Source organism: Chionomys nivalis, chromosome 6 (genome assembly GCF_950005125.1).
Source record: "Chionomys nivalis chromosome 6, mChiNiv1.1, whole genome shotgun sequence".
Taxonomy (NCBI): domain Eukaryota; kingdom Metazoa; phylum Chordata; class Mammalia; order Rodentia; family Cricetidae; genus Chionomys; species Chionomys nivalis.
In genome coordinates, this window is record NC_080091.1 from 50317543 (window position 1) to 50894258 (window position 576716).

At 39.2% G+C, this 576716-nt stretch overlaps 6 protein-coding genes and 1 pseudogene across 13 annotated transcripts; 3 read left to right on the top strand and 4 right to left on the bottom strand.

Annotated features, from left to right (window-relative positions):
• The first annotated feature begins 4927 nt into the window (after positions 1–4927).
• Lap3 (leucine aminopeptidase 3) lies at positions 4928–23516 on the top strand. Its single transcript, XM_057771815.1, has 13 exons — positions 4928–5065; positions 6822–6937; positions 8489–8543; positions 8885–8990; positions 9973–10132; positions 11508–11672; positions 14516–14674; positions 15854–15978; positions 17276–17364; positions 18270–18372; positions 20408–20487; positions 22089–22198; positions 23117–23516. Exons 1-13 carry the CDS (start codon positions 4964–4966, stop codon positions 23304–23306), a joined length of 1560 nt encoding a protein of 519 aa, XP_057627798.1. The 5' UTR covers positions 4928–4963; the 3' UTR covers positions 23307–23516.
• A 4840-nt stretch (positions 23517–28356) lies between these two features.
• On the top strand, positions 28357–34086 carry Med28 (mediator complex subunit 28). The gene is made up of 4 exons (XM_057772195.1): positions 28357–28560; positions 30960–31026; positions 31647–31759; positions 33623–34086. The coding sequence occupies exons 1-4, from the start codon at positions 28402–28404 to the stop codon at positions 33818–33820; spliced, it is 537 nt and encodes a 178-aa protein (XP_057628178.1). The 5' UTR covers positions 28357–28401; the 3' UTR covers positions 33821–34086.
• Positions 34087–37001: 2915 nt separating this feature from the next.
• Fam184b (family with sequence similarity 184 member B) lies at positions 37002–127192 on the bottom strand. Of its 3 annotated transcripts, XM_057772194.1 has the most exons (17): positions 126934–127192; positions 86969–87727; positions 86057–86192; positions 83792–83919; positions 82874–83077; positions 71902–72012; positions 61654–61763; positions 60243–60372; positions 52973–53123; positions 51308–51423; positions 50115–50269; positions 46872–47018; positions 42748–42865; positions 41377–41481; positions 40641–40846; positions 39516–39591; positions 38828–38897 (listed from the first exon to the last, which is right to left on the bottom strand). In XM_057772194.1, exons 1-16 carry the CDS (start codon positions 127078–127080, stop codon positions 39531–39533), a joined length of 2784 nt encoding a protein of 927 aa, XP_057628177.1. In that variant the 5' UTR covers positions 127081–127192; the 3' UTR covers positions 38828–38897; positions 39516–39530. The 3 variants fall into 3 exon arrangements, with proteins under 3 accessions (XP_057628175.1, XP_057628177.1, XP_057628174.1); XM_057772192.1 differs by lacking the exon at positions 39516–39591 and having other exon boundaries at positions 37002–38897; XM_057772191.1 differs by lacking the exons at positions 38828–38897; positions 39516–39591 and having other exon boundaries at positions 40529–40846.
• A 7612-nt stretch (positions 127193–134804) lies between these two features.
• Positions 134805–141429, bottom strand: Dcaf16 (DDB1 and CUL4 associated factor 16). Its single transcript, XM_057772863.1, is given in 4 exon segments — positions 134805–134901; positions 134903–135135; positions 135137–135367; positions 141154–141429. Coding segments are annotated over 4 exon segments (837 nt in total).
• Positions 141430–141744: 315 nt separating this feature from the next.
• On the top strand, positions 141745–173786 carry Ncapg (non-SMC condensin I complex subunit G). The gene is made up of 21 exons (XM_057773246.1): positions 141745–141872; positions 142742–142942; positions 143300–143528; positions 145652–145797; positions 146018–146102; positions 147132–147324; positions 147751–147900; positions 150254–150394; positions 152089–152212; positions 155284–155367; positions 155632–155811; positions 160136–160246; positions 162071–162190; positions 165526–165753; positions 167148–167329; positions 167738–167912; positions 169570–169731; positions 169930–170074; positions 170429–170503; positions 172721–172790; positions 173661–173786. Exons 1-21 carry the CDS (start codon positions 141762–141764, stop codon positions 173782–173784), a joined length of 3036 nt encoding a protein of 1011 aa, XP_057629229.1. The 5' UTR covers positions 141745–141761; the 3' UTR covers positions 173785–173786.
• A 665-nt stretch (positions 173787–174451) lies between these two features.
• Positions 174452–325919, bottom strand: Lcorl (ligand dependent nuclear receptor corepressor like). 6 transcript variants are annotated; one of them, XM_057773244.1, is made up of 7 exons: positions 325672–325919; positions 266938–267003; positions 250479–250558; positions 249380–249509; positions 217152–217403; positions 208956–209049; positions 174452–176097 (listed from the first exon to the last, which is right to left on the bottom strand). In XM_057773244.1, exons 1-7 carry the CDS (start codon positions 325823–325825, stop codon positions 175923–175925), a joined length of 951 nt encoding a protein of 316 aa, XP_057629227.1. In that variant the 5' UTR covers positions 325826–325919; the 3' UTR covers positions 174452–175922. The 6 variants fall into 6 exon arrangements, with proteins under 6 accessions (XP_057629227.1, XP_057629226.1, XP_057629223.1 ...); XM_057773243.1 differs by having other exon boundaries at positions 208956–209073; XM_057773240.1 differs by lacking the exon at positions 174452–176097 and adding an exon at positions 194639–201030.
• On the bottom strand, positions 235570–236484 carry LOC130875589 (DNA-directed RNA polymerase III subunit RPC6-like; annotated as a pseudogene).
• Positions 325920–576716: the final 250797 nt, after the last annotated feature.

The following is a 576716-nucleotide window of genomic DNA, read 5'->3' on the forward strand; positions in this document are numbered from 1 at the left end:
CCCCTCACCCCAATCTCCTGTTTGTCCACAAGGGCGGGCACACTGTCTTCCTATCTTTCTGAAATTCCTACATGGTATATTAACAAAGGTAATTGTGGGGGGTTAATTTTGATGTTGCTTTGACTATTAAAACAAAGAGAGAATGTTATTGCTCTGAGGCCTCATGGAAGGTTCTTCCATTGCCCATTCAGGAGGCAGTTACACTGCTGAGGTATATTGGGAATGAATCCTATTTTGAAAGGAAGAAGAGTCATGGCTTCACAAGATCTCTACAGAATTGACAAAGACCGTCCAAGAGACAAGTGTTCCCGAAGCTCTGCAATCGGGTCCCCCATAAACTGTACCCTGTGGGTCTGTCTGGGAATCTGTCAGCTGCACATTTACTGTATAATACTTGTGGGCTCCAACACCATGTATGCATTTCTTTTATCATATCTTGGACACCTGAGATTCTTTCTTCCATCTCTTATATTCTGTTGGAGAGGCTTGTCTCTGTAGTTCCTGTTCGAATTCCTATTTTTTTCCCATCCAGAATTCAGTCAGTGTGTGTTTTATTGATTTTATTTGCATTCTTGGGTCTTGAAAAGTTTTATTCATTTCCTTCAACCATTTATTTGTGTTTTCTTGGATTTCTTTAAGGGATTTAGTCCTTTTCTCCTTAAGGACCTCTATCATCTTCATATAGTTGGCTAAGGTCTTTTATTTGTGCTTCACAGATGTTGTAATATTCTGGGCCTGCTGTGGTAGGGTACTGGGCTCTAGTGGAAATGTTGCCCTGGCTGTTATTCATTGTGTTTTTGTCCCGGCACCAAGGAGTCTGGGTTTGTGATGACTGTAGGTCTAGGTGCTGATTTCTGGAGTTGTCTTTGTTGTGTGGGTGTTTTAGCCCTTGGTTTGTTTCCTCTCTGGATTTCTGGAGAATGTGATGGCTGCGTGTTGCCTATTTTCTTGGCCTACTCAGCTGCTAGGATACTGGGATAATTTGGGGAAGTAAGGTGAGAGGAGAGGTTTTTGAGATCTTGTGGGAATGAGGTCAAAAAGGAAAGGGAGATGTCCTGACACAGAGTTGGGAATGAGATGGGGGATGAGGGGAGGGATTGGATCTCAATTGTAGTAGGAGAGGTGTGGGTCTGCCTTCAGCCTACCTGTTGCCCTGAGAGACGTGGTCCTTGCATTGGGATCGGGGACAAAGCAACAAGTGTGTGGAGGAAGGTCAGAAGGGAAGACCGTGGGATCCACAGAAGGTGGGATCAGGGGGCAGGGAAGGCTGCTACCCATCCACGGGTGTCCTGCTACAGAGCTGGGGATGAGAATGTTGGCCTTTGTTTTTCAAAGCTGAGGATTAAATAGAGGGCCTTGTAGATGCTGGTCCGGTCCCGCAATGCCAAGCTGTATCTCCACTGGACATCTCCACTTAGATGGCCAATGGCAGTTAATATTCCTAACCTTCCCCCTGGAAACCTGCTCCACCCACAGCCTTTAACTAAGTATTTTTAAACGATGAGTGGCTAGAAGGAGTGGGGGCCTGCCTTGGTGGTGAAACAGACTTACATTTCTTCCTCTGACTGGAAACCACAGAACCATCCTTATTGCAAGAATCTAGAAAATATAGTCTTAGTTGGATAGCATTGTATTTTTTACAGTTTCTATTACAGTAAGGTAACAGAAAGGATCAAAGCTGGGCTGTGGTGGCACACGCCTTTAATCCTCAGGAGGCAGAGGCAGGCAAATCTCTGTAAATTTGGGGCCAGCCTGGTCTACAAGAGCTAGTTCCAAGACAGGTTCCAACGCTACAGAGAAACCCTGTCTCGAAAATAAAAAAAGAAAAAGAAAAGGAAAGATCAATATTAGGGGTCAGCATCAACCACTTTTCATAGTGTATGAATAACAATTCTTATCAATTTATGATCTTCCAATTATTGACCAATCTTTCTTTACCCACCAAAGCCTATCATCTATCTGTGTTGCTACATTACTATGAAAATCTTTCTTACATTCCATCTTGGGTTTTCTATTGCTGTGAAGAGATAACATGACCACAGCAATTCTTATAAAGGAAAACATTTAATTGGGGCTGACTTACAGTTCAGAGGTTTAGTCCATTATCATCATGGTGAGAAGCATGGCACTGTGCAGACAGTCATGGTGCTGGAGAAGGAGCTGAGAGTTCTACATCCAGACTGGCAGGCAGCAGGAAGAGAGAATGCCCACACTGGGTGTGGCTTGAGCATAGAAGCCCACCTCGACAGTGACACACTTCTTCCAATGAGGCCACACCTACTCCAACTAGATACTTCCTAATAGTGCCACTCCCTTTGAGGGATTTTTTTTTTTTTTTGATTTCTTTTAAAGTCAAGGTTTCTCTGTAGCTTTGGAGCCTGTCCTGGAACTCACTTGGTAGACCAGGCTGGCCTCAAACTCACGGAGATCCACCTGTCTGTGCCTCCTGAGTGCTAGCATTAAAGGTGTGTGCCACCACTGCCCACCGGGGAGCTATTTTCTTTCAAACCACTACACATTCTAAGAGACTGGAACTTTTGCTGGACCTCACAGCCAAGTTAATTCACCTTGAAATCATTTAAGGTTTCACTTATGTCCTCTTTATAATCAGACTCTTTGTTTAACCTGCCTTTAAGAGAACCATGTAACAATTAACTGTGTTTGTGTTTGATTTATCATGTGATCACCTGGATCACTTATGTTTAAACACATAGTTTTAACATAAGTTATGTATTTTTCCATGCCCCTGACCAGAGAACAATGCACATGTGTCTGTATGTGTGCTATGGTAATCATTTGCTGAAAACATTAAAGAGATCAAAAGTAACCTTATAAAACAAATAAATGTTGAAAGCAACATAGGTAGAGGTTTTTTATTTTATTATCTTTTATTTTCTGAGGGTTCCTGGGTCAGGTAGAATCAGCAAAGTTTAATTTCTTGTAAAAGTTTTGTAGTGTCCCGCATTCCTTCCTCACATGATGTTTTCTGCGCTGTTCAATAAAAGAGAGAGAAAAGACATTTGACAGGGACAGATTCACAAGATAGCACCAAGACAAACACAGATTCAGACTTAGGACATTAGACAGGCTGGAGGCCATCCAAAAAACATATAACACTTGGAAGACACAGCGAGAGAAGCCAGGAAATCAAACTCAGGCTCACTCTTGGTCAGATTACTCCAAGAGAGAAGTGCTTTGATTTCTTTCCTCCATGTGACTCGGACCCACTCTGGTGCCTCTGCACTAATGTGTTTAACCGACGCAGCTCTTAAAACACAGTTCTCTCTGCAGCATCTTCTGCTAAAATCATCACTGGTTTCCTGCTGCCGCCCTCATCCACAGTAAATGCTGCTGCCTTTCAAGATTCTCGTTAATCCAGCAATATTCTCTTTACATCTTTTTATTCCAGGCAGCCCGATCTCTCCACCCCATGCCAAGCCAACGCTCTCCCACACTCTTCCTGATGCTGACGGTCCCTTCTAATTATCTATCTCCTTCTCATGCAGTTTATTATCAGGAAGTCACATCCTGTTCTCTAATTAAATGTTGCTGCCTCAACTGGACTTTGATCATACATTCATTCGAATGTTTATGAGCACCTTGTTTGCATAGGCCCTAGATATAGACCAGATGCCAGATTTTGGCACAAGTACACAAAGGTGAAAGCCACCCTCCCCCCCAAAAAAAGAGCAGGATACAGCTGATTAACACTTTGACACTGGCTGCTTTGGGAGTAGAAGGAGATGCATAACCCACATGGGGAGGGACTGGAGACATTACTTGGAAGAAATGGCACTGGACAAAATAAAGGAGGCACAAGGAACTTAAGCATATTACGTTAGTAACTTTTTATCACCATGACAAAACTTCAAGCCTAAAAAGAGGCAAGATTTTCTTTAGTTCATAGCTCCAGAGGTTTCCACGGTCAGGTCATTTGGTCCTGGAGTTTAGGGTTAGTGATATCATAGCAATTATGCTAAAAGGACATGGCAGAATGATCTTCACAGCATTGCTCTCAGAGTGCACCTGAAACCATCCAACTTCTTTCTCCTAGGTCCCACATCCTAAACGTTCCACCTCCTCCCAGTAGTACCACAAGTTTCTGACCATATCTTTAAAACAGGGGCTTTGGCGGTGGAGGGACAGGGGCACACAGGACAGGGACAATCATGGCCCACAGCCACAAGTGTCTATATAAAACGATCTTTAAAACAGGTTTTGTACTTTATGCCCCCAACTAGATAAAGAAGGATGGAATATGTGCTACCTTAAAGTACACCATCTGGGCATAAATACTTTGTGCTAAAGGCAATTTGAACAGTAGTAAACGCAAGAAGAGCCGTCTTTGGGTCTCCTAAACCCAAAGCAGGACTTAAAAACTCCCATATAAACTACGCTGTCTCCAAATACTATCACCAGAGGTGAGGAGTTAAGGAAGACAGAAATTTGCACAAACGAGCCTTGTTTAGAGCTAATCCTTATATTCTCTTAGGTTTTTTTCTTTTTTTACACTTAGTTATCTTCAGAACCAATTACCCTTCATTCAATAAAAGCACTTAGACCTAACCATTTTCAGGATCCTCATTTTTCTGTAAGGGCTTCAATGTACACACAAACTTGTTAAATAAAATTCACAAACTGCTATTAATCTGTCTTAATACCAATTTCTCAGGCTTCTGGCACTCGCAAGGGCAGACCCGCACGCCCCTGAGCCAGCAGAAACCACGCCTCACGTTGCCCGCCCCTCCCCAAATCACAGAAAGCCCCGCCCCATGGCTCTGCTGCCCCTCCCCCAAGGCGCGCTAGCGTGTCTCCGCCCAGTGGCCGGCAGCCCCGCCCCCGCACCTGTCCCGCTTTCCCAGGCGCGCGTCCGGACACTCCGGAGGTCCCGCCCCCAGGCGCGCGCCCGCCCTCTCGCCACGTGCTCTCTCTGGAGGGCGGCACCGTGGGCCGAGCCGAGAAGATGTTCCCGCTGCCTCTTCCGGCTGCCGCGCGAGTCGCGCTCCGACGCCTGGGAGTGAGACGTCTCTGGGATCGGGGTCTGTCCACCGCAGACATGACGAAGGTGAGTGGGGTCGGCTCGCCTGGGAGGCTGCGCGTGCTGCCTTGGCTCCGGGCGGCGGGGTGGCCAGGCTAGTCCAGGCCGCAGTGTGTAGGACGGACGCATCAAGTTGCACAATTGAGCGGAACAAAAAAAGTTCCCTAAATTTGCAGGGCGCCAGCCAGAACCCGGGCTGCAGCCAGGACGACCGGTGCTGCTTGCGGATGGCGCGCCCCTCTCCTCCTTCCTGGACAGTGCTGGGTTCTGATCTCCGATCAGAACCGCACGCTCCACCTAGCAGTCTTTACAGACTCGTCCATCAAACTGAGCTCCTAAAAATTACCCGCGCCTACTTCGTCGAGTCTTTGCCGAGACCCTAGAAAGGACAGCGGCAGGATTGTCCCAAAGTCAGCTAAGGTCCCTGAGTCACAGGGTCGGGACCCCTCCCCCTGCTGAAGTGAAATGTCAGGAAAGGCCCCAGGGGAGTAAGCTGTTGGATTGGGTTTCTGGAGAAAAGCAGTTTCTAGGGAAAAGGACTTTGTCCAGAGAGGTCATCTTGCAATTGAAAGAGCATCTTCGCCATCTAGTTGGGCTGTGAGAAATTATGAAGGCTACTTTTACACGTGAAGGAAGGATCTGGAAGGGTGCTGGCTCATCGGAATGAGTCTTGCTTTGAAGACCTGGTGAGGGAGGAATGTTCCAGGTGAGCACAGGTCCCCTTAATGTATCACAGATAGTGGGGCGGGGGAGTAGACGGACACCGGTCAGTACAGTTTCCAACCCTGTGATCGGTCTGGTCTGCTCAGTAACAATGAACAGTCGCAGCTTGGTCTCGTGAAACCCCGGGAACAAACAGTTTGGGGACAACTAGATCCTCGTAGTTACTGTGCCAAGGAAGCCAGATTTCTTGGGCAGAAAGATGAGGCACTGTGTGTCCCGAGTACTGGGGATTTTGGAAAGGGCTAAGGCCCGAAAGAGAAGGCATGCGCATTGTCGAAGTTTTACCACCCAGGCGCTAGTGTGTCAGAAACTAGGTTTTAGGGTTTTGGTCTTTTGTTGGTTTTTTGGCTTTTTTGTTTTTGTTTTCTGAGACGGGTTTCTGTTTAATCCTGGAACTTGCTCTGTAAACCAGGCTGGCCTTGAACTCAGAAGTTCACCTGGACTCTGCCTCCCAGTGCTGGGATTAAAGGCTGTGCCACCACCACCCAGCATGGGAAACAGTATTTTCAAAGTCTGGAATTGCCATGTGCAATCTAATGATGAGTAGTGGCTTTGCATCCTCTTTCAGATGTTTAGGGCCTGACAATTGTGAGGGAGATGAGAGGCCCCACCACTAAGTGCTTGAGAAGGCCCTGCAGAGTTGCATGTGTCCCCCCCACACCTGATTGACAGCTGCTTCCTAGACAGTGGGAGCAAATCTCAGGTTTTTGGAGCATTCACCTGACATTTCTGCAGGTACAGAGTCCTGCAGCCAACCCAATGACTGCCACAGTCAAAACACCAGGTCTTTAAAGGGATTGTAAATGTGAAACAGTGTATCAGAAACAAGTGACTTTCGTGTTTAGGGTAGGGCCCAATATTTCTCACACACCCCAGGTCCAGTCTGGCGCTGGCAGGGATTTCAGCTGCTGAAGTAGGGGCTGCTGCTGTCTGCCTCTGCTCTTGCCCCCTTGGGGAGGACACATTTTTAATGCAATTGTTTGCCCCTTCTAGAGTTTGGGCAGTCTTAGTCTTCTAAGGAATGCACTCTGACTGTATTCGTCTTTCTTAATTTTCTCAGGGTCTTGTTTTAGGAATTTATTCCAAAGACAAAGAAGATGACATACCCCAGTTTACAAGTGCAGGAGAGAGTTTTAATAAGTTGGTGGCTGGAAAGCTGAGAGAAATGTTGAACATGTAAGTACTACTATATTTGGGGTTCCTTTTGTGTGTGTGTTTGTTGATTTCTGAAACAGGGTCTCACAAGGTAGCTGTGACTGTCCTGGTCATCAAACTTGCAGAGATGCACCTGCCTCATTCTCTGGAGAGTGTGTGTGTGTGTGTGGGGGGGTGTATGTGTGTGGGTGTGTGTGTGCCGTGCCACGGGGTGGGGTTCCAGTTCTTAAAGATCCCAAGATTGACATAGATTCTTTTCAGAGTGTCATGTAAAGTTAGTGGGGCCCTGGCTAGCTGGATCTCTGAAAATGAAAGTGGGTTCTGGAAGAAGCTGGGCAATTGTCTCAGCGTGGGTGGGTCTCTAGTTCTGGGAAGTCATGTGATTTCTAGCCAGATCACAAACTTTTTATGAAGGATTGACAGGGATCCAGAAAGGAGCAGATTTCCTCAGCCCACTCCCTGGGCTTGGCTTTACAATCCCTGCTTTCCTGTCTGGTACCAGCCTCTAAAAGTGCCCCACCAGTTAACAACAGCCTAAGGTCCTGCCCCTTTATTGCCTGGCTGGACATTGATGGCCTTTCAAATGTTTAAGTATAAGAGGATTATCTGATTAGCAAGAAATTCAGTCTGTCTGAAGAGGGTCTGCCATCTGACCTCTCCTAGATTAGTGAGGTCTGGGAGGAAGTAGGGAAACTATAGAGTTGCTGGCCACGTTTGGCAGGAATAGAGCTACATAAGCCCCAACTACCTGCTACTCAGGTTATAGACTGTGTTAGAGGGTACCAGGTACCATCTGATTGTTTAGGACTTGTACTTCTGCTTAGTTGGTAGTCCTTCACATACACCTTAAATCATTAATCCAGAAGCTGAGCTGTTAAGAGTCCAGAGTGCTCTGGTCTTGCTGCAGGGTCACCATTGGCTACAGCCTGAGTCCCTGGCTACTGTGTGTGGAAATTGCCATGTCTGTCATCTGTCTCAGTAAACAGTATGTGGGAAACACTGGAGATGGTGCTGTCACGTCAGCTGCTTTGGTCACCACTCTGGTTTTCATCTTGGTGTTTTTATTAAAACTTTAATTACAAAGGTTTCCATTATTTAGTACAGTCACCATCCAGTGCTCAGATCCCCTTGCCCATCTATGGCATTGCTAAAATAAATAAATAAATAAAAGGCCTTGGCCACATTTGGTAGTCTAGGCTAAACCAGAACTCACTATGTCGTCCAGGTTGGCCTCCAACTCATGGCAGTCCTTCCTCAGCCTCCCAAGTTCTGGAATTACAGGCATGACCCACCACACCCGGCTTCCTTATTGTTGTTGTTGTTGTTGTCGTCTATTATTATTTATTATTATTATTGATGTTCCTGTCCTGTGTAACCTGGAAACTGACTCAGTACTTTCAGAGGTGGAAGTGCTGGGCTGCATCTGAGGAGCCTGGCCTGTGTGCATTCTGTGAAGCTGGAAGGGAAGCTCAGAACAGAAAGTTAGCAAGGGTGTCCTGCTGATGCTTAGGTCATTGACCATGAGACCAGCCCAGACCGTAATGTTGAAACAACCATTTCCTCTCGCTTCAGATCGGGACCTCCTCTGAAGGCAGGCAAAACTCGAACCTTCTATGGTCTACATGAGGTACGAAATGAAAGTCATGTTCATTTGGCAAAATCCATGTTGGACCTCCCCATGTATGCTCATTCGCGTCATACTAGAGCTCTTGTGTTTGATCGTACAGCTTCGTTCTTATATTGGGCGGAAGCACTGCGTATGCTTATGAAGAGAGTGGCTGTCTCCTCTAGCTTGTTCTCAGTGTGAAGGAAGACCACCACCACTCTGCCTGTCAAATCTGTTGTGCTCATTGGCAATCAGGGCTGCTCTTAGTGACTCTGTGACAGCCGCCTCCCTCTGGCATTCCCATCTGGTGAGGAGCTGTTTAAAGAGTTTGCAGTGGCTAACTGGCTGTGTTTGTGAACTAGGACTTTCCCAGTGTGGTGGTAGTCGGCCTTGGCAAGAGATCGGCTGGATTCGATGAGCAGGAGAACTGGAATGAAGGCAAAGAAAACATCAGAGCTGCTGTCGCAGGTTTGCTTGCTCTTTATGTTTGAAAGGCTGAAGGTTCTCAAGGGTCTGTTCCTTAAGACGGTCTTCCTTCCCTTTTCTGTCACTGCCTTCACCCTTACCCTGCTTACATGCTCGCATGCAATAGCTCAGCGAGTTCAGTTTAGATGAATATGTTGACCTTACCCAGCTAAAGAGGCTAGCTTATGACACTTTTAGTATTTCTGGTTTCTCTTGGGTGGTTTGCTACCATTTCTTCTTAAAACTGTATTCTGTCAGAAATTGTGATTTGTAGACAGTTTTCCATTTTGTAATGCAACTAGTGTTGCCCAGCTTTTAGGTAACATGGAATTGTTATATTTACAAATCAAAGAAAACAGGAGCAGAGTGTGGGCTACTTACTCATTGCTAGCGAAAGGCACAGGCCTGTCCCAGGTGGGTTGGGGGAACTGAGACTGAGGCCGTTGAGTCACTTTGTTGCTTAGCAGCGAGGAGAGCCTGTCCCACAGGACGACTGCCCCAAATGCACTTTGAGAAACACTCTGAGGCGGCGGTAATTTGTGTAACTAATCCTTGGCCCTGGATCTGTCACAGATGTTTATTAAGTTTACTTTCGGAGTTAAGTAGGCATTTCTAACTTTTATTTGAGAGTTTTTGCTGACACACTCTTATAAATGCTGTTAATGATGGTCCCTACTCAGTTGCTTGGGTGTAACTTCGGTGTCATCATTTCTTGGTCCCTTTAATCTGGCTGTTGGAAAGCTTTATCTGGAAACTCAGAAATGCTACTGGTAATATCCGCCTCTCTCTGAGGGTCTCTCCCCATTTATGAGGAGCTGTGCCTTTGACCTCTGCCCTCTCTGTGAGCACATAATGCACACTTTATGGAAGGGGAGATGAAAATTTAGAGCCAGAACCATCAATTGTCTGTTCTGTTCCCCGGCACTCCACCCCGTGCCTCTGCTGTGCGCTGACTCAGTTTTCTGTTTCTGCTGTCATTCTGAAGCGGGATGCAGGCAAGTTCAAGACCTGGAGCTGCCTTCAGTGGAGGTGGATCCCTGTGGAGATGCTCAGGCTGCTGCAGAAGGAGCTGTGCTTGGTCTCTATGAGTTTGATGACCTAAAGCAGAAAAAGAAGGTGGCTGTATCAGCGAAGCTCTACGGAAGGTGATGGAAGGAAATTGGGGTGTGGGTGGCTCTCCCAGGCATCTGACAGCCTGCCTGCTTCCAGTGTCCAACAGCACTGTGTGGCTTGTGTGTGTCCTTCTTAGTGTCTCGGCCCTCTTTACACTATGGTAATATCCCCAAGCTCTGCTCCTGACTCTTGCCATGTGTGTGATTTCCTCCGTGGCTCCTGAGAACACTCTGTACTTGCTGGTAACTAAGAAGCATTCGCAGTGTTGGCTCTTGCCCAGAAGGAAGAATGACTCGATAGAATATCCTAATGAGCTTTAATCCAAGCCCTCCCCATTGAACTCACCATCTACTAACATGCTGAATATTGGACCTATCTGGTTGACAGTGTTCCATCTTTGCCTTTGTGGTCCATGGTAGGAGATGCTTTCAGAAGATAACTGACCATAGTTATTCTGGTCCTGTTCTAGTTTTGAAGGGACAGGTCTCTGCTGTCAGTAACAGTGAGAGATCTTCAGTCCCAGGAGTCGTGAGGCTAGTGGGTTGCTCTTGGCATTGAACGGTGATAGTGTCGGTTAGAGAGTGGCCGGGAATGAAGGCTCTGCAGTCAACCTGCATTTGAATCCTGTCTCTGTCACTTCCTTGGGATAACCTCAGTTATTTCTTCATTTGTATAGGAGAGTTGTAATCCTGGTGTAGATTTTTGTGTTTGGGTAGAAGATCTCACTATATGTCCTTAGACTAGCCGTGAATTCACAGTGCCACAAATAGAGGCATGTGCCTTCATTCCTGACTGATATCATCATTTGTATGAAAACTGAAAAGACAAATATGTCAAGTGGGTAGCACGTGGTGAATGTTCTGAGGTGCCAGCTATTACTTGTCCATTTCCATGTTGCCCATATTAACTGCTGTCAAAGAACTAGGGCCATTCAGCATCACCTTACTGCGTTCTCTTGTAATGCTAATCCTCGTTGTCCGGTGGGCTGGGATTTAGAGCCTTTATCCAGGCACAGTGAGGCTGCAGAGCCTACAACTCCACATATGAGTGTTTGCTGCATGCTGGTCTCACAGTTAGGACTTGGGACTGATGTCTCTTTGTGGTGAACTGGGCTCTGGGTAGGAATCTACATAACCTTTGCGTATGCGTTTACAGCTGCGAATATCTGTGACTCTCCACCTAACACTTTTAATTATGCAGGGGAGATCCTTGAAGCTTGCTGCTTAGCCACATCTCACCTGCTTCTTCAGTGGGGCCTGTTTTCTTGCTCACAAAATGCTCTAGGACTTGTGCAATCATTCTTTGTTTGTAGTCTTGATTTTTTTTTTTTAAAGATAAGTGCCTCACTTAGCAGTAGAAAGGTCAATGCTCTTGATGTTGTTTGAGAGTAACTCTTTTCTTCCACAGTGGTGATCAGGAGGCTTGGGAGAAAGGGGTCCTCTTTGCTTCTGGACAGAACTTGGCCCGCCAGCTGATGGAGTCCCCAGCCAATGAGATGACACCAACCAAATTTGCTGAAATTATTGAAAAAAATATCAAAAGTGCCAGTAGTAAAGCAGAGGTCCATATCAGGTAATTTATGATTGTGTCATAGACTCAGGGGTTGTACAGCCAAAAGAGCAGTGTGTGCTGTTTGGTTTTAGATCAATCTGAGTCACTTTGGAAAAGGGAACCTCAACTGGGAAAAATGCCCCAACCAGATTGACCTGTGGATAAACCTGTGGTATATTTTCTTGATTGACAGTTGATGTGGGAGGGCCCACCTTACTGTGGTGGTGCCATCCCAGAGCTGGTGGTGCTGGGTTCTATAAGAAAGCAAAGTGAGCAAGCCATGGGGAGCAGGCAGTAAGCAGCAGCCCTCCATGGCTTCTGCATCAGCTCTTGCCTCCAGATGCCAGCCCTGCTTGAGTTCCTGCCCTGACTTTTCTCAGGGATGGACTACTACCTGGAAGTGTAAGCTGAAATAAAGTTCCTTCCCCAAGTTGCTTATGGCTGTGGTGTTTTATCTCAGCAACAGAAACCCTGACCAACACAAGTGAGATCCTAAAATTGAACTGTATTCAAAGGAGTAAATTGAAACCACTAGCAGCTATACACAAGGTCAGATAGAGTTACAGGGTTGCTCTGAGGGTTTTTCCCCTCTCTTTTAAGATGGTTTCACAACTTCATACTGTGTTGTGTGATTTTTTTTTTTTTATCCATTCTGTTGAGACATTCTTTGCTTACTATACAGTTCATTTCTCTTGAGCAAAGATTTGGGAGTTGAATTCCTAAGTCAAACGGTAACTGATTAACTTTTTCAAAATAATTTTTATTTTATGTGTATGGATATTTAGCCTGCATATATGTATGTGTACTATGTGCATACATTGTACACAAGAAGATCAGAAGAGGGTGCTGGATCCCCAGGAATTAGTGTTACAGGCAGTTATGAGCTATATGGGAGCTAGGAATTGGAAGGTCAGCCAGTATTCTTAACCACTGAGCCCTTTCTTCAGCCCTGGTTAACATTTAAGGAGCTTACATGTTTTGATGTGTTATCCTTTCTACATTTCTGTTTATGATGCAAGAGTGCAGAATGCTGACTGGGCATACAGTGAGAGCCGACCTGCCCATGACCTTGGCTACTTTGTGGGGTCACATTCCGAGGCCTCCCAATGCTTGTCAGTGCTGGGTGATAGGACTTGAAGTACAATTCCTCTGGTTTCCATTTCCCTTTTGAGAATTCTCTGCAATCTGTTAAACACCCAAGTTTGAGCTATTGGGGCTTCTGATTAAAATAAATTAACAGATACTTGTTTTACTTCATTTTCAAAATTATTTTTCAAGACATTTTTTTCATTTAAGGGGATTCTTCAGTACTTAATTGTGATTAGAGTTTTTTGTTACTGTTTTTGCTTTGTTTTGTTTTAAGGAAAGTCCCTGTTTAGACAGAATGAAGAAAAAAATAATGTGTAGAAAACCCAGATTGAGAGCTTGCTAGGATGCCCTGAGTAATTCCCATGTGTTAAGTCTGTATCTGTGGGTGGGCTCTGTGGCCATGTCCTGTCTCGGAGGAAGGGATGCCAGTGCTCTGCTGTGTCAGCGAGTAGTGGTGATGATGCAGGTCAGGGAATGCATAAGATTTGCAGGTAGCGGCAGGTGCTGCAGGAGCAGGATGAGGGCTGGGAGTGAAAGTGGAGCCCAGCAGAGTCCTAAAAGTCACTTTAAATGTTACCAGACCAGGCTTCAGGTAAGGTGTGCAGTAGTCTTGGAAACAGCAAGGTGTGTGGGTGAGCAGAGGGGAGAAGAGTTCAGATAGAGACCAGCATAATGTATGGGTGGCCTGTGACTTATGCTATGATGTGGCTGTACCACACCCCATTCAGGGTAGGTGGGTCTGCATCAAAGAAATACAGTTTTTCCAGAGGGCAAGGCAGCAATAAAACACCAAGTACCAAGCTTGGGATTGGGAATGCCTATAGGGTACAGCCGTGTTTCTTTTGATGAGATTTCTGTGTCTGGTTTCCCTTTGAAATAACGATGGCAATTTTAGTGTAATAGTCTGACTTAAGGGGTGGTCAGGTGCTCGAGTAGTTCTTGGATCTGGCTAATGTTTGTCTGGAAGTACAGATTTAGTTATTGTGGCTAGAAATCAATACGGAACTCTTATTCCTTACCCTAGAAAGAATAGCAATATGGCTTCTGTGTTCTAGTTTGCACTGAGGTGGAAGTTCATGTTACCTGCACTGAGCCTGTGTTTATTGAGAACTAAGTAGTTTTCCATTCGCAGACATCTCAAATTGCACTTGGAGCTATGAGCAGTGGTGTGCCAGCATTGAAAGACTGCAAAGATACAGGATATTTTACTCCTGTTGATACAGGATAGCTTTGTTTAGTTTTGTGGGTTTATTTTGTGTGTGTGCCATTATTAGTAAAACAGAAATAAAACTAGATGCCTTAACAATCTTTAACTTCCCCTTTATAGACCCAGCCTTGCTAACTTCATTTTCAAATTAAAACCAGAAATACCTGAGTAGATTGAGGAGGACTGTTATTTATTGACTAAACACTCTGTTACCTAATACTGTATTAGTTACCACGAACACGTTCTCAGAGTAGTTGTGTAATCCCTGGTAGGGGAGGGCCTGATCTCATTTTACAGTTGAAGTGTCCTGAGTCAAGCCTTCTGCCTGTGAGTAGACAGAAGCAAACAATAGGCTGTGATCACTGGCACCTTCAGCCAGTATCCAGTGGGGATGGAGCTCCTGGCCTGTGCATACTAAGCAGGTACCCTACTTCTGAGTGTACCAGGTCCTGTTCAGAATTTGGATAATTTGTGTGTTGTACTTTTTTTTAGCATTTTGTTGAAATTTTTCTAAATTGTTTTGGAATATGTAATTGTATCACTCCTTTTCCCTTTTTCTGCACTGTAGACCCAAGTCTTGGATAGAGAAACAAGAAATGGGCTCGTTTCTAAGTGTGGCCAAGGGGTCCGAAGAACCACCAGTCTTCTTGGAAATACACTACACAGGCAGTCCCAATGCAACTGAAGCTCCCCTGGTGTTTGTGGGAAAGGGAATTACCTTTGACAGGTACTTCGTGGGGGTGTCTGCGCGCTCTATTTTAGAGAATGCTATGTGTGTATAGTGTGATTCATAAGTAAGATGGGGTTTGATCGGGTCTTACGCCTTATAGTAAATATATCATGCTGCTGATTTTTAATTGCAGTACTTTTATATGCCAAAAATAATCAGGAATTTTATAGATCATGGTCCTGCTCTTAGCCCTGTGAGCTTTTGTGACCAACAGGTTAGGAAACCACAATTCAGAAGTTATTTGTTTAAAGTCATACCATTTGGGGTTGGGGAGGTGGCTCCGTTGGGAAAGTGCTTGGCATGCCCACACACATGCTGGCATGCATTGCACAGATATACATGCACATCACACATAGATACCTTCCTTATGCTTCTTCCATTCAGTAGCCGTCTACCACCAGCAGGTGTCAGAACTATTCCCTTTCTGTCCTGTGTGCTTGAGAGGAGCTTGTCAGCTTTCCTTAATAGTTTATGACCTTTGGATTTCATGGGCTAATCAAATCAAAAAGGTTTTTTTTTTTTTTTTTTTTTTTTCTGAAAGACAATCTTTGTGGGTATCAGATGTTACTGATAGGAAGCAGACAGAGATGGATCTTAGGTGGATTGGTAGTATATGGTGATGTTTCCAGTGGCACCTGGTCAAGTTTCATCCACATAGAAATAAAAGGACCTGCCTCACTTATCCATATTTCTGAAAGTATTTTTTGTCTTTATAAAGGCTACAGAAGAAGTAATTCAGATTACAAGTTTAGAAATTTGACTATGAGTGGTGCTTTTGTGTGGTAGTGAACTCTGAGTTTCTATAGGAGTTTGCTTTGGTTTGTTTTGAGACAGTCTCACTACATTACCCAATCTGGCCTCAGTTGAAATCCTGCTTTAGCCTCCGGAATTCTGGGATTGGAGGCATACAGCACCACATGGATGACTTTTTTTTTTTTTTTTAACATTTTACTTATTTATTATGCATGGTATGTATGCACGTGGGGACCCAAGTACCACAGCAGTCTTATGGAAGTCAGAGGAAACTGTTCTCTCCTTCCAGCATGTGGGTCAGGAGATCAAACACAGGTCATCACACTTGGCATCTCACTGACCGTGTCTCTGGTTTTAAGAAAGTGATTCGGGCTTTCAGCTTCGCGATCACTATTGCTGCACGCTATCTCCTCTTCCACACAGTGGCGGTATCTCCATCAAGCCTTCTGCAAACATGGACCTCATGCGGGCCGACATGGGAGGAGCTGCAACAATCTGCTCGGCCATTGTGTCTGCCGCGAAGCTCAATCTGCCCATTAATATCATAGGTAAGTAGGATACGGGTTGTTGCTTTGTGAAGTGCTTCCAAAGTCTAGTCTCATGGTGGAACTGAAGCATCAAACCATTTCCTTCCTTCTAAAAAGACCAGAAGGCATTTTTTAAGCAGCTTTTCATCAAGCGGAAGCTGTTTGGCTGAAATAAATATTTTCTGTCTGAGGTGACTGGGCTAAATGTGTTTTGCAGCCAGCAGGCTGAAACTTGTATTGATTTGTTTTACTTAGGCAAAAGTGGTTAGCCATCAAGAACACATATGTCACATTTGTACTTTACTCCAGCAAGAAAAACTAAATCGCTGGAGTGGAGGGCGTCATCTTTATCACCCCTGGCTTATTTACTGACGGCCTCCCAGGACTGTGGTCGATTAGTTTCCTGACACAGAATAAGCAGTTAGTATGCAGGGTCTCCTGGCATTGCACATGCAAACCTCCAGAAGCAGTGCTGGGAGTTTATAGCATTGTTAATACCAAGGTTAAAAGGAAGAGAGAATTGGGTTTCATCCCTTGTGTGAGGAAGGTAAAATGGTACTTTAAACCCTTCTGACCAGAACTGTTACTGGAAATCAAGATGCTGACATGTTTCTACCTCTGAGTATTTTTAACATGTCCCCTAAGCAAAAGCACATTCTATGTAATGATAATAGTTACATTTCAAAAGGATCTATACAGTAACCTAATAAGTTTCCCAATAGTCCAAAAAAAGGCCATTTTGTTTATATTTGGTATTTTCTATTATGTGTGTTTATGTGTGTCAGTGTGTGGTTCTGTGTACATGTAAATTCAGTTGCCCATGGAGGCCAGAAGATTGCATCAGAGCCTCTGAAACTGGAGCCTCAGGCTGGGTGCTGGAAATCAACTCAGGTCCTCTGAAAGAGCAGTATGCACTCTTAACCCAAGCCATCTCTCCAGGCCCCTTACTTAGTTTTAAAGTCTGATCCCTAGCAAAGATAGCACATTGCGTTTGGTTGCCAGGTTCCTTTTCTTTTCCTGCCAAGAGCCCCATTCCTTCTCCTTTCTTCCCTTCATGACACTGGCAGTTTGAAAGGTCCAGGCAGTGCTGGTGTTCTGTAATTTGCATTTATTTCTTCTGGATTAGAATCAGTTAGACCATGCTACACATGTCCCTGCTGACCTCAGTTGTGCCATTGGTAATACCAAGTTTTGTCACTTCTGAAAATGAAGCCTGTATCTGGTATGCTTTTGATGGCTCTCCGGCATCCTCCTGACCTATAGGATAGCATTTTTGAATCAAGCGCGTCTCATGTTCCTTTTTATGTTTTATCAATAGGTTTGGCCCCTCTTTGTGAAAATATGCCTAGCGGCAAGGCCAACAAACCAGGGGACGTCGTCAGAGCCAGGAACGGGAAGACCATCCAGGTTCGTGAGGGGACAACAGAGCATGCCATCTGTTACCACCCAGCTGCAGCGTGCCATGGGTTAGGACCCCAGCTGCACTTTGGGCCAGGGTTCTGCTTTTAGTGCTGAGAACCTTTCATGCAAAGTACCATTAGTTTTGATGGAAACTTTTGAGTATTTTTCCTTCCGTGTTGTATCTCCCACTAATAGTGTTTTGCATACGAATCACGGATATTTGGCCTTGGCCTGTAGAGCATGACACACCAGTAAAGCATGGGCTGTTTTCTAGTTACTTGTGCCTTCATGAACTTTTTCCTCATGTTTCAATTGGACAGCACAGCCCTTCACTTTGACTCTTTTCTCTGGCATCTGTGGAGTACAACTTTAATACACAGACACTGCTCAGGACCCTGGGGTCACTGTGGAAGAAAGGGAACTGGGCTAGAACTGTACACACAGACACTGCTCAGGACCCTAGGCCTTACTGGAGGAATGGAATAGAGTAGAAAGGTTGCCCAAGTTTTAGGAGTTTTCCAGGCTGCCATTCAGTTTTAACTCCCTTAAGGATTTTGTTTTGTTTGGTGCTTTGAGAGGGAAACTGGGGTCTCAGGCGTGCTGCATGCTCAGCCTGTTGCTCTTTTAGCTATCTCCTTCCAGTTTTCCTCTTGTTAACAGCATCTGCCATTAAAATGGACCAGACAGTCCCTACTTTTTCAGTGTGGTGTCATCAGCTAGGGCAGGACTGCCTGCATGGCCGTCAGGTTAGATATGTTCCTGCTGTGGCTGAAATACAAGTGACTTTGTACTATCTCGTGACAGATACCACCCTGCCCTCTTCCTACTTTGAGATCAAGAGCTATTGTGTCTGGGTTTCATATCCAGTTCTCAGATTGTCTGACACTTTCTCTTCTTGACCTTCTCTGCAGGTGGATAACACAGATGCTGAAGGGAGGCTCATCCTGGCCGATGCACTCTGTTACGCGCACACCTTCAATCCCAAGGTCATCATCAATGCTGCCACCTTGACAGGTCAGTCCCCATCTTCCCTGTCATGTCTGTAGGAAATCTTGTGTGCAGTGCACACACTGTACTCGGGGCGTTCCTTCACCAAAGAAACTGCCTCTGTGTTACAACACGTTCTCAGTATTCGTTCTGTTGCCTTAAAGCATTCCAGAGTTACTAAAAAAGGGATTATTTTTGTCTTGTGCACATATGCCACAGTGCGTGTGTGGAGGTCAGAAGATACCTTGTGTGATTTGGTCTCCCTCCACCATGTGGGTGTTAGAATCAGTTAGGTTGTCAGGCTTGGGATCAAGCACTAAACCATCTTTCTGATTCTCCAGTAGTAGCTTAACAACTGGGTCAAATCAACTAAGCCAGATTTAAAAGAGAGTAACAGGGATGGGCTTTTGTTGTTGTTGTTATGACTGCCATCTTCTACAGATCTGAAAACATAATATGTTTAAAAATCAGTGGCATTTTTAATATACTAATCAATATATCTGATATCCAGTCAGCTTTTTAAACTTTGATTTCATATTGTTAAGAAATAAAAATATTGTGGGGGTGACAAGGTCTTTGTTTAATGGGCACACAGTAGCGTGACCAGTGTGCCAAGAAAACCCTGACTTTGGACCAGCATGGGTGTAATACTGCTTACTGACCACAGCCTCCAGGGAGCTCCTGGCCCCCAGAGTCAGTACGTGAGGGCAGTTCTGATTGCCTCACAGTTGTTAGGGCTGGAAGGAGCTCCAGGCTCCTCTGGCAGGCCTGACGTAGAGGCTCTGTAGACAATTGGAGAGGTGGACGGTGGCTTGTTGCACGATTCCAAAACTCAAAACGTCCTCCAAAATCTCTCACTAGGAATCTGTCTGTTCTTCAAGATTAAAATTCAGGGCATTTGGACCTTTTGTTTTCATCTCCCTGAGTCCTGGAAGCCTTTACTAGAGCAAAAGTCATTTCCTGTTCCTCTCATATGTGCACAGTTGTTTACTAAGAGTTCCTTTTTGTTTCTAATTTTTTGGAATTCTGCCCTTTGTAATTAAGTTTTAAATTTGGCATACAGAGATATAGTTTCATTATGGCAGTTTCATAAATGTTTTTAAGTAGGCATTATATTATTTGTGTAGCTTTTGTTCTCCCTATTCAGTACCTAAAATATTGAGGACAAATGAATATTATCAAAACCGACCAAGTTTAAAAACAAGGCATTAAAATGATTGACTAAGGGGACTGGAGAGATGGCCCAGAGGTTAAGAACACTGGCTCCTCTTCCAGAAATCCTGAGTTCAATTCCCAGCAACCATATGGTGACTCACAGCCATCTGTAATTTGATCAGGTTCCCTCTTCTGGCATGCAGACAGAATACTGTATACATAATAAATAAATTTAAAAAATTAAAAACTATCTTTAAAAAAATGATTGACAGCCGGGCGATGGTGGCGCACGCCTTTAATCCCAGCACTTGGGAGGCAGAGGCAGGCGGATCTCTGTGAGTTCGAGACCAGCCTGGTCTACAGAGCTAGTTCCAGGACAGGCTCCAAAGCCACAGAGAAACCCTGTCTCGAAAAACCAAAAAAAAAAAAAAAAAAAGATTGACTAAAATGTGGCACACGTGTCCCACATAGATGCCTCATAGGCATCAAATAATTACTATCTGTTATAGTATCTGATATATACAGTTGATGCCAAGTGAATGACAGTCACACATGCTCCTGCTGTGTGCAAGGACTGTGGAGGTAGCTGAGGATATAGGGTATAGGGTAAGGCCATATTCTTAGCTGTTTAGAACTCTAGAAAGTACTATCAGCAATAAGTGACATTTACCCTGGGATGGGATTGTTCATGATAATTGATATCATTTCCTTTTCTGAATTTTCTACAATAAAGGGGAATTCTAGTTTGTGAGGTGTAACTAGCTATAGAAGTGACAGTTTCCCAAGCCTATTTACATTTTGTATGAAGGAGCCATTAATAGACTTAGAGACCACAGTTGTGGTCTAAGTAACAGGAACCTCCTGGCCTCGAGAGATGGGTCCTGACCCGAGGGACTGTTTCTTCCAGGTGCCATGGACATAGCCCTGGGATCAGGTGCCACCGGAGTCTTTACCAATTCATCCTGGCTATGGAACAAACTCTTTGAGGTAAGCCTGTATACCCATAAGTTATAAAGATAATAATTTTTGTGGTCTTTGAATAATAAGCTTGTTCAAGCTGTGTGCTAAAGTGATTTTCTTCCTGTTGGGTTGCCTTTGAATTGGAAATAGGTCATAGCAGTAAACTTGATTTGGGTTTTCTCAAGATATTCTTAAATTATGGATATGACATCACTTCCCTGTCCTTGTAACCTCAGAATGATGTTAAAATTACTGACAAATTACATGGCCGTGACTGAAGTGCAGAGTATAAGGCCAGCTTTGTGAAAGAGTGGCCTTCCAATGGGTGTGTGGGGGTTCAGCATTGTAAACATGACTCTCCTGCTGAGTGAGTCAGGGATGAGGGGTCCCTTCACTGCTGCACTCTGTGCCCTTCCCATCATCCTCCATCCTTACATTTCCTGCCACTCACTACCAATACCAGTGGTGACCTAGCCTAGTCCGTTTCTAGTCACAGGTGGCAGTGATCTCTTGGTGACTCTGGTCCTTGATTTCTGTGACCATCTTTTCTTTTGGCTCGTTTGTGTGTCTGTCCTGCTTTGCCTTTTTTGCTAGCTGTTTGCTTTATCCTCTTTGGACACTGTTTAGTTCCTGTCCTGATGCATGCCCAGAGTCCTCATGATAAAACTTGTCTGTTCTGCGGCTGCTAATAGCTGTGTCCCCAGTGCTCCATGGGGCTGTTTGGCGGCTCCAGGCAGCTCATGTATCCTTTCACAGGCTGGTAATGGCAGCTTACCAGGGGAGTAGGCACACGATCCATGAATACATTATGAGGTTTGTTTGAGCTCCTGGATCTATTTCTCACTTGATCATGCTTCCCCCTTCTCTGTCTGTTTATGAAGTTCACACTCAGCCTCTGCATTAGCCAAGCTGTTGGCCTAAGGCTGAGCCAGGAACCTCTCCTGGCCTCTCGCACTACCCAGTGTCCCTCTGTCATCATGGTACACACAGCGTTTGAGTTTTTCAGGTCATTTATTTTCCTGATTAAAATGATTTATTCACAGGCATACTTAAAACAACAATCAGCAGCCCAGAGGTAGCTGATCCATTTGAAATATACTTAGGTCCTAAAATAAAATAACAGGTTCTACTCCTCCTTTTTGGCCTTTTATTCTGAGACTTTACTTTTGACTTCTGAAAATGAGTAAAGTCTGCTTGCCTAGCTCTGCTTAACCTGGTCCTTTTGATGGCAGCGGTGTTAGTACTGTGGCTCAGTGGTGACCTAGAACTCAGTTAGTATAAGCAAATGAGTAAGAGGCCAGGCACGGCATAGTGATCTCATCTTGTCTCTGGTTTTCAGTAATGGAGGCCTAACATGCATGTCTCCAGCAGACCAAGGTAACCGGGCTCTTCAGAGTATTCTACCCTAATTAAACCCACAAAGCCTACAGCTTCAAACTGAGACTTTACTAAATGTCCTACCGATGCATGGATTATTTTACAGTGTCCCTATTTCCTAATTCTGAAATGAATCTTTTGGTGACCTAATGCACTCTTAGACGTGACTCTCACAGCCCTGCTTTGCAGGTCTTTCCTCCATGCATCCAGCTAGAGTGTCTGCCCTTACACTGTCACATTGTCTTCTCCAGGCCAGCATAGAGACTGGGGACCGAGTCTGGAGGATGCCTCTCTTTGAGCATTATACAAGACAGGTCATAGATTGCCAGCTCGCTGATGTCAATAACATTGGAAAATACAGGTATGTCAAATGATCTGTCTCTTTCCAGTCATCCTGGGTTTCCAAACTACGCTTTAGTCTCATCCTTTTCACAGAATATTCTAACACTAACCAGTTTGCTTTTGGTGGAGTGCTTCTAAGCTTTCTGAGGTGTTAAATTTTGAAAATACTTCTCTAGCAGTTCTCTTAATGTTAGAAATTTTGAAATCTAAAAGTTACTTTAAGCAAGTGATAAGACAAGGTGATGGGAACTGTAGGAATTCATTACACAGAAAAGTAATCTAGAATTTGGCATTTATCCTAGAAAGCCATATCTAAAAATAAATATTCTGGAAGTGATTTCTCGGTTAATTTCTTTTTTTTTTTTTTCTAAATATTTATTTATTATGTATACAATATTCTATCTGCTGGCCAGAAGAGGGCACCAGACCTCATTACAGATGGTTGTGAGCCACCATGTGGTTGCTGGCATTGACCTCAAGACCTTTGGAAGAGCAGGCAATACTCTCAACCTCTGAGCCATCTCTCCAGCCCTCAGTTAATTTCTTAATAGATTACATGAGCTTAAGTTTTCCTCTTTTTTATTTCATTTTATTTTATTTTGGTTTTTCCAGACAGGATTTTTCTGTGTGTCTCTGGATGTTCTGGATTAACTTTTCCTCTTTAGTAGTAGAGCCTAGCCAGCAAAAATGTACTATTATTTTTAAAAGGCATATATTGGGTGTGGGGTGATGTGTGTGCCATGGCCCTGTAGCATGTATGTGGAGGTTAAAGGACAACCTTGTGGACCAGGTTCCCTCGGTCCACATGTATGCCAGCTCCAGAGTGGGGTTCAGGCTGTGAGGCTTGTACATCATGCACCCTATGCCAGCCATCCCACTGGCTCCAAAAGCAGCTTGATGAAATGCTCCGTGCACTATGATGTGCCTTTCTCTTCAGATCTGCAGGTGCGTGCACAGCCGCGGCCTTCCTGCGGGAGTTTGTGACACATTCAAAGTGGGCGCATTTGGACATAGCCGGTGTAATGACCAACAAGGACGAGGTTCCGTACCTGCGGAAGGGCATGAGTGGGCGGCCCACGAGGACCCTGATTGAGTTCTTACTTCGCTTCAGTAAAGACAGTTCTTAGTTCAAACACTCAGAAATTCCTCCATGTGTCTTAAAATGGATATTTGGGCTTCAAAATATTTTTGAATGAATGAAAATCTTTTAAAGACAAAAATGAATGTTGTTCTTTTATTTTTATTTTCAAAATTATTTTAGTATGCTTCAGTCATGAAAATCTAAATTTTATATGTATGAATATAGGCCCTTTAGATTAATAAAACATCTTATAATAGTATGTATTTTCAAGCCATATTTACTGTTTTACAAGACAAGCTCCTTTTTCCAGTTTATTTGTAGTTTCTTTTCTTTCCTTCACCTCTATTGGAAGTTTGATTCAGCAGTTAAGCTGGGGGCGCTGGGGTGTCCCATGTGGTTCACCTAAGGCCTCAGTGTAGGCTGGATCGTCCCCAAGCTTCGCACGTTTTCCTTCTTTGGCAGCATACCCAAAGGCGGCTCTCGTGAGGAGAGAGACTGGCTGGCTGGATGCCTACAGGCTGGCTGTTCCCATGACAAAGTGTCGTCTCTTACTAAGACAGGACCCTTCCTCTCTCTGAAGTGGGAACGTAGGAATGTCCCCAGTGGCAGCACCCACACTTCTTTCCCCTTGCGGTTCATACTTCAGTTTTAATTCATCTGGCTTAGCTCTGATTCATATTTGACATTGTAAAAGCTGTTGGCATCTTCCATCTGCCAAGTTCCCATTAAATATCCAATCTGCTGGCTCTCAGTATGCTTTCACCCTCTCTTTGGACAGTAGGTCCTTCATTTTCTCCACATTATTGATTTTACCTGAAAAGGTGTTTTATTTCACCATCCTTCTGTTCCAGCACGGCAGACAACTGCTCCTGCTGTTGAGATTCAGTTTGAGACCCTCTCATCCTGAGCAGTGTGGAGGTCTGTGACGCATTCTGCCCTCTACGCTCTGCTGGGTGCATTTTGCCTTTCCAGTGACTGATCCTGACTTTCATGAGGTTGAGCTTGTGTTCCATTGCCACCTTCAGTCCTCCACCTCTGCAGAGTTTCTGTCACTGTTGGAATCCGAGGCTTGTGAAGTGTGAGCCAGCTGCACCTGGTGGTCTTGACTTTCTGTGTGAGCTCTCGCTAAGGCGTTCCAGTATGACACTGCTTTTTCCTCCCCCTCCTCTTTCAGCTGCTCTGCCCAGTACGGTAGGCAAGTGTGGAGGCATCCTGCTTGCTCGTTTGCGCTACAGGTCATTCGCCTCTTTGAGGGCGATCCTCCCACCTTCCATTTCAGTTAGCTCAGGTCTACAGAGCCAGCACCGCCAAGACGTGCTATTGAGCGCCTGCTGCTCAGACGTTAGTCGCGGTCTTCCGATTGGTGAGGGAGAAGTCGTGGTGTATTGCTGTGACCTTGGTGGCAGGGTCTCCCTAGTGTCCCCAGTCAACAATATGGTTCCAGGTGGCTGACTAGACTCCAGTCATCCTCATGGCCCTTCCACAGACCCAGACATAGCCATCGGCGGTGACCCATGCCCAGACATCTCCATGGCTCCAGGTGACAGCACCAGCCACTGAGATCAGCATGGCCCCAGACATGGCAAGGTTCGGACACTGATATGATCTGAGATGGTTGACTGGATTCTGATCATCTGCACAGCCCTTGGTGGCAGCAGGAGCCCTAGACATAAACTCAGACCCTGACTTTATAGGGCTATGGACACAGACATGGCCCTTGACGACAACCCTGGCCCCAGGTGACAGCACTGAGATCAAAATGTCCCTGGTGGCAGCACAGCCCTTGGACACCTCATGGCCACGGGTTGCAGTCCAGGCACCTGGCAGCTGTGTGGCCTTTGGTGGCAACATGTACCATGGCCATCAATACAGACCCTGGCTATGGTAGGATAATGGACCCAGACATGGCCCTAGGCAGCAGCCCAGGACCAGATGTCACCATAGTCTCTGGGGCATTCGGAACAGCATGGCCCCCGCTGCTTCATGGTCCTTAGACAGCAATGTTGCCCTAGGTGGTGGTCCAGACCACAAGCCCATGACAACAGAAGCCACAGGAGTCAACACAGGCCACCTCGGCTATTCCAGGGCCTGGGACCAAGACCTGGCCCTTGGTTATAGCCCAGGCCCAGACATCTTCCGGGACTCAGGTAGCCAACTGGGCCATTAACGTCAGCCTGTTCCTCACCACCCTCACCTCTCCAGATCGGCCTCTCTCCCCACCCATGAACCATCCTGCCTCCACCTCTTCCACCTCTGCATCCTGCACTCTCTCACCAGAATGGTGCCTGGCCGCCCAAGGCAGGGCTCTTGGTTGGGTCACAGGTGCGCTTGGTTGAGTATTGCCAACCCCAGCCACGAAGAACAACACAGAGCTGTGGCCTTTCCTTTCTCCCATGCCCAGGCCTAGAAACCTCAGGCAATACTTAGTATGATGGCACCCGACCGCCTGATGTCAGAGGTATGGGCCAGAATCCTGGTTGATTTGCCCCTCCAGATCAAAAAGTCTGGGGTTGGGGGTGCCATCTGTGTCCTCTGCAGATTCAGGCCCAGATGGGGCCAACCCAGAGTTATTTTCTTAAAGTGAATAACCACTGTGGGGGCATTTAGTAACTGAGCTTGTCAACTTATGAAACAGTTTTCATATAGTCAGATAACTCCATGAGGTAGGTATTCTTATCCCTATATGGCAGAATAGAAAAATGGACTCTGAGACAGGATTAATAGCATGTCTATAGTGTCTCACAACTAATAAATGGTACAGCAGAGAATTAAATCCAGGTAGATACATTCCTAATCAATAGTAGCAAGTTCTTTCAGTTTAGTTAACAAATACAGAATTTGTTTGAAATTCCTAGTAAGACATGAGACTATTAAAAGAACCATAAATAAACAAACTGGCTGCTAAGTATATAATACTTGATGTGAGGACACAGTATCTATCTCCATTAGTTTCAGAGAGGGAATGGAGATAAGCTTACGTTATTTGTGGTGTTTTTCAGAGTTCAAAGCAAGAATGGGGAATGTTTTCCCTTGGATAAGAAGAGTGATAGAAGAGGAACTTGATGAATTCTTGCTATTGATTGGCAGCTAAAGGAAGTTTCCGGATTATGGTAGAGGACATCTAAAGAGTCTCATATATCGGAGGGGGTGCCTGAACTAGCCTACCCTGTAATCAGATTGATGACTACCTTAATTGTCATCATAGAACCTTCATCCAGCAACTGATGGAAATGGATGCAGAGATCCACAGGGGCCGAACTTCCAGAGTCCAGTTGAAGAGAGGGAGTAGCAATAATATGAGCAAAGGGATCAAGACCATGATGGGGATACCCACAGAAACAGCTGACCTGAGCTAGTGGTGCTCACCGACTCTGGACTGATAGCGGGGGAACCTGCATAGGACTCTGAATGTGGATCACAGTTGTGTGCCTTGGGCAGTCTGTGGGGCCACTGGCAATGGGAAAAGGATTTAGCCCTAGTGCTGAAACTGGCTTTTTGGAGTCTATTCTTTTTGGAGGGATACCTTGCTCAGTCTAAATATAGATGGGAGGACCTTGATCCTGACTCAGAGTGATGTGTCAGACCTCACATCTGCTTTGGGCCCACTGCAGCTGCCCAGCAGGAGCTCAGATGCAGCCTTCCCAGCTCCGAGGTCAGCCCTCCGCCCAACCCTCCTCGCTTATTCTTTCAGTCAACAAATGTTTCTCTGTTAGGTTCAGAGAGAAGTCCCCAAAGATGGCCAGCAGACATGTATGCAATAACAAGAGCACTTTATTAATTCCAACGTTGGGGTGGCACTTGGTGACCCCCCCAAAACGTCACAAGCTCCTTTTAAGCGAAGTTAGAGATTAGGGGAATTCCAGAGAGGAGGGATTAATATGAACTGATTGGTGGAGGAAAGCTTAATATGGGGCTGATTGGTGGGAAGTCCTAGTGGTTAGGGACCTTCCAGCAGCAGGGTGGGGAAAGCTATCTTTAGCCTGCAGAAATCTGGGTGGCATCTGTTGAGCTAGCAGAGGGGCTTTGGGGGCCTGCTGAGCTAGCAGAAAGGCTTGTAGGGGTGCTTGCTGATGGTCACCCATAAGTTGTGGTTTTCATGAGACCTGCTTGCTCAGCTCTGTCTCTTTTTAGTGAAGTGAAACTAAGGTCTGGTTTCTGTCAGGGCTCTTTTCTGCTGCCCTCCCCCACCCCAGTCTTTTCATTCTCAATATTTACCAGGCAGAGTTCTGGATATTAGGTATACAGATGAATGAAACTTATTAACCAGGCAGGTCATTTCTTCAGGGGATTCTTATCTAGAAAGGTCTTCTATTTAAATTTTCATTCCAACTCAGATCTCAATCACCTGTCAAAGAGCACTTAGCTGTTCTCTCACAAGCATCATTTTCCTTAGTACTTATCCCTACAAATAAATGTAAATATGCATATATATATATATATACATACATACACACATACATATACACACACATTCTATTTGGGGTGTTTATTACTACTTCTAGATTATTAAACAGTGCCTAACTGGAAGCAATCAGTTAAGTGTTGTAAAATTAAACACAAAAGTTCCTTGGCTTCTTAAAACCAAGTTATTAAAGCATAAGCACAGTTGACTTTCTCTCTGATATTACCATCCTGTGCTAAGAACCTGGTCAGGAGCATGGGTGGCCTTCAGGATGTCAGTCAGTCGTTTTGCTTACCTTACGCCAAAATCTAGTGGGAACTCATTCTAGATAAAACAAGTGAGTGAATTGGCATTTGGTACATAGCAAGCCCTCAGTCACCCTGAAGAAACAGATGACTCCTCGCATGACTCCTCGCATGACTCCTCGCTTTACTAAGGGGCCCAAGGAAAGAATTGGCTAAGGTCCCTGAAAGTCCTTAGGAGCAGCACAGGGATCAGTCGATGGCAGGGAAGCCCACGCGCGAGTTCAGTCTCTGTATGTGACTGGTTTAAACCAGCCCAAGCCTTTAGTACTAAAGTCAGTGAAGAGTTAACCCAGGCGAACTCAGGGAAACAAGGTTCTAGAGGCCTCTAGACGCCTCCGGGAGGGGGAGGAGCTCCGCCAGTCACGTGACCACGCCCGCCACGTGATCCGGCGGCGCACGCAGGCCCAGTAGCGCGTCCGCCAGCTATTGCAGACATGGCGGGGTCTCTGGGAGGGATGTTCTCCGGGCAGCCGCCTGGTCCCCCGCCGCCCCCGCCCGGACTCCCGGGCCAGGCCTCGCTTCTGCAAGCCGCGCCCGGAGCTCCGAGACCGTCGAACAGCACTTTGGTGGACGAGTTGGAGTCGTCATTCGAGGTAAGCCGCTCCGTGGGCGTCCCTGTGCAGCCTTCGGAAGCCGCGCCTGTCTCGGTGGTCCCTGCGCCCCGTGGGTGCCGGCGGTCGGAGAGCCGAAGCCGCCTGCCCGAGGCTGGCTGCTGCCCGTGTCCGGGAGCCTGAGGTCTGCCCCCGCACCCGCGGCCTTTCTGGAGACAACTCACAGAATCTCGGGGCTCTTTGGATTCCAGCCGGCGTTCAGCTCTGTGGGTCCGGTTGGAGCTGGTCTTCCCTGGAGCGTAGCCTTTCTTCTGAATTCCTCTGAGTTCAGTTTTTTCGGGTCACCTAGTACGTGCTTTTCCCGGTTTTCTCTCTTCTGTGTAGACCTCCCAGTGGCCCCTGGCACTTGCTTACCAGCTAGCTTTTCTCTTTGGGTGCTACCCCTTGACGTCTCTGGCTTACTTTCGAGTCGTTTGGTGAATGTGCTTTGTTTGGACAAATTGAGCTCTTACCGTGGGGGGCAGCTTTGGTAGAACATTTGTGTTCATTCCTCTCCCCCTTAAGATTCAGAAGTAACGTGTCCAAAGTCGGCCTTGGGTTTGTGCAAGTGAACGTTAGTACTCTGGCCTTCTGCCTTTCTAGGTAAAAACTGGCCTAGTCATACTTCTGAAAAGTATTTTTCTTTAAAAAATAAAATAAATAGCATTGCGTTTATTTAATTTGTGTTATTGATGCGCTTCTGGAGTCATAGGAACATTTCGAAGTCAGTTCTCCATGCCTACCATGTGCGTGCAGGGGCTGGAACTGAGATTTGGTGGCAAACATATTTACAAACCATCCCTCCAGTCCTAAATACTTGCCTTTTTATAGACTTACATGCATTTGTTTTTCCTTCATAAGACTGGCTGTCGAGAAAGACCCATGCTTTAAATGTTTTTCAAAGGATAATGGGGGCGGGGAGGTGAGCCGGGAACTAAAGCTTCGGAAGTTAGTTTTGTTTGTTTGGTTGGTTTTTCGAGACAGGTTTTGTCTGTTGTCTGTGTTGCCCTGGCTGTCTGAAACTTTCTTTGGCCGACAAGGCTGGCCTTGAGATCTGCAGGCTCCTGCCTCCCATCTCCGTGCGCCACCACCTCCCGGGCACGAAGTTAGATTTTCAACTCTGCAACTCTGCGGGGCCTCTGGCACACCCACCCAAGCATTGTGGTCCATCGGGTCTCCTGAAGTATGCACGTTCTGCTCACACCCCAAAAGTCCAACAAGAATGAACTTTTACAGTACACAGAATGAGCAGTCTGATTTGTTGAGCTGTTTCGGGGTGGGAAACCCTTGTGATGATTTCCATACACTTAAGTCCGGAGCTGGGCAGAAGGATTCATTGCTTCTAAAAGGAACCTCACATGTGTTTGTGGCTTGTTTGGAACCTAAATTTGTTTCTGTGTCTTTGCGTTTTACACATGTGTTTGCTCCCCACTGGCAGGGTTCTTCTCTCCTAGCCTACGTTTATTTGTCAACTGCTATCCGTGTTCTCTTTTGCCTCTTTTGTCTTTTCTGGGGGCTGCTTTGTGCCTCTGTGGTGCACTGCCATGTATAGCCTCAAGGGCTCACCCTGAAGATCCGAAAAACAAAGCAGCCAAGCCACTAGAGAGCTCTTACCTCTGAAATCTTCAGACTGAAAGAGAGCGAGTTCCTGTCTCATCCCACCTTATATTCCTCTCTAGTGCTGGAACTAAAGGTGTACACCACCCCACCCGGCCTCTGTGGCTAACTAGCGTGGCTGCTGGATGAAGGGTGTGTGCCACTACTGCCTGGCCTGTGTGGCAGACTAGTGTGGCTGTTTTACTTTCTGATTTTCGGGCAAGCTTTATTTATTAAAATACAAATGAAATATCACTTCAGTACCCTTTCAGGAGATCTTTTGGGATTTGATTATCCATATGACACTGACCATTTATTACACAGACACGTCTGTTCCTTATTAAATGCCAAGTGGCATTCCAGGTACTTCGAATAGCATGCTGAACCACACAGGTGGACTTACTGGTAGAAGACAATTATAGTGGCTGAGAAGAGCGGATAATAATGTCAGACTCCACTGCAGAGCATGAGCAGAAAGAGGAGACGGACATCTTGAGATAGTGAATATATGCAGTTCATGTAAGGCTCAGCCAACGTGACTGTGATGGGGTTGAAAGGTGTCCAGGTGTGGAATAAGAGTGAGGGGCATTCAGGTGGTAGGAGTGAGACCCTGTGATGGTGCCAGCAAATACTGCTTTCTCAGTGCCAAACTAGTTGAGATTTCTTTTACCAAGTGTTTACTGAGGTCATCACAGGTACAAACTCAGAAAGTGTGCACTCATTGACTGGCTCAGGAGAGGGTGATTTCTTGTTCATAGGTAATAGCTTGTTGTGTGAATAAGGTTTGTTGTGCTTTGCTCACACAGGCTTGCTTCGCTTCCCTTGTGAGTCAGGATTATGTCAACGGAACTGATCAGGAAGAAATTCGAACTGGTAAGATTTCCATCTTTGCAGACTGTTTCTCTTCAGCAGGGTTCCTATGCCGATTTTATGTTTATGTGTTTAGCCCTGCATGTATCTTAGAACTTTTCCGGAGAGTAAGATGGATGCAGGAAGTCCCATAAGCTGCTGCCTCTGTTCAGTTCACCGGCTGACACACGTTTTCTGAGTCTTTTAAAATAAACTTTTCATGTACATAAAGAAATCGAGCGAGAAGTGCTTATTTAAAAACCCACCCACAAATTATGTTGATCTTTTGACAGCTCTGGCAGAGGAGTGTTCTGTGCGTATTCTCAACTCCAGTGTCCAATGACTTGAATATTTCAAATATTCCATTTTAAATGGAAATTGTGTTTCTACCTAATTGCTGTGTCTAGACTGTGTTTCTTTAGAAGACTTCACGACTCTATATTGTGTAAGGTCTCTGAGTTCACGCTAGTTACTTACACGGGGGAACTTGAAGGTGATTGAGATGTTGCTGTTATCCAGACTAAACTCTCGAATTATGTCTATGAGAATGTGCTCTTTTAATATTGTACCTGTTTGTTTAGAGAGGAGATAAATACATCTAGTGTATTTTTTTTTTAACTTTTGGTCTCTCTCTCTCTTTCAAGGTGTTGATCAGTGTATCCAGAAGTTTTTGGACATTGCAAGACAGACAGAATGTTTTTTCTTACAAAAAAGGTTGCAGTTGTCTGTCCAGAAACCAGATCAAGTTATCAAAGAGGTACAAATTTGGTTTTCCCCCCAACTTTTAGGGAGAGCAAGTGTCATTAAGATTCCACGTTGTCTTAATAAGATGTATCCTCTTCCTGTGAGTGGTAGGAGGTCTTTATAAGTCAGGGAAGTGCTGAGGGTACCAGTGTTTATGACACTAGGGCTTATGGGGAGAAAGCAGAATTGCCAACAGCTCTGCCTACTTACTTCACACCCTGACTTCTGAGAGCAGCTGGAAAGCTATCAGTATAGATAAAAAGTTAATTTGGATAGGAACAGGAACTGTATCCCCAAATAGCTTTACCTGTACCTTGCATATTGGAAATGGTCTATGTATTTTGTTTAAGGAATCAAAAAGTAAATATTGTAACCGGCATGGTAGTACATGTGTTTAATCTCAGCTCTCACGAGGCAGAGGCAAGCAGACCTCTGTAAGTTCAAAACCAGTCTGACCTACATAGCAAGTTCTTAGGCCAGGCAAGGCTATCTAATGAGGTTCTTTTCCTGTAAAAAGTAGAGAAGGTAAATAAATATTCTAGCCAAGATTCCTTAAAAGGGGTAGGTTAGTCTCATTTGCTTTAAACCAAGATATTTGTTCAAATGAGTTGCCACAAGAATTAGGAAGCTTTAATGTTAAGGAGTAAGTGAGGTGATACAGAAGATCCTGAACTTCCAGCCCCAAGGCCAGTGGTACTGCCACCAAGAAATCTGAGAGCAATGGACTTTGGAGCCTTTGAAATAACAAGTTGACCATGACCAGTTAATCAGAAAGGGTCTTTTCAAGCCACGAGACTAGCTGTTGGTAGCAGGAATAGTAAGAAGATTATATTCTTTGTTGTAATCAGTCACTTCTTGGTATGAATACTCGAATAATAGTGGAAATGGTTAAGGCTACCATTTAAACATGTTTCCTTCCTTATTTTTATTTTATGTGTACAAGTGTTTTGCCCTCATGTTTGTATGTGCACCATGTGTATGCAGTTCCTATAGAGGCTGGAAGAGTGCATTGCCTCCTCTGGAACTAGAGGATTGTAGATGGTTGTCAACTGCCTTGTGGGTGCTGGGAACTAAACTCAGGTCCTCTTCAAGAGCAACAAGTGTTCTTAACCACTGAGACATCTCTTCGGACCCAAAGCCAAATTTTAATAAAGGATTTACTACCACTGTTCATACTGTTTTAACACTTTATATGTATAATCTGAAATTATAGAACAGTAATGTAGATTCTTACAGACAGCTGTTAACACACCTGTCTCATATTTTCAGTGTTCGGTATTTTTCAGCAGTGATCTTTTAGATTCTGAGGTAATTTTTAATCTTAAGTCTTGTGTTTTTACTTACTAAAATAAAAATCATTAAACATTAAAATTCTTGTTGTTAGGCAGACATCTTTCATTGAAAGAATTGCTTTTGCAGACTGTGGTGGCGTAGGCCATTAATCCCAGCACTTGGGAGGCATAGGCAGGGCAGCCAAGGCTACACCGAGAAGCCCTGTCTCAAAAAACAAACAAAAGATTTGCTCCTGTTGATTCATATAGAGAACAGCAGAGTGGAGGGCTGTGGTGGACTTCCTTGGTTTTGAGTTAGTGTTTTGTGTCTTTGGTACCATTTCAGCATTCTAGCCAAATACTCCTCAGTCAAGCTTTGTTTCCATCTCTCTTCTTACTTTATTTCCTCGCTGAGTTAACCAAGCTGGCCTTGAAGTCACTCCGGCCTTTAACTCATGATCCCTCCCTAGCCTCCCAAGTAGTGGGGTTCTACACCACCAGGGTCATTCTTAGTGCTCCTGACTAAGGAGGGGTTTCATTCATCTACTCCTGTTTGCCATTACTAACCTCATCCCTTTCTCCCCTCTCCCCCCATGTGTCTGCAGGATGTCTCAGAACTAAGGAGTGAACTGCAGCGGAAAGATGCGCTGGTCCAGAAGCACTTGACAAAGCTGAGGCACTGGCAGCAGGTGCTGGAGGACATCAGTGTGCAGCACAAGAAGCCAGCTGAGATCCCCCAGGGCTCCTTGGCCTACCTGGAGCAGGCATCTGCCAATATTCCTGCCCCTCTGAAGCCGACCTAAGAGCACTCTGCCTGGGACGCAGCTGTGTCGTCTTGCCTGATGTCTCTGTGTAGACATGGCCTTCTGGAAGAACTCGTTGATAATGTGTGGGTGGTAGTTTATGTCCTGCCCATTTTTATGATTTCTTTATTGGGTAGGATTTAAACATGAAGCCCAGACTGACCTTGAACCTATGATTCCCGTGCCTCAGCTTTGCCAGTTCTCTAAATTCCTGGGAGTTCTTTATAAACCGCCTGAAGCTTTGATAAAACAAGGTTTTTTTTGTTCTTGTTTTTTCAAATTCTTTAGCAAAGTTTGGACTGTGAGAATGATCACACACATTCTTATTTGACCTTTGCCATTTGTTTTGACAACATTTTATTTGTGCCTTCTTCACTCTAATTTTGTTGTTGTTTGTTTTTATTTGTGAATTTGGTAAAACCTGAAGGAAAAGATTTTTAATAGTTTGAGAAGCCAGGGGATTTAGAGTTGGTGTCAGCCTTACGAGCCACCCGTGGTAGTAGAGGCAGATCTATAAATCTGCTGTTTTAAAACTCTGAACTACCTCACAAGGAATCTGACTCAACGGTGCCGAGCTTCCAGAGTGGCGCCGCGTGCGCATATTTTGCAAGTGGCTCAGAAAAGGTTAAAATACGCTGCTAGTGTATTACAGAAGAGGATGCTTACCTTAATGCTGCATTGTAATCTGGGGTGAGCTGCGCTTTCTGGTCCTTTTTCACTGTCTTGAAGGCACGCACAGCAGGAGCATGTGCTGAGTGCTCTCAGGCTGTGAGTGATGGTCAGTTTAAGGGATGTTGGACAGGAAGAAGGCACAGGTGGGGGCTGAGGGTCAGAGGCTGGCTTGGATTGTCTCTTGTTATTTATTTTTTTCAGACAGAACCTCTCTACCAAACACAGAAACACCATACCTCTTGAACAGTCGATGCATCTCCAGCTTGGTTTTGGTCTTGTCCATTTTGGTTTCTGGAGTCTTGAGTACCTGAGCACAAACATTGATGTCCACTCCCTGCCTAGTCTGGGCACAGCCATCTGGTCTGTGAATCCCCGTCACTGCGTCCCAAGGCATAGCCTTTTTTTTTTATTTTGTCAACTTTAATAACTTATCCAAATGCATTATGGATTGTGGCTGTCTCTGTGTTACTTGCTCTGTAGTATGCCTGTGAGAATTAGGTACTTCCTTAATTATGCAAGATCTTCCTATTTCCATGTGTGTGCTTGATTGTGTGATGTCTAGCTCAGGGACCAATGAGAGCCAGCCTGAGGCCATCAAGTCCCCTTAATGGAATATATTAGTTAAGCAGTGTTGAAAAATGTAGGCTGGGCATGGTGGCATGTTTTATTCTAGCATTTGGAGGTAGAGGAAGGAGGGTCAGAGTTTGAGACTGTTGTAGGCTCCACAAGATCCGTTTCCCAAACCCCTGAAACCACCCACTTTACGAAGTACTGCCCGGCAGCTTTACATTTCATGGATTCTTGGCTAAGACCTAAATAAACTTCTTATATTTTAGTCGGTTTTTAATAATAAAGGTGGTGGTGAAAGTACTAGAAACTGTTCTTGGTGCTTAGTAAAAGTACTTCAAATTAGTATATATACAAGTTATTGTTACTTTATTGAGTTCAATGGGTAAAATGGTTTTTCCATTTTGTCAGTTTGTAAGCATCGTTTTTATTGGGGGAGGAGAGGAGTATATGTGAATTCGTTGTGAAGGCCAGAGATCCACGTCATGTGGCATCTCCTTCCACCTTTCGATGCACCGTTTTTCTCTGAATATGGGGCTTACTTTACCTGACAAGCTGACTGGCAGACCTCAGTGATTCTCCTGCCTCTCTTCTCAGCACTAGGATTGAGCTACTCTGCTGGGCTATTTATTCTGGCACAAGAGATCTGAGCTCAGGTCTTCAGCTTGCGTGAAAGTCACTTACTGAACTATCGCCGCTGCCAACCCAGCTCCATCTATCTTTTTCTTAACTAAGCGGCAGATAGCTGCTTGGTGAATGAACACAAATTCCAGGCTGCGTGCCTTTCAGGGGTTTCCCTTTGCTTGCTGCTCCCACATGTAACCCAACAGAATTAAGGAAGCTTTTTTCCAACCTTTTAGTTTCAGCCGCCTACCTGAGTAAGATCTTTCCACTTGTTGCATGGCCAGTTACTTTCACTAGGATTAACCACTTGCTGGTTCTGCCACTTCGAACTATCTGTCCTTGGCCTCTCTCAGCTCACCCAAATTCTCTCATAAACATTTCTCGATCTTTCCCAGCTCTGCTTCCTCCACAACTCTGTCCATCTACAATTGCTCTTGTGATGTCTTTGACCACAAATCAGATGGACACTCACTTCCTTATCTTCTGTACCTGGACTTTGTAACACATCTTCCTTTTTTCTCTTTGCTTTATCCATCCAATTGTTGACATTCCTGAGAGTTGGGCCCTTAGCTGAAGACTCCTACACAGTTTTGCTTTTGAAAGTGCTGTTGCATAAAACACAGTATAGGAACTAATACTGGTTGTGCCAGTCCTGGATATTGGCCTACCCAGCACGGCTGCTACAGTCAGGCCCATCCATGGGCAATCTGCTCAGCAACAGTGTCAGTCACCCTACTCCAGACTTAGGAACTCTCTTAGCACAGTTCGTCAGCACTCAGCAGTACCTGTCCTGTTACTCTGCTGACATAAACAGGACCAGGACACCAAACCTCAGTCACCCTGAAGTGGCACCATGCCATTCAAACTACCAGACATCCTGCCGGATGAAATGAATGACTGCCACTTTTGCCCCATTTCATGGCTGTTATCAACCTGACAGGATTTAAACCTGCCTAGGAGAAAGACCTCTTGGCATGTCTGTGAGGAAGTTTCTAGATTATGCTGATTGAGGTGGGAAGGCCCACTCTATATGTGGGCAGTACCATTCCATGCACTGGGATCCAGCACTGAATTAAAGAGAACATGAGCTGGGCATTAATTCTTTGCTCTCCACTTCCCATCTGGATACAGTGTGACCCTCAACCTCAACTCTGTCCTCACACCTTCCCTGCCACGGTGCTCTGAACCATGATAAACAGTTTTGAGTTCTTTTTGGCAGGTATTTAGTCTTGGCAGCAAAAAGATAATACATTGGGTAGTAGAAAAAGCAGTCTATGCTTCTCACCAAAGGTTGCAGTGCTGGGGAAGTGCCCAGATCAAAACAGCAGAACCATCTGTAGCTAATTTCTTAAAGCCTTCAATAAAAACACAATGTACACTGCTAATTATCAAATATTGGAACTTGATACTTAGTAGGAAACAGACTGGGCATTTCCTAATCCAAAATGCTCCCTAATCTAAACATCTCTAGTGCTGACCTAACACAATAAGTAGAACTTTCCATACTTTTGAGTTAAAATGGAGATGCACTAAGACAAGGGTGGATATGGAGGAAATACCAACACGTGGGTTCCATTCTTAAGAAGCCTAAACCAGCTTCGTTGCACATGAAGTCCTGTCGTGGAGATTTATAAAGAATGGTTTCTCACTCTGCTAGGTTTTCTTAGCCCTCAAGTCATCCATTTCTGTTGTCTAAATTAACCCTGTCTTGATTTAGTGCAGCAGCCCAACCGTGCAGTGTCTTCAGGTTATATCAGACACATCCTGAGCAGGAAAGACAAGAAGTTGGCACTGAAAAATAGTGTGACGTTCCAAATATGGTGACAAACGTTTACATTCAAAAATGTGTCACAGGGCTGGCAGTGTAGTTCAGTGGTGTAACACTTCCCTAACCAGGGGCAAGATTCTAACACAGAAAGCAAAAAAAAAGTCTTGTTTGCAAATCCTAACACTGAAAGAAAAACATAGTCTTGTTTGCCTTTTAACTTGTTTTAGTTACATTTCTCTAAAAGTGATCTAATCACCTACATTTTATTTGTAGACGATCTGATTGAGCTTAATGTGGAATTTGTTTCAGAGCTTTATCTTCATCTAATTATACAAACCATAGCCATTTTTATTGCCCAGTTTAGAGTTTTATTCAAAGAGCAAATATTTGACAATGCATAGAATTGAATCTGTTGATAAGCCACTTGCTGGGCCAGCACCAGAGAGAAAAGATTCTACCCACTAAAAGCTTGGGTCAGCTCTACTGTCAGTGGGTAAGACACGGTGGACAGTGTAGGTTCAGCACCATGGACAGTTCCCTGATCTCCTGGGCGTCTGCACAGTAGGTAAGTCTGAGGCAGGTGACCCAGATGCAAAGGACAGGGGTCCATCAATCTTTGACATTAGAGACCAGACAGTCTGGAATCCCTCACAAGACTGTTAGCACAGTGGTCACTGAAGCCAATATGTCTGGCAGATGAAACACAGCTATCCACTGAGCATTCCCGTTCAGGCTGATGGCTGGCTGCGCCTGGACTATGCTCCTTAATTGTGCAAAGTCCCTTTTGAGGTAGATGTTGTCCCTCTGTAGTCTGCAGCCTGTGCTAGACCTTGGAAGCCAAAACATGCAGTCCAAGCATGCTGCAATCCATTCCTGGTAGGTCTGATGTTTTGTCTTCATTGGCTTTATTTTATTCCTCTTCATATTGAGGTTGGATGTGCATTTTGAAATTATCATCTTACATATGTGGAAATATATAGCATAATTCTTTGGAGATGACCAAGAAAAAAATCACTTTTAAAGCAGACCATGGCAGTCACTAGTCTGATATCCCACCAAGTAGAGTGTGACATTACAGGCACTGGAAATACAATGGGTAATTTGGTCATCAGAGATTAATAGCATTTTCCAAGGGATACTTTTTTAACAACTGGCTTGTTTCAGCTTTAACTATAAGGATTGTAAAGTAAGCAGGTGTCACAACGAAACTGGAATGTTAATGCCACACTTTGTTTTAGCTATCTATCACATGAAAGTACCAGCTAGTACTGGCTGGATGATTTTAATTCATTCTTTCAGATGGTTGAAACGATTTTCTAATGCACTCCTTGGAACAGATCCCAAAGACGAGCTTAGAATGAAAAATACTTGGTAAACCACTCCTGATGCGGAGAGCCTTGCTTCTGTGGGGCCTCTTTGGCTTGACCTGGTTCTCCATCTTGTGCCCTAATCAAAGAAAAAATGTACATGGTTTTGAAACTTTTTCAATTAAAAAAAAAAAAACCAATACCCTGCCATCATTCCTGGAGAAGCTAGCTACTTGTTATCCCCTCAGAAAATGCTAGGCCATGACCTACGTCAGCAGCTGGAAATAAGTTGTGAAGGATGAGTGGGAGGGGGGGTCTAGTTCTTGTTTTAACCACTAACTGCTCTCCAGTCTTTCACTGATGACCTGATGGCCGTGGCACTAACGAGATGCATTTTGTCGCATTCTATATCTTAGGCACATATCAGACAATAAGCCAAATTTTTTTTTTTTTTTTTTTTTGGTTTTTTCGAGACAGGGTTTCTTTGTGGTTTTGGAGCCTGTCCTGGAACTAGCTCTTGTAGACCAGGCTGGTCTCGAACTCACAGAGATCCGCCTGCCTCTGCCTCCCGAGTGCTGGGATTAAAGGCGTGTGCCACCACCGCCCGGCTCAATAAGCCAAATTTTAAAAACTTAAAATAGTTAATCAAAAATGTTTCACCATGAACCTTCTATATATTACTTGTGAGCATATTAATGAAGCTATGAAATTTGTCTAATAAATCAAAAAGAAGAAAGAGTAGGCAATGAACTGTCACCTGGCTAAATAGTCTTCATTTGTGAAATTTCATATGAAATAGCAGCCTGCCAGACCTGAGTACCCGAGTTTCATTCCTGGAACCAACAAGGTGAACAGAGAGGACATACTCTCAAAAGTTGTCTTTTGACATTAGCATGTATGCATGGCAGATGCCACTCTCCCCCATTAATAACATACAATATTTTAAGGGTCACTTTGTAGCTGTGACTGTTCTAGAACTTACTACATAGACTGTGCTGGCCTAGAACTCATGTAGATTCACTTGCCTCTGCTTCCAGAGCTGAGATTAAGGGTGTGCACACTTGACCCATAAATACTGAAAAAAAAATCCAACAAAATAGTTTAAAGCAGGTGCCTACCAATGAGAGTCAGGAGCTGGCAAACTGATATGCTCTGCTCTAGACCTTTCTCCTCAGGCAGGACCCAACGGGGCTATACTCATTCAGGGGTGGCAAGTTAGTCCTCGCTCCACAGTCAGGTCTCTGCCTCCCCTCCAGTCTAAAGAGCCATGGTCAGGCTGACATGCAGAGAGCTTCTGCAACCAGAGCATTTTAGAGCAGGCCCTTTCTAAATGCAAACCCTCAAGCTCAGAATTTAAAGCACACCCTTTGAATGGAGGGCTTGATGAGAAGGGAATCAGTAAGCCCACAGGCCTCTGGAAGAGGGAAACTGAGGAAGGTGTGTCAGCCACGCCCACACCCAGAGGCTCTAACAGCCTCAAGAAAGCTATCCACACTGAAAAGTAGCCTTAGCTAAAGCCACAGAGGCTGAAAATAGTTTATGGATTTATTCCTTTAGTCACACCAATCTTATCAGGTAGCTGCTGTATTAGGGAACCATAGAGGTCACTTGTCCAAGGCCACACAGCCAAGAAAAAAAATGGATTTTGAACACAGATCTTAAGTGATTCCATAAAAATTAGGCCTTCTAAAATCTGGCACCAAAACCCAAATAACAGCAGTTTCTATCATTAGTGTTTCCATTTGGCTAGAGTGTCATTGTCCAAGGCTCGGCTCCTACTCTTTAGACCAGACGCCAGATACTTAACAGGTACCCGAAAAGATACCAGTTTCTTTCCTGCCCTTGAAGAACAGAGTACATCTTCACCCTCTCCCTCACGCACCTTGTGGCAGTTTTCCCATCAAGTAACTGGGTGGATTTGTAACTGGTGGGTTGGCCACAGCTGGGGCTTGGGTCCAGGCTGGGTGACTTTGTTATGGGAGGGGCATTGATCCTGGAGCTCAGATCTCCGCTCAGAAAGTTCTTTGCATAGGAGGCAAGGTTTGGCACGCTGACCACTCGGCTGGGCACTTCCTCCATCTTCTTTTTCTGTTTGTGTCAGAGGAAGGCTGTTAATGCCACCCAGGTGATGTGGGATTCCCCTCTGTATGCTGTGAATACCATTGGTTAATAAAGAAACTGGCTTGGCCTATAGCAAGGTAGAACTTAGCTAGGCAGGAAAAACTAAACTGAATGCTGAGAGAAAGGAGGCAAAGTCAAGGAGAAGCCATGGAGCCACCACCAGAGAGAGACATGTTGAAACCTTGCTGGTAGGCCACAAGTCTCGTGGTAAAATATAAAATAATGGAGATGGGTTAATTCTATATATATAAGAGCTAGCTAGCAATACACTTAAGGAATTGGCCAAGCAGTGATTTAGTTAATACAGTTTCTGTGTGGTTATTTCAGGGCTGAGCAGCCAGGAACAAACAAGCGGCCTTACTACAATACCCAGGAAACAGCATTATTAAAAAAGCGAATAGGCTTATCTGACAGGATGCCCACCAGCCCTTCAGTATGCTGCAGCTACTTTGAGGAGAAAAGCCTGCATGTTATGTGATGTGATAAAATTGCTTTACCTTCATGGAAGGGGTCAAGTATCCTGGGTGAGGATTGAAGGAGAAGGAGCGATTCCGATGGGACATTGCACTGGGGAAGGCTGCGTAGTGAAATCTTCTCTCTTCCTGGAAAAATCAATGCAACCAGGTCTTAGAGAGCTTAGGCATGTGTCACTGGTTTTGTCCAGATGGTGGGAGGGCCCTGGAGAAGGACGGTGGGTGAGTGGCAATCGGCAGCCAGTCACCGGAGCACCTTGGAGGTGGTACATTCAACTCTGGGGCTTCATGGTTCCAGTGAAGAAAAGAACAAGCTGTCTTAGGGAGGAAAAAAATCTAACTCAACTGAGCATCTGAAAGTAAAGTCTAGTCCAAACGTGAAAGTAATTAGCAAACATTCCAACCTTCTCTCCCTTGCCTTTGTGTGAAGCAGATCCTCATGCCCTCCGAGCTGGCCTTAAACGTACTGTACTATTTAACCAGGGATGAACATGGCCTTGAACTTCTGATCTGTTTCTGACTTCTAAGAGCTGGGTTTCAGGCATGTGCTACTGTACTTGATCTGTGTGGTGCCAAGGACTGAAGCATGACCTGTGGATGCCAGGAACTGAGCCTGGGCCCTCTGCGAGAGCAACAACTGTTCTTAACCTGAGCGGCTATTCTTTTAAGATAATCCTTAGCTGTTAAAAGCACTTACTGCTCTTCCAGAGGACCTGAGTTCAATTCCCAGTGCCTGTAATCAGGCAGTTCACAAATACCAGTAACTCCAGCTCCAGGGGATCTGACGCCCTATTCTCTCCTCCAAGGGGACCTGTATACATGTGGTGTGCACACATATGCACCTAAATATAAAAAAATAAATGAATAAAAATAAATAAATAAAAAGACTAATAACTATAGTATCTCCCTACGCTTACCAAGTAGCAGTTATTCCTTATTAACATAATTCTAAGAGTCAAAGACAGACCAAGGGGAGAGATGTCCCATCAGTTCTTGATGATTCGGGGGCACAGCGTCAAAGGAGTTGGAAATAACTCTTCAAGGGGTTTTGCTACTAGAATGGGTGAGCTACTCGAAAGCAGGTGGTTGATAGATCAACAATGGTAAATTTGAATGATTCTATTACAGTCAATGTAAGTAAATGGATTTTTATCAAAACTGTAGGTTAAAAAACAGAATCAACATCAAACAAAGGCTGTTAAACTTGGGAATAGGATGGTTCTTTTCTTTGCCTGTATCTCTCTCTCTCTCTTTTCTTTTTTATGAGTACTTCTTAGTAATAGGGGGAAATAATAAAGGATGGACAGGTAGCTACAGAAATGCCAGGTTCAAAGCTAACACCCTTAATGTGTCCACTGGGCAGAACCTCCCCCTCTCTGCTGGCCTGGGCCTCACCGTCAGCTGTCTGATGATGTCCTCTCTCTCCTTCAGGCGTGTCTGCAGGCGGCCTATGAGCTGCAGGTCCTCGGGCCGTGAGGTTCCTTTTCCTGGCTTCTCTCCAGAATCTTTAAGCCTGTTTGAAGTAGGTAGTCAGTCCTACAGAGGTTTCTCAATAGGGTAACAATAGAGTGTGTAGAGCATGGCCACCCAGGACCTGTACCTGATCGAGCTCCTGGAGACTGTGCTTAGCATGGCCACCCAAGACCTATACCTGATCGAGATCCTGGAGACTGTGCTTAGCATGGCCACCCAGGACCTATACCTGATCGAGCTCCTGGAGACTGTGCTTAGCATGGCCACCCAGGACCTATACCTGACTGAGCTCCTGGAGACTGTGCTTAGCATGGCCACCCAGGACCTATACCTGACTGAGCTCCTGGAGACTGTGCTTAGCATGGCCACCCAGGACCTATACCTGATCTAGTTCCTGGAGACTGTGCTTAGTATGGACACCCAGGACCTATACCTGATCTAGTTCCTGGAGACTGTGCTTAGCATGGCCACCCAGGACCTATACCTGACTGAGCTCCTGGAGACTGTGCTTAGCATAGCCACCCAGGACCTATACCTGATCTAGTTCCTGGAGACTGTGCTTAGCATGGCCACCCAGGACCTATACCTGATCTAGTTCCTGGAGACTGTGTTTAGCATAGCCACCCAGGACCTATACCTGATCTAGTTCCTGGAGACTGTGCTTAGCATGGCCACCCAGGACCTATACCTGATCTAGTTCCTGGAGACTGTGCTTAGCATGGCCACCCAGGACCTATACCTGATCTAGTTCCTGGAGACTGTGCTTAGTATGGCCACCCAGGACCTATACCTGACTGAGCTCCTGAAGACTGTGCTTAGCATGGCCACCCAGGACCTATTCCTGATCTGGATCCCATCAGTTTTCCCACTCCTTCAGAACTAAGGGGTGTGCACATAGCTTCTACATGCAGCCAGGCTTCTGGGGTGAGGTATGGTTCTGGAACAAGAGCCTTATTCCACCCTAGGCCTGCAGCGTTTCCTGATGCTGACGATGCTCTTGCCCCATCTGGTGGGGACACAGAGCACAGCCTGAGTTGACCTTGGAGTCAAGAAGCCCTTCAGGTGTAGCCAAAGATGAAATAGGTCAGGATGGTGATGGGGAGAGATGGTGCTGATGACCGCTGATGACAGGTGAAGGTTTGAGAGTGAGAGAACCCCGCCTCCTGCTAATCCTTTATCTGCTTCTTTCTAGTAATTTGCCTCAATATTTATGATATTTATCCTGGAGCCAAAATTCTGTCTTCTTTTGGGGGGAGAAGAAGGTGGCTGTGTGATTGAGACAGGGTCTGGCCTCACCACATAGAGTAGGCTAGCCTGGAACTCATGGAAATCCACCTGTCTCTGCCTCCACGTGCAACTCTTCCCAGAACTTCCTCCCTCTTTAAAGAGAGCATGCAACAGAGCCAGTGAGGTAAAGACTGACTGGTACACGGGCACATGGCAAGTGCCCACTGGCTGGGGCTTGGTTGATACACCTCACCGCAGCTTTTCTTTCAGAGCTGGGGGTTGAGCGTCATGAGCAGGTATTGAGCTATCTCCCCAATACTTTCCTCTTTTTACCTTCTTATTCTGAGATATGACCTCACTACACTGCCCTTGCTAGCTATGAACTTGTTTGACAGCCCTTGATGGCTTGGGACTTGCAATCCTCTTGTCCCAGCTCCCTCTGGAGGATTATGGGCCTGTGGTTCTGGGCAAGACACACTGCAACTGTTCTGGGTCAAGACTGGTTTTTCAGAACACAGGCTCTTACGTTCACTTCCTTCCATATAACCATGGGAAAGAGGTTTTACCTGTCAGCTGATTCACTTCCTAACTGGTCTTCTTGTCAATCATCCCTTCTTTTAGTTTTCTGTCACTCAGCAATTAGAAGAAAACTTCTTTGTCCTCCCCCCAGGGCACTGTCACATGTGTGGCATGCAATTATACAAACACACATACACATAAATAAAAACACATCTTTATAGATTAATGCAGCCCTCAACTCATGGAGAAGCTTCTGTTTGTGGTATATGGCAATTAACACAGAAGCAAAGAGCTAGTCAAAGTGCAGAGAACAAGAGACTGCTGCTATATTTTTGCTCTCCACAAACTGATGGCAAAAAGCCCCATTGCTGAAGACAACACCTACACAACTCCCTGACCATGGAGATGATGAGCTGGTGCCTACACAGAGCCTTCACCCCTACATGCTAGTGTCTTTGGTACAGGAAGGGACTTTGCATTCTACCGACAGAGAAGAATAAAGACCAACCCAGTCACAAACCCACTGATCTACAGTGCTGTCCTGTCTGCAAGCTTGTGGAAGCAGTCACCTAAGATCTGATTGTTTAAGGCCCACCCCACTCTACAAGATGGAACCCATACCCAACACTGCTGTGTGAACAAGAACCTGAAACTAGATTGCCCAAAAACTACTGTTCAGAAAAAGAAAAGCAAAATGTATCAATAAAATGACTCCTAATTGCATCCTACTATATGCATATACCAATGTCTTGCTCAGCCATCATCAGAGAAGCCTCCTTCTATAGCAGATGGAAACAAGTATGGAGAAGCACAGCAAGACATTATACAGAGGGTGGGAGACCGCTGAACCCTCAGTCCTAAGCAGGATGTCTCCATCAAATACCCCCCAGGGTTCAGGGGAACCTGCAGAGAAAAAGGCTCAAAGATTGTAAGAGCCAGAGGGGGTGGAGGACACCAGAAAAGCAATGCCCTCTAAAGCAATGGAAGGATGCTCATCTGAACTCACAGAGACTAAGAAGCATGAACAGGGCCTGCACTCCTCTGCACCAGATGGTCCAGAGCTCAAAGGAGAAGTGGGCACATACTCCATTTCCTAACTCAGGAGCAATCTCAAATTACTAACCATTTGCAAGTGAAAATTTAGTTTTCTCCAAGGAAGTCACACAGTGGAAACAAGTGAGACTTAAGGACAGGCTGCCTGTCCAGCAGTAGATGCCAACAGAAGACAAACTGACAGCTCTTTGGAGATGCCTTGACTCATGATGTCATGTCAGCACGTTGCCTTTTTTCCTAGCTTATTTTTAATTTGTATTTTATTTATATATATTCCCTCTCTCTTTACCATACAGGCTTCCAGTCTAGTGTTTTTATGTTTCCTGAGTGTACAAACATGTGGGTCTCGGCATCTATCATTGTTTCAAGTGCTTTTTTTTAGGCTCTTTTCCTTCTGTTTGTTTTGTCCTATTTCAGTGTGTTAGGCTTTGTCTTACCTTATTATACTATATTATATTTTATTATTATCCCATAGAAATCTAAATTTCTGATGGGAGACAGGTAGGGGATGGATCTGGATTGGAGAGGATGTGAGGGGGAACTAGGAGGAGCAGCGGGAGAGGAAACTGTAATAATGTATATTGTGCAAGAAAAAAATTTCAATTAAAGGAAAAAGAGAGACAGAGAGACAGGTTGCTACACCTTCTCCTCAGGAATCATTGCAGAAGAGGGGCAGAAAGACTGTAAGTGCCAGAAGCTGTGAGTGACTACAGGAAAGCTGGTTAGGACACAGCCAGGCAATGTCACATATAAACTCACAATGGTGGTGACAGCATGCATGAGATCTATACAAGCTCAAGACAGACAAAATCCCAGCATGGAGACAGGAGGTGGACACCAAGCCCCACACCTAGCTGAGGCACTATTTGCAAATGATAGCTGTGGGATAGGGAGTCATTTTCCTTTATGAGTACAGCCCCTGGTAGGTCGGTTGCCCATGCTCCTCCAGTGGATGGCCACATACTCAAGAATATGTGGGTAGTACAAATGATACTCGATGGGAATGAATATGATCAAACACATTTATGTAATTTTCAAATAAACAGTAAAATGAGAAAAATAAAATAAAATAAAATGAGGGGTGGCCAACCATCATCCTCATTTGCCTGAAAATGAAGAGCTTCTAGAACCCAGGGAATGTCTACGTTTTAAAACTATGACAGCCTAGGGACACTAGGGTGAGTTGGATCCTTCCCCAAATGGTAACCTGCTACTCCGTCTCCACCTGGGCCCAAGACTTTGCTCACTCGGCTTCCAGAGCCGCCAGCCTGGCCTGGAGCCGGGCCTGAGCACCACTGAAATCTGCCACCATGGCCTGCATCTCTTTCCGGTGTTCTTGACGGAGTGCTTCCACCTCCATGGCTCTCTGGGCTCTCTGGTCCTCCTCCAGCAACCTGTGAAGGATGGGAGCACAGTCAGGGTCACCCAGGCGCTGAGCCTGAGCCCTTGGACTCGGGGGCTCATTTCTCTGTTTGGTGGCCTAGTTTAAAAGGCCCTGAACTAAGTGAGAAGGGTACCTTCCCACTCTAGCATCAGCAAAGGAGAGCCCTGATCAAAGGAGCTGCCTTCCTTGGAAGAAGGAAAAGAGACCTGGAGGGAGCCCCAGAAAACACTCCTTTCCCCCGTACCCCCTTCTCGAGGCAGAGGCAGCATTCTCTCAGCTGGGCCTAGAACTCTGAAACCCAGGAGCACCCTATCCAGGGTTTCTAGAAAGGTGGGTAGAATAGGTAAAAGAGTAATAGTTAGGGCCAAGCAGCTAAAGTCCTATTTTGTTGCTATTATCTTTAACTGTGTGACCTTGGGCCCAGTGCCCTCTTCTGTTAGATGGAAGTGATGTGGTACTTACCTTACAGGGTCACTGCAAAGAGAAATTGAACTAATGCATATCCGGAGTAGCACACGGCACAAAGCCCTTTCCAACCATTAGCTATCCTGGCTCTTAACCTGGAGGAGGATCCTAGTGACCATAGCCAAGGCCCAGGGAGTCTTCCACTCTCAGGAGGGACATGCACATTTTAATGCTTTTTTTTTCCAGCTGAGGGATCATTGCTTTCTTCACTTGAAGAAAGACTTGCCTAGGGCCATGTGGTACATCTCTAGATCTATGGTGCTCCATCTCAACCAGATGGGCTCCTGGCTCTTCTTAGATGAACTCGTATCTCAGGTTCACCTGGGAGGGAAGCCCCACGACATCAGTTAGAGGGAGGTTGAGTTACTTTACAATCAGGTGAATGCACAGGGTGGGGAGGGTCCTGTGGTCAGCTCCCCTTGCCATCTGTGGGCACTAGGACTACCTAAGCTCTCTTCAGCATCCAAGGTTCGAGGCCCTTCCTCAGCTTTTCTGTAACTGGGGTGGGACTCAGAGCAGCTTTGTAAATATGGTTTTCTCTTGTGTAGGCATCTCTGCCCGGGACATCAGTACCCAGGGCCATCCCACTAAGGACACCCTCACATTGCTTGTTTTGTATTGATTGAGACAGGGTCTTACTCTGGAGTCCACACTGCCTGGAGCTCATTACGTAGCCTAGGCTGATCCCAAACTCTTGGCAATTCTGCCTCAGCCTCCCATGTGCTGAGTTTACAGGCATGTGCCATGTCCAGCTTTCTCTGGCTGGTCTTACTTAGATCCTTCTGCCTGGCGGAGGCCAGCTCCTCTATTCTCTGTTCTGGAAACCCCCTCACCTTTGGCTATTACAGCAGCAAGGGAGAGGCACAGTCTCAGAGTGGAGTCACAATTTCACCGGCCACCTCCAGCATCCCCTGGGGCAATTTTCAGAAATGCAGATTTTAACTAATTCTAATTCAGAGGCTAATTTTCAGGCTCCACCTCAGCTCTGTTGAATCTGATATGAGGATGAGTTAAGTGTTCAGTGAAGTGTGTTTGTGTATGTGTGTGTGTTAAAGTGCAGGTTCTTCTCCACTGGTAGGAAAGTGTTCTACTGCTATTTGTATTCCCAGATCACAGGTTTAAGCTTGGTTTTAAAAATTTTAACAACTGCCCCCCCCCCCCTGGCTTTTAAGTCAGCACTGTGTGCCTAATCTTGTTCTAAATACTTGGCATGGAATCCTTTCTGGGGAGTCAGGGTAGAATCGGAAAGGTCTCACTATGTAGTTTCTACTGGCATTGAACTCGAGATTCCTCTACCTCAGCCTCCTAAGTGCTAGTATTAGAGGCATTGCCATTACACTCGGCATCTCTTTTCTTTCTCCTTTCTCCACCGCTTGTGTGCTGGGCTTTGCCATGCCTGATGCCCTGGGCAACTGAGGCCTGGGAAAATTAAAAAAGAAAAATCTTGGTTGAGGTCATACACAAGAAAAAAAGTCACAATTTTTGACCAAGGTGCAAACCCCAACCTTCCTACACGCCTGTAGTGTGCAGCAGAGCAAGCTATATGAACCACTGAGCCATCTCCCCTTTTTCTATAAAGAAGTGCTTTATGCCGGGCGGTGGTGGCACATGCCTTTAATCCCAGCACTCGGGAGGCAGAGACAGGCAGATCTCTGTGAGTTTGAGGCCAGCCTGGTCTACAAGAGCTAGTTCCAGGACAGGCACCAAAGCTACAGAGAAACCTTGTCTCGAAAAAACCAAAAAAAAAAAAAAAAAAAAAAAAAAAAAAAGCTTTAAACTTTAAACAGCCAAGTACAACCAAAGCAGAAAGTAGTTTAGAGCTGACCCAGTAGGGTTCACAATAATCAGAGGAAAATAATCAGAGAGAAAATAATCAGAGGAAAGAGGATCCCCTGTGTATTAAGATAACAAAAGAAAAACTGTGAATACTGATGTGGGAAGTCCTTGTTTTTGTGATTATTTCAGGTCTGGGCAACTGGGAACGAACAAGCAGCCTCTGTCTACAAATAACTAACTCTGGGGCGAGACACTCAAAAACAGATGAAGCACACAAATTCCTCGATAACTGACAAATCTTATTGCTAACAAAACAGGTACCCTAAGAAGTCCTGTTCAAGACACTGGATTTGTATTATAAACCTTCCAACAAAACAGGAAATTTACCTAGTCTGGTGCTTCCTCCATGCATCCAAGCTTTTTGCATTTTAATTATTGCATCCTTATAACTGAGCCATGATGGTACTGGCCCTTTGTAAAGATGTAGCCATAGCTAGTTAATAATGCAAGGCACTATGCTGGGCAGTGGTGGCGCACGCCTTTAATCCCAGCACTCGGGAGGCAGAGGCAGGCGGATCTCTGTGAATTCGAGGCCAGCCTGCAAGAGCTAGTTTCAGGATAGGCGACAAAGCTACAGAGAAACCCTGTCTCAAAAAAGCAAAACAAAACAAACAAAAAATAAATAAAACAAAACCCAAGAATGCACGACACTCTTTGAACTATTCCATTTCATTGTCTCTTCTGGGTCTGATTCTATGTGTACTGTTTCTGACCTCAGAGGCTCTAAGCAATGCCTGAGGGAAGAGGGGAGAGGAGAGAGGAATGTGGAGGAAGAAAAAGAATGGATGCTGGGTTGCAGGCTCACCGGTGCTGCTCGCGCAGCTGCAGCGCCTCCTGCAGGTGCTGTTCCACTTCTGCGCGCAGGCGTAGTACAGTGTCTTGGAGCTGAGCGTTCTCCTCCAGGAGCCCTTTCTCTGCGGTGCAGGGCACAGAACCAGGAGGCCCTGTAACACCTACATCCTGAGGAGAAGGCAACAGATAGAGACTTTTCGAAAAATCATCCCCCCCCCCCCAGGAGGCACCAAGGCCAGCTCAGGACTTGGAGGCGCTGTTGACAAAGCTGTATCAGGTTCCTGATGAAGGTCTCCCATGTAGTCTCTTGCTTGGGGTGTTGGCCAAATCTGGCCCTCTGAGAGTTTAATAAGAGATCAGACAGTCCACACACTGTACCTATTTTAAGCTGCCCTGCCTCCCTTACCACTTCCCTGCGGTCACTGTCCTAATAGTCACGGATTCTAGGGTCAGTTGTGCTGTACCAACATTCAGTTTTCCTCTGAGTGCGGAAGGTCTGGGCGAACAGAGACCCTAGTGTGGAGCTGTCTCCACCTCAAGCAGGGGGAGTCTCACAAGGAGGCAGAGGCAGGGTGCCGGGTGCCGGGTGCCGGGTGCCGGTGCCGAGAGACCAAGAGAGAACAGGGCTGTAGATGCAGTTTGTAGCCAGTGGCGGCGGAGGTTTTTCCTTGATGCATTTCGGCATCTAGAGTTTATTCCACTGACAGCCACAAAGTTATGCTGTGTGTTACCCCAAAACCTGAAGCTTGGGGCTCAAACTGTTACAAGATGATGCCAGCTGGAGTAGGAATTAGGGATGTGCCCGGAAGGGGTTGATGGGCAAAGCCTGAATAGGAAAATGAAGGAGATTTTTTGCCTGGGGTTCTGAGAATGAGATTAGTGATGTCTAAATAGGGAGTTTGTTCGGGGAGTGTTCCCCCACAGATTGGAAGAGTGACCCAGACCAGCTACCTGGAGGGCTAAGAGGTAGGAACGGGTATCGGAACTATAAGTAACCTGCAACAGCTTTAGATCTGCTTTCTGCTTTTCAAAATAGGAAGGCTGCAGGCTGCCAAGTGTTTCCAGGCGTGAGGAAAGGGAAAGGGGTCTTGTCATTCCCAACAGGGAAGAGATCTAGCTCCCAGAGTCCACCCATACAGGGCTGTTCTCTGTGAGCTTAATGCTGTCTTAGAAGGGCTATGGTGTGGGCCGGGGCAAGGCACTGACCTCTGCAGTGAAGGTGTGGTTTGTGCCCGGGGCCCTTTGCTCATTCGGTAGCACCTCCAGGGCCTTCTGCTGCTCAGAGGCAGATCGCTGCTCTGCCAGCTCCTGCCTCAGGGACTCTGAAGGAAGAACAGAGAAGTCATTCCTAAACTTATTCCCAAACCACAGAAGCAACAGTATGGCATAAGGGGCATTTGATGTGTCCTGTACCACCCTGTATGGTGTGTCTAATCCCTCCACCCTGCCATCCCCGCTCCATTTTATTATTAGCAACAGAAAGGATAAGCAGCCCTGAGCTACGCAGCTGTCACGTGGTGGAGCAGCAGTCAGCGTTTCAAGTGTTTCTTCGTTGTTCTGAATCACCTGTCTGGCTACTTCTCGCTGGTTTGGAGGAGGAATAGGTTAAGGTGCCTACATCAGAGCCTGAGGCAACACTGGGCCTGGGCTCCAAGTCAGAAAATCAAAGGAAGAACAAGGGTCTCAAGTCAAGAATTTTGATATTTATGTCAGTTTTTTTCTCTCTTTTTTAGTTTTTTATTTTAAAGACAAACCATTCACAAGTTCTCCTAGCCATGGGCATAGGACTTTGGCTGGCTCATGGGGAAAGAAGATTGTTATCCAGCAGGATTCAGACTAAAGCCGGTATCGGCCAGGAGAATCTGACTCACAAAAGTCACTACAGCCCCGTGAGGTGAACACTATCATTGCCCTCACCAGACAGATGTGGACTTCCCAGGCCACACAGCTAGTGAATGTAGGAATTAAGTTTGAAACCTAGACAGTCTAATCCCACAGATTTTAACTGCCTCTTGCTGACTTCTGGAACACTGAGAGAGTGGGTTTTGATATTGTAATGTAACTGGAGATAAATTTCATGCTAGGGATAGCATGAGGCAAGCAGAAAAAAGTCAGGTGGAGCCTGGCGGCCTGAGCCCCCCAATTTTCAGATACCACTGGAATGGAAGTCCACAGAATTGAGGCAATCCAATGAAACCTGCGTGAAGGCTTATCTGAGTTCTACTGAGTGGTAACTATAGTATCTACCTCGTTTACTGGACTCATGTTGTTTGCTAGACATGTTATATTTAACACCCCATTTAATCCACATAATAACTCTATGATGTAGGAACAGTTACAGCTCCATTTTTATAGGAAAATTCAGCCTAGAACCCCCGCCCCTGCTGTGGAATAATCATTCTGTGCACTATGAGTATGTATTATTCTCATTGGTGGATAAAAAGCTGTCAAGGGAACTGGGCAGGAAGTTAGGTAGGAAAGCCAAACTAAGTATAAAGGGAAGAAGGAGGGGTGGAGTCAGAGAGACACCAGCCAGCTGCAGAGGGAGCAGGACATGATGGAGGACAGGTAAAATCATGAGCCACGTGGCAAAATGTACATTAATAGAAATGGATTAAGTTGTAAGAGCTAGCTAGCAATAAGTCTGAGCTATCCGCATTTATAAGTAATATAAGCCTCGGTGTGGTAATTTGGAAGCAGCTGCTAGGATGGGAAAACCCCACCTACACACCCCTGCTCCCCAGGTCTAATGGATAGCTGGGAATGGAGCTGGGATTGTTGCTGTGGCCTGTGTGCCCTGCTTGCCACTGGTTTCCATGTGTGGAACACACAGGTGACTGGGCTCTCCCAGATGGGCAGTGGGATATTTACCAAGCAGCAGAGGCTGCTGGGCTTGTGTCTGCTCATGATCCTCTTGCAGCTCTTGTCTGGCTTCCTCCTCAAGGGCCCGGAGCTCCAGTAGGTGTGCCTGGTGTTGGCTCTGGATGCTGTGACCGGAGGCCTTCAGGAGCTCCGCTGAGGCCTGTGGGCAGAAGCAGAAGCAATGAGACACGAAACAGGACTCTCTTGTGGCTCTTTAGACTGTGGTGCGCTAATGGCCTGACCACACCACAGGCTTTGTAATTTCTTTTAGCTAGCAGATAAAGTTATGTGTTTCATTATGGTGGTTTGTTCATTACACTTTGCTATTTTTTCTTTTAATTTCTTGTCCTCTTATGAGCCGGGATCCCAGGTAGCTCACCCTGGTCTAGAACTCATTTTGTAGCTGAGATGACCCTGAATCACTAATCTTCCTGCCTTTATCTCCCAGACGAATTATAGGCGTGCGCCATCACACACAATTACCCTAATTGTGTGTAAAGTACACAACCATCTCCTGGTGCATTTTGTTCTGTTTTTCCCTCTCTGCTGCTTTCCTCGCTCACACATGCTTCTGCTGGCCCCTGTCCTCCAAATAAGTTGTTCCCTTTTCAGATTTCACGCCACACGCTCTCCATTACCCCGTCTTATGTCCACTTTCTCCTCCCTTTAGCCTGCTTCTTTCTACTTCCATGCCCTACACTGTATATCTGATGGAGGGCAGAAGGGATGGATGGGGCACTTTCATACTGTGTTATAATGACACATTTGTGTTTGATGGAATGGAATCTTGGATATACATGCTATTAACAGCTTAGCACATATACACTGTTAAAAGTTGGCTTGTTCTGAGTTGCTCCTCACCAGCTCAGAGGTAAGGTCGATACTAGGAAAAACTAACTAGATCCAGCATCTCAGGAAGTACTTGAGCCCAGACATCCACAGAATGAGGGGAGAGTTCCAGGAACAACAACAGCACAAACACAGACACCACAGATCTCAGAAATGTGGCTCATCATCTGACTGGACAGGCAAGACTGAGCTCTGGAACGACTGTTTCCTGCCACTACCTCCTCCCCGCCATGGGATCTGCTGGCTGGAGATGAGACATAAGGGAGTTTTTAGGATGTTAGCCTGCTGCCTTCCTTGATTACTGGCTTTCTGAAGAAAGCGAGAATGAAAGATTCAAATTCAATTCTATCTGTGGTTACTGGCTTCTCGTAAGCAGTAACAGGAACACTAGCATTCTGGCAACTCTACAAGGACAACATCTGGACTCCCCGACATGTCATTGACTCCTCTACGAGCACAACATCTGGACTCCCTGACATGTCATTGACTCCTCTACGAGCACAACATCTGGACACCCCTGACATGTCATTGGGCTAACAAGAAATCACAACTGCTGCTGGGTTGGGGTTTTGGGTTTGGTTCCAGGATAAGAAACTCCAGAGCGGTAGCCAAGTACTTTTACCTGGGGACTTTCCCCTCCTCTGTTCCTGGCACTCTCTGGAGCTCTTGCCTAACAAATTGAATTGCTGTATGTTTTGGCCTCAGTTTAGCCCGTTCTGCTCTGTTCTGTTTTCATTCCTGATTTCATGCCTCTGATTGCAAAGTATCTTTCTGTCCCGTTCCATCTGGTTTATTTCAGAGCTCTGACTGTTAGAATGGGTAGCAAAGCCTCTGTTTCTGGCAACAGTTCCTTGGGGGTGCATTCTCACAAGATGTTCTATGTTTATTCATCTGTGGTAAGAGGGTTGCTGTTTTTGATCTCCCAAAGTTCAGAAGGAAGTATATGCCCTTTGTATCCCAAATTACAGTTGTGGGGTTAATCTGTATATTTTATCTTCTGCCTTTGTCTTGCTCACACAAGATAACTCTCTGTAATCATGGACAGCTCTTGATGGAAAGTAACATCCTGCACAGACAAAGAAAAGAAGTGCTTAAAGGAAATCATTTTACAAATCCGAAGCCATGCTGTCTGCTTAGGACTGAAAATGAAAAGGAACCTTATAGTTGAACAATGTGTGGTGTTCTTAATTTGTTACATTATGCCCAAAATGTAATTTGGATTAAACGTTCTTTTAATAAATTGGTAAATAAAGCCTGATGTGATGGCGTGTCTTTAATCTCTGCACACCAGAGACAGAGGCAGGCGGGTCTCTGAGTTCCACGACAGCCAAGGCTACATGGGGAAATCCTGTCTCCAAAAAACAAAATAAAATAAAAATAAGTTGATAAATGTTTTGTCTCATAATATTAAGTAAGGAGATTAAGTAAAAAGTAATTAGTAAGAATGAGAGAAAGAAATTTAAGAGAAATCGTAAACATCAGGATATATTTTGATAATAAAAGTTAAAAAGATAATTTTCTTGAAAAAAAATCTTTTATATGGCAGAGTAAGGGTTTATCATAAGAGAAAAAAAACAGAATATTTCCAAAATGGAAAAAGAAAGATGAAGACAAAACAAGAATGCTTAAGTATATTATAGAAGGTTCTAGTAAGTCATATAAGGTTTGATACATGTATGATGATACAGGTTATTAAAATTAAGGATATGGATATAAAAATAAAATCCAATCTCGCTTTAAACAATGGTATTTTCTTAAGACACAGGTCTGTTTTTAATAACATTCATAAAAACTGGCTTACAGAACAGATTTCGAGGCTCTGGAGATGGCTTTGTGACTAAGAACACTGTCTTCTCTGCCAGAAGACTCAAGTTCAATTCCCAGCACCCAGTTCGCATGACTGCCTGTAATTCCAGTTCCAGAGCATCCCATGTTCTCTTCTGCCCATCATGGCCATAGGCACATGCGTGGAATTCACACAGACCTTTGTGGTTGCTGTCATCCTTGGGCACGGTGGATGGCTGACATTGTGCAGTGGACAACAAAGCTGGATTTTCATGGCTCCTGTAATTTTAGGCAATTTCTGTCCATTATGTACCTCATACATGTGTGATTAAATGTGTGTCTGAACTGTTTAATGTGTGAAAGTTTGCAGCTAAAGTAAGTAAGGTTAATGTATGCAAAGTGAACAATAAGGGCTCTTTTTATACAAAATGCATATGACCAGTGGGATTCTTTTGACATTTCTCCTTTTTAAAAAAAAAATATTTATCAAAAAAAATTATTTATTTATTTATTTATTTATTTATTTATTTATTATGTATACAATATTCTTTCTGTGTGTACGCCTGCAGGCCAGAAGAGGGCACCAGACCCCATTACAGATGGTTGTGAACCACCATGTGGTTGCTGGGAATTGAACTCAGGACCTTTGGAAGAGCAGGCAATGCTCTTAACCTCTGAGCCATCTCTCCAGTCCCGTTTCTCCTTTTTTTAGATTAACACCACTCAAAAAAAAAAAAAAACCACAAAACAACAACAACAACAAAAAAACAAAACCCAAACCAAACCAAACTGAAACAAAACAAAAGAAACCCCAAGCCACCCAAACCTGCCATTTGGGTAGTCCTGTTTTTTGGAAGCCTGGCCTGCCTCATTGGCCCTGAAAAAAGAAGTATTTTGTTATATATATATAGTATTATATATAATATATACTATACACTTTATTTCAGAAAATAAGCCTATTTGTTTTTAACACCATTCCCTAAATTTGTAAAAACTCTAAAAAAATATATGTTGTCAGTACTATAGTTCTATTATCACATCGAACCAAACATCCTAAATTTTGCTTTAAAAACAGGGTACAAATTACTATTTAATTTGCCATTTAGGACTTTGGTGTAGTCCTTCTGTATCATATTGCTAACTGTCACTTGTTCCTTTATGTGTTAAGTGACTTCTAAGATAGGAGAGAGCTTTACCATGTCAGTGTCCTCCAAACTAGGGTTGACAATGATGTTGAACTTTTCATGGGTTTTTTACTATTCTCTTTAAGCAAAGGAAGTTAAACATGCTTTAATATTGTGCATTCTGATCAGTTTTTCCTATAATGTAATGGTTTTATAAATTGGCTGAATAAGAGTACAGACAGTCATAGATTAAAGGAGTAAAGCTAATAAAATAAATATTAAAAAAATAATAGAGTAAAAAATGATAAGCCACATAAAGATGGAATATACACAGAGAGTCTGGATTATGTATACTATTGTGTTTTCTTTGAATTCTTTGACTGTAAAGGAGCTAAGTAACCAACATACACATTTTAAAGGCATCTTGTCTTTTAAATTTGGGTCTAGGGATATGTTGCTTTAGAAAAGAGGTTCTTCTTTTGTTTCCACAGAAAATGACAATCTGTGGAATCCTTCAGAATAATGTGGTTTGATGGACCAAGACTCCCTGAAAGGTTACTGTGAACACCCCTAAAAATTACTTCACCCAGCAAACAGCAGGAAGCAGTTTGGAGAGAACTATGCCCATATTCCCAAATATTGTCTATAAATGTTTATTTACATTTAAAGGGGGATATGCTATAGAGGCTTGCATTGGTTTATTGATACAAATGTAAGGACAATTTTGTTATACTGTGTATACGTATTTTTGGTCTTGATTAAGATATTGTGTTTGTCTTGCTCACTTAAAAATGTAATGTATAATTAAGAAATATAAGTTAATAGATAGTCATCTATAATAGTCAAGCTTGTAGTCATGTTAGTTAGGTTTTTTTAGGTGTACAGCGATATATTTCAGATGGATAATTATTCTTCAAACCTCTTAAAGACTAACAGAATATGGCATTTAAAATGTTTAAGAATATAGGACTTTTCATGACAGTGAGACACAATTGCTCCTGGCAGCACCGATCTATTCCGGAGAGAATGCTGAGCACTGAAGACACTGCACTTGGAGCTTGTTTTCTTCTTGGCAAAACTGACCTTTGGGTAAGGAACTGCCTATGCATCAACCACTGACAAAATCCATGATGTCTGGCCAGGACAAGCAGGATACAAGGGGGAAAAAAAAGACTGTCAAATCTTGCCAAGCAGGGTAAGATGGCTTTGAAAAATCTCCTGCCTCTGAAAATGGTCTTTCAGTTACTCTAGGCCTTAGCCAAAGTTGGTTGCTCCAATGTGGCAAACTAGACTTTGGGTGATTGCCCAGATAGCCAGTTGTCACTGTCATTTTTTACACATTTTTGAAGTTGCTTGATTGTACTTCCTGCTTACTCAAGTAATATTATTTCCCTTCTCAGGTCTTCGATGGGGTTGAAGACTAGATAGCTGTAGTCACTTTTCTCTCATGAATTGGCCAAGTTATTTATAATACAAGACTTAAACTCCTTAGGATAGGATAATTATTGAAACATCACATGTTTCTTGCTTGATATTGTTTATGTTGGTTGTAATTCTAATTTTTATACCTGATATTTGTTCTTATTTTATATAATTTTGTATTCGGCTTAGAACTCTCTTATTTAAACAAAAGGGGGATGTGCTGTAGGAAATTCTACAGCCAGTAGCCTTTAAGTTACCCGACTTGGGCACGGTCTCTTATACTATAAATGCCAACATAAAGCATGTATTCCCTCTCTCTTCTGGCTGCTGGATTCGGTTGTTGTTCCTCGTTTGTGCTGAGGACTGTGATCTGTGAGTCCACCTCTAAATAAATAATCCTTTATTATACTCAATTCTGAGCTAGTGTGGGATTTCTTTTTAGTGTCCACCTTCACTGGCACATTGCTTCAGAGCCTGCTACAGCTGGGCGACCTGCTGAGACAGACATCCAGCCTCAGGTCAGGTACCTCTGAGCCCTAAGACTATTGCCCTTACAGGCAGCTTTTCCAAGGCCACCTCATCCTTGCTGAACATTCTTTGGAACCGCTGAGGGTCTAGGGAGACTGTAAGGCTTCAGACACTTTGGCAGTAAGTGCTTCAGAAGACCCCTCAGGCAGAACCCTGAGTGCTGGGAAAGAGGGGATTGTGGCTGAAACATGAACCTTCCCAGAGAAATCGAAACCTTGCAGGGATCCACAGGGCAGCCTTTCACACCTCAGATCTTACTCCTTACTAAGGAACTCTTAGAGTTTCTTCCTGAAACTCTTCTAATGTACTGTGTTTAGTATTTAGAACCTCTTCTGTAATGTAGAAAATACAGTTGCCTCTCTGTAGCTGCAGAGGAACAGGGTAGTCTCTCTCTCTCTCTCTCTCTCTCTCTCTCTCTCTCTCTGACACACACACACACTTTTGTATATTAAAGTCTTCCTGTATTACTTATAATACCAAATGCTATATTTACAGTCATCGAGCTGCTTTGTTTAGGAAAATTATGACAATAAAATGGTATGCACACATTCAGAACAGATGCACTTTCCACCAAATATATTTAACCTGAAGTTGGCTGAATCTACAGATAAAGAAACCCAGCACACAGACTGTTTACTGTCTGCTCAGCCTTTGATGTATATGTATGTACAACATACAAGGACTTTTGTCTGATTTCTTCATTGATGGATCCCTGTGGCTCAGCATGGGTGCTCATGAGCAGTGGAAGTTTTTTTTTTTCTTTCAAACCACTACAGTTCCATATCTTGGTGACTGAGTAATTCTGCAGCGAGGATGCACACATCTCACTGATGTGCTGTTTTTCCATCCTTTGGAATCTCGCTCAATAATGAGGTTTCTGGATCATATAGTCATTCTATTTAAAATTTTTGGGGGGCTGGATAGATAGCTCAGCAGTCAAGAGCACTGGTTGCCCTCCAGACACTCAGGTTTGATTCTCAGCACCCAAATGATTGTGCACAGCCATCTATACGTCCAGTCCCAGAGGATCTGACACCCTCTTCTGACTTCTGTGGGTACTGCACACACAGTGCACAGAGGAAATTCATGCAGGCAAAACGCTCATACACATAAAACAAATATTAAAATTTTTAAAGATTTTATCATTTTTAAATTTATTTTTCTTTTATGTGGATGGTCAATTCCCCTGCATGTATGTATGTGCACCACATATGCAGTGTCTGAGGAGTCCAGAAGAAGGCACTGGATCCCCTAGAACTGGAGTTATAGGCTGTTGTTAGTATATGGGTATTGGGAATCAAACCACTGTCTTCTGGAATAATAACCAACATCCTTAGCTGCTGAGCCATCTTACAGTCCTCTATTTTAAAAGATTTATTTTTATTTATGTGCATGTTTAACACTGAAAGTTTCTAATGAATAGGCAAAACCAAGAAGTCTGCTTTGCCCTGGACCTATAACACCCTCCCCAGATGGAAACTGGCCCTGTGTGCTTTCCAAGGCTCCCTGTAGGAGGAGGCACAGTTGCACTCTGGGCTGGGGGAGGCATGTTCTATCCAGAGCTGTCCTACCTGGGTTTGTAGTTTGACATTTTGGCTTTGCCAGTCCTCTGGTTGATGTCCATTCTCCACTGCCTTCTCCTTCAGCACAGAGCCCTGGGGAGGTTGTAGGTCAGTTCCTTCCTTGAGGGGCTCTCCATTCCTTTTGAAGAGATGAATGATATAATGATTAGATGCTGTAGGTGTTTCAACTGCTCCTATAATGGAGGAGGGAGCTCCTAGAGGAATAAAAAGCAACCCAATTTAAGTTCTCCCTATTGAAAAGCTGGTCAAAAGCTTAAATAGAGAAGACGCATCTTAGAAAAGATTCTGGCAAATGTCTTTCAGGGAGATATTTTCCCACTCTGAACTCTGGAGCTTGCTGAGAAATGAAGATGCTTAAATTGGGATGCTAAGTGTTTGCCGTGTTGATCAACATGAAGGGATGTCACACGGAAACCTTCAATTTCTCATGTCAAGAACATTAGACCAGGGGACCAGAGGTCAGAGGTAAAAGCCCCTGTGGAGAAAGGCATGAGGCTGGGGCTTCTGCTTTGCAGAGAAAAGAAGATTTAGACAACACAGGCATAAGATACGTATGTACTGGGCTGGAGAGGTGGCTCAGTGGTTAGGAGCACCTGCTATTCTTGCAGAGGACCTGGTTTTAGTTTCCAGTACCCACATGGTGGCTCACAAATGTCTAAACTCCAGTTTTATGAGGTCTGACATCCTATACTGGCCTCTACAGGTATGCATACATGCATGCAGGCAAATATTCCATACATATAAAATAAAAATTATTTTTATTTTTAAAATATATGCATACATAAAAATACAGTAATTAAACCCATCATCCTGTCATGTAATCATGACAACAATATGCCCTAATTAGGGGATTACTTCTTCAGCCTGGATCCCAGCATGAAGAGGCATAAATAAGAAACTAGTAAGGCAGAGCCCTACCACCCCATCCTCAGCTAGGGGCCAAAGGTATATGAACCCATCAAAGCATGGCCAAGCCAAGCACAAACGTAGCTCACCATGAGGCAAACACCACCTATCTGGAGGTCGGCTGATAAAGTAGCAGCAGCCATACAGGTGGAATTCATGGGGGTTTCCTCTGGCAACAGAGTTCCCCTTTCTTCCCCGACAATAGAAGAAAAGTCTGCAACCCATCTAGGCTTGACTCTTGGGCAGGATTATTAATCTCTTTGAGCTTCAGGTTCTTTATAAAGTGTTCTGTATGTTGGCGTGAAAGTTAAATAAGGCAGTTTACGGAAAGCCATAGCAGTGTAGAAGAACATGTAAGACATAACTGTTCTTTCTCTCTGAGCATCAGGTTAAGTCAGGCGTAAGCACTCAAAGACAAAAGGGATGAACAAGCAAACCCTCCAGTCTGAGTCTTCACGCTTGGCACACGCAGGAGGCTGCCCAGCTGCCGTACCTTTCTTCTTCTTCTTCATCGCTGCTGCTTCCTTCTTCGGCTGTCGGCTTCTCCGGGCCCTCTTCTCTGGGCAGTGCCAGAGAAGGATCCTGTGGCTTCGAGCGTGGATCCTAAGGCCCAAACAATGACTAGTGAGACTACCAGAAGTTCCTGGATTTCGCCTGGCTTGTTACAACCAGAAATCAGGGGAGAAAGGACCTACAGAGACCCACTGGGCACCTCTCTGACAGATGTAAGGTTGGGAAGATGAAGTACCTAGAACCAAAGCCAGGTGTGTGGTTAGTGTGGGTTCTGACACTTGTGTCCTTCCTGATTTGCAGTAGGCAAGGTAATTCACACAGTTGTAAAACAAATCCAAGAAAGAGTGTCTTGAATTCCCATCACTGAATTCTGCAATGGGATATGCAATTGAGCCTTCCCACGCTAGTCCTGAACTTTTTATCACCTTATAAGACAGTCCCAAGTGTGCCACACAGATGGTCCTTGCTGAGCCTGACTCAGAGAGGCAGAGGGAAGGTCAGAGGGCAGTTCTGGAAGGTCAGTCAGTGGTCAGGAAAGATAACTGTAGTCATCATTATTGCAATACTCATACCCTAGACTGTAGCATGCTCCCTCTCACTATGCAAGTGAGGAAACATGGAACCTGACAAATGACAGATGGGAAGAGTGTAGAATTGATTCCTAGCAGTGGGGCCTCAGAGTGCTTAACCAATTGCATTTGTTCATGTTACCCCTCTCTCCTTTTCATAGAAATGTAAGAGGGCAAAGATTCTTTTCCTTTCTCCGTTTATCATGAAAACTGCTGCCCCTGAAAAGGCAGAGGGATAAGATAGGTAGGAACAGATTTATTCTCAACTTTCAGCAAATGGTGTTAAGTTGCCACCTGAATTTTTTTCCCCACAAGCTAGTTGCATGGCCTTGAGTCAGGGTCTTTCTTTTTCGAACGTATTTCTTCTTCTTCTTCTTCTTTTTTTTAATGTAGACAAATGTGTTGGCTTGCACCTGTGTTTTTCAAACTGTTCTTGAGATCCTAGATGTAAGGAGCTTGACTAGCAAGAAGCAGTGTGAGCTGGAAGACTGGTCCTTGGGCTCCCATGCCCAACCCAGCCTTCTGCGTTTTCGTGTACTGTAACATCTATTAAAGTTTACCATGTAAACTTTTACGAGGAAAAGACACTGTCAGTTCTCAAGGCTTAGCTAACTGGATCGCTCAAAAGACTTTGAGATAACCAACTGTATTGACTGATTCTCTGTAATCAACAGCACAAGCTAGAATCATCAGAGAGGAAGGAGCGTCAGTTGAGGAAATGCCTCCAGGAAATCCAGCTGTAAAGCATTTTCTTAGTGATCAGTGTGGGAGGGTCCAGACCATGGCGGGTGGTGCTGTCCCTGTGCTTGCAGCCCTGAGTTCTATAAGAAACAGGGTGAACAATACATGGGGAGCAAGTCAGTAAGCAGCATCCTCCGTGGCCTCCGCATCACTCCTGCCTCCAGAACCCTGCCCTGTTTGAGTTGCTGTCCTGACTGCCTTCAGTGATGACCAGCATTAGAATATTACACATCTCTGAGCTCCAGCTGAAGTACAACTCTTTCGACTACCCACTTTTTTAGCCAGAATAGGCTCTCACTGTTCTGTAGTTGTTATGAGCTTGTCATCCCTGCAAGCACCCCTGCAGCAGGAGTGGCTACTCTGGATTCTGGGACTGGGGGTATCATTTGTTACTTGCCCCTGAATCTCTCTTAGGCTCTCCATTGGGTTCTCAGGTTTAGCCCAGGGCTCTCTCCACTGCTACAGGGACCAGAATATAAATAGTGCACACAACAAAATAAACAACTCTGCCTCTCCACCGAAATATCCACCAAAGAGCTTCGTCCCAAGCAAGGGTGGTTATTTAAAAAATTTTCAGTTACTTAACCTCATCTAGAGGTTTTTTTTTCTTTTCTTATTTTTTTTTTCTATTTTAAAGAAAAACTCACTCCCAGGAAATCTCTTGGACAGGAACATTCAAGGTCATTTTAAATTTCAGTTGACAATCTTTCCAAGGTAGTACTTTGTTCATCTTAAAATAGAGGCCCTAATGTAATGGTATTTTGCTGAAATGATCATAATAGATACTATAAAGTCACCTTACATTTATAGAATGTTTAATGGTTTCAAGAAATGCTATCATCTGGTTTCTTCTATTACCACAAGTCTCTGGGGATATGGAAGATAGGGTTATTGTTGCCATTTCTGTAAAAGAAGTAACATAAGGCCTCAATTTTCTATGCATAATATGAAGAGAATACTAGCATGTGCCTGGAGGTTGCTGTAGGGCCTCTGGACACCAAGTCAGGGCTTTCTCTCTGTTTACTGTCATGATATACGTGGGAACTGATCTTGCAGTGGTATTCACACTTGTCTGAAGTCCTGAGCAGGCCTGAGGTACAGCAGGCAGAACCTTCATCTCAGTCCCAGATGGGAGCTGCTGAGGTCAGCCTCAGGTTGTCTTCTCAGGTTCCAGAGATTCTCCGCTGATGCCAGGAATCTCTCCAGCAGGTGAAATCATCCCGCCTTGTTCCCAATGAGATGGGACTAAACCCCTCAACTAACACCAGAAGGACAGCGCCAGCCCCTCATAGCCTGAGGGCACTTGAGACATCACAGCTGCTTTCCTCTTTGTAGTTCATGGCTTAAATTCATATAACCTTTCAGGTACGTGTCCAGCAAGTCACACAGGGCTTCCCAAGAACAAAAGATGCTCCTCAGGCCTATGGTACCCCTTTCTCCCTTCCCACAGCCCTTGAGAATCGCATCTTGTGCTTTCTCCTGGAATAACTCTGGTGAGATCATGCCGTGTCAGCACATGTCAACAGATGCTTGTTCTTTTCTGGGCCTCCCAGAGAGTTCCCTCTCCTAAGGACCGCACACCAGCCGTTCTGGTACTGTTGTCGCATTCCTCACACTGTGGTATTCTCTAAGCAGATATCTGTTTTCTCTCATTTGAATCTGAGCCCCCCCCCCGAGAAAAAAACCCTGCCTCATTCGGGTAGGCATCCAGCTTCAAGTCTTGTACAGTGAAGATGCCCACACTCTCTCGGGGACTGAACGACTTCACAAACAGCTGTCACAGCTGCTCTCTTTTCCTTCCGTAGAGAACTGAGGCAGGGGCTGCTATAAAAATCTCTTCTCCTTGTTGTCCCTAGTTTGGTATCTGTATCAAGAGTCTTCCAGAATAATGCTTCTTTTCAAAATTACTAAGTCTAGACTGGCTTTGTGAAAACCAGTGAATGACATTATAGGCCTAAGAGAATCACAATACTGGATATGAGGAATAAGGAAAAAGATTCAGCTGGACCTTTGCTAACTTTGGTGAGGACACATCCCAAAGCCACACCCAGGCCCAAACAAGGACAAAGATTTAGTTAGACCCTAGCTAACTTTGGAGGGGACACACCCCAGAGCCACACCCAGGCCTGGCACCCCTCTCTGCTTGCTTAGGGCGTGGAAACTCTCCTCTCAATTAACAGTGTTATTTTTACCACTCTTGACTCACTAAACTACTTTGGCAGGACAACCAACAGCCTAAGTTTAAAACCCTGACTCTTAAATTTATAACCGCCTGTCCAGCAAGCACATCACGGGGAGGCTGGCATTTAAAACCCTGACTCTTAAATTTATAGCCTCCTGTCCAGCAAGCACATCACGGGGAGGCTGGCATTTAGCATTCTTCTTTGGTATTCATGTGCTGCCATCAGAACAGCTCCTCTATGGCTCCTTTGAGCATCTTGTGCCCCCGTATCATTCCTGTTGTTGTAGGTTTGGCTGTACGACAGCATGTTGTTGTGATGTTACACTTATGAAATCTAGAGCTTAACAAAGCTTCTCACTAGGCTGTCATGCAGATATTTGAACTAAATCCCAAAACTCTGACTGGCAACGTTTTGAAGGTGCCAGATATCATCATATTGACAAGGTGTGTTGATAAAGACATGTACACAAGCTGGTAGTTGTAGTGTACTCTGGACCAGCATCACTGGGAAAGTGCAGGGTGCTATCTACCAAAGTCAGACATTATCTTGAGAATGAGAAAGTTCTATAGCATGAAGAATTATTCACGTATGTTAAGTGCTGTTTCCAGTACTGGACATATGCTAATTCATTTGGCTGTTACAAACCCCTCTGAGGTAGACGGTAGTAGCATCAACCTCATTTTATAGATGGGAAAGTTAAAGTAAGCATTGACAAATGTCTGTCCAGGATTATCCAGTCAGTAAGAACTCAGGCCGCTGGTTGTGGATGAGCTTGCTTATCTACTGCATATACCATGTATTATATCCTCTACAGTGCCACTGAAAAGTGGTTGCACAGCCCAGATCCATCATAGGAAAAGGGTTGAACATATTGTAGCTTCTTGCATAAAGAAGAACTAAAACAGTTGCTATCAAAACATGAAGCTGTAACTGGAGCGTTATTAACTGATGTGTTATTAACACTCAGGTATATGACGTTAAAAATAAAGCAAACGAAGACCCATCCCCCAGCCTCAGCTCTAGCCCTGCAACAGAACACCAGCTGCAGTCTTCACCTCCTCCAATTTCCTGTGGATCCCACAGACCACTCCCCCCCAACTCTCCTCCCCCAACTTGTCCCATATCCCAGTCTCCAACTGCAGCAGGACCCCCTGCTTAACCACTGGCCACACCTGCTAAAAATCCAGGACCTTCTCCTCCCTCTCTGTTCCCCCAGACTTAGTTCCCAAATCTCATTCCTCAATTCTGTGGGAGAACACCCGGGGCAACAAACATAATTACAGACCAATTTGTCTTATCAGCAATTCCATTAAAATCAGGAAGAAGACAAGGCTGTCCACTCTCTCCGTATATCTATTCAATATAGTACTTGAAGTTCTAGCTAGAGCAACACAGCTGGAGGAAATCAAGGGGATTCAAATTGGAAAGGAGAAAGCCAAAGTATTATTTGCAGATGACATAAGTGACTCCTAAATTTCTGTCAGGGCACTCCTACATATAAGGCTAGTTGCTAAGAGCTGAAAAAGAATAAGAGCATCTCCAGCTTCTGAAGTAGAAACCTCAGGGTGGACTAGGAGAGCTGGAGAGCACGAAGTACTGACCCCAGGGAGGAAGTAGTCTGGTCCTTCAGGCTTCTCTTCTAGCATGGCATGTGGGCAAAAGCCTTGCTGAAAGGTCCTCTGCCAGCCTAGTGTCAGAGGCAACGGAGGGAGTCCCGGTCACTTTCCCCAATCCCAAGAGAACTGAGGCTCCTTTTCCCTGGAAGGTTTGTGAATATGTCACATACTAAGAACAAGACAGGGTCAGAGCCAGGGTTTCCATCCGGGCTCAGCTGCTAGGGAATGGGACTTGTTTCAAACCTGGGACAAATGGCTGCAGCGCCTATTAACATAAGGCAGACAGTGGCCACCAGGTTGTACCTTCATCCCCCAGTTCTTACCTGTTACAGGGCCCTCCTGGTTGGTCCACCCCACTCCCTACCCTGAACTTGTTCAGCTCACAGACTGGCTGCCCTTCTCCCTGATGCCCTTCCCTATATAATCCAGTTATTTTGGTTACCTGGCCTTTTTCCCTACTCTGGACCTCCTGGCTGGGCACGTGGTTCCCTTCTCTTCCCTCTGCCCTGTCCTCACAAGGCACAGCTTAGTCTGGTCATGTCCACTCTGTATTCTCCCAGATGTCCCTACCTCTGGGACAGTAAACCTTCTCTTCTACCAGATCTCAGAGCAGTCATGTTCCTTTCCCTTTTTCTTTCTTTTTCTTCATTCATGTATCACCTAACTGCTCTCACCTTCATTTTCTTCTTCTATAAAATGGATTTATTGTTAAGACTCTAATGAAGTCCAAGAGGGAAACAGGATTTTATAACTGACCAGTTCCAAACTTTATCCAACCCACTTCACTTGATTCTTGACTTAGGCTTTCCTGGGTAAATCCCTGCTTAATTAAGGCTCATCCTGCTGCAGTAGCATTAGAGACCATTAGGGGAAAGCTGTTACCTATCAGCCAGCAGAATGGAAGCTGCCTCTAGGTAGATTAATTCCTTTAAGAAACAATCCACAGAAACTTTCATCTGGCGATAGATCGAGAGAGAGACAGAGACCCAATTTGGAGCAACGGTCTGAGCTCTTAAGGTCCAAATGAGGAGCAGAAGGAGGGAGAACATGAGCAAGGAAATCAGGACCACGAGGCGTGCACCCACCCACTGTGACAGTGGAACTGATCTATTGGGAGCTCTCCAAGGCCAGCTGGACTGGGACTGAATAAGCATGGGTTGAAACTGGACTCTCTGAACATGGCGGACAATGAAGGCTGATGAGAAGCCAAGGACAATGGCACTAGGTTTCGATCCTAATACATGAACTGGCTTTGTGGGAGCTTAGCCTGTTTGGATGCTCACCTTCCTGGGCCTGGATGGAAGTGGGAGGACCTTGGTCTTCCTGTAGGGCAGGGAATTTGGACTGCTCTTCAGTATCGAGAGGGAGGGGGAATGGACTGGGGGGAGGAGAAGAGGAGTGGGAATGGGGGAGGGGAGTGGGGGGAGGGGGCAATGTGTGGGAGGAGGGGGAGGGGAATGGGAAACGGGGAGCAGTTGGAAATTTTAATTAAAAAAGAATAAAAATAAATAAATAAATAAATAAATAAAAAAAAGAAAGAAAGAAACAATCCACTTGGGCAGGTCAATCACCTGGCCAAGGAAAGTCACTCTACAGATGTAGTTTAGAGATGTATACGGATAACTTTAGAAGAAACCATAGAATGCTGTCGACTGGCCCATCTTTTTCTAGAACCAAGCAAGCTGCTAATTAGTGCTAGCTTTTGCAGCAGCCTGCTTACATGTGTCTAACTGACCCAGAAGAACCGAGTTCCAGGTTAATGACCATATTCAAGGGGCTTTGTTTCATTATCCAGAGTATCTTGTCTTCTGTTTAGGTTTCAAAGCTAAAGAAATTTATCCAACAGCATAAGGCATCTCCACAGTGGCAGGGTCCCAGAATTTAAGTTGCCAGCTCTGTGATATGGTAGAGGACCATTTAGCTTTCTGCGCACTCACTCTTCAGGGATATTTCTCTCTTCCTTTAGAGCCCTTTTACACCCCCAGTGACATATGCTGACAGTAACAGCCTTCTTCATGTGCTCCTCAGCAAAGTCAAATGCTTAAGGGGGAAAAAAAATCATCACAAAATCCATTTGCAGAAACCATGAAGAAAATAAAGTTCTAAGCAATTATCCTTGTGGCTTGAAAAGGAAAAAAGCTTATCAGATTAATCTCCTTCTGAGAAGGCCGCCTAGCAGAAAGAAAAAAGGGAAGGAGCCTTGAATCTGCCAAGCAGCAACCACAGCCCCCAGCTCTCCCTCCACATCCTTGCTCCTATTTCCTGTTCTAGCAATCTTGCTTATGAAGCTGGCCTTGCAGTGACGCCTAAGGGTGGAAACAGGTCCTGCGTGTCGCATTTGCTGCGAGCTGTATTATGTAGGATGACGGTGGTGCACTTCCAATGGTTCTTGGCTTGAACAATAGACATTTCTTCTCCCAGCTTAAACTTTACTGTTCAAGTTTTTAGTAAACCCCAGGTGGGAGAATACTATACAGCAGAGTTTGAAACTTACCCATTGGCCTCCCCAGGATGTTCCCCCATTTCTGCACACCTTGGTGTCCTGCACTTGCTCTCCAAGTCCTCCAGGCACTAGTCCTGACCCCAGTTCTTAGGGGAAGCCTTGCTAAGATGCTGACTGGAAATTTTGGGGAGCCTCACCTGGGGTACCACATGTTACCTGGGAAACTGGGAGGGGGAGGTTTCTCGGGATTCTTTATCTCATTAATGGTAGAGTGTAAGAACAGAAAGCTTGAGGACAATTTTATCTGAATTTGAAGGAAGAAACCCAGGGCAGGCAAACTAAATCTAAGCTGCCCACGAGAGAGGAGGAATTGAGAAAGAACAAAAGCCATTCTGTTCAAAAGCAGTCACGTGGCAGCAGGAAGGAACAATAACTTAGTGAGAAAGACTTGGAGGCCGCTCTGGTTTATTTTATTCTCTTTTTCTAATGAAGAAAAGAACAGACAAAAATTATCACAAGCCTAAGGCACAAAGTATTAGCTTCCTTAATTTCTTTTCAAAAGACATTTAAGTGGGGAACATAAACAGCACTGAAGAATTGCACCGATGAATTGAGAGAGGACTGGCCAGAAGGTACCATTAAATTATAAAGTTTTAATTGTGGTGATAATCATTAGCCAACTAATAGTAACGTGTCGATTAAACAGATTGCTTTTCTCTGCAGACTTGGAGGAAAACAAGGCCAATAACCACAACGGAAGCTCGACACTGCTGTCAAACCTGTGTAGCCCTCATTCTCGTTGTACACCACAGGGGACATAAGACGGGAAGGGAAGGAACACAGTAAGGGAAAGACTCTAAGGTGTTGAAAATGGTTGCTGTCTTTAAGCTGTCATTTTGAGGGAGACACAGGTTTATAACCATAGCAACACTCGGAGGAGACATGTACAAAACAACATACCACCATTAACAGTGTATTCGTTCCAGTAACACATGAAAGTATTTATGGTTTGCATAAGAATGATTCATTTATTTGAGTACTTGCTTTCCAGTTGCTAGAATTGTTTGGGGAGGATGAGGAGGTCTGGTCTTGTTGGAGGAGATGTGCCACTGTGGGGTGGGCTTAGAGCTTTCAATAACCCACATCTTTCCCAGTTAGTTCTCCATGCCTAGTGCCTGTGGATTAAGACGTTAGCTCTCAGCACAGCTCTTGTGCCATGTCTGCCTTCTTGCTGCCAGGATTCCCACCATTGGTCATCATGGACTCTAACCCTCTGAGACAATACGCCCTGGATAAACACTTCCTTTTATAAGTTCCATTGGTCACGGTGTTGGATCACAGCAATGGAGAAGTAACTAAGACAGTATTCTTGTCATATTAAACCTTTCAGTCCTCACAACACTCCCACTGCATTGTTTTTAAGACATTATGAAATACACAACTGCTTTGCTTTTTATTGTTGTTGTTTTGTCTTGTCATGTTTTATTTTTAAGAGCCAGGGTGTAACTATATTGCCCAGGTTATTCTTAAATTCCAGGGCTCAGCAATGCTCATGTGGTATCCTCTGGGTAGCTGGTATTAGAGACATGGCTCACAAGGCCTAGCTTGTAACTGTTCATGTAACACCCCTAAGTAACCTATTGAGGAGGACAATTCTGAGAGGCTTGCCCAAGACATTGTGTAGAAAGCAGGGAGGAGATAGACAGGGTTGAGCCGTAGCATCCACAGTGGCTTGACCTGGGTGGCTGACCCAGTACCTGTGATAGTGGGGTTAGGAAGGGCCTTGGGTTGAGAATGGGAGGTCTTGGAGATGTTAGACTCAAGATGGAGTCCCCTAAGACACCAAAATGGACCACCCGTGTAGGAATGCGCCTCTTCAGGGAAATGGACGCTGAATAGTCTGTGTATCTCTAAACCCATATGACCCTTATCTCAGCGGAGCAGCTTGGAGACAACATTCTGATATTCTAATGACCAGAAGTCCCTGTGAAAAGGCTTTGCTCACAATAGTAATTTAATTACTAAGTCAAAGAACAGGATGCAGCTCTGCCCATGGCCAAGGCTAATGACAGGTCCTGAAGGATCCTCAGTCAGTAGAGGTGACACCACAGGTGAGACCTCTTAATATTTTTTGTTCCAACCGGGCTCCAAAACCACTCTGAGATCCTGTTGCCAGCTCCTCCACTAATTCTCAATACTTTTAAGAACCTGTGCTTTAATTTCTTTTAAAATTAAAAGAAATAGCCTCCATTTAGATTATATTTATCAATGCAGTCATACAATCTTAATATACTTGTTACAGCAGAAGGGGCCTAGGAAGGCCAGGGTGCCTGGGACCCACAGAGGTGACAAGGCATCTTGGAGCAGAAGGACAGCAGATTTACCACCCCTGCTATCACTCAGCTACAGAACCAACAGCAGTGGCCTCCAGCTTCCTTCTTTTATGTGAGGCTTTAAAGGCCTTTTTGTTTAAGACTGTATAAATCAGGCCCTCTGTTATTTGCAGCTAAATTTATGCCTCACCCTCCACCACCCTGAGACAGCCTTCCTGCCTGGCTGGACTCCCTTTATTTTGTTCAGAGGACATAGGGAGGTGGTGAACTTCCGATCCCATTTGGCTAGAAACTCCCAGGGGTCACAACCTCCATTCACAAGCGCTGTGTTTTTAGGGTTTACCTCGAGTAGAGAATTCTGAAGCTTCACACTGAGGGCAGCTTTCTCGCCTTCCAGTTGCTTTATTTCCCTTTCTGATTTTGTCTTTACTTCTTCCAGTTGAGCTTCTACTTCCTAAATGAGGATTAGAAGATTAGCCACACAAGGTGGGAAAGCAGGCTGCTTACACACCCACACCTTGCCTTATATCTGAAGGGGGTCAAAGAAGCCATTATAATAAAATACTATAAGAACACATGGATTCTAAGTACACATTTGATCAAGAGAAAACAGATGTTAAATCCATACCACACAGCCTGGTACATGTACAGATAGGTTACGGTGTGGCAGGTAGATCTTTAACTCTAAATTTTCTGGTCTCCAATAAGAAAAGGAATGTCTTAATAACAAGGAACATCCAACTTTGTGTTCATGGCATCTTCCTATCCCAGGATCCATACGGCAGCCAGAATGTCCCTCCCACAGCCTTCCAGCATCAGTATGAAGCCGGTACAGTACATTCTGGAGACCGTGTGAGAAGCATTGCCTCGTCTTAGCTATGTCATCCCTGGCACATTGCCTCCTGTGTGTGCACTGTGTACAGGCTCAGCACAGCAACAGTCAATAAACGATAAGTACACACTCACCCCTAGGGATGCCTAGCTCTTTCAATATGGCTGAACTTATGGAGAAAGTCTCTAAATATTTAGAAGAAGAGGCTGTCTGCAGGTCTCAGTTGACCTTAGCTAGATAGCATTATTCATTCATCAGCAAATACTTCCTGAGCTGTATGTACCACATGCTGGGTACTAGTCTCAGTGTTGGAGTTAAAAAAAAAACCCTTACACACGTAAATTTCAATGAAGAACAATCAAAAAGTAAGTACAGCATGATAAACACTATGTTCGACAGAGAAATAATAAAGAGAAGGAAGGGCTAAGGAAGGACATGGCTAGAGGGATAATAAAATTTTGGGTACTTTTCCCAAAAAATGCTTTGCCCAAAGAAATGCCATAGAAAAGGTGGCATTTGAGTGAGTTTGGGAGTCAAGTAGACCCGTGGTGACAGTGTGGCTGGACAAGAGGGTGTTATGTGGACTTGTTTGAAATGTAGGCAAGAGAACTCATTGAAAAGAAATGGCTCAGTGGTTAGGAACACTAACTGTGCTTGAAGAGAATCAAGGTTTGAGTCAAAGCACCCACATGGTGGCTCACAACCATCTGTAACCCTGGTCCCAAAGGATCTGATACCCCCTTCTGGCTTCTGCACTCTCTTTCACACAGAGACACAAACTTAAAAATGAAAAAAATTAAAACAAAACAGACAGTCACACACACACACGACAACCGTAAGAAGCTCCCAGTCCAAGTCCTGGGTACTCCAGGTATTCGATGTGAGGCTATGCTATCTGAAAAAGAATATGGAGAGCAGAAATTCGAGGCTGGCTGTGGACATTTCTGGTCTAGCTGAGAGTGGATAGACGTAAATGTGGCTGATGTTTACCAAGTGATTACCATTTGTACTCAGTCTTCGCAGATGAGTTTTTCAACTCTCAGGTTCTATTACTAACATTTATTATATAAAAAGAGGAAATAAAGCTTCGAGATGTGCAAAGACTCACACAGGGTCATCCCTGCCGTGAGGAAGATGCCAAGGTCTGAACCAGGAGAAGCATGGACTGTGCATCTCTGCCGATTTCTCATGGGAAATGCGGCTCTTAATTCAGACACATGCTTTTCTGGCACATTTCCCACTTCCGCTGCAGAGAAGATGTGCAAATACCTGGGCCTGCCAAGATCAGGGTAGAGAAGCTGTACAAACCAGAGCTGTCTTCTTACAGGGGAGGCGCCAAGAGCACTGGAATCTGTTATCATAGGTTTGTGTACCTGGGGCAGCTCTGGGTGTCACACAGAGCCCTGTCATTTATCCATGTCCCCAACATAATGACTGATGGTGGTCACATCAGAGGAGCTACAGTCAGCAAGCAATAGGGCTTATAGAGTTCAATTCATCGAATACCAGAGCTAAACCGTGGAGCGACAAAGCCCAGTGTTAAGTTGGGAGCATAGCTCCCAGCCCTTGGCATCCATCCTAGTCCCCAGGCCTTGGAGTTGTATTGGTCTGGACTCCAAATCCCAGCATGCCAGGTCCTGACCCCTCCCTGGGGAGAGTCAGGACCACTACCACAGGGTATTTAAGTGGGCTCCCAGAGGACAAACACGTGGTTTTCAGGTCTGCATGATCTCACTGCTTTCCTGTCTCCCTGCCACGCGCTCAGCCACCCGAGAGCATCATGCTTAAAAAAACGATGGGCATTTTGATTTGGTTTAATTTGACCTAATTGGATTTCTTGCGCTAGCGGAGCTGCTCCTTCTTACTAGTGGGCGGATTGTCTCCAGAATGCATCTTGCTTCTGCTGTGCTTTCTTCTGTTTGCATCTACTATGTTCCTGCTGTATTACTGTATGAAGGCATCCCACTGTATCTAGTGTACTGTGATTGTTTCTTGGGAAAATCCCACTCCTCTCTGGGCAATGTATTTGCAGCTCATAATGATAATGATTTTTATAAGAGCAATGATATTTAGTTGTGTTATGCCCAGGTTATTGTCCCCAAATGAATTCACGGAGCCCAGATTCTGACATGACATGACATCCAAATGACATGAGGATCTTTAATATACACATTGGAGTTTGGAATACACCCCCAGCACACCAGTGCAGTGGGTGAGGGAAATGCTGTGTCAGCCCAGGGAAGAGGAGAACTTTTAAGGGGGAAATGCCATAATCGGGAGAGTTCATGTCCTGTCGTCTTGGGACTGAATAAGGAGTGCATAGGGTGAGGTAGTTTCTGAAACCATTGGTCAGTGTTTGGGAGCAAAATACTAACAAAGAGCCATTAATAACTGACACGGTATCTTCAAGGTCAGGAGGCCTCCTGGGAACATCTGAACCCCGTTAAATTTTATGGCCCTGTTCCCTAGCTCCATAATTGGCTATTTTCAGGATATCCGTTCGAATTCCGTTACTGCAGCACATTTCTGGCGCTGAGATCTGACACCCCCACTCATTATATGGCTTAAGATGAAGCCCCTTCTTTAAAACAGAGTTTGCAAAGTCAGGTCCTCAGAATTGAATCAATTATTTAGTTGGACTTTCTTTCTTTTTTTTTTCTTTTTTTTTTTTTTAAAGATTTATTTATTATGTATACAACATTCTGCCTCGATGTATGCCCGCACGCCAGAAGAGGGCGCCAGATCTCAGTACAGATGGTTGTGAGCCACCATGTGGTTGCTGGGAATTGAACTCAGGACCTCTGGAAGAGCAGCCAGTGCTCTTAACCTCTGAGCCATCTCTCCAACCCTTAGTTGAACTTTCTGAGTTAGTCTAAAAGATACAGGTGGTTAAGAACTAGTCAAGATGATTAGGGAAATGGTTTAGGTTATTCTGTCAATTGCCCCAATAAAGAGATGCAGAAAAGGCAAAAATAGACTGGATGTTACCTTCCCTTTCATTAGATATGAGATTTACAGAAGACGAAAATAAAATGAAGGAAGTTTCACGCATTATAGACCCATGAATTCTGCCTGTAGAACAACAAGATGATCAAAGAAAACCACTGTGTCCTTACATCCAAGGTTAGGCCTGAGTTCTTTTTTTGGGGGGAGGGGTGTATTTTTCTTTTAATTTTTAAAAAAATTTTTAATTGATTTTTTTTTTATTGAGCTCTGCATTTTTCTCTGCTCCCCTCCCTACCTCTCCCCTCCCCCAGGCCTGAGTTCTTTGGGCATGTATTAAATGTATTTACAGAATTAATCATAGGCCTAGAATGCACTTTGAAAAAACAAAGTTGTGAAAGGAGTTAAATGACCCTATTGTCTGTAAAGAACAATAGATGGTTGGCTGAAGTAGAAAACAGCTGTCTGCCAACACAGAAGGAACTGACTGAAATATACTTAGCCTATTTAAAATCCTGTTAAACAGTAATAAAAGAATCATTGCTTTGGGGTGAAGATGTTTTGGTTAGGAAATTATTACAAAGGGAAATATTTAGCTACTTGTGGACTTCTAAGGAAAGCATGTACCTTGTGATCTCAATGGGATTTCTGTTGTAGAATATTACTTGGACTAGGCAAAGGTGTGTTATATTTGTTTATGCTAAAGAATATGACTTTAACTGTGTAAAGGTGTGTTGCATTTGTTTGTGCTGTATTTATTTTATTATGAAAAGATGTGTTGCTGTTTTACCTTGCCTGCCTAAGGCAACTAATAAAAAGTTAAATGACCAATAGCTAGGCACAGAGGGATAGGTGGGGCAGGCATGCAGAAAGAATAAATAGGAGGAGAAATCTAGGCTCAAGAGAAGAAGAAGAGAAGAAGAGAATGAAGGACATTCCCGCAGCCAGAAACCAGGCAGCTGCCAGCCAACTAGACACTGGAAGAAGCAGGAAAGTAAGATGCACAGAAAGGTAAAAAGCCCCAAAGCAAAAGGCAGAGAAAGAGAAACGGGTTAATTTAAATTAAAAGAGCTAGTCACAACTGAGCTTCAGCTAGGCCAACTCTTCCTAGTTCATAATGTCTCTGTGTCATGATTGGGGAGTTGGTTGGTGGCCTAAAAGATAGAGCCTGGTACAGATTTTGTTATTCTTTTGGTCCCTGGTCCCTTTAAGGGACAAGCCACGCCCACTCCCAGCGACCTCTGACCCATGCCCCCCCCTTGAATCTCTCTTGCTGTCCCCTCTTGTTGTGCGGGCTTGTGTCTGTCTGTCTGTCTGTCTGTCTGTCTGTCTGTCTGTCTGTCTCTCTCCTCTAAGTAATAAATGTTCAGCTTTATGCCTATTTACTGTGTCTATGTGCCTTTTACCCGCCGCCTGTTCACGCCTGCCCACTTGGCTCTCCCTGACCATCCGAGGGCAAGGCCACCGCTCATAAACCGCCCCGGGGATCTTGCAGGGACTCACAACCGGCTCTGCCGGGCTAGCGGCTGCTCTGTGAGCCCGACGGGGCACGCCAGGATTCTTAAAATCATAAAAGATTTCTTCTTATATAAAGATTTTAATTTGTCCTTGCAAGACATGTAACTTATGGTTGTGAGATGATAATCTTTTCTTGCATAGAAATCTTTGTATTAGGAGGTATAAAAGGAATAAGAGAAAAATGAGGAGAAAAGAAAGCCAAGAAGAAAGATACAGAAGGAAAAACATCAGGAAAGAAGCAGAAGGGAAACAACAGGGTACAGAAACAGCAGAGAAAGAACAGAATAGGAACAGCTGACAGAGAGAAAAAAAAATGAAGAATTAAGATTTGGCCCTCAGATAAAGTTCCCTTACGTGTCTGTGTGTCTGTCCCAATAGTTCTCCTGTCCACATGTCCTCTCCAGTTTCTCTGAAAGCCTGCCTGGGGCTAGGCCCCTCGGAACTGTTCAGCGACAATATGCTAATTCCAGTGACTGGAGCTACAGACACAGTCAGTGTTTGCTGGTAAATGCTTAACAGTTGGCTGGCTGGAGAGATGGCTCAGTGGTTAAGAGCATTGCCTGCTCTTCCAAAGGTCCTGAGTTCAATTTCCAGCAACCACATGGTGGCTCACAACCATCTGTAAAGAGGTCTGGCGCCCTCGGCTGGCCTTCAGGCATACACACAGACAGAATATTGTATACATAATAAATATTTTAAAAACGTTTAACAGTTGGCCTTTTAAATACACAAATTAACCAATAATAGTACATTGAAGTATCTTGGTTTTCATGGTCAAAGTACTCCACCTGTGGCCAATGTATAGTGATGTAGAGTATGAAACGGGAAAGAGGTGTGACAACTGCCTCCTGAGCTAGTGTGAACTGGCTGCTACTCACGCTGGGTGTTAGAGTAGGGGAACACAGTGACTAGCAGTTCAAGCCAATGCATGGATAGTCATATATATCCAACATCACAGAGCTGGGCAGGTAAGACTTGAGAGAAGACTGACATTTAAACCAGGATGCTAAGATAAGTACTACATGGATGGGCTGGAGAGATGGCTCAGAGGTTAAGAGCACTGGCTGATCTTCCAGAGGTTCTGAGTTCAGTTCCCAGCAACCACATGGTGGCTCACAACCATTTGTAATGAGATCTGGTGCCCTCTTCTGGCCTGCAGGCATACAAGGAGGCTGAACACTGTGTACACAATAAATAAATCTTTAAAAAAAAAAAAAAAAGAACTAGATGGATGAGCTTGAGAGTAAGGAGGAAATTGTTCTCCTTTAAGGGACATCTATACACAAAGGCCCAAAGAGCAATTAAAAAAAAAAAAAAGAGGGCAGAGATGGACACAGGTAGGAGAAGCAAACAAGCCTGTCTCTGCAGGGTCTGAAGAACTGTGGGAAAAAACTAAGGTTCACTGTTGTGATGTCAGGAAACTGTGAGTAGCTGGCAGCCAAGACTGAGCTGGGTGATACAGAAGCAGTCAGATTATGATATGGTCCATGACTAGATCTACTGGGAAGCATGGAGGAAAGGATACTCAGATGTTCTGGGGCCAACAGACTAGAACAGGATTCACATACTTCTGCGTTCAACACCAGAAGTCCTATTCGATTCTTAGGCTTCTGATCTGAACAGGTAAAAACACGGGCTGCTGATCACCTGGACAGCATCTTCCCATCCTCTGTGGAACCAAGCCTAGACCAGGCACTGGCCCTGGGGAGCCCTTAGCCCTTGCATCAATCATTTTTAAAACCTCTAAATAAAGGAACTTATAATTAGATTATTGGGTCTGGATGGATGGCAGCTTGGTATGTGATCTGTCTCCAGTCAACCTGTGCTGACTTCTTCAGGACTTCCTGTTTGGGACTGTTTGCTTCTTTAAAGACAACATATAAACTACTCCTTGTTACTAAATATGTTTATATAAATTAAGGAGCCTATAAATCCCTCAGCAAAAAAAATTAATTTCAGCAATTAGCTTCGCACCAACAGAAGCTTTTACTGAATAAAGTCCAGCTTACATTCTTACTGGTGTGGAAGTGAAGTCTGCCAAGACACACTCCCATTGTAACAGCCAATGAAAACACTGTGTGCCGGCTTTTGGCATAAAGCAAGGGCTGTTTTGAATTTTATGTAGCACAACTTTCTGGTGCACATAATCAATCACAGTTTCAGCTGGTGCCTTGACAGATGGGTCCAGGGTGGAAACCCAAATCCCCTACAGGTGGAAATAACTAACATCAGCAGTAAATTTTTGCATTAATAAGCTTCCTCGCGGGTACAGGGTAATGCGGGCTACTGTGAGAAACAGGTCTGAGTCAGTTGGAGGACAGGGCAGAAAGAAGCATGCCCAGCTCAGCTCAAGTGACCTTGGGACTTCAACAGAAGCCTCTCCACAAGTCTCCCTCCACAAGGTCAAAACACAAGGTCAAAAATACGAAGTAAATAGATTAATGCTGTCAAATATATGATTGATCTACCCTGCGAAGAGGATTCCATGCACCGGGGATTTATCAAATTCAGAGTGCTTTCCTGAACTCCCTTCCCACAGAACTCTTACGTGCCCAGCAGCAGGCTTTTACATGAGGAAATCCTGCAGCTCATAGGGGCAGGGCACAAGCATCACTGGGACTTTTTTCTGTCTCCTTGTCTACAGTGTCCACATTAACTGGGAATTTCAGAAAAGAAATAGCTGGGAGTTGTGGTGTGCGCCTGAAATCATAGGAAGCCAAGGTAGGAGTTTGCGGCCAGCCTGGACTATGTGGTAAAACCTCTTCCACCTCAAATAAACAAAGGCAGGCACGAAGGGAGGGAAAGACATGTGAAGGAGCCGCCATGTCCTAAGTCTGCTTTCTGTTGCTGATAACACAATATCAATGATGGAGCAAGTTATAAAGACAAGAGCTTTGCTTGCTCTAAGGTCAAGTGGTCCAGTCTGTTGACCATAAGTTCAAGGTTAGACCTGGCTACAGAGTGAATTCAAAATCAGCCTGACAACAAAATGAGATGCTAAATACAAAAAAAAAATAACTAGGGATTTAGCTGAGTGGTAGAGTGAGGATGTGCTGGGGCGTAGGCTTCTTTCCTAGTACAATATACACATCTACACACATACACATACATGTACAATGCCATATATATATATATATATATATATATATATATATATATATACTAGAAAGACAGCTCATTGGTTCGGAGTATGTATTGTTCTTAAAGAGAACCAGAGTTCAGTTCCTAGAACACTAATTGGGTGGTTATAACTGTACCTCTAGCACAATGAAGGTAATCTAACATATTACGTCCTCAGTAGGCCAAGCATAGTGGCACACACTTTTAATTCCAGCACTTGAGAGGCATAGGAGGACAAGTCTCTGTGAGATTAAGACTAGTCTGGTATTTGTCAAAAATGCAAGGCTAGCCAGAATGGCATAGTAGGACCCTGTCTGAAAAATTGTATCTTACTACAAAAGTAGATTTATAACATGGTAAAATAGAATGTATGACAACAAACATATAGGGGGCAGAAAAAAGAAATGGAACATATTACAATATGGTTCTCATATATGAAGGGATATGAAATTATTTGAAAAAGACTGATAAATTTAAAGATGGATATTACTAATCTTAGAGTAAACACTAGTATTCCATCTGCAGAAAGGAGGTGTAAGAAGTCAAAAGTGGAGGTAAAAATGAAATACCAAAAATACTTAATGCATCAAAAATAAACAGTAAAAGTGGAGACATCTCACAAATAAGGTAAAATGTCAAGCTAGTAGGCTTAAGAATTAAATAAAATATAAATGGTTGAAGGCCCTGAAAAGGCAGAGAGAGTCAAACTGCACACACAGTAGAATACAACTGTATCACTTCAGTTGTTCAGTGGATTTGGGATATTAGCATTCGTTGGGTAGCTTCCAAGCGGAGTCTCCTGAAAACCATCTCACTGCACACTAAATTCCTTTTCCTGCTCAGCTGTCCAGTGGATCTGTGAGACCCAGGAATCTTAAGTGGTACAAATGAAATGGGAAATGAAGACATGTGGAGCGGATCTTAGGAGAGCTCAGTAAATCTGTTTCCATCTCTTTCCAAATAAACACTGTGTGCAAATGTTAGTAACAGGACATGCGCTAAATTCCATCTGCCAAGATGGCATGATGATGTCCTCTAGTCCTGTGACCAGGAAAGAGGTGCAGTCTTCTAGGCCTATCCAACCCACATCTTGCCATTTGTTCCTTTCGGTCAGGGTAGTATTTAGGATGTGCAATCTACCCACACTACAGGCTCAAAGAAATAAACCAACCCTAATGCTACAGAGACAACTTGCATCTATTTTTAGCCCCTTAACCCTGGATTGGAGGTCTCTTCAAGGGTTTGTCTTTCCTAGTCCATATTGCCTCATTGGCAGTACTTACATTTCCAGATTCAAGTATGAACAAGAAGGAAAACAATGACAGGAACCAAACAGTTTATTTTGGTATGATTTATGTCCCAAATGGACTTGTGACCTGGTCAAGACTGAAGGAAGATTTGTACACTGTCAGTCAGATCAGCCCATCAGGTTACCAGGGCAACCTGAAGCTTGAGAAGGGTTTCTGTCCTTTCTGCTAATGGGGTCCCAGGATGGAGTGTTAGTCTGTTTGTCTGACGATTATACATGTTCGGCTCATAGATGCTCACAGGCGAAAAATGCTTTCAAAACGGCCATCTTCTCCATATGAAGGCTTTGGTGACTGGTTGTTGGGTTTATCAAAGCTCTTGTACCCACTCTGTCTGACGGATCCACTGCATTTCTGGACCCAGTTCCTTACTCTCTAACATTAGAAAGAATCAAAGCATCTGTGAACATTCGATATAAATTATAAAGGAACTCAACATTTTCATTTCATATGCTGTTCAAAGCACGTGGTAATTAACAGTAGCTGCTGTCTGTTGAACTGTTGTTGCACGCTGCACACCCAGCAAGAGGTTCATATGTAACACCATATTTAGATGTGCACAGCAAATGCTGTATTCAGAGAGGTTAAGGCCCACAGAGAGCTTATGGAGGAGTGAGAGCCTAGGCCCAGGAATAGTGTGGGTGTTTCACGTGCTCATATTTATTTATTCAATACATGTTTTGAATACTTACTGTTTTAACCACTGTATAACACTGTTCTGCAGAGATATCTGACTATCTTTCAGTGAACACGTAATGCTTGTACTTCTCAAATCACAAAGACATCAAATCACAAAGATTATCTCATAATCAAATGAAGACTTCGCCCATGTTGATAATAATATTGATTTACATGTCACCCTTTTATGAGGCAGGGTCTCCATATATAGCCCACTTTGGCCTTCAACTCACGATTCTCCTGCCTCAGCTTTTTGAGTGCTGAGTAAGCTTCCCTACAGTCCTCATACAAGTGACAAACTCTTTTCAGCTAACAGGAGAGAGGAGGATCCCACACATTCTCTGTGGAGAGTGTCCCATCTCTGTGGGAGGTGAGATCAGCAGAGACACTGAGACAGGGCACAGGTAGATGCTTTAATTCCTCATGATTCTCTCTTCAGTTCTCACAGTACTCAAGTTAGGTTCTGTTATTGAATTAACGGGGAATCTTCTAGAGTGCAGAATTGCTGAGAATAGGTGGATTGGGGCAGCTAATAATTTCCTGTGGGCAGCAGAGTTGGAATTAGGGGCTAGGAAATATTGGCAACCTGAGTTTTCAGTTAGTGAAATTTTCCTGTTTTTGTTGGGTAAGCAGAATTGAATTTCCCTAAGGTAAATGTCACATGACACAATCCTGCTCCGTGTCAGCTCCCCAGAAGCTAGAAGCTCCACTCTCATGTGTTCCCCATTATTGCCCCCAAGAGACTCTGTATACTCCCTACAGGCAATGACTGTTTTCTTTATCTGTGGTCAGAGAACCAGCCAAGATGTGCACACAGCAGGATCCCAATGAAAGTCTGGGTAAGGAAAGAGGAAAGGGAGGCGGGAATGTGGTGGGAGAAAGCAAAAACACCAGAGCCATCCACAAACGCTGCTCACCTTCAGTTTCTTTCTTTCCACCTCCGCAGAAGAGCGCGCCGACTTCATTTCCACAGTGTGCTTCTTCACCAGGTCCTCCAGGTGCTTCCCCAGCTGCTCTCGGAGCTGCTGCTTCTCCTCTTCGGTCTGATGTCTGACTTTACGAAGGTCCTCTTCATATTTCTGCTTCAAGCGCTCTATTTCACCGCTTGCTCCTTTCTTGGTCTATAAAGGGAAATAAAACTTTGTAAGACTGCTGGGGGGAACAGGGAGGCACACTTCTCCTTTCTACTTTATATATGCTTTCATAGTGAGTACCAGACGGTGTGAGGCACGTTACAGGCCTATGTATCTGATATTTGTAAGAGATTTCACTGTGTATAACATTGGAGGAGAGCTCTCCAGAAAACCCTGGCTGTCGCAGGATCAGATGTTCCAGCCCACATTGCAGTGTTTTGAGTGGAAATAGGATCTAAGCAATGCCTATGTTCTCCGGTAAATACAAACTTGGGGAAATTCTGCTATACCCTTGTTCTCCTATCTTGACTGGCATGGAACTGGCGAGAAACTGGTCAGGGGCTGGAGTGATGGCTCTGCGGTTAAGAGCACTAGCTGCATTTCTAGAGGACCCAGGTTTGATTCCCACTCTCCATATGATGTCTCACACGCATCAGTACCTTCTGTTCTAGAGGATCCAATTTCTGGATTGTGCAAATATCAAACAGGCAAGTGGTACACAGACATGCACACCGGCAAGGCATCCATACATATAAAATAAAATAAAAAGACAGCAATGAAACCTCAACTCTTTCTTATATATCCCTGAAAAGTGGGGCTTGAGGTCCCAAGTGGATCCAGTGTGGTCAGGGGGATGGCCTCTATCTGAAGCACATGCCAACCTTCTGTGACTTTCCCACTCCCAGCTTTGTCAGAGACTACCTTTGTTTCTGAGCCTCCTTTACTGCAGTGACACAACTTGGGAAAGCCTCGGTCCTGCTGAGGATGAAGACTGCAGACTTCCAGATCCTTTGTTTTCCCCAGGACTTCGTTCTCAGTCTTCACAACATCTGCAAGATAAGTTTCAGCATCAATTAAGATGCTCACGTCTAAGGCTTCTGAAGTTAGGTTTGCTCCTCAACCATCTTGCTTATCACTCCTCTGTGTAGTCCCTGCAGCCCTCAAGTGTGGTCAATGTACTGATTCTTGTCTTCATTCAAAACATTATCCTGAGCTTAAAGACTTGCCATATTCTGCCTTCCTGAATAAAAATGTTATTCCATGTTCTATGAGTTGACAAAGTTGATCATATTTTCTAGTATATGTCTATTCACGGAAGTTTAAGGAGGAGAAGCAATAGATATAACTATAACTTCTTTCTTACCTACCCCTCCTTCCCTTCCCCCTTTCTCTCTCTCTCTCTCTCTCTCTCTCTCTCTCTCTCTCTCTCCTTCCCTTCCCTTCCCTTTCCTTTCCTTTCCTTCCTTCTCTCTCCCTCTGACCTATTTCTAGACATGACTGTTTTAAACCCTAAACACCCTTCTGTTTCCAACACAAACCTCTTCTCTTCACCCTTCCAGCTTAGTGAATTTTTTTCTTTTTCCCCATATACCTTGATCCTCTACTGCCTGAGCAGAATAACCCTATTCCAAAGCACGTACGCACCACAATGGAACCATATCTCAAGCTTCCCAAAGATAAAGCCCATGATTCCTCCTTTGCCATCAATCCTGTCATAGCTCAAATATTCAAAAACTTTTGTTTGTGGAATCCCAGTTAAAGACACTTAGAGTTAGATACATTTAGATCCTAACACTAGCTCTTATGACTAGGCATCTAGCTGACCTTCAGTCAGTCATTTACCCTCTTTTGTCCTTATGTCATCATCTATAACAGGGAGGATGGCAACACCTGTCTCACAAAATATTTGGGAAGACCAAGTAATGGAACTGTGCAAAATGCTGCTAAAAATAAAAAACTTTGATCAATTAAGAAGAAGAAAAAGCAAAAATGCAGGCCTTGTGGAGAGCATTGTGAAAGTAAGGCTCCCCTTTGCATCAAATCTTTTAGCTGTCTGGTCTGTGCAGTTCCTGCTGAGGAGCTGATGCTGACCCATCTGTGCCCAGAACAGTTTTGATTCATCCACTTAACAGGTCAGATACAATGGCCCTGTTCCTGCTCTCTTGGGCTGGAGGAAATGCCCCTGGTGCCAGACTTGTGTAGGCCCAAAATGTGAGCCTATTTCCACCTTGCCTGAAGGTCATAGAGTTTGAGGTTGCTCGAAGTTGTTGGCAACAACTAGGACTACACATCCTGCCCTAGGGTGTGGTCACCTGATCCTTTTGACATTAAGATGGTTCGTACAGGTAGATCCACTTCCCGCTAACCAATGGTCAGGAAATTCAAGCACACTTCTGTTCCTACTTTTGAAATAGGAGGTTTGACTTAGGGAGTGGCTGCTTTCAGGATACTTGGTCTAGGATGGGTTCACTGCCTAAACAACAGAATGTCAAAGTATTGAAGCAAAAAGCTGTTCTAGTTGTCAAAAAGCAGTCTTTTGTCTTCCTCCCCCTGTTTGCATTGGGGTATAAAAGTGTATGAAAGCCGAGCGGTGGTGGCACATGCCTTTAATCCCAGCACTCGGGAGGCAGAGGCAGGCGGATCTCTGTGAGTTCGAGGCCAGCTTGGACTACAAGAGCTAGTTCCAGGACAGGAGCCAAAAGCTACGGAGAAACCCTGTCTCGAAAAATCCAAAAAAAAAAAAAAAAAAAAGTGTATGAAAAAAGACAGGCAGTGGTGGTGCATGCCTTTAATCCCAGCACTTGGGAGGCGGAGACAGGCGCATCTCTGTGACTTAGAGGCCAGCCTCTACAAGAGCTAGTTTCAGGACAGGCTCCAAAGCTACAGCAAAACCCTGTCTCTAAAAACAAACAAACAAAAACAAAACAAAAAAAGAAAAATGAAAAGAAAAGAAAAAAAGGTGTATGGAAAATAAACGTGGGTGAATTCAGTCAGTATTTGCTGAGTTACCCTCCCGTTACTATCTATGTCTTAGTGATTCTTATCTCTGTTTCTCCTACTTAACATTTTTCTAATCCTCATGCCCCTACCCTGGTAAGTGGTATGCTTGTCAAACCTGGTCCCCGACACAGACTAAACCTGGTGGCTGATCCACCATTTTAAAGGAACGAGTCTGGGGCATCTCACCAGTTTCCCGTGTCACGTGACACTCCTGTAGCATCAGTCTGTCTTTGGCAATAGCCAACTTCTCGCCGAGTTTTCTCGCGGTGCCCTTCAACTCGGAGTTCTCCTGCCGAGCCTCCCTCAGCTGCACATCGAGGTCCTAAACAGAGGGAAGGGCTTAGTTTTCTGAGTGGAGATGCCAAGGGCACAGAACAGCTGCCGGATCTGAAAGGTGGGTGAAAACGGCACCGCAGCTCAGGGGTCGGCAAATCCTTACCCACCCGCTCTCTTCTCCAGAGAGGGCAGGATAAGGTAAAAGTATGTAGAAAAAGTACTGGGGGAGTAGTAGAAATGCTAGCCGTAGCTTTGAGACGAGGGTTTCTGTGCTTCTGTGGGGCTTACAAAACTGACTCGTCAATGGGTCTGCTCTCTGAACAAAAATTTCCCAAGGGTTTCAAGAGAGTCAAGTTTTTTCTTCTTTTTTCCCTTTCTTTCTTTCTTTCTTTCTTTCTTTCTTTCTTTCTTTCTTTCTTTCTTTCTTTCTTCCTTTCTTTCTTTTTTAGAACAAACACACAAAATTAAAATAATTTAGAATTATCCTAGCCAGAGTTGAAAACTTTACATTATAGTCACGTGGGCTAGGCATTAAGCCCCTACCCCCACCCTGGATTACCGTCTCATCTGTAAACTGTAGGGCTTTGTGCCCTCTGAGGCCAGGGGACAGTCTAGCTCACTGTGCATCCCCTGACTGTAAACCTAGACCCAGCCCAAAGCAGGTATTTAATAAACACCGGTTGAATGGATGTGGATGAACCGATATCTGCAATGATACCGACCATGGTGAAACTAGAGTCTTAGCACAGTGCCTGACTAGTGTGGGTGTTCAGAAGTAGCAACTTTGCCCCTTACGCCCTGCGGAGGAAGAAGAGGTTTTACCTGGACCCTTTCTTTCAGTTTCTGGGCGTACTTCTTCAGGTCACTTATCTTGCGCCCTCTGTGCTCCAGGTCCCCTTCCAGCTTCCTGACCTGAGCCTGCAGGGCTGACTCCTGGACCTGGAAGTTCTTTCGAAGGCCTGACTCCTTCTCCTGCCACTGCCAAAGGGCCTCGCTAACGGACTGCTGCATGGCCTGCCGGATGGCCTCATTTTCCCGCTCATAGGTGGCCTGTAGCTCCTCTGCTTTGCGGGCATAATCCTGACTTAGTTGCTGGTTCTCAGATCGCAATCGCTCCACTTCCAGCAGGACCTGGTGCATCCCTGGTCGCTGGCCAGATTCTGCTGTGGCATCAGGGCTCTCTTGGGATAGTGGGACCCACTGGGGGCCCTCGTGGTTAGTCAGCAGTTGGAGCCTCTTCTCATAATCAGCCTTGAGCTCCAGCATCTCCTTGGAAAGGGTCAGGACTCGTTCAGCATGCTCAGCCTCTGCCCGCAGCTCTCTTTCTTTGGTTTCTAACTTACAGGAGGCTGACTCAGCCAGGGCCTCCTGTGTCAGCCTCTTCTGCAGCTCCAAGGCACTCTCCAGGGTCTGGATGCGCTTCAGAAGGGCCTCTGCATCTTCACTGGGGCGGCCCTGTTCTTGCAGGAGCCTGGCCCTGGTTTCAGCCACTGCATCCTGGAGCTCCTCCTGGTGGGCTTCCCGGAGTGACTCCGCACTGGCCTCTGCCTCATCCTGGCGGGTATTCAGGGCATAAATCACCTGCAGGACCGCAGACAAAGCACAGTGAGAGCAAGCAGGTGGTGTATGGGAGCATGACTGTGACCAGAGATGCTTCACCTTGACACCGAGATCTGCTTATACAAGCAGTGCCCAAGAGAAGGATTTTCAGAGGGACAATGACTTGGCATATTACAGATGGTTCCCAGGAGAAGCCAGTAAGAGAGTAGGGAAGTGAGACAGGCAGGGAGTGGGACCAAGGTCAAGGAGTGACAAGCACAAATATTTGGGAGGGAATTTTTGGTGGCACTGTATAAAGAATTCCCTAGGTACAGTGGTAATCCAGGGAAGGGTTTTAAAGGAAAGAAATAATGAGATCTCACTTATTAAAAAGCAATGTGTGAGTACATGTGATAATTGTCTTTCTGTGTCCAAGTTACCTCACTCAAAAGTGGTTTTTAAACATAAAACAAAGAAAACCAACCTACAAACCACAATCCCAGAGAACTTAGACAACAATGAGGACACTAAGAGAGACTTACATAGATCTAATCTACATGGGAAGTAGAAAAAAAAACAAGATCTCCTGAGTAAATTGGGAGCATGGGGACCTTGGAGGAGGGTTGAAAGGGAGGGGAGAAGCAGGGAGAGGAGCAGAGAAAAATGTAGAGCTCTATAAAAATCAGTAAAAACAAAAACAAAAAAAATGCTTTGGGATGCAAAAAATCCAATAAAATCTTAAACAATTAAACAAGCAATATACTTAATAGACAGAGGAGAAGTATTAGAGAAAACCTAGCATCTTTCTTTTTCCGATACAGGGTTTCTTTGTAGTCCTGGCATCCATGGAACTTGATCTATAAACCAGAGTGGCCTTAACTTAGAGATCTGCCTCTGAGGGATGGGATTAAAGGCATGCATCACCATGATTGGAAAACCCAGTATCTTTCTATTACTAAAAAAGACATATTTTTTTTTACACAATAAGCTATATCTTGAAGGGAAACTCCTCAACTTGACAGAGCATAGCTATAAAAACCCATGGTTAATAACGATAATACTCAGCTAGGCAGTGGTGACTTTAATGTAAGCACTTAGGAAACAGAAGCAGGTAGATCTCTGTAAGTTCAAGGCCAGCCTGGTCTACAGATTGAGTTCCAGGACAAGCAAGGCTACCAAAGAAATCCTGTCTTAAAAATCAAGCAGCAGCAGCAACAACAAAAATATACTCAATAAGAAAGATTGAATGCTTTTCTTGGAAGATCAAGAACAAGGCTAAGATTATCTGTTCACTCTATGCCTAAAACAAAAGAAAGGCAAAGAATGGTTGGCATGTCAAGTGGAGAACGGTAGGTAAAAAGGCTTAGAACCAGCACAAAGCCCAGGAATTGAGAACAATGCCCAGGAAGATGATCTGGGTAATAGGTAGATGTTTACTGAAATTTAAATGTTTACTGAGTTTAAGGTCAACCTGGTCTACAGAGAAAATTCCAGCCTATCCAGGGCTGCATAGTGAGAGCCTCAAAAAAGAAATACAAAAAAAAAAAAAAAAAAAAAAATGAAGGTAGTCTGAGTGTGGTGAAGAAAATTTGGAATTGTGTTTGGCAGTATTTGTTACACCTCTGGACATAACTGGTGGAGAAGGCACCAAGGCAAGAGTTCAGATGGGGAAGTCTGAGCTAGAGACCAGAGATGAAGGGCTACAGAATGAAAAGAGTTATGCATTTGTTTGCTGCTGCTGCTTGCTACAAAAGAGTCTAGAATATATCTTTGTGTAAGGTGGGAATGACTGACAGAGAACCCAGGAATAAAGGCAGTAAAAGGTCAAATTCCCTGAGTAGGGTGTCTCACAGAGATGGGTCTTCCACAAGAAACAGAAGGGAGAGATGGGAACAGGTTCATTGTACTTGTGACAGGAGAAGGAGGAAGCCACCACAGTGCAGAGGTGAGAATGTGGCTTCTACATTCTCAGCCAAGAACAAACTAAGGCCACCAAATAGTAGATTCTTATATTCACCCATGCTTTCCAAATCGTGGCCTTGCACTCTTGAACTCTGTGGATGTTGAGTGTCACTTCAGGGTGCTTGGTAGAGGCTAAGCAGGTGGGGACCCCCTTCTTCAGGCAGAGAAGAATAGCACTTACACTAGCGATCCAATTTTGTGTAGTTTAGAAAAACCCAAACGTTTCCACTGGCTTTTCTTTTTAAAAATTGAAAGAATTATTGATAGAGAAAAATCTGATTAGAAAGGATCTATGAGAGGAAGTTTTGGCTACTCCCTCTCTCTGTATATACATAATCATAATTACAAGATAAAGAAGGTCAAATGCACTACCAGAGGTGGTCATCATATCTTGATTTAATAAGAGTTTACTAGAGACCACAGAACTCGAAGAAAGAGTAAGTACCCAGGAAGCTCACGTCTTTTTTTTCCATTATGTCCATAAAATATTGCTATTGATCTACTTTTTTGCCTTTGCTAACAGAATGCAGGACCCATGAAAGAAGAATTTGGTTTCTTGTTTATCATTATCTATCCCCATGCCTGGCTCCAAGTGGATGAACTCAAAAGATTCTCAAATGGGTAAGTGAGAGGGGAGCGGCCTGATGAACTCATGAAGTCTTAGGAGAACCAGCTCCACTTTAAAAACCATGAATCCAGCACCCTGTGCATTTGATCTTGTTCTTGACCTCTCTGCCTCTTTCTGCTCATCTTCTTCCCTCTCCCACTGCACTCTCCCAGGAAGACGCCACAATAAACGAAGCTACTGTGTCCCCAACTCCCCACTCACAATACTGCACACCGTGCACAGTATCTAGCCACTTCTGATGGTTTCTACAGTCTCCTAATGACTTTTGTCTAACAGCATATCTTCAATAAGTGAAGTTGAAATTGATATCCCAGTGGTGGTGATTTGTGTTAATAATAAGACCATTTTGTGTCCACTACATGAGTAGGTGCAGGCTACACACTTTCATTTCAGGAAATCCCCATGGTCACTCTACAAAGATGGTATTTTTCTTCTTATTCTACCGTGGAGAATTGGGTTGCAGAGACGTTCCATAACTCTTAGAAAGCCTAAAAAGGTATAATCAGGAATATGAATACTCACTGCCCAGGACTGCAGTCTGTCTTACTGATTCTTTGAGTCATTTACTTATTTATGGATTTTTCCGCACACCTGGGAAGAGCTAGGTTCCATACGAGGCACTGGAAATACACATAATTGAATTTGCAACCTTAAAAATAATACTCATCAGACTGTGGAAATGATTCAGCTGGTAAAACGCTTGTCATGAGGACTTAAACTGGCTCCCCAGTGCCCACATAAAAGCTGAGTATGGTGGCATGCCTGTAATCCCAGCAAAGGAGAAAGAAACAGCTGGGTCCCTGGGTCTTGCTGTCTAGTCTAGGTTAATCAGTGAGCTCCAGGTTCAATGACAAACCCTGCCCTAAGGAATAAGTAAATAAATAAGCAAATAAATAAATGTTTGAGTCAGGTCTGATAGTATGCAATATTCAGGAGGCAGTGGCAGGCAGATCTCCTTGAATTCAGGCCAGCCTTGTCAACAAAAGTTCCAGGACAGCCAGAGTTTCATGGCGAGACAGACCCTGCCTCAAAAACAAACAAAAATAAATGTAGGCCAAGATTGGAGAAATCATCTGATATTGACCTCTCACCTCCATATATACTGATACACATGGTGCACACATACACATATATATTTGAAGTGTGTGTGTTTCTACATACTGACAAATGCTATGACAGGACTATATGTTACTATATGGTAAGAGAGGCAGTACTCTGATAGGAAACACTTTCGAGAAAAAAGTGAGCCTTCCTGTCTCTTCAGTCTTGAGGTGATCAAGTCTTCTTTCACTGTCTATTTCTGAATGTACAAGAACAAGTGTTGATCTTCAGCACTTTATATGAGGAGAAGTTCATGATAGGCACATAATAAATGTACATAATGGAATTGTTAGAGATCATCAATAATGCATACCTTCCTCTCACAGAGAATAATTGCTGTTAGAAACAGACATCGAAAGAGACAGCATTTACTAGTCACTTGCTCTGAAGTGGGAGCATCTGAGTAGCCTTTGGATAGATGGGATGGTGAGTTTCACCTTAGAGCCCAAATGGGGTTAAGGTTACCAAAGGTGTATGTCCTTCTCAGTCTTCCTGTTGTCATTCACAAACATAAAACTCAGAACTGACAGGTTAAATTTAAAATGAAAAGCATCTGAGACCTCAATGACCAACAAGGGTTACCTACCCATTGGGAGCACAGGACATAACCTAGAAATGAACTACTATATTGAGCTTCTGACCTTCTGGTCTTGTCTATCATGATATTTGCTAGTTCCCCTGATGCAATAGAGATTGTAAAGACTATCTCAGGGCTGGTAATTCACTGGAGGACTCACAAGCTCAGCAAATATTCATACCCATGGCTGTGATTTAGTAAAGTCGGCTGAGGGACAGGGCAAGCTTCCAAGAGTCTCCTCTCACAGGCACTAAGTCACTCAGTGAGAAGTTGTGGTGATATATGTCAAACAATCTGCTAAGGATGCTCTGATCAAGGGCAACAGCAATAGCCGTGTCAAAGTGGATGGGGAAAGACCATGAGACCTCGACCTTCCATAAAGAACTGCAAGCGATTAAAAAAAGCTGGCTTATCCAATACCAAATGGTCAGCCCTGAAAACACACTTAAAAGTAACATTATACAGACTGAGAAGATTATATTTAGGAATACATATATACTTATACATACACATCTCTCTATATATACATATAACAGTAATTAATGAAAAAGAGGGTACAAATTTGAAAGAGAGCAAAAACGAGCATGTGGGAGGGTTTAGACTCTAATAGAGGGAAGGAAGGGGAGAGAAAATGTTGTCATTATAATCTCTAAAGTAAAAGAAAAAATAATTGGCAACGAAGGTTTTTACTGCTCAGGCAAACAACCTCTACTTTTTTTTTTTTTTTTTTTTTTTTTTTTGGTTTTTTCGAGACAGGGTTTCTCTGTGGTTTTGGAGCCTGTCCTGGAACTAGCTCTTGTAGACCAGGCTGGTCTCGAACTCACAGAACTCTACTTGGCATGCACCGAAGTTCTAAACACAAAGAAGGAAAGCAGATATTCAGTAAAAATAACATTTGAAAATATGCTTTGGATAGTGAGAGCAGTTCTTACTGGTTTGAGCAGGGGGCCCTCTGGAAGTTGATAATTTCTTAGATACCAGCTGAGGGCCAATCTTGCAAACAATGTATTCTAAAAAATGAATAAACAAGCTTTAAACTGTCACATTAACTCCTTACTGTGTAATATCCTCAAATGATAGAAAAATACTTTTATTTAACAGAGGCAAATCTTAGCATGAATGGAGGGTTCCTGTGGGAAAGAGCAAAATGTCCTTGAGAAGATCATTCTATGAAAGTTAGCTTTGTGCGGTCTGGAAAGATGCCTCTGTGTATGGTGCCTGCTCTATCATTATGGGGGTTCGTGCTCAGACCTCCAGAACCCACATAAATGCTGGATGTTGTCAACTGCCTGTAATCCCAGCAATGGAATTGGAGACAGAGGATCACAGGAGTTCTCTGGTCAGCTAGCCTTGCAGAAATGGTGAGCTCTGATTTAGTAAGAGACACTGTCTTAATAAGGTAGAGAGCAATGCAGGAGGACAGCCAGTGTTGGCCTCTGACCTTCACGTGCATATGCATGGGTCAGTGTAATAACATACCTTCAAATACACCTGTTGACAGAGATTTCTGTCCTGCCCAGTCCTGCAGCCATTCAGTCCCAAAGAAATACACAGAGGTCTACACTAATTATAAAACTGGTTGGCCTATTATCTCAGGCTTCTTATTAAACTCTTATGACTTATATTAACCCATAATTCTTGTCTGTGTTAGCCATGTGGCTCAGAACCTTTTATCATTGAGGTATTCTCATCTTGCTTCCTCTGTGTCTGGCTTCCTCTGTGTTGACTGCATACTGACTCTTTCCTTTTCCCAGAATTCTCTTGTTCTCGTCACCCTGATTCTACTTCCTACCTTTTGCCCTGTAAATATTTCCTGCCCGGCTACTGGTCAATCAGCATTTTATTAAAATAATACAAATGACAGGATACAAGACCATTGTCCCACAGCATTCACTACACCCCTATACACAATAAAAGAAGCTAGCTTTGTAATTATACCCAAGATAAAATAAGTTATATACTGATGGCAGTGATTTGGAGATACTTGGCAGAATAGAAAGCAAACTCAGATCTGATATATCCTGACATAGCCATGAAAACACTCAATGAAAAAAAAATCAATGTCACACCAACTTGAGGAAAAAAAATCAGGGTACCTAGGATGGAGGACTGTTTTTCTATTTTTCCTTTCTTTTTTTTTTATTACTTAAAAAATACCAATCCAAATTTCTACTTCCTTCTCTCCTCTCCTTTGAAATTACCTGCTTCATGGAAAAGTCTGCTGGATACTTTGGGCCTTGTAGGCTAAAGATGGATGCTCCAATGGTACAGAAGATCTCTGGGTGACAGTCTAGGCAATGAGCTGTCCCTGTCAATTCTGAAGTTTTGGAAGTTGCTTCCAATGCACTTCCTGTTTACTTAGGTAATATTATATCCTTTTGGAGTATTTGATGGGGTTGAAGAATTTATAGTTATAGATATAGTTTTCTCTAGTTATGATAAAAGATAAAGTAGATATAAATAGTGTAACTGTAATTATTGCTTGATACCTGCTTTTTATGTGTAATTTTACTATTTTAATGTTAAAACCTTTTCATTTAAAAAGAAAAGGGGAGGTGAGACTGGGTGATGATGGCACATACCTTTAATCCCAGCACTCAGGAGGCAGAGGCAGGTGGATCTCTATGAGTTTGAGGCCAGCCTGGTCTACAAGAGCTAGTTCCAGGACAGGCACTAAAAGCTACAAAGAAACCCTGTCTCAAAAATCAAAAAAGGGGGGGAGGTTATATGGGATTCTCCTCTGTATGTTGTGAATACCATTTTTATATTCATAAAGAAGCTGCCTTGTCTGATTGGTAGGGCAGAGCTTAGGTAGGCAGGGAAAACTAAACTGAATGCTGGGAGAAGAAAGGCAGAGTCAGGGAGAAGCTGTGGAGCTGCTGCAGGAGACAGACATGCTGAAACTTTGCTGGTAGACCACAACCTCGTGGTGATGCACAGATGAATGGAGATGGGTTAAATTAAGATGTAAGAGTTAGCAAATAAGAAGCTAGAGCTAATGGGCCAAACAGTGATTTAAATAATATAGTTTCTGTGTGATTATTTCAGGAGTGAGCATCTGGGAACAAAACAAACAGCCTCCTTACAACACTCACGCTGCTTAAGCTAGTAATAACTAAGTGAGGAAAGAGAACTAAGGTTTCTCCAGAGGGAGCCCTGGATTTAGATAACGATCTACTCAGAAAAGCAAAGGTCATAGACTTGTTGTCCCTTCCTTTGAGAAAACAGGTTGGAACAGGTCCCAGACAAGGCTAGTCTCCTTCAAACAAATGAACTTGGAATAAATTTCTAGACGGATCCAAGATGCTAATTAAAATCTCATTATTATCCATCAGAGAGCTGTTGCTAAGTACCTGATACATGCCATTGAACTGTGAGATATAAGCTTCTCAGTAACTGAAACTCAACTCTCTCCCAAACCAATTTAGAAAAAGACTCAGTTGATAGCTATGGACAGTCTCACTGTGAAACTCTTAATTAGAACCACTGCGATACTCATACCTGGAAACCACCTTTCTTCCTTTCATGGAATTTTATAAGCTGTATAAGCTGTGAGACCTGGAAAAGAACCATTTTGTCCACCTCCAATCTCACTCCAATGACTTGTTTAGAGATTTCTCTTGGTGGTACAAACTGGTCAACCTATATGCATGTGTCTGAAGGACAATTCTATTGTGAATAAACAAAAAGGTGAACACATGAAGTAATCCAAGCCATGGCGTAAGAACCTGTAATTACAAGCAGAGAAATAGAATCGCGTGAACCACGGAGACGTTTCAGCAGCTGAAGGCGTTAGCTGTGCAAGCCCCAGGATCTGTGCTTGATCTCTGAAACCCACCTAACAAGCCTGATATGATGGCACGCATCTGTGATTCCAGCACTCCTTAGAAATGGGACAACGGGAGAATGGTTAGAAAGCTCCAGATCCAGCCCAGAACCAATAGTACAGCAGTAGAAATGGGAGACCTTGCCTCAACAAGTGGGAAGGTGAGAACTGACTCCTGAAAGCTGACCTCAGTTCCTCAGTATGCGACATGGCATGTGTGTACTTGCAATGCATAAACATATACTCAATATATATAACAATAAATAATAAATAGATTTATAAAAATAAATAATCATGTAAACACAAAAGTATACAGAACAGCTCTTCAAGTTTAGTTAGCTACGTTACAATTTTATATAATTAAATTTTAAAAACAGGCTGTATTGATTTGAATGAGAATGACTCTCATAGGTTCATATTCAACTTGGTCCCCAGTTGGTGGAACTGTTTGGAAAGGATTAGGAGGTGTGGCCTTATTGGAGGAGGTGTGTCATTAGTGGATGAGCTTTGAGGTTTCACAAAACTCATGCCATTCCCACTGTGCTCTCTGCCTCCTGTTGTAGACGGAAATGTGTGCTCTCAGCTTCTGCACCCACACCACTCCAGCCTGCCTGCTGCCATAATCCCCACCACGGTGGTGCTAGACTCCATCACTCTAGAACCAGAAGCATCAAACAACCACTTCCTTTTATCAGATGCCTTGGTCATAGTGTTTTATCACAACAGAAAAGTATCTGATAGCACAGACTTTGCTTGCTTATACAAGTATGCATATCCATTTTCCAGTTATACAACTGGTACAACAAAGAGTGCTAACATTACTTTTCACAGCATTTTTCAGTTATGAATAGCTTAAAGGTAAACTTCACGGTCTGATGAATATGAATATTTTTAATGCTCATCCTAAATTATTTTCTATACCCTTCTATAAGACAATTTCCCTAAACATTTTCTAATCTCTTTACTGTACCTTTTGCAAAACCATCAGATGAACAGTATGTTTCAAGCTACAAATCTTTATTCAAACATCACTTAACAAAGTTCAAAAATGCATTTATGATCTTCAGGTTACCTTTGCAAATTGTTTTTCCAGTCAATGCTGGATTCTTGTGCTGTGGCCACATATGGCCCCAAAGCAACATCAGAGAGTTCTGCCAAACACTCATTCCAATGTGTGGGTCACAGCAGATGCTGCTCTTTTAACTTGTACCCCAGAAACTGAAAGGCCTCTATGGGTTAAGTTCATGGCCAGTCCATCTTTTGACTGCTAGGAAGATCTGTAGGAATGTAGTCCTTGCCAGCCCACTATGACAAGAACTTGAAAAGCAAGCAAAAACCAAGAACTACAAGAATAGATTGAGTTAAAAAATATTTTAAATGTTTATAAAGCTGATGCTAATAACATAGTACAGTTTACCATTCTAAATGTATGCTTTCATTCATTTGAGTGCATGTCAATAACAACAACAACAAAAGGGTCAAGTAGATGTCAAAACGTGATTAGATATCTTTGGATGTTATCACCTAATCTATTATCTTCTGTTTTGTTCTTGTGCATTTCTCTGTTTCACTATGAGAGATGCACTTCAAATACAATCAGGAAGAAAATGTTCTTCTTAAAAGGTAAGGCAATAGGATCGTATCACTTAATCCTCGGGTGTATATGCCTGAGAATCAAGTTCCGGAAGGAGAAATAAATCAGACAAGGAAGGGCCAAGTTTTCAGGCCTGCTCCACAATATTTGGCTTCAGTGTGCCTGGCTGTTGAGAAACAAAAGTGGCTTGTTTGGGTTTGAGCAGTCTAATTACTGTAAATGTGTTTTCTTTGCACTAAGGCCCTTGGTTCCACAGTGATGGATTAAGAGAGTCTTGCTGAGACATAATGAGGCGTGAAAGACGCTCCTTAACCACAGGCCACAGTCAAATAATGGACCCACATTGACTATAGCTACCTTGTGCTTTCAGAAAAGAGCTTCTGAACTCGCCTCATATAGACCTCTCCAGGGAAGGAAGGAGGCAGTGTTTTTAAGGACATTTGGCTTTTGTAAAGTAAAGGGCAACCCGGCTCTTGACACTGCCTAGAAATTTCTGCAGTTATTCCTGTAAAAAGTCCTGCCTATGACTGTTGAACTTTACTGTCCTTTTATTCCTTGCCTGCCTTAGGTGTTCTTTCTAAGGCAAGGGGCTGACTACACTCAGCATTCCCTGAAGACCCTTCATCAACCATACTTGAATGCAGAACATTGTAGATGGGAGACCCATCAAATGCAGAACATGACAGCTTTGATGCAGGCTTACAACTTAATCATTCGTGTGTCCAAATGCCATACACTCGCATTCTATAGGAGGTCATGTAGTAGGTCCTTAGTAGGAGGTACTAGTAAGAACTGCTTGCTGTTAATCAGTGTAGCCTCATCACCTAGCAGACCATAGTTATCCAGGCATATGCTCCTGAATTCAACAGACAGTGGGTGAATTAATGAATGAATTTTGAATGATATAGAGCTGAAACAATCAACTATGAAGAGGTTTTGTTTGCCTATGTGTAATATATTTGATGAAAAGAGGAGTTTTCCATTTTTAAGGTTTCTTCATCACATTCTTCCCATTGGTATTCTTTTCATAATCTAGAATCAAATATATAAATAAGAATTGTGGGGGGGGGGAAAATCCATTCTTATTTCAGCAGTTTTGTTTTTAACCACTTGTTTGTTCCCTCTTGTTTCAGGTGTGCTGGCTCCTGAGAGAATGCCAAATGTACAATATCACGGGTACAGAAAGCGTCAAGTTTAATCATTTTGCTGATGATGCAAAATGAGAATAAATGTAAAGGCAGCAGGTCTGTGCATGGCAGGAAACTCCCCCTGGGCTGCACAGATGTTCAGAGAATCCCAAACTGTAAGGATGAGTGACTGCTCACTGTACTGTTGTCTGTACCAGTTAAGCTTCCTAAGTCTGGGGTGCTCGTCAAATTAATTTTACAAGATTTGAAGAGATCATGGTGATGAGACAGTGATAAGGATCTTGGTAGCAGTGCTAATAAAGTTACTATCAATTAGCAATCCTGTAGGGTTCAAAACATCATGATAATATATTCATCTATTTTCTTTCATCTGATCCTCCTAAGAGTCCCAGCAGGTAAGTTTCATCATTATAGCAATTTTACAGACAGACAAATTGAGGCTCAGAGAAACTAGTCATGTGCCTGAGGTTATGAGGCTGGAACACAGCCAAACCAGGATTCGATTCTATTCTGACTTCAGTGCCTGGTTCCTAATCAAAAGAAAACAGGAGTATGGTGTGGAATATTGTTTTAAGATGTGTTATATTTGTTTATGCCGTGGAACATTTGTTTTAATGAAGCAAAGATGTGTTACAGTCTTTAAGTTGCATTTGTTTAACTCTGTGAAGCTGTGTTACTCTGCCTGTCTAAAGTACCTTATTGGTCTAATAAAGAGCTGAATGGTCAATAGCAAGGCAGGAGCAAGGATAGGAAGAGCTGGCAGGCAGAGAGAATAAGTAGGAGAAATCTGGGAGAAGATCACAAGAAAAGTTGGAGAGGAGGGCCAGCCACTCAGCAACTCAGTCACCCAGCTGACCCATTAAGACACTCTCAAGACACAGAGTGAGGAGTAAAGAAAGATACACAGAAATTGAGAAAGGCAAAAGCCCAGAGTCAAAAGATAGATGGGATAATTTAAGTTACAAAATGCTGGTAAAAAATAAGTCAAGCTAAGGCCGGGCATTCATAAGAAAGAATAAGCCTCTGTGTATTTACTTCGGAACTGGGTGGCACCCCCCCATAAAGAATAAAGAGTTTTAAAAAAAACCCAACAACAAGAATACCACTTAAGCAGCAATGAATCCTCATTCTGTGGTCTGTATAGTCTTGAGTCAAAGTGGTTCCTAATCCTAAGATTGGCAGAGTTCAGGTGAAGATAATTCTAAAACAATTTTGCTAATTGTACTGGTTAAGGAAGATGCAAATTTATTCTCTTTCTCTAAATAGTCCCAACAGGAGTGGTAGTAGTCCTAAATAGGTGTAAAGCTCTGGTGTGTGGCCACTCTGTTCTGCCATTGTATTTCACCAGCCCTTAAACCGCAGCTTCTGTGACTGAGCATCATTCTCAAGAGGAGGAAATAGAGGCAGCCCAGAGCAAGCAGCTTACACTTAGGCTGGGAGAGACTGCAGGCACACACTTCTCCTCTGCTCACTTTCCTCTCACTTGTGCTTAATTTTGTGTTCACACTCAGCCACACGGAGGCCAGCAAACAACATCTCTAGCCGGGAATTTTTGTGTCCTGCGGAAACTAACGATGGTTCAGCTGCTGAGAAGGAAAGGGGAAGACAGTAAAACTGTTCCTTTGTGGGAGCACCTCACAAAAGAAGGCTCAGAACATGAGCCTTTTCCCAAGTCTGTGCTAGCCCTGTGTGGTGTACGAATAAGGAAGCTGGGGCCGAGAGAGACCAGGAAATTTTGTCAACACCTTCATCTTGTTAGGGAAAAATTTGAGTATAATGATTCTTTTCCAAATTGAGTCTCTATATTAAGTTAAAAAGGAAACAATGAAACTTACAAATTGTGCCGGACAAACACAGTGGACCATTAACAAAAACGATGCATGAGTAAAACATGGCTCAGGTGTTACAACAGAGGTTCAAAGGGAGCCGATAAATGCTCGAAAGAAAGAAAAACGGTCCTAGAAGATAGCGCCAGGATCATCATTCTCATTGCATAAATGAGGTGACTTCTGCCCACAAGTCACTGGTTTCCACAATACTTATGCAGCCCACATGGAAGAACCATATTTGGACTGGGACTTTATTGCTGTTCTCTCGGGGCTCCTTCTATTAGCCTTCAAAGTTCTCATAAGAAGGACAAAAATCTTTGTTTTGGGGGGTCTAAGAAACCCACTCCATCTCCTTGGGGCATTATCTACTAAATTAGTATTCTGTAAGCTAGCTCATAGGCAGAAACCAGTCAGTTCCAGTTCAACAACTACATATCAAAGTGCTTCCTGTCATGAAGTGTTGAGTGATGCAAAGACAGAGAATCCATGGCCTCTCTATCCAGGAGCTCAAAATTTCACAACAAAGAGTTAAAACAATTAACCACAAAGTCATGTAAAGACATAACAGGGTCATCTGGAGTGGCAGCTATGTTATTTTCCCAGAAAACATAATGATTCTCATACAATCATAACCCAAGAGACCACAAACTCTGGCCCTAGAGGTTGGTTGATTTTTCCAAGCTGGGTCCACGAGAGAACTATACCACTTGACCACAGAGACTGACAATGGGGTAGGTATTTGACTCAAACAAGGTCAGGCAGAGCTCTCTCCTACTGACTGTTGAGTATAAGGACCAGAAGGATATGAATTAAAATGACTTGTGATATTGTTCTCCATCCATTAGGAAAACCTGTTAGTAAGACAAAAGAATGGCTTTGCCAGACAGACCAATACAACAGGGACATGTATAAAAAGCTAAAGGTATCTCTCTCAAAGCACCAGATACCCAGATCCATGTGTTGTCATTATGATTAGAATGGAATATGTTTAATGCTTCCTTATGCCAGGAATGACGCTTAAATGGAGCAGGTGCACTGGATATGACAACACCAACCAATAATAGCAACATTCATACAATTATAATGGTTTTATTCTCTCTTTACACTATTAGTAAACTGAAAAACATAATATAGAAGAGGACACAAAATATGTATAGATTGTTTGTTTTTCCCTACTGGAGACTGAACCCATGGCTTTGGCTATGCTAGACTGGCACTCTATCACTGAGCTACATCCTCAGTCCTATGAGGACAAATAGTTTGCTACTGGTAGCACAGCTAATTAGAGAACTGAGCGAGCCATGAACTTCAATTGTCTTACAAACCTGAACAGTTCTTTCTACTGGGATATAGAACTCCACACCATAAGTAGGTAGCCTCTGGGTTAGGGCAGATGGTTTCAATGTCTCATCACTAGCTAGGATTTAAGAAAGTTTACTGTTTGGTTGGATTTTCCTCTGGATAGTTCTTCACAGGACTCCCAAATGTTCCTGCTCCATTTCTCTGACTATGGGTGGAGCTCTTCTTTACAGGCAAGGGGATTTCAAGTCCTGTCCCAGGGTAGATACTGGATTCTGCCTCTATAGGTCCCACCTCTGTTCAGGACAGAGAACCGTCACTGTGACACCTGTTCAGCATTTCCATAGGTATTCTCTATTCTAGGCTCCTGGAAGATACCAGGTTAGCCAGGTAGCACAAAACAGGATAAAGGGCTTTAGGCTAGGGAGCATCGCAAAGAATAACAATAGACAAATAGACAGACAGGTTCCCGACACCACCAACATTTTCTACCAACTTTTATCTTTCTACCTCTGACTTCCTTTATGTAATATAGAAAACCAGTTTCTTATCTGTCTAACTTGCTGTTGTTTTGGGTTTTTCTGTTAAAATGTAGCCCAACCTATTCTTCTTAAAAAGTTCCTTTCTCAGAGACAGGTAGACCTTTGTGGGCTTGAGGTCAGCCTGGTCTACATAATAAGTTCTAGGACAGCCAGGACTATGTAGAGAAGCTCTGTCTCAAAACAAACAAACAGAAGCAAACCAGTCATTTTAGAAGTGAGCCCTTGCCCCCATCCCTAGCCCAGAAGCAATCTCTGCTTGATAACCACTTACAGGTGAAAATTTAGTGTCCTCCAAGGGAGTCTCACTTAGATAACAGACTTCTCTCAAGGGAAGGCCCTGTGTCCAGCAGATGCCAACAGAAAATGGAATCAGGGGAATGTTTGCAGGGTTCTTGTCTTGTAATGTCATCCAGAGCTTTAAATTTTTTATCTTGCTATTTTTATTTTATTTATATATTTTTCTTCTCTTTTTACCCTTCAGGTCTTTTGCAAATATATTACAGCTTCCAGTTTAGTGTTTTTATGGGACCCCAATGTGTGTCTTCTCTTGGGCTCCTTTCCTTGTTGCTTGGCCCTATTCCTATTAATATGTTAGTTTTTATTTTATCTTATTTGTTTTATTTTATTACCCTCCAAAGCCTGCTTGTTTTCTAATGAGAGACAGCAAGGGATCGATCTGAAGGGGAGGGGAGGTGAGGGAGAAACTGGAATGAGTAAAGGAAGGGGAACTATAATCAAGATATATTATGTGAGGAAAAATCTATTTCAATAAAATGAAAGAAAGGTTTCTTTATCTTGATCATTTTTCTCTTCTGCACCTTGCGTGATGACTGACATAAAGCAAATGCTTCAAAAGCACCGTGTGCTGAACAGAAATAATGGGTTTCCGTAAGTGCTTCATACAATAAGGAATCAGAAAATGAGTATTAGGCATACATGTATAATACATAAGTAAATGTTTCACTGTAGCTTTTGAAACCCAGTTTCTCACTTTGGGAAGAGGGCTGCTGTCAGGCTGGCCTTATTGTTTGGGTCACAATAGGTAGAGAAGAAAGAGTGACAGCTGCTTCGTGGGAGGCAGGATGAGTGAGTGGTTTTATGGTTGCCTTTACTTAATATTTATAAAAGATAACTGCCATCAAGAGACAACCTTCAGGCCCCCAGGTGCCTTGCAGCAGCAAGCCTTGCAGGGGTCTATGTTCTGAATCATCATTTCTTTTTCCATCCCCGCAGTCTTTGCTGTCAGCTCTGCATAGAAATTAAGCTGCCAAACCTCACTGTCTCTTGCCCTGGATTCCTGGAGCTATAGGAAATGAAGGCTTCACTCTGTTTCTAAAATATATGCACCGCCAATTTCTTTGTAAGAAGAAAGAAGGCAATACCCTTAGGAAATATACATCTCTCTTTCTGCACACATCTTCCTTTGGATCAGTCCTTTAGAAAACATTTGAGTGCCCACTGTGTAGCAGGCGCTGTTGTTGGTATTGAGAAGATAGCATGCTTCATACAAATGTGAGCCCTGGTATGTATATGAAACTAACATTCTATGAGGAAATCAGAAAATAACCTGCAACTAAATACATATCAAGTAAATAAAACAAGCAATTTGTTAGACCGCAATCATTGCTGACAGAAAGACCAGAGTCAGGAAAGAATAATTCAGGGAGGGAGTTACATTTTCACACAGGGCAGTCAAGGAGGGCTTTGCTGAGAAAGAAATATCTCAGTGAAGTTCTGACAAAGATGAAAGAGTGAGTAATGAAGTATCTAAAGGATTAGCAAGGAGTTCAAGAGCTAAGTCCTAGACAGTGTGGATGAACCTAAAGGATATTATCCTGAGTGAAACAGATAAATTATAGAAGGACAACCGATGCATGGTTCCACTCATGCAGAATCTAAAAGAGTCACCATTGTGGAAATCAAGGGTGGAATGGTGGTTACCAGGAAGCTGGGTCAAGCGAAAAGTAAGTGAGTGTAAAGTTTTAGCCAAGTGAGAAGAGCTAAGTTTCTACAGATCTGTGGTAAACCTTGCATATGTCGCCAACAATGTACACCTAAAATTTTGCTAAGTGGTTAGATCCCATGCTAAGTGTTCTTACTATACCACAAGACCTTAAAATAAACAAGAGAGAAGGAGAAGCGGGGAAAGGGCTGCCATAAGGTAAAAAGGAGCACTTAGGGTTGATGGCTCCACAGGGAGGAAAGTGCATCTGAGGCAGAGACAGAATCTGATTGAAGCTCGATGAGCACCACTGACTGCTGTTAAGAGCAGGGGAAGCAGAGATATTGTTAGGCCACTCTTCAGATCTCCAGGCGGCCACTTTCCCCTTGTCCTTCGTTCCTCATTGTCCCCAGCCACTTTGGACCCAACAGTCATTTTATGCTGTCTCAGCCCCACTCCACATACATTTTTGGATTCTTTAACTCACTGTAGCCAGTAGTAGACATCATACAAGCAGCTCTAAGGCCAAGGAAAGCAATAAAGAACAATAGCTTCAACAGTCTTCACACAGCAGCAAAAGAAACTTAAGTTTCTGTTAGTCAGGACTTCTCTGGGTGTAAATAAACTAAATGCAAGTGTATTGTCTTCCCACTGCTGACAAACGACCACTGTAGCCACATAAAGTAAGACCTGCATGTCAGAAGAAGCATAGACAGGGCATGGTTGAATTCTTTGCTCAGGGCTTTGCAGACTGAAAGAAACCAAGAGCTTACACAGATGTGTTTTTTTCTAGAGGAAATGGTGGTAGAAGCTCCACTAATTCAGTTATAAGTGGTTTGAAAACTGCCATCAGGGGTCTCTCTCTTAGCTCCGGGAGGATCACTGCATCCTTTAGTATGTAGCTTTGCCAGCTCATCTCATCTCATCTCATTTTCTGAATTTTTCTTCATACTTGAAGTCTGATTTCTTCATCTTTGATATCTAGGTTCAGTGTTAACAAGAGCTGTTGTGATAGAGTTGGATGACCTAGATAATCTGCTTCACTGCAAATCAGTTTATTTGGGACCTCAATGACAACTCCTCACAACAACACTAGATCAGAATGACTGAGTGACTGGGAGAAAGTGTGTGTAGACCAAGGGCTGGGGATTCGGGGCCATCTGAGACATCTACCTTCTATACCAAGTGAAAGGGATGTACTGACACAGTGTCAGAAGACACCCCAAGAGTAGGAGAAGGAACTGTAAGTACCAAGTAGAACTTCAAGGAGGAGGTAATGTCTGCACCTCTCCTTTGAATGTTTAGAATTTACTTCTCTTCACATAGCATACAGACAGCTATCAACAGTTTCATTAGATTAGTAGAAAGAAAATCTCTCTTTTCTAGTCTTTGAAGACTGATCCGAAGAAAGATTCTGATTGGCCAAGCTTAAGTCATGTACTCGTAACTGAGATAGGAGGGAGAACAGCAAGCAAGGGCATGGATTAGCTTGTAAAGGGAAGCTGCAGTGGCTGGAATGGGAATGGCCCCCGAGGGTCATTATGTTCCAATACTTGGTCCCCAGTTGGTGGAAGTGTTTGGAAAGGTTTAGTAGGTGTGGCCTTGTTGGAGGAGGTGTGTCGCTGGAGATGGGCTTTGAGGTTTCAAAAACACATGCCAGGCTCTGTCTTATTCTCTCTTTAGCTGCAATTTGCTGATCAGATGTGAACTGTCAACTACTGCTCGAGTGCCTTGCCTGCTGGCCTTTAGGCTCGCCACCCTGAAACTGTAAGTGAGCCCCCAATTAAACTTTTAAAAGTTGCCTTGGTCATGGTGTCTCTTCACAGTTATAAAACAGTAGCTAAGACAGAAGTTGATACCCAGAAAGAGTATTGTTAGCCATGCCTGGTCATGCTATTTCTTAGAGAAATATGAAGGATTTGGGTCTTTGGACTAGAGAAGCAGTTGAACCCTTTAACTGGGGCTTAATGGGCCATCCTAGTATGAGCTTAAAGACTGTAGTGCAGAGAGAATGTGAAATACGCAGTCTCAGCTCAAGAGGTTTGGGAGGGGAATGATAGCAGCTGGGGTGGAGAACATTCTTAAACTATTTTGGCAAAAGATGCAGTTGCTTTTTTGGCCAATGTCCTAAGAATCTGCATGAGGTTAAATTGAGTTTTGGATTAATGTTGTAGGCAGAAGAGATTCAAGATCACCTAGTATTGACCATGTCACAAACCATGTAACTAATAACCAACCATTGGTGATCACTCTTATGCAGATCTACAACAGAAAGGAGCAAGTGCACCACGAGAAATACAAAATGAACAGTCTGAGAAGAAAAGAGCACCAGTGAATGTAATGTTGGAGTCAAGTCCTACATTCAAGGATGTAAGAAGCTTAAAGAAAAGCCTAAGAGGGGCTGGAGAGATGGCTCAGTGGTTAAAAGCATTGCCTGCTCTTCCAAAGGTCCTGAGTTCAATTCCCGGCAACCACATGGTGGCTCACAACCATCTGTAATGAGGTCTGGTGCCCTCTTCTGGCCTGCAGACATACACACTGACAGAATATTGTATGCATAATAAATAAATAAATATATAAAAAAAGAAAAGCCTGAGGCTAAATGGAATTAATGAAGAGGTACCTTCAGTAAGACCCACCCAGTTGATCCTGCAGCTTGTAAAAATCAAAATCTTAGGCAGCATAGGAAACCAATAACAAGATGAAGCTTATGCAAATGTCAAACAATACAGCAGACAGCAGAATATGGCATCTTCAGCTATATGATTCTGGATTTAAAGACAAGAGGGATACAGGAAAGGGGTTACAAAATCTTCCCTTGTGGTTAAGGAAAGCCATTGAACCTAGGCATTTGGCAGGGGAGTCCAAGCATGAGTCCAGAGAGGGTATTCTGTGAAGTTCTGAAGGTGAAGCTAAGATTGTGTTGGAGGTGCCAAGATGGCAGAGGAGCCAGAGCTGTGGCATACCTGCCAAAGAGAGCTGCAGATAGGTGCAGAAGAGTGTTGTGGTCAATAAAGCTGGAAGAAGTGGGAGATTGGAAGAACCATTTAGGACAGAATTTGTAGCTTACTCTGCTGGTCTTGCTTTGGTTCAGTATTTCCTCACCACACCCCCTTTCCTCCTTTGTGGAATAGTAATGTGTATTCTGTGTATTGTTGGAAGTATGTGATCTACTCTTTTATTTTGATTTTCTATGTGGTCACAATTAAGAGACCATCTTGAATCTCAAAAGAAACTTTGGCCTTTAAAGTGGTCTTGAGACTGTGAAAGACTATAAGAACTTTTGAAGTTGGACTAAAAGCATTTTGCATTATGATATGGCTATAAGCCCATTGAAGTCAAGGAGAATAATGTGTTAGTTTGAATGAGAATGGCCCCCATAGGGTCATATGTTTGAATGATTGGTCCCCAGTTAACGGAACTACTTGAAACAGACTAGGTGTAGCTTTGTTGGAAGACTTGTGAGCTTTGAAAGCCTGTGTCATGCTCAGTCTCAACTCTGTCTGAGTCTTGTTGATTAGATGTGAGTTCTCAACTACTGCCCAGCGCCACACCTGCTGTTTGCCTCCACACTCTCCACCATGATGGTTATGAACCAACACTACAAAATTGTAAGCAAGCCCCTAATTATGCTGTCTTTTAAAAGTTACCTTGGTTATTGTGTCTCTTCACAGTAATAGAAGAGTAACAAAGACAGATGGATAGTGTGTGGGATAGATGAATACTGACCACCTCGGACCTAGTCAGTTATGCCTGTTTCCCCAGCTTTGCGCCTGTGTCTCTCTTCTTCCTTTGCTTATCTGCCTAGTTAGTCTTGCCTTCTCTAACTGTCTGGGAGCTGAGGTCTAGTGCTAATGTCCACAAGATTAAGTCTGGTGCTGTGGGATGAACACTGGAGGAATAATGTCTTATAGTACAATCTGGAAATATTTCTGGACGTTTTATGCTCCCAAAAGTTATGGTGGCACAAAGGAATGCTACCTAGAACCTGATGTAGGGAGTGCCTTTAGTTGTCAGATGTAATCTTCCACACCTTTGGATACTCTTGAGATACTCACATCAAGGTAGCGTTCTCCACTTCCCTATTGTTTCTAGCTAGCAACTGAGCCTATTAGTAATACCAAAACTGGGCTCTTTCTGCCTTACACAAATCACCTAATGTTTAGTCTTTGCCAGGAGCCTGGTCAGTACCCTTTCTATACTGCTGGCTGCAGATCCTTGCACCGAGTTTCCCTTTCTTCTATACCTTCATAGCTAAGCTCTCAGACCTACATGGCAGTCAACAGATAATTCCTGCCTTGGCCTGGATACATATCTCCACATAAATCTGTACATATTAAAATTCATCTTGGTTTCAAATTTTGGAAGAAAAAATGGAATATCATCAAACTTTAAAAAAAAAAACCACCAGGCTATTATGCTGGGTTTCAGTGTTTCCTTGCAAAAATTCTATCCTATTCATTTCTAAGATTGCCAATTATCTCTATTCAATGGAAGAGAGGAAGAGAGGAGGCTTGCGTGGTTAAATCTGTAGTCCACAGCATTTGAGGTGTGGCTAGGATTCTTTGTTGTAGCTAGAGTTTGTCATTAAACCTTTGTGTTGATGATAATCTTATTAAGTAGGTAATTACGGGCAATGGTTCAAGCACCGATATACAGTTACTCAAGGACTAGAAACTACACATGAGACACAAGCCATTACCAAATGGTTGATTTTTCTACTTCAGCATGCACACAGACCCTTGGAAACTCATTGGAAAAGGCAAACTTCTGGGTCTAACCCCGGCAGGGCTTCCTGTAAGAGAAGGGTGGCTCTTGCAACATTACATTTTCATCAAGTTCACTCATGAATCTGGTAAAGGCAGTTCAAAGAATAAAGCTTTTAAGAATTATTGACCTGTAATAAGATAATTTACACCCCCTTCATTTTTATAAGACTTATTTTTTGGGTACCTGTAAACGGTCTGTGGGAAGTCAATGATTGCATGGCGGAGGACGGGGAGAGAAAGGTGCTTTCTTGGACGTGGTGACACTCTACTGGGACATGAAACATGAAAAGGCGTTTGTGTCCTAGGTGGCAAAGTGGCGAAGACAGTCTCAGCATGTTTCGATGACAGCTGAGGAGCTTCAGGGACATGGAGTTACTTGGCAATAGAAGAGAAGTTTATTGAAGGCAATGAGACCTTTGGTTTATCTCCATTTCTTGCATGGGCTTTCATTTAGAGAAGTGAACACAGATTGGCAATGTCAATTCAGAGTACAAAGGAATAGTCGCACTAATAAATATTCTGCTGTCTACCAGGCTGTTTTTGTACATTCCTATTTTCATAGCTATGATCACAGTATGTATTCACTTTCAATTGTTAGTTTTTGCCTTACCAGTGCAATCTGCCTTTCTTTATAAATATTACACTTAAAGCTGATATAAAGTTCCACCATTTCTGGAAATGTTTTTTTCAGTGTTTTCTTATAATTAAGATACAGCTCTGCAACAAAGTTTCTCTTATTTTTCTTCTCTTAGGATAGATTCGCAGAAATAGAATTTAAGTGTGAAAGAATTGTGAGGCTTCTTAAGAGTCACCATACTCGCTGTTAAATTGCTTTTGAAAAGCATTTCCAGCGTTTCATCTTATCACCATCCTAAAACAGTATGTGTATTACCATGTCCTCACTGTCATTGTACATTTTATTCTTTAATCTCCATTGCTGGCAAAAACTTGATTACATTTTCATGATTCTATTTTAACCCAATGGGCCTTGATTCTCAGTGGTGGCAGGGAGCCACTAAAAATCAAAGACACACACATGCAGAAAATTAGCAAATGTTTTTGCAAACACATGTAAACAGTTTTATTTTTTCAATTAATCATACTTCATTTTCTGACTTCATTCCTCCCATCCTTTCTTTCATTGGCTCTTCTTTCTCCCCTTCTCTTTTCCTGTTATTCCCTATTCTTCCCTCTTTTCTATTTTTGAAACAGGTTTTTCTGTAATCCAGACTGCCTTGGGATGTGGTACCTCCTGCCTCTGCCTTCTGAATGCTGGAACAAAGGATTTCCCTCCTACTCCTAGCCAGTGAAAAGTTTTGACCTCAGCACTGCTGGCATTGGAGGATTTTTGTTGGAGCTGATTGTTTTGTGCATCGTAGGAAGTTGGAAGCATCCTTAGATTCCAGTAACTCCCTTAGTTTTGACAACCAAAAAATAATCTTTCAATACTACCAAAACTACCCAGGAGAAAATAGTCCCTGATTATTGTTCTAATGGAAAAAATACAGCTCTAGTCGTCCAGGGTGCATTCCAGTGATAAAATCTTATTGGTAGCTTAGATCTGATAGTCTGTACTCAACACTTTCATCTCCACTTTGCCAACAAAGCCCTGATTTTGCTAATATGAGCACAGGGGCTGAATTATGTATAATGTTGCCTGGCCTTGCTGACCCAGCAGTCATTCTAGTCTTATCTACTAGATTTTGTTTGTAACCAGAATTCTGTCCTGACTCAGAGGAGCCAACTAAACATGGGCATCTGAGAAAGATTTCCTTTACTGACCAAAAGAAATGCTTCTTCTCAAACAGATCCTTCTATGTGTCACCTTAGTTGACTTTCTAGGAGCTCCTATGTAATACACTGCTCAGAAATGGTGAAACGCCTAAGATTGAGTGATTGGCAAGACTATTGTCAGAGGGGTCATCAGAGGTCTGTCTCCAGGCTGTTTCAGCTTGTTGAAGAAATGATCAGCCAGAGAGATAAAACCAGAGAACTCGTTCTGGCCCTGAACAAGCAAGCAAGTACATCCAGACAGATGGAAGTATGATGAGAATAATTCCAAAAACACTTTGCACAGAAACGGGAGCTTTTGGGAGAGTTATTTGCTCTGTGATCACTGGGCAGAACTACAGTTGGTTACTTTCAGGACTAGTAGTGCGGAGAGACTAGAAGAGGCTGATGGGGCTACTGCTGCCATATTTTATAGAGAGTATGGGGTACAATGCGATCAGGAAGCAGGGATTCAGGGAAGACCTTGATACTATGGTTGGCATGGATTAATGGATGAATACTGATGGGAAAGAAAGGTAGATGTGTGGGAGGGCTTGTAGGCAGAGGAGTGGCTGGGAAGAATCTTCGATGGGGGAAAAATTAAGTAACAGGATAGCTGTGTGGTATGTTGGGGAGCGGTAGGGCAGATTGATGGAAGAGCAGTGGTTAATCTGTAGCAACAACCCTTGGTTTTTATTTTGATCCCAGAGGTCATTTTCTAAGATGGGAAAGAATATCTGAAGATTTCGGTAGACTGTATTTGTCTTTTAAAGTGTAACTCCCCTCCATGGACTGAGCATTATATGCCAAAATCAAATAGTAGGAGGGGGCCCTAGATATCACAAGCTTACTACACAAAACACGTGTGTGTGTGCGTGTGTGTATGTTTGACTGTCCTTCCTTCTCTTTTCTTTATCTCTTTCTTTCTGACACAAGGTTCATTATGTAGCCCTAGTTGTCTGAGAACTTGCTAAGTAGATAAAGCTGCCTTTATACTAATGGTGATCCTCCTGTCTCTGACCCCCAAAGTGCTGGGATTACAAGCATGCATTACAATACCTTGATTTATTTAAAAAAGGATAGTAATCGTGTACTGTAAGTCAGATATATAAATGAGAATTGTAGATGAATCCCAAACCCCAAATGAGATATGATGACATTTAAAATCTAGTGTTTTATGCACAGTGGATTTGGCCTACACTGAATGCAAGAGAGGTGCATTTGCTAAAATTACAATGACAAAAGCAATCGGAATACAGTGTGACCAATACCCAAGCACCCAGAAGTTTTGTTTGTTTATCTAATTTCAGGGTGATGGTTTGAGAAAGGGTCTCACTGTGTAGTTGCAGTTTAGTGGCCAGCTTGTTTTCCCCATGTTCTGTCCTGATTCTGCAAACATTGTCTCTTGGCAGTTACTTTCTGGATTCCACTTTACCAGGGACCACAGATATAGAAACTTAGGATGACAGATCTTTCCGTAGGCATGGTGGGATGTGACTCTGTAAACCATCAGAGCTCAACAAGCAGTGACACTTGGTATCAGTCTTCTTAATTGTCTGCCAGTAATTATGTCATTTAGTTGCTATTCTATCAGCCAAGGTGGTTACAGTTCCAACACTTGTCAGATGGGGAATCTAAGGAATCTGGTAGGTAGTTTCAAGGTCTCCAGATAGATCATGGCAAATGCTTATGTTATTCCATCATGACTACACAACCGGGATCCTTCTCTTGGATCTCCTTGGGTTCCCTAAACATCTCAGTATTTTACAAAATGCTTGCTTTCTTAAGAATTCATACACAAACTATCTTCCAAGCCTAGAAACACCTCAAGGAAGACTCGAAGAGCAATTCATAACTGTCTTAATCAGTTTTGCAGGCAAAGAACCAAAGTTCTAGGGAAGTAAGAGTTTCAGACCTAAATCCAGGCCTCCTAGCATCCAAGATATCCTGAATGTCACTATTCTCTGTTTATCCAAGTAAACCAACAACAAGACATATCTTTAGGACATAGGCTATGCTTGGAACATTGTTTGCTGTTGCCAGTTAGGCATAAAATGTTCTTTTAATTGCTAGAACACATGGAGTCCTAAGGGCTTCTGGGAAAAAGGGGCTCTAGTCCTTAGGTCCTTCTCAGAAGCTCTGACTGATAAGCAGGAGTCACCATACTTCTGCAAGTTTTCTAAGAGCTGGGTAATCTTCCTGAAAGAACTGCCCTTCCTCCAGAGGACTCTGGGACTAGTATTGAGCCCCTGCTGTAGAAAACTGGACTTATTCAAAGCCAATGCCAAGAGTATTTCAGCCCTGTATACAAAAAGATCTCACCCAAAGTCATTTGTTACCATTATTTGACTCATAGAGGCTGTACTCACCACCCAGAGGGAAATCTGGCAACATCTCTAGACAGTTTGGGTTGTCCTACCTGGAAAAGGGCTGTGGGTTTTACTGTCAAGGTCAATTCTGCTGAACTTACCCTCATACACTAGCTAGCACCTACTCCAAAGAATCAGTTGGCTCAAAATGTCAACAGTACTCAGGCTAAGACTGCCTACCTTAAGGGAAGAGTGATGCTTAGCCTCCATTTAGGGCCCCAGGTCAGCAGCAAGGGAGATCAGTATGGGGATGTCTTTTGCTGTCAGTCTGGGCTTTCAGAAACTTGAGAAAGTAAGTGCACTTAGGGCTCCTACTAGGGAGCAACAAGCCCAAGGGTACAGATACCTTCCTTCTCCAGGAGAAACAAGAGTAACAGAGGGCGGGAGACCCTCTTTCCAGGGAAGGACTCCCTCAACTGCAGCAATGAGGAAATGAGAAGCAGCCAGCTTGGAGGCTTAAGGAGTCTCATTTCATTTTCTCTTGCAGTAGCCCTGAGGCAGGAGAGAAAGCTGGGCGCCATGCATAATAAACAGACAAAGGCAAGGAGCCCTGGGTAAGTTCAGGAAGTCATCTACCTAGTGGTAAGGCAGGAGCTAGTGCCAGGTCTTTTCATGCTGCGATGGGCAGAAGTGTGTTCTCACAGCCCACATTCATATGTGGCAGTTCTAACCTCCAGTATAATGTCTTTGGAACAAGGCTGTAGGGAGGTAGTAATATCCCATTCTGTGCGCACGCGCGTGTGTTTGTGTGTGTGTGTAAGTGTGTGTGTGTGTGTGTGTGTGTAAAAGGACAATGTGTGGGATTCACTTCTCTCCTTCCATTATGAAAGGTAGGTCATCAGATTTGGTGGCAACAGCAAGTGCCTTTTACCTGCTGAATGGTCCTTGTGGTCTTTGTTAGGAGGTTCCTTGTAGGGAAGTAACTGAGGATAAATTAAGCCACAAGAGTGGGTAGGACCACAAGAGTGGGAGTGGTGTTCTTTTGTAGGAAGAGGAAAATACCTTCCTTCTTTCCCTGTGAGTGCACAGCAAAGACCATGTGAAAAAAACAGAAGTGAGGAAGAGTGCTCCCCAGAAAACACCCTGCCCCGCCTCTATCTTGGACTTCCAGCTTTCAGAATAATGAGAAATAAAACCTTTCTGTTTTAGCTATACACTAAGTGGTATTCTCTTACTGTAGGCTGTATAGATGGATAAAGATGCCAATAGCTGGCTCTGCACCAGCCACTTCCAATTCTCTCATTGCCTTATTGACAGTAAAGCCACCAATGACCAACTCTGATTTTATGACTTTCTTTTTCACAGGCTTAAATCCACTTTACGTCTTTGTCCTACCTACAACCAACCAGTCAGCATTCTCTCCTTTATGAAGGCTCTCCTTCCTTCATGCCTAGGCTTATGAAGTACCACCTTCACTCTGAGTCTCAGCTTCCTTTTTGGGGTTTTGCCATGGGCCAACAATCCTCAAATTTCAGGGTTGCTTTTTAAATTTATATATAGCATTCTCATCTCTCTCTGAACACTTTTCCTGGGAAAGTTGCCACAAGACCTATTTCCATCAGGACCTTAGTGTCTTCCTCACTAAGCAATTGCCAGCATAAGTCTGTACTAAATATCTGCCAAGTAAAGGAATGAAAGGACAAATAAACACACCCTCCCTTGTGAGGCAATGACGTTAAAAACTAGATTTCTAGCCTAGCCATCTTTTCTGAGTTCTAGATTTAATACATCAGTGACAACCTGTAAAAGTGTCATGCAACAATCATCTCCACAAATTCAATGATTTAGACACCAAGAAGCCTTTGTGGTTGTGCAGGATTGCAGTCGTTGGACAATGGCCTGCTCTTAGTGCTAGGATTCAGGTTGTCTGGACTCTAGTTATGAACTGAAGCTGAGTGCAGCTCTGCTCCTTTAAGACCAGGTGGTAGCACAGTGGCCACTCACTTTCCTCCTGGCAGTGGTTAAAGCCTCACAAACTCACTTAAGGTCTTGGTCTACATCCGCACTCTCTAATGTTCCAGAGAACAAATTAAGTCTCAGAAAGAAGCCTGTCTTCAATGGGATGAGGAAGGACCTCTGGGTTGGTGAGGGGAGTAAGAGGAAGTAAATACTTGATCACTGAGACTAGCACAGCTGTCCAGTCTACAAAGTTCCTACCTGCTTTAATAGTCTACAAGTTCCTTAACTAACTGTGCTTTTCCTAAGAGTGGAGTTGGGTCATCATGTCTTCATTCCAAGTTTGGAGTCTCTCTACTACTGTGAATTCCTTTGACTCTTGCCCATTCCATCTTACGGAAGCCCCCACTATTCCAGTCTACACAGCTGGACACCTCTCCCCCTACAGACACAGGCCTGACTCATTTGTGTGTTTTCTTTACTTCTGAGAATCTATATTGATGGCACTTCTAAATCCATTTCCCACCTCTCATTCTATTTGGTATGTTTTCCTCCTGACTGTTGGCCTCAGCTGACAAGATCTCCTCCTTCTCTGCTTCAACGTGTCTAAGTGACAATGAGGAAACTGGGTAGTCCTTTTAAACCCTGACGCGATACCTTGAAAATAGTCTCTCCTCATCGGTCTTTCCTAGTGACAGTATCGCTGGATTCAGCAGTGAAACAGACATTAGGACCCTCCAAAGGAGAGAGAGGTCATTTATTAGATAGTTTTGCTTTTTCTATGCCCGGGTTTAGATTACATTTAACACACACACACACACACACACAGAGAGAGAGAGAGAGAGAGAGAGAGAGAGAGAGAGAGAGAGAGAGAGAGAGGAGAGAGAGCTTGATTCTAATTTTCCCTCTTCTATTTATTTAGGTTGTAATCAGATAATTTGATAGTCTTCCACAGGACAAATGGGCCTTGCTCCATGTGGCTGAAGATAGGAATAGCAAGTCTGGGTGAATGCACTTTGGCAACACAAAGAAGAAGAGCTTTCCAAAATGAATGTTGGCAGTATTGCTAGCACTTGCCTGCTGTATTACTTTCTCCCTTAAAAGAAAGCTGACCTAATTTTCCCAGCCTAGAGCCCTAATGGACTCTTTTTCAGAGGCCATCCTTCTCCGACATAAAGAGATGCATTGTATCTAATGATAAGGCTTTTAATGGAATTTGCTATTTCTGGGTCTCTGGGAACATGCCGTTAATGAGCTTGCAGGTACAAGGAATAGCAGATGCTTGAGGAGCATGCTTTTCAAGGACAGGCTGCCGTCACAGGAACATGAACAAAGCCAGAAACAGGTTCTCCTTCATTCCCTTGCCTTTAATCAAACTAGGATCTAGATAAACTTGAGTTTCAAATTCTGAATGCGCCATGCCCTCATCTCCTTACTCCCTAGCACCTGTCTGTGTGCCGTTATCTACAAATGTTTCTGCCATAAATCAACCACAACTTAACCTGCAAAATGGAAATCTAGGCCAAGAGACCCAGAGGCTAAGAAGCTGACGTCCTTCAAGCTCGTTTGGTCACTGTCCATGTAAAAGCTTGCCGAGAACAAGTGGAGAAAGATGGGGTGACTGGTTTGAGTTAAATCATCTAACTTTTAGGAGCTGCTTCGCTCTGGGCTCAAATCTGCATACTGTAAAATAAAAGCCTGTTGTTATTCAGAGTTCCCTCTTCACGGAGCAGCATATTTATTATCACGTATTACCCCACAAGGCTCTTCCGAATTGCACCTCTAAAAGGGAACAGCGCACAGAAACACAGAAGCATATTACTGCCTGTGGTAGAGGAGATCCACCATCTGTGCATCGCTTAGTGCTCACAGTGAGCTGGTGCCCAGGCGTGACTTAGCATCCTGTTCAGACTGGAATTTTGCTTCCACGTCCATTCTTTAATCTGAACCTTACTGGTATGAAGGTGGGAGTGTCTTTATCTATCTGTTGCTTTCATTGGTTAATTAATAAAGAAAACTGCTTGGCCTGATAGGGCAGAATTTAGATATGCGGAGTAGACAGAACAGAATGCTGGGAGGAAGAGGAAGCGAGGCAATCGCCATGCCTCTCCTCTCTGGGTCAGATGTGATGAAGCTCCAGTCCAAGATGGACGTACACTAGAATCTTCCCGGTAAGCCACCACCTCGTGGTGCTACACAGATTATTAGATATGGGTTAAAGCAAGATATGAGAGTTAGCCAGTAAGAGACTAGAACTAATGGGCCAAGCAGTGTTTAAATGAATACAATTTGTGTGTTGTTATTTCAGCTGTCAAGCTAGCCATGCGGCAGCCGGGCAGAACAAAAAACAGGCCTGCTCGCCTCATCACTATACCGGTACTTCCCTGGGCCCTGGCATCCACGATAGGGCTAAACGTGTATTAAAATCTTCCTCGTCTTGCAGTTCAAAGCCATCAGTTCACACGGATGAGTGAGTTCCCAGAAGCATGTTAGGAGCTATTGGTAATTTAAAGAGGAAGAAGCTCAAAACCAAACCACGACAAACAAACTCCCATGAAAACAACAAAACTTGATCATCTCAAAGAACGATCAATCTGTAGTCTGTACTGTCACTTAAGAGTGCACTTAAAATGTGAGTTCTCCAACCATGGCTGGTGACTCCCAGAGAACTTCAGTAGTGTTCTGGGAATGAAGACGGCTTTGATAATGGTAGAGAAATGGAGAAGACTGTTCTCTGTGGCTGACATATCAAATTATCCCACACTTGCAATTTTAAAATAATAATCTTATTCTCTATGAATTCTAGGAAACGGAAGTTAAAAGTCCATATGACTGCAGGATTTGCTCCCTTCTGAGCCTTACAGGGAATTTATTCTTTGCCTCTTCCACTTTCTGGTCGCTCCACGCAGTCTTTGATCTTGGTGCATCACCGCAATCCCGCCTCAGTCTTCATGTGTCCTCCCTGTCCTCTGTACCTTCTCCCACTCTATTAAATCATCTGCTGTCTTTCTCTTATAAGGATGCACATTATGGACTTTAGGGCCCAGTCAAGCAACATAAGTCTGCACCATCTCCTTGCCACGTTATATCTGCAAATACTCTTTTCCTCCAGTATTCTTCCAAGCATTCATAGTAGGGATTTGACGTGAACACTGTGTGCGTGCGTGTGAATGTTTGTGTGTGCATGTGTGTGTGTGCATGTGTGTGTGTGTGTTTGTGAGCATGTGTGTGTGCATGTATGTGTGTACGTGCATGCATGACTTTTTAGTCTTTTTCAGCTAGTATCAAGAGAAAGCAATATCCATGAACAACACATCAAGAAGGGACGCTGAATGATCCTACAAACATATTTCAACTAAACAAGAGTCTCAGGGTCAAGAAGCAAGGCTACACAGTGCTCATTTGGAATTCGGCAGGCATGGGAATATAGTTTTAGGAAAAACATTTTTTTTAAAAAAAAAAAAAGTTACACTTCAGAAGTCTGGAAAAACACTGTTCTCAATGATGATACCAAAGATGCAAAAGTGGGTCTTTCTGCTCCCTGCTTTGAAGGTTCTACAGTTAAGAAAAAAGCTTTCTAGGGAGACCAAGGTCAATGACTTTGTCTCTCAGGTAATTGCTAGTATGTGTGCTTTTAGTGGGCCTCTGAAATATGAGAAAAGCATTTGTTTCTCTGATATTTTAATTTACCTAGGAGCATTTTTCAGGTATATTCTCTTTCCCTGGAGCTCACAATACACTATGTAGCTTCAAATATGCTCCAGTGATCCAACAGCCTGAGCTGTGATTATGTCAAAGTAGTTCAAAAGTAAAGATGTAAGCTGGGCATGGCGGTATTGAACAGCTTTAATCCCAGCACTCAGAAGCCAGAGGCAGGCAGATCTCTGTTAGATGGAGGCCAATCTGGCATAGTGAGTTCTAGGACAATGAGGGATACATAGAGAGACCCTGCCTCAAAATTCAACAACAACAAAATGATGCTATTGTCTCTGTAACTGTAGAGATTTCTCTCATAGATTTGTTCTTGTGTTTGGATTATGAAAGAAGAGAATTACAATAAATATCTTTTTAAAAATGTAAGGTTTATAATGAACAACTCAGGTTCCCAGGACATGTTTTCCTTTGGATCGTTTGAAACATCATTAAACATTTCTCTTTCTAGGCTGTTTCCTTCCAATCTTCCCGATCTTCACATGCACCAATTTGTAACAAAGGTAAGCTCTGCTAAAGGAGTCATCTCCAGGAAAGGCTCCAGCAAGTGTGCAGAGGCAGAGAGTCAAAAAAGAGACCTTCATATTATTGACTATAGTGAGGAGAAACTGGAATCAACCAAAATGTTGGCAGGGACAAGAAAACTTTGTGGTCATTCGGATTACTCGGACTATCCCAGTTCTCCCTTAGTAAACGGTTACCATGGTAATTTATTTCTGTATACAAGCAACAAATGATCTTTCATAAGTCCCCGTTCAATCCCAATCTACAAAAATGTTTACTCTTCATCATTTTTGGGGATCCAGAGTTGCCTGTTTATCCCATCTTTGTTTATTATTGTAATTATGCAATTTAATGCCAGATTACATCAATTATATATTTATCTGAAAAGGAAGTTCTTGTTGAAGGCTTCTGACAGACCAAAAACAAAGAGAGGCTTATAACAATACACCAATCACACACACCAAACAAACCAACACAGCATCAACATAGGTGTTATGAAGAAGTATGAAAAAACTAGCAAGTGGGTGCAGATGGTTTAGAAGCATTAAGAACTCTGACTGACTCATCTATGTGACATATTATCAGTCTTCATATGAAAGACACTAAAACTAGAAAAATAATACAAATGTTTTATGGAATGTGTCTTGGTTTTAAGTTGCTATGAAAAATACCCTGACAAAAGCAACTTCAAGTAGAAAAGGTCTATTTGGGAATTCATTTCCAGAAGCTCCAGGTAAGCATGCTGTGGGAAACATGGCACCAGGCAGTGAAGGCATGGAGGAGGAAGCAGGAAGTTGTCTAGTCATGTTTCAACCACACTCAGGAATTAGAGAATAAACTGAAAGTAGGGCCTAGTTATAAAACCTTAAGACCTTCCACTATGACTCTCTTGCTCCAATAAGGCTTCACTTCCGAAAGGATCCATAACCTTCCCAAACAATACCTCACATTGGGGAGCAAGTGTTCAGACACATGGGCCAGCCTCTGGGCAACATTTCACATTCAGACACACAGTGGGTGTGATGTTATTGTCAGAGAACTGAAGGCTGTTGTGATATAGGAGATAACACTTAGGGGCGGGAAAGAGCCACCTCAAGTGATTACGGTAAATAATTTATTATAGGTGAACAAATTTCATTCTAAATGAAACTGGAATTTCACTTCAAAACAAACCATTCTTGGTTTTTAAATTTTATAGCTACAAGCTTTGGTTTACATTAAAATATTGTTCTTGCCACATTATGAGGAGCGAGTGATCAAAGAGAATGCCACAGCAGGAATTGAAGGCCGGAAGCCAAAACCTGGATGAGGGTGTGGAGGTAGACATGAAGAGTAGAAGCAGATCCATTTTCTTTATGGGCTAAAGTCATATGGAATTGATTCAGAACGACATCGTGAAAGGAGACAGACATAGCTCCTTTTATGTTTCTGTTTATAATAGTTTTATGAAGATATAATTTTTATACCAGGCACTTTTCCTTATACAGAGAAATGACATTCAGTATACTGAGTCACAACTATCATCATCCGATTTCAGAACATGCTTTACCCTCAGACAAGATCCTTAGACTGAATAGGGTACCACACCTTTAATCAGGACACTCAGGAGGCAAAGGCAAGGGGATCTCTGAGTTTGAGACCAGCCAGGTATACACAGTGGGTAATAGGCCAGCCAGGGATACACAGTGAGACTCTTAAAAGAAAGACAGGAAGGAAGGAAGGGAGGGAGGGAGGAGGGAAGGAAGAAAAAAGCCTTTAACCACTCTTCATACCATATTTGAACTGTGTTTCTTAGCATTTGTAACTGCCAATTTTGTACATACATTTTTGTATATATTTTGTGTATTTCATCCACCTACTCCTTGGTTGATAGACATTTAGTTTGTTTCTATTTTTTAGCTTATATTTCTATTTTTTAGGCATACATAAGTAATGTTTCTATGAACTTCACATAAAAAGTTTTATGGAGACAGGTGTTTTCATTTCTCTTGGTACTCAACAATGTAATTATTTGGTCCTACAACATTCTGTTTAACTGTTTAGGGAACTGCTGAGGCCATTTTTCAAAGTGGCCACGTTATTTTGAATTTCTTCCAGCAACACGGGAGGGTTTGCAATCACTCTGGTTGCTGCTGTGTGGAGAAAAGACTGGAGGAAAGCTGTGGAGTGGAGATGGGGAAGGAGAGAGAGGACGCGAGTTGAAACATCTTAGTAGGGTCAAGGACACTCAGCTTCGGGAGCACTTTATACCGTCTTATGGTGTGATCCAGAGGAGAGTGAGGGATGAACGTGTTTACATTACATCATGGGTTAGACCATTAAATTACACGATTCCAACAGAGTGGGCTTGTTAAAACAGATCTGTAGTTTTCAAAGTACAACCGCTTAAATATCGGTCCCCTAACAAGCATCTACAAGCACAAGAATATTTTCAGGGAAATTGGTGGAATCAAGTCGGAGGCTGTAATGAAACTTGTAACTCCTTTAAACCAAGAATGCACAGGGGCTCAAGTGGCAGCCTGTGACAGAGGATGCAAAAGCATCATTCCTATTGCCCTACGAAACTTCCTTGCTTCCAAGGCTAGAGAAGGGCTTGCTGTTCTCCAGGTTACCGGGGTAACAGTTCATTCCTCAGTTTACTGTGCTGTATTCACCCTCTACAGTGCATCAGATTCAGGATAGGAAGTTAAACATCTCCTGGAACTCGATAATTCCATCTCATGTTAGGAAGCCTCATGAAAAATCAGCAGGGCAGAATCCAATTTAGGGTCACCATTGCATTTAGTGGTAAAGTTTATAACTAGCGGTGTGCATGTGAGTGTGTGTGTGTGTGTGTGTGTGTGTGTGTGTGTGTATGAGTAGGGATTGATCTAGGGCCTTTGTGTATGCTAGGCAAGCATACTACCATTGACTTATACCCCCAGGCTTTTTAAAATTCTAATTTGGTACAAGGCTAACTAAATTGCCTAGGCAAATCATTATGTAGCTGGGACTAGCTTGAACTTGCAATGCTTTTACTTCCCTCACCTCGGCCTCTCAAGCAGCTGGTATTACAGATATGTGCTATAATACTCAGCAAATGGCTGTGTTGTTAAAAGCTCTCCAGGTGGTTTCATGTGGATTTTGAACTTTGGATCATTTGATTATTTACTTATTGGACTACCAGCACTATGCTACTATACATAAAATTAAGGATTTTTTATTTTATTTTATTTTTTATTTTATATATATGTATATATATCAATGTAATGAAAGAAATCTTAACCAACTACATGGGTAGAACATTTTTAAATGCATGTGGATGTTTTGCCTGTATGTAAGTATGTGTACCGTGTGTGAGGAGTCCTCTCAGAGGCCGGATGAGGGGGTAAGGTCCCCTGGGACTGCAGTTACAGATGGCTGTGAACTGCCATGTGGGTCTGGAAATCAAGCCAGCATCCTCTGAAGAGCACTAGTGCTCTTAACTGCTGAGCCGTCTCTCCAGCCTCACACATGGAGGACATTTCAATAGAATTTAACAAATTTAGTAAGGTTCTATTTTGTGCCAGTTACTATATCAACGGCAAGAGAAACAGATGGATAACAAAAATGAATTATCATATAATAAACACATTTAAAAGAAAAAGGGTTTCAAAGGCTTTTTTAAAAAGGAAGGGGAACTTAAAAAAATAAATGTGATCCAATTTTTAACAACAAAGCCAGTTCAGGAAAGGAAACAAGAGGAAAACAGAGGGAGGAATGTGTATTCATAGAAGCCACAACATGAGATGCACCTGGATGCCCACTGGAGGATGAACATGTGTTATCCATGCACAACAGTGTGCTATTCACTTCTAAAACAGAACAAAGTCCTGTCATTTGCTGCACCAGGAAGGGAACTGGAAGACATTACTGTAACTGAAGTGAGTCGGGCACAGAAAGACAAATATTGCATCTTCTTACTTACATATAGCAGCTAAAATGATTGATTGATTCCATGAGGGTGAAAATAGAATGGTGGTTATCAGTGGCTAAGAAGAGCAAAGAGGAAGGAGACGGCTGGTGCTGAATATAAAGGTATAGTTGTGGTAGTTGGTGGAACCATCACAATGTACCTCACAAATACAAAAATTAAAAATAAACATTAAGTGTGAAAGATATGTACCAAGCGAAGCCTGGGATTGTACCTGACTGTCTTTTCAGAATTTGGAATAGGGGTATGGATTACAAACTTTTGCTGAAAAATGAATTGAAAAGAGTAGAATTGTACAGTGACTTTGGGAAACTTCCTAGTTTCTTAGAAAGCTAAACAGAAATTTAGCGTAGACACAATCAATTTTTCTTTTAAGTTTGTATCCAAAGGCACACATGACTTGCATATGTATGTATAATGTTCATTGCAATATTGTTTATGATAGCTACAAAGGTGGATTCCAAAATTATCAATTGGCAAAAGGATAAATAAAACATGAGATAACTATACAAGAGATGCATGCATGAACAGAAAAAGATATGAATAGATGATGAGATAACATGATAGTCCTCAAAGGAAAAGCCAGAAATAAAGGATTAAATACTGTATGATTTCATTTATATGAAATTCCCAGAAGAGATGAACCTGGAGATTTGGGTTGGAGAGATGCCTCAGTGGCAAAGAGTGTCTGTTGAACAACCGTAAGAAACAGAGTTCAAATTCAAGCACCCATACAACAAGCTAGAACACCAACTCTGAAGTGGATAGAGATAAGAGGGTAACTGAACTTTGCTGGGTGCTACCCTACATATAAAAACTGTAGCCTCTTGGTTCAGGAAGAGACCTTGCCTCATCGGAACATATTGATAAAGGAGGACACTTGGCATTTTCTACTGGCTAGCAGCATGTGCACACAAAACATGTGTGTATATACTTAATCAGACACATACACATACATAATTATGTAAGTAAATCTTTTGCAAAAGACAGAAAAGAATGAAAAGTTGCTGGGGAGGGTTTAAATAGGAACTAACTTCCAATGTGCATAAGAAATGGACTTGTTCTCCAAGTAGACTTTGTTTATGGATCATTGCCTAAAAAACAGGTTGAGTTTCACTGCCATGTAAAGAAAGTTTTTGTTGTTGTTGGAAAATCCACTCAGGTAACTTTAATAGAAAATGTCATAGTTAAATAACTATATTGAAATATTAAAGACAGTTCTGAGACTGAGTTGAATAAAATCCCGAGCACTCAAACCAGTAATAGAATATAAATCATTTCACTAATCTTACAGAACATGGGAATAGAGACTAAAGAAGAGAAAAATGGTTTTAAAAACACAAATATGATAGAAGAATATCAGCAATCACCTGGATTCAATTCACCTATCAAAGAAAAACTCATGGAAATATTAAATGTCAAATGTGGGAAATATGCACTGTACAGATAGCAGAGAAAAGAAGAGCAGTTTATTAGAAACAAAAATTTTTACTTTAAGCCATTAGCATGGAAAGTGGTAATGAGAGAAAGAATCAATCGTGATTTGTAATGGAGAATATACTCTAAATAAATATTGCTGATTACCAGGGATGGTGTTTGCCTTCTATGTTGCTGGGTCTTCATGACTTAGCAAATAATAGGTATCCCATAATTATTACTGAATGGGATCACTACCGATTCCCACTGCAGTGATCTGTTTATGTATTTGACACACTACAGAGGAAAGGATTGTGTCTTAGTTACGGTTTCTATTGCTGTGATAAAACATTATCACATAGGCAACTTGAACAAGAAAGGTTTTATTTCCTCTTCAGTTTGTAGTCCATCATTCAAGGAAGTCTGGGAAAGAACTTAACAGAGGCTATGGAGAACTGTTTGTTGGTTTGCTCAGACTGCTTTCTTATTGTACCCATGACCACCTGCCCAGGGATGGCACCACCCACAGTCAGCCTGGCCATCCGACTGTAATTAAAACCTGCACTACAGACTTTCCTACAGAGAAAGCTTATGGGGGCATTTTCTCAATTAAGAGTTCTCTTCCAAAATGACTCTACTAGCCAGGAAGGGAGGCGCTGAGGTTTTATGGCATGAATATTCAGTATATGGGGCTGGAGAGAGGGCTCAGTGGCTAATGGTGCTTGCTGCTTTCCCAGGTGATCTGAGTTTGAATCCCAGAAGCTACATTAGGTGGCTCACAGTCACCCGTAACTCCAGCTTCTTGGAAGCCCACATCTTCTGGCTTCCATGGATACCCATCCAATGGGGTCTATATACAGACACACAAGTACACATAAGTAAATATAATAAAGAGATTTAAAAAGATTTAATATTTTGAATTAAATATCACTCCTAATGTGATAATAAATCATCACTATTACAACTCAAGGATGATTTCTTTCATAAAAACGATTCTTGTTTCAGAACACAGTGGCACACTCTGTTCCTGCTCCCACAGAACTTCTCATTTGAACTATCACATGTAGCAACTGTACGCCTTTTAAATTTCTCCTGCTACCTCAAATCTTGCTTCCCTTCAAAAATTACATTTTAGCATCTTGAAGACAGGTAGTGACGTCTACTATAATCGCCTTTCCAGGTACTAAAGTGATTTTTTAAACAGTAAACATAGGTTTTATTATTGGTGCTATGAGATAGTATGGGTTACACAGTGGCACAAGGCAGGGCTTCCAAGAAGAGACTGTTTGGAGACAGGCGTGTGTGCGAAGAATAGGAAGAAGTTAATGGCAGGACAGAAGACAGTGTTGTCTCAAGCCTGTGTTGTATTCCTCTGGCAAAGCAGTGCTACCAGCAAGGGTGCCTGTTCATCCTTCTAAAGGACAGGTGTGGGATGTGCAAGGAAGATGCTTAAGAAAGAGAGTAGAGCACGTCCTTCATTACATTCTGGACAAAACCTGGAGCAGGTCTTCTACTGGTGGGCACTGTGTTAGAAGTTAGAGGCGAAAAGAAAAATCCCAAGTAAACAGCTAATTTAATCTACTCAAACTCTATAGGAAAGATGGGAAGGGACATTTTTCTTTTACAGACATACGGAGAGAATCTGGAAGGAGTTATTCCTAGTTCGGGAATTGCAAGGGATTAACAGCCTGCAATGGTAACATCTCAGACACACAGCCAGAATATATTCAACTAGGACCCTGAGATGAAGTAGGGAGTGGACTGGCTGACCTCCCAAGGTCTTTTCTATTCCCACAGTTATATCCGGAATCCCTCCTTTTCCCACTTGTGCGCGAACACATGCCTGCAGTCAGTTTGATAGTAAGTCCCCTGGGCTGTCTTCCAGGGTTAGTAGGATGCCACACAAGGCTGATGGCACTCAACAAATGATTCAAATATTTGTTGAGTGAAGAAATAAATGAATCGTGTTTAAATAGGGCTCACATGATCTCCCCAGCTATAGAGCAAAGAGAACTGGTAAGGGAGCATGAACACACACACACACACATACACACACACACACACACACACACACACGCACTCGCACGGAAACACCGCCCCCAAACGCACGCACGCACGCACACACACACACACACACACACACACACCTTCTCACATTCTAACCTTGAGAAAGCGCAGCCCACCTGCTCAGCAAGCAGGCTGCGGGAGTTTCCTTGGCAAGGATCCTGTCTGTTGCTTCCAAATGCTGTCTCTGGAAGGTCACTTCACCCAGCTATAGGACAGCTTCCCTTGGTCTCCGAGACAAAGTTTGTTGAGGTTCAGTGAAGATCTCCCCTGGGGGTGCGTCCGCATTCCCACCTCTACTCTGGGTGCCCTGGGGCACAACTGGTCCACCCGCAGCGCCCCGCCTTACCTTGGTGAGCTGAGCGATTTTCTTGCACATTTTCACGTGCATCTCGGGATCACAGTCCATTCTCCAGTCCGAGCCAGTGCGGGCGTCGGCTTTAGAGCTCGCGCAGGTTCCCGGCGTGTGGATTTTGCTGTGGAGGGCAGATGCCATTGCTTTAAGGCGCCCTGCACTAAAAAGCTCTGGCTCACACTCTCCCTGCTGGCCCTGTGCACGTACGTGCGAGCGCGGGCGTGAGGGCTTTCTCCAGAGAGGTGGCTGGCACTGCGGTGCTGCCAGCACAGCCGCGTGGCTCCCCTTTCCGGAGGTGCCTCCCTCTCGGGCTTACTCGCGCACCCACCTTCCTCTGCTCGTGCTCGTTCGCTGGCTAGCTGGCTCACGGGCACCCGCACCCTGCAGAGTGGCGCTGGCGCTCTGCACGCGGGGTTCACAATCTGCGGATGCTTCCGAGAGGGTGCGGGCTACACCAGCAAGAGGACAGCTTCTAAGGGCTGATGGGGAGGTCTGCCCTGGACAGGTAGTTTTCTTGGGCAACTGGATGGTATGGGGCTCCCAACTCCGCTATGAGCGATCCAGCTCAAGGTTGATTGACTGGGCTTAGAGGGAAAAAAATGCTGGCCATAGTCCCTAGGTGTCCGGTGAGTCAGAATGAAAATACCCTAAAATCCTGTGATGGGACAGGTGAGACAGCGGATCCAATACCTGCAGCTCTGATGCTGGAGGGTGAAGGTAGGAGGTGGTAGGGGGTGGAAATAGGGGGTACTGACTCAAGGAGGTTGGGATCCAAAGCTCAACATCGGACAGTGCTGGAGCCTCAGAACCACAGAGCAGGACTGACTGGGAACTCCCCCACCCCAGCTTGGAGAGGAGCCCGCTCAGTACTGAATGCTAGAGATGTCCAGCAATGTCAAGTTCAAGACCAATAGTGACCGAAACACGAAACAAAACAAAAAACCACACATAACTCTTAGTAGGGAAAAGGTTAGCACCAACACAGAGAAGTCATGCGGGAGGTAAAGAGCCTGGTAGCTGGTATAGGAAAGGAAGGCACAAGGAGCATCAGATGCGGCTGAAAAGCCAAGTCTGTCCAGTTAAAGTGAAGTGGCCCATCAAACTGTGCCATTACCTAGGACAGGCTTGAAGCTGAATCCTGTCACCCTTTGAAGTTGCTCCCTTTAGTTTGGGAAGGAGATGGGTAGCGAGCGAGCGAGCGAAAGAACCAAAACCCTTTCTGACTTTCCTTGGTTTTAAACAGTGGACTCTGGAAAACATGACAGGACCTTGAGCAGATTTTTCTGAAGTGTGAATATTGTCATTGTTATGAGTTTGCACAGCTAATATATTTCTTTTTATAAACTGTCTGACCCCTCCATACTGAAGGTGACACTACTCATTTTTATAGGTGAGGTAAATTAACAGCTGGGTGTGAAATGGAGACAGCAATACTACTACTTTGGTTTTATGCCCTCAGGCAATCACAGCACCCACAATAGCCACCAAGAGAATCTTAGGCCTTATCCTGGGACTCCTTGGGACAAAATCTCTGGCAATCAGCGCCAGCAGTCCATGTATTAGAACACAAGCTCCCTATTTAATTTCAAGTTATGTAGAATGGCATCTACAGGATCTTAATCACATGCCAGCTTTTACAGGAATTCAACCACTGTGCAAATCAGAAGCAAATTAGCCTTCATGGCTAATTTTCATGGCTTCAACACGAAAGCAAAAAATGACTCATCATTTTGAATGATCACACCAGTGGCCCTGTGAGTCATAGTATTTGGGTGTGAGTACACACGTGTCACAATGGCCACATGCCTGGTGAGTCTCCTAATATGTGCTAGCGCCTGAGTACTACATTGTAATAAATTAGTCATACATATTAATTAATTGTAATCTCATCCCTTTCATTTCTTCTTTGCATGAATGTCGAGAAAGTAAAACAACTTTAAAATATGTGTTAGGGCTGGGTATGGTAGATAACTCCTGAAATCCAAGCACTCTGAGCCAGAAGCATAGTTTCTCAATCTTCTCTCCCAAGGGAGATCTAAAAACAAAACACCTTGTCACAAAAAAGACAACATTTGCTCTGAGATTTCATTAAGCATATTCATGTAAGAACACAGAATATGGCATTTTGGAATAAAATGTGTTGAGGCAAAAATACAATTGGGTTCTATAAAATGTTAATATGATTATTAGGGACACTACAATTTGTTTTGGAAACAGCTGCCTTTAAGTCTTTGGTAATGTCATTGTTTCCTGCTCTCCTTAGACTTGTGCCAGTGGCCATGGGTTTGGAGCCCTATGAAGAAGGAAGAGAGGCAGGCACACTGGCACAAACACCTCTTCTGTACACCAAACAGTCAGTTTACAAAGTACACTTGACTTTAGGGTACATGGGGAGGAATGGACCTGGCATTACTGTAGTTTTATTTCTGGTCTTTTTTTAGAAGTCAAGTAAATGGAACTCACCAGTACTCAAAGGGGGAATAACCTGAAGCTTCCTAGTTACATTTGTAACAAATGTTCCTCACTGTATGGAAAGCAAATACTTAAATGCAGTTAAGTATTGGTAATGTAGTTGATATACAGTTGAATATTGAAATACAGGTACATCATTTAAAATAAATTTAAAATTTAATATATATCGGTGTTTTGTCTGTATGTATGTCTGTGAGCCACATGCTTTCCTGGTGCCTGCAGAGGCAAGAAGGGAGTTACATATGGTTGGGAGCTGCTCTGTGAGTGCATGGGAATTGAACCTGGGTCCTCTGCAACAGACAGTGCTCAACACTTGCGAGTCATTCTCCAGCCCCCAAATTGTTATTTCTTAATTTCTATTTCTAGATCTGACCACTGCCTTATTTTAATCATTTTATACTGTCACTGTAACTAACATACATGCACATGTGTGTGAACACGTGTGCATGAACACAACACATCCACACACCAAAACCACACACACAGAGACACACATTATCAAGAGAGTTTACATGAAGCTAGAAATCCTCAAATCTCAGCAAACCCTCAAATCATTAGGAAGTTGTTTAAATGAGTTCTGTGGTTCCCCACCTCAGAAACGTTGATTCCCTAGGACGAGGCTGAGGAAATACAGACAATTACTTCTGTTACACTGCTGTTGGGCACTGCAAACACTAATTTGGATATTGCTTTGATGACACAAGCAGGCCTTGGCAGTTCACTCTATGTCTTCTTGCTTGGTAATGTTTTCCTCACCCCTTGTATTCCAGTTCCATCAACCTTCATGTTACAGTTGCTGATAGGTAGCCCTGGCCAGACTGTGCCAGGCAGAGATCTTGGAGCTCCCACACAGGAGTCATTTGATGAAACCTTTGGAATATTACATTTTACTAATAGATTACAATTACTATTCTGATATTTTAAATGAAACAGCAGAAACTAAAATAAATTAGAATTATTTTTTTATTTTGAAATTTGTGATTCAGAAGTCTAGTTTTTAGCTCAGTTTAATTTCAACACTGATTTTAATAACTGTTATAACTTAAATACCTATAAAATTTTGTGAGCTCAAGGGATGGATTGCAATATAAACACTTTCAATCAATTTGCATGAAAGAGTTTGTAGCAATTTTGTTTAAACTCAGTAGTTATGTCTTCCTTAGCCAATCAGGTCTTAGGAGTTGTTCATAAACTATAGGATCTAAGAACATTTTTTATGTAATAGGTAATATGTTCACAAAGTACAGTATTCAAACACAAGAAAATGAAGTCTTCGTTAAAAGTCTTTTGTTAGTCGTCAGCTCTCTCCCCTGCAGACAGCCACACCCGGACATGTAAAGCAAGATTCTGAACCACTGTGTATTAAATATCACATTGACCGAGGAGAAACACAGCTCTCCCATACTGTATCACCTCCCATTCATCAGCCTTATTCGATTAGAATTTCACTAGGGGCTATGGGAATCATGAACAGAAGGGCAGCGACAGTTATTCCTACTAGCTACATAACCTCTTCATTTATGATTTTTTTTTAAAAAAGGGGTTTTTAACCTTTTATTTTTATTTGATGTGAATGGATGTTCTGCCTACATGTGTGCGTTGGATCCCCTAAGACTGGAGTAACAGACAGTTGTATACTGCCACGTAGGTGCTGGGAACTGAACCTAGATCTGGCAGAGCAAACAGTGCTTTTAACCCCTAAGCCAACCCTCCGTTACTAGGGTTGCAATGAAGTCTGGGTCTGGGTTGGTATCAGGTTCTAGAAGATACCAGAAAATGGAAAGATCTCCCATGCTCTTTGATAGGTAGAATCAACATAATAAAAATGGTAATCCTACCAAAAGCAATCTGTAGATCTAATGCAATCCCCATCAAAATCCCAACACAATTCTTCACAGACCTTGGAAGAACAATATGCAACTTCATATGGAAAATCAAAAATCCAGGACAAACAGTCCTGTACAATAAATGAACTTCCAGAGACATCACCATCCCTGACATCAAGCTCTATTATAGAGCTACAGGAAAAAAAAAAGGTCAATATTAGCATAAAAACAGACAGGTTGATCAATAGCATAGAATCAAAGACCTGGATATTAAATTAATCCATACACATATGACAAAGAAGCTAAAATTATACAATGGAAAAAAGAAAGCACCTTCAACAAATGGTGCGGGCATAACTGGATATCAACATGTAGGTTAATTCAAATTGATCCATATCTATCCCTTCACACAAAACTCTAGTACAAATGGATTAAAGACCTCAGTATAAATCCAACCACACTGAACCTGATAGAAGAAAAGTGGGAATTAACCTTCAATGCATGGCACAGGAGACCACTTCGTAAATATAACACTAGTAGCACAGATACTGAGAGCAACAGTAAATGAATGGGACCTCCTGAAACTGAGAAGCTTCTGTGAAGCAAAGGATACAGTCAATAAGACAAAAAGGCAGCCTACTGAATGGCAAAATATCTTCACCAACCCCACACCAGCGGACTGATCTCCAAAATATATAAAGAACTCATCAAAATTCCAAGTAATCCAATTAAAAATGGGGTTCAGATCTAAACAGAAAATTCTCAGCAGAAAAAAATCACAAATGGCTGAAAGACACTTAAGGAAATGTTCAACATTCTTAGCCATCAGGGAAATGCAAATAAAAATGACTCTGAGATACCATCTTTCTTCAGTCAGAATGGTTAAGATAAAAAACACCAACGATAGCTTATGCTGGAGAGGATGTGGAGTAAGGGGAACACTTCTTCACTGCTGGTGGGAATATAGACTTGTACAACCACTCTAGAAATCAGTATGGCAGTTTCTCAGAAAATTGGGAATCAACCTACGTCAGAACCCAGTAGGTACTCTTATTTATTATTGGACAGATAACTCAATTTCTAAGAGAAGGCACTGTGCTAATACTGATGTCAAAAGCAGAATGTCATTTTATTTTACATGCATTGGTATGAAAACAGCACAAGTCATGTGTAAGGCCTTCAATGCTTTAATTCTTCTCTAATACTGAAACATTATTTTCTTTACATGGAAAATTTTAGGTATGTACATGATAGGAGTCGTGTTAGGAAATTCCCCTGGATTGTACCTATCTGTTGAGAGCCAGGCTAACCCAAGGCTCTCATAATACCCAATGAAAGAACAAAGGGAACATTATTTCTGTGTCCTTGCCCAGGGGCAGACTTGGCAGGGTCTGGTCTGGTGCCAGGTCTAGAGACTCTAAGGAAGTAAGGTCTCAGTTCCTGGGAACCTGACTTTTCCTCCAGTAAAGACTGGAGTTATCAGTTCCAAGGACCCTGATGCTTGGTCTGTCTGTGATGGACTTGATATTGTGTTCTATTTACGCAATTTTGTTTGATTAGCTTCCTGTTGAATGTATCGTATCCCATTTCTCCCCGCCCCCTCCCGCATACAGTGTACATGGTGTTGAATTTCTCAAGAAACTCGCTTGCATGAACTTGTGGAAGAACTCCTGATTCCAAATTTCCCCATTTTCTTTATTATTTCTTATTCCTGCTTCTCTTTCCCATGAACTTAATCACTAAAGAACAACCTGTGGGTCCAGGTCACTATCATTTGTCTTCCTCCAGAGTATGGCTTTTTACTTTTCTTAGGAAAAAGATGAGATTAAGACATGATTATGGATGTCTATAATTCAAGGTATATGGACAACTTAACAAAACATGCTTAATATCATTAAGAAAGATATAACTTTTGAAATTTCTTATTAATGTCACATAGTTAAGAAATCCTATTAGTTTACTTCAAGAATTAAATTCATATATATTGTATATATCTATATACTTTAAATATGATATATTTTTTTTATCCTACTTGTAGTGAATGCATTTAATCAGAAGCCCTCATACGGGGAACGTGAGAGTGGCAAATTCATTCCATTACCCCAAAGCCCTAGCACACAAGAATAAGCAACATCTTAAGGCTTTCATTTTTTACATCTTGAATTAAAATTAAGAAACAAACATGCTTTCAAATTTGGGTTCCGATGGAATGAGACTTTTTCTTCTCTCTTCTTAAAATACACCTCTTTATCCCGAAGACAGGACATATATAGTTCAGCAGTCTTTACTCTCCTAAAACTTGCTACATTTTACAGAATTATGATTTTATTATCAATTCAATTTTTACTTATTTTTGTACTCAGTTATAGATTATATAAAAACAAAACCAAATGAAGATATATATTTTTAATAACCTGTTTTCGGATTCCCATTTAGATGATCAGTTATCCAGGATCATACATAAATTTTACTATTTTATGGTATGCAAAAGGATTTAACAGTCCTACACATTTTCTTTATGATACCTGTTTTGGTTCAAACAAACATAGCAGACACATATACTATCTTTATTCAGCCAAAAGAAAGAAAAAAGAAAAACAAAGATTGAAAGCTTATCTACTTAAAAAACCATACTGCTAATAAAACTCTTAATTTCAGATCTGGATAGTTTTGTAGGAAGTATCTTTAAGATTAGAGGATTTCTGAAATGGTTGCAATGGATGCAAACATAAACTTCTGTTCCGGGAAATTAATACAGGTAAAATATTTTAATCATTTTGCAATTAATACTGAAAACACGAGTTCTGGTGAAAGTTGGTTCTCTCCATAATCTGAATTTATTTGTTCTTGGAAAAGATCTTGATAGCAAGATTTAAGAAAAATATCCCTTACAGAAGTCTGTTTAAATCTTGGGTATGATATTACAGGCCAAATTAGCCTGGTGTAGTCTGGTGGAGGTCTAAAATTCAGAGTGTTCATGAAGTATTTGGAAGTACCTTTATTAGGCTTGGAGTAGGGTAGGCTAGGTTTGAATTCACATTTCCCACCTTCCCACTCCCAAACATAAGACACAAGAACCCTTAAAAGGTGTCAGGTGAAGATATCAATTCTTTGTATAATTATTTCAGCTAATTCAATCTCCCCACTAAGAATAATTTCTGAGAAGGCATGCTTAAACACTACCTTTCCTTTAGCTATCTTGAGTCATTGGGTAGCAGGTAACATTTTAGCTTGTCAGAGATATCATTAGATTGAAAAGGCACCAGTTTTCCAAAGGGTCTCTGATTTACTTTGTAGTCTTTAAACATTCTTTTGGCTTTATTTACATGTTGAGTGTTCTGCGTGCATGTATGTATGTGTACCACATGCATTCCTGGTACCCAAGTAAGTCAGAAGAGTTTTGGTTCCTCTGGAACTGGAGTTACCATTTTAAGCCACCATGTGGCTGCTGGACTTGAACCTGAGCCTCTGCAATAACAAGTGCTCTTAGCCTCTGAGTCATGTCTCCTGCCCCTGTATCCTTTTCTAAATAAGCAACACCAGTATCAAAGCAAATGCTTACTATTATCACGAAGCAGTTAGAATTTTGTTAACTGCCTTCTGGAGAGCAGTGTAGGAAAGTGTCAAAAATTCAGCACAGGCTGTATCCTTTACTCCCTTTGTCACAGAAACAAGAAATGCAAGAGTCAGGGAAATGATTTATACATCCTCGTTTGGAAATGGCTCTACTCAGTGCTCGGCTTAGCTGTTTGGTGGCAAACTGTAGTGCTCAGTTTAGAGTAGCATGGTGTCTAGCACACTGGCTGTGACTTTTAAGGGGCTTTTGAAAAGCTGGGACCTCACAAGAGGCCAGAGAGGGCTACTCAGGAATTGGTTCCAGTTTGGGAACACAATGGGAAACAATGGGAAAGTCTTAGACCTGTTTCTTGAAGTTTGTGGACTGCATTATTTTGTTCTAAGAGTTCAGCATAATACAATTAGGATTTGGGATCTAAACATTTCCAAGTTTTAGAATATTTTAAAAGATCATTAACCTGGCAGGAAAGATTCTCAAGAAGTTTTAGGTTGGGCATCTTGGGGTCTTCTTCAGAGAGATCGGTAGACCATTCTTTCTTCTTCACCTTTTGATTCTGTTAAAATGATCAGGAGATGAAATTCGGGAGCCCATCAGAACAGTGGTTCTCAACCTGTGGGTAGCAACCCCTTTAAACCCTATCTCTCAAAATATTTACCCTATGATTCATCACAGTAGCAAAATTACAGTTATGAAGAAGAAATGAAAATAATTTTATGGCTGGAGGAGTGGTCACCAAACATGAGGAACTGTATTAAAGGGTCACAGCGTTAGGAAGGTGAAGAACCACTGATCTGGAACAAAATAGCATGTAAGCAGAAAAGGTGACAATTTAAGGCAGAACGCAGACCTTTACCCCTGGTGAACAGAAATAAAAACCTCTTCATGGATTTTAACTTATCTCTCAGCCCATTATACATATAAGGCATGCCTCAGGCCCACACTGTGCAGTCCGGGAAGATTATGCTGCACACTATCCACTCACAGGGAAGTATGTTAGTCCTCAGGACCAGTTCAGTGTGCAAAAGTGCTAGTCCCTTACCAGTGAACTTCCTCCCCACCTGACTCAAGCAGAGCAGAGTTCTCATCTAGGCAAGCTGATTCTCAGCAGTCTCAGCTGGGAGTGATACTATGGAGAAACTTTGGGTACTTGGTTTTGTTGGCAGGGACAATGTATCCAGTTGGTAATTAAGGACCATTAGTTGCCAGTGGAGTGACTTTGCAGTAGCTATGATCTGGTAAAAAAAAACTGTCAATAATATCTGTTGTTCAAAGATCTGATGTTTTCTATAGGTAATTCAATGGCCTCTGAAATGGTGTCTCCGTAATTGGACTATCTTGAAAGGTAGCCTCAACCTGTGAACAAGACTAGAGACATGATGTTAAGGACTGAATGTCCTAAGTAGCATTACCATCTAATTTTAGGGCTTTCAAGAAATGGATGCAGTTCAAGGCTTAGTTTTCTTATCTCTATCTTCTTTTTTGAGGCAGAATCTCCATTTCCCTAGAACTATGTAGAACAGACTCCCTTCAAACTCAGAGATATATCTGCCTCTGCCTCTGAAGTGCTGGGATCAAAGAGTCCCATTTCTGTCTTACAGACTAAGGGCAGTTTTGCTGTTGTGGATAGCTTACAGTCACAAAACTGGCTAAGAGTTTGGGTCATTTCATTCTTTTATTAATATATCACTGAACTGGCTTGTTTTCACCCCCAAAATTATTTTGTGGAAGAGCATATCTCTTATGCCACAAACGCTTAAGAATTTAGCCTTTTACCTCAGATGTGTTTGTTGGGATGTTTTACGGGGCCTGTCCTGGTAGTAGAGTTGTTAGGTGTCAAGATTCTTGTACTGACCTCTGAAGTAGCAGTCATATAATCAATTCTGTATAGACTGTTAGGTTGTGAGGAAGCATAATGTTCATTAGCTCCTTCTATAAGGGAGACACATTAAATGTAAATCTAGAGGCAAATCAAATAAAGGTAAGCTCACTTTATTTATAAACCTTTAAATGCTACTTAACTCAGGTGAGACAGTTTTATTATCAAGTAAGAGTTATCTAAGAAAGAACAGTAACTTCTTTGCATTAGTAAGGCTGACCAAACCTTGATGCGTGACACTCTGACATACTACTGGAAATCTTAGTCAACGTTTTAAATAAATGATAATTTCACACTGAGAAAACAAAACCCTAAACATGTAATGGACAGAGGAACCAACGAGTAACATGTATCTAAAAAACATACTCTCAGGCAGAATAAACGAGTACCTGGTATCTGAAGACACCAATTTTCTGTGACGGGAAGAATAAAGGGAGTGCTTGCCATCAGAGCAAAACAAGGCAAATTTTTTTTTTTTTTTTTTTTTTTTTTTTTTTTTTTTGGTTTTTCGAGACAGGGTTTCTCTGTGGCTTTGGAGCCTGTCCTGGAACTAGCTCTGTAGATCAGGCTGGTCTCGAACTCACAGAGATCCGCCTGCCTCTGCCTCCCGAGTGCTGGGATTAAAGGCGTGCGCCACCATCGCCCGGCAAGGCAAAATTTTATACTTCACCTTTTTTTTTCTTTTTTTCCTTTTTATTTTTTTTTTTTGAAAAAAAATTTTCCGCCTCCTCCCCGCCTCCCATTTCCCTCCCCATCCTCCCGCCCCTCTCCCCCTCCCCCCACTCCTCTTCTCCCTCTCCAGTCCCAAGAGCAGTCAGGGTTCCCTGCCCTGTGGAAAGTCCAAGGTCCTCCCCCCTCCATCCAGGTCTAGGAAGGTGAACATCCAAACTGTCTAGGCTCCCACAAAGCCAGAACATGAAGTAGGATCAAAACCCCGTGCCATTGTCCTTGGCCTCTCATCAGCTCTCATTGTCCGCCATGTTCAGAGAGTCCGGTTTTATCCCATACCTTTTTAGTCACAGTCCAGCTGGCCTTGGTGAGCTCCCAATAGATCGGCCCCACTGTCTCAGTGGGTGGGTGCACCCCTCGTGGTCCTGACTTCCTTGCTCACGTTCTCCCTCCTTCTGCTCCTCAATGGGACCTTGGGAGCTCAGTCCGGTGCTCCAGTGTGGGTCTCTGTCTCTATCTCCATCCATCGCTAGATGAAGGTTCTATGGTGATATGCAAGATATTCATCAGTATGGCTATAGGATAGGGTCATTTCAGGTTCCCTATCCTTAGCTGCCCAAGGAACTAACTGGGGACATTGCCCTGGGCACCTGGTAGCCACTCCAGGTTCAAGTCTCTTGCCAACCCTTAGGTGGCTCCCTTAACTAAGATATGTGCTTCCCTGCTCCCCTATCCAACCTTCCTTTATCCCCAATCATCCCGTATCCCCAAGATCCCCCCATCCTCTCCTTCTCACTTTTCTCTCCCCATATCCCCTTACCCCCATCCCACCCCATCCCCAAGATTCCAATTTTTTACCCAGCAATCTTGTCTACTTCCCATAGCCAGGAGGATAACTATATGTTTTTCCTTGGGTTCACCCTCTTATTTAGCTTCTTTAGGATCACAAATTATAGACTCAGTGGCCCCTATGTATGGCTAGAAACCAATTATGAGTGAGTACAGCCCATGATCTTCTTTTTGGGTCTGGGTTACCTCACTCAGGATAGTGTTTTCTATTTCCATCCATTTGCATGCAAAATTCGAGTAGTCATTGTTTTTTACTGCAGAGTAGTACTCTAATGTGTATATATTCCACACTTTCTTCATCCATTCTTCCATTGAAAGACATCTAGGTTGCTTCCAGGTTCTGGCTATTACAAATAATGCTGCTATGAACATGGTTGAACAAATGCTTTTGTCATATGATAGGGTGTCTCTTGGGTATATTCCCAAGAGTGGTATTGCTGGGTCCAGGGGTAGGTTGATCCCACATTTCCTACTTCAACAGACACAAACATGCTCTCAAACCTAGTTACAGTATCTACTTCGTTCTGAAAAGAATACTTTGTTATTTACCTTAAGTCTGCCTTTTAGTGAGCTAGGAGGGGCTGTCTTTAAATTACCCTGTCCTTTTATAATTTTGTTTTCCTCTCAAATAGACTGTATTTGTAAGATTTCTCAAAGTACTCTTCAAAGGGCTAACTCAGTCCCCCTTTTGAATACGCAACAAAAGAGGTGTATTAAAAGACATACATTCTACACATACAAGTGATCCCTCTGCTATTTTTCTTTCATAGTTCCTGTATATATTTCCGTATCAAAACAAATTATCCTCATCTATTCTAAACATTTTCACGCATAATTTAGTTTTCAAAAATGACTGATCTAAAATTCAGAATTCAACATAACCTTACAACTAACACGTTATTACTTAGCTTTTGTTATCTAAAGTTTGTTAAAGACATGACATTCCTATACGTATTTGTTCTTTTCTCACAGAATAAAAGAGTCAAGACCTATGCCAGCTTTACAATAATGAGATTATATTGTTTGAATTGAATAAAGCATATTGGAAAAGTTCTCATTATAATGCTGAACAAGTACCATACCCATACAGTATTCATTACTAAAACCCACAACTCCAATCAAAACAGTCATACTGACCTCTAGTGGCCAGACTCACTTTACTTCTCTGCTGGTGAAATAGCCAGATAAAATATTGTAAAGATGTATCGTAAGACATTTTTTTTATCAACAAAGCAATAAAGGCAGCAAGTATTTACAACACAGAGACATTTAAAGGCCACAAATTGTCATAAAATACTGGTATGTTCTACGTTTTAGTTTGCCAGCTTATTTTACATTAAAAACAAATGATACACACACTCTTATTTTATTAGCATCTATTTAATATTTTATTTATTTTGTGTGTGGCACATGCATGCTTAGGTCAGAGACTTAAACAGTGGGTGCTTTCACTGGTTATGTCTTATTTTCTTTGAGACAGGCTCTCAGTGAGTCTGGAGCTGCTTATTTTGGCAGACTGGCTGGCCAGTGAAGTCCCGGGATCCACTGTCTCTCGCACCCACAAGTGCTGGGGTTACAGATGGGCACATCTGATTTTTATGTGGGTGCTGGGCATGTGAGTTCAGTTTCTCATGCTGTCCAGCAAGCACTTTACCCACTGATCCATCTCCCCAGCTTCTCTAGTGATCCCCAAAGTGAACAAGGTTTTTGTATGTTCACCAGTCACATGCGCCTACTAAGCATCTGAAGTAGCACTAGTGCAAAATAACACCCAGAGATGCAAAGTCTTAGTAAGATAAGAAAAAAAAGCGTTATCTTTTTAATAATGTATACTGATTATATGGCTAGTGATTTTAAGCAGTAGCATCTAGGCATTCTTTTCCTGTCTTTCCTCCTCAGAATGCACATTCTTAGCTTGTTGTTGCTCCCAGTGATTAACCTGGGGTATCTTTCTCCAGCTGGACACGGTGTTGGTTTCATTCCAGGTACCTAACACCACCATAGCTATCACTTTAACCAGCAAATTGTGTACCTATCATTTTTCGGAAACTAGGAATGAAACAGGAGGATAATTATGGCACATTCCTAGGATGAAATCTCGGGGCACCCTGTCTGTGTCTCAACTTACTCATCCTAAAAGGAGATATAAATAAAGGATTCAATGAAGTAAAGCGCTTAGAATGGTGTCTGTCACATGAAAGGAGTCAATAAATTTTGATAGTATTAGCATATATGAATAAAGTTCTAAAACAGAAGGGGTTTAAAAAAGCCAGTTGCATTTATGGGTATTTATAGATGGTTAAAACACGAAAACCATTGAATACATTCATTCATTCATTCCAACATTTACTCATGTGGATACTGGTAAAAATCTGGGAGGTAAAAATGAAAAACTTCATTCTAACAGGTTACTTCTGATAGGGGAAGACATCCAAGCGGCTTCGGAAAGTTTGGAGAGCATTCTTCCATCTTCGCAGAGGATGCTGAGGTGCAGGGCAAGTTCTTTGAATTATGAATTAAGTAGATATAAAACAAACCGCAAGGAAAACAAAACAAAACCCAGACACGGGATTGCGGGTGAACATGAAAGACCAAGATGATGGAGGCATGAACTCCACACACAGCTACAATACTGGTGGCACAAGCTATACGAAGGGAAGAAAAGTCTGGTGAAGAAACATGAAGTCTCCCAGTGAGAAGTTAGCCTGGGGCAGCCCTCTTCCTGATACAGTTCACCAACAGACACAGGACAGGAGGCTGCAGTTTTGCACAATCACCAGGCAAGGAGCCAAATTAAGTTTCCCATTTTGGAGAGGTGTGTCCTAAGCCCCAGCGGAGCCATTCCTTGGGAGATAATTTTATATAATAACCAGTGCGTGTCTTCGTCGGGACCCCAAAGTCCTTTTGCACAGTCTGCGTTCGCCTCCATCGGGAAGAGTTGTTACGCAGGCGTGTGAAGCAGACCCGGGAAGCTGGAGCATCTCCGAGCGGCTGCAGACTACATTTACCCCGCCTTTCTCTTCCAGGACCCCTAGACAGCCCGGCCACCGCCCGCCCACTGCGTCCGCAGGACCAGATCGACCTCGGGAAGCCCTGGCTTCCCCACCCCCGAGCGCGCCCTCCCCGCCTTCCTCAAATGTCCCCTTCGGTCCGATTCCCGCGCCAGGCAGCAGGACTGGAGACCGCGTTCTCTTTGCGGCGGGTCTTCTCTGCTTTCTCATCTCCCGAGCAGACTACACCGGCGCCACCAGCTCCGCGCAGAAAGTTGAACGCCAGCGTCAGCTCGGCTCCTTGACGACGACACCACTTCCGTCCGGCCACGCCCACGCCGAATCTTCCCAGCGGGCCGCCCCCTCAGCGCATGCGTACCAGCAGTGGCAGTTCAGATAGGGGACGGGTCGGAGAGTCCGGTGTCTCTCTCGGCTTCCGGGTCCCGCCTCTCGCGAAAATCACGCGGGGTCTCGGTCTCTCGCGAGACGTGTTTCAAAACTGTGGCGGTAACCGCGCCCCGGAGGCTAGTTGACCGGTCGTGCGCGTTTGTCATCGCGGCGCCATGGCGGCGGAGAAGAAGCGGCTTTCTGTGAAGGAGGCTTTTCGGCTGGCGCAGCAGCCACACCAGAACCAGGCGAAGCTGGTGGTGGCGCTGAGCCGCACGTACGGCGCGGTAAGCGGCCTGGCCTCGGCGCCGGCGCGGCCTACCCCTCCGCCCCCGCCCCCGCTCTCAGCCTTTTGCATTTGCGCGACCCGCGTCGGGGTGACCCGGGCTCAGTTGCTCTGAGGCTTGCCCGAGGTCTCCTGGTCTCCAGCCAGTGATTGCAATTCCGGGCATCGTCCACGGCGTCTTCCTTCAGTTTTCTCCACCCCCCTCCCCAGAGTCGCGGAGGAGCGATCCGTTATCCTTACTTTGGCAGTGACTTGGAGACGTTGGGCTGCGAATTTCAGACGTCCTATTTTCCTTTGGGGTCTCTAGTTCATCGTTAAGAAATCCGACTATGTTATTTCAACCAGCTCCTAAGCTTAAAATCCAATTCATTTCACCAAATATTAGAACCTGGCCTTTCCTAGTTATGATAATTGTTCATCGAGTGGAGGAGCTGTGAGCGAATTTGAGGCCGATCAATTATTTTGAAGTTCGAGAAAAGTAAATACGAACGTGACTAAGGATATGGACTAGGCTGTGGAAGTTACACTAAAAGGAAATTGCTGGATATTAGGAAGGCCTAAATAAAATGAGTTATTCTTGCCGAAAGTTTGTGTTGCATTAATATGGTAAGAAAAACATTGAGAATCCAAGAGGTTTGAAAGAAAAACAGTCAAAATTTATACTTTCTACTTTGTCAGCGGTGCAGATTATATGCTGAAGAGAAGTTTGGGCAGGTTTATTTCCCCTTTTCTTGGTTTGGATAATTGAGAGTTTCCTAAAAATGATTTTAGTTTGCCCTAAGCCAAAGCTTTCAGCAGTATTAACGGTAGTGTGGGGAATAAAGACTCTTCATTACTGCAGCTCATGGAGCTGTTTCTTCCGTCTTTCAGGTGGATGATAAAACAGCTTTTCAGGAGGAGTTTGTTCATTACCTTAAATATGCCCTGGTGGTATATAAACGTGAGCCTGCTGTGGAGAGGGTCGTCGACTTCGCTGCCAAGTTTGTTACTTCATTTCACCAGTCTGATCGGGAAGAAGAGGAAGAGGAAGATGGTGGCATTTTAAATTATTTGTTCACTTTTCTATTAAAGGTACTGTAAAAACAGTACTTTGGGGGAAGTCATGAAGAGAATTTTTCCATGGTGTTTGTCATTTTCCACAGTGAAATATCAGTGGTAGAGGAAATGTATGAGGATAAGTCTTTTATAGGAAATCTTGCCTGTCATTAAGCTGAAAGGGTAATTCTACTTGTTGAGTTGTTAACTGCCTGTTTAAATTCTCATGTTTGTTGTGAAATTTTTCTGCCTGGAAGTAAAACATTACTACAGAGAAGAATATGCTTATTTTTTTTTTAGTATAGCAAATATTTTTCCAGACCACTTGAGATTATACTGACTATTTAAGAATGGAATGTGACTAGGATTAACTTTTTATTTGTTTTTGTGTAGTCTCATGAAGCAAACAGCAGTGCAGTCAGATTTAGAGTATGCCAGCTCATTAATAAGCTTCTGGGGAGTATGCCAGAAAATGCCCAAATTGATGACGACCTGTTTGATAAAATTAATGAAGCCATGCTTATTAGATTGAAAGATAAGATTCCAAATGTGAGAATACAAGCGGTTTTGGCTCTCTCTCGACTCCAAGATCCCAAGGATGATGACTGCCCAGTAGTTGATGGTATGTATGGTTTCCTAAATCTTATTTCAGTATGTTGACTGTTAGTTTTTCAGTATTTGGATTTGATGTGTGCTTGTATACGTGTGTGTGTGTGTGTGTGTGTGTGTGTGTGTGTAATCACATGGAAGCTAGAGGTTAGAGTCAGACGTTTATAGTTGCTCTCTATCTTATTTTTTGAGATAGCATCTCTACATCTAGAGTTCATCTACTCAGACTCATTGGCCAGCAAGCCCCAGGAATCCTGTCTTCTTGTCCCCAGTGCTAAGATCCTAGGTTCTTGCCACTATGCCCGGTTTTTCATGGGTTTGGAGATTGGAATGGAACATCAGGCTCATGCTTGTATAGTACCATACTGATAGATCCATCTCCCTAACTGAGCATTGAATTTTTACTTATGCATTATTTATGTCTCTATGTGTTAAGGAAGAATCAACCCAATAATTTAAAATGAGAACATATTATCAGTACTTTTAACTTTGCCTTGCTCTTACTCCAGTTGTATCCCTTTCTCAGAGATGGTGATAATTACAGTGAATTTTGGGTTAATTGCCCTATTTGCCTGAAAAATTAAACTTTAGACAATTGGTGTTTGTTTCAGTGTTAAATTTTGTCTGCTATTTTTTGGTGGACCATACTACATTTTTGTGTCTTTTTTTTCCTTCAAAATTATTTCTAGTTTTAGCATGGTATATTTTTTTCTACTCTATTTTAATGTTTTATGGAGTTTATTCTGCATTTTAATGGCCCCTCTAGTTGTTTGCAATTGCTTTGCTTTAAAACAGTGTTAGAAGCAGGGTGTGGTGGTGCCATGCCCTTAGTCCTAGCACGCTGAGGCAGGCAGATCTCTGAGTTTGAGGCTAGACTAGTCTATGGAGTGAGTTCCAGGACAGCCATGGCTATACAGAGAAACCTTATCTTGAAAAACCATACCAAACCAACCAACCAACCAAAAACCCCCAGTGTTAGGATTTTTATACATGGCTTCGGTGCATAGATGAAAGAATTTTGTAGAGTTATACTTAGAGATAGGCTTATAGGCCCCACATTATTAGACTAGGTGGAATAGTCTAAAAAACGATTTACTTATTAATAGTCTCAGTAATGGGGCATGAAAGTATTCATTGACCCATATCCTCTTTAGTTTCATCACATTTTAAAATTTGATGCCTTATCTAGTATATGTTATTGTTACCCATCTTCATAAATTTATCATGTGATCATCATGAGTTGCTTAATATTGGTGGTACAGTTTGAGAAGTATTACTATAAGTGATTTTTGTAACACTGTAGCGTGTACTTGGACAAATGGATTGTAAAGTTCAATCACTCAGTGTGACTTCTGGTGCAGTCAAAAGTTCCACTTGCCGGGTGGTGGTGGCGCACGCCTTTAATCCCAGCACTTGGGAAGCAGAGGCAGGCGGATCTCTGTGAGTTCGAGACCAGCCTGGTCTACAAGAGCTAGTTCCAGGACAGGCTCCAAAACCACAGAGAAACCCTGTCTCAAAAAAACAAAAACAAAAACAAAAAAAAAGTTCCACTAAACATGTATGAGATTATTGCCAGTATATTTGATATACTCTTGTTTAGTCAAGATTTTTTAAATAAATAGGAGTACACTCAAACAATTGTAAAAGTATATTAAACACATGAATTTATTACAGCCACTTATCAAGGTTAAAAGTGTAAAGTCAAATGTGAACCTTTATAACTTCTCTTCTGAATAACTATTCTAACTATAGAATTTCATTGAGTTATATAGTCTTTGGGTTTGGTTCTTCTTTAATTTCGGGGTGTGATTTTGGGAGAGGTAACATTTTTATAATAAAGTTTAAAATAAATCAAAATAATAGGTCCTTATAGAAAACCATATCAACTTAAATTGCCTGTTCTTATCATCTCCTGACTTTTGAGGCTGTTTTCCTTTTTAATCTCCAGTCACAGTATGTTAATTTTTAATTCCATTCTCAGAAAGTTATTGAAATTTTTTTCCTTTTTTGCTAAAAGTGAATACATAAGAGTAGTATATGGTCTCTCTGTTATTTAAAAAATGAAATATCAGAATGTGGACATGTCTATGACTTAAAGAACAATTTTAATATTAAAATGTATTACTTTATTTTTAGCGTATGTTACTATGATAGAAAATGATTCAAATTCAGAAGTTAGACGTGCAGTGTTATCCTGTATTGCACCATCAGCAAAGACTTTGCCAAAAATTGTGGGTCGTACAAAGGATGTAAAGGAGGCTGTCAGAAAGCTGGCTTATCAGGTAAATAAGTTAAACATCTTCAGAAGGCATGTTTTTGAAAATGAGCCAATTTATGGCATTTTGGAAAAATCTTGGTAGCAATTAGGACTTTTGAAGAATATAGGTAATTTAGGTAGAGTATTATTGTATTAAATGGGTTAACTTCCTGAATAATACAGTATTCATAAGTAAGATATCTCTAACGTGTATTGAGATTAATGGCTATCTTTTCCCTTTTAAGGTGTTAGCTGAAAAAGTTCATATAAGAGCTATGTCCATTGCTCAGAGAGTACTGCTTCTTCAACAAGGTCTTAATGACAGGTCAGGTAAGATACACATTTTTGTAAGTCAGACTTGAAGTTAATAAAACTATCATTTCCATAAATTTGATGAAACATTTTGAGGTATTTTGAAGGAACAAGGCATTTCTTTTAGACTTCTCTGCTTTAGGGAGGGGAAGACTATTCTAAATTCTATGTAGTTTCATTTTTCAGAAGTCTGACAGAATCTTTCTTTTTATCCCGTTTTTCTTAGTCAGTATTATTGTGGTTTTTTATAATACATAAATGTGTTCTGTGCGTGAGAAACAACAGGAATGAGCAGCCCTGTATAATACCCCACCCTTCTCATAGGTCAAACTAGAAGATCTCCTTATATGAAAGATGTTCTAAAAATTCTTGGTTGGCTCTCATGAAACATTTAGTCTCAGTTTTGCTGTACCAAGAAAGCAAACTTGAGTTTGTGAATATTGTCAGAGGACTGACGATGCTTTTAAGTCAGCAACTCTCAACCTGTGGGTCACAACCTCTTTGGGGGTCTGAAAACAAATCTTTACATTATAATTCATAACAGTAGCAAAATTACAGTTATGAAGTAGCAGTGAAAATAATTTCATGTTTGGGTGTCACCCCGACATGAAGAACTGTATTAAAGGGTTGTAGAATTAGGAAGGTTGGGAACCACTGCCTTAAATGATACAAATAAAATTTGTTTAGTAAAGTGTGTTGTGATTTCAATACTGCAAGTTGAATTCATATAATAGAAGTCAGCAAGTGAAGTAGTAGATTTCTTATATTCTGATGCTTGATATTCAGTGAGGAGGCAATATGAAGGAGTTTTTATTCGGATATATAGGAGTTAGGTTTTTACTGCTGAACTCCCATATGTCTTTTGAAATAGGCATTATCATGACTTAGTAATTCTGCATCTTTTGTTAGCATGCTTTGTTCTACCTATAGTCTATTTGTATTGTTAATATCAGTGTTAACATTGACTCAATAAAAGTTAATTAAAATGGGGATAGTGGGGGGAAGTCTAGAGTGTACATTGTTTACCTGTCTGAAATGACTCCCCAGATGCTGTGAGACAAGCAGTGCAGAAGCATCTTCTCCAAGGCTGGCTGCGCTTCACCGAAGGAAATATCTTGGAGTTACTTCATCGGTTAGATGTGGAAAATTCTTCTGATGTGGCAGTCTCTGTTCTTAATTCCTTATTCTCAGTGACTCCTCTCAGTGAACTGGTCGGAATCTGTAAAAACAATGATGACAGGTATATAATAAAGTATTTAAATCGAGCTTCCACAATTAAAATTGGTTTTCCCTCCTTGTACTTTCAGATTTCATCAGTACCTTTTATCTGTCCCTCATTTCTTTAATGAATGTCTTTTTTCCCTCTGGTACAAGAACTCATTACTTTTTGTCAACTACCGCTTCATTTGTGCCCTTTCATTTTGTAATTTTATTTTTGTATTACATTTACTGTGAAAACATCCCCAAATGTACATTCTTGTCACATTAAGCTTATTTGAAGCATCTTAAGTTTCTTTTTCTTTTAATAATTTTTTCGATGGGTCATTTATTGACTTAGTAATTAAAATACTTAGTTATTGAAGGAAATCTATACTTTATTCCCATTCTTATTCTGCTTTCCAACTGCCCGTAAAAATAATGCTCTCTTATTCTCTTCTAAATGAAGGAAGTTGATTCCAGTGGAAACATTAACTCCTGAACTTGCTTTGTATTGGCGCACCCTTTGTGAATATTTGAAATCAAAAGGAGATGAAGGTGAAGAGTTTTTAGAGCAGATTTTGCCAGAGCCTGTAGTATATGCAGAGTATTTACTGAGGTAAAATTTTTCTTTTGGTTTGAACTGTACTTACATTGCTGATGTGCCGATCTCATAGCCCTCTTATTTAAAGTCATCGTTGGAAAAAAGTTTTAAAAAAAAACTGTTGTATTCAAGTAGGTATAAATGGGTGTGGTCATTGAGTGTTTCTCAAGAGTCTGTTGTGTGGTTAGTATATTGAATGTGTGTGTATACTATCCCTGTCTCAGTGACTCAACATTAGCAGCTGATTAGTGTGGCTTTCCCTGATAAAACTTTTTTTCTTGATTGAATTTTATCTAATATTCACATATGATGAATTTTTTTCCCCCAAGATAGGGTTTTGCTGGTGTTTTAGAGCCTGGCCTGGAACTAGCTCTTGTAGACCTCTAGTGGCCTCGAACTCACAGAGATCCACCTGCCTCTGCTTCTTGAGTGCTGGGATTAAAGGCGTGTGCCACCACTGCCTGGCCATGATGAAATTCTTTTTTTTTTTAATTATTTTTATTCTTTTTTAATTAAAATTTCCACCTGTCCCCGTTTCCCATTTCCCTCCCCCTCCTCCCAAATATTGCCCCTCCCCCCACTCCCCTTTCCCTATCCCCACTCCTCTTCTCCTCCCCCCACTCCATTCCCCCTCCCTCTCGATACTGAAGAGCAGTCCAAATTCCCTGCCCTGCGGGAAGACCAAGGTCCTCCCACTTCTATCTAGGTCCAGGAAGGTGAGCATCCAAACAGGCTAAGCTCCCACAAAGCCAGTTCATGTATTAGGATTGAAACCTAGTGCCATTGTCCTTGGCTTCTCATCAGCCTTCATTGTCCGCCATGTTCAGAGAGTCCAATTTCAACCCATGCTTATTCAGTCCCAGTCCAGCTGGCCTTGGTGGGCTCCCAATAAATCAGTTCCAATGTCACAGTGGGTGGGTGCATCCCTCGTGGTCCTGACTTCCTTGCTCATGTTCTCCCTCCTTCTCCTCATTTGGACCTTAAGAGCTCAGACCGTTGCTCCAAATTGAGTCTCTGTTTCTACCTCGATCCATCGCCAGATGAAGGTTCTAAGGTGATATGTAAGATATTCATCAGTATAGGATAGGATCATTCCATGATGAAATTATTAAAAATTATTTTGAAGCACGATTAATAAAAACTCAGAGAGAGAAATTGGGGTTCAGCCTGGAGGTCAGAAAAGCAAAATAGCCAGCCACTGGCTTACCTCTATCTCAGTCTGAAAATGGAGATCCTGCTTCCAGGAATCTCAGAACGAGACTGAGTCATCAAGCTATCTCCTCCCATTTTATAATCCTCTCTAGTTCTGGGATTAAAAGCGTGTACCACTGTTTCTGGTTTCTATGGCAATCTAGTGTGTCTGCTGGGATTAAAGGAGTGTGTAATTGGTGGCTAGTTTTACTTTTCTGATCCTCAGACAAGTTTTATTTATTAAAATACAAGTGAAGTGCCACTACATTGTTCTTTGTAAGCTGTACAGAAACAGGTATGATGGTTAGATTTGGTGCATGGATTACTGTTAGAATCATAGTAATATATGGCTAGTTTTAGTATAATGTCTTTTTTGATTAATAATACACTAAAAATAAAACAACTTTTAAAATTTTATTTTCCTAAATTATCTGTCTTGGCTAATTCTATGTCAACTTGACCTCAGCAGAATCATTTTGGGAGAGGGAACCTCAATTGGAGTAATGCTCCCACTAGATTGGCCTGTGATGGTACATTTTCTTGATTGATGGTTGATTTGGAAGGGCATAGCTTACCATTCTTGGGCTGGTGGTCCTGGTTCTATAAGAAAACAGGCAGAGCGCGCCATGGGGAACAAGCATTTCTCCATGACCTCTACATCAGCTCCTGCTGCTAGGTTCCTGCCCTGTTTGTGTTTTTGACAGAACTTGTTTCAGTGATGGACTGTAGTGTGAAACAGGAAATAAACCATTTCTTCCCCAAGTTGCTTTTTGTCATGATGTTTTATCATAATAGACACCCAACTAAGACAATATAATTTCTATTTCACTGTAAAATTATATTAAAAAATACTTAAAATTCAAATGTAGAGGTAAATTTATTCTTTTATCCCCAGTCCCATCAATCATTGTAGAGTTAACAACGAAATATTAGAGTGTGCATTTTCAAATCTTTTTCTCTACGTGTTTTAAATGCACATGTAAGTTTCCTTTTGAAAATAGAGCATATTTTACACACACACACACACACACACACTGTTTTCTGGGTTTTATTTTTTTTTGACCTGTATATAAAATCATTATTTGTTGGTATGTGGTATTACACTATTTTGAGTGCCTTGTGAGCTTTGTAAGTGCACTTCCACTCAGTTATATCTACTTTATTCTACTTATTTTAGTTACATCCAGAGCTTCCCAGTAGTTAATGAAGAACAGAGAGGTGATTTTACCTACATTGGAAATTTGATGACAAGAGAATTTATATGTCAGCAATTGATTCTAATTATAAAATCTCTGGATACCAGTGAAGAAGGAGGAAGGTATGTCTAAATGTTAACATTTGATCTAATTTCTTTTAATTTCATTTATTTAGTAACCTACCTTGGTTTAATTTTTAAAAGATAATTCTGATTTTAATTTTAGTGTAATTATAAATGATGATGATTTATCCTCTGGTTAATCAGGCTTTTTAAAGAATAATTTTTATTGAATAATTTCATATCCCTCTCAAGACTCTTCCCATTCCTTTTGATCCTCAACATGTTCCTTCTACCCTGAGCTCATGCTTCCCCATTATGGGCAGCATTCCACAAAATGCACTCCAGAAGAAAAATGATTCTCCCTCCCTTAGTAGCTATCTACTGTGGTAGCTTCTCAGCTGGGGGGTGGTAGGGTCTAAGGAGCCCTCACCCCATTTGCACTGGAGTGTTGGCTGCAGGTCACCTGCAGATAACCACAGCTGCCGTGAGCTCATGAGTGTAACAGCCAAGTCTTGTCTAGAGGGCAGCTGGGCAGCTTATTACTCCCTCTTAACTCCCTGGCTAAATCCCTACGTTTAAATACAATTTGTTATAGTATGACTAGATCTAATCTAGAAGTGCTATAAAATTTTCTCTTTCCCATTTCTGTATATTGAAACATATTTACACACATATAGTTAATTAATGTCAGGGTTTAATCTGAGAAATGTGTTAGGTGATTTTGTTGGTGTACAAGCGTAGTATATAAATTTAGATGTTATAGGTTAATTGTTCATTGTGGTCTTTTGGTATATAATTAGAAGATGACAAAGTATGTATGAGGTTGTTGCAAATATAACTTTCATAGTAGTAGTATGCTGAGTATACGCTATGGTAAAGGTAAAGATTACCATATAATTATGATAATTATATAACCCAGTAGCAGTCATTTAACATTAAGTATGATGTGTTGTATATAATTGCATATACTATACGCTTACGTGTATGACAGTATATGTTTGTTTACACCAGCATTACTAGAGAAATGGCATTTACGTACAGCATTATTAGGGTTACTATATATCATTAAGCATTTGATATATAATGATTTTTATACTCCATAATGATTTTCTGGGACTTCCATTGGGTATATGGCCTAATGTTTACTCAAACATCATTATGTGGCACGTGATTGCATATGTATGCATGTTTCTGTGGGTATATATGTATATAATCCTAGTATAATTCCTCAGAGTAAGTAATTTCCAAGTTTTTGGTTTAAAATACTTATTGCAGAGAGAGCAAGTAGTGCTATCTAGAAGATTTGATTCACTAGTCCCCCCCCGATTTTTGTTAATTTAAGATCAAGGTATAAAAATATAATTTATATGTGTATTTTTAAATCAGTTGGAGAATATGAGGGTTTTTTTAACCTAAAGTTTGTATGTATAGAGTTTTGTACTTATATTTGTAAACAGAAGTAAAAACTGAAACAGATGTAAAGAGAAGTGTTAGAGAAAACATATTTTCAGTTGGCAAGATGGCCCAGGGGTTAAAGGTGCTAGCTGTCAAACCCGATGACTTTCATTTGATTCTCGGAACCCTCAGGGTAGAAGGGGAAAACTAATTCCTGTAATTTCTTCTCTGATCTCCACATTCAGTTCTAGGCATGTACCCTCCCACATATGCACACAGAAAATAAAGAAAAAATGTTTAAAAATATAAATAATGTATTTTGTCGGAGTGGTAGTTTAAAAAGATCTTTTTGATTACAGGAAACGACTGCTGGCTATTTTGCAGGAGACTCTTACACTGCCTACAACCCCAGTTTCCTTAGCTACTTTTATTGTTGAGATACTCCTCCACATCATCTTAGATGACAATAAAAGGATACAGATTGTAAGTGTTTTTCTTTTTGATATAGTTAAGAAACTTTGATCAGTGACATCCAAGAGTCACAATTTCTCTTTTGCACCCTTGCCTTTGATTGTTTTAGTGTTGTCCAACATGTTGCAAAAAGGAAGAAGAGCACGGTTTCTTACACAGTTCAAAACACTTCTTTACTTAGCATGCCTGTTGAATCAGTGCAGCAGGTCTGGGAGGAGGGAACAATTGGGATGAGGTTTTATTTGTAATTATTGGGAACTAGTGTGTTGAAGGAAGACTTGAGCTATGTATTCCTCATTTGTAGCGTTGGGTAAGTTTTTAGCCTATTTTACTCATCTGCAAAACCTTTTTTTGTAAAAAACCTGATGTAAACTTTTAGTAATGCTCATAAAGTGTTTGATAGATACGCAAGTCTGTTGAATGTGCTATAGTAGTTCCAGAAATGAGGTCTAACCCCTTGGGGAAAGTTAGCAAAAAGAAATACATTTGTGTTGGTTATTAAAAACCAATTGCTTGTTGGTTGGTTCAAAATTAGTTTGTCCAGATCTCTCCTTACATATTTTTTTAGCTTTTTTTTCATATTTTTTTATTAAAAAAATTTACTTTTTATTTTACATGTCAGCCCTAGCTCTCCCTCCCTCCCCTTCTCCTGCCTCCCTACCCTCCCCCTCCCCATCTTTCTATACCATTCCTAATTAGTGGTTATCTGGGATTGCCTTATTCAGATGGGAGGCACCCTTTTTCTGAACTAGTGAATTCCAAGTGACTCTGAAAGGAAAATCATTATTATCATTGCTTATTGCTTATATATTGTGTACTAATGGAAGAAAAAAAGTTTATTTCTTTTTTTTTTAATTTAACTTCCACAGAACTGAAGGAGTTAAAAATTTTAGATTATAGAGAGTAATCTTAGGGTATAATAATTCAGTTTTTCTACTTTTTAAATACTGCATTAGTGATAATTTGTCTTTAGTATCCATATGACTTAAATTATTACTTTTTAGTCAATACATCTGATTAAACTGTTAAGTTCTTTTGTTTGCTCATTTTTTTCTTTTGTTTTGTTTTTATTTTTATTTATTTATTTTGAGATAGGGTTTCTTTTTGTGTAGTCTTAGCTGTCCTAGAATTAGCTCTGTATACCGGGCTGGCCTTAAACTCACAGAGACCCTCTTGCCTGTACCTCCAAGTGTGGTGATATCTTGTTTGTATAAATAAAGCTTGCTGCTAGTTAACCATATCACTTCCTGTCTGTCTGTACAGACCTCCAGACCTCTATTGTTAGCTAGTGACTCGCTCTACCCTCTGATTTTCAGGTAAGTTTTATTTTCACAAACAAGATAGTACCACATTTGAAAAATGCACACAGAATTGTGCCAGAAGAAGCACTTGGGGCAGCGACTGCCTGAAGGCAGAGCCAGTCTAGGTAGGGTAAGTCCTGTGGCATTTGGAACTCAGGTGCCTGTGGAGTTTGGACTGTGGAGTTTGTTGCAGAGAGCCTGCAATAACAACAATGATAAAAATCCCAAACTCGCTTAGATGCTTAGGGACTAAGAGTGAAGAACCTAGCCATCTGGGTGGTGACTCTAGCGGGAGCCCTGCTTGCAGCCCCAGTGGTTGCAAAGCCACAGACAAGCGACTCTTTTGTGCGTTTGTGCCCCACATTGGGTGCCAAAATGTAGCATGAGTTTTAATTGGTGTTAATAAAAGCCAAGAGTCAGATATAGGGTCAATGCTGAGAGATGAGAGAGATAAAGAACCAAACCATAGCCACCTTTTCTACTTAGCTTCTCAGCAGAAAAGAGACTGAACTCCAGTCTTCTCCCGCCTTATCACTTCCTCTTTGTCTGTACAGACCTCCAGAACTCTATGGTTAGCTAGTGACTAGCTCTGCCCTCTGATCTTCAGGCAAACTTTATTTGTACAAACAAGATAACGCCACACCCAAATGCTGGGATTAAAGGCATGTGCTACCACCACCTGGTGATTATTCCAGTCTTATTGTTCAATCTTTGTATTAGTTGCTGTGTTGTTGCTATGGCCAAATGCCTGTTGTAATGGTTACTCATATCAGCTTGTCAAGATTTAGAATAAACTAGATGACAGACCTAGGTATGTTTGTGAGACAGTTTCTAGATTGGGTTAGACATGATGACACCATTTTATGGGCTAAGGTTCTGAGCTGACAGAGTGTAAACCAGCATTCACTTTGCTTTTTGATGCTAGAACAATGTGACTGCTTTATGCTCTTTTTTCCATTCCCTCCCCTCAGTGGTAGACTGTCAGTTTCACACTGAACCAAAATGAATGGTTCCTTCCTTCAGTTGTTTTTGTCCCAGCAATAAGTAACTAATACAAGTGTCAAGAAGCATGGGGAGGAAGTGGGGGAAGGGAAAGGAGAGAGGGAGGGAGGGTTTGTTTTTCCTTGATGGTACAGTCTGTCTTGATGGGGAAGGCATGGTGCTGAGAAAAACATGAGGCAATTGGTCAGTCACATTTTGTCCACAGAAAGCAGAGAGGCGAATCTGATGCTCAGTTAGGTTGTTACTTCTTTTTGGCTTTTTACTCAGTGTAGCTCCCTAGACTGTGGAATAGTAAGGCCCACATTTAGATTGTGTCTTCCCTCAGTTAAACCTCTTCAAAAATACCCTTACTGACATGTCCAAAGGCGTGTCTCCTAAATGATTCCAAATATAGCCAGGTTGGTGGTGTAGATTAATTAACCTTTGCAGGCTATCTCTTCTCAAGCACAGTCACTTCAGGCAGGCAGTGTTGCTCTTTTATTGCATCTGTATTACTGGGCTGTTCACTGAAAAGAGTCACCATCTTGGGGAGTATCTGAAAACACCCACGGTGACTATCAGGTGATACCAAATCCAATCAAGTGGACAAGATGAACCAGCACAGTCTTTACTTAGGATTGTGTAACAAATGAGTATGTATGACTTTATCTAATTCTTCTGCTCTCTTTCAAAGATGACATTTGCTTGTCAAGATGACAGTTTGATGTAGTGTAGCTGTTTGTTATCATTTGCTTGTTTAAAACATGGATTACAGTTTGTATTTTGAATTATTGCTATCAGGTCACAGAAATTATCTCAGAGATTCGTGCACCCATCGTTACTGTTCATGTTGATCCATCTGATACTAGAAAGAAGGAACTCAAGGTAAGTCTCTTCTAAATCAAAGATATGCTTTAGTGATGTCCTTATTGCCTCCTGCTAGACTGCTCAGAAATATTCTCATCAAATCAAGTCTTTAAGTGTTATACTCTAAGGGTATGCAAATCATTACCAGATTACAACAGATTTGCTGATCTGTATCAGGAAAATGAAATCTTATATTTGACTGCTTCAATCCTGAGTCTTTTTGATATTGTGACAAATTTTCATGTTAATTTTTGTGTCTGATCAATTTCTATCTTTTTTTAGATGGCTGAAATAAAAGTTAAGCTTATTGAGGCTAAAGAAGCTTTGGAAAATTGCATTGCTGTACAGGATTTTGACCAGGCATCAAAATTAAAAGAAGATATAAAAACTTTGGAAGATGCCAAAATAAACCTGCTAAAAGAGACAGAGCAACTTGAAATTAAAGAAGTTCACACAGAAAAGGTATATGTCATTTTTTTATACTAAATTTTAACTAGTATTATATCAACAAACTTATTTTCTTTAATTCATTAAACTACCCAAATGTATTTACTTTAGAGGGAGTTGTGACAATACCGTGAATTAAAATGAAAAAAGAAACTTTAATTTTAGACTTGTGATGTTTGAAACACCTCTTTACATAGCGCTGACTGGCCTGGAACTTGCTTTGTAGACCAAGCTGGCCTTGAACTAATGGAGATCTACTTGTCTATGCCACCACACCACACCTGACATTTTTGGACTTTGAAAAATACCTTTAATTTTTATAGCTAGGACTTGTTCCTTTGTCATGTTTAATTTGAATACGTTCTTCTCAGAAAACTAGTCCTCTTGTGATTTCCTTAGGCGTTTTTATTTATTTTCCGTGAATGGTTTAAAAAGGAATTGCATCTATCTTTCCCTTTTGTGAAAGGAGGTCCATGACCTTTTTATTGTTAGGATAAAACATCTTTGGTGAAGAAGTACTTATCTTCTTTGGTAAATGGATATATGTGTAGTTAGAAAAAAAACAAGCAGCTTTGTTATTTTTCTTTTATTTATGTGTATGAATGAGTATTTTGCTTGCATGTGTGTATGTGTATTGTGTATGCCTGGTGCTCTTGGTGGTCAGAAGAGAACATTAGATCCTCAGGAACTGGAGTTTTAGATGGTTACAAGTTGCTATGTAAGTGCTAGGACCGGATCTGGTCCTCTGCAAGAAGAGCAAGTACTAAGAACCACTGAACGTCTTCCCAGTCACAACTTTGTTATTTATTTTTAATGAAACACTTGATATTTAGTAATATTTGAAGTTTTTCTATTTTTTAACTTAGTCATTTGACAAATTTTCTCTTAAAAGGATTGTCTTTGGTCATCAATTTATTTTAGCATATGATAGAATGTATCAGTTTGTGTGTTTTATGTTTATAAAGATCTTGTCTTTGTATTGAATATACTTATAATTGCACTTATTTTTGTTTGTTCATTTTTTTTTTTTTTTTTTTTGAGAAAGGATTTCTCTGTGTAACGGTCTTGGCTGTTCTGGAACTCACTTTATAGACCAGACTGGCCTCAAACTCGCAGAGATCTTCTGCCTCTATCTTCCAAGTGTGATTAAAGCAATGTACCACCACCACCTGACTATAATTGCACTTTTGATTTGGGTAGTGCTTAAAACAGTGCTGAACAAGAAAGCGTACTGTGTATGGGAGTTTTAGAATTGTGCATCTTTAAACTCCCTAGTTATAAACATATGCTAACCTAACACTTCACCTGTCCAGTGAGAATGCCTCATTTATTTTTATGGTCAGTAGCTTATTTATAGTCTGTAGCTTATCCTAGCCTATTAAATTTGAGACAATAATAACAACAACAAAAATTAAAACAATACAACCAGGTGGTGGTGGCACATGCCTTTAATCCAGCACTTGGGAGGCAGAAGTAGGCAGATCTCTGAGTTTGGGGCCAGCCTGGTCTACAAGAGCTAGTTCCAGGACAGGCTCCAAAGCTAGAGAGAAGCCCTGTCTTGGAAAACCAAAAATAAGTAAGTAAGTAAGTAAATAAATAAATAAAATTTCAAATTAAGAAACTGTTTGAAAAAGTGTGATGGTGTGTATCTGTAATGTTAGTGCCTTCAGTCCTGGGTCAAGGCCATCTTGGGCTATATAAGTGAGGCCCTGTTTTACAAATCCAATGAAGAAGTAACTCAGTAATGCGAGTGCCTGCCTAGCACATGGAAGCCCTAGGTTTGATTCCTAGCCCTGTCCCAACCCCGCCTGCTTTTTCTCCCCAAAGATAAGGAAAGCATTTGTAAAAGTGGTCTGCCTGATTAATAATCTCTTGACCTCTTTGAATATTGAGTGTCTTTGTCTTATTTGGGAGCCATGGCTATTATAATTCTAATGTAATAGATGTTGTGATATCAGGAAACCGGAAAGTTTATTGAGAAATGTGTATATCTAAAATGCTACTGGTTTCCCCAGAGGAAGAAGTAGATTAGCCTGAGATGTGAAGAAATTTAACTTGCTCGGCTTTTCTTTGTTATGAGACACTAGCTAAGAAAACAGTTGGGAGGGAAGGAGGATTTTTTGTTGTTGTTGTTTTTGTTTTTGGTTCATAGTTCAGAGGTTTGTACACATTAGGGTTGAGAGGATGTGGTAGAATAGAGTGGCTCCTGTTGTGTGATGTGTTACTCTTTTTACTCTTTCGGGGTCCCACCACCCAACTCCCACATAGATTACACATGGAGGCTTATTCTTAGAATGTCCAGCCTTTGCTTGGTTTATTTCTAGACAGCTTCTCTTAAGAATCCCGATTACCTTTTGCCTCTGGTCTTTTTTCTTTTCTTACTTCTTTGTATCTTACTTTCACTCTTACTCCATGGCTGGCTGGGTGGCTGACCCCTGATGTTCTCCTCTTCCTTGTTGCTCTATCTATTCTCTCTGCCTGCCAGCCCCTCCTATCCTTGCTCCTACCTCGCTCTTGGCCATTCAGTTCTTTATTAGACCATCAGGTGTTTTAGGCAGGCAAAGAATCACAGTTTCACAGAGTTAAATATAACACAAACAAAAGCAATATATCTTTACACCATTAAACAAATGTTCCACAGCATAAACAAAAGTAACACACCTTAAAATAATATCCCCCCAAAGGCTCCCACCCTGACTGACAGGGAGCCAAAGGCCGTGGCTGTTTTTTCCTTTCCTGCATTGTATTCTTGTTCAGGCTTCTTCCCTGTGGGTTGGTGCCACTTGTATTCAGAGTGGGTCTTTCCTTCTTTGTCTTTGAAAAAACCCTCACAGATACATCCAATGATGTGCTTTACTAATGTTTAGGAGCTGATTCTCAGCCTAATCCAAGTTGTTACAAGGTTAACCATCAGCCATAGTACAGACTAACAAGTTAAAGGATGGTTTTTCTGTAGTAAGCTAGTCGGGTGATTATCCCTTCAAGTTCTTTACAAATGTGAATTCATTATTCTAATTGCCCCCAAATCCTACTATCTTTCAAACCTAAATAATTAATTATGAATTTATACGTTTAACACACTTTGTCTTGTCTCTCCTTAATGAGTAGTTAAGGAAATGTAGATGTTGTAATGATATGTTTGATGATCCAGAGTTTTAAAAAGGTGCTTGTTTTACTTCAAAACTTTAGGTTTACATGGAGACAGGATTGGATAGAAAATAGATAAATCAGAGGAACTATTAAGAACCGGATAAATGAGAGGCCTCGGATAGTCAGTATTAAAAAAAATTACATTATTCAGAGATGATGGTGGATACAGGGGTATTTTAAAGTGTAGGATGAGTACTCTGTCTTAGAACGTTTAGTATTGTTTGAAAATAGAGTGATAAAAGCCTAGATAGTCATATTGCTTGGCCGACTTTTAGAAGTATAGCTTGAGACGAGGGCCCTGTGAACGAGGTGATGGTGAATACAAATAGAAGAGATGTGTGTCAGGGCTATTGAAGAGTTAGTAGGAAGAAGAGAGAAACGAGTTTCTTGGGCGTTTTTGCTTTGGGCAAATAGAGAGATGGTCATGATATGATAGAATGCATGCATTAGAAACTTAGCAGTGAGTTAGTTCCAATTTGCATGTGTTGTCTTTAAGGAGCCCATGGAACATTCAAGAAGTGTCTTATACTTGTATATAAGATGTTGAAATTTTGAAAACAGCTGGCTATTATGTGACAAAACTTCTCCTAGGGAGATACAGTGCACACATCTTCTTACTCAGATAGGGATCCCACAATAAACTAAAGTACAGATACCACTGAAGTCCAACTTGGTGAACCAATGAGTTTTATTGGAGTTACTTACAGAAATATGGGTGAGAGATTACTTATAGGAGCAGAAATGACTCATAGACATCTGCATCACTATCTATACAGTCTGCAGATAGCTTGTCAGGTTGGGGAATGTCTTTTCCAGGTGCCTCAGTTATTCTAATCTTCCAACTGGCAGCTCACCTGGTTTCTGCTTCTTCCAGGCTGCTGGTCTGGTGTTTTTGCAGGTGGCTTGTGGTTCTGGTCAGTTTGGGTGATTTCCTGAATCGAATCTATTTTGAGTTGTTTACCTTCTGTTTAAGGAGCTCCCCCTTAGGATGGACAGTTTCAATCTAGCAGGAAACTCTTAGATAACACTTGGCTAGCTCATAAATGAAAAATAGAATTGCATGTTTGGATAAAATAGCCTAGGGAACAAAGAGTGACTATTGCCATGGAAAACTCTCAAGAGAGCAATTCTTTAAGAGATAGGCAAAAGTTATACTTACTAATGCTGGATATTTTGTCCTTTATTTTAGGATGATGCTGAAACATTACAGAAGTGTCTTATTTTGTGCTATGAACTGTTGAAGCAGATATCCATTTCAACTGGAATTGGTGCAACCATGAATGGGATCATTGAATCTTTGGTACACTGCTGGTCTCTGAGGCCTTATACTCCTCTATCTTATTACATAATATGTTTATTAGTGCTTTAAATAATTAAAAGTCTACCATTTGAAAAATTTGATAAATATAAATAGTGAACTATGTATATCCATAATGACTACTTCATAGTATGAGGAATAAATAAGATAATGCATTTTTATAGTCATCATTTAAAATAAAATATAAACTGTTTCTTTAGAATATGTTCATGAATGCATATTATCTGAGAAATGCTTGAAATATAGTATACATAAAAAATAAAACATATAGAATGCTATCCTGAATCTTCTGCTCAAGTGAGGGCAATATTGTTAAAAAATAGATACTATGTATATTTATGTGCTTGTGTGTGACAATAACAAAGAGGTCATCAATTTCTAAGGGGTATGGGGAGCATGCAGTGGGTGATAGGGGACATGAAAGGAGCAAAGGGAAGGGGAGAAAGGTTGTAATTAAAATATAAGAATTAGTTACTTAGGCTATTGACACTGGTTATGAAGATTTCAATGGTCACAAGTTAACTTAGTAATTGCAGGGTTTGACCTATTTGAGGAGAATGATCCTGTTATATCTTAAGATATGTGAAGAGAGGGAAGAACATTTAAAACCAGAGCCATATGTAAATTTAAAAACTAGTTTAGATTGATAAATACTATAATAATAGTGTGGGAAGTCCTCTGTATATGTGTTGCATTTATTGGTTATTGAATAAAGCTGTTTGGACCAATGGCTTAGCAGAGTAAAGCCAGGCAGTAAAGCAAAACAGAAAGTCAAAGGGATGCTATGTAGCTGCTTAAGGTAGGTGCCCAAGAAGCAAGAGGTAACAAACCACGAGCCTTGTGTTAAAATGTAAACTAATAGAAATGGGTTAATTTAAGATATAAGCGCTAGCGAGCAATACACCTAAGCAATTGGCCAATCAGTGTTGTAATTAATACAGTTTCTGTTATTCAGGTCTGAGTGGCTGGGAACGAAGGAAAGAGTAGTCTCCTTTTATATAGTAACAGTTTTAAAGATGGAAGAATATAAAATTTGTATAATTTTTATCATTTACATTCTGTAGCAATATTTAGAATATATAAGACTAACTCTATGTTAATGTAATGCTATGTTAAAAATAGTACTTTTGGGGGCTGGAGAGATGGCTCAGAGGTTAAGAGCATTGCCTGCTCTTCCAAAGGTCCTGAGTTCAATTCTCAGCAACCACATGGTGGCTCACAACCATCTGTAATGGGGTCTGGCGCCCTCTGCTGGCCTGCAGGCATACACACAGACAGAATATTATATACATAATAAATAAATAAATTAAAAAAATAGTACTTTTACTGATTTCTTTTTGCTTTAATGTGGATTTTAAAATAACCAAAATGACATGTAATTTCTGTTTGTGACCTCTGTTTTATTTCTGTTGAGTGATACTGAAAAAGAGATATCAAAATCAGACAGTTGAACATGCTAAAATCACAGTGAAGCATGTCTGAAATGAGGGTGTAGGAAGGACTACACCTTATATTAAGGAATTTTGTCTCATTCTGTTAGCATTGGGAATCTGAATCAGTTTTAGCAGATGTGGGAATGTTTCATATTGAAACAGGAAAATTTCTCTGTGTTCTGTTTAATCAACTTTATAATTACCTCTTTTCATTTTTTTAACTGAAAACTTTCTTTTTTAATATCTGTAATAGTATGGAAATGAAATAGCCTTACAAAATCATATGGAAATCATCAATTTGACCTTAATTTTAATATAGCATTGTAAATTTTTTGCCTTGGTAAAAATTATTTTAATTTTTACTTCATTGTAGATTCTTCCTGGAATAATAAGTGTTCATCCTGTAGTAAGAAATCTGGCTGTTTTGTGCTTGGGATGCTGTGGACTACAGAGTCAGGATTTTGCAAGTAAACACTTTATGTTATTCTTACAGGTAGGATTGATTTTATGACAAAAATCATGTGTCTGTTTCCTGAAATACTCTATCTCTAGCCGTATGTTAATATTGTGGATGTGTTCAGATCTTATTGATGATTGTGAATAATCTTTAGAGATTCTTTCTTGATATCTTATCAAAATGTTCTTATAGAAAGAGATTGAAATAACAGTTTAAGATGATCATGTACCATGTATGAGTGCATACTATTTGCTGTCAGTGTCCTCTGCTTAGGATAAAAACAGTAGGTCAGTGATAAAGAGAACCCACTTCAGTCTGTGCTGAAGGGGAAACAATAGCATAGAGCATAGCAGCAGCAGGAATAGGAATGAGAAGAGGGTGAGGAACTATTTCATTGACGTGGCCTTAGTCATATTTTGACATTCAGGATCATAGAGAAAAGTTAAAAGAGCAAGCCTTATAAATACGTCGGTTCCTTTTTTTCTTAAAGATTTTATTTTTCTGTGTATATTTGTCTGTGTGTAGTATGTGTGTGTGTGTATATACATGCACCATGGGGGGCCCACCACCCAGCTCCCAAATAAATTACACGCAGAGAGACTTGTTAGTTATAAATGCCCAGCCTTAGCTTGGCTTGTTTCTTGCTAATTTTTCTTAAATTATCCTGACTACCTTTTACCTCTGGGCTTTTTATCTTTCTCTATTTCTGTATACCTTTCTTTCCTTCTTACTCTGATTGGCTGGGTGACTGGCCCCTGATGTCCTCTTTTCCTTGTTCTTTTGCTCCTCTGACTCATTTCTCCTATTTATTCTCTCTGCTTGCTATCCCCACTTATCCTTGCTCCTGCCTCACTATTGGCCGTTCATATCTAAATAGGATCATGTGTTTTAGGTAGGCACAGTAACACAGCTTCACAGAGTTAAACAGATGCAGCATAAACAAGTCATACACCTGATAATATTACCCAACACTTAACTGCTGAGCAACCTCTCTTTCTCAGACATCTCAGCTTCTTAGTGAAGAGAAGAGCAGAGGAGAAAGATCTTGGGGTGGTACCTTGCTTTGCCTGTTGGAGGAACAGGAGGACATACCATTAGGAAAGTCTAAGCAAAGTGATGGATATCAGGAGAAAGAGCTGGCAGGATGTTCATATCTTCTAAGAACTTACCCTGTAAAATAGAGATTTCCAATATAAATGATTCAGGGAAGAAAATTTATTTTGTTTTGATTCTTTTGACTCTAGCCTTCCTGCCCCATATTCTTTTACCTCTCATAACCTCCTTTCTGCCTTAATGTCACATGTGTCCTGTGTATCTTTTCTTGAGCACAACCCCACCCCACTTATATACATCCTATAAATGCTATTGGCTCAGGAGTCAATAGTCTGTGTTATCTCACTTAATAAAATTGTTGGGTCTGACCATGTTTTTAAAGTTAAAAGTATTTGTGGATGATAGATTGAAGGGGAGAAAACTTCTGAAGTTTGCCTGTATTTTGTATACTATTCTGAGTTGTGGTTTTTAATTTTTTTAATTTTTTATTGTTTTCACAAGAGTTCATGATCAAAAGAAGATAACTACTAAGTAGATTCAATTTTGTATCTTTATAAAGGTTGGATTATTCTTTAACTTTTCTTTATATTATGAGACAGGGTTCCTTTATGTAGCCCTGGCTATCCTGAACCTCATTTTATAGACTAGATTGACCTTGAACTCAGAGGTATGCCTGCCTCTGTCCCCGAGTGCTGAGGTTAAAGGCGTGCACCATCATGCCCAGCTCTATGAAAGTTTTTTTTTTTTTTTTTTTTTTTAGAAAAAAAGAGTATTCTTAAGGCTTTCATTGGACAATTTTTAGATGAGTGAAATGTCTATACTGGGATTAGAAAAACTTGTTAAGTGCTAATAATAAAAATTGATATATAAAGATTTGTTATAAAATCAGAAGAGGGCAATTATTTCATCTTAGAATCTCCTTAGGACTGAATATTGGTAGCTATTGCTGCATATTAGGGGCATGAGTGTAATAAGGAAACTGGATGCTGAGGTAATAATGTATCTGAAGTTATGAGAGCCATCAAAATGACATATTAAGAGTATTTGGTTTTGTCAAATTCTCAAAACATGTAGTGGATATGTTCTTGAAATTCTTGTCTGAAGGCGTAAGTCACAAACAATCCCACACCAGTTTGGAATTATGATTAATAGAATGGTCATTTATTTAAGGGGGAAAAATTTACAGATCACCGTCCCAGACAACAGCCCTCTGCACAATCAGGAAGGGAGCCTAGTCGCCGGAAGCGGAACCAGAAGCCAGAGAGTGAACAGAGGGAAGTGGCCACGTTTTTTAAAGGGAGAGAGACCACGCCCCAATGGGCTGGTATCTCAGCCGCTATTGGCTAAAGGAGTGGAAGGAGCTCCCACAACACTTGTCAGTTTTGAAAATAAGTCATTTTTCTAACTACACTAATTTGACCAACATAGAGGTAATTTTTGGTTATTTTAAAGATCAAATTACATTGAATAGTATACTTAATTCATAACAGAATCTCTTCCCCCCATGGTTTTGGAATTTGCTGTGTAGTTCTCAGGATAGATGTAAACTGTGTACATATGCAGAGATCTATGTTGGGTATCTTCCTCAGGTTGTAACTATCTAACTTTGAGACAAGGGTTGCTCACTGAACCAGGACCTCCTTGATTTGGTTAGGTTGGTTGGCTACCTAATCCACCTGTCTCTGTTCCCCAGCGGTGGGGTTATAGATGTGCACTGCTTGTGTAACTAGCTTCCTGTGTGGGCGCTGGTTATCTGAAATGCTTATGTTTGACAGGCACTTAAGCCTAGGCCATCTCCCTAAACTACTTTATTGAAGCATCTCGTTGACAACTTAATTCACTATATGAAATCAGAATTTAAGTGAAGAGAAAAATTTTGCTTAAAAGGAACGTAAATGTACTGACATTGTAACAAAGTTTTAAACTCATTAAAATGTACTGTTTTTTGTTTTTGTTTGTTTGCTAGGCAGAGAGAACAGTTTACATATAATTATACAGTTTTTTTCTGGATCTTAGAAAATGATAAAATTTTACCATAGTTGAGTTCTATTTTTCTTATCAAAGGACAAAATAATACAATCCAGCCAGACTGTGACTTCAAAATCTTTTTCCACTGCAAAGATTGATTTAAGGACTAAAGTTCTATTATGAGATAAATAATTTGTGTTTTAAAAGTGAAATTTTAATTATAATTCTGAAAAGTGTTGTTTTGTTTTTACTTAACACTGTCATTGAAATTTAACTAGGAAAGATATTAATTTTACTTAGACTATAGTATTAAGTTGTTTTGCTGAATTTTTTGGGGTTTCTAATTGTAGGTTTTGCAAATTGATGACGTCACAATAAAAATCAGTGCTTTAAAGGCAATCTTTGACCAGTTGATGACATTTGGGATTGAACCATTTAAAACTAAGAGAGCTAAGACCGTCCAGTGTGAAGGTGCAGATATAATCAGTGGTGATGAAGAAGAAGAAGCAGAAGATGCTGAAGAGACCGCCACAGCTAAGAATGTTCTCAAACTCCTCACTGACTTCTTAGATAGCGAGGTAGGGGATCATTCAGCTCTACAGTTATGAAACACTTGCAGCCTGTGTTTATCTTCTTAGCTCTATTTTTTTATTTTTACCAAAGTTTACCTTTGACACAATATTATTTTAAAAAATATTAGTTTAAAATTTAAATTTTACATCTTATTAGTTTTCATTATCAAATTAGTGAACAAAAAATTGAAGGTTCCTTTGTTACAGTGTTTCTAACATAGTAACAGAAATGAATTAGAACAGATACTATTGCAAATGGGCAGTTTTCTGTTTTTTAAAAATATTTTTTATTATATATATATTTTTTTTTTCTTAATTTCCTTTTGGATTGTTCACTGTTCTTAGAACAGAAATTCAGCTGAGATGTGTGTGTGTGTAACTTTACATTTTGTGAATTGAACTGACTTAATAACAAGTAACTTTGGAAAGGGGAATTCTTGGGATTTTTCCTCTGTGTACAACTGTTGTTTCTGAATAGGTACAATATTAATGCCATGTGTTTTGTTTCTTCTTCAATTGCTCTACTTCATCTTCTGGTACAGTGTTTGGTTTCTGAAGCAGATGTCCTTATTATATTCCTGGTTTTAAGGTGAAAGTTATGAATCTTGTTAATAAATGTGGTATTGGTTATAAGGTTTTCAGGAATGCCCTTTATCATTTTGAAAGGATTGCTTTCTATTCTTATACCCCTGACTATTTTGTGTTTGTATTTTAATAAAAAGATAATTTAATTTTGCTGAGTGTCCTTTTTGCTTCAGTCAATATGATCATGAAGGATTTTCTTATCTTTGATTTGTTGATAATGGTATGTAACATTCATATTTGATTGTGGTATGCACCACCTGTGCATTTCTCTGATAAAATTTTGCTTGCCCATGATGCATGACCCTTTCACTGTGTTAATGAATTTGGTTTGCTACTATTTTGATGGAAAATTTTTCATCTGTTTTCATAAGTGACAGTCATCCATAGTTTTCTTATGATTTCTGATTTTTCTTTCTCCATATTTTCTGTTGCTTACCTAATTCTAAACCTTGTTTGCTTTACAGTCAGATTATTTGCTCGTTTCTTGTTCAGTGAGGCATAATTTAGGTTATTGATTTGAGATTTTTTTTTAAAATATAGCTATATCTTACTACAAAACTTGGCTCTGACCACTATTTATTGTAATCCTCTAAGTATTTTATTTTAGTTCTGGTTTTTGAGACAACCATATTCTGTAGCCCAGGTTAGTTTATAATTTACTTTGTAGGCAAGACTAGCTTTAAACCTGCAATGGTGTTTCTACTCTTATCAAATTAATGATAAAGTTAATGATTTTTGGATAGTTCTTTTAAAATATCACACATAACCTTCAAAAGAAACTAGAGGTAAAACTTTCTGATTGTCATTTTTCCTAGGTGTCTGAACTCAGGACAGGAGCTGCAGAGGGATTAGCCAAGCTGATGTTCTCTGGGCTTCTGGTCAGCAGCAGAATTCTTTCTCGTCTTATTTTGTTATGGTATAATCCTGTGACTGAAGAGGATGTCCGACTTCGACATTGTCTAGGCGTGTTTTTTCCCATGTTTGCTTTTGCAAGCAGGTATTGAGCCCTTGATAAAATCTTATTTGAAGTCAGATTCAGCCTCCCCTGATGCACACCTGAATTATATCTATGTCATTTTGTTGTTGATACACCTTCTTTCAGTAGATGAATGGTAAGACTGTAGCATACATTTTACAGAACCAGATTTTTTAAGCTTTTTCTGCATGGAAATAAGTCTTATCTTCAATATATACATTTTGTGCATATTTTAGAATTAAACTTTTCCCTTAAATAATGTTTTGCCAACATACTAGTAAATGGAGTTTTTGGTATATCTTTTTGATCAAATCACTTTATTCAGAAGCTTGAAGTTAGGGAAGGCCAAAAAGGTTAAAGGGATCTGAAGTCTTTAGCAGGGCAGATGTCCTTGGCCTTGTACTGAAAGTTCAAATTGCTTTTCAATAGGACTAATCAAGAATGCTTTGAAGAAGCCTTTTTTCCAACTCTGCAAACGCTGGCCAGTGCCCCAGCGTCATCTCCTTTAGCTGAAGTAGATGTCACAAATGTTGCTGAGTTGCTCATTGATTTGACAAGACCAAGCAGATTGAATCCTCAGGGGAAGAATTCCCAAGATTATCAGGTGTGTATGTTAGTCTGGGTGGCAAGTACATCCACATGTGCATGAAGATCATTGTTGTTTGAGTAAAGAATTCCCTCTGCTGGGTTCTTTGAAATTGTGATGAATTACATTTATATTTTGAGATTTTTGTTTTTCTGGCTTATAAAGCAGGTCCAAAAGGCGAAAAAGATCGTTGGGGAAATGTGGAGACATCATGAAAATAGAAATAATGATTGCAAATGTTTTACAACCTAGAAGTTACTAAAACTTAGTATTTCCATTACTTTTCTCTTCACCTTGCGTGGTAATCCTTGCAGTAATGACCTCTGTTATCTAAAACTCATTACATCCGCAAATGTAATGAGGACAATTTAAAGGCAAGAGTTTATTTCAAGCTCTTAAGTGGAGCATACAGGTCAATGCTAGCTCATCTATAATTTAATTAATTTTAACTGGATTTTCAAATTCTTTAATGACATTTGCTTGAATATGTAGAAATTTGATGTCTTAATGATTTCAGATGCCAACTGGAAGTTGACAGTTTTGTTCTGTTTGTGCATTGTTATTTTTTTTTGTTGTTGTTGTTATTTAGTGACTACTTTGTCACAGCATTATGTACTAGGAAAATTATATTAAAAAGGATATGAAGCAAAATATGTTAAGGAACATATAAGAGCCATCAAATGCTTTTGGAATTTAGGAAAATATAAGATTTGTTATAAGAATGATGAGTGTATTGTTAGTTTTATTTGCATTTCTGGGAATTAAACTAAGGTCTTGTTGCTGCTAGGCAACTGTTTTACTGCTGGATTATATCCCCAGCCCTCTTTTTATTTATTATTTTGAGACAGGGCATTATTAAGGTGCTTAAACAGCTTGGCTTCCCAAGTAGTTAGAATTACTGGTGTGTATCATCAGACCTGGCTGCATTGGGCCTGGTTGGAATTTGAGAAGTGGTTTGAGTAGATAGGAAAGATATGATTGCAAAGGTTGTAGTTGGTCCTATGTCAGTGTATAAATGGACTTAGTTAGTAAAAAGTTAATAGGATGAGACCTGTTAACCAAGAAGACTCATTTAATGGTCACTGATGGTTATATGAGGCAAACTGGTGAGAAGATTTGGAGAAAGCTTGAGAGGCAAAAGATGATGAAATCCAAGAAAAGTCTACAATCTTAAGTGTGAGTAACAATACACTTGATAGCATGCCTGAGAGAGTGAACAGTGTAGTCTGGGGCATACGTCAGATTGAATTGGAGTTTAAATAGGAGTTTCAGTTGATTATACAGGAGTTCTAGAACTGAGATTTTTTTTTTTTTTTTTTGAGTTGCTCAGGCCTGAAATGAGTACCACTGTGGTACCTGTGCATTGGCTGGCTAGTCATTAGGTGTGCCTTGACCTTTAAGGGCAGTGGTGTGAGATTGGAAAAGGCCCACTTTTATCAGCCTGGATCATTTCAAAAGCTGGGTGATACTTCAGTCTTAAAGGGGATAGATCTACTCTTTGTACCATAGTACCCACTATGTCTAATAAAGGAAGGAGTTTCTTTTGGAGGCAAGGAGATAAAATTTAGGTTTAAGCATTTTGCAAGATAGTTAGAAATATTTTGTTTGATATATAGAACTATATTATGATAAAGCATTCTCATTTTATAAAGATTTTTCTTTTTAATTTTTTTAGGCCTTAACAGTACATGACAACTTGGCTATAAAAATTTGTAATGAGATCCTCACAAGTCCATGCACACCAGAAAATCGGGTCTATACAAAAGCTTTGAGTTCTATAGAACTCAGTAGCAGTGTTACAAAAGATCTCCTGCTTCTATTGGATGAGATTCTGGAGGTAAAACAGTTTTTAATACTCTCAAGTAGTTTATGTTCATATTTATCAGAATGGAATTTAGATGGGTGTATTAAGTATGACCTGTTATTATATATTTTACCTTGTTTCCTTCATGGATTTTATATAATTTTAAGAATGTTTTCAAACAACTTGATATTGGCGTATAACTTATTTATTTTATATCCCCCCACCCCCCAGCAAGTAACAGATAGAACATGTCTGAGAGCTTTGGAGAAAATCAAGAATCAGTTAGAAAAAGGGAGTAAAGAACTGGACCAGGTTGTAGTAGCACAGGACCAAGCACAGGATACCAACATGACTGCAGCTCTTCAGAATGAAGATGGTAATTACATTCTCATCTGAATATCTGTGAAATTATAGTTTTCATCTCTACTGAGAATTTTATTCTGTTTTGATTGAATTTAAGAAATGAACAAGAATCTTTTTCTTTGAATCTCTTGGGAAAAGCTATTATATGTGTATTTATTCCACTTTTCAATGTATTTGAGTACATTTCTTACTAACCATCTTGCCAGGAGCTTCATTTTGTAGTATTCACATTTTTGGAATGGGGATTTATTGTAACCATCGGTAGCAGCTAATAGAACTATTTTCTGTTTGTTTTATGTGAGATAAAAGGATCACTTAAGAAAACAAGACTGTCTTTTGTTTGTATTTTGTATGATTCCATGTATAGAAGCATATATGACTCCTTTGAGGGATGTAAAAGGAGCTCAAACATCAAAATCCACACAACGAAAGACTAACAGAGGTAAGATATGGACTGACCTCATCTTACAACTGTTTTCAATTTAAAATACTAACTTTACTCTCTTAGGAATAAAAATTTTCAAATGTCTTTATGCTCTTAGGAATAAAAATTCTCAAATGTCTTAGGTATACTTAAGTTTCTTCTACTCTCTTCAGCTGATGGAAATTCTTGATTTTTCTGAGGATTGTAAGATCATTATGCTCCAGTGGCTTTTAAATAAAAGATTATACAATTAAGGGCTCTTTGTAGGTAAATCAAGAATATGTTAAATTGCCAGGTCTGGTGGCACATGCCTTTAATTCCAGCATTTGGGAGATAGAGGCAGGTGGATCTCTGAGTTGGAAGACAGACTGTCCTACACAGTGAGTACTGAGACAGCCAGGGCTATGTAGAGAACCCTGTATCAAACAACAAAAGCCAACCAAACAATACAAGGTTAAATAATAGTTTTATAGTTTTAGTAGTATTAGAATTTTTGTGTCAATGAGCACTTTTTTCCCTTTTACTTCCTTTTCCCCATCTAATTTCATCTTTTTTTTTCCAAACTCAATTTCCCAAGGGGTATCCAACAGTAGAATATTTGTTAGGATAAATTCATGCTTGCTGGTAGGGGACCATGTGGAAAACATCTGAAATTCAAGGCCTTTTTAATTGTTTTATTAATTCCTTATTACAAAAGCAATGCATGCTTATTACAGAAGAATAAGAAAGTACATCCAAGCAGACCTACCATCAAGAACACTAATAGTCCCACCCATGAGCCAAACATGATTTTAATTATTGAAAATAGTTTTATGGCTCTGTTCTAAGTATATTTAATCTTTTCTAGAATAGAATCTGACCATAATATTGTTTCATTGCAAACAATTATTTAAACACCAATTACTGGATATTGTTCGAAATTAGTTCCATATTCTTGGATGCCTTCCTGGGGATAAATACATTAGTGAAAGCAAATAAATAAACTGAGGAGGAAATATGTAACAATGAGTAGGGCATATACAGTTATATAAATTGTCAAATGAACAATTGATTTTGATCAGATTACTTTTGGTTACAGAATAAAGTATGAGAACTCCTTTTTTATTTTTTTTAATTCCAGAATAGGTTTTCATATATCTTAGGTTAACTTTGAACTCACTATTGACCTTGAACTTCTGATTACAGGTTGGGAATATAGGTGGTATACCACCATGCTCCATTTTACATAGTCACTCAAACCAGGGCTTTGTACATGCTAGGTGAACACTCTACTCACTGAACTACATTCCCTAGTCCTTACTTCTCAACCTTGTAAAATAGTCTAACAGGTAAACCCTGGTGTATAGAGATCTGCTTTTTGTTTTGTTTTGTTTTGTTTTTTTAACATTGAATTAGATTTAAGAGCACATTTGAACTTGAACTTGCCATGTATACGTTTAAGTATTTTACAAGCAGACTGTATCTTGCTGTTTAAATTTGAAGTCAGGTATGATAATGTCAGACTATTATAACAGCTGTTCTAGAGATTGTGTGGGGATAGCTTGAGCCCATCAGTTTGAGGCCAGTCTAGCTAGGCAACATAGTGCTTCAAAGATAAATACATATAACAAAAACAAAGTTTCGTTTTGGAGCTCTTCATTGACTGAATTTGCCTTTCATATACGCTGTACCCCTGCTGAAAGAGAAAATCATACATGAGTGTTACCTTGCGTGTGTGCAAGCGTATGCATGCAGGTGTTGCTTCTTAGTCACAGTCTACTTGTTTCTGAGACAAGAGTTCATCACTGGTCTAGAGCTCTCCCAAGTATAGAGCCCTAGGGATCTGTGGGTCTCTGCCTTCCCAGTGCTGGGATTATAAGCTTGTGCCACCACACCTGACTGTTGTGTGGGTTCTGGCATTTAAACTCTACTCCTCATCTTTAACAGAACCAGCACTTTGCCAACTGAGCTGTCATACCAGCCTAAAGTGTTTTTATTACTGCATATGGCTAGCTGAAGTTTGCCTCTTTGTCATGTTTGTCATGTATTTGTAGTGTTCATCCAAAGAAATTTATACAAATTTTAGTCTTTTTCCCCCCTCTGTGGTGTAGTGAAATCATCAAGGTGGTTCTAGGAATAAGGAAATGTGTTGAAGAAGATTGTTGTGCTGAAAGTAAAGATTTAGATAGCATGGAAACTATATTTAGAAACATGAAACTATTCGAAATTTTGCTAATAAATAATACTGTCTTTAAGGACGGAAAAAAGCGCCACCTTCATCTAGGACTAACAGGAGGCGTCAGGCTCCTGAGACTGACTCCGAAAGGTATGTCGTATGTTTCTACAAGACACAGAAGATGCCAATCACTTTAATTTTGCTCAGAAGTAGAAAACTGTAATTTTCTTGTGAGAGAAACTAATATTACAAGACAATAAAAGCCATAAATAATCTGTGACTTTGGCAAACAATTAAAATTATCCATCAGGAACATTAGACTTATGAAGAGGTGTATATTTTTATTCATTGGCATTGCACTTAGTTACTACTTAGTTTAATGTGTTCTCATTTTTCGTGTATTCTTATTCTCATTACCTGACTTTGTGTATATGACTCTATCTTTCAGTTACAATTCTACATATAACTTTAGTATATTAGTGGTTTGTATTGATAGTGTTTTTTTTTTTTCCAGTCAGTGTCAAGCCATAATGGAGCCTGAAAAGTTTGTAGCTCTGCATTTGTTTACTCATTTTATTGGACTGTGCCTATTCTCTTAGATTAAGTCTTAGTGGAAGGATTTAACCATGTTTTAGTGATTTACTAACTATATTAGAAGAACATAGTACTAGTTTTCACTTGAATTTCAAAACTCTCTTTAGGACAAATTGTTGTGGTCTCTGTGTAATTACAAGCGTCACTATAAAAGCTTGGTATTTGCTTCTTTTCCTAGATGACACCAGGCTTTACCAGTAGATTAAAACTTACCAAATTAGCTAGCTTTTCTGTGATTCATGTGGCCGGATAGCCATCCAGCCAGTGTTTTTTGGTTATTGCTTGGGATTTTAGTTTTAAGCTTAGTTAATGGACTTAGACTGTCAATTATACACTACTAGAATGTCAGAAATAAAAAGTTTTATTTATAAATATTCTGAGTTTTAAAGCTTATATCTAAATTGAATGTATTTTCAATATCTTTAGTGATCATGGTGTTCCAGAACCACCTTCAGAAGTGAAGATGAGATTACCAAGACGAGCCAAAACAGCAGCACTAATGAAAAGTAAACTTAGTCTTGCACAGTTTATTAATGAAGATCCAAGTTAAGAGAGCTGATGAGGATGGAGTCCTTTGAAGTTGTGCTTATTTCTTTGCTTTAATAGTTACTGCGGTAAAAATAAGAAATGCTTGCTGTGTTTCTGGAAACATGGAATGTTGCCACATAACTTTGGCATCTGCCAGTGTGATCCATCTGCATGAATACATGCTTGTTTTTTATTAGACTGTTAAGTGGACCTAGGAACCTACTTTTAAATAGGTTCCCTAGGTGAACCTTATGAAACTATGACATTTGGAAAGATTTGTAATAAGCCCAGTAGCTTATATTTGAGAAGCTTAGATAGAGTAGATCTAACATAGGTGACAGTGTCAGACATCAAACAAATGGCATTTGAAGGGTGAAGTATGTACGTATAGTTTTAAAGAAGTGTCTGTTACCATTGAGGACTGGTATAATGAACCAAAGCATTCCTTATTTACATTAAACAATGGCTTTGAGAATTGTAGGATTCCTATACTAAGTATTTATTTGATAATCTTACCTCAGTGGGTAATTTTCTCTTCCTAAAGCATTTCATATAGGAACCCTTGTTTATGAATGTTTCTGGTATTAGGGAGATGTCCACACACATTAATCATGAAGACATTGGTTTTTGACACATCAAAATATAATCTACCTGGAATAATAAACAGTACTAATGGGAAATGAAAGTTATAAGAAGTCATCTTTATGTACTGATTTATGAGCAGTTTTTTTGCTATCAATTTCAATTATCTTTTAAAATTGTCACTTATAAAACAAATGTTTTGAAAATTGCATTGTATAAAAGTAGACCTTTATTTCTGCCATATCCAATGAAATACTTTTTATTATTCCTGTAATGACCTTTTCTCTTTATTTCGGATAAAAATGTCCTAATATGAATTTTTTATAAATTGTGCTTCTTTAAATTTATTTGCCAGAGGCAATTTATTTCAGCTGATGTTCTGAGATGGAGTGAAGGTAATATTGCTGGTTTTTAGAACCAAAAGGCTGTTCTATGTACATAATATGTGCTTTATAGAACTCGGAAAAGGAGTCAAAGTCACAAGGCGAGAATGCTCATTAAATAAAAGGAAAAGGCATGTATGTTAATGATATAAACCAGTGAAAAACACTGGTTTATATCTCTCGGTTCTGTGTCTTTTCCTGTGCTTCATATTTCTTATTGTTAAACCTCCTGTTAAATCCCTGCCTTAAAAAAATTCATGGAGAATAGGAAGTAAACCTATTAGGAATGAACTACGATCTCATTTTTATATGTGTAGAATATCCAAAAGGAAAGATGCTATGATCATGTAGACACTGTACCAAAGCTTGCTTTTCTGACATAGGAAAAGCAGCTTTCAATCACTAAACCATTAGTAGTAGTCTTAACTACTCATATTTTAGACAATAGCCATGGCTGCAGGTGTACTTTGCATCATTAGATTAGTAAGAAATATTGTCCAGCTTCTACAGGATATCCCTGTAAGTTTTGGAGTAAACTGCTAAAAGACAGTAAAACCAACAGGTATAAAAACAGTTAACCTTTTTTTTTTTCATTCAAAATTGTTAACTTAAACCAGTGTTCTTGTTTACCATGAGGTACAAATTTGCTGAAGAGTAAACATGCAATTGTGCCGATGCTCTTATGGCTCACAGATGAGAGGTTTAAATTACAGAAAGAGAACCAATAACCTAAATTTTCTTTTTATGAATGAAAACATGCTATTTGATAAGCTAATCAACCTTTTTCTATACATATATAACTTTAGAAGAGATATACTTCCAAGTGATACCTTTGCCTTTCCCAGTTTGCTTCGAGGTAGTTAGTATCCACCTGTTACACAACTGTTCATGGGTTAGGTCATTATCACACACCTTTACAATACTAGCTTTCTAAATTACAGAATCTGTATATGTCAGAAACTGCACAGAAATAGAACTGGGCAATTACCAATAAAAAGAGAAACATCAAAATCTGCTTTTGTTGCAAAATTCCACAATGGTCTGTTTTTTTTAACAAACAGAATTATAATAAAAATGATTAACACTAATGATTTAATATAAAGACATCACAGGACTAGAAATATTTTAGGATCAATTGGTTTTTCATGAGAAAGAATATTGACATATAAAATAATGATAGTGCAAGGACTTTAGACTATTTTTCTTCATGTTTGAGATTTTGGTTATTAACTGTACAGCTTGCTAGAGATGCTGCTGTTAGATTCCACTCAACAGGATGATTAAGGCACATCTTAACAGGGCTCAATGGGCAGCTTGCTGTGTTCCCATCAGACAAATCCACTTTCTCATTAGCTTTCATTTGTAGTACTCTGTAATAAAGAAAAGAAAAAAATAAGACAAAAGATTTTAAGTTTAAATTTCCACTTGTCAACCTTGTAGAAGAGAAGTTTGGAATATTGTTTGCACCCTAAAGCAAGTAAGCAAAGCATTTATCATCCTGACATGGCATGGGAGGTCCTTCTGTCTATGTGTTGCTTTTATTGGTTAATGAATAAAGAAACTGGCTTGTCCTATAGCAAGGTAGAACTTAGGCTGAATGCTGAGAGAAAGAGGGCGGAGTCAGAGAGAAGCCATGTAACCCCTCCAGAGACAGACGCTGGAAGGAACTTTACCTGGTAAGCCACAGCCACGTGTCGATACACAGATTAATGGAGATGGGTTAAATTAATATGTAAGAGCTAGCCAATAAGAAGCTAGAGCTAATGGGTCAAGCAGTGATTTAATTAATACAGTTTCTGGGTGGTTATTTCGGGGCTGAGCTGCCGAGCAGCCGGAATGACCAAGCGGCCTTTCTACAACACTGACAGTTCTTGTTCTGTATGCTGCCTTAGTGAACTGTGATCAACAATGCCATTTTTAAGTGTGCCTCGAGGTGTTCACTCAGATACTTCAGTACAAAAGATGTCAATCATTGCATTACATTAGTCTATATAAGAAAGGTGTTTTACTTACCAGAAGGTTTAGCATCAGGACTACATTTAAGAGAATGAATATTTGTTAATTCCTAATGTGTTCTAGGCTCCCTCATTTTAATTTCATAGCTAACCAAGGTTGTATATTTACAGTGATAAGCTGAGTCTCTGAAAGTTAAGTACAAATATGATGTCATACTGTAACTGGTGTAGAACTGGAAACATAACCCCTTCTCTTTCTCTTGCTCTGTTAGCTTTCTAGTGGACTGAATAATCATCAGGAGTAGATATAAAAAGTAGGCATGTTTGGTAGAAGAATGCCAAGTTGTCTAGCCTATCTTATCTGGTGGTCAGCTTAACGCAGGAAGAGGCAGCTCCTATTACATAGGACTCCTTTCTTCCCTCCCTCTTTTTCTTTTCCTCTCTCCCTCCCTCCCTTCCTCTCCCTCCTCTTTCTCTTCCTCTCTCCCTCCCTCCTTGCCTCCTTCCCTTCTTTCTTCCTTAGATTAATGAAGTTGATGGCTTATTTGAATTTAGGTTGGGTTGGTCAGATGTCTTCCTGTGGTTAATCTCTAATGCATGCCCTCTGGTTCTTGCAAGACTGTCTTATTTCACATGTTAATGGGCACAGTCCTATTTGTTCCTGAATGCCATCATAGGTAACCTTGCCCTCCACTAAGCTTAATCAGACATTTCAATGTTTCAGAGCCTGACCCAAATCTCACATCTCAGAACCTATTTTAGTACTTGGTAGAATAATGACAGAATTTTTCTTGGCTCTCTGCTATTGTTTCATGTCTGATATCCTTTTCTAGATCTTAAAGGAGATTGACACACTTAACTGGAGATAAAGCAATGCTGAATATGTGGCAAGTAGCTCAACAAAAACAAAAAAACATAAAAATAGAAATGAAATGCCTAGTATAATCCAGCTCTTTAAATTTATGCAAGCTTGAGTCCAGAAGAAAAGTTATTCCACTTTACTTTAAACTGTTAGTTTAAATGGAATACAACTCTTAAGCCTTTTCCAGCTATGAATCTTCCTATTGGTAATGAGAATATTGAGATATCTCAGTGTGACTTGATAGAGCTGGGCAGCAGCACATTCAGATCCCTTAACCTATTTCTGATTGTTCTGTACAATTTACAGCTATTAGTACACCAAACCTTCTATACTGTGTTCTAATACCACTGGCAGTCTCAGTGTTTTTTTTTCCAGGCACAAACATTTTCTACTAAAAACATGGTTTCAGTTTATATAATTATACTAGACAAAACAAAAAACTATGTCAGCTTGTTAGTCATAGAAGTATATTAAGCAAAAGTGAAAACAGATGCAATTTGTAAATATTAATATGTTTAAAATAAATTTTGCTTGATCAATGATAGAAAGGTCTAAATGACTATCAGAGATGTCTGAATGGGACTTAAATTTGGGTCCTCTGTGAGAGTAATATGTGTCCTTAACTGCTGAACCATTTTTCTAGCAGAAAAAAACACTTTTGTTTTAGAGAGTGGTTTTGATTCTGGGTGGGGATTGAACCTAAGACATCATAGTTTGGCAGGTGATCTAAGTGATGTGCCACTGATAGAACTGACTGTACTTTTAAATCAGGTATTAGATAGACACGTTTCTGAGAACTTAAGGTAAGCTATACGTTAATAAAATGGGTTGGCAGCTAAACATATTAAGCATAAAGCTAAAAAAAGAAAAGTCATAGTTATAAATATTGTTTCACTTGCCATTTTTTGACAATGATGCCTTTAAAGTGAGTGCTATTACTACATAAATGACAAAGGGTGCACAAAATTATGTGTGCAGAAAAGACAAGAAATAAACTCTTACTATTAATTACTATTAATGTATATTCTAATGTTTAATTCATAAAAACTTATACTATTACAAAGTTCTAAAAATGCTAATTGTCATTCTCTGACCTTATAAAAGTAAATTTATTCTTCAGTCTATTTTTGTTTGTATGAAAAAATTGATACCTTGTCAACTTAAGTGAGCCATTTGAAATGTTTTAAAAAATCTGTATATATCAACTAAAATGTGTAGTACCTAATATTCTGGTCAAAGGAAGAAGCTAGAGGAGTTACTTATCCTAAGTCAGGTTTCTTCTGTCAAAGCAGGAAGCTAAATAGAAGCAATGGTTGACTGGGATAAAAGAACTCTGAAGTGGCTACCTAGACATCTCAGGTTATTTCAGTATTAGTGATCTCATGGATCCCAAGGCAATTTAAAGAGTATGTATATGTTTTTGTAATGTGTTTTTTGAGGATCTCGGAACCTCAAAAATAATGAGGCTTGCTCATTAGTAGAGCTGTGGTGTCATTTAGACAGTCAACTGCATTGTTATGTAACATCGACTCCCAATAAGCTTTATCATTAGCTAGTCAACATATAAAAACCCAGTAAATTTTGGTATAGTCTACATGTCTGAAAATACCATTTTTATAGAACATGTTGACCAGGTTTTCTGTATGAAGTCTCTTCTGTAGTCACCATCTACTAAATCTTAGAGAAGTGATTTGCCCATTATGCAACCCATTATATAAGAATCATGTATTATCTGTACCCCAGCCATCTGTTGTTCTGTGACACTACTTACTTGTCACTTGGGAGACAGAGGTTTATTTGCTTTATGCAGCAATAGCCCCTTGAGAGCCCTGTTGAATACATAAAGCTTCTTCGTAGTAGCAGCTAAATAAAGGGCTTGATTCCTTCATTTCTATAAAGTTAGGGCATAGATGGACATGGGATCCATGTCTGCTCAGAGGGAATTAGAAGTCACTGTATGCACAGATAAGCTGGAATTTTGTTCAGGCTTTGGATTGTACAGTGACTGTAATGTGCCTGACATCATCAAACTTAAACCAGATAACAATTCTGTATTCTGGATGACTTGTTTACTTTCCTCTAAAAATATAAATGCATTAAATATTTAATATGGCTGAGCTTGAGTCTGTAACTTGTCTTCATGAGTATTCAAATATAAAGTCAAGTTTATCACAAAGCTAGTAAGAGAACCTTCACTAAGCAGTTACTCAAGTGAAGGATTTTTGATGTGCTTGAGTATGATTTCGGTAGTTACTACAAAACGGCTTTTCAGCTCCTTGAGGAGCCCAAACATGCACACCAGCAGGTCTATATGGTGACTGCAAAACCTTAACCCAAATTCATCTAGTATATTAGGAATGTCAAGCTTGTTTTGTATGCCTTCAGGGCTCAGTAAGGACACAGGGAGAGAAGGTATTCATGCATTATTAACAGAAAAATAAAAATAATAAAGACTAAAGAAAAAAGTTAATTTGAGGAAATTGGGAAAGCTAGGGTAAGAAATATTCAAAATAGGTCTTGGATGATAAAGATTAAGATTTAGGGCTGAGGGTTTTAGAGCCCCGGTTCTGATCCTACACTTTGTTGAGTGTACATTTTTTTCTATTAGTGGAATGATTAAGTGTATTTATGTCAAGCATAGAATGTATGTAAAATTTCTGGGCCACCTATTATATACAGCATAGTTCCTCAAGAAATGTGAGCTGATGTTACTCCTGTTAAATTAAAGGATGCATGTTTTCACTGGTGGTAAAGTACGGTAGATTTGTGTGTGATTGTAGTGTCTTTAGGTAAGAAGGTTTAACTTGTGTGCAGAGGGAATAAATACTATTAGGCCTACGGGTATCAAGTCAACAGAGCCACAGGATCTAAACTAGGTACTCAGGACTGGATTGGCACATTGCAAAGGATTATGATTTTTTTTGTCTGTCTGTATGTCTTAAGTGTAGATTTCCAATGATATGGCACTGAGGAATTTTAATGCATGGGTAGTAAGGCAGAATATTTTACATTCACTTTTGACTTGTTTATAATCTGATGTGATTATTTGGAAGAGCAGGAAAACATGGTAAGAGCACACTTGAAGTTTAATAATTGTGGAGTTTAATCCTTGATAGGACTTATTTATGGTTCACTTCCTATAAGCCTATGTGCTTGATCCCCAGCCAGTCTACAGTTTTAAAAGATGTCAGAATTTTTAAAAGGTAGGGACTAATGGGATATGATTTCTCGAAGACATTAATGTTTAATCTTGTGTAAGGTTTTACAGGAGGCAAGATTAGCTGTTATAAAAGAACATGCCTGATTCTTTGATGGTTTCAGTGTCTTGTCTTCTCACTTCTTCCCCTTTGAAGTCCATGTTAGTTTCATGCTCTTAAGTCTTCAGAACCATGAGCTAAGTGCTGTGGGACAATGGTTTGTACCCTGTTGATTATATTTTAATAAAATGCTGATTGGGCAGTAGCCAGGCAGGAAGCATAGGCGGGGCAATGAGAACAGGAGAATTCTGGGAAGAAAGAAACCCCATTCTATAGTCATGACCCAGCCACAGAAGAAGCAAGATGTGACTGCCTCACCAAATAAGGTACTGAGCCATGTGGCTAACATAGACGTGAATAATGGACTAATATAAGTTATAACTGTTAATAAGAAGTCTGAACTAGTAGGCCAATCAGTTTATAACTAATGTAGACCGCTGTGTGATTTTTCTTTCTTTTTTTTTTTTTTTTTTTTTTTTTTTGGGTGGGGGACTTAATGACTGGGAACTGGGCAGGACAGAAACCTCAGAAAACAGCTAAGTAGGCCCTATTTCGTTTAAATACCCGTTTAAAGTATTGCATTACAGACGCAAAACCAAGAATCTTATGATTTATTCCAACAAGTTTTAGAAAGATCACATTAAAGTTTTCTTATATAAAGTGGCACAAAGCCTGTCATACTAGAATACAAGTGTGTGCTTAATAACTGGTATATGATATCAAAGTGTGTTAGAGTAAACCATGGTATAGAAATTCACACGAAATGTAGAATAAAGTACTCTCTATTCTGCTAAGTAACAGACCCAGAGAGAATAGTCATGTGGATTTTGTCAAGTATTTGGATTTGTATATTTAATTTATAGAACCTGTAGGAGTGAAGAAACTAGAAAGAGACCGGTGGTCTGGGGAGAAGGGTCTTAAAGGAGAGGGACTTATTAAAACACAGCTGTTATCAAGAGAAAGATGGGAAGAAGGGTGGAAGGGTAGGTTTTGAATACTAAGAGTCTTTCAAAAAGACTTATAGAAGCCTATTTTATAAGCATATACACATATACATGTTCATATAAATTTAATTAGAGTTATCCTACATAGAAGATATGCTCTTCCTAGAACCCATGGACTGCCAAAAAAACAAAACACCTAGTACCAGGTGGGGGATGCCCCTCTTCAAGCTATTGCTGAGAGGTGTCTTGAAGGACCCTCTCTTCTTCCCCTGAAGCAACATATAGGCTATTGTCATTGCTCTTGGTTGTCCACCAGTACTTGATTTTAAGACCATATTGTTGAAAACACCACATGTTGGCTTCAGGATGCAGAAAAATCAACTTGGTACTAACCAAGAATCTTCCTTCTTCCTGGCTTGCTGTTATTGGAATGTACTCTGGACCTATGGGCACTGTGGATAGGGTAGTTATTAGTGTTTTACCCAACTGTGAACTTTATAAAATACTGTGATGACTGATGTGGCAGAATATGCACATGGATACAGCAATGGCACATATGTTACAATCCTGATTGGATTTAACTGGTACTGTATAAATTGTCAAGAACCCACGGTTAGGTAGCTCACCAGAGCTATGGTAAACCTACTATGATTGTTCTGGTAAATGGATATAGTATCAAACTACCTCGAAATTTTTATCTGTACCCATCTATTAGAGCAGGTTTCAGACCACATCAGAGGAGCCGGTGGACAGTGATTAACATGTCTGTTGAGTGTTCAGCCACAAATGGGAACCCTTGCCCCAAGCTCAGCAACCATCATGGAAATGGAGGGGGAGATTTTCAGAGCCAGACGTTGGGGAGTATCAGAGTCACAGTGTCCTGGACATGACTGCAGCACTCACCAATTCACAGCAGCTGTGGTTTCCTACAAAAGACAAGCCTGTCAACATTGTAGCATGGAGGGGAAAGGGTTCATGAATCCCTCCACAAAAGTGTGGACAGTTAATGGGCAGTTAATGGCTTGTGAGGGAGAGTGAGTTAGTTTTCTTTAAAGGTGTGGCTCCCGATAGATCAATTGTGGTTCCCAGTAGATGGCCCCATACCCAGCAGGATATAGCTAGCACAAATTAGACTTAATAGGTTAAAGATGAGGAACAAAATGTGTGGGATTTAAAGTAATACTAGCTTGAGGTCCTGCCATGACTTAGAGTGTTTTTGCACTTTGTTCCCAACTGCTTTCTCTGGATTCATCTTAATATTGTTTCTCTTACAGCAAACAGAATTGTTCGATGACTTAATTTTTTTACCTGTTTCTAAATTCACCCTTCTGCACTATAACCAGTCGCTAGTGTGATTGCTGTTAAGTAGTTTGTTAGCAGTGGTGTTGACAGCTGATGGGCAGACCTGCTTGAAGGATGTGAAAGCTCCATGGACCAGAGATAAGCCAGCTAACAATGAGACAGTGAGGGAGCAAAACCAAAATCAACATTGGATCTCTATTTGTTAAGCATAGACTCATGAGTAAAGTAAATAAATGCTTGGTGTTGGAGTTTTAGATGTCAGTGCTGTTGGATATTTTCACTTTGTTGTTTGGATTCTCACCATATGGTTTTAGTCAGTATAGTTTTAACCTTGAAAAAGAATGTACCACAACTCTTGTTTCTCATTAGCCCTTTAGACCTAGGTGGCTTAAATGAATAATCTTATACTTGGTATTACCATCTCCTTGTGTCTTCACTCAGTAAATTAAACCTGTCTGGCATCCATGAAAATAGTACTTATTCAAGTTACCCCTGGCCATCACATTGATGAGTGCATCTTTAGGTCTTACCTTGTTTTCTTAGCAACATTCATTCAATACTGTTGGCCCCTGCTATGTCTCCCCCCTCAGGGATAGGGCCTTTGAAAAGTTAGATAAATCAGTCATACACACTAGACTGGTTTCCTGCTTTGAGGAAGAGATATCAGAGTCTTTGAATATAAGAGAACAATGAGAAGTTCTGTAAGCCAGAAAACTGTCACCAGAAACCAAACCATGCTGGACTTTGTGGACTGCAAGCAGATGACTTGTTTAAGCTGTAAGTTTGTGGTATTTGTGTCAACCCAAGCAGACTAAGCTACCTATCTCACTTTTCCTGAAAGTTTTTGGCCTTTGAGACCATGCACATTACCTGGCTGCCTTTCCCACTGTATGCCACTTTATTGGAAAAATAAAGGTTGGGATTTCTCAAAGTTGAGTTCCAGGCTGTTCTCACTCTGCAAGTTCTCCTTTAAGGTCCTCCTCCATGTTCTGTTGTGTTTGTAAATGCTATCTTAGCTTAACTCAACTGATAGCTTCACAAAAGATTTCCCTACTTCACCCAAAGTTGCTGCTAAGAAATTCATTCTAGTGTTCAGCATCTTCAGCACAGCTTACCACTGCTTCATGTTTCTGTTTTTTTTTCTCTTTCACTGAATACAAGCATGGGGAGAGCAGAGATCCTTGCTGTATTTTGTTCAGTGTTTCTTTCCAGCAGTGAGCACATAACAAGTGGGCAAATGCTTGTTGAAAGAATAAATCTGGGATTTCTGCTTTTGGCCACAATAAAGTAATAGGAGCCAGATATATCTTCTTGCTTTGAAAGAATTTAAACTGTTCCTACAGGAAACAAGGCCTACAGCTGACCAAGCACCTCACAGATTTCCAATCTGCATGATTGGGAGAGGAACCCAGGAGGGATTGGAAATATTTAGAGTAAAGGAGACAATTGAGAGCTTCTGAGAGAAACCCAGCAGGAGTGAGCAAGCTAGTTGTGCATAACTCAGAGCTAAGGGTCTCTCAGATCTTTAGACATGCTGGAGAGCAGGGCATGAAAGTTTTCCAAGGCTGTGAAAAGGACCAGGTGCAAAATTATGAGGTCATACACATCTGGATATAATTTGCAATCCCACCTATCAGACTTTGGATCTTTTAAGAGTCTTCATGAGTGTTAAGACTGCTCCAAATGGAGAATTTTCCAATCATGGTATTTGGAAGCTACATAATTCTTTATTATGAAGGGGCACCCAATGCACTGGAAGATGTTTAGCAACATCCCTAGCCTTCTAGATGTCCACAGCATCATCTAAATGTGACAGTAAAAACTGTTTTCTATGGCGCAAATTCACCCCAAGAACCACTGTTGTAGACTAAAGGTTATTCTGGCTTTTTCCAGAAATGCTTAAAACTAGACTTTTAAAAAAAAGTCTAGACTTTTAAAGCATTTCTCAGAGTCCAAACATGTGAAGTATCATGAAAAGTCCAGCACAAAACAGGGTAAAGTTCACGATGTTTCACATTTTATACATGTCACAGATGAAAATATGATTCCTAACAACAAAAATTAAGTCTACAGGGACAGATAACACATAAAGCTAGCACAAAAGGAGGTCAATACAGGTATTGAAAATAAACTTAAAGTGTATTGCTTTTGTTTATGCTGCATTTGTTTGTGAAGTTGTGATTCTTTGCTTGTCTAAAACACCTAATGGTCTAATAAAGAGCTGAAAGGTCAATTGCGAGGCAGGAGCAAGAACAGGTGGGGCTGGCAGGAAGAGAATAAATAGGAGGAGAAATATTGGAAGAGAAGGAGCAAGATAGAACAAGGAGAGGAGGATGCTAAAGGCCAGCCCCTCAGCCAGCCACTGGGTCAGAGTGAAAGTAAGATATAAGGAAGTAAGAAAAGGGAAAAGCCCAGAGAAAAAAGGTAGACAGGTAATTTTTAAAAAAAGCTGGTATGCAATAAGCCAAGCTAAGGCCGGGCATTTAAGTCAGAATAAGCCTCGGTGTGTGATTTATTTGGGAGCTGGGTGGTGGGCCCCAAAAAGCAAAGAGTAAGAAACCAACAACACCATTTTGGCGTTCCAATGTGGGGCTAGAGTAAAAGAAAAACCAACAAAAAGCAGTACTATCTACAATCAGCAAAGAGAGAATTGAGGTAACTACTGAATGAGTATTTGCCCTGTGTGCAGAATACATATGATACATATCACAGAAGCAGAGTAAGAGAGGTGGGTACTTATTGAAGAAACAATGATTATACATATCTAAACTCATATTCAAGGTGTTCAACAAATACTAAGTAGAGAAAATAAGGAATAATGCTAAGATTTTTCACAAACTGCTAACATGAAGAATTAATGTGCAGAAGACAAACATTAACCATAGCAGTAGACTAAATTTCAGGAACAGTAAGGTTAAAAAACATCTTTAAAATACTAAAAGAAAACTAGACAAATTTGAAATCCATATTCATGAAAAAAATACTTTGCAATGCTGGGGCTTGAACTCAGGGCTTTACACATGCTCAGCAAGCGCTTTGCCACTGAACAACATCCCAGCCCCACTTGAAGAGGCTTAGGCTGGCCCTGAACTCTTGTACACCTTCAAACCCATAATCTGGAGTTGGAATGCAGGTGTGTACCTCTGCCCAGCTCTAAAAAGGAATGTCACATAAAGAGTAAAAGCTGAATGGAAATAGTCCACAGCAGAAATGTACTACAGGAAACTCAAGGAAAAGATTCAGGAAGAATAAAATTTAGATGAAAATCTTTGTTAAAAAATGAAGAGCACCAAAAATGGAAAATTCATCCTATTTAAGGAAATCCACTTGGAAGATGATTGTGCATTACATCCTGGACATAGCTTGTGTGTTCCCAAGGATTCACACGCTGTAGAAGTACAGTAGTATTAAGGTCGTAGACCCTCCAGGGGGCGCCTAGTGGGAGGACACTATCCTCAGAGGAGAATCATGTAGTTTTCACAAGATCCAACTGTTGTAGGTGGTCATATCATTTTCTGCCTCTGCATGCTGTGAACTTAGTTTCGAGGCTCTTGACAAAGGCTGAATAGTTGAGGCTGCTTGATCCTTCAGTCTCCAAGGCATGAGATAAACTTATGTTCTTTATAAAGTGTCCATCTCAAGTATTTCGTTACAGCAACAGAAAACAACATTATGTTGTGCAAAGGAAAAATAGGAATAGTAGTATTACTATTTATAAAACAGTATTTGTACAGTTTGTACATTTACAGAAGTAAAATGTACGGCAGCAATAGCACAAAGGCCTGGGGAAGGTAGCAAAATGTTTTGTTATGAAATTGTTAGTCATGCTAAGACTCCTGACCTGAACCCTGGCCATCCTGTGATCAGATTGGTGACTACCCTGGCTGTCATGGGAGAGCTTTCATCCAATGAGTGATGCAGGTAGATTCAGAGACCCAGAGACACCTGCTCAGGGAGTCCTGCTGAGGAATGGGAAGAGGGATTGACCAGGGTGGGGGCATGTCAGGGATATTATAGGAAAACTGAAAGAAACAGCCTGGCTCATGGGAACTTTGTCAGAATCTGAACTAACAACCAGGGAGCCTGCATGGGATGAACCTGCATATATAGCTATAGAACTCGGTCTATTTGTGGGACTCCTAATAATAAAAGCAGGGCCTGTCCCTGGTGCTTTGGCTGCCTCTGGGCGACCTCTTTCTGCTGGATTTTCTTACCCAGTATGAATAAAGGGGGAGGTTCTTGGCCTTATGGCAGCTTGATGTGCCATCCTTTGCTGATGTCCAGGAGAGGCCTGCCCCTTTCTGAGCGAATACTGAGGAGAGGTGGATTGAAAGGGGGTGGGGCCTGAAGTAGGGATGTAAAATAATAAATTAAAAATTTATTATTCATGAAGTGGTATAATTGAAGGTGATAAGCAAATGATAATCTCGTGAAAATCTAACAGCACCATTTCAAATTGTATGTGTGGCCCTGGGGATTCAGTCTAGGCTATCACCCACATGAGTAGGCACTCTAAGCTATATCCCCAGCCTCCTCTTAAACCTTTCAAGGCTGAACTTCATTCAGCCTTTGGCCTCAGCCTCCCAAGTAGTTTGGATCAGAAGCTGTGTCTACAGGCCCACTATAACAATCACATAAAAAAAAAAAGAATGAATAAATTAAATAGACTATTAAACTAGATGGACACTAAGAAAAATAATAGGCTAAATAGAAAACAGCTGATTTAAACTAAATTATATTAATAACATGAGATATAAGTGGTTTAGTAAAAGGTAGAGATTATCAAACTTAAAAAAAGACTTATGTCTCAACCCTATGCTGCTTAAGAGAAACTCATCTAAATATAAAGGCATAATTGGGGAAAAAGTTACAGAAAAGGTACCATAAAAATAGTGTAAACTGAGTCAGAAATCATCACAAAATAAAATAGACTCCAGAGTACAGGGCATTTTAGGGATCAAGAAGTTCATTCTACAATGAAAAAGAAATCAGCTTAACAAAGTAGTTAATGATTTAATTATATCTGCATCTAATAGAGTGCTTCAGAATGCATGAAGTGAGACTGAAACAACAAAGAAAAGCTCAAAGCCCGAGCCTGACACTTCTCTACGGAAAGTCAGTGAGAGTAAACTGACATCCTTAGGTTATTTACCAACTTGCATCACTGGCATTCAATGGGCCCTCAAAAGATATAGCATCTACACTGTTTCAACATCAGAGATCATTTAAAAAGATTTAAATGGATTCTGGAGCCTGAAGGCCAAGGAGACAGTTCCATGAGTAACTGGTGACCTGAGTTTGATTCCCAGGGACCCATATGCTAGACGGAGAGAACTGACTTCCAGAAGTTGTCCTCAGATCTTCATATGTGCACCATATGTGTACACTTGACCACCAATTCACACATACAGGTAAGTAAACAGAAATGAATAAAATGCAGCAAAAGATTCTGGAGCATAAACTAAATCTGTCAATTAATAAAGACTGGATTGATGTAAATTATTCTTTAAAGCCACAAATTAGAAATCACTAACAGGGACTAATAAAAATCTCAACTATTTGGAAACTAAACAACAAAGTTCAAAGTAATCCATGGGCGAGATGAATTAACAAATTGACAAGACAGTAATATCAGATGAGGAATGATGAAATGCTGGCAAATGGACACATGATTTGGAAAAAGGATATATAAAGCTAATAGTTTTTCTGTCTTTAACTCTGTTACAGTTTTCTTCTTTTATTGGGGAAGATAATTGCAAAAAATATAATTGGTAATGAAAGTGCAAAAGCACCAAGCCAAACTTCATAGCTTCAGAATGGTCATTCTAACTGAATTCATTGAAATATAGAAGTTGGGAATGAAAACTTTAATCTAGCTGCATGATCTTTTTATTTGTGAACTCACTGCAATAAAATGATTTTTATTAAAAATAGTAAGTTAAAATTTCAATTAATGAAAATATATTGGAGCAAAATTTGAATACACCTCAAGTATTTAGAGTGAAATTTACAACATTGCTAACATTAATAAAGAGTTAATCTTCTCATCTCTGTAACATTACACTCTAGGCCAAGAGTTAATCTCTTAGTACCTGGATCAACAGTATAAGCATCCCTTGGGCTCCAGTCAACATCTACTTTGTTGATGATGCCCACTGTTATAAGGTAGATTCATCTCTTTTGAGCTACCATAGGCTCTATGCCGTCACTCTTTCCTTAAACCACCTCTTCTTCACAATGTAATCAGAGATCTTTTTAGGATACCACATATCTGTCTCATTCACATGAAGTCTAAATCTGTGTGATGGCTCACCAGAAGACCTTTTATCTATTCTTCAGACCTTACCATATCTGCTATTATGTTTTCTCCATTTCTTTTGACTTGAAACACACGTTCCATGCCTTTATCTTTGTAACCTAGCAGAACTGTATCTGGTTTTGTTTCCCATGTGCTCAGTATACTGGTAGCATAGCGAAGATGAACCTGTTTTTGAGACTGGGTCTTGAACTATGCCCAGCCTGGCCTGAAATTTGGGCTCCTTTCCAGCTTCCCAAGGGCTGAGATTATAGGTGTGCACTATATACATCCAGGAGTGACAAACACTTCTGAGTGAATGTATTAATAGAAAATTAATAAAATCTAGTTTTTTATGCTCCTATAACAGAGAAGCAACAAGAACAATGGACTTCCCAGTGTTGCCTAGAACTACAGGAAGGAATAAGCCAATGTTTGATTGAAAATTCAACCAATATAAACAAGGAAAAAAATCATATACCTCTCATGTTTTGACTTTACCTTTTTGGTAAAGCATCAGTAGGTAACTGTGTCAGGCTTAGTGTTGTAATACTATGATTCTTAGAGGTACAGTGATGAAAGCTGTTTATGGTCTAGCAAAAATGAGGGAAAGAAACTGGAAGTAGGAGAGCTGGCCTATATGAGTTCTGAGTTCTTTGTTTTTACTATTATTACTTAGATCAGAGTAGAAAAAGACAAGCTATTGAGCACACTGCAAGGGAGCACCAGGAAATTTAGGGCATAGAAAACCTGGCAAGAATTTGGATTTCTTTCTTGTGGAGGTTTTTTTTTTTTATTTGTATACATATTTGCGTCTGTGCACCACAGGTATACAGTGCCTGCAGAGGCGCAAAGAGGGTATCAGATCCCCTGGGACTTGAATTAGAGATAGTTGTGAGCTACCGTGCGTATGCTAGAAACTGTGGGTCCTGTGAAGAGCAGCCAGTGCTTTTATCCATTGAATCCTGTTTCCAGTCCACATTTTGAATTCTCAAGTGAAGAAAAAAATATGGAGTGGGTTTGACTGCCACGTTTTGAACCACAGCCACTTGACTGGCAGGATTTCAAGGTAAGCCTATATAATACAGCATGCCTGTCTCAAGAAAGGATTAAATTAAAACGAAGAAAAATACAAACGGCAGAGTCTACTTGAGTTTATGAGGTAACAAGATCATACAAGGCAGATGTGAAACAATGAAATCACCCCTAACAAATGACAGCTGCCGGCCATCAGGAAGAGGATGACCTCTGAACTTACCTCAGCTAGATAAAACAGGGCTACAATCTGAAATAAGAGAATACAGGTCTGTAAGATGGAAAATCTGTTGCCTATGGCTCCCCAGCACCATGCTGCTGGATAAGGATGGACACTGTTCCAGTGAGACACAACACCACAGCTAAAGTAACAACTGTTGGGAGAGGTGGGGGCAGAACTGGAAATGAGTAAAAGTGATTTTGAGCTATGTTTTTTAAACTAGCCAGAATTTGTTTTCTAGCTATAACCTAACAATAAATGCAACAGTAAAGTCATCTGAGCCAATGTCTAATAAGCAAAACCGGTACCAGAATATGATTCATCTTGGTTTGAATGGCATTTGCCACAGTATTCCTTCACTGCTGCATGTTACCAAAGCCTGTTACTTGGGTTTGATTCCACGCAGAACAGCCTTACACATAGCACACACCTTATCTTTACACTCACATCCTTTTCTGAATCCCTATCAGAAAACTCTGAAAGGAAGTGCTCCCAAGTAGGTAAACAAAAAGTGACATAAAAAGTTTAGGAAATTTAGTTTAACATGCTGAGGAGGAACTGTGCCTTAGGGGAAATGAGGCAAAACTGATTCACTCCAGTATATTTGGTGCCAGAGCGCCTTGCACACAGGAGTGTCATAGTGCTGATGTTCCTTGGAATCTACCTTTGGAAGCTTGTACAGAAAGTACAGCTTAGGTGACTGAACTATGTAGGAATAACCCACTCTGAACCTGAGAGTTTATCCATTATGTGACAATTATGATATTGAATAATATAAACAACTACAATGACTATGCCGTAATGAGGTACCTCAACTCCACAAACTTGAAAGAGTATTTTGTGTCCAATCACCAAAGTGACAATGTTCTAAGGGTACTGAAGAGGGTGGGTTAAAGTTTCAGCGCTGGTCTCTGGTAGCTGAAGGGTTCTGTCACTTCAAAGTCGTCCATTAAGTGATAATTTTTTTTTTTGTGAAAAAGCAGCTTTTGAACACAAAATAAATGAAAATTTTCAGTCATTTCTTTCAGGATAGAAGACAAAAATAGGAGAAGCTGATTTTTTAATATTTTAAGAGTTATGTGAGAATCCAAATTCTTGAGTATTTGTAGAAAATACAACATTTTAGGATGATCAAATGAGTTTACAATACTTACAAGTCCTTAGTAGGTTGGTAGTCTTAACAAGTCACATATGTCCAAAGTCAGTGTGTGTTTGCCCAGGCAGTTAGCAATTAGGGACAGACATGTTTGTTTGCTCTGGACTTGAGACACATGAACATCAGCAAAGGTCTGTATTACCATTTGTTGACAACACAGTCCATTTAGGCCAATATCATCTAAAAGGCCTAAGCACCTGCCCTTCACACACCCCACTTTAGGGCTGGGGATGTAGTGCAGTGACAGAGTGTCTTTCTATCATGTACTTGGCCCTGGGTTCAAGTTCTAGCATTATATATACATATATAAACTACATCTAATCAAACGCTCCTTTTCTCCAACTCCCACGTTTTGTGCCACTATTAGAAGAGATTATTCATAACTCAGTTTGATCATATGGATCTTTATTCAGAAATGCTGGTCATAGCAGAATCATTCCTTTAGCCTTTTTCTTTACACACATGATGAACCAAAGCACACTCTGGCAGCTGATATAAGAATACACCACTATTTAAATCTATATATCTAGAGACAGCTATTCAAACCTCATGTTTCCTAATCCAACCAAACTATTCCCAGTATATATCAACTGTGAATGTATATACATGCTGGTGTGCATGCATGTGAGAGTACAGGTCAATAATGGGACCCTTCCTCTAATAGTTTGTCACCTTATTTTTTGAGGCGGGTTTTCTGGCTGAAACTGAACTCATGATCTGGCTAGCCTGAAAGAGGCCCAGTGAGCTCCTGTCATGCACCCTTCTCTGCCTCCTCAGTGCTGGAGGTACAGTTGTACATACTTCTGTACCCGGATTTTGTATAGATTCTGGGGATTCAAATTCATGTCCTCATGCTTCCATAGGAGATACTTTACTAAACCATCCCCTAGCCCCAGATTACTTTGAGTCTTAAATATAACAAACTCTAATATCTCAAGATTCTGCCCATGAGTTACTGACTTTTATCCCCACCTATTGTTTCCCACTTTAAGAGAAATAGGAACTTCTGGTCATATACTCAATTATCAATCCCAGGGCTACCCTCTCATTTTCATATATTCGACCTTTTTGTTTCTTACTGGCTTTTAAACATTTCAAATGTTTAAATCTCAGCAAATGCTACCCACCATTCTATCTCCTGTCTCCTCACAGCTTCTTGGTTTTATATATTCATTTCCTCCTAGAGCACTTAGCACCTGACACTGAAGGTGGCTTTTGTGTCTATTACTCCATACATGTGTTTCCTCCTCCAGCAGGATAGTCCCTTTCTGCAATCACTGGGTCATCTCAGCACTCATCACAACTGACTTAAGCACAACTTACACTCCTCTATGAAAATGGTGTCCTTCCGTCTCTGTACTCTTGACTACCTTCATCAGTGTCATTTCATGTGCACCTGTTTCCTGTACCCTGGGGCGACTCTGGGATGCTAGGACCCTGCAGTCTTACCCTGAGGAATCAATCTCTCCTACTCCAGTGACTTGCTGATTTGCCAGTTTGTCTCAATTCAGCCCTCATCTCTGCATAGGACTCACATTATCTACCTTGTTTAACATCTTTTTTAGAAACCACTGACTACATCTAAACCCCTAAAGCTAAAATCGAACCCTCAAAGTGTATTTAGATGCTCAATTCTGTTGTTTCCTTTCATTCCTCTATTTTACTAAGGCACCGATTTATTTCATAGACTTCTGTAAAATTTATCTTCTACTTAGTGCTTAGAACGTTTTACCCTATTAACTGATGCTGACCTCACCATTTAAACAGTGCCTCCCCCAGTGATTCTTTTGTGATTTTATACCTTCAGCCTGACCAATGCAATATTTCCTATTTTGTACCTTAACTCTGACTAATTAGTCACTGTTCCAAATGACCCAACTTTATTGACTAAATTTTCTGCATGTAATTTGTTCTACTTAGACTCTGCCCACCACTTATTAGTTTCTAGTATTTGAGGCTCTTTCAAGTCTCACTATGCAGCAATGTTGGATGCATCTGAGTTCCATTTCCCTTCTTCATGTTCCATCAGGTCACTTTTATCTGGTCACATTACTCAGTTTTCAATGCATATTTAGTTTTCTATGAGAAAAACCTAAGTTTTCTAAGAGCAAGACCCATGACATTAATCACTGTTTCCTACACAACATAAAATAATTTTATTTATATAAACGTGTGCGTCTTTTCTCACTTAGATGAAACGGAACTTCCTGAACTTTCCACACTGACTAAGAACATATTGTAGCCATTCCTTAAACAGGAGAAATCCAATAGGATAGAACTGCACTTGCCTTTCTTCCCATGTCTACATTTAATACAGAGCAAAGAAAATGCAGTGAGATCTTTAGTATTAAACACATCTGGATAGTTAATATGTACAAAGGCAAAACATTCATGATAGAGACAAATCTTTTTCACCAATAGAAATATTTCAAAAGTCAAACATACATTGCCCAAGAAATTTTCTAGAAAAGTCCTGTGGTTAACAGTCCTTCAAGTCTCCGGTCACTAATTATTCTATGCAAAAGAAAATACATAAAACTAATGATGAGCTTTAGTGTTACTTCCAGAAAGGCAAAAACGAGTATGGACTGCCAAGAATAATGAGAAAAGAACACAACACTGCAAGAAACATTTAAAAATCACATAAACATAACAAATATTGTTATAAATACAATTTTATAAAAATAATGATCTTGTTGATTAGAAAAGGATGTTAAAAATAAAGAAGGAAAGTTATCAGTAAAGATGAATAAAATTTTAAGCAGAACAGGAAACAGTACTAGCAAATTTTAAAATGGAAAAGATGAAAGACAACTCTTCATATGATGCTAATTTTTAAATACCCCAAAAGGATTTTAAAATTAATTTGCAAAAGTAATATTTAAATATTCTCCATCTTCCTGTTTTAGGGTAATCTTATATTTGGCAGGGTAAAGAATAATATTAAAGTAAGATTGTGTTTGATTGTTAGGACATACAATGGGTGAGAAGCTGCAAGGATAATATACGGTTCTGTTGGAAAATGAATTAATGCAAATTACTTTTGAAAATCTGTAATATGAGATGAAGATGAAACAGAAGTAAAAATGAAACTATATTTTATTCTTTGTGAAACTTAAAAATTCTCTATTAGGTATTTTTGTGACATGGCATTTGTTATGTTATTTTTTAGCCTTCTTGAGGATCACAAGCAAGGTATTCTTTCTAGTTTTTATTTACCTTTCATAATGGATATTCTACTTTGACATCCTTTAAGCATATTGTCATTTCATGATAGATATTTAAATTTTTAATCATTATACGTTACATAGTCCTGAATTTTGCATGTTAAAATTATTTACCTAGTTGAATTGGGGGTACACACAAAACCATTAGCGTATTTAAAACTTTTCAACTTAATTGCTGCATTTAATTTTATTTTTTTCCCCAAGAGAAGGTTTCTCCATGTAGCTTTGGCTGTCCTGGAACTCATCCTGTAGACCAGGCTAGCCTTGAACTCACAGAGATTTCACTGCCTCTACTTCTCGAGTGCTAGGATTAAAGGCATTCGCCACCACTGCCTGGCGTGTTCAATGTTTAAATCAGACCTGATGCTATCGACTCTGGTAAGACACCAATACTTCCCTCAGCCCTCAAAGACTTCTCTAAACTATAAAATGTAAAAATTAACACAAACCATAAAATATTCTTTCTAAATGTAACCTGGCATTCTTTCATGGTCTCCCATCTCTAGTATCTTGCACTGTCCAGAACCTACTAGAAAAACAGATGGAAATACCTATGCTGGCAACTACTATGTTCATATTTTCACTTCATTTACATTCAAAAGGGTAATAATCTCCCTGGGGTACCCATGTAAGGCATCTTACTACAATTTAATTTGTTTGCATTCTAAATTTGCCATGACCTTAACAGTGACTTGCTCAGCTACAAAGGAATTCTCCTCTTTATATCTATACAAGTGAGCTCAATGTCTGAAACACAGAAGTCCACTTAACATACTTGGTGATCACTGAGAAACTTTTAGTTCCTGGTTTTTTAATAAGCAGTCTTGCAGCAGGTTTTCAAAGCAATATCAAATGGAGTAACAGTTTAATAAGGAAGATTTACACCCTAGGATTAGTGTCACGGTCTTTAAATGAGTCTTAGCAGTTTTCTGCATATTGTCATAGTTTTGAGAAGGAAAAGCATGTATTAGCCTGTGGTAGTGAAGTTTTAGTTGTCACAGTCATCTATCAAATATATTCATGGGTATTTTCAGGAAGCTCTTCATGTCTCTTCTAATGTATTTGTTTGATACCGAGTGGCCAAGTGCACCACACCTAGCAGCACCTAATTTCAGGGCTTTCATACTAGGTGCCAAGAAATGAGATTGTTCAAATAGTTTAGAAATAAATTAGACTCCAAGTAGCTCTTCCTTTTCTATCCACTAGCTTATGTTTTACTCAAGGCACCTACAATGAAACTTTAAGATTAAGGAGAGAAAAACTTACCTACTTGGGATTTTGTACAATTTGCCTTTTGTCCATTGTTGCAAGACTGTCGTTTATGTCTTTTAGGTGGCATTTCTGTGGTCTTCCATGGTGGTCTTTTTCTTTTGTTTAATTTGCTAAGAGCCTCAGAATGATCAGGATTCTTTTCAAAATTAACCAGCTTACTTAACTGACTACTGTCAAGTTCATCAGTCAATCTATCACTTGCAGGACTAGTTGCTTTGGCATTTCCTCTTTCTTTATTTTGTGTTTTAAAGAAATTTTGCCTTGCTGAATGGGACCTTAAATTAAAACGCTTTGATTCTTCTCCTTGCACCTGGATCTCATTGTCAACAGATTCAGGAGAATAAATGATTGTATTTAGCTTAAAAGTATTTCTGTGTTCAAGACAATTGATCTTCCTCAAAAATATTCTACAGTCTTTTAAAGTTTTTGACTTCCAATTATTGGAAAACACATTTTCTAGTCTTTGTCCCTTTTCAGAACCAGTCTGGCCATACCCTGTTTCATTCTCCTTTGCTTCTGACTTAACTTTACTCTCTAAACTATCAGGTGTGGTGACATCATTAACTGCCACCCTCTCTTGAGGAAAGTTGACTCTGGTTTCCGGTGGCAAGGCCCACTGGCTACCCACTGTACTTTTCCCACTGAGTGATGTCATTGCATTTGTCTCCCTCTCTGTCTTAGTCAAAAATTGATTCTGGCAGAAAAATCTTAAGTTCCTTCTTTTTGAGTTCCAATCAATTGTTCTGTGGCTGTGAGGCTTTTCCTCTTTTCTCCACCTTTCACAGTGCAAACTCTTAAACTCAGTCTTTTTCAACCTAGCTAGTGTTAAATTTCTTCTCACATTTAAGAGTGGTGAGCCAATCATTTTATGTAGTATATGGAATTTCCCTGCTGACTTTGAAGGAGAGGAGACAGCAAATTTTTTAAAGTGCTTCCTGAAGGGGCTGGCATTAAACCCACAGCATTTCACCCCTAATTTAATGCCCTTGGTACTTATCACTTCCAAAGGGTTTCGAGCATTTGCTTTTCTAACTAAAGAAAGGGACTGTGTTTCTGTTGTTTGCATAAACCAGGTACAAAGTTCATTCAAATTATACTTTTTCTGAAAAAGCATTTTTACAGGTGAGACTTCAAGTTCTACAAGACAGGTTTCCAGAGGGCTTGCTGCTTTAAAACCATGGCTTTCAGTGGAGCCTGCTCTATGAACGGAATTTTGAGCTTCATCTCTACTCACCTGCACCCAAGCATTTGTTATTTGTTCAAATCTATTATTCAATTCCTCTAACAATGAATCATTTGAAGCAGAAGTAGCCCACCATCTGAGTAAAGGACTAGAAGAAATAACAGGGTCCAAGGATACTTCAGAAATGGGCATTAATTTTTTATCTTCCAAACATTTTTCTGCTTTCCTTGAACGTCTAGATCCTGGGAATCCTTTGGAAGCTAATTTAAAACTTGACTGCCTGTATTTCTTCTTTGGACTTTTGCCTTTCTGCAAATGGAATTTACACGATTTATGACGCAAACCACTTTTGTAAGTAAGCGAGCCAGAAGATGCAAGTGAATGTAAGAAATGGAAAGGTTTTCTGGCCCTGATTGAATGTTTTGGAGGTATAGAAACATCACTATTTGATTCATTCTTAAATATGTCAACATCAGTGGGTCTGACCTTATCTAACTTACTACCCTGTTGGTCAAGCTTTTCTTCTCGGCAAGTTTTCTCTAACATAGTCTCCTGTTCTAAAGAAGGTAAGCAGCTGCTAAGGCATACTTCTCTTTCCTGAGGTGAAATTCTACTAACAGTCACGGATATACCAGAGATTTTCACTTTTGCAGGTCTCCCCGGCTTCCTAACAATTGACAAAGGCTTTTGATTTGGTCGAATAATGTTCTTGGAAGCCTGAGGGATCACAGACTTGGTCTTGATGGGTCTAACATATTCAAAGTCAGAATAAAAAACCCCACTTTCAGTTGTCAATCTTGACACAGCACTTAGACTTCCACCACAGTCAGTCTCATAATTTTTAGCATTTCTGAGGCTACTAGAGTTAACTGCAAAGTCAGAGATATCATTGTTCAATGAGATGTTGCTGATGTTCATGCTTCCTTCAGAAACACATCTCTTAGTTCTTCTTGACCTTCCATAAACAACAGTGACAGTAATACTCTTTCTATAAAGACCTTCTTTCACTTCTGATAGACATTCTAGATTTTTCTTTCCAGCATTAAAAGACTCATTTTGGCCAACACTGATATCTGTTTGATCAGCTTTAGGTTTGGGTGGTCTTCCAATTGGTCGTTTAGTCTGTTTCACAACTTGGGGGCCAATTTTTTTAGGCCTCCCTGGCTTTCTTTTATATGGTAAGTCAACACCACCACTTGACTTTCCCTCAGGGTCTTCTTGTGGCTTATCACTGTTTAAACTGTCAGTAAACTCTGCAGATGATGGTGTGGCCTCTTGTACACAGTTAAATTTGTTTATTTTGCTTTGAAGGCAGTTAATATCATGATTAGAACTGTAATCTTCAAAGCTAATGCATGGTATGTCTTCCTTTACTTCTCTTTTTCTTCCACTTACTTGATGTGTTTTATGTTTGTGAGAAGAAACCTCAGCATTTGACTGTGATGTGCTGACTGAAGTTAAGGTATATTTGATTCCTTCACTGTTTTTAATCTCAGATAAAAACATGAGTTTGATAGGACTAGAATAGTTAGAAACAGAACTTTCAATTCCTTCACATTTTGTTGGCACACTTTCAACACTGGATGTCATGCCCCCTCTCTCTAAAATGGGTGCTATTTTTGGATTATGAAGTCTCTTGTTCAAATCCATTACAGGCATATCATAACTTCTTTTATTGCTAGATGGTATTACAGATTTTGATAAACCCTGACTTTTGCAAGCCATTCTACTTAAAGTACAGGTCAAATCTGTCCCACTTTGGTCTTTACCGTCTGTTCCTATCAATTTCTTGGAGGCTTTAAATCCTTCAGATTGTGCTTGATTAGTCCAAGACCTCTGAGCCATATTTATTGTGTCTTCCAAACGCTCCACAACAACTTGTAAATTAGAATTCATTGCAATTTTGTTTAAGTCTCTATTTTGGAGACTTTCAGTTGGATCTTTGACTGGACCTTTGCTGTGAGCAGAGTCTGATACTCTTTTGCCCTCAGGGAATTTTTTGGAAACAGAATTGTTTGTTACATATATAGAATACCACCCTGGAGGCACAATATTTCGTTTAGTTCTGCTTAAAAGACAAGGAACATCCGTTCTCAAAAGTGTTTGAGTATTCTCTAGTTTTGTATTTTCACTATTATTTTGTACAGTCAGTTTTTCAGCTGTACATTTCTCTGGTGATTTTCTTTGGCTCATTTTCTCAGATGAAGTTGCTTTAATGTTTTCTGAAAATTGATCATAAACCTTGCTAGTTCCTAAGCTCTCAAGAGGTACCTGCAGTGATGGCGCTACATCATTTGGTGAAGAAAGTGTTTCTGTATGATTTTCATCTTGAAAGCTCTTAGAATTTTTTAAAGGTTCTTGACAAGCCTGGAATTCTTTGTTCACTGAAAGCATCTTATCATTGCATGACAATTTTCTTGGATTTTTTTCACTGTATCTTTTCCTCAGAAAGTTTTCATCAAGACTGGCAAGTTCTCTTTTTATCTGTAAAGACTGCCTTCTGATCACAGGTGAATCAGGAGAGTTGTGTATGGCAAATAAGGTCTGTTGACGCTTTCGAAATCTTGTTTGAATAATTTTATTTTCTACCTTCTTATCATGTTGACTTAGTAATTCCATAAAACTATAATCACTGGCTGTTGCACTGTGCAAGAGAGATGTTATTAAATTTCCCAATTTAAAATCATTATCTGAATCACAATCAGTGCTAGATAATTTCATGAGGTTTGATGTATCCGTGGTTTCTATTGATTTTAATTTTTCATTAATACGATCCATTAAATCTTGAAAAATTACAGCTGTTTCACCCTTTTCATAATTTGAGGTATAACTACTGCTGGTATCCAAGAGCACAGAATCAAAGTTACTGGACTGCTTAGTTTTATTTATTTTGCTGTCTTGATCACATTTGTGAATGCTTATCTCGGCTGGTGTGAGAGATGGAGGCTGATTAATGCTTGACTCAAGTTTGTTATTTTCTAAGGTTGAAAGCTCTGAGACGATGTCTTTCCACTTTTCAAATCCTCCAGTCTCCACAGGTGATAATGGTGGGGGGGAGGGACTTCGAGATCTACAGGCATCTTTAAGACTGACTGAAAGATCACAAACTTCCCTTGACAAAAGAGGACTATGAAAGGCTGATTTTGTCGAGTTATTCTTTGCTAACTGTCCACAACAGCACCTGTGTGCATTATAACTGCTTTCAATACCACTATTCACTACTGTCTTAATGTGTTCAACAGATACAGTTTGACAAGACAGACAATGTAATTCTTTAATACAGACTGGCAGAGGCATTAAACCAGGGCTTTGTCTCTCATTGTGTAAACACCCTCTTTCTGCCAGTCTATATTCACAGCTACAGAACAGACCATGTAAATCATCTTCGAATAGGGGTTTTTGAGATTCTGAAGACATAGTACATGATGAGTTACAACAGCAAATAGAAGCAGCATTCTGCTCTTGGACTAGAAATTTCAACATAGCCAAAACTTGTTGATGGTGATGTATGCACAAAGATTCCAAAACTTTGTTTAATGCTGATTTTCCTTTTTCCATTTTAGTAGCTTCCTCTGATTTTGCATCAACAGTTGAACTAAAAATAAAAATCAAACAAAAAATGAATTACAGCAAAGATAAGGAGTTATAATTCTTGACAGCGTTTGAATGACGTATTTTGATATTGCTGGACTCCTGACTCCTACAAACGGAACTGCAAGGACATCTTGGTTACTTATAGCAGAAACAGTATGAAGCACTGGTAAGTAATTTCTTATGACAAAGTACAGGAGTCAAAGTGAAGCCTTTGCAATACAAAGCTGGTGATTCCACATTATTACATTAACACATTGGTAATATTAAGAATTTTGGATATATTAATAAACTTTTAGGAAAAGTGCTTCAGAAGGAATAAATTTTTTTGTAAAGTATGACACTTTGCCATGTTTTATAATTATCATGTCCATGTTAGTGCAAATAAGGAAGGTAAGGAGTAAAATCTTATTTTTATTTAAAATACTTTGGTAGGTAGTAAAAAAGAAATGTAATATTAAGAGAGCTCTACATAATCATGAAGAAAGTTATCAAATTTCTGAGATTAAGTTGCAGTCATTTTAACCTAGGAAGAATATAAAAGAAAAAGGAAGCTATTTAAAAATTAAATCTACTTTTAACTGATTTTTAAAAACTATGGAAAACATAGGAAAACTAAAGGTATTACTTACCTAATTATTAAATTTCAAATGCTGGAGAATGCCCCATCACAGAAACTAATACATATCTGACTTTAACTAAAACCCAGGATTGCTTATCAACAATATAGAAGCCTATATTTTTAATTCAATACCAGCAGCAAGAAGAATAAAATATATTAAAGGAATTCTGTTTCAGAAAAGTATCCATTTTAATGAAACATCACCAAACTCTGTGGGAACAGCCCTTCTCTCCTAACCCAATATGCCTATCATTTGTTCCTAGTCTGAAAAAAAATGTTACTTAGGGTTGTAATTGGGATATACTACTTACAACTGACTCAATTGAAGAATGTGTGTTTTTTTTTTAAATAAACACTATGTTCATGGTATTAAAAATTAAAGGGGTTTGTTTTAAAATAGCAGTGAAATCAATATTTTTATATTACTACCTGACACTGGAATAACTTTCTCTATAACTATTACACAATAATTTACTGAGTTTTATACAATTATGTTGTTGGAGTACTAAAAAGTACCGAAGCAAGTTCTGAGCATGTGATCAAAATTTCACTGAAAAAATTATATTTTACAAATGTTTTAGTGAGACTAGCAACATGTTCTGACATACAGAAGCAAACAAAGTGAAAATAAACCAAAATAAGCAAAGACCTTAAAGTTCAGTGCTGCCTCTAAACAAAAGAAGATATATAGCCCCAGTATTGGTCCCTTCTGTAAATATTTTTTAAATCTACTTTTATACTGCAGAGTGTACAATGATAAGAAATAACTCAAGATTCAATGTAAAAGTTTTAAAAAATGTAGAGCAAAGGTAACACCAAATGATAGTTACCAAATATTAGAAAATTATATCCTTTTCCAGCAATTCAAATTTGATTTCAGACAAGCAAAAGAAAAGTCAACACACCCTAAGTAGATTCAAACAGGTTCTGAAATAATGCTAAGGCTTGCTAAGCATACTTATTAAGTAGTAATAAGTGGAGTGCTTACAAACTTTTACAGTATGCTTTATGTAATTACAATATATCCTTTTAGCAGTGCCTAAAATGCTGCTAATGAAATGACTTATACAGAAGCAGTGAGGAGATGGGAGGGTGTGTGCCGATTAGCATGTCCAAAGCCCAGGGTGGAATCCCAATATAAAAATAAATAAGCCCTGTCAAAACGTAAATGATCAAAAAGCAGCAAATGCTAAGTAATATAAAAAGTTATAATTTCAATTTGTTAATCTCATAAAATTATGAAAACCACTGGCGTCAATATGACTTTTCTGATCTTCCAAGGAAATCTTTATTTTAAAGGAAGAGTTTTCCTATTCAGTTTGCTAGTTTTTATACTGGAAATTGAAAAATATCAGTGGTCACTGATACTCACTTAGTAATATGAACAATAGATTAGTACAAATATATTCAGATATTAGATTTTATCTTATATATCCTGGTGGACAACTATATTAATAAATTACAGAATTTTAAAATAGTCTTGTTTGGTTTCAAAGCTTTTTTTCCTCTCTTTTGTTCCACCTTAGAATCTCAAAGAAAAATGTAATGAGTGAACAGGCATATGTGTGAATCTCCAATCCAGAATTTATTCTCAAGTAATTATGTAAAATTCTTAAAATTGTGATTTTGAGACAGAGTATCAGAATGTAGCTTTGGCTGGTCTGGACCTCACTATGAACACTAAACTGGCCTAGAACTCACAGTGATCCACCAGTCTCTGGCTCTTAGTCTAACTGGTTTTCATGTTTTTTTTCTAGGTTCAATTCTTTCTAATTCTTTCCTGTTCCTTATAAGTTCAAACATCTCATTTCTGTTACTCTGCCCCCTTTCTGTTAGAAATTTGTTGTGACAATTTTTTTGAGAGTCAATTTCTAATATTGTTAAAAAACAGAAACCAAAAACTCCTCACAGGGAATCAAAGAATTCAGTGTAGTCAAGTTTTACTTTTCTTTTCTTTTACTGAATGAGTAAATTAACCACACACCGACAGTGTTGTAAATTTAAGTGCAAAAGCATTGAAGTGCTTTACTACAAATTACAACCTAGAAACACATTAACTGAACAATTAAAATTCATACAATCAGATTTAGATATATAACAACACAAAGTAGGAACAAAATTACAGTACATGTACAACACAAGACAGATACATGAATTCATTAGAAAATATTGTAATAAATAATTCATGAATTATAGTGCAATTGATTTATGCATAAATATAACTAATTGCCTAACAATCAGTTTATATTAACAAAATCTGTCAAAATCAAGGCAGCCACAGAGTTTTACTAAATTACTGCGACAATGAAAATACTGCAATTAAAAACAAACACAAGTATCTGCACTGTAAACAACTAAAAAAAATCAGTCTCACTAAAGTCAGTATACAGTTTGATATAAAATTGTCATCAGCTACCAGAAATGCTTTAAACAACTTTACTGAGCAGTAGTTTTCTAAAAACAGAGGCACTGTTTTTTTCTTTTCCTTCTTTTTTATTTTAAATATAAAATACTTGAGGAACATTCAAATAAGTAGAAAGCACATAAGGGTTGCTTTCATGTTCATTAAAAGTCAGCTGAAACTGTACTTTTCAGAATCTGTCAATTAAAGTAGTAACTGGTAACTAAATTTATAAAGTACTTTGAAAGTATAACATAAAGGATATCTTAATAGAATCAGTGGGGAGAGGGGAACCCATAAACTTCCCTGCCTTTCCTAGTTTGTATAATCAAAAAGTCAACTCAGTAATACAAACATTATGTTTCTTTTAAAAGTTATGGGTTGATCATTACCTATAAACTATCAAAAAATATTTAATTTACTATTTGACCAAAAATAAATAATACAAGTACGAAAATGCTGCAAATTAACTATAATATTACCTATAAAACTACTGATCACTGTGAAGTCAATAGCAAAATGATCCCTGATATATGAATCCTGTAAAGGTTTTGGTCAGGTCATCTTTTAAATGATATAAAAGTGTTCTGTAAGTTTCCCTTTACTATAAACTTCTCAATCAATTTATCAATGTAAATATAGTGTGAGGAATAAAAAAGGTCAATACAATATAAAGATTATGTAATGCATTCGAGCTCCCAAAGTTTTGCAAGCAAAATTCTGTATAAAGAGGTCAAGAAAATTGTTTCTGAAGCATTTACTTTTTAAGTTTGTTTTTCAATGGGAATAGGGGGAAATATAATAAATAATCCATGTTCCGGTCCTCACAAAATATGGCTTAATTCTTTAAAAAGAAAGATGACCCTGACAAATGCTGTCTTATAATCTATTATGTATATTTTCTTGGGGGAAGAAAAAGATGAGGATTCATATCCTAGTATGCAGGTAACATTAACAGCTGAACATGTTCAATACAGATCTCAGAGACCAAGTAATTACCTGGTTATATATTTTCTTAGTTTTCAGTTTCTTTCAATATATGTAAGCAGTTTTAAAGTTTAGTAGCTGAACAATCACATATTCATGTGATTATTAAACACACACAAACACAAGTGTAAAACACAAGTATTTGAAAAGGTGCACTCATTTTTTAAATTCAGCTGTAAGAATTCCTTTTGGACTTAGAAAAAGTGGCTTAGGAAAATGACCAGAACCTGAATTCTAACAGAGAAAAGGGGCACTGCGGAGGATTCTCATCTATAAAGCAAATCTCCATTCTTTACATGGAGGTACATGCTTTTTACTACCAAAACTCATACTTCATAAACCCACATGAATACTCTGATCCATATTTTTAAAACTGTTTTATAAAAATTACTGGTCTCATATGAGTAGTAAAAGTTAAAATGCACTGCCCAGCTTCTAACTATCCAATTAGTAAAGAGTTTACATTACTGAATGTTCAAAACAGCTTCAGTGTTATATATCTGTAAATCTATTCAAGACCCTGAACAAACTGCAAATTTGGTTATTAGCAAAATGATAATGTATCACCCACCAAAATGAAATCTGTAATTCATTTTGATAAACTGAAAATGTTTTGAAATGTCACAGCAGCAAATATATTAAAGTTACACTGAGGTTTTTCAATAGGAGTGTGTCACAATCCTTAAAGTAGTCATAACATCAACTAACCAGCACATTTAACCAAAATGACCATTCTCAAGCTTGTTCTGTGCACATTATAAACATGCTCTAAGTTGCATTCCAACTTTCTTTTCTAACCTTACACATTAGCTTATTTTTAAATGAAAAACAAAATTAAATTACTTTAATAATTAAATTTAAATTATTTTTTGTTTTTAGTAATCCATCTTATATTAAAGGATTCTATAGCTGCTGGGGTTAACTATGTCAGTTTTTAAAATTTAAATTATATACTTATAACCCCAACTTCCTGCTGAATCAACAATTAAATGATAAATATTAAATTTTACTATACATATCCTTTAAGGTTTTCTCTTCTATCCTGGTGGATGCACTCCAGTGCATTTTGTATTTCATAGAATGCACTGCAGTTTATTAATACTGTATCTATTAGTCACTCTTGGTGCAGAGAGAACTATTTAACTTTGATGGGTTCTTTGACATACTCACAGTACTTGTAGTATGTTACACAAAAGTGTTCACAAACTATTAATATCATATTTCCATTATAAGATGGTTCAACTGAATGGCTAGAATGTTCTTTTACCAATAAAAATGTATCACTTGACAATTACTTGTTTTCCCACATTTTATGCTATTGACTACTAAAGAAAACCTGAATCTTTTTTCACTTTTCACCTATTTATACAAGGATTAAATACAAACTATCAGAATTAATAAGCAACTCTATAATTCTGTCCACAGTGAAAACCCTGAATAAAACTTTTTCAAAAGGCATGTAAGTGGTTTTTGAACTGTAAAATTTCATGTCTCCTGTCAGAGTGAGCATTTGTAATTTCCATGTGTGTATGTAGATACACACATACACATACACACACCTGTGCACACACACCTGTGCACACACACCTGTGCACACACACACAGACATTCTCTAACAGTAATCTACACAGGCTTGCTGCTGTTTCTGCAGCTGCCAGTCCCTGAATCTGTCATATATAACCCAGTGTCTGGTAATCGTAGTTTCTTCTTCGGAGGAGTCTTCAGTGTTCCAGATCTTTCCTTTACCTTGTATTCTAAAGTGCTGTGAGGTACCCCATAAATTCCTTGTGCTTTGGAAACACTCATTTTTCCACTCATTACCATTGCAATGGCCTCTTCCATTATTTCATGATCATACTGCCGATAGCGGCCACGTTTTTTCCTGGGTTGCTTATTATCTTTCCGGTCTAATCCATCTTCAGTGTTCTCAGAGGTTCCATCAACTGTTCCATTTTTAGAATTAAGACACAAAGGAGAGAGGTCCCCATGTAGAAAGTAAGAGTCAACACTTGAGTGAGTTACAGGCCCAGAACATTCTATTTTGTTCTGTTTAGGGAGTATATTTTTCAGTTTTTGGAGAGCTGATCCTTCAAGGACTGAAGAGGTTTTGGAAACTTGATACATGACATCCAGCAGACCAGAACCATCAGGCTGTGATTTTGAAACTGAATTTACTCGTAGCTGAGGAATTTTTAACTGTACAGGAGGATTTGAAGTTTCATATTGAAGGCTTTCATTTTTTTCTTTAAACTGAGTAACCATTTTCTGTAGAGTTAACTGATGGAGGTAACTGGAAGCTGTTGGGAATTTTAATTCTGAGGTTTCAAGTAGGTTGAGTTTACTTTTTTCTGTGCGCTCTGCTTGAGCTCTTGCCCACAAGGCTACCTTTTGCAGCACAGCACAAGTTTCTTTACTGTCTTTATATGAGTAACTATCATTGAAATCTCGAGTTTTGTTTTTAAAAGATGCAGGCTTCCCTGCTGGTAAGGCTTCTAAGTGGAGAAGTAAAGTTTTTTGAGGTATGCCATAAAGTATGCCTGCTTTATTTATGTCCAGTGCTCCAGACTGAATGTCTTTCAAAGCTTTTGAGAGCAAACCATCTGCAAACTCAGCACTTCTTTCCACATAGTCCTCTCTGTTTCTGTGTAGTCTCCTGGATGGATGGAATGAAACGATGGTAAACTGATGTATGAGAGACTCTCACACAGCTATGGAAGGGGAGGGTCCACTCCTTTATTTTACTCCTTGCTTAGGTAACATCACTGCTTATGACACGTTAGGTCTGTGGAATGTAGTAGTTACTCCATATCAAAGCAAACGCTACAGTCCTGGTAGGACAATGTGTCAATGATACGGTGGCCTCAATGGGCAGACCTTCCAAGAACATAAAATCCTAACTGAGTATTTGTAAAAATATTCTCATGATGTTGCTTTTCCTCTGAAAGCTGCTTGCAGAGCAACACTTATAATTTTTATTTACAATTAGAGTTCCATTATAAAAATACCCAAATCCTCCAGGAGTTTTTGTTAGTAGAAACGTGACGTTACCGCTAAACAAGTAATAAAAGAGTCAACCCGTTTAAAGGGAATTTGCAGCACCAAGAGAACTCCCAAACACACATCTCAGTTCCACAGACTCTTTCCTCTGCATAGAACTGAAAATTTCAACAAAGACGTATATGAATAATTCCATTTGAGAATGTTACTCTATTTCAAATGCAACTTTGTAATCTTCTAAAGCCTGTTACACCTGGGACTCCAGCTCTATTACAGCCTTAGTTGAAATAAATTTATCTCAGATTTAATTGGGACAAAAAAGATTTCTATGCAGTTAATGAGAAGATGCAAAAGTTACAAAAAAAAACCCCGAAATCCAACAGAACAGCATTTCACTAGTAATTGTTTATTTAAATTAATTTAGTGACAGTTTTAAAGACATGAAAGGGCTTTTTTTGTGGTGATTACTAGATAATAAATATTAAGTTGTTTGCCACCACACTAAAGCAAAAACTGTAAATATATATATGCTAGTTTTAGAATTAGTAACTACAGCACTTTTAGAAATGGTTCATTCTTTTAAAAATCTACATATTAAAGTTACATATTTCCCTTTAAATTGCCTCCTGAGTATTTCAAGTTATCTCACTTGTCCTGCTTCTTAGTTTGTATCCCATGATTAAATTGATAGTTCATTTTAGTAACATGAATTGAAGTTTGGTGATTGTTCTGATAACTTTTCTTTAACAGAAAGAAAAAAGAAAGAGAAAGGACAAATGAAAATATGAGAGAGACAAACTTATGAGTGACAAAAATTCTGAAGGAAAACTATGTCAGTCCTACTCAGCACAGTATTAAGTGTTTTCTGCAAGAAGGTATTTATATTGACATTGAATTATAATTCCTAGGTAATATTGCTTACCCAGCAACTGCATTTTCAGAAGAAGGATCACATATGGACGACTCTTCAGATTTTATGCTGGTTTTCTTTGTAGAGAGATCTAACACTCCATCCCCTATAATTATTGCAAGAGAAAAAACTTTATATTTTCAATAGAACACCAGCCCTTACATTTTCCTATCTTATTTTGCTGATGTATTAATGCTACAAATCAACACCTATCTGATCTAGTTTTAGGAATAGGACATGACTGGGAAGGTGCTACATAAGGAAAAAGGAGAGGAGAGCTGGTATTACCAGGTGGTAAGGAGACATGAACAAACACATGATTTGCTTAAAATCAAATTTTGGTCACTTTCCCACGATTCTGCAGTGCTAAGTCAACTTGACAGCTCATCCATGATTGTTTTCCCAAAGCTGGCACTTTGGGAAATCAAAAGCAATGCAAGGATGTGTTATGAATGAGACCGAATAATTACTTATCTACTACTTTAAACTGCTGAAATGTTACAAGAGTTGAATCTGTGCCAACATCATACTAAGACTAGATAAACTACAGATAACAATATAGAAAAAACTAGGAAAGCCAATGGCTATAAAACAACTTTTCAGTATTTTTTATTAAAATATAGTTATCACAGATATAATAGTGAGTTTTCACAAATAAAAAACTTAAATGATTCAGAAATTGTTTAAGGACAAGGCCAGCACAGAATGCACGATTAACTTAAAATCTAATAAGAAATAAGGCCAAGAAGACACATCTTTCTTTTTCCTCAAAAACTGAAAAATTAAGCCTTTGGAAAGGAATCATGGAGGAAAAAAAAATACCAGTTTAAAAGTATACCAAAAACCTAATAAGGTCAATCCTCATATTTAATTGTCTGGGGACATAATAAATATGAATGGATAAAACACCATATTCATAGCCTCCTCTGGAGAAATAATCATGTACTGACTGCTCATAATGTACAAAGCAACATGGCAGAATGGCAGCACAAAAAGAAAAAAGGAAAAGAAAGAAAATCACGCAAAATGCCCATTCTCATGGCGCTCAGTAAAAGTAAAACAATCCGAGCTGTACAATGCTACCACCGATGACAGCAGTGCTGTCTAGGGAGGCACTGCAGAACAAGTTCATAAAATAATGGAGCTTGGGCTGAGCAGGTCATGCACATGTGTTCACATATTCACATACATCTTTTATTTATTTTCTAAAACACAGACTTACTACCTAGAAAAGGCTAATCTGGAACTTACTGACTAGCCCAGACTGACCTCTAACTTGTGATCTCCTGTCTTAGTACTAGGATTACAGCTGTTGAGAACCACACCCAGGTGTAGGACTGCTATTTATTAATAGGATTCTGAGCAAGGTGAGATTGAGAACAATCAAGCAGATGTACTGGAGAAGGCTCTAGATGGGATGGTATCTACAGAAGGACCACCATATAAAATTGCTTCAAGTAGAGTAACACCAGAAGAGGTAAGATCAGAAATGTAGCAGAAGTCATACAGGATCACATGGCCATGATTTCAATTCTGAAGGAGACAGGAAGCCACTGGAAGAGTCCAGCAATCTGACAAGATTTCATCTTTATAAAGCATCAGTGCTGTGTGGAGAAATGACCACAAAGGCCTGGTCAACAGGGAACTCCATGTGGAAAGCTCTATGCTGTTTCTCATCTCTAAGGCTCCACAATTTAGTTGTTTTCTTTCTCCTATTCTTCTCCCCTCATAGTCACACTGATTCCTCCCAAATCTTAGGCATCGCCCAGCCAGCTGAGACATAATCTGGACTTGGTGGACCATCATCACGCTAAGTTTCCATTACAGCATTGCTTATATGCATTAGTCACCTTCTAGCTGCTGTAGTTACACAGCCAGCACATCTATTTTATTCAGTAATACATCACTCTGCCTGCAAGAGTGCCTGGTCCAAGTGTTCAGAGTATATTTGCTAAATAAAAACCTGAAAAATTGGAAGAAACTTAGTGTTGAGTTATAGGTTAGAACACTTAGAAGTGTAAGGAGGCAGACAAAGTTTCTGCTACATAAAAGTTATTTCAAGTATCTCGGTCAGTTTACTAATTTAGCCCAATATGCTTAGTTTTCACCAAACCTTGTTATTTCTCATGCATCTAATCATTTGTATTTAGTTAAGGATACTACACCTATCAAACATCAATAGAGCATTCCCTCTGTCTAGAAAGGGGAAAAATACTCCTAGTATTGTCTGAACTGGAAAAGAACAGTGGGTAAGGAGGTCAGCTTAGGAGACAGAATATTTCCTTGATCCTATGAATAATTCATAAATTGTCAAATGGTGGATCCATCTACTGGTATTTCTCTTTTATGTGTGTACATATCTAAAGTACTAAAGACTAATTTAGTAAATAACAACTATGTATTCACTATGCTTTCATGACGATATACTTGAGGAAGGAATGCTTCATTATCTCTAATATATTATAGTTTGCTTTTCCTTCACCTGTTAGTATTCATGCACAATTTTCCTTCTTAGCAACTACGATGATGTAAGCACCTTACCGTGTGTCACTTCATGTTTAAGTTATAAGGACCTTCTCAAACTTATACCTACCAGTCGAAGTGCCAGACAATGGGCCATGTGCATATTTAACATTAGTAGGTATTTCAAATAGTCATAATTAAAAACAGTACATTCAGCATACAATTTATGTGAAAATAGAAAACTACTTTCCATTAAATGCATAAATTGATGGTATCAACAATTAGTCAAATAAAAGATTTCAAGAGATCTTAACTATATTTCTAGACATGTATTTACTCCTTATGAGAAAGCAAATTAGAAATACATATGAGCCAATAGTACATTAATTAATTTTAGGTGTCAGCACACGGTTATTAAGCTGTATTTTTCTGTCTGTTTTAAAACTGCCCTCAAGATAAAACAACACTCTTTTCATTTACTAGTTGCAGACTGGCATTTAACATTACAACTTAACATCCTGTGAGTAAATCCTAATGCAAAATATTTAGAATGTAGGTAACTAACTTTTAAATAATATATAATTAATTGTACATACAGTACTAGCAGAGATAAATTCAAAAGTGGACTGATATTTGAAAATTTAAGCTATGACCATAGTGAACAATTTCTTTGGCATAATACTTTATCAAGCCTTCTGACAAAAAAATTAAAAACTGTTTATAAAATGTCCTCACCTTGCAAATTATTGACAAAAAATTCTTCACAACACAAAATTTTCTACTCTTCAAAAGTCATGTTCTTTTTCATTTCTGATTAGATTTGTTACTCTGAACTCAGCTATATGGTATTCCACTAGCCTTGCTAATTTCCACCCATCTTTCAGCATCATCCCCTACTTAGTTGCCTTTAACAAGTTCACAGCATCTTATATATATATCAATTCTATACTATGTCACTTTCTTATAATTTGCCTGGTCTAAAACTATCAATCCATTAGGGTCTGAGGGGTAAGCTGGGTTAGAGTCTATTTAAGCTTTATAGTTAAAGAGATTTTCTCATATTTGCTTCTTAAAATAATGATACAAAACTGGCAGTAATTCAATAATTATTATGTTAACCTATCACTGGCTTACTCAAGTCTGTATTACACACAGCACATATAACCAGCACACAGAATTATATACAGTAGATTCTTACTGACTAATGGATAGTACTGAGATCAGTGACCTTTGTTCACTGAATCAGTAATGATCATCTAGGAAAGAGTGTTAGCAGCTTCACCAAACGAGCTAAAAGTGACTTTTAATCAATTCCTTTATTGGCTGGATTCTAAAAATCTTAGAGTTACTTCAGAAATGTCAAGATAACCATTACCGTTAAACTGAATATGAATATTAAGTGAGAAAAACATCTGTTAACTTCTCACAATATTATTGGTCTGTAGTTACTATATAATGCAAATCAGGAAGTTCAGTCATACTCCACTATCGACATGAGTTCAAAAGTCTTTGAAGCCACATTATCTATCATGAATATTAAATATATAAAACAAATGATGACTCGTTTCATGAAGGACAGTGAATACAGATGAAAAGGAAACTATTTTATATTGTCTGGACAGAGAAAAACTATTTAAAATTAAATTCCAGCAAAATGTTAAAGTTATCACTAGTAATGAAATTGGCATAATCACTGCTTGACACAAAGTGATGCTAATATCATTAAAAATCCTTTAGGCCATCTTCATCTTACCTCTCTGGCCATTCTTTAACTATCTCTTCAAATAGGACCCTTCCTCCCCTCTTCACCCAACACACTGTTTAGTAAGTCTTTAGCCCTTTTCTTATTTTACTCTTAGGGGAAGTCTTATGGTTTCAGCTGTTAACCATGGGTATTTAACTGACAGCCAGAAAATATTTGTAGCTTCATAAAATCAAAGATAGGTAAAGCTACAATTCTTTTCTATGATGGGAAGTACACAAAAGTGCCTTTGCTGGGTTTGACTGAATGGTCAAGGGACTTGAAGAAGCATGACTGAAAAACTGGTGAGAAAGACATGTGAGTACATGGAAACTACATGGAAAGACCTCTTTAAATGGACAAAGGACATGAGGTTATTTCAATCCCATGTAAATGCTTATCAAAAGGTTACTTTAGCAGAGGAATTCAACAGTCAAGTAGACAGCATGACCCATTCTGTGCAGTCAGCCTTTCTCTGCTCATCCCTATTTGTTACTGCACAAGGGCCATGAACAAAGTGGCTACGCTGGAGCGATGGCTTGACAAGATGGACTTTCACTTGACAAGGCTGGCCTGACTACAGCTGCTGAGTGCCAAATCATCAAGCAGCAGAGACCAACACTGAGCCCCTAATTTGGTGCCATTGCCTGTCAGTGACTTGGTGGTAGGTTAACTAAATCAGACCACTTCCTTCATGAAGAGGGTAATGCTGTGTCCTTACAGGAGTAGATGTTTATTCTGGTTATGGATTTTTCTGCATATAACGCTTCTGCCCACACTAACATCCATTCACACAATACTCCACACAACATCACTTTTAACAAAGGAACTCATTTCATAGCCAGAAAAATATGACAGTATACCCAATGTCATGAACTCCACTGGTCATACCATGTTCCCCACGATCTTAAAGCAGTTAGCTTGATAGAATGATGAAGTTGCCTTTTAAGCATTTCCAGTACTAAATAGGTGACAATAGCTGGAGTACTGGGGAATGTTATCTAGAAGGCAGTATATGCTCGGAATCAGTGTCCAATATATGGTACTGTTTATTCTATAACTAGGATTAACAGGTCCAAGAATCAAGGGGTGGAAACTAGGAGCTACCACTCACTATCACTGCTAGTGACTGACTAGGAAAACTTTTGCTTTCTGTTCCTGTTACCTTATACTTTACTGGCTTACAAGTTTTGGTTCCAGAGAAGGGAGTACTTCTATTAGGAGACACATTAAACTTTCCACTGAACTAGTTATTTTGGACTTTGATGCCCTTAACAGATGGATAAAAAAGGAACAACATGGACTAGAGAAATTGACTAGTGATTAAGAGCACTAGCTATTCTTCTAAGACCTGGGTTCAGTTCCCAGCACCTACATGGTGGCTGAAAATCATCAGTAACTCAAGTTCCAGAGACTCTGATGCCCACTTCTGGCTTCTGCAGGCAATGCAAACATATAGTAACAGATATACATGCAGGCCAAATCCTACACAATAAAGAAATCTTTGAAAAGGAGGAGGAAAGCAAAGAGAGAGGGATAGATGGAGGAAAAGAAGGAAGGACAGACAGACAGAAAAAGAGAAGAAAAAAAAGGTGACTGATCCAGACTACCAAAGAGCAACTGGAAGTAGGGAAGATTACATCTGTAGTGTATGAGATTCTCTAGGGTGTCTCTTGGTGCTACCATATGATTAGAGCCAATGGGTAACTACAACAACCCAATCTAGGCTGGATGACAAAGGGCACAGACTCTTCAGAAATGAAAATATGGGTCACTACTCCAGTGAAAGAACTAAGACCTGCTGAGGTGCTTGCTGAGGGTGGAGGAAATACAGAATGGGTGTTTATAAAGTTATAAATCCATTTACAGAATAGTAGTTATAAATACCAGATGAGGCCACACAAACTACTGCAGAATCAAGTCATATGATTATTTCTGTCTTAATTTATTAAGAACATGTTTGTGCACAAATACACATCTATTAAAATAGTAGGTTTTCTTTTCTCCATTTACCATAGAAGGTAATATTGATTGATGTTAAGATCACCAGTTGATGTAAATGTACATTATTATATTTAAGTTATGAGAAGCTAAAAGACTAATCATTGTTTGGTGTTTCTTACTGTATTCAATTTGCTGAAATTTATTTAGGATTTTGAACTTAATGTTTAAGCTTCATTTTTCCTTTATTTTTGCCATCCTTTCTTATTTGCAACTCTAAGTTTGTCATATAACAAGGCTCATGTTCTAGCCTGTAGAATGCTAAATTGCTTCTGTAAAATGAGAGGAGATATAAAATATAGACATCAAATAAAAATTTAAAAAAGCCTGTGCTTACAATGTACAAAAGTCAAAGTACAGATACATATTTTTCTTAAGCCTTATATTGCAGCTTTATTTTACCCTTCTAATAGACTAAAAACTTAATATTTCTTATAAACACAACTAACATAGTCTAAAATTAGTGACCAAATAAAAGGCATTACTTCTCTGCTTCAATATTGATGGATCTCACACACTGTCATGATGTGGGAGTCCCCTCTGTATGCTGTGATTACCACTGATGAATAAAGAAACTGCTTGGCCTATTGATAGGGGAGAACTTAGGTAGGTGGGGAGGACAAGACTGAATTCTGGGAGAAAGAAGGATGGAGTTAGAGGGATGCCATGGATCGCTGCTGGAGATAGATGTGCCGAAACTTTGCTGGTAGGCTACAACCTCGTGGTGATGCACAAATTAATAAAAATGGGTTAAATTAAGATGTAAGAGCTAACCAGTAAGAAGCTAGAGCTAATGGGCCAAACAATGATTTAATTAATACAGTTTCTGTGTGATTATTTCAGTTCTGGGTAGCTGGGGTGAACAAGTGGCCCCTCCTGCAACACTGTCGTCTCCTCTAAACAATGACCATGATATGCTCACCCTTAAAGTCCTAACGCCACTTCAACAATACCTTTCTTTTCACAGTTACAAGAAGTAGCATGATCCCTAAACCATGCCGATAAAAGCTGTTTGTTCTCTCATCTCCAGATAAGCTGTTTATCTGGTATCCCCCCCACACTGTCTTTCTTCTGTGAAGTCACAGATACAGTACACATGAACCCTTCTTTATATAAATGCAGCATGGTATAAATGAAAACGTATTGCTGTTATGCTTAGTTATGTGAGTGTAGTGTATTTATCACAGGTAGAACTTCCCCTTTCTCAGTCATATCATAAAAAACTGGATGAAAGGGGGACCTGGAGAGATGGCTTAGCAGTTTCAAGCATCTGATGCTCTAAAGAGGACCTAGTTTGGGTCTCAATAACCACATAATGGCTTACAACCATCTGTAGCTCTAGTTCCAGAGAATCCAATACTCTCTTCTGACTTCTGAAGTCACATGGCATGCATGTGGTATACTGACATACATGTAGGGAAAACATTCATACATATAAAAAATAAATCTAAAAAATAAATAACAAAAACTTACTGGATGGTAAACCATCTATTTCTCATTTCAATGTAGAAACAAAAGAACAAATACTAAATTAATGTCTAGAAAATAATTCTTTCTCATAGTATCTCTTTATATATATATATGTCCTTTATTTTTATGTTGGATATAGAGATACTTAACCATTATGAAAACACAAAACATCAAATTTTCTCTTATAAACTATGTAGTACAGGGGCCTGGAGAGATGGCTCAGTGGTTAAGACCATATACTATTTTTCCAGAGGACCTAGGTTTGCATCTCAGAACCCACATTTAACAGGCTCACAACTGTGTGTAAGGTCAGCTTAGATATTTGACTCCTCCTCTGGCCTCCCTGGGCACCTTCACTCATGTGCACTAGCACCAAACACACATAACTCTTAAAAATGTAAATGTACACTTTTTAATCTCTAGCCATATAAATGAATCAAGGAAAGTTGACTTCCCATTTGAACATAAAACATCCATGCTTAAATGTTTTAAAACAAAAACAGTAAGTATCATATGCTAAACAAACAACGTACCTTGCTGAGCGGTTTGCTCTTGCGTTCGAGTCACAGTGAGGTCTAAGGGGCCTTCCTGCTCATCCTGAATGCAGTGCTCTGCTTGGTTCATTTGGATACTTTTATATACGAGACTTGCTCCAATCGAACCATTTCTATTTTCTTGAATTTTACCACTTTTTGAAATGTACTCAATGGCAAACTGACGTATCATCTTTTTCATTAATTCCTGAGCAACTAAGGGAATGTTAGGATCACAGTTCTGAGGAAGATCTGGGAAAGAAACAAACACAGTATCATTAGAAGGCAAATACAAACAACCAAGGAGTTTTACAAGAAAATTACATTAGCACTATCTACAAGCAATCCACAGTGGCCAGCAGTCTCTGTGTCTTAGAAATGGCAACTATGTAGATGCAGTTTTGCATTTCTGTCAAAAGTCACTTTTTAAAAAATTCATTTATTTCTACCCAAAAACAAAAGTACAGATCAAAGGATTAGTCATCGAAGCAGGAGTTACCTCCACAGTTAAATGTTCAAACATTCTATTAGATATTAAGATTAAGTTTAGTATTCAAATACAAACTTTATATATGAGCCAAGGGTAGGCCATGTACAACATATATCAGTGACTAAGAAGACATCTGAACTGTTTGAACTCTCTACCAATGTTTTCTTAACACTCTGTCAAACGTGCTTCATATATTACTCTGAAGGTCATCAATGATTTATATTCTTTTACATAGAGAAATTATCACTATCAAGAACATCAAGCAAGTACAGTAGCACAGACAGCAGCAATATAGATTCAAGATTTACTAATATTCTATCACAATTGCTTTCTTTTCTTAAATTTGTGAAGCCACTGAAAACAAGCTATCTAGAACTAGGGTATTTCACTTATTAAAAAAACTCACAACCGGGTGATGGTGGCACACGCCTTTAATCCCAGCACTCGGGAGGCGGATCTCTGTGAGTTCGAGACCAGCCTGGTCTACTGGTCTACAGAGCTAGTTCCAGGACAGGCTCCAAAGCCACAGAGAAACCCTGTCTCGAAAAACCAAAAAAAAAAAAAAAACAAAAAAAAAAAAAACAAAAAAAAAACCTCACAACAAACTTCTATAAAAGGGTGGTATTAGTTATTACTGGAGATCTTGATCCTACAAAACAGGTTGATCTGCTACAACCTTAGTAGTTTCACAAAGACACAGGCACACACACACATGCATACTACAAAAATAGACATACACCCTCTTCTTGTAGAACCCGTAAAAAAAAAAAATCAAATGACTTTACTGTATCAAGTTTAGGAGAATGGCAGGTCATCCATAAACATTGAGTAACATCAAGACACTTTGGCCTAGTAGTAACCTTTTTTTACAAATAGATCTGGCCTCATTTGATTCCCATTATTTGCTCTAGTTTTCAGAGGTAGGAAGAATGAAAAGCTGTGAAAGATTATTGAGCACACTTGGGAAGGCTTCCTGTTTCTTCCAAACAGACCTGTTAGTAAATGTGACCTGTTATCAGAGGTTTTAGTTTGTAAGAATAAGAGAAGCAAACAGACATAGACTGAGTGGTATTTTATATATCAGAGTTAAAATGGCAAGTAAGTTTTCACACTTGAAATGATAATATACAAGCTCCAGTGGCTATATGCTTCCTAATTAAAGCAAAATAAACAGTTTCTTCATTGGATACAAAAATTACCAAGACAATTAATTATTACCTTAATGAAAACTGGAAGGTTTCTATAAAAATTCATTTTTAAAAATTAAATTTTGCTTCACATTATCTGTTTTTAAGATGGTGGTTTTACAGTCAAGTATTTTTGTATAAAATCCCTGCAGTCTATTGGTTAGTGTCACTCACCAGTTCACAATGATTAAATTTACCACAGAAAAAAAACAAAAACAATTCAGTTTATTGAACAACTAGATCACATCTGAGTTTAAAGCTAAGTTTAGATTCTGTTCTATTCATTAAGTCACATTTTGTCCCATTATGGTGTACTATGGAATATGTACAAGTGAGAGGGCGTAAGAGAAAGACATTTTTCAGCTGTTCAATAGTTAATATTACTCTGAAGATGCTTGTGCAACCGTTATAACTCCAAAACAAAAAGTGTAACTTAAGATCTATATAAGCAAGCTTAAACTCAGGTTTATGGGCAAGTATCATCTGAAAGGATATGCAGATTATATTGTTAATACCAAAGATGCGATGAGAAAAACCACTAACCCAAATCATCATGGCCAAATTAATTAAAGCAGACAAAGCAAGCTTTTTCATTTGTGTACATGGGCTGCCTCTCCCTAAGTTGGGGGGAGGGTTGAGGGGATCAGCATTAGAGATGAAGAAGACAAGGCTTTTGTAGCTCAGGGATAGGTGTTTTTCAAATGGAGGGTTTAGTGGGCAAGACAGGAGGGGTTACAGAAGCAGAATATAAGCATAACAAGTTAGTATTAATGACTTGAAACAAAGACACAGTTGCAAGGTGGGCCTAACAAGGTAGTCATAGGTGGCTATATAACTTTTTGAAACAAAGATAGGGTTTCAAAATGGTTAAGAATAACTTTTTGAAGTAAAGGTATGATTGCCATTCCTGGAACAGTCATTACAGAATCATTTGTAGTTAAGGTTACGGGTGGGAGATAGCCCAATCCTTGAGAAACAAGTTTAATCATGCTGTTTTATATATGAAGTATGCAGTCAGGGATTCTAGCTTTAAGGTAATATAGCAGTGACGGTCTAGAGAGCAGTCCTCCACATGTACTGAGGAAAAAATGTTATCTGGATAGAAAAGAAAGAAGGTTGCCACCCAGAAAAGGGTTTACTGCCCAAGATGGACTTACTAATTTTTTGCCTAATTTTTTTCATTTTTCAAAGCTAACTAAACAAAAACTTAAAGCATATTTCATTGCTAGCTGACTCAAGATAGCTGTCAATGATTTCTGTACTGTCTGGTATTCCAGTGTCATGTAGTTCACTCTATATTATAATATGGTAGCTGAGGTGATTAACAGTATACCATGGAAGTACGTTTCTAGACATAGTTTATAAATGACGGAGCTCTCCATCTCACACAACTGCTCATATTCTTACTCCCCATCACTCATACTCTGACCTCACTCTGTCTTATCTAGCCTCTTCCATTTTATTTCTCTCTTCAGAAGAGTGAGCAGCCCCCATGGGAGGCTCACAAGAAAAAGCACCCTTATAAAAGTCAATAGTTTACTTCCTGGAAGTTTATATTCCACATTAACAAAATCTTAAAAGGCTGATATCTCAGTTGATTCTCAATTGCAGCCTTGTGAAGAACCGTGAGTCAAATCCATTCAATAGAGTCATTTTCAGATTTGTGATCCAGATAAAATGTGAATGAATATATCTTTATAGTTTTAAACAGCCAAATTTCGGAGGTAATTTGTCATAAAATAAATACTGTAGTTTATGTTACATATTAGTGGGATGCTATTTTAATAAAAGATTAAAGTAGTGACTTTTGAACCAGACCATGAACTAAGAAGTGATTCTAATGAAAACCTAAAATAGCCTCAAGAGTAAAGTAAGTAGGAAAACTAGGAAGTGATACTAGAAACCAGATAAATAAATATATAGTTATTATGTAATGGCAGATCTATTTTGTGTACAGTAACTTCCAAAGTCAAAATAAAAAAGACCTAATGTTGAAGATCTACTGGGGAAATTTCTAATAGAAGTACTTTGGTTTGTTCTTGCTAGTTAAATTAAAATGAAAATGGAGATAAATAAAAGGAAGAAATGTTTAAAATAAATGCTCTCAAGCCATGGCTATTTAAAAATTCTCATACTTAATCTATCTCTATATATGTATATATACACAAGTATATATACACATATACATATTCACATACACACACGCAGAGAGAGAGAGAGAGAGAGAGAGAGAGAGAGAGAGAGAGAGAGAGAGAGAGAGAGAGAGAGAGAGAGAGATTCAGAAAGATCACATGAGAAAACTACTAGAAACTTACACTTGGGACACTAGTTTCATGCTGCTGAATGCTGTGGGCTTCCTATAGATTGCTTTTATTTGCTGTCCTAAGCTTTTATTTTTATTTTGTTTTAAAGAAAGTGTCTCATTATTCAGTCTTGGATGGCCTGGCCTGGAGCTCACTATGTAGACCAGGTTAGCCTCAAATTCAAAAAGCATCCCCTGCCTTTGCCTCTGAGTGCTGGGATTAAAGACATGTGCCTACATACCCAGCCTGAGATTTTATTTTTGAGGGAGAAGTGATGTCACAATATCAAAGTGATATTACAATATCAAACAAACAAACAAACAAACAAAAAACAAACCCCTCTGAGAATTAACCAGAGATTCAATTCTCCTTTTGGTTTCAGAGCATTTTAGCACCCCCAGCTGCAGGCTATGAACCTTTAAATTCATCTATTCCCACACCCACTAACTCAGCACTGGAAAAGAATGAGATTTATGGTTCTAGACATTGAAGGAAACCTCTATTATTAACTGGTATTGAAGCAGAAGTATCAGTGGGTAAACAAAGAAAAGAGCATTAACATAGAGGAAAATAGTGCAGAGGAGTTACTAAGTAAGTCTGGCAATGGGGATCATCTGAGGCCTACACTGTCACACTCCTGATGTGAGATTCCCCTTTTAAAGTTGCTAGTATTCATTCAAATAGGACTATTGCATGTTAAGATGCTAACTGTAATCTCCATGATGATTATCAAGAGAATATTTGAAATAATAATCCTAAAACCAGCAACAAAATTAAATGGTCCACTACAAAAGCATCACAAAGGAGGCAAAGGGAAATCAAAAAGAAACAAGACATGAAGAAACCAAGTAACAACATGACTAATAGAAATTCAACTTTATCAGCATTTATATTAAACATAAGCAGACTAAACATTCCTAGCAATATACACAGACCTGGAGAATGGGTTTGAAAATTAATTATTCAAATGTATGCTGTTAAAAGAAATACATTAAATTCAAAGGCTAAAACAGGTTTAAAGAAAAAGGCTGAAAAAAGAAACACAACATGAAAAAGACAAGTAAACTTTATAGAAAAGTGAAAAGGATCAGTAAGATGAACACAGCTCTACCACATATACAGAATGCCGTGACATTAACAGGAGAATACGTATTGCTATCAAGTGCACATCGAAATTCTCCACGAAGAGGGATATGTTATGCTCCAAGACAAGTCTCATGTTGAAGAATTAAAAACATTTGAAGGATTTGCAAGCATGAGGACCCCAATTCCATTTTCAGCACCCACATAAACCTGTGCATAGTGACATGTTCCTGTATCCACAGAACAGTGGAGGAAGAAATAGTAGGATACTTGGGGTCTCCTGGACAGAGAGCCTAGCCAAACTGTCAAATTCCAGATTCAGTGACAGACCGGTCACAAAAAGTAAAGTTTATAGTGACTGAGGAAGACACCCGCCTCCACACACATGTATCCCCTTCAGCATGTGTACATACATTTGGACACACACAGTCAAGAGTTAGAAGGAGTATTATGATCAAGTATAATTTGAATGAAACAAAATCAATATACTAACAGGTAGGAGATGCAGCTAATACTGCTTGGAAGTTTATAGCTCTAAACATATACAAAAAAAGTCTAAATCAATATCCTCATGTCCCACACTAAAAGAAAATGAATTAAAAACTGAATCAAATCAAGCAGAATGTAAATAAATGGCTAGAGAAGAAATCAATGAAATACAGAATGGAAAAACAAAACCAATGAAACTAAAAGTTCATTACTTAAATAAAATTAAAAAATGTAAAACATTAACTAGACTGATAATGAAAAACTAGATAAGCTTATAGTTGCAAAAACTGGGGTGAAAAGTAATACCACTGATTTTAAGAAAAAAAACAGAGAAATATAAAAAAAATACTATAAAAATGATACACCAATACATCAAATAACCTAGGCAAAATAATCTAATTCCTAGAAAAACACAGCTGGCTAACTGACTCAAGAAATAATAACAGAAAGTCTGTGCAGACTTAAAGCAGGTAGAGATCGAATCAATAAACAAAAACACTTACTACAGGGGAAAAATACAGAAGCAGATGGTTTTGATGGCTATTTTGCCATCAGACATTTAAACAAGAATTAGTTCGAACTCTTCTAAAACTCTTTAAGTCAAAGGCAGCTATACTAACACATTCTGTAAGACTATAAATCTGATGTCAAGACAGGACAAAACAGGTATATTGAACACTATCAAAAGAAAATAAGCAAGGAAGTGGTGGCACATGCCTTTAACCCTAGCACTTGAAAGGCAGAGGCAGACAGATCTCGGTGAGTTTGAGGCCAGCCTGGTCTACAAAGTGAGTTCCAGGGCAGTCAGGATTGTTATACAGCAAAACCCTGTTTTGGGGAAACAAAACAAAGGAGAGAAAAATTATTTTACACACACACACACACACACACACACAAATATAAGCAAATAGAGTCCTGCAATACATAAAACGGACTGAATAACAAAATAAGAGAGGCTTATCTCATGAACTGTAGTTTGGGTCAACAAATAAGAATCACCTAGTAACCGTAAAATTACTTATTAATAGAATACATCACAGAAAAGCATCATTTCCTTAAATGCAGAAAACCCACTTAACAGCATGCAGCAAGCCTTTTTAATAACAGCACTAACACACTAGGAATAGAAGACAACTACTTCAATCCACATGGCATAGTAGAGGGTTGCAAACGTTGTAGTTTCCCCTCTTTGTGAGAAAGGATTTCACTACGAAGCCCTGTTGGACACTGCAATCTTCCTACGAGTTTTCTTTTTTTCTACATTACTGGACACTAAAATAAAGGAATGGGCCATAGGGCACAACTTCTTAATCCTGAGCTGTTGGAATTAACTAAAATATTAAACTCTTTATAATAATTTTCTGGGTTCTATTTTTAACCTATATTATTTTGATTCACAGATTCAATTTGTCATTTGTTAGAATTTCATTATGTTTCCTTTTATTATGCTATCATATATGAATGGACAGTTTCTTAGTGCTTATTTATAAAGGCTGATTCATCTATAATTGTATGTATGCATGCCTGTATGTCTGTGTGGAGGTGAGTGCACTGGAATGCAGGTGCCTACTGCGGCCAGTAGAGGATGTCATATCTGCTGTAGCTGGAGTTACAGATGGTTATGAACCATCTGTAAGAATGCTGGAAACCAAACTCAGACCCTTTGCGAGAGAAGCAAGCATGCTAACCACTAGCCTTTTCTCTAAGTCCCTCAGCATTTATTTTTGACTAGCTTTTTTTTATCTGTGCTGAAACCTCTATGAAGAACATTCAAGTGACAGATTTTGATACTTGATAATCCATTTTAATAAATTAGATAATTGATATTTTCATTTACATTTTCCTTACTGCCAGTTTTTCTTTCAAAATATTCTCCTTACTATTTTCCTTCTACTGGTTTAGAAATAATATCTTTATTACTTATTGGATGTTTTCAAAAGCTTATCATTTTATCAATGTCTGCACTTAACATATTTGTCCTATAAAGTGTGAAGAACAAGTCTTTAGTTTTAGTCATATCATGATTTCCAGGTACTGTTCGGCAGAGTCTCTGCTCTAATTCTTTCCGACTTGACTATCATTAAATACATAATAGCTATTTTGTTCTACCTTTTGTTTCTTAGCACTTTTAATATTTTCAACTTTTAGCTCAATTATTCATGGCTTCTTCAGAATTCTTACTTTCAGTAACTCTTGTTATGTGCAACATACTGTTTAAAAGTTTGTTTTAAATTTCCATTGTAGTGATTTGAATTTTTAGATATTCTGCTTGTTTACTTTATATATGCTTCACTGTCAAAAAAAACTTTAAAATTTTTAAAAAGATTTATTTTTATTTTTGCAACAGGGTCACTTGTATCTCTGGCTGGCCTGAGCCTCCCTGTATGCCACCATGCCTAGCTAAATGCATATATTTTATGTGTATGAGTGTTTGGCCTTGCATTAATGTATGTGCATCACATGCAAGCTTGGTGTTCAGGGAGGAAAGAAGAGAGCAGTGGATCCCCTGAACTGGAGCTATGGATGGTTGTGATCTCATAAGACAGTATTAGATACCCAGGAACTGGAGTTATGGATCCTTGTGAACCACCACTTTGTTGGTGCTGGAAAGAGAACCCAGGTCCTCTAAAAGAGCTTTTTACTGCCTTGCCATCTCTACAGTCCCATGCTGTACTAGCTGTTAACCCACGTTTTTCATTCTTTATTATTTTAAAGAAAACCTTGTTTATTTAATGGATTTCTTTCTTTTATAAACACAAGTGTTTTGACCACATGAACGTATGTGTATCATCTGCATGCTTAATGCTCATGGAGGCCAGGAAGGGTGTCAGATACCCCAAAAACTGGATTTAAGATAGTTTTGAGCCATTATTTGGGGGCTGGAAATCTAACTCGGCTCTTCTGCAAGAGCAAGGCTTTCAACTGTTGAGCCATTTCTCCAACTCCAAACCTCGTTTTTGATGATCTGGTCTTGCTCTTCATTATTTTCTTCCAGTTTTTTTTTTTTGTTTTTTTTTTTCAAATAACCTTACTTTCTTTCGTATGTTATTTGGGGGAAAAGTAAATGTTCTAGAGAACTTTGTATCCAGGAATGTTCTAAAATTAATTAAGGATGTGTTCTTTGTTTGTTTCAAACACAAACTTATCAATATTTAAAGCAACTTTGTAACTACTAGAAACTGGAAGTAACCAAGATGTTCTTCAGTAAGTAAATGAATAAACAAAACTACAGTCTACTCTTACCATGCAGTCTTATTCAGTTAATAAGCAAAAAAAAAAAAAAAAAAAAAAAAACAAAAAAATATAGTGGAACCTTAAATGTATATTACTACGTGAAAAATGATCCAAAGAATATATATTGTGTACAGTTCCAATTAAAGGATCTTATGGAGGAAATAGATTGATCCTGACAGTGAAAAGTGCCACCATTTGGAGATGTTATGGGATGGGGTGTAAGTAGATGGAATACAGAAGATCCTCAGGGTATAACGCTACTGTTGCCTGACACTTCAAAAGAGCATGCAAGTCAGTATGCTTTGGGTAAACCCTACAGAGAAGTTTAACAAGTATGCACAACATAGATAAAATGATCCTAATGTAAATTATGTGCTATTTAGTTTTATCTTAACTCAACCCAAGCTAGAGTCATGTGGGAAGAGGGAACCTCAAATGAGGTGGGCCTGTGAGCAAGCCTGTGGCATAGTTTCATGACTGGTAATTGATGTGGGAGGGCCCATTCACTGTGGACAGTGCCACACCTGCAGTGGTGGTCCTGGTTGCTGTAAGAAAGCAAGAAAGTCAGGAAGCAGCTTTCTTCCATGGCTTCTACTTCAGTTTCTGCCTTCAGGTTTCTGGCCTGCTTGAGTTCCTGCCTTGATTTTTCTCAGTGATGAACTGCTAGGAAGTTCAAGATGAAATAAACCCTTTCATCCCCAGGTTGCTTTTGGCCATGTTGTTCATCAATGTTGGTTTATTAACTGTATCAAATACAAAATGAATGAGATGTTTATAATGGAAAATGAAGGAAAGCGAAAAAAAATATGAGAACACAGAGCTTTCTGCTTCATTTACAAACCTAAATTCACTCTTTAAAAAACAGATTTAACTAGGCGTCATAGTAAATGCCTGTAATTCTAATCCTCAGGAGGCTGAGGCAAAAAAATTTAAAGTTTATGATCAGTATGGCTAAATAATCAGACCCCACCTGAAAAAAATAATTTAAAAAAGATTAAGTGAAAAATCTGTATTTTGTTTTTATGTTCCTTAAAAAAATCTTTCAGTAGATGGCACCAGAGACCCTTTAGAACAATGATTCTCACCCTTCCTAATGTTGCAACTCTTTAATACAGTTCCTCATATTGCAGTGACCCCAACCATAAAATTATTTTTCTTGCACTTCATAACTGTAATTTTGCTACTGTTATGAACCATAATGTAAATATTTGAAATGCAGGATGTATTTTTATTGTTACAATTTGAACTTAATTACAGCATAATGATTAATCACAAAACAATAGGCTGTGAAATATTTATTTCTAACTACAAATAAATGAAATTTTGTCTTGAAGCATGGTATAGCATGGGTAACAATCTTAATATAACAACAGTAAACTACATTGCTCCGTTTTGTAACAGTATGTGTAAAAAGCCAATGTCAGTGCAAAGGTTGAGACTGCTTCTTTCTCACTAGATCAGAAATTTCCGGGGCAGTCTTTGTAAGAGCACAACGAAGATCATCTTCTACAAGTCTATCTCTGTATTTAGACTTGAAAACTAACAGGCTGGAAAACCCCGTTTCACAAAGATATGTTGTTGGAAATGGAAGAATGCACAACACAGTCTCAGACAGAACAGGATATGACTGTAAACATTTGATCCAGAATTGACATTGTAGAGAAATCAATGCTGTAATAAGTTCAGGGAAGTCCTCTTGTGCTGTCTCAGAAACATCTTCAACTTTGACTGTGAATGGGCTTCTGGCAAGTACAAATAGGGTATCAGGCAGATTTGGAAAATATGATCAAATTTCATCTGCAAGCATGTACAAGTATTTTTTTCACAGAAATTATCATAATCCTTTTGTCTGGTTTAATGTTATGTCCCACAAAGAAAGAAGATAGGATAGGCAACGTGTAAATTTTACTTTCACTCAACTTCTTTTTGCCAAAGCTGAAGTTTCCTTTGGAATGACTGGATCTTTTCAGAAAAATCGAGGCATGTTGCATTTGGTCCTTGCAGTGATAAGTTTAACTTATTCAAGATGGCGAAGATGTCCACCAAATAAGCTATTTTCTGCAATTCATTTTTATTGCTGAAAAGTGATTCAAACTGTGGTCTTGATTTCTGATTAAAAAACGTTTTGAATTCATCATGAAGCTCAAAAACTTGTTTTAAAACCTTTCCCCTGAAAAAAAACAAAACCAAACCAAAACAAAACACAAAACAAAAAAACCTTTCTTCTGGACAACCATCTCACTTCAGTCTGAAATAGCAGAGCTTTGCTTGGTGCATCCAACTCGTTGCAGTTATGAAAACAATTGGCTGTTTAAAGTACTCGCCTTGACAAAATTGACAGAACTTATGACTCTTCTCATTACTTCCTGTAACTCTTGTGGCATTGACTTTATTGCTAATATTTGCCAATGAATCATTCAGTGAGTTCCAATGACTTTGGTGACTCATTCAGTACCAAACACTGAAAACCAGATTGACATCTTAGTATAGCTGGAGTGCCATCTGTGCAAACACCACAAACCTTTCCCAAGAGAGCTTATGCTCTTTCAGAAATGAACCAACTGCCCCAAATACATCACGTGCAGTAGTTTTATTTCAAGAGGTTTACAAAAAAGGAACTCATCTTTAAAGTTGCCATCATTAATACACCTTATGAAAACCAGTAACTGTTTACAACATCTGTAGATTCATCAAGCTGGATACTAAATACTGGAAGTGGAGCTGATTTAATTTCTTGGATTATTTGTTCTAGAATATCAGCATACATATCTATTCTTCTGTGGACAGTGTCATTCTAGGAAATTTCACCCAATGTATAACAAATTTGTCTCTAATCATAACTCCAACAATGTCTTTGGCTGTTGGCAACAGTAAATCCTCAGCAATGGTATGAGGTTTCATGGCTCTAGCGATTCTGAGTGCCACCAAATAGGAAGCTTCAATGGCTGTTATGTTTTGTTTGTGGTACTTAGTGTCAAGCCTGGATTTCTTGAGTCCAACAGCATTGCTTCTAAAATAGCTGGTATTCTTGCTGGCGATGCTCAGATGTTTGCTATCAAAATGGCATTTTAATTTGCTCAGCTTCATACATTTGGCTGATAGAACTTCACAACAAACAACACATTGTGGTTTCTCAATTCCTGCTGTAATTATTGAGGTAAAACCATACTGTAAAAAATCCTCACTATATTTTCTTTTCTTAACGTTCTTCTCTACACGATCCAATGTCATGGGATGGTTTTCTAATAAAAATAATATATAACAATAGCTTTAATAATACAAAAGATGATACATGGCATAGTTCAGTTAATAAGGTTCATTAAAGTTTCCCATAATTTACCATTCTGTTTTTTTAAAGCATACTTGTTACTATCACAAGGGGGCAGTATTCACATCAACCACAGCTAAATATAAAAAAAAAATGATCAGCATCCAGTAAGTTTCCATGGTAAAGATTTCCTTCCTTCCTTCCTTGCTTCCTTCCTTGCTTCCTTCCTTGCTTCCTTGCTTCCTTCCTTCCTTCCTTCCTTTTTTTCTTTCTTTCTTTACAGCACACGATTTTACATTTACCCAGTAATTACAATTCATGAACTATTTTTCCTCCAATACTGCTGATATTAACACTGTAGCTGCTCTCTCACGTGTGACTAGTCCCATGTAAGTACATTATGGTGCTGACCCTGTCATATACACTTGTATCTGTTTGGGGTGTATGTGATGGGGTTGGCTGTAATAACGTCATCAAGTCAGGTATTTAAATGTGGGCATAAAAGCATGTAGGTGGACTTGCCTGGAGACAATAGAATGGTGTCTCAGTTCCTAAGACCATCAGAAATATGTGTTTTCCGGATGGTCTTAGGCAACCCTTTTAGGGTTGTTTGATCCCCAAAGTGGTCACAATCCACAGGTTAAGTATGACTGTTTTAGAATAAATAACAAGAAACACAGTGCTACTCATATTTAGTTTTGATATATGCTTTTGAAATCCTCTTTACTAATAAATAATATGACTGATGCTCTAAGAAAGAGGTATTATTTATCAATAACTCTACATTTAAGTGCAAGTGATGGCATTCCATAGTTAGGTACCTAAACTTGGAAATGTAGGAATGCCAATTTGGTGAATCAAGAAGGTGGTATACAACACTATTTACAAGCCAAATTCTGACTCACTCTGTGGCATTCACACAGCAGTTTCAGCTGACACTTCCCAACTACTAGCAAGCAAGCCTCTCAGTAAACTTTCTTTCTCCACAATGAAGAGCATTAAACAGAGCATGAAGATATTTTAAAGTTTCTATTCTCTTCAGTCTGAAACATAATAATGTTTCTTTAAAGGGGGCTTTGGAGGGAGGAGATCAGGAAATGATGTAAATATAGCATACACATATGAAATTTAAAATTATATAATACAAAAACATGGTGCTAACACCTTAATTCATCAAGCAACTAGTCACTCACCCACAGACATTCCATTGGATAAACCTGATGTACACTTTTATGGCCAACAAAGGAAGCAACTTTATTTATCAGATAACTTATTCCCCCATCTTTTGATTTCAGATGAAGGACAAATGGTCTTGTACAGGAGTCTGGTTATTTTGCAATATACTCCCTGACAAAGGAGTAAATTGTACTATAGGTAACTACGGTGGGGCTAGGAAAAGACTACAAGGAATCAAAATAGTATCTAGAGAAGAAAAAAAAGGGGGGGGGGATTTTTCTAGATAAGAAACTCCAAACTGGGTATAAGGTATAAAGCAAAGGATAACTAGACGACAATCCATACCTCCAGAAAAGCTAGGTAACAAGGAGGACCCTAAGAAGGACACATGCATGGCCTTGGGAAGAGGAGACAGATGAGATTTCCTGGGTAAACTGGGGCAAGAGGTCGGTAAAGGAAAGGGAAGGGGGGTGAGAACATAAGGGAATAGGATGGTTGAGGAGAAGAGGGGTGGAATGGGAGAACAATGAAAGAGATCTTGATAGAGAGAGCCACTATGGGGTTAGGAAGAAACCTGGAGCTGGGAAAATTTCCAAGAATCCACAAGGACGACCCCAGCTAAGACTCCTAGGAACAGTGAAAAGGGTGCCTGGACTGGTCTTCTCCTGTAATCAGATTGGTGAATACACCAATTATCATCATAGAGCCTTCATCCAGTAACTGATGAAACCAGATGCAGAGATCCACAACCAAGCAATAGGCCGAGCTCTGGGAATCCAAATGAAAAGAGGGAGGAGGGAATATATGAGCAAGGGAGGTCAAGATCATGATGTAGAAATCTACAGAGAGAGTTGACCCAATCTTGTGGAAACTCATGAACTCTGAGACTGACAATGTGGAGCCTCTCCATGTATGGGAGACAGTGGATAGTCAGATAGTCCAAGTTTCATCACTGTCTCCCACACAATCTGAGGGGCTCCTGCCAGTAGGACCAGATCTATCCCTGGTGCATAAGCTAACCTGTTGGAACTTATTCCCTATATTGGGATGTCATATTCAGCCTTAATGTGTGTGTGTGTGTCCCCAAGACAACTAAATACGGCACTTCTCTTTCTTTAACATACTGGTCACCAAGAGATCGGGAAGCAGTGAGTGACTATAAATTTGCTTCACTGAGAATTAATAAACTAATGCTTAAAGAGAAAAAAAAAACAAGAAATACACCTAAGATAAATAGAAATGATATGTTTATTCTATCAATTCTCCATTTACCTACTGGTAAACCAAGGTATGTATTTTCAACTAAAGGATGATAGAGCAGAACAAAGTATGGTCCAGCTCTGTAGCTATCATGAGAACAAATAGGAAAGTCATTTGCCTTGAGCCCCACATTTATAAATTTTATATACACACTCTTTCTCTCACTTACACCCATATGCACACATATGTACCCACACAATACCCTTTTCAAATAAGGTTATATATTTCTATATGTCAGGATTATAAGAAGCCTTAATCTTTTTTAATTTTTTTGTGAAATTTCCTATCATGTACCCCAAACACACCCATCTCCCAGTTCCTCCACATCTGCCCCTCACTCTTGTAGTATTTTCCCCAAAGGAAAACTAAAAGAGAAATAGAGATAAACAAATCAACAAACAAAACAACATTTTGCTCTTCTGTCTTTGCCTCTTCATCCCCTCTTCATTTCACTGGTGGCAACTTGGAAGCCAGGCGTCCCTGTGGCCTTTGTTGGGAACTTGGGCCACAGACATCAACAAAGACCCTGGCTGCAGTAGGACCACAGAACCAGATATGGTCCTCAGCGGCCTATTAGGCGGGCTGTCACCATGGCCCTGGGAAGAAGGCTTAATCTTAAAACCAAATTTCTATCCCTTTCTAGACTACATTGATCCTCTAAAGTAATACTTTTTATAGATCCTATAATTATTTTACAACTGTATCATTTTATAAATATGTCAAAAGTTTAATTTGTTATACAAGACATTTAAAATATAAAGATTTTGTAGCCCACTCCAAACATAAATTTGCCAAGCTTCTCTCAAGCCTTCAGAGCTCCTGCTTTTGTTTCTTAGTCCATGTTCATTTTCTATGTGTCTAAGTATCTAATTTTTCTACTACTACATGAAGGACATAACCTAGATTGTCTTTACTCTTATAAGGTTACTCTACCCAACAACTCAAGTACAAGTCATAAAAGTACTTCAGTAAAATAATCAACATTCAGGAAACAAAGAACATTCATAATTATTTGACAAAGGATTTTTGTTGAGAGTTTATAAATAATGTCTATACACCACCACCAACAGCAGACAACTAAATTAATATGGTCCAATAATTTCAGCAGTTTAAAAAGAAAGGTGCACAAACTTGTTCAGAACTTCAATCCACACCCGCTAGAAAAGGTAGTACCAGTGACAACAGCAATGCTAACATGGGCCTGGAGTAACAGGAAATCTTGTGTGCTGCCAAGGAAATAGAAATGTCATGTTGTAGAGAATGGTCTGGCAGTTCAGTATGCAAAGAACTATGACCTTGTAAAAATATTTATGAATTTTTCCTAGAGGAATAATACATGCTCAAAAACTTGTCTAAGAATGTTCACATCAGCCTTATTAGTAATGTTTTGATACTTATTAATAGTTCCTCTCTAAGGAAGGAACAAGAAAGAATAAAGGAAACCAACTTTCATTTTGATGATGAAATGGTGGTATCAATAGCCCTAATTAGTGCTTACTCAGAAAAAAAGAACAGCTTTACAACAGAAAATAAGGTTAGCTTTAAATTTAATGAGCTTAAAATTCCTCCTGCAATGTATAGAGGCCTAGCAAGTAACACAGACCTTATTAATAGAGACTGTGAGCATTTAAGAACAGGTTAAGTAGTGAAGCCACTAAAGACAGACAGAAAAATCTAAAAGTCAAAATAGGTATATGATGTGGGAGTGTCATATATCAATCTGTTGATTTCATTGGTTAATTAATAAAGAAACTGCTTGGCCTGATAGGTTAGAACATAGGTGGGTGGGGTAAACAGAACAGAATGCTGGGAAGAAGGTAAGTAAGGCAGACGGCATGCGTCTCCTCTCCAGGTCAGAAGCAATGGAGCCAGACATGCTGAATCCATTCCAGTAAGCTACTGCCTTCTGGTGCTACACAGATTATTAGAAATGGGTTAGTCCAGATGTGAGAGTTAGCCAAGAAGAGGCTAGATATAATGGGCCAAGCAGTGTTTAAATGAATACAGTTTGTGTGTTGTTATTTCAGGGCATAAGCTAACCATGTGGGAGCCGGGTGGCAGGAAAGCAGGCCCGCAGCTCCCTCTACAGGTATATGTCAAAAATTTTACATGTACACAGATACATCCTTAAAGATAGGACAGTATAAGCAAAATATGAAGATCAAAAAGTAAAGGAACAGATGGGATTTGTGAGCATTTTAGTGCAGGGACTCCTTTGGCTATGTGGTACACAACATGCTAATTTATTCTATTATCCAAGACAAGTTCAGAAGAAACAATAAGTAGGCTAGGTCTCTTCAGCTGGCCTAACTGCTACTGCAAAATAAGAAACTTACAACGACATTGGACAGAAAGAGTGAATTAGTTTCTATTCATATTGAGGTGTAGTTTGGTAATTTGTTCAAAAACATATTATCTCAACAACACATTATATCTACCTAAAGTCTGTGGCAGAAATGTGATGAGAAAGTATCTAAAATGCTGAATCATTTTTAGTAATAGGTTATTCTGCCTCAATCTCTGACCAACAAATTAGTTGTCTGGATAAGCCCTTTTCCTTCTCTATACAACCATCTTTTAAATGGAATTGCCGCTATATCATATTGCTAAGTGAGATGTGAAAATTTTATGTTACAGTATTTGTAACAAAATACTAGTTCTATGAAAACTGCATCGACAAAATATTTATGTGAAATAAGAAATGAAAACTGGGTGTCTGTATGCCTACTGCAAGAAGAGGCATTTCTGATAATGGATAAGAGTGTAATAGACTGTGGTCAACATGCAGAGAATAGGAGACCTGAGTTTTTAGTTCTAAACAGGACATCCATATATCCCACCCCTATAGCTCAGAGAGCAGAAAGATCACTTTTTATATTAGCATATATTAGATATATGAAATTGTTTCATTATTACATTTTACTCATACTTATAATGTATTTCCCAGTATCTTGTAATTACTGTGAGAACAAAGATTTGTGAATAAAGGTCAATGATCTATTTTTATTTTTGAGACAGGCTGTCTATAGCTATACTGTTACTTCCTATATAGACCAGACCAGACTGGACTCACTCACTGCGATCTGCGCGCCTTTGCCTCCTGAGTGCAGGGGTTAAAGGAGCACACCACCACACCCAGATAGTTTTAGTTTTAATTTTAGTGGAGAGAATAGATACTGTCTAGTCCTTATATCTACTTTAATAGAAGATTGTAGAGTGATGTTTTATCAAGAAAATAATTTATTTATCCTGATTCTAGGATCTGGGAATCTTGGGCTGCTTGTAGATTACTGTCTGTTTCCTTATTCTTTTTTCTGGGTTCTCAAATGGCAAAGGGGCAACAGAACACTTTGGGTCTCTTCTATGAGGCCTGCACTCATCATCTGCCACCTTCCAAAGGTCCTACCTACACATTCCACATAGGGATTACAGCATTTAAGTTTGGTGCTGATAGTGGGGAGAGTCACACTGTAGACATGGAGTAAGAATCCGAGAAGAAATTCTGGCAAATAATATAATTAAACACACAGTGAAACCCACAGTTTTAACAATGAAATATGAGTAAGATAATCCCCTTCAGGACAGAATGCCAATGATCTAAAACATTTGAAGGTTGGTGTCTTAGTATAGGCTGCACATCTTCACGCTCTGTTAGCACAGCACTTGGTCAGTTAGAGATTAGCTGGCTTCTTTTTCCTTGAACCATCAAAGATGTGTCTTCCATAGCTTCAAGATATTCTACTACTTACTGAAAAACAAATTTCCTCATTAAACTTAATTTGCTTTGTGTTCTGTCTTCATAAACAAATGTTTTCATAGCAGTGAAGTCAGTATCCATCACTGATAAGTATGCTTTCAAAGAAATTAGATGTTCTATCATGAATTATTTGCTCTCCAATAAGTCCATTTGAAATTTCTCAGCTCTCTACTAAAATTCAAGTCACTCTGTCATGTAAATACAATTAGATGATGAAATCTCACCACCTTCACAGCTGTCATAAAAACTGGGCAGAGTCCACAGGGTGCCGAGATGAAGCCTGTGGTGGAGGACTGGACTGACTGTACTGTTCATGTGTCCATCACCACTGCCAAAAGAGCCTTCCTTCACAGCAATGAGTGACATCTCCACTTTCCCATCACAACTGTATTCAAATGGTTTCAATGTTCTCCATGGACAACTTGCCCTTACTGGTGCCCAGTTCACTGATGTACTTCCACACTTCATATGATGAAGCAAATGGACTGTCTGTTTCTATCATTGGAGTCTGTTTACTTTATCATTTGTTTCTGCCTTGGTTTGTAGGAATTTGAGAAACATTACTAGTTAACCACCTCAACAAATTCAGTCTAAAAATCCTGGTCCTTTAACCAGGCTTCATCAGTAACAGATAAGTCTGGTTGCAGGTTATAGAGCAAAAAACCTTCTTCTTGAAGGCTTTTACAGATTTTCTATCTGTGATAAGCATTTTACTTGCCAATTTCTTGAGAATTTTGTTGATTTCTGTTAATGGCAAGTTACTTGAGTATGAAACAACTCTCTTCCACATTCCTTCATCCCCTGCATCCTCCATGATTTGATAGACCAATTTTTTTTTTCTGATTGGACACCTTAATTTTAAATTTTCTGAGAATCCTTTATTCTATATAAAAGACCTGTATTACTTTTTAAATGACTCATGGACAACAGTCTACTGATGGCCACTGACCACTATCTGGCTTCTATGTGAGACAGTTTTCTATTTCTACCAGATCCACACCCTACAGCGGTTGCACCTTCATCTTTACCTTGGTCATAATGGCAGTTTTTGAGATCAGAGAAAAAGTAACCACACACGGAGCACATTTGAAGTCCCAGGGAGGCCAATCAGAAAGAATTCAAGAGCCAAAAGTAGCAGACATTTGTAGCCAAACACTATTCTCTGGAAATGACAGGAGTTGTTGTTCATAGCAACCCAGTGGCTGTAACTGCACAAGATCAAGCCAGCCAAAATCCCACCAGAGATGGGGAAGAGCTCACAAGGGCCCACCTCTAGCTGAGAAGTTATTGGCAACTGATGGCTGCTGGAAGAGGAAAAGGTGTTTTGTTTGGTTGGTTTTGTGGGTGTGGGGGGGTTAGCCCCAGAGAGGGTCTCCATGCTTTTACTAGATGAACATAAATTATACCCATGACCATACAGGCAGCACTAAGTAGAATCAGATAAAGAAAAGGAAAAAAAAAACCACATTAAATTGAAAGAGAAAGAGGGGAGACAGGAGAGGAAATGAAGGAGAAAGAATGGGGAATGAATTAGATTAAAACGTATCGTGCATGAATGAAATACATAAGACAAAACAAAAAAAAAAGAAACTTTAAAAAATAGCTGAAATTCTGTGGCTGGCTGATATGTTCTACTGTAAGAAAAATAACTGAGTTATAGTGTATGAAGAAAATATCCAGGGGAAAGGAAAATGGCTGAGTTGCCAAGACATTTCTCCCTTTTATTCTGCAGTTTAGGATACATGAAATACTTGAGTTGTTGGCTAATTTCTTTACGATCAAGTTAAAGTCTCATAGTTAGAATAGAAAAAAGAAATTAAGTTTTTAAAATTCTATATTAGAACTTACAGGTATTTGTAAGGGCAATAAAAGTTTTGTTTTATGCCTCAATAAAATAATTCTATTAAAAAAACTAAGTGACAGAACTGTAACATTGGTTTTACCATAAAGCTTACTTAACCATCATGGGTATATTCAGAGATGGCAAACTATTAATACCAATTTAAAAGTATATAAAACCAATAATGACTATTGTAGGTTAACTGAAAACACTTAAAAGTTCCATGAAGAACATAAAATATAAAAAGGAAAATAGAAAGAAAACTCAGGCACAGGAACACCCCTAAGATTTGTAGCTGTACTAATGTAGCTGTACTAAGAAGCCCAAAGAAGACAAACCATTTTCACAGCATTTTCTAATATCTATCAACTTTGTGCCAAGAAAAGTGAATATGAAACCATGAGTTTTTATTTAAAACCAAATTAATTATACTTTGGAAAACATATTAAAAAATTCATGATTTCTGAATACATGCTAACAAAAAAGGGGAATGAGGAATAGGAAATGACCTTCATATCAACATATTTTTAAAAAGAGGATTTATTTTCATTTTAGTTATCTGTATGTTGTGTCTTTTGGAGGGTATGAGTTTGTGTGCCCATGTAGGTCATAAGAGTGCATGGGGTTAGTTGTGAGCTGCTGGACATGAGTGCTAAGAACATAATTCCTGTCCCCTGCAAGAACAGCAAGTGCTTGTAAACATTGAACCATGTCTATCAACTCAAAAAGGTTTTTTGTTGTTGTTTTCATTTTTTGAGATTGTAACCTATTTATATTTCTCCCTCCATTTTCCTCCCTCAAAACATTCCCATATACCCATCTCCTTCAAATTCATGGTCTCTTTTTCCATTAATTGTTATTGCATGTATATACAGTATTTGTACACACACATACACGCACACACACACACGCACACACACACACACACACCGAAATATCACCTGTTGAGTCCATATAATGTTACTTATACGTATGTTTTCAGCCAACCATCTGGGCACTGTACAACAAACTGGTGTGCTCCTCCCTGGGGAAGACCACCTCTCCCACTCCCAACTTCCTCAGTTAACTGCAGCTCTATGTAGAGTTGAGGCCTGGTGGCCTACCAAGTTTGGCATTTTCTTTTAAACTCATACTTCTACTTTACTGGCCTGGCCTAATAGTCCTGCAATATAGTGTTACATATGAGACTCTAAAGCTTGGAGTCATACTACTGTAAATGCCACAGATGAGAACACAGCATACAAACATTGAGAACACAGCATACAAACATTTTTTGTTTTAGTCGAGACGGTTTCTCTGTGTAGCCTTGGCTGTTCTGGAACTTGCTTTGTAAACCAGGCTGGCCTTGACCTCAGAGATCCACCTCCCTCTGCCACCTGAGTACTGGAATTAAAGATGTGCACCACTACTGCCTGGCTACTGCACATACTTTTTTTTTTTTTTTTTTTTTTGGCTAGAGTCTTGGCTCTAGAGGGGTTCCCAGGTGTCCAAGGGGATTTCCCCAACTAGGTTCGTGGGCAGCAGAGGAGAGGGTGCCTGAACTGGCCTTGTCCTATAGATACACTGATGAAAATCTTGCATATCACCATAGAACCTTCACCTGGTGAGGGATGGAAATAGAGACAGAGACCCACATTGGAGCACTGGACTGAGCTCCCAAAGCCCAGATGAAGAACAGAAGGAGGGAGAACATGAGCAAGGAAGTCAGGACTGCGAGGGGTGCGTCCATCCACAGAGACAGTGGGACTGATCTAATGGGAGCTCACCAAGGCCAGTTGGACTGGGATGAGCATGTGATCAAACCGGACTCTCTGAATGTGGCTAGCAATGAGGGCTGACTGAGAAGCCAATAATGACAATGGATTTCGATTCTACTGCATGTACTGGCCTTTTGGGAGCCTAGTCTGTTTGGGTGCACACCTTCCTAGGATGGGGGGGGGCATGTCTTGGACTTCCCACAGGGCAGGGAACCCTGACTTCTATTAGGACTGAAGAGTGAGGGGAAAGGAGAGTGGGGGGAGTGGAAGGGAAATGGGAGGATGGGAGGAGGTGGAAATTTTAAATAAATAATTTTAAAAAGACATTATTTTAAACTAAAATGTGTGCTTAAGCTGCATATAAACTGAATGACTGGCATAATAGCCCTTTTTACATACTGTAGATTCCACATCCTTAGATTTAAGATGTGAATCAAAAACATTCATGAAACATTTATACCAAACCTGTACGGATGTTTCCAGTTAAACAGGTATTTATACTGCACAATGAATTCTAAGAAATAAAGAAATGCCTGTTGTAGAAAGTAAATAAGGGGAAGGATATATGTAAATATTGTGCCATTTTATTTTATGAGACATGAGCAGGTAGGAAATTTTGTATCTGCAGGGGTCCTACAACCAATCTCTCATGGACACCAGGAAATAACTTCTTTCCCTCCATTTTTCTCTCTATACACATATAAAGAGGCATACACAATGCAGCTTTATGAATGGCTAAAATACCATGTAACATATTAGGCATTACTTATTACATAAAAGACTAACATATTAAATTTCTCCCTCTAAAGTTCAAAGTTTACAAAGATTAATACTCTCAATTGACATTTTGCAGTCAAAATTATTCTTAAAATTCTCTAAAGTATCCCACAAGTATTTCTATTTACTGAAATAACTACAGTTTATGTGGAAAGTAGAACCTAAAACTAATAAAAGAACAGTTGATTCATTTATTGCCCATTTCATGGTCCCTATCAAGTGGATTACAGCTGGGTAGAAGAGTGAAAAAAATAACATGATTCAGATTTTAATTAGTTACTTTATATTACATTTTGTACATGTCATGGTTTAGAAAATCTAGTATATTTAATTTTTGTGTGGAATTAAAAAGAGGCCAAGTCTCTGAGAAAAGTAGAACATTTCTTCCTTCACAGATTATTTTAAATGTATCAGAAAACAGGAATATAAAATGCTATGTATGTGATTTTCAGTTACCTTTGATGCTAGTACTAAGTAGCAAGACACAGCCAAAGGTTTTTAAGTATGGTAATTATGCCTTTGTACTAAAATTAAAATTAGTGTCAAAATTTTTAAAAATTATTTTTTAAAAACTCATTTTCAAGATAAAACAAATGGATCCATGACAAAGGTAGTCATAAAAAGCATTTAGCAGGTGGTGTCTTTTCAACAGATCTGGGTATATCAGTTAGCTATGTTCCCTCCTTTCCCTGGAGACAGGGTTTCTCTGTAGCTTTGGTGCCTGTCCTGAAACAAGCTCTTTAGACCAGGCTAGCCTCAAACTCACAGAGATCCGCTTGCCTCTGCCTCCTGAGTGCTGGGATTAAAGGTGTGTGCCACCACCACCTGGCTTCAGTTAGCTATGTAAAGAACCCAATATACATAGTAGGTTTTTATGGAGAGGAAAAATTCATTCACTTATACAGCATAACTTGATATGATTAATATAGGCAAAGAATTAAATAAAACATGGCAACAAAGAGTTTACAGTTTAACAGAAGAGGGATAAACTAAGGCATAAACTGGGAATGAAAAACACTGTGTAGGGATCTAACAGTGTAGCAAAGAGGAGGTAGAAGAGTTGGAAATGAGTAAATAAAGCTCGTGTCACACCTAATGTCTCCTATACCTAGAAAGAAGTAAACAGGAATATGAACTTGAGAACTCAGGATAGGATGCTGAAGAGATGACTCAACAGTTAAAGAGCGTTTGCCGCTCTTGCAGAGGACCAGAGCTTAGTTCCCAGCATCCATGCGAGGCTGCTTGACAACACCTGCTAACTCTAGCTCCAGCAGATTTAAAGGCCTCTTCTGGCCTCTGTGGTAACCTGAACACATAAACACAGAGATATACACCATCTACATATAAATAAAAATAAAGCTTACAGCAGTCAGGACTAACAAGTTTTTTTTTTTTTTGAATCTAAAATGAGAGCTTGAAGTTACAGAATTAGGTAAGATTAGGTACTGAAAATGGATGAAATTAAAAGGAGACTGAAGTTCTAGCTTTAGAAGAAAACATTTCACAGATGAATTTGGAATAATGGAAAAAGCTGGACCAATAAGGAGACTCAGTGAAGAAATGCCACCAAGCCTGAAGAGCTAAATTGGATCACCAGGGTCCACATGGTAGGAGAGGACCTGCTCCTGTAAGCTGTCTTCCCACACCATCCATACACACGGTAGTACAACTGCACTTATAGACACACGAACATACAATAAATCATTATAGCTTTTTCTGAACAGAATTTCTTTAATCTAACATAGTCATTCTCTCTTCATTTCTTTATTGAATGCAGCACAGGAGGAAAATGGTAGAGAGAAAAACACAGTGTACAGGGAATAAAGGAAGAGGAAGTAAACCATACAGTAAAAACTCAGGGAGCCACAACATGTGTTTCTGAGGGGAGGGTTGCCAGTCAAACTCTTTGGTGTTGAAGCAGTCAAAAGTAGACACTCGGTTCTGGAAATTAAAGGTTCACGGCTAGGGATACAGGTCAGAATAGTGCTTGCTTCATATGCTCAAGGCCCTTGGCTTACTATGTACATACTTTGCCCAATTTAGGCAATATTAATTTAAAAATCAGCATATTTCATATTCTGGAACCATATAGCAATGACTTTCATACTGTAGGTAATCAGAATATGAACCTAAAATCCAAAATATAATTTAGTTTACATGATAATGTTTGACAAGGCCATATATAGCTACAGGATTATGATTATATACATAAAAAACCTGACTACATGCATATATGTGCATATATACATATACTATTATTAAATATAATCTAAAAATTAAAAAGTAAAAGAAAATTTAAAACAACAGAACAAAAAAAACTGACTTAAGGGTTAGGAATATACCTCATTTGTAGACTGTTTGCCTAGTATAGGAAGGACTTGGGTTTGTATCCTAGTACTACAAAAGCAAACACAAGGAAATGGGTTGATATCATACTATACAAAGTAATTTTAACTACAAATAGTAAAAGCAAACTGTATACATATAGGCACTAAATAATTTACTTCTTTAAATAAATCAAATGAAGCACTAACACCAGTAAATGCTTAGAGAAACTTATATAATTGAACATAATTTATCTTATTAATTATTCACTCAAGAAATATTTTCTTAGAGGGGGCTTTAACTAGCGAGGCGGGAGAAAGATTAATATAGGAAGAAGGGGGTAAAAAGTCAGTAAGGGTATCAGAATAAGTCATATGGAATCATAATCATAAGTTTATATATGATACATGTTAAGTCTGTGTATAGATACAGTTTAAATGGAATTTTTACGTCTAGACTGACAATGCACCCCACAAGAGCCACAGACTATCTAATAAACACCCTTATGTCCAAGCATGAGAAGCTCTTTTTGAGTTGTTGGTCAGGATTGTCCAAGAGAAGTACCAAACAACGGCTGTTGCTATTGTGCATGGTTGTCTCCAACAGCTTGAATGTAAGTCCCTATTGCTGAAGATAACACGTACTTTGGACACAGGTCCCAGAGGATCTGAGCTGGCTCTAACCTGAAAGACTCCTCCCAAGGACTAGCATTTATGGTATCAAAGGTGATATGCAAGCTTCCAAGGGAGGGAAGCCACTAGTAGTTCCACCCAGCTATGATGCCTATTAATACAACAATGAGCAGCATGGCATGGTATGTCTAAGGGTACAAAAGTGGCATATAGCTTGGTGGTGACCAACAGCTCTAACTGGATTTAAGGCCCATTCAACAAGAGGGAAAGTCATGGATGATACTGGAAATCCAGCCAGCTAGCTGGGCTTAGTGAAGACATGGATCTTGAAGGAAAACTGAGAACCTATAACTTCTACTTTCCTAAATCAGCATAATCCCCAATTACATTCTAAATAGTTATCCTTATACCCACAGTTATGTGTACTTCTTACCCTTCACTGCAGAAACTTCTTTGCAATAGATGCAAGCCATTTGCAGAAAAGTACAACTGACCAAAATGCAGTTGTGAAGTCCAGTCCCAACTGATGTATCTACAACACAATTCTTATACCTAAGGCTCAGGGATCATTACAGAAGAGGAGTGAAAAGACTGTGAGAGCTAGAGGAACAGAAAGCTTGCTGTGACATTTCATCTCTTAAAAGTATACAATGGAAGAAAGAGAGCATCTTCAACAAATTGTGTTGGCATAACTGGATGTCAATCTGTAGAAGAATGAAAATAGATCCATATCTATCACCATGCACAAAACTCAAGTCCAAATGGATTAAAGACCTCAATATCAGTCCAAACACACTGAACCTGATAGAAGAGAAAGTGGGAAGTACTCTACAACACATGGGCACAGGAGAACACTTCCTACGTATAAGCCCAGCAGCACAGACATTAAGGGCATCATTGAATAAATGGGACCTCCTGAAACTGAGAAGCTTCTGTAGAGCAAAGGACACTGTCACTAAGACAAAAAGGCAACCCACTGACTGGGAGAAGATCTTCACCAACCCTGCAACTGACAAAGGTCTGATCTCCAAAATATATAAAGAACTCAAGAAACTAGACTGTAAAATGCTAATCAACCCAATTATAAAATGGGGCACTGAGCTGAACAGAGAATTCTCAACAGAAGAAGTTCAAATGGCCAAAAGACACTTAAGGTCATGCTCAACTTCCTTAGCGATCAGGGAAATGCAAATCAAGACAACTTTAAGATACCATCTTATACCTGTCAGAATGGCTAAAATAAAAAACACCAATGATAGCCTTTGCTGGAGAGGTTGTGGAGAAAGGGGTACACTCATCCATTTGGTGGGAATGCAAACTTGTGCAACCACTTTGGAAAGCAGTGTGGCGGTTTCTCAGGAAATTCGGGATCAACCTACCCCTGGACTCAGCAATACCACTCTTGGGAATATACCCAAGAGATGCCCTATCATACAACAAAAGTATATGCTCAACTATGTTCATAGCAGCATTGTTTGTAATAGCCAGAACCTGGAAACAACCTAGATGCCCTTCAATGGAAGAATGGATGAAGAAAGTATGGAATATATACATATTAGAGTACTACTCAGCAGTGAAAAACAATGACTTCTTGAATTTTGCATGCAAATGAACGGAAATAGAAAACACTATCCTGAGTGAGGTAAGCCAGACCCAAAAAGAGGAACATGGGATGTTCTCACTCATATTTGGTTTCTAGCCATAAAAAGGACATTGAGCCTATAATTCGTGATCCTAGAGAAGCTAAATAAGAAGGTGAACCCAAAGAAAAACATATAGTCATCCTCCTGAATATTAACCTTCATCAGGCGATGAAAGGAGACAGAGACAGAGACCCACATTGGAGCATCGGACTGAAATCCCAAGGTCCAAATAAGGAGCAGAAGGAGAGAGAGCACGAGCAAGGAACTCAGGACCACGAGGGGTGCACCCACACACTGAGACAATGGGGATGTTCTATCAGGAACTCACCAAGGCCAGCTGGACTGGGTCTGAAAAAGCATGGGACAAAACTGGACTCGCTGAACATAGCGGACAATGAGGGCTGCTGAGAAGTCAAGAACAATGGCACTGGGTTTTGATCCTACTGCATGTACTGGCTTTGTGGGAGCTTAGGCTGTTTGGATGCTCACCTTACCAGACCTGGAAGGAGGCGGGAGGTCCTTGGACTTCCCACAGGGCAGGGAACCCTGACTGCTCTTAGGGCTGCTGAGGGAGGGGGAGTTGATTGGGGGAAGGGGAGGGAAATGGGAGGCGGTGGCGGGGAGGAGGCAGAAATCTTTAATAAATAAATAAATTAATTAAAAAAAATAAAATGAGAGAAACAAGTGAATTCGGTGAGGCAGAGGATCGTTCTCTCGTGTTGCTGACAAGATACACGGTCATGTGTTTGGAAAGTAACTGGAAATACGATCTACCTGTATATTCTCTCCTGCCAATCAGTTCCTCTGGGGAATCTACTGCTACAAAAAATTAAAGACACTGATAAGTAAAAAAACAAAACAAAACAAAACAAAAACTAATTTCATTCCAAATATAATTTCCTGTGGGGTGAAAGAAGTAATAGAATATTTTTATTTTACTGAACAATTTAAATTTCATGTGTGCTAGTAATTATGCCTAATTTGTAAATACTTAGAATTCTTATAAATAAATTATTGTACTCTGAAAACAAAAAACAAACAAACAAACAAACAAACAAAAAGAAATGTAAGAAAAGCCACTCCATAAAAGTCTCATCAACATGACCCATGACCCGAACAAGGACTGTACCAATAGACAAGTTAATATAGAAGGGGGAATCTTATGCGGTCTCAGGTCTAGACAAAACACAAAACAAAATAAAAACCGTATAAGTAATTAAGGAATGCTGGAAGTGCTGGAAGTGCTGGAAGTGGGAAAATAGTCTTCTATAGGGAAGAGTGCCCAAACTAGCTATCCAATACCAAGTTGTCAGTTCTAAAATCAAGTACACGAGGAGCACAAGTGCCATTATAAAGACTAAGCAGCTTGTATTCATAGATTTAGGAATGTGTGTGTCTGTGTGTGGGAGTGCGCGCACGTGCATACGCGTGTGCACAACTTAACAACAAAGAAATAGAGGTCAAAAATGAGAGATAGCAAGGGGGCGCATGGGAAGGGTAGAAGAAGAAAGGGAAGAATGATACAATTACATTTTAATTTCAAAAAAAAAAAAAAAGATTTACTAGTAGTATATACTTGTAATACAAGTACCAGAGAGGCTGAGACTGGAGGATTTTGAGTTTCTGGACTCATAAAAAAGAAAGAAAATCTTTACTAAGAGACTAAAATATTACAGGTACAGGTACTCTCCTTGAAAGTTGAAGGTTAGAGTAAAAAATGAAATTTCTTTTAACATGAAACTTAATTGTTTTCTTTTTTATAGTTGAACTTCAGACAAAATTCATTTAGGAAATAAGTAAAAGTTTGTCTGTGTACTAGGGCATTCCTCTCCCATTCTTTGTCAACCTTCAACAAGCTTTTCACTTGCTTCTAATTACAAGAGATTGCCCAGCCTGAATTTGGTTTAAGTAATAATAGAGATCCTCCATTCCAAAAATTATATAGGATGCGGGGGCATTCTATATAAGGAACTAATCATGGAAAATAGAAAGAAAAGATCTCTAAGGGGAAAATATAAATTTATGACAAATACCAACATTTTTATAGTTCTCTAGACTACTCAATTTAAATAAAACTATTCTAATACTATGCTACAAAATAGCAAATGTACTTCTTTTCTCTTTTTAAATTGAGGTGCTCATGACACAGAACATTCTTCATCTCATTCATTTATTCTTTTTTTTTTTTTTTTTTTTTTTTTGGTTTTTCGAGACAGGGTTTCTCTGTAGCTTTGGAGCCTGTCCTGGAACTCCCTCTGTAGACCAGGCTGGCCTCGAACTCACAGAGATCCGCCTGCCTCTGCCTCCCGAGTGCTGGGATTAAAGGCGTGCGCCACCACCGCCCGGCTCATTTATTCTTGAAATACTGAGATTTTGAGATGTTTAGACATTTCTCCTTATGTTCAAAACCCTGACCTGAGGTGCTAGGTGACTTTGAGCACCACTTTCTCTGCTGTTATCATGGCAGTAACAACTTCTCTTTTAATACAGTTTAGAATCAGAAGGGGTGCAACACTGTTGTGGTCTCAACAGAGGTGACTCTCTAGGCTTGAGTCTTCCAACTTGTGGCCTCTAGCTGGTGACACTGTTGAGGGAAGCTGTGGGAAATTTAGAAGCAGGACCAGGATGATGGAAATGGGTGATGAAGGGAGGCCTTTAAGGCTTACAGCCCAGATTTTGGTATTATGCTTTGTTTCTTTGCCTGGCTGCTGTGCAAGGCAAATATGAGCTATGCCTCATATTCCTACACAAAACTATGAAAGCTAGAGTTGTTTAAGTCTCCATGCCTTCCCCACCACGAAGGACTGAAATCTCCTGAAACAGTGAATCAAAATAACTCTCTTAAGTAGTTCTGTCATTGAAATGAGAAGAGTGACTAACACAATCTTTAAGTGTTCAGTCCTAATTGATGACATTATTAATCCACATAATAATTATTTACATTTATCATTAACATATCCCTCAAATTTCTAAGTTAGAAAAACACAACAAATAAATAAGAATAGAATATAAAATTTTACTTTATATTTAGACAAGATTAGTATAAACCTGTTGCTCAAATTAAATAGCAAAGTAGCAATACTATTGCTGTGAATATCCAGAATATCTAAAAATGATCAAATTAAGGAATGTTTCTGAAAGCAAAAGCTTCATCAGTATCTCAGCTGCTATTCCAAACATTCATGTATTTCCTGTCTTTGAAAACATTTATTACCTGTTATCTCAAAGTATAGTTTATTACATTATTTTAAAGCAACAAACCAATTATTTAATAGAGTTTATACCATAAGAAAGTATTCTTTTCTGTCCTTATTCTGGTCAAACCAGAATGGACATCTCTAAAACAGTTCTACTGAAGGAAAATGGTCAAACAATAATAACAAAACCCTAGCTAAATCCAGAAAAATGGTGATGTACTAAAAATACAGGAATTATCAGAGACCTGAAATAAGGCAAAAGTACTATACTAATAAGAATCTTTCATTTAAATTCTTGGTAATCTTTCAAACAATCACGAAGAAAACAAGAAAGTTCCAAATGGAGAGGTCACTAAATACCCAGCAACACTCACCCAACTATTGGTAGGAGACCTCTTGGAGACCCAGATGCTTGAATCAGCTGAAATAGTACCAAGTTTTTACGGATTACTCTTAACAAGGCAATGGAGCATAGGCTAACTCCATACTATAATGAACTGAAAGTTATTAATATTGACAACTCTACTTACTACCACTATAAATGCCTCAAAGGAAGAATAAGGAATGACGAATTCCAGTGTAAATCAAACCACACTCTGTGTTAACTTTAATCCTGAGAGGTTCAAGACTGACAACCAGGTATGATAACCACAATGGCAGAATAGTTTCTAAATTAGTGTGTTACAAATTTCTTAAAGAAAATGCATCACTTAGTTTAACAATGGCTCCCATGAAAAATTGTGAAGAAATATACTTTTTAAGATAATACAAATTCTCCAACACTATTTTAGTAATATACCAGAAAGGCTTTTTTCTAAGTTATTTCAGTGTTTTTAAAAAGTAGATTTTAGACCTTTTTATTATATTACTGATATTTGTAATCAGGATTCTCAAAATTGAATCCAAAGAACTTAGAAGAGTCAACAACTCTTCTAACAAAAGACTCAAAGGTGAACAGTACTTTTTTTTTTTTTTTTTTTTTTTTTTTATTTTCAAGACAGGGTTTCTCCATAGCTTTTGGTTCCTGTCCTGGAACTTTTAATATTAATGTTCAATATTTTTAAACTATGAAGCTCTAACTTAGCAGAAAATATATGTAGAACCTAACTTTAACGAGGAGTAAAATAGAATCAGTACCAAGGTAAGAATACAGCTGTGTTTTCTTGATCTCTATTAAGTTAAAGATAACTTAATTACACACAAACCCAAACATTCCTTTCTCCAAACATCCACATGGGGTTGAAGAAAGACAACTTACAACCATGGGAATGTTTAGGTACATACATGGAAGACCCTACACTTTTCCCAAGTAGTTTAAATATTAAAACTGTTTTTACCTTATAGATATGTGTCAAGTATGAGCATAAGTGAAACAAAACACATTTGGTTGAAATACATCAGACAGACAAATACTGAGCAGACTTTTTAATGTCAATTATGCATACTCAGGCTGACACTAAAGCAATATGCCACTTGGCAAATGATGTAAGAGACACATCATTAAGGATAGGTCTGCAACATAACATTCTATAACTTCATTATCTAACAATTTTTTAAGACTTGAGAACAGCTATAAAATAATGAAAGTCAGAAGCACAAAAATCTTTTGAAAGGTGCCTATGAAGGAGAGATTTGGGAAGAGGGTGTTGAAAACAAATGGCTAGCACACGAGAACTGATAATCTTATTGGTCCTATAAGAACAAAGAAAGAAGTAATGAAAATAAAGTAGGAACTGACATAAAATAAAAGTCCTCTATGAGAAAAATTCAAACATTGCAAACGTGAAATGACAAAGCATGCCAGTATTACCTTTCTTTCGAAAGAGTGCATTTAGGTAATTTTCTGCTTGGCATTCAATCTTATCAGTGTGGGACTGGCCCTGAGATGATAGCTCCTCTGTTGGCGTTGACTGTGAAGAATCAAGAGATGGGAGACAATCCTAAAATTATAAGAAAGTAACAAAGCTAATTACTTTTCATTTAAACCTGAGTTTCAACTAAATATGTCAAAATCGTTTTAATGTTTAAGTTGTTTTGACTTTTATAAAATATAAAATTACATAAAAAGAATATAAAGTCTAATAGGATTCAGGAAAAAAAATCACAAACGTATTTTGAACAGAAGCAAAATAGCCTTATTCCTTACCAAAACTATGATAAAATGTGTGTACTGGGAGGCAAGGGTGAGGGTGGGCAGGCACTGCTGAAATTTTACTATATGCATGCCAGTGAAGTAATCCTGCTAGAGGTTTAACAAAGTAGATGAGCTTAACAGAGTCTCAAATTCGTCTTAGCTCTTCTCATCACAAAAGATAAGAAATCAGGATTTCTCACCATACAAAAAGACGTTAGTTATACACATCTATGTCCTCCATATAGTAGGTACATATTTCATATCAATACAGGATATATTTCTGATAGCCAAAGACTTTAAAAGTAGTGAAAGGGTTACAGATAGTAGCACATTATCCCCTTACTACCAACTGCTGAGAAACCAGATTATAGATTGGTCTTATATAAACTAGGTCTCCAAGTTCACCCTTGGATACCTAAATTACCAACCTGACCTAAGGTGAAGTTCATGAGTCAGGGAGTAATAAGAAGTAAATGTGAAGGAGGAAAGACAAACCAAACCAAAGCCAACCAAACAACCAAACAAACAAAAAATAAAAAACAAAACAAAAACAAACAAATTAACAAAAAGAACTCCCCCCCCAAAAGGAAGAAAGAAAAGAAAAAAAATTATGAATTCTAAAAGCTAAACTAAATGTTGGACATATTCTTTCCATTCATCAAAATCAAGTATTTAAATTTTCACTGAGTCACAAATTATCAGAACAAATTAAATTATAAAAACTATTGCAATTGTGTAATTATTTTTAAAATAATTTCACGGCACTAGCACTTACACTGACTGCTTCTCTCTGTAGGTTACAAAATGAACATTTTTCATCCATAGACCAGTCAGTCAGCTCTTCTGGTTCACAGTCTTTAAAAGAAGGAAAATATTCATTAAATATACTAACTTTATAAAAACCAGCAAAATCACCATCTTCCACAGCAATGGCAAAAGGAAAAATGAAAAAACAAAACCTAACTACTAAAAGTAAGGGGAGAAAGTCTAACTTTCAAATTAACCTCTTGATATCTAGAAAAATAAACAACGGGCCATGAGATAAAATATCAAGAAAATGAGCTGGTTATACATTAATAATTTTCTAACCGAATTTTAAGTATCATCTAATCACTTCAAGGATCCAATTGTCACTATTCATTTCCCTTTTATTTTCATTATGACAGGCAGACCAAAGGGGGTGATATATGGAAGATAGAAATAAATTGTGCACAATCTGAGAGAAAATATAACACAGAGAAATGGAAGAAAGAACCAATGTGTCAAGAACACCAAGTTTGAGAAAATGGAATGATGCCTACAAAAACAAGTAGCAATCCACTGGTAAATCAAAAATAAGGCCAGACTCTTTTATTTTCAAAAGCTTAGTTACAAGAAAGATGGACGAAACAAATAGGGTATATAATCCAATGCAAACCATATACTATTTCTCAAAGCTTAGAGCTGCTCTCAGCCTTGGTCAGAGAAATTCCTGTTTACAGTGGTGACAGTTATACAGAGACTCATAATTTGCCAAAAAGTGCTGAGAACTAATGATTGTTAAGTGCTTAGCCCTATGAGGCATCCATATCACATTCCCTCCACACTGACATTTGGGGGACATCTTGGAAGAAGGAGCAAAATTTAAGAGTTGGAACATGAAGAGAAGTGTTGTATTCTGGACATGACGGAGCTACTGCACCTATGTACTGGGAGAGGTAGTGGTTACCTGCAGAAGACTGGGCCTATCCACATTCCATCATAAATGCCAAAGGGCTCATTAGGCCCCACTTCCCCATGAAGAGTTACAGGAAGTTAGTAGATGCTGGCAGAAGGGACGAGTAAGATGTCCTTGCTCAAGTAAATAACCAAGTTGCAAGCACTCCATTAAATGCAGAGGGGCATGAAAAACTTAGGAAAGGAGAGTTGGGCAGAGGGGCTTGGTGGGAAGGAGGTTAAGTGAGCATAATGCAGACAGAAGAAATATAATCAATTAACAGCCAGGACACTATATCTCCATTAGAGCCCAGCAACCCTACCAGAGCAGGCCCTAAGTATCGAAATATAGCTGCAGCACAAGAAAGAGACCTTAAAGTGGCATTTATAAATATGATAGAAGATATCAAAGAGAAATGAATAAATCCCTTACAGAATCTGTGAAAACACAAAGTGTATAAAGAAATAAGTAAAACACCTCTGGAACTGAAAGTGGAAATTGAATTTATAAAGAAAACCCAAACTGAGATAAATTTAGGAACTGGAACAGGAACCTCAGAGGGTAGCCTTGTCAACATAATATAAGAGATGAAAGAATCTCAGGCACTGAAAACACAATAGAAGAAATGGACATCTCAGTCAATGAAAATGTTAAATCTAATATTCCTGGTATAAAATAACAGGATATTTGGGACACTACAAAATCTAAGAATAATAGGAATAGAGAAAGGAGAAGAAATCCAGGTCAAAGGCACAGAAAATGTTTTCAACAAAATCATAAAAGAAAATTTTTCTAACCTAAACAAAGAAGTTTATCACGGTACAAGAGGCACACAATACACCAAATAGGCTGGACTAGAAAACAAAGTCCCCTTGGCACATAATAAATATAACGCTAAGTGTACAAAACAAAGAAAGAATATTGAAAGCTCCAACGGAAAAAGACCAAAAAACATATGAAGGCAGAATTACACCCGACTTCTCAATGGAGACTCTAAAAGTCAGAATGGCCTACTCAGATATGCTACAGACTCTAACAGATCACAGATGCCATAAGAAAACACTACACCCAGTTAAACTTTTACTCACAATAGACTAAGAAAATAGTCCATGATAAAATAAAATTTAAGCAATATCTATCTACAAATCCAGTCAAGCAAGAGGCACTAGAAGGAAAACTCCAACCTAAAGACATTAACCACATGGAATAATAAATAATCCTAAATCAGCAAATAAAAAGAGGGGAAACAACACTCACCACCACCACCATATAACAGGAATCAACAAATACTGCTCACTGGTATCTCTAAACATTAATGGTCTCAATCTCCCATAAAGACACAGACTAACAGAATAGATTTGAAAGCAGAATCTATTCTTCTGTTGCATCTTCTGTAGTATCCAGCAAATACCTTAACATCAAGGAAAAACATCACCTCTGGGTAAAAGAATGGAAAAGATATTCCAGGCAAATTTACCTAAAAAGTAAGCAGGTGTGGCTATTTTAATTTCTGAGAAAATAGACTTAAACCAAAACTAATTATTAGAGACAGGAATGAACATGATACTCATCAAAGGAAAAATCCATGAGAGGACACTGAGATTTGTAAAATCTAGGAACCAAACACAAGGGCATCAAAATTCATAAAAGAAATAATACTACAGCTTAAATCTCCCACACACTGATAATGGGAGACTTAAATATTCCACTCTGGCCAATATACAGATCATTCAGACAAAAACTAAACAGAGACAAGATCAAACAGATTCAGTGTGGTTCAGCCATGGTTTCATCCAGCAACTAAAGGGAGCAGATGCAGAGACCCACAGCCAACCATTAGGTGGAACCTGGAAAACCTCACAGAAGAGGGAGAGGAAGGATTGTAGGAGTCAGAGGGGTTGAGGACACCACGAGAACATGGCTCACAGAATCAACTAGGCAGGGCACGTAGGGGCTCACAGAGAATGAATTGGTCTGAGCTAACTAAGTTTACTGCATACATGTTATGGTTGTGAGTTTGGTGTTCTTGGACTCAAACAATATGTACTGGAGGGGGGTGTGTCTCTGACTCTTTAGCCTGCTCTTGGGACCATTATCTTCCTACTGGGTTGCATCATCCAGCCTTGATATGAGGATTTGTGCTTAGTCTTATTGTAACTTGTTAGGTTGTTACGATACCATTGAGATCTGCCCATTTCTGAAGGGAAATGGAGGAGGAGTGGATCTGGGGAGAGGGGAGGTTTGGGGAGCTGACAGAAATGGAGGGAAAACTGCAGTTGGGATATAATATATGAAAGAAGAATAAACTTTAGAAAATTAAAAAGTAAATTAAACAGAGAAATGCTGGTGCCAACTAACATAAACCAAATGGACCTAACAGATACTTAGAGAAGATTTTACTCAAACACAAAATAATATACATTCTTCCCCAGCAGTTCATGGAATTTTCTCCAAAATTGACCACATACTTAGACACAAACCAAATTTCAAGAGATAAAAGAAAACTGAAATAACACCCTGTATCCTGTCTGACCACCATGGACTAAAGCTTGATATTAACAACAGCAGAAAGCTTATAAACTCATGAAAACTGAACAATTCTCTACTGAAAGAAAATTGGGTGAAGACATAAAGACTGTCTAGAATTGAATGAAAATGAACACGAAAGAACACCCAAACTTATGGAACACAATGAAGGCTGTTCCAAGAGACAAATTCATAGCACTGTATGCCCACATAAAAAACTGCAGAGATCTCATACTCAGCAGTTTAAACAGCACACCTGAGAGCTCTAAAACAAAAAATTAACAAAATTCAAAAGGGGTAGATGACAAGAAATAATCAAACTGAGGGCCAAAATCAATAAAATAGAAACAAGAGAAACATACAAAGAATCTATGAAACTAAGAGTTGGTTCTTTGAAAATGATCAATAAGATCAATAAACCCTTATTCAAATTAACTAAAATGCAGCAAGAAAAGATCCAAATTAATACAATTAGAAATTAATATAACTACATAACAAATATAAATGAATATAACAGACAATGAGGAAATCCAGAGAATCATAAGAACATACTTAAAAATCCTATACTCCAACAAATTGGAAAATTTAAATGAAATGGATAATTTTCTCAATACATGTTACTTATCAAAATTAAATTAAGATGAGCTAAAGCAGTTTAAACAGACCTATAACCCCAAGTATAATAGAAGCAGTCATTAAAAATTCTCCCAACAAAAACAAGCTCAGGACCAGATGGTTTAAGTGCAGACTTCTATAACACTTTCATAGAAGAATTGATGCCTATACTCCTTAAATTATTCTACAAAACTGAAACAGAAGGAACACTGCCTAATTCTTTCTAAGACCACAGTTAGTCTAATACTCAAACCACATACAGACCTAACCAAAAAATGAGAGAATTACAGACCAATTTCTTTTATAAACATAGATACAAAAATGCTCAATAAAAATACTTGCAAACAAAAAAAAAATAAAAAAAAATACTTGCAAACCTAATCCAAGAACACATCCAAAGGATCATGCACCATGATAAGTAGGCTTCATCCTAGAGATGCAGGAATATTTGAATATACATAAATAATCAAAAAATGTATATAACCCACTATATAAACAAACTGAATGACAAAAATCACATGATCATCTCATTAGATGAAGAAAAGGCCTTTAACAAAATCCAACACCCCTTCATGATAAAAGCCCTGGAGAAATTAGGGACACAAGGGACATACCTAACCATAATAAAGGCAATCTATAGCAAGTTTAAAGACAGTATCAAATTACATGAACAGAAACTCAAAGCAATTCCATTAAAATCAGGAATAAGACAAGGCTGTCCACTCTCTCCATACCTATTCAATATAGTATTTGAAGTCTTAGGTAGAGTAATAAAGAAAACTGAAGGTCAAGAAGAAACAAACTAGAAAGGAAGAAATCAAAATATACTTATTTGCAAATGATATAATATTATATACATAAATGGCCCTAAAAATTCTACTAGGGTACTTCTCCAGCTGATAAACACTTTCAGCAAGGTAGGTGGATACAATATTAACTCACAAAAATCAGTAGTCCTCCTATATATAAATGACAAAGGGACTGAGAAAGAAATCAGGGAAGCAACATATTTAACTATAGCCTCAAATAATATATCTCAGGTTAACTCTATCCAAGCAAGTAAAAAACTTGTATGATAAAAGCTTTAGGATACTGAAGAAATTAAAGAAGATATCAGGAGATGGAAAGATTAATATAATAAAAGATGGCCATCCTACCAAAAGCAGTCTGCAGATTCAATGCGATCCCCATCAACCACAATTCTTCACAAATCTTGAAAGGACAAGTTCAGCTTCATATGGAAACACACACACACATGCATACAAAAAACAAAAACAAACAAACAAACAGAAAACAGCTAAAACAATCCTGAATAAAAAGTTTCAGGAGGTATCACTATCACCAATTCCAAGCTATATAACAGATCCATAGTAATAAAAACAGCATGGTGTTGGCACAACAGACACACTGATCAATGGAATCAAACTGAAATCCAGACATCAATTCACATACATACAGACACCTGACAAAACCAGCAATACACACTGGACAGTATCTTTAACAAATGGTGCTGGTCAAAGTGGATAGTTATACGTAGGAAAATCCAAACAGATCTGTACTTATAACCCTGAACAAAACTCAAGTTCAAATGGATCAAAGACCTCATCATAAAACCAGAAACAATGAACCTGAGAAAAGACAAAGTGGGGAAGTGTCTTGAAATCATTAGCACAGGAAAAGACTTTCTGAATACAATACCAACGGCACAGTCACTAAGATCAACAATAAATGGAACCTCATGAAACTGAGAACCTTCTGCACAGTAAAGAACACTTTGAGATACCATCTTACACCTGTCAGAATGGCTAAAATCAAAAACACCAATGATAACATATGCTGGAGAGGATGTGGAGTAAGGGGAACACTCATTCATTGCTGGTGGGAATGAAAACTTGTGCAACCACTTCGGAAATCAGTGCTGCATTTTCTCAGGAAACTGGGAGTCAACCTACCTCAGGATCCAGCAATTCCACTCTTGGGAGCACTATTTGTAATAGCCAGAACCTGGAAACAACTTAGGTGTCTCTCAATAGAATGGATAAAGAAGGTGTGGTACATATACACTTTAGAGTTCTACTCAGCGGTAAAAAACAATGACATCTTGAATTTTGCATGCAAATGGGTGGAAATAGAAAACACTTTACTGAGTGAGATAACCCAGACTCAAAAAGAGGAATATGGTATGTACTCACTCATAAGTGGATTCTACCCATAAACAAAGGACATTGAGCCTATAGTTTGTGATCCCAGAGAAGCTAAATAAGAAGGTGAACCCAAAGAAAATCATATAGTTATCCTCCCGGATATTGGAAGTAGACAAGATCGCTGGGCCAAAGTTGGGAGCATAGGGGTGGGGGTGGGTTGGGGGAAGGGGAGATGGGGAGAGAGAAGGGAAAAGGGGAGGATTGGGGAGAGCTTGGGGGAATGGGATAATTGAGATGGAGGACGGGTGGATATGGGAGCAGGGAAGAAGATATCTTAACTAAGGGAGCCAGTCTAGGGTTGACAAGAGTCTTGGCTCTAGAGGGGTTCCCAGGTGTCCAAGGGGATTTCCCCAACTAGGCCCGTGGGCAGCAGAGGAGAGGGCGCCTGAATTGGCTTTATCCCATAGCCACACTGTATCTTACATTATCACCATAGAACCTTCATCTGGCGAGGGATAGAGATAAGAGACAGAGACCCACATTGGAGCACTGGACTGAGCTCCCAAAGCCCAGATGAAGAGCAGAAGGAGGGAGAACATGAGCAAGGAAGTCAGGACCGCGAGGGGTGCGTCCACCCACGGAGACAGTGGGACTGATCTAATGGGAGCTGACCAAGGCCAGCTGGACTGGGTCTGATTACACCGGACTCTCTGAATGTGGTTGACAATGAGGGCAGACTGAGAAGCCAATGATAATGGCACTGGATTTTGATTCTACTGCATGTACTGGCTTTTTGGGAGCTTAATCTGTTTGAATGCACATCTTCCTAGACCTGGATGGGGGGGGGGGGGGCTTGGAATTCCCACAAGGCAGGGCACCCTGACTTCTCTTAGGACTGGAGAGCGAGGGAAGGGGGAATGGGAGGGAAATGGGAGGATGGGAGGAGGTGGAAATTTTAAATAAATAAATAAAAATTAAAAACACTGTCATTCAGATAAAGCAGCAGCCTACAGAAAGAAAAAAATCATTTTTATCAACCATATATCAGATAGAGGCCTAATATTCAAAATATACAAAGAACTCAAAAAAAACTAGGTATCAAGGAAACAACCCAATTAAAAAACGTGGTACAAGTCTAAACAGATTATTTTTTTACTTTTATTGAGTTTTTTTGTGGATTTCACATCATTGTATTCTGATCTCACTTATCACCCCTTCTCTTCCCATCTGCCCTCTGCTCTTGCAACCCACCCCTCCCTAAATCATAACCAAATTTAAAGAAAAATCAAACCAAAACAAAAGAAAAAAGGAAGACCTTAGTTGTGGAAACCATAGCATGGCCGTTGAGATACACATTTTACCCTTTAGTTTATTGATCTTGACTTGCAAGCATTCATTGCCTCAAGTTATTGGTCTGGCTCAATGCCTCTTATTTTAAACAGAGAATTCTTGATAGAGGACACTCAAATGGCTGAGGAACACTTAAAGAAAAGTTTAACATCCACAGCCATCAAGGAAATGCAATCACAATTCCTTTGAGATTCCTTCTTACACCTGTCAGAATGATTAAGATCAATAAAACAAGTGATGTTAATGTTGGCGAGGATGTGAGTTCAGCAAGGAGAACACTTCTCTCCTTTCCTGGTGGGAATGCAAACTTGTACAGCCACTCTGGAAATCAGTGTGGTAGTTCCTTAGGAAGATGGAAATTGATCTGCTTCAGGATTCAGCTATACCACTCCTGGGCATGTACCAAAAGGATGCTTCATCCTACCAAAGGTACTTGCTCAACTATGTTTGGTCACTGCTGTTCTATTCATAACAGCCAGAAACTGGAAATAACCTAGATATCCCAAAAATGAATACTCGCCTTTGAAAACAATGAGATCATGATATTTTTAGGTAAATGGGTAGAACTAGAAAAATTATTATTCCGAGGGAGGTATTCCAGACCTAGAAAAATAAATATGGTATGCATTCACTTATATGTGGACATTAGCTATTAAATCAATAATAACCTGTAGGACCACAGAGGTTAGGTATATGATAAATGACGGGGGAGAGGGGTGTTGAACAGAATGATCTGATTAGGAAAGGAAAATAGAAAAGACAGTTATGGATGGATGGGAAGGAGATGGAACAGGAGGATCAAGTGGGAGTAGAGGCAAAGGAGAAACTATGGGGAGAGACAGCTAAAATTAAGGGCCATCTGAGGAGCAGTATGGAAACATAATACAGTGGAAGCCTCCTAAAATATATACAAAAAGAAGGTCATCTAAAGGAAATCACCAAATAACTGGAGCACTCCAACTAGTCATCTTTTGTTACCAAATGAAGCTTCAAGATCTGGGGTTGTATTACATCTATGAGTTGTTGACCAAAGTGGTATCATGGGAATCTCCAAACAACCCAGGCTGTTATTAAGACTACAGGTTGATTACCATAAACTACCCACATGGCCCTATTGCCGAAGACAACACCTATATAACTCCTTGAACATGGAGAAGTCAAGATAGTGCCTACATAGAGCCTTCACCCATTCATGCTATATCTTGGTACAGAAAAGTACTCTGCACTACCAAAAGTGAAACATAAAACACAAACCCAGTTACAAACACTCTTATCTACAATGGTATCCTGCCTTCAACCTTGGAACACTCAGCCCTAAATGGGATGCATCTGTCAAATGCTCTCATCAGGGTACAGGGAACCCTGCAGAAGGGGAGGAAGAAGAACATTAAGTGTCATAGGGGATGGAGGACACTCAAGAAAACAAGGCCCCCCAAATGAGCATGATTAGAGCTCCTATGAGTTCACAGAGATCACAGCAGTGTTCACAGCACCTGCATGGGTCTGCACCAGTTCCTTTGTTTACATATTATGGCTTCCAGTTCACTGTTTTTATGGGATTCCTGAGTGTGGAAACAAGTGGTTCTGGCACTTGTGCCTTCTCTTGGGCTCTTTTCTTCTGTTGGTTTTGTCCAATTCGGTGTGTTTTAGTTTTATATCACATTTTATTATTATCTTTTAGAAGTCTGTTTTCTAATGAGAGACCGAAAGGGAGCACATCTGGACGGGAGGGGAAGTGGGAAGGAATTGGAAGAAGTACAGGGAGGGGAAACTGTACGGATACATTATGTGCGGGGGAAAATCTACTTTAAAGAAAAAGTATATTCCTATTAAACTGAAACACTTTTTTTCTATTATTAGTCACTTCCAAAATCATTACTGCCAATATGACCAAGGACTTTCCTCCCTTGATGAATGGCAATGAAAGGCTCTACACTTTTCAGAACCTATGCTAGCAAAGAGGTAAATTTAGTTTTTAAATGTATCATCACAAATACAAATAACTTCCCCAAACTCAACAGAAACAAACAAAAAACCTGTTTCCTGATTTCTAGTCAATGTTTGTTTTTGAACCTTTATCTAAACATTGTCTCAGAGAAGCTCTGAATCTATACCAGAAGAAATGCCCTGACAAAGAGACAGTAAGTTCAGTGCATAAATTTCCTGTGCTCCTTTCTCAATATTTACAAGGTTTTCACCAAGCCAAAAAAAAAAAAAAAAAAAAAAAAAAAAAAAAAAAAAAAAACCTATATAAAAAATAAAGTGAAAAGTAAATAAAAAGCCGGGCGGTGGTGGCGTACGCCTTTAATCCCAGCACTCGGGAGGCAGAGGCAGGCGGATCTCTGGGAGTTGGAGGCCAGCCTGGTCTAAAAGAGCTAGTTCCGGGACGGGCACCAAAGCTACAGAGAAACCCTGTCTCGAAAAACCAAAAAAAAAAAAAAAAAAAAAAAAAAAAAGGTAAATAAAAACCAAAATACACTTGACAAAACTCACTTAATTGGTCCCTTAAAATCTATGATTCCTTGGGTTGACAAGCAAGTGTGGTCTAACAGACTCTCCAGGAAACAGTGAGGAAAACTGGACAATGGCTAGCAGAAAGGTAAGTGACACTCAAATGTCTCTAGCTTCAACAGCATAGTAAAACAAGGAACTTTACAAAGTAGGAGAGAAAGTCTTTTAAAAGTCCATTCTGGCAGGATTGTCTTAGTTTGGGAGCTCCTGGCTGGCAGGGAAAGGAATGCCAATAGCAGATGGCCAGCTTCAAGGTATTAAGGCAGAGGGACTTAGAAAACCTGAAATATACTTACACTAACGAAACTATTAAGAAGCAGAAAAGAAGGGAGAATCAGACAAGGGATGCACACTGGCACTGGCAGAGACTGGAGATGGCAGGAACACCTCTCTTCTTGGCACTCAGCACCTACCTGGAGAAGCCATGCGAGACCATGTTAAAAAAACTTCCATGATCTATACTCCCAGCAAGCTCAGCAAAGTGTCAGAGACTATACACCGAAACCTGGTCAGCAGAACTTTTGACTACAGGGAAGAAACTGAATCAGAATCACACAGTAACCATTAGTCATAGAGGCAGAAATTTAGGTTTTTAGATAAATACACTTAAAGTTCCAAAGACCTAGACTCAACCTTGCAAAATGCTGCTCCGGGGCAAAGCCAGCATTCCCAATCATATTCCTGAAGGACTGCCCACAGGTGTTACCAGCATCTATGACTGTGCTTATGAAGAAAAGCCCACTTACTGGACTCGCATCAGTAGCCCGATTTCCCAAAGCACAGTCTGGAGGTGAGAAGAGCACCTGAAAGGTCCTTAGTAGGTATAACCAGCATCTGAGAAAAAGAAGGCCCAGGAATATGGCAAGCATCTGGGAACCCAGGATGGAATGCTAAGGGGCTCAACACTAGGCAAAACAAGCCAAACTGCATTCATAATTTGTACCCCATTTAGTCCTCTGCTCTCCACGGTCCCGTACTTTATTTAACATCCAATGTTAATTTAGCAGGACAGATTTGTTCTGCGATGTCTCTAGCCCAACAAATATGACTGACTAACCCTTAGTGTTGTCTGAATGAATGGCCCTCATAGACTCATTATTGGAGGTGTGGCCTTGTTGCAGCAGGTGTGGTTTTATTGGAGAAAGTGTGTCACTGGGGGTAGGCTTTGAGGTTCCAGAGGCTCAAGCAAGGCCTGGTGTCACTTTGCTGCTTGCTGATCCAGATGTAGAACTCACAGCTCCTTCTCCAGCATCATGTCTGCCTGTGTACTGCCATGTTCTGCCATGATGACATTGGACTAAACCTCTGAAACTGTAAGCTAGCTCCAGTTAAATGTTTTTCTTTATAAGAGTTGCTGTGGTCATAGTATCACTTCAAAGCAATAGAAATCATAAGACACTTAGGGCAAACTATTTGAAAGAGAAAGACTTAAATAAATAGAATTTGAGATAAAAAATAATCTGAACTAGTATCAATAAAACTGAGAAAATAACTAGGGAATACCTTAAAATATATTTTGCTAAACTGGAAAATATAAAAGAAACAAATACATTTCTAGATACATATAACCTATCAAAATTAAATCAAGATAAATAATTTAAACAGACCTATGGTAAACAAAGGTATTGAAGCAGTAAAAACAAAAACAAATCCCCTTCTAAAAAGTCTAGATCCACAGATTGCAAAATTCTACAGCAACTTTAAAGAACTACCACCAAATGGTTTACAGACTATTCTACATGATAGAAAAGGAAAGAACACTATCAAGCCCTTCTTATGAAGTCAGTAATACCAATTTCAAAACCAGATAAAAACAACAAAAAAGAAAATTAGACAAAAAATCTTGCTGATAAACTGACACAAAATTACTCGACACAGTATTTATAAAATCAAATCCAGAACACATACATAATCATTAACCATGATCAAGCTGACTTCATCCAAGAAATGCATATTTATCTATAAATGCGGTATGACTTTCCCCAAGTACATGGTGATGGACCCTGACAGGTCTAGTGGATGGTGTGGGGTCAGCTGAAGACTCTCTCTTGATGAGACTGAAAACCCACAGCTTTGGCCACTGTGTAAGTCTTACAGCTGCTAGAAAGTGTGACTTCAGTGAAACCTGCAGGATTCTGGCCCTTACACCAGAGAAAGATGAGTAGCAACAAAAAGCAGCAATTAGCAGTGTTTTAATCCTCTTTTCCCATCTGTACAGCTCCAATATTGTCAATGGAATCTGCCATTACAACTCCTTGCTAGTCTATGCATCAGCCCATCAACCTCAAGAAGTAGAACACCTCAATGGTTACAGCTCTAACACACTCAACAGGATGAGATCCTTTTGGTGCAGTGTATACTTACATTATACTAGCATTACAAGTTTTAGCCACCTGTTGGGCATTAAACTATATCCTGGTTTGAATAGACTGAATGTTCCATCCCCATAACTGATGCACTCATCACTGGCCATTTAGTTAATATAGTCAACAAAAACACATTCCATGAAGTAACCCATTTCAATGCAATAGGCTGAGGAGGTCCCAGGAATTTGTAAGAACCCTGAAACTAGGTTCAGCTTTTGTTTCCCCATCCTTAACAAGATGTAGAAGCTCCAGGGCAGCCTTGTACACACTTGGTCCAGTGGGCAGACCTTGTGTTCTCCAAAATGAGAGAGGCCTATGCTATTGCTGCTGACTGCATGCAGCTTTGGAGACCTCTTCTAGAGTGAAATGGACAAGGACAGGAGAATGTCCTGTTCATGGTTGAGCATAAGCTCATTTACCATTCTGACTGCAGCAGAACTATGTGACTATGGCACGGTCCCTCTTGACCACTGAAGTTCGCAATCCCCTCTGCAGCACATGTTGCACCACTATTGTGAGCATAAGGGACAGGATGAGAGCATAAATCTAGCATATCTGCAAGGGCAACCAGCTTCACTTTATCACTGGGAGGAGAGTCTTCTTGTCCTAGGCCCACCTTGATGACATCACCTTCTCTCTAGACAAGGCTGTCTTCCGCCTCCTGAACCCCTTCACTGCTTTTGTAACCTCACAAATTCTCTGACCTGTCCTTCTGATAGCACCTACTCTACACAACCTTTCTGACACTGGACAACACCAAGTCTCCAGCATCCTGAGACAGGACTCCATTGCCCCAACTAAGGTGACAGTAATTTGAGGTTCATTCCTTTAGATACTAAACCAATACCTTTTCAGAAATGACATATTCTTAGCCTCAAATTTACTCAGAAACATCCCCATTCCTAGATTAACTATGCTTAGATTCTGACTAGACAAGGAGACCTTCTGATACCCAATTAGCCAAAAATAATACCAAATTCCTGATTAGCCAAGAAATACCCTGACTGGTTGAAGAACACACTGCTATCAAAGTCCTGTCTGGCCAGGAAGCACTCTAGTCAGCCTGGATTGATCAGAAAATGTCTATGGTTGAATGGCTGTGTCCAGAGTCACTTCCTGTTGTTGCTTCAGGATTTCATAAACAGGGTGGATAGATAGACCTAAACAGTTCATTTACAATCTTGGAATAAACCTGACCAAAGTAGGAAACAGGAGTTCAGTCACTCAGGAATGATAAATGGGACATCATCCAGTTACTCAACAATAATTAATGGGACATCATCAAATTAAAAGAAACAACTGTGTAAAAAGAGAGCCTGCAGAACAGGAGGAGGCCTTTGCAGGTCACCCATCTGATAGGATTAATGTTAGAACAAATAACTCAAAAAAACTAACCAACAATATGTCAAACTACCTAATTAATACAAAGGCTAATTAAATAGACAGATCTCGAAAGATAAAATATAAATAGCTAACAAAAAGTTAAAATGCTCAGCCTCACTAGCCATCAGAGAAATAAGTCAAAACTACAGTGAGATTCCATCTCATACTCGTCAAAATGGCAGTCATTAGCAAGTAATAGGCTAAAAAGATGTCTCCACAGTTAAGAACACTAGCTGCCCTTCAAGAGGACCTGAGTTTGGCTCCTATCATGCATGTCAGGAGGCTCACAACCACCTGTAACTCCAACTCTCCGATGCCTCTGGCCTTTGAGGACATTTGCACTCACATGGACATACTCACATGTAGACACATACACCTATACCTAATTAAAAATAATAAAAATAAATTTCGAACATCAACAAACAAACTGGACTGGCTTGATCTGTGCCAACTTGATACAAGCTAGAGTCATCTAGAGTCAATTGAGGAAGAAGTCTTAGTTGATGAGATCCAGCTGTAAGGCATTTTCTCAATTAGTGATCTATGGGGGAGGGCCCAGATCATGAAAGTGTGGTGCCAGCCCCTGGACTGCTGGTCTTGAGTTCTCTTAAGAAAGCAGGCTGAGCATGTGGTGCAAGCCAGTAAGCAGCACTCCTCCAATGGCCTCTGCATTATCTCCTGCTTCTGGGATCCTGCCCTGTTTCAGTTCCTGTCCTGGCTTCCTTCATTAATGAACAACAATGCTGAAGCATAAGCTAAATAAACCCATTCTCCCCAACTTGCTTTTTGGTTATGATGTTTCATTACAGCAATAGAAACCATATCTAAGACACAAACAAGAAAAAAAATCAATTCTTAGACACTGCTAGTGGATGCAAACTAATCCAAACATCATGAAAGTCAATATGGCCGTTTCTCAAAATAAAATTCACTCTACCGTATGACTCAGAATCATTCTCAGATATTTAGCAGAAAAAAATTACCAAGAACAAAAACCATCAACATATCGTAGATATACTTGTAGCACTATGCACAATAGCTTGAGCCATAGAACCAACCTACATGTTCAATAACAGAGGAAGAATAAAATGTGGTATGTATACACATTAGGATTCTTTTCCACCATAAAGAACAAAATTAAGTCATTTGCAGGAAAAAAAACAGATGAGTTAATCATCTTGAGTAAATTTAGCCAGTCTCTGAAGGACAAAATTGCATGTTTTCTCTCACTTGTGGTTCATAGAATTTATAGATAAAATAATGTATTAAGTAATGTCTGTCTACAGAACCTGGACACAACCTAAATGCCACTTGACCAAAAATTGGATAAGGAAAATGTAGTATGCTGTGGGACAATAGTATAATAGTCTTGTACCCTGTAAAGATTTGTTCTTGTATTTTAATAAAATGCTGATTGGCCAGTAGCCAGGCAGGAAGCATAGGTAGGGCAACCAGAACAGGAGAATTCTGGGAGGAGGAAAGGCAGTCTGCAGTTGTCACCCAAACACAGAGGAAACAAGATGAGAATGCCTCATTGATAAAAAGTACCAAGCCATGTGGCTAACACAGACAAGAATTATGGGTTAATGTAAGTTATAAGAGTTAATAAGAAGCCTGAGTTAATAGGCCAACCAGTTTATAATTAATGTAGATCTCTGTGTTTTTCTTTGAGACTGAACAACTGCGGGACTGGGTGGGACAGAAACCTCTGTCAACAGTGGTACATTTACACAATGGAGTACTACACAGCAGAAAAAATAATGACATCTTAAAATTTGCAAGCAAATGGATGGATCTAGAAAACATCACATTGATTGAGTTAACCCAGACCCAGAAAGATAAATATCATATGTACTCACTCATAAGTGGCTTTTAGACATAAGTCAAAAAATAAAAAATAAAAACCAGCCTAAAATTCACCATCCCAGAGAACCTAGACAACAATGAAGATTCTAAGAGAGGCATACATGGATCTAATGTACATGGGAAGTAGAAAAAGACAAAATCTGAGTAAATTGAAATCATGGGGACCACGGGAGAGGGTAGAAGGGAGGAGAGAGGGTGGGAGGGGAGCAGAGGAAAATGTAGAGCTCAATAAAAAAAAATCAATAAAAAATACTGTCTAGGGAACAAAGGACTAACAGGAGTAAGAGGGGAATGAAGATGGAGGGTAGGTGGCATAGGGGTAGGGAGTGTGCTGAACATACAATACAAATTTGCGTGAAACTTAAAAAGCTAAAATAAAAACTGGAGTAACAGCTTTTTAGCAGACATTTGTTTCACAGAATGTTTATTTAATTCAATTTAAGTATCTTAATTTGATTTGACATTTGTGTAATTTTTAATTTAAATCCAATTTAAGAATAGGTCAGGATATGCAATTTATGAAAGAACTGACACATAAAAATAAATATTACTAAGATTAAGACAAATTTCATTTTCTATTTGAATCCACTGTACCTTTCAAAAAATTATAACACATATATGTAATAAAATATACAAGTATTTGTATTACTTTATTTTAAAAATTGTCAAATTAAAAGTGATCATAAAGTTATGTTTAATATATAATTTTGATAGAACAACTTTGTTAAACAAGGTAGGAGGTTGTAACTTTAATTTTTTTTTAAAAATGTGAATTACCTTCAAATAAACTGAGGTCTCTTCGTAGCCGTGGTCCATAAAGCCCTTCTAAAATACTCTCAAAACCTGTGTTTTCAAAGAGAGAAAAGTTTATTAGCTCCTGGAAAATCTTTACTTTTTAATTATCAAAAACTTTAATTCTATGTCAATCAGCAAATAATTTACCATAGTATAATGTTATTTTCACCCAGTTTAAAAAATTACTAGCTAGTATACTAACTATATAGTGACTGTCAAATTAAGATTGTAAAGTAATTAGAATTTCCAAATGTATATATTAACCAAAGCTAAAGTACTGTCAAGCATAATCTAATATTTTAGACAAGAATGCTGACGAGAATACAGGGAAAGGGTAACAGGCATTCACTGTTGGTTGGATCGCAAAACTATGTAACCACTATGGAAATTAGCATCGAAAAATTTCAAAGCAGGAAAAGCAGATCTACCATATGACCCACCTATAACACTATGTGGCATATGCCTAAAGGACTTCACATCATACTCCACAGATACTAAGCCATGTTCATTATTACTCCACTCACAACAGCAAAGAAATGGAAACAGCCTACATGTCCTATGCTGACAAATAGATAATGGAAATGTGGTATGGATATACTATAGAACACTAGTCAACTGTAAAGTGTTGTAATAAGAGCAGCGGGGCTGTGTCCCCGGCACCCGGCCGCCCGCATGGCTAGCTTATGCCCCGAAATAATTACACGGAAACTGTATTCTTTTAAACACTGCTTGGCCCATTAGCTCCAGTCTCTTATTGGCTAGCTTTTACATATTAATCTAACCCATTTTTAATATTCTGTGTAGCACCATGAGCTGGCTTACCAGGAAAGACCTTAACCTGCGTCTGTCTGAAGTAGGAGAATCATGGCGACTCACTCACTCGGCTTCTTTCTCCCAGCATTCTGTTCTGTTTACTCCACCCACCTAAGGGTTGGCCTATCAAATGGGCCTAGGCAGTTTCTTTATTAATTAACCAATGAAATCAACAGATTAATTCAAGACCCACCTCCATCATATGACCCACCTATAACACTATGTGGCATATGCCTAAAGGACTTCACATCATACTCCACAGATACTAAGCCATGTTCATTGTTACTCCACTCACAACAGTAAGGAAATGGAAACAGCCTACATGTCCTATGCTGACAAATGGATAATGGAAATGTGGTATGGATATACTATAGAACACTAGTCAACTGTAAAGAAAAGTTCAATCATGAATTTTGCAGGTAACTTGATGATGAAGCTAGAACACATTATACTAAATGAGGTGACTCAGACCCAGAAAGACAAACGTTGTATGTTCTCTCTTATTTTGAATCCTAGCTTAAATACTGAGATGTGAATATATAGTCTGGAGAAACCATAATGCTGAAGCCAGTGAAATAAAAATGGGACCAGGTAAAAGGGGCTGGAGGTGGGGAGAGTTACAAAAAGGCCACAGTAGGAAAGAAAGGAAAATGGGAAAAATAGGGAGGGGGAACTTTATGTGGGAAAGGGAGGTGGAAAGGGAAACAATGGACAGAGAAGGGATAAAGATCACCAAAAACAGAGAAGGAAAGATAAAGAACATCAAAGATGACTGAAAAAAAAAACACAAGAAAACACGATTTTACGCTTACTTACAAATAATATGCATGTATGTGTATAAATAAAATATGGAAATAATTTACATAAAGTTATGCTACTCAGGGTGATATTGTTCCCACAAGAGCCATAATAGACTAAAAAACCTTGGTTCCAGCCAGGGGCATCCTCTTTTTGAATTATTGATCGGGGGAGTCCAACAGACTTCCAAGGCTTGTAGTTGCCTCCCAGAACTTGAAGGTAAAGCACTACAGCTGAAGACACCACATACTTCAGACACAGAATTTTCTAGAAATTAAGCTGGAACTGATCTGAATACCTTCTCCCTAAGAATAAACTCTTGAATATCAGAAGGTGGAACACAAACTGCAAAGGGAGAGAACAGTTGGTACTCCCACTCAGATGTAAGGCCTATAAATCTCAACACTGACTGGATCAGCAAGCTATCCAGTGGTGCAATAGTGGCACTTACATCCTGGGACAACAGTTATCTAACTGGACTTAAACCAACTTAACAGGAAGTGATTCATGCCTGGTACTGTAAATCTTGCCAACTTCCAATTGATGAAGGGGTCACAGATGGGGGTAGAACTCTCTACTGATAGTTTCCTAAGCCAAAATAATTTCTAACTGTATTCTAAACACTTGTCTTTATACCCACAAATAACTATGCCATCTTTTACCCTTCACCAAAGAAGCCTCTTTTTGCAAGAGAAGGAGACTATTACAGAGATCCACAATTGGTCAAAATAAAGATAATAAATGATTATAGGGTGCCCAAATCCAATTGATAGATTTCCAGTGCAACACCAACATCTATGGCTCAGGAAAAACTGTGGAAGGGGAGGCAGAAGAATTTTAAGAGCAAGAAGACCAAGACTACGAATGTAAGATAGTGTCTTCTATATATGACAAGGAAGTTGTACCCACAAGCTCTTAATATATGGTTACACAAACAAACTCAGCATAACGACAAATCCAGGTGACAAGAAGAACTACAGATGGTCAATGCTTGATGAGGAACGAGAATCTGATGGCCCCAGGGACCGGCCTCCCACATAAGACTATCCAATCCCTATTGGTCATCCCTGGATAAATGTATGTATGTAAAAACAAAGATGAACTGGCTCAAAGAAATTTCTTTGTATTTCTAGCTTGGCAGGCAATGCTTTCCTATCATGAATGTTACTTAATTTTATCAGATTTATTTTGGTTACTGAACTAATGGTTTTTAAAAACCTCTAACTACAGTAAACATCCCTGACTGATTCTGAATGTCAAATCCTAGGGATACTGAGTATCAGATGACATTTTTACATGCTGGTCAGGTTTCTGACTCTGGTATCTCCTTTGAAATTTCACCAATGAAATTGGCTTATAACTGTTTTCCCTTTAACATTAAGCAATAGGGGAGAAAAGATTGTTAGAGTCAGAGGATCAGGATGCCTTCTGTAAAATCTCAGAGAAAAGACAGGGAAAATTCAAGCACAATCTCTCACTAATACAGCTGCCTTAGACATGACTTGAACAAGAACAACATGGAAGGGAGAAATCTCATGGAAACACACCTCAAAACAAGCAACTAAGGGATTGTGAGAGCAGGAAAATAGTCTTTTCCAGGCATGATCCCCTAACTAGTTATTCAATACCAATGATCAGCTCTAAAAATATATGAGTGTAACACTAAATAGACTGAACAGATTATATATATGTATGTATGTATATATATATACACACACACACACACACATACATATATATATATATATGCAACCAACAATTTAAGAAGAAGCTATAAAATTGAAAGGGAGCAAGGGGGACATGAGAGGGGGTGAAGAAAGAGAAGGGGAAAACAATGTGAAAACATTTAAATTTAAAAGATTAAAACAAAATTTCCCTTGTACATGTTTTGACACTGCTCTGAGTACAGGAATATTCCTCCCTTCTCCAGTATTAAACAACAGATATTTGCATATTTTCATTATGTCTTTACTTCCTGTACAGAATCAACACTGCTTTTTATTCTTTATGTTTTCAATAAAGTTTAGTAGATGCTTCTCAATTTTTAAATTTATTTATATTATAATGCTCATTTTCTGTTTGTTTTATGCTTTGCCTACATGTATATCTATATACTTACAAAAATTTTAATATGGTAATAAAGAATCAGAAACTCAAGCAGTCAACTTTTTTGTTTGTTTTGGTTTTTCGAGACAAGGTTTCTCTGTAGTTTTGGAGCCTGTCCTGGAACTAGTTCTTTTTGTTTTGTTTTGTTTTTTGAGACAGGGTTTCTCTGTGGCTTTGGAGCCTGTCCTGGAACTAGCTCTTGTAGACCAGGCTGGTCTCGAACTCACAGAGATTCACCTGCCTCTGCCTCCCAAGTGCTGGGATTAAAGGCGTGTGCCACCACTGCCTGGCTACAGTCAACTTTTAACATTGTAATAAAGAATCAGAACCTCATGTAAACAGTCAACTTTGTCCATCTGGGAGGAAACCTCAGTTCAAAGGAGGGAATTATTTCAGATATCAAGAGGAGATAAGGATAGTGAGGGCTGCATTCTAGGAGGTTTGGTCAGCAAGAGACACAACGACAACAAAATTACAAGTATATGAGACACTTGTCTTGAGTTGCCTTCTTTACAACTGCGAAACCTGGACAATGAAAACTACTCAGAACTGCAGCTGAATGTGTTTGAGATGGCATGTCTCAGGAGGATTCTTGGTGTCACACGAAGAGATAGACTGTACAATGATGACATTTAGAAACATCTCTATCTACAGAAGGAAGTAAACTATGGGATATGGCAATAGCGCTTAAGATACTTTGGCCATGTTATGAGAATAAATGATGGCGGATACCCGAAGACAGCACTGTTTGGAGGAGTGCATGTGATGTAGGAGAGTCTTCTTTCTATGTGTTGCTTTCATTGTCAAATAAAGAAACTGCCTTGGCTTTTTGATAGGACAGCAGCTTAGATAGGCGGAGAAGACAGAACAAAATGATGGGAGAAAGAAGCAGAGTCAGGTAGACGACCTGAGATGTAGGTTAGGATCTTTCCCGTTAAGCCACCACCTCGTGGCTTAGGCAGATGGGAGAGCATGGCGAATTCCTGCCGCCATACAGAGAGATGTTTTCAGGCTGCGCAGTGCTCTGCATGGCAGATTTAGCTGTAACTCAGATAAAAAACTCATTCTCAGAGTTAAAGTGCTGAGTGTGGCTCCTACCTGGAGGAAAAAAAAAGCTGCGCAGTTTTAAAAGGCCAGCTTTCTGGGCTATGCTCCTAGAGTGACCTCTGTCTCTTGCGGGAGACAGAGAATTTGGATGGGGTTTTGTGAGTAAAGTGCTAAGGCTTGCTTGATGGCAATGTGGACTGCAGTGTGCCTAGAACTGTGCGTGGTTTAGAGGCAGGAGCTGCTCCACCAAACTGAACTGTGTTGAACTCAGGCCGGAACTGTCATAATTATAATAACAGCACAGTTATTAGACTGGGCAGTAAACAGGCACAACTTAAGTTTTTAAGAAGTGCTTAACATTTTAAGAAGTACTCCTGGACAGTAAAGAATTACAGATTCACAATAGGACAGATTTAGACATAAAAGACCTCTAAATGGGTCATACTGTTAGATAAATGTAGGCTTGGGAGAGAGAAGAAAAAGAGGATAAAGAGTCATAAACAAAGTTAATGTTTAAAAAAATAAGCCACGTAAAAATGGATAATTCACAGAGAGCCTGGATTCTGTGTATTATTGTGTTTTTTTTTAAATTTTTTGACTGTAAAGGAGCTAAGTACAGAGAGACATTTCATTATATGGGTTGCCAAGCTAAAACAGAATGGATATCATAAGGGTATTATGACTTCACAATTTGGGTCTAAGAATATGATGCTTTTGAAAAGAGGTTCTTCTTTTGTTTTCGCAGATGAGCCATGTGGATTCTTTCTATACCAATATGGTATGATGGACCATGCCCTCCTGAAAGGTTGCTGTGAACACCCTCAAAAAATTACTTCACTCAACTGCCAACTGAGATGAACCTGACACACTAGATACACCATAAAAGACCTGCATTAACAGTGCCCCTATACAGCAGGAAGAAGTTTGGAGAGAAATAACTGCTCCCATATTCCCAAATATTGTTTATAAATGTTCTTTTACATTTAAAAGGGGATATGATATAGATATGAATAATTTACATTGGTATAAATCTTGGTTTATTGATAGAAATTTAAGGTCAATTTTGTTATATGTATATGTATTTCTGATCTTGATTAAGGTATTGTGATTGTGTAGTTCATTTAAAAATGTAATGTATAATTAGGAAATATAGGTTGTTAATGGATAATCATCGATAATAGTCAAGCTTGTAATCATGTTAGATTTTCTAGATATGCAGAGATATATTTCAGTTAGATAGGCATTCTTCATATCTTTCAAAGACTACAGAATATGGCACTTAATGTTTTAATAACTTAGGGCTTTTCATGACAATGAGACACGTCTGCTCCAGGCAGCACCAATCTACTTCAAGAGGAAGATGGGCATCGAAGAGGCTCCTTATGGAGTTTGATAGCCATTTGGGTAAGAAACTGCTCTTGCCTGGACTGTTGCATAAACTGGACACAGAGAACCTATAGAGAGGACTGTTGAACTTGCCTAAAGGTGAGATGGTCTTTCGGGGTTCCTGATTCATGAAAGAGTCTGTGAGACAATCTGCAGGGCACAAAAAAAGTGACTCAACTATTGAATTTTCCTGCTTCATGAAAATGTCTGCTGGAAACTATGGGCCTGTAGGCTGAAGATGGATGCCCCAACGGTACAAAAGAACTTTGGGTGACTGTACAGGCAGCGAGATGTCTCTGTCATTTCTAGAGTGTTGGAAGTTGCTTATTTCTTGTTTACTTAGGTAATATTATATCCTTCTGGAGTCTTTGATGGAATTGAAGAATGGTTAGTTATAGTTATAGTTTTCCTTAGTTATGATAAAATATAAAATAGATTTAAATATTGTAACTACAATTCTTGCTTGATAACTGTTTTGTTATATGTAATTTTACTATGTTAAAGTTAAAGCCTTCCTTTTTGTTTAAACAGAAAAAGGGGAAATGATGTAGGAGAGTCTTCTTTCTATGTGTTGCTTTCATTGGTCAAATAAAGAAACTGCCTTGGCTTTTTGATAGGACAGCAGCTTAGATAGGCAGAGAAGACAGAACAGAATGCTGGGAGAAAGAAGCAGAGTCAGGCAGACGACCTGAGATGTAGGTTAGGATCTTTCCCGGTAAGCCACCACCTCGTGGTGCTACACAAATTATTAGAAATGGGTTAACCAAGATGTGAGAATTAGCCACTAAGAGGATAGCACTAATGGGCCAGGCAGTGTTTAAATGAATACAATTTGTGTGTTGTTATTTTGGGAGATAAGCTAGTCGGATGACTGGGAGCCAGGTGGGACAAAAAACAGCCCGCCGCTCCTCATTACAACATACATGGGATTAGGTGAAAGGAAGGCACAAAAAACACAGCATAAAGACAGACTGTGGAAGCTTAGATGTGACAATAACATAAGCATCTAGGACTGCCCAGAATAGGAACTGGAGAACCGCCATAAACAGGCAGCCCACGTATGCTTAACTATTACTGGGGTGTAAATGAATGAATGTCTCTAAACTACATGAGTACCTGGTGCATGTGGAGGCCTGAAACTGGAGTTAAAGACAGACATGAGCTAGCATAAGGAGGCTGGAAATGGAACAAGTCCTCTACAATAACAGTCAATGTTCTTAACTGCAGAGCCACCTCTCTAGACTTTATTATATTCACTTTATTATTCATTAATTTCTGCTCTGCTTTGATTTCTTTCTGTCCCCTACTGTGAGGTTGTTTTGTTCCAATATGATTAGCACACTAACATTCAGCATTTCTTCATTTGCACACAGGCACTTGAAGCTATAAATTCTAAGTACTACTTTGGAGTTGTATGTATAAATTGTATTAGTCAAAATATTTACTAACTTTGGAATGATAACTGTTTAGATCTATGGGGCATTAAGAAATCTATCAATTTCCAACCACATGAGAATAGTTCTCTCTCTTTAAAACTGGCTAATAACTTCACTGCGTTTTAGGAAATGCTCAATCTGATTCCAATCCTCTGAATTTTTGCTGGCACTTGTTTTTATGCAAATATCTTCAAAATAATTGAAAGGAATATGTATCACAAAGCATTAAATGCAGGGCTCTAAATTTGTCCACAGCATTAACACTGTCACTTTTAACTATTAGACATTCTGTTTTTTGTTTGTTTGTTTGTTTTTAAATGTCAGTTTGTTATTATCAATTGTTGAGGAAAGTAGGTAAAATCTTCCCTTAGTTTCTGGGTTTCTGTTTTCTTTGACAACTGAGAAATTCTGTGTTACAGTTTCAAGGGTTTGTCATCATATATAACATCATAAATAATATATGGTTCTGGCAAATAGAAACCTCATTTTTGTTCTGGCAATTTGAGCATCAGAACATAATTAATAGTAATTAGTTCTACAAAGTTTTAATACATTTTATTACTTCTCCCACACCTGTCCCATTTCAGTTATCTTTTTACAACTATATTTCAAACTGTACCATGTTTTCTGAGTTTAGCCAATTATATTTACATTACCTATGTTCTAAGTTTAAACCCAGGATCTAATCTACTTTTATTCTTTATGTCAAGTTCTAACTATTTCCTCCATTTTTACATACTTTTGAACTGGAACACCAAAGTTGTAGGATACCTGTCAATAACAGTTACTAACAGGGTGTGGAAGCAGCCCAAAAGAAAGAAGTATGTTGCAGTCAATAAAGTTGAAAGGAGTTGGAGATTTTAAGAGATCACTGACATTAGACATGGAGACACAGAAATTGGAGTTTGCCCAGCTGGTTTTTGGTCTTGTTTTGGGTCAGTATTTCTTCACTATGCTCCCTTTCTTCCCTTTTGGAATGTTTATGTATATAGTATGTGCCACTGAATGTTGGAAGTATGTAATCTGCTTTTTTTTTTTTTTTTTTTTTGGTTTTACAGAGTTATAGTTAAGACATAGCCTGGAGTCTCAGAATGGAATTTGGGCTTTTAAACAGCATTGAAACTAAAAAGCTATGGGGATTTTTGAAGTTGGACTAAATTTACTTTTGCATTGCGATGTGGCTAGAAGCCTATGGGGGGAGCAGGGAGTGAAATGTGGTACTTTGAATAATTATGGCCCCCTGATGCTCAAATATCTGAATGCTTAGTAACCAAGAAACTGAAAGAAGGACTAGGTAGTGTGGCCTTGTTGGAGGAAGTGTGTCACTGGGGTGGGCTGTGAGGTTTCAATAGCACATGCCAGGTCAGTGTCTCTCTTTTCCTTCCTACTGCCTGATGGATCATGATATAGAACTTCTCCAACACCATGTCTACTGGTGTGCCACCATGCACCTTGCCATAATAATGGGCTAACCCTCTCAAACTGTAAGCCCCAATTAAACTCTCTTTTCTCTTTATAAGAATTTTCTTGGTCATGGTGTCTCTTTGCAGTAACTGAACAGTGACTAAGACAGTCTAGCTTATTTAGCTTAATATCACAGTTCCATCTATTTTCCTATAGACATGACTCAAGTCTTCTTTATGGCTTAATAATATATATTTACAACGATATACAATATAATATATACAATAAGTTACATTATATTACAATATAATAGTAATCTACTGTATGTATATAGTATCTACTGTATGTATGTAGGAGTATATATGTGTATTCACACTCTCTCTTTTGTCCGTTGATGGGCTCCTAAACTATTTCACATCCTGGCTCTTATAAATTGTTCTCTAATAAACAAATGAGTATTGTGATGGTTATTCTTGGTTGTCAACTTGACTACATCTGAAATTAACTAAAATCCAAAACTGGAGTGGCACATCTTTGAGGGAGTTTTGCTTAACTTGAAGTGGAATCCATTTTTACTCAGAATCTTAGAGGTGGGAAGATACACCTTTAATTTAGACCTTTGGGGTAGAAAGGTATACCTCTAATCTTGTCCATGTCCTCAGTTAGAAGTCTATACAATGACATGGAATAAGAAAACTTTTGCTCTTTGCCTGTTTGCTCTTGCCTTGCAGATGTGGGATTCTCCTCTGTCTGCTGTGAATATGTTTTACTGTCATTGGTTAATAAAGAAGCTGTTTTGGCCAGTGGCTTAGCAGAATAGAGCAAGGTGGGAATTCCAAGCAGATAGAGGAGGAAAGAAAGTGGAGTCAGGGAAAAACCATGGAGCCTCTGAATGAGAGAGAGATGCCAGATGGAACCTTACCAGTAGGCCACAACCACGTGGCAATACACAAATGAATAGAAATGGGTTAATTTAAGATATAAGAGCTAGCTAGCAATATGCTTAAGCTATTGGCCAAACAGAATTGCAAATAATATAGCTTCTATATGATTATTTTGGGTCTGGGCAGCAGGGAAATGAATGAGCTGTCTCCTACTACACAATGCTAGCAAGTCCATTCACTGGCATTAGAGCCTACTTCTTCAGGATTCAGGCATACACTAAAGAACAGCTGAGACATCCAGCTTTGTGGACTGAACAATTACTGGATTCTCAGACCTTGTGTACACAGACAGTCATTGTTGGGTTAGCTGGAACATAGTCTTTAAGTCATTATAATAAATCTTTACATATATTGAGATAGTTTGAAAGAAAATGGCCCTCAAAGGGAGTGGTACTATTAGGGGGTGTGACCTTGCTGAAGGTGCGGTCTTGCTAGAGGAAGTACGTTACTGTGTGTGTGGGGGTGGGCTTTAAGATTTCTTTTGCTCAAAATACTACCCAGTGTGTTAGACAAGTTTCTGTTGCCTGAACAAAATATAGAACTCTCAGCTAACCTTCCATTACCATGTCTGCCTGCACACCACCATGTCTCACGACAATGATACTGAACCAAACCTCTAAAAATGCAAGTCATGGCAATTAAATGCTTTTCCTTTATAAGAGTTGCCATAGTCATGCTGTCTCTTCACAGCAATAGAAACCCCAAGGAACGTGTGTACATATATTATACATAATATGTATATACATACATATATACATATATTGGATACACACACATATATATGCATGCATGTATGCATACATATATATATATATAGAGAGAGAGAGAGACAGACAGAGACAGAGAGATATTCACTCTTTAAGTTCTGTTACCTAATTAATACAGGTATGTGGGTAGGCATTTTATGCTGACTGATTCCTTCAGGAGTTGTATGGCTAAAGGACATGATAGTTTAATTTTAGGCTTTGTTTGTTTGAGGGACCTCCATACTGCTTTCCATGTCATCTAGACCAATTTATATTTCTTCTAAAAGTGCATTAAGGTTTCCTTTTCCATGGTACACTCACCAAGATTTTTTTTTTAATTACTGATACAGCCCTCTGACTGGGAAGAGATAATATAATGTAGTACTGGTTTGCATTTTTCTTAAAGACAGAGATGTCGAAACATGTTTTCATGTATTTGATGGCCATTTTTACTTTTATCAAAAAGTATCTGTTTAGTTCATATACCATTTGTTGACTGAAATTGTTTGCTCATTGGGTGTTGTGTTGAAGTTTGGAATTCTTTGTATGTTTGGGATATTACCCATCTGTCAGAAGAACAATTGCCAATGATTTTCTCCTCTCAAGCAGGCTATATCTTCACTCAGGAACTGTTACTTTTTCTCCTAGAGCCCATTTCTTATTCTATTTCCTGTGCTAATGGGAGTCTTATTCAAAACACTATTGCCCATCCCTATAGCTTCAAGCATTTTTCTTGTGCTGCAGGAGGACCTTCCGCTCCTTCAGCCAATAGTCGCTGAAGTACGAGCCCATTGTGCTGCTGGAGCGCCTTCCACTCCTTCAGCCAATAGCTGTTGAAATGCCAGCCCACTGGGGCGTGGTCTATTTATCTTTAAAAAAGAGCGACAAGCCTTGGCCGCTCTCTTGGTTCCGGCGCTTGGTTCCTGCTCCGGTGACTAGGCTCCTTTCCTGATGGTTGGTGTTCTGTGAGTTTTACCCACCTAAATAAATATCCCTTTAAATCATAACTGGTGTGGGATTGATTTGCGCATAATTCTTGTGATTGCCTCTAGTAGTTTCAAATAAATAATTTTTATTTTAAGGTCTTTGATCCAGTTTGAGTTTATTTTTGGGTATAGGGAAGATGTGGATATAATTTTATTCTTCTACATATGACAAAGAGTTACTAATCAGAAAGTCAGGTTTTAGGGACCATGGCCAACTCTCATTATCTCTTCCTTATGTTATATACAATGAGACAAACTGCTTGTCCCTCTCATTCAACCAGGAAGAAAGGGGCTCTAGCTTTCCCAGATGCTCTTCAGAACCTTGAAAATCACAGTCAACTGCAAAGCCCCTAGGCATATGCAGTGCTCTAAAGTCCCATCAGAAAACTGGTATAAGATATTTCATTGATAGTATTTGACTGGTAGCAGAAAACTGAACCCACTATACATAGCCCAGAGTCAAATCAGTAATCTCCCTCCATGCATCTGAAGCATGACTATAGTCTGTTTTATGGCTTACCATAAAAAATGGCAATAATACTACACTCTTCTCCTTCATCAACATGTAAGATCATAAAAAAATCAATGTCTCAATTAATCCCAATACACTCTTCACTGGTAAGGTTTTTTGCACTGTTCCCTGGGATAAACATATGCTTGTGTCTTCTCAACCACTTACAACTTTTGCTTGTTGGTCTTCTGTCGGTCTTTAACTTTTTAAACTGCTATACCAAGAACCTAGATAGAAGAGGTCTGATTTCCTTAGCTGACCTCCCTATAACAATATGGAGATGCCCAATTGTCCTAATATCACTGGATTAAAAGACTGTTCATTTCTCCAACTTGATCTTGGTGCTTTTCTACACATTGGATGACTTAGCTATGTGACTAATTCTATGTCCTGTCCCACTACTCCCTGCCCCTTGTTTTCCAATGCCACAAATTTTCTGCAAATAAATGCTCCATGATCTGTGAGATGACTCAGAGGTCAAAGGCATTTGCTGCTATGTTATGGAATAGAATACTTGTTTAACAATGTAAAGATGTGTTGCATTTGTTTCTGCTGCATTTATTTAACTATGTAAAGATGTGTTGCTGTTTTACTTTGCCTGCCTAAGGCACCTGGTTGGTCCAACAAAAGCTGAACAGTCAATAGCAAGGCAGTAGAAGGGTAGGCAGGGCTGGCATGTAGTGAGAATAAGGGAGAAGAGGAATCTAGGCTCAAGAGACAATAAGGGAGAAAGGGAAGGAGACACACTGGGACAGCCAGTCGGAAGCCATCAACCAGATAGAAACAAAGGAAGCATGAAAGTAGGATATACAGAATGAAAGGTAAAACATAAATGAAGAGAAACAGGTTAATATAAGTTATAAGAGCTAGTGGGAAATGCCTAAACTAAGACTGGACATTCATAACTAATAATAAGTCTCCATGTCATGATTTAGAGGCTGGTGGTCCAAAAAAGCTTGCCACACTGCTAAGCCTGGGATACTGAGTTGTATCCCTGGAGCCTACATGGTAGAAGCAAAGAACTAAATCCCACCAGTTTTTTCTGTCCTCCATTTGTGTGCACCATGGCACATTCACATGTATGAACACATTAACACACAACAAGCAAATATTAAAAATATTTTTAAATGCATGCGTGTGTGCTTGTGTTCTAGTTTATTAGCTGTCAAAAAGTTTATTCTCGCTGATTTGTTAACTTGAGTAATTTTATTTAAACAAATTTTGTTCAGTTATTTCCAAATATTTGTTTTCTAATAGTTCTCTTTGCAAATATTTAGCACTATTATTTATTCCTTTAAGTATGAAATTGTATTGTGAGATGTAATGAGTACTGGTGGCTCCTTACCATGTTAAGGAGATTAAAGCCACTGACTACTACAAGCTCTAAATAATGAAAGAGATACAGAAAATAACACAGTCTACACCACAATAACATCAATTTTAGACTGCTAACCACTAGATTTATAAGATTTAAGATATATCATGTTAAGCCACCAAACCTGTGACCTTTGTTACAATAGCAAAAGGAAACTAATACATGACTCAGACTAAATACAATGACTTGAAATTCTTCAATTGGCAGAAGTCACATATTTGCTAGATGGCTAAACCAGCTTCCATTTATTTCATAAATGCCTTGCTGTGTTCAAGTGTAAGAGTTTTCTTCTAGGTAGAAATTTATAAGTGGAATTGGGTGGTTCTGGGATATGAAATTAAGTCAATTTAAATCTGACACCCTGTTTTCATTAAATGATCAAAGGCCAATATAAAACATTTTTCAAACATATAACTATAAAATTGTCACTTTTATTTAAAATTCCCAATTACTGAGGTGCAGAACATTTTCACATATTCTATATTCAGACTTTCCTTGTGACACTTTATAATTTGGCTTTGGGCCTTTTATGAATTTCAAAAGTTTCATATACCCTAAGTAATAATTATCAATTTTTATAAAGCAGAAGCATTCTTCATACAGATGTTTTGTACTTGTATGTTATAATCTAACTTTGTCTTGTTTTATGATTTTCTTTTATACAAGAAAATTTGTGAACATCAAATCATTTTCTGCATCTGTGAACTTGGTTTTCACATGTAACTCTTTAACCCATTATAATCGGTGTAATATGAGAATAGTTTCAATTTACATTTCTCTGATGGCTTAAGTTTTAAACATTTTAAAAGGTGTTTCTTGGTGTTTTGAGAACTCAGTTTGGTTCAAGGCCACCTAAACTTGGCTTATCTAATTTCTTGATGTCTAGTTATTTTAATACTTCTCTATATACCCTAGATAATAAACTTATGTCAGATACATAAATAGTAAAAGAAAAAATTCTCATTCTGTAGGCTCCCTCTTCACTGGCATGATGGTGTTCTATGCTGTGAAGAGGCTTCTTAGTTTAATGTCAATTTATCAATTATTGGTTTGATGCCTGTGCTACTGGGCTCCTGGATCACTAAGTCCTTTCCTGTTCTTGTAAGTTTAAACATATTCTCTATTAGGTTCAGGCCATCAGGTCTTATGTTGAAGTCTGTGATACATCTGGAATTGAGTTTTTTGCAAATTAAAAAAATAAGGATTTAATATTATTCTTCTACATTTAGCTATCCAATTTGCCCAGTACCCTTTGTTGAAGATGCTGTCTCTTCTCCAGTGTGTATTATTTTTGTCAGGTGTCTGCAGGTATGTGCAGGTATGCGGACTTACGTATGAGTCTTCAATTTTATTCTATTGACCAATGTGTCTGTTTTTGTGCCAATATCTTGCTGCTTTTTTTTAATATATATATAGCTCTGCAGTATAAATTAAAAGCAGAAATGGTGATAGCTCCAGAGCAGTTCTTTTGTTGCTTGGGATTGTTTTAGCCATACTGGTCTTTTTGTGTTACCATATGAAGCTTAAGATTTCTTTTTTTAAAACAATTTCTGAGAACTATGTTGGCAGTTTGATAGAGAATCCATTGAATATGCTTTTGGTAAGATGGGCATTTCCACAATATTAATCCTACCAATGCATGAGAGGTCTTACCATCTTCTGCTATCTTCAATGTCTTAAAGTTTTTATTATACAAGTCTTCCTTAGATTGATTCTAATCACTTTTTGAGGTTACTGTGAATGGTACTGTTTACTCTGTTCTCAAATGTTGCTGTGTAAAGGAAGGTTTTGTGGATTGATTTAGTATTCTTCTACTACTTTGTTGAGTGTATCTATCAGCTGTGAATGTTTCCTGGTGGAGACTTTAAGGATCTTTTATGTATAATTCATATCATTTGCAAATAAAGGTATATTGACATTTTCCTTTTCTGTTTGTAGTCCCTTAATCCCCCTCACTTGTCATATTGTTCTAGTTAAAATTTCAAGCATTCTAATAAACTGGAATAGCTTGAACATTCTTGTCTTGTTCTTGATGTTTAGTAGAAATGTTTTGAATTTCTCTATATTTAGAGTAATGTTGACTGTGGCCAGGTATACTTGTCTTTATTATGTCAAAGTATGTCCTTATATCCCTAGTCTCCCTGCGACTCTGTGACTTTAATCATTAAGAGATGCTAGATTTTGCCAAAGGTCTTTCTAAATTTTATTAGATGATCTTATGTTTTCTGTCATTCTACTTAGGCAGTGGATTATGTTCATAGTTTCATATATGTCAAATCATCACTATATCTCTGGGATGAAACCAACTTGGTCACAGTGGATAATTTTTTACGTGTACTTAAATTTGATCTGTGTGGTGGTACGAATAGTAATGGCTCCAAAAGACTCATGTGTTTGAATGCTTGGCCCATAGGGTGTGTTTTGGGAGAAGTGTGTCATTGTGGGGATGGAATTTGAAGTCTCATACACTCAGGCTGTGCTTGTTGTGCCATACAGTCTCCTTCTGCTGCCTACAAATCAATATGTGGAACTCTCAACTCCTTTTCTAGAACCATGTCTGCCTGCACACCAACATGTCCCACCATGATGGTAATGGACTAAACCTCTGAAACTGTAAGCCGGCCCCAATTAAATGTTTTCCTTTATAAGAGTTGTGGTGGTCATGGTGTCTCTTCACAGCAATAGAAAACCTAACTAAGTCAGTTTGTAACAATTACTGGAAAATTTTGCATCTATGTTCATCAGACATATTTGAGCACATTTTTGTTGCTATCAGGGTTAATTTTTTGGCTCTGTAAAAGAATATAGAATGTTTCTTCAGTTTCTATTTTACAGAGAAACTGAAATTTGAGAAGTATTGGTGTTACTCTGAAGGTCTGGTATAAATCTCTACTTAGTCAATGTGGTCCTGGGCTTTTTCCAGTTGGAAAACTTTTGATTGCCTTGTCTATCTCATAAGATTTGCGTATATTTTTAGTTACTTCTTGATTTAACTTTGGTAAGTCATATATATCTAGAAATTCATCCATTTCTTTTATGTTTTCCAGTGTAGTGAATTAACTTTTTTTTTTTAATTGATTTTCGAGACAGGGTTTCTCTGTAGCTTTTTGGTTCCTGTCCTGGAACTAGCTCTTGTAGACCAGGCTGGCCTCGAACTCACAGAGATCTGCCTGCCTCTGCCTCCCGAGGGCTGGGATTAAAGGCGTGCGCCACCACCGCCCGGCTTAACTTTTAAAGTATAACCTTATGATTATATAAATTCTCAGGTCCAGTAATAATGTCTCCTTTTTCATCTCTAAAATTATTAATTTGCATCCTCTTTCTTTGGGCTAATCTGGCAAAATGTTCATTAATCTTATTAATTTTTTCAAAGAATCAACTCAATTTCATTGATTATATTTCAGTAATTACAGTACTGACTTTGATTTCTTTTTTTTTTCTTTTTTCCATTTTGGATGTTTTTTTTTCTTATTTTTCCAAAGTTTTTCAGATGCATCATTGAGTTATTAATAAGGTATCCTTTCAGCTTTATGTAGGCCTTTAGTGCTTATTTCTTATTAGGACTACCTTCATCATGTGTCATTGACTTTTTTTTTTTTGTTTGTTTGGTTTTTCGAGACAGGGTTTCTCTGTAGCTTTGGTGCCCATCCCGGAACTAGCTCTTGTAGACCAGGCTGGTCTCGAACTCCCAGAGATCCGCCTGCCTCTGCCTCCCGAGTGCTGGGATTAAAGGCGTGCGCCACCACCGCCTGGCTGTCATTGACTTTGATAAGCTATATTTTCATTTTCATTCTAGAAAATTTTAAATTTCCTTCTTGATTTTCCCTTGATCCAATTTTTAATAGTGTGCTATTTCTGCCATTTCCATTGTTATTAATAACTAGCTTTAACCCATGCTGTGAAGACAGGATACAAATGGTATTGCTAAATTTGGAGAATGTTGTATTGGCTGATGAGAAGAAAGTGTCCTCTTTATTGTTTGGGTAGAATGATCTGTAGCTGTTCATTAGATTCATTTTATTAATAATGTCATCTGACTCCAAAGTTTCCATTTAGTTATTTTTTTGTCCTCTTCCAGATATTCTATCTGGACATTAGTTAGAGTGAGGTACTGAACTCACTTATCCCTATGTTAGAAAATATCAGTAATTTTCAATCTAATGCTGTTTCTTTTATAAAACTGAGTAGGGATGTATTTGGTACATAAATGTTTAGAATTCTAATATTCTCTATTTGAATTTTTCTTTCAGAAATTATAAAGTGCCTTTCCTTACTCCTTCATACTAGTTTTGATTTCAAGTCTATTTTTTCAGATACTAGAATATCTATGTCTGCTTTGTTCTTAGTTCTATTTGCTTAGGATAACGTTTTCTATCCTTTTACTCTAATCTGTCCCTGATGGTAAAGTATGTCTCTTTGAGGCAGTAGAAGAATGGATCCTTTTTCTTAATATGTTAGTCTGAATCTTTATACTGAGGAATCAAGACTGTTAATATTCAGTTATTAAACAGTGTTTATTAATCCCTATTATTCTGTTGTACTGTTTTTTAGACCTATTCTGGTTAAATGTTTTAGAATTACTTATCAATTTATCAACTTATTTAATGTGTCCTTGTGTATGTGTAATCTTCCCTTGAGACTGAAGTAGTTTTTCTTAGTACCCTCTGTAGAACTCGATTAGTGGACATAAATTTCTCAGGTATTTTTTATTATGAATTGTTTTTCTTTTTCTTTTGACTCTAACTTTCAATGCCTTTCAATATCCTTTCTTTATTCTATATACTTACCCATGTTTCTTTTGGTTAGGAATTTTTCTCCCATTACTTTGTTGAAAATATTTTCTTTGCCTTTGATCTGGGTTTCTTTCTCCTTCTATATCTATAATTCATGGGTTTGATATTTTTTAGAGTGTTTCAGATTTCCTGGATTATTTGTTCCTAGTTTCTTTCTTTCTGATTTTAACTTTTTTCCCAACATAGAATTTTTATTGATTATTTGGGAGTTTCACACAATGCACCCTGATCACATTCACTTTACAGTCTTTTCAGATGCACCTCCCTCTTATGACTTACACCAATTAAAGAAAAGAAAAAAAAAGACCAAGTCCAATTTATGTTGCCCATATACTAACTGGAGCATGGCCAGCCCCTTAAAGAAAACTGAATCCTTCCCCACTCTCACCCCGTCAGAAGCTATGAACTCTTCAGCATCTCTATCACAATTTTTAAGAGTTCTCTTCAATGGCATCCTATCTAGATATTCTTCTTCCCTCTCTCCCCCCCACCTCTCTGTGGCAGCAAACCTGACATCCTCATGGTCTTCAGTGGTAACACAGGCCACAGACATCAATATGGCCTCCTTCAGGAGTACAGACCATGGACATCCACATACAGACCTCAACGTGGTCTCCAGCAGCAGCACAGATCACAGGCATCAACACGGTCTTTGGTAATAACACAGACCACGGACATCAATGGAAGCACAGACCATGGACATTTACACGGCCAGCATGAACTATAGACACCATCAGTGCCTTTGGTGGCAGTACAGGCTACAGACATCAACATGGCCTCTGGTGGAAACATGCCCATGAACATCAAAATGGATCCAGGTGGCAGCACAGACCATGGACATCCACATGGCCTTCAGTGGTTAACATGAACCACTGACATTCACAAAGCCTCTGAGAGTAGGACCATGGACCTCAACATGGTCTCCTATAGGGGCATAGACCACAAACATCAACACAGCTTTCAGTGGTAACATGGACCATAGATATCCATACGGCCAGGACAGATCACAGATAACCATCATGGCCCTCGGTGGCAGTACAGCCTAACAAAATCAACATAGCCTCTGGTAGCAACTCAGCCCACAGATATCAACATTTTCTTTGATTTCTTCAATATTGTCCTTCAGACTTGATATTCTCTCTTCAACCTTTTAAGAAGTTATTTTACAATTATATTACCACCCCCCATTCTCTTCCACTTTATCCAATTTCTTCTGAGTACTTTATTTTACTTCCTGAGTTTTTCATTTTGAATTTTATTCCAGTTAGGTGTTTCCTCAAAGATTCCTTCTCTATTAAATTCTATTTTAATATCTCAAATAGTTTTTACTATTCCAATCAACTGTGTGTCCCTGTGGTCTTCATTCAGGAATTTAGTCATATCCTCCAAGTTACTTGAACATAATTTATAATTGCTATTCAGAAGTCCTTGTCTTGTGCATCAGCTAAGTTGTTTTCCTTGGAGAACTGGACATACTGTCTTGGTTATTCATGTTTTTAGTGTTTTTTTTGTTTTGTTTTGTTTGTTTGTTTTTATTTTGGGAATGGTACGGGATGTTAAAACCTAACCTGGATTGAGGCTATTTTAAGTGTTCTTGGTATGGCTATCTGGTCTTCTTTTTGTTAGGTAGGTATTTGGATCTTATTTTAATGTTATTCCAACTTGTCATGTTGTAGATTAGCTGGATGGTTTGTTTTCAGTCTTTAGGATACTTTAAGGTTCCAGATTCAAATCCTCTAAGTTCCCAGGTACACACAATGAGTAGGATGGCAGAGGTCTGACTCTAGATGTCTCTAAGATTACAGGTCAAGTACTGAACAGTCCCAGGTACAGTTCCTGTCTGATGGTACCATCTGGGCTTCATGTTCAAACTTCTTGAAGTCCCAAGTTAGCATGCTAGGTAGGTGAGGAGGTTGACAGACTGGTAGATAAGGGATGAGACTCCAAATTTAATACTCTGTATTTTTTATTTCAAATCTCTAGCAAACTACCTAAGAAAACCAAAATTATAATTCTTTACAGGCATTTTTTTTTATTGTGTTGACTATGGCTTCTAGTTAGTGCTAAACAGAACTGGCAATGGAGAACATCCTTTGAATGTAACAGTACAAACAAAAATCTTCCAACATTTTGAATTCACACGTAATGCTCAGTGTGACTTTCTGGTAGTTAACCTATATTTAATACCACAAATATTTCCTTTTGTTGCATCTCTTTTTATTTTTTCCAGAATAAGAGAACTTAGTAGCTGGAGACATAAGAAAAGAGACAGGGAATAGGGAGACAATCTCATGGACCAGATATTTTGATGAGAGAAAAACAAAAGTATTTATAGTCTAGTACACAATCCATGTGAAAGAATTCTATGTGCATCATTTATGTCTATTTTATAATTTGGAACATGAATTCCTATTCAGTAAAAATTTGACTATATACCTCATATTCAAATTTTTTAAAAGAAAAAAATTTAATTTGGGAACTGGAGGTGTGGTTTAATGGTAAAATATTTGCCTAGCCTGCACAGGGTCCTATGTGTTCAATCCCCAGCACCATAACCTAGTACAGTTTATCTAGCAACCACACACAAACCTAAATATCTCATTTACCCTTTCCACTAGCAGTAGGAAATTCTCTGTCTTTAAAGGACTCATTTGATTATATCAGGATCACCTAGATAAAATGCTTCTTAAATATCAACCTTGCCTTCTAACATAACCATCTTAGAATTTTGCCCATCATGATATACATTTAAGATAAGGTTCATTATTAATGAAAGTCATGCATAAATTATTAGATTCCTATCTTTATTCTTTTATCTTTTTTCAAATATTAGAATTGCATTGCTATTACCTTGAAATATTCTAAAAGCACTTTAATTAAAGCTTAGATTCCTGTTCACTTATACACACATTTTACTTCCACCTTTAATCTACGGTTCATTGCAGAGATCTCTGTAAAAGCTATTTGTGCATTTTGTAACCTTACCTTAGTGAACATTATTAACAAGAAATAAAGAAGTAAAAATACACTTTCCTAAGGCAAGCAAGGTCTATTATCTTTCAAGTGAGTACAAAAATGAATGTACCATCAACAATCTTAACGATTGTAGACTCCATCTTTTTCATTCAGAATATCTCAAGTAACATAACTAAAATGTGGCTTCACAAAGAACTAGTATTTACTTCATTAAATTAGTATACTACAGTTTTGCTTAACAGCAAATATAAAACATTATTTTTTTCCTTTATTATTTAAGCTAAGAAGTCTAAAATATACACTTCTTTTCTTGTCTAAAGTACAGTCTGTGCCCCCTTAGAATGAAAAAAGCTGTTCAGAATGTGATTCTTCTCCTAGAAAGAAAAGGGTAGGTAATCTACAAAATAATAATAATAATAGAAAAAACAATCAAACAAAAAAAAACATTTTTCTTAAATACACTAAAAGTTGAAGTTAGATGCTTTCTCAGCCTCATTCTTTGTCATTCTACTTATAACAGTCAGGAAATGGAAACAACTTAAATGTTCTTCAATTCATGAATGAATAATGAAAATGTTTTTGGTGGTGCTTGGGACTGAGTCCAGGACATCATGTATTCTTTAAACATATGCTCAAGCTCCATCACTGAACCATATTATTTCCAAACAATAAAATTGCTCTCATCATGTTCACAAATACTAAAAATTCCATGATCCTCAAAATTAAAGTTATTTAGCTTTATATGAGGACATAAATGGTTAGAAAACAACAACAAAAAAGCACTAATAAAGTACAAACAGAAACGCTTCTTTCAAGTAAAAAGGATTCTGGAGAGTAAAAGTAGTATGATCATAGAGATAGGACATTTCATAGAACAGCACAGATATGGCATCAGTCCTGTAGTGTCCGGTCCCATCCCCCTCCCACCTCCCTACCCCAATCCCTGCCACAAGTGCCACCTGCACTGATTAAAGGAGGAGTGATTGCTCTCCCAGTTGAACTGCCCCTGTCTCCAGGTCCTAGGCCGCAGGGCACATCTTGTGCCCCTCCCCTCCCATCTCAGCCCTAGCAGCCAGTCAATGGGTGAGAGTCCTGTGGACATGCCTCTCCTACAGGTACAAGCACCTCCTCCACCAATTGGAAGAAGAGCCTCCCCATGAACAGCCCTCTCCAGCAACATCAGCAGACCCTAAAAGTGCAAACACTACTCATAACAGGCACAGGCAAAACTTAAACCAGTTAGAAAATCATCCCGATAGGCACAAGTAACGCCCCCGTACCAGCCAGAACTGGATAATACAATGGATCTAGGTACCCAAACCCCTACAAACTTCAGCTGAGACAACTCTACTCAACCTGACAAAGAGCCAATCACTAGAACGCCTGGCCATTCAGGTCAAAAGTCTATAGAGGTAAACAGACAAATAAAGGAACAATAGACCCATTCAACAAAGCCATCATAAGAATCAGCACCAGTATCTATAATTACTCCAAACCCAGAACCTAGTGGTTCCACAACAGCAAGACCTGAACATCCCAACACGGATGAAGCAGAAGAAAATGACCTTAAAAATAACTTTATGAAGATAGTAGAGGTACTTAAAGAGAAAATGAAAAATCCCTTAAAGAAATCAAGGAACAGACAAAAAGTAGGAAGAAATCAAAAAATCCCTCAGAGCCAAGAAAACAAAGAAAAGACAGTCAAACAGGTGAAAGAACAGTTCAAGACTTGAAAGTTGAAATAGAAACAATAAAGAGAACACAAACCGAGGTAATTCTGGAAATGCAAAATCCGGGTAAACAAACAGGAACTAAAGATACAAACATAACCAACAGAATGCAAGAGATGGAAGAGAGAATCTCAGGTGTTGACGATAGGATAGAGGAAATAGATTCATTAGTCAAAAACAAAGCAAAACAAAATCCAACAAAATCTTAACACAAAACATCCAGGAAATCTGGGACACCATAAAAAGACAAAACCTACTCATAATAGGGATAGAAGGAGACAAATACCAGCTCAAAGGCACAGAAAATATATTCAACAAAATCATAGAAAACACTGTCAACCTAAAGAGGGACAAACCTATGAAGGTAGAAGACTCTTAAAGAACACCAAATAGACTAGACAAAAAAAAAAATCCCCTTGCCATATAATAATCAAAACATACAGAATAAAGAAAACCCCAAGAAGGAAAACATACAAACTCTATCACCACCAACAACACCAAAGAATAAAAAGAAATAACAATCACTGGTCGTTAATATCCCTTAATATCTATGTACTCAATTTACCTATAAAAAGACACAGGCTAACAGAATGGATACGAAAACAGGAGCCATCCTTCTGCTACATACAAGAAGCACACGTCAACCTCAAAAATAGACATCGTCTCAGAGTAAAGTGTTTGGAAAAGATTTTTCAATAAAATGGAACTAAGAAACAAGCTTGTGTAACTATACTAATATCTAACAAAATAGACTTCAAAATAAAATTAATCAAAAGAGAAGGAGAAGGAAATTTCATATTTATCACAAGAAAAAAAAACCCTCAATTCTGAACATGTATACCCCAAATACAAGGACATCAACAGATATAAAAGAAACATTACTAAAGCTTAAAGCACATATCAAACTCCACACACTAACAGTGGGAGACTTCACTACCCCACTCTAACTACGTGATCCTAGAGAAGCTAAATAAGAAGGTGAACCCAAAGAAAAACATATATTTATCCTCCTGGATATTGGAAATAGACAAGATCGCCGGGCAAAAGTTGGGAGCACGGGGGTGGGGGTGGGGGTAATGGGAGATGGGGAGAGAGAAGGGAGAAGGGGAAGATTGGGGAGAGCTGGGGGAATGAGATGGTTGAGATGGAGGAAGGGTGGATATGGGAGCAGGGAAGAAGATATCTTAACTAAGGGAGCCAGTTTAGGGTTGACAAGAGTCTTGACTCTAGAGGGGTTCCCAGGTGTCCAAGGGGATTTCTCCAGCTAGGTTCTTGGGCAGCAGAGGAGAAGGTGCCTGAACTGGCCTTCTCCCATAGCCACACTGATGAATATCTTGCATATCAACATAGAACCTTCATCTGGCGATGGATGGAGATAGAGAAAGAGTCCCACATTGGAGAACTGTACTGAGCTCCCAAGGCCCAGATGAAGAATAGAAAGAGGGAGATGAGCAAGGAAGTCAGGACCACGAGGGGTGCGTCTACCCACGGAGACAGTGGGACTGATCTAATGAGAACTCACCAAGGCCAGCTGTGAGCACGTGATCAAACTGGACTCTGAATGTGGCTGACAATGAAGGCGGACTGAGAAGCCAATGATAATGACACTGGATTTTTATTCTATTGCATGTACTGGCTTTTTGGGAGCCTAGTCTGTTTGGATGCACACCTTTATAGATGGAGAGGGGAGGGCCTTGGAATTCCCAAAGGGCAGGGCACCCTGACTTCTCTTAGTACTCTAGAGGGAAGAGGAGGGGAAGTGGGGGAGGGGAGGGAAATGGGAGGATGGGAGGAGGTAGAAATTTTTAATAAATAAAAGGAAAGAAAAGAAATAAGGAAACTAACAGAATGTTATGACTCAAATGGACTTAACACATTTATAGAACATTCCACCCAAACACATAAGAATATACCTTCTTCTTAACACCTCATAGAACCTTCTCTAAAATTGACTACACACTTGCTAACAAAGCAAATATCTACAGATACAAAAAATAAACAAATAAACAAACTGGAATAACCCCTGTATCTTATCAGATCACCAGATTTAAAGTTAGGATTCAACAACAACACAAATTACAGAAAGCCTACAATCTTATGGAAATTGAACAATGCTCAACTGAATCATCACTGAGTCAAAGAAGAAATAAGAAAGAAACTAAAGATCCTAGAATTTGATGAAAATGAATACACAACATCCCCAAACTTATGGGACACTAGGAAAGCAGTGCTAAGAGGAAAATTCACAGCACTAAATGCCTATATAAAGAATTTGAAGAAATTCCACACTAGTGACTTAACAGCACACCAAAAAGCTCTAGGACAAAAAGAAGCAAACTCACCCAGGAGGAAGAAAGAAACACTCAAACTGAGGCCTGAAATCAACAAAATAGAAACAAAGAGAACAATAAAAAGAATCAATGAAACAAAGAGTTGGTTCTTCAAGAAAATCAACAAGATAGAGAAGTCACTATCCAAACAAACCAAAAGGCAGAGAGAGGATAGTCAAATTAACAAAATCAGAAATGAAAAGGGAGACATAACAACCGACTCTGAGGAAGGTCAGAGAATCATTAGGTCATGTTTCAAAAACCTGTACTCCACAAAATTAGAAAATCTAAAAGAATTGAACAATTTTCTGGACAGGCAGCATAGGTACCCCATACCTTAATTAAATCAAGACCAGATAAACAATTTAAATAGACCTTAAAGTCTCCCAAACATCCAGAGGGTGGTGGTACAGGCCTTTAATCCCAGCACTGGAGGAAGCAGAGGTAGGCGAATATCTCTGTGAGTTAGAGAGACCAGCTTGCTCATTAAGAGCTAGTTCCAGGACAGGCTTCAAAGCTACAGAGAAACCCTGTCTCAAACTGCCCACCCCCCCAAAAAAAGTCTCCCAACCAACCAACAACAAAAAGTCCAGGTGGTTTCAGTGCAGAATTCTAACCAGACTTGCAAAGAAGAGCTAATGCCAATACTCCTCAAATTGTTTCACACAAGCAACATTGCCAAACTCCTATTATGAGGTTACAGTTACCCTGAAACCCAAACTACACAAAGATGCAATGAATAAAAAGAATTACAGATGACTCTTCCTCATAAACATTGATGTGAAAATATTCAATAAAATACTGGCAAACCGAATCCAAGAACACATTTGAAAAGTCATCCACCAAGTCAAGAGATTCTGGGACGGTTCAACATATGAAATTTAACAAATATAAACAAACTGGAAGAGAAAAAACACATGATCATCTCAGTAGATGCTGAAAAAGCCTTGGACAAATTCCAATACCCCTTCATGATAAAGGTTCTGAAAAGTACAGGAATACAAGAAACCTATCTAAACATAATAAAGGTAATATACAGCAAGCCAACTGCCAACATCAAACTAAATGGCCAGAAATGCCAAGCGATTCTACTAAAATTACGAACATGACAAGCTGTCCACTCTCTCCATATCTATTGCTTGAGCAAGACAAGAAAAGGAATTCAAGGTGATACAAATTGGAAAGGAAGAAGTCAAACTTTTGCTATTTGCAGATGATATGATAGTATAGTAACCCCAATATTCTATCAGAGAACTCTTACAGCTTATAAACATCTCAGTAATGTTAGTAACCTTTCTATATAAAAAAGGATAAACAGGCAGGGAAAGAAATCAGAGAAACATCACCTTTTACAATAGCCACAAATAACATGAAATATCTTGGGGTAACACTAACCAAACAAGTGAAAAACTTGTATGACAAGAACTTTAAGTCTTTAAAAAAAGAAATTGAAGATATCAGAAAATGGAAAGATCTCCCATGTTCTTGGATAGGAGGGATTAAGAGTAAAATTGGCAATCTTATCAAAAGTAATCTATAGATTCAGTGCAATCCCCATCAATATCCCAACACAATTCTTCATAGACCTCGAAAGAACAATACTCAACTTCATGCAGAAAAACAAACAAACAGGATAGCTAAACAATCCTGTACAATAAAGGAATTTCCGGAGACATCATCATCCTGACTTCAAATCCTACTATAGAGTTATGGTAATAAAACCAGCTTGGTATTGGCATAAAAACAGACACGTGGAACAATGGAAATGAACTGAAGATCCTGACATTAATCCACACACCTATGAACACCTGATTTTTGACAAAGAAGCCAAAATTGTACAATGGAAAAAGGAAAGCATCTTCAGCAAATGGTAATGGCATAATTGGATGTCTACATGTAGAAGAACGTAAATAGATTCATATCCATTGTCACATACAAAACTCAAGTCTAAGTGGATCAAAGACCACAACATAAATCCAATTACCCTGACCCTGACAGAAGAGAAGTGGAACGTAGCCTTGAACTCATAGGCACAGGAGACCACTTCTGAAATATAATGCCAGTAGCACAGACATTGAAAGCAAGAATTAATAAATGGGGTCTCCTGGAACTAAGACGGCTTTGTAAGGCAAAGGACATGATCAATAAGACAAAACAGCAAGCTTACAGAATGGGAAAAGATCTTCAATCCCACATCTGACAGAGGGCTGATCTCCAAATTATATAAAGAACTCAAGAAACTAGACATCAAAATACCAAATAATTTAATTTAAAAATATTTGGGATACAAATCTAAACAGAGAAATCTCAGCCAAAGAATCTCAAATGGCCAAAAGACATTTAAGGAACTGTTCAACATATTTAGTCATCAGGGAAATGCAAATCTAGAATACTTTATCTCAGCACTAGTCAACTATCAACCATAGGCAGATGCTGTTTGGTCTCAAGACCATCCTCAAATACACCCACATTCCTTTTGGGGTGGGAGAGGCTTGATAGGCCTTTACTTCCCCATCCCTTCTTTTGACTACCTAAAATTTCCTTCTTTCATTCCTCAATAATACTTAGTTAACATGTCTACTGTACCTACTGTTACACCATTTAAGTAGTCAAGTCAAATCAAGGAAGTCTTTCTACCTCACCCCAAGTTCAGCTAACTTCAACTTAAGTTTAACAAAAAATAAAAATAAAATAAACAAAGAACAAATAAAACAAACCTGGGATAATCAAATATTTCAACATAAAGCCTCAAACACTAAAACTGAGAGGAGAAAACATAGGTAAAATGCTTTTAAAAAAGAAGTATGGGCAAGGATTTTCTGAAAAAGACTCAGTGCCACATGAGACAATCAAGTACAAACAGGTAGAATTATAAAAGATTTACAAAGCTTCTGTAGAACAAAGGAAGAAAGCACTAAAGTAAGGGCATAGCTTATAGAATGGGAGGGGTGTCTCTGCCAGTTATCCACTGATGTCTAAAATATATGAAACACACACATACGTACACCATTCAAATCCATAAATGGCTAATGTACTGAATATGCAATTCTCAAAATAAAGAATATAAATCACCAATATCTGAAAAAGTGTTAACACCTACACTCATGGAAGAAATATAAATTAATACTGCCTTAAGATTCCATCCCACTACAGTCAGAATAGTCATCATTAAAACAAAAAGCAACAAATATTGGAGAGGATGCAGTGAAAGAGGAGCTCTATACACTACTGGTTTTAAGGTAAACTGGTATAGTCACTATGGAAGTCAGTGTGAATTCTTTAAAAAAAAAAATCAAAACAAAACAAAAACTGAAAGCACCACTACCATAGGATATCTGGGGAATATACTCAAAAGATTCTAAGTCAACAGAGATGTATGTGTATCCATTCTTAATGCTACACAATTCACAAGAGATAAGAAATGTAACCATCCTAAATGTACATTACCAAAGAGTAGCTAAGGGCACACATACACAATGGAATTTTACATAGCCAAAAAGAAACTGAAATCATGACATTTGAAGGAAAATGACTAGAACTGGAGATCATTAGATTAAGCCAAATAAGCCAGACTCAGAAAAATAGTGCATGTTTATTGTCTTATGTAGACTGCAGATTTAAATTTATATACACACATATGTGTGTATAAGTATATATGTGGGGATATGAAAGTAGAAATGGGACCATGAAAAAGGAGGAAGAAATTGTAAACCTGAAACAAAGGGAGAGAAGACAAAAGGGAGAAAGTAATAGAAGACATGTGAGTAATGAGAGCAGGAAGAAAACATGAGAGCAAGAAGAGGAAACAAAGACAGGATTTGGGGATAAGAAAGGGAAGTAAACAGGAAAATCAACTGACTCTCTGGGAAAAAAAGATATTTAAGGAACTGACAAAATAAATACCATACTTTTGTGTTGGTTTGAATAAAATGGCCCCCATAAGGCTCATAGATTTGAATGCCTGGTGACCAAGGAGTTGTACTACTTGAAATGCTTAGGAAGCATGACCTCCTTTGAGGAAGTGTTATCACAGGAGGTGGCTCTGAGGTTTTCAAAGCCCAAGCCAGGCCCAGTGGCTCTCTTCTGCTGTCTATAGATCCAGATCTCAGCTCCTTCTCCAGTACCATATCTGCCTGCATGCTGCCATGTTTCATGCCATGTTGATAATGAACTAAACCTCTGAAACTTTAAAAACACCTCACTAAATGTTTCCTTTTATAAGAACTGCCCGTGGTCATGATTTCTCTTTACAGGAATAGAACACTGACTAAGACACTTTCCTAATATTAATACTTTAAGCTATCAGTTTCTATATACCATGAAGATGTTGGGGGTTGGAGAGATGGCTCAGAGGTTAAGAGCATTGCCTGCTCTTCCAAAGGTCCTGAGTTCGATTCCCAGCAACCACGTGGTGGCTTACAACCATCTGTAATGGGGTCTGGTGCCCTCTTCTGGCCTGCAGGCATACATACAGACAGAATACTGTATACATAATAAATAAATAAATATTTTTTTTTTAAAAGATGTTTTCTAGTACTCAGCATCCAAATTTACCCCCATGAAAACTTTACACTGCTTGATGTGTGTTGGGGCTGTTGATCCCCAGACCCTGAATTTCCTGTAAACAACCTGCTGTGCTTACGGCAGCTCTGAGCAAAACAACTTGTTTTTCTGTGTTTGTAGTTGCTCTGAGCAGGAGACCCTCAGGAGTTCCTGATGGCAGGGGAGTGGTTTCTGGTGGGTTTGGCTGGGGGTGTGGCTATGAGTTAAGAATTCCTATATAAGCTGCCCTGGAACACAATAAAGGGGAATTCTTGGGGAATTCAAGGATGACCCATGTCTCTGTGTGTATTTTAATCTCTGGGCCCTTGTGGGGCTCGCAAACGATCGAATGATCCGTAGTGCAGGCAGTATGCTACAGGTGTAGTGCCCGTGATAGTATGAAAGCTACAAGTAGAGGCCCCAGAGAGATCGGGAACTAGGGAGACACTGAGAGATGGCCCTCGGGAATGGTGAGGGTGAATTGAAGATGTGTATGTGTCTATATGTGTTTTCCATCCCCAGACTCTTGCCTGATAGCAATTCCGAGTGGTGCACAGGAGGCACCACTGAGATTGGGAACTAGAGGTTCTCTGAAGGATGCCCTAAGGAAGGCTGGCAAGCAGGAAATAAAAGTAATGAAGAGGAGGCAAGAAGGTGAATTGGAGGCCACGAAAAGATGGAATGTGAACAGATGAGTGTTACTTGTTTTGGTTTTGTTAATTATTGTGTTTTCTTTTTTGACTGAAGATGAGAGCAGATTCCCTGAATGTCGCCATGAAGGGCCCCCAAAAGATACTTCGCCCAATAAGCATCAGGAAGTAGTCTGGAGAGAATGACGCCCAAATTCCCTACTGAAGGCTGTGGGCACTGCAGTGGCAGAGGAAGGTGATGGCAGCTCAGTTTGGAGTCCCACTCTGCTCCCTGCACCATTTAGGACCTGGAGTGAGCATAGTTCGGGCCAGAAGGTGGCTGGAGCAGAGGGAGGCAGCCGACTACTGTGAGTGCTTGCGGAGAGGCCCAGAAGATGGTAGTAGTGCCAAGGAGCCACGGTGGTTCTCTGCTCTGGGCACCCAGGAGTTTGCGGCAAGTGGTGGACTTTCTCCCAGCTGTGGCAGGAGGCGCATCTCCCTGGACCAGTCAGTGCTTGGCCTGGTGGAGCCACCCTGGCCAGAGAGACTTTGGGATCACTGTCGCCTGTAGTGGCTGCTACTGTCACCACTGTGGCCCCTGCGGCAGATATTTGTGCCACACCGGTGCCAGTCCAAAATCCTGATCTAATTATCTAGAAAAGGGGATATGTTGGGGACTGCAGGCCACAAGACTCTGAATTTCCTGTAAACAATTTGTTTTCCTCTGCTCTGAGCAGACATAATTTCTATATTCTCTACTGTTTTTCACAATGGCAATGATTCAAGTGTGGTGTAGGAGGGTCTTTTTTCTATGTGTTGCTATCATTGGTTGAATAAAGAAAACTGCCTTGGCCTTTTGATAGGGCAGCCCTCAGGTGGGTGGAGTAGACAGAACAGAATGCTGAGAAAAAGGTAAGTGTGGCAGATGACATGCTTCTGCTGCCCAAGACTTAGACTCATGCCAGTAAGCCACAGTCAAGTGGCAATACACAGATTTAATGGAAATGGGTTAATCAAGATGTGAGAGTTAGCCAATAAGAGGCTAGAGCTAATGGCCAAACAGTAATTTAATTAATACAATTTCCATGTGGTTATTTTGGGTGTAAGCTAGCCGGACGGAACAGAACAAGGGGCGTGCTCCTCCTTACTACAACAGTGTTTAAATGAATACAGTTTCTGTGTAATTATTTCAGGAGTTAAGCTATCCGATGGCGGGACGCAGCCCGCCACTCTCCATACAACACAAGTGGACCATTATCACTTCACTTTAAAGAAATGAAAAAATAGTTTTTCCCTGTAAAGTTATTATTTACTAATACAAAAATTCTAAGTTGCTAGATTCAACTCTCTGTTTCAAATAGTTTTAAATACATGCTATTATTCTAGTTTGTATAGTTAATCTATTAACTTTATATGCAAAATTATTACACAGGCATCTTTTCTTCAGGTCACAATTAACTAATTAAGTGATTCTTCAGTTAGTAATGAGGAAAGAAATTCATTTAAGTACTCCTTTACTTCCACAGTGGTAAATCATACACCATGCTCAAAATACATAAAATCTGTACACTCATACAAAACTTTCATCTCCAATAGATTTTACTATTAATCAGTGACTTCTGGATTTAAATATAAGACATTTTTTTTTAAAAATCCAAAAATACAGAACAGAAAAGACAGTATAGCTGGGATGAAGAATGTATTGCTTACTATTCTTTTGTTGTGATAAAATACTATTATGATTATTTTTGAAGAGACCATTCAAATAACAAGTAACATAGACTACAGTGAAAAAGAAGTGGGCATGAAATCAGGCAGTCATGGGGATAGTATTTCAAGGGAAGAGCTGTAGAACATAGTGGCATAAAGAGAAAGAGAGAAATAATGGAATGGGGAGATAAAAAGGGAGTGGGATGAGAGGGCAAGACAGAGGAAGGACTATAGGGAAGACTAACACTAAAGGTATCTCAAAAAAGTCATATGGAAACCTACTGTAGAAGAGCAAACACATGTGTACGCATGCACACACACACACTCACATGCAAACAGTTTAACTTACCCTAAACCCCAAAAATGGGACAACAATGTTCATACTAGACACACAATTAAAAAGCCCAGTGCCAAGAATGGGTTACTTCTTTTGGAGTTGATGTTAAGTAAAGTCCTATAGACCCCCAAACATTATAGGCTATTGCCAGTGCTACTGGTTGCTTTCCAGAACTTGATGGTAAGACTCTATTGCTGAAGACACTACACATTTCATGCTTAAAGTACAGAGAAATCAAGATGGCACTCACTTGAAAATTTCAGCCCTACTGCTGGAAGGTGCTATGCATACTCCTAAAGCAGAAAAGTAATCACCAACCTTACATAGCTACAAATCCTTTGAGTTACAACAATGACCACCCTGGCAAGATATATGCCTGTTGATACAGTAATGTCACAAACATCATTAGTATAACCAACCACTTTCTGATTGGTCTTAAGTTCCATTCTACCAGTTGAAAACCACACCTGAACAATCAGTAATAAGAACCTGTGGCTTCATGTCATAGATTAGATTGAAGGGAGGGAAGAATCAACTATACTTATTACAACATCTTTTCTTTAAGTTTTGAAACAAGAGGCAATGGTAGTGTAATAATGAGCATTTACAACAAATGACTGCACTTTTGATGACAAAGCAAGCCTTCATACCTATATAAATATGCTTTATAGCTGTTATAACACCTGTATTGGGTTTAGCACCTTGTAGTTTGTTTTTTTTGTTGGGGGTTGCAGTTTCAGACACACACACACACACACACACACACACACACCCTTGGTATGAAATAAGCAACGCACAGTTACTACACAACATGAGTGTTTGTGAAGGAGGAACAAACAGTATTAATGTAAACAGAAGAGTACAAATTACCAAATCTGGAGAGATTAAGAGGAATCCCAGAAAAAGTGAAATATAGTCCAGTATAATGAAAGGCTTATTTCTAACAATATATACTGGAAGCCAAATATCCCTGAAAAGAGAGATAATAAACATAGTACCTTAGGAAAGTATTAGAAATATTTGCATATTATAAAATTATGGAGAACTCAAAATGAATACTTATCTACATATAAGTGTTAAGAATAAATCACACAGAGATCCACCTGCCTCTGCCTTCTGAGTGCTGGGATTAAAGATGGATCTCTGTGAACTTGAGGCCAGTCTGGTTTACAAAGAAAGTTCCAAGACAGTCAGAGCTGTTACAGAGAAATCCTGTTTCAAAAAACAAACCAAAACAAAAAACATAAAAAGGAAGGAAGAAAGAATAAATTACACAACACTGAGATAACACAAAAGAATATAAATTATATACTTCAATTTAAACAAAGTGTCCCAAACTAGGGAAAATTAATCAATTGTGTTACAAAATCAACATGCTGTGTGCATTCAGAGAGGGGAATAAAAAGCTGTGAATGAGAAGGGCTATAAGAGCTGCTGTGGAATATTCTTTTACACTCTGTAAATAATGGTCGCTATGATTGGTTTAATAAACAACCTGACTGGCCAATAGCTGAACAGAATAAGGTTAGGCAAGAGACTCAGACTAGGAGAATGCTGGGAGGAAGAAGGGCAGAGTCTAAAGTTGCCAGCCAGATGCAGAGGGAACAGGAGATGAATGTATCATGCTAATAAAGATACTGTTATGTAGCAGAGCATAAATAAAGAACATGGGTTAACTTAAAAATGAGTTAGTAGGAGACTTAACAGCCCACCTGAAAGCTCTAGAAAAAAAAGAAGCAGACTCACCTGGAAGGGGTAGAAGACTGGAAATAATCAAACTGAGGGCTGAAATCAACAAAATAGAAACACAGAAAACAATTGAAAGAATCAATAAATCAAAAAGCTGGTTCCTGGAGAAAATCAACAAGATTGATAAACCCCTATTCAAACTAATCAAACGGCAGAGAGAGAATTTGCAAATTAATAAGATCAGAAATGAAAAGGGAGACATAACCACAGACACAGAGGAAATTCAGAGAATCATTAGATCTTACTACAAAAGCCTGTATGCCACAAAACTGGAAAATGTAAAAGAAATGGACACTTTTTTAGATAAATACCATATACCAAAGTTAAACCAGGACCAGGTGAACAACCTAAATAGACCTGTTAGTCGTGAAGAATTAGAAGCGGTTATCAAAAACCTCCCTTCCAAAAAAAGTTCAGGACCAGATGGTTTCAATGCGGAATTCTACCAGAACTTCCAAGAAGACCTAATACCTATACTCCTTAAGGTATTTCACAATATAGAAACAGAAGAGTCATTGCCAAATTCCTTTTATGAAGCTACAGTAACTCTGATACCAAAACCACACAAAGACCCAACCAAGAAAGAGAATTACAGGCCAATCTCACTCATGAACATCGACGCAAAAATCCTCAACAAAATTCTGGCAAACCGAATCCAAGAACACATTAGAAAAATTATCCATTATGATCAAGTAGGCTTCATACCAGAGATGCAGGGCTGGTTTAACATATGCAAATCTATCAATGTAATCCATCATATAAATAAACAGAAAGAAAAAAACCATATGATCGTTTCATTAGACGCTGAAAAAGCATTTGACAAAATTCAACATCCCTTTATGATAAAAGTCTTGGAGAGATTAGGGATACAAGGGTCATACCTAAATTTAATTAAAGCTATATACAGCAAGCCGACAGCTAATATCAAATTAAATGGAGAGAAACTTAAAGCCATCCCACTAAAATCAGGAACACGCCAAGGCTGTCCACTCTCTCCATACCTCTTCAATATAGTTCTCGAAGTTTTAGCAATAGCAATAAGACAACATAAGGGGATAAAGGGGATTCAAATTGGAAAGGAAGAAGTTAAACTTGCATTATTTGCAGATGATATGATAGTGTACATGAGCGACCCCAAAAACTCCACCAAAGAACTCCTACAGCTGATAAACGCCTTTAGTAATGTGGCAGGATACAAGATCAACTCCAAAAAATCAGTCGCCCTCTTATACACAAAGGATATGGAAGCAGAGAGGGAAATAAGAGAATCATCACCTTTCACGATAGCCACAAAAAGCATAAAATATCTTGGGGTAACTCTAACCAAGGAAGTGAAAGATCTATTTGACAAGAACTTTAAGGCATTGAAGAAAGAAATTGAAGAGGATACCAGAAAATGGAAGGATCTCCCTTGCTCCTGGATTGGGAGGATCAACATAGTAAAAATGGCAATTCTACCAAGGGCAATTTATAGATTCAATGCAATCCCCATTAAAATCCCATCAAAATTCTTCACAGATCTTGAAAGGACAATAATCAACTTTATATGGAGAAACAAAAAACCCAGGATAGCCAAAACAATCTTATACAGTAAAGGAACTTCTGGAGGCATTACCATCCCTGACTTCAAACTCTATTACAGAGCTACAGTAATGAAAACAGCGTGGTACTGGCATAAAAACAGAGCAGTCGACCAATGGAATCGTACAGAAGACCCAGATTTTAACCCACAAACCTATGAACAACTAATTTTCGATAAAGGAGCTAAAAGTATACAATGGAAGAAAGAAAGCATCTTCAACAAATGGTGCTGGCACAATTGGATGTCAACCTGTAGAAGAATGAAAATAGACCCATATCTATCACCATGCACAAAACTCAAGTCCAAATGGATCAAAGACCTCAATATCAATCTGAACACACTGAACCTGATAGAAGAGAAAATGGGAAGTACCCTACAACATATGGGCACAGGAGATCGCTTCCTATGTATAACCCCAGCAGCACAGACATTAAGGGCAACATTGAATAAATGGGACCTCCTGAAACTGAGAAGCTTCTGTAAAGCAAAAGACACTGTCATTAAGACAAAAAGGCAGCCTACTGACTGGGAGAAGATCTTCACCAACCCCGCAACAGACAAAGGTCTGATCTCCAAAATATATAAAGAACTCAAGAAACTAGACTTTAAAAGGATAATTAACCCAATTAAAAAATGGGGCACTGAACTGAACAGAGAATTCTCATCAGAAGAAGTTAAAATGGCCAAAAGATACTTAAGGTCATGCTCAACCTCCTTAGCGATCAGAGAAATGCAAATCAAAACAACTTTGAGATACCATCTTACACCTGTCAGAATGGCTAAAATCAAAAACACCAAGGATAGCCTTTGTTGGAGAGGTTGTGGAGAAAGGGGTACCCTCATCCATTGCTGGTGGGACTGCAAACTTGTGCAACCACTTTGGAAATCAGTGTGGCGGTTTCTCAGAAAAATTGGGATCAACCTACCCCTGGACCCAGCAATAGCACTCTTGGGAATATACCCAAGAGATGCCCTATCATATGACAAAAGCATTTGTCCAACTATGTTCATAGCAGCATTATTTGTAATAGCCAGAACCTGGAAGCAACCTAGATGCCCTTCAATAGAAGAATGGATGAAGAAAGTGTGGAATATATATACATTAGAGTACTACTCTGAGGTAAAAAACAATGACTTCTCGAATTTTGCATGCAAATGGATGGAAATAGAAAATATGATCCTGAGTGAGGTAACCCAGACCCAAAAAGAAGATCATGGGATGTACTCACTCATAATTGGTTTCTAGCCATGGATAGGGGCCACTGAGTCTATAATTTGTGATCCTAAAGAAGCTAAACAAGAGGGTAAACCCAAGGAAAAACATATAGATATCCTCCCAGCTATGGGAAATAGACAAGATTGATGGGCAAAAAATTGGAATCTTGGGGGTGGGGTGGGATGGGGATGAGGGGTGATGGGGAGAGAAAAGTGTGAAGGAGAGGATGAGGGGAACTGGGGGAATCGGGGTGATTGGGGTTAAAGGAAGGTTGGATTGGGGAGCAGGGAAACTCATACCTTAGTTAAGGGAGCCACCTAAGGGTTGGCAAGAGACTTGAACCTGGAATGGCTACCAGATGCCCAGGGCAATGTCCCCAGTTAGTTCATTGGGGCACCTAAGGATAGGGAACCTGAAATGAACCTATCCTATAATCATACTGATGAATATCTTGCATATCGCCATAGAACCTTCATCTAGCCATGGATGGAGATAGAGACAGAGACCCACACTGGAGCACCGGACTGAGCTCCCAAGGTTATAATGAGGAGCAGAAGGAGAGAGAACATGAACAAGGAAGTCAGGACCATGAGGGGTGCACCCAACCACTGAGACAGGGGGGCCGATCTATTGGGAGCTCACCAAGGCCAGCTGGACTGCTACTGAAAAAAACATGGGATAAAAACCGGACTCTCTGAATGTGGCGGACAATGAGAGCTGACGAGAGGCCAAGGAGAATGGCACAGGAACTTTCATCTGGCGATGGATCGAGAGAGAGACAGAGACCCAATTTGGAGCAACCGTCTGAGCTCTTAAGGTCCAAATGAGGAGCAGAAGGAGGGAGAACATGAGCAAGGAAATCAGGACCACGAGGTGTGCACCCACCCACTGTGACAGTGGAACTGATCTATTGGGAGCTCTCCAAGGCCAGCTGGACTGGGACTGAATAAGCATGGGTTGAAACTGGACTCTCTGAACAAGGCGGACAATGAAGGCTGATGAGAAGCCAAGGACAATGGCACTAGGTTTCGATCCTAATACATGAACTGGCTTTGTAGGAGCGTAGCCTGTTTGGATGCTCACCTTCCTGGACCTTGATAGAAGTGGGAGGACCTTGGTCTTCCTGTAGAGCAGGGATTTGGACTGCTCTTCAGTATCGAGAGGGAGGGGGAGTGGAGTGGGGATAGGGGGAGGGGAGCGGGGGGAGGGGGCAATATGTGGGAGGAGGGGGAGGGAAATGGGAAACGGGGAGCAGTTGGAAATATTAATTAAAAAGGAATAAAAAAAATGAGTTAGTAACAAGCCTGAGCTACTGGCCAAGCATTTATAAGTAATTTTAAGTCAGTTATTTGGGAGCGGGTGGCTGGAACAAAAAAACCCCACCTACAAATGGCACTCACCATCTGGCGTAGATTCACTTAAGAACTAAAAAAGCTTTAAAAAGGTTATAAACACACAAAAACGGAGCCAAATAAAATACAGCTTCCTAGTCTCATAGACTCATGCCAGTTGCAGTATGCATTTCCCAAAAGATGCTTGCAAGATAGAGCCAATGCCCACCAACCGAGAGCTAAGCAAGTATGACAGGTTCCTGAAGTCTCTCACAGGAGCCTCAGTACAGAGAGGCTTCTCCCAGATGCTGCCTGCAGAATTAAGCTCCACCAACATGCTGAATAGTGAGTATGGGGCTTTTGCTCATGCAGACTGAAAAGGTTAAGGCAGATTCAGATTAAAAAACACAACATCAACAACAAAAACCTCTAAATCGGTTACAGCATGTTAAAAAATATACTTAGGCTGGGGAGAAAAAAGAAAACGGGTAGAGAAAATCCTTAAAAAGGAACAAAGTAATAAAAATATGATGAGTCACATAAAGATGAGAAATAGAGAATCTAGATCATGTATGTTATTGTATTGTCTTTGAATTTTTTGGTTGCTAAGACACTGGATTATGTAAACTTCTAGGTTCAACCTATTTATTTTAAAGATATTTTGACTTCAAAATTCAGGTCAAAAGATGTGTTACTTTCGGAAAGAGGGTATGCTTTTATTTCCAGAGGAAGTGAGAAACTATGGGTTCATTCTGGGTTAAGAAAAATCAGGTTTGGTCACTGAAAACCCCCTGGAAAAATATGATTATAAACATAAAGAAATGAACCTAAAAAAAACTACAACACACATAATGTATATTTTGCTTACTCAAACATTAAACAAACATCTTTGGCTAACTTGTATACAATCACAGTCTATACTTACATTAATGCAGATATGTATGCTACCTTTAAAAAATTATATATTTTCAGAGCAAGGGTACCAGATTTAGTTGTATATTTCTTTCCCACCTGCCTGTTCCCAAATATCCAGGATCCACTTCCCAAATTCACAAATGCTTGTCCAATAGCTCAGGCTTGTTACTATCTCTTACACTTAAATGAACCCATAATTCTTATCTATGTTTGGCCATGTGGCTTGGTACCTTTTCTCAGTACAGCATTCCCATCTTCTTTCTGTTTGTTGATTCCTCTCTGAATCTGGCCTCCTCCTTCCCATCATCCTCAATTTGGTCATCTTGCCTATACTTCTTGCCTGGCAACTAGTCAATCAGCATTTCATTAAACCAATTAGAGTGACAAATCTTTACATAGTATAAGAGGATTATTCCACAGCATTTCCCCCTTTTGTCTAATTAAAAAGACATTTTAACATGAACATAGTAAAATTGTGAACAATAAAACTATTAAGTAAGAATTATAGAAATAATATCCAATACAGTTGCGTTTGGCAAAATTGGAGAAAATAATTATCTATCTTATCTTGATGAATTTAAAACTTTTATATCTAATTTATTTTCTATTATAACTAAAGAAAACTATAATTACAACTATTTAGTCCTTAACTCCACCAAAGTACCCAGAATGGTGAAATGTCACCTAATGACAGGGACATGAGGCTTCCTGGACAGTCACCCAAAGTTCCTCTGCAGTGTTGGGGCATCTAACTCTGGTCTACAGGCCTAGAATATCTGACAGACATTCCCGTGAAGCAGAGAATTTTGAAGGTCTTTCCTACCTTGTCTTGCATTCACCTTTCTTGCATCCTGCTGGTCCAGTTTGGACAGTAACTGTCAGCAACTGAGGCAAGAGCAGCTTCTTTTTCCACCCAGCTAGGTTTGCAATAAAGAAAGCAAACTCCGTATGGAGTTTCTTCAATGTCCATTATCCTCTTTGAAGTAATTGGTGCTGCTAGAAGCAGACATGTCTCACTGTTGAGAAAAGTCTAAGTTCTTAAAACACTTTAAATGCCATATTCTGTTGGTCTTTGAAGTGTTTGAAGATTACTTATCTATCTGAAATATATCTTTGTATTACCTTGAAAACATATCAAACATGACTATAAGTTTAACTACTATAGATGACTACATTTCTAAATGAGCTACGTAAACAAAATACCCTAAACAAGAGTAGAAATATACATACAGTACAAAAAATAATTTTAAATTTGTATCAATAAACTGAAATCTATACAAATGTAAAATATCCTGAGATTAATAGCTGTTTTTTGAATAAAAGCAATTCAATAATCTATCCTTTTATCCTATCATTTCTATATGCTATAGTATCCCTTTTCCCTTTAGAAACTTATCTTTGATATTAACTCTTTTATTTAGCTTTTTTTTTTAAAAAAAAAAAAACTACAACCAACTCCTCAAACAAAGAAAAAACATCCATAATCCATATTTTGGGAATGTGGACATAGTTTTCCAGGCTACTTCTTATTAACTGGGGGTATTGGTAATCTTTGGGGAACTCTGAGAAAAATTAGGACTATAATTGTAGGATCCAGCCATGATAAGCTAAGTGGAAACAGACCACTCAAATGAAGTTCTTTATTTCCATTATCACCTGCTAGAGTAGAACTCAGCCAGGAGGCCTGAGTCTCAGTAGTTTACTCTGAAGCAATACCATTACCTGAGCACCACCCAAGAACAGACCATCCAAAGGAAATGCCTAACATTTCAACTGCTGTAGATAGGATCACCTGCAAGCACAGTCACCAGGACACCCCTAGACAAATGCCAGTAAATCAGGGGTCCTGAACCTTAAAAACCCCTCACTCCCACCTTTACTACTATAAAAACCCAACTCTAACTGAGCTTGGGGCTCTCCATTCATTCCAATATGTTGGACATGTGGAGAGATCAAGTTTGGAAATTTGCATAAAAAAGGCTCTTTGCTTTTGCATATGGGACTTGGTCTCCTTGTTGGTTTCAGGGGGACTTCGTGGATCTGGGCATAACAATGATAAAGTTCTGCTTGAGTATTCTGTGAGGCTGGATCATCAGAGGAAACTGCGACAGAGGCATTCTGAGATGTTGGATCATCTGGGCCATTTGCTACTATTGGAGATCTTTCAGGGGGTCTTCGATCAAACCTGATTTTTCTTAACCTAGAATGAATCCACAGCCTCTCATTTGCCGTAGACACAAGCATAACCTGTCCCCCAAAGTAACAAATCTTATGACTTGAATTTTGAAGTCAAGATAATTTTAAAATACATAGGTTGGTTTAATATAGCAGTTTTTATAATCCAAGGTCTTCTAGATACCAAAATGTTTTTATAGACAACGCAATAATATACTTTATATCCAGACTCTCTGTGTATTTTCCATTTTTATGTGGTATATTTTTTACTACTCTTATTTCTTTTTAAGGACTTTACCCTTTTTCTTTAAACAAACTGTAAAGTTTAGAGGCTTTTTTGGTCTGAATCTGTCCTTACTGCATATCTGTTACCTTTTTGTCTGCATGAGCAAAAACAAAACAAACAAAAAAAAACCCAAAAAACAATAAACAAAACCCTGCTGTCTAACTTAATTCATGGCAAGCTTCCAACTGGCTCCTCCCCCTTGGTTTCCTAAGTCTAGTCTCAAGGTGGAGGCATATTTACTGCCAGCTCTTAAAGCCATGTTTACTAACCCAACTCTGAGAAGTTTCTAGGTCCATGCCATCATCGAGTAGCATGCCACCCACTGTTCATAAACATTTAAGTGGTTGGTAGCAAGGCCTCTGAAAACAGTTGCCCGTTTTTTGCTGCTAGCACCAAGCCAGGAAGTCATTTCTTAAAGGAATCACACCTCTGCTTGCCGCTAGCAAATAGAGCCTACCCTTGAAAAAGTAGCTACCAAGAAGCCAAGTTTGGCTCTGTCTTTGTGTGTTTAGAATCCTTTTTTAAGCTTTCTCAGGTTTTATGTAGAAATTTCAGCCACACATTGCAACACTATATGCAATCGGATGTTTCTCTCCCACTTGCCTGTTCCCAAATATCCAGCATATGCTTCCCAAATTACCAGACAGAGGCATATATTAATTGCAAATGCTTGACCAATAGCTCAGGCTTGTTGCAAGTTAACTCTTACACTTAAATGAACTCATAATTCTTATTTATGTCTAGCCAAATGGCTTGGTACCTTTTCTGAGTATGACATTCTCATCTTCTCTGCCTTTGCTGGCAACTCTGACTCAGGCCTCCTTCTTCCCATCATTATCAATTTGGTTGCCTTGCCTATAATTACTGCCTCGCTACTGGCAAATCAGCATTTTATTAAACCAATTATAGTGGCAAATCTTTACCGTGTACACAAGGATTATTCCACAGCAACCAAACACCAATAAAAACAGCCCAGGTAATCCAGCATCCAAAACAGCTTCAAGGCTACTGACTGCAATTTAACAGAAAACTCTAGTCAAGACTTAACAATTAGGGGCTGGAAAGATGGTTCAGCGGTGAAGAGCATTGCCTGCTCTTCCAAAGGTCCTGAGTTCAATTCCCAGCAACCACATGGTGGCTTACAACCATCTGTAATAAGGTTTGGTGCCCTCTTCTGGCCTGCAGTCATACAATATTGTATACATAATAAATAAATATTAAAAAAAGACTTAACAATTATCCATTTTTCTCAAGGATCTCCAAAAGATGTGAATGCTCCCAAACAACAGGAAGTAGTCTATAGAACTATGCCCACATTCCCCAAATATGGGTTATAGATATTTATTATCATTTAAGGGGTGGTTGGTCACAGCTTATTATTGGCAATGGTCAAAAATAAAGTTAAAAGAAGATTAGATTCAAGGATCCCATTCTAAAAAGAAAAGGAGAATATAGAAATGATAGGATAAAAGAGTAGATTATTGAATCTACTTTAACCCCCAAAACAGCTATTAATCTTAAATATTTTACATTGGTATAGATTTTGGTCTACTGATACAAATTTAAAGTTAATTTTGTTATAGTATATGTATATTTTTACTCTTATTTAAGGTATGTTTATGCAGCTCATTTAAAAATGTAATGTATAATTAAGAATACACGTCAATAGTCATCTATAAGAGTCAAACTTATAGTTGTGTTAGGTATGATTTCAAGATCATACACAGATATATTTAGATAGATGGTCTTCAAACATTTCAAAGACCTACAGAATATGACATTTAATATATTTAATAACCTAAGGCTTTTCATGATAGTGAGACAGGTCTGCTCCTAGCAGCACCAATCTACTTTAGAGAAGATGATGGACATTCAAGAAACTCCATGTGGAATCTTATTTTCTTTATGGCAAAACTAGCCAAGTGGGCAAAGAAACTGCCTTTTTCTCAATTGCTGACAATAGTTACTATCCAAACTGAACCAGGACACAAAAAGGTGACTGCCAAACTTTGCCAAGACAAGGTATGACAGTCCTTCAAAATTATCTGATTCATAGGAAAGTCTGTCAGATATGCTATGCCTATAGGCCAGAGCTGGATGTCCCAACATTGCAGATAAACTTTGGGTGACTGTCCAGGAGTCTGATATCCCTGTCATTAGGTAACATTTCATCCTTCTTTGATAAAATGTTAAAAGACTTAGATGGAGTTAAAGACTAAAGAGTTAAACTTACAGTTTTCCTTAGTTATGATAGAAAGTAAATTAAATACAAAACTTTGACTCACAAGATAGATAATAGAATATTTTCTCTAATTTTGCCAAATACAAATAGACTAGATATTATAACTATAGTTCTTACTTGATAACTGCTTTGTTGTATATAATTTTACTGTGTTAAAATTAAAAATCTTCCTTTTTAATTAGACAAAAAGGGGAAAAGCTGTGGAATAGTCCTTCTATATACTGTGTGAATATGTCACTATGATTGGTTTAATAAACAAGATGACTGGTTAATAGCTGAACATGATAAAATTAGACTGGAAAGTCAAACTGAGAATGATGGAATGAGGAAAGAGCAGAGTCAGAGGGAAGCCTGCCAGATGCCTAGGAAACAGGACATGTAGAAAATAAGTCACATAAGTCACATGGCAGAGGGTAGATAATATGCTTTAAAGTGTAAGAGTTACCTAGTAACGTGCCTGAGCAATTAGCTGAGCATTTGTATGGAACCTTAAATCTCATGTCAGTTATTTGGGACTGACAGTTGGTACAGGAAAACTCAGTGTACAGAGGGCTTCTAGAGGTTCTATTAGATCTTGATCTGGTGGTAGTACTTAAGGGAATATGCTCACTTTCTTCACTGAGAAATACACTTATGATCTCATACTTTTCTTTATGTATTTATATCTGTAAAAGGTTTGCAAGGGTAACAATGGAACAGTTACTGAGAAAACAAAGTCTAGAGGCAGTGTTTGAGAATCTGAGAACCGTTTAATGTTGCTCAAAAATTATACTTTACTACTCAAGATGACTATAAGGATTAGAAAACCTAATACTGTAAAGCACATATTACACAACCTAAGTATTAATGGTGGTCAATAGTATCAGCTGCTATGGTCACTATACCACTATTACTGTACTATTAATTCAACTGTTTAAGGAGTTCAGTGTAGAACAACAAGAAAAAGAAGTAGAGCATTGTAAGGGAGGCAAGTTAAAGCAGGACTTCCTAAGACATTTTATAAATTTAACCTTTATTTAAAGGTTAATGAGGAATCAGTGAAGATCTTTACACAGATGGTTGTCCAGTGTCCAAATGGTCAGCCCTGAAAACATATATACAAGTAACATTATGTGAACTGAGGTTATTTTAAGGAATGTGCGTGCATGTGTGTCTATACATGCACATGCATACACACATATATATATGTGTACATATATACATGCAATCAATAATTAGTAAGAAAAAAAACCATGAATTTGAATGACAGCAGGTAAGGACTCTGTAGGGTCACCAGTGCAGAAAACTAAAAAATAAACTCAATAGATTCTTGCACAATCAACACTACAGAGAGGTTTGTTAGTACAATCTGAATTAATTTTGTTCAGCCTGCTAAATTGCTATGAATTGTCTCCTGGGGTATAGAACTGTGCATACATCATTGCTTCTATTTCCCAGAAATAACTTTTGCCCTGTGAATGCTGTGTGTCATTGAATAACTTAATATGATGAAGTCACTTTAGTTTCACTTACTACTTATGGACTGCAAGATTCTAGAAAAGTGTCAAGTTTTTGAAAGCTAATTTTACAGTCAATTTTCATTTTCCATGTGTTTGTGAGGGGGGCAGGGGTGTGGTGAGTGTGAGTGTGTGTGTTGATGTCTGCATACAGTACAATACTTTCAAGACTTTTCAGAGTGGGATTCTGTATTGTAAAACATTTAGTACTTAAATTATCTTTTTAAAATACAGTTTTATTAAGAAGGGGAAGGGAAAACATCTTTTCTGCTTGAAGTTTTAAAATTTGTTAACAAAGATTATAAAATGTGTATGTTTTCCAATGTTATATGAGATCAAATAAAACAACTCTCTGGAATACTAAAATGCTTTTCATAATTAAATTCTGTACATAAATAAATCCTTCAATTTTCTTGGCAAAAATGTAGTTATGAAAACAACCACTAAAATTAGGAAATTATCAACAATTCCTACCAATACAAAAACAATACACAGCATACTGACAATGACAAATTTTGTCCAGTGTTCTTCCTATTGATGCTTCTAGGTATCTTCTCAGCAACCAATATTAAGGCATATGCTTGTGTGGGTTTATAGACACACACTTCTGTATTTGTCTTATCCATACCCAATGAATGAGTTCCTGAAATACCATGTTTCCAAACCAACATTACAGACGGCAATTCAGTAGTTTACTTCTCATACAATAAACAATGACAACAACAAAAAACAACCATTTAGCTCCCACTACTTTTAATATTTATTTACTTAATCAGCCTCCTTATACATATCAACCTCTCATGACTCACTTTCTAGCACTGACAGTCTTCCCATCCATCTTGGTATTACTATTCTAAGCCCCACCTGCACAATACAATATATATAATCTCCTCATCTGTTAAGGCTCCATTCCTCAGATCTGGCACCCTTTTAACAAGTATAACCTTTATACAAGTATACCTGCTCCTGCCTGACAGCCCATAAAATATCTCCACTAAAATGCCAGCTTACCTCCTATACTGCAGTTCTAATACCTTGTACTTAAAGACACACTTATGATTATATACTGATCTTAGTGTGACACAACTGAAATCTTGCACTCAGATATTTTCCCTTGCATGGATGCTTCCTTTCCCCACCTGAGCATCAGTATAACACCAAGCTGTACTTCTAACAGATATCCTCCTGCTCTCCTGCTACTTACTGGGGTCCTAAGCTCATACAGAGAAGGCTAACTCCTCCTCCAAGTCTATGTCCTCTTCTTACCTTGCTGAGAGGTTTGAACATCTCTTTCTGAGATCAAAAGACCCTCTGCTATGTTGACCACTCTCTTCCAAAGGTACCATACTTCTACACAGGTTCTAATATCTTGCAACAGCATGTTTGCTAATACAGAAATCCATCAACTCAGGTGGCTAACTTCTTCATCCCCTTAGGCTCACAGGACATAGCGAGGCCAATACACCTCACCCAGTGTGGACACCTACTCTTGATTGGTCTCGTGTGATAGTTCTAGTTCTGAATATTTAGAAGAAAAAGAGAAAGTAGACACAGAATACCTGATGACATCTTTTATAAAATAAAAATTTAAAAGGAGTCACCAGCAACTAAATTATATTAGCACCTACAATCAAAGCTAAAGAAAACAGTAATTTACTTTTCAAAGTATAGTTATCTTCCAATATCCCTAGAGAACTGGTTTTAAGACCCAGACATTTTATTATTTAAGAAAAAACCAAACAGGTAAAGCACCTGAAGCCCTATGACTCTATTTTTTTTTTTTGATGGAAAAAAAAAAGATTTGGTTTCTGTCTTTAATTGTTCAATGCAGGAAAAAAAGCGGGGGAAATGATGCCACCCAAGAGTACTTTGGATATCCAATGTTTTCATTAGTACACTGTAGACTACTCATTTCTCCAGTTGACATAAAATAGCTGATTCAATTGAGTTTCTTAAAACCAAAATAAACAAAAAAGTAAACAAAAACAAAAAGCCTGAAACTTACCAACAATACATGTTCAAAATAAAAATTAAGTGACGTATCTGATCATGCTTATTATTACCTATCAACAAAAAATTTCAAAAGCTCAAATCTCTTCTCAGTCAGGAACAGAACTCTTACTTGTATTCCTGCTCCATGTCCACCCTACACTCAGTGATCCCATGCTAAATATTTTCAAGATATGTTGCTATTTGCGTGTTTGCTTACACTATTCCTCTCAGACTGTTCCATAAGTTGGTTTATATAGCATCTTTGAAACTTTAGAGTCAGCAAGCTATGGCTGGCAAGTCAAATTCACTTGTTTACAAAAATAAATCCTTATTAAACCCAGCCATGTTTATTCATTTTGGTATTGCCTTTGCATTGCAACAGCAGAGGTAACTAGCTCCAGCGGAGACCAGATGGCCCTTGGGAATGAACTATCCAGACAGAACACACATGTAGCTTGCTCATACTACACTGCGCTTCTCTAGCATATCTATGACTGGATGGGGAGGAAGGCTGCTTCAGCCTCCCCACCTGACTACTGTCCTAACTTGGCAAAGCCTAATATTTATTAACCATTCTTTTTTTTTTTTTTGGTTTTTCGAGACAGGGTTTCTCTGTGGTTTTGGAGCCTGTCCTGGAACTGGCTCTTGTAGACCAGGCTGGTCTCGAACTCACAGAGATCCGCCTGCCTCTGCCTCCCGAGTGCTGGGATTAAAGGCGTGCGCCACTACCCGGCTATTAACCATTCTTTTATAGTTAAAAGATTCCTAATCCTTGTTGTTCCTCAATTCTATGAAACCTGGTCATTTTAGACCTCTCAAGTAATTGTTTCTTCTCTCTTTCCATTAGTTTATACCATATCTAACACCCAGCACCCTTAATCATAGTTCAGTCTTTATAAACAAAATCTAATTACAAACCCACAGTACAAGGCGAGCATTTTAACTCCCAGTTCTTACATAGCACATAAAACAGAACTCCCCAAAAAAGTTCACATTCTTAAGGGGTAAAACTTCTGTTCTTTAATATTTTACTGTATTCTCAAAAGAAAAAATTTACTAATACTAAGTACATCTTTATATCTGTTCCCTACTGGAAAAGAGTGTCTTAGAAGTTGTTTTCCATATATGACCAACTCTCTTGCTAGGGTAGAGAGCTTCCTTTTGTTCAGAATACCTGACAGCTCAGTAATACTTCCAATAAGTAAGTCTTTCAGTTTAAGGAGCGGAAAGATAAGAAGTATAAAAGTTACTTTTTAATTTTTTAGAAATGCTTTATTTTTTGAGATTATAAAGTACATAATTTCCCCTTCCCTTTCCTCCCTCCAAATCTTAAGTACTTCCTACCCTGCTTTATTTCTAATCGATGGCTTCTAATTTTTTACTTTGTTGTTGCTGCTGCTGCTGCTGCTGTGTATGTGTGAGTTCCTAAATACATAACTACAACCTGCTCAGTCTCTATAATGTTACTTGTATGCATGTTTAGGGCTAACCATTTGGTACTGAATAAGCAATTGGTTTGTTCTTTCCTGGAAAGGGTTAAGGTCTTGGGAGCTTCCCTCATCCACATTAGCAATGACACCTATTTTTAATCACAGTTTTAAGTCAAAAGCTTCAATACACTTTTTCTTAAGCCAAATAAGGTAAACATATGAGCAATGACATTACCTCAGTTTCATAAATTTTCCTACAAAAAATGAATTTTGCCTGATTATACTGAGAAATACTAAAAAGAATCAGTGTTCTATATAGCTCTTTCTATTTATTAAGACTTAGTTCCTTGTTTGTCAATAGTTTAGTAAAATGAAGACTAATGGACAAAGTTATTCCAATATCCACATCTTGCACATACCCATTAGAAGAGAAAAGGCCAATCTGACTTAATGGAGAAATGTCTCAAGGTATTATTCATAACTGAAGTTAAATTTTAAAGGTGACTAAGGAGCCAAGGTAAGACGATATGGTTACGAAGATACCAAAGAATTTGATGTAATCAGTAATAAATAAAATCAGATGAAAAGAGAAGGCTGTTCTAAAGAATCAATATGAAAGAAATACTCTGATAGTCTATGACTAAATAGTTGAATAGGGTGAGGAGCTTTTGCTTGATAAAGAGAGACAAATGGGAGACTTAAATGCCTTGTGAACTATGAAATCAAAGCAGCTGCTCAAATAATGATTTACTATGTTTTAAGTTATAAGTTACACCAAAAGGAAGTAAAATCAGTAATGTATCTACTGATATAAACCAGAATCTTATCTCAATTTGCCCAACTGCTTGCACTATCAGAAAAACTAAATCCACGAACTATTTCGAGGAAAGTACTAACTTGGCAGCAGATTAAAGAAAAAACCCAAACATGCAAACGTAAGTAGGATAAGGTTATTGCCGACTACAAAAGGAAAGAAGATACAGAAAAAAATGATTCATTTTATTTTTTAATTTTATAGCAAACACAAAAACTCTTACAAAAATTTTATTTAGCTTTAACTAAGAACAATGTGCTGTTCTTCAAATGCAAAGATAGAATATTTTATTAATTACATTCCTAGTAGTAACAGCCGTTTGCATTGGACCCATTACAATTTCTTCTCTAGGTTATGTTACAAATAAAAAAATTTAAAGGATACATTGATTACAGATTTAATGCTAAATCTGTACTGTAATAAGGCTATGTGGGGGCCTCGATATTGTGATAAATGCTAGTCTATATACAATAGATTCTCTTTGACTTATTATAGGATCATAGCTTACACTTAAATGTGCTCAGGACACTTAAACTGCCAACAGTTATAAAAATCAAAATTCAAAACATATTTTAAAATAATAAAGAGTAGAATATTTCATGTAACTTACTGAATACTATGATAGAAGCACACTGCAAAAGTATCAATTGTTTATGCCAATGAATATGTGAAGCTATGGTTCAAGCTACCACCTGGCGTGTCAAGAATATCATACATACTATGTATTGCTTGTAATAGAAAACAAAATTCAAAATTTAAATGGTATCTGCTAAGTATCACTTTTATGATATCATAAGGTGAAGAATCTTATGTTTAACCACTCTAAGGGCCATCTATATATCACAAGTAAAGAGTATTATCAAAAAGGAAAGGTATAAACACACACCACACAAAGGAAGATATTTTAACTGTGAAACTAGATGTACTAATGAAAAACACTTATATAACCAAACAAAACCAAACAAAAAGTACACATCTTTGTTGTCACTCCCAAGACTGCACTGAGACAGAACTAAACACCAAGTAAGAAGGTCAGAGGACTATTGGGACACATACAGCAACTAGTCATTGTGCTGCCAAGTCAGTCCAAGGAATACGATTCTGCAGGCTGAGAGACGACTCAGTGGCTAAAAGCAATTATTGCTCTTCCAGAGGAGTTCATGATCTCCTGTAACTCCAGGATTCCACACTCTCCTCAAGCTGCAGAGGGCCCTTTGCACACATGTGGCATAGACTGATAAAGATAATAAATTCAGACAGAAGGGGACACACACATACACGTGTACATGCACACAAATACATCTTTAAAAAAGACCTGCCTGTAGCCTGCCATGGAAAAAAACTTGCAAAAAAATTTCAAAATTCATTCATTCCTTGGTTTCAAAGACAGGAAAACATTAGTCTGCAAGTATAAAGTGATCCAGGAGTAAACAGAATTTAATATTTTGCATACAAAATTATCCAAGATGCTTTTCTTAAAAAGTGAATCTGGATATATGTCTTAACCTATTCAACTACTTATCAGCATCACAGATTTTAACTATGCAAGGTATGTGATTAAACGGTATCCCAACTGCCATCACTTAAAATAAATGGATATTATTTTTGCTGGTGCTTGAAACAAGCTGTATAGCCAACACTTTCTGACAGTTGCCCAAACCATATCAGTAACCCATCAATACAGATTTCTAAGTTCTCCCATGATTCAGGTGCTAACAATGACAAGGGAGAACTCATGGTAAGATAACAAAAGAGCAGGCAAGAAACCAGAAGGAAGTATCAAATTGACTAACTGGAAAGTGAAAATGGAGTTCATGCTAACAAAAAACAACCTCAAGATGATCTAATGTGACAGTGTTTTATTATTATTATGTATTTTGTTATTAACATAGGTTATTGTTATACAGTCCTGCTCCACTTCCCAAGTGCTGGTATGAAAGGTAATGTGTGCATCACTGCACTTGGTGATAAAGAGTTTCTAATGAGACAAGGCCAGTTCAGGCACCCTCTCCTCTACTGCACAAGGACCTAGCTGGGGACATTCCTTTGGACACCTGGGAACCCCTCTAGAGCCAAGTCTCTGGCCAACCCTAAAATGGCTCCCTTGATATAGATATTTTCTTCCCTGCTCCTATATCTGCCCTTCCTCCATCTCAACCATACCACTCCCCCAAGCTCTCCCCAATCCTCCCCTTCTCCCTTTTCTCTCCCCCTCTCCCTTTCTCCCACCCTCGTGCTTCCAACTTTTGTCCGGCAATTTTGTCTGCTTCCAATTTCCAGGAGGATCTATATATGTTTTTCTTTGGGTTCACCTTATTATTTAGCTTCTCTAGGATCAATGTCCTTTGTTTATGGCTAGAATCCACTAGTGAGTGAGTACATACCATATTCATCTTTTGGGGTATGGGTTATCTCACTCAGTAAAGTGTTTTCTATTTCCATCCATTTGCATGCAAAATTCAAGATGTCATTTTTTTTAACCGCTGAGTAGAACTCCAATACGTATATGTGCCACACTTTCTGTATCTATTCTTCCATTGAGGGGCACCTAGATTGTTTCCAGGTTCTGGCAATTACAAATAGTGCTGCTACGAACATTTTGTAGTATGATTGGGCATCTCTTGGGTATATTCCCAAGAGTGGAATTGGTGGATCCTGAGGTAGGTTGACTCCCAGTTTCCTGAGAAACCGCCACACTGATTTCCAAAGTGGTTGTACAAGTTTGCATTCCCACCAGCAATGGATGAGGGTTCCCCTTACTCCACATCCTCTCCAGCATATGTTATCATTGGTGTTTTTGATTTTAGCCATTCTAACAGGTGTAAGATAGTAGAACCTTCATCTGGTGATGGATGGAGACAGAGACACAGACCCACATTGGAGCACTGGACTGAGCTCCCAATGTCCAGTTGAAGAGCAGAAAGAGGGAGAAGATAGGCAAGGAAGTCAGGACTGCGAGGGGTGTGTCCACCCACTGAGACAGTATGACTGATCTAAGGGGAGCTCACCAAGGCCAGCTGGACTGGGACTGAACAAGCATGTGATCAAACTAAACTCTCTGAATGTGGCTGACAATGGGGGCTGACAATCCAATGATAATGGCACTGGGACTTGATTCTACTGCATGTACTGGCTTTTTGGGATCCTAGTTTGTTTGGATACACACATTCCTAGGCCTGGATGGAGAGGGGAGGGCCTTGTACTTCCCACAGGCCAGGGTACCCTGCCCTCTCTAAGGACTGGAGGGGGAGGGGGAAGGGTGAGTGAGGGAGGTGAGAGGGAAATGGGAGGAGGTGGAAATTTTGAATGGTATTATTTATAAAGCAAAAATATAAAAAATAAAGAGTTTTTAATGAGCTACAAACTCATTTTTTCTATCAGTTACCACAGATTCCTTAGAATTTAGAATGGTTAAAAAAATGCTATCTTCGCACAGAAAGCTAGTACAAAGTTACATGATTCGAAACTCTATAACACTCTAAAAGGCTATAGAAAACTGGAAATTACAGATCATTTAGACTCTTTGTTTTTACTTTAGTAATCTTTTTTTAAAAAAATTATGTAGCACCATTTCTACCAAAGCCAACTGACAAAAATCATAAAGCCCAAGCAGAAAAACCATCACCAACAATAATAGGTAGCATTTATTTGGGTGCTTTCTATACAGAAGAAGCATACTAGCACAAATCAACAAATTTCTTCTCTAGTAACCTAGCTCTCTCCAAATCATTGATGATACTGAAAAATAAAAGAGAACCTTGTCCATTGACAAATAGTGCCACTAGGTTCCAACTCAGAAGTCTAACTCTAAAACTTATTTTTTTTTTAAATGATCTGTTTGTTCTATACTAATCAAACAAAAGATCTGGGTAAAATATATATTTCTTTATTATGGATTTTTTTTTTAAGGTAAATGATACCATGGAAATCAAGAAAACTAAACTGCCCAATGAGGTTCACTTGCCATGTGTTGCAGTTAAACAGATACTTCATACTGAAATGTAGTCCAGTCGGGTGGTGGTGGCACACGCCTTTAATCCCAGCACTTGGGAGGCAGAGGCAGGCGGATCTCTGTGAGTTCGAGACCAGCCTGGTCTACAAGAGCTAGTTCCAGGACAGGCTCCAAAACCACAGAGAAACCCTGTCTCGAAAAAAAACAAAAAACAAAAAACAAAAAAAAACAAAAAAAAAACCCAAACAAACAAAAAACAAGAAATGTAGTCCAAATGTAAAACACCCAATTCTAAAACATGAATAGTAACCCAACTCCTTAACAGTTTCTTCATGGATTAGTAAAAAAAGTACTGTTTTTAATAAAAAGGTAATAGACTACATAAATGTATTTGAATATGGTTATCAGAAGATTTAATATTTCATATTCGACTCAATTATTATTGAACCAGTTTTTGGTTGGGTTGGGTTTTGTTGTTGTTGAGTGTTGGGGTTTTTTTTTGGGAGGGGGGTTCGAGACAGGGTTTCTCTGTGCATCTCTGGATGTCCCGGAACTCTGTAGATCAGGCTGGCCTCGAACTCACAGAGATCCACCTGCCTCTGGCTCCCTGAGTTCTGGGATTAAAGGTATATGCCACCATCACCCAGCTTGAACAGTTTTATATAGAAAAGACACTAGTGTTTTATAGAATGTTTTTAAGCCAATCTTTTCCTTGTTTTACTTTGTGATCTTAAGAAAAATATATATATTTGAAAAAAAGAAATAGGGATTAAAACAGACCTAAAATCTGCTGCTTAGTTCTGGTATCTAAATTCATTTTTTCCTTTAAAAAGGTTGAAAGTCATTTTGGTAAAATAATTAATACTATACCCGGGACAGTAAATACACAAGTGTGGATTATCTTGTTTAGAAGCACAAGTGTACACACACACACACACACACAGAGAGAGAGAGAGAGAGAGAGAGAGAGAGAGAAACTTTAAGTTTAGTATGCCAAAATTTGATAGCCAATATAATTGCAGTAATATATTTTTATCTTTGAGTAAGAATTTATGAAATTATACAAAGTATAACTGAATGAGTATCGATCCTTAAAAAGAAGGAACAGGCCAGAATACTGACAGACGTTAAACAACGGCGAGATTCTGATGAGATTATGGCAATACCCTGTTCTTGACAGAACGAAATTTCCCATAAGTTGCATATTAATTGCAAAATGGTAAATAATTTTCAAGAAGAAATACAGCAAACAAAAACAAATCTTATGGCTGAGACACACCGACATTATGAACTTGAAGATATTATGTCCTGGGAAGAATAAAACATTTCTTCATTAGTACTCTTGCCAAAGGCACAACAAACTAATCATGAAAAAACAACAGATTCCAACTAAGGGACATCCTACAGAATAATGCCATGTCATCTTGTTGCTCTTTTATGTCGAGGTCAAGAAACAAAGAAAAACTGAACAAGTATCCCCAATCAAAAGGGACTAGAGACACGATAACCATTAATGCATCTCATGATCTTAAGAGTGGATCTTGAACTAGGAGACAGAAAGGAGATGGATAGAGAAAACAGATACAACCTGAAAATGAACTATAAAGTAGATAATAGTGTATGTAGACAGTGTTCTTGTTTGGGGAACACCGAAGAGCTTGGGGCTCCAAATTACTCTCAAAATGCGTTCTCTCACTCTCTCTCTCTCTCTCTCTCTGTGTGTGTGTGAATTTAGGATAAGAATAACAATACAACAAAATGCAAACAACTGGTTAACACAGGCAAGAGTAAATATTAGTTTCTTATCCTTTAATATTTTAAGATATAAACTGTACCAAAATAAAATTTTTAGAAAACTGTCCTGTCCCAGATTAATATTCTAATTACTTTGCAAGTCTGAATAATGTTTTAAACTGTATTAATACATTTATTTTATACTATGCTTAACTGTTTTTAATTTTAGGAATCATTAGATACTAGTATTATTCCATAAGGACTATGTGAGTGTCATTCTAGTCAGTAGATACTAATAACATACTCTATAAAATATGTGACAGTCTATTAATGCTCAGTATAATTGTGAATACTAGGATAACAGTACAACATTCAATATGCACGCAAGCACTGGTTACATGAGGATACTCAAAATCATACTCTAGTATAGAAAAACTATAAAACAAACGTCCATTATAAACAGACAAAGCTTGAAGGACACTTCTGCAATCTAAAACAAAACTAGGAATGAATCAGAGGAGTAAATCTAGGGCAAATACATGAGTTTTATAATTATAAAGGAAAGTAAACATTTTTCTAGATGGATTCAAACATATTCCCTTCTCAATTACTATCATCATTCACTAACAGTGAATATAATTTTCTTCCCAAAATTTTCAAGTATACATGTCAAAAGATGAATCATATTTGTTTAAGTAGTTAAGAAGAGAAATTTCAAGAAACTTCATTATAGATTCAATATTAATAAGTTGTACAACCTGAAGATACTTAGGATTTCCAACTCTTACTGAAAACCAAGACATTTGAATGACTGGTTTTCTCAAAAGCCAAGAGAATATTTTACAAAAAAGTATTTCAAGCAATAAGAGCACGGACCACTCAATAAAGAAATGTACACATTTACACATCTACACCTGTATATATCTCACACTCATACATATAAAGAACAGAAAAAGTTTCTTTTTCTGCAAAGTACACATCAAAAACAATGAAATTTAACACCTATTCACACCACAATTAAACATGACACCAAATAAATAAATAAATAAATAAACCCAACCAACAGGTGCGCATCCTATTCAGAAGGGTTTGCTACTTAAAAATAACAGTGACAAAGCAATATATGAGATGGATCTCAGTAGGTCTCTCGACAAAGAACTGGGACTGTGTGAAACAATTCTCAAAGGATGGCTGTTGCCCAGGAAAACAATATTTTCATATTTGGTACAATAATTGTGTATATCATTGAAAGGGTAATAATACAGATTACATATAAGGTATTCAAAAAAACTAACTTCACTTCCCGTTAAATTAATTTGTCTCAATTAAAACTTGACTTTCAAAAGTACATGCATTGTTGTGATTCAAAACCATACTTAAATGTAATCAAAGACACAAGCTGAGAAAAACATCCTCACATTCTGTAAAACAAAACTCGGCCATGGTCACCTTTAAATCACTGTGTGCCTTACCAAAACTTAACACAGTTAATGCAGTGATCTAGGAGTGCAATGCTGTCAGTGCTGTTTGTTGTACTCCACGGGAATGAAGTCGACAATTTCTAGGCGGGTTTTCAACCGAACAGATACTCGCATGAGAAACTGTCAAAACGGGTCCACTTTGCATTCACGAAATACAAAGTATCAACACATTCAGTATGAGGTGTTGGTCTTTGTTTAGTTTTTGCAACTACCTTCCCGCATAACTTTGTCACAGATCACACCAAAATTCTATAGAGGTGATACAAAACAGTAAACTGCTTAAACATCACCGAAATGTTCCTAAATCAGCCTCTCCCCTTCTTTTCCCTATATACATCCTACTCTGTACGGCACTGAAATTGCCTCTGGCTTAACCTATTATGATCTTTTTCACTAGTGAAAACAAGACAGTCAGTCCTGAAGGCTCGAGCCAAGGGGTGGGGTAGGGGGACAGGGCGCGAGGTGGCGCAAGAACAGATGAAAACAAGGTAGGAGAGTTGTCTTCACTAGGAACTCAACCTACTCCTCAACTCCCGATACTGACACTTACTCTCATCAGAAAAGACACCGACGCTACTCCTAACACCGAGCAGCCTCCACTCCCACCTCGTCCCCTCAAATGCTACCCTGTGACCCCCGCCGGGGCACATGCCCAGCAGCCCCCTCGACCCGGGTTAGCCCCTCTACTGCACTGAACCAACCTGCTGGGTAACAGCTGAGGGGACACGTCTCACTCGGGGTGGGGAAAAGCGGGGACCGCAACGAGGTAGGGAGTCCCAGGACTTCCCGCTACCCAGAGCGGCACACTGAATGACAGCCCGGAGCGCGGAAGTTTGAAGCAAAAACCAGTCAGACCCCACCGAATCGGAAAACTGAATGGCATTAGCACGGGAATGGGAGGTGGGGAGGGCGATGCGCGTCCATCACATGACAGCCAAAGAGGACCAGAGTCGTCGGGGCGTCCTCAAGGAAAAGGGGAGGGGGGGCGCGGCACAGGGAGGGTGCCGTCGTCATAGCAACACCCCCCCCCATCCGTCCAGACTTCCAAAGAGGGAGGAAGAACTTCAAATCCCAACCGTCAGCGCTCGAGCGGCTCCTTCTTAAAGGGGTACACACAGATCCGAGGCCGCGCGCGAGAGGGCAGAGGCGGCCGCCCCCCCTCGCCCCTCGGGCGCCGCCCCCATCGACCCTCGGCCCTCGGTGGCCCCCGCCCCGCGAGCGCCCCTCAACCCCCAGGTCGGGCGTCCCGGGAACTCGGCAGCTTCTGCCCGTCCAGCCCCCGGGCGGCAAGAAGGGGGTGTGTGTGCGTCCGGCGGGGGGCGCGGACCGGCCCGCCGCCTCCGGGTCCCCTCCGCCACGGCGGAGAGCCGCGGTGACAGGGGGGACGGGCGGGTGGCAAGACGGACGCCGCGGAGTTTCTGGGCAGCGCGAGCCGGGGCGGGCTGCTTCCGCGGGGAGCTCGGACGAGAGGGGGTCCGAACTAACAGTTCCTCGGGAGCCCGGAGGCAGGCAGGCGGGCAGGCGGGCGGCCGGGCGCGGACCGCGCCGGGCAGGGAGCCCCGAGACAAAAGGCGCCGCCGGGGCCGCCGCGCTGCCGCCGCCGCTCCCATTGCTCCCCATTGAACTGACCCGAACCGGAGCTCCAACTACACCCCTCTGCCACAAACTCCTCGGGCAGCCGCACCGCGGCGCGGAGCCCGGCCCGGCCCGTGTCTCTCTTACCTACACAGTGCATGAGGCGGTGGCGCCAAGAGTCGAGTTCCCGCCGGAATCCTCTCCTCTCCGCCGCGCACCGAGGGCTCCGGCACTGAGCGGCAGCGGCGGCGGCGGCGGCAGCAGCGGCGGCAGCGGCCATTCTCTCTCTTCCCTTGTCCATCTGCGTCCCGCGTCACGCGCCCTCATTTACATACGAGCGGCGCAGGCACGAGGCAGGGGCGCGAGCCCTCGGCGCGAGCCCCGGAGCGCGCGCCCCCCGGAGGGGGGTTGATTGACACGTGTCACTACCTTCCCTCTGCCCTCCCCCCTCCCCCTCCCACCGCTCCCTCAGGGAGAGGCGGGGAGGGAGCGCGAAGAGAAGGAAGCAACCTGCCGCTTCCGCTGACCCCGCCTCCTTCCCTATCCACTCCCTTCCCCTCCTCCCGCCGGAGTTTACTCAGGCGAGCCATACCGCTCCCGCCGGCCGCGAAAACCCTGAGCGGGAGCGAGAAACCCCGAGGCCAGTCAGGAACCCGCGTGCAGAAGGAGCGGACTAGCGACGCCTCCCTTCTGCCTTCGCGTGGGGCGCTGCAAGTCCGCAGACTTCATTTCCCAGCCTCCATTGCGTGAGGGTCCCGAAGCGGAGCCCACGGGCGCAATGCTGTGCACCCTGGGCTTTGTAGTCCGTTCTCGTTGAGCGCGCTCTGATGGGGTTCGCACTCTCCAGCTGGCAGCGGGGCCCTAGACTTCAAATGCTTGGCTGGTGGTGGGGTTAGCTTCTTACTCCCTCAGCCCAAATTACTGCAGGGCGGGTCTTGCCCTGGCCTATCTTTAGCTTCCTCAGGGTCTGCCTGGGAAGTTCGGTGGAAACCTCAAAGAGTTGACTGTGTTTTGAGCGGCCAGGCTGGGAACTTTACATGGTCCTTGTCCTCAGGGTCTTCGCTCCTCAGGGAAAGGGCAAGCCAGTCATTCCTCTGTACTCGGGAAGGATGTACCGGGGCATCAATTTACGAAGCCAAGAGATCTTGAAAAGTGAGACTATTTGCAGAGATCGAGGAAATGATCAAGGGCTTTCCACAATAGTGAGTATAGCGGGCCAAGAACTTGAGGGAAATTTCACATACTGCCCCAAAATGTAAACTCATGGAGGGTTATGATTCGCTGGGAGTTTGTTGCCTTGACATCTTTGACATTTTTTTTTTTCTTTTTTTGGTCTGTCAAACCTTAATAGAGTGCGTGGCATGGGATTAGCACTTTGTAATTGTTAAGGGTGGATCCTGCGCTGTTTTAAAGAAAATTTCCTTGGAGAGAGGGGAATCTTTTGATTAAGCATATTCTTAAAATTACTCCCCACCCCTCTCCTTTGCACCTGAGCCATTTTTGTGTAGTCCCTGGGAGCTAAAAGCTGACGAGCCATCCAGAGTTTACAGAGAAATGCTGTGTGTTACCCAACATTTATGCTCAGTTCTGCGGAGAAATACACTTTAATCATCCTTGGGAACGCAGCATCAGCTCTGCAGTATTCTCTATTTTTGTGGCATATTCTTATCTGTCATTCTTTTTCCTTCTCTTGAGAGAGCAGTTTGTTGCTCAGCGTTGCCTCACTAGTAAAAAATGTAACATTAAATCTTCATCAAAAAGTTGAGTGTGAAGTTGGAAGCCATGTGTGGTAGTGTACGTTCGCCCTGTCTTTTGGGAGACTAGAACAAGGGTTATGTGTAGAACAGAGATAGGCTAGATGGTGTTTCAGTAACAGAAATTCAAAGGAACATTGATTTTAATACAAACCTTTATTTTTCACTGTTATTCCCACAGTTTAGAGTGGGACTCTGGAAGAATGTCCCATATCTAGTCAGGTCTCGTCAGCTACCATGACAAGAGAGAGGTGACACAAAATTATGGCCTATCTCTTAGTAGCTTCTGACCAAAGTCACACTTCAGCAAAAGCATGTGGTCATGCTAACTTCAAAGGAATGGCACATTAAGTAACTTTGAGAGCCTAACAAACCACCCCAAAAGTTAACTATGGGCTAGTGAGGTGTCTCAGTAGGTAAAGGTACTTGCCATCAAGCCTAGCAACCTGACTTTGATCTTTGGGAACCCATAGTGGGAGGAGAGAACTGAAGCCTCCAAGTTCTCCTCTGACCTGCCTCCACAAACATACTGCATATACGTGTGCATTTACACGGACACATAATAAATAATTAAATTAAAAATAAATGACTTTAGCTAATGATTCTATGAAATAACTTGCCCTAGGTTTGGCTGCACCTTTATGTGGCTTTTGACTGGGGTTTTGTAGCCAGCTGTTGCCAGCTGTTTGACAGCTAGACAGTTCCATTTCTGAGGGGTAACTGTCATCCTGGATCGCAGACACCAAATAACTATTTTTCAAGGGGCTACCCCTGACTTGTTCACGTGGTGACTGTCACGGGTTTCAAGAGTAGCATGAGGGCTAACCCATATTTATAAGCATTTTAAAAGTCAACATGGGTTACATTTAGATCCCAATGCTTAAAACAAGTAACATAGCCAAGCCTGGTGTTGATACGGGTAATATATCAAGCCACACAATAGGAAGATGTGTAAGTCACATGAAAAGGGGGAATTAAATGTTTCTCCCAAATAAAGGGGAAACACAAAGAGGAATAGAACAGATCTCTAGACTTTGTGCCCAAAGGGGGAAACCATGACTGTAAATAATGACAGATGTTAATGGGATTAACTTTGGGAATCAGCTTCACTGACAATAGCAAAGAATCCCTCATAGCAAGTATGTCGGTGCCATATAATCACCCCCATCAACATATAGCACTCAAGCTGTTTCCCTCTAAGCATCCACTGTTATTGCTGACACTCAGATAATACTTAATTGTTATCAATTGACTTGATGAATATTTAGAATATCTATAAAGCCAACAGGAAAAAGAGGGTAATATCCAAGATTGTCTCCTACACCAAAAATTCAGCTGAAACAGACTTTAATAAAATAACAAATGTATGATATGAGGATGTTAATATTCTGTAACAAGACAGTCTTGCCCTATGTACTTCCTGTACCTATTGTATCATTCCTGTATTGTTACGTAACAAGTCAATCTTCAACAGTGCGGTAAAAGCACTACCATTCCTTACTGCTCTTAAATTTACAGGTCAGACTGACTGATCTGGCAAGGTTCTGCAAATCCTGTCTGGGACTGCCATTGCTGCAGCTTCTTTATGTAGAGCTAGCATGTGAAAGACAAGAGGGTAAGTACGAACGTGCACATGTTTTCTCTGTTTGCTTGACACTTTTGTTGGCCAAAGCAAATATGAAGCAAATCCAAAATGTGAGTGGAAGGGTACTGACAAACCAACCACAGAAAGGTCAATACATGAGGGTCATTCCTGCAACCAAACCACCATGGATATCCACCCAGTTTCACTATTACCCACCGAAAGCTGATAGTACACCTGTGACTTCTTATACGAAGCTAAACTGCTTGCCAAATCACTGATGTATTTATTTGAACATTTAGCATTCAAATTGAAGAGACATCTTAGGAAAGCATGGTATCATGAAGATGATACAGTAGATTGCAATATATTTCCACAGTAAAAGAATAAAAAATTTGCAGAATAATATCACTAAAGCCATATGTTTTACTTTATTATACAAGCAAATAATCTAGTATACCAGTAAGACTGTAAAGTTCCTATACAATTATAAATTTATCAACATGTAAATAAAAACACATACAATTTAATAAAATTGAAACACTTCTGTATATTACATATTTGTAATTATAAAGCATAACAGATACCTTAATTAATCATAGAAATCATAATAGTAAGCTCTATTTTGAATATTTTCTTTTAAATAATCACACTATTTTATTTTATTTCCTTTATTTCTGAACTATAATGTTCATATATGATTGGAAATTTGGAAAAAAAATCAGAAGCACCATGATTATATCATTCCACATTGTATATATGTATCCAATTAGCACACTATACTCTATTACTAATGCACAATTAAAATTACATTTAAAAAAGAAAAATCAGAAAGAAATTTGATTAATCAGTTATTATTAGTACATGGACCTTAGCCCTTGTACACAAACTTTCTGATTAGTCACAAATCTCATCATTTTAGACATTATACAGATACCTGAAATCATCTGTATTCATGAGCAGAAGATTTCACACTGTCCTTTTTTTGTTATGCGAGCATAGAGTGTGGACAGTATCATATCAGATTTATACATATAACACATTTGTTATCAGTACTGCAGCAGAATCTTCTTTTTTGTGTGTGTTTTTGGTTCTTTTGGTTTTTGAAACAGGGTTTCTCTATGTAACAGCCCTGGTGTCCTGGAACTAGCTCTTGTAGACCAGGCTAGCTTCAAGCTCAGAAAGATCTGCCTGTCTCTGCCTCCCGAGTTCTGGGATTAAAGACATGCACCACCACCGCCCAGCTGCAGCAGAATCTTAAAGATACCTAAGATAGATTATTTTGTCTTCTTAATAATTTCCAAATGCCAATGACAGCTTTTTGTACATTTTGTAGGAACAATAATAAAATTTCAAGAGAGAATCACAATTCAGTAAACATATAAAATGGAGATGAAATGTGTTTTTTGGACCCTACAATCTTTCTTATCCTGGGATTAACCCGGATGTACCTAAGAACAGGCTTAACAGCTGTTCCAATTCTATCATTCCTCTCAGGGTGATTTCTCAAAAATTTCATACTTATGATCTGAAATAAGTGTAACGATGGAGAATTTTAAAAGCATTACTCATGGATCCTTTTATCTTCATAACAAATATCATTTAATTGCATATAATTTTACTTTACTGGTAGACTTAGGTGATAAACTGCCAGTATAACCAATACTAAAATTAGGGTGACCATATTTCCATTTTTTAAAAAGTAAAATTATACACCTCAGAGGTTGGTATTTGAATTTCATACCAGTTGCCATCTTCTTTCTCTTGCATCCAGGCCTGATAATAGGACCCGATTTATCCCTACGTTTTCTGTCCATTAGAAGTCACTCCCGTGGACTAATGCATCATTATCACTTTCATTTTCAGTCTTCTAATAAAATCTCAATGTATTAGAGACTCAATAATGGCAATTTAATCAAATTTAGTCAAATTGTATGGCTCAATATCAAAGTCAAATAAAAATGTTATCTATAGCACCTAAACTATTAGTTTAGAAGAAATAAAGATTATATGGATCAACTCATAGATTTACAGATAAGGAAACTGAGATCCTGAGAGAATAAGCAATTTATGTAGGTCTCAGCGTTTGCGCATAAAACACCTCATCCAGAATCCAATTTCCTTCTTCCTAGTCTGGATTCTTTTGACTTTTGTTTTGCTTAATTTTTGAGAATTAATAAGTGGGTGCTCTGTTAACATGATTTCCACCCATTCTGTTCCTCCTTCCAGCTCCTGGGCCTCCTACTTCTCAAGTTCATATTGTCTTTAATTATTATTATTATTATTATTATTATTATTATTACACATATATATGCACATGTGTATAAATATCTGCTCCTCGATATTGCTAACCCAATCCTGGACTGTCTTCGTTTCATTCATTTGTTTATTTGGGTTTACTTGAGCATCCCTAAGGCTCTTACTACTAGATATCCTCCTTCAGTTCATTGAGTTTCCTGTTCCTGCCTTCCTGAAATGCCTTGAAATCTTCGATCAAATTTATAATTGCTCTGTTAAATTCTGTGTCCTGGAGTTCATCTAAGTAACTGTCGTTGGAGAACATTTTTATAAGGCTTATGGATTTCTGGGGAGAGCGTGTTGTCTTGGTCCCTCACAATCATTGTTTTTCCGATGGTCATATGGACTTCTTTTGTTGATTATGTGTCTGATGTGAGATTCAGGCCCGCCTCAGGCTAGGTAGGTACAGGAACTATGCATCTGTAGCTAGGCCTGGGAGTGTGGAGATGGTTTGGGCAAGTCTGGTTTTCAGGAACTCTGCAAAAAAGATGTGTGTGACTGGACTAGGCCTGACAGTGAGGGGATGGTTCTAGTGGGTAAGTCTGGGGCATTCACCAGACAGGGCTGGTGCTGTACCACAAGTGCTAGACTGTAAATACAAAGATGGCACAAGCAGGCTTTGTTCTTGACTCTTTTTTCTTTAATAAGAGGTATCCATTATTCCATATTGTAATAATTTGTTTACCATAATCTTTTTAAAAAAACAATCTTCTCTCATTTTACATACCAATCTCAGTTCCCTCTCCCTTCCCTCTTCCCACTCCCTCCACCTTCTACCGACACCACCCCCATCCATTCCACAGAGAGGTAAAGGCTTCCCAAGGAGAGTCAACAAAGTCTGGCATATCACTTGAGGCAGTACCAACGCCCTCCCACCTATATCTAGGCTGAGCAAGGTATCTCTCCAAAGAGAATGGGCTCCACAAAGTCAGTTCAAGTACTAGGGATAAATCCTGGTCTCACCGTCAGTGGCCCCACAGACTTCCCAGCCACACAACTGTCACCCATATTCAGAGGGCCTAGTTTGATCCTATGCAGGTTCCCCCGCTATCAGTCCAGAGTCAGTGAGCTCCCACTAGCTCAGGTCAGCTGATTCTGTGGGTTTCCCCTTCATGGTCATGACCCCTTTGCTAATACCATCACTCCTCCCTTTCTTGGACTGAACACTGGGAGTCTCTGCATCTGCTTCCATGAGTTGCTGGATGAAGTTTCTATGATGACAATTAAGGTACTCAATAATCTGATTACAGGGGAAGGCCAGTTCAAGTACCTTCTCCACTATTGCTTAGAGTCTTAGCTGGGATCATCCCTGTGGATTCCTGGGAATTTCCCTAGTGCCAGGTTTCTTGTTAGCCCCATAATGGTTCCCTCAATCAAGAAATCTCTTTCCTTGCTCTCCCTCTCTGTCCTTCCCTTATCTTAGCCATCCTATTCTCTCATGTTCTTCCCACACTTCTTCTCCTCTCCTCCTCCCCTTTTCTCCCCCTCCATGTTCTCAATTTCCTCAGGAGTTCTTGTCTATTTCCACTTCCCAGGGGATCCAAGTATGTCTCTCTTAGGGTTCTCCTTGTTACCTAGCTTCTCTGGGGTCATGGACTATAGGCTGGCTATCCTTTGCTTTACATCTAATATTCACGAATGAGTGAGTACACACTGTGTTTGTCATTCTGGGTCTGAGTTACCTTACTCAGGATGTTTTTTTCTAGTTCTATCCATTTACCTGCAAATTTCAAGATATCTTTGTTTTTTACTGCTGAGTAATAGTGCTGGCATAACTGGATGTCAACATGTAGAAAAATGCAAATAGATCCGTATCTCTTTCCATGCACAAAACTCAAGTCCAAATGGATCAAAGAACTCAATATAAATCCAACCACATTCAACCTCATAGAAGAGAAAGTGGGAAGTAGCCTTGAATACATGGGTACAGGAGATCACTTCCTAAATATGACCCTAGTAGCACAGATACTGAGAGCAACAATAAATAAATGGAACCTCCTGAAACTGTGAAGCTTTTGTAAGGCAAATGATATAGTCAATAAGACAAAATGACAGCCAACTGAATGGGAAAATATCTTCACCAACTGCACATTTGACAGAGGGCTAGTCTCCAAAATAGGGAAACTAGACATCAAAATATCAAATAATCCAATTAAAAAATGGGATACAGACCTAAACAGAAAATCCTCAACAGAAAAATCTCAAATGACTGAAAAACACTTAAGGATTTGCTCAACGTCCTTAGCCATCAGGGAAATGCGAACCAAAATGACTCTGGAATACCATCTTTCACCTGTCAGAAAGGCTAAGATAAAAAACACTGATGATAGCTTATGATGGAGAAGATGCAGAGTAAGAGAAACATTCCTACATTGCTGGTAGGGGTGCAAACTTGTCCAGCTGCTTTGGAAATCAGTATGGCAATTTCTCAGAAAATTGGGAATCAATCTACCTCAGGACCCAGCAATACCACTCTTGGGTGTATACCCAGAGGAGGCACACTCTTACCACAAGGACATGTACTCATCTGCGTTCATAGCAGCATTATTTGTAAAAACCAGAACGTGGCAATAACCTAGATGCCCCTCAGCCAAAGAATGGATAAAGAAAATGTGGTACATTTACACAATGCAGTACTACTCAGTGTTCACCATAATTTTAAATGAGTACTTTGGGTATTATATTAATATTAAAAAAATTACAAATTGGAACAGGTAAGTTAAGTTAATTGACCAGCCTTATGCAGCTAGTTAGTGGTGAACTTAGAAACTGAATCTCTGTCCTTCAAATTTAACTATTACTGTTCCTTAAAGACCAGGGGTGGGGGTGGGGATGGCAAAGCTATTTAGAAAGGAATTCAGGAATTCGAGCTATGTTTGTTTTTAGGGAGGGGCTACTGATGATCCCACTGTATTTCCTTAATGAAACAAGCAAACTTAGAGATACACAATTTGCCCTACAACCATTTCATTCTCATTTAACCAGAGGGGTTTTGCTGTGCACCTTTCCCTCAATCATCCCATGAGTCCTTCTCTGATCAGCCCAATACTTCCTACTGAATGATGATTACTTTTTCTGCACTTTCAAAATGCTTCCTTCCAACTTTTCCTCAGGTTTTAATCATATTTTCCCATGTATTAAAAATATTTTGTGACATTCCATATACTTCCAACCATTTTGTAAGTTATGAATTCAATGGCTGGGTGGTTCACTAACCTTGTGATTATAGTTTTTATCTAAAATATCTCTTCTAAGTTCATATTTTTAATGATTGCTTTATAGTAAATGGCACTAGTTGTAGACATTGTATGAGGTGGGGATTATCTGGCACAAGTTGTCACTCACGTCGGGTCAGTCAAGGTTGGACGTGTTCCTGGTTTTGGCCTCTTTTCTCTGCTCCTCATATACCCATCTACTATTGTGTGAACATATTGCTCTATAACATTCCCACTACCCAAATGCTGCTGTGCCTTGCTCATGGCAGTGAACTACAGCCCTATGAATCCAAGGAAATAAACCTCTCCTCCCTTAAGTTTCTTCTGGTCGATATTTTGTCACAATGATGAGTAATGTTACTAATATATCTATCTACCCTCATCCTACACTCACAGGGTACAAACAAGACTCTTGATTAGTTGAAATGAGAGAGCAAAAAATTAGAATTTCAATATGTAAACAACAACTGGATGACATTGAACTTCTTTCATCTTTACCTTCCCATATTCTCAAAACCTCCTCTAAAATCCATACTTATTTATTATCCTTAACATTGAGATAGTGGCTGAAGGAGTTGACATGACCACATACTAACAGGAGTTATCATTTAAAGAAGAGAGTTAATACATTTAACCTTTTATTTTTTCCTTTTCGACACAGGATTTCTCTGTGTAATTCCATGCTGTCATGGAACTCACTCTTTAGACCAGGCTGGTCCCAAACTCACAGAGGTTCCCTGTCTCTGCCTCCCAAGTGCTGGGATTAAAGGTGTATACCACAACCACCCAACAACCTTTTCATATTAAAATTCCTGATAAAAATGACACTAGCTATGATTTCTTTTATTAGCATCTTATTTGATAAATGCCTTGATGAAGCAGAAATATGCACCATTTATGGATCTGAGAGCTATTTTCTAATGCTTCTGATAACAGGATTTGACCTTCAGTGTCAAATTACTCTGTGAAAAAATTGCTTGGAAAGTTTATGGATTTGAGGCTGTTGAGCATAGTGGAGAATGGGGCTAACACGCACTGAGCACAGATTCTGAAATAAACCATTTGCTGATTTTTTTCAATTTTTGAAATCATGTAATTAGATTTGTGCCTCTCACAGGGAAGCGAGATACCTTTTAAAGAAAAACCCAACAGTTTTGCAGAAAAGACTCACAAATCCTGACATTTGACTGTTCTCTGATGGAGAGCTGGCCTTGGTTTGATTACGCTTCAGTAAAGCCAAACAACAAGCAGTCATCAGAACTTTCTCCCTTACACAGAGCTTGCCCTAAACACTGAAGGACTTTAGTTGTGCCCACGTACTGCCCTTTGCAGAAAGCACCCAAATTTAAAGACACAAAGAGAATACATCAACAGATAAAAAGAATTTGGAGACGAGTAGAGACATTACAGGGAACAGAAGAGATGTTCTAACTATGACTAACATCATCAAAGAGAAAAGGCATTGTATCATCAAAACAGGAATTGCTTTGAATGGAGATGCTATAGCAACAGAGAACAATGAGAAAACAAAAAAAAATGTGGAAATTAAAAAATATGTCAGATGAAATTTAAAATTCAAAAGAAGCATGGAGAGAGAAAGATGAGGAAATTTCTTTGAAGTATCTTTTTAAAAGAAGGATATGGGAAGAGATCACAGGAGATTAGAAAATTTCAAGATCAATATAGAAGGTACACATTCTGACTGCCATTAATTCTACAAGGGCCATATATAAACTGAGGGAAGGATATTATTAAGGAAATAGTGAAAGAAATGTTTCCAGAGCTGAGAGAAATGCACCTCCAGTTTCATTCTAAGACATATGATAGTGAAATGATAAGGAAAATGTTATATCTTATAAATAATGACAAGATTCTAGAAACTTATCAAGAGAAATAGGCTTCTCAACAAATGACAATGGAGCAATTTCTTTGAAATTATTTCAGAAAATGGTCACCAATTTAGAACTCTAAGATGTGTCACAGCAGTAGTTAACTGTGTGAACTGATTTTTCAGGACCGCAAAATCACAGAACATTGACCTCCAATAGTCCTCTCTCAGAATATTGCTGCAAGACAGGCTTCTTTGTAGCAAAGAGGAGGAGCCTAGGTGGAGATAGATGCTTATAATTTCAATACTGGATGAGTGAAGTAGAAGATTCGTGAATTCAATGCCAGCTTGGGCTACAGATTGAGACACTGTCTCAAAAATTAAAAAAAAAAAAAAAAAAAAAAAGAGTGCAAGTGAGCCAGGAAACACGAATCTAATTTAAGAGAAAGGTCCAATAATCTCAAAGCTGAGAAAGGACACCCAGAGAGAAGGGTCAAAAATAAACCCAGGTGTGGTAGTTTGAATGTAACTGGACTCCATAATCTCACAGAGAGTGGCGCTTCTAGGAAGCGTGGCCTTGTTAGAGGAAATATGTCACTGTGAGAACAGGCATTGAGGTTTCCCATGCTCAGGATACTGTTCAGTGTCTCAGTTGACTTCCTGTTGCTGACAAAATGTGAGACTCTCAGCTACTCTTCCAGCACCATATCTGCCTGCATGTCACTGTGTTCCCTGACATGATGATAATGGACTGAACCTCTGAAACTGTAAGCGAGTCACCCCGATTAAATATTTTCATTATAAGAGTTGCCATGGTCATGGTGTCTCTTCACAACAATTAAAACCCTAACTAAGACACCAGGTCAGGGTATTTTATTTGAACAATAGTAACTAAGACATCTTATTTCTCCAGATAAACCATCCAACCATTGAGAATGCTGTAACACAACTCTGTCTCATCTATGAGCATTCTAACTGCTATGCATTGTATATGATATATGAGAACTGTTCGTACTCATTAGAAATATTATGTAAGATAGAAATAAATGCGACCTGGGATTGTAAATTTTCTTGTAGCTGCCATTAAAAAGTAAAGTGAGAGTCGGGCAGTGGTGGTGCATGGCTTTAATCGCAGCACCTGGGAAGCAGAGGCAGGCTGATCTCTGTGAGTTCGAGACCAGCCTGGTCTACAAGAGCTAGTTCCAGGACAGGCTCCAAAACTACAGAGAAACCTTGTCTTGAAAAACAACGCAAACAAGCAAACAAAGAAAACAAAAAAGTAAAGTGAAATTAATTTTAAGGATGTTTTATTTAATCTCATTCCTCTGAAAATTAATCATTTCAGCATATAGTCAACATAAAAGTTATTAATGAAATATTTTTCATTCTTTTTTTCTATAGCACTTGAAATTCCCTGTGTATTTTAAATTACAGAGAGTTCAACTTAGGTTGGTCACATTTCAGAGTCACTATGCAGATTCTTCTGAGCAGAGCAGTTCTGAACTGTGGAAGACATTATAAACTACCAGGCAGAGTCCTCATTTTCTCCTTTCTTCAGCCAGTTTCTTATCTTAATAACCTTCTCACTCCACTCTTTTTGGCTTTCTTCAATCAAACAGGATAATGCTAATGTAGTCACAGAGTTGTAATTGGAATACAGTTTTGAAAATAGAATATCATGAAGTGTTTCTGCTTTTCAAGAATAAGGACTGAAATGAAATGGCAAGTAGCACTGAACCTTTAATTTCGCCTGAATGACAGCAATGCGAAACAGATGCTCGTATCCTGATGACAAGTATGGTACTACTTGGCAGGAATAAGTGAAGAAAGAATTTGGCTTAGTAGCATTAGAAAGCTGCCCAGACAAATTCTACGAAGAATAGGGAGTGCTAGAAGAATCAAGTTACTCGCATGTAGTTCATGAAAGAATTGCATCATGCAGTTGGAGACTCTCAGAAACCAGGATAGCTCACACCTCAGCACACCTTTATTCTAACAGTGTGTCAGGCTCGCAAGCACTGGCTTTTGAGAAAAAAATTCTCACAAATGCTTTTCTGTACATTAAAAAATAGGATTGTTTTCTACTATGTATCCCTAGATTCAAATGCGCGTTTGCTTCTTTGGGAATTATGTACAACTTATTGCTGAAGTAGCATTTTCATAGTAATGCTTTCAAGCACTCATTGAGAAAGATGGAAAGCTAAAATAATACATTCAAAATGTCAAATATTTTTGGATGTTTTTTTTCTTGATTTTTTTTTCTCAATTCAAACTAAACTACAAGTGTACCAAAAAGTAATATGTTTTTATTTTGTAAATCTAGCATGATTGGGATTTATGTGCAACTATAAAACTTTTACACAGGCATAACATGTATTACTGTAAGCTGGGTGCTTTAATCTCAAAATATCAATATTTAATATGTATACTTTATCATAAAGTATATTTTAATCAGAAAGTAACATTTATCACATAAAAATTCAGTGAACACTTTGGTCACCTTTTATTGGCCAGGTGCTGCAAGAATATTATGGTAGCTCTCATCAACTTGATTGGATAAAGAGACACCTAGGATGTTAGCTAGGTATACCATTGAGTATGTCCATGAGGTGTTTCAAAGACCATTTGCTTGTAAGACAGCAAATGATGTGCTACTGTCCAGTGTTCTGGGGACCTGGAAGGAATAAAACAGAGGACAAAAGAATCTATTACACCATCTTATTATCTTTTTCTTCCTCTCTCCCTCCCTCCCTCCCTTCTTCTTTCTTTCTCTCTCTTCCCCCACTTGGTACCATGAAGTTAGATTCTTCTCCCACAATCAGTGTCATGGTGTGCCCTTGCTTTAGGTCCCCATTCTTGGTTTTGTTTGTTTGTCTGTTCTGTTTGTTTGTTTTTGGAGACAGGGTTTCTCTGTGTCTTTGGAGCCTGACCTGGAACTAGCTTTTATAGATCAGGCTGGCCTTGAACACACAGAGATCTGCCGCCTCTGCCTCCTGAGTCCTGGGATTAAAGGCAGGCGCCACCACCGCCTGGCCAGAACCAGCCCATTCTTATGGTCAAGAAGAACAACCATATTGATCACACCCCAGACAATTTACATATTTCATGCAGCAGCCTTCGTAATGTCTACCATTTGTTATGGATTTTGGTTTTACATGTAATCAAGTTATTTACTTCCTTTTCATTTTTAAAAATATATGCTATGAAAATGCACTGATCTAAATAATTAATTAATTAAGCTGGTCATAATAATAAAATTCCAAATAGCAAACATAATAAGAAAGGCCTGTCTAGGAATCACAGGTTAGCATGTTGACCAGGAACTGGGTAATTAATCACTTCAAAATAACTTTCCATAAGCTACTTATTTTAAAGGAAAATACTTTCTGCCATATTGACAAATGTGAGGTTATGTCAACTGAAAAAAAGACAATAACCCTATTACCACCAAAATTGGGACAAATAACAAAAAAATTGGGCATCCGTGACCAATAAAGTACTCTGAGAGAGGAAGATACTCACCACAGTAAAGTTAATTCCAAAAGACACCAGCGACCCAGAAATGGGATATCTTATAGAGCAGATGACCTTCCTCTTAAAAGATGGTTAAAAAAGAATGACTGAAACAGAAGGCAGTATGTGCATTCAATTTGTACACCTGTGAGTTCAACTGGAAAAGTAGGCAAATTACTATATAAGACATTCAATATCATTACTGTTAATTATAGCTGGATATTTAGGAATAAAATGTTTCCTTGATTTTTTAAAAACTTAACTGTGTTTTGTAAGAAAATGTGCTTTTTCCTTTTTACTCTTATTGGAAATAGATTTTTTTCTCATATAGTATTCTGACTATGGTTTCCCCTCCCGCCACTCCTTCTAGCTCCTTCCTACCTCCCTTCCCATCCAAATCCTTCTCCTTTCTGTCTCTCACTAGAAAGCAAACAGACTTCTAAGGGATAATAATAAAATAAAATAAGAGAAAACAAAAAGTAACACATTGAAATGGGGCAAAACAAGCCTTTAACTATAGTTTATATCATTAGCTTTGTGCATGTAAAAATAAATTTGTGATAGCTGTGGGCTAAAACACTCCCCATGATCATGAGATGTTCATAGTCCAAGTACCTCAGACTGTGACTATTTGTAGATAAGCCTGTTAAATCAAAATGAAGACGTTGAATATGTCCTGGTCCAATATGACTAGTGTCTTTAGAAGAAGAGGCTGTTTAGACACACAAAGATCGGGAATGTGAGCCCCGACACATTCTGACAACAGACCATTAGACTTGGCTAAAGGCCAACCATCCCCAAGCTGAGGAAAAGACAGAAACTTCAGGGGGAAACCACCTCTGCTGATGGCTTCACCTTGGACTTGTAGGCTTTAGACGTGTGAGAAAGGTTACATTTCTGTTGTCATAGCATCATTAGAAAACCATGATGAAATTTAAGAAATATATGAATTCTTTAAATCATAAATACATGATTAAACAAATTATGATTTGTTTCACCAACCACCCAGGGTGCATTTGATTCTCCATTTATTAGGACAAGTTTTGTTGTTTTTAACATTTAATTTTTAAAGCCACCCTTCCCTTCTCTTTCTATCTGCTCTTTCTTACCCCCTCATTTTCCACTTCTCATCTTGTATACTTTCACATCCATTCTGATAACCCTTGGCATCCACTCCCTAACCATATTTAACTTTTCCTTAGGTTGATCCTATAAATTGGCAAACCATAGGTATTTACAATGTCTGATGGAGGTTGATCCTATAAATTGGCAAACCATTGGTATTTACAATGTCTGATGGAGGTTGATCCTATAAATTGGCAAACCATTGGTATTTACAATATCTGATGGTGTTTTCTGAACAGTCAAGTACTTTGTTTTTCATTTTCTCAAGGTTCCCATTTCCCATGTCATCTTCATGCATTATGAATCCTAACAGAATGGAAATGATTTTTGAGGATATTTACAAATTGCATGAGTTCTCTCTTTTCCCAGAGGGCTCATCTGGCAGCCTTCTTTGTCTCCTAGGGAGATGATCCAGGTAGTCCTCCCTGCCCTTGCCATGCTTCTCAGAAACTGACTCCTTGATCTCATGGTTTTCCTTTCTTCACTTCATGTGTGGGAACATATCCTGCAGACATTTTCTGAAATGGTTACCTTGAGAAGTGAATGTCCTCAGCCTTTCCATTTTGAATATCTCTAGTCTACCTTCACCCTTAAGCATTTTTTATTTAGAACTTTGAGGTGTGCTGTGCCATATCTGGTAGCAACCTGAACAGTTGAAGTTTTGTGCAGTTTAAATGTTTCATTCCTTTGTAAGCCATTTAAGAAAACAATCCCTGGGACCTTTGAAATATTTATTTGAAATTTAATACTCTACCTGAATAAATAAGAAAGTAAAAAACTCATGCATTACACAGAATACTTAAAAAGAACTTTCAGTTTTAACAATGTATTTCTGCTCCAGGAAGTTCTCTTCTATTTAGAAAACTCCTTTCCTCTCTTTCCTTTCTTATAGTCCTATCAGGGATTTATTCTCTGGCTTAAAACCTTTTCTCTCATAGTTTTAATAGTTGTTTTTTCTACATTGTGAAAAAAACCACTGTATTCTACATAGTAATGATTTTTATTTTATTAGCTCCAAAAACAGGCTTTTACAATTCATATATACATTGTTTACAAAATGATTATTATTTTTATAACATCACTTTCTTGCTTTATGTCACATCTTCCTGTTAAACATGCCTGAGACTAGCCATTAAACTTATTTTAAAGTTAACTAACTTCTGTATCCTCAGTTGATTCCTTTGGGATCCTACTTCTTCTATTATAAAAAAGAAAACCTTTTCATGTTCTTGTTTACAGATTCATTAAATAGCTGGGAAACTTTATTACATATGTGTATGTTTAGTAAGGAAATGTTGTAAAAACTGGGAGAAAATATCGTTTCCTAGACTTGGTTAGGCAGCTTTCCAACACTGTAGCAAACATGGGTGATGATCTACTTATAAAGAGAAAAGATTTATGTTGGCTCACAGTTTTGCAGGTTGCAGGTCATAAGCACCTGGACCTGTTATTTTTGGCTTGATACAAGGTGCACATAATAACGGGAATGCACTACAGATCAAAATGCTGATCTTCTCAGGAAGAAACACAGGTCCTGCGATCCTATTCAAAGGCCTGCCCATGACCCAAGGAGCTTGCACTTGACGTTACTTATTAAAATTTCTTTGCCTCGTCACCTGGTATGCATTGCATGGACTTTTGGTAACCAGAGCATGGTTTTAAACTATATTCCTGGCCTTTTGACTTGACAATTTCTCCTTTTAGTTGCTGTGGCAAACCAGAATGAGGAGGCCTACATATCACTGTTATTCTGCTCCACATTAGCTCCCAACAGCTATGGCTTATGACAACATCAAGTCTGTCTATGTTTCTATATCTGTCTTCTCTCTTATCTTGGACCTATTGGTTTTATAGGTGCAGGAGGCCTTGGCTTCCATTTTTTAATTAGGTGTATATATTTTCCCTATGTCTCATTCTGGGATTTGTGACTCTGAAGATGACGGAAGTACCTGAAGGCAAGCAGGACAACGTAGATCACTTAAAAGCCTTGCCTTTGTCACACCCATTGCTACAGTTACATCCATTACTACAATCAAGTTACATGACCAAGTCCAAAGATAGTGAGATACTATATCTATCTATCTATCTATCTATCTATCTATCTATCTATCTATCTATCTATCTATCTATCTATCTATCTATGTATCTATCTATCTATCTATCTATCTATCTATCTATCTATCTATCTATCTATCTATCTATCTACCTACCTACCTACCTACCTACCTACCTACCTATCTATCTATCTATCTATCTATCTATCTATCTATCTATCTATCTATCTATCATCTTTCATGTGGCAAAACCTGGCAGGTACTTAGAAGAGAATTGTGGGCCAACCATGCAGTTTCCTACAGCTACCAATAGTTGTGTTTAATTGTCATAGTTTCCCTTGAATTGTTTGATAAATTCCATTGGAGGGGAATACCAGGAAAACACTAAGCCCCTTATTTTAATAAATCATCCATTTGAGAAAATGAGCTAAGTACACAGAATAATAAGGCAGTAACTCTTCAAAGTGCCTTATGTAAAACAGGAACTTGGTAAAATTCAACAAGTAACAAGTGAAATGATGCCAAGATGGGCCTGTGAGATAGCTCAGCAAGTAAAAGTAATTGCGACCAAACATGATGACTTTGATCCTCGGGATCCATGTTGCAGAGGGAGGGACCTGATTTCTGCAGATTATTCTCTGATCTTTACTTTTTGTGCTGTGGCATACACGTAATTTATTTTTAAAAAACTAATATATTTTTAAAAAACTAATATATTTTAAATTCCAGTATTTGGAATAATATGAAACCTTAGAAGTATTTATACTTTTTCTCTCCAAATACTTTATACATTTTAGAATTACAAGTATAAATACATGTTATTTCCACTCTATTAATTCTCCTAAATTCTGGAATTATTCATGGGACACATTCAATTTTTAACTTTATACATCAATTAATTTCACTTTTTCTCTAACACTCCTATGTAGGATAGTTGAAAAATTTAGGATCAAGTGAAGTTGTTATAGAATGAAATAGAAAATGCATCATATTGGCATGTTTTCAAAAGTAAATTTGTATTAGCAATCTTACTTCAGAAGAAAAACAGATTGGCTTAAAAAACATGGAAAATGCTAGTCACTTTTTTTCTGTGCTTACTAGATAGCATCTGCTGGCTTCAGCTTCAGCTTGACTTTGCGAACACCATAAAATCAAAGCATTTGCCTGAATGATTTTCTTTCCTAAAAAGTTTAAAATGATGATTAGATAAAATATCGTACTTAAAAATGACTCCCTTGATTAAGCTTCTTAGCAAAGATGAATAATTTTTAAGGCTTTCAGGCCAAAGGTCGAGAATTCTATTCATTAATGAAGCCAAATAAATGACAACTCCAATGACCTTGGCTTGACTTTTTTTCTTTGAAGTATTTCTTGTTATAAAATCATATATTTGGTAATTCCATGATCGAAGTAATGTTGATGAAATGCATGTTTCCATAGTCACAGTGACATATCCTCTCTGAAGTATAGAATTTGATTTCACTACCTCACCTATTTTGTTGAAATAGTTTTCTATCTTTGTTGGTGGGAGATTAGTGTTGGACGTGCGCCTTGACATGATATGCCACTTTGTCTCCTTGGCTGTTATTTGCTGTATTTCCTGCTACTTTTTCTCTCCTGAATGAAAATATAGATAAGTGAAAAGATGTTGCAGTTAAGTTTTTGTTGTCATGGATTGTTTCAAGTATAGAAAGTTTTCAATTTCAGAGTTGGGGCTTAGGAATTAATTTATTATACATTGAATACCAAAGTATGTAGACAGACCTTATTATCTAAATCTCTGGGTTTATTTTGAATGAATGGTTTCATGTTGTAGGCAACAAGAGACTTTTCCATAAAGTAAAAATATTGAGCTTAAAAATAATTCCACAAGGGACCAGAGAGGTGGTCCAGCAGTTAAGAACATGTATTGCTGTTGCAGAGGACCCAAGTTCAGTTCCCAGCACCCTGATTGTATCTTCTGTCCTTCCTCTGCTTCATTCTCAAGTGGCTATTTGAAACCTGTAACTAAGGTTCCTACACACTCTTCTGTCCTCCATTGGCATCTGTATATACTCGTGTGTACATAGTTCATTCATTTTATTTACTCAATTAAAAATGAAATACAATAAAACAATTTTATAATGTTCTTTTTGGCAAGCTCACATACCAATCAGATAGGCTTAGATGCATAGAGACTATTTTCATAAATAAAAATGTAGTTTTTATTTTGCAATTGAATATTTCAATTCAATAATGGGGGGATGAGGTATCAAGAAAAGTAGTTGCTAAGCACAATGAGCAAGGTATTATGTTTGCTCTTTATCTCTGTATCTGTCTCCATCTCTTTATCAATCCTACATGACAAAGAAAAAATATTAGTTATATGTAAAAGGTTTCAAAGACTGTTACAACAGAATATCTGCATGTGACATGCTATCCTCCAGTTCTGGAAGCCAGAAGTCAGCAAATAAAGTCACTGATGGATCCATACTCACTTTGAAACTTAAAAGGGAGTCCTGCATTGCTTCTGCTGGATTCTGGGGTTTTGTTGACAATTTTTGGAGATCCCTGGCTTATGATAACTTAACTACAACACCTACTTTTATTGTCATGTGACCTTCTGCCTGTGTGTCTCTGATTTCACATGATGGTCTTTATAATATTGTATTAATTACAACTGAAATGACTGTTTCAAAATAAGGTCACATTTTGGGGGAATGATCTACAGTTTAACTTTTTAGGGAAGCAGGACTCATGCTATGACAAAGTGTAAAGTAGGGCCATATACTCAAGAATGGAAGTAAGTTCAATCAGGATAGGACCCTTGTTACCCTACCTGAAATACATGAGAATTAGGAAGGACATCCTTTCTGAGTAGACATATACCAGTACATATCCCATCAGAAAAGCAGAGAAAAAGTTGAATTTCAGTTCCTTGCCACCTTGGTATGATGTCTCTATGAAGTACATAAAGAACCCAGACCAACAGTGGTAGATAAACTGGAATAGACAGTGATGGTAAGACTGTCTTAAAAGTGCTTGCAATGGCAGGTTAATGAAAATATATTGTTTTTGGTAGGAATGGAGCAGAGGAGGGACAGAAGATATAATCATTCATTCAGTTAGTAGTATTTGTTATCTGCATGTACCAGTGCTTTGATGGCGATGGATATACAGCGTAGACCAGAGTGGACCATGGTTCCTTCCTTTTGCTAGTTTTCTGTGCACATAGCATGAATTATGGGCAGGGGGAGGCAGATGAGAGAAAATGGAGTCCCTGTCATGTCTAGAAGGCATTATCCTGAGGGCAGTAACCTTTTCCTCTGTTCTTAGAGTTTTCCCATCCCCTCTTCTGTTCCCTGGGCCCTATTGGCTGTCTCATAGATGTACTAACTGGGATGACTGGTCACGTGTTCTCCACATTTTGACCAGCTTGTGGATCTCTATAGTAGCTTCCACCAGCTGCAAGCAGATTTGAGAATCATAACAAAAGCAAAATGGTCAAGAGTGGAAGTTGGTCATATAGAAAGATAGATATGTATTAGTTTAGATGCCTTTCATCTAAACAGTTAATATGTTTATAAACAGCAAAATAAAATGACAAGATCCTATTGTGATTGGTAATTTTATGTGTCAATTTTAGCTGAATTATTTCTGGGTATGCAATTAGGAATGTTTTTGGATGTTATTAACATATGTAACATGAGGGCCTGCTTGTTGGGGTTTCTGTCCCACCCGGTCCCCCAGCCATTTAGTTCCAGAGAAATTCACACAGAGAGTCTACATTAGATATTAACTGATTGGCCCATTAGCTCAGGCTTCTTATTAACTCTTATAACTTATATTAGCCCATTATTCTAGTATATGTTAGCCACATGGCTCGGTACCTTTTTCAGTGGAGTAGGTCACATCTTCCTTCTTTGATGTCTGGACAGGACTAGGGGAAGAGCTTCCTTCTTCCCAGAATACTTCTGTTCTCATTGCCCCACCTCTACTTCCTGTCTGGTTTTCCTGCCTATACTTCCTGCCTGGCTACTGGCCAATCAGCATTTATTTAAAACATGATTGACAGAATACAGACAATTCTCCAGCACCAAATATGAGTCAGTAGACCTGGTGAAGCAAATGACCTTCTGTAATGTGATATGAGTAGATATATGAGCTCATTCAGTCTTATGAGGTCAGAAACAGAGAAGAAGAAGGAAAGATTCCATTGTTATACTTGCTTAAGACTTGAAACTTTAGTCTTCTCTTGTCTTTGGATTGAGAATTATATTGTTAATATTCCTGGTTCCTATGATTTTAGATATAGAAAGGAGTGGCATTATTGGATTTTCTGAACCTCCGCCTTATGGGCAGCAGGTTATGGAATTTTCCAGACTCCATAAACATGTGCATGTTTTCGTGCATGAGATAGATAGATAGATAGATCTATTTGTTCATCTTGTTTGGATAACATTGATTTATATGTTTACATTTGACCATAAGAGGCAAAAGTATATTTTCAGGAGTGGATGATCCCTCCCCAGACTTCTGCATGCAGCACTGAAGCATGTGCTTTAGCCCAGCATATCAGATGTTCTTGTCTTGAATTTTAGCTCACCAGGGAGTGATGGAAAGAATCAATGGATAGTTAGAGATTATTATTTGTGGCAGAGTTATGAAATTAGAGACACGAAAGCAAGCATTTGTTTTGGGTAATATAAGGCCAGCATCTTTGGCAACCTGGCCTTAGAGTGGAGCTGTAGTTCTCCTTGGTTTGTGCTAATTCTCTTGAGGTTGCTCCTCTAGGCTTCCTAATGGTACTGAGTGCTAGCCCATAGGGTCTTAGAATCAATTGATTTTCTACTTAATAAAGGAGTTTGTTTCTTTTATTTAGAAAGATGGATGATGGTGAGCAGAGGCTACAGTGGGTCAACAATGACTGACATTTCAGTCATGATGAATGAAAACAAAATAGAGTGTCAGTCCCACAGACATGTCTAGAGTCAGCTGGATAAACAGAGGAGTACATGGAAAGGGTCAAGAGTGAAGGTAGAATATGTTGTTATCCACCTAGATTTGATCAAGGCAGTTATGACAGTAGATGCTTTTCTGGGGAGACAGAGTTTAAAGAAAGAAAAAAAAATCCCTTCAGATTAACACAGCCATCTCTACAGCCCCAGAGATAAAGACATTCTTAGACTAGTGGGTGATACTCTGATGCTTGTTTATTTTTTCTTAATCATTTTTGTTTTAAGCAGAACCAGTCATCATAACTACCAATCTATTTATTTTATTTTTTTAATTAATTAATTAATTAATTAATTTCTTAAAGATTTCTGCCTCTTCCCCGCCACCGCCTCCCATTTTTCTCCCCCTCCCCCAATCAAGTCTTCCTCCCTCGTCAGCCCAAAGAGCAATCAGGGTTCCCTGCCCTGTTGGGAGATCCAAGGACCACCCACCTCCATCCAGGTCTAGTAAGGTGAGCATCCAAACTACCTAGGCTCCCACAAAGCCAGTACGTGCAATAGGATCAAAAACCCATTGCCATTGTTCATGAGTTCTCAGTAGTCCTCATTGTCCGCTATGTTCAGTGAGTCCGGTTTTGTCCCATGCTACCAATACATTTAAAAACCAGAAAAGTTGAGGTCTGTTTTGAGGAACCAGAGTTAATCAACTTGCTCATGAAGAAACAGACATCTAAATATGAATAAGATCGTTGTTAACGTTTTTGTTGGCATGTCTAGTAAAGGGCTTCACTGTGACATTTCTTTCTATGCTTATAACACACGGTGATCACAGTTAGTTCTCCTTTGCTCTTTCTTACCCCAAGCTTTACCTCCTTTCCCCTTTCCACTTCCACAGTACTAGTAGTTCCTTTTTCACTTTTATGTTCTTTTATTCGTCTTTTAATCCCACATGAGAGAAAACGTGATCCCTGTTGTCATTGGACTGACCTGTTTCACTCAGCATGATAACCTTCAGTTCCATCCATTTTCCTGAAGACACTGTCATTTCATTCTTGTTTGTGGCTGGGTATAAGCCATTTTCTCCCTCCTCTCTCTCTCCTCTGTCTGTCTGTCTGTCTGTCTGTCTGTGTATATCACTTCTTTTAATACTTTTTCTGTTGATAAGCATTTAATTTGGCTGTTGTCAACATTTTTGAAGGAATGAAACTTTTTTAATATTTGCTTTCCAAAGGCTTCCAAAAATATAAAACAGATTTTTTAGTTCAAAATGCTTTAGGATTCTTGGACCTTTCTGTGCTTATAAAACTAGGTCACTGAGTAATGTTCAAGATTGAAACTGTTTTAAACTCTAAGAAAAGCTGTTGATAGTTGAGCTGGAGAGTTGTATTTTTATCTTGAAAATGTGATAAAGATGGCAAACTGATTTTTGCCCTGTCTGAGAAAAATAGGCTATTAGAGAACTTTAGCTATGATATTCTCCAAACTACTTAGCTGATTAATATCCCCATAATGTCAAGACATAATAGAACTTTGAATCTTTTATGCTGTCTACTTTCTTCTTTAACACTCTCTCCAAGAAGAATTATTTAGGCCCCTGAGTGAACCTGACAGCCTTCAAAATCTGTCAGTATGTTAGAGAATTCAAACAAACAATGTTTTCCAACCTGTAGAACCATGTGGGTTTTCTTTGGCTTCATTCACTGTGCATGGCAACATTTCCTGAAATTTGATCTCTGAAAGACTATTCTTTATTTAAAGATAATCCTTGGAAAATAGTATCTACTGTTCAAACACACTTGGGTAAATCTAGGTGAAGCAAAACTGAAAACGAAAAACCACTAATCTGTCAAAAATAAACACTGAAACAACATTTTAGTGTTTGGTATTGAATATGCAACTAATTTTTCTGATCAATCCACATTTCTTAAGCAGCTTCCATTGTCCAGGCATGGAATGTAGGCTTTGGGCATAAGAAAAGCGTCTTTACTCCCTTCAGGGAAGAAGGACTTATGAAAATCTTTTGTAGATATTAACTGGAGAGTTTCTCCACTGTTTCTGCAGCAAAATGGCAGCATTGTATCTTACATTCAAGCTGTACTGAGGGCTGAATAAAAAGTATGAATTAAAGGTATAATACAGAGCCGGGCGGTGGTGGCGCACGCCTTTAATCCCAGCACTCGGGAGGCAGAGGCAGGTGGATCTCTGGGAGTTCGAGGCCAGCCTGGTCTACAAGAGCTAGTTCCAGGACAGGAACCAAAAGCTACGGAGAAACCCTGTCTCGAAAAATCCAAGAAAAAAAACAAACCAACCAACCAACCAAACAAACAAAAGGTATAATACAAAATGTAGTCTCTCTAAATATTGTGTAATTATTGCTGTGCTGGGTTTTTTTAACCATAAAATTTCTTTTCTTCTCTCTTCTTCCCTTTTTATCACCTTTCTTTTCCCCTTTCTTCTTTCTTCCTTTATATGCCCCCCTTTGGGTAATGTAAGACTACACTGACTGATTAATTCCCTGGATATTATTTTGTCAGGGTTTCCCTAAGAAGTCCAGATGTTCATGCATAAGGCCAGGATAAACAAGCAATGAGGTTGTCTTAACTGATGACCTTAATTATCAACATTGCCTGAGTGCATCCAGCCATAGTGAGGTCAGGTCTGGGACTATAGCGAGATAAAGAGAACTGGAGTATTCAGAAATTAAGATTCTCAATGTTTTGATGTCAGCAGGGATACAAAAGGACAGCATTTATGTTTATAAAACTACAAAATTATAATGATCAATTTAAATCTTAATTGGAGAGATTCTTTTCTTACAGAGGATTGATGATGTGTTGGGGAGATACCACCAGGATACTGGGTATCCACAAAACTTAAGGATTTCAAATATTCTTTTTTATGGAGAAGAACTAGGAGATGGAGATTTTAGATGGTGGGAACAAGGTGGGAGATGAGCATGAATTAAAAATTAAAATTAAGGATCTGTGATGATTTCTAATCTAGAAGCAAGTGTATGCACAGGTAACATATTTCACATGTCAATGTAGGACTTGCTACCCACAAAACCCTCACTAATATTTACAAAACATATGACTAGATTATGGTGCTCAGGTGGCATCAGGAAAGGAATCAAGACTGACGTTAGATCACGATTAAAGCAAAACTAAGCTGGCTTGCTTTTCATTGAATGACTCTGCACAGGCTCTGGGGAAGTTACAGACATGAAACCAACAGATAATTTTGTTGTCAGAGATCTTATCATATGAATATGAGACATGACACATACTTTTATGCATGAAATAATGCAGAAAATAGAAAAATATTGAAAGATTGTTTTGAAGAGCAATTTAAAATCTACATTTTAGTTTACCATTTCATTCACTTGAAATAATGAGGGCTTCTCATTAATATCTGTAGACTATTAAAAACTTTTTGGAGGGTCCAGTGAGATGGCTTAGAGAATGAATGCTTTTGCCACTGAGCCTGACATCCCAAGTTTGCGCTCAGGGAACCACATGGTAGAAGATGAGAACTCCTACAAGTTTTCTTCTGACCTCCATATATATCGTGTTATGCATTCTTGTGCTTGTGTGAAAGAGCACACTTATGCATGCACATGCACTTAATAACAGTGAAGGCATGTTGTTTTCAAACACAAAAAATACAATCATTACTTCAAATGATTATTTAAAAGATTGTTATGTTTGATTCAAGTCAATAAGTATAAAACAACTTTGTAGAACAAGTTGTAAAATGACAGCAAACAAAAAAAATATAAATAAAAGACAAAAGAAACAGAAAGCTAGAACAGCTTCCTCCCAGTCATTGTTTTTGAATGTCTCTTTGTAGTCTAATGTGCTGATTCTACTCCATATTCCAAAACTTAGTATTTTGTCATTGACACAAACAATGAAAATGATCAGAACTTTATTTTGTTCAAATTATTGGTGGAACAAAACACAGAAGTCTCATTCCTATCTTTATTTGCTCAGTTACTTTTAATGACAGGAAACATTAGAACACTTTGAACACCTAAAAATAATCTTCCAATTTTAATCAGAGTGAATTAAAAACTGGTTCTGCTTCTGTTGCATTGAAGTGATAAAAAAATCTTTATATTTAACTTCTCAATCATATAAAGGAGCTTTTGAATTAGTTTTTGTAAAGTATGTCTTAGATCAGAAGAAAACAATGGCAGTCGGTGGAAAAGATGACCACACAAGAAAAATGTGAAATGGAAGAATTGCACAGCCCCACTTCCAGCCTTCTCTGGGTTCCCTACCATCATTAAGCCTATTTTTTTTCCAGTGAAAGGAAGGGTTCTTTTTCTTTCCCTTTCTTTCTCTTTGTCTAAAACTGGATATTATTAAGCCAGGACCTCAAAGAAGTCTTCTTCTGAAGTATGCCGGTCCATGCTGGGCAATTTGCTCCTGGCAAACTGGTAATCTCTTTCTTCCTCTTTATCATAACAGAGACAAACAGGAGTTAGGGTCAATAATGCACACTTATAGAATAACTGGATTTTAGAATTCATTTTCTATCCTCTCATGATTTTTGACTCCAAAATGAATTGCAAGCTTCCTAACTTTTCTGTGCAAAGGCAGCAAGAATAAAATTGCCCTTTAGTAGGTGATACTCCCAGCAGCCCTGGGGTTTTAGGTCTTTCAAAAGTCTCAACAGTACAGATAAGAGCTAGACAGAAGGAAGCTTTACCAGATATGCAAATAAGGGAGAACAATTGCGATAGCAGGTCATCTTTTGTTTTAAGAAGTACTGTGTTGCTTAAAACAATTAAAAAAGAAATGACCTCTGAAAGGACATTTTTGTAAGAGCAAATATTTTCAAAGTGTCAAAATAGTTATTTATCTTTAACTGCTTTTTTAAAAATTAATTTTGTTTGTGTGTCGATCCTTTTCACGAGTTAATTCTTAGTAAATTTCTTTTGAAAAGGTGAAAATGACTAAAAGCAGATCAGCATTTCTGAAAAGAAATTAGGAATTTATTTAAGTTACAGAAGTTTGACTTGTTGGATTAAGAACAGGTTTCCTTTCATGAAATGGATGCTGTACTGCAGGTCCCTCCAAAGGAGTCCAAAAGCAATTAAGAAGAGAATAAATCAAAGAAGAAAAGAATTCATACTGATTTTTGCATAAAGAGAAAGCACATTCTGATTGACTATCCAGGCAAAGTGTTGGATGAACAGCACAAGCCCCTCTTTTTGTGTTTTAGGCGCTTGATGGGCTAGCAATGGTACATTACATTTAGACGATTTCAACATCAAAAGACATGGAAACAGGGTGGTAATGGTTAAAAAATATGCTGGCACAATATTTTCCATTTTTTAAGTGACATAAGTTGCTCTTTATTTGTGCAACATTATCTGGTATGTGATAATTTGTGGTCTGCTTGAGGGCAAACACTGCAAAGTCAAGTTTTGATCTCATGGTAGTTAAGACACTGCAAACACTGAGCTGGCAAATAAGAAGTCTGGCCCTTCAGGAAATACAGGTTTAGGTGCCTGTGAGTCTCTGGTCACAGAGTTTTCAATAATTGATGGATAGCCATTTTTGATTCATGGATGTTTCTATTTAAAGACATTTTGTTTAATATATATGAATATATAAATATTATATATAGTTGAATCATTGACATTGAACTCATGCCTGAGTGTAGCTTATCAAATATGTGTATCTATGGTATGATTATGATGAAGTTAGAAGGGTTGCTTTAATTTCTTTAAAATACTGATATGAAATATGCCAAAAATATTAAGTAAATATCAGTAGTGGAATCCTAAAATGTATATCCTGGTCTTTAAAAAGAAACTGATGGATAGTAGCTCAGCTAGTACCTATAGTTCCTTACATGCTCTGATCTGATGGAGGAAGGTCATTGGCTAATAAAGAAACTGCCTTGGCCCATTTGATTGGCCAGCCTTTAGGTGGGTGGAGTAAACAGAATAGAATGCTGGGAGGAAGAGGAAGTGAGCTCAGACTCGACAGCTCTGCTCTCTGGAGCAGACGCCATGCTCCCCTCTCCCCGGCAGATGCGATAAAGCTCCGACCCAGGATGGACGTAGGCTAGAATCTTCCCGGTAAGCACTCCTTGGGGTGCTACACACATGAATAGAAATGGGCCAAGCAGTGTTTAAAAGAATACAGTTTGTGTGTCATTATTTTGGGGCATAAGCTAGCCAGGCAACCATGAGCCGGGCTGTGGGAAGAGGCCCGCAGCTCCCTACTACACTGATCCCTAACTAATATGTCCATATCTTTTATTCTCCCATTGGACTCTCAGCTATGGGCACATTTAGCTCCTTGAACACATTGCTTGTGTCTCTCTCTTAGGGCCATTTTCTTGCTGTGCTACTATTTTCCAACAGATCCTTGAGGTTAGGCCTTTATTTACTTCAGGCTTCTAATCTGCTGACACTTTATCAGACTATTGCATCAAAAATACCAATTTTTGCCGGGTGATGGTGGCACACGTCTTTAATCCCAGCACCCGGGAGGCAGAGGCAGGTGGATCTCTGTGAGTTCGAGACCAGCCTGGTCTACAAGAGCTAGTTCCAGGACAGATTCCAAAACCACAGAGAAACCCTGTCTCGAAAAGCCAAAAAAAAAAAAAAAAACCAATTTTTTTGGACACTGAGTGCTGCCAGTAAGTGTGTGTGAAGTTGGCAACAAGATATAGAGCAAAGATTTGGGAAGGGTTGGAGAAGAATAATCGGAGGGGGGTGAATGATACACATGCATGCAATTCTGTCAGAATAAATAAAACATATTTAAAATGCCAACCTTGTCTTTACTATTACTCTCTGACCCATTGCGTTTTTCATCATAACACAGTGTCTCAGTATACTTGTTTATTTCCCCAGCATAATAAGCATATTGAAATATGTGTCCTTGTCCTTTGGTCCATCTCTGGAGTCTAGAAAAGTGTTTAGCACAGAGTATATACTTAAATGTTTGTGGACTGATTTTACCAAACCAAATGAAGTCCTGACATAAAAATACAACCTGCTAATCTATCCTTAACCTTATATTTGAGTTTGAGAATTTAATATGAAATATGTAGATGACAGTGTTTTTAAATTTTTGTTTAAACTTAGCTTTTACAATTTGTATTTTAGCTTAGAATGGCTTAACTATATATGGAGTTTTTATTCTATTATAGGCTCTTGGTTTTGACAAAATTAAATAAGGTAAATAAGTATATAGCATCTATTTGAATGCCTATCATATCATGTTTTTCCATAAAATCCTAATTACTCTGCCACAAATAAAGGAGCCAAGACCAACGAGGCTGGACTAATCACCTAGTGTTAAAAAGAAAATAAGTCATGGAGTTTATATTGAAATGTACATATCTTCAAACCTGGGTCTCCACTTTCTTTCTATCCTGATTCATTAATTTTAAAAAAAAGATGGTGGGGGGAATAACATGAAAGATGGTCACAGGAGTGGATATGAATAAAGTACATTATATGTAGTAATGAAACCCCTTTGTAAAATTAATATATATTAATAAGAAAACAAAAAAGTATTGGGCTTTCTGAGCTAGGTTCTGTTTTGTGGCCCAAGGAGAGAACAATGAACAACAGAGAAAATAGGAAGATCTCATGCCTTGTTATAGTTTACTGGTAAGTGGTGGGAGGGGAGGCAGAAAGATAGTATACTAACAAGTAGGAAACGTAGCATTAGATGATGATTAGTGCTGTGAAGATGAAGCAAAGAAAAGGTGAATGTTGTGGAAAGGGAATTGGTGCTATAAGTGCTAATGTTTTAAATAAGATATATAAGGTTAATGTCACTGGGGAAACAGTGCCTGTACTGAATTAATCTCAGGGATACAGCTCCTTGGCAAAGGGCATAGCCTGTGCAGTGGCTCTGGGGCTACTGGATGTTCGGTAGATCTGGGGACATGAGGAAGCCACTATTTGAGAAACAGAACCTTCAAGGTGGAGAGCGTCAGGGACCAATATGAGAAAGGAACTGGATTTGGGGGAGGTTATGTGTACTTTAGCTCCTCTACGAAGAAACGGAACCTTCAAGGTGGAGAGCGTCAGGGACCAATATGAGAAAGGAACTGGATTTGGGGGAGGTTGTGTGTACTTTAGCTCCTCTACAAATGAAATGTGGAATCCCGGGCAGGCTTGAACAGAGGCGTGAGGTGATTTATGATTTTAAAAGGAGTAGTGTGATTTATGTTTACTGGACAGGATTGGCTTCGAATGCCAAAAGTTTGGTTTTATCCATCTTAGTTTGAGATGTCTGACATCTCAAGTAGAAATATCAAGCAGGCAATTACATAGAGCCTGGAATCCAACAGAGAGGTCTAGGCTGGGCATATAAATTTGGAAATTGTCAGCACATAGATAGTATTTAAAGTAATAAATTTAGATGAAGTCACCAAGGGAGGGAAGAGGTCCAAAGAACTGAAAGCTGGGGATTCAACTTTAAGAGGAACCAACAGAGGATACTGAGAAGGGTCATCCAGAGAGGTGGGAAAACAACCAAGAGAAAGAGTTTCCCAGAAGCCAAGAGAAACAAGCCTTGAAAGGAGGAGGGAATAGCCGGCGTGCAAAGCAGCACAGAACTTGCATGCATGGAGGGAAGAGGAGAGAGACTATTTGGGAAAATATTTCCTTGTTTGAACTAAGAAACTTGCCTTTCTTCCCCAGACTTCCATGTAGTGGTATAAGGTATCAGGCTGGTTGGGCGCTATGTTTGATTTGCTTTTGTTATATGTAATCCCTCTGTCTTGACTCTGCCCTGATTACTGAAGATCCTGGCCAGGAACATATCATATCCGTGAGGGATGTGCATTTGCTATGTCTGGCTGGTAGACAAGTGAATACGAATGCTGCTTCATCAGTTTTCAATACAGTTGCTCTGTGGCCTAAAGCAGAGTTGGAAGTCTGCCTTGCAGTCTTCAGAATGAAGCCCAAACTCCCTAGTATGCCTCATTGACTTCAGAAGATACTTGGTTTCTCACTCTCCTCTCTTTCTCACCCTCCCTCCTTCCCTTGCCTCTCCTGCACTCACACACACCTGACACTCTATCCACAGGGGACAGCTTGCTGTTCTTCCAGGCACATTGTGCTCATCTATGTCTTTGCTCTCTCCACATGCTCTTCATTATGCTTTGCCATGCCCTTGCTGGCGTTTTTTTTTTGTTTGTTTTTTTTTTTACCATGAAAGTGATGTGGCCCATATGAACTCCTACTGCGGAGCCCCACGTTGGTATACTTACTTCCCCCCCCCCTTGACTTTATCCTCCTGTTGGATTTTTACACGACATTGAAATGGTTTCCATGCCAGTTTCTCACTGGGTTTTGTATGGTCTTCGAAGAGGCAGATTACAAGTTGCTTACCTCTTTCTCCTGCTCTGTCTGTAGGCACAAGGTTTTAAAACCTTGAAACTTTATGCTGGTCTTTGTGCTCCATACTTCTGCGTTTTCTCATTTTATCTTCCAACAACTTGTCAGGCTTGTTAATCATACAAATTCCAGCTGAAGAAACTCAGATTCAGAATGGTTATGGGATTGTTTATGATGGCTCGTTTCAGTTGTCACCTTGACACGCCTGTAAAGGGGGAACTTTAATTGAAGAATTGCCTCCATCAGATTGGCCTGCAGTCCCTGTCTGTGAGATATTTTACTGGCTACTAATTGATATGGAAGGATCCTGTCCACTGTGGACAGACAAATTCTTGGGACTGTGAACCTAGCCTGTACATAAAAGATAAGAGGAATCAGGCTAGTAAGCAATGTTCCCCCATGATTTTTGCTTCATGCTCTTGCCTTGAGTTTCTATCTTAGCTTCCCTTGATGAGGAACTGTAACCTGTAAGATGAAATCACTCCACCCCCAAATTACTTTTGAGTATGTTGTTTATCAGAGAAATCAAAAGCAAACTGGAACATTGCATAAGGTAATGTGACCTATATTCCTAACTGATTATAAGGGCTGAGCACTAATATCTATCCTGTACACTTAAATCAAGAATAGAGAAGCAAGAATTGAGAGCCTCAGTTCTTTATTAGTCTTCAGTGCTCCAACATTCTCAAATAATTCCTAACTATTGAAGTTTGTGTTCATCCTGTTTCCACGTGGCTATATGGCATCCCCGTTTTTGATGCATATTGCATTAATCTGATTGTTTATCCAGGAGAAATTTTATCTTTACACCCACCCCATATTAACAACTAGCCAGATATGAGTGAGATGAAGACTCTACACAGTGGAAGGGAAGAAAAGGGAGAGGGGAAGTAGGACTCCTACCTTGTACAGCGTCTGGGAAAATCCAGCTCATTGTGATCATATCCACACTCAGAGCAGATGGAGGGAAGAGATGGGTGAATGTGGTGGCAATTATATTCATCAGCTTTGTTAAACACTAATCCTAGCTTATTCTATCTAAACATTTTCTGGGCGTTGCTGTAAATACATCTTGTAAGTGTGACTAATATCTTTAATCAGCTGTCTCTGAATGGTCTGAGTTGCCTGATCCAATCTGTTGAAATGTGTGAAGAACTGAACCTAGGTTTTCCTGAGGGAACAGGAATGGTACCTGTGGACTGCATCACTAGCTACTGCAGAAGTGTTTCCACCCGTCCTTCCTGACAGCCTGCCTACAGATGTACCTGGCCAAGATCATACATTTTACTGGACCCTCTTTCCTTGCAATGAACTCCTTTCTCTTTCTCTATTGGTGTGTGTGTGTGTGTGTGTGTGTGTGTGTGTGTGTGTGTGTAACTGCAGTCATATAGGTATATGTATAGGTTTGTGTATACACAAATCACACTGGATCCTTTTCTCTGGTGGAACTCTGATAAGGAAACAAATAATAACAGTGATTCTAAAAGGATCCAAAGATCTCAATGTAGTAGAGTAAGATAATACAGTAATATAATAATGGATACTATGAAGATGAAGAAAGGCCAAAGGAGTGAGTGGTCCCTTTTGCTCTACCCCATCTGGGTTAACTAACTTAGTCTATGGTCTATGGTTGCCTGTCATGGCACAATTGTAATGTATTTTGATATGTTTGTGAGCCACTATTTTCCTTCCCTATATCCAATATTTAAGCTTGAGAGCCCAGATTATAACTCATATGCTTATCCCTACATGTAGCTTAAAGTTTAACTCATAGTGTGAACTAAAAGTTTCCTGATAAATCAAAAAGAGTTTCTGGCCTTAGGTGCTCAGAAGTGCCCAGACAATCCCAGCCTTCCTATGGCCAGAAAGGATATTTTGGAGGATTCAGTCTTTAAATACCATCACAAGGAAACTCAGACAGCAAAAAATCTTGGTACCTTCAAGGGCACACAATTTACTAGGTCCTCTTTTCTGTAAGGGGATATCATTAACATCTCTGCTTTCCAAAACGATCCTCTTGTCTCTTGATACACACTGGTGACTCTTAAAAGAGCATCTGAGTTGAGGGACCTGTGACTTTTTATTTTTATCAGAGGTTTTCTCTGGGCTCTTTTAATCCATTTTGTTACTGGTACCAAATTCTGAGATGTGCTGGTTCTGCCAGATGGTGAGGATCTCCTCAAAGGATGCTCTGAGGGGTAACAGGTATTGACTTTGCTTGCACTTGCTTATTCCTTCCAAGACCATGAAGATGTATCTCAAGTGCTGGAGGCAAGCACCAGAAAGGGAGGAGTGAAATCCTTTTCCATTCTTTGGGAAATAAGATAGCTTGATCTTATTTTTTAATCTCTCTTTTATTATAGTGAAAGGAAAGAGGAACTTTGTGTTTATTTATTGAAAAAAGAGTCACTGAAAGAAGTAAACTTGATAATAAAGATGAAAATACAATTGGAGAAATGCTGGTTCTAGGGCAGGAAACAACACACAATCAGTCTGAAGTGTCTTATAGTATTAGAACTCAAGGAAGTACTGAAAAGCAAAGACAAAATAAACAAAAACAATGCCATGTATGTCACATTGGGGTGTGTGCACACACCTGTGTGTAAGGAGGAGTGACCAGTAACCATAGATGGAACAATTTGATTGATAAAGTAGATGAAAAGTATTGATTATAACTGGTAAGTTTTATTCTTCCACTATAGATATATTAAAAAGCTATATGGAAGCCTGCTACTTAATAAGTTTATTAAAATTTAAAAAATAGTTTGAACGGAAGTACTGTGCATGAGGATATGGTGTTCCTTCTAGACACAACAGGTTATGAAAAATCCCAGTACTACAGAGAAGCAGAAGGGAGCATAAAGTCTCAACCCTAACCAAGAAGCTGTTTGCAATTATTATCTTCTGAGAAAGTGAAAATAAGGGTTTTTTCCCAATGCTGTGACAGCCCATGTATCAAGAGCACCGTGACAGCGGGTGTGTCAGGTGCACTGTGACAGTGGGTGTGTCAGGTGCACTGTGACAGTGGGTGTGTCAGGTGCACCATGACAGCGGGTGTGTCAAGAGCACCGTGACAGCGGGTGTGTCAGGTGCACTGTGACAGTGGGTGTGTCAGGCGCACAGCGACAGTGAGTGTGTCAAGAGCACCATGACAAAAATTAATCTATATTTTTGTGTGCTTTTTAAAAAATAGTGTGTTCTGCTTGCTTGTTTGTTTTTGTCTTTTTGAGAAAGTAAAAGCATGAAATTTGGTAGTTAGGGAGGTGGGGGAGATCTAGGAGGATTTAGGGGGAGGGGAAATAATACAGTCAACTTTATTGTATGGAAAAATTAAAGGCCAATAAAACAAACAAACAAAACCAAGTAAACCCTGGTGTTAGGTATGGGACACTTTCCTACAAGTTGTTGGTCAGGACATCCACAGAGATCTCTAGAACAATAAAGTTTATTACCATCGGTTTTGGTTTCTCATCAAAACTGTATGGTGAGAAACTATTGTTGAAGACGCCACACATTTTGGTCATAGGACATAGATAAATGAAGCTGGAACTGAAACGGCAGCTTCCTCCCTGACAGTTAGCTTTCACAGTGCCAGAAGATGCTGTGCATGCTGCTGGGGAGGGGAGGTCATAAACAGTCGCAAGCCCTTTGAGCTGCAGCAGTGACTGGCACGGAAACACATACTCCTTGATGCAATGCTTTGGGGGTAACCACCCTGGATCTGATTGGATTTGAGGCCCACAGTTTAGAAGGCATTCCTGGTACAGTAATCTTGGTCAAGAGCTAGCATCTAGAGAGATCACAGGCTTTAGAGGAAAACCCGCTACCATTGTTTTGATAAATGAGTATTTAGTTAAACTGCCTTTTAAATACTTGTGTGTGCTAGTGCTTCCTTCAGCTTTTGTCAAGGAGGCTTCTTTTTTTCTTTTTGGTTTATGGAGACAGGGTTTCTTTGTGTAACTTCCATGGCTGTCCTAGAACTAGCTTTGTAGACCAGGCTGGCCTCGGACTCACTGTGATCCACCTGCCTCTGCCTCCTGAGTGCTGGGATTAAAGGCTTTTATCACCACTGCAGGGCATCAAAGAGGCTTCTTATTGCAGCAGGTGACAGTTAATACTGGGATTCATAACTGGTCAAAGTTCAAAGAGAGAATAGGGGATTGTAGAGTATTTGGTTCTGAATGAGTACTCTCTGTTACCCCCATCCAGTGCTCAGAAAAAAATGTAAAGAGAAAGGAGAAAGAATGCAAGATCCCCAGGATGGGGAGGAGTGTTGCAAAAAAAAAAAAATGGCTTCTAGACACGCCATGACCAATGTACTCACAAACTCACCATGGCTTTGGCCACCAGCAACAAGATCTACCTGCACAAAATTGAGCTTATCAAAATTTTATTATGGAAAGAAGAGCCCATGAGGTCCCACTCCTTGCTGAGAGAGTGTTGACAGTTAACTGTGGCTGGGGAAGAGCTGTTCCTTTCCTTAGTGGCATAGACACTGGTAAGTTGTATATGCTTCAGTAAATAGCCTCTCAGCCCTACTCAAGCAAGCAGCATGGGTCACACATAGGAAAAAGGCATGAAAGTAAACGGAAGGACTTGAAAGTAGAGGAAGAGGAAAGATTTCAGAGGGAGAAAGAAGGATGAGGAATGGTAACTCGAGTGAGAATTAATAAAACTGTACGTGCATTATGAAGATGTCAAAGAATAAGAAAAATATTAAACTATTTAGCTTGGATTTTAGCACGAGTTAAACGCATAGTAGTGATGGTTATTATTTAAAATGATTTTTAAAAAAAATCTTTGCAGAATATAAAGCATTCTGCAGGACAAAGACTTACTCTTAATATAACTCTGCCTATTATTAAAGTACTGTCTTTCATCTTGTCATTAAATACGGCTTCAAAACATAGGGCTGAGGCCTGGAAAAATGCTTTGATGGTGTTGGCGATTCCCTGTTAGTCTCCCATTATGGATCACTAAAGAAAGACTGTTAGTAGAAGAGCATAGACTGGACTCTTGTCTGCTCCTACTGGAGTCTGTTCTGCTTCCCGTTGCTGCTTCTAGTATGTTCTTCCATCCCAGCAATGACAGTGCTTTCTGATATAGGCAATAAATCCATCTGGAGGTGAATCTAACACTTTACAAAACTGTTCTCCACACTGGGACACTAGTATCAGACCACTCTGATGGGGTGTCCCTTCTGCTTTTCCTCCAGCAGCATTTGAGCACTAAGTTTTACTTCTGTAAGGTCACACCGCCAACGTGGTGATAGTAGCTTCTAGTCTCTTTCTTTTGTTCCTGAATGCTTGGTCTGTTGGCTACTTGAAATTTTCATGAGTATTTCTAGTAGTGATTAGAGTGGTTATTGGTAGCTGAAAATCAACCATGGGGAAGTCATGGAATAATACTGAATAACTCTGGAAATAGGTAATTGCTTTCGGTCCATTTTCTCCGACATGAAAGAAACATTTAGCAATGCATCCACCACTACTTTGGGTTTTCTTATGACCACTTCATTACATAGTTAACAACTTCATAAAGCATATAGTATGTAATTTCTGTACACATAACTTGTTTGGTTTCTGTGTTCTGAATAATTTGGGGTGGGTCAGGGTCTCATCTAGCACCAGCTGGTCTTGAATTTGATATATAGCTCAAGATCGTCTTGCTTTTCCCTTCCAAATGTTGAGTTTGCAGGTATGAACCACATCACCAGGTTGGTATTCTAGATAGACCTTGAACTATACAACAACCTTTTAGCTTTGCTTTGTGTTAGTCTATGCTTTATGCCAGGAAGACCAGTATGTGTGTATATGAAGTTTTGATAAATTCCTTTTGACTAATGTTTGTCAACATAGTTAATTTGAGCAGATGCTGGTTGGGTCTCCAGTAGACAGGTAGAATGTTGTTTTGCCTGCTTGCAATGTGGCTTCTAACTCTGTCTCCCATATAGAAAGGGATCATATGTAGCTACTTAGCCATAGTTCTTTGATGATCACTAGATGTTCTTTGAAAAAAAAAGTCAGTTCCTGCTTTAAACACGATACGGTACTTTATATCATAATGCATGCCTCTTTTTTTTTTTTTTTTGTAAAACAAGCAATTCCTTGTTTTAGCACTGATGTAGATTTGGTTTCACGTGTCAGGTTTCTAAAAGCATGGTATACTTGATGTCTCTGTTTCCTTGAAATACATAGTCTGGCACAGTAGCTATATGCTTTCTATTAAGGCTTTGATCTCCATCTTAACTGCATAGTTTTGCTTACTAGACTTGGAGACCCCTTTCATTGGCTCTGCAAAGCTTTGATCTTTCCCAGCATGCCTATGTGAGGCCCCACAAAGCTATAGTCTGAAAAGAGATGCCAACATTCTACTATAATCATCAAAATAACTTGCAAGAAAAAGCAAACTTTTCACACAAATCCTATATTTAAAGATGTCTTCCTTCCAATAACATTCATTAAGCGACCATCTGTTTGCTTTTGATTATCATCTGGGCCACTAATAAGCGAGTTTAATCTGAGCAATGTTATTCGCACGCTACGTCTAAATTTAGTATGTTTCAAAGAAGTCAGCAAGGCTGGCCTCCAGGAAATATTGACTTTGATGTAACATCTGGTATTCAGGGGTTTTCTTTGTAGTTCCTATCTGGGGAGGGGGAGAAGGGGTTGGACCAAAGGGCAAAGTGAAATCAAATGATTTGGGCAGAGTCATGTAATTACTTGATGACTTAATCTGAATTACTTGCTGTTTCTATCTTTGGTTGAAAGTTCTAGTCTTGTATTTTTATTGTACACATGGTACATGTGATGTGTTCATGGCATAGTTCTGCTATGCATGCCCAACTATTCACAAATTGATAAACAAGTGTGTGTGGATTTGTAAGACTAGTTGTAGATTTATTTATTGCACCATTCTTTTCAGTATGGCTCCCTATATTTTTTGAAGAAAATAACTTTCCCTGCATTGCCTTCCCCTTTATTAAAACAGTCATTTGAAGTCAAAGGAAACAGCTATTCTTAGCAAAGCTTCTCTGATCTTTCTGTTCTCATGGAAGGATGGAGGGTAAAGTAGCCTGGACAGCTGACTTGATTTGGGGAGACTAGAAAACACCATTGGCATGCAACCTTTTTATCTTCTCAAATGCCCCTCCTCTGTTCCCTGTCTGGCCTGGAGATCAGAGAGATATCAACACCCAAGTTGTGTATTTGGAGTTCAAGGTTATGATGCTTTGTTATAAAGGAGAGTCTTGACATTTTATTCAGTCAATGTGTTTTTATAATCAATGTGTGATTTTAATATCCTTGTACCAATTATAGCCTAATGTATTCCATCTGATTAGTGCTTTTAACTTTTAAGATTTTTTCACATTTATGATTTAATTTAATCTTCAAAGGTTTCTATTATAAAATAATTTGCATGTTATGTATATTACATATGCTTAGAATTGTTTTCATAGTACCAGAAGAACTGCTTCAGATTTGATACAATTCAACCATATTTTAATATTCTATACATTAAAAATTATACATTAAAATCATAATCTGACAAATTGACATTTAAGCCTTAAGATTACTGGATTTGCCTTGGGCAAACCACTAGACTTTTCCAACCACCCCCCATGTTCTCAGACATGGACTATGTCAAATGAGATTATATGTAAAGTTGTTAGCATATGCTATAGATCGCTTCTCTTCCAGCCCAATAGCCATCATCTTCATCAGAACAGGAGTAAACATTTTCAAGTGACCTCAGAAAACAGGCTTCTTAACTACTGACCTTCAGTCAAAAGAGCCTTCACTCGAGATTTCTGTTGCTTGGCCTTCTACCTCCCAGCCCGTTTATATATAATTCTGTCCTAATTGTGTGTGGCCTTGTAGTCTTAGGAGGTGCTGACAAGTATACACTGTAGAGGGGGAAGTGGAGAGGCGACTCTTATCTGTCTAGCCGTGGGCAAGTCATCATCCACACTGGGGTGATTGTCTCTGGAGGATGGTTGCTTTGGTGTTACTCGCACTCTTGTGGGCAATCCTTCACCCATGCCCTGTATGTAAGTCCAATAAACTCATTCATTCCCCGAGTTGAACTTTGGTTGGAATATTATCAGTTTTACCCTACAAAGAGGAAGTGGATTTTATTTTTTTTGTTTTGTGTATTTTTAATGTTTCTCCAGGGAAAGAGCTCCCACAGCAGTAAAGTGCACTGATACACATTAAACACATTAAAAGGCCAGGGAATAGTCTTCAGTTCTCTCTCTCTCCCTCCCACACCCCCCTCATTTGTATTTGTGTGTGTGTGTGTTCGATTTTTTCTTTCTTTTTTTTTTTTTTGTAAAATACACTAGTGTCTTGCTCTGGCTCTTGTCTGACTATTGGAGAGTTTATAACAATCAAACATGTATGGAATGAAAATTATCTTGAAAATCTTAGAAAACTGGCGTAAATGGTATGGTAGAGATTTTTGGTATTTTGATGCTTTAGGTGATACATGGGTTCCATTGTATTTTCTTTGTTCAGTCTTAAGAGCACTGTTAGAAATGTGGCATGCTTTTTCCCCTGGGCCAGGTATAGATATGAGGACCAAACTATCCGGATGTGGGCTGCTCCTGGAACTTGAATCCTGGTGAATTAACACAAAATTAGAAAAGTAAATGAAATCAACTGTGACCCAAAAGTGACCATCAAAGAAGGTGGAATTTTTTGGAGTTAGATTTCCAGTTACTATAGTTGTTGTAATTAAAAAAAAAAAAAAAACAATAAAGCAGCGCATGAGAGAAAGACACCATGCAACAGAGATCCAGTGGAGAGGGTTTTTTTTTCTTACTTGGGGAGAAAGTGAATGGGAAAAGGGGTAGAGGAGAGGAGAGACCAGTCTCTGGGGGCAGGAGTGATAGAAGAGAAGAGAAGCAGAGAGAGAGAGAGAGAGAGAGAGAGAGAGAGAGAGAGAGAGAGAAGCAGGGAGACAGAAAGGGAGACCGGAGGTGGGTAAGGTCTACCTTTTAAAAGGAAACATGGCGACCATGCACTGAAGGTGCTCGCAGTGGCTGCAGCTGAGGATGTATCCTATCAGGACCCCAAGGACCCCAGTACAGATGCCTGACCACTAACAATATTCAGGAAGATTTAACTTTATGCCTCAGTTTCCTTATCTCTGAAGTGGGATCATTAATAGTACTTCATTCCTAAGACTGTTTGGAGAACTAAATAAATTACAATATCTAAAGGACTTAAAATATTGTTTCATATATATATATCAAACAATATATATACCATGTGTATTTATATATCAAACAATATATATATATATACTATGTGTGTGTGTGTATATATATATATATATATATATATATATATATATGGTATTTGTCTTAGTTAACTTTTTATTTCTGTGATAAAACACCACGAATAAGGGAACTTATAAAAGAAAACATTTAATTGGGCTTATAGTTTCAGAGGACTAGAATCCATGATGGTGGAGAGAGGGTGTGTAGGTAGGATCAGTAGAGAGCTCACATCTCTTGGCCACAGAGGAGGTGGAGAGGACAGTTTTCCCCAACACACACCTCCTGCAACAAGCCCACACCTCCTGCAACAAGCCCACACCTCCTGCAACAAGCCCACACCTCCTGCAACAAGCCCACACCTCCTGCAACAAGCCCATACCTCCTGCAACAAGCCCACACCTCCTCCAACATCTTTCCAAACAATTCCACTAATTGAGGAAAAAGTATTCAAACATATGAGACTATGGGGGCCATTCTCACTCAAATCAGCACAGCATACACATAATGGCGATTTTAAATACTGGTATTATAATTAATCTGGGCCTTGAGATGCCCAGACCTACCTACTACTTGTTGTCCTGTGGTTTTGATTTTCTAATCTTCCCTTTAATTCACGGTTGGAGGGTAGTGAACTAGAAGAATCGTGAGGTCAGATGAGTAAAGGGAAAATCAAATAAGGCATTGAATCTGCCTATGGAGTAAGGACTCTGCATTTTCTAAGTGTATTGGGAACAGTGATGCCCTAGAGCAGTGGTTCTCAAGCCTTCCTAATACTGTGACCCTTTGGACCTTATTAATACAGTTCTTCAGGTTGTGATGACCCACAATCATGAAGTTATTTCTGTTGCTACTTCACAACTGTAGTTTTGCCACTGTTATGAATCATAATGTAAACATGTGATATCCAGGATATCTGACATGCAACCCCAAATGTGTCATGTCCCACAGGTTGAGAAACACTGTCCTAGCGACTAGGTGTGCATTGTAAGACATCAGTAGCATTATACCTCGTCCCAAACCTGTATTCAGTGTCTTCCTGCTGGCCGTTCAATACTGACCTGGATGAGAATAATGGAAGCAGAAGAAGAGGGTGCATAGTCTCACTTATCTCTGATAAGGAGCCTGGCAGCTCTGTGGAGAACAGTCTGTAGGAGGCCCCAGATGGAAGCAGGTTAGGGGTGTAACGTGGTAATCTTAAGTGGTGAGGCAGGCCTAAAATTTGTGAAGATTGGCAGAACAATTAAGAAACAGAATACTGAAGGGTGCATTTTGGAGACAGAGTGGAAGTGTATGATGATGAATCCAGTGAAGGGAACAAGCAAACGAGAGGAGTCGAGCATGAGTGGTTGAACTGTGTTAGTAGAGCCCATGACTGTCGAGATGGGACAGGCAGGGGAAGTGGAGCAGAAGCTTGTATTCAAAAGGCACAGTTTGCATCTGTTTCCAGACCTGAAAAGAATGGTGGATCAAGGAATCACTGGGAAGGAAGACATAATGTAAAAGCATGCCTTAGACTGGCTGACTTACTGGTACTTATTTCCCTTCATTTTTATGGCTGAGACACCCAAGAATAAGCTGCTAGCAGGATGGCTCACTCTTGGCTTCATGCGGTTGCCTTCTTTATCACTCCTCAAATGGTGAGGAGAGCAAGCTTTGTTTCTTCTTCTTATATGGATTTAATCCCTTCATAGAGCATGCCCCTGTAATGTTGTTTAGACCTAGCTACCCCCAAAGGGCTCATCTCCAAATACCATCACACTGGGAGTTAGGGGTTCAGTTTTTGAATGGGGAGGCATAAACTTTAAACTGTTGATATAAAATGTAAATTTCATTGCAAAAGGACCATGAAAGTTTATTCTGAGCCAAAGATGAATTGCTGTGGCTCAAGAACAAAAATTTAGAGTTTCCTAACTAATATGTTTCACCATGAAAATGGTGACATTAGCTTTTATAATCATAGAATAAAGGGCAGCCATAAATCAATTTATTGCTAAACACAGAGTTGGATTGCAGTAAAGTAAAGAAAACTATTGTAGGCTTCCCATGTTATGTGATGACATTCCTAGCTTTTGGATTGGTGGAAACCAGCAGTTTGTTAAGAATACATTCCTAAGATTTTTGCTTAATATCTACATGGATATAGGCCAGACACACAGAATGGCAAGAAGTGACCATGAAAGAGATTAAAGATAGTTGGAGATAATTTTGACTTTCTAGTCACAATACTCCAGTTTTCTCCAGTCATAAATTTTAAAGCCGTCAATAAGTCTGCTGATTCTCTAACGTGGGCATGACTTTTTTAGGCAACTTCTGCCCACGGGGAAGAGTAACTTTTACGGTGACATGCGAAATGGAGGGAAGAATTAGGGAGCTAACACTTTAGTTCCAAAGCACTGTTCACAGTGGGGTTACTGTTAGGAGTGAAGAACTAGAAAGATAGGTAGGTATCACATAGAAGGTGCTCTTCCCTAAAGAATAAACATAACTTTCTATCTAATATAAAAATGAACCCATTTCATAAAGAATTGAACAAACATAGAGAATAATAAAATTATTTAATTAACTTTTGTCCTTCTAGGCCCATGCCAGATTTTCTCCAAGGCCTAAGAGAGTTGCTGACAAACTTTCGACTTAAAAATTCTTCCGGTCTCTTTGAAGCCATACTCTAATACTGGTAAACATACGGAATGATGCTTATGAGAATAGGTGCTGTGTTCAAATCTCATCTCTTTTCTTTCCAGCAGTGTGGCCCTAAACAACTTTCTAGAGCAGCTCCCAGTTTATGTGTCACAGGGAAAATGGGAAAATGCATGTGGTTAACTATGGCTCAGCCATTAAGTCTCATTCACAATGTGACAAGAGTGACTTTTTTTTTCCTTACATTTCATTGGCTAAGGTGATTAGAGGGTGGGGCCTGACACTAGCAGAGTAGGGCTGCTTAATCATTTTTTTTGGGGGGGGGGCGGCAACACAAGACGTAAGACCATGCCCGATTATGTTCTCTTTCACAGAATGACAGCAAATGGAGAACTCTCATTATTACCCAGAAAGAACAAACCCGAGAATCATAGTCCCAGAAGCTCATTAGAAGAAAATGGCTTTTAGATCTTAGACTTTTAAGTTGGGTTATAATGGTACATTTCTTTGTGGGTCTTAGTTTCTGTGAGTTTAATGCCTGCATTTTCTAATTGCCAGCTACCGCTTAGAATCCTTTCTGGCTACTTCACAGGCATGGTGTGACATCTCTGCCACTTATTCTGCCCCCTGGGTCTCATCAGTTTTCTGTTAAACAACAAAGACCAGTTGTCATCCACTTGACTCATAATCACTTTGTGAGGATTAATGAGTTAAAGTTTGTAAAATATCTCCAGCTCCTGAAAGTGATAAGTAGAAGCACAATTATTGATATTTTCCCACCTTTATTTAGACTTCAAAGGCCTTTCTCATCACCTTTGAGATTTTGACATAAGCTGTCTACAGTGGAGAATTTAATTTGTTTTACCTCCGTTCTGTCTGACATTTCTCTACCCTCACCTCACTGCTGGTGACTTTAAAGAAGAAATCTCAACCTTAACCTTTCATGTCTCCATCTGTTGAGATTTGTGTCTTTTCTTATTATTTTGTATATTTTATTCTACCGTTTATAAGAATGCACTCTTAGACCTTTGCTATTAGCTAAATAACACAGAGACATAAAGGGCAGTCTACAATAGCATGCCTCTTCTGTATGGTGCCTGGTGAATGTATAGTGTGGGCCAGTGATTAATCAACATTATTCACAAACTGCCTTCCCATGAGCTCTCATTTGAAAAGTCTCACTACTAATTTAAATAGAGTTCAAAGCAAATGTTGATTAATATAGTCTGTGCATTAGCATAGAGTGACTTCCCATCTTCATCCATCCCTAGCTTTGTCCAGATAGCAGAAAGAGGGGAGGGAAACAGGGAACGAGGGAGAGAGAGGGAGAAGAGAGAGAGAGAGAGAGAGAGAGAGAGAGAGAGAGAGAGAGAGAGAGAGAGAGAGGAAAGAGAGAGGAGAGAATAGGGCTGGGAAAGGAATAGTTTGTGTAGAAGCTGTCACTTTAGGGATGTCAATTACTATACTTATGTCCACTGTGAGCTTGCTTTAGGAGTACAATAATAAAATTTAACATTTATTCAGCTAGGCAGTTTAGTTCTTCCAAACAGCAGGATGATTTTTGCATTGTTATTCACTGTTGCTGTAAGAGCAGCTCCTTCTGTAACCCATGTTTGCTTCTCTTAAATCTTACTGCTGCAAAGAAAACTCTTTAAATCCACCTGACTCCGGTGATGAACTATTTGCTTTCATTTTTGCACTAGTGAAGACAGATTTACTGGGCAGATAGTATTATTCATTAAAGAGCTAGCTCATACAAAGCTAATAGACAGAGAAGCTAAAACAGTTACATGTACAATATGAGTTTGAAAGATAGTTCCAGTTTAAGCTCATTTCTCTATCAATCACCACACATGTATAACGAGTGTATTAGCAGTGTCATTGCCTTTCTGCCTCATACTGCCGAGCGTTTAGTGAGTCCTTGATTCACCGCAGCCCTTGTCAGTATCTAGCTATTGAATGAGAAGTGGGAAAAGCTTGGATTCTTTCCATCAGTCATCTTTGTATGGTGCGTACCAATAACAGGCTGGCCATCAGGTAGGCCTTTCTAGATGAAGTAACTAAATATATTTTAATTTCTACCTTGCAAGCACTTTTTCAAGAGTTAAAAATTGAATGCACAGTTGGAACTCTGCTTCGTTAAGCTGTTGAACTTCTTTTGTTGCTTTGCTGGGAGACTTCTTTAAAAGCTCAACAAAATTAATGGCAACGAGCGTCATTATTCATTACTCAGCTTTGATTAAACAGGCATTCTAAATTGCTCAATGCATCATTCTATTTATGCTTTCAAAATCCTGTGATTGATCGTGGGCAAGTTATCCATTTCTTGGAATCCTAGTTTCTTTGCCTATACAGTGCATAAAATTTTGGTTTGATCTTGGTTACCACTCAGGATTTCTGTCAATACTACATGAATCCCTGGAGCCTTTGGAAATTTGAGAGCTTGCTTGGGTCAGGCACTGAGCCAGGACCTAAGGTTACAGAAACAAATCTGGTATTACCTTGGTTGTCTTGGAGATTACAGTCTACAGAGGTAAGTAGACATTAAATAATACAGATTACTATTTTATCACAGTTGTAATCAGTAGTACAAAGTAAAAAATAGGGAAATATTGACAAAGACTTTTTGTTCCATCAAAATTTCTTATTCTTCTTCTAGGTCCTTCCATGGACATTTGTTTAAAACCAAGTTTCAGAAAAAATTCTGACAAGTCAATTTTTTTTTTTTTTGATGTTCAAGACAGGGTTTCTCTGTAGCTTTTGGTGCCGGCCCCTGGAACTAGTTCTTTTAGACCAGACTGGTCTTGAACTCACAGAGATCCACCTGCCTCTACCTCCCAAGTGCTGGGATTAAAGGCATGCACCACCACCACCTGGCCTGAAAAGTCAATGAAATGATTACGAAATCCAAATGGTTTGAAGTCCTTTAAGCCCTCATCTCCAGAGATGTCTGATTACACTGGCCTTTTGTCAGCAAGACGTCCAGCTCAATTTAGCCAGAATTCTTCTAGCTACCGATGTACTTCCTTTTAGTAATTTCCCATTCATTCGTTCATTTCCATTTGTTCTGTTCTATGTATTAGTTCTTTTCTATTGTTGTGACAAAATGCCATAACCCAGGGAACTTACAGAAGAGTTCATTTGCACTTAGAGTTGCAGAGGGAGAAGAGTGCATGACGGAAGAGAGGAGGGAGCAGGTAGGACATGATGGCTGCAGCGAGGTGCTAGGAGCTCACATCTTGCAGTACAGCATGAAGCAGAGACAGAACACAGGCAATGGCACTAGGTTCTGAAACTTTAAAACTCGCACTCACTGAGGGCCTTCCTCCACCAAAGCTGTAACTGCTAGGTCTTCTCCAACAGTGTCATCGACTGGGGACTGAGTGTTGAAGTACATAAGTCTGTGGAGGACACTTTTATTCCAGCCACCACACTGCATTAGACATTGAGTAGAAGTCCACAGAGGCCTCTTTCCCCCTGTTGAAATAGTACTGAATCAAATCCCCCCTCCCAGTCTCTTTAACTCCTCTTTGGCTCTGGTTTCTTGTGTGTCTGTGAGGGGGTATTGCAGAAAAACAGACCAGTAATGGGGGATCAAGGTGAAAAGGCTTCCTTGCAGGGAGTAATAGTAAATAAGATCTGAAGTAAAAGGGGGAGAGGTTCAGAGGGAAGCTCAGGAACAGCACACTACTGAGCCGAGGAGGCTTTGGGTCTCTTTTGCGGTGGTGGGCTCTGTGAGCAAGGAAGAATGGGAGGGTCCACAGAAATTGGTTTGTGGGCATTCAGAGGCTGTTGTGAAAAATTTGTAGTCTGCTTTATAGATTATAGACAAGATGGACAAGGAAGGGGCTGGAGAGAGGAAAGGGATGGGGAAAGTATGTACTTCTATTCCAATTAATAACATATACTTTTTAAGAAGACAGGATGGAAATTGAATGTGTTGTCATGGGACCAGAAAAGTAGTTTTTAAGAAAACAGTCGTGATATTTAAAATGGATATTTTTAAATGGGTAAAGTAGCTAAAAGGATTTTTTTTTGAGATAGTGGAAATATTTCATAATTGGATTGTGGTGGTGATTGAATAATTATAATTTTATTTTAAAAGAACTAAATTTTACACTTAAAAAGTGTGAATTTTTTTTTTGGTAAGAAGATTATTCTTCAATAAGCTTCAAAAAAAGGAGAACTTCATCATTCAAAAGAGGTTTAACAATTTAACTATAAAGAACAAGGAAAGACCTTTTTTTTTTTTCAGTACATGGAGGTCTCTTCCAAGGTTCCATCCAGCAGGATTAGGATTCTCTGTGAAGTGGTACCAAGTGGACATTGTGTGAGGCTGGGAAGGTGAGGTCGAAGTTACAGTGAAAATCCAAGGATGCTGGAGATGCCTGAACCTATGACATCTGCTGAGAAACGCTGCACTCAGAGACTCAGTGTAGAGCCATTTCAAGACAGCTTTTGTGGGCTGTAGGTAGCAGAGCTGGAAAGGTGGAGCTCCCCAACTCTTTTGTTGCCTTGTTCATTTCGTCACCAGCTCCAGATGCACAGCAGGGAGCTGCTGGATGTGGTTTTGATGTGTCTCAATCTTAATTTGTTATGATCTTTTCTTGATATGTCCCTGTTGCTGTTTTTTGGAATGAGAATCTTTACTCTTAGCTATTGTATGTTGGTAGTATTTTATTTTTAACTGTATGGGGAACTCACCTTTATGAGATTGCTGGAGTCTCAGAAGAGATTTTGCACTTACACTTTTGAGAAAGTGTTGGAATTGTAAATGACTATGAGGGGTTTTTTAATCAAATGCATTTTTTACATGCACATATGAAGATGAAGGGTGTTCAATAATTGCTTGACCATGCTGTGTTTGGGTGTCAGGTTGACAAGGGTAGAGCCCTGATGGTTAATCTTGATTGTTATCTTGATGGGATTTAAAGTAGTTGCATAAATAATCCCCAGGTCGGATCTATTAGAAAGTTCCTAGATTTGGATTACTTGAGGCAGGAAGAGCCAATCTGAATGTGGGTGAGACCTTTACATGGGCTGGAGTTCCAGACAGAATGAAAAGGGAGAAAGTGAGTCGAGCACCACCGTTCATCACTGAAGGAAAGTCTGTCTTGGGAAGGAAAGAGGTCTTTACATGTTCTTTGCAGTTAAATTGCTAAACCTCTTCTCACTGTTGCAGTTTATGCAAATGTACCTCTGCCTACTTACTGTGGACACAGGGTGAGCAATCACCTCACACTCCTGCCACCATGTCTCCTCTGTCATGATGGACTGGAGCCTCTTAAACCGTAAGCAAAATTAAAGAAAAGGGAGAGAGAAAGAGAACAACAAATAGGGAAATTCTGTAGGTTACATTACTGTGATCTAATTAAATAAACATTCAAAAGTGAGCAAATTTCTGGAAAGTATATTTGCAAATAAATGCACCAGTAGGAAGAGGTTTAATAATTTAACTTTAGAGGATGTGGAAGACTTCCTTCCTCTCCAGTACAGACTTTCTGTCAGCCTCAAGGAAATGTCTGACAAAGGTTTAATCTGAGTGGAATCTGGCTAAAATGCTCAAACAATTGCTGCTCTTTGAAATGTGAATTTTATCCATCCACTGTTGTTACTGGTATTATTGCCAAACTCTGTCCCATTTGTCTTCTATTATGCAATTGTATCTTTATGAACTGTATTTTCCAGTTGTAAAATGATCTATAAATCTTTTGAAGTCATATGTTGAAATAATCAGAACATAACATTGAATCTTTGAATTGCTATTTCACAAAGTGTGAACTCAAGATTCCTAGAAAAATCAAGTGTAGTCAATTCACTGTTCACATCAAAATTAATATTCATTGTGTGCTTTGAATACTTAGAATTTGTTTATGATGTCCTTACCATACTGCTATTTACCACACTGGTTAGCAGAGGTAAACACTGTGTTTAATAACACCCCTCCCCCTTCCAGGTCAAATTGGTATCTTCCCTCTGAGCTAGGATTTTTTTTTTCTGATAGTCCTTTAAATTTAGCCAATGTGAGTTTATTCCTGTGGTGCTTATTCTACTGAGTGATTGTACTAGCCATGAATGACAAAGGGATCACTGAAACATGTCCCTTTTGCCCTGCTTGGAAAAGTATACATTCATAGAACCTGGAAATATCTTTAAAATCCTGCATAGCCGCTGATTCCCAAATTCTGCTTTTAGAAATTTAATAAAAAGACATGTTCACTCATTGTAGAATAAAAGATGAAACTTGATGAATGTCACCTTGCTGAAAACCAAAAAGATTTTAAGCTATTTAAATATCTATTATTCAGAGTTAAATTATAATATATATATAATGAATATTATTCAGCCTTTGAACCTGGTGGTATGGAAGAGCATTGAATGGCCAGGCTTGTTTTAATATGCATCATTTTAGTGAAGAAAGACAGTATAAAAATATGTATCTGATCTTACTATTTGAAAAATGTATAGAAAAAGATTTGAAAGAGATGTAAGGGGACTTTAAGAATTATGACTTTTTGCTGATGTATTATATGTGGCTTTTAATTTCTTCTTTGTGATTGTCTAGATTTTTTTTCATTTTCTACAGGGAATATGTGTTATTTTTGTAAGGAGCAAAAAAGTTACTGAAAAGAAGGAAAAAAATTTACTGCCATTTTCTTGTCCTTTTCTACAGAAAGAGTCCAGATGATTAAGAATGTTAACCTTCCATTTTGATGACTGTTGGCAGAAAATGATATGGGTAGCTGATGCTTACATTCCTTTCACTAGAACCTAGAACCTCAGTTGAGAGCAACGGATGGGGGGGTGGGCATTAGCAGAGAATCACCAGGAGTTACTGAGCAGCCCTCAGAGTTAATATAGTAGCCAACAGTTCTCTATCCTTGACCTCAGGAATTCCACATTTCAGCAGGTAAAGACCCTCAGTTATAGATAAACTATACAAGGAATTAGGTGTAACAAGATCTATGAAAACTATAATAGATTAAGAGGGCAAAGAATGAGTAGTGTGGTATGTGCATACCAATGTAATTCTTAGACAGAGAGATGGAGAAGGAAACCCTGGCAAGATATTTGAGTAGACACCTAAAGGAAACTGAGAGCTGGATTCATTAAATCGTCTGGCTATGTTAGACATCTAACCAATACAGAGGAATAAAGCCAAAACACTCTCTCTCTCTCTGTCTCTGTCTCTCTCTCTCTCTGTCTGTCTCTCTCTCTCTCTTTCTCTCTCTCCCTCTCTCTCTCCCTCTCTCTCTCTATCTGTGTGTGTGTCTGTGTGTCTGTGTGTGCTATAAAGGGTTGGATAGTATGACAGTCTGCACACTAGAGATGTAGTCAATCCAGTACTGCTCAGTCCACAAAGCTGAGTGCCTGACAGTCTCAATCTAGTGCTCAAGGCTGAAGCTCCTTGGAATGTTGCTGATACTGAGTCCATATTGGAAGACTGACATGCTGGAGTCTGACCTCAATGGATAATGATGGCAGCATTGAGAGTAGATTGACTCCTTCAGGGAGAAACGGAGACCTGCAAAGGCATGCCGAAGGCAACTGCTGAGAGGTGCCTTCTACATTGAAAGTATGTGTTTATCTCTTAATCCCCTCTGGAAAAGTCCTCACAGATATACCCCAAAGTGTGCCTCCTACATGCCTCAAAATCCCATCGAGTCGGTAAGATTAATCATTCCATTGGATGTCTAGGATGTGGGAAGAGTCAGCAGGCAGGGCCCAATATACCGGAGAATAGTCAGACTTAAGAAGTAGGAGAGTTGGTGGAGTCAGAGGGCGAGGAGGTGACTGTCAGGAACTAGGTCAGATAGATTCAGAAGTTCCTGGAGGACAAAATATGATAGGACACAAAATCTAAAAACATCACCCTGACTCTTCTAGTGATACTGGGCTATGAGGCTGCAAGAGTGGTTAGAGTACTCTCAAATTTTTCAATCATAAGATTATCATAAGTCACCATAGGATCTAGCAATTCCATCTAGGTAAGATTCCAAAAATGGGACCACCAACTTTTATAGTTTACTGTCCACCACAGTCGAAAGCTGGAGGCAATCCATACGTACACTGGCAGAGGAATGGGTAGCATCAACATGCAATAGACTACTGCTCAGCTTTAAAAGAAAAGTTGTTCTGACACACACTACAGTGTTGATGAACGCTCTAGCGCTATTCTAAGTGAGATAAGCCAGGTACAATAGAAACAATCTTGTATGGTTCCATTGCTGCCTGGGAAAATCAGTTCCATGAAGACTGAAAGCATAGAGGTTAGCAGGGGCTGAAGTGGTGATGGCGGTATGTCACTGTGAATATAGCAAACATTATGGAGTTTTATGCTTCAATGGTTAAAGTGGTAAATTTTATGTTAGTGCTTATTTTACCACAATTAAAAAATGTGATGCTGGCTTGAAGTAAGGAGCAAAAGTGGAGAGCTGGTGGTAAGAATTTCTGGATTTAATATATATTTTGAAGATGAGATCATGAGATTTCAATTAGCTTTCATTTCTAAGAACAATGTACAAATCAATGATAATACCAACCTTATGGGTCTGAGGAACTGAAACCATAGAGTTGTCCTTTTCTAATATGAGAGGAATTGTGGGTGAAGAAGGTAAAGGGGGGGAAGGTATGATGATTAATACTGTCATCTTGGCAGGATCTAGATTCACCTAGAAGACCTATGTCTAGGCATTTCTATGAGGGATTATCTAGATTGCATTAACTGAGATGAGATCCCTGCCTTAACTCTGGGTGACACCTTTCCATAGGCGGAGGTGCTGGATGAATAAAAAAGAGAAAGCCAGCTGCATACTAACCTTGACTGCGCCCTGCTTCCTGAGTAGATTTAATGTGCTTAGCTGCCTCAAGCTCTGGCAACCATGACTCCCCCTTCCCGAGGGACTATACCCTAGAACTGTGAGCATAAAAATCTTCTTCCTTTAAGTTGCTTTTGTCAGGGTGTTTTAGCAAAGCATCAGGAAATGCAAGTGATACAAAGGGGAAGGTTTCCAGATGTGCTAAGGGTCGAGATGCTTATGAGGCTTCAGATGAAAAGGGAGAGTTGTCGCCATACCGATCACTAGTTCCTCCAGATAGGCTCCCTCTCAGAAATCCTTCGGCATTTTACCACAAGAGGCTCAGGATAGGATCTATGGTTTGAAATACACCAATTAGATAATGATGTCAGATTTTTCTTTGAACATATTTGAGGAAGCAAACAGGGACACAAATGAATAAGAGAATAAAATGGAGCGAGTCAGCTCTCTAGGACAATAGAGAAGGAGCTGGGGTGTTCCTGTGATTATCCTGATGTAGACTTGTGACTGTGTAATCCAGGCCTAATTGCACTTTTGAAATCAGTACATTTTGTTCATTATCTTTTTTTATCAAGAGGTGGCCTTAATTTGCTTGCTCTTCAGATGAAGTTTAATGGAAGAATCTCAGAGTCGCCCTGTCCTCCTTTACTTGACAAATTAGGGTAATATAGAATAAAATCTAATCTGAGCTCAAAGTTGTTAAATACTTTAATTTTCATCTGTGTTTTGTGTTGGAAAATAATTTTAATATTAAAGGACAGCTGTAGACTGCTAATGACTTGAATACAGTTTGACTGTTTTCATGAAGTGCTCTGTGGGATGTCAGAATATTTAATTCAGGATGTTAAAAACATCCCAAAATGTCACAATAATTATATCACAGCAGGCAATTAAAACACTGGAAAATGCCAACTGACTAAGAGTGTTCCTTGTTATTTAGGAAACTATTAAGAACCTGACATATAAAGTTAAAAAAAACTGGGTATAACTTTCTATGTCAACAGACAATTTTATCATCAGATAGGGAACCTGCGCTTGATACAGTCAGGGCCATGCTTAAAATGCAGCCTCAGAACTAAGGCATCCACTTGATCTTTCACTCTAAAATATCTATATTCACACGTTATCAAAAAAAACATTGTTTGGTTTTACATACCATACCATATGTGCTGCGATACCCTTCACACAATGGCTGTGTTAATTATATCTTATGTTGGCAGCCTTAACTGATCTGATTTTAACATCTTAAATTATGGGCAATAGAATTATTTCCTTTTTTTTTTTTCTTCAAGCTGTATTTTTCTAAATCCTAATGGATTAACAATGTAATGCAGAAGACCAGGGGCAGTGTTTCTATAATCCCTGAGGATTAGAGTGTCATTTTCAATAGGGATGTTAAGAACTGACTAGGATAGGCTGAAAGGGAATATATTCAAGCACAATGCATACAGAAAATCGAGTGTACCCCAAGTCCCAGGTGTGGCAATTCAATCCATATATGTCTATTTTTAATATGGATGAACGATTTGCCCACATAACTGTAGCACCTGCAAGGTTGATTGATGTGGGATTTCCCTCTGTATGCTGTGATTATCATTGATAAATAAAGGAACTGCTTTGGGCCTATAGTAGAACTATAGATGAACAGAGCTAGGCAGGGAAAACTAAATGGATGCTGGGAGAAAGGAGGCAGAGTCAGAGAGAGGCCATGTAGCCCCACTGGAACCAGATGGAAGTTTAGCTGGTAAGTCACAGCCATGTGGCGATACACAGATTAATAGAAAAGGGCTAAATTAATATGTAAGAGTTTAGCCAATAAGAAGCTAGAGTTAAAGGGCCAAGCAGTAATTTAAATAATATGGTTTCTGTGTGATTATTTTGGTTCTGGGCAGCTGGGACAAGAAAGTGGTCTTCTTCCAACAGTTGATAGTTGTGACAAAGAACCCAATTTTTTTTGTCTTTTTTTTCTTTTTATTTATTTTTTATTCTTTTTTTAATTAAAATTTCCACCTGCTCCCCGTTTCCCATTTCCCTCCCCAAGAACCCAATTTTTAAAATCCATGTATGAGTTTGAAATGGGTCCTTTGAAGGGTTAAAGCTTATCTTTAACAAACATACTTAAGCAGTACTTATTATGTTATTTAATTAGCACCATAGCATTCATAGCAAAAATTATGACAATTGGCATATTGGTTTTATTGGCAGGAAATAGTATGGAAAACAATTGTCTGACTTTCAAGACAAGGATGATTAAGAGAGATTATGTCATAGGGCACCTATCAGAGAGTAATTGCTTAAAACATTTTAGTGCTTTCTTGCCTTGTGAAAACACACACCTCACCACCATAAAGAACTATGGTATAAAGATGGCATTTGAGTAGGCTATAAAGGATTATAGATCAGATAGAATGGGAAGGCAATGTCTTGGGAAAATGTTCAAGCATAGGGTAGGTTTCAGTCTGATCACAATTTTCAGAAATAAAAAAACAAAAACAAAAACAAAAAAAAACCAATTTTCAGAAATTTCACTACCAAATGAGAAATAAAATTGAATATTTAGCATGGGAAAACACAGCACATTTAAAATGTTATTATTAGTAGTAGTATCATGTGTGTGTGGGGTAAGTATGTGTGCTGTATGGTTGTATGTATGCAATGGCACATATTTGGAAGTTAAAGGACAACTTTTGGGGGTTGATTCTTCTTCCATGTGGGTTATGGAAATTGAACTCAGGACATTGGGCTTGCCAGCAAGTGCCTTTACTTACTGAGCCCCACACAGTGAGGTAAAGGCCAGCAAATAACTATTTTAAAAATCTGAAAAATGTCACAAATATCCTCAAATGAAAAAATATTTTATTTTAAATGATGAACCATCTGCACACAGCTAGAATACCTGCTTTGTTATTCTAGTTGTATATTTTTAATTATATTTTTATATGATAATAATTTTGTAAATTTTTTCCTTTAGCGCATGGAAGAAAAATTAATCAGTCTTTTCTTTGACATGGTAGTCAAGTTTGATTTTTAAAATCTGATCTTTTGAGATAACTTTCAGCTTCACAGCTCATTATTTATATGCTGTGTACATATTTAATAATGCTGTCAAGTTTGGGGAAACCTCTACAGTTGCTTTCAAATACATGTTGTAAGATTCTGGGCATTTCAAGTTTCTTGTTTGGTGACAAATCTTCAGTACTGGTAGAGTTAATGCAGGCAGTAAGCAATTTGCCCCTTTGCATGAGAGTGTTAGTAGTCATCTTTGTTGGTGTAAGCATTTCATGTTAAATCAGCAAGAAATTTAAATGTGTTCTCAATATGTTCACATCATTTACTCTTCTTCATTAATTAGATTAGTGAAGTAGCCAGAAGACTGTTCATTACTTCTATTCAAAATATATTTCTTTCTCTTGGTCGTTTGATTTGATACGATGTGGAAGATTGTTGTTATAATTTGCTTATCAACGTCAGAACAATTCCTTTTGATTTCATTTTTTATTGCTCACTTTAACTTGAAATAGACCAACTGTTTAAAAATAACTTAAAAGTGGTAATAATACTCTTCCTATTCACCCACATTAGGAATCTATAGTTCTCAATTCCCATACCTGTTTTATGGAAATGATTTTCTAAATGACAATAAAAATTGTGTCTTTACATTTCATGAATCATGCCATACCCATCCAGAAGAAAGTCCTGCCTACACTGAGGTGGCTTGCAATGAATTCCCCATTCTTAGACATGACTGTGACCCTAGACTCAGGTTGGAGGAATAGATGATATGACTGATATGACATTAGCCTGATGTCCCCAACTTCTAAGTCAGTGCAACACCAGCTGGCATGAGAGGAACTTTGAAGTAGAGGAAGTCAGTGTGGAGTAGACAGCTGTTGTCTTTCTGTTTAATAAAAAAAGAAAAAAAGAAAGAATTCCAAGAACATGAGCTCTTGGTAGGGTCCATACCAGGCCCTTGGAATGATTCTGAGGAAGTGGAGACCCTGAAGCTTCATCATTAATTTTGTGATGGTCCATTATGATTTTTTTTTTTTGCCAGATGTTCCAGCATAGCATCTGATCACTTTCTTCCTTTGCTTTCTCTGGGTGAGCACTATTTAATTTTTTTATAGAAAGTCTTTGACTCTCACATGCTCTGTTTTACCCTGGGGCATTAACCAGTGCTGTCTTTGGTTGGCCTAAATATCCATCTTTCACCTGTCATCTGAGTAGTCACTTAGTTTTCCCTGGTTACCCAAGTCTGATATTAAAGTATCCCTTCACATTGTCAATATTGTTCATTAATATCTTAAATACTCTTAATTAAAAACTGTGACAAATGGTATGATGTATCAAGAAGAAATCCACATCTTATCCAATGAATTTAGTATGTATGTATCATCTTGCATGTATTCACTCTTAGAGGCAAGTTTCTGAGATAAAGGAAACTTTCTTCTTTTATATGGTCCTACCTCTAGGCACAGTTCCTGGGACATCTGATAAATATTACTTGAAATGTCACAATGGTAAAAGGGAGCACTCTAGGCTGAGGGCATGATATCAACAGAGAAATCTAAAAGGGGTGAAAATCAAACTCTAAGCTGTGGGGGTCAGAATTCAGTGTTTTAATTCCATGCTTATCAACTAGGTAAGCACTGGGAGTTGCATTGCATTCCTGTGCCTCAGTTTCTTCATCTGAAAACTGTAGGTAAAAGTCATGCCAGCACCACATGGGTCATGTAAATTTAATAAGTTAAAATATGTACTTAGAGCAATGTCTGATACATAAGAAGCAGCCAGACCATTTTAATTATAAAAATTTAGATATTATTCTATTAAAAACTAGCTAATGTTTTAGCCTTTACATCTTTCACATCAACCTGTCATTCATAAGACACAAGGTTGAGTCTGAGTAAAAGACTTTAGAGAGCATTAATTCAAACTCTCCATTTTCCAGAGGAGGAGATTTGGTGTAGTAAACATCAAATCATGATTTCTTCACATTGGTTGGCTAGCTCAGCAGGACCAGAGCCAGAATGCAGCCCCTGCTATATCAAGCTAGGGGAGTTTGGTGCCCTGAGTTTTGAGTGAAATGGGAGGTAAAGTGACTGGGCTGCCTCTGATGATGGAGTCTGCTTTGTTTCAAAATGAATTATCCACTAAGATGACTCCACACGTCCCATCACATGGGTCAAAGAGAGTGTCTAAGAGCTTAGAAGAACAAAACTAGTACCACAGTAGATTTGTGTCCCATGATCCAACCTACACACACCGTCTTTATTCAGATGTGATAGAGGGCCCATGCGAAGGGTGGAGAGCTGTCAAGGTAATTCTAGATTCTAGCTCTTAGTTTCTGTATCAGAAAGCTGCAGAAATAGCCCCTCCTTACAGTATCTTCTGTTATGTCTACATACTGAGATCCCTAAACTGGAGGTGCCAATCTGTCTGTGGCATTTGAAACACAAGCAAGGGGAATTCTGGAATTATAGTCATGCTACCTCCGGGATTGCTATAACTTTTGCCAAAAGTTAAGTATAGACCTTACCATAAAACATGGATTTAGCCTGCTCAATTCTCCCTTGAAAAGTAACTTTAAACTGATTTAGCTCAGAGATCAGTGAGACAAAAGAGTGATTGAATAGTGCAAACTAGACAACAGATAATTAACTGTATTTGATTTTTTCCAACCTCAGGATTACATACCCAGAATACTGAAAATAATAAAAAGGTTAATAGATAGATGATATGGATAGAAACCTGGCATCAGCTTATCTTCACAGTGTTGTTTTGCAGTGAGTTTGTCAGAAATGTAACTTAATATTTATTGTATTTCATCTCTGCTCATTAAATAAAATGTATTTGGAAATAATTTTTGAACCACTACCAGTGATGGAAAGTGCAGTGTGCTAATGAGTGTAAGTGTGATGATAACTAAGGTGTGGATCTTGTCTTCAAACAGTTTTTTTTGAAGGTGATTGGTAAAAATCCTCTCTTTTTAAATTGTCTTTTGGGTAGGGGAGATGGCTCACTGGATAAGGTGCTTGCTTGACAAGTGTGAGGATAAGGAATTGGATTCCCCAGACCCAACGAAAGAGCTGTAAAAGCTAGGTGGATATGGTGGCCAGCCTGAAGACCCAACATTCAGGAGATGGAGATGAGGGATGGGGGTATAAAAGCTGGGTGGACATGGTGGCCAGCCTGCAAACCCAATGTGCAGGAGGTGGAGATGAGGGATATCCAGAGCAGCTGCATAGCTAGGCTGGCTTAATCATCAAACTCTGGATTCTGAGATGAGATTCTGCCTTAATATCTAAGAAGTACAGAGATGGAGAAGACACCCAACACTAACCTTTGGTTGTACCAGCACATACACATATACTCCCATACATGCAAACACATATACACCTCACTACATATATACATATGAAAATTTTTCTTTTTTACTTTCGTGTTGAATCTTATCCCCTGGACTAATTGCTTGTGGTGCCAGTGTCATCTTCCATAATATAGAGCAACTTCATTTGGTTACATACAGTTTACTCTTCAATCATTAGTTAGACTGCAACTATTATGCATTGCATTAGCTCTCTTCATTCCCACTCCCCATGGCGGACATCTAGGCAGTATAGGAAAAGATAAGGTGGTGGTCCTCAGAATAATGCCTCTGCCTATGACTGCTTATGAGCAATGATGCAGAAAGAGACTTTTGTTTGGTTCATTCTGGTTTGGGGAAGGAAAAACAACAATAACAGACCCCTCTCCCTTGCCGTGTTCAAGTCTGTTGCCTGAAGACTATTAGCTGTCATTTTATTTCCTGAATACTATAGGCAGTCAAATGAAAGCTCTTCAAACCAAACAGGATTTAGAGTTAAGAGATGTTTCATATGCCATATGCTAAGATTTTTCTTATTTGAAGTACATGTATTCTGTATGTAGTTTACACCTAGATAAAGTAGTATTTTAATGTCGGCATGTGAAAGTTGATTTGTAACTATGAAGACTAGTGAATAATTTGATTTTTTCCCTAGGCAGTTTAGAAAATTTTCCAACCTTTACCATTGATCTGTGCATGTGTATGCATCTAAAACTTGGCTTAATTGTCTTGTAATCTTCAAATCTGACTACTGACGTGACTGAGATGAATTGTGGCATGCCAACTTGTCCTTGGCAGTAGCTGGGAAGTAGCAGATATGGGACTAACTGGGAGCTCGTCATCTTAACTACTCTCTCCTCTCTTTCAGCATCAACTACATTTGTAGGGCCTGTGGCATCCTCATATTGTGTCTTTGTGACCTAAATGGGACTCTACTTGTATTTTCAGGCATTATCTTGTCCTGAAAGTCAGAGTCTGCTTTTCAGTGATTCCAATCATAAGTTCAGAGCAGGCAGATGACCAATGCAGACTCATGTAAAAGCTTCCCAGCCTTTTGGAAAGAGGTTTAGGCGGCAGCTCCTCTTTTCCTATGGTGCTGTCATTGGGAGGAGCTGGATTGGTTACTACTGCGTGGCCTTGAATAAAAGCCAAGGGAGCAGATGGTAATGATAGATTAGGAGGAAAAGAGCAACTATGCTGCCAACACCATTTGGTCACCTGCAGTCAGCCACACCCAAAAGTCAGCCTCACCTTTGGACAGTTTTGTCCCCACGGGGAAAAGTTTTATTTGCTTGGCCTACTTGGTTTGGGTTTTTAGTCCTAAACCATATAACTGCATAGGTGAGTAAGTTAGTTTCAATTTTCAAGGACACTTTCTCAATCTAGAAAATAAATTCTTTTTTATAGCCTACTATGGCTCTGCAGTGATGGCCCCATCTTGCTTCTTGAAGGACCAACTACATATCACACTAAAGGCAATGAGTATTCTTCAGTATCTGGCAACTACAAATTACTCTTTACATTTTTTGTTTCTTTATCTCTCAGTAAATAGTTCACATTCTTAAGGCTAAATGAGCCTAGGAAAGATGTGTTGTATCCCAAGATTTTGACTAAAGACTACTAACATATCATTTTTAAGCTATTGATAAAAACATCCAAGAAACTCAGTTAAAAGTTGACATTGTAGAAAGCAGATGATGTCTCTTCCGATGTGACAAGAATTTGCATTAAATCCATGCATTAGTTTGGCATGAAATAATGTGTGTGTTACATTATGACCGTAGAAATTTCTCTCTGTAATTTACTAATGGGATTATAAATAGTTAGTCAAGAAAATGTAGTGTTTTAAAACTGCAAGGCTAACAAAGGTTATCAATCTATCTATCTATCTATCTATCTATCTATCTATCTATCTATCTATCTATCTATCTATCTATCTATCTATCATCTATCTATCATCATCATCATTTATCTACCTGTGATATATCTATTTTTACCAGTATACAGTATACATTTAGTTACACATTAAATTTTTCAACATTTATTTATTTCTCTTTACGTTAATGAATGTTTTGCCTGCATGTATGTATGTGAACTGTGTGCATGCCGAAAATCACATTTTTGCATTCAATAGATGTTAAGAAATTGATCGTTATATAAAAAAATTGTCTCACTCACAGAAAGAATGGAATGATGGGAGAAATTACTTCTACCACCACTTCTCTCCTTACAGGTGAGAATTAAATCTTTGAACTTGCCAAAGTGCTCATGTGGGAATACTGAATGATGGGTAGGAAAAAGTGACCAATTACTTTACAGTCATGTTTGCATTGTGTGTGTTGCACAATGAATGTTACATTGTGCAAGATATTGAATTTGGTAAAATTATATGGACACCCTTTTAAAATCCTCATGACAAATGAAATATTCAGAGATTTCTAGGAAGTAAGTATGTTCTCTAGAAATAAAAGGGTGTTTTGTAATTCCATACTTCGGTGTACATATTTTCTTGAATGTAAAATCCCATTCTTTTTTTCTACACATATAACACGGCATGCCTTCTAAGATAGGCTCTGAGAACTTTGCTCCCTTGAGCTCCTCTCCTAGGCTTTAGATTGTTCTGGCCATGATTCCAGAACTGAGTCATGGTTTTACTATAAAATCAGTCACATTATTTGCTCAAGTTCAAATCTCTACTACTGGGGGTCTAGGACATTGAATTTGAGGATTTTTTTAGTACTATAACTGTCCCCAAAACACATTTTTTGGATGAATAAATAACCTTAGTTATCCTCATTTGAGGGCAGCTTGTAATTAAAATTATTATGGCCATCCATATTAAACATGTAATATAGGCCAGGCAATTGACTTAAGCTGTAATTTATTATAATTTAATCTTTAACCCTGCCAAGTACATCTCCGTCCATATTTTGTAGATGACTCAGTGGAGGCTCAGAAAGGTACAGAAGGCTCCGTGATGTCACTGGAAAAGGGTGGCACAGGGATTAAACTCTGTGTTCATTCCTTCACAACCTCTCTCTAATTTTGCTTGAAGTCATTATTTTTAAAAAAATTTTTCTACAATGCTTCCTTTTAATCATTCTCTGAACATTCTCTTGAGGGCTCTGCTTCCTGCTTGATTCATGCTACCTGCTTCCGTCTACAAAATCAAATAAGCCAGTTTGTGCAGCTCCTTCCTCAGGAAATCTGGAAAACTGGGCTGTTCTCTCTAGGAACACTAACCATTCATCTCCATTTATTGGCCTGGCTCACAATTAACCCCTTGCAGCTCACATGGCCATGGGCTGACGGTCTTAGCGTAAGTCGAAAATAAGGTTTTATTCTTCAAAAGCTGAAGCAGGAAACAGAAGCAAAATTTGGGTAGGGCTGATTAACATAGAGCTTATTTGTATGTTATTTCAGCTTATCTTAATTTCAATTCTTTGTCCCTTTGGGAAAGACCTGCCTTACACCGGTTGCATGCTGTGGTGCGTGTCGCCCCAATGATTGCTAACTACCACTCTGTGGTTTTGTCCTGGTGTGGATTGTCACCAGTCTGAAGAGAAGCTAAAAACAAAGGAACAGTGTTGTCAACACATCAGATACGCGTGTGACTCTATACAGCACACATGCCCTTCTCTGTCTGCCTTTTCCCCTGGTTCCTCTTTGACAAGGTTGTTTGTTATTCTGAGAGTATGTCCTCTTGTCTAATATTGACATTAAAACACCTTTTAAAGGAGGTAAGTTCTATTAGTGTCTGTTCCAGACAGGATAAAGAGGTCTCGGAAAACTCTGTTTCTCTCCCCAGTTATTAATGAACAAAGTTTAGAGGTCCACAAGGTTCTAGAGTTCTGAATCTATGTCCCCTACTTCCTTCCTTCTTTGAACCTTGATTTTTCTGATCAACCCTCACGAAGCAGTTCTGTTTCCAAAGAGACGAGACTAAAGTTTTAAAAATAGTTTTACGTCTCCAGCACCTGTCTCAGCTGTTAACTTTACTCTTTATTGGTATTAGAATATGGTATCTTGTATTATAAGCAACTTACATGTTGTTTAAGTAGTCTCTCTTGAAGTAGTTGTTTAAAACTTTCTGAAACGCTTTCTTTTAATTATGCCTTGAACACTGTCTTGAGGGCTCTGTCTCCTGTGTGGTGGGAGTGCTATCTGTCTTTCATGTGCTTGCTGTGCTGAGGACCTACGTTCAACCCCATCACCCATGGAAAAACTGGGCATGGTGGTACACTTCCTATTCCAGTTCTGGAGAGAAAAAAGAAGGGAGGACCTGAGGGGCTTGCTGGTTAGCAATAAACTTAATTGATGAGCTCCAGTTCCCTGTGAGAGATGTTTTCTTACAGACCAAAGCAAAACAACACAACACAACAACAAAAGACCTAACCAAACCCAAACCCAAACCAAATAAACAAATAAAGACCAAGATAGGCATCTTCTGAGGAATGATGCACGCGCGCGCGTACACGCGCACGCGCACACACACACACACACGCACTCACCCCACAACCATAACAACCACTAACCAAAGCAAGAAGCATTGCTTTCTTCTTATGTATTTGCTAGACTGGAACAGGGTGGCAGGTTCTGAAAGTTAATTTAAAAAATTACAACAGATAAAAGTGATATTTATTTCATTTTTCAAACCACTTTTTAAAGTGTTTTCATTTGAACTCATTTAATTCTTCTAAGAACCTAGAGAGAGATTTCACTGTCATATTGTGTTGTACAGAGGAAACTGTGAGAAAAGGAATTTCCTAACCTGTCTGGAGTCACATGAATTTTACTCGGCAATGGTTCTGAGTAAATTTGCATTCCCAATGTTCATACCTATTTAGGGATAAATAACAAAGAGCAGTCACAAGTGCAATGACTGGGATTAAGGTGCTCCAGGAGCTGCAGGTCTGCTAGGGGCTATCTTCATGATCTCAAGATCATGGCTCCTTGCAATCTGGGTTTCTACAAACCCTTTGTGATAGACTATGAAGCCAAGGCATAGAAGCCTTGTGGTGGAAAACAGCAGGATCAGAATGTAAGCTCACCTTCCTCCAAATTGAAGGCCTGTGATCTAGGACAGTGCGCTTAGACAAGCCTAGTTTAGGATTTGGGAAATTCCATTTCTAAGCCCTTCCATGGCTGAGTGACCATATCTATGCTACTGTGCTTTGAAGTTCATTGTACCCTCTCTGAAGACAAGGATATTGCTTAAGTGTGATTTATTTATGAATATGTCAGAGGCTTGTTGCAATTCCTGATCTTCTGCGTGCCTTTATGCATTCAAAAAGGTCATCATCCTTCTTCTTCGATCCTCTTGCTAGCTTCTTACACTAGGTGGCCCCTCAGAAAGATTTGGGTTCCTGATCCCAGGTTGCTCTAGGAAATGCATTGCGAGTTTCTGACCACCTACAGCAATAGAAGAAAATTCAAGTTGACAGGCATGCCGCTCATTAGGCAGATATTCAACTTTAACCAGCCACAAAGTTATTAGGAAAAGATATGTATAGTTGACCTTTCAAGATTAATAATTTCTATGAGAAAGAACCTGTGGCATCCAATACAATTGAAAAATTGCCTGGAATATGAAAGGAAATGATTATTTTACTGTTTGTAGTACAGAATGTCACATTTATTAAAATTTTAATAAAATGCATATGCACATTTACTATGCTTTAGTAACAATATAAAAATCATTTCAGTTTCCTTCCATAAAATTAGATGTGTGACATTTCCCATGCTTTCTAATTATTTTGATATATTCTTTAAAATGTGTGCATTAATCCTGTAAAATTCTCTAACAACCAATTAATAAGAAATTCCAAGTTGAACCTTTTAAGTGTGCTAAAGTCAAATGCTAAAGCATTCATGACTTTAAATATTAGGAAACAAAAGTAGAAAAGTACAAGAACTTTACATGATTCTTTTAAAAATGTTCTTAAAATTTTAGCTGACACAGAACTATTATTTGTATTTATGAGGTATAATATAATATTTCGCATTGCATACAGTGTGATGATCAGACCAGAATAACTGGCATGTAAATCACCTCAAACACACATCATTTTCGTGTTAGCAAGCTTCTGAATTCTCTCTTCTAGCTGTTTTGAAATATATGATAAATTGTTATCAACATGTTGCCTTTTCTTAACCTTTAATTTTCCTTTATTTTTCCTTCGGACACCACATCAACTGGGAAAACAATCTCATGCATTCATATTACATGCCTGGTGAAGGTCTTTCTGGCTTATATTAATGTTTTGAAAAGATAATAACTAGGAAAGTTCATGCTGTCTTCAAATAAATGTGTTTTTAGGGAGGCGGCTTTGGTTGAAAATCTCAGATTGTAAGTAATTAAATACTCCGTGGTTTGAGCACGTTGTATTCTACAAAACACTCACCAGAATTCTAGATGGCAATGATTTGAGTTCTCTAGGTTGGAGGAAAGGGGAGAGCCTAAAGACACAGGATAAATTATCATTAGGAATTCAGACATCTGGTAAGATGTATGTCTGGTTTGTTGTTTTTAATGAAAATAGAAAAGTTGCTATGAATTAAACTGGAAAAAATTGAAAATAATTTTGAAGATATAAGTGTTTCTGGAATATAGATATTTAATCTTTGCTTTTTAATATAGGCAGTTATTATGAAAAGACTTAAAAATATTTTTATTACAGCTAGAGAGATGGCTAGGTGTTAAGAGCACTGGCTGCTCTTCCAAAGGACGTGGTTTGATTCCCAGCATCCCCATAGAAGCTCACAACAGTCTGTAACTATAGACCCAGGGGATCTGAAGCCCTTTTGCTGAAGACAAGCCTCTACAAAATTTGTACATTCCAGGGTAGGAGCATGAGGTTAGAATTATTAAGCAAAAGGAACAGAGATGTGAGAGAAATAAGAGACAGAAACACAAAACAGCATCGAGAGGGAAACTTAGTGAATACTGAATTCTGAATCCATCCATGTTTATTTTTCACATGATTATACACTTCATTTCAAAAGAGAAGGTGGGGGGGGATGACACACTGACTTCGTTAACACAATACAAGGGATAACTTGAATTCTCTGACCTTTGGTCCGGGTGGAGTGGTTCCACCTCTATACCCACCCAAAATACTAATTAACCACACCCTAAGTCTGAATCTTGTTTGTAGCCACATCTGTTGTCAACACCTTTGAAAGAGCAAGAATAAGCTCATACTCTCTGATCTCCAGTCAAGGTGGAACAGGCTCAGATCTGTGGGCCCCCACACCATCTTGGGTCTCTCTTCAGGTACCAAGCACACACATAATGCATTTACATACTTCCAGTGAAAACAGCCATGTACATAAAATTTTAAAAAGGTATTAACAAATCAATACCCAAAGCTATTTTATTTTGTGTATTCCTTTAGAGTCCTTGTTCACATATAATTAGAAAAGCATTCAATTTTATGTTATCTGAGGATACACAATAAAATTATACTTTCTCTTTTATTATCATTGGTAAAGGCTTTATAAGAGCTTGATTTTGGCCAATTATCTAACCATCTAGAGAGTTTGTATGGGACTGACCTAGGTCCTCTGCTACAATTGTATAGCTTTGTTTTCTTGTGGGACTCCTAACAGAGGGAGCAGGGGCTGTCTTTGACTCTTGTTACCTGCTTTTGGAACCCTTCCCTCCTACTGAATTGCCTTATCCAGCCTTAATAGGATAGGAGGTGCCTAGTCATACTGCAATTTGATATGCCATGGCTGGATGATATATATGGGAGGCATGCACTTTTCTGAAGAGAAAGGAGAAGGAATGGGTGTGGGAAGGGAGGAAAAGTTGGGGGAAGGCACTAGGATGAGAGGAGGGAAGGGGAGCTGTGATTAGACTGGGAAAAGCTAAAATGAAAAGATTTAGTTCATTTGGTTTGCTTTCTTTAAAAGCAAAACACATTGTGCATTCTGAAGTTTCTTTTTTTTTTTACTTATTTATTTATTTTTATTCTTTTTTAATTAAAATTTCCACCTGCTCCCCATTTCCCATTTCCCTCCCCTCCTCCCAAATATTGCCCTCCCCCCACTTCCCTCCCCCTATCCCCACTCCTCTTCTCCTCCCCCCACTCCATTCCCCCTCCCTCTCGTTACTGAAGAGCAGTCCAAATTCCCTGCCCTGCGGGAAGACCAAGGTCCTTCTATCTACGTCCAGAAAGGTGAGCGTCCAAACAGGCTAAGCTCCCACAAAGCCAGTTCATGTATTAGGATCGAAACCTAGTGCCATTGTCCTTGGCTTCTCATCAGTCTTCATTGACCGCCATGCTCAGAGAGTCCGGAATCAACCCATGCTTATTCAGTCCCAGACCCAGCTGGCCTTGGTGGGCTCCCAATAAATCAGTTCCACTGTCACAGTGGGTGGGTGCATCCCTCGTGGTCCTGATTTTTTGCTCATGTTCTCCCTCCTTCTTCTCCTCATTTGGACCTTAAGAGCTCAGACCGTTGCTCCAAATTGAGACTCTGTCTCTACCTTGTCTGCAAGGTCCTTAGCTGTGGAACAGTTTCCTGCCATTTCACTAAGGCTACCAACCCAGAGCAGTGAGTCCCTGACCAGAGGGCAGGCCTCAAGGTCCCCGCCAGGGAAAGCGGGCCCCTGCTGCTGGGGCTGCAGTCTCTGCTGTGATCTGCTGGACCTGCTCTGCCTGCGCCCTACTTCCATTAGTCTCTGAAGTTTCTAAAGTATTTTGTTTTTACTCCTCCACTTTTCTTTGTGTTTGTGTGTATTCCTTTTTAGCTTAAAATTCACTCTTGATCATTATAGTTTGTAGATCATTATAGGAGTGGGATGTGCCTGCAAGATATTTTTTAAATGTGTAGTTATTTCTTTAGGATAAAATTGTGTTCCTTTAGTTGCTTTTTGTGTGTATGTGTGTGCTCTCACCACAATGAATTATTTAATGCTTAATTTCAATATCTTTTCATTAGTATTCTCCAGCAGTGTTTGTCCCTCTGTCCTTCATTTCATCACATGTTTCCAGCTGAGGCTACACTGTAGAACAGTTTGTTCAGTTTCAAGCATTCACTGTCTCACTCTGTGTTGTTAGGCTCCGAGTGTATCTGTATCCCAGTTCTGTAGGAAAGCTTTGCACAGATTTCCTGCTTACCAAATGAGTGAAGAAATGGATTAAATGAAAGCAATTATAAGGATTTTGAGAATGCAGGAGGAGGTGTAGTTGTCTATTAAAGGGGTTCATGGAAAGGTGACATGCTGGGACAGGCAGACTGAGTGGGAAAGGTAGGGAAACTGCCTTCTGTGGAGGCACTTGTCCAGGTACCTTACAGACTGCATTTCACACAACCCCACGGACAGCTCTAAGTTCTGAAGGTGCCGTGTATAGACAAAGAGATGGGTGCTTATACTCACTTTGTAAGTCAGAGCCAGACGAGGCATTGTAGAAGAGTTTTGCTGATGTTCAAAAGAAGACACGGATGGGTGGCTTCTCCAAGAACAAATGTTTAAGCACAGAAGCAGTGAGCAGCTAGTGCTTACAGGCCACTGAGGAAGCCAACCTGGGTAAACAGTGTTTGGATGAAGGTGAAACATTAGTAACTTTGTTTATTGAGCCACATGCTATAAGAAGCAGTAAGTCATTAAGGTTACCATCAGAGTAGAAGGGGTTAAGATTCTGGTGAAGGGTGTGCCTGCATGAATAGGGTTGTAACTGAGTTGGCCTAGGAAACTCTGATACCCATGGCAGGTAATATTCTTGCTGCAGCTCTGTCACCAGGTGATTATATTGGCCTCAATGGAATTAATTTATATTGCCAAGAGCCTTGGGAATGCTCAGGTGAGGGTTTAATGAAACCAAAGAGAGAGCTGAGCTAGGAAAATAGCTCAATAGAAAAAATTCTTAATTACTTGAAGGATGGCATAGAAAACAGCAAAATATTTTAAAAGACAAAAGAAAAATTAGTAACGGTTGTTACTTTGTTATTCTTTTTTTCGTCTGTGGAAAATGAATTACCTCTTGTATGCATCAATCCTTTTCTACCCATGTCTGTACCTTTTGATTTGGGGTTCAGACTGCTACTGCCGCCTAATCAGTGTCCACTGTCTTGGGCATCCTAATGTATATATACCTACACTCACCACTGGGTGCACTAGGAGGCATAAGGCCTGCCCTGATGCCTTCGGAAATAGGTTGTGAGGGAAGGCGGTAGTCAAACCAACGTTTATTTCTGTATGCTGTCCATTTATACCAAGTATATCACATGAATAAACAGGCAGAAAAATATTGCTTTCTCAACGGCTGATTTTAGGAAGAGAAAACTCTTTAGGAGACATTATTGCTACTTAGGTGGCAGAAAGTGAATCCTGAAGAACTCTTAAAAGGGATAACAGATGAAATGACGTGGTGAGTCATGACTCAAGAGTAGAGTGGTGTGGGAGGTCCTTCTGTCTATGTGTTGCTTTTATTGGTTAATGAATAAAGAACGGCTTTGAGCCTATGGCAGGGAAGAACAGAACTAAGTGGGTAAAGCTAGGCTGTATGCTGGGAGAAAGAAGGGCAGAGTCAAAGAGAGAAGCCATGCAGGCACTGGAGACAGACATGCTGAAACTTTGCTAGTAGGCCACAACCTCATGGTGATACACAGATTACTTGAAATGGGTTAAATTAAGATGTAAGAGTTAGCCAATAAGAAGTTAGAGCTAATGGGCCAAGCAGTGTTTTAATGAATACAATTTCTGTGTGATTATTTCACGTCTAAGCTAGCCAGGCGACTGGGAAGAACAAGTGGCCTTCTTCCAATAGTAGAGGTTTTTATAGCTCCCTAGACATGAAATATAGGTAATTTTTACTTGATAGATTACATGAAGCTTGATTATATTAATACAGATCTTATACTGTCCTCAAACTTTCCATACAAGATAATCTAGAAAAAAAAAAGATTTCTGAATTCTCCCTTGGAAAGGTGAGAGACATAATTTAGTAAATTCTTCAACCATGTACAAGCTGTTCAAAAGATGCTGTGGAAGACACTGTATCTCAGACATGTTATCAGTGCAATAAAAATGTTTCTTCAAGTCTGTTTCTATTTCTTTATTCTTAATTACAGAATTCTATGGAGAGCTGTTCCCTGGGCCACTGTGTATAGACATGATGGCTGTGCACTGTCAACATGGTTTCTCAGCTGTGCTATGACATAAATGGCTCCATGGACTTCCACACTTTGGAAATCTTTAAGGTACTCTTTTAATTTATGGTATTAATTCATTAATCACAAAAGTATAACGAATGCTCACCATGTTTAGTATCATGAAACAGGGTAGCTGAGATCCACAGTATGAGCTCTGTGGTCTGCAAAACATGGGCTTGACTTTAACATTAGTTGTGAGGCCATGGACTAACTAGCAACACTTGACAATCCTGTTTTCTTTTCAGTAAAGTGGAGGCTCAATACTTACCTTATCATGCCATTTCTCTCCCACGGGAAGGAACAGGATATAGTAGCAATAATTACGATCCACAAGCATTGTTGTCTCTAATCTTCATGGCAGCCTTTAAATTTTAATTCTAACATATGGGGAAACTGAGGTTCAGGTATAAAAGAACATGCCAAAATTATGATAATGTGGAAAAGGATGGATTAAAACCCCCATTTTGGAGCCTGTGCTCATTCTACAAAAGCAAAAATAAGTTGATTTTTCATGCATCTCCAAGAAGGAATCTCCAATTGAAAGTCTGTTTCTTTCAAGCCGTTCTTTATGTCCGGCATAAATATTAATGCAGCTCCCATCTGTTATCATGTAAAAACACTTGGTCAGATTTATTTTAGCAAATGAAGAAAATCACTTTTTGTTTGGTATGGTGTGATGTGTGTTATACTTGCTTTTGACTAACCAGTCCATTTCTGCAGTGGTTACCTAGGGAACTAGCATATAACATTGGTAATTAAAAAGAGAGAGAGAGAGATGTAAGTTCAAAGTGGTTAGAATTGTTGGCTGAATTTCAAGTGGTGACCTCTGTATTGACTGGAAAGAAATGTAATTTCACTTTCTGTATAGAAATAGCATTAAAGGTGGGAAAAATTAGAGAAGCTGAGAAGAATTGGTAGAAAATGAGAATCATCCAAGTTGCAGATTTTCCGCCTGCAGTTCAGCATGCTTATTTTAGAGTTTATAGCTTGCACCTAATTCTTACTGCTTCTGGATGAGTTTTATGTATTTAAGTAGGAATACATTCTGTGTGTTATGTTATAGAAAATATATAAACACTAATGATTTTAGGCTTTATTCCGGAATGGAGCTATATAAAGTTATTGTCCCAACATTTATCTTCTTTTTAAAATAATCTTTGGCCTACTTTGATGATTCAAAACTCTCAGAGTGTACAGTTTATTGTCGGAAAAAATGGAGATTTAAAAATCACTCCAGAGTCCCTTCTTTTTTAGGAAATAGAACTTGTAAAGACAAAGCCCTGACAGAGGGATCCAGCCTGAGATGAGATGGGATTCGGGGAACTAAATGAATGAACTAAAGTATCACTTGTGTTAGAAATCTGAGGCTTATATATACCACAGGTGCTGGCTTCAAAAATGTGGGGTTAGGTAGATTCAGAGGTTATGAGCTTGCCTTTGAATGAGAACAAAGTTGAACGATGTTTAATTTTACTCTAATGATGGAACATGATTTAAAATTTGTGTTTCTTAAAATATGGACCCAGAAGAGATTTTTATGCATGTAAGGCAGTCTGGAGTTTAGGTTGGTGTGCACGGTATGTGCAACTGTAGAAGTTTACGTAATGAGCAGGGATTGTCAGTCTCATGGTATGAATCTGAAACACCACAATAGGTGGACTGGGTGCGTCCAAAGAGGTGTTTTCTAAAGCACCAGGATTTAGGACTGAATGTTGAACAGGAAGTTCTTGAGGACAATGGACCAAGTTAGGCTGATTGGACCTAACCCCATGTCAGTCCCATGGATTCGTTGCCTGTGAGAATAAAAGTTTGGGTTAGGGTTAGGGTTAGGGTCAGGACCTTATGGAAGGACAAAAGAAGGGAGCACTTCAGGGAAAGTAGACTACAGATGAGCTAATATGAAATATGAAAAGATGATTCCAATGTTTCACAGATCTTTTTGAGACTTTCTCTTCAGATGTCTAAGAGTCTCTTTTTTTGGACGTCTGTTTTGTTGAGCTTTTATCTTAGCAAAACCTAGTAAAGACATGCTGATGCCTTGGGTTAGAAACAAAGCCGCTAATGTTTTGAGAGGTCTTCCTAACATGCACCATAAGTGTTTTTCTCTGATGGATGGTGAGCCGCTGCTTGTATTATGCAGAAGATAATTTAGACATTTAGACAGAAAATAAAATCTGGTTTTCAAAGGAAGTTCCTTGGAAAGCAAAACATCTCCACTCGGAAGAAGGCACCAACAAGTGACTACCAATGCCCAGACTGAGCAAATGCCGGCCAACTGAGATTTTAAACTTGATTGGATCAGGAAACATCTCAGGAATTTGTGAGGCCCATCTTTGAGTGTATCAGCGATGGTGTTTCCCCAAGGGTTAAATGAGAAGGAAAGACCTACCCTAAATGGGGGCAGCACCATCCCTTAGACCAGGGATTAGTCTAGCATTGAGTAAAAATGGGAAAACGAGAAAGCCAGCGGAACACTAGCTATTGCTTTCTCTCATCATTAGGGGCATAATGCTTATTTAGCAGTGAGGTAAAAAGCTCCTGGTACATATATTTTATCATGACATTGTTTTTAGAAGTTCCTGATTCGAGCTGGAAATACCAGCAAGTTAGTGAAAGACTAGATAAGTTTTCTGGGCAGGTGTCCCCTGCATCAGTGCCCTGAGCTGACAGCTTTCCATAATTTGCATTAACTTGTCTCCTTTGACTGGTAGGAATGATAAAGCTTTTTAATGCACTGAACATAAAAAGGTCTTTGGCGTAATGGAGTTGTATATAAATGTAGACAAGCTGCCTACACTTAAAAATACTTCACTTTCCAAGTGGAGAAAGGTAAAGTTAATGGCAAATTTATACAAATAAATCACTCCACAGCATTTGCTGAACTATGAATACACAGTTCTTTTTGGAACAAATACAAAGAAACTAAAACTGTTTACATAGATGTGGAAATTCTTCACATTTGAAAAGCGTGATCAAGGACAATCAAATATTCATAGGGCCTCCTTTTCAACAGAGCTGACTTAAAGATATTTCTCCCTGCAATAGACTATATGTAATTGTGGTGAGACAGAAAAGCCTACTTCTTTGACCCCTACAACAGGTGTGAAGGCCACTGCTCTACCGGAGGACAACACACTCCCAACCTTATTCTGAGAGAATTACTGATAGACCAGCAATCTCCTTGAAGTATTCAGTTAGACTTAGAAGAGCAGGCATGCATAGTTCTTAAGTAAATGGTTTATAACTGAGTTATAGTTACATATGGTACCCTTTGATTGTCTAAGGGGTATGGCACAGGGGAATAAAATGTGTCTTTGAATTAGTGGCCAAGGAGAGAAAAGTCTTCAAATGGTAGCTTCAATATTTGTATATGCATGTTTCTGGAAATCTATAAAGTGTATTTATTTGTCTATTTATGTCTATTTTTGGAATTTGGTGACTTTGTAAATTATTTATTTCTACACCTGTAGAGTCCTTGTAATTTGGGAGCTAGTTTCATATTTTCATTTTATGCAGTGATGACATCAGTAAGCTTTTATTATATATTAAAGGCCCACCCTATGAACTAAGGTGTTAAAATATGTTTCGTGTGTAATAGAAATTTTAGAGATGGATTAGAACCAGCAACTACAGATTCTCACTTGTACAGATGTGTGTGTCCCATGAATAGCGATAAATGGCCTATATAACTTGCTACCTATCTGTAGCTGAACTTAGCAGTCATTTGGTGTTTAAGTCCTCAAGACCAACAACAAGCCCAAGGAGATAGGAAAACCAAAACTTGACCATTGAAAGATCAAGTTTAAAGTATAGGAAAAGAATGGGAGCAATTGGCAGCCAAGGGAACGTGAGCATAGGCAGGGGATGTGGTGTTTAGCATGAGTGGTGAAAGCTGAAATAATTTGCTGGTGTTATCATCACACAGTATTCAATCACAACAGTGCATACAGTGAATATGTTCAACTTATATTTGACAAGTATTTTGGGGAAAAAAGCATGAAGGTTGGAAATCAAAGAATGATAGCAAATGCAAAAAAATATAAAATAAAAAGAGAGATTGGAGGTAGTCTGCCCATAGTACAAGCCTAGAACTTTGTGGTCTGGGATTTAGTTCTTACTTTAACTGTGAAAGAAAAGTCTTGAGAAGTGTTAAGTGGGAATGAGGCTATCATATGTATTTTAAAAAAGGATCAGCTTGACTGTTAGGAAGTAAATAGATGTTGGCAAGACAAGAATATAGAAGAGGTGATACTTGGTTATTACCAGAGAGGTAGATGTTAGAGTCTTAATTCTGATGGTGGTGATAGGGAAGGAGAGAAGTGAACACACTTATACGTGTGTGTGTGTGTGTGTGTGTGTTTGTGTATGTATGATGGGCAAACAATATAGTATATAAGGGAAGAGAAGTTAAAGAAAATATCCATGTCTTTGGCTTATACTGTAGATAGATGATCCTCTTATCCTTGACATGGCAAAGGCTTATGGACTTTTCTCCTTTGTATTTAAACATTGCAAGTGTTTTTGCCTTGCAATTAAATTGTATATAATAGGTGAAAGGCAACTGGAAAAGTTGTGAGAAATAAGCTGTTTATTTTGTGCATTGGTATTTTATCAATAAGACTCACAGGTAGAAGACAAACCAAAAACCAAACCAAAACAAAAAATCTGAGTAGTGATGGCACACACCTTTAATCACAGCACTCTAAAGCAGAGGCAGGTGGGTCTCTGTGAGTTCGAGGCCAGACTGGTTGACAGAGAGAATTCCAGGACAGGCTCTAATGCTACACAGAGAAACCCTTTCTAGAAAAACAACAATCAAACAAACTAAAGACCCACAGGTAGTATTTAATGAGGATTTACATGTTTTTGAAAGTTTTAAATGAACATAATATTATAAAAATGTTAAGTGAGTGGATAAATGTTCTATGGTGATATTTAAGATATTCATCAGTCTGACTACAGGGCAAGGGCAGTTCAGGCACCCCCTTCTCTATTGCTTAGGGTCTTAGCTGAGGTCATCTTTGTGGATTCCTGGGATTTTTCACTAGTGCCAGATTTTTTGCTAGACCCATAATGGTTTGCTCAATCAAAATTTATTTCCTTGCTCTCATCTCTGGAAACAGAGTCAGAAACCCGCATCGGAGCATTGGACTGAGCTTCCAAAGTCTAGTTGAAGAGTGGGAGGAGCAAAAATATGAGCAAAGAGGTAAAGACAATGATGGGGAATACCTGCTGAAACAGTTTACCTGAGATAATACCACCAACTCCAGCCGGATAGGGAAGGAACCAGCACAGGTTCAAACTAGTCCCTCTGAATGTGGGCGACAGTTGTATGGCTGGGGCAGATTACAGGGTGACTGGCGGTGGCACCCGGAGTTATCCCTACTGCTTGTGCTGGCTTTTTTGGTAACCTGTGATTTTTGGATAGAAACCTTGCTCAGTCTGGATGAATATGGAGGGCCTTGGACCTTCGCCAAAGCAATGTACCTTACCCTCTCTGAGGAGTGGGTGGGGAGTGGGGTCGGGGGATAGGTGGAGGAAATGGGAGGAGTGGAGGGAATGGGAACTGGGATCGGTATGTAAAATAAAAAAGATTGTTTTCTTTTTTCAAAAATTAAATAAATTAAAAAATTATTAAGTGACAAAAGAAAATAATATCCTGAGAAAATGGTCCAATTAGTGAAACTGATGAAGGGTTAATGCCATTAATTTATAAAGGACTCTTATACATCAATGTAGAAATGGATTTGGTAAACACCTGGCTGAGAAAATGTGCAAAGAAGATGAAAAGGCAATTCACAGAAGAAAAGATCAATAGCGCAAGAGAAAGCTCCAGCATGTGAATAAGTCAAACCCCTGAATACTTAAACGATAAGAAACTGTTGTGTCTCTGAGCAGACTCTACAGCTTGGATACATGTGTTTTAGGTCTCCCTATAATTCTCACTGGCTGAGTAACTGGGCAAGTAAGCTAATCTTTCTTTACTCCAGTTCCCTTATTAGTGAAAAAGCAGTCACAGCAGTAACCCATAAGATTGCACTGAATATTAGCTGGGTCTTACTTTATGTGACTCACTTAGAAAAGCTTGGAGGATACAGTTATTGTGAGGAATTTAGAGATGGTTTTCCATTTCTCTTTAGTGTCTATGTCATTGTCAGTTGTTTATAAAGTAACGATATATACTGACCTTATGTCTTTAACCTGTAAAACAATATAATTGAATGTCCTTTCTGTTCAGAGTAAGTATGCAGATTTTCAGCAAACGAAAACCAAAAGCACTGTTCCTGAATCCCAAGAAATTCCACACGCTTTTCCTCACACTGTCCAGTTAGGACACGTTCAGGTTTTTATTGTCTTGGTGGTTGCCAGTTTGTTTTTCTTACCTCATTCCCTTATTCTCCTATTTAGCCCTGTCTTGCACTAAGCCTTCCTTTTGCTGTCCATCCTTGATGTTGGTGCTCAAAATGTACAATTTAATGCCATAATTGCATGAATAAGAGTCTAGAGATGGCAAAGCAGCTAGATAGAGCCTGTGTCTGAGTACAACTCCTACAGGAGGAGAATGCAGTCATCTCAGTAAACCAGTCATTGTCAAAGCTGTCAAATCAGTACTCATGTCATGTATAGAGCTTTAAACTTTTCTTTATCTTTAATATTAAAAATAGCCTTATAAGGCACTGAATATCTTTCCACGGCTATGAAATATTTTAGGTACAAATACAGTATGCTACTTCTGTGTACGTGTGCTAAATGTAGGCCATTTGGGATTGCATAGCTCACAGAGGACTCATCCCTGGAGAAAATTGTTTCTCACTCCCTCAGGAACCATTAATTGCCTGTAGCTCTATATCTAAGGGTGGGGCTCTGTGAGATTTCTCCCATCTGTGATAGCATGCCAACTGATATTGTCATTCAGGTCTTGTTTAGGTGGCCATGTATATTGCTGAGATTTCATGGGTATCACTTACCTATCATATGTTGAAGACACTATCTTGCAGCAGAAGGTCTGGTCCTCTGGTTTGTACATCTTTCTGCCCCTTCTTCCATGATATTTTCTAAATCCATAGATATGTGGTTGTGCTGTAAATGTATCAGCAAAGACTGGGCACCCCACCAACAACTGTTCGCTGAATTTGACCAGTTGTGGTTTTCTGTGATGATTTCTGTCTGCTGAAAAAATAATCCTCATTCATGATGGTTGGAAGCTACAGTTATCTGTGAGTAGAATAAGTATGTAGAGTGCAACTAGAGATCATAATGGTTTAGGAAGGTATCAGTAGTAGGTTCTCCTCTAAAATGCATGACCTCATTGACATGCTAGGGCTTTTGAGACTGATTATCAAATTTACTGTCAGTATTTCCACACTAATTTATTCCATAACTAGGAATATATAGAGTTCATAAATATTCTTTTGAGATACAACTTGCATGTAATCCACAGATACTAACTTCTCGGTTTGATATCACAAATATCAATAGCTCATTTCCGTGTTATAATAATTGTATATATCCATGTGTCTTAGGGTTTCTGTTGCTATGAAGAGACACCATGACCAAGAGAAACATTTAATTGGAGTGACTTATTTACAGTTCAGAGTTTTAGTTCATTATCATGATACAACATTGTGGCATGCAGGCAGATGTGGTGGAACAGGAGTTGAGAGTTCTTATACTTTCTTTCACAGGCAACAGAAAGTGGTTCTTCTCACTGGGTGTAGCTTGAGCAAAAAGGAAATCTCAAAGTTCAATTTTGACACACCAGTGACACACTTCCTCCAATAAGGCTATACCTCTGAATAGTGCCATTCCCTTTGGGGGCCATTTTCTTTCAAACCACCACACCATGTAATTGCTGCTCAGAAATATATGGGGCATTTCCATTATCCAGAAAGTTATCATGTGCTGATTTTCAACCACTGTTACACACAGGCTTCCATTTTCTTTCTAATTGCTTATTTGGGGACTTAATAAAGAGAGAATTGCACAATTCTTGACTTCTTGTTTTGAGATCCATTTGTGTTATTACAAATATCAATAATGATGAGAAGTATGAAGTTACTACATCAAAATAAAACCTTTCACTTCTTTATAAATATTTGGGTTATTTCCAATTTGGGGGTTATTATGAAAATGACATTGTGGGCATATGGCTTTCATTTCATTTCTCTTGGGTAACAATCTTAGGGTTGCTGGGTCACTGGGTGAATGCACATTTGACTGTCACCAACAGATTCTTGGCTATGTACAATATTTGTACAACTTAATGCTCCCACCAACAGTGCATGTGCATGAAAGTTGCAGTTGCCTGATGTCTTGCAAACACTTGAAATCATCAGCCTGAGTTTTAACCATTTGAGTGGTGAGTAGTGTTGATTTGCATTTTCTGCACAGCTGATGGTGGTGAACTGCTTTCTGTGTCCTAATGGAATGTTGACACATCTTTTTTCTTGTTCAAATTGAGTTTTGTTTTTATTTTCCATCTCTAGATCTTCCATGCAAATTCTAGATACAAGTTCTTTACTAGTGTATATGTTGTGCATACTTTCTCCCAGAAAGCATTTTTATCAACAGACATTTAAATTAGGATAAGCACACTCTATCATCTTTTTGTTTTCTAGTAATTGTATAAAATAATGTTTATTATGTATTATAAGAAATTTTTGCATACCACATGGTCACTTCTCTTTTCTATTTGGAACTTTATCAATCTGAGTTTCCAATGTAGTTTATGATTTACCTCAAATTAATTATTATTGTAGGGATTGGTGCCAAGTTTAATTAATTATTGATTTACACAGATTTCTAAAATTTTGGTTAAATACTTTTAGTTTTTTCAAATTGATAAGTAAAACAATATTTTATTATTGTTTTATATATTGATGGACTATCTTGTTTGAATGCTTTCTGATTTCCATGTTTCTACAACTTTAATTTAGAGATATTAGTATTACATGGTAAGAGGGCTAAGTTATGATGATTGTTTTCTTTTTTTGTAGAGGTGAAGTTAGCATGATTGATATAAGGATGCCCATGCCAATTACATTATAGGAGACTCAGAATTGTCAGCAGCTTTCAGAGACTTTAAATTAGTAAGGATTTAAACAGACTCCAGAAGCATTCAAATGACCATGTTTGGGGCTAAGGAGATGGGGCAGTGGGTGAAGTACTTGTGCAAACATGAAAACCCGAGTTTGGATCCGCATTACCCATATAAAAATCTGGACATGGCAATGCTTGCCTGTAATCTGGCTGTAGGGAACAGAGACAGGTGGATCCTTGAGGAGGCTCAGTAAGAGACTCTGTCTCAAAAAATAATGTGAAAAGATTTCCCTTCCTCCACAATTAATAGGGGTGAGCACACTTATATGTACATATGAGTATGTGCATCTCTCTCTTACACACACAAAGGTACACAAAAAGCACACACACATGCACCCTCTCCTACAGACACACATACAGAGAGAGAGAGAGACCACATTTGTAATCATGTTGCTCAGCTATGAAAGAAGTTAAAACAGGAAGGACAAATGACACCAAAAGCTTATATTCCTATTACAACAGATCTGCAAAGCTATGCTTGCTAGGGAAAAAAAAATAGCAACTTGACTGTACTTAAGATAAAGGCATCGAGGTTGCTTAAGTCCCTAAGTAAAACAAAATTTGCACTTTTGTCCTTATTGATTCCTATGTCCTCCAAAAATAAGAGCCTTCTACTTGATGTCAAAGCCTGAGACTCTCAGAAAAGGCTAAGTCTTGACACTACTGAATATTTCAGGGATTGTATTATACATAGATGGGCTACAATTCTAAGGAGGGGTAAAGTATTCACATTCATTTTGGAGGATTAATGTCTGAGAAAAATGGCTTTCTGAGCAGTTATAATAGTTCTGCTAAAGAATGCATTTACACTCTTCTAATAATACAGTTTCTACCATTCTTTATGCCACATAAATTCCACATACTTTCAGCTCTTTGGCTTCAGAATATCCAATAAAAGCTGTAAAATGAACTCTAATCTTCTGTCCTCTGACATTTTTTTTTGTATTAGTAGATGCCTTTCCATGACCTCTAGTGATGTTCTGTTCTTTGGGCTGAGAATCTAAACAATTGTTCTTCTATTCTCTCTCCTGTCTTTTCTGTCAAACGCTAGTGGTAATTGTTTACTAACTTAAACACATTTCCTACATACAGGCTATGAAGCAATTTGCATTTTGTAACTCACATCTTAGTTTCTTATTTTCTATTTGATGCAAACAAAAGCAAGGCTTCAATACAGCATAAATAATTGCCAAAGGAAAGCATTGTCATAATTTCCCCCAAGGAACCCTATTCTTGTTGAATTTTTCTTTTAAATTTTTTTCAGCATATTTTTCTTAAAGGATTTAGCTTTCACCTTTTCAATATTTTATGTGACCAAGAATATATTTGATGTACTGACTAGAGTTCTCGTAATATTTGTGACAAAAGTCCTGTTAAAGCACATGGAATGCATGCTCGCTCATCATGGAACCTGGGAAGCCACTGTCCCTTCAAAACTCTTCCTACTTTGGAAGTAGCTGAAATTTTGAAACACTGGTGAGAATACTCACCAGGGAAATCATTTTAGTTCTCCAGGGAACAATATTGGATGATAGTACAAGCAGCTACCTGGGCAACACAACCCTGCAAGACCACTCTAATAATCCCTCCCTAAAAGGCTCTGTGCAATCCTGATTCACATCCCAGCTTTGCCGTGGTTATGTCCTGGCATCTAAAAGAGTTGCTGTGTCTTGAATGCAAGCCACTGGAGACCTAAATGCTCTGACTTGGTGCTTTTTGACAGGAGAGAAAAAGCCAATAAACCAGCCTGAAAAATGGTGCAATCAGGAGCAACGCGTAATTAAAAGCCATCTGCATGCCTTGTATGCCCCTTTCTGTATGTGAAATAGGACCCACACTATGCGAGTCCTTAAAAGCTCCTTTCAGAAATCTTCAATCCTTATTGAGACTTTACCCTGCAGAGCAGAGAACAAGACAGACCAACGCATTCATGATCAGCTCCTTCCCACTTCTTATTTTCTCATAAGATGTGTGAGCAATTTACAGCCAAATTAACATAATGTCTTGCCCCTACACTGGACATGTTTATTGTAGATTTAAAAAATATTCTAAAATTCATGTCAAAAATAAGTTGGAGTAGTTAACAAAATAGCCGTTGTGTGTGCACGAAGACTACAGTATAAAGTTCTCTCTGGATTCCAGCAGGGTCTGTGTGCTCCACCCACAGACAAATTCTGACTCTTAGCCTTCAGATTCCAAACTTGATTTTTTAAATTAGGAATCTTACTTATTTAATAAAAGGCAAATTATTTTAGACCAATTTTAGGCTCATAGCAAAACCAAGAGGGGGGTCTTAAATTAAATCAGGTAGCAGTTGGTTACTCCCACAGCTTTTTTTTAAACAATTTTATTTTTTAATAATTTATTTATTATGTATACAATATTCTGTCTGTGTGTATGCTCGAAGGCCAGAAGAGGGCACCAGACCCCATTACAGATGGTTGTGAGCCACCATATGGTTGCTGGGAATTGAACTCAGGACCTTTGGAAGAGCAGGCAATGCTCTTAACCTCTGAGCCATCTCTCCAGCCCCTCCCACAGCTTTTGTACCAGTATGCACTAGCATTTTATTCAGGTAGCTCATCATTTTAGCTTGAAGGATTTGTATCTGTGTTGGTGTTTACCTCTCATCTGGTACTGTGTAAAATACCTTCCAGTACCATGAACATGTGTCAGAAGGGGTGAAGTCTCTAGTAGGTACCAGCTCAACTTCTCTATGTTCAATGAGTTATGTAGGTGTTGTCTTCAGCAATAAGACCTTACCACCAGTTTTTAGAGAATAAACAATAGCCTTGGCAATAGCCTGGATTGTTTGGGGATTTCCTTGGGGCCCTGTTAGCTAACAACTCAATTAGACATAACCCATTCCTGGCATTGAAGATTTTATTTAGTGGTAAGAGATATCTAGTTGGGGCTTTGTTCTAAGAGAAGAAGAAGTCATTTCATCTTCCTTTGTCCACACTCTACTTTCTGGCTCAGGCTGAATCTTCCCATTGGATGATGCATAGAGCTGTAATATTTTCTATTTCTAGAGTTTTTCCTATTTCATTCTGCTTGTGATAAATCCCACTTGGAGAACAATAGGAACAAGGCTTTGTAACTTACTTAGTAATAGTCATGTGGGTCTGATAGCCAACATTACATATATAAGGTATCATAATTCATTCACAAATATTTATTTCATGTCTATGATGCATTGTCATGCTTGTGAGTCTTGAATATTATGGATAGAAAATCCTGAAAGACATATTGACATCCAAAGCCTCAGAGTAAAGTGGTCATAAAATTGTTCACATTAGTTCAGAGTGAAGAGATTAATGATAATAATAATGTCACCCGGGCGGTGGTGGCGCACGCCTTTAATCCCAGCACTCGGGAGGCAGAGGCAGGCGGATCTCTGTGAGTTCGAGACCAGCCTGGTCTACAAGAGCTAGTTCCAGGACAGGCTCCAAAACCACAGAGAAACCCTGTCTCGAAAAACCAAAAAAAAAAAAAAAAAAAAAAAAAAAAAATAATGTCAGACAAATGACTTACCAAGGAAATTAAGTTCAAATAAAATAATTTATGGAAATACAGATAAAATTCACAATTGCTTTGGAAATTGTGAAAATCTTTATGACTGTGGTTTTATACACAGCTATTTATTAAAAGAGCACCCACATTTCTGAGAGTTGTTCTCTCCTCTTAGAATGGCAAAGTATTGCTGTCTTACCTCTCTTGCTTCCCTAAACTCTAACATGGAAACAAGCTTTTTATCAAAAGCAATAAAATATTTAGCTACAGGTCTATGGCTGCATTGTTAAAGCAGTGTTTTGTATAATTGGAAGGTACAGTTTCAAGGATGTTGGCAGTGAAAGAAAATTTAATTGCTTATTTCATTTATATCCATGACTGCTGACATGAAGGGATTAACTCTTTTATTTCAAAGTGGATGTTGCTTTTAAAATTATGTTTTGAAACATGTATTGAATTCAAGAGTTTATTCCACTTAATGTTTGCCACCAAAACAACATGACACTGTTCTTTTCGGTCACAAAGTCCTTTTTGCCAGGCACGTTCCTTGTATTTCTTTATGTTATTTTTCACAGTGTTGGAGGAGAAGCAACCTACCCTCTACTTATCCACTCATCTACCCATATAACCATCAAGTATTTATTTAATGTTCACTATGTACTAACCACACTTATCACGGTAATCGCAACAGTTAGCATGTCTTGTGAGTAAAGGAGGGAGTCTATCCAGCCATGTCTCTTGAAAAGTTTCAGTAAGGGAGAGCTGCTTATGGACTCAGTACATCACTGATGCTAACTAGTCCCCATCCTACTCCAAGTCCTGGAGGAGCTGCTGTAGGGGGCTGGAAGAAAAGCAATTATTGCCAATTTGGTTGTTAATTTATTAGTATAAATCTGTTTGCTCTATAATTTTTAGCATGGGTTGAAAAAAGTCTGACAATGGTTTAGAAGGGAAAGGAAGGAAGGAAGGAAGGAAGGAAGGAAGGAAGGAAGGAAGGAAGGAAGGAAGAAGACAAAGAATGGGTTGCTAAAGTTAAAGAAAGGAGGGTCTAATCCGGGAGCATGCTAGCAGATGTAATGACTAAATCAGAGTGGATTAAGATGTGGCAAATTGCCACATCTTAATCCACTCTGATTTTGCATGCAAATGGACGGAAATAGAAAACACTATCCTGAGTGAGGTAAGCCAGACCCAAAAAGAGGAACATGGGATGTACTCACTCATAATTGGTTTCTAGCCATAAATAAAGGTCATTGAGCCTATAATTCGTGATCCTAGAGAAGCTAAATAAGATGGTGAACCCAAAGAAAAACATATAGTCATCCTCCTGGATATTAACCTTCATCAGGCGATGAAAGGAGGCAGAGACAGAGACCCACATTGGAGCATCGGACTAAAATCCCAAGGTCCAAATGAGGAGCAGAAGGAGAGAGAGCACGAGCAAGGAACTCAGGACCACGAGGGGTGCATCCACACACTGAGTCATTGGGGATGTTCTATTGGGAACTCACCAAGGCCAACAGGACTGGGTCTGAAAAAGCATGGGATAAAACCGGACTCGCTGAACATAGCAGACAATGAGGGCTGCTGAGAAGTCAAGAATAATGGCACTGGGTTTTGATCCTACTGCATGTACTGGCTTTGTGTGAGCCTAGGCAGTTTGGATGCTCACCTTACTAGACCTGGATGGAGGTGGGAGGTCCTTGGACTTCCCACAGGGCAGGGAACCCTGACTGCTCTTAGGGCTGCTGAGGGAGGGGGAGTTGATTGGGGAGGTGGAGGGAAATGGGAGGTGGTGGCGGGAAGGAGACAGAGATCTTTAATAAATAAATAAATAAATAAATAAATAAATAAATAAATGAAAAAAATAAATAAATAAAAAAATAAACTGAGCAAGGGTTAGCCCAGCCCAAAAAAAAAAAAAAAAAAAATTAGGATATTAAGAATGGTCTCATCTATCCCAGACTAGCTTTGAACTCACTTTGTGGCTAAGAATTCCATTTATCTTCTGATTTTCCCACCTCTCTGCCTTCCAAGTGGTAGGATTACAGGTATATGCTACCATGCCCACTTTTATATAGTGAAAAAAAATGGACCCAGTGCTTCATACATTCTAGGTAAGCTCTCTACCAACTGAGCTACATCCCCAATTTTCAGATGTAGGTTTATGGTACCTCTTTTAACAGATTTCCTAACCATCTGTGGACATTTAAAAAAAACTTAGAATTTGCCTTTGCTACTGCACACACACACACACACACACACACACAAAGCCTATATAAAGCAGAACCCTTCTTGTAAGAGAAAAATATTTCAGTAAATAGTAAGAGTCATTCCAAGTCGTTCTCTGACTCTCTGTTCTTTGTTCAGGTTATAGTGTTCACAAATTCAGAGACAGAGTGTCTCTATGACTTAATTATGCTGAGTGTAATATGAAAGTAGGTGGTTTTATTATGCCAGAGGAGATAATTAAATAGGGAATTGCACTATTAGCTGGGCTTGTAGTATGTACATCATGCTTATAAAAGATGATATTATGATTCCAGTATATATTGCTCAGATAAAAAATATTTACAATCAATTTCCAGATCAACGGTCATTAAAAAGTACATCAGATGATCCTTTAAGGACGCTGGGACTTATATAAGCGCAATACGTGGCACAGGCTTCCCATCTGACTACTCATTTTGTCAGGAGATTGTCAGTTCTTCCTTGACCCCAAAATTTCTGCAGAAATAAATTTATCACTGAAGTAGATAGGATAGGAGCGTAGTGGCAGCTTAGCTGAAAATCTTCACACTTTTTCCCTTGTAAATTACTTACTAGGAGGATAGAGAGAGAGAGAGAGAAAAAAAAAAAACAGTACCCTCAAATTAGACTCTCAGCAAAGCTATAAAACAGAGAATCTGAAACTCTAAGCTGTAGTCTAAGTAAATGAGGTAAACTTGAATTTCATGGCTGTAGAGGAGTCATGGGGACTGCCACTGGGGCGAGTAAACACGGGAAGTAAATATAGGCCTAGCAGTGGCAGATGTTAGAACTCAAAAGCAAATACTCACTTCCAAAAGGAGCCGGGCCCTGTGTGAGGAAGAAGTTCTGTGAGGTGAACTGAGACATCAGGGTGTAATTATTAAGGGAGGCAAGCAGAGATACTGTAGAATGCATCTAGGGAAAATCAAGATGTGACTTAGCTCAGAAAATCCCATGTTCTAACACAATAGAAGCAAAGAAACTCCTTGCAATATCAATGGCAAATAAAGGAAGCAAGGGCAATTGGAGATGGGTTAGAAGGTCTCCTGAGTCATCCTGGGACAAGACTAAGAGGCCCATGAGTTGTGCTGTGAAAAGACCACTGTCTTAGCTAAAACCAAGGAAACTCTTGAACAAAAAAATACTAGAAATCGGTATCTGGGATTTCTGGCTAATAGGTGATTCAGGAAAATCCAACTAATTTAAATATGAGTAAGGACTGGAGTAAACACATCATTAAGATAAAAATAAAGTTATCTGTATCTATTGCAGCTGGACTCCCCATGATCCTTTGACCTCTGCACTATCTAGATGTAGTTTTACGTGGTGGTCTACATTTTCTGTAAAGAGAAACTTCTTTGATGGGGGTGTAAGGATAAGATTTAGAATGTTAGTTAAGAATTATGTTGGTTAGCCGGGTGGTGATGGCACATGCTTTTAATCCCAGCACTCAGGAGGCAGAGGCAGGCAGATCTCTGTGAGTTTGAGACCAGCCTGGTTTACAAACCCTAGTTCCAAGATAGGCTCCAAAGCCACACAGAGAAACCCTGTCTCAAACAACAAAACAAAACAAAACTGAAACAACCAATTATGTTGATTTGCAAAGTGGTGATAGCCGATTCTCCTCTCAGGCTCATGACCTCCTTAGCCCAAGGAAGTTGGGTAGAATTCTAGTACCAGGCATTGTTTCCCCACCATTGAGTTGACCTTGACTCCAGTTAGATAGCTGTTGATTATTAGTGACAATTGGGAGCCACACAATTATTTATTTTATATGCAGAGATATATTTGTAGTATTAATAATCAGAAAAGAAGAGGCTATCAATTTGAGAGTGGGGGACATGAAGGAAGTTGGAGCTAGGGGATTTAGGGGACTAGGTGAGGAAAGGAAAAATGAATTAAGCATCATTAAGCATTAATTAAAAATTAAAAGTGTCAGAAATGTGTGCAAAGGAGTATTCAAACTCTGCCATATAGAAGAAAAGTCAGTAAAAACTGTCTTGGAAACAGTTGAAAATTACATATAAAGTAAAAAAATCCTCTAATTCAAAGTTTTAATATAGTAAGAACTAATGTGGTAATTATAGAGACAAAGGAAGAGCATCAAACAGAAGGAAAAGAAGGCCAACAACCACTGAGGAGTCATCAGGAGGCACCAGAAAGATATTGGAGTAGTTGAGGCAATGTGTACCAAGAAGAAAGAGAAGAAAAAAGTATTTGGAAGTTAAGACTAAGTTACAAGGAGCAGAATAGAGAGAAGATCGTTTAAAATGCTCAGCTAGAGACACAAGGGCTAGAAACAACAGAGAAAAGCAAGTGCAAAAAAGAACAACAGAGGAGCGAAGACAGAAGTAGAAGGAAAGTAAGGGGGAAGCACAGTAAACTCACAACTGGAGTTTTTGAAGATTCCCCAACACAGTGGATTGTAGCAAATGCAGGAAGTATAGCTCATAAAAACCCTCCTAGAAATGAGAATCCGGGGTTACACACTGAAAGGGCACATAGTATTTCATGAGAAAATGGCCCAGAATAATCACTGTCAAGATACACTAGTTTCAGGCACAAAGATAATTCTTTCTTAAACAAGTAAATGATTGTCCCATATATAAATTAAAGTAAATTAGACATCACTGGATGTCTTCACTGTAATATTATAGAAGTATAAAATGACATTTAGAAGCTACTCAATAAAAAGACAATTTTATATAACATTAAATCGTCTTACAAGCTTTAGCTTTATAAAAATCAGAGCGTAATATTTGTCCAAGTCTTTCTTAAGACAATTTTCCAGAGGATGAGCTACACATACTAAATGGTAATGAGGAAAACACATAGAAAGTTCTAAGGGGAGACCATAATTAAAATGAGTTAATATGTATGTTTTCTGGACAGACTCAAAAAATGTTTAAGAAAGGGTCTGAGGTGGTTATTTTTTAAAAAGTCTTCCTATCAAGGTTATTATTTTTTTTTTTTGGCTGGTACCTAGTAACTTGATTTGGAGAGAGTGTCTGCCATTTAGATGTGTGAAGACTTGCTGTGTTTAAACTGTGAAATATGTTTTGCACAAAGACCCTTTGTTGCATTTGTCCTGCATTTGTTTAAGTATGTAAAGATGTGTTTATGGCATTTGTTTAATTATGTAAAGATGTGTTGCTATTTTACTTTGCCTGCCTAAGGTACCTGCTTGGTCTAATAAAAAGCTGAATGGTCAGTAGTGAGGGAGGAGGTATAGCTGGAACCTTCTGGCAGGAAGAGTAAGTAGGAAGAGGAATTGAGGCTCGAGAGAAAAAGTAAAAAATAAAAGGAGATGCCAGGGAGATGCTGGGGCCCAGCCAGTCAGACACAATAACAGAAAAGTAAGACATACAGAATGAAAGAAAAGTAAAAAGCCCCAAGGCAAAATGTAGATGAATAAAAACCGGGTAAATTAAGTTGATGTGGGATTTCCCTCTGTTTGCTGTGATTACCATTAATGAATAAAGAAACTGCTTTAGACCTATAGCAGGACAGAACTTAGGTAGGCAGGGAAGAAGGAACTAAATGCTGGGAGAAAGGAGGCAGAGTTAGAGAGAAACCATGTAGCCCACCAGAGCCGGATGGAACTTTAGCTAGTAAGCCAGAGCCACGTGGTGATACACAGATTAATAGAAATGGGTTAAATTAATATGTAAGAGTTATTAAATACGAAGCTAGAGATAATGAGCCAAGCTGTGGTTTAATTAATACAGTTTCTGTGTGATTATTTTGATTACTATTTTTTGCTGGGAACCAACAAGTGGCCCCTGCCCCCTGAAATAGTAAATGTACCTTGTTCACCTGTAAGAGGAAAATGGCCTCTAGATTGAGTTATTAAACAAGACTAGGTTCTGTGTTTAGATTAGTTCAGAAATGTTAAACTTGAAGGCATGATCAAATGTACACAGTCAAATGAAGGAAAAAGGATGTAAAAGTTGCAATGTAAAATTTCTTTTTCTCTTTTTTTCTTCTTGCCAGAAAGAACTGATAAGTGTTTGAGGAGATAGATATGATTACCTTGTTTTGGTGTTACTCAACGTATGTATGCATTGAAACATTCATGACATCCCGTAAATATATATAATTTTTGGTGCCAGTTTTAATGAGTGAAAAAAGGGACTTTAAAGCCATCTAGCCACCTTATGTTCTTCACAGGGCACTTTACACGCTCCTCTGTTGACCTCTACTAGTAGGGAGTGATTAGATGAAAGCCCCACCTTTCTCTCTCCCCAGACCCTGCCCCCTGAGAAAACCCACCAAGAGTTAGCCCCTTCCCAGGGCTGCTCAAGACCATGCCTATTGCTATTTAAGACCTGGCCCATAGATCTGTCTTGTGTGCCCTGTGTTCTGTACTCTGCCTTTCTGAGGGCCACCCGAAAGGGCTCTGCTTTGCATTGCCCTGTTTATTAAATCTGGACTTATTAATTCATCTGATTTGACTTATTGCGTCAGTGGCAGAGGAATTCAGGAACCAGGGGGCCCAAACTTAACAGGGTGCACTAAGGGAGACAGCAGGCCATGGCCATGGAGAGGGCCTTTCATTTCTTTGTTGATTCTGCTGTTAGTCCTTCCTACAGCTCTCCTGTCTGAGCAGGGGCAACTAGTTCCTTTCTACTTATGTGGAGTCTCTTGTAGCAGTATCATTGCATCCCGAGGTCCTTTTCTTGATGAAACTGGGCTCCCCCTCTAACTTCCTAGGTTCCTGTAACTCCATTCTCTCTTCCTTTGCTGCCCATCTCCTAAGGATGGAACCAGCTTCGGTGATATCCCTTGTTCTTTATAGCTCCCTGCTTCTCCTGGCTCTTTAATACCTGTGTAATGCACTTCTTCTTTTTTTTAATCCATTTGTTGAAATGTGTCATGTGTATTTGTGTTAGACTTATTCCTTCTGTGTTTTAATTTTTTAGATGTGAAATGAAGATGATGATGAACAAGATGGTGATAACACTTGATTTGGTTATGCAGATTAAATTAGTTAATATAGGTAGGTTCTTAGAACATATGTTTAGTGTTACTCAACATATGTATGCATTGAAATATCCCATAAATATATGTTATTTTGGTTAAAGTAAAACACACATACACATTCATATTAAATATATCATGCCATATATACACATATATAACATACATACATACATATATATACGCACACACATACTATTATTATTGTTGACTCTATTTACCACCCTTCTCCCCTCCCTAAGGAAAAAATACATGGTCTAGGTAAATTTACAGGGGACTTTTACTAAACATATAAAAGGCAATTTTATATCTTCTAAACATGGAAAATGAGGAGGAATTCCTAATTAATTTTATTTTGTGTTGCTAAGAACATTATAGCACAGCTGAAGAAATAGTTTACAAAAATTATATTATTATCTTAAATCAAAAATCAAGATAAAGCTGGGCAGTGGTGGCGCATGCCTTGAATCCCAGCGCTCTGGAAGCAGAGGTTGAGGCAGGTGGATCTCTGTGAGTTTGAGGCCAGTCTGGTCTACAGAATGAGTTCCAGGACAGCCAGAGCTGTTATGCAAAGAAACTCTGTCTCAAAAAACAAAAGAAAACAAACATCCAGTAGAACATCCTGGACGTGAAGAATGAAAACATGATAGCACAGTAAAGGGTAAGCTCCATGACTAAGTCGGAAATTCACGTTTCTCTGAAGTCATGGCCTCATCATGAGGACTTCTAGAAATGCAATCACCATATTAATAGGTGTAATTGAATTTCAGAGACCCAGAGCTTATTGAATCTGTGGTTTCTCTTTCCTATTTATATTTACTCCCCTGGATCCAAGTTCTCTGGACTTCAGATACTATCCTGACCTGTTTTCACAGTTCTGAAGTGAAGAGGATATTAGGGCCAGCAGAATGTTGTCAGTAATGGTATGTGGCATGTAGGCCTTGCAATGTGTGTTTGATTCCCGGGGCCCAGGCAAAGTTGGATACAGGATATTATCTTCTCACTTGACACACATACATAAATTAGCATGCACACACAATAACTGAAAATTTTTAAAGCATCTTAAAAATATTACCAGCCTTGTACAAAACCAGAGATGAGCAAGCAAAATCACCAGAGATAGAGACTGTGTGAATCAATGTCCTAAAATGTTTACTGCTCACCTTCTTACTAAAAAAGCTTGGCTGTCCTCTGGGTTCAATATAGTTGTGTTTGGAATAGACTGACTTAAGTTTAAAATGTTCTTTTGAATGTAACACATATTCATGAATGTGTACACATTTCCAATACTCCACAGACTTCACAAAATGATCCCAGCTCTTTAAACAACACCCAGACAAATGGTATAATTTGTCTCCACTCTCTTCTCGGTTCTTGCAAATGCATACCCACATTTTCATGCTGCAAGTCTTTAGGCACTTTTTACAAATGTGCTTCTCATATTCTTGGTTATTTCTTCAACCCTGATTAATATTTTTGCTCACCAGAAAAAAAGCATCTTAACTTTATCATCATCTTGCCCAATCTCTTTGAACAACTTGAAGACTTTAACAGAAAAGAAAATTAAAAACTACAAGTCAAGCAACATGAAACTAACAGAATTGTGTAGGATGGATGCAGTGGTTTTTTTCTCCTTAGTAGACAGAACGTAACAGTGAGAAATAACATAGTACTTCACTTTAAATAGCTTAGAGAGAATGACACTTTGTGTCTTCAAGGTAGCATGCATACAATGGAAGGGGCAAGTTGCTATGGAAACAAATGAATGACAGGAAAAACAGTCACATAAATTTGTATAATTTATGGGTTTCTGAGAATTTTCAGTTCTAAGTTTATAATACACAGAACTTTTACCAATAGGGCATTTATATTTCTTGGTAAATATATTTTTTTCTGTATATGCAGTAATATGTCTATTGATTGAATTACTTTGAAAAATCTACCTGAATGATTAGAAATCTGTAAGTCTTTTCATTGTTAATAATATTTGCTTTCTTTGTTATGTGTGTGTGTGTGTGTGTGTGTCTGAGAGGAGGTCTCATTGTGTAGCTCAAGGTGCCCTTGAATTTGTGAACCTCCCACCCCAGACTCCCACTTTACTTACTTACAGAGTAAATACAATACTATTAACAATTTAAATTCTTAGAAATTTAGTGGTGATACATGTGTGTAGAAATGAGGAAATAAGAATACTAGTCTAGAAACTAATACATTAAAATGCCAGTTTTTGACTCAAAAATGAGTATGAAATCAGTCTAGAAGCAGTGGTAGGAATATGTGTTCTGATGGAAGGCCTTAGCCCACAGATATTTTCTTGTGTTTTTTCAAAAGAAAAACAAACATCAGTGTTTCACTAAGCATTTATTTGAAGCCTTCTTTGGTCACAGCATTCTTCTAGGTACTGGGTAGAGGCCAACAATAAAACCTTCTGAGCAAAATCCCTGTTCTTACCACAGAATAGACAAATGATGACCCCTCCACATTAACCAGTAGTAAGTTTCTAATGAGAATCAAGCAGAAGGATTTACTAGTGAGTGCTTGGGAAAGTCCTCATGGGGGTCTGAATCCTGCTTGACATGAAGGAGGTAGGTGGGTGGTGGTTGCAGGAATAGCCAAATGAAGACAGAGCCCAGGCAGACTCTAGCATAGAAATGAGCTTCTTCTCTTCTAAGAATTAGGAGATGCATTTTTTTATTCAGTCCCCAAGTTCAAGTGCACATCAGATCACCATACTGTTCATTTGGAGTCAAGTATTCAAAGAGAAGAAGAATGTTGCCTTTGGCTTTTTCTGTAGCCATGCCCTTGATTCTTCAAAATCTTTTGCTATCAGACAGAAATCAGGCGGGCAGCAGTGTTTTTTGCCCCTCCTGGTCTCCTAGTCGTCTTCCTACATTTATTTCCTCCGCCCTTCCTCTATCCTCTTCTCTTCCTCTCCTATCCTTTCAGCTTCCCCTCCAGCCACAAGCGTCTGCGATGTGCCCTGGGTGTGCATACACATGACACAGTCACCGTGAAGGATGTTTAAAGCCAACAGACCCATCCGTTGGAGTTCACAAAGAACAGGTGGTCCTCAGCCAACAAACTCAAATGCACAGCTTGCTTCAGCCTTGGCTGATTTTTCTGAGGCAGAATTGAAAAGTTCCAGATTTCCAAATTTCAAAACACAATAACCTCTTCTGTTTGTTTCACTTATTATAGCAAATGTCTCATTTGTGCGATCAACATGTTTGGCGTGTGCACTAAGAGGTGGGAGTGTGGGGGAAGTGTTATGCCAACAGTGCGGGGAAACTAAACTTTGTTCTCTGTGCATGAAAATAATGACTAATTCCTTTACACCAGGGCTGTCCTCCGGGATACTAGTTTTGAAAACTCAGCTCGTTGGTGAAGAATAAATAGACATGTAAATAAAGCTACAGGATAAAAAGCACAAAGTGGATTATATGCTAGGGAGGAATATAAAAACCTCCCACAGTATACAGCAAATCCAGGATGGAATATATTTTGGAGCATTTTGACAAGTAGATAGGGAAGAATTGCTTTCTATTTTACTTCTCCAGATTACAAAAGATTAAATACAACTGTTGAGGCAGGGGCTATGATTCCGTTGGTAGAGTGCTTGCATACGCTGGGTTTGATCCCCAGCGTTGTATAATCCAGGCATGATGGTACATGGCTGTAATCCTAGCACTGTGGATGTAGAGGTCAGAGTATAAGAAGTTTAAGGTTATCCTCTGAAGTTCAAGGTCATCCTGGGTTACATGAGACCCTGTTACATGAAACCAAAAGTCTAAATAAGGGCCTAGAGAGAACATTAAAAAACATTATTGCTCATGCAGAAGACTAGAGTTTGGTTATTACCATCCACTTTGGGCCTCTCACAAGTGCTTATAATTTCAGTTCCAGGGCATCTGACACCCTCTTCTGACCTCTGAGGGTGCCTGAATGTGCCTGATGCATATAGGACAAGCAGACACACACACACACACACACACACATACGCACAAATAAAATATAGATTTAATTTAAATAAATAATTTCAATTGTTAGATGAGCCAGTACAATTTAGATACTACTATTATTACTATAGCAATTGTTTTTTATTTTAAACATAATTCCTTATTGATTTTTCAGATATTTCACAAAATGCACCCCAATCCTACTCACCCTCAGTCCCTCCATATCTGCCTCTCCACGTGCAGTATGCCTCCCCAAATTAATTAAAAACAAAACAAACAAATAAGCAAACACAAACCTCACCTCTCTCCTCAATCTTTTCAATACCTCTTTATTAATCCTAGTCACATTGGGAACTGTAGTGTGTCATGCAGTATATATACCCCTTTTGTCCCATCAGTATCACCTGCAAAATATTCATTTTGAATGCACCATTGGTTTGGTTTAAGGCCTCTGGTTTTGGTAACTCATCACTACTGGGCCCTCATCAAAACTCCTTTTGGATATCCTGTTATTACCCCGTGTCATGAAGATCCTCTGTTAGTTCTGTAGGACCAGTCCTTTTGTGCACTCAAGCCAGGTTATTGATGAGGCAGCTATTAGGGTGGGCGAACCCAAATCCAGGATGTGGGTCTGAGTGGTAGCTGAGCTCGTCGTATACCAATTGTTTTAATTAACGCTGCTTGTGTTACTTCATTAGAAATATTATGGGGCTGGTGGTGTGGGAAGTCCTTCTGTCTATGTTTTGCTTTTACTGGTTAACAAAGAAGCTGCTTTCAGCCAATACCTTAACGGAGTAAAACCAGGCTGAAAGATAAATAAAGTAGGCAGAGTCAGTGAGACACTGTGGTGCCTCCAGTGGGGAAAGATGTAATCCACCAGTCAGAACCTTGCTGGTAAGCCACAGCCACATGGCGATACACAGATTAATAGAAATGGGTTAACCAAAGATATAAGAGCTAGCTAGCAATGCACTTAAGTGATTGGCCAAGCAGTGATTTAAATAATATAGTTTCTGAGTGATTATTGCTGGTCTGGGTAGCTGGAAATGAACAAGCATCCTCCTACAAAAGGCTGGGACTGATGAGATACCTTAGTGGTTAAGAGCATAAACTACTCTTGCAGAGGACTGGAGTTCAGTTCCCAGTACCCTTATCAGGTAGCTCACAACCACCTGTTACTGATGGAGGAAGGTCATTGGTTAAAAAATAAAGAAACTGCTTGGCCCTCATAGGTTAGAACATAGGTGGGTGGAGTAAACAGAACAGAATGCTGGGAGGAAGAGGAAGTGAGCTCAGATGCAGGGCAGCTCCTCTCAGAGCCAGACACCATGCCTCTGCTCTCCAGGGCAGACGCTATGCAGCCAGCCGCCAGGTCAGACATGCTGAATCTTTCCCGGTAAGACTAGTGCTACACAGATTATTAGAGATGGGCTGATCGGGATATGAGAATTAGCCAGTAAGGGCTAGAGCTAATGGGCCAAGCAGTGTTTAAAAGAATACAGTTTGTGTGTCGTTATTTTGGGGCATAAGCTAGCCAGGCAACCAGGAGCTGGGGTGGCAAGAACACAGCCCGCAGCTCCTACTACATGTTACTCCAGCTCCAGGAGATCCAATGGCCCTTTCTGACGCCCATGTGTGCCTGCACGTGTCTACACAAACACACACACACACAAATAAAAAATAAAGTATTTGAAATTTTATGGAGCTAAAAAATTTACAGAGCTAATGAAAGAGTTAACTGAAATTAACCAAATTCATAATAGCCAATGAGAAACATGTATAGCTTATTTATTAAACACATAAGTATAGTTATATTTTGGTTCATTGTGATTAATAAGAAATATAAACTTCTTTTTTCCCTAAGTAGTAGTGGAGCCTTTAGCTTTTTTTTTTTTTTTTTTTTTTTTTTTTTGTTTGTTAGAATAAGGCCCTTCTTTGGGCTGTCCCTCTTCTTCTCTTCTCTGTTGGTCCACCACATACCAGTTGCTGTGAAAATGCTGCCTCAGTGCATGAGATAGTGTAAGACCACGTTGAAGAAATCTTAGTCTATGTGTCTCCTTCCATTATGTGCCTTTAGACTCTGGAGCCATCTGTTTCCATGGAAGCATATTGTCTCACATCCATGTTGAATAGAGGTGGTTACAACAGTGAGGAAGAGTTGACTCCTGACTCCTCTTAGATGCAAAGGAAAAGAAGAAAAGTTGGTCTCCGGAGGGGTGCTGTTCCTTAAGTCATCTATGGTAAAGAGCTGATACTTCCTGAGTAACCTATCACAGACCAATATTTTCAAAATGCAAGTAAAATTTATTCTATGTAAAAAAATGAATTTGAAAACATACAAAAGACAAGTTTTGCTTTTAGGGTCTTGCTATGTAGCTCTGGCTGCCCTGGAACTCACTATATACCCCAGGCTGGTCTCAAATTCCTAGAGATCCTACTGGCTCTGCCTCCTGCGTGCTGGAATTAAAGTAATGTGCTTATGTGCCTGGCTACAAATTCTACTTTTACTTAAAATTTAACAGACAAAATTACTTCATAAAAATTCTCTATATTCCTTAGGTCCTCAAACTTCGTATGACCATACTCGTTTTTGTCATAAACACCAGTGAAAAGTTTGTAGCTGGGTACTGGTCCATGGCTCATACTCAAAGTAGCATTGCCTTACATGGTAGAAAGGAATATATTTATCTTATAAGTGGTATCTCTGGCTTGCTCTGGTAGCACTTACATACTTTTTTCATCACAGTTAGATATAATTACTTGTCTGACATTTATCTTTCTAAGTTTTTAGATGTTGAGTTCTGGAAGGGCAGAGATCATGGGTTCTGTTTATGGTCATGTCCTCAGCAAGTTGTGTGCCTGGCTTGCAGTAAGAGGTTAGCAACTACATGCCAAAACTCTACTTACAGTCTCTTTCTGGAACAGTCCCGAAGAAACTATGTTTACATAGACTGCATGATATTAATTTATTTAACAAAAGCCCTGTTGCTTTCTTCTGCTGATTAAACAATTTCCTAAGTCATATATATCAAAGACTCATGTCGTATCTCTCCATAATGAAGAAAAAAGGGATTTCCTTGAAACAGTGGACCGAATGAAATGATAGGCAGATGACTGTCATTTAGATGGCTGGCACTGGTTATAGCAAGAGTGGAGGCAATCATTGTCTCTACCCTTTTCAGAGAAAGAACAGTTTAGTAACAAAAAATTAAAGAAATATTTTGCCATGGAAGTAAAGTACCGAGGGAAAAACCCAAAGATTTATTTAGTACTCTTAACTGATGAGATCAGAAGCAAGAGAAGATGGGGAAATGATCACTGAAGATGGACAGCCATGGAGAACAGGGGTACTGAGTTCTGAGACGATAAACAGGGATTGTTAACTGCCAAATTCAGAATTGCCCCAATTGCCAAGCAAGCACCTGATATAAGATTTCAGATGATTGTTTGTAATTTTTTTTCCCAATAGCTAGAAGCACGATGACTTCTAAGGAAAGAAGCTGAGTGAGTTAGTTTCTGTTTTGTTTCCCAGAGTCTTAAGGATCCAGTTTGACTTGTAGAAAGGAGCACTTGCTCAATACATATACTTGATAAAAGCAGTGTGTTAAAAGGTTGTTTGTGTCAGGTACCTGATAGTTAGCTCTGTTTCCTCATTAACCCCACAATACTCCTACATGGCAGAATGTGTGATACTTGCTCGTCCTTAAGTGAGAAAATGAACCCATATGAAGGTCAGCAGTTTTTAGATGTCCCTAAGTGTAAGAAGATTTATCAATGGGTTAATAATTTCTCTTTAAAAATCTAAGTTACATATATTTATCTTGTGTGTGTATATGTGGAATATATATATATTAGAGTTGAAAATTCTATAATTGCTTCATTCTTGGTGTACTGCTTGCCCTGTGTGTGTGTGTGTGTGTGTGTATTTATTAGTGCAGGTGCGTGCTTGCCATGATACACATGTGGAGGCTAGAAAACTACTTTCAGGAGTTGGTCTTTCCTTCCAAGGTGGGTTCCAGGGATTGAAGTCGGATGACCAGGCTTCTGTGTCAAGTGCTTTTACCTATTCAGCCGGTTCAACTTCCTTTTGAAAACAGAGTAAGCAAAGTATAGTGTGATATATGTCAAAAAGGCTCCCAAAAGTTTTTAAGTTATTTTTAGATTCAGAATTAATAAGGATTTAAGTTACGTAGTTTTTAGTGCTCCAAATCAAACCTAGAGCCTTGTGCATGATAGGCAAATGCTGTACATCCTCAGTTCTATTACTATATCCTCTAAAGTCCCTCATTTTATCTAACTATAGATTTATAGTTAACAGATAAAAACTGAATATGTAGGATAAAGTTTTATATATATGTATGTATACATACATATATTGTGATTAGTTGACATTATCAAGCTAATTAACTTTTTCATCTTCTCACATCATTACTATTTTTGTGTATGATGAGAATATTAATCTATTATCTTAGCAAATTACAAACTTGCAAAGCAGCCTTATCTACAATTACATTATGCAGTAGATCTTCAGACATTCCTTCTTATGCACTATAAACTTTGTATTTCTGACAAATAACTCTCCACTTTGCCAAACACCCATTCCCCAGAAACCACCATTCTATTGTCTGTTTGAGTCCAACATTTTTAGATTTCAGACATAGGGGGCTGTAGTTGTAGCTTGGTGATAGAGCACTTACCTAGTTTTCAGACATATGCAAAATCATGCAATGGTTTTCTATATTTAGACTACTTCAATTGAGATTAATGTCATCTAGCATTATCCATGTCGTTGCAAATGGAGACACGGTATAGAAAGAATATATAGGACTATAAATCCTGAAGTAATGTACTTCAGTACAACAAGGGCAGTGTATATAAATACACACACACACACACATTAATATAATCCTCAGTGGTGAAAAACTAGAATACTTTTCTGATAGTTCAATGAGATAAGGATGGGAACCCTTGCTATGTTCATTCACTTTAGTTAGGAAGTCTAACCAAAAACATTTTATGAAAGAAAAAGAAATGAAAGGCATCACAGCACCGGGCACTCACTTCTTCCTTTACAGTCTACAGAAAATGGCGGAGTAAAAAGTGTATGTCTGAGAAGGTGGGTGGGCAGCAGGAAGGAGGGAGACAGAGCGGGGGGAACATTATAAGATACATACCATTGGGCTGGAACAGAGATCCAGGAATTAAACCCATGCATCTACAGCTTATAAGGAAGGCGCCAGGGACATACGATAGGGATGCATCTACAGCTTATAAGGAATGGCATCTTAGCATGTGGCACTGGGGCATTTGAATATCCAGTAATATGACCCTGTCTTTCACCCTATGCAAAAATAAGCTCAAGATAGATCATAAGACCCAAGAACCTAAAACCAGTAGAATAAAACAAGGCAAAGACATAAGACAGGCAATGGTTTTCTAGAAAGGCTCAAAGCACAGGAGACCGAAGTCCAAACTGATAAACAAGATTGCATAAAAATAGAAAGTTTCTATACAACGAAGTCAAAATTAAGCAGAGCAAAGAGATGACTTGTCTGATGGGAAAATGTCTGCCTCCTGCTTATCTGATGCCAATTAATATTTAAAATGTATTTGAGCTTACAAGAAATCCAAGTAATACAGTTCAAAATGGGAGAAGTCACACCAAGCAATATTTCTCAAAAGAGATATACAATGAGCAAGTACTTAAAAAATACTCAGTATCATTAACCATCAGAGAAATACTTCCTTACTGTAATTCCTGGCTACATTAGCTGTTTAAAAACAATCACTCACTCACTCACTCAATCACTCACCCACTCACTCACTCACTCACTCACTCACTCACTCATTCACTCACTCACTCACTCACTCACCCACTCAAGCAAACAAACAATAGTAAAGTCTGGAGAACAGGAACTCCTCCACTGGTGGTCAGGATGTAAGTTTGCACAGCCACTATGGAGACCTAGCATATGATGCGGCCATTTCATACCCAAAGAAAATGACTTGGCATACCAAAGATATCCCTGCACATCCCTGTTTATTTTGGTACTGCTCAACAATAGCTCAGATATAGAATAAGCCAAGAGGCCCATCACTGGGGGGGATTAATAAGGAAAACATGGTGCAAAAAATTAAATACTGCTACATGCGACAAAATAGAACTAGAAAGGGTTTAAATGAAATAAACCAGACACAGAAAAAAGGCATGTTTTTTCTGTCTTTCATAAATGAAAGCTAAAAGAAATTATTGATCTGAAAGTAGAATAGAATTTACTAGAGGTTGGAAAAAGTATGGTTGGTGAAGATGGTATGGGATGAAGGGGATTGCATTTGAGCATTGTATGTATGAAGACATTACATCCTACTACAATGTCTAATTGATATGTGTTAATGGTGCCTTAAATTAAAACAAAGAATCAGACAAGTACAGGAATGTATCCAAACTGGAAAAGAAGAATTTAAATTGTCTCTGTTTGCATATGATCTCTCCCCCTTACACATACACGTGTGCAATTATATTTTTTCCATATATAGAAAATTCTAAAGATACTCCTAAAAATTTTTCAAGTAGGTAAATCTAGTAAAATAGTAGGAAACAAAATTAAAGATCAGCAATGTTTCCACATACTAATGATGACCCAGAAAATAATCCTGTTTATAATAGTGTCCAAAATATTCAAGAATAAATATAACCAAGGAAATGAAAGACCCATGTACTGAATGCTATAAAACATTAATGAAAGCAATCAGAGATAACAAATAAAATGTAAAATAGCGCAAGATCATAAATAGAATTAATGTTATTACAATGCCCTTATTACCTAAATTGATCTACAAGGCAGTCCTTATCAAAGAGCCAAAGATATTTCTCTAAGAACAGGAAAAAATGACACAATGTTTGGAGGGGGATGTGGACGGACCTGGGAGGAGTTTGAGCCTAGAAATGGTGTTTGAAAGTGATCAAAGCACATTGTGTATATATATGAAACTGTCAAAGGGTAAATAAGAATATATTTTAAGGAAGTATATGATTGCTGGAAATTTTTCTTTCTTGCTGTGTCTGGAACCCTGGGACTATCAGGAAATATACCTGTGTTAGTCTTCTGATGATGGAAATGTGTGAATAATATTTCAGGTGCCATAGCTAGCTGACAGGATATCTGACCCATTAGCTGATGTGGACTCATGGACAAGGCTTAGCTGAGATTAATTGAGTATGGTCCAAGTTTCTGATCTAAAGGTCTATGAGCTAAATACATGATTACTGTGTTAGGCTACTCAGTCCTGGGGTACTTGGTTATGTAGCAAAGCTAGCAGACAGATAATGCTATGCAAACTCCTTGCCACAGAACTTTGTGCAGATCACGTACTCTTTGAATTTAGTTGTCTTCTTTGTTATGGGGATGTAGATCACAGTGATGGCACTTGCATATGAAACAGAGCCATAATACTGGTCATAGGATGAGTGTTCCGTAAAACTGTAGCTATTTGGATTTCAGACCCTTCCAGTATAGAATCTGTTTGTGAATTCTCCATATACGAAAAAAAAAAATAAATGAGAGGGTTGTTATTTTACAGGACACACAAAAATATGTTTCAAGAAGGTGTTTGAGTTTTCCTGCAGTCATGAAGCAAATAAGGAGGCAGATACGTTTTAAATTAAAATTTTAAATGTATATAATTCTTGTTTGGCAGTAAATCAGTATGTACCTCCACAAAGATAAACATCTCATAGCAGGGAGGATATTCAGCCAGACATGGCTTGAATTACAATTGTGGTTCAGGTGGAATGTACATTTGTGTGAGAGACAGTGTGGATAAGATAATGTCAAAAAGTGTGGGATAATAAATGGCGGAAACTCATCAGTTCACATTAAAATCGGCGTGCATTGCCACATTCCAGATGCTTGATTGCAGTTCTTTAATATAACAAGTTGCCAATTCCTCTCTCTAGAGAACGATTGACAGATTGTAATGCAATCTGTTGATGTTCTTTGACAGCAAGATTTTCAGTCATTGCCACCACTGCTAAGGAGCTGGGAACCTAAACATGGAGGTTTCGTGCTGCTAGGAACTGTGTGACTCTGTTGATGATGTAGACATTTCAGTTTTTTCAGGGTATATAAAATATCAGGTAAAGAGGTGGATTTGAGGAGCCTCAGAAAAAATCATAATCAGACCTGATTACGTCTTCCAAAAAGAGCCAACAATGAAATTCCAGGGTGTAGTTCACCGAGAAAGATATCTTCATGGAAAACAAAGAAAAATTGATAAAAATAAATGATAGATATAGATAAAAGACCATAAATTCTCTCGCTTCTTGAAGCTTTAAATGTTTAGATAGAGATGAGTAGTTGTAGTTGGGTGAGAAAGAGTTCTGCATGGGGAAGCTTGTCTTTGAAATATGAAGGAAAGAAGACAAGAGGACGCATGTTTGTATGTTATGCTATAGATCTTTCAGTGTTACATGAAATGTAAGTTTCTGTTGATATTTAAATCCTAATTTATTTCGTTGATTTATAAATATACTGCCTTTTCACTGAGAGGCCATGGTACCTTATGAGCCCAGTAGTTGAGTCTGTGTAAAATCTCCCATGAAAAAAAATTCTAAGGAAAATAAACAAACAAAAAAAAAAATCACCAGTTACTCAGGAAACAATTGTCATTTATATTTGTTCGTGTTTTTTAAAAAAAGGATAATGATAAATAGGCCGACTTTGAAGAACTGGCATTCCTATTTCTGAAAAAGTTTCTTTTAAGGAGAAAATGAACAGTAGTTTGTTACACTACAATGTGTTATATTACAGCAGATGAACTCAAATGATGCATCAGGATTGAAATATACTTTTTGTAAGTGCGTTAAAAGCCTGATCCTAACTGTCTACTATGCAAACTTGGGAAGTGCAACACTATCCAGTGTGAGGAGGGTGTGGGGAAAGAATGACTTAAACACTGCTATTTTATATCATGTAAAGTTTCTTTATTTTATTGTTTATTTTTTTTAAGTTGGTTCTTTGAAAGTTTCGAGTTTTGATCTCATTCAGCCCCCAACTCTTCCTACATTCTCCTACCTTCCTTATCTAGCCATTTCTTATCTGCCTTTTAAAACTTCAAGACTAATTTTTATCTTTGGATGATGGAATGTGGTGGACTACTAGGGACTCCAGTCTTAGAGAAAACATGCCCTTAATTTCCTAGCAGCTAACAGTTCCCAGCCATCCCGTAGCTTGGGGTGGAACTGTATGGACAACCCTACTCTCCATGCTGGGACTTTGGTCTGGTTTGGATTACAAAGGTTTGTTACAATCACTCTGAGTTCATATGTGCAGCAACCCTGCTATGTCCAGAGGAGATCTTCCTGTAATCATCCATGGGCTTTGGTTCCTACACCTTTCCCTCTCCCACCATGATTCCCGAGCTCCCGGATAGATAGTGCCACAGTGTATTCTCTTTAGGTCTGAGGGTTTGGCCTCTTATTCTCTGCATCGTGACCAGTTGCAGATTTCTGTGTTACTCACAATCTACCGCAAGTAGAAGTGTCTCAGATGTGGGTTGTGATATGTATTGAGCCATGGGTAGACTGAAAGTCATGTTTAATATTATGTTCATTTAGCAGCATAATAGTAACGGGTTCTTCTCTAGGACCTTGACAGTCATAGGTTCTTATCCTGATAACAGTGTCAGGTATGTATTTCATCTTGTAGGATAGGACCTAAATCCAGTCAGAAAGTAGTTGTTTCCTTTCATGCTGTTTGTGCCACTACTGAGTGAGTAGACATGTCTGCCAGGACAGTCACTGTTACAGCTCACAGAGTTCACAAGGAAAGGTTGGTGATAACTTTTTTGCTCCGGTAGCATACATAGCATCTCCCAGCACTGTGAATGGTAGATATAGGGACGCCACTTCAGTCTGTACCAGCTCTGTTGCATCACGTTCTTTGATTCAAGTATGTGGTGTTTTTTAACAGTAAGATCTTACCATTAAATTCTGAAACATAACTAAGAGCAATGGCTATAGCCTGTAATGTTTAAGGGTCCACGGGACCTCATTATTCAAAGACTCTAAAAGAGGTAAACCATTTCTGGCACTGGACTTTTTATTACAAATAAAATGTACACCAGTCTCTGACATGTTATAAGGACATTTTTGTCCTGTTACAGGGTAAGTTCATTTTAGCTCTTTTAAATATTTGGTAGATTTTCATGTTTTTTTTAGAAGGTCTTTTGAGTTATTTATGCCTTCCTATACTTTGTTCCATTACACAACTTTCCCCAACCCTAATTTAATCCTTAATATTTCATTATTTGTTAAACCTTTGCTAGTGCTTTCTCTCTCCCCTCTCCAGATTGTCCCTCTTCACGCCCCCTTAGTAATTTCCTGACATCTATATGTATACCAAATGAAACACATTTATCAGAAGATTCACAGCTCACATATACAGATAAAAGAAAATGTGACATTTATTTTTCTAGATCTAGCCAGGGATTGAAAAAGCCTGTATATTCATTGGCTGATAAATAGGCAATGAAATGTGGTGTATTTACACAATGGAATATTATTCAGCATTAAGAAAAGTAAAACTATGAGTTCACACGTAAATGGATGTAAGAGGAAGCAATCATTCTGACTGAGGTAATACAGGATACTGCTTTTGAGAGTTCAAATTGACTAAACTTTGGTAGAACTTGTGTGTCGACACCATTTTTAGAACCCATTTTTAAGATTTATTTATTTTTGTTACTTATGTGTACATGTGTGTTGCATACGTATATGTGCACATTCCTGGGTTGTCTGCAGAGGCTAGGGAGGACGTTGGATCTCCTGGCACTGGGTCTACAGGCTGATGTGACCACCTGATGTGGATTCTGGGAATGGGAATTCTGGTTCTCTGTAAGAGCAGTAAGCACGCTTAAATTCTGAGACAGCCCTTCATTCACTAGAGTCCATTTTTAATTGCACGCCTATATACAGAGATATCATGCCTGAATCATTTTTAGAACAGGTATAACTAAGGATGTTCATGGAGATGTGGTTAACAATGGTAAAAGACCAGAAACAACATCAATGTCTCTTTTAAGAGAGGGTAGTAATGATGAACAATGGTGATTCCAGCATTGGGAACAGTGAAATAGATCTATGTATGATGACTTCCTTGAGAAAACTCAAACATAAGAAGTGAGTAAGGCCAATTGGAAAATAATACAGGTACTCAGTGATGTCATTTATGTTTTTAAAAAATAAATGCAAATTTCCCCATGTAGACAATGGAAAATTAAATCTAAGTAACCCTAAATTACATACTAAATCAATGGTGCCTGCCTCCAAATTAGGGAGAAGTAAGGTAGAATGGGGTTTGGGAAGATTTCACTTCACGGTATTTAAATTATTTATCAAGAAAAGGCATCATCATCATCAATTAACTGAACATATTAAAGGATTACAAAAAACTGAGTGTAAACTTAAAGAAATTTAAAAATGGTATTTTTTGTGTTAAAAGTGTGTGATTTTATTAAAGACTGGGAAAACATATTTAGTACATTTGGCAAGCTATTTATGTATAAATAGAAAACCACACAAGGTATTTCTTATGGTCTTGATTCTACTCTACCTTCCTTAAAAAGCTTGTTTTTTAAAGAATTATAAGGGCTGACTAGAGGAGGATTTTCAGGTGTTGGCTGAGAATTAGAGGTTGAACCTTCTGTGAGTTTGCCCTTGAGAGATGGAGTCTGTGAAATGGGCTCTTGCCCCACTTGTTCACTTTTCTAGTTTGTTTCCAAATTTCCAAGAATCCAGGGATCAGCAGTTGTCAAAGTGTGGTCCTAAAAAACAGTATGTATACTGTTTTGACACTTGTTACAAATGCTATTTTTGCTCCACACCTTTGTCTTCCTAGTAATGTTGCTGTTCACTGAAGTTCAGAAGTTATTGCCTTAGACATCCAGCACTTGAAATTCATGAGTTCTTGTGCTGCTGAACCCTCACTTGGGTCCTAGAATGTTATGTATATTAAGACAATGAGTATGTTCAGAGGATGGAGATTTGGATGCAGCGAGAGTGATCCTAGGTTGTAGGGGACATGATGAAGAGCCAAACATGGAGTCCTGACTTAGCACCTAGTGCACTGACAGATTAAATAAAACGAAGGTCAATGAAGTACCTACTTTCATGAAATAAAGTCTCCCCAAAGAAAGAAGCTATAGGAGAGCTATTCAGAGGCTCATAAAAATGCTGATTTTCTTGTATCTTATGTTGAGTATTAAAAAATAAGAGTTTTCTGATGGGCTTCATCTGAATGTCTCCTTCTTTGACCTATTTAATGAATTATGGATTTTTAGATTATTAAATATTGCTTCTAGGAAGCCAAGAAAGGTTAAATAAATTGTCCGGATATTTTAAAATATCAGTGCTACTGTGTCATTTGCCTCAATTTTTATAGCTATATTCCTATATTCACCGTGATTTTGAAGATAGGAAATTTCACTCAATTATTCATTTGCTCATTTTTCTTTTTTTTCAGAAATATATATTGAGAATTTACCATATGCCACACAAATACCATTCTTTCTAAATGTGAATAATAGCTCACAAAGTGCTGAGCTTAGAGAATGTAAATGGTATGTAATAAAATCCTCCTTTTGCCTGAAGTGAAATCGCTCACTCATATAATCATCCCTATTATGTAGTGAAGATTTGGTAGTTATTTAATAAATTTCAATCACAAGGTCAAATGGGTTTGCTGATGCTCTGGAGTTGATTTCCTGTATCAAAGGATCTGACTTTGATACCCATAAATATCTAGTAATTGGAGAAATTCCGGACATGCGTTGTGTGTTGGGTGAATATTGTTGAGATGGACAGCTGAATATAAAGAGGCGTGGTGACTCCGAAGGCAGAAGTAATGTCTGTGGGAGTGAACTTCATGCTGTATTAGAAGAACATTGATTGTATGAGGCCAGCAGGTACTGGGGAGGTAAGCAGGAAGACCAGTGAGGTGAGCCTTCGGAATGATCAAGTGGCCTCCAGGGAAAGAGAACTGAGGACTCTCGCTTTTAAGGAAAACCATCCATATGGAGTCTTTCATGTGCCACTGAGACCTGCAAATTTAGTTCGGTGGAGTGAATAAATGCCTCAGAGTCTTCTTCTGACATTCCTTTTAATTGTGACCCCAAGTCTGAGGCTAGGAAACCTGGCCTTGGATTTGACAATGGTTTCAGAATTCAACATGGTTTGAGGAGACAGATGAAGTCATAATTCATTCAGAGTCTTCAAGATTTCAGTTTGACCTCTGCCAGTGCTGGATCTTTGTCGAGCTCACCTTGGCTTCCCGAGACCAGCTCACCACTAGCTCAGTGAGCCTGACTACATGTTGTGAGATGGTTATGCATCTTGCCTTTTTCCCTCTTTTTAGATAAAATTCCCTTGAGAGCCAACTCTGACTATCCCTGGAAAGACCAGGACTACCTGAGAAAATGCCTTCATTTCTTCAGAGAGATTTTTATCTCATCATTACAATTGTAACAAATACCCAAACATTTCGGTAAATTTTAAGGATTTTCATTCATTTTTTAAAAAATGTAATAGCTTCTTACAAGGGAAACACTGATATACTTATCTTTTTATTATTATTATTATTAATTAATTTATTTAATTATTAAAGATTTCTGCCTCTTCCCCGCCACCACCTCCCATTCCCGCCCTCCCCCAATCAAGTCTTCCTCCCTCCTCAGCCCAAAGAGCAAGCAGGTTTCTCTGCCCTGTGGGAGGTTCAAGGACCATCCACCTCCATCCAGGTCTATTAATGTGAGCATCCAAACTACCTGGGCTCCCACAAAGCCATTACGTGCAATAGGATCAAGAACCCATTGCCATTGTTCTTCAGTTCTCAGTAGTCCTCATTGTCCGTTATGTTCAGCGAGACTGGTTTTGTCCCATGCTTTTTCAGACCCCGGCCAGCTGGCCTTGGTGAGTTCCCGATAGAACATCCCCATTGCCTCAGTGTGTGGGTGCACCCCTCGTGGTCCTGAGTTCCTTGCTCGTGCTCTCTCTCCTTCTGCTCCTCCTTTGGATCGTGAGACTTCAGTCCAGTGCTCCAATGTTGGTCTCTGTCTCTGTCTTCTTTCATCGTCTGGTGAAAGTTAATATTCAGGAGGATGCTTATATGTTTTTCTTTGGGTTCACCTTCTTATTTAGCTTCTCTGGAATCACGAATTATAGTCTCAATGTCCTTTATTTATGGCTAGAAACCAAATATGAGTGAGTACATCCCATGTTCCTCTTTTTGGGTCTGGCTTAACTCACTCAGGATAGTGTTTTCTATTTCCGTCCATTTGTATGCAAAATTCAAGAAGTTTTTTACTGCTGAGTAGTACTCTAATATGTATATATTTATCTTAACATTTATTAAATTAATCAAAGTTTACTTCTTAAAACTTAAAAAAAATGATGGTAGATCTTATGCTAGTCCCTGTAAGTTCCCATGTCCTGTGGCTTAGTCCACTAATTTTGTCACAAAATAATACCACAACTAGGCTTTTTGTAAATAAGAGAACTTCGTTGCACACAGTTTGAGATGCTGGGTAGTCTAAAACCAGCAGACTTGTTGTCTTTGAGAGCTTACTTTCTCGTTTATAGATGGGGCTCTCTGCCTGTTGCCTTAAATGGTAGAAGAAACATGGAAGCCTTCATATCCCTATTAGAGGCACCGAGTCTCATTCCTGAGAGCTCTGCCTTTGTTATCTGATACCTCCATCACATCATGACCAAGTATAAATTCATGAATCCCAGGTTCAGGGCACAGATATTCAGACCAAAGTATCTAGGTACCAGTTTAGGGATGAAAATAGGAGAACAAAATCTAGAAGACTAAACATATTTTAATTTCTTCCAACAAGATTGTAAGATGTCTACAGAAAAATATCAAACCAAATCTCCCTCCTGCCCCCAGTGTTAAAGTAGAAGACCCTGTCCTGTGTTCTTTAGATGGAATTGAAGTTGATTGATTATGAAATTTGTCTTTGGATCTTCCTACTCCAGCTTCCTCTCTTTCTTTACTTACTTTTCTCCACATAGAAAGAGAAGACTAATGAAGCATAATGCTTCAGGAGAGTTTGCTTTCTCCAGCAGGGTATACTGGTCTACCTCAGTGCAGGCGAACTTCAACAGTGCTTGCATCTTTTTCCCAATGACCTTCAGGTCTTAGTTAATACCTTATTTTCCCTTGAGGACATCACTTCCCTAGGTAGAATTTCCCTTCTGGGCATACTGTTTTGCAATTGTGCCTTCACACCTATGTTTCAATGACCGTGTTGTAAGTACATAAGGCAGAATTTTCTGGGTCTATTATATGTATGGTGACAAGGATTGGCCTCCCCCACAAAGAATATTCAATAAATGGAGTGAATAAATTAGTCAAAGCATCTGCACTGAGAACTTGAACTTTTCTAGTTTCCACACTGGGAAGGGTATACACCATGGTCATAGTGGAAGATGTGTTCAGCGTTAGGACTCTGGCATTATACCTGAGATAGGATGGAGCCCAGCTGCTAAGGAGAGGTCATTCTAGTAAAAGAATTCTATAAAAGACTTTAACAATTGCTTAAAACAACTAACAAAGTGCTTCTACCGTACTGTCTGAAGAGTAGATAGAGCTCTGGCCACTGCCCAGAACTCTTGAGAGAATTGGGTGAAAATGACATGGAATGACAGATTTATATAGTACTTTACAGTCTATGAATCTTTTCCATAAGTTATTGCATTTAATACTCATAAAACATTGTGAAGTAGGCACAAACTTTTATTCTCTTATTAGAGATGTGAAAGGGGGTTTAGAGAGTAAAAGTCTTAACTGATGTCAGAGGACCTGGTGCTTTTATTATTCCACATTGACTCTGAGAAGTTGCCACTCTTGCCAGTTCTTTATCTCTGAGTAGAGCCAGAAGGTAGCTGCTATTACCAAATAATAAGAACAGCATCTATCAAGTGACCATGTTGTGGCAGATGCTGGGTGAAGTATTGCTTGTGCATTGATCCATTTAATTCTCATAAAATACATTACTGCTGTCCCTGTTTTATGTGTGCAGAAGCTGAGGCACAGGGATGTAAATTGCCTATCCGTGGTTGCACGCTGCCAAGTAACACTGCTCAATTTAGAACTCACGCTTTGACATCATCAGAGAACATACTCAGAACCGCCCTAATATACAAAAGCCCGGGTTCTGAAAGGAGACGATCAGGCAAAGAAGCTGGCTGCTTTTCTGCCTAGCATGGTGGCCTTGGCCAAGAATATATCTTCTTCATGCCTCAGTTTTCTGATATATGAACTGAGAAAGAAGATAAAATGAGGACTAAAAGAACGCAATAGACCTCAGTGCCTGGCACATGGTAAGCACTCAATAATGTTAGTCCTTATTTTGGCAGTACTTCGCTGTCCATCTCTTTATGCCTTAATGATAGACAATGACAGTCAGTCCTGAAAGTTTGAAAATTAAAAGAAAATGAAATCAGAGTATGACAGATGAGAAAACAGCAAGTAATTCATTCTCAAGAGACAGACTGACTCCCAGGTTATAAAACCCTGATCCTTACTTAAGCAGACAAAGTCATGGAATATGAAGACAAAGGTGTAGTGTTCAGTCTGCACATGTATACATACACACATGTGTATCTAGAGGCATACATTTATGCAGACATACATCCATATATATACATGCTTATGCATACATACATACCTCTCTCTAAGCATATTATATATAAACACACAAATATATGCTTACTTACATTACATTATACATTCACACTACTTGTCAAGAAGCAATATTTAGGTGTGTGCAGTGAACACTGCACAGCAAGGAGGTGACTCCATCTATCTGACTGTTTGCCATCTGGTACTTGGGGGCTATCTTAGGGATTAAGTAGGTGACATTAAACAGAAATATGACTCCCATACTTAACCAAATAGATTATTTTTCTTGTGTAAAAATGCAGCAAAGGGACTGGGCTGATGGTTCAGTACACAAAATGCTTGCTGTGTGAGCTCTTGAATCTGAGATAAGATCCTCAACACCCATATGAAAATCAGGTATGTCTCTACCCCTACTCTGTTGGGGGGAGGTGTGGGCTGTGTTCCTGCCGCCCCAGCTCCTGGTAGCCTGGCTAGCTTATGCCCCAAAATAACAACACACAAACTCTATTCATTTAAACACTGCTTGACCCATTTCTGTTCATGTGTGTAGCACCCCAAGGTGTGCTTACCGGGAAGATTCTAGCCTACGTCCATCCTGGGTCAGAGCTTCATTGCATCTGCTCTGGAGAGGAGAGCATGGCGGCTGTCTCTCAGAGGAGCTGCCCTGCATCTGAGCTCACTTCCTCTTCCTCCCAGCATTCTGTTCTGTTTACTCCACCCACCTATGTTCTAACCTATGAGGGCCAAGCAGTTTCTTTATTTTTAACCAATGACCTTCCTCCATCACTACTCCTGGAAGGCAAGTCAGGCAGCGATAGGCTGATTCCCAGGTCTTGCTAGCCAGCTAGTCTTACTCAAACTGCAAGATCCAGGCTCAGTGAGAGATCCTGACTCAAAAAATAATGTATAGGATGATAGAGGAAGATGCTCAATGCCGACTTTTGGCCTCTACATGCCTGCACAGATAAGTGCACCTGTACTCATGCACATGTACACACACACACGTGAGCACACACACACCACATGAACTGTGCCTGTAGTCTGGTCTGCTACTAGCAGCAACTTAGTCTTGCTCCAGGTGTTGATGCTTTCATCCTTGCCTATCATCCTGCATTTTCCTCTTCCTTACTATGACATCATACTTGTTCTTTCTCTGGTCTCCTGTCCACACTCCAGTAAGAAAAGGAAGGCATAAGAAAGGAGAAATGCCTGTGTTTGGGAAGGAAATTTGCCTTCATGTTGTAAGTTGTCCAACAATGTAGAAGCAGGAATAATAGGAAGAGGATAATAGCATTGGGACCTAAAAATTTGAGCTGTTTAAGAAGAAATTTAGTTGCCCTTGATCTACTGTTGTCTTGCCTTCTTCATCCTTTTCTTGGAATCTGACCATTATGTATTACATCATTGAGTCCCTGGGACTTTGACTTCCAAATGGACTTGGGCTGTGGGATTATGACAGGAGACTGGAGGAGATGAAAAGAAGAAAAACAAAAATATTCTTCCTCAGATTCCTCCTTGCAGGATCATCCAAAGGCAACACTGCCCTTGATCACATATCAACCTTTTCTTAAGTCAGCCTGTTGTTGGATATCTGTGCACTGTGCGAAGGTGTATTGCTGTGATTGATATAATAAAAAGCTGAATGGCCAAGGCAAGAGCTAGCAAGGCAGGAAGAATAAGTAGGATTTACAGGGAGAGAGAGTCCCTGGGCCTTTAAAGTACAGAGGAGATGCCAGTGAGACATGGAATCAGATATTCAGAATGAAAGAAAGGTCAAAAGCCACATTGTAAAATGCCAATGAATAAAAGAAGGTTAAGTTATAAGAGCTAGCAGGACAATTCTAAACTAAGGCTGAGCTTTCATCATCAGCCTTTGTATACAGTTGTTTTCTGATTCCCAGTGTTCATCTCCTCCTTGTCTCTTGAGGTATATGGGTTACTGATAGCCCACGATTATGCACTTTCTATATCCCCACTTTTGTAGACAGTCCTTCTTGTGTTAGTGAATCTATTTGTGATGGTTAGTATTAACCCTTAGCTTGGCAGACTATAGGGCTGCCTGGGAGATGGGCCTCTGGACATGCCCATTACCTTGGTTTCATTAATTGAAGTGGGAGAACTTGCCTACTGTGTGTGGTGTTATTCTTTGGGTGGGATCCTGGCTTGTATTGATGAGAGAGAGAACTGGGCCCCATGCATTCAGCGCTCTTTGTTTCTGATTCTGTGACGGGGATAGATCCTCATGCCTTGCCTTCCCTGCCATGATGGACTTTATCTTGAGTTGTGAACTAAAATAAATATTTTATCCTTAAGTTGCTGTTGCTAAGAAATTTTGTCACAGTGACAAACAAACAAACAAACAAAGCCACCAATCCAAACCTTTGAGAAAGTGCCTGTCAGTTAGTCTGGGGACAATGAAGCTGAATCCCTACTGATTGTTCCTGTTATCTTCTGTGTTCTGCTCTGACATAAGCAGACATTTAAAGGTGTAGGGCAAGTATTAGCCAGAATAAGAAACAGAATTGAGAAGGCGTGGCTAGGATCTGGTATAGGCAGTGAGTGAAGTCTAGGGATGCCAGCATTCTCCACCAAGGTCCCATGTAGTTGATTTGTCTTGAAAGAAAAGAAAAAACTTCTTTTGGTTGGTTATTTAATTCACATTATCATCAAGTAATTCCAAGAGTCTCATCATTGAACCAGCAGAATAAACAGCATTATACTACTACTATTTAATCGGATCCCTGATTATATACTGTTTTTAACTTAATAATACCTTCGACTATACAGCATACTACAGCTCTCACAATGTTTTTACTTGGATGGTCTAATTTAATCTTTATTAAGCAGCATAGTGTTAATTATTATTATTACTCAGTTGCAGATTAGTTCAACCTAAGTACACCGGAAGTTCATTGAGTACCTACTGCACATACATTCTACTAACTGCTGAAGTTTCCTTTCCCACAAACACAGACCACCTAAGGAAGAATGAGCAATGAAAGTTTATTCATCATTTGCTAATGTCGGAATCAGCTGCCATTACTTGAATGTGACAACTCCAAGGGAGGACAGAGATATGGAGAGCTTCAGAGTGGGGCTTGAGAAGTGTTGCTAGCTGTGTTCTGTGCTCTGAGGTGGCACCTTGTCAGAGTGAAGATAATGGAGATGAGTGAGGAGTGGCGGCATTTTGATCTGTGCTTCTGTTAATGTTAGGAGACTGCCGTGTTCTTGTTTTCTTTGTTACCCGTGCTTCAGATACAATTCCCTTTTTAGCGTAAGCGATTTGAGTTGTCACTTTCAATCTCAAGAGTTCTAAGAAAAGCCAACTCCATTTGAAAATGTACCGTTTAGTTTAGTGTGGTTCTAAGCAGTTTTTTAAGTTCCAGGAGTAATTCTTAGAGTCGGGTTGCAGCAGTGCTTGCTAGGCTTTAGCATGCAAAGAAACGCTGGGAATCCTGTCAAAGTGCAGAGGCTAATCCAGTTGGTCAGTGTATCCAGACAGTCTGTATTTCTAGCAAACTCCCTGTTATGGATTACACGTGCAATGTTCTCCATAGGCTCATGTCATTGAGCACTTGATCCCAGATGGTAGTGCTTGGGTTGTGTGAAATCTTTAGGAGTTATGGCCCAACTAAAGAATGCGGATCACAAGGGGAGCAGACTTTATGGGTCATAGCTCAGCTGTGGTTCCAACCTATATTTTCTGCTTCCCAGTTCACTGATCTGTGAGCAAGCTGTGAAGCAGGCTTGCACTGCTTGTGGCAGGGACTGGTCCTGTCACTCTATTTCCCTTGCTATAAAACAGTGAACCAAAATAAACCCTTTAACCCTGAAGCTGCTTCCTTAAGTTATTTTGTCACTGTGATGAGAAAGTTAACTGATGCACTCCAGGTGATGCTGATGCAATAGGTTTGCAGACCACAGCCTGGGACACCAAGAACTAGATAGCATAGGTAAGGTAGCTTGTAGCCAGACCTTGGTCACCAATGTCAGTACACTCTTCAATACACTCCCATAAGCTTTCAGGTTTACAGTGGTCTGCGGAGGGTTGGATAATTAAATAACACTGCCAGTTGAGGGTGAAGAAAGAGTTGGCTACAGGGAATTTTGACATTTACCCACCACAACACAGCAACAACACAGTTTTAGTTTTACAAGGAATACTGGAAAATGTGAATAATACATAAAAAACCTATCCTTTGACAAGCTGAGATCAGTTTTCTGTTTTGTCCTTTAAACAGAGATGGCATGGTGTGATGGGCAGATTGCTAACCCTGGAGCCATCCAATGCAGGTTGAAAATTCATTCTATTGTTCCCAATGTATGTGCCATGGAAGTTCCTTGTTCCCTCATATGTGTGTGTTATGCATAATTTTATGGCCAAATGTACCAATATGAGAACTCATTTTTCTTCATAATTGAACCAAGCTTGTATTTTTAAAGAATCCTCACTTCTCTAGGAACAGAAAATACAATATTATCAAATGTAAGTAAACCCAGACACATTTCTCTTAGTCGTTTTTGGATAAAGTTAATCCAGTGAAAGATTCTCAGCCTTCAGTTGTCCTCTTGCCTCCTTATCTGTTGAGTCACCTTTGCTTCTTATCCTTGAGTTTGTAACTCATTCTTGAGAAGGTTATTAATGCTACTGCAGGTTGCACACTTGTTTCTTGTCAATATCTCTATAGGAAGTATCTGTAGAGGGGAAGTGTAGTTTTCTGTGCACCTGCTTTCCAAGTCTTTGAAGGCTTTTTGGCATCTTTTCTGTCAATGGATGAGCTCTACAAGTTAACATCCATTCTGAGAAAACCCCAGACTTTTTAATGATGTATTTTATTCATTTAAAAAAGTATATTATTTTTATTTTCTATATATCCATCCATCCATCCATCCATCCATCCATCCATCCATCCATCCATCCATCCATCTATCTATCTATCTATCTATCTATCTATCTATCTATCTATCTATCTATCTATCTATCTATGCATGTGCATGGATCACATGCATGAAGTATTCACAAAAGTCAGAAAAAGGTGTTTGATTCTCTAGAACTGGAGTTATAGATAGTTGTGAACTGCCATGTGAGTCCTGGAAGTGGTACCCAGGTCTTTGGAAGTCCAACAAGTGCTCCTCTTAGCCAAGCCAAATTTCTACCTCCATGTTATCCATTTTTTAATGTGATTATTCAAGCAATAGCAAATGTCTCCTATACAACAAATACTACATTAGCACTAGAACCAATATCTGTAACTCTCCCATAATAGTCAGAGTAGAGCCAGAATGAAGCTTCCTAAAAAAATAATATGAACAAGAAACTTTCATAAGGAGTATTGGGAATATTTGAGTGGATAAAACATTACCTAAAATAGCAGCAGTCTTTTGTGACATAGTAGAAATACTTCAGAATACTCACTAGTACTGTCAAAGCTTTCAAGAGTAAGGGAAAATGCCCCGTGTGATGTCATAACAGATCATTGGAGATACAGACCCAGAATACACTGTGTTCTAAAGATGTTAGACTTTTGACCTGAGCAAAATTTTCCACATTGTTGAGTGGTGGTTTCATTAATGTTATTAACAGGATCTTTGGTATACTTAGTTTGCTTTAAAGGTATCACTAAGTATAATGCCCCATTATTCAAATTTCTTATGACAGGCAGTTCCTCTTTGGTTCTTCCCAGTTTACCTGGGCTTTACCTCTCTGTTCTTTTGTGATTTAGTAATAACATTGACAGTGGCTATGTGCCCAGAACCAGGCACATTTATAGACAATTGTTCTGACATTTCTATCATACACTATTTTGAGGTTGTGGAGTGTGTGTGTGTGTGTGTGTATGTGTGTGTGTGTGCAGGAGGAATTGGAACTTCTCAATTTTCTTTCTGTAAGATGGCTTTTAGACTGCCCTACGGCAATAAGATGCTGGATCACACGTTATCTTAGAAGAAGGCTTCATCTAGAAGAGATTTATTGACTGCCTTTGCTCAGAAAACATCTCTACCTCCATAGAAGTTTTGTCAGTCTTCTTGAGTGAGAGCCCTGGTAGGGCATGGGCAGAGGCTTCTCTGTCTCTTAAGCTTGAATCTATTTTTTTTCTTCTGTCTTCTTTCCTCTATAAGCTTTTTGAAATATAATGGCTTCTTATTGGAAGACAAATAAGATTTGCATTGTATGGTATGCGCTTTCCTTCCCTATTCTATTGCTGACACCACTTTTCCCTTGAGTCTCCCAAGGCAATACCTTTTTGGAATCAAACTCCATTTTCATTCTTTAAAACTTGAGCCTTAAAAATTATTTTCTCAGCCTGAGTTTGAAAGCAAAGTTAAAGAAAACACAGTTAACCCAGAGATGCATTCCTGTGTTTTGCTGTGTTTACCTTCCCTGTGAAACTTTGGAGTCTTCAGGTATTATGATTTGAATATGAACTATTCCTCCAGAAAGCTCATGCACTGAAGCTTTTGTTCCTGCTGGTGAATCAAGTCATTGACAGGTAATAACCTCATTAATGGATTTAGCCATTGATTGATTCATAGCTAAATGAATCTAGTCCCTGAACCCTTGCTTTCTCCTTGCTTCCCCTATGCCATGATGTGAGCAACTTTTCTCACTCTTCTGTTACGATGCTCCAAGTCACCAAAGTCCAGAAACACAAACTGAGTGATCTCCTGAAGCCTCTGAAGCGGTGAGATCTGACAAGCACAGCAAGGTAGCAAGGAGGTTAGTAAAAAAAAAAAAAACAAAAACAAATCTTATACATTCTTCTGAAATTTCATCCCTTCACATATAAAAGGGGCCAAGATAGCTGTATGTGAGGCCAAGGGACAGGAGACAGCTAGACCTGGGGCTATGTGATGTTCTCCAAGAGTGACATGATACCTCTTGGGCAGAGAGAAATACAGGATAAAGATAAGATGTAAGGGGACAAGCAGTTTTGACTAATTGGTAAGCAATTAAAAATAAATGATTGTGATAATATGTTATTGCAAATGTTTTATATAAATGCATATAAACTTTCTTGAAATTTCAATAGGGCACCCTTCATTAAAATACTAAGAGTAGCATTTTACTCTTACAGAGTGTACCTAGTGTACCTACTGGTCCTTGCCAGACACTTTGGGCAAGAAAATTATTTGGCTGTGTATTGACTTAATTCCCAGGATTCTCTTGAATGAAAGCCTCAATCTTTATCAAATGCCTAAAGCCCAATCTGTGTAAGAGAGAGCTGTCTATGCTACAAGAAATCATGTTTCCATCCTCTGGGGTCCCATCTGTGTCCTGGATGTCACCTGGAGAGATAGTTTTTGAAACAGTTAAGCAGGGCAAGTCAAGGACAAAAACATGGATGAGTCAGGCAGAAGCCATCAGCAGTGGGGGAGGGCAATGCTCTGTCTTGTATTGTTCTGATCATAGGGAGGGGTGCTCATTTTAACTTTCCTTTTCTATGCCTTTAAAGGCTGCTTTCTGAGACTGTAAAATCCCGTGTGAGACCTTTAGAAACTGCATGGTTATTTATCTCTAAACCCTTTGGAGGAATGACCCTGAGACATTGCTTATCTCTCCAGGACTTCATTTATAATTTTAAGGTTATTTCTAATGAGCTATGGCTGAGAAGAAAGAAGGGAAAAAATAATCATTTCCCATGGAGTGCCCTTCCCCTAGCCAACATACACACACAGACATACATGCTGCAAATGGGAAAAATGTTCAAAATAGAGGCAGGCTCTAATTACTCAGGCTGGAATGGGGCCAGGATATTGGTCATTGGATTTTCTCTCTTCCCTCCCCAGTTTCTTTTCTTTTCCCTTCTGTCATCGTTCCCCAACCATCAGGTGGGTGGGTGGGTTGCTGGCTGGCTGATGGTTGGCAAACAGAAATAGTTTGGGAGCAAGTGTTCTTGGAGTATGTTCACTGAAGAATGAACCACAGTAACAAAGAACAGTTTTTCTGTCAATGTTCAGCCAATTTACACTCAAGGCAGCAGTTAGGGAAATACACTATATTAATACACACACACACACACACACACACACACACACACGCTTAAATTTTGGCAAATGATAGCAAAGACAGAGAATGTAGAAATCAAATAATCCTGAATGGCACAAGGAAGAGAAGTGCTTTACCCGAAGAGCAAGAATATAAAGGGTGTGCATACTTATCAATGCTTATAATAAATCACATTTGCACAGAAGCAAATGTGGCCACCTTGAAAGACAACGTGTTCCATTGTGACGTGGACAAGAGAGTAAGTAAAATCCATGAGGTGGAAGAAGTTGAGAAACTTATGTTGTCCAAGCATGCTCAATAGGCCTTTCCTGTTTGGTGATACAGCCCTAGTTAGCCACACCAAATCATTCCTGTAAGGAAAGTATGATCACAGATGAACTCAGTCATCATGGAGACTCCCAGTAAGTGTTAGAGTTTGTAATCTGGATTTCTTAGCCACAGTCTGTTGATGTTCAGACAGTTTAAGAGGATTTGTTCAATAAGTAGAGATTTGTCTTACAACAGGACTGTCTGGTCCACCTACAGAAGAAAACAAGCCACACTTCTTAGACTGACTTTGTAGCATGCTGGCAACTGGCTTTGCAGGCATGGAGTTATACAAGCATCACTGCCTTCTTCTAACTCCCTGGGTTATTGGTTCTAAGCAGGTGCGTCTTCTGCCTACCTCTTTGCCTGATTTGGAGCAATGTGTCTGGATTGATGCACTTTCTCTTGTCTGAAAATCCTTTTTAATCAACTTAAGTATAAGTTATTTTGGGGACAGGGTCTCTTCTTGGATGCACATCCTACAAGATACCTTCAAGGTGGCCAGATCTCTTCCTGAGTGGGGTGCAGGGTTTTCAAAACTCTATTAGAACTCAGTAATCACGGCATGGTACGGATGAGAGCCTTTGCGTCATGTGCTCCACTTACAGTCTCTGCATACCCTAGGCCCTACGTTACATAGTTCACAGTCACTTTTTCATTTATTTTCTATAGAAATCCATCAAGAGAAAAGTGAAGCTTAGAAAGATTAAGTATAGGCTAATGTTGTACAAAGAGTAAGAAATTGGTCTGGAATTGGGAGCAAAATGTATCTTGATTCTTGTGGCTGATGTGTGTTGCTGTTCTGGTCTCTCTGACTCTTTGCAATCTATTCCTGTTCCCAGTGCCTTCTCCATCATATCTGTCAAATAAAGGAAAGGGGCGGAGACTGAGCACGCTGAGCACAAATGCAATGCCTGTCAATCAGCTGCTTTCTGAGTGGTCATGAGGTTGGTATTAATAGTCCTGTGGCTATTTCATCTCACCAGCCAGTTTTCTGGATGGGTTGGAAGTGCAGTGTCTTGCGCTGGAAGAGCCACTGAATCAGAGCTCTGTTTTAACAAGTGTCTCTGGTGAGATTGCTATGCACTTTGAAGTCTGAAGACGGGGCTTGCATATCCACTGAGAGTGAAATGCTCTTCCTTCCAAGTCTTACTTCACACTTCCAGGAATGTGTCAGTACTGTAACGAACCTTTGTTGCTTTCAGGAGATGATGATACTTAGGAATTAAAAGGCATTGTTTTAGATGTGCTTGAGACCACAGAATTGTTTCTGTCTTTCTCCATTTATACTTGTGTGGAAATATAAATATAAATTTCTGTGGGGGTGGAAAACCCTGGCTCCAACGTTCTCATAATAAGCACATAGCTGCTCCTTCCCTTCGCATGTGAACAATTTCCTGATCTGTTTATTTCCCCCTTGATACCATCTTTGTGGGATGCTAAACTTGGTCTGCTGGCTTAGGCTTCCATCTCACCTGGAGATCTATTTGTAACTTTTTGGAGGACAGCTCCTTGTAGCTCAGAAAAGTTCTTACCAAGAGAAGGTTCTTCCTTATATCTACGTAAAGTCAATTCATTGTAGCTGCTTTCTTGCCCAGCCTCTGCTAGAAGTGGCATGATATAGAACTGGCCTAAAACATGGAAATATTTTTTCTTGTATCAGTGATTTCTCTGTCTGATAAGTAACTAAAATATTTAATTTCTGATTGCCTCCAATTTTTTTATTCATAAAATTAGGGCTAATGCTATGAGAACCAAATGAATCAAGAATTTAAACATCTTAGTGGAGTATCAGGCCTATGTTAAAGGTAAAATAAAATGAACTCTTCTCTCCTTCTTTTCTTCTCCTAATAAAAGACTTCTAAATGCCTGATCTGTGTTGAAAAGAGTGAACAAATAGTTGATTCATTTTCTTACAGAACAGAATAAAGGATAGAAGAGTATTTTTGACAATTACATAAATGTGCAATTAGAAATTTTGGCAACTATATACCCAAGACTCTGTAATACAGGAGTGAATTAGAGAGAGAACCTCTCGTAACTTGTTTTTCAGGTACAATAGAAAACAGTAGACAAGAAACATGCAGTTAAAGGCATAAGTTCTGAGAGACCCCGGAAAAGTAACTTCAGCTGGGTCATCCAAAGCCTATGTGCCTTGGGGGTTGTTCTGTGCTAGATCATAGATAGTTTTATAAATAGTTTTCATTGTCTGTAAAAAGGAGATATGTGTATTTGCCAAATTGGTTTTGTGAGGCATTTTAAGAATATCAGGGAAGATGAAACCTAAGAATTTGTAAAGCACAACATGATAGTTCTTGTCATATCTAGCAGGCATTTGATAAAACTTTGGGCGGATGAAGGGATAAACAGAACAACAGGTTCACAGAAGGGACAATGACAGTCAGCAGTGAAGCTTTCTCTATGTTTTCTAGATGGCAAGAACAAGAGACATTTGGAGAAAGGCTGCTAACTTCCTATGATGAGAGAGAAAGCTTTTAGTATAGATATAATGAATCCTTAGAACACATTGTCAGGAAAGCAGGTAGACAGCGTTGAAATAAATGTCTTGACAAAAACATTTTAAAATGCAGAAGTAAAAAGTTTAACAATTTGAATCTATCTTGACATTTCTGAGTCAGCCCAAGGGCTATTTTCTTCTTTACTCAAGATGCTGTGATGTTTTCCTGAAATTGCTATTTCCTGGGCTGGACCACCATCTCGGATTGGAGGCTGTGTGAAACTTATCAGCAGCCACATTCTCTGTGTGTTCTCTTTCTTCCCCACTCCTGTCTTGTGCCGTGGTGCTGGATGATCACATGGGTCAGTGTGCTCCTGGACTGGTTCCTCTTCTCATACTACAGTGAGCAGGCAACGGATGCATGGCCACCTACACAGCTCTCCAAGGATCCGGATCCTGGAAGCACAATGTTAGGTGATGTTGAGAAACTGCATTGTTTTTAGGAAAACCTGGGCTAACAGATAAGACAATGACATCCAGCAGTGAGGCTTTCTCTAACTTTTCTAAAAAGGAAGAACAAGAGGCATTTGGAGAAGTGCTACCAACTTTCTATTACGAAAGAAAAAGCCTTCTTAGCAGAGATGCAATGAATTTACAGAACACATTGTCAAGGAGGTAGGAATACAGCCTTCCTTCCCCCCTCCCTCCTTCATTACTTCCTTCTCTCAACAAAACATTTATAAGCACTGGATATCTTTCAAAATGTCATTAAAAAATCACCCCTCAAATCTCAATACTCTACTGGCTTTCTCTCATCCCTTTTTAATCTCTATTCTTCTAACTGTTTGAGATGCTGATGTTCATGGGTGACATCAACAGGGCTACTGTGCTTTCTTGTTGGGCTGCAATGGGAGTGTAAGCTCAGGTATTTTGTTTTCGCACTGCTGGGAATGGAACCAGTTCAGGTTTGGGGCATCCATGTTTGCATCTGCATACAAACATAATGTTTCTTGGCTTTCTTTATACGAAAAGGATAGTAACATCCCTTCATAGAGTTGCTTTATGCTCATTTCTATGTTGACATGTAGCAGAGCCTCCATAACTGCTGGTTTCCCTCTATTTTCCTAGATATTTGCCTACCAGGAAAGAGGCCAGGTGATATCAGGAGACGGTTAGACAAGTGGAGGATAAGCAGGGAGAGACTAGCTGGACCGTTGGTATCCTATCCCCTAACATGCTCCTGGAGCTCTTGAGAGGAGAAAGAGCTCCTCAAGTCAGCAACTCTGTGTCCTATTGCAGTAGCTCTTCTTTTGCAGCCAGTCAGAGCAGGTTCAACAGCTCTGCTGGTGTCAGTTAGGCAGTCAAAGCCCCAGGTTCCCAGTGCTCTGCTAATGGCTCAGGGATTTAACATGAGACTATTGCGTTGCAGTCTACTACAATATTAATGTCTATTCATTAGTGTTGATTTAAACTACATTTCTTTTTCTAGTCCCAGAAGCTGGAAGGTCCCAGGTACAGATAGCAGCAAATTTGTGTTTGTGGAGGGTCCATCTTCTCCTTTCTTATCTGGTTAAGACAATTACTATTAACTTACAGGAATTTGGAGACACTCATGAAATAGCTGATTTTATTTTTTCACCTTCCCAATGATCCCCATTTTTACCCTACATAAGCATTATTGCTCCCTTGTTTTATGTACCCATATGAACACACACCGAATGACGCTGTCATTAGTGGAGGCATCAAGAATGCCTACATTGTGCCAAGTTCAGCTTTAGTCTGTCAGTAAAGCAGATGGGGGTTCTCTTCTTCAGAATGTCTATGCCCAGCTACCAACTATCTCCTTTGCTCATCAACAAGATAAAGCAAGGAAAGCCAAAGAAAGAGAATGGGAATTGAAGAGCTAGCTGTTGAGATTGCTGATGGAGTCTACGCTCTGTGCTTTTATCTGGGACCTGTCAACTTACCAATGGGGTCATTTTGGAAAATTATGAGCTCCACTTAATCGTGGATTCCTTGCTTGCAAAGTGAAGGCATCTCTAATGTCATTTGGGAGTTGTGAGGATTTAGAGTGCCAGTCCTGTAGGAGCATTCCAGAAAAATCTCATAATGACTGTGTGACTGATGGCCAAAACTGCTTCCAAACATGGTTCTAAACATCTTGTAGTTGGCAGATAGGGAATATTGTTACAACATTTATTTCATTGATAGAGACATTAAGATTCACTTAACTTGTTCAAGATCACACAGCTAACATGTGTCCAAGTTGGGCTTTGAGTGTGGTCCATGTGGGTCCTGAGTCTGCTTTCTTCTTCATTATGCTATTAAAGTGTTGCCCTGATTCAGTTAAGATTGCTTTGGATTATTGGCACCATTTCCCTTTTTAGTCTGAAAGTTTTGCAGAAGTAAAAGAATGAGTATGACTTTAGTTTTTATTTAAAAAGTTTTGTGTGTGAGTGTTTTGCCTGAATGTGTATTCCTGTGTATCATGTATATGCCTGGTACCAATGGAAACCTGAAACACTCAATTGCCTGAAACCAGAGCAATAGTGGGTGCTGGGAACTGAACCCAGATTTTCTGGACTCTTAACCTCTGAGCCATTTCTCCAGCCCTGACTTTAGCATTTTATTTTTTAATTATGACCTTCCTATGACTTGTCTTCTCTATTCCAGGAATGGACACACTGAGGTATCCATTGGGGGTTTCAAGGGCACTAGTATCTGTATTCAATTAAAAAGGATAATGGACTGATTCACATGAGTTTGCACAGAGCATACATCGTGTAGCTCATTTAGTGTCAGACTTCTCACAGTGATACCTTTGTGACTCCACAACTGTACATCTCTGTGTGAAGTTCTGCAGTCTGGATGATATCGTTCTATCTGCCTCTCTTCTCTGAGTAAAGTCATTTTTATCTCATATTGTGGGGACATTCTCTTTATTCCTGATAAACCCAGGAGCATCAGACTTGTTGGTCTTTATGGCAACCACGATGGGACTACTTTGCATTTCTTCCTATCTCTCCAAACATCTGTCTTTAAAGGGATTGTGACATGAGCTGAATGTATTATAGATCAAAGTGCAGATTCATCACTAGCTAATGTTACATCTTTATGGAGTTTTTCATATTGCATATTCACTTTATGATATGGCATAATAAATGCGGTTTCTGACTGTTGCCATGCATTCACCAGCTGTCTTTATTGTGTTTTACCTAACAATGCCTAAATGTTTCCTGTCATAGCATTATTGTTATTGATTAATTTGTATTTACCAACATATTAAATACATTTAGAATATCTACAGCTATTTCTCCAGAGTTCTCATACAGAAACAGAAATGTGAAAGATCAACAAATTTAATGAATAAATAAGATACTTGTCATCCAGGTTGTCTATTCAAAAGCAATCGACTTTCGAAAAAATTATATTATAGTTTGGTTTGAGGATTTTACTGGTATTTGCTTGTAATATATGAAAGCCTGGTATGGCAATTTGATATTTTTTTTCACAAAGCAATTATGTCAAGATCTATTGTGAATATATATCATGTATGAATTGAATAGTCTTTGTCTTTGTTTCTCTCATACATACATTTGCTTTATTTTTGATGTATTTTATCTTAATTGATATAGTAATTGCATATATCTATAAGATATGGTTATTCCATGTGTATGCACTGGTAAGATAGAGTAATTAGTATATCCGTTGTTTCAGACATATCAACTCTTTGTGTTGGGAATTTATAAAGCTCTACTAGTTCTTTAAAAATCTTTAGTCAGTTGTTGTTCACCACCATTGTCCTGCTGTGGCATGGAATATTAAAATGTATTGCTTCTCACCAACAACACCTCTGTACTGAGTAGCTCTGCTATATTTGTTAATTCTTTTTCCCAGTCTCTGCTATTACTGCTTTATTATCTACCCTAACACATCTTAATACATGCTCATGCCCTGAGTTACAACACACCCTCCTTCATATACATGCACACATGTGCTCAGACAACAATGCTAACCCTGCTGTTAGGTTTCACTGATTCATCCACATGACTCTTCTAGGCCATCGCCTCTCTTCTGTCTCTGAGTACAAATTTACGTTTTCCATGGACCCTGTCCTCATAGGTCCAGCTTGTTATGCTCTTTCCTCTATTTCTATTCATACAGCATATCATTTGAGACTGGAGTGTTACCTACTGCAGGAATGAAGTATGATTTGAAATTACAGTTATCATTTATCCGACTAACTCAACTGTCTGGAAAAGATTGGGGATAGAACAGAGTTCCAAAAAAGTTAATTACTTCTAATATTCTTCATAATCATCTAATACAATGCTAAGGCTATACTGATATCAATAATTGATTCTTCATGTGATTCGTTACTGTTATCAATAACTGATTCTTTTTTTTTTGGTTTTTCGAGACAGGGTTTCTCTGTAGCTTTGATACCCATCCCGGAAGTAGCTCTTGTAGACCAGGCTGGCCTCCAACTCCCAGAGATCCGCCTGCCTCTGCCTCCCGAGTGCTGGGATTAAAGGCGTATGCCACCACCTCCCGGCCAATAACTGATTCTTCATGTGATTCATTTCTAATTAAGTAAACACGATATCTTATAATAAAGCAATATGTATAAAACAGTAGAGCATGTTTTGCACCAGATAATTTTTTTTTCCAGAACAGGTAGTTTACTTTGGTATAGGTTTCATAAAGCTCTATGCTCAGGATTAGCCCTTGGGAGTGTTCAGGGAAAAATATGTCACTGAGGAGCACCCAGAAAGATGGCTTAAAGTTTGTGTTGCGTCTGGGAAGTACCCAGCAATGAGAACATGATGAATAGAAAGAGCTGGATGATGTGAGGCCCAGGACGCTGAGCAGGAAGAAAAACATTGCTTGTGTTGCCTGGTAAAAGGAGAAGACTGCTTTCTTCCACTCCCAGTATGGTCCTTAGTGTTTGTTATTCTGTGAGGGTATGTGTGCTTCACAAATACCCATGCCCAGCAACTTCTGTGATTTTCAGTCATTGGTCTCATATACACCTGCCAGTCTTTCTGGAAGGAGTTTCATCAGCAGAATGCAAAACCCAATATGATCTTTTTGTTAACCTGTCAGCCATAATTTTGTTATTAAGCCCAGCCATGTACAGCACATTATTTTAGGTAGACAAATGATTTGCTTTCAATACCAGTTAAGAACATGTTTAAAATCTGCCAGACTTTCGACCTGTCTCTCCCAAGCACCTGGTAGGTTCCTACTTATTGCTTGCATCATTTCCCATTTTGCCCCGAGAAATGGCTTAGATTGCAGGGAGGCTTGTAACAGGTGTAGTGTATGTTCTTGTTTTTCCTAGTAGCAGATGGTGCTGAAAGACGATCATCTCTGTGGGACCATCACAGGATAATGCACAGGAATAAATAAGCACAATGATAGGGCTCAGCTAAGACAGGGGATTGGGGTCGGCCCAGTACTTGAAAATGGTACATATAGCACTGGGTAGCTTTATCTACCAGCTCTAAAACTCTGCTTCTCTTTTATTTTTCCTATATGTAAAGACTCCACCCATCCCCCACTAAATTAACCAGCCCACTTCTCACTTGAATTATTGGTAACATATTAAAGCAGATCTAGATAAAAGGGAGTTTCTGACAGTGCTAAAAGGGAGGAGGTAATTTTCTTGGAGTTCTTCCCCAACCCCAAGAAATTTCTGTTTTTATTTTAATAGATTTTATGGGACCTAGTCTTTGATCTTGCCCTCTTAAAAATCAGAGCAAGGAAAGGTTAATTCCAGCAATTCTATCCTAATGCACCTCTGCTGTTTTTCATGAAGGACACCACATGAGTGTAATTTAACATGCTATTGTACTGAGAATATTATATTCTTTTGTGCAAGAGTTCATCTGTCCTGGAAAAGACTAAACTCCACGGGGCACATTACATTCATAAATGAATATATTTGTGCATGTATATATTCTAGTTATACTAATGTATCTCTCATATTTTAATACATATTTGCAATGGCAGAGGAGTCTTGCAGCCAGACTCAGGTTCATTTTTTTCCTTTCCAGGTTTACGTTTTGTTTCTTAATGTGTCAGCTTCAACCCTGCTTGTAGCATATTGTTCTTTTGATTTAATGAAATTTTTTTCCACATGATGTATTCTTAGATCGTCCCAGCTTCCTTTCAGTTGCAGACAACATTGTTTAGTCAATTTGGGGCTAAAATGCAGAGAAAGCAAAGGAATACTGTTTTATCATTTTGTCCAATTCTTTTACTCACTATATTCACTAGCAGCAGATTTCTGACCAGCAGTTTGCTTAAATATTCTTCATGACTTGAAAGGGGAAAGAAAGGAGCAAAGGATTCTGTGATATCTTTCACAAATAAAAAGGTACAAGCTTACCAAATGTCATAACATTTCCCCAAACATCTAAATATGCATGCACATGTGGGTTTATGCATATAGATCTGTTTTCTTATTTCTCAACACTGAAGTGGTTGATGCTCTCTGGAATCTCATTATGTGTCTGCATCCAAGTTCCCAGAGAACTGCTTCCATTCCTGTACTGAAAAAATAAGAGTGTATATGTTGAAAATGTGACTTTTGCACAGCAAAATCTGACGTTAATCTAGGCATTTGAACTATGGTTAACCTCAGCAGTGCAAGCATCTGCGGGGCCCAGAGGGTTAATTTTTGATTGCCTACTTTACCTGCACCCTAGAAATGAAAGAAGTGTGCATGCAAAAGAACAAAAACTGGCTGTTTTTGTGATGTCTCAAGCATCTGCCTCTGAATTTCATGATGGAACATAAATGGCAGCAAGAATTGAAAAGAAAAACAGAAGCAAAATCTCTTTGATAGTGAGGTTTTTCCCATCTAAAGCTTTAAATTTATTATGTTTAGTTTTTGAAATATCTGAAACAGCAGGGCATGTATGGGAGTTGATGAGATGTGGAGGCCCAAAGATAAAGAAACCCTGGCCCACCCCTCCCCCAATTTGATTAAATTGCCAAAGAGCTCTCTGGAGTATAAACAAAGTTAGGAAGAGAAGCACACAAATGCAAAGATTATTCCTTTACCGATCACGTACACTAAGCTTGCTCAGTACAAACCATACATTGCACAATATAAATACCCTTTATCATTTACCATGACTAATTAACCTTAGCTTCATGTTACAGGCAATATTTAATCCTTTGTATTTTTAATTTTTAATTTATTCCTCCCTTTTAAGTGTTATCATCCATTCCCATCTAGCAATAGTAAATTTGCTCAGGAGTTACTGCAAGATAAACATTGCTTAGAAACCATAATTTTTCCATTGTATTTGTCTAGTTAATAAAGGGAGGCATTTTATTTTCCTCTTGTGACCACTTGTACTTTGCTCAGTAATTAAGGAAGTAAGTCAGTGTTCCTAGATTTTAGCCTTTCTATAACCTCTGCAGATTTGATCAGGATGTCAGTGCCGGTTGCATTACAGTTCTTAGTAGTTATAAAAAAAAAATCCTCCCTGAAACCAAGGAGGATTCATATAATAACACATAAACCAATATCCACATGAAACATGCCATACATATTCTGCCTGAGTAAGCTGTGGGTTTCTTTTCGGCGTGTGGATTTTAGACTTTTCAGAAGTACCTCCTCAGATAACACAGAATAAGTTAACAAATACGGTTGCTCATTGCAGAAGCTCTGTCCTAATTAGCAGCATGATCTTGGGCATGTTGCTTACAGCTTAAGCTTTTGTTTTCTCACAGGTCGATGGAGAATAGTGGTATTGCTCACCTCATGATATTATTTTAAAGGTTAATCAGACAATACCCACAAGTACTCACATGTTTTGTTTCATGTCTAATAAAATATCAATACAGTTTTAAATATTTGCATTGTCAAAGTATATGTATATATAGTTTATGCATTTACGTGTGAGCATTCTCAGAGTATATTCGTAAGTGGCTTATACATTGCGCCATGGAGTTTGGACATCTTTTGTGTAGAGTTCATGAGATTATGAGTAAGAGTGACTCTTGTGACGTGTACTTCCTTGCCTTACTCTGTTCACAGGTCATATTGCTAACCAGGTGTCTTTTCTTTCTGGTAGCATTTCCTCATTCTATTCCCTCCAGCACTCTGAATCCATGTTCATGCCAACTCTGTCATTATAAATGTGCTGCAATTATTGGATTCCAGATCTCCCACTCTAGAAGGTGAATTTCATGGATTGTTTATCTCCACATCCCCGATACTTTGCATGTATATGGTACAGCAAGAACTCAGTGGAGCCTTCTTGAATAAATAAGTGAAGCATTAAATATGACTGACAGCTCAATAACTCTTTCAAAAACAGAAAATATTATTACAAAGTTATAAAATTCATTTGCAACTCTGTGGACCCTAAATAGCCAAAAGCAATTTTAGGAAAGAATAGAAGGTATGATTTGTCCTGATTTCAAAGTATTACAGAAAGATAATATATATAAAAAGTAGCTTGATGTAAAGATAGACCTATGGAATAGGATAGAAATCTCAGAAATATGTCCTCATGTATATGATTAGATGATCTTTGACAAGTGCTAAGATTACTTAGTAAATGAAAGATTTTCTACAACCAAGAGTATCAAGAAACTAAATATTTCCACTTAAAATAATGAAGTTGAACTTTTACACTATATATAAAAATTACCTAAAATATTGAAGATGACCAAAACCTTTAGAACTTTTAGAATAAATATGCCAAGGGTGTCTTATAATATTGGGCTCAGCAATGATTCTCAAGAGAACAAGAAACAGGAGAAACAATAAGTATAATTATGAAAAAGTTAAAAAACTTGTGCATCAATGGTCACAAGCAACTGAATGAAGACAGAATCTAAAGAATAAGTAAACAGGCAGTTCACATATTTTTAGGGGTGAAGTCATAATTCAAAAATGAGAAAGCAGATAGTCTTATTAAAATTTATAAAATAAATGAATAAACATCTCTGAAGATAATAAAAATGAGCAATCATCTGATAAGGTGTTCAATCGCAATAACCATGAGATCACCAATGCAAACAAAACAACTATAAGCAGGGTGAAGAGACAGCTAAGTGGTTAAGAGAGTGCTGGCTGCTCTTCCCAAAGACTGTGTTCAATTTCTGGCACCCACATGGTGCTCAAAAATATCCAAGAGAAGTTCCTGGGGATCTGATGCCTTCCTCTGGTCTCTGTGGGTATCAGGCATGCACATGGTACACAGACATCCAACCAGACAAACACTGTGCACATAAAATAAAAAAAATAATAATTAAAACATTAAAACAAACACAATGAGATAATACATGTACATTAGGTAATTTCTCTTACATTATGAGCACACACACAACACACACACACACATGTTTTAGTCATAAAATTCCACAATTTGGGAAAGGGTGTGAAGATGTTGAAGCACTTGTGGATTCTTTGTGGGAGTGGAAGAAGTACAACTGCTAAGGAAACAATATGAAGGATCCCTCACAAATTATAAACAGAAGTAGTGTAAGATGAAGCATTCCCACTTCAGAATATTTATTCAAAGAACACTTAGTGTGTTGACAATAGTAGTTTTCTCACGTTCACCATAGCATTATTCTTAGTATCCAAGAGGTAAAAGCCACTCAGCTATCCATACACAGATACACAATGACACAATATTGTGCATCTTTAAAAGGAAGGAAATTTGGGATGCTGGGTTTGCTTAGTGGACAGAGGTGCTTGTCACCAATACTTGAGTTTGATCCCCGTAATTCAAACGCTGAAGGGGAGAATCAACTCTGGCAAATTGTCTTCTGACCTCCATAAGCTTCACCTTACTAAATAGGTAAGTGTTTAAAACAATTTTAAAGTATCTATACATACTTTAAACCAGGTGAAACTCTTTAAAAGTTTCTGCTGATTGAAACAGGTCACTCACACCAAAACAAAGACAAAGTGAGCCTACTTATATGAGCTCTATGAAGTAGTAGAATTCATAGAAACACTAAGTAGAATGTTTGTTGCCAGGAGTTTGGGCCAGGAGAAAAAAGAAATAATAAGAGAGTTTCAAATTTACAAGAGGAAAATTTTTAGAGATCTTACTTTTCACTTTTACAGCAATGGAAATAAACTTATTACTACTGATGCCTACATTTAAAATATGGTTAAGATGATAAATTTTATGATTTTAACAATAATAAATGTATAATGTGAAATATTTTCCTGCATTTTTTGATTTTAATTTTTCTTTAGAGCTGAATAGTAAATCCCATTTTATTTATGTACCAGATTTTCATTGTTCATTTATCAGTTAATGGACAATTAGGTTGTTTCCATTTCCTTGCTTTGTTTCAATAAAGCAGCAATAAACCCTCTGTGGGAGGGGGTGGTAGTTTGAATGCAATTGGCTCCCATAAGCTAATAAGAAGTGGAACTATTAGGAGGTGTGACCTTGTTGGAGTAGGTGTGGCCTTGTTGGAGGAAGTGTGTCACTGTGGGGGTGGCTTTGACATCTCCTATTGCTCAAGCCATGCCCAGTGTCTCAGACTACTCCCTGATGCCTGCATATCAAGATGTAAAATTTTCTGCTACTTCTCCAGCACCATGTTTGCCTGCATGCCACCATGTCCTGCTATGATGATAATGGATTGAAAATCTGAAACTGTAAGTCACCCCATTAAGTGTTTTCTTTTATAAGAGTTGCCATGGTCATGGTGTCTCTTCACAGTAATTGAAGCCCTAACTAAGATAGAGGGTATGGAAGTCCATGGATGTATGTCCAAGTATTCAATAGCTGGATCATGTGATAATTCTACTTTTAACTTTTAAGGAATCTCCAATCTTATATCATAATGGTTGGATTAATTTGCACCCTCACCAATAGTTTATAAATGTTCCTCTTTCTCCACATCCTCTCTAACATTTTTTACCAGATTTCTTATTATTTTTATGATAGCCATTCTGATTAGGGTGTGGTATATACAGCATTAAAAAGAACTACATGTCAGTTCATTTTGCCCTTCAAGTTCCCACACAGGAGATTTAGCTTAGTGGGAAAGCAAATTTTTCCAAAACCTCTGCTTTCTTGACTCCTTTAGTTAGTATTTGACATGCTGATTAGTAAGAGTAAAATGCAAAGAGAATAATAGAATCATCATAAAAGTGAGATTGTTACCCAGGGATGGCATAATTTGTGGAATTTAATATACAATTCACCAACTACACATACCTCTAAATAGGACAGAACCACAAATGCATTTGCTACCCAGGCTGAAAACCTGTCCACACACCTTTCTCCAGTGAAAGCAAGTTCTCTCAGTTTGCACTCAAAGATCTGAGGTCAGAGGGATGTTGGACTTTCTCAAGACTGCATTCAGTTCTGGATGTAGGGTGATTCTGTCAAGGTCTACCTGACTTCTAACAAACCCCAGTATTTCTTGGTACAGAAGGGTTGAGGTTCACACCTCCTTTCCATGTGACATTTGCTAATGTCCCCTTTGATCGAACCATCTTGACTTTATCTGAAGAACCCATGCATTCCTACAACTTTGCCAATGAGACCGGCAGACATAGCATCCCCTCCTTCAGCCTTTTCTGAGTTGGGTGGAGACATCAGCAGAGGCCACGAGTTGCATTACATAAAGAAGACACCAGTAGGACCTTCCAGGAGGGCTGATCTGAAAAGAGATGGATATGTCTGTACTTAATCAGTAAAACATAATATTGTCTTACTTATTCCCAATAGATAAATAAACTCATTATGCCAGTATACTTGTGTGCCATTTGCATGTGCTTAATGATCCATCTTTTCAGATGTGTGTACAACTGTTTTGCTTTAGTTTACAGATATAGCAAAAAAGTCTGAGCCTAAAAATACATCGACAATGAATGCTATTGCCTACAGCTAGGGTTCTTTGTTATCTAAATACCTTCAATATGCATTGTCAGAAGTTTTCTGCCTTCTTACAAACAAATTAAACAAAAAAAAAAGGAAGGAAGGGATAAAGAAAGAGAATGAAGAGACGATATCAGGAAAAGTTGGGGATGTTCGATGTCTGCTTTCCTACCTCCTAAACTTCTTATTGTGATTAATCATGATTTGGCTGTGGTTGTAAGCTAATAAATAAATCTGTTTCTACAATTATTTTGTGTTGCATAGAGTTGTATTTTTACATAGATTATTGATAAGATGAATCGTGCCTGCTTCCACCAAATAATTGTGTGATGAAAATTTTTAAAAACTATTGTTTGGAGAGGAGTTGTTGAACCATTAGCTAGCTCAAAGAGTTAGACTGTGGGAGTTTGGCACTGAGACCTGAGAAGGAAACTTCGCCTTTGTGGTCTTGGGGATTTAGACTCCCTCAATCATATCTTCTCTTTGCCTTACAAAACATCTTTACTCTCTATCCTGCAGCAGTGGTCCCTGCTCCAAATCTGAATATAAATTTTGAGCCTTAGTTTACCAGCTATGCCAGATAATCCTTCTCGGAGTGCTTATTGAGCTGCGTCTGCTTTGTACATTTGCTTGCATTCTTCCATGTCCTTCTCAGCACTTGACACTGTCTATCTATCATCTACTCCTGCCACAGAGTAAACTATGTCCTCTGAGATTCTTATGTGAAAGCTTTAACTACCCATCTCCGTGTTGAAGCTTTAGGGTCTTTAGGGACGTGACATAAAATGGAGCCACAAGAGTAGAGTTCTGATCCAGTGGAACTGGACCCCTTATAGCAAGAAGATACACCCAGAAGCTCACTCAAACGTAGAGCCTTGCAAAAAAAAAATAGTTGTTTGCAGTCATGGGAGAGTCCTCATCAGAATTCCACCAGGCTGGCATCCTGACCCTGAATTTCCCAATCTCCAGAATTGTGAGGAAATAACCTTTGTCTCTAGTATTTCCTATGGCAGCGTGGACTGGCCAATACTATTATCTCAGCTCAGTCACCTGGATACACCTGTATCCTCATTTCTAATATTATACTATATTAAATAACATCAGTATATAACCCACTAAGACTATTCTTATATTTGTTCAATAAGAAATGAAAACTGATTCAGAAAAAGATTCATGCAAGAAAGTTAGAGAAGATTTATTCACCATACCCCAAATTGAAAATAGCTTACTGAACACTGGTAGGTGAATAAACAAACAGAGATATTAATACAGAGGAATGTTTAATAGAAATAGGAAGAAATTGTAGTTTAGTTGGATGACTATAGTTTATAATCAGTTATTGTCTATTTATAAATAACTGGAAGTGTTTGAAGGTTTCCGACATAGACTGTGTAAGGGGATGTAAGTGCTAATTACTCTGATTTGATTAGTGCATATTGTGTACTTTTAGGGAAATATTTCAGTGTATTGATAAATATCTGTAATTATTATGTGCTAATTAAAATGGAAGAGAAAAATAGAACAATTACTAGCATAATTATTTAGAGCAATCTCAAAAACATTATGTTAGTTTGGGAGTTTGGCTTGATCCTAGAGCTCTTACCCAACATATACAAAGCTCTGGGTTAAATCCCTGTCACCGTGAAAACATAATGTTCTGTGGGTGACATAAGTAAAAGAAGAGTATACATCCTCCATGGCTCAATTTATGCTATGTTTTAAAATAGCCAAAACTAAGATATGGTATTCAAAAATGGGAGCAATAGTTGTGGAGAAGGTATTGTTAAATATGAAGAGTGTATGATATGATTGTTCTTCATACTGATTGGAACAGTGAATGCATGGGTATGTACACTTTTAAAACAATTGTACACAAAAATATTGTACATCTTATGGTATTGAGATTATATATCAATTGAAAGAGGAAACATATAATTGCTGTTAATGAACTAAGCATACTTCATCTCAGATACAAAAGTTATCCCAAATTTAATTTGATTGCAAATGAAAGTGTTCAGAGAAGTTAATACATCAGGTAATAAGTCAGGATATTTGTAATTTGATCCCAATAGTATTACTTATCCTTTCTGCCTGCCCTGCCATTTTGCTGGTCTTCTTTCATTTACGGTGCCTTTCTTTCTCCTTTGGAAAGTTGTCAGCATTACAAGTGACTGTCACAGAACTGTGGGACAAATACATGTGTAGAACCTGCAATGATCAAATCAGGGTAATTAGTGTTTGCATTTCCTTAAACACTCCCTACCCGAGGGTGGGAGGAATACTCCAGGAAAACACAATGGCCCTTGTGTACAGTCTGTATTTCTGGCTGAGATTCCCAGTGCTCCCTGCCTGCCTGCATTTCCTAATGCTGTGGTCTCACCAACCGTCACTCATGTAAACTTCCTTCTATTTTTCCAATCAGGCCATTGACTTCTCTATTTATAGAGCTAGAGTCACCATCTGTTATTTGTACCCAATGAACATAATCCAGCAGTCAATGACTTAACATTCTCTTGTTGACACTGGCCGCCCAGAAGCCAACCCTGAACTTATCGTTGTAAATCAAACTTGATCGTAGACACGTTTGGACAGGATGGGTCAGCAGAGTCCCTACAGTTAGGGACATACAAAGATAAGAGAGGCTTGAGTCAATCACAAAGGGAACACAAATAGCTTGTTTTGAATGTGACTCCAGAAGAACTAGGGGAATTCATAACCAGGGTTAAATTGTGTCTACTGATTGACTGGCTTTCAGTTCAGCAGGGAAATCTGGGGAATGGGTAGGATACGATAAAAATTATCCCGAAGGATGGGAAGCCTTAGATTATATATTTATGCTCCCACTCCCATTTATAAGTCAAGGGCTGTCCCTGGTTAACTAAATCCACAGGACTTTGAACCATCTTTTCTTAGGGCTCAGAGAAAACTCAGAGGTGGATAGCTACAGATGTGAGCAATAGGATGGGATCACAGTGGACTAGAACAGCAATGCTTGACCTGTAGGGTGATGAGAGCATCATCCAGAAAGCTCCTAGTGCCACCATAAAAAACTTCTTCAAGTTCCATACGCCGTGCTGTCTAAGCTCATAGCCTTCCTCCCTCACCCCCCGACATCTGCAGAGTTGAAGCTTCTTTCAGTCTAAACGTATCTTTCTTTCCCTCACTGTCCCTTTCGGACTGCTGCTAGCCTGTCTCGTCTTAATTAATATGCCACTAACTGTAGGGATACTGTTGACACATCCTGTATAAACATGTTCATGATTAAGTTTGATTTGCAATGATAATTAATAATCAAATAGACAAACAATAGTAATATAAGGAAACCATTTAAAATTTACAAAGTTGTTATTGATGGAATTTTCCATTTTCCATTTTTGGATTATGGTTGACTGAAAATACAGCAAGAAAAACTGTGGATCGGGTGTGGTTTACCAATCAAAATTTCATCCTTTTCATCAGAATGACAAAATAGTAAAGAGCAGAGCCTGGTCCTTGAGAACTTAATATCTGAATGAACCAAATAAATAAACACAGATGTGGTAGAAATGAAATAGAAGGGTTTATTCTGGTGGGTACAAGAGGGTGAACATTCTAGCACCAAGTGTCTGGCTGTCTGATATCTTTGCTATACGTGCATGTTGCAGGATATTTGATCACACTGTGGACCCTGAGATTGCATTATTTAAATAAAATCAACCATAGGTCAAGAGGCAGAGCAATCAACCAGTTGACTGAAAGTAACCATAGAGAGTGAGGGAAGTCAGGAGGTCACAGAGAAAGAGAGACACAGGAAGTAGGAGTTCGGGACATACAATTGGGGTTTTGTTTCAGACAGCAGTGTAGGAGGAGGAATGTCAGCCAGCTGCTTTCTCAGCCTCTCTGAACTAGCAGGTTTTCACCCCAGGATCTGGCTCCCAATATTTTATTGGCAAAAAAGAGCTGTAGGGACTTAGTTAAAAAGCAGCATTTGCCTCCCCATGTGGAGGCAGCTGAGGCAGCTGGTGGCCCAGGCCTTGGCCTCAGCATCAAGGTGGCAGTGGCTACAAAGGCATAGTCGGCAGCTGAGACAGCAATAGGATCAGGTACAACCACCGTGCTGCCGATAAAACAATATGTGTATACAAATGCTAGCAAGAATTTTGAGGAAAAGGACCTCTCATAAACGGCTGGTAGGGATGTCATCCAGGGTAGCCATTATTTACTGGGTTTCAGGAGCAGGTGGATAATTTTTCACAGCTTACATGATGGACACACTACGTTTTCCTACTCATTCCTTATGTGTTACCATATATTGTTCCTCTTTTGACATCCTTGATTTCTTATGAGCATCTATGCTCTTGTCTGAGTAGGAGGGATCTATTTAGGCCATAGCTGTTTCTCACTTCAAAGGCATTAGAATAACTTGCCTTTGGATAAAGTCTCTATAAAATATCCCTTTTTTTGTGTTTTGTTTCACCAAACTGTAAACTTAATAGTGTAGATAAGCATTTAGGCTTGATTTTTATAATAATTTCTTAGCTTAAATCATTAAAATATTGCTTACAGATTATTAAATATGGAAATTTTACTTTTACAAGGACCTGTAAGATCTTTCCTACAGTATGTATTTCAAGGTGCTATAGATGCTCGTGTTTCTAGAAAAATTTCAGCTTTGCTTATAAAATGTGGTCCAAGCCATGAAACTACCTGCAACCTCTTTGTTTCTAACAACATACGAAACAACTGAGAAAAAGGGCTTAAGAAGCAGATAAGCCTCTAATGAAAGTCAACATTAGATTTGAAAGATTAACCTGTATGAAGGTTCAAAAAAGTCCCCATGATGAGCGATTGTATATCCCAACTGGAGGGAGGAAAACAAGCGCTTAAGGGTAGGTTTTATGTCATTTATGTAACGTTGATTATTTGTATTTTAGGCTTCCTTAAATAACTCAGTAAGAGTGGCTAGAGACTTTCTTCCCCACAGAGAAAATGTATTTCTTAGCTGTGGAACAACTTGCTAATCTCTAACATATTGTAAGTGACATTTTATGTGACAGCAAAAATATGTGAAAGTCTTTATTAGATACATTGTGTTTTGAAAATTAACTGCAAATGGAACATGCTGATTCCTGAGATGCTGTTTTACTTTTATAGATATGTTAATATCCATGACGATCATATTAAGAAATAAAAATGTAGATAGTCTGAGCTTAGAGATGAGGTTAAGTTTTTACTTTTATTTATTATGCCCTTTGCACAATGTTATGAGGGGCGTCCTCCAAGATCCTCCCAATCAAATGGAGAGAGCAATACTCACGTGACCACAGAACCAGATAGAATATTGGGTAGGGAGGCTAAGTTGTATGCAGGTTCAGTGTCCCATAGTCTCTCTGTGTGTGACATGACTTGGAATGGCCTTTAGAGAACTATGTTACTAAATGTGAGTAGGACTTTGCCACAGTGACAAAGGTTTGGGGAGGGAAAAGATAAACTGTGACATAAGCTGTGAAACAGGACCTTTGATTAAAACAACATTTCATATCATATCTCCTAGTTAGAAGGGCTGTTATATATAATACTATGGGGTAAAAATATTAAAGAAACTGTACTACTGTCCAACCGCTATGGAAATCAACATGGAGTTTTGTTAAAACAACAACAATAGCAGCTGAAAGTAGAACCACCATGTGATCCATCCACACGAGTCCTTCAAGTACATACTTGAAGCAATCACTCCTTAATAGGGGAGGCACCTACATGTCTATAGTCATCACAAACAGTCACAGTAAATAAAGGACATTCTCTTTCTAGGTGTCTGTTGAGGGATGGATATGTAAATAAAATATTATATATAATACACAGTGCATTATCATTTAGTCACAAAGAAGAATGAAGATTCATCGTTTGCAAGAGAATAGATGGACCTGGAGATTTTCCAGTTAAGCAAATTAAGACAGGCTTAGTGAAATAAGTATTACACCTTTGCTCTGATCTGTGGAATATAAAAAAGAACATGACACAATGTAGAAGAGGGACTATTAGAGATTAGGAATATGGTTGGGGGATGGGGAAAGAGGGTAATGACTGGGTAGGTTCATAGTCTGTTATAGGCATCTATAAAAAATCAGAATAAAACGTTGGTTTGTACAATTAATACACGTTAAACCAAAGCTTTAAAAAAGGGGGATTTGTGGAATCTAAATAGTTTTATAGCACAGGGCATATGTAAGCTAGCTAGAGTAGTACACAGGGGAAGAATGGGAGAAACACCTGACTGTGTAGGTTAATCCCTACTAACAAGGATAATAATCCACACGGGCAAGGCATTGGAATTTGGTAGTAGTGTCTATATTATCATTGAAGACACCTATCCAATGTAGTCTCAAGATTGACCATATTTCTAGAAGCTACTTTTGGAGCTGTATGAGGCTTTCCCATAGATATTTTGGGATAAAGCTCCAAATCTTCGATAACATGGCTTCCAAGCTTTCTCCATTCTCTCTCTCCCCTTAGTTCCATGTATTCTTCTGGCACATTTAGGTTCCCTTCATCTGGTTATGCGTTGAGGTTTCTCCTGCTTTCCCATGTTCCTATGTCCACCTGCATGGATGTAATATCTCTTACAACTTAAATAAATGTCATTCTCTGAGGGAAACTATCCCTGACCACCAAACAGCTTTTCCTTTTATCTTACTAATGGACTTAGTAGTTTGTGGTGTCATTATGCCTATTCTTGATAGGGAAATTGAGACTCAGAAATATTTTCCCCAGTGTAACAGAAGACCAAAAAATGAGGTTACAGAAACTGAGGCTTAGAGAAACATTTGTTTCAGAATAAATAAAAGGCTTCTACTGTTTGTTTTTATACAAAGATATCTGGCTTGAACAATAAATCTCCCCCATAGGCTCAGATATTTGAAGACTTGGTCACAAGTCACTGGTGCTATTTGGAAAGGCTATAGAACTGTGGGGGCGGACTTTGCGGGTTTACAGACCTCCCTCTTCTCCTTTGCTCTCTCTGTTTCCTGGTGTGATGACAAAATGTGCTTCGCTAGCTTTCTCCTCTTGCTGCCTGTTGCTATGCCATCCCAGACTCTAACCCTCTGGAGCTATAGGTCAAAATAAGCTTTCTTTCTTAAGCTGCTTCTGGTCATAGTAGTTTATCACAGCAATGGAACGTAACCCTTATTACTAGTGCAATTTAGGGCAGAGTGGCAACTCATCTCAGGACATTGCTAGCAAGCCTCTAGCTTGAACATTAGTTGATGCCTTTGGATTTTGGACTGAGCTTCTTTTTCCCTCATAAATAGGCTATCACAAAGAGAAATTAATATAAAGTACAAAAAAATGCTGTGTAAAGTGCAGCCCTGTAAGTATCTAGTATCAATTAACATATAGGAACAACTCAAGTGCCAAAGCATGATGGAAATACCGGAGTTGAGTCACATTGGGATATCAGCGCACTTCCAAGTTGTTAAGAGAACATTTCTTGAAGTCTTTCTGAAAACTTGGCACAAGAAAATGTATTTAAATCCTGCCGATATGACCTCAATTTATTTCCCAATAAATTACTTGTCTTCTTTGCAATTAGTCACACAGCCTGCCAACCATATGAAGGGAGGATTTATTTTCTGTTTCAGGCAGAGCTGTGGAACAGATGGGCAAGCTGCCATCATAGAACCTGGCTGTGCTTGCAGGTAATGTGGGGGAGGGGCAGGGGAGAAGCAGAAGCAATGGTGGTCACCTCAAGAACTGTTCTTACGGTTGCATGAATTCAGGCCTGAGTTTATATTCCAACTTGGCTCTGAACTTTAGAGTCAGGCTTGTTTGGAAGTTCAGCGATGCTTTCTTACTGTTGTGTTGGCTGGAGGCCAGCTAGGCCGACAGGAAACAGCATGTGAGGCTTAGTCCTAGAAAGCAGTGACCGGGTGACACAGTTTAGCTTCCAAGCAGCAGCTCTGAGGGACAGCCAGATTTAATAACACTGTAAGGGGGGGTTAGTCTGAAGTAGGAGAGGAGCCGTCCATACGGACCCAAAAGGACAGATTTAAGAGACTAAACGTGAGGCTGAGGTGGACACAACTGTGACTGATCCCTTCCGAGGATGCTGCCGTTGCCCAGCATTATGCTCCTGAGTGGTTGCCGGTACACTTAGCCTCACCTACGGGGTCTTCTTGATGCTTCAGCTTTGCATAGTTCTCCATTGCCACGAACACCTCAGGTCCCGCACTACACCTCAGATCCTTTAAGACATTAGTCTTACTGTGCTCTTAAACCCATACACTTTTCCGGGTATATAAAACCATCTAACAAACATTTTAATGAGTAAATAATCTTACACTGGTTTAGATGTTTCTCCCCCCACCTTTGCTTTGTTCCTTCCTTCTTCTCTCCCTTCCTTCTGCCAATCACTCATCTTTCTTTCATAGATAATTGCTTTCTTTCTTATTCATTACCCCCAATTCTTTTGGCTGTATTTCATGACCAACCCACATTACATGACCAACCCTTGTGAGAGCCTGCACATGCCTTTCACCTAGATTGTCTCCAAGTGGCTCTGGGATGCCATTCAGATCTAAGCTCAGATATCACCTTATTAGAGAAGTCCACTCTTAGGACCCTTCCCAAATCCTCCCTTGTCCTTCATCCCAGGCTCTCCATTTTCCAGTGACCTTGTTTTTGATTCTTTTTAAAACAGTATCATTCACAATTTTCTGAGCATGTTTGCTTGTGTGATTATTATCTCTATGCCTCCATCTGTGACCCCTGGTAGAGAGTAAACTCTGCCAGATCAGAGTCCTTGGTGATTTGCTTCCCATTGTATGCCAAGTTTCTAGACCTATATACTATGTTGCTTGCTTGATGCTTAATACATACATGCTGCCTATTTAATCTGGGTTGTGTTTCTGAAGTTCTTCTACCTACATTGAAACTTAGGCCCCACCATTGGAGAATGGCTTAAAGTAGTGCTTTGCTGGTCTTTGTATGTCTTTCCTATCTATGCATGAATACTGTAAAAAGAAACACGCTGTATGTTATTTGTGGAAATTAGTGATTACAAATGATATTGATAATGGCTGCTGTATTGAGTAGTTATGTATATATCAAACACTGCTTTAAACCCTCATTTCATTATTTAATCCCCATTACAATCTAGGATGATGGCATCATTCTAATTTAGTGTTTTTGATGACAAAAGATCTGAAAGGGTAAATAACAAATAATTGCTAAGAGGGGGAAGAGGGTCTTAAGGTGAGGCAGTCTGACTCCAGGGCATGCATTTGGGATAATATCAGGACAAGTAAATCTCTCAATAAATTTCTCAATAAGTTTCACTAATCACAATCACCATTATTACCAGCTGTATGATGTTACAAATAGGTGTATTGTAAATCCTGTTATTTTGTCAAAGATATCTGCTCTCAAATAGATTAATATCAAATTACAAAAAAGAGAAGATACATATTTATGTTTAGAAATTCTTCATAGCATAATTCTCTCATTGCATAGGGAGTTGATCATTAAATCTTAAGGATATAACATGTGTTGCATTACATTGGCAACTGGCATCTATTAAAAACAAGCTTCCAGTATGCCAGTTTGGCTTAGGCAATTCTGCAAAGGAGGTTCAATATCAGTGTTTAGGATTATTCTCCAACAAAAATATCTTGGCAAATTATGACACAGTCTTTCAGACTTGCTTTTGAATAGTTAAAATTTTACTGAAAAATCCTCAAATGTCAAGGAAATCCCATGGTTTTGGTTCTATACCTTGAAATTTGTACTGTGGGCATTTATATGCTTATCAATATTTATTAAACTAAGAAACTTAAATATCAAGCACCATATTTTTGTTATTACTTTGTTCACGATCCTAAATGATAAAGCTGAAAAATCAGATAGGATCTGAAAAATCATCACTCATCCTTAACTTGTGCATATTTTAGCATTATGTTTACCATTCAGAGAATTTTTGTGGAATTACCTCATGACATTGAGTGACTGAGTACATATACATGTCAACTGTATATAGTTTATAGGAGACACAGTGACACTGTTCAGATTGGGTTGGGGAAATGTTCTTCCGTTTTTTACCATTTGAATTTGTTCAGTTTAAAATTATTTTGCTGATTTATAGAATTAATTTTTTAAACTAACTTTTGAGGGATAAATGCTTTAGTTAGTAGATTATTCTCATAAAAGTATTTATCTAGCATTTCTGTTTTTTTGAGTCATTTTTGTAAGCTCTTAATTTATATTATAGAGTAATATTCATTAATAAACCATACCATATGTTCATGTAGAGCATTTAAAACATTATCTAACACACAGTAAATAATATGTAAGGATGAGACTTCCATACTATTCTCAGTTTAAACCTATATTTTAATCAGATTTTCTAGGAGATTTTCTTTGTTACAAACTTGACAAACTTATTTTAATGTGTTAAATACTAGCTAAGATGAACTCAGAGAGGAATATGGCTTTGATTGTGTGATATTTGCAAAGCAATATATAAGCTAGTGGGTTGTTGGCACAAATTTAGAGAAACAGTACAATGGAAGATAAAAACAAATTATGAAATAGATCCATACTTACGTGGAACTTGAAATATGACAAAGCTAGCACTGAAATTATAGACTACAGGAACAAATGAATTTCACATGAGAAAAGTACAAAAAAATAAGTTCCAGATGATTTAAAGACTGAAATATACAGGAAAACATTTTAGAACTTTAAAAAATAAATTCTAGGATAATAAGTAAAATTGATATAGAATCAATGTCCTTTATTTATGGCTAGAAACCAAATATGAGTGAGTACATCCCATGTTCCTCTTTTTGGGTCTGGCTTACCTCACTCAGGATAGTGTTTTCTATTTCTGTCCATTTGCATGCAAAATTCAAGAAGTCATTGTTTTTTACTGTTGAGTAGTACTCTAATATGTATATATTCCACACTTTCTTCATCCATTCTTCCATTGAAGGGCATCTCGGTTGTTTCCAGGTTCTGGCTATTACAAACAATGCTGCTATGAACATAGTTGAGCATATACTTTTGTTGTATGATAGGGCATCTCTTGGGTATATTCCCAAGAGTGGTTTTGCTGGGTCCAGGGGTAGGTTGATCCCGAATTTCCCGAGAAACTGCCACACTGCTTTCCAAAGTGGTTGTACAAGTTTGCATTCCCACCAGCAATGGATGAGTGTACCCCTTTCTCCACAACCTCTCCAGCAAAGGCTATCATTGGTGTTTTTTTATTTTAGCCATTCTGACAGTTGTAAGATGGTATCTTAAAGTTGTCTTGATTTGCATTTCATAAATAAAGGACATTGACCCTATAATTTGTGATCCTAAAAAAGCTAAATAAGAAGGTGAACCCAAAGAAAAACATATAGACATCCTCCTGAATATTAACCTTCATCAGGCGATGAAAGGAGACAGAGACAGAGTCCCACATTGGAGCACCAGACTACAACCCCAAGGTCCAAACCAGGAGCAGAAGGAGACAGAGCACGAGCAAGGAACTCAGGGCCCATGAGGGGTGCACCCACATACTGAGACAATGGGGATGTTCTTTCGGGAACTCACCAAGGCCAGCTGGACTGGGTCTGAAAAAGCATGGGATAAAACCGGACTCGCTGAACATAGCGGACAATGAGGACTGCTGAGAAGTCAAGAACAATGGCACTGGGTTTTGATCCTACTGCACGTACTGGCTTTGTGGGAGCCTAGGCTGTTTGGATGTTCACCTTAATAGACCTGGAAGGCGGTGGGAGGTCCTTGGACTCCCCACAGGGCAGGGAACCCTGACTGCTCTTAGGGCTGATGAGAGAGGGAGAGTTGATCGGGGGAGGGGGAGGGATATGGGAGGCGGTGGCGGGGAAGAGACAGAAATCTTTAATAAATAAATAAATTAATAAAAAAAAGAAAAAAATTGATATAGAAATGAGTAAAGGGAGTAGATTATTAAATCTCTCTTAATCTAAAAAACTACTGTTAATTTCAAAGTATTTTACATTTGTATGGATTTAAGTTTAATGATGTAAATTTAACCCTTTGTATGTTGTGAATATATTTTATTCCCATTGCTTAATAAAGTAGTTGATTTGGCCTATAGCAAGGCAGGATGGAGTCTGGTGGAAAAGCCAAACTGAAAATACAGGGAAGTAGAAGAGTAGTCTGGGAAGAATCCAGCAAGCCACAGGAGTAAGAAGATGTCTTAGAGTGCAGATAACGCCATGAGCCATATGGCAATACATAGATTAACAAAAATGGGTTAATTTAAGTTGTAAGAGCTAGTTAGTAATAAGCCTGAACTAATAGAGCAAATAGTTTGTAATTAATATTAAGCTTCTCTGTGATTATTTTGGGACTGAGTGGTCAGAAAATTAAAGCACCACCTCCGTTTACTTAAAATTAACTTACACCACTTTACAATACAGAGAATGCAAACAACTAGTAAAGATTATCCAATTTAAACATCAAATTAGCAATTAAAACATAGGTTGAATCTTGAAGCCACAAATTGGGAAAATACATTTCAATTCATGAAGCAGGCAAGATATTAGAGTCCAGAATAACAATAATCATGACAAAAACCCTGCTAAAAGCTTTACTGAGCAAGAATAACATTAGGAAGAGTTCAGGAAACCTGAAATTTCATTCAAAGGAAACAAGAGCTCATAAACTTCTGAGAAGACATTAGGCCTCATTAGGAACAGACAAGTCTAGTGAAAACCACAAATAGAAGATATACCTCACCCAACTACAGTAAATGAAATGTGTGGCAAGAAATTTATTGGCAAGATCATTAGAGCTCTCATACTTCTAGGTGCTGTGGGTGGGAACAAGAACACATATATCTACTTTGGAAAACACTTTGGGGTTATGTTTTGATGCCGTAGATGACTCCAGTAGACGGTCTTGAAGGAGGGTCTCACTGACTCCTTCTTTCTGGAATTTGCACATCATTTTTTTAATTATAGGGTTTTATGCTCCAGTGGAAGCTAGCTTTGAATACACTATACATTCTAGGCTGGCCTCAAACTTGTAACAACCCTCTTGGTTTCTTTAGTCTCCTATGTACTGGGACTTATGCATGCACCACCAGAGTTGACAGGCATTTATTCATTTGTGTCATTTCTTCCCCTTGAGTGTAACATGCATATATATTGAACTATTATTGAACTATTTTGAAGTTAACTTAATTTTTTTCTTTATTAGATTTTTAAGGTTAGTATAGCAAGTGTCAGAGTTTATTGTGGCATTTTCATACCTGCTTTCCTTTTATTGATCCTCTTCCCACATTCTTATTTCCTAAATTCTTGACCTCCTCCTCTTGTCCTCTTCTTGTCTCCATTAACCTCTCACTTTGTTTCTATATCACATGTAGTCTGTTGCCCTCTTCCTTTTCATCTCCTCAACCTTTCTTAGGACCTTTTTCCCCTTCTCATGATCTTCTTTCTAGCTCCATGGTGTATACACACACACACACATACACACACACACACACACATTAAAATATGGGATCTATAAATGAGGCAAACAACGTTTTTGTCTTTCTAGATCTGACATACTTCACTTAACAGAGCACTTTCTAGTTCCTTACATGTTTCTTCAAATGTGATGACAAATTTTGTTGTAAGAAGTCCACTTGTTTGTTTCCTGACTGCCTAGACTCTGGAAATAACCATACAAAAACTATTAATTAAATCACTGCTTGGCCTATTAGCTCTAACTTCTTATTGGCTAGCTTTTACTCTTAATTTAACCAATTTTCATTATTTTATATTTTACCATGAGGCTCTACCAGCAAGGTTCCAGCATGCCTATCATGGGCTCAAGACAGTTTCTTTTTTAACCAATGGTATTCACAGCATACAGAGGAGAATCCCGCATCAAATTTTTTAGGCCTGAATAAATTCTATTGTTTATACAAATTACATTTTTACATTTCGTTTATTCATCTGTTAGTAGACATCTAGGTTTGTTTCATTCCTTAGTCATAAGTACATCTTGCTTTAAGCTGGTAGAATATGGCACAATGACAGCATGCTGCTACTTTAGTAGGTAGATTACATAAAATTCTTTCTTCAAAATTGGTACTAGTCAATTCCCACCTCTGATGTTTCAATGCTGTGTTAATTGTCCAATACTGAGGTTCACAATTAAAAAAACTTAAGAAAGATTATCAGCAAGAAATTTAAGTTCTTGGTCTAACCTTTACAAAGAAATAAATCCTATTAAAATTAATTTGAACAGTGAAACAGCTTCTTCTACACTCAAAATGTTCACGGACAATTGCCAGCACCTTGATTAGTGCCTCATGAAAAGCCCCATGTTAGACAGCTTTCCCTCACATAAGAAAATACCTGGGATAATTACCTTAGAATTATTGGGCTCAATCTTCTGGAGATTCAAGTTTAAAATTATATAACGATTGCTCTGGTCCTCTGATGCTGGCACCAAATGACAATCATGGAGGTATAGGAAATGAATTATTCTTTCCATGGTCAGAGTTCCAAGGTTCTCTTTGAAACCATGCAAGTAATGCTCCAAGAGACTACTAACTTGGTCACACCTCTTAGAAGAACCACTGTCTCTAGACAGCACTATTCTGGATATTAGTCCTTTAGCATGTAGGCCTTTTGAGACAGTCACTATCCAAATATAGTATAGTAGTCTTCAAGATGAATTCAGTTAAGCTGTAGCCAGATTTGTAATTCAAGAATCTATGAGCTATGCAATGTTTGCTTTGTTATGTTGCTAAACTAGTGTTAGTATTGCTATGCAAATATAGCTAGCTAATGCAATAAATTTCTATGACTCATTAATTCCCATAAGTGTAAAACATCAAGAAACTTTTCACTTCTTATTTTTCGGGAGTCATGTACAAGAATATATAGATTAGTACTGTTAATTATTAGATCCCTGTCTGTTGGGTTCCTCTGCTGCTGATGCAATAAACCAAATCAAACCAAATTCACAAATCTAGATTTAATAAACAGGGAAATATAAAGCAGACACCCTCTGGGAGAATCCCAGGAAGGCCAGAAAAGAGAACACGAGAGCACATGTGGCAGATCTATGGGCTAGGTATTAAATAATTGTTAGCCATGGTCCCGGGCATGTGTTGGAATGCTGCTGATGGCAGCCTGAGTTCTCAGGGGCAGAGTCTGGAATGAGGTGGCTCCAAGGAGCTCCTGCTTGGTTTGCTATGGCTGGGTTCTGAAACGTACCCCCCGAAGCTGGAGATTCCAAAGAAGTACCACTTGTGAAGGTAAAGCTAGAAACATTCAAAACTCAGTAATAGAAAGGTGAATAAATGAATCCTAGTGGACTCATTCAATGAGATGCTACACACAGGAAAATGAATGAAGTTTAAACAAAATGGTTTGATTCTATTGTCCAACAGTGAAAAGAGGTAAATAATGTGGTTGTGGGTGGATGTGCACTTTCGTGAAAGTGAGTTATAAGCACAAATTTGGGAGTTGTGACTTTTTGTAGAATTAGTGTAAAAATTGGTGTTTTTGTAGGATTTGGATCAAAGAAGGGTACATATTAGGCTTAAAATATCTTGGTAGCATTGTTCTTACATAGAATTGTGAATACCTTGAATTTATTGAAATTTATCTTTTATTCCTAAATGTCTCTTTATGTTATCTTTTCTTATGAAATATTGCAGAAAATTTGATTTACATCTTTTCTTGTCTTTAAAAATATGTATGAATTGTGCAGTGACTGGCCTTTCATTTGCCTTAACTGAAAACTATAGTTTTGAATACTGAATGAGTTGATGAATTATTGCCCACCATGCTGCTACTTAGTGGGAATTGATGCCATTTTCATCTAGTCTAGAGACTAGTCCAGGGTACTTTGAATATTCTGTATTTTTAGAGGTTTTTCTGTATTAAGTCTAGTTTTAATTTCCTGAAGTTACTAATGGAAGAATAAAATGAGGGAATAGAATATATTCAATAAAAATATGAGATAGAGAAACTGAAATGAGAAGAAATAATGGCTGAAGAAGTTGTAGACTTCCTGGTGGTTTAAATGAGAGCTACCCCCTATAGCTTTAGGTATTTGGACATTTGACTCCCAGCTGGTGGCACTGTTTAGGGAATTTTAGGAGGATGACCATGCTGGAGGAACTGCATCACTGGGATGAGCTTTAGAGTTTACAAACACAGAAACAGAGTCTTAGATTAAGCCTGCCTGAGGCAACCTCCTGTGGTGGGCTCTCTCCTCACCAAATGGACCTTATTTGCAGAAATAGACTGTTCCAGGGTCTCTCAGCCCCTATTTTCTTGTGTTCTGGAGCCAGATGTGTTAACTTTGGGGAGTAGATACATGGAGAGGTTGGTAATGACCTCACAGAAATTTGGTGTCATGATGACTTCTCTGGTCAAGATGGTCTGTGCTTCTTTTGAATAAGGTATAGGCTGCAAGTTGCCTCCTAGGTTAACAGAACATTGCTTTTTCTAGAAGTCACCTGTGAAACCTGCTGCATTGCTCTGCATTTATATCTCTCCTCTGTCATTTGCATAACTTGCTTCTTTCACCAGTCATTGAGTTATAGTTTAGTCATCTCACAATGACCAGTGGGATACTGGGTCCTAATAACCTGGAGGATATTAACAGTGTGTGTGTGTGAAAACTTTTAATAAATTAACTATTAGGGAATCTTAAGTAATGTTTCATGATGCTAATGAAATGAATTCTGATTGAATGATTGGAATTACATGATTGGAAGAATAATCTGGTAGCCTTGAAAAGGCTAAATGGGAGAAAAGAAATGATAACAGACAGACAAATTAACTAAGAGCACACTTATTACAAGTAGAGAAGAATCAGAATAAGAACAGAATAGCAATGAGGTTGTCAAGTAAGAGATACTGGAGAAATACAGAAGTGGTTTTTTATTCCATTCCAATCTTCCAAGCATTGAAAGTCACAGCTCTGCTACTTCCTGTGGTGGTTTGAAGGAGAATGATCCCCATAGGCTCCTATATTTAAATGGTTCCCCACCAAGACATGGAAATGTTTGGGAAGAGTTAAGGGGTGTGACTGTGTGGGAAGAGGTGTGGCCTTGTTGAAGGAAGTATGTCACTGGGAGTGAACTTTGAGATTTCAAAAAGCCCATGCCAGGTCTAGTGTCTCTCCCCCCTGCCTGCTTCCTGTTGGTCAGCGTGAAAGCACTCAGCTATGGCTTTGGCACCATGCTTATCTGCTTCTCTCCAAGATGATAATGGATTAACCTGCAAGTAGCTCCCAATTAAATATTTTCTTCACAGTCATGGTGTCACAGCAACAGAACTGTAAATAAGTTACTTTCTTATATATTTACTTTTAATTTTTATAAAGCATAAATTCAATTTAATTCAACAAATATTTGTTGGGCCTTGCTTTGGGCCAGGAAGGCTGCTAGTGGTTGTGACAAAATTTACAGTATAGTAATGGATAGAGATAAACACTAAAAGAGCCTCTGCCTGAACCGGGAGAGGTAAGGGATTGCTTTGTGGAGTTTCTGGAGATGGAAATGTGTTGGAAGGATTGTTTCTAAGTGGAGGAAAGAAGAAAGAAGGGAGGAGAGAGGTAGCTTTCCAGCTATATACTGTGTGCCGTGACAAAAGACGTTTAAATTTTGAGGTTGAACTATCCATAGGAGATAAAACAGACTTTAGCTTTCAGTCCATATTTCTAGAATGAGAACTTTTACTTAGGAAGGGACCACTGAAGTACATGCTAAGTCACACAATTTGAACTGTGTTTTAGGGAGCTTAGAATCTGGCACCCACAAGGCAACATGGTATTAGGAAATGAATACTAGATTTGGGGGACATTACGGTTAGGCCATTGGTCTATGTATTTTATTCATCTTTGAGCAACTTTACATCATTTAATCTCTGGATTAGTCCTGTCTTTCTCTTTGGATATATGATCCCCATCTTCTAGTTTGTGGTTTTGGAGAACAGGAACTGTCTTGCTCCTTTAAAAGCCACTTATTGTAGCTTGCCTGGAATTGAAAATTTTATGACTTATTCCATCAATCTACGTGATATTACCCCATCTGAATTTAGCTAACCAGGCTAATGTGTAATTAGCATTTCTCTCCACTTCTCCCCATGGCTCCCTAATGAGCTGGGAATTACGTTTTCACAGTGTGCACTGGGAAGGCAGATGTGGCTGAAGTGACTCTCCTTTTCTACCCCGTAAACTCCCGCTTCATTATTTTTGTTATTACTTTTAAAACAGTTCCTTTGTCTGATGGACGTATTATAATTATTTAATAAACTTGGCAGGGTTGCACTTCCTCATAAACCCTGGTTTCAGCATTCTGACCTTCAGTATCGGCTTAATTAACCAGGCCTCTCCTGGTGAAAGCCACAGTGTTGTTTTCTTTCTTACTGTTGAGACATGTTAATGATTTATCAGCGGGGTATTAATGTTCATTTTCATTCAACGAGGACTGAAGATACACCTTTCACAGCTTATTAATTTTAAGGTTCCCTAGATCAAAATCATCTGTGAAGGTTAAAAGCCACTTAAAAAAATTGTCATGCACTTACCTGGTTTATGGTAATTGCCACAGTGTCTGTTTTGACCAAGTGGGGCTTGCCAACCCATGGAGGCATGATAGTGCAAGATCCAGGGACGGACCTTTGTGAGCTTTGGGATAATTCCAGGAGATGTCACCAATTAAAACTCCAGGTTTCAGGTATATTGTTTCTACCAGAAAGGGCTTTGTAATAACTATTATTGAAGTTCATTGTGAAAACATAGCATGGGAGATAATATTGTGATCTAAAATATTAAATACAGAAGCTTTGAAATTTTCATTTTTCTAATGTTTTCCCAGATCACAGCAGCAAAACTGTCACTGGGTTAGCTGTTAGATTATAATAAAATATCCTAATATTAGTTGTGTGGATTGACATCTTAGGCAGGGCACTGTAGGCCATTCTTCACTGGTTACTAGAGAGCGTTAAATGTCTTTGTTCTGTTGGCATTGGTTGTGAGCTGGTTAGTCCTCAGATGAGAAGTTTGGTCTTTGTTCAGTGTGCTTCTATAGAGTTGGATAGAAAAATATAACTCGCTATTTTAGTGTAGGCAATGTTTTCCAAGTGAATTATAAGGAATTTTCTTAAGAGTGCATCTATGATATTGAAAGAAACTTTCTGGATAAAATATCTTGGGGTAACTCTGACCAAGGAAGTGAAAGATCTATTTAACAAGAACTTTAAGTCTTTGAAGAAAGAAATCGATGAGGACACCAGAAAATGGAAGGATCTCTCTTGCTCTTGGATTGGGAGGATCAACATAGTAAAAATGGCAATTCTACCAAAATCTATAGATTCAACGCAATCCCCATCAAAATCCCATCAAAATTTTTCACAGATCTGGAAAAGACAATAATCAACTTTATATGGAAAAACAAAAAACCCAGGATAGCCAAAACAATCTTATACAATAAAGGATTGTCTGGAGACATTACCGTCCCTGACTTCAAACTCTATTACAGAGCTACAGTATTGAAAATAGCTTGGTATTGGCATAGAAACAGAGAAGTCGACCAATGGAATTGAATAGAAGACCCTAGCTTTAACCCACAAACCTATGAACACCTGATTTTTTTTTTCTTTTAATCACTGCCTGGCCCATTAATTCCAGCCTCTTATTGGCTAGCTCTTACATATTGATCTAAACCATTTCTAATATTCTGTGAACACCTGATTTTTGATAAAGGAGCTAAAAGTATACAATGGAAAAAAGAGAGCATCTTCAACAAATGGTGCTGGCAAAACTGGATGTCAATCTGTAGAAGAATGAAAATAGATCCATATCTATCACCATGCTCAAAACTCAAGTCCAAATGGATTAAAGACCTCAATATCAATCTGAACACACTGAACCTGATAGAAGAGAAAGTGGGAAGTACTCTACAACACATGGGCAGAGGAGACCACTTCCTATGTATAACCCCAGCAGCACAGACATTAAGGGCCTCATTAAATAAATGGGACCTCCTGAGACTGAGAAGCTTCTGTAAAGCAAAGGACACTGTCACTAAGACAAAAAGGCAAGCCACTGACTGGGAGAAGATCTTCACCAACCCTGAAACTGACAAAGGTCTGATCTCCAAAATATATAAAGAACTCAAGAAAGTAGACCGTAAAGGGCTAATCAACCCAATTAAAAAATGGGGCACTGAGCTGAACAGAGAATTCTCAACAGAAGAAGTTCAAATGGCCAAAAGACATTTAAGGTCATGCTCAACTTCCTTAGCGATCAGGGAAATGCAAATCAAGACAACTTTAAGATACCATCTTACAACTGTCAGAATGGCTAAAATAAAAAAACACCAATGATAGCCTTTGCTGGAGAGGTTGTGGAGAAAGGGGTACACTCATCCATTGCTGGTGGGAATGCAAACTTGTACAACCACTTTGGAAAGCAGTGTGGCAGTTTCTCAGGAGTTTCGGGATCAACCTACCCCTGGACTCAGCAATACCACTCTTGGGAATATACCCAAGAGATGCCCTATCATACAACAAAACTATATGCTCAACTATGTTCATAGCAGCATTGTTTGTAATAGCCAGAACCTGGAAACAACCGAGATGCCCTTCAATGGAAGAATGGATGAAGAAAGTATGGAATATATACATATTAGAGTACTACTCAGCAGTAAAAAACAATGACTTCCTGAATTTTGCATGCAAATGGACGGAAATAGAAAACACTATCCTGAGTGAGGTGAGCCAGACCCAAAAAGAGGAACAGGGGATGTACTCACTCATATTTGGTTTCTAGCCATAAATAAAGGTCATTGAGCCTATAATTCGTGATCCTAGAGAAGCTAAATAAGAAGGTGAACCCAAAGAAAATTGACTTCCAGAGCCAATGTAGCTATGTTGAGGTTTGAATAAAAAATATCTTCTATAGGCTCAGATATTTGAACACTGGATTCACAGTTGGTGGTGCTGTATGGAAAGGCTTAGGAGGCATGGCCTTACTAGAGAAAGCACATCACTTTTAGACTTAAAAAGTCTTATGCCACTTCCAGTTCACTTTCTCTGACTCCTGCTTGCTTAGCTTTTCAACTTCTGCTCCTGCCTCCATGCCTGCTGCTTGCTGCTGTGCCTCTGCACTGTGACGGGCTCTTATCTCTCTGGAACTACAGGCCAAAGCAGACTCTTTCTTTCACAAGTTGCTTTTGTTCCATGGTGCTTTATCAGAGCCACAGGAAAGTGAGTCATTCAGTGGCCAATGGAGAGTAATCCTGATTCTTGATTCTCCCTCACCACTTCTAGAGTGCTGAGGTTATAAGCATGCACTATTGTACCCATCTTGATTATAGAACTTTGTATTCCAACTCCCTAACTGTCATGGATAATCTTTAGCCAAATAGGATCTTAAAAACATGCTTAAGGGTTAGCCTTTTTATTTTTCAAGCTTTGCTTCTTACAAGAGCCCTAACTATCCCTTTCCTATTTTAACGTACTAAACTTTTATGGAGCCTATTTTCCAAGTGTTTATATGGAAGAGTGAAATTTTACTATCATTTGCTTTCAAGAAGAAATGGTACAAAACAAAGAGAACTGCAGATGGTCACTGTCATTTTATAAAGGATCAGTGAACACTCTGTGATTGTCTTGGGAACCCATTTCCAAGGATTGAATTTTCCTTATGGAAATTCTTCATTGTTCCAGTCTTTTTAATAGCACTCATAGCAACTAGAATGAGCAAAGAATCCAGGAAAACAATGATCTCTATAGCTAGTCTTTGGGAAGAATTTACAGTATAGTATCTACCCATTTAGAGCATAGTTTACTACAGTAGAGACAAAACTGGTTAAAAAAAAAATGCAGGGACTTCAGTGTCTACACCAGAAATTTGAACTGGACTCTATCCATGTGACTTTGAGCTATGTATCAACCGACTTGAAATTCTTATTTCTTAAATACAAAATGAATACAAAAGTATCTAACTTTTAGGATGTTAAAATCCCATGAACCTGTGTGTAAAAGTTATGGCTCTCAGAACACTGTAGATGCTTTATACATAGTAGAGGTTGCTCTTGGAAATGGAATCCTACTGTTAAGGCAGAGGTAGAAGAAGTTGGGGAATTCATTACAGACTGGGAATTAGCCTAAAACTCTGATTTTACATGGTGATGTCAAAGGTTCTCCTAGAAGCCCAGAACCATACTGTTATGATGCTAATCTCCAGTCATGCTTAGTTTCAGGTCATTTAAACTCATTTCAGCAGTCATCTCCTCAGCCTTTTTCTGGCCACACCCCTAAAGCATTCATCTCTTTTTCTTAATTGCCCCTCCCATTTGCACCCAAGCACTTTACTTTCCTTCAAACACTTAGCACTTTATGAGGTGACCTTATGCATTTATTTATATGTTTACTGACAGCTCCCGTCCGGATAGAAATTAATCTCTGTGAGTCCTTATATGTGTAGGGACTCTGGTCTGGCCTCCAGATGCAAGTCAGCAAATATTTGTGATTGGATACAGAATAAGCAGAGACCAGATGGAAAGGTCATCTTGTGGATTTGACAATGAAGGTGTTTTAAGAGCCAGCCCCTGAGCCCCACTATCTTTCCATGGCTTTGAGTTTTACGTTGGGAGCCTAACAACATCCAGTTTGCTTGGCAGAGGAAGAGGAGAGTCAACTGAGGACGCAGAATGGGCAGAGAGCTCTGAATAGAGGGATTGTCAGCAAGAGTATCTGTGAAGATCCAGAGACGTCAAAGATGGTAGAAGGTGAAGTAAGACTGACCCAGAATTCCCCTAAGCAGACAGGGCTATTTTATGGCTCAGTGCTTTTGCTCCAGGAAACAATCTCCTTGCTGGTGGATTAAAAACTCACTCACCTTCAAGACGCAGGTCAAGCTTGACAAACCTTTCCTGCTTTTCTCTCACACAAACAGAATTAGCTACTGTCTTCCTCTGGGTCCTCCCTGTGGCATGTACACACTTCTCTAACCTGTGATCACCCAAAGGACCAGTTGTATAGATAACTGTGGAGGGCAACTGCCATTCTATTGCCAGAACCCACCCGTGTTTACTACAAAGAACATTCGTTTATTTACTCAGATTATATTGCCATTCAGGTGGTGCTGAGCACCTTCCTTCCCTGGGTCCTCTGCAATGTCAAATCCATGGCAAATGGTTGTTTCAGAGACGTATGTATATCAGAAAACTGGGAAGTCAATTGTGATGGGTAAAACTTGATACTTCCGTTGGAATCATCGATGAAAACCAAAACCACTTCCCCAAAGACTCTTTCCTTTTCCATTGCAATTTTCAGGCTAGAGGAAGGTGGTAGACCTGCAATTGTTCTAAATGATTTAAGTGATCATATCCCTTAAACTACAGAAAAAATAAACCAACCTGAGAAAGCTATAACCTATGTAAAGGAGACTGTGTAGTGGCATTTCACTTGTATTTTAATAAATAAAACTTACCTGAGGATCAGAAAAGTAAAACAGCCACACTGGCCAACCTTAAAGACCAGGCAGCAATAACACACACCTTTAATCCCAGTAGTCACGCTAGTTGCCATAGAAACCAAGTGGTAGTGGTGCATGCCTTTAATCCCAGAACTAGAGAGGATTATAAAACTGGAGGAGGCATTTTCATTCTGAGATTTCTAGAGGCAGGATCAACATTTTGGACTGAGGTCAAGGTAAGAGCCAGTGGCTGGCTGCTTTGCTTTTCGGATCTTCAGGTTGAACAACAGTTTTTTGTCTCTGAGCTTTTATTAATCATGCTTCAAGACTGTATTCTGTTGGATATTTGAATATCTGAGTCTGGAGAATCTCTCGCTGATCCAAACATCTCTCTCTCTCTCTCTTGACTGAGTCGACTTGAAGTGGCATCTTTTTGTGATCATCATCCTGGCTAGCACAAGGCTTTTCTCCTATAACCAGAGTGGGAACACCTTGATTTCAGACAGAAAATGTCTTGATATCATGTCTCCCAGTATGGCTTAAGTGGACAATGAATATGTACTACAGTAGTAAGTAACCAGTCCCATGATTAATGGCAAATTTAGGAAATGGGATTTTTGTCTTTTTAGGATTCTCACATGATTCACTATGTTAGGAACTATGTCAGCAACTGGAGTTACTGATTTCTTGTTTCTTCCAAATGCTCATTACTTTCTTTCCCTGTCATTTGATTTCCCCCCTCTTTTTCTTACAGTATCGGGGGAACAAATTCCCTTTAATTGAGGGTTCCTTTTACGGGGATTTGTTTTCACTGCTGCTTGGTTTTAACAAACAGGGCCTTACAGCAACTGGTGATTAATGAGATGGAAGGCGTGAACATGCTGCATGAGTCATTACATTAGACTCAAGATGGTTAATAGTTTGTTATGCTGCAGAGCGAGCGGCCCGGAGCCTGATGGGGGCTGGGGTCATGGAAAGAAAGCTCAGATTGTCTAATTTACAAGCTGATAACTGTCACCATTCTCCCAACAGCAAATGAAGGGGTGACTCTGAGGAACTGTTTTCCTTCCTATAGCCAATAGCCATGAGTTCTAAGTAGAGTCATGCTGTACCAGAATGTTCTGAAGTGGTACAGTGGTCAACTCTTTTTACCAGAAAAAATCATTTTAAGCCGGGCGGTGGTAGCGCACACCTTTAATCCCAGCACTCAAGAGGCAGCGGCAGGCGGATCTCTGGGAGTTCAAGGCCAGCCTGGTCTACAAGAGCTAGTTCCGGGACAGGCACCAAAGCTACAGAGAAACCCTGTCTCGAAAAAAACCAAAAAAAAAAAAAAATCATTTTATTAATATCTACTTTTCTGCCTGTAAAGTGAAAGTAAGAGAATCAGTTTAAGAAATGATGATGAAAAGCCACTGTTGTAATGAACACTGAGCGTGTTTAACACGTTTGTTTTCAGGGGGAAAGCAGTGTACAAAAGCAGAAAAGTATAGGACTGGGAGGCAGACACCTAATCTGATTTTCTCTGCTTCTACTCAGGTTATCAGATGAACCACTATTGATAGTCTCTCTTGCTTTCATGGCCTAATACTTTTTGTTGTTGTTTTGTTTGTTTATTTTTGAGATTGTATATTAATTACAACATATTTCCCTTTTTTTTCCTCTATCCAAATCCTCTAGTATAAACCTCCCTACTCTCCTTCAAATTCATGGCCTCTTTTTCCATCATTTGTTATCGTGTACATATATGCATATATATGTATATACATATACATACACATACATACAGTGGCGTGGCATGTTGGAATTTTCATACATGTACCATCTGTACCATGGAATACACAGGGAAAGGCCCTAAGCCACTGTTGATCATGTAGTCACTTGGAAGCATTTTCCAGAAGTGGCAGCCAGAATTCTGGTTTCTGAACATGACTTGGAGTGACGGAGTATAGGAGAATTGAGGGGCAAAAAATCCCCCTAAATTATTATCCTAGAAAACTGAACATAGAAGCAGAGGTGACAGTCACTGAGATCAGGAAAGAGAGAGATACACTGTAAGAATGTATGTCTGCTATGGCAGGTCCTATGTTCAGAGTATGTGACTTCAGCTTTGATAGGGACTATTAACCTGGATGCAGATGGCATGGGGATTCTTAGTTGTGGGTATGGTCAGCAGGAAGGTGTAGAGGCTCAGTCTCATCTGAGAAGAGAAATAGAATTGATATAAGTATAGAATTTTGCATTTAACTTTCTGAGTTTATCTCAGAAATGATTGATAACAATGAATTTTTGAAGAAATTGTTTGCTGAAGAGAACAGCCCTGCTTGCATGAAAGACAAATTTTATTCTACCAAGGCACATTTTATTCTGCTTGTGTGTAAGAAGTACTGATAGAATCATTAAAGTGGTAGAAGAGACCAGGAGATTTCCAAACTCAGGGCTGAACAGGTGTTGGAGGACTTTGTAGTAACAAGCAAACAGAGGGCAAAATCTACCCTGTACAAAGAAAACTATTGAAATACTGGTTTATACAAAGGAAGAATGGTTGCTCCTTTGCAAAGCCACTGAAACTTCGCAAGTGCAGGCTTATGTTCGGCATCCAGAGGATCAACGGGCTAAATGAGTATTGTTCCTTTCTTCGCAAAGACCACTGGATATGTTGATGATCGTCTGAATACACCAGTCTATTCAGAGAGGGACTACTCAGTATACTCAGAACTGGGCTTGAAGGCATGGAGATGGGGTGGATCCTACTTCCATGATCTGCAACTGTTGTCTTGTCCTGTCTTGATGACATGTCATGGAGAACTGGGGACTGCAGTGCCTGTAGTGTCTCTGTTTATCACCTGTATTTTTGTCTTGTAAGCTGTGATCAGTTTCTGGGTGAGAGGATGGAAAACAGAGATGGATAACCTAAAATCCCAGTAATATTGATCTCTCTCTCTCTCCCTCCCTCTCCCTGCCCCTCCCCCTCCCTCTCTCGTGTGTTTTATATATATGCTTGTGTGTATACCCACGTGTGTAAGTGCAGATGTGTTGCAGTTACATGTGTGTTGTAGGTCAGAGGTTGGTGTTGGATATCTTCCTTGATTGCTCTTCATCTTATTTTTCTACTTCTGTTTACATTCGCTTATTTAACAGTAGAGGGGATGCTTATCCCATGGTACTCATGTGAGGGTCAGAAGATAACTTGTGGGAGTTGATTCTCTCCTACTATGGGCCCTGAGAGTTCAAACTAGGTCATTTGGCTTAGTGGCAAGACCCTTTATTTGTTGAGCCATTTCACCATCCCTCTGTGTTATTTTTGGGATGGGGTCTCTCACCATATCTGGAGCTCATGAGTTTTGCTAGATCGGCTGCCCAATAATCTCTAGGGATTCAACTATTTCTATTCCCCCAGTGCTGGAGTTACGGACACTCACTATAGTGCCTGGCTTCTTCCATGGGTGCTGAGAATCTGAATTCAGCTCTCAAGCTTGAGGGCAGGTACTCTAATGGCCTTAACCATCTCCTCAATCCCTGACTGATTTCTCATAACATAAGAAAGTATAACCCGGCCGGACGGTGGTGGCGCATGCCTTTAATCCCAGCACTCGGGAGGCAGAGGCAGGCGGATCTCTGTGAGTTCGAGGCCAGCCTGGTCTACAAGAGCTAGTACCAGGACAGGAATCAAAAAGCTAAGGAGAAACCCTGTCTCGAAAATCCTAAAAAAAAAAAAAAAAAAAAGAAAGTATAACCCTGAAGTTTCAGTGACCTGGCAGCTTTGGCATCAAACTGCTGGGAGGGACAGTGGCTTCTCAGAGGCCAGGGTTCCTAGAGTGATTCAGTGTGGCAGAAGAATTTATACTTTAAAATAATGGTTTGAATAAAACTGAAGTAAGTACAAAATTATTTTACAGGATGAAATTCTCATGTGAATCTTGCATTGTGCCATACACAGCACAGTCCCTGCCTGCCCACTAAAGCAAAAACTTGCATTATTAAATGTATTTCGCTGATTTGCATAAGCTTTTCTTAGTTTCTCGAAATCTCCCAAATCATATTTTCCTGAGAGGATCTGGAGAAAGGGCTGCAGGCGATTTTTCTCCCTGTTGGGTCTTAGAAGCCAAACATTGTTGCATAAAAGACAGAATTGAGTTCATTGTGCTCTGCAGAAAAGATCAGCTATTTTTCTCTAAGCTGTCATGGTGACATATTTCCCCCCATTTATACTGAAAGTGGGACATTTGCTTGTAAGACAGGTTGAAAACAATTTATCTGGCATTTTGAAAAAGGTGGAAAAATGAACCAACCAACCCCCCTTTCCTTCCCCCGCCCTTCCTGGTTTTCTGACAGCATGTAGGTAAAGAATCTCGCAGCTGCAGAAAGGCTAATGAAAACCAATTATAGCCTGACTGACCCGTCACCACAATGAAATTACCAGAAGAACAATGTAGCATGTTTGGAAAACAGTTTCCTCTAAAGCGCATATTTGAAACCATATTTTATTTTAGGGATCACTTAGCTCTAATATCATTTGTCCATTGTCTCCTGTGTTTAATTTTCCCGCAGTTAGGATCTTGATGTTAGGAGATCTAAAGGGAAGTGAAAAGGGTTTAAGGGAAAAATGGGAAGGTAAGATAAGGAAGTCAAGGCTGCTTCAGATTAATTGGCATACATAGATATTCCTGAAATGTCTTTAATTGCTATTCCTATTGCCGTGTGGTTTGTAGATTCCTCCAGCTTGTTAGCACACTATTGGAGGCCCTGTGGTCTGATTACAGCGCTCATTTTCTCCAGCCTTCTTTCTTCCTCTAGCATGCAGTCCAGTTGCAACAATATTTCATGACAGTTCTCCAGATTGACTGGAGCAGCTTCATCTCATTCTTCGTGGTTGCTGTACTGCATATTCATATTCTATGATATGAGCACATTATGATTCATAATTCCATCATTGCATTGCGAGTGACTGTTTACATTGCTTTCAGTGTTAACCCTTTCAAATAAAACTCCAGAAAGCAACTGTTTTCTACATATCATTCATTCGTGGCTTGAAGAGATGCATTTGTGGTTTGAGTTACCCCTCCAGGTGTGGGATTTCTATACAAAGGATATTGCAGAGTTTTAATTTTAATAACAGCAACTCCATAAAGTTATATTATCACCTTGCAATGGTTTGGATCTGAAGTATTTCCTACAGGCTCAGTTTTGAATGTCTCATCCCCAGCTTGTGGTCCTAGTTTGAGGGCCCTAGAACCTTTAGCAACTGGGCTCCAACTGGCAGAAACAGGCTACTAGAGGCAGGCCTCTGAAAGTTGTCAGGCCCTCTGCTTCCTGCCTGCCACTGAGTGCAAACTACTTTTGCTTCATGCTCTCATGGCCATGCCTGAGCTACTTCCACTCCACTGTGCCTTCCCCACCATCGTAGGGGAAAAAGCTCTTGAAACTATGAACAAAAACAAGGCTTTTTCTCTTAAGTTGTTTATCAGTAGTCAAAACACCACAAAAGCCAGCTACTATAACCCTGACTTTAATGACGATATTTGTCATCTCTTACATGTTTGTGTGCCCTTGGATTGTTTCGTATTCCTAGCAATTGTTATCTCCATTTGATTAAAGTGGTTTAAAGAATCTTCTAATATGTGGTTGAGTGGGTCTTATCCCATTGTTGACTGAACTGTATCATTTTTATGTTAATTTTATGATTCTAAATGTCTTTGTGTTAGCTATTTTCATCAAAGTAAGTTGTCCCACTGTACTTGAATATGGCTTTAAATACTTCACAAGCTCATCACTCTGTGTAGATGCATCCTGTTTGTTCACGACATGTATTTCTGCAAACTTTAGAATGAACAGAATATTTTTATTTCCTTTTTGGAACTTCTTGCTCAAAAAAGTTTATTTTATAGCATCAAGCCTGTTACCACAGTATATACATGTATTATATCAAAAGCAAAGCTTAAAATTATGACAGTATTAATATTGGCTATGTCTTAATTTTGCCATTTTCCTTTACCTTCTATAGAACTCTAGGTTAGAACAACTTTAAGGATATTAATTCTCTTGCCTTCAATCTTGGTGCAGAACTTGAAGCTTAGTTGAATTATCCTTATGTGGTGAATTTTACTTTTTTTTTTTCTCTAAGAAAGCATTTAGAGTCGATCTCTTAGTCTGTGATGCTCTGGGATGCTGCAGCTTTTGACACAGACATGTCATTTTGTCATATATTCCCTGGTAACTCACCAAGCCATTTCAATCTATAAGTTTCTATTTTTCTTTAGCTCCGTAGATGTTCTTCTTTTAAAAATCTTCTAGTCAACCTAGCAATAGAGAAATTCCCAGGAATCCACAAGGATGACCTCAGCTAAGACCCTAAGCAGTTGTGGAGAGGGTCCCTGAACTGGTCTTGCCCTGTAGTCAGATTGATGACTATATTAAATGTCATCATAGAATCTTTATCCCAGCAGCTGATGGAAGCAGATGCAGAGATCCACAGCGGAACACTGGGCTGAGATCCCAAAGTCCTGTCTAAGAGAGGGAGGAGTAATAATATAAGTAAAGGAGTCAAGACCATGATGGAGATATCCACTGAAACAGCTTTCCTGAGCTAATAAGGGCTCACTGACTCCAGCCTGACAGCTGGGAAATCAGCATAGGAACAAACCAGGCCCTCTGAATAAGGTGACTGTTGAATTGTTGGGGCAGACTGTGGGGCCACTAGCAGTGAGATCAGGATTTATCCCTTTACTTGTTCTGGCCTTTTGGAATCCATTCTCTTTGGAGGGATACTTTGCTCTGCCTAGATATAGTGGGGAGGGCCTTGGTCCTGCCTCAGAGCAATGTACTAGACTTTATTCACTTCTCATGGGAAACCTTACCCTCTCTGAGTAGTGGATGGGTATGGGGGGTGGGGTGGGGAAGATGGACAATGGAGGGAGTGGGAGGAGGGGAGTGAGTGGGAACTGGGATTGGTATGTAAAATGAGAAAAGATAATTTTTGTTTTTTAAAAAGTAAATTAATTTTAAAAAAAAGAAAAGAAAAAGCTTTTCGTCATTTTTCACCTTTTCCGGTTTTCACTGTCTAAGATTTTTTTCTTGTACTACTAATGAGTCTTTTGGATTGATCCTCTGTATATTTCTTTTTAGATTGATTTTCTATATACATGAGTTGGGACTTAGTTCTCTTCAGTCAAATGTTTTCACAGCCTATTGTACCTTCGTGTGATGTATGAGAACCCTGTTTTTTGTAGACTCTGAGTTCATTTGCTGCACAGATGACAATTTGTTGATGATAGAGTGGGTTTGTACATATTTCTAATTGCTCTTTCCACAGACTCGTCTCTACTCTTTTCTCTTGAATTTGCATTTCCTTAATTTCTCTAAGGACAGCAATTAATTTTCTGAACTTCATTTATTTTTGAAAAATGAAATGAAGTCATGGGCTGAGAGTGATAGAGTGCTTGCCTAGTGTATCTAAGGCCGAGCTTCAGTCTTCAGCACTGCAGAAAAAGAGTTCATTTGTCTAAGTTTCTGTAAAATTATAAATATGGAAATAGGGTTGAAAGTAAAATAATTGAAAAAGATATATGTGAAGCTACAAGCATATGAAAGTGAATGTGGTCAGGTCAATATTGATTACATCATTTCAACACAGAGCATTGCCAGAGATAAAGGGACAGTCCATCATGATATAGGATAAGCTTGAAGATACAATATACAGACAGATTTCTTTTTCATTTTCTGACTGAAATGAGTATTTTCTTTTCTTGAACTGACTTTTTGTTGAAAACAGAGAGCCCCATCACAGGTCCTGTTCCTTGTCAGGATCTATGAATTATCCATGGGCCCATGATGCCATCTCTCTGTGACCAAAAGTCTCTTTTTTTGTAACTTTTAAGAATAACTTATCATCTGATTTTTTAAAAATAATTTCTTTTGTTTTTGAGATTATAATTGCAGAATTTACCCCCTTTCTTTTCTTCCCTCCAAACTCTCCCATTCATTCTTTACTTTTTTTCTTCTCATTTTTTTATTCTTTTTTAATTAAATTTCCAACTGCTTCCCGTTTCCCATTTCCCTCCCCCTCCTCCCACATATTGCCCCCTCCCCCCGGCTCCCCTCCCCCATCCCCACTCCTCTTCTCCTCCCCCCAGTCCATTCCCCCTCCCTCTCGATACTGAAAAGCAGTCCAAATTCCCTGCCCTACAGGAAGACCAAGGTCCTCCCACTTCTATCTAGGTCCAGGAAGGTGAGCATCCAAACAGGCTAAGCTCCCACAAAGCCAGTTCATGTATTAGGATCGAAACCTAGTGCCATTGTCCTTGGCTTCTCATCAGCCTTCATTGTCCGCCATGTTCAGAGAGTCCAGTTTCAACCCATGCTTATTCAGTCCCAGTCCAGCTGGCCTTGGAGAGCTCCCAATAGATCAGTTCCACTGTCACAGTGGGTGGGTGCACCCCTCGTGGTCCTGACTTCCTTGCTCATGTTCTCCCTCCTTCTGCTCCTCATTCATTCTTTACTTTTTATCAAACCCATTCACCCTCCTATTTTTAACTGATGTTATGTGTAGATATGTATTGAAATATACATATATATATGTTCCTAAATATAACCTTCTCAATCAATAGAATGTTATTTGTATATATGTTTTTAGGACTGACAATTTTGTATTCAATAACCAGTTAATGTGCTCTTCCCTGACCATTTCTCCCACTCTCAGCATCCCTTAGTTGCCTGTAGATTTTTTTTAATGTAGAATTGAGGCTTCTTGGTCTTTCTCCATATATTTTGGTATGCTATTTGCCATTCTTTCTACATCATAAGACTGAATTTAGTCCTTGGAAATTTTTCTTGTTTTTCATGTGTTCAGAAGTATCTTCTAAAGTAGGTTTCCCATACTACATTGAATAACTGCATGAATTTTGGGAGAAGAGCTTTTCAAAATATCTGGTATAGGATCCTCCCTAAAAGGAAAATCCTTTCTTACCATCTAAAGCTCAGCTATGTTTTTTATCATTGACTTTAAGAAAACTAATCTCTGTGATCATCAGCTTCTTCATCTATTAAAGGAGGTACATTGTCCTACTTTAGATTGTGTTAAAATACATAGCAGTGTGCCTGATAACACTGTGAGACAATACCTGATACACTGCTTGTGTCTGATACACTGCAGTGAGTCAATACCTGATACACTGTATGTGTCTGATACACTGCAGTGAGTCAATACCTGATACACTGTATGTGTCTGATACACTGCAGTGAGTCAATACCTGATACACTGTATGTGTCTGATACACTGCAGTGAATCAATACCTGATACACTGTATGTGTCTAATACACTGCAGTGATCAATACCTGATACACTGTATGTGTCTAATACACTGCAGTGATCAATACCTGATACACTGTATGTGTCTGATACACTGTAGTGAGTCAATACCTGATACACTGTATGTGTCTGATACACTGCAGTGAGTCAATACCTGATACACTGTATGTGTCTAATACACTGCAGTGATCAATACCTGATACACTGTATGTGTCTGATACACTGTAGTGAGTCAATACACTGTGAGTCAATCATTTTTATGTAGTTTACATCATTAGTAATACTAGATTCAGTAAATGCATCACGAATAAAGTATAAATATTAAATGATACTAGATTCAATAAGTGTATCTTGAATAAAGGGGAAACATTAGATATTTTGCTTTTATGGCAAATAATTGTTTGTAGGGTGGACCTGTATTTGTAAATAAAGATTTAGGGGAACACAGGCTTGTCTATGTACTACTGTATTTTGACTATATTGTCTCAGGTTTAAAGAAAATTATTGCTTGTAGTATAAGCAAGTTTTTAAAACTAAACTTAATGCTGCATGGCCTGAAGATGCATACCCTTAGCACTGTCTATAGTATTCTAAGGCATTTAATTTAAAAAATAAATCTATTTTGAGTGAGGCAACCCAGACACAGAAAGACAGTTATCACATGTACTCAGTCATAGGTGGTTTTTAAACTTAAAGCAAAGAAAGCCAGCCTATAAACCACAATCCCAAGAACCTAAACAACAATGAGGACACTAAGAGAGACTTACATAGGTCTAATCTACATGGGAAGTAGAAAGTAGAAAAAGACAAGATCTCTTGAGTAAATTGGGAGCATGGGGACTTTTGGGAAGGGTTGAAGTGGGGAGGGGAACAGAGAAAAATGTAGAGTTCAATAAAAATCAATAAAAAAAGGAAAAAAGTAAGTCTCATAATTCCTTTCAGTTTTCTTTTCTTTTCTTTTCTTTTTTTTTTTTTTAAAGATTTTTCAAGGGAGTATTTATTCAGGAAACATAAAACATGGGAGAAGAGGCTACTATCTCACCAGATAGGCAAACGTGTACAAATTTTTGCTAAGGTATGCTCATGAAGCATAAATATACCAATTATGAGTGCTATATTAAGGACAGTCAATAAGCAAAATTATGAACACACTTCAATATGGCTGGCAGTTGTGCGCATGGGGTTTTATACCCACAGTTACCTGATGAAGTACCAATGACAGAAAGAATTTAGAGATGTACATTGTTAGTAAACTTAAACTAAGAATTTTTTCTTAATGGCTTTAATGTAGAAAACAATTTTGAGAAACAATTTAAAGTTTAGACATTGTTTAAACATTGTTGATGAGTAAATATGCACTCTGAGGATTAAAGTATAAACGATTGTTTTATATATGTGTGTGTGTTTATATTTGTGATTCTTTATTTATTTATTATTATTATTTATAAATTGTTTATTTATTTATTAAAGATTTCTGCCTTCTCCCCACCACCACCTCCCATTTCCCTCCTCCTCCCCCATCAAGTCCCCCTCCCTCATCATCCCTAAGAGTAATCCGGGTTCCCTGCCCTGTGGGAAGTCCAAGGACCACCCACCTCCATCCAGGTCTAGTAAGGTGAGCATCCAAACTGCCTAGGCTCCCACAAAGCCAGTATGTGCAGTAGGATCAAAAGACTTCAAACTCTGTTACAGCTTGGCATTGGCATAGAAACAGAGAAGTCGACCAATGGAATCGAATAGAAGACCCTAGCTTTAACCCACAAACCTATGAACACCTGATTTTTGATAAAGGAGCTAAAGGTATACAATGGAAGAAAGAAAGCATCTTTAACAAATGGTGCTGGCAAAACTGGATGTCAGCCTGTAGAAGAATGAAAATAGATCCATATCTATCACCATGCTCAAAACTCAAGTCCAAATGGATTAAAGACCTCAATATCAGTCCGAACACACTGAACCTGATAGAAGAGAAGGTGGGAAGTACTCTACAACACATGGGCACAGGAGAACACTTCCTACGTACAACCCCAGCAGCACAGACATTAAGGGCCTCATTGAATAAATGGGACCTCCTGAGACTGAGAAGCTTTTGTAAAGCAAAGGACACTGTCACTAAGACAAAAAGGCAAGCCACTGACTGGGAGAAGATCTTCACCAACCCCGCAACAGACAAAGGTCTGATCTCCAAAATATATAAAGAACTCAAGAAAGTAGACCGTAAAGGGCTAATCAACCCAATTAAAAAATGGGGCACTGAGCTGAACAGAGAATTCTCAACAGAAGAATTTCGAATGGCCAAAAGACATTTAAGGTCATGCTTAACATCCTTTCAGTTTTCTAATTATCCTTCAAGATTTCTTTTTTCAAACCCTGTTAGTCCCTCTGAATCCACAATAAAACATCTTTTCTGACTCCCCAACCAAGTCCCCGTGCTCTAGACCCTCTTCAATCCTTTCACATGGCCGTCTTCTACAGTTATTTCACACTGACCCCAAAGTGAAACCATACATGCAAACCCAGTTATGGTGAACTTTTTCTACCTTTACTCCCATTCTTGAATCTGTTGGCTTTTTTTGTTCATTTTATCTGGCTCCACCACAGTTGATACATGTGTTTCTTCATATCTGGGTATCCCCCTGAGCTGTGTTTACTGTCCATTCCACCCTTGTCTTGGTTGTCATATTTGTGCTTTACCTGTCATCTACTTGAAAACATTCAGTGTTCTTCAAACATTTTCATGCTTTTTCATATTCTCTTATTTCTATGATGATATTTGGAATGTCATCAACTTTTTTATATCTTCATTCATCAGACTCTGTCATCTCATCCTTCAAAGCTTTCCTTTCCATGTACCCTCCCTCTCTTTCTAGAAAATTCTCACTATTTCCCTAGACAGAAATCTATCCCCTCATGCTTTTGACTATTAGTTCTCTTCCAGTACTTTAGTACTTTGTTAGTGTATTAACAAATCAGTATTATCTGCTTGAACATCTGTCTCTGCCACTAGATGATGACACATACAAGAGTGAGACTCTTGCACCTTTATGCTTAATGTGGTACCTAGTTATTAAACCTATATAATGAAGTCTGGTTCAAAAGTGATCCAGTTTTAAAGTTCTAAATGTCTGTGATGAATTTGTTGATGCATAAACTTAAATGATTGAACAGGCAGAAAACAGCCACAGCTTCCTACACAAGCACTAGAGAACTTGGAACAGAAATATTATTGACCCATTTTATTTGTAACCATAGATAATCCCGGGCAAAAATCTCTCTGAAATTTCCCCTTTTCTTTGGGGAACAACTAAGGAGAAGATGTCAGTGGTGAAAATGAAAAACAAATAAATCAAAGCCCAGTTTGTAGGACAATGATTTGATTATCTTGAACTTTGCCTTAAAACTAGTAGTTTATCCAGTCATCTTAACCAGAATAAAATCATCATAAGAAGATATGAAGTTCATCACTGATCCTGAAGAATATATAGCCTCAACCTGTCCTCCCGACTTCCACTGGAGCCATCCTGAGCAGTCTGGACCTCTGGGAGTGCTGAGTGACTTCCACCACATGACCCTGGCTCCACCACAAGGAGCGACTATCTGAGTCTTGGATCCACTAGCACCTGGAGGAATGCTCACCAGAGCACAGCCCCGACTACACCAATTGAAGGAAAATATGGGTAGACAACAAGGTAAGGACACAATCAACAAGAATACATAGCCTCTGGACACATGACACCTGCCATCATTATAAGGAAGACCTACCTCTATTAGCAACATTTTGTAGATGAGTCAATCTGATGCCCATATGTACTGAGTGGGAAGAGCCTAAAAATGGAGACTGTCTGAAAGAATGGCAATTATCCAAAACTTATTGTAATAACTACTCTGGTGATGAAGATGACTCTGTGGGCTGTGGCAGAAGGACAACAAAGGAAACCATGGAAATTGGAGGTTGTGGAAAACACAATATCTGACCACTTGGTACTGCAGCTGTGAGCCCATGTATAGGATGGGCTGTGTCCTTGAATGCATTTCCAAGGAAAAAATTAGCCTACCATAGCAAAGGCTGGAGTCTGATACAGAGCCTGGATATTTTAAAAGATGCACATCACCTGCTGACTGCTGTTGTGTTTTGAATCCACTGCAATATATCTGATTCCAGAATGAAAAATAACTAGTCACAGTACAGAATGTATAAAGGTAAAGCTATCGGTAGAATAAAGGGAAGAAGTCAATCCATCTTTTAGAAGAGGACGTTAGAACTGTCCCTTCAAAACCACTTAGCCAATTACAGTCAGAATCAGAACACAGTTCTCTTTTACTTTAAAATCTGTTTTAAATCAGTATTCAGGCTACATTTTTTGATAATACATATATTAATATACATATGCACATAATTTTTTTGCAGAATATAGCATAAATATAAGAGGCTTACCATACACTACAGGAATCTTTGATCTTTGTCTATATAGTTAAGGATATGACAGTATTTGACTGTTGGTATGTAACATTTACAGCTTTAAATAGCAGCCATCTATTATTTTGTTGTTTCTAGGGGGTCAGGAAACTGATAATAACTTATCTGGATGCTTTTTGCTGCAGCCAATCTGTTGACTGGGGCTGTGGTTTCATCTGGAGGATCAACAGGGAGAAGACTGCTTTCAGTTCACTCCTGTGGTTACTGGCAAGATTCCATCTTTCACCACATGGTTTTGTTCACAGGAGTGTTTTACAACACATAACCGTTGGCTTCTCATAGACAAGAAACCCAAGAACAAGCAAGAATGTGTCAAGATGGAAGCTGCCACATCTTATAATCTAGTCTTTGGAAGTGATCTACTGTACTGTTTCCTATGCTCATGTAACTTCCACTCAAAGCAGGCAAGTGACTAGCACACATACCAGAAGATGATATGCACCCTGTTGACTGCCTACAGCAGATGTTTCTTAGCCCTTTTATCTTTGTCCTCTTTTATGACCGTGTTCTATGTCTTGATCTTGGCATTGGTATGTGTGTTTAGAGGATTCCAAAATCTGTACTGTTGGTGTCAGACAGAAGTCAGTGCAATATGGCACCACATTTTATATAGTAGTTCTGCTTTACTAGCAAGCAGCAAAGTTCCTTCCTCAGGAATTCATGGAATATTCAGAGTAGTCAGTGCAGGCAGTTCTGCTGGCTGCCTGGCAGCAGTCCTTCACTCCAGTAGCCAGAGCATCAGGAGTGACTATGACTGTAACAATCATCAGTTTTGCAGTCAAGTTGCCCAAGTCCATGATATTATATTTTATTTAAATGCTAAATAATCATTCAATTTAAATTATCAAGGTTAACTTCTGCCCTAAATGTCCTGAGAAATGGGTCCTTCTGTTTTATATCAACTAGGTTTGACTTCTGTCTAGACTACTTATTAGCTCTGTGAGCTTGTACCAATTGCTTAGCATGTCTCTGTTGTGGCTTCTTCATTTATCAGATGGAAACAAATCCTACCATGTAGGATTGAAGACAAAATTGGTCAATACAAATGACATATATGAAGTACTCATAGGACACAGCATACCTAGCATAGGCTTAATCAGCTGCATTCGTTTCTGTTATAACACTGTCCTCTGAGAAATTTAACATATCACATGGCCTCTCCCCTAGTGACACATGTGTTGAGATTGTGTTTGCTATGGCTCTTTTCTTCCACAACCTACATTTTCCGTTTAGACTTCTTCCATTGTCCTTCCTCTTCCTTCCTTTCTCCTTCCCTTCCTCCCTCCCTCCCTCCTTCCATCCATCCCTGCCTCCTTCCCTCTCTCCTTCCTTCCTTCCTTCCTTCCTTCCTTCCTTTTTTCCAACTGAATTTACAACAGGCAATTTCTTTTGGTAAATTTACTTCCAAGAGGACAGAAAGTTCTGCTTTGGAGAGATTCTGGTGTAGTTTTCCCCCTTCAAAATCATGAATGCTGAATGGATAAAAATTCTTAGAGATGGCAAGTGCCTATCATTCTTAATATAGAAAATAGCTTCAACTATGTTTCCATGGTCAATCCAGTGCAGAGTTCTTTATATGGAGTTCAGTAATAGGTTGATATAGATCTTACTATTGAAAATGTGACTGCAGTGTTCAGTCTCTGTCTCTCTCTAATGACACCCACTTCTAAATTTAGCTCATGTTTTACTATCTTTAAAAGATGCCTTTTAGTCACTTGAAAAACCATCAGGAAACCTACTATTGTATGAGATTTCTAAAATATATACGTATACTAAAGGAATCTAAATAGAGTCACCAAATATAGAAGATACAATGCCCCAAGGAGACATCTTAGCCATTATATAAGCCTCCAGTGCCAGGAAAGGATTATATGTTGTTGAATTGTTGGCCAAAACGTCTCCATGGAAACCCCTCAAACATCATAGACTATTGTCAAGGCTATTGCTTACTCTCTACAACCCTGTGATATGGCCCCGTTTCTGAATACAACACTTACATAGGTCATCAAACACAGAGAAGTCAAGCTTGTGCCTAACTAGAAACTTCATTCCTACTGGCTAGTGTTCATGGTTCTCGAAGGTACTCTGCATGCTACCAGACTAAAAACTAATCATAGATATCTCCCAGGTACAAACTCTGCTACCCACAACAGTGACCTGCCTGTAAGATTTACTGGTGCAAGAGTAGCACACATGTCACGGGAATAACAAACCACTTTCAGGTTGGATTTCAAGCCCATTCCATGAGGCAGGATCCATACCTGACACTGCTAAAGTAGCTGAGAACCTGAGATTAGATAGGCTGTGAACTTAGAGGAAAACTTAATGCTATTTTTCTGTTAAAAGAACATAACAATAAAATGACTCCTAATTACATACCACTACAGCCATAGATTAGTACCTCGCTCAGCCCTCTTCAGAGAAGCTTCTACCTACAGAAGATGAGAACTAACACAAAGATCTAGAGCTGGACTATGCAGAGAGAGTGAAAGTCTTTGGAACACTCAGTCCTAAAAGAAATGTCTTATAAAAACCCTCCCCTTAAATCTCAACGAAGAGGAGGCAGAAAAATTGCAAGAGCCAGAGGTGATAAGTGATTCCAAGGAGACAGTGTCTTCTAGACACAGTTATACTGATCTGTTTATCCATTCATCTATCTATCTATCTATCTATCTATCTATCTATCTATCTATCTATCTATCTATCTATCATCTATCTATCTATATAATCTATCTATCTATCTATCTATCTATCTATCTATCTATCTATCTATCTATATAATCTATCTATCTATCATCTATCTATCTATATATATATAATCTATCTATCTATCTATCTATCTATTTATCTGTCTATCTGTGAATTTACAGAGACGGTGATTCCTTACACAAAACTGGCAAAGGTTCAAGCCAGATGGGTTTCCCACACTGAGATAGAAAAGTGGACATGAGTTCCTATCCATAACCAAGAAGCTATCTGCACTTTTCTCCAAAGGAGTCTCACTGGTTATATATTAACTATACTTTAGGTCAGGCCCCATCCTCAAGAGTAGCTGACCAACACAAAATGAACTCAACAGTATTTTTGTAGACTTTTAAATCTCATTTTGCCTTGCTTTATTTGGACTTTATAGGGGGATCTTGTTGGTCTTCTGCTTGATTATTTTAATTTTTTGTTTTTGTAAGGGTTTTTTATGTCTTGTTTGTTTGTAAAAAGTGAGCAGCAGAAAAAAGAATATAAAATTGGACAGGTAGGGAGATGGAGGGACCAGAGAGGGAGCGAGGAAGGGGAAAACATGCTCAAAATATATTGTATGAAAAAAAAATCCTTCTGCTACAAAACAGCAGAAAAAAGATGCTTTTATTTGATCTAGGATACACGTATCCTTCTTATATATTTCTTGTACCTTCTGAAATAGCTGTCATTTTTGCTAGGAAGAAAGAATACTTTTAAGGTTGACTGCTGATTTCAAAATTGTTATTTAAAATGTCATTCTTTGTATTCTGTCTCAGGTCTAGCTTCACAAATATCTCCTGATGACAACAGCTAAGGTCAGAACTACCTACCAAGTGGACTGTTACAATATTTGGCTGACAATAGTATATTTGGGCTTTTGTGAAATAGTTATTTTATGGTGTCCACATTTGGTAACACAGTTTTAGTTCACACTTGGCATTTAACCAAGCAACAGTTCAAGGAAAGCTTCTACTATTGGAACAGAGCAAGAAGATAAAGAGAGGGGGGTAGAAAGGCTGTGTGATACTTTGGAGGACATGGGTTAGAGTCAAGCATTTCAAACTGTCTTCATTAGTTTACTGCATGTGGGCCTGTGAAAACTGCCCATTCCAAAGGACGTCTATGAATTTTGGATGAGATTTTATAAATTCTATACATATAAATGTTATCTTAAAATATCTACCCTACTATTGAGTCCTCTATCTGAAGTAGATGATGAGGTTTTTCTACTCTGTGAACAAACTTGACATAGAATTAAGTGTGGGAAGGTGTAGTGACTGCAGTGAGATGGAAAGGCAGTGAAACCGTTTGAAGTATCAAGACAGAAATAAAACTATCAGAGCAGTGCCCCTCTGGCAGCCTGGAGGCGGCTTTGTGCTTATATAATGAAGTTACGCATTCACATTGCCTTTGGAGGTGCGCTTTCATGTCACTGTACAAATGAGACAATTGGGACTCCTTCAGAGAAATAAAGAGGCTGTACATTACATGATGGGAAAATGATAAAGCCTCAATGAATCCCAAGTGAAGTTCAAGAGTCAACACAACTCTTTTCAGGGATAGAAGCCTTGGGTCCTGGGTGTGCTTAAGGGGTTGGCTAATGCTAGTTTGATTCTCATTATTTTCTGAGATGCTAGTTCATCTCTCAAAGAAAAGCATCTAGGAAAAGTTCTCACATTCATTCCAAGTGTTTTAAAACACACATGATTTCTTACATGGTTTAACAGACAAAATTTTACTAGCTTTAGACTTTTATAGTTTCTTTTCAGAATTGGTGCAAAGGAAAATATAAGTATAAGATGTACCCATGAACCCAATATTTTTAGAATAGTGCTTGATTCCACCCATACTATTCTCCAGAAGACTTTCACAGCTAAAGAGCCCCTGCTGTGTACTGGGTGCCACAGCAGAGGTTACAATCATGTGGGCGAAAAGGCAACACATTCAGTCCTGCTCATCGTTAGATGGGAGGGTAGAGCCTGATCATTACTCAGATAACATTGTAATTTTAGTAAAGAGAGGAGTTATGGAAGGAGAGGAATGCTTTTTGAGGTGATTTTAATAGGAAGAATAGTCTATATTATGGGGAAGAAATTGCAATTAAAAAACCACCCCATGGCTGTGACATTAATTCCAGACAGATGAGTAGAATTTGTCCAGCCCAAAAGGGAGGAACTCTCCAGTCAAGGAACTGCTGGGTTGTCACCCAGCATATCAGTTCCTGACCTTTATTTTTTTTTTAATACCTTACTCATGTTTTGTTTTCGATACCAATCTCATTCTACCCTGGGCATATTTCATTTCAGATAAGACATTATTGTCTTGAACTTCAACCAGGGGCCCTGCCCCCCCCCTTTGCTGGCTTTGGATATGGTTTATAGCTTCTTCTGTTGCTTTTCATATGCCCCTTGGTTTCATTTTCTTCTTCTAGCCTTTACTTGCATGTTAAAACTCAAGATGAAGAGACTTTAGAAAAACACATTTTCCATTTCAGAAAACTCGAGTTGTGTTGAAGAGGGATTCTCCAAGATGCCGAGTAAATTTAAATGCATCTTCTATTGGGTACAGCTGCTTGTGAGCATAGGAAAATATCATCCATTTATCAAGGAAGCCATGCGAAAATGCAGGGCTTGTTTGCAAAGCCTTATTATAGTACAAAGGCAGTTGCTGCTTTGTTTACATGGTCTGTGGCTAAGTCATTAAAATGATGCAGTTCCAGAAAATAAAAGTGTGTAGAATCAGATGTCTTCGACAGAATAATTGCTTCTATTTCATTTAACGATAATCCAAATCTTTAAACCACTGCTGCCGAGGACTTTGCTTATTTTGGGCTTTCCAGCACCCATTTGTCCTACTCTTAGACAGTGCTCCTTGTATAACCATGTTGGTTAAAGTAATATTGATTGCTACAAGAAATAAATGGCCCAATTCCGGGCTTGTGAGATGGCTCAAAGGGTAAAGGCACTTACAACCCAGACTGATGACCTGAGTTTGATCCCCAGGTGACACATGGTAAAAGTTCTCTTTCTACCTCATCACCTCTTCCTCACGTAAATAAAGTATAATAAAATTATAAACATTTCAACATCTAAGACTAATAAAAGGTATATTTTGCTTATGAGATAGATGGTCACATTATGGATGGATCCTACTTACTCTATAATAGGTTGATGCTTTTTCTATCTTCATAGTTCTATTAGATTCTAAATTTTTAGTCTCTACAGCTAAGCAGGATGATAGAAAAATGAATTTAATCTATGTAAGATTTCATTAGGGGTAAGCCTTTCGTGCCATAAGCCAGGGCGCTATCATATGACCATGCCTAACTTCAAGAGAAGTTGGGACATACATTTCAGTTGCCCACTGAAAAGAAAGGGACTGGTAGTCTGTGCTATAGATGATTTCAGCGGATGCTAAGAACATTCTAGAAAGATCAAACATGTACCTCAGCCCTCAAATAATTTGTTAGAAATAGTCTTATGGCCTGAGCTAGTCCAGGCAAACTGAGACCACATGTTTCTTTGGGTAGCTGTGTGGAATGTTCTTACCTGTTTGGTCCTATTTCAGACTTCTTCAGTGTGAAGGGAGAAGTTAACATTGAAAACTAAGCCCAGAAAATGCAAATAGGAAAACCAGGTTGGAATTGTTGTCTTAGTTGTTGAATCAAGCTTTTCTGAAGTTATAACTTGTTTTCCAGTCAGAGGAACTGGTTTGTTATTATCTTTTTGGTTTAACTAACTTTGAAACAATTTTTCTGTTCTTGAAAGTTATCTTGCAGATAGCACAATAAATACATAATATCCCAAAGACTTTGAGAATATGTATTGTTAGGTGATTTTATTTGGTACATTATTTTCTTGAGGGAAATGGACTGACTGTATCTTAATTTAAAGCATTCTGGCCGGGCAGTGGTGGCTCACGCCTTTAATCCCAGCACTCGGGAGGCAGAGGCAGGTGGATCTCTGTGAGTTCGAGGCCAGCCTGGTCTACAAGAGCTAGTTCCAGGACAGGAACCAAAAACTACGGAGAAACCCTGTCTCGAAAAAAAAAAAAAAAAAAAAAGCATTGTGGTTACATCTGCCCACATACTTGGTAGTTCATCAGAGCCTTTATATGTGTTTCTATTTTGCTTTTTAAACTCCTTCTGGGGCAGATCCTGCTATACAGACAGTTCCCTGGTGGTCACTTCCTTGACTTGATCCTTATTGGAAATATTGATCACTTCACTGTTCAGTCAGATCTTTAAATACATCGAGTTCCACGCGTAGTTCAGGGAGGAGCAGGTATCAATCGTCCCAGAGTGAGTGGAAGCATGTGAGAGGAAACAGACTGCGTTTTTACTCATCCTTTCCTGATAAGGATTCGCCCAAATCTGTTTGTCAGATTTGCTATGGTTCTGGTAGTGCACACAGATCCAAACTGTGTGCTGCCACAGTAACCAAGGCAAGTTGCAGGGTTTCCTTGGTACTGAAAAGTAAGCAAACAGTTGGAGGGCTCTACTCTACTCTAAGCTTATCATAGAGGAGAGCACAGAGCCAGATATATCTCCATAGGCTTAAACTGAAGCTTATTTCTCATGCATGAAAATATATGAGCTCTATTACTGGACTTCTTCGGGGATTCAGACTCATTCCACTGCTTCCATTTCGTGGCCCACCCCCTGGTCTACACTTCAGCTAGCACGGAGCTGGAGAGGAAACACAGAACACACTCGTTAGAATTCCAAGAGAGTGCCACAGTAATTCTACGTTTTTGGAGTACTGGTGGCTCCTGTTTTGCTTGTGTTATGTGCGTCCCACAAGTGTCTGGGTTGATTCTTCAAGTGCCGCATGCTCAGAACCACTGACGAATCTTCACCATTCGGAATACTTCTGGGGTCTGTGGTGAGAAAAGGACAATCTGGAAAATCTTGCTTCGGTAGTGAAATGACTTTCCCTCCATCATTGGAAAGAGCTGACTCAACGGCTACAGAAAACCTGAAGGAGTCAGTACAGTCCTACGGTGGAATGGGCAGAAGACCGCAGCAATTCCCACAGAGCACAGTCCTTCAACGCATTCAAGAAGCGTGACCTGGAAGCTGCACAGAGCAGTTCTAGTCACATACTGCAAGCTGGAGTTTGGGCACATCATTACTCCTAGCCGAAACGGAAGCCGGGGAATGTAGTCTTCATTCTTGTCGCAGTGACTAAGATTCCTAGCATTTCCTTTGATTCTTAGCGTTTCCGTCTTTTCACACTGTCCACTTCTTGCATAGTACCTATTTATGTTGTCACAGAACTTAACATATTAATAAGTTACATTTTTTCATATATTATTTTTTATCATTTTCTTTTCCCAACCCAAACATCCCCAAGATCCTCCCATTTTCCTACCCACCCAACTGCATAGACTCTCTCTCTCTCTCAAAAAGAAGAAAACAAAACTCTAATAAGACAAAAAATGACAAGCTAAATGAAAATAAAACCAAAAGCACACAAAACCATGGAGTACATTTTGTATTGGCCCACCACTCCTGAACCTGCCTGGAGTCTGGTTGATATATCCAACTTCATGTCATTGGAGAAAAGCTGATTCCCCCTTATTCCCAGCAGATCTAAATTGCACATAGCTTATCAGGGAAGTCTGAGACGCTGTTTCCGCTTCTTCTCAGTATTGTTTTTTCATCAGTCTGAATCTGTGCAGGTCTTTGATGTGATGCCATAGTCTCTCTGAGTTCATGTGAGTATCAGCCCTGTTTTCTCTAGAAGACACTGTTTCCTTGGAGCTATCCTCCACCTCCGTCTCTTACAACTTTTCTGCCTCCTTTTCTTTGTAGATCTCAGAACCTTGAGGTGAGGGATTTGATAAGAACATCCCATTTAAGACTGAGTGCTCCAAGATCTCTCACTCTTGGCAGATTATCCACTTGTGGGTCTCTGAATCATTGCTGTTTTAACTGGTCTGATAACCCCGATGTATACCCAAGGAGCATCCGTTTTCTTCTTTGAATCACCATAGTGTATTTTTTCCTTGCTTTGCTTTGTCACTTGTATATTTTTGCTGACCATTAGATATGGTGTATTGACTAATAGAAACTGAGATTTTAAGTATGAGATTTTTGTATGTGTTCAAATATTATACTCTTTATCGTGTATATTAACTTCTCTTGTTTGAGGCTTCCATTTCCTTTTGATGTCTCTGTTTTGTTTTTCTGCTACCGCCTTCTTAAAGAGAATGTTCACTATAGGGTTTACTTGTGGTCTCCTTGTTATACAGGACAGTAAGGGGCAGACAAGGGAAACGTTTATGGTCTGTTGGTTCACTCTGGCTCTCTCAGTTAACATGTGCTCTGAGCTATGGCCGTTGCAGACTTTTCTTCACTTTCTGATTTTCTTCTGGAGGTGGGACAGTTCAAGGGTGGGACGGGATAGCTCCCATTTCCTCTACTAATTGGGATTTGATTAGTTTACCTTAAGCATTTGTGAAGAACATAAAGGCCTGGATATATTTCAAAAATGATTACTCCCTCCGTCTTCCTATTGTAAGCCAAAGGGGAATTTGCTGTGATATTTCCCACGAGAACTTGGTAAGATCCCTGCAGGTATAATTCATGGAAGTACACGCCCCTCCCTACAACTGGGATCTCAGGGTTTTTCCCTCAAGCCAGTCTGTGGTCAGCTTGGTTATCAATTAGTTTTAAAAGTTCCTAGGTACTTCTGCATTCAGCTTTGCAAGCTTTGATCCTCTGTGCCTGTTCTATCTTAGTTTTTGAGGCATTTGTTTACCCATAACCCAATTCTGTAATGAACCTTTGGAGGTGTGAATTTTCATCTTGTTTACCTTTTCCTTTTTGGGAGGACTTTTAAGTTATTTATATGTCACAGTGGAGTGCATTATAGAAAGTGTGTCTGCTGCTCCAGTGGTGTCAGCTGGTTCTTCCTGAAGGCCTTGTGTCTGTTAATGCCAAGGGTTTGGTCACCATATTCTAGGAAGGCAGGAATGGGTGACAGAGGGGAATGGCAGTACAAATATACCCACTACAGTATAGCCTCAGGCTCCACAGTTTAGGTGTCTGGGAAGGGTCTACAAAACTGTTTACTATAGAATGAGTCAGCCTTTGAAATTTTTAAGCATGGAGCATCTGAATGCTAGTTTGCAGCTGTGTTAATAATGTTAGATGTGTCTGTGTTCAACCCCTCGCCCCCTCACACGACATCCGGGAGAGCTATGTGATGTTTAATGAGCGGTCATCAGAGAGGGGTGGGGCAACAGGAGAGCTAACCTTGCCCTAGTCTCTAGCACATGTTGGGGAGGCACTAATTAGATGACATTTGAAATTTTAGTGTTGTAATTGGCAAAGCTTTAGTTACTAGTCTGAAGCCAGAGAACAATTAAGTCATTGGACAAGCTATCGAAGCTGTTGGAGAGTCTTTTTTTGAAACAGACTCAAATTTTCATGCAGGCACAGTAGCTGCAACGTAAAACAAATGCAAAAATAAATGAATGAACAAAAATTTATTTTGTACTGACTTATTTTGAAGTCTGGTATGGCTACATATGTAAACTGATAGGAAATGAAGCATGGTGAGCTGTGGTGTCGAACTGTGCTTCTCGTAAACGCCGTCACACATTGTCATTCTTTTCATTTTCTTTCATTCCTCTGTGGCTGGGTCTCTTATAACCATTAGGAACATGAGGACAGAGACTGTCAGAGGGGCAGTTAGGTAGGCAAAACCAAATGCCCAGAGGAACATGAATCACAAATTTCAATCTTCTATATTTTACTAAATATAGACTCGTTTTTATGGTTTATAGTTGTATAAACAAGTTCCTGTTTTATTTAATCCACTCATTTTAAGGGTTTTTGTTTTTTTTTCTAGTAAAAATCATAAACTGTATACAGTGTATTCATGATGACACGCATGGAGTGTGTCTGGTGTGTGGGGTAGGATTGAAGGTCTGAAGAAGTAGGGAAGAGGAAATAGGATGCATTTTGAGTTTAGCTCATTCAATAAAGCAATCATAAAGGAAGAAGCTTGCAACCAAGCTAGTTCTTCTACACAAACTAGAAAGAAAGGCAGTTTTAACTCAGGTCCTATGAGGAGCAAGCAGGCATGAGCATGAGATTAAATGTACTAGGCATTTATTAGGAAAAATAGCTGTGTGAGAGAAAATACTGTGGGGGCAAGGCAGAGATGGAAGACTGCCATGTCCATGCATCTGGAAGAAGAGAGAGATGGTGTGTGTGGACATTGGATGGAAGCATCCTAGAGTGCCAGACAGCTGAAGGCATTACAGAAGGCGTCAAAGCAGACCATGAAGAATCCTTTATTTCTTTAGATAAGTCTGCCTCAATATCCTGTTACTAGATTACTGGCTGGGGAAAGCATATGTATAGCAAGGATTCAGCACAAACTTTGTTGAGAATTTCAAAGCTCTACTGTTAGATCCCTTGAAGTCATAACGTCTGAATTTTTGGTTTGTGAAGTCTAGTCTCACAGCCACGACAGAAGTTAAGAGTAAGAGTCTTCAAGTGCACCATGAGCCGCTGTGCAAGGAGGGTGAAATCATGTTGGAGTGGTAGAGTAGGATCATCTAAAGGTGATCTTTCTACAAAAGGGTGGAGATCTTTGTGAGTAATGTCACCTCAGGAACCACCAGATGCCTCATGATCTCTCTGTGTGGGCTGGAAAGATGGCTCAGAAGGTAAAGTGCTCATAGTGCTAGCGTGGGAATGTGAGTTCAGTCCCCAAATGGACATTAAGGTAGCTATGTGTGGTGGTGTGACTTCTTATTCCAGAATTGGAGACAAGGAGATAGGCAGGTCCCCGGGGCTCACCTAGTCCAATCAGAGACTTCCAGGACAAGAGAGAGAACCTCATTCACACATACATACACACACACACACACACACGCACACGCACACGCACACACCACCACCACCAAAACAGAAAAGAAAGCAAACGGAAAACGAGATAGGACACCCGAAGAATCACACTGCAGCTGACCACTGGCATCTCGCAAAGGTGTGCCTGTGTGTACTTACTCACACATACAGAAAGATCCTTGTGTGGATGGAAATATGGAGGATGAGGTCCAAAGAGCAATGAAACCCAACATCAGCTGTAGTGCAACAGATTCAGTGCAGTGTTTGTTCCACAGAAGTGACCCAGCATTACTAATTTTAGCCACATTGTAGATGTGAAAGGAGTGAGTTTCACAATGGTAATGGCAAGACAATCGTAAATGTCATTTTTGAAATGTGCATTTAGCAACAATGTGGAGACTCATAGACAGAACTATTTTAACATTTCTACATTTTTAGGCTTCATTGACATAGTTCTAATCACATGATCAATAAAAAAAATCTTAAATTAAAAACTAGACTACACTGACCACACTCCTATTGTAGCTCAAGGCCTTACAAGGAAGCAGTCCCGAGGCCATCAGTCCAAAACCCACAGTGACTCTTAGCCTGCTGACTCCGAATGCTAAATAAAATCTCAGTTCAAAAACAGAAACTTAAAGAATCCAAGACAGCATATCTCCTCTAAGAATGACTAATCCCATTACAGTGGAACCCAAGGAGAATGACCTCGAAAAACTTCCAAACAAAGAATTTAAAAGAATGATTATAGCTGTTTTCAGGAGAAGCAAAAACCAAGAGATGAAGGAAATAAAGAAGTCAACAGAAAGTGAAGAGGGTTCCCACTTGTGCCTTAACCCTACACAGGCATAGCTGCTCTCAGAGCCACTGAATCTTAATGCCATTTATATTTTATTCTAATTTAATGATTTATTTATTTATATTATTTTATTGAGCTCTACATTTTCTCTGCTTCTCTCCCTGCCTCTCCCCTCCCCTTCAACCCTCCCCCAAGGTCCCTATGCTCCCAGTTTACTTAGATCTTGTCTTTTCTACTTTCCATGTAGATTAGATCCATGTATGTCTCTCTTAGGGTCCTCATTGTTATCTGGGTTCTCTGGAATTATGATTTGTGGGCTGGTTTTCTTTGCTTTATGTTTGAAAACCACCTAAGAGTGGTACATGTGATAATTGTCTTTCTGGGTCTGGGTTACCTCACTCAAAATGATGTTTTCTAGCTCCATCCATTTGCCTGCAAAATTCAAGATGTCATTATTCTTTACTGCTGTGTAGTACTTCATTGTGGAAATGTACCATATTTTTCTTATTCATTCTTTGGTAGAGGGGCATTTAGGTTGTTTCCAGGTTCTTGCTATGACAAACAATGCTGCTATGAACATAGTTGAGCACATGTCCTTGTGGCATGATTGAACATCCTTTGGATATATACCCAAACATGGTATTACCGGGTCTTGAGGAAGGTTTTAATGATTTAACATATTCAGAAGATTTATTAATATGGCAAAAGTTGCCAAACAAAGAGACTCAAATAGCTAGTCAGTGACAGGGCCAGGGACCTTTTTCTTAAGATCTTTGGTTGCTGTCCCGAAAATGACTGCTTCCAGAAATCAAAGCCTGGTGCTTCATTTCTAGGTGACAAGCGAGGGAAGCAGGGCCAGTATGGCATCATATACAGATCTAAAAAGTGTAGTTTCCAATTATGTTTTCATATTCCAGTAAGGAATGTGGAAGGGGAAGTTCCAATAATATCTGCCTGTGAAAAGAGCAGCACTATCCTTCAGGAACTCGGCTAGATCTGGAGGTGTCAGGATGCAGCTAGCGGGCTGGCAGGAGACAGAGGGAGAGAAGGATGGCTGGAACTTTGTGAGGACTATTTTCACGAGGGCATTGACTTCATGAGTGTTGACTGGGAGGGGAACTATTTCAGTAATATGGCCATTTCTAATAAAGACATTAACATTGATGGAAACTTTTAAAGGTTCTTTTGAGGTTTGTACTCTAAACTTTGAGATGTCAGAAAATGTCATCTATAGATCAAGCATGATCTTCATTAGTAGACAAAAGTCATGTTTCCTTGAATTTGCAATGCTAAGGGTGACATGTGGTAGATTTGTGGAGCAGAAGTGATTTCTCGTTTGATGTCATTCCTCATCTGTAAGTGGAAAAACACTGTGACAACCTCTGTCTTTGATTTATAAATATCCTTCCTCTTTAAAGATTTATTTTTCATTTTTAAGTTATGTGTGGGTTTGTGCATGCTTGTGTGGATGCACATGGAGGCTAGAGACATCAAGTCACCTGGAACTGGAGTTACAGGGAATTATGAATCACCTCATGCAGGTACTGGGAGCCAAACTCAAGTTCTCTGGAAAAAAACAAGCTGTATTCTTAACCTCTGAACTATCTCTCCAACCCCTTCTTTGTTTTCTAAGCTCTGCTGTTATGGCTACATGAAAATAATGTCCAGTCTGAATGCCATAGGAATCAGTCCAGAGCACACAATGTGGAGGGGACACAAGACAGTGACAGAAGAGTCTCCCGTCTCACATGGTCCGATATTTTCATTATTTAAGCTTGCCAAATAAATGAGAAGCTTCTGTTACAGAGCACAGGCCTTATGGTGATTCTCTCTCTCTTGTGTGTAGCCTTGAGAGCTATGGTTATGCCTTGCATGATGCTTTTGTCTTGCTTTTACTTGACAGGAGATTTCAGTTTCAGAAAACCATTTCAGTCAGCAAACACTACAGATTTTCCTCAAGAATCCAGCAGCTCTACTGCATCAACTCCATGACTAAAATACTCAAAATACCACCATTCCATGCTTGCTTATGGCTGTGATCTTTGCTAAGAGGTATTTGAACCAGATGTTTAATAAGCATTTGTCAATTAAACGAGTAAGTAAATGTTTATTGTTCCAGTGGTGAGAAGTTGATTTTTGTATAGTTGATCAATTGTGAGAATAATTTAATCTCCACGGATAGTTTATACTGTTTTTTTTGAAGCCGAGTGTTATGTACAATTGGTGTAATAATTTCAGAGATGTAGTATGCTCTAAGAGTGAAGGAATAATCACCAGATGATATGTCAAGGACTCTGAGCTTTACTTTGGATGCAAAAACAGTAATTTTAACTAACAACTATTATATGAGTATGTTATGCTAGATATATAGTTTATACGAACTACCTTGTTCCTGTAATTGTCACTATCTAACTACGTGGAAAGTATAGCTGGGTTTCCTGCCTCTCTAGAATGATGTAGTTCTGCTTTTTCTTTTGACATACTCACAGATCTCATTTTTTGTTTCTCCCCACTTTGAAGACTTGAGTATATAATTAGTTCTCCCACTTGGATGGGAACACGGGTGTTGTGAGTTACTTTGATAGACAGATAATAACCCAAATATCTCTCCACCTATTCTCTTTCCCTGTGAAAGCAGAGATAGAACCATAGAAAATAATAAAGGTATTTGATAATGTTCTAAGTATCTTAACAATTTTACAGAAAGGGAAAAATGAGTCAGCAACATCAAGTACCCATCACAGAATTAGGTTGTGGGAAAACCAGAATTCTATTAAGCAATTCAGCTATCTCATCTTTATACGTGCACAGCTAGTCATATAAACTCATCCCTTGGTTCTCTAAGTCTATTTCTGATGAGAAGTTAAATACAAATATTTAGTTAAGTAACGGTAAATAATGAGTTAACACATTTAGCAAAGATTAGAAAGATCATAACATAAAGTAAATAAAATTGATAAGGTGTGTGTGTGTGTGTGTGTGTGTGCATATGAACACACAGTTGGAACGTTGTCAGGTCAAGACTGCTTTTAATTAATGGCCTGTGGTTGAGAATCCCTTCATCATTCAGAAATTTCTGTTCAAAGGCTTTTGTTGGATAGAATTGACGTGTCACACATGTTATGCCTTCCATTTAACAAGACTGCTTGGATCTAATTTACTTTCTTGCTTCTGTACAATGATGAATAGGAAGAGGGTTAGGAAACTTGAGTTCTTTCATGACAACATCTGGTGTTTAAACTCTTTAGGAAAAGGAAATACAGTCAGCCTGAGGTTGCAAGGTGGGTGGGAGCAAATGTAGAATACGGTGGGATGCCTTGAACTTTGGAACAGTGCTATCAAGATCCTATTTAAAGGCAAGATTGATCCGGATTCTATATATTATAAAACTATTTTTATGAGATGTAAAGAGCCTGAAATAGTAGGGTTCAAGCCATCGATTTAGCTACTCTTTTTCTTATAGTGTATATGGTAGTTTCTGTGACTCAGTTTTCTTATTCAAATACCTTGCTAAAATTGTGTTGAGGATTGAAAGCAGTCCCACCCATGGATGTAATCTATAGGTGTACAAGTTCCTATTCTGTGACATCCTTATGGTTCAGTTGTATCTGTAGCTGAAAGATGCTCTCAGTACTACAAAGAATGAAAAATATTAGCATTCTATTTCCAATAGGAGGAAGAAATGTGTGTGGTCATCAGGGTTGAGTGCCTGCTGCTGCTGGTTCTTCTCAATGTTAATGTGCCCAGCACTAGTCCATAAATAACATAGATGATCCCCCGCAAAATTACCTAGAAAAGACAGGAAAGATGTGAACTAACCATTAATTAATTAATTGGATTGTTTGTCAGTTCAATATTTTAAAAACCTAGTAATATGGTAGGGTTACAACAAAGTGATAAGATACAGACTTGACCTTACTCCACTGTGCTTTGAACACACTGGGAAATAGATATTTGAGTGGCTTATTACCCAGTAAAGTAGAAGATGTGAGTTTAGGGTGCTCTGGCATTGTGAAGGAATGGGATTTATCATATCCTGAGGGATGAATGTAGGGGTCAGGGATAGGTTCCTGCTAAGATGACTTTTGGATCTGGAATAGTGAGTGGGAGAAAGGTGAGAAAGGAGGGGAAAGGAAGGGCTACAAGAATAAGAGTTAGGTAGATAAGAAGTAGCAAAGCCCCACATGACACCATGAATAGCTAGATATTATTGGAGTGTAGCAGGAGTGTGTGTGTGTGTGTGTGTGTGTTGGAGTTAGTAAAAGGTAAAGGGAATAGAATAAGGAAATTTTCTTCTGCATGAAAATATTGCTGTTATTGAAAACGGGGTGCAGTTGACAGCAGCTAAATGGGGAGTGGGGAAGAATGCTGTTGAGGTAATTTATCTGAGAGAATGAGGATTGGGATTGTGGCTGTGGTAGGTAAGGTTAAGTTTTAACGGGACAGTGGGAGAGGAATCAGTAGGTATTTTGGATAGAAAAAGAGTGGTCTAAGAAGAGGAAGAATTATATATAAATTCCAAGTTTCTAGTCAAAATAGTGGAAATGATTTTTTTTCCTCCACCTGCAACAGAGAATGTTGAAGCCATTCACACTTAGGAGAAGGTAGTAGGTTCGATACTGTCTTTATTGAGTGTGAAAGCAAACTGTGAAATGGCAGCAAGTATTTGAGGGCCAGATGGTTCCTAGTCCTTAGGAGCTTGTGGCTTCAGTTAAATTCGCTATCAGAACTTCCTGGACCTTCAGGGATGGATCAAACACAGTAAGGAACAAGTTTGTGGTAATCCAGTGGGGACTGTTCATTCAGTTTCCTTGCTTCTGTGACAGTTGCAATCAAGATTTATTCTTCTCTCGAACTCTCCATACTTCATTCTAAGTAGTATTCCTCTGGTCCTCCTTGTGACAAGTGAAAATCCAAATGCAGGGTTCTGCACCCTGTGGAATGAATGCTTCTACTCTGCCCCTGATTGTTAGGCCTGTTTACTCTTCAGGCTTTCTGTTCTTATCCTTTCAAGGATGGATTGGAATTCATTGCAACCAAAGACTTCTTCGTTCAGATCTTGAGGTTCTAAGAACCATCTAGATTGTATTTCTATTTCATGATGCTGACTTTGAACTTTGAAATTAGTATTATATGAAGCAATAGCCTATCTTTTAAAAAAGCAAAGGTGCAAGAGGTTTTAAATGACTGAGTTCCTGGAAACTGGTCGTAAATCTCCAGGCAGCGCTCATTCGCAGCCTGGATTTCCATTAACCCAGGTCTGTTAACCAGCCTTGCACACACAGTGTAATCTCTGAGTGGGACTGTACGTTTATGCCCTTCATGTGTTGATGATTGATATTCAGCATGGTTGCCTTGAAGCAATGTGGGAATCCAAAGTCATTAAAGGCAGAGGAAATTATGTCCAGCCCCGTTTCAAAGGTGAGCTGTATTGCTTTCACATGATTTGGAAGTCATTAATCTATGTGGGGCATATATCAGAACTCTCTGACCTTTTTGTGAAGAGAATTTTTTAATTTCCGTGCGAAAGATACTCTGATTAGCTAGAACTTCCTTTAAACCTGAATATAGTAGATAAGAGGGTTTCATATTTACCTTTGAAATGCAGGGCTGTATTCATCTCAATTTGATTCTCATTGGATATTAAACAAAGGGAAGATGATGCAGATATTTGAGAAACAGTAAAAACACATTTGGATTAAAAGTCAGGAGACCCAGTTAGGATCATAGTTCATAGAAACAAGCTATGTGCCTTTGGATAAACCAGCATGTGTTTAAAATGAGAGGTTGCAGTAGATAATTGTTAAGGTCCCTGTAGTTCTAACTGGAGTACATATCTTCCAAATGCTTTAGTTCAGAGCAGCACTCTTTGACTATGCCCTATTCTGTTTGCCTTTTAAGTTCTCATCCAGCCCACATAACGTTAGCCTCATTTCAGGAAAACTAAGGCTTGGATAGAGTCGATGTGTTGTGAATGGCAGAGACAGTTGCAATTCCAAGATGTGCTTTTGGGACCTGGTATTCTTTCTTACTCATATTTTCCCATGCCTCTTAGGCTGGAGACTCAAAGATTGAGGGCTTGTGCCTGCCATTGTCTCCTGAGAGGATGATAGATGTGTCAGTGTCTTTTTTGTGGCTGTTGATTGTTGCTTTCAATCTTTTCCTGGATCTGATCATGTCTCTAGGCAGTTGTGATTTTGTAATATGAGGATCAGATCTGCCTGCCTCTCTCAATAGCTGGCAATTTGTCTCTGGATATTTTTAGGTGCCTTGGATAAAGGTAATATAAATATAATGAAAGAATGGATTTCTTTCTGACACTTTGTTCCATTTGTAGAAAAGCATGAAAAATCTCCTTCAAAAATATGATTTTTAAAGCAGCCTGTCTCCACATGTGCTTGGTAAATGTAACTTGATGTTTTAAGACTAAAATAAAATCTCAATGGTCAAATAAATTTAGGAGGTATTTATTAATATAGAAAAAGCTTTCATAACCTTTAATACGACAAGGCTCATCGTGAACATAAAACTTAAAACATTCACTCTTTCCCAAATCATAGTTCCAGAATTTTTTTCCCACAAACTGACTCCGTTCCCAACAAGAATGTTATTAGTCTAGTTTCGAATAAAAGTTTTGTAAGCAGTGTTCTAAAGCAGAATGATTGTCTCGTACATGGTTCTATACTTTTCAAATGTTATTTTTATTTAGCTCTATTTGATAGTCCACTGATCCATATTTGTATGATGAGTGAATTGAGACACAGGTAGGCTAAGAAATTGTAGGGACACAGCTTGTACCCAGCCACACATTAAGCATCAAATCTCAGTTGCTCACTGGACTTCATAGACATTCTGTAGACCTGGGCTAAGAATACAGTGACCTCTCCTGTCAGCCTGTACTGAGACCGGCACAGAGCCAGCTGGAGGAGACATGGTGGCTCACAGCCAGCGATTCTCTCTACCCACACTGTTCCTTTTCCTTTTGGAACTTCTGAGGGTTTCCTCAGTTTTTTGGAAGGAAGGCTCATCTTTGGGTCTGTGAATATGGAAGCTATTGTAGGCCTTCTGTTCTTTGGGAGACCTGAATCATAACAGTACATGTTCTGATTGTTATTTTACTTTCCCCTTGGAAGGTTTGTTCCTGGGTGGTCTCTGTTGTGCTTGCCATGACTGGGCCCTACATTCCCCTCTTCACAAATACTGATGACAGGACCCAGTCATGGGTCCTGTTTGCCCAGGGTTTTAAGGGGATGGTATCAGGATCCAAGAAAAGATTTTCATAGGGCAGTGAGCATCCTCTGTTCCCAAGCCCTGTAGCTCTGATCTTTGAATACAACCAAATTATAATCCTTAATGACCTCTTTGATTCTGCACAAAGAACAAAAGTGTCTTATCTTATTGTAAAACCATTTCGGTTAATAAATCTATTAATTGACAACTCTGGGACTTTTTCATGTATGTCACTGGGTATTAGAGATAGCCATTTTGTCCCCCATACCAAGAAGTTCCCCCTTGTCTCAGCACTTCAACCTATCTTGTGCAGAGAAAAAAAAAAAAAAAAAAAAAAAAAAAGAGCCTTAAAGCCGAGCGGTGGCGCACGCCTTTAATCCCAGCACTCGGGAGGCAGAGGCAGGCGGATCTATGTGAGTTCGAGACCAGCCTGGTCTACAGAGCTAGTTCCAGGACAGACTCCAAAGCCACAGAGAAACCCTGTCTCAAAAAAAAAAAAAAAAACACAGGATGACATGTTGTTTTCTGTAACTACTTGGAGCTGACATTGGGGCATTGTAATCAAGGCCCAAGAAGACTAAAAGGCTAGTCAAAGGAAAGGAGGGAATTCAGGCAATGGGCATTTATCAGAAGTATCTGTTTCACTGACTACATTGCAGACAGGGAACATTTACATGGGCTCGACTGGTCCACATCAGCTTTCAGTAAGTCCAGGGCTTGTAGTCATTTGGAGTAGGTAATAGTCAGTAGCTGATGCTCAGATGTGTCTATCTGTCAAGTGGAAACCTATTGAGACAAGTTTAAACTAGGAATAGAAGTTAAAATTTATGAATTTACAGGAAAATATTACATTTGAAATTTTCAGGCCCACAGTCTTAGTAAGCAGAAAGGGGAATAGTCCTAAGACCAGGAGAGAGAAAAATATCATTCTCAGGAATAGATATGTGGAGAAAACTTAGGCTGTACTTCTCTGGAATCCTTTTGACCTATGAGAACTGTATCTAGTTTTTTTCTGAAGCCTATATGAATTTTTATTTCAAAAAGACATCAAAGTTTTAGAGATATTAGTATTACCAATCTGTACTGAAATCCACATTGTGGAAAAAAAGCAGGTAATGGGTATCTGTAAAACAGAAGGAATAGACTCAGACCTTTGACTTTTAGCAAAAACTACAGATTTGGGTGAGAAGCATGCACACTTTTCTTCTGTCCTTATAGCCAGGTATAGATTGGACAGAAATATCTTTAGCCTGATGAGAAGTGCCTTAAGTTTGTATTTAGATGTCAATCAAAACAAATTCAAAATCTTTTTTTTTTTTTTAGGGGTGCAATGAACTTTATTGATGGTATTCAAGAGAGTAGGGCTCCCTGAGCCCCTCCTGCTATTCTGGGGGTCTGGGATGGAAACTGTGAGGGAGATGCTCAGTGTCAAAGGTTAGTTAGGACAGGGACTGCTCAGCAGCCGAGGGCCTCTCTCTTGCTGTGTCCTTGCTGGGATGGGTGGTCCAGGGTGGGCTTCTTACTCCTTGGAGGCCATGTAGGCCATGAGGTCCACTACTCTGTTGCTGTAGCCGAATTCATTGTCGTACCAGGAAATGAGCTTTACAAAGTTGTCATTGAGAGCAATGCCAGCCCCAGCATCGAAGGTGGAAGAGTGGGAGTCACTGTTAAAGTCACAGGAGACAACCTGATCCTCAGTGTAGCCCAGGATGCCCTTTAGTGGGCCCTCGGATGCCTGCTTCACCACCTTCTTACGTCGTCATACTTGGCAGCTTTCTCCAGGTGGCATGTCAGATCAACGACGGACACATTGGGGGTAGGAACACGGAAGGCCATGCCCATGAGCTTCCCGTTCAGCTCTGGGATGACTTTGCCCACAGCCTTGGCAGCGCCAGTGGATGCAGGGATGATGTTCTGGGCAGCGCCACAGCCGTCTTGCCACAGCTTCCCAGAGGGGCCATCCACAGTCTTCTGGGTGGCCGTGATGGCATGGACTGTGGTCATGAGTCCTTCCACAATGCCAAAGTTGTCATGGATGACCTTTGCCAAGGGGGCTAAGCAGTTGGTGGTGCAGGAAGCGTTGCTGACAATCTTGAGGGTATTGTCATACTTGTCATGGTTCACACCCATCACAAACATGGGGGCATCGGCAGAAGGGGCAGAGATAATGACCATTTTGGCCCCACCCTTCAAGTGGGCCCCAGCCTTCTCCATGGTGGTGAAGACACCTGTTGACTCCACAACATACTTGGCGCCAGCATCCCCCCATTTGATGTTGGCGGGATCTCGTTCCTGGAAGATGGTAATGGCCTTCCCATTGATGACAAGCTTCCCATTCTCAGCCTTAACTGTGCCTTTGAACTTGCCATGGGTGGAGTCATACTGGAACATGTAGACCATGTAGTTGAGGTCGATGAAAGGGTCATTGATGGCAATACCGTCCACTTTGCCAGAAGTGAAGGCAGCCCTGGTAACCAGGTGTCCAATACGGCCAAACCCGTTCACTCTGACCTTCACCATCGTGTCTCTGGAACGAGGCTGGAACTGCATGAAAAGAAGCGGCTGTCTCTACAACAAGGAGGAGCAGAGAGCCCAAATTCAAAATCTTGAGCTCGTGACTCAGCAGTACATAGTCACTGCTCTACCAGAAACTTTTTTACATCTTAAATTATTTATTTATATTTTAATAACTTGTATTTATATCTCAAATGATTTTCTGATACCCTTAAAGTTTATAAGCTTTTATATAGTCAGACTTTTTGTTTTTAGACCCATATCAAGGCTTGTTTTTCATATATAAAATGAGTTAACAAGCTGACTATAGTCTTGGGGAAGAATCTGGTTGCCTGCTGATAAACTGTCAAAGTTATAGCTAGCCCAGTTGTCAATACTATCAGAGATCCAAGAAGGATAAATTATACCTGAGTGTAGACCAGATAGATGGCTTGGCTTCAGAATCTATTAAAATGACAGGGACCAGGCCATACCCAGTTAGGCATACCCAGGTCTCCATAGTATTGGAGGCAGAAGTATCAGGACAGCAGTCTTTTCCAGGTCCATAAGGTGAGAGTATTTCTTTTCCTGTGGAAGAGGGACATGGGAAAAAAGATCTTATTTTGTTTAGGCAAAAGTGGTGCAATCAATTCTTCAGTGTCCTGCTGCTTGTCCACAGTCTGGACCAGGTTCTGGCAGCAGGTGTTGCATTGGGACATCTTGTCCAGTGGTCAGCGTCATCATAATCCATGTGTAGACATCATGGTGACCCATAGTCTTCTTTGAAGACCTTGATTCACTGTTAGGATCTGGGAGTCTCTGTCTGATATAATAAGCTTTTTAATCAATATTTTAAATGCCATATTCTGCAGATCTCTGAAGTATTTGAAGGCTGCCTAGGTATATCTGAGTAGAAAACTTTGTTTCTAGTTACTTGTTTTAAGCTTAACTTTTAAAAATACATATAGTAGACTAAGTAAGTTTTATCACTATAATTAATCATATCAGTAATACTTAGCATGGCTATAATTAATGAACTTGATCATTTATAAGGATGGACATTTCTTAACATTTTACAATCGGTAAGAAACTGTTGTAAGACTAAGACTTTACATTATATTCCTGTCAGGTTTAGCTTTAAAAATAATGATTTTGAATTCAAGTTCTTTTTAGTGAAACATAAAACATTTATATGACTCAGTTTATCCAAATAGCTTAAGCTTAGCAAAGTTAGCAAAGACAAGGAGGCTAGATGTGTATTCTTAAGCCTGAATAGACTTTGCATAAGGAGAGACATTTTCTAAGCCACTGGTTCTCAGCTTTTTCAATGTTCTGACCTTTCAATATAATTCCCATGTCCCCCATTACAAAATTTTGTCCAGTTGTTATTTTAAAACTGCAGTTTTGTCATTGTTATGAAACTTAATATAAATATCTGACATTCAGGTGGTCCTAGGCTACCCCAGAAAAAGGATTTTAACCCCAAAGGGTCAAGACTCAGTGGATTGAGAAACTGTTCCAAGACTTGTCAGACTACTTATTTCATTGTCTTGCTGCATCACAAGAAATGAGCATCCCAGTTTCTGGTTAGCATTTGCTGCTTATGGCTGTGATCCTAATTTTTAACTTTTTAGTTTATGTCCAAATATTAACAATATAAAACATTTTATAAGCACAAATATCCCATAGTCTTATAAATTTAAATATTTTAATAACTATTTTTAAAACATTTAGATCTTTTAAATGTCTTCCCGCAATATCAAATTTTTTTTTTTTTTTGAGAGGCTTGGATCACCTCCTTGGCCCGATCCTTGATGACATATATATAGCCTGTCTTTTGGATCTCAGCCTGCTCCATTTTACTGTAGCTGGTGCTTCTGGTCACTAACACCTGGCATTGGCATTTCTAAAATTGTTCAGGCCCATCCTTGTAGCTGGACTTTTTTGGGACTCTAGTCTTGCCATGCATGTGCAAATCTGAGCTGTTTCTTATGATCCCTTCATGTCTTTAAAACAATTAACACCTGGTTGACTTTTAAATTACAAAGTTTAGCTGGCAGAGCAAGGTACATTCTTGAGTATAAAAGCATTGAGGTACAGCTTTAATGTTTTAAATCTTATTTTTATAAATCTTGTTTTTAAGATAGGACATGAATTATCTGTCATATAAAAAATCTATCCCAATATAAACTATCTTGGAGATCTGTTATTGCCTTGTAGGTGGACCTATTTCACATGGTCACCTCTAATCAAGATGGTGATGTAATACTGTGACATCCATCTTTTTGAAAATCCAGCAAAATGGCAACTAGCCAAGTGACTGACTATAAAATTATGGCAATCCAAATCAAAATCATGTCTTATTTTTTTTAAAAATTACCTATGCATAGATTTTAAATTATTTATTCCCAGTGTGACTAATTTTAACTTTTTAACTAGTTTTAATTTTAGCAGATTTTGAACAAGAATATCTAACAAAATAAACATGAATTTTAAAGTAGAGAATGTTTATAAAAGCCGAGTCTAAACTTTTTGGCTGTTCTGTTTTGTTTTCTTCTCTCTGTCACTGTGTCAGGGAGTCAAAGTGACAGAGCAACATAGAAAAACTTTTAAATAAGCATGCCTGAGTCTAGTGAAGGAAGAGTCATAATCCAAATCTAGGGCCAGCTTTCAAATAAAGAACAGCATAAAACAGTTCTAATGTTATCTATATAAAAAGACATCATTCGGATGTTAATCCAACTCTGGTGACCAGAGCTCAGAGACAAGTTCTGAGCCATGACACTATAAATGGTAGCCACAACAGTGGTGGGTGGTGACTGGCTGCTGTCAGCAAAAATATCCAAACCATTCTTGTTTCAGCTTCAGGCTTGCAGAAAAACCTACAAACAACAGAAAACATAGACCAAACTTTCCAACAAAATAAGCATATACAGCTTTCTTGAGAAATAGACAAAACTTTCCAAGAAGACAAACAATGCTTTTCAATTAGAATTAACCTAGTTTGGTCAAATAACTTTAAATTTGCATTAATACAGAAAAACCTGTACCAGCACAAAGAATCTGAGATGAGCAGTAGTTTTTTTTTCTTGCCCTAATCAATAATAATTTGTAACTAAGCCCTTTAGATGATAACAAATATTTCTAACCCATGGGACCTGAATGACCAAAGCAATCCTAGTGAAAGGAAGTGTCTGAATTTTAGCAGGCTAACAGAGAGGGAGAGAGACAGAGACGTAGAGACAGAAAAAGGGGGGTATTATTATTTCTCAATATATCAATATATCTCAATATATCATTATCACCTTTACTAGATTATTCCAAAGGATTTGTATATGCATTTTTGAATAACTGAAGGTATTACTTTTTCTTACTATAACTCTCTCCTAGCATAAGTCCTTATTATGTGTTTAGCTATTTATCCACAAGACAAAGTACCTTGATAGCCTTATAAAGGACAAATTTGAAGGACCACACAAGGGTGTGCCTAGATATTTGGCTGCCACAGAATGTCTAGGAATACATAGAAGGGGTTACATTTGGGATCCACTCGAGGAAAATAAAATGGCAGTGTTTAAAGGGCAGTGGGGTGTAAGCCTTGAGGGAGTTGTTTCTCTACAATGTGACTTCTAGGATTCTCACTTAGATGAGATACTTTCCAGGCCTTTGTCTGTAGGAGAGAATAGATTCAATAACTGAATATTCCAGAATCTTTTAGCTATGTTGATATAAGCCGTTAACAGTCTTTAGTGGAAAACATAAATACTAGCTTTTAGTCTTTCAAAATGTAAATTATCTTTAAGAACCAGCTTTCATACATATGCCTTAAAAGCATGGGTGGTAGAGAATACATCAGACAAGCAATTTTCTTGTGTTAGAAACTAACTGGCTATAATAAGTAGAATTTGGAACATGATTGCTTGTGCCTCATTTGAGATCACAGTTTGTTATTCACTCATCAGCTTTTCTTAACCTTGCTTTATCTCAGTTTTCCTACTGGTCATGTGTGACTCCGATTTGTACATGGCTTGAGGATTTAATAGCCAGGATAAGTTGACAGTTTAGTGGTGTTAAGTGTATTTGCATGCTTATGTGACTGTCACCACCATCTCTCTCTAGAACTTTAATCATCTTTAACTATAAAGGGAGGATTTCACTGTCACCTTTACCAGATTATTTCAAAGGATTTGTATATGCATTTTTTGGAATAACTGAAGGCATTAAGAAGATAACATGTTCCAAATTTGGGCAGCTGCTCAAGTGTGTTTGATGCCTTTCTTATTGTATAATCCAATTATTATATTGTTGTCTACTTCTCAGTTCCTTTGATAGTCTTGGAGGCCTGGAATAGCTTGGATATGGGTATGCTTTTGATAATTTATTTTATTTATGTATTATAGTTGGAAAGATACTTCTTTGCCTTATGTCTGGCAACTTTTATCTACCCTCTAATTCCTGGGTACCACAAAGAAACTTTGCTTTCCCTCCATAATGTTCTGCCTTACAACCCAAGAACAATAACCATCTACTAAGCCCCTCAATATCTTAAACCAAATATATTCACCCTCCTCTTTAAGTTATTTTATATCATGCATTTTGTCAGTGATGTAAAGCACACACTCTGCAGAATAAGCCTGGGGGCTTGATAGAAAACCAGATCTTCCCACAGGGCAGGAAACCCTGACTGCTCTTTGGACTGAAGAGGGAGGGGAAGGGGGATGAGGGGAGTGGGAAGGAAATGGGAGGAGGTGGAAATTTTTAATTAAATAATAAAAAATATGAAAAAAACCATAAAAATAAAACTAGATGTGATTGGTCAAGTATGGAGGATGTCTGGTAATGAATTCTAAGACCTACCATATTATAATAAGCAATATTATTTACTTGAAGTCCAGAAGCCTCATTTAAGTGCTCTGCCTCCTGAAAGAGCCAGAGTTCATGCTGGCAGCATGGCTCAGAAAGCCACCATTTCGAAAACATGTTTTTTCCTACTACCTCTGAATCAGAAAGATCTCTCATAAAGGAATCATGCCTATGCTTGCTTCTAGCAAAAAGAGCCCACCCAGGAAAATGCTGCTATCAAAAAACCATGCTTAACTCTGTTCTTTTGTGTCTAGGATTCCTTTCCAAGCGTTTTCAGGTTTTATGTGGATTTAGTCAGCCCCACATTGGCACGTCAATTGTTGGTGGAGACCACTAGTTTGTTTCCTGACTGTTCTAACTCGAAATAATCACACAGAAACTATATTATATGAAAACTGTTTGGCTAATAGCTTAAGCATATTTTCAGCTAGCTCTTATATCCTAAACAACCCATGTCCATTAATCTGTGCATCACCACAAAGCTGTGGCTTACCAGAAAAGTTCTGGTGGGCTCTGGCAGAGGCATCTGTCTTCTGCGGGCAGCTACATGGCTTCTTCTTGACCTCTCTCTATATCTTTCAGCCTGGCTTTACTCTATTAAGCCATTGGCTAAAAGCAGCTTCTTTATTAACCAGTGGCAATAAAACATATTCAAAGCATACATCACCTCCCACATCATCACACTTCTGGGTCTTGGAGATTACATTCAACCCATATCTGTATTTAGAGGCTGTTCCAGTCTAGATCACACACTTTACTTTTTTCTATGAGTTCTAGATATAGACACTTGCTATGGTTTGGTATGCTTAGCATGCATTCCCAGTGTCCTATATCAGGAGCTTACTCCTTACTGTTCTAGTAAAATTCAAGTTCTCAGTTTTTATGCTCTGGTGGGAATGAATTCAGATGAACAACAGCAGGAGTGCAAGTTTGTTGAAAGGAACAGTACACTCTCTTGTGGAAAAGTGGACCATAAGTGAAGAGCCAGCAAGCTACTATGGGTTGTGTGTTCTTCTATTATCCTAAGCCTTTTTTATAGCCCCAGGTTGGGGTTTTGAGGTTTGATTGACAATTTCAAGTGCTGTGTTACTTACTGCAATATGGTTTCTCTGGAATTTACTTTAAACGGCAAGGAGGGATACAGACATCTGCAATATAAGTGATACAGTAAAGAGGGTATACTGACCTTCTGGTTCTGTTGGTTGGGAGGCTGGGTTCTATAGGTTCAATCCATTTATTTGCACCTACATGTAGGTTTTGAAATGCCTTCATTTTCGTTTCTATTCCCTGTAAAGAATTTGAGTGAATATTCTTACTTCAAGGGGCACGGAGTCACAAGACAGCCATTAAACACGAAACAGAAAAAAAATTCTGGCAGGTGTCCTTACTTCAACAGTCACAGGGCTACAGGACAGCTATAAGATGTTACATATCTTTAGCATTCTGTGTTTTAACCTCTTATTGCCCACTACTCATGATTGATTGACCACCTACATTATTACATAGTGGGAGTGATCTTGAGAAGTGGTAATTGGAACTTTAAGAGGTGGACTCTTTTGTGAATGGGGGTGCTATGCTTGAGTAAGTGTGGGATACTAGTCTCTCTGGCTTCCTATCTTGAAATGGGATCTCTTTTTCTCATATTTGTTCTTTCCAAGGTGCCATTTACCATAAACTCTTCAACTAGGAACTCAAGCCAGTAAGACTGATATAATTTGGACTTTCTGTCTCCAAAAGTGTCTAGAAAATAAACATATTTTTCTTATAATGCTACCCAATTTCAAGTACTTCTTTTTAAAAATTTGCTTATATTTTAATTAATTTATTTTTGAGGACATTCATGCATAGCATGGCACATACTCATAGAGGCCAGTGGAAAATGTGTAGTACCATTTTCTCCTATTGTGTGGGTTCTGGGGATCAAACTCAGTCCAACAGGCTTAGTGGCAATCACCTTTACTCACTGATCTTTGTCACCAGTCCAGTTATTTCACTATGGTAATGCAAAGCAGGCACAACATCCAGCATCCGACAAGGTAACTTTGCCTGGCTATCTCACAACCTCAAAGTTAATCGGGTCAAACAGAATTAATTTCCTCTCTTACTTCAAATGTATTTCATTAACAATTTTTGTGCAAGTTTATATAGTCTTTGCTGGCCATAGAGTCTGGTCCATGAAATGAGTTTAAAATAATGTAAAGAGTAATAAGACAAGACATATAAATTATAACCAAGAGCTTGCCATATGTTGCATTGCATAGGCTATTGTTCATCACTATTTCTTTTTTTATATCTTAAGCATAGTTGATAAACTACAAATACAGAGACATTTTCTGCAGATCACAGAATAGTATCATCCACATAATAAATACTTGTAGAATATTTGATGAAATGAGAATATATACTCTGTCATTGAAACCTAAGATTTATCTTTGATTTTCTTCCCATTATTGTCCTGCTGTGGTAGTCAGTAAAACTGTTAATTTTACTTTCTAAATTCATTCCATATTTTACTTCTAGTCCAAAAAATAATCAGCATTTTATTAGACAATTATAAATCATCTAGGTTTGTTGTGCTTTGTTGCTTACTGCTCTGTAAAAACATGTTTCAGTTCTGACTTAGTAGGAAAAAGGGAACGGGGCAGTACACGAAGGAGATGGAAAGTGAAGGGTTTCTCCTTCCAGCATAGAAGGAGAAAATGGTGTCATGGAGTCAGTTTCTGCCCACTTCCCACTCTAGGCAGGAAACTTCACTCCTGCTGGTCGGGGCCAGATCATGGCCAGAACCTCCAGGGCATGGCTGGAGGTAAGGAAGGTCTTGTGGTGGTTCTGGGAAAATCTGTTTAGGGAGTGAGCCAGTGGCTTCTGGTGCTACCCCATGGCTTGTCTTCATTCTGTGCTGAAAATCCTGGCTCCAACACTGCCTGGTGGGACTTTGTGTTGTAGTGCAATAAAGTTAGACCAAGACCACAAAAGTTCCTCTGATGACTATGGGGGCAAGCTTAAAAATATTCAGTCTCTCTGTCTGTCTCCGTCCCTCTCTCTTTCTGTCTCCAATTCCTCTGTGATTATGTGTGCATATGTTTGGTATTTTTGTTTTTGAGGCAGAGTTTTTTGTGTATCTCTGGCTGTCCTGGAACTCACTCTGTAGATCAGGCTGTCCTCGAACTCAGAGATCCACTTGCTTCTGCTTTCCTGAGTGCTGGGATTAAAGGTGTGCCAATAACCACCATTGCCTGGCTATATGCTTGTTTTTGTGTAAGGCTTCAGGTACTCCCATACTGTCATATGTAGATGGAGACTAGAAGACAGTCAAGGATGTCAGTCCTCAACTTTCACCTTGTCTGAGCCTGTGTCTTTTGTTGTTTGCTGCTCCATATTGTCAGGCACGCTGAACCAGGAGTTCCCAAGGATTCCCCTGTCTCCTCCTCCCATCTCACCTTAAGAGTGCTGGGATTACAGATGTGGTCTATCCTATTTAATCTTAAATGGATTCCGGGGAATCAAAATTCAGCTCCTCAGACTTACAAGGTACTTTAACTAATGACCGTCCCTACAAGCCCCCTCTGCCATTGAATTTGTGAACAAAAGCAGTCTCCCTGGTGGCAATGTGTTTAACCATCATCACCATATAGCCTCTATATATTTCTATTAAATACACATTGAGGGCTTCCAGTACAAACATCTGTTCAAATTTGATGTGGGAGTGATTTCTTTCTAATCTGTTGCTTTCATTGGTTAATTAATAAAGAAAACTGCCTTGGCCCATTTGATAGGCAAAACTATAATAAAATCCCTTTTGAGAACAACCCACAATTGGTTTACATTTTAGTGGGAGAGGCTTCTGGAACTTGTCCTCATCCTCTGATGCCTACAATTCCTAGAGGAAATACATCCACTATAACACAATAAATAAGTAATGATCACACCATCTAGGGACACCTTAACAGTGTACCACGTTATCTTTCTTAATAGCTTAAAGTGTTTTGTTAACAATGCATATTCATAGGGAAAAACAGGATACCACATTTTATTTTTTAAAATGTCTTGTATATGGTTTAAAATCTTCATGGTTGACTGAACAAAATTGCAAATAAAAATTCCACAAAGTAAAATAATTTGAATATTCTCATAGAATCCTTATCAATATCTTTATGTCTATCTATCTATCTATCTATCTATCTATCTATCTATCTATCTATCTAATAAATATCTATCTGTATGTATGTATCTATCTTATCATTATATAACTGCATGTATGTATATATGTATATATATATATTATCAATATCTCTATTTAACTATTATCTATCTATCCATCATCTTATCAATATCTCAATTTATCTATCATCTATCTGCCTATCTATCTGTCATCTATGTATCATCTCTCTATATCTATATATAATCTCTGTATCTCTCTGTTGCACAGTTACTTTGTCTTTATTTAATATTTCTAATACCCACTCATGTATATACTGTCAAGGTACCCTTTTCTGCCCTGAGTTATTTTATCTAATAATTAGATTAGCTGTTCCATGTGAGGATAGGTGCCATCTATGAAAACATTTCATTCTTCCTATCTGATGATCATCATCAGAATCCCCATATCCCCATAAGAACAGAGGGCTAAAATCATATCCTGTCTGACAGTTCTTATTCACATCTGTCTGGTACAACCATCAGGCAGGATATGGTAGTTGTGGGTAGGTGGACTTGTTTCAGAGAAACAAGCCAGATAGGATTTATTCTGCCTATGTGTTTAGGCTATAAGAATATAATATCCAAGCTCCTGTATTTATTACACTTCTAAAATATTTGAAATTCATGGCATGAAATACAACCAAATTTTTGTGCAACATGCATTGATTTGCTTGTTAGTTCTATTATTCCAGCTAGGAGGTAAGCTCCTTGAGGGGAAACCTGTTATTCATTTTCTCTGCAACACACTCAAGAACACTAAATATATAAGGTGTTGATTTATTGATTTCTGTAAATAAGAGTTGAATTGGCTACAAGACTTGGCTCATATTCCTGAAAGACTCAATTTTGTTTCTATTGCTCTGAAAATCTCACTTCATTAGTGTGTCCCAGGCTTCATCAGCAGAACCACTCGCTGTCAGCGTCTTCTGCTCCCTGAACTCCTTGGCATGCTTTGCCAGCAATGAAGTCCCTGTGAGAAAAGCTCCATCATTCAGCAGATCAAGATCCCAGCCAACTCATACACCATCAATAGCTGGACTCCAGCAATGCTTGACAGACCTTGCTTTTTCATATGTCTCTGTGGTGCTTGGTACCTTGCAATATCTCTTTTCTTTCTCTAAGATGATAAAATTTTGAGTGAGGAAAGAGCATAGGTGTGAAATACAAAGGTGATCTGTACTAGAACTTAAAAGAAATGGCTAAGTGACATTTGCCCGATATGTTAAGAAAGTACCAGCAGAACGCTGTGTTTGTGTTTCTGTTTTGGTTTTAAATCAAATTCTATATGCACATAATTTGATGCATGGTGTTGGTGAAGTGGACTTCACATAACAGAAAGAATGAAAACTAATTTGAGTATTTATGTTGATTGTACAATTAAATTACAAATTTGAGATATATTGAGTTAAATAAAGTATATTATTAAAATAAATTTTCCCTGTTTCTTTTTACTGTCTCAATACACACACTATGGGATTTTATACCAGTCATGTAATTTAAACTTGGGCCATTCCTTTTTGACCATCACTGATCTGGCTGATAAGACAGGTGGGCTTAGAGGATATGGCCTGCTGTGCCTGTATTTATTTGTTCTGTAGTTTTTAGGCATAGATGCAGAAGACTGTTTCAGACATAAGCCATAGAACATGGAGAGAGAATTTGGAGCTCCTCTGACTTGTGCCTAAGAGTGTCTAAGCAGACCATAGATGGTCAAGGAAAGAGTCCTATGAGTCAGGCAGTGTGGGGACTTCTGTGAAGCCAGGAGTGGCAACAGCAACAGGAACAATGCAGTGTTCACTTGTGTCGTGGGTCTGGTGGGGTGAAGGCTCTTAGGAATCTCACAGGCTCTGAGTGTTTAAGAAAACACTCATGTTTTCAAAGTATAAATCAATGGAGAACTTGCTGACCCTCTGAATTGTATTCAGTGAGTAGAAATGGAGGCAAACAAAATTTGATCTTTATTCTTTTAAGACCTGTGTGTGTAAGACAAAAGAACTGGTCTCAAATTCTCTGTGATGAAAGCTGTATGTAGAAGAGGCAAGGTAGAATATGGTCAAGGTCACACATTGTGCTTGATTGTGCTTGATGTCACTGAGATCATGCCATGCCCTGTACAGGTACCAAGTTGGACAAAGGCCCTTGTTTTCTTCTTCCTAGTGTTGACATTTAGCAGATTATTCTAAGAATACAACACACTCTTCCGTAGCTAAACCTTCTTGTTATGCTATTCCTTCTAGTGGAAATCTTACCTCTTTCTCTTTCTTCAGCCATTGACTTTGGGGACTTCACTAAAGAAAGAATTTTACGTATCATGGAGTAGGTTAAATGCCACTTCTAATTGCATTCATAGCACTTGATTTGTCCCTTATTGTAATGTTTATACAACTTCAGTTTCTAAGGTTTGTTTTGTCTAGTAGGCAGCTAGTCCAGTCTGAATATATTTGGATAATTGCCTTAAATCTAGAAACTAGCTTTGTATATAAGATATTTAAGAGCCTCTCAGTGAATGTTAAGTAAGTTAAATGGGATTGGAGTAGCCCAAGATTTGTTATGTGTGTGATAATAATCAGGAGTGGGAGATGTGCACAAAATTTTCAGAAAATTTATAGAAGATCAATGTATAACCTGTGCTCTTGAACAAAATGCTCAAATGGCTACTCAGGCTGATTTTTGAATATGGAGAAACAAAACAGAAACAATAACAAGAACAACAATAACAAACTAGCCTAGGGTGTGAGTCTGGGACCAACAAGGGGGTAGGCCTGAACTAGGACTTCTGCAGGTCTGGGTGCAAATCTGGGGCCTCCGAGAGAGTTAAACAGGAGCCGGAGACCTTTGCGAGACTAGGTCTAAGCCAGGGACCTCATCAAGAGCGGTCCCAGACTAGGGACATTTACAGAAACATATCTGAGCCAGCAACCTTGGTTGGAGCAGGCCTGAGACAGTCAGCTCCACAGGAGCAACCACTGAGGGAGTTGGCCAGAACCAGAGACCTCTCTAGGTCTATGAGTGAGTCTGGGACCTTTGAGAGAGTAGGCCTGAGCCAGGACACTCTTTATGAGGCTAGAATTACCCTGATACTCAAACTACATAAAGACATTACTTAGAAAGAGACCAATCTCACTCATGAACATTGATGCAAAAATACTCAACAAAATACTGGCAAGTCGAATCTAAGAACACCTCAGAAAAATCATCCACCATGATCAAGTTGGCTTCATCACAGAGATGCAGGAATGGTTCACCCTATGAAAATCTGTCAATGTGATCCACCTTATAAACAAACTGAAAAATAAATTAAAAACAAAATACTCTAAACAAACAAAGCCATGAATCTTAAAGTAGAACATACTTCTGTCACATTCCTAAACCAGTGTAGTTCCTAATTGCACTCTAAATACTTATTATTGTACCCACAGATAAATATAACTCTCAATCCCCATCATAGGATCTTTGTTTAGGTCAAATGGACAGAGACCATTACAGAAATTCACAACTTGCCAAAAGCAGTGAACAGTCGATTGTGGTTTGTTCAGCTCTATTTGTCACATCCACAATACAATGCCTGCACCTAAGGTTCAAGGAACGCAGAAAAAGCAGAAGAAAACAAAAGATTGTAAGAGTAAATATTTCTGTCTCTTCAAACACTAATCACTTTTATGTGCTGATAATTTCATACTATTTCATTTGTTATTCAATATATACCGTAGATTGTTCTAACCAATATTTACCCTGCTGTGTTATAGGAAAGCAAAACTATTGCCCCAACTCTTGGGCCCCTCCTTCACCTTCCTTTTGTCCCCTGTCCCTCCCACTGTTCCATTTTTCCATTCCTGGTTTCCGGTGGCCGTCATGTCACATGCCACTTGATTCTTCTACTAGGCTAACCTGATATTTTCCTCCAATGAGTGAGAATCTACATAACTGTACAAAAATTGCTAAGGGTATAAAGCATTATTTTGTACATCAAATATTTATATCTTTGAGTTGTGTCTAGACACTATGCCCAGATGAACTTATGTATGAATAAGACACAGTTGGAATATGTTAACCTTCACCATGCTCCCGAATTCAAGTAACTTCTTTCATAGAAGTGGACAAATCAATGCCAGCCAGTTTTTTCAACAACCTTCCACGTAAAAATAGTTTTTACATCATTGTATGGTTAAAAAGAGTGGCATTTATTGGTGAACAAAAAAATAGGTGAAAGTCACACCTTGCTTTCTATTAATAGTGCTCTATTGAGCCACATTATGCCTTATTGCTGCAGTTGTATATGCATGACTGAATTCTTACTGCAACTGAAGTGCTAAAGAGTTGGGACAGAGAAATTAGAGAATGGAAAGCCCAAAATATGACCTGCCATTTCCTTAACAGAAAAGTCTTGCTCACCTCTAAACTAGAGGAATGTGGAGTTTTACTGCACCAGGCCTGAGTCAACTGGAGATTGGCTTAAAGATTGACCTGGTGTCTTCTGTGGGTTTATCTGGTCTGTGCTCACTAAGTTAGGAGGCATAGTTGTAGGTTTTTCTGTTCTTCAACTATCTTTTCTAAACCGCTTTGGCATTATGCAGTGTATACCATAATCACCAGCCAAAGAAAACAATGGACTAGGCAGGACCACCATTGTGCGCTCTTAGCCAGAAGTCTTTTAAGAACCTATTAAAAGCCTTAGACTTTTCAAGAAATTATGCTACCTGTGATTTTTGGCTAAAGAAGAATACAACTTCAGTTTACTTACAATCTTTATTTACCAGACAAGGGAATTTAATCTTATCCAATATGGGATTTTTCTTTGGGAAGGCAACAAGGGTCTTAGTAAATTATGATGCTGTGATTTGAAGATTGGTAGCATCCTCCCTGGGCACTGTCATGCACAAAGGCTTTATCACCAAGGTGGTATTCTTGGGACATGAAGAACCTTTTGGGGGCAGCGCCTTATCTAAGGTCATGAGGTCATTGAAATCATGTCCCTAAAGGTGACTTTTTTTTTTTGAGAAATTATTCCTTCCCTGTTTCTCTCATTTGCTTCCCAAATCATGAAATAAGTGGTTTGTTAAGTCACGTGTTCCTGCATGAACTCTCACCACTCAAAGCCATGGGACAAGCAGATTTTGGACAGAACTTAATAATTGCTAAGTCAAAATAAAGGTTTTCTCATTCTAAATTGTGTCAGATATTTCATTCTGATGAATTTGCTGATATGTGTTACGAGGGCAAAGGTGAACTCATGTTTAGCCGAGCATATGGACTGAGGTGTGATCCTTGTTGCCATTGTCCTTGCTTCCAGCTGCTCTTCAGTGATTTTGCCTAGCATGTTATCCTCTACACTCTGTCCGTCACTTAGCTATCTTGTTCCTTTCTGCCTCCCTCCACATGCACTGGACCACCAGAATCTGGGCTGGGCAAGCTCTAGCCTTGCATCACTCCTCGTTTAGCCTTGGAAGCAGTTCTAATCATGCATCATATACAACTCATTTGCCGAGAATTCCATGTTGCACATGAATCTTAAATTATTAAGGTTAATGTAATTATAAAACATTGATCAGGGTGTAAAGCAGTAAGGAAGAAAGGATAAAGTTCACTCTTGTTGTTTGAGTTGCCAATGAAGGGAACGGAGAGAAGAGTAGGTAACAGGTTATAGAATATCATCAGCAGCAGGCGGCAGTTGAAAGCCATTCCCAGCCAATTGCCTACTGTACTGTGTAATTCTGTGGCTCTTTTGGCAGTACTCACAAGATGCTCACTGAGTACCGCTGATTTTCTGGGAAAAGGAGATCAGAAACAAATGCTACAGCTAGGATCATGTGTTTAAGGGAGGTAAGTAAACAGATTAGCCAAATTGGACAGGCAAGATCATGGCAAAGGTCAAGGGGGAGTGCCTACCTTGAAATGGGATCTCTTGAGATGATCGGAGAGGGGTCGGCAGGGAAACAATCTGTCCTGTACACAGACTGAATGTCACATTTGATTGCCTAAGCTTTGTATTTGAGGACTTATGACTGTCTGCTCTTTATAGGGACCCTGCCTGACAACAACATCCCGGCTAACCTGTATCTCTTGTCATTCCCTTCCCCAAACCTGTCAGAATCAACTGTCCCTTTGCATTTCTGGGTGTCACTATAGAGAACGCAGCAAAAGAAAGCATTCTGTGGTGGAGAAAATGTTTGATGTTTCAGTTATTGAACACAGTGGTCCTCAGTCACATGTGGGTTTTGAGCACTTGAAATACAGCTAAAGGAACTGGGCAACTGGATTTTCAATTTCCCTATGATTTTGGGCAGGGTGGCTTTAGATTCTTGCAATTTCATGGTGTGAAGCACAGTAGTTGTACCATAGGGAGATTGTGAGAAATACAATATATTGGACCTCTCGCTCAACCTCAGGAACGAAACTCTACATTTTAATAACATCTGCAAGTATAACATGTGCATTAAAGTTTGTGAGGCTGTGCTTGAAATGACCCAGGAACATAGGTGTTATCAGCCAGAGATGTCTGGGTTATTCTGCCATAGCAACAAGCGCTGCATCCAATTGGCTAAATATTTTTATTTTCTTTCACTAATGCTTCTTGCCCATCCTAGGTCAGAGTGAATTCCATTCAATATCATTCTGCCTCGGGGGCCCAGGTTAGCAGCATAGCACTCAGGTCATTCCTTTTTGCCATAACATAAGTGAAATCAGACAGTGTGGGGAAACTTGTCATTTCTACTTACGTTTTAGTGGGTAAATGAGGTCTGATGGCCATAGCAAACCCAAAGAGGGTGAGGAAGTACATTTTTTATCATGCACCCGGAGATGGAGAAACAGAATATTGGATGAATTTATTTGATGAGAAGAACTAATGACTGCCACAGCTGACAACAATCATAATTAGACCTGCTTTCTTAAATAACCAATCTGCAGAGCATCGCTTCAAGTTTTGACTTGCAATAGTTTTCTAATTGGTCCCTCTGCCATCCCTTCTTTCTTTGCACCACCACAGGAATACATTAATTTTCTTAAGGCACAGCCCAGTGTATGCCATTTCTTTGCCTAAAATCCTTCAATGATGCCTCATTGCCCACCAAATTAAATAAACTGTATTTAGCATGCTGTAGTGGAAAGAATGTTGTCAACATGTCTGTGTGACCTCAGGCAGCATTACTTAAATTATCTGAACCCCAAGTTTTCTTATCATTGAATTTGTATATAAAGCTATCTGAAAGAAAAAAAAAGTCTCTAAACCTTAAGTTAAACAATGCCTCTGTTTAAAAGAATTAGCATGCTTGCAGACTCCTTGAGCTGATACTATGTATCTAGATGATAATATTTGCCAAAAGTATATTGATACGAACTATCATATATTCATTTGAATTCCTCAAAAGACATGTCTCTGACATTACTTTACCAGAACTGGTAAAAGGCTCTATACATAAGTCATTATTCAATGTTCTTTTAACTGCAAACTATTGGTTAAACACTTAGAAATGTCTGTAATAGGTTTGTCCTTTGCACATATTCTGTGCTATAATCAAACTGCTTTTTGAATGCACAATAGCTTCCTTGCTTCTCTGTCTTTGCCTATGATATTTCTGTTTCTGATATATGCATTTGTTTGCCGCTGGCTAAGCTTTAAAATATTACTCATCACTTAATTCCATTCAAAATAGAATCTCTGCAATCTGCATCTAATCTCCAATCTAAAAGCAACATTGTCATTCTATGAACATCTATAGTATGTCGGGAAAGTTATACACACCAAGGTGATGGGGAAATAACAGTCAGGGAAACAAGGCTGGGGACAGGGGCTGAAGAGGATAATTCAGAATGGTCAAAGGGACATTTTTAAAGATGAATGAAATGCAGGGCATGTGGGGAGGAAGGCAGAGACAAGTTTAAGAGATAAGCGGGAGAACATTGGCCTGACAGCTGTGCTAAGGACTTTAGTTTTATCTTAAGCTAATGGAAACAGCTGGATAAGAAGTGTGATCATGTTTGTGATTGAGAAGACTAGTTGACAGAGAGTGAGAGTCTCATATGAAAAGATAATGCTAGGTATAAGGATACATGCTTCTAAACTCAGCACCTGGATTATGAGTTCAAGGCCAGTTTGGCTTGCATATCAAGACCCTGTCTGATGTAGGTGGGTCATCTGTCTATGTATTACTTTCATTGGTTAATAAAGAAACTGCCTTGGCCTTTGATAGGTCAGCCCTTAGGTGGGTGGAGTAGACAGAACAGAATGCTGGGAGGAAGAAGGCAGTGAGGCAGATGGCATAGCTCTCCTCTCCAAGATGGACGCAGGTTAAGATCCTTTCCTGTAAGCCACCATCTAGTGGTGCTACACAGATGATTAGAAATGGGTTAATCAAGATGTGAGAATTAGCCAATAAGAGGCTGAAGCTAATGGGCCAAGTAGTGTTTAAAAGAATACAATTTGTGTGTTGTTATTTCAGGTATAAAGCTAGCCATGCGGGCGGTTGGGCGCTGGGAACGCAGCCTGCTGCTCATTCTACACCTGTCTAATTCTGCAGGATACAAAAGAAAGTGACTGACAAACTGTCAATATAGGCAGAATTGTCTTTGAAATTTCCTACTTTGTAGAAAAGTCTTCTGGATACTGTAGGCCTGTGGACTGAAGATTGGATGCCCCAAGGATACAGAAGGATTTTGGGTGACTGTTCAGGCAGTGAGATGTCTTGATCAATTCTAAAGTTTTGGAACTTGTTTACAATGTATTTCCTGTTTACTTAGGAAGTATTATATCCCTCTGGAGTCTTCGATGGAGTTGAAGAATTTATAGTTATAGTTTTCCTTAGTTATGATAAAAGATAAAGTAGATATAAAACTTGTAACTGTAATTCTTGCTTAATATATGTTCTGTTAAATATAATTTTACTATGTTAAAGGTAAAACCTTCCTTTTTATTTAAACAGAAAAGGGGAGATGATGTGGGATTCCCCCCTGTATGCTGTGATTACCATTGGTTAATAAAGGAACTGCTTTGGGCCTATAACAGAGCTATAGGGAAACAGAGCTAGGCAGGGAAAACTAAACTGAATGCTGGGAAAAAAAGAGTGAAGTCAGGGAGAAGTCATGGAGCTGCTACCAGAGACTGATGTGCTGAAACTTTGCTGGCAGGCCACAACCTCATGGTGATGCACAGATTAATGGATATGGGTTAAATTAATATGTAAGAGTTAGCCAATAAGAAGCTAGAGCTAATGGGCCAAGCAGTAATTTAAATAACACAAAGACTCTGTCTAAAAGGAAAAAAAAAACAACAACCTAGGAGACTGGGCCTTAATTATTGATCTATAATTGCCTATGGCAATTTTATGTTTTATGATTCTATTTTGACCTTCCATTGGCTTTCTGATATTTATATTATTATTATATTATTTTTTTACTTAAATTGTCTACATATCTTCTAAAGATGAGTGGATTTTAAAGTCCTTTCTTGGATCTGAATTAGAAGTATTGTCAACTGACATCCTCAGACCTCTATCAGCTAGAAATATTATTTGGCCACTGACATGTAGACCTATCCTTCAATAGTGGGTTCACACAGTAAAGGGTCATTTGTCGTGTCCATATGGATGCAGTTTTATGGTCAAACTTTGCCATCTTCGCCAGGGACTGTGCCTTCTGTTAACTTCCTCTGTGTCATCATGGCCTTGGCTTCTATTGTCAGTAACACTTGATACAAGAAGACTGCTTTAGTTCTTACCTTCCCATGTTCATTTCAGGTAGCAGAAAAGAGGAACTGGGAAAGAACGCACACTTTCAGGGAGTGCAAATACTTAGGGGCTTCAAGGAAGATGGGGAAAGTAGATTTTTATTTCAAACACATTGTGTCCTGATAAAAAATGAAGGTGCTTTTGTTTGATTTTGTTTAAATAAGAAAGAAGATAGTTGTGAGTGTATGAAATTGGTGCCTGTGCTATATTATGTAACCATGGTTTTTGTGCAGCAGATCAGATCTTCTGAAGGAACCATTTCCACTAGTACATATTGTAAATACGTGGCTCCGTCTTATAAAGTCTTTTAAATACTTAGTTTTCTTCATGTACTTAAATATCAATTTCATTAGGCATATTGCTTATACTGTACATCTGGATGGATGCATATCTGTTTTCAAACCTGAACTCCTTGCCAATTCCATCCTTTCTAAACCTTTGTCTCAGTAAGGTAGCAAAGGACCAAGGAGTGCTGTGCAAACTGAGTGCAGAGTCTATAAACAGATTGTACAATCTCAGTTCCTACCTAGACAGTGAATAAATTATTTTCTTTGCACACATTTACTTAGGGATCTGATCAGATACATCTCCTTGAAAAAACAATAGAAATATAAATATTTTTGGGAGGAGAGACAATATGTTAAATATTGGAAATAGTTTAACTATTAAAAGACTAATCAGACTACATTTGCTTAAGGTTAGACTTCCTTGTATGACCCAGAATCTCATTGTTACTATTTTTAACGAATGCAGGAAGCTATTGTTCTTGGATTCCACCTGTTTCCTTGTTTCTGGAAACAATTTTCTCTTTTACTTCCACAGGGCCTATCACAATTTCACATCTAAGTGTAGGGATTTGACTTACAGAGGGATAAATCAGATCCTGGCCTGTAGCACAAGTAGATCTTCATTCTTTTAAACAATGGTTGTGTTGCTTATTGGTTCTGGTGTTGCCTGGAGATAGCAAAATGTTAGAATTGAGCTATAAAGGGAGAGGATAAAGGGCAAAGGCAGAGGTTAGCAAAGAGTGAGACCCAGAGACATGGCAGCATTGAGGACTCTACTCATGGACCTATGGCTGTGTTACTACTACTCTGAGCAATTATATACTGCACTCCCAGCAGTCAGAACCAGTGGAATTCTTATTCTTTTTGTTTGCTTACTTAGTGGTTTCAATAACATTCATCTAAAAGGACTAAAATGATAAGTGGAAATTATCATAGTAGTAGAAGAAAAATTTGATCATTCACTAAGAATTTTAGAAATAAGATAACTAATACTTTTGATTTTTTTGTTTGTTTTTGAGACAGGATTTCTCTGTGTAACAGTCCTGGCTGTCCTAGAACTAGCTCTTGTAGACCAGGCTGGCCTCGAACTCACAGAGATCCTCCTGAATCTGCCTCCCAAATTCTAGGATTAAAGGCATGTGCTGCCACTTCCTGGCAAAACTTTTGGTTTTAATAAAGCTACTTTTCAACTCCCATCTACTGGGAAGGGCTCAACTTAAGAGCTGTGCTAAGAGGTTTGGCATTTGGCATCATATGAAGGTAAACACAAAGCAAGACTTGTCACCCTAACAGATGTCAGCCCTTCATATCTTCCCTCTAACCCAGGATATCTTCATAGTTTTCTTAAAAATTTTGTTTTTCATTCTATGAACAGCTCAATAGTTATCTATTTTCCTAGAACAGAAACCAAAATCACAAATCTGAAAGGAAAGATTCAGTAGGCGCACTTCCATTATCTGTCTGTGATAAGTACCAATTTGATGTGAAGATGGAAAATAATGTCTCAGACAGAGCACTTTGTAAGACTCAATAGGTATATTTGTCTTTGGTGAATATAGCTTAAAAACACTGCAAGCCAAACTAGGAAGAGGAATGAAAAGATGTAGAATATACACAGTCTTGATAAATAAGATAATATATGGGCAAAGCATGTAAGTGTTGAGATGCCTTCCATTTTTGTATAAAAGGGCATTATCTAAACTGAAGCATGATCAATAAAAACTCAGAGAGAAATTTGGGTTCAACCTGAAGGTCAGAAAAGCAAAGCAGCCAGCCACTGGCTCTTACCTCTACTTCAGTCTGAAATTGCAATCCTGCCCCCAGGAATCTCAGAATGAGACTGAGACTGAGAGCCGTCTCCTCCCGTTTTATAATCTTCTGTAGTTCTGGGATTAAGGGCTTGCACCACTACTGTCTGGTTTCTATGACAAGCTAATGTGGCTACTAGGATTAAAGGTGTGTGTTTTTGCTGCCTGGTCTGTAAGGCTGGCCAGTGTGTCTGTTTTACCTTTCTGATCCTCAGGCAAGCTTTATTTATTAAAATACAAATGAAATGCCACTACCCTAGACCTGGAAGGTTGAAGAGAAAATTCTGGTTGAGGGGAAAAATTATATTGACTTTAGAACAGCAGAAAGAGAAGTATTTTCTGACTATGTACAGTTATTTTACTTTAAATTATTTTCGTAGCACTTAGAAATTTAAGATATAATAGAGGAGAGCATCTTTTCAGACATAGCCAAGCAGAGCTATGTCTTTTGAAATGGCGAAAACTTATGCTGGTTACTTTGTGCACTTCATTCATATTGATGATTTTTTCTTCCTGAGCCTTTCTGGAAAAGAAACCTTGGATGTCACAAGAGAGCAGCAACTGTAAATTCTGTGGGTACTTGGGTTAGGAAACCCAACAACCTTTCAAGACTCAGCTCCCTAATTGGGATTGGTTCAGTGAAGTGAGCCACTGTGATCCCTGTCTCAGTTAATTATGCAAACACATTTATATGCCTGGAGGCAAATTTATGGTTCTTGCTCAGACTTCTCCTGAAAACATGTTATGATGCACTGAAAACAATGCCAAGATATTAATTATAATCTAATTTTGTGGTATAAAATATGTCCTAAATGGATTGCACAGTAACATAAAAGGACTAATTCTTGACATGATGACATCCCATGATGCAACACAGAATTCTTTGTTGGAATTTCAAGCTCTATTTGGCTCTGTCATATCTGCAAAGGTTCCTTCACTCTGGCTTGCAATACTAAGATCTAAGTTTTCAGTCTGACATCAGCTGCCGTGGTTGCACCGCTCAGTTGCCTTGTTCTGGGCCTGAGTGCACCCTCAGTGCTGGCATGTTAGAAGTGCTGGTAGGAGGAACATACTTGAGCTATGGAACTCAAGTGTGAGCCTCATTTCTCCAAGCTACAATGTGGTCAGGTGCTGAGCTAATGTTGTTTCTCCAGCTCCCAGGTTTGCTTGTAGAGTATTGTGATTATGGGAACTAAATGATGCTTTGATAGAGGGGATATGGCAGCCAGTTGTATTCCAAGCTTTCCATGACTCAAGAAAGACTGTGCCTAACTATTCCTGAAAGGTTCATGGGTACACTGTTATTTTTATAAGGTTAATTCTGCAAGTTTTATCATGATACATTCTGATTTTTTACGATCTTGAAAATTTTTACTTATTATTCTATACTGTTCACAATTTTTGTTGCTTGGTAAGTATATTTTTAAAAGTTTACAATGGGTTTATAGCACGGTTTGACAAGGACCAGATACACAGGGTAGGTGCTGGTTGTTATGGGTTACAGTGTCATAGCAACTATGTGGCATGTTTTTAAGAATATTTGCTGGGATGCAGAGATCCACAGCTAATCAGTGGGACACGTCCAGTCGAAGAGAGGGAGGATGGATTATATGAACAAAGGGGTCAAGATCATGATTGGGAAATCCACAGAGACAGCTGACATGAGCTAGTGGAAGCTCACTGACTCTGGACTGATAGCTGGGGAACCTGCATAGGGCTGAAGGTGAGTGAGAGTTCTATGACTTGGGAAGTCTGTGAGGCCACTGTCAGTGGGACCAGGATTTATCCCAAGTGCATGAACTGGTTCTTTGGTGACCATTCCCTAGGGAGGGATACCTTGTTCAACCTCGATACAATGGGGAGGAGCTTGGTCTTACTGCAACTTGATATGCCAAACTTTGTAGACTCCCCATGATCTTACTCTTTCTGAGAAGTGAATTGGGGATTTGATGTGTGTGGGGGGATATAGAGAGGAACAGGAGGAGGGGAGGGAGGGGAAACTGGTTGGTATGAAAAAAATTAATTAAATAAAAATTTAAACAAAAGGAAGATAATAAATAAAAGGAACACTTTTTGAGAAAAAAGAATACCTACTGGTAGACAGGGGTCTGTGATCTAGTAGAAGAGGTAGACTACTAAAGCAATTTCAAACATGGGAAGATTAAGTTTAACAGATAGAGTAAAAAATTTATTGGAGGAGGTGGTTTTTCAGCCAAGACATAAAGAATTCCACTAAGATTTGAAGTTGCAAGGAGAGTGGAGGAGATCTTAGGGGTAGGGACGATTTGAGAATGAAGACCATAGGCATGACAGTGGATATGAGTAGAGGTGTAACTGGTTGGCAGCATGATTGCAGGGGTACCTATAGAGAAGTAGGCACCTGCTAGGTCTTTGAGCCCTTTAAAAGGCCAAAATATGTTTTGTGCTATTTTACAGCAACTGAGGAACCACTTGTTGTATTCAATCAAGGAAACAGTATGATTGAACCGTACTAATGGATGACTGTGGGAGCTGTATGAGCAAAGAGAGTGGACCATTCTGAAGGCTGTCCCGGATTCGTGTAGGTCATTAGAGTTCAATCTGGTGAAGTACTGGAGTAGCCCTGAGAAAGTAATTGGCATCGAAGTTGTGATATTTTCTAACTGTGGAGGACAAAATAAACTAAGAGGTAAGTGTTTAGCAAATTTTATCCAAGTGTCTGGGAAGGTACTAATACTAACAAGAGTAGGTATGGAGGTACTTGGAATAAGTATGCATAAGGGAGCCAGAGGGGTCGAAGATACCACAAGAACACAGCCTATAGAACCAACTAAGCAGGGCTCATAGGGGCTCACAGAGACTGAAGCGGCAACCACAGAGACTGCATGGATCTGCTCTAGGTCCTCTGCATATATGTTACGGTTGGGTAGCTTGGTGTTCTTGTGGGACTCCAAACAATGGGGGTAGGTGATGTCTCTGAGTTCTTTGTCTGCACTTGGGATCCTTTTCTCCTACTGAATTGCTTTATCCAGGCTTAATATGAGGCTTTGTGCCTAGTCTATTGCAACTTGTTATGTCTTATTTGGTTGATATCCCTAGGAGGCCTACTCTTTTTTTTCTTTCCTTTATAAGGGAAACAGGGGAGGAGTGGATGTGAGGGACAGGGTAGGTAAGGAGAGGGATTGGGAGGTGCAGGGAGAGGGGAAACTACAAGTGTGGTGTAACATATGGGAGAAGAATAAAAATAAAAAAAATTAAGAAGTTAGTAAGAGGGTTAGAGAGGTGATTCAGTGGTTAAGGGCATTGGGTGTTCTTCCAAGGGACTCAGGTTCAATTTCTAGCACCTGTATGGTAGTTCATAACTATCTGTAACTCCAATTTCAAGGGTATTGAAGCCTTCTTTAGCCTTCTAGGGAACCAGACATGCATGTCTATATGTAAGACAAACTTATATATAGGCAAAAACTCATACACATGAAACTAATAAAATAATTTTAAAATAGAGGTTGAAAGATAGGCAGGTAGAAATGTCCAAAATCCAAAAATACATGCATTTGAATATAAGCCTAGAAAGCCATCAGCAATTGCAAAGACTTACAATTCACTCATGTAGAAAAAATAGTCAATGCCATAAAAGAACAAGAGGAGTAGATGTGGGGAGGAAGAGAAGAGCAACCAAGTCAGATTTGTTTCGAGGAATTCATCCATTTAGGGATGAGTATGTATTACATAAGGACTAGCTGCAGAGGAAGGAAGAGAGTCACAATGATGCAGGTCTCAGTATTAAACATCTTAGGAAGACTGCTGGTTTGAATAAAAATGGCCCCCATAGGTTCATAGGGAACGGCACTATTAGGAGGTGTGGTCTTGCTGGAGGAAGTGCATTACTAAGGAGCAGGTTTTGAAGTCTCAAATGCTCAAGCTGGGTTCTAGCATGACATTCATTTCCTGCTGCCTGTGAATCATTTACAGAACTCTCAGTTCCTTACCCAGCACCATGTCTGCCTGTATGCCTTCATGCTTTCTGCCATGATGATAAAGGACTAATCCTCTGAACTGCAAGTTAACGCCAATTAATGCTTTCCTATATAAAATGGTGGTGTTTACCTTTAATCCCAGAACTTGAGAGTGTGAGTTTGAGGCTAGCCTGGTCTACAAAGTAAGTTCCAGGACAGTGAAGGCTTTTAGAGAAATTCTGTCTGGAAAGACCAAAAATAAATAAATAACAGAGTTGCTGTAGTTATGGTGTCTCTTAATAGCAATAAAACCCCAACTAAGACAAGGACTGATAAGGATAAAGGTTGAGAGACATTCAGCATCTCTTTAATAGAGCAAATTGATGGACATTTAAGAGAACTCATTTTGAAAAACTAACTCTAATTAGTTTCATGAGATTTCAAGTCACAAGAAACAAGAATAGAAAATTTTGACAAAGACAAGGTAAACCATACATGGTAATCATTGAATGAGGAGACATGAATAGAGAAAATGTAGTTGATGTTTGAGAAATGTTTGAGAGTAATTGGGTTGTACAAAGAATAATATTTTTTTAAATAAGGGAAGGTATATATTAGATATGGACAGACTGAAGATGTGCTAGCAAAGCTTTGTATCCTTTAAGCTTTCACTTGGATACGATTGTCCTATGATCTGACTCGATTTCCCTCTGTATGCTGTGATTACCATTAATGAATAGAGAAACTGCTTTGAACCTATTGCAGGGCAGAACTTAGCTAGGCGGGAAAAACTAAGCTGAATGCTGGAGAAAGAAGGCAGAGTCAGGGAGAAGCCATGTAGCCCCGCTGGAGACAGACTGAACTTTAGCCAGTAAGTCACAGCCATGTGGCGACACACAGATTTAATAGAAATGGGTTAAATTAATATGTAAGAGTTAGCCAATAAGAAGCTAGAGATAATAGGCCAAGCAGCGATTTAATTAATATAGTTTCTGGGCGGCCTGCACAAACAAGCGGCCCCCGCCTCCGCCTGCAACAATTTCCAACATACTCCTATCCTTTTATGTATGTTCCTATAAGAACCTGAACATAGAAATTCACATGAGGATAATGTTATTTTAAATTTCCTTTATATTTTTATATATCTAGCACCAAGTGTGGTACCTGAAATATATAGGCAGTAAGCAGTAAACAGTTAATTTAATAATAAAAAAAACTAATGTTTAAGTGTCTGTCTTTTATGAAGTTGGCACTCATCAAATACTGATTTGCCTTTAGAATAAGCAGACAGGCAAGCATCTATTTTTTTTTTTTTGTAATTTTTTTTTTTACTTATTTATTTATTTTTATTCTTTTTTAATTAAAATTTCCACCTGCTCCCCATTTCCCATTTCCCTCCCCTCCTCCCAAATATTGCCCTCCCCCCACTTCCCTCCCCCTATCCCCACTCCTCTTCTCCTCCCCCCACTCCATTCCCCCTCCCTCTCGATACTGAAGAGCAGTCCAAATTCCCTGCCCTGCGGGAAGACCAAGGTCCTTCTATCTACGTCCAGAAAGGTGAGCGACCAAACAGGCTAAGCTCCCACAAAGCCAGTTCATGTATTAGGATCGAAACCTAGTGCCATTGTCCTTGGCTTCTCATCAGTCTTCATTGACCCAGGCAAGCATCTAAATGAAAATGTTTATCAAGCTTTTTAAAAGATGTTCAGTGTAAATATGAGGAAATGGAGATCAGGAAAAGGAGTGGAGAGAGAGGAAGAGAGAAAGAGAGAGAGAATCTTGAACTTGATATCATGTTCAAAATTAAAATGAAGAATAATAATCACTAAGCATGAGAAGGCCACTTTGCTTCATTTTTAACTCTTGGTTAAAAAACATGTATGCTAATTCTCTTGTATTAGATGGTGAAAATCTAAGCTAACTCCTAAAAATCTACTTTTAAACCCGTTTCCTGTTATATTAGTTAGGATTTTATCTCTGCAACCAAAGACCTGATGGAAACAACTGAACCAGAAGAACAATTTGTTTTGGCTCATGGTTTTAGAGTTTTCAGCCCATCATCTCTTAGCTCAGTATTTACAGGCCTATTGTAAGGCAGACATCATGGCAAGATGGTAGAGAAAAACTACTTACCACATCTTAGCCAGGGAGCAAAGACAAGAAGCAGGAAAGGGGCTAGGAATAAAAATATACCCCTTTACCACCCCCGTGACATCAAATTGTCAATTCAGGAGCAATTACATCCTCTAATCAGATTGTCTTCATGATTCATTCGTTTCTCAAAAGCATACAGATTATCCTTTTAATCTGTGAACTTGTTCAGGGTAATTATAATCTAAACCCTAGTACCAATGATTGTCTTTATATTTTAACCCTCACACAGCTTGTGAATATTGTGTATGAATTAATGAATAATCATATGGCAGGTATATTATATAGCTTTAATTTATACAATAATTATATATTTTTATGCTTTAGGTTTTTAGTCTTTGCACTGGAGTTAACATTTTCTATCACCATTATAATATTCCAGTTTCTGCATGTGATCTCATCTTTGCCTTTTCTGGGTAAAAGTCTGTCCTTGTATGACTGGGTCTATTGCTGATCTCACTATTCATTTTCAATTCTTTCCTTCTAGTCTTTAGGTTTTGGATTTCTGGCTCTTTAAAATAGTTAAACCCTTTGTGAATATATTATTTTCTTTAGGTGTTTATCTATGTCTTCTTGTATCTTACTGGGCTTATATAAACTGAACATTTAAAAAAATTTTTAGGGATCAACTATCTACCTTTCCTTTTCTGGGGGTTTTACTTCCTTTCATGGTATCATGTGTCCCTGCGTATTTACTATTTGTTCTATCTTGTGTTGGTGCTTTTTTACTGTGGGAATATGTATGTAATTTACACACACACACACATATATATATAATTTACACACATATTTACTGATTGGTTTTGGCAAGCTCAGACCTCCTTTACTTATCTTCTTATCCTGAACCTTGAAATAATTATGAAAGTACCTTTATAATCATGATTATGAAATCATGTTTTGTGTTTAGAGATATTAATGGAGCCCTCCTTCTCAACTATTTTGCTCACAAAGTACATTGAAAGATAGATTAAATTATAGTTAGCCTCCTGTGTTTTCCTTGTAAAGACCCAAGATGGCACTTATCTGAAAAGCTGTTACTCCCTTATAAGACTTCTGTTTCATATTGTTGAGGCGAGGCTGTGCCTTATTCTGGGTGAGTCCATTTTACAAATATCCCTTGACTTCATCTTGACCACACACAGAGGCTTTATGATCCTGTACCTTGTTGTCAGTGTAGACACTAACACCTACCTCTCCAGCAGTGTCACGAGACTCTAACTAGTAAATAACACATTCCTAAAAGTAAGAGTATGTCACTCTATACTTTATCAAAATAAATTTGAATCATATGAGCACATGACTGTATTAAAACAATACGAGGAAAACCAAGCCCAAAAACTTACCAAGCACAACAGACTGAGCAAAGTGTGCAGCACCCTCTCCTGGACCCCATAGAAAGGACACCTAACATTGCCATGATAATGGCTCTACTGACGTCTGACCAACTGGTGTGCGTGTCAAGTGTTTGACAGGCAAATAAATCCCTAATGTCCCAGATGCCTAAGCTTGGCACAGTTCGTGCTGCTGACGTGGCCTACTTATATCGCTGCCTGCCTGTCTGCTCATTTGTGCTTCTGGACCTGGTTCATCTCTACGGCCTTGTAGTGCTGTGCCTCCCTCCTCTGGCAGCTGGACTCCACCTCTGAGGTTCAGGTCATCTCTGATTCTGTTACTAGACTCTAAGGTGGCTTCAAAAGAACTCTTTTTATTTCTAACTCTTTCAGAGATTCTGTTTACATCTCTACTAGGCTTTTGCCTCCAGAAGAACTTCTTTGAACTCATTCAATTAGATTATTGCCTCTTTAATCCTTTGCAGTCATTCTGTAAGTCTTTTGCCTACTACTGTAAAGTTGTATTGTTTGTGCAGTATGTAATATGTGAGTTGAGTGTTAATATTAGTAATCAAGATCAGAATAAAAATGTACCACAAGTGAAAACAAACAAACAAATAAACAACATTCTCTAACTTTTTCAACACTGAAGGAAAAACTGGCTCTGCCAGATTTCATAAAAAATGTAATTGCACTTGGACTCCAAAGTAGCAGTTTCATAGATTTAAAAAAAGTGTTTTGACTTTTGTCTTATGATCTAGTACAATGTGTAAATGAGTAATTCCCATTTGACCTTCCTTCCTTCCTTCCTTCCTTCCTTCCTTCCTTCCTTCCTTCCTTCCTTCCTTCCTTCCTTCCTTCCTTCTTTCTTTCTTTCTTTCTTTCTTTCTTTCTTTCTTTCTTTCTTGTCATCATGTGTGTGTGTGTGTCTGTCTGTCTCTCTGTCTCTGTCTCTCTGTGTGTGTGTGTGTGTGTTTGGACACATAGGTGCTCTAGTGCACACATGGAGGTCAGAAGACAACTCGTGGGAGTTGATTCTTTCCTTCTACCAAGTAGGCCCTTGGTACCCAACTCAGGCCCTTAGGCTTAATGACAAGCACTGCTGTGCCCCTAAGCCATATCTTTGGCTGGACCCTTTAAAACAAAACAAACTAAAACAATTCTAAAATGCTGAAATTGATCACCAGAAAGATTCATCTACTTTGCTGAGATCAGACATCCATAAGGTCAGAGTTGGGTTGCATTTGAATTTGATCTGCTTTCTTACTTCCAAAGCTGTGATGCTGTCTGTTCGTTTCCTCATTCAAATTACAAAGCAAAGGTTGGAAGGTGTTCTACTATAGGAGCCCAATGACTGGCAGTTGCTACAATGACTTAATAGGGCTGGATAGGAAACCAGTGCTGGAGTTAACCCTAAACTTTAACTTCCGTAAAACAATCTGTTCCCCTGGATATCACAGTTTCCTTGACAGAAAAGCTTCCTAGGGCTTGTTTCTATTCCCTTAAGGAAGGACAGTGAATTCTCTTGAAATAAAACAGGACTGCCACTTAAATGACCCAGTGACCGGGGAAGAGCTGTGTTTATTTCTGCAATTTGTCTTTCCCTTGTGTTCACTCCGGTCATCTGGGTTTAATATCCCAGGCAGTGGGAAATGAAAGGCTGTGTGTATTTTGCCTTGAGATTTTCAAATTTGAATTTCCTGCTGTGCATGTTCTTGCTGCTCATCTGAAATTAGAGCAGGATGAACTCAGACTGTCACAAGGGAACTGTCACCAGCCTGGCCAAGGGTTGACTTCAAGACCCGCAGAGAAAGCTCCCCGAGGGGGCAGCATGAAATGTTTCTGCAGGAGAGATTAAATGGTTTAATAATGTCCTATTAAACCACAGCTTCCAAGAAAAACCAAGCCTTTTAGTGACACTTGCCACCACAAATCTTCCATTTATGTGATGTTAATCTCAGATGAAGATTTTGCTATTAGAAGACAAGGTGTTGGCTATGATATCACTTCTCTCTCTTTTGAGGGAGAGGGATGGTAAGTTGTGATTAGATTCTCCTGAAACAAGTCACAATGGCTGACTGTGGGTAGGAGAAAAAGAATACATTCTGTGGGTACATATAAATAAATAAGTAAATAAATAATAGTAAAATATAAGGGAGGTATGTGCCCAAACAGCCAATGTCCTATGAACTATGATGCTTGACTGCTTCAGTTCTCTGAACATAAATGAAAGAGATAGGGACATGACAGAACAGAGCAAGGAGACCAGGTCCCATCCTGATATAATTATACTGTTTTCCGTTCCAATGAAGAGAGCTTACCAATAAGTAAACAGTTCTTATAGGAGATCTACAGAGAGACTCCAAATTGATTTTAGTTCAGTTTTAATTCAGTGTGTTTTATTTCATATCCATTGAATAATGTTTATACCTCTTTTCTTTCTTAGAGGGACTAAATGTCACAGATTTTTAGCATGGTCTGTTGGGTCTATCTCAGTTAAGTGAATGTAAAAGCAAATTTATTTGGAGCCATTTTTTAAATTATAGAAAAATGACAAAAAGTAGTACATAATTCATTTAAACTTATACCCTGGCCCTTTTATTCTTATCCTAGCCATTTATCCCTGTATTTTGGTCACACTTATGAACCAATATTGATGAGTTATTTACTAAAGTCCACAATTTGTTAAAATTGTCATAGACTCTATACAATGCCTTTTCTCATTCTAGGATTTTATCCACATGACATTTAGTTGTGGTCTCTCCTTAGGCTTCTTCATATGAAAACCGCTCTCAGCTGAAAACTACATGTGAGATCCTGTCTTGAAAACATACATGTGCACCACGCACACACATACACACACATACACACACAGAATAAGAGACAGAGTCATAGCTGGCAACAACAAACCTATAGTAAGAATCAATCTCGATTGAAAAATTTGTTTTTAGATCAGCCTGAGGCATGTCTGTGGGGGAATTCTCTTAATTGCTTGTTAATATCAGAGGGTTCAGTCCACTGTTGGTGGAACTATTCTTAGGCATATGGGCAGGCAGGCAGGTGGTGTGGGACAATTGTCTATATCCTGTCAATTATGTTTTAAATAAAAGCTTATAGGCCAGTAGCCAGGCGGAAAGTATAGGCGGGACAACCAGACAGGAAGTAGAGGCGGGTCAATGAGCACAGGAGAATTCTGGAAAGAGGGAAGCTCCCTCTACAGTCCTGTCCAGACACCAAAGAAGCAAGATGTGACTATGGCGCTGAAAAAGGTACTGAGCCATGTGGCTAACATAGATAACATAGATGAGATAGATAAGTTATAAGTTAATAAGAAGCCTGAGCTAATGGGCCAATCAGTTTATAGTTAATATAGACCTCTGTGTGATTTCTTTGGGACTTAACGATTGCAGGAACTGGGCAGGACAGAAACCTCAGACAACAGGCAGGCTATATAAGAAACATTGTTATTGGAAGCAAGAATTCATCTTGATATCTACTTAGGTTCCTGCCTTGAGCTCCTACCCTGGATCCCTTCCATGACAGAAAATAACATGTAATCACCATGAACTAGGATCACAGACCCAGATTATCCTATATATCATGTGTCAATGTGGTAACAGTTTCATGAGTTTTTATAGTTAAACAACAAAAGAAAGTCATAATAAAGAAAGTCATATATCAAGACAGTTCAAAATATATTGGTAAAAACATCAAGTATGCGGGTTACCTATACTATACTATACTATACTATACTATACTATACTATACTGGAATTTATATATAGGCATCAGTTGTTATTTGATAGTCTTTCTAGTATCTGGATTGGTGGAAGTTAGTTGTTTGTCACAATATTCCAAAAGGATTTACCTGGTAGTCACAGATGGATATTAGGTTAAATATGTGCATGAGCAAACAGTGACTATTTAGAAGGCTAAAGGCAGCCCATGATAATTTGTTTAAAACATGGCACATTCTAAACTCTCTACAATCATGTCAGTTCTCATCAGTCAATCAATCTTATAGAATCTTTAACACAGGTGTGATTTTTTTCCTTTGAAAACTTCAGTTCCCAGGTTCCCTTTGACTTTGAGAATGTTTCAGCCCTTCCTTGTTTTAAATACCTTGAGTTTTGAGGAGTCTTGTTAGACATTTTGTTAAATATCCCCTCAATTGGAATTTGATATCTAGCTTAAGTTCAGGCTAAGGCTGTATGTTTGGGGAAGGTGAACAACATCATAAACAAGAGGGCATTTTTACCACATTATAACAGAGACATATCCTGTCAATGTGACATTACTTTTGCTATTAACTTATATCACCTAGTTGAGTTAATTGTTCACATTTCTTTACTATAAAATTCCCTCCTGCTTCTTTTCATTCTATAGTCTCTGAAAAGAGAATATTCATATGTAAAAATCACACATAAGAAATTTCCCATAATACTCTATCTCCTGAAGGGCAGTGTCTATATATAAATTATTAGGAATTTTGTCTGAGAAATTTGTGTCTTTAATATTTACTCAAACAATTGTATCATTATGAACTCATAAATAGTTTCTTTATTTATAAGTGCTCTCTTGTTTGTTTTTCCTGCTATGACAGAACACCAGGGATGGGAAAGTTTGTAGTAGACAAAAGCTTATTGTCTGGCAGTTCTGGCAAGTCCAATACCAAGGTGTCAGCACCTGACTAGGGCCTGATTGCTATGCCCTCACATGTGGGGACTGGGAGAGAGATATCTGTAAACATTATTATTTTCTTTTATAATGGCATCAACCAGTTCAGGAGGTTGCAGTACTCATGTTTTATCGCCCCTAGAGACACTGCCTTTACTATTACAATGACAAACTTTAGCCTAAGTTTTAGAAGAAAACCATTCAAACCCTACCAGGCTGTGTCCACTGCTACTATATGTTATTGGTTGAATTGGTTCAGCTTTGATTATTGAAAATTCTTTTAGTGGACTCCTGCTTTCCTTTTACATATCCTAATTATTAATTAAAGTAAACTAATTTAATTAGTTTCTCTCTTTCTGATACCGCAGCATATTCAAAGCTCATTTTTGTTTATTTCTTAGTCGTAAAATTAGACATTAGTCTAAGGAAATACACTGGAAAATGATATTAGAACTCATGATTTGGACTCTAGCTTTTCTCATGCCACTGAGATATTGTTGTGGTCATCCTATTGTCTGACAATGCAAAGACATTTTTATGTATGCGTATTAACCTGTGTATACATATATTCTAGATACACATTTCTATAACTATTTGTATGTGGATAAGTCCACAATTAGTTAGGTGTGTATCTTGACTGATGTCTCCCTCTCTATTATGAAATCTTCATCACGTGTAATTTCAGTTCCATGACCTAGCACCTCTGGCCTATATCAGAACTGCAATCACTGCATGTGCCTGCATGTATATCCACACAATACACATAATAAAAATAAAATAAAATCTTTAAAAAAAGAATGTTCTCTTCCTCCATCTTCCCAAGTACCTCATTGCTTAATTCCAATATCCAGGCATGAGAAGTATCAACTAATATTGCTGTAGGATAGAACTTGATAGGTTTGACCACCTTACATTACTGCAAATTTGTTTTGTCTTTAATCTTTGAGACTTGGCTTATTTCCAAAGTGATTTTGATTCCCCCTTTGTTTTACCTCTGCCACAGAACTTATTTCACACACCTGTGATGAAACTGGAGTTTTTCATCACATTCTTAATTTTATCCTTGGATCCTGTAATTTTTATTTTTTGTATTAAAATGCACATATTAGTTTCTGTGTTAAATCTTCATGGAGCTTTATGTAAGTGTAACACATCCACCATCACAGTGTAATAAGAAACAGTTCCTCTGTCTCAAACGGAATTGTGCTCCATACTTCAGCTCTTTAACTCTCCCTCCTCTCATCCCCTTCCTGAAAACCCACAGGCTTTTAATGAAACCGACTGCTTTGCTCTTACCTAGACTGTAATATAGTTTGACTGAAATGGCATATGTCCTTTTCCCACTGGCTTTCTTCATTTAATATACATTTAAAGCTCATGCATGTCTTTTCATGACTTGAAAGCTCGTTTTCCAGCACTGATTAATATTTGATGAAATGGTTATGTCAGTTTGTTTATTCACTCATCAACTGAAGACATTTTAGTGCAGACTTTTGAGGGGAAAAAAAACGCCTTCAACTCATTTGAGTGATATGAGCACTTTGCTGGATTATATAGCAGAGAGTGACAAGAAGTTCAAGTTGTAAAAACCCATCAAATTGTTTTACAAAGTGTTTGTACCTTGCAATTTCTGCTTTAGAAATTCTGGAGAACATAGGATGTGAAGAATCTTCCCACATACTTACTTGCCACTTACGTGAGTTCTTTGATGAAACATCTGTTTGGGTCTTTGTCTCACTTTAAGTTTTTTTTTAAAAATTGCTGAGTTTTAACTGTGTTTTGTCTGTCTTTTATTTTCTATTTTTACATTTTAACTAAAACTTTTTATTGGTGTTTATTCACTGTACCTAGTGCTGAGTTCCATAAAGTCACTTTACTTCAACTGTATCATTACTTGGATCACACCTGCACTCCTGCAAGTCCTTGACTGTCTAAAAAAGCATCACTGAAAGCAAAATCCATTTTATATTTTTTAATATTTTCTTGTAGAAATTTCATTTCACATGTAAGTTTATTATCAATTTTATGCTAATTTGTATGAAACATATAAGATTTCTATCTAGGATTAAAAAAATACATGTAGATGTCTAATTTAACCAGGATGGTTTGAAGAAGGGTGTCCCACACCTTCTCCATGGAACTGCTGGTGTTCTCCTGCCACTTTATTGTATTCGTTAGGTCTGTTCATGGGCTCAGAGATCTATGGACCCATTCTGTCAACGGGGAAACAACCTCTTAATCATTGTAGTTTTATGTTAAAATGGATAAGTGTGAGTCTCCCCCAATCTGTGCTTCATTATTGTGTTGGCTAGTCTAGAGAGCCCCCTTTCTCTGTTATCTTTAAAATTAACTTGTTAATATTTATAAAGCCTTGTTGGAATTATTATGGATTAATAAATCAAGATGGGAAGAACTGACCTCTTATTTCTGCCATTAGTCTTTTATCATTATATGTATGTAGTTACTAGACATATATGAATACACCTAAGCATCTCATTTTGATGATGTAACAAATGGTATTGTATATATATAATATTATATATATGGTTTAAAGTATTAAATATTTGGCCAACATATAAAAAATAGCTTTTCTTCTGACATTTTCACACATGTATCATTATATTTTGCTCTTATTCATTGTCCTCCTCCATTGCTCTCTCCTTTTCTGTCTCCCTTGTTAGTCTCATTTCCCCCAAACAGTCCTCTCTTCTGCTCCTGTGGCTTTGATTATAGTTCACTTCTGCTACAAGCTGCTCCTCTTTGTTTTAGGTATTGTTATATATTAACTCAAAATTATTGTTTAAATTTATTTACTTTATTTTATGTGTATGGGTATTTTGCTTGTGGGTATGTATGTTTTTTTACTTTCAGTTCATAGGGAAAGTTTCACAAAGAGTGACTGTGTCATTTGGATAGGCAGCTTCTCCTGTTCCTTTATAATATATGTACATTTTACTGTTTGTGGCAGTGGGGGTGGGTGGGAAGATTGTTCCAGCGCAATAGCAAAGATTTCCAGTGTAACGCTGACCAGACACAGCCTTATTTTATTCCTGATTTTAGGGGGTGGGAAATACAATTTTTGCCATTTAATATATTGTATCCAGTCAAATTTTCGAGATGTTCTTTGTTTAACACTTAGTTTCTGTGAGACATTTCTTCAATTATTAATTGTGTGTTAAATTTTATCAAATGCTTCTTTTAAAAATCAGTAAACATGATCAGTTGAGCTTTCTTCTCCATCCTTATATGGCTACATTAGTTTGTGAAACTAGATTTGCATGCATGGAATAAATACATTTGGTTTGTGGGGAATAATAGTTTTTATACTGTTGGATTCTGTTCGGTAATGGTGTGCCAAGGACTTTTGATTCATGCTCATTTTACTCAGTGAGAGGTTTTAGTTTACAGACTTTCTTTCTTGTAGTCTTTCAAGTAGTTTTGGTGTTACAGCATTAAAGGTCTCATAAATCAAATAAAATGTTCTCTCTGCTTTGATTTCTTTTTAAAATGCATTTTTAGACACGCACTATGCATGTGTATGTGTGTATATGCATATATACATGCAAACACATCCATACGCATATTCATTCTCTCTCCCAACTCTTCCAAGAGAGCCTCGTTCTGTGTGCTCCCAACTTCATGACTTCATCATTTTTGGGAAATGTTCACTAAGTCCGACTAGTGCTTCCGTATATGCACAGGGGCAATGCCGTCCATTGGCATATGCATAACCTACCAGGGGGCACATCCCTTAAGGAAACTTGTGTCTCTCTTCCAGCAGTCAAGCATTGCCAGTAACTCCTCAGCTAGGGGTTAGGCCTCATGAACCCTACCCTGTCAATGCTTGAATTTGATTGGTTATTACTTCTTTTTAAAGATACTGAATTGATAATTTCTTCTTCAAATAAGAGACTGACTTCCTAAGTAAAAACTTTTGGATCATGTCATGTGCATTTTAATGTGGAAGTTTGTTATCAGTTTGGATAACTCGCCGTCTTTGTGTATATTTGATGGTATTTTTCTTCAAAGGATTTTATCTAAGATGTCAATTTTGTAGACACAAAATTGTTCATAGACTTCCTTTATTATCCTTCAGAGGCCCATGGGCTTCACAGTTATCGTCTTTCATTTCTGATATCAGTAATATGCTTTGTCTTTTTCTCTTATTTAGTTTACTTAAGTGTCTTCTTCATCAATTTTATAACGTCCTGAAAACAGCTTTTGTATTGTGTAGACTTCATTACTTCCTGGTTGGAGTTTCATTGATTTGTGTTCTAATATTTTATTGTTTCTTTTCTGCTCTCTCTCTTAGGTTTAAATTATTCTGCCATCTCCTGATTTTTAAAGTAAAGACTTTGGGATAGATTTGGGATCTTTCTTCTTTTCTAACATGTATTCAGTGCTCTAAAATCCCTCTCTAATGATATTGTTGTAGTTGCTTCTAATGAATTTGGATATAATGGAGTTCTTAATTTTATTCATTGTAAGATATTTTATTTCAATGCAATTTATTCTTTAATGTAACATTCTTTTAGAAGCATATTATTAAATTTCCAGATATTTTGGATGAATTTCCAGCTATCCTTCTGTTGTATGTTCCTAATTTAATTTAATTTTGGTCTGGGAATGTACTTTATATGATTTATATATTTTTTTTAATTTGGAGAATTATTATATTACGACGAAACAGATATTTTGTAGCTTTAGGATGAATTATTCTCTCTATAGAAGTAGACAATTAGATCAAGCTGATTGATCGTGTTATTCAGTCTAACAGATTCCTTCCTGACCTTATGCCTATCAATCCATCAATTACTATGTGATGTTTTAAAAAAATCACTGCCAAAATATATTTGTATTTTTCTCTTTTCAATACAATCCATTTTTGTGAGTTTTGACATACTTGTTTAAGATTATTGCAACTTAAAAGAGTACAGGTCCCTTTATTATTGTGTAATATCAATTTACTACTGATGAGATTTTGTTATCGCACCTGTCCTTTCTGAGCTGCTCCATCTTTCTGTGGCATTATGGTAGTATTGTATGACTTTCTCTGCCTCTTCTTTTGACCCAAGTCATTCTACTTAGAATGTTTTTTATTTGTTTATTTTTCCTTTGTGTGTGTGTGTGTGTGTGTGTACACGTACACAAAACATGTGATTGGATGTTGGGTTTTGTCTCTGGGTTGATATGTTTAGATCCATCATATTTAGGATGACTTATGTTATTAGCGGTATTTTCATAATACAAATTTGTTTATTGGTTGTATTTGTTCTTTGTTTATTCTTCCATTTCTATTTCCTCAGATTTATTTGAACAGCTTAGTCTCATTTACTTCCTACCTTAGACTGTTTTATGCCTCCTTTAAAAGAGCTAAATGAACCTTTAAATGTCACTGAACTGCTTTACTGAAATGCCTTACAGTGACATTGCCAGCTTTGTCCCCCCAACCCAATGATGCTGTTCACTCCACTTGTGCGTATGTTGGATCTATCTAATTGACTGTAGTTAGGATTACTTTACCAGATCTACATGCTGGCTCAACTAAGAGTAAGGAAAGCGAAAGATACCATTTCCACCAGTTATTTAATAAGTGATTGTTTTAATGGTTTCTGAAAAAACAACCCCCCCTCCTCTGGATATAAGTTTTATGTTATTATGTGTCTTCTGTAATCTAAAACTTTGTTTGTATTTATATCCCTGATGTCTGAATATCAAATGTCTCATAAAAACTTCAAAATTAATCCTGGGTGGTGTTCTCTGGGCATTCAGAATATGCAGTTTGTTGTCTGCCATAATTTTAGAAGCCTTTTGACCATTGGATTGCAGGCTTCTTTTTTTCCATTTGCTCTTTTCCTTCTGGTATTCCATCTTTCCATGATGTGCCTTTTGAAAAGTTTTCATAGCTCATCTTTGTTTATTTTGTCCACACCCCCACATTCTGTTCTCTTTGCATTTCTGCCTTGTAAGTTTCTCTTGACCCATGTTCAAGCTCACTGATGTTCTTCTGAGCGAGATTTGGTTCAGTGTGAAAATCATCAAAACGTTCTTCATTTGTGTTACAGTGTTTTTAAATTTTAAAATTTTTAGGGTATTTTCTTGGGAATTGCCATGGATATTTATTGTTGTACATTACTTTTTCCACCGCCATTCTTATAGTTCCAACCATCTATCGTTATTTGAAATATATGAGTTATTTAATGAGCATTTTATTTCGCCTTTTCAGACTGTTATAAAAAAGTGACTGGATCACTTCAAAATTATTTCTTATATTGCTGATGTTTAGGATGTCTAGAATCAAGAAACTCCCAAAAAGGGAGATTTCATCAACAACTGAATCTACCAACCTCTAGAGTTGTGGGAAACAATTGTTCTTTACTTACACCACATTGTCTATAGTTTTCATTATTATAGCTGAGCTAAGTAAGATGCAACTGGACCTAGAACAATGGTTCTCAAACTGTGGGTCAGGACCCTTTTGGAGGGGTTACATACCAGATATCCTGCATATCAGATATTTATATGACAATTAATAACTGTATCAAAATTGCAGTTCTGAAGTAGCAATAGAAATAATTTTATGGTTGGGGTTAGTACAACATAAGGAACTGCACTGAATGGTCACAGCATTAGGAAGGTTGAGAACCACTGATCTAGAAGTACAATAAGGAACGTATTTTCAATCCCAAAGCCTGTCTGCTTGTTTCAGATGTGAGACAGCTCACATCTAAAGAGGATCAGTTCAGTCTTCATGTCTTCAGGAAATCTTTCTGGTCAATCTAGCCCAGTGAGCTTTCTCATGTCAAAGTTTCTGTGGTGATATTATCAAAATAATATCAAGAAATATTTTAATAGAAAACATAGTTATTGCTGACTGTGTGCTAAGCCATGTTACGTCTTACTTAAATTGTTTAAGCTAACCCGCCTAACAGTGCTTTGTGCCTTGTGATTTTCATTATATATTAATAAGTTCATTTAACATAGGAGAAACTAAGGCATATTGTGCTGCTTATTCAATGTGGCATTGTTGGTATGTGCCAATGCCCACATCAACCTTTGCTCTTGACCAATATTCTCTCTGGATTTTATGCAGAAATAAAGCCAACAGGTACAAACTTTTGGCATCTGCCAAGGAATGCTTCTTCAGCACCACCTTTTAAAAATATATATAATTCCCCTTGGATACATGCAAGAGCTCTTACTTTAATTAGACTGGTCACTTCTTTATAGCTTGGGATGCAGGATTTGGAATGACTTTGTGTATGTAGATAGGGTTCAGCAAATATTTGTAGGATTAGTCATAAATGAATAAATAATAATAATAATAAAATGTCAGAGCAGTGAATCTGGAGGGCACTGTCTACCCGCTCTTAAGTGCCATGGTTCTCATTTTCCATCTGATCGAATTTCTATGAGATGATGGGATTTGTATTTTGATTTTTTGGCTATAGAAAGGCATTATTTGGTATTCTCCAAAAATCATGACCTACAGAGTGTGTGCACACTTATGTACACATGCACAAATATGCATGTGGTGTGTGTGTGTCTGAGAGAGAGAGAGAGAGAGAGAGAGAGAGAGAGAGAGAGAGGAGACACACAGAGATAGAAGAGAATAGAGAGAGAATAAACACTTTTGGAGACATCTCATGTGACTTGGGAACTTAAACTCATGTCTGCAGTGGGCCAACCAAGGGAGGATCCATGTGATTATAAAAAGTCCATCCATGTAAGGTAGCATCTTTAACCCAAAGACTATGGATTTCAGTGTTAATATTATTCTGGAAATATCTTCATAGAAATATCCAGAATTACATCTGGCACAATATCTGGGCATCTGTGGCCCAGACAAGTCAACACACACACACACACACACACACACACACACACACACAGGAAAACACACCCAAACCACCACGGCCAGAAAATCAACCCCCTCCCCCAAATAAACAAACAAGCAACCCTCCTACAAAGATTCGATTCTCTTGCACCTATTCCTTTACCTTGTATTCTCAAGGTCTGTGGGAGTATCCATGGAACTTTGTTTATATAAAGAAACAGAAGCTAGTTATTTGGGGAATAATAGGTGGATGAAAATTTGAAAGATCTCCATGCTAAATATTGAATTGGAAGGAAGGGTATTGGATTCTCAAAGACTTGGGATTTGAATCTAGCAGGATTTTTAATGAGGTAGGGGTCTGGCCCCTTCTCTAGGGCTCTGGGTCATGATCAGACACAGCATGGTCTACAAATAAAGCGCCATAGGGTGAAGGAGTTGAAGAAACATGGAAAGAATAGACATGTTATAGGTCTTTTCTAGAAGAGCACAGGAGAGTGGGACCTGAGTATTTAAACCACAACAATGCAGACTGAAAGCCAGATGCTTCATTCCCATTTTTGGGGGGTTACTCGAATTCCTTGGACATTTGTTGAACCCCTGAAAGGAAAAGGAAATGTAATGGGAACTCTGAATGGAATGGATTTTCTTGTTTTCCTAGAGAGTAGAAACTTACATTAAGCAGATTAATGACAATTTAGAAAGAAGTAAGGAGTTGCATGTTGCTTCTCAGTGTGTGTAACCAACTACGCTGCTATAACTTCAGTCTTTATAATCATTTCTTGGTATTTTTTGGTAACTACTTTCTTTTTAAATAACTGTAATTTGAAAAGTCTAAGAAATCCAGGGGAAAATTTCTACTTTCTGTGCTGAGGAAGGAGCACTGTTCAGTGTCATACGGTGAAGAACCAGGGTAGGACAAGCCTCCAGGTCCCCCCTCTGCTGTTTACCTCTGTCTGCCGCACAAACCTGGTGCTTCCAATTGTATAGCAGTTATTTAATTTTTGCATAAAATAGATTTTTCACATTTAGAAGCTGTTATAAACTAGGTTCTTCAAAGTTCATATATTAAAACCCTAATCACTATGGCGACCATGTTGGAGGACAGAGGTTTTAAACAGATAGGAGGGGTTATTGAGATTGTAAGTGTGAGATTCTGATTTAATATGGATGTTGTTTTTAAGAGAAAAGAAAGAGACCGTGGGGATGGATTGGCACTATCTGAGGCCATGTAAGGGCAAGATGAGAAGGTGCCCTATCTGCAAATAAGCAGTTTCATGAGAAACCAAACCAGCAGGGATTTTATTTAGGGCTTCCAAGCCCCAGAACAGTGTGGAGGTCTGTTATATAAGTACCACTGTGAGTTCTTGTAACTTAGCACACTAAAAGAAACAATTTTCTATACCACGCTTTTAAAAATAAAAATTTTGGTTAATGAGCAAAGTTTTCTTTTTGTAAAACTTCATTTTTAAATTGTTTTATTGGAGATTTCACTTCATGCACCCCAGTTCCACTCATTTCCATGTCCCTTCATATCTACCCTTTACCCTTCAGTAGCTAATCCAAAAGAAAAATTAAAAGTTAAAAATATTGATTAAAAATCCGAACCAAACCACTCCACTCCACCATCTTTTCTGCCTCTCCACCACCTCTTCATTCCCTTTTGTCCAAACAGCTTCGCTTGCACATGTTCATTGTAGTAAGTTATTCTGGTTCAAAACTTCTGACTTCTGGTACACCATCATTACTGGACCCTCTCTAAAACTCTTCTTGGATATCCAGCTGTTGTGCCCAAGTCATGGATATTCTTTGTCTATTGCAGCACAGGACCAGATCTTTCATGTGCTCCAGCAGGACATATATGGCATAGAATGGATGTGGGCCTGGGTGGTGCCGAGTTCACCAGTCCAGGCCTGCACTAGGACCACCACTCAGGCTAGGGTCTGAGCCAGTTCTCTTATGCCCATACCATTGGTGTCAACTCTCCCATGCCCATGGTTCCCAGCAGCAGCCCAGACTTGGATGTTACCATGATCCCAAGTGGCAGCCAGGTTACTCAGATGTGTATGGCCCTAGCAATAGTGTGGACTTTGGACAGCAGCATGGCCTCAGGGAGAAAGCCAGACCCAAGGTGTGACCTTTGATGGAAACCTGGACCACGGGCATCATCATAGACTCTGGCTTCAATAGGGTCATGCAAAAACATCTTTATGCACACCATATACTATAATTTGTTCCTTGTACCAGTGTAGTACTTCATATGAATGTATATTTTACATATACCCTTCACTTTTTAAAATTTATTCGTTCATTTGTTTTTGGCTTTTTGAGACAGGGTTTTTCTGTAGCTTTGGTTCCTGTCCTGGACTAGCTCTTATAGACCAGGCTGGCCTCGAACTCACAGATATCTGCCTGCCTCTACCTCCCAAGTGCTGGAATTAAAGGTGTGTGTCACCACTGCCCAGCTACCCTTCACTTTTAGAGCTGTTTATACCCGAGTTGCTATAACCTATTGCTTCTGTTCCAGCTTCATCTTCTGTTCATTCTCACCTTTGAAGCTTGGAGGGGCATCATTGTTCCTCCTTGTCTGTTCATTTTGGGGCACAGTACAGCTGTTGAGAAACATTATGTGACTGTAGCCCTATATTCTTCCAAGATACCAGTCCCAGGGGCACTACTGATAAGACAGCCCACAAATTTTCTCAGGCTCGGTTCTTCAATGGCAAGATCATCATATTTTACCCAGTCCCCAATGTAATGGTAAAAATAAAATTCTGTGGATCCCTGAGTGGCGGCAGTGGGCTGCGGGCGTGAGACAACAGTGGGTCACGAAGGTAGCTAGTCTCAGGCAGGGAGCATCATGGCGGGTAAGAGACGGAGACTGATAGGCACGCCATGCAGAGTGAGGCTGGGTATTTATTTAGTGGGTTATGGAGGGAAAGAGGAAAGGGGAGAGGGAGAGAAGGGGGAAGATGAGAGAGAGAGAGAGAGAGAGAGAGAGAGAGAGAGAGAGAGAGAGAGAGAGAAATGGTGGTAAGGAGCCACAGCAGTAGCTACCTCTTTGAGAGACAGACGGAAAAGAAAAGGAGAGCTCAGGCCAGAGGCAGAAGGAAGATCTGCCTGCTTTGCAGTAGACGGGGGGGAGGGGCGGGGGGCGGGAGGGAACTGGGCAGGGTTTGTCTCTTTACGGAACAGGACAGACCATTACATTCCCATCTCTTTTTTTATAATAAAAATGTGAGAGGTTTTGCACAACAGGTTAAAGGAATTGGGGCAGTGGATTCTCAAGACTCCTTTCTGCTTATTTGTGGGTGTCATATGGGGGTGCAACCTGAGAAAGCTGGGTGCTGGTCATATCTTGGTGTAGCTGTTGTCTTTGCTCCTGCCCAGAGTTTGTGGTATGGAAATGTCTGGTGTTTCTTACAACTTTTTAAGGTATTGGCAGAACAGATGACAAAGTTGAGTTCAGAAAAAAAAATTTAGGACCAGGGAATTGAGAGGGGTGTATCTGACCTGTTTAAGGTGGCTCTTTCAATTTGGCTCCCTGGAACTCATAAGAATTCTTTGGGTTTGTGAAACATAAGTTTTAGACATCAGAATGACTGTGACAGATGTTTTTGCACAATGAAATGTATTTCTAAGACTATGGAAGGCAGTGTGAGAGAGAAATTTGATTATCTTGTATTTGTCCTCACACCTTTATAACTTACAGGTACACACCTTAATAACTTGTATTTGCATTTTGTTGAAATTTGATTGGTGAGGTTGTCCTTCTAAGCTGACAAAACATCTCAGCTGTCAAACTGCATCAGAGATCATTGAGAATGATAAAATTTTACTTGAGTTATTGATTAAAAAACAACAGAGAACTTACTTGGTTGGCACCTAGAGCTACTCCTCAGAGTCTTTCATGGTAGCTGAGGGTTGTATTTTTCTTTTGCTGTGTAGCACAGGGCCTGCTAGGTTTCAGAAGATCATGTGGGCTAAGAAATCTGTAGGAAGACAAGTCTACCTTGACCTGAGCAGCTAGGCTATTGATATCAGTGATTCTGTCCACTGTCTGGAGATCTTCAGTTTAGATGAAAGGCAGTTTTTTCCAAGTGGTTAGTGCTTGGCAGTTGAAATGAATTGCAGATGGATGTTGTTTTGTGCCCATTTTTCTTCTGTCTTCTTTGGAGGAATTAGAGTGTTGCTGCTAGGAGCCAACATGTTTCTTTTTGTTATGAAAAGTCTTTTAATAATTAAATATTTAAATGCCAGATCTCTGAGCAGTTGAGGCTCTTTATCAGGTATAATTACAGTATAGAATCTGCTTGGAAAGCTGGGTCCATGCTTGAATGTACTGGCTCTCAACTTAACAGAAAAGATTTACATTAGTAAAAAGACAGAAAAATAAACTGCTTGCAATAAAGGTTAATGGCAGAACTTACAATAGCAGAGAACAGCTTAATATATTTTAAATCAGGGTTGGATTACTTTTAGTGTATTTTTGTAAGAGACTTAAAAGTACATACCAATTTAAAACATGAGACTTATTGTTTTATAGTCTGAAATGAGATACAATAAACAATTATAACATTTAACAGTAAACATAGGTATATTTAAGTTACATATATGTACACACACACACAGCAAATAGTAATTGGGCAAAGTGGATGCTTTGGTGAGCCCTATTAAAGGCATGCCACCACACAAAACACACATGCTACAGAGTCAGCATTGGGGAACCAGGCAGGGAATACCTCAGTAAAGATGGTGGTGTTGTAATAAGAGCCGCGGGGCTGCATCCCCGGCACCCGGCCGCACGCATGGCTAGCTTATGCCCCAAAATAATTACACGGAAACTGTATTCTTTTAATTACTGCCTGGCCCATTAGTTCCAGCCTCTTATTGGCTAGCTCTTACATATTGATCTAACCCATTTCTAATATTCTGTGTAGTACCACGAGCTGGCTTACCAGGAAAGATCTTAACCTGCGTCTGTCTGGAATGGGAGAATCATGGTGACTCCTGACTCGGCTTCTTTCTCCCAGCATTCTGTCTGTTTACTCCACCCACCTAAGGGCTGGCCTATAAATGGGCCAAGGCAGTTTCTTTATTAAATGAAAGTAACTCCTCCATCATTTCCCCTTTTTTTGTTTAAACAAAAAGGAAAGACTTTAACTTTAACATAGTAAAATTACATATAACAAAATGGTTATCAAGCAAGAATTACAGTTACAATATTTATATCTATTTTATCTCTTATCATTACTAAGGAAAACTATAACTATCTATCCATTCTTCAACTCCATCAAAGACTCCAGAAGGATATAATATTACCTAAGTAAACAAGAAATCCAAAACTCTAGAAATGACAGAGACATCTCACTGCCTGGACAGTCACTCAAAGTTCCTCTGTACCGTTGGGGCATCCATCTTCAGCCTTCAGGTCCATAGTATCCAGCAGACATTTTCATCAAGCAGGAAATTCCAAAGACAGTTCAGTCACTTTTTGTTGTGTCCTGCAGAATGTCTCGCAGACTCTTTCATGAGTCAGGAACTCCGAAAGACCATCTCACCTTTAGGCAAGTTCAGCAGTCCTCTCTCTGCGGGTTCTTTGCATCCAGTTTATGCATCAGTCCATGCAAGAGCAGTTTCTTGCCCAAATGGCTATCAAACTCCATAAGGAGCCTCTTCAATGCCCATCTTCCTCTTGAAGTAGATTGGTGCTGCCAGGAGCAGACGTGTCTCATTGTCATGAAAAGCCCTAAGTTATTAAAACATTTAAATGCCATATTCTGCAGTCTTTGAAAGATATGAAGAATGCCTATCTAGCTGAAATATATCTATGCACATCTAGAAAATCTAACTAACATGACTAAAAGCTTGACAATTATTGATGATTATCCATTAACAACCTATATACATTACATTTTTAAATGAACTACACAATCACAATACCTTAATCAAGATTATAAATATGCATATACATATAACAAAATTGACCTTCAAATCCACACCAATGCAAATTATTCATATCTATATCATATCCCCCTTTAAATGTAAAAAAAATTTATAAACAATATTTGGGAATATGGGCGCAGTTTTTTCTCTCCAAACTGCTTCCTGCTGAATGGGGACGCTGTTCTTCAGATCTTTCATGGTGTAACCTGTGTGTCAGGGTCATCTCAGTTGGCAGTTGAGTGAAGTAATTTTCTGAAGGTGTTCACAGCAACCTTTCAGGAGGGCGTGGTCTATCATACCATATTGGGATAGACTCAATCCACAGAGTCTCATCCTCTGTGAAAACAAAAGAAGACCCTCTCCAAAGCATCATATCCTTAGACCCATATTCTGAAATCATAATACCCTTATATCCATTTTGGTTTAGCTTGGCAGCGCATATAATGAAATGTCTCTCTGCAGTTAGCTCCTTTACAGTCAAAAATTTTAAAGAAAGCACAATAATACAAAAAGTCCAGACTCTCTGTGAATTTTTCATTTTTACGTGGCTTATTTTTCTTTATTTCTTTTAACCTATAATTATCTGTACTCTGTCTCTTTAAAGACTTTACCCTTTTTTAAGACATTAATTTTATTCTTTATATATTTTTTCTCTCTCAAGCCTACGTACATTCATCCAACAATGTGGTCTTTTATGTCTGAATCTGTTTTATTGTGAATCAGTAATTTTTTTACTATCCAGGAGCATTTCTTAAAATATTAAGCATTTCTTAAAAACTTAAGTTGCACCATGTACAGGTAATACGGTACCGCCTGTGTCCTGCCCAGTCTAAACCGTAACTGAGCTGTTATTACAGTAATTACGGTAGTTCCTTCCTGAGACCAGCACAGTTCAGCATGGCGGAGCTGAGCCCTCCTGACTCAGAGCCATTTGGTGCCCCTGAGCCACACACAGTTCCAGGCACACAGCAGTCCACATTGCCATCAAGCAAGCCGTAGCACTTTACTCCAAATGATCCATTCAAAGACTTTGTCTCCTGCAGGAGCCAGACAGAGATTGCGATGGCAGCACAGCCCAGAAAGCCAGCATTTTAAAACAGCCAGTTTTTTCCTGCTGCTGAGTCAGGACAATTTCTTTGTTGCATGCAACCCACAAACAGCAAAAAGCTGTCTTAAATTCTCTCTCTCTCCTTTTTAAGCCCTTTCAGGTTTTATGTGGAGTTCATTAGCACGTTGGGTGCCACTCTTTTGTAATATGAAACAGCGGGGCTGTGTTCCACCACCCGGCTAGCTTTACCCGAAATAATTACACGGAAACTGTATTCTTTTAATCACTGCCTGGCCCATTAGTTCCAGCCTCTTATTGGCTAGCTCTTACATATTGATCTAACCCATTTCTAATATTCTGTGTAGTACCACGAGCTGGCTTACCAGGAAAGATCTTAACCTGCGTCTGTCTGGAGTGGGAGAATCATGGCGACTCCTGACTCAGCTTCTTTCTCCCAGCATTCTGTCTGTTTACTCCACCCACCTAAGGGCTGGCCTATAAATGGGCCAAGGCAGTTTCTTTATTAAATGAAAGTAACTCCTCCATCATGGTGGGACTTAGTCACCTGACCTGTCTCTCAGTGAAGACAGTGGATTTCCTTGGTCGTTCTTTTTCAAGAATTTATCTCTTATATCCCATGGGGCATTTACAGATGATATGTATGCAGTTTCTCATCTGGTCAAGTGAATAAGTATTCCTCTTAGGGCTCAACTCTCCTTCTGAGTCCTTGGAGTTGTTTATTCAGGAAACTGACGTGTAATGCAAGCTTTCTGGAAGAGGGCAGGTTGTAGGAGGTCCTTCTGTTTATGTACTGCTTTCATTGGTTAATCAATAAAGAAACTGCTTGGCCTGATAGGGCAAAACTTAGGTAGGCGGAGAAGACAGAATTATTTTTATGTGTTTTACTTAGTTCCATCTGTCCTGGCTTGGACAGCATAAGTTTCATGATTTGGGTCTCCTAGATATTCTGTGAGTTACCCATTATCTTTTAGTAACTTCATGTAAAAACTAAGGAGTACACTTGGTTGTCTGTCTCAGAACTCTGACCAACCAACTTGATATGTTTACATCTTATTGTGACACTCAAGGATGGAAAAGCATTCAGGGAGACTTGAACCTGGAATGGCTACCAGAAGCCCAGGGCAATGTCCCCAGTTAGTTCATTGGGGCACCTCAGGATAGGGAACCTGAAATGAACCTATCCTATAATCATACTGATGAATATCTTGCATATCGCCATAGAACCTTCATCTAGCGATGGATGGAGATAGAGACAGAGACCCACACTGGAGCACCGGACTGAGCTCCCAAGGTTATAATGAGGAGCAGAAGGAGAGAGAACATGAACAAGGAAGTCAGGACCATGAGGGGTGCACCCAACCACTGAGACAGGGGGGCCGATCTATTGGGAGCTCACCAAGGCCAGCTGGACTGCTACTGAAAAAAACATGGGATAAAACCGGACTCTCTGAATGTGGTGGACAATGAGAGCTGACGAGAGGCCAAGGAGAATGGCACAGGAACTTTCATCTGGCGATGGATCGAGAGAGAGACAGAGACCCAATTTGGATCAACCGTCTGAGCTCTTAAGGTCCAAATGAGGAGCAGAAGGAGGGAGAACATGAGCAAGGAAATCAGGACCACGAGGCGTGCACCCACCCACTGTGATAGTGGAACTGATCTATTGGGAGCTCTCCAAGGCCAGCTGGACTGGGACTGAATAAGCATGGGTTGAAACTGGACTCTCTGAACAAGGTGGACAATGAAGGCTGATGAGAAGCCAAGGACAATGGCACTAGGTTTCGATCCTAATACATGAACTGGCTTTGTGTGAGCGTAGCCTGTTTGGATGCTCACCTTCCTGGACCTAGATAGAAGTGGGAGGACCTTGGTCTTCCTGTAGAGCAGGGAATTTGGACTGCTCTTCAGTATCGAGAGGGAGGGGGAGTGGACTAGGGGGAGGAGAAGTGGAGTGGGGATAGGGGGAGGGGAGCGGGGGGAGGGGGCAATATGTGGGAGGAGGGGGAGGGAAATGGGAAACAGGGAGCAGTTGGAAATTTTAAGTAAAAAAGAATAAAATAAAAATAAAAAAAACTAATATAAAAACTAATATAAAAAATTATATCCTATGAAATAATTTAAAAATCTTCATCGTTCTTTGTTAGTGGTAGGAAAATGACAAATTTTATAGACTGGAACCAACCAACCATAATTTTGTATTTATGTTTTTCAAGTGTTAAAGCTGAAAACATATTTTTCAGCTACCTCATTCTTGACTTTTTGAAAGTCCATATGTTCTTTAGAGAAATTTAAAATTCAGCTTTAGTTGAGTGTTTGCAAAAATCTAAAGGAGATATTTGATGTGCAAGATTTATGTCTTCAGAAATCATATCTGAGCCCAACTGCTTGGATAAAATTCAAACTAAATTTCCCTAATGGTTTAAAAACTTATTTAGGACAGGTTCATGAGTTCAATTCTGTTCTGATGCTGGTGGGAAGGAGCACTATGCACTCCTATTCCATGTTTATATTTCACTTTGTTTCCAGAAAATAGTAAGGACCCATATATTCTGTCAATTTTCAACATTTAATAACCACATTTTGTTTGAATTGTCATCTAGATACTGAGACTTTTGCGATCCTCCAAATGATGGAGTTGTTTGGTTTCCCTGATAGTAGAATATATTGCTTTACAACCATCAGGCAACTTGAAAAATTTATCAAAGAGAATCATGAAAATACAATAATCTGAAATCTTACAACTGCTCCAAATTGGACATAATTTTATTGTTTTAGTGTTGGATCTGGTTCAACAAAGAGGCAACTTTGCTAAACTGGAAGTTAGAAAGACTCAGGGTCTCATTTTTTGATTTCTTAATACTTGACTGAATGACTTCATATAAGGCATTTCCCCCTATTGCAGGCTTGAATATTCTCATCTGAAGCAGAAGACAGACTATGGTAGTATTTTCAAACTGAATCATATTGTTCCAAAACAGATTTCTCCATGGTTCTTTGCCTTTGATAGATGTTGTGCGGGAGGAGCTTGCAGAAGACTCTTTAGAGTAAAGGATTGTTTTCCTGGAATACCAATTTCCTCTGTTCTCTTGTTTAAGATTTTAATTTTTTTAACTTATTGAATAATTTTTCTGTCTTATCACTAATTTTAAATTCCCTAGAAGAAATGATAACTGGATACCAGGTGTAGAAATAGAAATTGATTTTGCTTGTGAACAACGAGCTGTTCCATCCCAGAGACAAAGAACCTACAATTGCTCCTTTGCTATTAGGTAGGACCAGACCACAGGGCTTAACTGTGACTTTCATAACAAGGATCTTGAAAGACTGCTTGGGAATGTCTCTCACAGCTGGATATGTCCTTAATCTAAGAACAACACTTGAGTAAATGTCCAACAGAAACAAGTGTATACTTATGTACCAAGTGACAGGCACAAGAAGATTCACAGCAGAACTACTCACAATTGCCTTTTGTGGGACTTCCCAAATGTCCATCAATAATGGAAGGGATAATGAGCTGGAGTTGCACTTTCACAATGAAAAAGGTGCTCACCAATCAGCATGAAGTATGAGTCTTGAACTGTACACAATGGTATAGATGCCGCTCACAAACACAAAACATGATATAATGATAAATTCATTCAGAAAGTAAAAATTGGAAAATAATTCATGCTTTTAGAAGTCAAGATTGTGGATATCATTGCAAAATGAAATGGAAAAGTTCTAAGGGATCTTGAATGGAGGATTCTGTGTATATTACTTCTTAACCCTGAATAGTTTCCTAACCTGGGTGGTGGTGAAACATGTTTCGAACTTGTGAAAGGTATATTCAATTGTACCTGTGACCTGTGTACATTTCTGCATGTGAATTACATTTATCAAGAAAGAAAATTCTAGATTGTCTTCTTATAACTGCTTCCCAAGATTAGTTAGTGTTAAAGATAACAACACTTTCATCTTTGATAGTACACTATTTCTACATAATAGACCAAATATAGGTATTAAATGTCAAGTTATTAAACTGGCATAATATTGGGCTAAGGGAATTTTCTTAATAAATTACCCATCTTCTTTGAAACTGTGGGACTAGTTCCCCCTCTTCTACCCTTGAGCATTTGGAAAGTACTGTTCAGTCACTCTTATGTCATCTGACAAGCAGTGTTTGCTTTCCAGTAGATTAGGTTAAATTCGATTCTGATAGACATGTCCAATCGATGGGGTGCATGTATTGTCCCTGGATAACAATGTGGTAGACATGTCCAATCAATGGAGTGTATGTAACATCCCTGGATAACAATGAATTTATCCTAACATGTCTGTTGATTACAGCACCGTGTTGAAATGTCAGAAGGTTGAACTCAAGTGTTTTCTATTTCTCCCCACGAAAGCGTGACTGACTACTATAGGAATTTGCCTCTTACCATAGACAATTGTAATTGGAAAAATGCTCATATTTGCTTAGTAATTAAGTGGTTCAAATTGATAGTTGCTTGAAAGTTTACTTGTAGTTGTTGGCTGTTTAAGTAGTTAAGTATCTTTTGAAAATATGTAAGCTGGGTGTGGTGGTACACACCTCCGATCCAAACACTTTGGGAACAGAGCCAGGTAATTCTCTGAGTTTGAGGTCATCTGGTCTAAAGAGAGATTTGCAAGACAGCCATGGCTATACAGAAAAACCCTGTTTCAAAAACAACAAACATTTAAACATATTAACAGTGCTTTCAAGTAAACCTATAATTTTTTTTAGCTTTCATCATCTTTATATATATATATATATCAGAGTGTCTGACTATATTCAGTTACTCCTTTCAAGTGACAACCCAAGAAAACCATTGAGCATATCTAAGCAAGAAAAATTGTTTCAGGTACCCTGTATTAGATGGTTCGATTCGGTAAGTACAAAGTTGAAATAGGAATAACATAAGAAGAAGCTTACCTCCAGTGCTCCCTAGATCCTGTGACTGTCTGTGCCACACAATAGAACCCTTAGGCCCTTTAATATCTGAGCAACTAAGGAATAAAGCTTCTGTCCATTATTGTTCAGTTTTACTTGTAGCATGATTGTTAGCCCAGATGCATGGCTGGCACATTGCTTGGCAGTCTTACATGTGTGTCAGGTTGTGAAATCAGAAGATGCAGTATCCCAATGAAGACCAGTTCCAGGTAGCTTGTCTTCATAAAACCATAGGAGCCACACATAACATAGAGGAGTTTATTCAGAAAAAAGGTTCAAAATGGACATTGCACGTGATTTATGTTTGAAAGACAATGGTGAGTTTCTTCCCCGTAGTTGTACTTTAAATACAGTTTTTGTTTGTTAATTGTAGCTTGGAGATGACTGTTTTTGCTTTCTTAAGGCAAAATTTTGTGTGTGTGTGTGTGTGTGTGTGTGTGTATGTTTATGCTTGGCATCATACCGAAAGTGGGAAGATGGTTTAATGGACCATAAAATCGTAATAGTAGTTCAACTGAGGAATAAGAAAGTCCCCAAAGTTGAGGAGTGTTTGGTTGTACATGCTTCTGTTGTGAAATGCAGTTTTTCTTTTTTTTTTTTTTCTTTTTTTTTCTTTCTTTTTTTTTGTCTTTTTTTTTATTTTTCTTGCTGATTTTTTTTATTAATTAATTAATTTAATTATTAAAGATTTCTGCCTCTTCCCCGCCACCACCTCCCATTCCCTCCCCCTCCCCCAATCAAGTCTTCCTTCCTCCTCAGCCCAAAGAGCAAGCAGGTTTCTCTGCCCTGTGGGAGGTCCAAGGACCACCCACCTCCATCCAGGTCTATTAAGGTGAGCATCCAAACTACCTGGGCTCCCACAAAGCCATTACATGCAATAGGATCAAGAACCCATTGCCATTGTTCTTCAGTTCTCAGTAGTCCTCATTGTCCATTATGTTCAGCGAGACCGGTTTTGTCCCATGCTTTTTCAGTCCCCGGCCAGCTGGCCTTGGTGAGTTCCCGATAGATCATCCCCATTGCCTCAGTGTGTGGGTGCACCCCTCGCCGTCCTGAGTTCCTTGCTCGTGCTCACTCTCCTTCTGCTCCTCCTTTGGATCGTGAGACTTCAGTCCAGTGCTCCAATGTTGGTCTCTGTCTCTGTCTTCTTTCATCGCCTGATGAAGGTTAATATTCAGGGGGATGCTTATATGTTTTTCTTTGGGTTCACCTTCTTATTTAGCTTCTCTAGAATCACGAATTATAGTCTCAATGTCCTTTATTTATGGCTAGAAACCAAATATGAGTGAGTACATCCCATGTTCCTCTTTTTGGGTCTGGCTTACCTCACTCAGGATAGTGTTTTCAATTTCTGTCCATTTGTATGCAAAATTCAAGAAGTCATTGTTTTTTACTGCTGAGTAGTACTCTAATATGTATATATTCCATACTTTCTTCATCCATTCTTCCATTGAAGGACATCTAGGTTGTTTCCAGGTTCTGGCAATTACAAACAATGCTGCTATGAACATAGTTGAGCATATACTTTTGTTGTATGTTTGGGCATCTCTTGGGTATATTCCCAATAGTGGTATTGCTGGGTCAAGAGGTAGGTTGAACCCGACTTTCCTGAGAAACCGCCACACTGCTTTCCAAAGTGGTTGCACAAGTTTGCATTCCCACCTAGATGCTGGAAAAACTGTAAGCATAACCACTCAGTCTTGGGTTGAGACTGTACTAGAAAAGTAGATTAGAAAAACTGCATTTCTCCGCCCCGGACTCCGCCCAAGACTGAGTGGTTATGCTTACAGTTTTTCCAGCATCTAGCTAGATCCTAGATCTCCCATCCTAGTCTTCACTTTTTGTTGGCCTAAAATGAATAAATGCAAATTACATGAAAATGTAGAATATTCATACATTTAATTATTTTCCGAGGACAAATAGAGCCATTTAATTTTAGCTAAGCTATTACACTGATATACAATTTCAAAGCTGACAGTACAGTTTGACCATACTCCAATGGAAGACCCCTCCCCTAGGAGCATACAGTAGCACAAATTGAAACCATGGGTTATTTAAAAAAACAAATAAAAAGACATGGGAGTAGCTGGTTGGGAGGCAGGACTGGATCTGGAAGGAACTAGGGGAAAGAAAATATATTGTATGAACTTCTCGGAGAATTAATTAACAAATAGAAAAAATGTTACTTGCCAGAAAATATATTTGTGGAAATAGTGATTCAAACAAGAAGCAGATTTTTCTTTCAATTAATTTATCTTGGTTCCTTTGGAATTTGAAGCACTGAGACTCTGAAAATCAGATAGACCTGAATTCAAATTCTTCACAGAGAAAATCTGTAATGGTGGAGAAGCTGCTTTTATTTTCTTCACTGAAGTTTCTCTAGGTGTGAAATGTAGGCAATAATAGCTGTCTTGCAATGTTTCTTACTTTTTTAATCTCTTGCTGAGGATTAAAGATATGTTTATAAAGTACCCGGTATCATAACCAAATGTACACTGTGCCAACAATAGTTGATTGTTAGACTGTAAACATAGGCTGACTTCACGGCTTTTCTGAGATCAGCTATTAATGATAAAATTAGAATGAAGAATTTTGTTTCCTCTTCCGTCTTCTGTCCCCTGTACTCATTCTTATTTATATTCATACCTATTATACTTTCCTGAGCTCTTTGTCACTCGACAAATGAGACGTTAACTTTAGCTTTCATGGAGTTGGTCCTTTTGGGAGAATTCTTCTTATCCCCCGTCCTCCAGCCAGGTTACATTTTCCTTTGTTTCCAAGCCAAGACAAAAATGTTGGCTATGGGAAATATTTCTTAGGTGCCATTTAGACAAATATGAGAATCTGATTGAATACTCTCCATGACTGCCGGTTGAAACTAAACACGAAGTTGCCATGGATACCGGTTGCCTGGCCTCTGCTCCGATACATTAGAGCCTTTTTAGTTCAACAGTGTGCAAACTACAGATGTAGTCATGCATTGTATTAATAATCAGCTTGCATCTCTTAGCAAAAGAATAGCTCAGGTTTGTTTTCGCAGAGAGGGGTGGGAATTCTCGGATGCTAAACAAAATGCACTGTACTTGAGGGGCTGCTTCTGTGTGCAGAGATTTACCTTCACGGCAGCCTTCATTCTTCACTCTGCTCCATTTAATCGGTACCCTCTACTCTTTGTTTCAGATTTGTTTAGAATAAGAATCTCTACTGTATTTTTTTTACAACCCCACAGGGATATCTGCTAGGAAAACTGTGCATACTTGGTTACAGGACTTAAAACCAGAAATTAAACACAGTAGGGAAGAGGGGTACAAGAAATCCCAGGTTCCATAAGAGACTAGACATGAAGCCACAGTGGAGGGATCTCAGATGTGTATAAAACCTCTGGCTTTTAACACACCACCTGTGTGTTTAGTGGCAAATGAAACAATACAAACCCTGGTTTCTTCATTTCTATGATTGCTTCTCTAATAAAGACCTTGTGATTACACTGGGTCCCCCTCGGCCGTTCTGTGTACGCCCTGTACTTTAAATCCAGTCAATTAGAACTTTAATTTCACCTCGAGCTGAACCCTTTGCTTGTCATTCAGTGCATTCAGTGTTTGGGGACTCGGAAGTTGCATGTGACGTTCTTGGGAGGGGAGTAGTTTCTATAGTTGAGTGATGAAAATGGATTGGCTTTATTTTTCCCCTTAAAGGTATGTGTCTCCATGTGAATTTCTCTCCATTGCTAAGAGAAGGAGCTCTGGCTCTCTGTTTTTAGATTTTTTCAACCTCTTTTGCATGTGTTCACTTAAGCTCCTATCCAGAGCCTGAGTTCCCCCCTTCCATAGACAGATTTCTTTTTCCCTCTCAAGTTGATATATGAGCATGCTAAAACTCAGATGGCTTCCTAATGTCAGAGGTCTCAGAACTGCACTGTATCCTGGAGAGACAAAGAGGCATCTGGAGATGGCTGGGGAATCCACCCTTCCATGCTCCATCTACAAACACTCACCCCAATTATCTTTACTCTCACAAGGCTACATACACATATTAAGACTGGGAAGTGAGCCTTTCTCTTCTAATGCATATGGTGTGTTAAAACAACTTTAGATTATTGAACAACTTGTAAAAGATTGCTTCCAAAAATAAATGCTCTTATCAGCAAGACTTTGAACCTTGAAATGTTTTGTGCTAGGAATGTGTACCTTTCCCACTATTATCCTACTTGAGTATGATGTCTCAGGGTTGCTTCTGTGACCTCACTGCTCCAAACCTTACTAAACTACTGGATAGATGGTTCATGAATAAAATAGTGATACAACTTTCGCCTTATTCCTTGAGCAGACACGGAAATAGAATTTCCCCACTGAGTAATACTTACAGGAAAAATTTACTTATTCTTCCAAAAAACATTGTGGTTACCCTGAAGAGAAGGGAGGTCTAATTTCCTCACTGAAGTCAGGTGATCATAAACTTCCTGGAAGCAACTCAATCTAAGCATTCCTGTCCATAAATTTCTGGATGTCAGGAAGAATCGTAAGTAAGGGTATTGCCTAAGCAGCACAGTGAGATGCTCTCATCTGATTATTTTTCCATGTCAAGTGGCCTCATTTTGACCATGGCATCAGTTACTGCTAACCTCAGGCAGAGGAGAGGAGAGCACTGGATGAGTATGTTAGTCTAGGGCAAGGTATGTGATGACCATGCTTTGTTTTGTTTTCCTGAGTAGTGGCTCACTTTACCATGCTTTAGTCCCACCATCCCTAATGATAAGACAATGATGGAATTTGAAAAAGAAAGAAATTCTGTGGTTGATGTCAGCATGACTACAGAGCGATGGCAATGATGACAGAGTATAGTATAGAGCTAACATTGCTGATCTCATTAATGGGATTGTGACATTTCTTCACAGACGAGCCTTACTGAGCATGCCTACGAGTCTGTGAGGGCAGTAGAACTGGGATAGATGCAGGCATGGTAAGCTGCATTCGCTTCCTCTTATTCCCTACATTCAGTCTATGGCAAGTTCTAACAGGGTCTGTGCATTTCTAGTTTTATCACTTTTACCTAAAACCCTGTTCACATTTGTTTAAACACTGTGACAATGTTCCTTACAGGCCTCTATTTTCCCATTTAGGTAAAATAAGAGTGAGTCATCACACCTTCTAAGAAAACTACAATGTGAAAAAGGGTGGTTAAAATAATACGGTGGGAATGGGTTCTTCACATGTGCCTATGGGACCACGTGATGGTGCTGTCAGTTTGAAAAACATTTGGTCAAGTCTTCAAAAGGTGAAACACAGAGTTACCATCTGATCCATCAGGTCCCTCTTAGATATGTATACCAGAGAGCCAGATATATTCACATGAAAATTCATATGTAAAGTTGACAACAGCACCACATATGATAGCCAAAACTTAGAAGCAAGCTGAAAGTCTATCAGTTCATGATCAGATTACACCTACATGACTCACTGAACACAGAGAAGTCAAGCTGGTGCCTACTTAGAGCCGTCACTTCTACTGACTAGTGTGTTCATGGTATGGAAGACTGTGCATTACAAGAAGAGAGAGGAAAATTCCAGTTCAGCTACAAACCCTGCTATCTATAATGGTGACCCACCTGCATGCAAATTCTGCTGGTGAAATAGTGCACAAAGGTTGTGGAGTAACCAACCATTATGTGATTGGATTTAAGGTCTACTCTATAAGATGGAACTCATGCCCAATACTGCCAAGGTGGCCAAGAATCTGAGACTAGATAGGCCATGGATCTATTTGTTTAAACACATTTAACATTTAATACATTTGAAAAACCAAATAGCACTGATCTGTTAAAGGAACAACAGTAAAATGACATAGTGACATTCTAGCATAACATAGCTCAGTGACTTTCTCAGCCACCATCAGAGAAGCTTCTTCCTGCAGTAGATAGGAACAAATACAGAAACCCACAACTGGACAGTGTGCAGAGAGGGAGAGACCTTGGAACC

Excerpts from the sequence above, each read along its gene's own strand:
- Lap3 (XM_057771815.1), top strand. The coding sequence starts at position 4,964 with ATGTTCCCGCTGCCTCTTCCGGCTGCCGCGCGAGTCGCGCTCCGACGC. Across the intron at positions 5,066-6,821 it reads CCACCGCAGACATGACGAAG|GGTCTTGTTTTAGGAATTTA; the intron begins GTGAGTGGGGTC and ends TAATTTTCTCAG. Across the intron at positions 17,365-18,269 it reads GGAACGGGAAGACCATCCAG|GTGGATAACACAGATGCTGA; the intron begins GTTCGTGAGGGG and ends CCTTCTCTGCAG.
- Med28 (XM_057772195.1), top strand. The coding sequence starts at position 28,402 with ATGGCGGGGTCTCTGGGAGGGATGTTCTCCGGGCAGCCGCCTGGTCCC. Across the intron at positions 31,027-31,646 it reads TCAGGAAGAAATTCGAACTG|GTGTTGATCAGTGTATCCAG; the intron begins GTAAGATTTCCA and ends CTCTCTTTCAAG. Across the intron at positions 31,760-33,622 it reads CAGATCAAGTTATCAAAGAG|GATGTCTCAGAACTAAGGAG; the intron begins GTACAAATTTGG and ends ATGTGTCTGCAG.
- Fam184b (XM_057772191.1), bottom strand. The coding sequence starts at position 127,080 with ATGGCATCTGCCCTCCACAGCAAAATCCACACGCCGGGAACCTGCGCG. Across the intron at positions 42,866-46,871 it reads CTGGCGGCTCTGGAAGCCGA|GCTTAAAGATTCTGGAGAGA; the intron begins GTGAGCAAAGTC and ends TACTTCAAACAG. Across the intron at positions 41,482-42,747 it reads ACATCATCAGACAGCTGACG|GAAGAGAGAAGATTTCACTA; the intron begins GTGAGGCCCAGG and ends TGATTTTTCCAG.
- Ncapg (XM_057773246.1), top strand. The coding sequence starts at position 141,762 with ATGGCGGCGGAGAAGAAGCGGCTTTCTGTGAAGGAGGCTTTTCGGCTG. Across the intron at positions 167,913-169,569 it reads AGAATTCCCAAGATTATCAG|GCCTTAACAGTACATGACAA; the intron begins GTGTGTATGTTA and ends TAATTTTTTTAG. Across the intron at positions 169,732-169,929 it reads TATTGGATGAGATTCTGGAG|CAAGTAACAGATAGAACATG; the intron begins GTAAAACAGTTT and ends CCCACCCCCCAG.
- Lcorl (XM_057773240.1), bottom strand. The coding sequence starts at position 325,825 with ATGGACAAGGGAAGAGAGAGAATGGCCGCTGCCGCCGCTGCTGCCGCC. Across the intron at positions 267,004-325,671 it reads CCGCCTCATGCACTGTGTAG|GTTTTGAGAGTATTTTAGAA; the intron begins GTAAGAGAGACA and ends TTGAAAACACAG. Across the intron at positions 217,404-249,379 it reads TGCACTCTTTCGAAAGAAAG|ATCTTCCTCAGAACTGTGAT; the intron begins GTAATACTGGCA and ends TTTCTTTCCCAG.